Source organism: Accipiter gentilis, chromosome 7, assembly GCF_929443795.1.
Source record: "Accipiter gentilis chromosome 7, bAccGen1.1, whole genome shotgun sequence".
NCBI classification, from domain to species: Eukaryota; Metazoa; Chordata; class Aves; order Accipitriformes; family Accipitridae; genus Astur; species Astur gentilis.
The window spans coordinates 13,890,039-14,315,903 of record NC_064886.1 but is presented as its reverse complement, the minus strand read 5'-3'; the positions used below and the strand labels follow the sequence as shown (position 1 = coordinate 14,315,903).

At 42.1% G+C, this 425,865-nt stretch overlaps 8 protein-coding genes across 28 annotated transcripts; 3 read left to right on the top strand and 5 right to left on the bottom strand.

Annotated features, from left to right (window-relative positions):
- Positions 1 to 2,924: 2,924 nt before the first annotated feature.
- On the bottom strand, positions 2,925 to 200,454 carry TTC28 (tetratricopeptide repeat domain 28). 3 transcript variants are annotated; one of them, XM_049805421.1, is made up of 23 exons: positions 200,364 to 200,454; positions 187,730 to 188,008; positions 81,795 to 81,942; positions 78,755 to 79,027; positions 77,590 to 77,720; positions 55,587 to 56,094; positions 44,637 to 45,978; positions 43,726 to 44,249; positions 41,985 to 42,094; positions 41,605 to 41,734; positions 40,957 to 41,175; positions 38,772 to 38,937; positions 31,046 to 31,186; positions 22,755 to 22,899; positions 18,045 to 18,224; positions 16,227 to 16,947; positions 14,362 to 14,486; positions 13,047 to 13,278; positions 12,537 to 12,613; positions 10,391 to 10,414; positions 9,462 to 9,591; positions 9,015 to 9,122; positions 2,925 to 8,502 (listed from the first exon to the last, which is right to left on the bottom strand). In XM_049805421.1, the coding sequence occupies exons 2-23, from the start codon at positions 187,955 to 187,957 to the stop codon at positions 6,878 to 6,880; spliced, it is 7,287 nt and encodes a 2,428-aa protein (XP_049661378.1). In that variant the 5' UTR covers positions 187,958 to 188,008; positions 200,364 to 200,454; the 3' UTR covers positions 2,925 to 6,877. The 3 variants fall into 3 exon arrangements, with proteins under 3 accessions (XP_049661378.1, XP_049661379.1, XP_049661380.1); XM_049805422.1 differs by lacking the exons at positions 187,730 to 188,008; positions 200,364 to 200,454 and adding an exon at positions 134,574 to 134,923; XM_049805423.1 differs by lacking the exons at positions 55,587 to 56,094; positions 77,590 to 77,720; positions 78,755 to 79,027; ... (1 more) ...; positions 187,730 to 188,008; positions 200,364 to 200,454 and adding an exon at positions 49,931 to 49,990.
- Positions 200,455 to 202,904: 2,450 nt separating this feature from the next.
- Positions 202,905 to 223,988, bottom strand: CHEK2 (checkpoint kinase 2). Of its 7 annotated transcripts, none has more exons than XM_049805464.1 (15): positions 223,913 to 223,988; positions 221,768 to 222,022; positions 221,098 to 221,222; positions 220,668 to 220,815; positions 219,804 to 219,894; positions 218,746 to 218,854; positions 216,906 to 216,959; positions 216,051 to 216,112; positions 215,446 to 215,545; positions 213,786 to 213,872; positions 212,864 to 213,027; positions 212,527 to 212,642; positions 211,071 to 211,156; positions 203,730 to 203,810; positions 202,905 to 203,130 (listed from the first exon to the last, which is right to left on the bottom strand). In XM_049805464.1, exons 2-15 carry the CDS (start codon positions 222,015 to 222,017, stop codon positions 203,038 to 203,040), a joined length of 1,566 nt encoding a protein of 521 aa, XP_049661421.1. In that variant the 5' UTR covers positions 222,018 to 222,022; positions 223,913 to 223,988; the 3' UTR covers positions 202,905 to 203,037. The 7 variants fall into 7 exon arrangements, with proteins under 7 accessions (XP_049661421.1, XP_049661415.1, XP_049661417.1 ...); XM_049805458.1 differs by lacking the exon at positions 223,913 to 223,988 and adding an exon at positions 222,882 to 223,299; XM_049805460.1 differs by lacking the exon at positions 223,913 to 223,988 and adding an exon at positions 222,431 to 222,975.
- A 57-nt stretch (positions 223,989 to 224,045) lies between these two features.
- On the top strand, positions 224,046 to 228,120 carry HSCB (HscB mitochondrial iron-sulfur cluster cochaperone). 2 transcript variants are annotated; one of them, XM_049805478.1, is made up of 6 exons: positions 224,046 to 224,285; positions 224,357 to 224,453; positions 224,982 to 225,071; positions 225,627 to 225,771; positions 226,656 to 226,703; positions 227,954 to 228,120. In XM_049805478.1, the coding sequence occupies exons 1-6, from the start codon at positions 224,059 to 224,061 to the stop codon at positions 228,043 to 228,045; spliced, it is 699 nt and encodes a 232-aa protein (XP_049661435.1). In that variant the 5' UTR covers positions 224,046 to 224,058; the 3' UTR covers positions 228,046 to 228,120. The 2 variants fall into 2 exon arrangements, with proteins under 2 accessions (XP_049661435.1, XP_049661437.1); XM_049805480.1 differs by lacking the exon at positions 224,982 to 225,071.
- Positions 228,121 to 228,679: 559 nt separating this feature from the next.
- Positions 228,680 to 244,224, bottom strand: LOC126040678 (solute carrier family 2, facilitated glucose transporter member 11-like). 4 transcript variants are annotated; one of them, XM_049805466.1, is made up of 13 exons: positions 243,851 to 244,224; positions 243,475 to 243,569; positions 240,812 to 240,910; positions 238,997 to 239,157; positions 238,257 to 238,381; positions 237,857 to 237,986; positions 236,464 to 236,612; positions 233,606 to 233,793; positions 233,007 to 233,117; positions 232,792 to 232,893; positions 231,133 to 231,208; positions 230,493 to 230,620; positions 228,680 to 229,548 (listed from the first exon to the last, which is right to left on the bottom strand). In XM_049805466.1, the coding sequence occupies exons 2-13, from the start codon at positions 243,526 to 243,528 to the stop codon at positions 229,345 to 229,347; spliced, it is 1,527 nt and encodes a 508-aa protein (XP_049661423.1). In that variant the 5' UTR covers positions 243,529 to 243,569; positions 243,851 to 244,224; the 3' UTR covers positions 228,680 to 229,344. The 4 variants fall into 4 exon arrangements, with proteins under 4 accessions (XP_049661423.1, XP_049661424.1, XP_049661422.1 ...); XM_049805467.1 differs by having other exon boundaries at positions 243,964 to 244,224; XM_049805465.1 differs by having other exon boundaries at positions 243,475 to 244,224.
- Positions 244,225 to 244,339: 115 nt separating this feature from the next.
- CCDC117 (coiled-coil domain containing 117) lies at positions 244,340 to 251,698 on the top strand. 4 transcript variants are annotated; one of them, XM_049805475.1, is made up of 7 exons: positions 244,342 to 244,429; positions 244,767 to 245,125; positions 245,834 to 245,884; positions 246,255 to 246,488; positions 247,935 to 248,072; positions 248,631 to 248,907; positions 249,022 to 251,698. In XM_049805475.1, exons 2-6 carry the CDS (start codon positions 244,770 to 244,772, stop codon positions 248,881 to 248,883), a joined length of 1,032 nt encoding a protein of 343 aa, XP_049661432.1. In that variant the 5' UTR covers positions 244,342 to 244,429; positions 244,767 to 244,769; the 3' UTR covers positions 248,884 to 248,907; positions 249,022 to 251,698. The 4 variants fall into 4 exon arrangements, with proteins under 4 accessions (XP_049661431.1, XP_049661432.1, XP_049661430.1 ...); XM_049805474.1 differs by having other exon boundaries at positions 244,340 to 244,429; positions 244,764 to 245,125; positions 248,631 to 251,698; XM_049805473.1 differs by having other exon boundaries at positions 248,631 to 251,698.
- Positions 251,699 to 257,913: 6,215 nt separating this feature from the next.
- Positions 257,914 to 260,983, bottom strand: XBP1 (X-box binding protein 1). Its single transcript, XM_049805477.1, has 5 exons — positions 260,615 to 260,983; positions 260,436 to 260,532; positions 260,229 to 260,357; positions 259,465 to 259,628; positions 257,914 to 258,237 (listed from the first exon to the last, which is right to left on the bottom strand). Exons 1-5 carry the CDS (start codon positions 260,821 to 260,823, stop codon positions 258,051 to 258,053), a joined length of 786 nt encoding a protein of 261 aa, XP_049661434.1. The 5' UTR covers positions 260,824 to 260,983; the 3' UTR covers positions 257,914 to 258,050.
- Positions 260,984 to 279,525: 18,542 nt separating this feature from the next.
- On the top strand, positions 279,526 to 385,380 carry ZNRF3 (zinc and ring finger 3). 5 transcript variants are annotated; one of them, XM_049805452.1, is made up of 9 exons: positions 279,526 to 279,702; positions 341,675 to 341,800; positions 370,633 to 370,707; positions 374,161 to 374,292; positions 375,251 to 375,361; positions 376,601 to 376,768; positions 378,784 to 378,886; positions 379,692 to 381,437; positions 382,529 to 385,380. In XM_049805452.1, exons 2-9 carry the CDS (start codon positions 341,675 to 341,677, stop codon positions 382,570 to 382,572), a joined length of 2,505 nt encoding a protein of 834 aa, XP_049661409.1. In that variant the 5' UTR covers positions 279,526 to 279,702; the 3' UTR covers positions 382,573 to 385,380. The 5 variants fall into 5 exon arrangements, with proteins under 5 accessions (XP_049661409.1, XP_049661411.1, XP_049661410.1 ...); XM_049805454.1 differs by lacking the exon at positions 279,526 to 279,702 and adding an exon at positions 293,306 to 293,367; XM_049805453.1 differs by lacking the exon at positions 279,526 to 279,702 and adding an exon at positions 314,631 to 314,714.
- Positions 385,381 to 389,047: 3,667 nt separating this feature from the next.
- Positions 389,048 to 425,558, bottom strand: KREMEN1 (kringle containing transmembrane protein 1). Of its 2 annotated transcripts, XM_049805471.1 has the most exons (10): positions 425,308 to 425,558; positions 413,610 to 413,772; positions 409,510 to 409,601; positions 401,853 to 401,974; positions 401,234 to 401,387; positions 397,488 to 397,820; positions 396,728 to 396,886; positions 394,719 to 394,803; positions 393,530 to 393,734; positions 389,050 to 392,363 (listed from the first exon to the last, which is right to left on the bottom strand). In XM_049805471.1, exons 1-9 carry the CDS (start codon positions 425,384 to 425,386, stop codon positions 393,572 to 393,574), a joined length of 1,350 nt encoding a protein of 449 aa, XP_049661428.1. In that variant the 5' UTR covers positions 425,387 to 425,558; the 3' UTR covers positions 389,050 to 392,363; positions 393,530 to 393,571. The 2 variants fall into 2 exon arrangements, with proteins under 2 accessions (XP_049661426.1, XP_049661428.1); XM_049805469.1 differs by having other exon boundaries at positions 389,048 to 393,734.
- Positions 425,559 to 425,865: the final 307 nt, after the last annotated feature.

The following is a 425,865-nucleotide window of genomic DNA, read 5'->3' as shown; positions in this document are numbered from 1 at the left end:
TTACTCAGCCAGCTGCAATGTGTGCTCTCCCCAAACCCCTGATTCTCTTTGTTTATATCTAGGTTATACCACACACAATAGTATCATCTGAGTAGCTGCATCCTGCTGATTCCGGACCCTGCGCACAGACAGCACCACTTCAGACCAGCCCATACAGTTTCACTACAGCCTCTGCTTGTGGAAGGGATGCCTCCCCAGCAAACTGTTCTTCATGGGATTCCTCCAGCCTAGGCTTGCCCTGCATAAAGAACTAATATTGCCAGTGTGGTTGCACATCAGTGACTCCTGGCTTTTGTCAGAGGTTGAGCCTGCTGACGCGTCCTGCTGCCTGAACACAGGTTTGCGTGCATGTGAAGTGGGATGGTGGCAGTGAAACACAAGAGCACTGTTTCAGGAACTCTGCAAGGGGACCTGTTGGAGGTTCACTGGGCCATGGTCTGCCACACCATGAGCTGGGTCCCTGGGCAGGGCTGTGCTACCCCTAATTTTGTGTCTGTGTAGAGTTGTTAGGAGACTGCTCTAGGTCTGTGCATGACTTTTAAGGGACCTCGGGGAACATGCCTGCTTCTGAAGTTCCTCTGACCCTCTTCTGGTCTCCAGCACTGTGCTGTAGTGCAGGCTTTGTTCTTGCTCTGACACCTTCCCACTGATTGCAGCAGGACAATTAGCTGCAGCCGGCCAGCAGGGTGAGAAGGCAGAAGCTGCAGCGCTGTGCTGCCAAGGCAGGAGACATCACTGGTTCTCTGAAACAAAACTACTCCCTTCCTTCAAGTTCCCAGGCCCCTATTCTTCCTTCTGTGATGAAAGGGAATTGTAACTGTGGCCAACATTTCCATATAATGAACTGAAAATGGGAAAATGCTTTTTAATATTTAAACACTCTCTCTTTTATGCTGAAAGGTCAAAGTTGTGCACTTTAGCACACAGGTTGTATTGCTGTGTGATTCAAGAACAGTGGAGGTGAGGTCAGCATACCCTGGCTCTGACATTTCCAAGTAACTGGAGTTCTCCCATCTGATCTGCCAGCTCCTGTGCAGTGGGTGCCCACATGCCTAACCTGAAGAGTTGGCCTTTTTCCCCTTGCACCTCAGAGTATCTTTTAGGTATACCTGCATGTTCTGGCCACATGTGGGAGCAGCAATGCCCGTGCTCCTCCGCCAGCTCTCTCTCAGCCACAAAGCACTGGAAATCTGAGGACTATCCAAGAGCAGAAAAGACATTTGTGGTGGACATTTCTCAGAGGTTGCTGCTAGCCACTGGAAAACAAATGTCCCTCTCCAATGGCTTCTCAGAGGAGGACATGGGAGAGACTTGCTAAGGAGAGCACAATCCCCTGTACGTTTCTGGTTTGTACAAGTGGCAATTGCTGCAGTTCCCTGTGGAACAGCTTTCTTGGAGTCCGCTAAAATACCAGCCACAGTCATTTACCAATAAAACCACATGTAAATGATGTCATCGTGTAATAGAAGGCAGCTGGTACTCTTTCTGACAGGGATAAAAAAGTGAGTTTTTCTCTTTGGAGAGTACATTAAAAAATAACAAGAAAGTGAGAGGCCATCTGGGGAAAGTAATAAAACAGAACTAGAGCTGGAGCATCTGCAAAGAAGTCCATGACCATTCTCAGTGAGAAGCAAAGGCTGTGTCCAGCTGGGAGCCAAGATCAGCAGGGCCGCAGAAAAGGGCATCTGGAGGTATATGCTACTGGTAGTGTACATCAACATGCAGTAAGAATGTGCGTATTGACGCTCACAAAATGCTCCAGCCTGTACCTGATATATATTTGCATATTAAGTATTTGATACAAAAATGTTCACGGTCAGGCTTTAAGACAACTCCCCTCTTGTTTTTGCAGTGCTGAACTGACACCTTCCCACACTTGCTGTTCTAGAAGCATGTCTCTGAAAGGAAGAGGACTTTCTTGCATCTCGGCCATACAGTGACATTATCTTAGTAACAATGACAGGAGAAGCTAAGGCATCCACACCAGCTGCCTACTGATTTACACTGGATGAGTCACCAGGCTGTAGGTAATCAGAAGGGCATGACTAAGCTGAGGCAGCCACGTATAAAACCTTTGCTGGGGGGCTGCACTATCCATGCTTTCACATACAGAGAATCAGCTACTTCAGATGCATGCCAGGAAAGGTCCCTTACAGAAGAGTTAATGCCAAAGAAATGGCAGTGATTTATGTGGTTCAGATCACCTCATTCTCAGCATATCAAAGACTGGGAGGCTGGAGACTGTAGGCCAGTAATACCCTGCTGTGTCATGACCAAGGATACAGTTTGCGTGTTAGGTCAACATGGCCAGAGGCTGCATTTACATAAGTGGGAGACTGTCATCAATGGAAACTTCCGACACCATAAAAAAAAGTTAAATTATTTAGTTTTATCTGGTCACTAACACTTCCTCTAAGCGCAAGGGCACCTTTCACATGGGGGCAGAAGGAAGATTTAAGTCAGCAAGTTCCAACTGGCATCAATATGGGGAAAACATATCATACCTTCAGCACCTGGTTCTTCCATAGTGGAGGGATGGGACTGGGCGATCCTGGAAGCTCCTTCCAACCCTATGTGTCCTTTTGCTGCCGACTACAACGAGACCGATACCGAGCAAATATTGACGCTTCCACCACCTGCTAGGAAAAGGAAAAGCGATTTCCAATCATCCTTTGTAACAGGAACACTACCTTCTGCCACAGAAAGAAGAGGAAGTTCTTGATGACCCCTCACTTCCACAGGGAAAGCTGAGGACAGCTGCCGTACATTAGTCATACTTTGCCACAGAATGCAGATTTATGCATGACTTCTTCACTTCTTGGGAGCAGGCTAGAGGAACAACTAGAAACCAGTTGGGTGTCAGGACAGAGAGCAGTGTGCTAACATATTATTTCCCAACATCACCCTAGACCAAGAGACTAAAGTACTGATAGAACTCATGCTTTAATAGACACTGAAATCACAAAGAAAGAAGGCCAAATGCCTTAGCAATTTCAATAAAAATATGAAAATCTTTTTACATGGTAAATTTCATAGTATAAAAAGTTTAATGCTGTCTGGAAACAGAGTTTTAATTTACAAAGAAAGTCCTTATAGGCCAAACATGGCTAACACTGCATACAAGGAGAGCAAGCGCTAAAGGGCTGCTGCTTGAAAGAGTCTTTGCTGACAGTCCTCTCTGAGTTACCATCTTCAACGCTCTTTTGAAGGAGTTCTGCAACTGAGGGGCCAAGTTTTCCATGCACATTTGCAGCCTTTCTGGACAGCACGGCAATGCAATGAACCCGAAACTGCTCAAATCCATTATTACCATCTAGCCTGAAACTACAGGTGTTTCTTACAGATTCACAGATATTTCTGTGCACCCGGACCTATTCTGCAACTTGAAAGAGATGTTCACAGAATGAGTTTGACCTAATGAAAGGAAATATGGCCTAGAGTGACGTACGTGGGTGTAGCACCCCTTCAATGCTTTTTCCTTGTTTTAAGTAAGGTATGATTAAAAAGACAGAAAAACAGTACCAGGCCAGAGTACAGGCTAACCAACAAAATCAAATTAAACTGGATTTTGATCAGAGAGATTGTTTACTGTTCCCATTTAGTTGGAGCTAAAGACAGTCAATAAAAAAAATCTGTAATCTCACACAGTAAAACATACTGGGTAAAACCAAACTAAAATACATTCTATGGCCTTGGGGAATGGCTGCATGTGGCAGGTTTAATGTGAAAGTGGATAATACCTAATTCTTATTGCTCACTGTATTAAGCAGTGTTGTCACTTGTACCATGCACAAATACAACAACGACAAATGCATTTAAACTCCACAGAAGGAATTCTAATATCAAACGGAGAACATGTTATTTTCATTTCCTGAATTTCTCCACATATTGGGCAAACCTGATAAAACTCTTTTTTTCTCACAAAGGGTTTTTTTCTCATTCAGGGGGTGGAGGAGTGAGGCACAAGGTGTGTGAAGTGTCTCCCAATCATGAGTAAGCATGCATCTTCATGGCTTGCATTAAGCCAATGGAAGTGCCCTGTGTCAAGTCAATGGAAACACATTTCCCAAAGGACTTGTTCTAGTGACACTCACCTTCCATATTTATACAACACCAATTTCCCAAATACTTAACTTCCTCTACATCTGAACCCTTCCCTGTTTCTAATGCTCCCCCCTCCTTAAAAAAACAACAGAAGAACCAGACATGCCCCCCCTCCCCCCGCCCCCAGCCCCGATTTAGCTCTTTCTGAAAAGTTTAAGCCAGCATGAAACCTACTGGCAGCATGAAAATGGGTTGTACCAGAATGGCAATATATAATTTCTACAGATTAAAAGATCCTTTAGTTATGGAAGTAAACTACAAGTAAAGAGGCTTATTTCTGGTATGTTATGCAGCACTACAGGGAGTATTTGCTGTTGCTATAAACAAAAAGCTGCCCACTTCCATCCTGGATGTTCCTGGGATGTCGTTTTAAAACAGTTACGCTGGTTAGAAACAGAGTAGGTCACATGAAGTCTCTCAGCAGTCTTGTGACCACAGCAAGTTGCATGATCAGCAATATCACCGTCTACATGATGGGTAGACGCTGTACTGATTCATTTTGGCCCACTGTTCTAATTTTTCCTGCCAAATGACGAGAAGATGGTATCTAGCACCAAACCATCACAGAATGATGTAATGTGCAGACAAATAACTTGCGTCATATGAGTTGAACAGATTTACTCAACTGTTTTGCTACATTGCATAATATGAGTAGATGAGTAACTACTCTTTTTGTCTTTCTGCACCGAAACTTTTGTGGTCATCCATCCCTTGTTAGCTGACTGTAACAACACAGCTCTATTATTCTTTGCCTTTAATGCTTGTGTTAATTTCTTGTAATGGCAAAAAGGAAAACATTCTCCCCAAACCAGTGGATTCTAGAGTATACTCAAAGCAAGCATTTGATATATGCACCATGAGTAAGCTGAGCCTAAGTAATTTTATATTCTGGTATCAGAATTGAATCCTCTGTCCTGCTATCATGCTTTTTCTCCAAGATCCCTAAGGAAATCACAAATGATCAGATCTGTATTTTCATGAAGAGCATCCAGACATGATAAGTGCAACAATTATCTGCATCAGCAGTGTGCCCCTAATACGTTTACAGAGCTGACTGCACTCACCATTCAGGTAGTCAGTTGCAAGACTGGAAGTCGACTTAAGATCCAGCTAAAACTCAGGGCCTAATTAATTAAGCCTCACAACACCTCTGTGAGGTAGGTAGGTAAGTATTACTATCCCCATTTAGATAGAAAGGGAAGACGAGGCACGGAGAGGTGAAGTGATTAATTAGCCTTCAGTTACTCAGCAGATTTTGGGAGTGCAGAATAGAAACCAATAGCCTTGGTGATCCAGTGCTCCGACTTCATAGCACATGGCCTGTGAAATACTTTGCTTGGATCTCAGTGTGCTGTGTGGCCGAGTTAATGCTACCACATGCCCACAGTTTTCAGTGCATGTAAATTACCATTTTGATTCTGATTACATCACTGCATTCAATAGCTGCTTAAAAGAAATAATCTTCAACTTGATCTGTAACACCTGAAGACCATCTAGACTAGGAAAGCTTACTTTACACATCACCCCAGGGGTGCTCTTGGTTCTTTTCTCCACGAATCAGAGGGCGCATAGGTTCTGCACACAGCCACTCTGCTTGTTGCCTCATGTATGTGCTCTGACTGCACTGACATCTGCTTAGCCTGGTATACTTGCTCCAAAAGAAACTTGCTTCCACTGCACGGGAGAGGTTTGCAGACCTGCCCATGATGAGCTATGTGGAATGATTTGGCAGGATCAGTGAAGGATTTATTTGGTCAGGTGACTTCTAAACCACATACACTGAAATCACATTCCTGCCTACTGTGGAACTGTAAAATAATATTCTGAGTTTCAGTGTCTGTAACCCCTTTTCTGTGCACACTTAGCAGACAGAAGACATCTGTGCTGTCCAAATACTCGCCAAGATGAAAATTTCACCTTCGTAATGCTGTGTGCCAGAAAGATCAGAGCATTAAACAAAACAAGAACTTGGCTCTCTGACACTCGTTCACTACCTCACGCTGACGCTCACCTTGCTCGTTATGCCCCAACCATTCTTTTTGAGCAGACCAACCAGCAAAACATCACCTGAAAGGTATCCCTCCAAAAAAGAGTTACTCGAGATGCAGGTTTTAGAATGGGGCACCCCTGTCCTCTCGTCATTGTTTCACTGGACTCTAAATGATGCAAGAGAACTGCCAGTATCATGCTGGTATGGAGTTTTATTGCCAGCAATTTCTTGTGTTTGGCTAACTTGGCAGAGATATCTAGAGGTATGTTATCTTGTCCTCTCTGTCAGCCTTTGAAAGCAATCAAATAAATGGCTTGTACCTCTCCAGGCAGAAACTTATGCATACTTCTTTGTGGTATATATGAAAGTTCTGCCTCCTCTCACTTCCCTCTCCAATCCCTGATATGTCTAATTTTTGAATAAAAAGCCAGCAGTAAAACCTCCTGTTAGGTTAAGAAATACAAGTAGGTGGTTTAAAAGCTAGTATTTTATGAACAGACAACTAGATTCATTGGACCTGTTGCTGCAAATACTGAACACTACATAGAACCTGTTATCAAGTGAATCTGGCCAAGGTCCTGATAAGGGAAACTAAAACCCATCTGTGTAAGGCCCATGATCCTACGCAGTGACAGATAGGCCCAATCTGTCACATTCCTGTGCATTGCCAACTGTGGGTACGACCACGGCTTCTTAGATAATGGGTCCATGTTGATAAAGGCAAGTGGGCAAAAGCAAATACTTCAACAAGATTGTAAGTCATCAGCTGGTACCCAAGACATTTCAACATTTGGAGGAAGGAAAAAATCTTCCCGGTGACAAAAATTTATAACCATTCCCAGATGGCAGCCTCAAGGGGCGTGTGGTTCCTGGTGTGCTACTGGAAGGTGGAGAATGAGTTGATGTCACTGCATTTGTAGTTTCAGGGCGCCTGTGTCCATTTGGAGGGTTCTTTTGTGGAGAAGCAAGGTGTTGCTCAATAGACAGGTCCTTTAATTCCAGCTTATCTGCACTTTCTTCTTTGCTGTGCCGTGGAGATAAATTAAGCAAGCTGAGGACATCTTTCTTAGAAGTCATTGTTCCAGGAGCTCCTCGGAGAATCTTTATTGGGCCAGTGGAGTGATGGGGAGTGCTTTGCCAGAACATCTTTAAGTTGTGAATTGCTTGCACTTTTTCATCAATGGCAGCCATTTTTAATTTGTCTATGTCTGGGGCATCAGCTGGACTTGAGCGAGCAGAACCAGCTGAGGAATAAGAAAGGGCAGGAGATGGAGTGCTGCCACCAGGAGACTGATGCCCTGAGCTTGGAGAGATATTTCTGGGCGATTTAGAAATATGAGCACTGTAGGGAGAGCTGGGGTACTTGAGTTTAAAGTGAGGCTGCTCAGTTAAGGACCCATGTGAATCACAACTTGGAGATGGCTGCCCACTGTATTGGCCTGTGCTGCCTTTGTTTGACATCTCCAATGTTGTAGGACTGTTATAGCCAGAACTCACTTTCTGAAGGGATGAACTCCTTGTTGGAGGCTTTGGTTTAATTGCAAGAGGTGAAGACTGATTCTTCTGACTAGAGCTGATTGGCCGACTGAATGCACTGGTCTCTGAAGATCTGAATGCAGACACACCTGCTGGGGTGGAAGCCCCATCATCTGAATTGTTGCTCTTGCTTATTTGGCTGCTGCTTCTCTGAAGACGTTCAACAGCAATGAGGTGACTCTGAGTTTCCTCCAGAATTTTTTGGGCCAACTCTTGCGGATCAAGCTTTGGATTACTCTCCTCCTGGGATTTGACAGTGCTGTCAGTCTCAGTGCTAGACTGGTCAGATTCCCCAGTATCAGAACTTGCAAGTTTCCCAACTTTCTGGAAAGGTGAATTTGGACTGGGAATGAGAGTCATTTTAACAGGAGAATTTGGGGTACTTATGCTCCCTTTGGGGTTGACAGACTCTTTAATGCCTCCAGTCTGACCAGTTTTGGGCTGTTTGTTATCAGGGGAAAATCCTGGTTTTATGTTTTCTTGGTAATTGGCCAAAGGCTCATTGCTGATTATAGAAAAACCTTCATACTCTTCCTCATCTTTGCTGGCTACAGTGCTGGTTTGCAGTGACAACTGGGTCTGTACTGCAGACCTATGCGGATAGATGTTCTTGGGCCTCTCATAGTCCTGGCGTCCTCTGTGTGCCACACCATCTGTCATGCTCTCTGGCTTGGAAACAAAACTCATGGAAGAAGCAATGGAGCTCAGGCTATACACAGAAATGGCATCTGATGCAATGCTGTCTGGACAAGGAGGAGAGAATGGAGGGTTTTGATACTGGGGTACAGGGTTGGAAATAGACTGAGCAGAAGCCAGTGACTCTAGTGATGAGGAACTGTCCAGGCTAAGGCGCTTAGGCAGCTCTGTAGAATCTAAAAAAGAAAAAAAAAAAGTACAAACATGCCCTTAGATACACAGTAAAATCAAACAAAACCAGGTAATGTTCTATCAGAATTAAGAGGAAATGCTACAAAACAGTTACTCAGACTCTATGCTACTTCAAAAAATCCCAACTACTACTTAGGTGAGGAAAAAAAAAAAATGCACACAGCCCAGGAAATGCACAGGCAGGAACCTCAGTCCAGGTATCCCAGAGGAAACTTGTCAATTCATTATCATTTAATATCTCAAAACCAAGAGTGAGTCAAACATCCTCTAGCTGCTGGACTCTATTCCCAGCTTTGGCCTCAGCCAAGTCTTAGTGTTTGTTTCCCATATAAAAATAACATTTGCTGCATCTGTTGCAGGATGTATGGTCTCTATGACATGTGTGATGAAGTATGTATGATCTCTGCAAAAGGTAAGAGTGCGAGATTTCAATAGAAGCCATTCTGATCAAGTCATCAGATGATACAGGAGCAAAAACTACTCTAAGTAGCTTTACCAAAAAGTGCCAGCAAGGATTGTAGAGCAAAGTGCATGGTCCTCCTATTAGCTTGTTTCCCAGTTTTCAGAATCACCTCTTCTTGGCCAACTTCACAAAGGTCAAAACCTGTAGTGGAATATGGAGCAGAAAATCATACCTCATTAAAGATCCAATGTCTTAAACAAGTGTGATCTCATTTATAACGCAAACAGAACAAAAATATATGAGGTCCTGCAGCATCCTGGAATGATGACTCTTCACCTACAATGTACAGTTTGTGGGTTTGTTTTTATTAGTATTTAGTACGCCTTCTCCAGCAGGTCTTGGGAGCTTTATGGTGCTGGACTCTAAAGACATATACATGAACAAATCACTCCAGCTGAGTGTTCAAACTGACACTTCAAGCCACCATATAAGACACCAACAATAGTTTTAGAAAGACAATGGAAAGAAGTGTTTTCCTACCTAGAGCTGCCAGAAACTCATGACAGCCAGGTAGCCTCCAGAGTTGGACACTGATGGAAACCTGGATTGGTGCAGAAGAGAAATCTTGCTCCTTCTCACCTGCCTGAAGTTGAACCAGGACTTGATGCAGCTGAAGACAATAATACAAACATTAGCCATTCCTTACAAATCACAGCTTTTCTGACAGTCAAAGCTAAGGAAACGCACTGCAAACACCCCTTTTTCTGTACACCCGTATATTCAGCTGCTGCTCCTGAACAGAACAGTGAGACAAAAAGGTCTGGGCAGAGGGACAGTCCAGGGACAGCAATAATGGACAAACTTGAACAGCAGCAAAGGTAGGAACAGAACAGGGGTGAGGGTTGGGGGGTGTGGCCAGTGGAAACTGAGCAAGAAGGAAGTACAGCAGGAAAATCTGTGAAGTGAAAGAAAAGGAAAGAGATACTTTGGGGCTGCTCACAGAAATATGAGCCATATTCCTTATGCAAATCCCAAGAAACTCATTTTCAGCATTTAACTGGGTAAAACAAGTCATATGAAACCATAGAAGACTTTCGTAACACCTCCATGGCCTCCAGGAAAGAAGTTTCTCAACTGTGCCCAAGGGACAGGAGTAGCAAAGTAGACAAAAAATGTGTTTATGAAGATCTGACACAAATTAAGGTGCCAGGATCCCATGTAATTCAAAAACATAGCCAGGGCAGGAAGGATAGAAAGTCATTAATCAGGGACCAGCTAACCTCAGGACCACCCATCTCTTACAACCCACAAAAGCTTACACAGTCTTTTTTCCACAGTAGCACTATGGAGCAAATTCCAGGCCTGAAAGCAGGTTGAAGACACTATGCAGCACAGGGAAATGGGTCTGCAGCAACCAAGACATTTTAGCCTGCACAGCAGTGTCATTCCCCAGTGCACGTAATACTCACCATTCCCACCATATTTTTAACAGCCTTCGGGCAGCAGATAATCAGAAAGGAAAAGAGAGGAGAAAAGAAAGAAAGAACACAGGTTATTCTGTGCTACAAAATGCCTGTGATTGGGAACCCTGCAGTGACACATCCACATGCAAACCAGCATCCTGACTGCAAGATGCTCCATCCAGAGAAAGAAGGGAGCAATAGAAATGGCTTGAGCTGTGAATCAAGAGTCCAACAGCGTGGGAACAGGCAGCTGGAATCTGGGGGTGCCCAGCTCATTACAATCAACTCAGACACTGAGCAGGCAGATACTCAGGCCAACCCACGTTCTGGCAGAATGCTGAACATAAAACAAGCCTTTCTCTTGTTTTCTCTGGGATACATTATTGGCACTTAATGCAGTCAGCAATCCCTAACTTTTCCTTGCACATGTGCTAGTACTGAAGCTCTCTCTTTTGTGGTTCCTGCCTTCTGTTTTGCACTAAAAATAAGCATTTTCTATCCCGAGCAAAAGATCAGGCTCCCTGCCTTGCTGCTTCACTAATGCCAAGAGCACCTGCTCCCTTATGACACCTATCACCCATACGGGAAAGACAGTAAGCAATAACTGTCATTACACTTCAGTTTTGAACAAAGTCTTCTCTCCTTTGGGACAGGCAGAGCCTTAGCTGGTCACCAACTGAACTGCTGAGAGGAAGGAGGGGAAAAAAGCAAGTAACCGCAGAGGAAGGGAGAGCTACATTGAAAAACCCTGACTTGTAACTGGATAGACTCTTGTGCAAAAGGAAATTCTGCCCAGGGTTTGGGCTACAGAAGAACATTTGCAAAAACAATGCAATACCTCTGCCAATATTTATTGCATGGGGCAGCTGAGGAAATGGCAAGTGCATCTTTTGTTAGTTGTGTATAGCCACCTGAATGTTTTTCCTTGGGTGATTTAATTATCTGAGGCAAGAACACAATCGTGAAGTAATCTTATGGACACTGTAACACATTCCGATCTATCGAAATAGTGTCTTCTACTCATCACATCCCTTCGACTCCAGGCCTCCCTCTGGCGGCAATGAGGGAAAAATAATCCCGCTATTCAGCCACACGAGTCTCAGGCTCTGATAAAAGAGCCAAAGCAAGAAAGCAAAATGCCATAAAGGACAAGCCATTAGAAATATCTCATGCACTACTGTAGATCATAACAATAAACCCTTTCCTTGAAGCGGGCTCAGTCTAATGGATTGACAAAGCAGACTTCCTAGTGGGTAACAGCAAAGCTGGGGCTCTTATTTTGCATTTTGTGCAGACAGACTCAACATTACAGAACGAAGGGGAGTCCTCTGAAGCTACACAGAGATAATTCCAGCTACCCACCATGGTACTTTTCCCTAGAACACTTTTGCATGGGGAAAGGGGGGAAAAAAGCGAGCTATATGCCCATTCACTATGTGCAGTGTGTTAATTTACTAAAGCAGGCAAATGATCAAGATAAACCTCATCAGAGGAGCAATCAAGACAGTAACAAACGTGTAATGGAAAGCCAGCCAGGCTGGTGGCACAGAGAAAGGTTAGGTTAGGCTAGGCATGCTAGAAAGACTGGGGAGGCAGAGGAACATGAAGGAGATTGTGGGGAGCAGGGAAGAGGAGTCCCTTAGCCACAGGTGGCACTGCCTTTCTCTTAAAGACTGTGAATCCTTTCAGCAGAGCTATGAGCATGCACACCACAAGAAGCACAGGCTCATTAAGTCTTCTGACAGATCTTGCATTGTCCAAAGTCAGCTACACCTTGAGACTTTTGTAATTACAGTGGACAAAGACCAGCCAACACAGGCCCTAGACAGGATGGCCAAATAGTGATTAGTGGTTCTGCCACTCATTTCCCATATTTTGCTTCCCCCTCACTGCAGTAGGTATCATGTTTTCACTTATGCCACTGAACAGAGAGACCCAAGGCCATGCAGCCCAGCAACATACCTGCATTCTTCTCTTCTGGACTCACACTTTCATTCACACAAACAGGCAAGTTTGGAATTTCAAAGCACAAGACTCCTAGCAAGCTCTGGGTTGATAAACCAGGCCATAAACCATTCTGTGCATTTCTGAATTCACTGACCGGAGAAGAACCTTTTGGAAACTGGTACTGGAGGAAAACCTCCCAACTCACCCTGTTGATAAGCTGTTCTCCTGTTTCTGAAGCTGTGATAAGTTTACAAAGTGCCTGAAGTGCAGGGTTAGGCAAACCTGAAAAACATCAGCAGAAACAGGGATTGTTCAGTGTCTGTTTCTTGACTGCTAGAAATGCAACAACCTGAACAGAACACCAACTTGGACAATTCCTAAAACCTCTTCTCCACATCACTGAACAGTTCTGGACGCAGCAGCAATTTCCAGAAAGCAAAAGGTTTTCCCACTTTTCATCTGATTATGCATTTTCTGACTAAGAGCTGGGAGAAAGGAATACTCAAATCATGCTTCTCAGGTACTGGACCTAGTAGTAAATGATTCCCATCTATGACAAAATTTTCAGTAAACATTTACTTCTTGAACTTCTACCCCGTTAAATACCTTTATTTCACTGATGTAAAACATCACTGTTTTACAGGCTTGCATCAAAGAAAGGCAGGGAAAGGTTGATGTCTGTTTGGACAGAGCCCATAGCTGGCCTGCTTCTTACCCAGGAGGGACTGTATGGTGGTGCTGCACTGCTGTAGCCGGTCACCAGGGTCAGAGGTTGGGAAGAACACAGCTGCTGGGAGGCCACTGGCTGGAGGGTCCAAGCGAAATCCTACCGCAGTGAGTAGTGCCTGCCAGCCTGGAATGCCACCAACTTTATTCTCCACGCTTTGTTGGGAGGTATACATGGAGTTGTGTTGCCCATTCTGGATTCGCTGCAACGATTTCTCCACCTTTGGGGAAAATACAGCATTAGCTTATTTTATAAGAGATTTTTACTAACTGCCTCTTTTAACACAGTGAAGAGGCAGGAACAGCAGGTCAAGAGACAGCAAACCCAGTGTTGAACTTGGCCAGTCTTTTGCACGGAAGAATGTTAGTGCCCTTGAAAACAGAGGCTCTAATAACTCAGCACTCACAGCTGTAAAATCACTATGATGAATGTCAATATTCTCTGGGATGCTGGGGAAAGTAATGCCACAGGAAACTAAGTACCAGTTTGACTGTGATAGTTTCCTTTAAGCCTGGCAGCTGCATTTTTCCCCAAAAGATGACTCATGTTCAGGTTCCAGTCTCTCGCATACACTGCTTATTACCAGGCAAGAGTCTGCAGCTATATGGTAAACAGTAAAGAGAGACGTGTGTCCACAAACCCCAGCAATTGGGATGACTAGCAATATTCACAGGTTTCCATCATCCTATGGATACTCCACATTCCTGTGGAACCACAGAAGACACGTTGGAAAGACAAGTATTAGAAGTCATGAGAGATTATTCTAGCCAGCTGGCAGTTTGGCTTCAGTCCTGCTGCTCCACACAACAGGCTGCTGGCACATATGGGGACAAAAGTGCCTCCAATCTTCCAAGTATGCAAAGAGATAGCAGTCACTGTGCTCTGCATCTCCATGACTGCAATGCTTACAGCCATTTTCTTGTAGAAACAATTAACCCCAATGATTATCTCATTTTTAAAGCAGAGACCCCATTCAACAGCTAATAGAAACCAGGTGGGTCTAGGGAGGATTTTGTCACAGTACAATGTAAGATGTCGCTTACTTTGCCTCTTTTTGCTCTGGACACTTTGTCAGGTGTCTCAGTCTTTTCACACTGACACAGAGTTTTCACAAGAGACTACCTTATGGTAAGGGAGAAGGGTTGAAGGCATATATTCAAGCAGGACTGGCTACACATCAGGGTGTTTCTCTTCCCATTCATCATTTACAGATGCATATGAACAGGTAACTATCTCACAACTACATGGGCTGCAATGCCCGTCCCTGTGCCTGCTGGTTGTGGTAGTGTTTCCTTTCTCTTACCAGATGTAGCAGGACACGCAGAGCATCTCGTGCCCTTTCAGGGTGCTGCAGAATCTCAGTCAGGGCCTGTCCTACTAGCGAAGAAGGGCTGTTCAGCTTCATATCACTCCCAATAAGCACAAAGCCTGCAGGATTCAGAATAAGAGACACTTAATCTCCTTTTATTATAGAAAATGTTCAAAACAGAAGCAGATATCCTCTGCCCTCTCAGACTAATGGAATGATGGTTTACTGCACCCTGCAGCTTGATATCTTTCCCCAGAGCAGCTGCCCACTCCCTGCCCAGTCACACAGACTGAACCTCCAGAGAGCTTCTAGATGCTTCTTACTGTCCTCCTCTATTAAAACAAGTGTTTTCCTGTTCAAGCAAGCGGAAAAACACTATTGCAGCTAAACTTGTCCTAGCATGCTCCATGTCTCCTTCACAGCAGTGGAAATCAATAGATGCTAAACAGTGCTTGCAGAAACAGAACTTGGAAAACTGAGAGCTTTCCCTGTCTCAGTCAGAAACCTGCCTTGGCTTATGCACCATCTAAATGCTAGATTCTCCAATTGTCAGCACAAGGAGCTCTGTCTGCCCCTTCTCATCCATTGCAGCGATGTATGCAGCTGCCCATCCTCACTCTGGTGCTCTAGAAAAGACTCACCATCAAGAGTCAAAGGTGAAAGTCAGGGATTGTGTGTTATGAACTTGCTTACATACCACGGAAGGGGCAGTACTAAGACAGCCTGAGTAGCTGGAAGCCTCTAACTGATGGTGATGTCAAGCACCCATGTCCACAATCATTTTGTTTTGCCTAGGAAGTGGTCACTTTTTTTTTTCTTCTTTTTTTTTTTTTTTAAATGCTCTTTCCTTTTGAGACAGAAAAATCTTGGAAGGGAAATAAAATATAAACTGAACTGTGGACTGTAACCTAAACTCAGCTCCCATCTGGTATCGTCTGAATCATGTCCTAACATTGGGCTCAATATGCCTGAAACATAATCAGTAAGACTAACTCCAAGTGCTCATTTTAACAAGCTCTAGTGGATTTCCTGCTCCTCCAGCTACATACAGTTTACATCAGAGCCATACTCACAAGAATTACTTGATCTAAAAAACACGGTACTGGTGCCTGTGCAAAAAAATCCATTTGGGGAATGCCTGCAGCTTTCAAAAACCAGGACTTGGGGGGGGGGGGGAGGGGAAACCATGTTATTTGTACATATCCCTGTAACAACACTGTTGAACTCCAAGACACTGTCTTTCTGAATCTAATTGAAAGGGAGCAAGCACCAGCACTCCACCACAGGGCTTACACTGCTGAGAAATTTCCAGTGGAAGCAAGGGAAACCTTTCTCCTAAGAGGACCAAAGGAGTAAGCACTACAAGGCTTACGTCACAGAAATCACAGCTACTGGTTGCTGCTGCAGAAGTACTACTCTTGTCTCCTTATTAGAGTTTTACTAAATTCTCAGTGAGAAGGTTCTGTCAATTTGGTCCAGCTAGCTCCATCTCAAGCACACAAGGAATGTCACCCTACAGACTTCAAACATAGGGAACGAGTTATTGTACTGGACCTTTTTTCTTTCCAGTCATGAAACCATTGTGATGAAACACACTTCACCTCACAATTGCTTTATATTCTATCAAATTCATAACACGCTTACTATACACAGTGAAATACTGATGTTTTCCATGACACTGGCATTCAGTCACACCCAGCTGAGTCAGGGTCTGAAACACAGGGGCTGAATCCCGCAAGACCACAGGGCACATGCTACTCCTAACTACCTGCTGGCACTGCTCCTTGCTTAACTCAATTTGGCATAGGAGTGCTTTGTAGAAACCCCGTCTTGTTTGTCAAAAAGCAGATTCTTCCTACCTGCCCAGTTGGATGGATGGGAGAACTGCTTGCTGCTCTGTACAGTTTTCATCGCTTCTCCAAGGGCTGCACTGGCTTTCATCCCATTTAAGAGGGAGGAATAGAAGGCATGCACAAACATTTTGGAAGCAGCCACAGGAACAGGCCAGAGTGACACTAGGACACACTGAGCCCCAGCAGCCAGGAATGCTCTTGTCAAGCCAATGACTCCATCAGCAGTGACTTTGCTGTTGGATTCTTGGTAAGAGCCAAGAACCACTAATTTGACAGGAAGCCGTAGATCCAGGACATCAGCTGCTGTAAGCAGAAACTCCTGAAGAGGAGGGCAGTCTGAGATGCTCTCCACATCACTGGCATCATCCTGCATCCGAAGGGATTCTGGGATTGTGTAGGGGTTCCCAAAAGAACTCTTGCTGCTGGCTGGATTGCTGTCAGTGTTGGGTGTCAGGACCAAAGCAGCCAGTTTCCAGGAGACATGGGTTGCAAAATGGACACATTCTGCCTGAGTGAGGGCACTCATGACCCTCTCTTTTGTTGCTGCACTGCTAACTAAGGGCTGGCAACCAAGTAACTCAGATACCATATATGCTTCCTCTTCTGCAGAGGGCATAGGTCCCCATAGCCACCTGTCCATAACTGCTGAAGGGAGCTTGGGATTTCCTATGACAGCTGCCATTGAGGTAGAACTGGAGTAAGTAGGAGTATTCTTCCTCACATGGGACTACAGAGAAAAAGAGAAAGAGAAAATGGGGTTCAAAGATCTGTTTGTTATGGTGCTGGTAATAAAATATCCTGTCTCTCTGGCTCTAACCAGAAGTCTGGTTGTCATAATTACAAAAAAACTTTGCATTTCTTTAGTTTCTTCCATTTAATTATTCCAAGGAACATCTCCACTTGAGTCCAGTCATGATTTCTATCCCCATATCTTGGGTGAACAGATAGTAAGAACAGAAAGCAACAGACAGCCCAGGTCCCTTTAAGGGCTGTAGCAGAGCTAAAAGCAAAAAGATCCCAGCTTCCCACCTTATAGGAAGACTATAATCACTCACTAACCGGTTTCTCACACCTGTATTTCAACGATCAGTATCACCACTGCCAGCAGCATGGTGCTGCATGCAACTGATTACTGGGGCCTGATACTGAACAGAAAAGCCTCATTCCCACAGCAGTAATGCTGACAAGGTTCAGACCCTTTTGCTGTTCCAGTGAGTGCGTTTAACCCAGTGCAAGCCAAGACACGCAGCAAGAACAGATGTGACTTGGGGCATTCTCCCTGGAGACCTGGGCCTTAGAAATGCTGATGGAAAACACCAGCACGAAGATACTTCTGCTGGATTTGCTTGTGGTATTTGCTTTGCCTTATAGCTTCAGTGTCATGAGACATTAGTGGCCTTTCCCACACAGAAAGCTAAAATGTAGGTAAACATACCAGAAATGTGATAGGACAGTCAGCTTGCCAAGGAAGCTCAGTATAGATCTCAAACACCTACATTTCTGCAGTCTGCCATGTAGTTCCACACCCCAGGACATGCTATCCTTTACATGAGGATATCAAATTGATCCATTCCTCTTGTTCTTCCTGGCATGCCTGGGGTTGTGATTTTTTGCAGCAGGAACTACATCAGAATCTACTTCACAGCTGTGGTGCTCAACGTGCTCATTAGAACTGGGAGTGCTTCAGGAGGGTGGTACATTTATGGTTTCTATTCTTGTGTCTGGCATAGCAGGACAGAGCTGCTGCTTTTCTAGCATGTATAGGAACCTGCACTCCACAGGAGAGGTTCTATGAGAGAGAGGTTTTATAAGGCAATGTCAGACCTTGGAGCTGGGATTCAGCGACTGGATGGATGGCACTGCAATGAGGCTGAAGCGCTCATAGAGGTACTCATTGGAGGAACTGCCCTTCAGGAGAGCAAAAGGAATGAGGTACAGTTCTCCCTCCAGAACCAGTATCAGCTGGCGGTGGCGACCAACGGGCCCACTGGAATGCATCAAACCCTGAAAAGAAATGAGGGAGAATCAGTTCGGCCCTTTCACTCCATCAGTGCCCCAGCCTGCACTTTCCAAGCATCAGGCTCTAGTCTGACCCCATGTCAGGTTTGGAAATATCTGCATCAGAATTACGCTCCGGGTGAACACAGACGTAGTGACAGATGAATGCACATTGGCATTGGGCAGATCTATACAGCTGGACTGTTGCTCACCTGCATGCAAACAATCCTATTCAGATGAACGAGCCTTGAGTGTGCTGACACGCTGTATGGATTTCAGTAGTCACAGCCGGCCTCAGCAAGCATGCTGGGGCCCAGCCTCACCACCGTACAGCAACTCCTTCCACTCCAGCGTAAAATCTTTGTTAAGCCCAACCACCTATGTATTGTCAATATTATCATCACCTTACCCTTTAAAAAAGAATATTCTTTCTGATACTGAATTTTAAAGTAGCAATTTCCTATATAAGAGGAAACAGTCTATAGACAGATTGTGTCTATGACCTGTGCTTCAAGACAACTGACATTGTAATCAACCCAGAGTCATAAATAGGTCTAAACAGATAGGTCTAAACAGAAAGTACATTATGGATGGAGAAGTGAGGCAGAGAGATTAATGAACCAGGAACACGCAGCTGGGCACAAAAAGTGGCAACTGCTCCTGGTCCCATGTAACTGTGGGAATTTCACTCTTATTTATCTAGTGTATTGTAAAAATAATTAGTTATCACCCCAGGCAACTGTAACTTCAAAGCACTGAAATTTGCTCCAGCTTAAACACTTGCAGCACACACACACACACACAAAAAAAAGGTCTAAAGGACTCTCACGCAAAGTGGCAGTAGATTTCTAAGCAATTCTACACCTTTAAGCTAGACCAGCAGCCACGGCTTGGCCTAGCAAATAAACCATTCATCTGAAGATGGAACTTTTAGCACAAGCTTGGATGAGACCAAGTCCTTAACTGGACATAGTTTTGGAGATAACCAGTTCAACTAGTGTTGTTCTGTTTCTGTCTAGACTGCTTGATGTTACCAAAGGCAAGCTAACTTTGCAGTGTTCACTGCAGGACAGAGACAAGGATCTAGTTCTGCATACTAGGTTTTCAGTTCTTTTGAGAATTTTCATTTTCAGCCATTTTAATTGCCATCAGATGTAGCAAACATCTGTTTTGACAGGAGAAAAACAGCTACTCAGGCTGCTCAGCAAATGAAGGCAAACCTGCCTGACTCCATTCCAAGTGGATTTCTGAACTAGCTTCTGATGCCTCCAAACATTATCTCTTTCCTGATGCAAATTCTGGGGCTTCAAAAGAACAGCAGTAAAGTAAGTATATTTTTCAAACACGTGGCTTACATTTCATAAATAATAACCAACTAAACCTCTAAGCTGCTGGCTAGGTACATTCTTCTTGGAAGAAATAACATCTATGTTCTTAACTCTCTTCTGTTATTTATCAAACATTAGTCCCTTTGACATCCCTGCTCATTAGTCCCTTTAACATCCCTGCTTTAGAGCATACTTATTTCAGTTGAGTCCCCATTTAACAGGGAAGAGAAGAATCTTCTTTCTTTCACTGCCAACAGTGAACTACTACTATGAAAAGTCTAATGGAAACACACAGACTTTTGAAACAAGAGGGGTGCAAAAGTAATGTCAGAAAATCCTGAAGCGCAGACACGTTGGATAATCAGACAGCGCAACAGAAAAAGAAAGGGATATTGTGCATTTTGAGGGCAAATATTACTACCTGTGTGAAGTTTTATATATAGAACTCAGACAAATGCACCCTGGTCCTAACACACAATTCTTCCTCTCCATCTTGCTCAGGGTCTGTCTGGAGCAGACTTCCAGACTGCACTGTGATGCACTGACAGCTGACAATTAATTTGAGATACACTGATCCCCTCTCACTAGCAATTAAACACTAAGAGGAATTTGCAGTCAGTCTCAAGCTTTAGTTCTCAGGCAGCAGCAAAGATGAATGAACATTACTAAAGAAATAGTAAAATCAGTCCAGCAGTCTCCTCCAAAGGGAGCCTGGAGCAAGTCAGAAATACCAAAAAACAGGTCAGCTATGAGGGAGAATGTAGAAAATTGAAGAGATACAGTGAGGTGCTTTTAAAGGCTTCTTGCCATTTGAAGTGGGAACAAAACTGCTGAAGGGTAAGAAAATTTTCATTTAAAAGGAGTTAAAAATAGTTGCTGACCTCTTGCTGTTTCTCCTGTCCTCCTTACAGCTCTGGAGATCACTCTGCCCCACAGACTGCAAACGGAGATGCAGAGCAGCTGCTGACACACAGCAGACTTGGGAGCCTTCCTGCAAACCCCCTCCACTCCCTCCTGACATGCTGTTTACAACCCCAGCAGTGCCTGCGGGGGCCTCCTTGGCACTCACTGTCTGGGGTGAATGAGCACACGTGCTCTGCAGCTAAATTTACCAGCCTCCATTCAGCCATGCCTCTTTCTGCAAAGCCTGAGTTGAAAAGCAGCAGCTTCCCACCAGAGAAGTTGTTGCCTTCCAGAATTTTTGTTGTTGTTGTTTGGTTGGTTTTTTAATACATATTTCCATTTTACTTACTGCTCCAGGAGCTTTAGCTGTCTGCAACGCAATCAGAGCATCTGAGCTGTAGTGACATGTGCCTAGCAGAATTTTTAATAATTTGTATGTAAAAACCCTAGAGTTTAATATTATTTTTTCTCATGATGGCTGTATGTGCATTACAGAAACAGAAATAAAACTATGAGCATCATTCATGTTTCATATGTCTCCAAGAATTAATTTTAGGGTGAGTTCTAACAAAAAAGAATCTCTTCAGTGAGAAGAAGGAGAAAAGCATGAACTGCCAAGCACAGGAATGTGTGCTCTACTTCAAAGCAACAATACCGGCTACCCTGGTGATTTGACATGATGGTGTAAAAGTCTCTGGTCCGTCACTTGCGGGAAGCATGGCTGTGCTGGGTTAGGCCGGCTGACAGCTGCTGGCTTGGATGGGTCCCTCTCTTGCAGCTAGTGTCGCTATAATTGGAAGTTTCCGTTACAGTGAGACTGCCAAACCACACACAAGACCTGAATTGCATCTTCTTAGAAAGTGGCTAGTAAGGACCCTGTATCTACTAATTCTGTGCTCTCTGAAAGCCCTGCCAAGCCCTGCAGTACCTTACTGGAGCCAGCTTTGGGCCTCAGACACCCAAACCTGCCAAACAGTGCCCAACCACAGTGCGTCCTCACCAGGAAGAAGCAGCAGACTCCTGAGGTTCCCCATAAGGATTTCCTCCTGGCCTGTCTTACCTATTTACACTAGGTGTAGGCAGGCGTTAAACTCCCAGGTGAAGGTTTCTCAAGAATGTTGTAGGAGATGACAAAGAAAACCCATAAGCAGGGCTGACCTCCTCACCCTGCAAAGAGGATGCACGTGCTGCTTCTAGAGCAGAAAGCCCCGCTCTCCAAGATTCATGGTGTAACTGTGGGATGGCAGGCTGACAGAGCTAACAAAGGCTCAGGCTCACAAAGGTTATGCCTCCGCAACAGAGGTGACTTCTGCAGACAAGATTAAAGCGTCTAAACAGCCTTTAAAGTGTCCCAAGGTAGAGCTGGTTTTCCCTCTCATGTGGCAGAATCCTGACATTTTGATCTGTTCATTCAGATGGATACAAATTGAGAAAAGACTAATTCTTGACTGAGTGACTTTACCTCTTCTAGCTAGAGATACCATGCGACACAGACAGGACTTTTTAATTTATCCTGCCATTGCTCCATGAGACTGGAACCAGGGGCTGCGCTGCCACTCCTGGCCTCCCACATGGGCTGGCCAGGGCTGCTGCAGGACACTGCACCACGCAGCTTCCTTTTGCTTCTGCGTTCACCTCATGATCCACCAGCATGGGACAATGTGGGGACCTGTGCCCTCCACCCCCGTGCTGGCAGGTGCACCCTGGTGCAGCACTGCCATGTGCAGAGCAGGGCCCTGAATGGGCTGAGCGCTGGGACACCGTCAGTGAACCAAGAGGGCTGCCCAGTACCTGACCAGCCCCAGCAGCAGCTCCCACCCGCTGCTGCTGGCACCTACCAGGAGCACGTCCATCTCCTTGCAAAAGCACCAGTCCCTGGGATGAAGAGAGAGCAAGGCCCAGCTTGTCTGGCCACAGCTGGCTGCCAGGGCTGCACTGCGTGGCAGTGGGAGGCGCAGGGTGGGGCAGTGGTGCCGCTGGGTTCCCAATACTGCTTTTTCTATCCCCTGACGTGTTTGTCCCTAGACAGAGCTGCTGAGTTTGCCAATTAGTATTAGTGAATTAAGGATACACTTCCTGCTTACGTTCATGAAAAGCATTATACTTCGGCAGCTGACTAGAAGTGGTATCAACAGCAACTTCCCTTGTTTCCACCTCCTAGCACACCCAGTCTCACCGTCTGGGAAGACCAGGTGAAAACCACCATGCTTCAGGTACAATCCCCAAGCTCCCTATTCTTGCTTTCCCACATTGACAAGGGATTTTGGTAAATGAATCTCTGCATTCATCCGCGCCAAAGGCTTACTCCTTCCATAGGTCCTATCAGTAAGTCGTAGAGCGCACGGAGTGGGGGTTTGGTGAAGGAAGTCTGCCTCCTTGGAAGAGATGATGTTCCATCCTTAACAGGAGACATGGTACTGCTGAACAGACTGGTCATGCTCTGACAGCTCCTGTGGGCAAAAGGCAAGTGAGAGATTGGTTGCAGAAATCTGAGGTCCACTACAGGTTGCTCTGACTTCATTAACACTGACAATGAGCCAGTCCCTGTCCACCCAGAGGACTGTTCTGTAAGATGCTTCATGGCAGGGCTTTATTCTCCCATTCAGCTTCACACCGCAATGAACAATGACATTAATGGCAGGGTGAATCAGTTGCAGGCAGCATATTACATTGCTGTGGAGCTTCTCTACAAACTCAAGTGCCTGAAGTGCTGTTCACAGTTTTTACTCCATACATGTGTACAGCTGTTGTGTGTGGGCAAACATGAGTCCCATTAACAACTGACTACAATCACAGGAAGATTTGCACTTGGGTTTTGCACCAACTAATCTAGCATGGTACCAAAAGGAAATATGACAACAGGCAAACCACAAAACATGAAGTGAATGCCTGCACTTGCTGCCACTCCTATGAACGGCTCCATGAAGTGTCAGATACAAGAGCTGACCTGGAGCCCATTTCTGACATCCCCACAGAGAAAGCTCTGCACGTGCTCTCCTGACATCACCAGCCACCAAACACCATCGCTTTTGAGGAGACTGAGATGGCATGGCTACAAAAAGTTATCACCCTGTTGAGGAAATGATGTTGCCCGATTCTGGTTTCACTAATCCAGCAGCTGTGCTCCCCAGAAAGTTTATCCTTGGCTTGGTGCCATGATCAACCATTTTATGTGAAAAGGGTAACTTTCCAGAAAGTTTTAACAGGTGGGCCTTAAAGAAAAGGCAGGGAGGGAAATAAGACATTGAACAGTAATGGTAGTGCAAGGTCTGAAGTGTAACCAGAGTCACCACTGGGGCTGTCCAGTAATAAACACAACAATTTCAAGCATAAAAGGCCACCCATGAGGCAACACATGCCTCATTGTCCTCAAGGTGCCAAATGCATTTGATGGAGGGTTCCATGGAATCCCAGTCCAGATCATACTCTGATGCTGCAGTGCAGAGAAAGCCTCCCTCCATTCTTGGTCTCTATGGAGCACAGCACTGTTTTGCCTCTCAGACACCTTCCAATGCTATGTGCCTTTGCCAATTTACACAGCAGCAAAGCAGCTATAGTTTCCTGATTCATGACCAAACTCACATGCTTTTTCAGGACACTAGTCTGCAGTGTCCTTTTTTTAAGGACATTTACTCTGAAGAAATGCCTTGTCTCTGTTCTTTATTTTTACCTCTTGCCTGGGTCGATTCTTGGTTATCAACACAGAAAAGAAACAAATGCATAAGGTACTTGCACATCCAGGAAATCAAAAGAAAACTCAGCATCCAACAGATACATTAATCAATGAGATATATTAATAGTTGACTGTGTATTTGCTATAGGCATATATATTCATATGTATGCACATATATATATATGCCTATAGCAGATACATATACACACACACATATAGGCACAGTGTCTCTTCAAACTACCAGATTAAGCCAACATGCAGGAAAAGATAAGAAATGCAAAAATCTTGCACTCAAGTGCACTCCTACCACTGACAAATCACAGGCCTGAAACATACCCCTGACCTTTTCTGACACATACCAACAGACAGATTCAGAAAATTTCTTTCTCACCTCTCTTTCCTCAGTTGCTGCAACCAGTCTCCAGACCTAGTTCACATCATGTCTAAAACCTATTCTCTAAAGAAAAACCAATGCTAACATGCATGCTCCCCACTAACAAGGAATTTATATCTTATGGGCCAACAGGAATAAGTTAAGAATGCAAATGGAAGCCTGGTGTCCAACTGCCCATGCTTTCCGATGCAGAGATTCTGGTGAAAGTACGAGTACGCCGCTGCTACTCAGCTGCTGGAGTAGCTACTCGGCAAACTTGACTAGGTGACTTGTGCAATACCAAGTTCATTGGACGATCAGCATGGACTCAGCACTGTCTGCTCCCCTCTGGACCCCTCTGCCTAGCTTCACTGCAGCAGCTGAGTCAGCCAAGCACACTTTGCAGTGCTCAGCTGTTTCCGTACTTTGTGTAGCACAGATTTTAAAAGCAGATCAGAAAATAAAAACTGTTCTTTCCCAATCTCACACATTTCTAGTGCCCTGAACCCTGTGCTCAAAGCACATCTCTTTAGTATATCCTGCCTGATATAGCAGTCTAGAAGGGTAGGGATACCCCACTGCTTACCTAGGAACCAGGGAGCATGTAGAGCTTTACTCCAAGCACAACAGCCTTGACCTTTCCAAGAAGCAGTTATTTGCCAGCAGGTGGCACTCGCCAGCCTCACCTGCTGTATTAAGCGATTTTAATACACTAATTTATTGCAAGGAATAGGGTCTTGATTACTCTAATCAGCAGAGCCTCCTTCATCTTGGTTTCACAGCCAAGCAGCTCCAGATTTATTCCTTCACCACTCAGATTGCTTTTTATTAGAACAAAAGCAAGGGAGTATCATAAATCTTTCAAATCTCTTGCCTGTGTGTTTGTGTACACAAAGAAGAGTGAGAAAATCCATAGGGGGAGGATGGACAGAGATCTTTTGTAGCAGGCAGAGCAGACCTGGAGCACTAGCCAGCCCATTCCCTTTCCTCCCAAACCAGTGCAAACAAATGGCTCTCCAGGTGGCTTGTCAGGCACAAGTCCAGGTAATTTCAATGTGACAAGACAGACTTCTGAATCTTTTGGCCAAACACCCCTTCTACAGAGAGCCAGTACTAGCTTCTGGGATGCTGTACTGATTATTTCTACCTTGCTCTTGCAATGTCGAGGGGTCCCCTGATTTCTGGAACAGTAAAATCGCCCATTTGGAAGCCTCTGCACAGACTCTGCAGTGCTCCTTTTTTATAACCCTTTGTATAAGGCAGCATGACCTGCAGCAAGCAAAGGAAACAGCACAAACTGGGAGTCAGGACTGCCTGCATGTATTAGCATTAACTCTGCTTCCGCCCTTTGTCTTGGAGATGCAAGAACAAAGCAATGACCCCATCACAGCCTCAGAGAAAGGGGGTGAAAGCCCATGTCATGCGAGCCTTGAGCTCAGACTGATTTGGCCTACCAACCGCCTCACAGAGCCCTGCTCTGCTTGCTGAGGATGAACGTGGCTGGGCTGGGCAGGAAGGAGGAGTTCCTATCAGAATCAGCACAGAGCTGCTCTTGCCTTGGCACGCGTTAGGACTCTGGACAAGTCAAATACTACTCATGACCAAGCACAGCCATTCGGGTGAGAGTCAGACTTACTGCTGCAGTGGTCTGACAGCCTCAGGACAATGGATATCCATCAGGCCTGTCATTCTGCAACCCTGCCTTAAAAAGACTCTTCCTAGAGATGCAGTCCCAAATCCACATTCAGGGCCTTGACACACTCACAATACCCAGCTGTGGGAAGCTCCAGAAAACATTCAGATATGAGCTCCCTGTGGATGCTTTCAAGGACCCGTAATTATCTCCAGAACCCACCAGTGGTTACACAAAACCCACAGACCACCCAGAACTCTCTGCGTGTGTGGTCTGTACTCGGGCAGCTACAGGACTGCACCCCGTATGGTAGAGAACCAGACAGATAAGAGACTCTCCAGCCACTGCTTTCCTATCTGCCTGCCAAAGACCTCGCTTCATCTTGGGACAGCCAGTATCCCTGGTACACCCCCACTCCTCTGCTCCAGAGGGGGTCAGTTGCACGGTTCTCCAGGGCAAGCTGTCAGGTCACTGAGGGTATTAATAGGCTTTAATGACCCTGACCAGCCTGAACTGGGGCCTCCACCAACATGCCCTGCCCATGAGCGTGGGAGCTCCATTTAAGCTGGGGCCTGGGCCTTTGGTCTCTGCTTCAGTTACGCTGGAGGTATGCTTGTCCCCAGTTCCATCACAGCCCTGCCTGTGCCTGCCTGTGAACCCTGCTGATCCAGAGCCTGACCTGCCACTAACATCCCCTCAGACTGCCCCTCCCGATGGACCCACACAGCCATTAGTGGGCTGCGCCTGACCCCAGTTACCACCACCAGACTTGATCCTGACTTGGGACACCTGCACACCTGGCTTGACCTCAGACCTGCCTCATCACCAGGCACTTGCCTGATGATCCAAACTCTCGGCTGGCTCTGGCTGCCATTCCCAGGTCTGCCCTGCTCACTTCACTGGGTATGGTTGGATGGGGTCCTGCTGGTGTGGCCTCTGCCCCGCAGGCCCTGCTGCTGCACCTAGTTCCTGGCTCCCCATCCATTAGTGAGCCCCTGCTCCTCACTGTGTGATGACGTAAGCACAGCCAACAGGGTCAAAATCAACACAAAAGCAGGGTGCCACACCAAGAGGAGAGGAGATCTACGCTCAGACATCACATGATGGTTACCAGGATGGAACCCTGAGCAAAACGAGATGAAACAGTATCTTGGCGATAGCCACATTTTTACTGCTGCTGAGGGTCCATGTGAATTGTAAGCACCTTCTGCTAGATTCCTCTGGCTGGATTCATAGCGACTTTACTCTTACTTGGGCACTGAACTTGCTCTGAAAATCTCCAGCTATGCTTGTAGGACTGGCCAGGGACCCTGAGCATGCTGACTCTGCTGAAAAAAAACCAAGCTCTTTGCAACTGTAAGGGGAGCTGGGAGATAGCAATGGCCTTGGTGGAAGTGAATTCACATCTCAAGTTATATTGCTCCTTACCTCCCATTTAGCCTTTTACAAATTCTCACCAGGCTGCATTGCAAAAATTGACCTCAAGGAAGTATATTTTACCCTTTGAGCAGCATCAGGGCTGATTCTCACTTTTTCTGCAGGTACATGGAAGGAGGACAAACTGTATCCCCATGATGGTGGATTTTCTTTGGCCAAAGAAAAGGTGGGGGAGCTATATTCAGGTACAGGGCAGTGATCAAGTCCCTTGCTGGAGCAGAAGATGACTAGCAGGGAGGAAATCAGATTTTAATCTGGAAACCCAACAAAAGTCTAAGAGCCCTAAGGAACAGAGAAAACAGAAGCTGCATAAGATGTGAACAACTGGGACTGTCTTGGGGGTTGTACCAGCGGCATCTACAGCTTAGACAGCTATTGCCCAATACTGAAATCACTGCAGCGTCCCTTCAGTGCTTCTTTCTCCTCCAAAGTCCATTTCTTCTCAGAAGTTCCTTAAGTTAACTGCCAAACCCCCGCATTTTTGCTTTTCTAAGCAGAACTGCCAAAAACCCATACTATTCTCTGCTTAAAAACCAGGTTACCTGATGACAGCAGCCAGAGGGCACCCATCCCAAACCAAGGGCTTCCTTTCAGTCACCCGCTTGTCGCCAGACATGGAGACTGGATGGCTCCAAACAGTCCCAGCATCTCCAGGGCCTAATTTTCTAACACAGGACCTTAACAGCATGTGCAATTCCTGTGTGTGAGGGAACTTCCACTGGCCCCAAGCCATGCAAACTCCTTTGAGGATCTCCAATATTCAAGCACAAGATGTGATCATGCATTCAGGCCCCACATGAGGAATGCAAGGCCTGCCTTGGCAGTAGGGAAGACAAGCTCTTATTCTCAGCTCCAAGCAGGCCTTACTTCTCTTTGTCCCCTACAGCACAGAAGCCAAAGCAAACAGACGCCACACCTTCAATCACTGCTTGTGAGGCAAAATTTTACCATCCTCTGAAGCACTACAGCAGCAACAGACCACTCAGCATTGACCTACAGCTACATGAACTCAATCCAGCACTAGCTGGCAGAAAAGCCATTGCACAGAGGAGGTGAGCTGCAGTCTGGAGCTGCAAGATCACAACTTCAGCTTGTGCTCTAGCTAACCATTCAATTCTGTTGCTTAACCAAAGTCTAAGAGCTCACAGTTCCTTGTTAGAGCTCTAGGCCAGTGCACAAAAATGCCAACTGCTCCCATTTTATTTCTTAATCTGTTCTCTTCCATGCAGATTTTCATCTGCTTCTTTCCTGAAGCTTCAGGGCTCTTGCAAGGATATCTCCTTGCTGTCCCAAGCTTGGTGTGCTGCATGCCGTTAGCCACATGACTCTCTACACAGCTTAATTATAAAGAACCACACAGTATAGCAAGAGGCCAGCTAATGCTTTCTACAGTGCCCTTCTAGACTCTGTAGCCTCCAGTTTGACCACCTGTGGGACTGGAGCAGACGTTAAGTACAGGAGGTATTCAAAAGGCTTGGGCAGGACCACAGCATCTACCCTGAATTCAGGGCTCAGCAAGCCAGGTGCAAACAGATGTGGCAGTGTTAGCTCTGGCACTAGAGCCCGCTGGTATGCCCCCATCTGCAGACAAAAGGTGGGCAGGCAGGCAGGCCATACAGCTGTGTCTTCTCATTCTCTTCATCTCAGTGCTCATGGTGAGAACATCAAAGACATGGCTGCTTTTAGTGCTCCTCCTGATGCCCTTGTGAGGGTGCTTTTAATGAAGTGCCCAAGCTGCCCCATCCCATTCTCCTAAAAGCTGCAAACTAGTTACCTGACAAGGCACCTGAGGTAAGCTCCTGGATGCGGGTTCAAGGTAATGCACTTGGCTCCTATGGAGCAGAAAGACACAGATGCTGGATGGTTGGCCTCTGCAGTGATTCTGTCGATTAACATTCCCTGGAGCAGAATTGGATCATATTTTTCCCCTGTAATCAGAGGGGCATTCTCCTGTCCTTCTAAGCCTGATGAACTAGCAAAACATCTCAGTGATTCTGGGTATCTGTCTGTTTGATCCAAACCTAGCAAGTACTCATAGTTCATCATCAATGCAGCAGCTTGAACAGATACGCATGTGGATTCTGGAAAGAAAAACAGGCCAGTTGTTGGTGCCAACAGGCAGCTCCCAGTTTCATGGGGATGCTGTTACAGCTCACAAGCTCCAGTGATGGCTCACAACACTTCAGGCTGATCGCATTTTCTTTTCCAGCTGAGAAAGGCCTGGGGTATTCTGTGCTCACAATTCACGCGGTAGCACAGATCTAGCCAGAAACCCTGGGTTGCACCATGCAGCTCTTCTCCACTGGGGGAGTGGTAACATTGGAAAAATTCTGTCTTCAATTTTTGTTTCGAATGCTTGCCCTAATCAGCACAGTAATGTGAAAGACTGAGACCTGAGCAAGTTGTAAGAGGCAGAAAATTAGTGGAGACTGTGCAGCTAGCGCACAGTCCTGTCACTCTGGAAATGCAGCTTATTCCCAGCTAATTAGTACAACAGTTAAGATGAACAAAAACAAGTATTTCCATAATAAGTGTGTAGCAAAGAGCTCCAAGTTCGACACCTCACAGACAGCAGGGACAAAACAGACTTCCCCTGCAATTGTTCAGATAGTCACAAACAGTGCTTGGCCAGAAGAGCAAATTCGAAATGGCTGCCCCTCAGGTCAGAGTAATCAGTTAACAATTGCTGACAAGTCCTTGCTGGCTATCACTTTAGAGCTATCAAATTCACCTAGAAATGCAATGAAGATGCCACCCCCCCAAACCAAGCTACTGAGTTTTTAAGTGAAATACATAGTCCTATCTAGGAGTCTGCCTGTGCCTGGGGTCCTCTCTCCCATGAGGCACAATGATGCTTCCAGTCCCTGTCCTGCCTCCTTCCTGCTGAAAATTTCTATTTCTAGAGAAGGAAGCAATAGGACTCCATGCCCTTCCAGGACCTGGCAGGGCTTCTTTGTCCCTTGCATCCAACACTTGAGTCTGTAGAACAAAACCAACCCCCAATAGGCCACCTATCTGTGGAAGCCACCAGGCACCCGAAGCTCCTGGGCTGGATGCACATGCAACACACTAGGTGGTAATGGATTCTCAATCCCATCAGGAGCAAGATGCAGTGCTCTCCTGATGGAGGGAGAAATTTTCACTGCACCACATGAACATAAAAGAAAAGGACAGAAGGGAAATGCCTACAAGTCCTTCCACTCTGAAGGGGAGAGTGCTGCACAGTACTAACTTATGGACCTTATTCCTAAGAGAGGTGCCTCATGTTCCCCATACATCCATGCTGTGAAGAATGGATGGTTACTGCAACTGTAAAGGACAGGATCAGTTTGCTGCTCTGTGCCCCCACAACTTGGGGCAATAGGGAGACCATGAGCAACAGCATCAACTGCACCCTAAACTTGTAATTTAGAGAGAAGCCCGACACCAAGACATCTCATTCTGCTTGCTGATCCCCACAGTGCAGTGCTGTATTCTCACCTGTTCAAGAGGTTGTTCCTGCTGACCATCCTCAGGAAGCCAGTTGGATCCGTCATTGAGTTCAGCTTGTTATTCATTTCCTCAAACTGTTGGTCCATGATATCCCCAGCTTCACTCTCAGTCTCACTACTGGCACAGGCTCTGCAGGGGGAACAATAGGGTGAAGGAGTCACTCATGCAAGACAGAGCAACAGCTTTGTGACAAATGCTCAGCCAGTTTGAGAGAAAATGTTTTTCAGACACAACCTCAACCAAATGCTGAAGTCGAATGTTCCCTGGATTGCATCACCTCCTGCTGTTAGGCATACAAGAGAGTAACAACCCCATTCCCTCCTTTTCTCCTGGGCATTCTTCAAGGTTTAAAGAGTGGCACATGCTGATGGAAATACAGGACCCAAATTTCCACTCACTGCAGGTATGGACTTTTGAAGCTGTAGCACAACACAGAAAAGCTAAGGTCTGCAGGAAACAGCAACTTAGCCCTTGATTTGCCTAAGAACGTGTGCTAGTGCATCCTTTTCAGTTTTCCACAATAACAACTCCAAGCTCTGTATACTTCCTTCACTGGCAAAGTGCAACATAAAAAAGGGAGCTGTGTTGCTGCTCCTGTTATACAAACAGGGAAAGCACAGAGAAAAACAAATCACTCTATCAATGCCACTACAACAGCAGCAATACAGAGAGAAACAGAGCCCAAAATTTCTAAATTTTCCATCTCCTGACATTAACATCTAGATTATCATCTCAGTGTAGATTTTCTGTCAAATTGCTGTTAGCATTTTCTCTTCTTTCTAAAAGCTGAAGGCAAACACAACTATTGTATGAGCATTTTTAACACCCTCTCCCTTTAATCTAATAAATAATTTGCATATTATATGGTGCATCACAAACCTTGGAATTTGTACACTTAAGCTAAACCTGCTAGGCTACCTGCTGAAGCCACCCTGCATCTCATTTCTGTTTCCTTTTGGGTCCCTGACAACTTGGAGGCTTTCTTCAAGGGCACTTTTTCCAATAAAGAGCACATGAATTAAATTAATGCACAGCACGTACTTGTGCAGGCAACTATTGCTGTCCCTATATAACCGTATGGACCACAGGATATCTTGTAAGCATACTTCCAGGTGAATATAATTTAATAACCTGAAAGAGTAAGTCCTGAAACAAGACAATCACTTCATGAACACTGAAATGGAGCTAGATGAACAACAGGCAAGGGGAAAAAAAAAAAAAAAGGAGGGGAGAAAAAGGGAAAAGAAAAGGTTGTGAACAGCTGCCTCCTGTATGTTTTTCCTCCAGCTGCAGGCATGCTCAGTTTTGAGTCCTGGCACAGTTTTGAGCAACACTCACAATGAGTATTTGGAGCTCCTTAAAGAGGCAAAAATCTTGAGTTCATGAACCCAAGAGAGCAGGCCACATGTTCTCCCTAAAGAGAAAGGAGTCTGTCCCAATACAAGTTCAAGCAGACTTTAAAGTCCCTCACACTTTATTTTTTTTTCAAGTAGGCATTATTTGTCAGCCTAATTAGACCAGCTGAAGGGAACCATTTCTAGCAGAAAGCGAAGGCTGCAGTGCAGAACCGAACACCACTACAGCAAAATCCCAATGACACATCCCATGACAGCATATCTTCCTCTCCAGGATCAGAAAATGGGAAGATGTGCCACGCTGGAGATGCAACAGTACCTATAAACATGCTTACAGCATTATGGAAGGCAATGGCACTTAAATTTGAACACAAAAGCATACAACTACAGTGCACTTAAGTATGAACTGAAAAGTTGGAGTCAAACAAAAGTTTTCACATGTGTGCTATATGTATTTAAATCCCTCTGTTCTTGCTGACAGGCAGAGAACAGGTTCCAGGGACTGCAGATGACAGCTTCTCCTGGGGGTCTGGTGTGCTGGAGCATGGTGGCAGTCAGCAATGCTGTAGGGAAGCACTCGATCCATGTGGGGAAAGAGTTTCAAAGCAGAACATGACGTTCACCCACATGCAACAGACAAGATTTGTTTGTTTAATTCCCTGCATATGATTTTGAAGTGGGGAGTTTCTGCCTGTGATCATACCACACCAGCCCAATGATCTCAGAGACAAGCATTAAACCCAGAATCCTTAACCAAAAACATACCACTACCATCACCAAGAAAGGAGGAGGAAGCTGACATCACAGTAAATTAAAACCTCATTCCAGAACCTAAAGACTAAAGGACTTCCTCTACCAGGAGGAGAATCTGTGGTGACAAATGGTTAATGGAACTGAAAAGAGTATCTGCAAATCTGTTGCATGAGGCATAACTGCAGATTTCAGTTGTGTATATGCATATCAACAGGGTAAGATTCAACATACGGAGATAGATGTAACCTTCTGAATCACGCAACCTTGATGTTTTGAGAGAAGGGTAGATGAAACCAATTCAGTCTCGTTTTTATTCCCCTCTTGCCCTTCCTGTCTGTATACACACCTTGAAGGGATTGACTCTATTCTCCCAGAAAGAACAGAGAGCTCATGGTCCATGTGCACACACAAGACAGAACTGGATGAAGTGTCAACATCCGCTTCACATTGTCACATTTGCAAAACTCACAAAACATGAAGGCTGAAGGGAGTAACTTCTGACATTTCCTTTAATGGGAATCACGCAACTCATTTTCAAGCAAGACTTGAAACCCGTAATTCGGAAGGTGTGACTGAAGCTAACAGAAGCAGAAGTTTCAGAACAGATTTTGTGTAAGAACCCCAAAACCCTAGACACCGCCACCACCAAAGACAGGCCACTTCTTAAATGTACCATTTATATGTTGGCAATAATTTCATGATTATCATCATTTGGATAGCAGTGCTTATGTGCTTGTGGCTTCTCAGAGCTTTAATCTGAATGAAGCTACTCCTCTGTGTATGTCTGTTCCCTTATGTTTCAAGTACTCAGCTGGCTGAGAGACCCTTTGCTCTTTCTCAAGAGTACCTAACAAAAACCCTAGACTAACAAGCAGTTTGTTACTGCTCACAGTGAAATGAACAATCAGCTGTAAAAATGTTTCCGTTCAGAAAGCCACCTTTACAACCATAAAAGGTTTTGCACCTTTTCAGAAGGTACAAACCCGAAAGGCATCCAAATGCAACACAACTGTAAATCCAACACACACAGATGTGGGGATCACTGGAGACGAGTTGGCTGTCATTACTACTTCTGGTTTCCAACTGTCTCAACATTATGAGTTAAGCACATACCCATCTCAAGAGCATGTGTTGTTCACAGCACTCAGTGGACACAATCCTGCCAATGCCCTTGTGAGGCTGATGGGTAATTTCACAAAATGGCAAGCTCAGATTGAGTTCAGGACAAAGAATGGGTCCTAGTGTAAGTCCAAACTGATTGCTGACCATAGGCCCACTGTGCCAGATCCACCATTTTGGCTACGAATAGCAGCAACTCACCTGTTCATGCTCAAAATCTATTACAGATACTGCCAGTATTTCAGTAACACTTACAAGGTCTGCATTAGCCAGACTGCATCCATGAATCCCTCATCTCACCGGATGACTAAAGCTTGTCCTTCCCCAATGGCAATACTAAATGCTCAGTGACCCTCTGAAAGAACTTCCAGACTCCAATGTCGTGCTCAGATAAACAGGATCAAACACCATGTTTAACAGAAGTTTTCAGAATAGTAGCATAGATTTTTTCAAATCGTTTTGTATCTTGTATCATTGCTTATGGATAATCAGTGTTGTGGTTACAAAAATGTTTATAGATAGCAGTAGAAGAACCAGAAAGGAAAAGAAAATCATGCAGCTACCCCAAGGGAACAAAAACCCTCAGAAGGAAAATTAAACCTCAGACCCCATGCCTTTATCTATCTCCTAGCTGCAAAACCACATGGATCACTGACATTGCTTTCCTCCTTGGAGACTAGGGCAGTGAAGCAGACAAGTTTTCTTCTAGATACATGTTGTCGATCTCAACTCAGACATCTCTTTCACCTCTTTCTTATTAACTTTCCTCTTTTGTCTGGGAGACCCATGCATGGCTCATTTTAGGTTCTTCTGCTTTGGGGAGAGGTTTACTTTCCTTCTTTGCAACCTGGCCAGGTCAAATATGGCCACAAATCTGCTTTTATTCTGCTGTCCACACCTCTTAAGAAAATGCCATGGGTTATGGACTGCGAGGTTTCAGGGCTCTGAAGCAGTGTCTCAGAGATTTTGATCTGTCTTCAGTTTGTCACTGCATGAAGACTCTGGCACTGTACAACTTGTTTAGCTCTTACAAGATTAAGTTAATTTTAATGATAACAGGGGTGTCTAAAACCATGTCACGGGATTGCAGAAACCCACAAGTAATTTATGTAGCAGCTGACTGGCAGTTTTGGGGGCAGATTTCCACTAAAAGATGGGAAAAAGCAACTTGTGTTTTTTAGGAGACTGCCACAACAGCCACCCTGTTAAAATAAAAAAACAAAAAATCCAACTGACTTAAAACACAGCAAAAAATCCTGAGATGTCCTCTCAAGCTGGCAGTGTTCTGGACAAGCTCTTTTCTGGTAGCACAGGTAACAAACTACTCTATCAAAGTTGGATATAATGCCAGTAATAGCGCTCAGGCCTGAAGGCATTAAGCAAATATAGACAATTATTGGGAAATAAATTCCCTTCATAAATTGCATATAAATGCTTAGCCAGCTGCCAAGAACCTTCCAAGCAGTGCACCGATACACAGATCCTTGATTATTTTTTTTTTGTATTTTTTTATTTTATTTTAAGGAGCTTTCTTGGCTAACAACTCTGAGCTGAAATCATACTAGGCCTAGCCAGTGTCATTCTGCAGATTTTTTTCTTTTCAGTTTTAAAAGTGTCACAGTTCTTTTAACTCAATGTTCCTGGACAAGCAGGAATAATGGCCGCTTTTCAGCATTTTGTATGCTTCAATGGGAACACATTGTTTCTGTTCAAACTTTCTGCTATTTGAGCCCTTGCACAGCCCAGCCTGGAAACACCAGCTGTGTTCTCCAGGCGCAGCCTGCGTTGCAAGGGGAGCGCTGGGTATCCGCATCTCAAGACTCTTCCCCGAGGAACCACCAAAAAGATGTACGCATACAGCCATTTGCCACTGTCGCGGCAGCACTAGTCCTGTCCCCACACCCAAACCAGAGAGGCCCCAAAGCCTTCACAGTCCTGCCAGCGAAGTGGGTTATCACGGAAAGGAAACGCTTCCAGCCCAAGAGCAGAGTGGACAGCCCCAGGCCAGAGGGCTCAACAGCCCTCCTGATAGAGGGTAAGCCAGAGACACAACACCGTTTCATCGCTGCGATTGTCCCAGCTCACGTCTCTAGCAGCAGCCTAAGGCAGGAGAGCTGCTGCCTCTCTCAGAGAAGCTGGACAACAGCAGCAAGGCTTGGCCAGGCCTCAGAGTGTGCACACAAAGTGCGTAGCACCGATTCCTGACTTGCAACCCAGTGCTTATACTAAGCAGCTTGGCAGGGGCTCTTCGAAACAACTCCTTAAGCTGGCCCAAGCCCAGAATCAGGCTCCAGGAGCAGGAGGCCAGGCTGGGGACCCCAGCGTGTGCATTCCCCGGACTAGCAATGCCAGAGCACTGAGAAGCAAAGATAAGCCTGGCACTGTGCACCACTGATTCATTAGACAGAGACGCCTTTCCCCGAACCTTCACAAATCCAGTATTTTTTCAGGGGCAGGGTGAATAAAATCTTAGGCAGCGCTTTCTCTTCAGTTCCCTAAAGAAAGGTAAAACCAGGATAATACGTCACCACAACCTGAGCCCATCTTGCTGTGCAAACCTTTCAGGACACATTCAGCATACTAGCGTAGACACATTCTTTAATTTACTTTGAAATCAGTGAAAATGACAAAAGCAATCTACCAGGCCTGAGTCCAGAACCTCTGATGGCTTCCAACTCCCTTCCAGCACCCGATGTTCCCGTGAAGGAAAAAGCACAGAGGGGCTCACCATCTGTGCTGAGCACATGTCCGCAGCCCTCTCAGACTTTCAAACCCAATAACCCAATTTTGTTACTGGTACTGGGGACATAAGGCAACCCAGTGTCATGTTCCCATTACCCTAAGGGGAGGATTAATTTGTCTGTGAGAAACTGGAGCAAGACCTGGGGAAAGCAACTAGGAAATCTGGTATCATTCCACATACTTGAAACACCCAATGGGAAACTTCAGACCTGGGGTTATGTTCTTATTTTGATCTGACGGAAAATTCCCGTCATGTCAGATTAAGGTGTGGGCATCAAGGGGAGGAAGCTGAGGACACTGCTGGTAAGCAGACTACAAAGCACAGCTTCGTTTTACTGCTGCTTTCTGCACAGCAATGCTCTAACGCCACTGGGGTGTCAGCTATGCAACTACATTTGCTGCCTATGGTAGCTATTACAAAAGATGAACACGGATTAATTAGGAGAGCTGAGGAGTTTCCCAGATGTCCGCAGAACCCTGAGCACAAATCGATTTGAGGATCAGTGCCATCATTTTCTCCTTCTTGGCCAACATCATTACCTGGAACAACAGGTTCGAGTGTGCACTGCCCCCTCAGACTGCACTTCACCAACAGAAAGCAATCTGCAGGGTGGCTGCTAACGGCTCAGGGGGCTGGGTGCTTTCACCATCAAAACTGGGTGAGGAAAAGAACATTTGTCCACAGCCTCAGTGACTCAAGAGTGTTTCACTCAAATCTCGGTGCTGCAGAAAAACGCAAAATAGTTTAAAAAAAAGACTAGAACACAGTGTAACCTAGAAGAGCCAGCACCTCCACTCACACCAGTTTTGGGGGCTGGTTAACAAATCAGCCAACACGTACATTTAAGTCCCCTTTGCACTAGGAGTAAACTAGACCTGCAAACTGCCGGTGTGTTACTAACCCATCTGAAGTAAAGCAATTTATGACTACATAGCAATGTTCATTTATGACAGCAAGGTAAATTGTCACCACATCCTTTTACCCTGTACGCTTCATTCACGAAGAACATACAGTAACAGGGACAACCCCAACTCTGCTTTTCAGATTGAAGCATTCAGAGAAAAACTACTTGTAAGTATCAGCATAGAAACTATATTCGTACTCATCCAATCCATAAATCAACACAAATACCACGAGAGCTCATGAGATTGAGTACAAATAAGCAAAAAACCTTGACTTGTGATAAATCCATAGGATAAAAAAAAAAATGAGGCAACATAGTTGTGAGACCTATCTGAGTAATGGACTGGAGTAAGGTTCCTCTCTCTTTGCTGAAATTTATCAGACGGATTAATTCACTGTAAATTATTTACTCAGCTATAGCCACATGGGAACATATTTGGAGAGGGGATGGAATTCCTCTGTTATTTGAAGTTTTTCATAACTAAACCTTTGAAAGGGAATTAATTACACTGGAAATTGTGAGTAGGATGGAATCTGCCCATATACAGTCAGACACGGCACCTGCCTCCTCATCCAATCTATATAGACATTATCTGGCCTATGGGTTCAAACCTTATTTGCATGTGCATACAGAGTTACTTGGCAGAAAAATAGCCATAGATACAAAAATAAAGCAATCTTTTTGTTGCTGCAGTGAAAATTTGCCCCTGCTCTAACTCTCAGTTCTCAGACTTCTCGGCCGATTAACTCATTCCTCTTATACATTGTTAAGACTGTTATAAATTGCTTTCAGGTGGGAAAGCAGGAACCAGGATATTAGACTTCCCCCTCCCCAACTTACCGGGTATAGTAGGACTCCACACCCAGAGCCTCCCGCACACTTGAGATGTACTGTTCCAGCGCAGAGTTTGTTATTGTTTGCAGGGTCATGCTGTTGGCTTCATGGAAGTCCCCGGCATTTTCTGTCAGGCTGTCACCCAGATAATACTCATGAAATTTCAGAATTCCTGCAAGGCACCAGATTCATGAGGTTATTTCTGTAGGGCAGGAATAGTGCTGCCAGCAACTGTCTAGGGAGGTAGCACAGCCCTTAGCATTTGGCATTTCCAGTACAACTGGGGCAAAGCATTCCATGCCATGTCTGCACAGGGCTCTTCCAGCATTCTGTATTACAGCCTTGCTTTTAAAATCTGGCTTTGTACTTTGCAGATGATGGCTCAAAGGTACAAAGGCAGAGCAATGCTTTTATGAGATGCTCAGAATGCATTTGCTATTGCAGCACTCTCATATAAATTATAAAACAGATCTTTACCTACCAGAGTAATTCACATTTCAATAGATGCACATGAAAAATACATATTAATAGCCTCTGATCACATAAATTGAACACACAAGGCTCAAATGCTGCACAAGGGTGTTATTACTACAGCAGAACCTCCTCACATCACATGAAGATTTTTCATTTCACTCATATGCATGAAAACACATTATATACAAAGAAAGAAAAAGACGGATTAATGCATAGTAAAATATTAAAAGATAGCATTTCACAATGGGTAAACCAGATAAAGGACACTCACTGTTTTGTTAAGAATTCAACTATTACTGCAGATAAAACCTTCCTCCACTCAACTGGCACATCCCTCATAATTAATTCTATAGCCTGTGATCAACAGTAAAAGGCTGCTCTGGATGCCCTGTTTGCCTTGACAGTATAAATTATTAAACCAGTTAAGAGGAGGGATAAAGAATAAAGCAACTCCTTCCGCAGCAACAGCAGAAAATAAGAGAATCAGTGGAGAGGCTCTATGGGTACCATCTCAGTGGGATAATAAGGATCTGGGGCTGCCATTGAAGCTACTCTCTCCATCAGCACTCACGAAACATGAGGTCACCGTGGCTGGGCTAGAGTCACTACTGAAGAGCTCCCCAACAAAGCTGCTCAAGTGGAACCCTTGAAGCACCACAGTGCCTCTCCTTCCCTACATCTGACAGGGCCTTCAGGGACACAGTCACAAACCCATGTACTTGAAGAGTGCAACTACTTTCCTACAAGATCCAGTTTGCGCAAGGAGACAGGTCATGAAGCCTAGCACCAAACCCTACACTTCTCATCCACATAATTTTAGTAAGCTCAGCTTGATATTAATACTATAGAATTACTGGCATTTTACTGTGCAAACTACAGGCCTGAAGAGCCAATTAATGACTGGATGCATAGCAGGACAGCACCATCTTACACTTACACATGCAACATTGCAAAACGCCCCCAAAAAGCCTATCTTCCAATCACTGTCATTCCATCTCAAGTCAGGGATGTGTGAATGTTTGCTTCCTTTACCGAAGCATTTTTGGTGCTATCTAAATAGTGCTTTTTATCTCTTTAGCTTTGTCATGGTGAAGAGCTGCAATTATTAAATTATATCCAGAAAGAACTCATGAAAATTTACAGTCATCACTTTATTAGATAATGAACAACAGCTGTCTGCAAAAAGCAATCCTCTTCAAATTAATCCTCCTTGCTCCTCTGTGGTAAGTGTTTCCACATTCATATGAAGAGAATTCAGAGGATCAGGCAGTTCAATGGCATATCAGGAAGCGGGGACGCCCTTCTGTTTTCTGCAACCCACTTCAATGAATAAATGTCAAAAGCTTTTGGAAGGATAAAGCACAGAAATGTAATTAAAGTAGGGATTCTTATGCATAGAAGATTCTCACAGAGCCAACATACTTGGAATCTCATTACTGCTCTGCTCTGCCCTGTGGGAAATATATACAGATTGGAGGTTGAAAAATGGAAATATTAAACATTTCCATCTCCAGGTGAACATCAAAGCCCTGAATAAGCACTTCTATGTCATTATTGCTGTGGCCACAATTTTCAGTCTATTCAGCTTTAAGGTACTAGATGGCAAGGATTCCCTCGTATGTTCACTCTGGTCCCAGATTCATTGCTAGCTACAAATGGTACAATTCTCCCTGTGTAAGGCTTGTTTACATGCTCTCACCTCCAAAAAGGACCTTACCTGCCCCAGGAGCCAGCAGCCAGCTGTACAGATAACCTGCAGCCAACGAGTAGTAGAGAACAAGTCCCCTTTGGCCATTCACTGTCTCTAGGACCTGGTCAATGGTCACTGGAGAATACGGATCAGAGTCCTGCTGCCCAGTCTGACGTTCCACGAGCAGGTCAGCAAATGCCCTCGTTCGTCCTCTCTCTGCTACTGCCAATGCTTCATCATGGTGACCTGAAAAGACAAAGCCATCTCTCAGACCTGACACCAACATGGTTTGCAGGGCAACGTGCAGAACAAGGACAGCTGCTATCCCAACCTAAACTAAAACCTGGGGAAGCAGGGTCACAGCATTTATTTCTGGGAAGAGTAGTCTCTGCTCTGGAATACAGTCCCACAGATCATCTTGGCTGCACACAATAACACCATGTATGGGAAAATGAGCCATAGAAAGACAAATGAATGGAGGAAGCAAGAAAGAAGATCCAAAGGTGCCTGAAACCCAAAGCAGGACACCCTTATTTCTGTCCTGGCAAAGAAATGCTGTGCTGTGTTGGACAGATGAGGAGCGAAGTATGCATCATGAACTGCCTCCCCACAAATTCAGCTGAACTCTTGGCAAGAGCCTGGAGTTCAGACTGAGCACACAATGGCATCTCTTACCTAGACTGACAAGTACTCGCTGCAGAGCCTGATAGGAGGATGTCTGCAGGTCGAAGAGTGACAGCTTGTAATCTGTGCTCAGCTGCACCTCATGTCGGATGGTTTCAAACAGTGCCGAGGCCCGGTACAGCTGGGAGGAAAAAGAGCCGTGGTGACTTCCTTACAGACACAGCACAAAGCACTGGCTGGAAGAGCAGGAGGATCCAGGGCCAACATACAGGGGAGGTCTGCCTTAGACAGCCCCTCAGAATGGCAGCATCTCTGGCAGAGGGGAGGTGACTTTGGATACAGCAGTAAGGCACATGGGCCTGAGCCAGCTCAGTGCTTTACACACCCTCCCCAGGATGCACCAGGCATTTCCTACCCTGACCATGGTATACCTGGTGCTGGGACTCCTCCAGGTTCCCACTCGCCCAGAGGGAGAGGCCGAGGCCATGGCGGATTTTGGCTTCATCTTCTCTGCGTCCCAGCTGCTCTGCCAGCCTCAGTCCTGAAAAGGAGTCAGAGTGAGAGAGGGCCAAAGGGGAGAAGGGGCTTTGGCAGCCCAGTGGAGCGCTTCTGCCTCAGCAGCCTGGTGGGCTGTTGACTTGGGTGGGCCCCGGGCCCCCAGGGCTCCTGCAGCAGGCAGACAGCCATGGAAATGCCAAGTGGTGGGATGCCAAGCAGGGCAGCACCAGCGCTGGGCAGCTGCTGCTGACATCAAATTGGCACCAGAGTGAGAGGTGCCTCAGCAAGACAGACACTTCCATGGACCAAGACCTACCTAAGTGAGGTTAAGGTGTAGTCCCCTGAGACACACTCAGTAAGCCCCTATCAGGAAATTAGACTTTTAAAGCTAAAAGCCACACAGACAAAAAGAAAATAAACCACACTGAGCTACCAAACACTGCCAGAAAAGATGCCACTTGCCACATTGCTGGCTTGTTTCCCACCAGCTCTTCCCAGCCTTCTGGGAGGCTCTGCATGGTTTATGTGCTGAGCCAGAGCAGAGGGCAGGGTCCTGGTGTGAACAACCTGGAACTCATTTCACTTCCAGCAGCACCTTCTGTGACCGCCCACCTTCCACCATGATCCAAACCTCTTGCCTCCATGGGCCCTGCTGACAACAGGGACACCTCCTCTTAGGCACCTCAGGTTTCCCACAGACTGAGTGGGGGCCCTGGCCATGACCATGCAGCTCAGCAGCAGCTAGCATTTGCAGGCTTTTCGGGAATTCTGTGTCACACCAGGAGAAGGAGCTGTGTTTTATTTCTCCCTTTCCAATTTAATTAAATTCCCTCAGCATACTGGAATCCTGCCAAGGTCAGTTTCAGGAAAAACAGACTAGCTGACATAATTAATCCTTCAGCTTCCAGCTTCATACACTCCAGCTAGGTTGCTCATCTCCTCTGTCAGAGAGCCACCACCTTGAACAGATGCTGCTTGCACGCTAGAATCCCTTGCAGGAGCACAACTCACAAGCCAGCACTGGCCCTGGCACTTAGCAGCAGCAGATGGCTTCTGGACACTGAGGGCTGAACCTCCCTCACCTCCCTGTCAAGCACAGTTTGTTTTAGTTCACAGCTTAGAGGACACTCACCCACCTGGTCTCATTCCCACTTGAATGCAGAAGTAAAAGCCAGGTGGCTATCAGCAAGGCACACATCAGTTTGAGACCTGCTCTCAGGATCAGAGAGATCCTTCATGACCTGTCGTGGTTTTCCCAGAGCCAGTTCCTGGTACGCAATGCTATTTATAGAGAAGGTTTACGCCTTCTAGGCTCAGGCACAAACAAGCTTTATAAAGAGTCTGCCAGGTGCAGTCTGGATTCAAGCTCAGAGCTAGCTGAGATGCCCCCAGGAAGGCACACCTTGTGCTTTGCAATGCTTTGTCTACAGGATGCCAGGAAGGCTCCGACTGACATGGCATGCTCACCGTAACAGCCTGCTTGGACAGCTACTCAGACAGATGCTCAACGGTAGCTAGGGATGTCTGCAAGAGCTTTTGCATCGAAGGCCATTGTCAAACACATCCTCTTAATGTCACGCTCACAGTGCCTCACTTCTCTCCATGTCTTCAGGCTTCCCTCCTATCTCCCCACACCTACCACTATATGCTGTGTTGCGTAATTCAGCCTCTTACCTTCCTGCAGGTACATCACAGCCTGAGAGTAGTTCTGCAAGGCATGATGAGTCCTGCCCAGACTGCTGTAAGACACAGTTTTAGCTACAAGGTCGTTCATTTGTGCTGCAATGCTGAGGTGCTGCTCCTGATAAACTACTGCCCTCTCATAGGTGCCCAAGGACTCGTAGGTCAGGCCCAGGTTCCCATAGGCTCGGCCTTGGCAAGTGGGGTTGTTGGTCTCCTCTGCAATCTGCAGATCTAGCTGGTGATACTGCAGGGCTGTGTCGTACTCTCCCATCTGCTGGTAGACCCCACCAAGGCCACAGGCAGCATCGCTCTCCAGAGCTCGGTCCTTCATCTCTCGAGCAATGTTCAGCTGGCGCTCCAGGCAAGAAATGGCTTGTTCGTAGTTCCCCAGCTGACTGTGCAGGCTCCCCAGCTCCCCGTAGGCCTGGGCTTTGTTAAATGCCTCCCCCAGCTCATGTGCCACCACAAGCCTCTTCTCAAAGCACACCAGAGCCTGCTGCAAACTTCCCATAGCCCTAGAAGGGAAGAAAACAGCAGCATTTATTCTGCCAGTGTTTTCCTGAAAGAAGATGTTTTGACATTTCCTCTAGAGGCCAGCTGAAACCTTTCAGGCAGAGACAAACGCTCCCCCTAGGAGACATCCCCGGCCCCTTTGAATCAACCTTCTTCTTGAATCAACCCTATAAACTTCTCTTCCTCTCAGGGCAGAGCAACATCAGCTTCTTTATTTGAGCCAGTAGCACAGTCCTCAGCACCCAGAGGACTCTGTTACTCACTTCTATGCCACATCCCCGTGCGTGTGTACAATGGCCACACGAACACACCCCATCAGCAACACAATGCCTCTGTTTGTACTTGTACTTTACTATCTGTCATTAGAATACACATGCAGTGCTCCTTACCTGTGCCCATTGCCCAAGCCCCGGTAGGCCTTTGCCTGATCTTGCATACGGTTCAAGCTTTGAGCCACAGACAGGTACTGTTCATAATACTTTATAGCTTCCTCAAAATCTCCCAGAGCCTCATAACAATCTCCCAGATTCCCATATGCTCGGCCCCGATCTAGCACAGATTCATTTCCACTGAGCTGCTGCAGCATGGCCAGCTGCTGTTCAAAGTAGCCAATAGCTTCCTCCATGACATTCATGTTCATCTTGGTAATGCCCATGTTACCATAGACTTGGGCTTCTATGCTGGGGTCCTTCAGCTTCTGTCCAAGCTCCAGCTGTTCTTCGTAACACTTGAAGGCCATGGTGTACTTCCCAAGCGACATGTACACTGCAGCAAGGTGACCATGTGCTCTGCATTCACCCGGCATATCTCCCAGCTCCTGGTACACCTCCAGCTCCTGTGTGTGGTAACCTAGAGCCTTGTCACACTTCTGTATCATTCTGTATGCAGAGCCCAAGGCTGCATAGGCACTGGCTTCCAGCCTCCTGTCTTTAACATGATGGGCTAAGCTCAATTGCTGCTCATAAAATTTTATTGCACCATTTACGTCTTTTTTACAGACAAAAATATCCCCCAAGTTTCCCAGAGCTCGGAATTTGGCCTGGGAATTGTTCAGAGACTGGGCCAGGGACAACAGGTACTTTTGACACTCCTCTGCTTTGCTGAAGTCCATCAAGGCTTTGAAGGCCAGGCCCAGGTTGCAATAGGCTTTGGCTTGGCTCAGCTTGTCATGAAGATCTTTTGCTAAGGCAAGATCCTGCTCATAGTACTTAACAGCTTCCTCGTAGTTCCCAAGGCAGTAATGGGCATAGCCAAGGTTATGGCAAACTTTCCCTTCCCCTTCCATGTCCTGCAGCTCTGGGGACAAGCGCAGGTACTGCTCATAGTAAGGGGCTGCCTGCACGTACTCTCCTCGTGAGCAGTGGAAATTGCCCAAATTGCTGAGGGCCCGTGCTTCACTCTGGATGTCTCGCAGCTCCCGGGCAATGCTGAGATGATTTTGGTAGTGCTGCAGAGCACGGTCATGAGCACCCAGTGCTTGATAGGCAACTGCTAAGTTCCCGTGTGTAGATGCCTGAGAGGCACGGTCATTTACTTCCATAGAAATCTGCAGCTCCTGCCGATGGTACTTGACAGCCTGATCATACATGCCGAGAGCGTTATAAGCGTTGCCCATGTTGCCATAGGCCCGGCCCTGGGCGGCGTAATCACTTAGCTCCTGAGCTATGGACAGATGTGTCTTATGCAGCCGCAGTGCAGTATCATAGTCGCCTTTCATCTGGTGAATGATTCCTGAAAAATAATGGAAACGGGCTCAACAAAAACATTCCTCCGTGCTAACCCTTCTGCAACACCTTTGCCATGCTAGGACTTCCTGCAGCCCAGCCCTTGGCAGCTCATAGCCTGGCCCTTTCCCCAGGGTCTCTACAACAGGCAACCCCATCCCTTCCCCACAGCACCCTGATGCATCCCCAGCTGTCCCTTCTCAAATGAACTGCTTCCTCGCTCCTAACAGGGAAAGCCCGGGGAAGGTTTTATATTATACATAAAAGCACACATTCACCACAACAACTGGACAGTTTGGCCTTACAAAATGCCCGTTTTCTTTTTTAATTATGCTACTATTTTTTTTTCATCAGCAACACCTGGTGAATCCAGAGCTTATACTCAACACACTGACTGAGAAAGCATTTGCATTTGCTTTTCCAATTTCAGTCAAATCATCTTGTACTTGTTATGAGACATGGGAACAGGAGCTCTGAAACTGCTGATGTTACAACTTATGCTTTAATTAAACTCTGTGCTAATAATACATGTGGCTCTTTTGCAAACACTTGTGAACAGGCCTGGAGATCCACAAGCCACTGAAGGAGGCCCTGCAAACACAGATCCTCCAGATTCATCACAGTTACTTGATACCTGGAGACAACTTCAGGTCTTTCCCTGCCCCTAAAAGAAAACAGCTTCCAGTTTCCATCTCCATATCACAACCAACGTGTTGAGGGGGAAGAGATGTGGAGGGTCAGGAGGCAGCTGCCCTCCCCAGCCACTGCAAAGCGAAGCACACTGTGATGAGGCCCCGCACATGCTCCTCCTCTTGGTTTGTACTTTTAAAGAAGACAGAGGCTTTACAAGTGAGCCTGGAACATGAGGGCTGAAATTTGCTTTCCCGAGGCAATTTGGACCTCACAGATTCATTTTTTAAACTCATGTAGGATTGAAAACCCAAGTTCCATTACATCAGCATGAAGGATTCCGGCTGGATTACCCGTATTTCTATCAAAACAAGTCATTCAAAAATACTGCTCACTTTCCTACTAACATGAGGCTTCAGAAGGCAATTTAGAAAACATAGGCAGAACAAAACAGGATCAAAACAGCAAACGCTTGGCGGCTGCTGACAGTTTGTTTCTCTCCCCCTACACTGCAATCATGATCAAAGCTAGTGCTCATGGCAGGAGGGACTGACTCCCTGGTACCTTAGTCCAGCTCCTGGCCAAATCCTTCCTCAGCTCCAATCAGCCTGTGGCTGTAATTGATCAGCGTGAGCTATTGCATCTCTGGCTGATGCATGCTGATGTTTCCTTCTGGTATGACAAGGGAAGGTTGTGGCAGCAAGGATGGGATGAACTAAGCTGAGTGACCCGACGTGAATATATTTTGGCCCTCCATCTCCTATCTGGAGACATGGCCAGTGCTGGGGCTCAGAGGACAGCCGCACTGCCGCACACAGCAGAATGCTCACAGGAAAGACCAGTGATTTCTGCAAAAACCCACGAAGTAATTACAAGGTGAAACTGGATTGGACACAAAGCTATGTAACTTAGAAACTGCAAAAAACAGTCTCTGTGAAAGCGTCCCATTGCTTCAGAAACTAAAAAAGATGGAATTAGCTAAATCCCTCCCCTGGAAACAACAAGAGGTGTCTGAGCTGGAAGCAGGCAGAACCAGCGCTGCCCCAAGGAGCCCGTGCTCCCAGCCCTGTCTCCTGAACGCTGTGTCCCTACCAGCCAGCACCTCAGGGTGCTTTGGCTCTGGCATGGGCAGCCAGGCCTTGCCCAGCGAGATGCAACGCAGCAGGCCCCATCTGTGAGAAAGCTAAACACATGGCTTATTGAAAACCAACCCTGAAAACACAGGGTTTCCAGAATAAGGGGACGACCAAGCTTTTCCTAATCTCTTACTGCTAACTGGACAGACTCCTCAAGGAGACAAGACATGCCCTTGTTGTCCACCAGCAGCACTCACCACCTCCTCTGAGGAATCAGGTGTAGGAAAGCACTCAGCTTGAAGTGAGCGTAAAAGGGTGAGAGAGGCCAGAAAACAGGTTAAAAGCAAATTTGAGTTCAGCTGACTGCCTAGATAACTTGTTCTTTGATGAGATTCCTCCTAATTAAGAGTCAGAAAGCAGAAAAGAGGACAAAAAAAAACTTATTAAAAATTTTTAGTGGTGACTTTGGCACAAAGGAAGTGAGCACTACTCAAGATGTACCAATGAAACCCAGTTAAGAAGCACTGCTGACACAGAGAAGGATGGGATTATTATGGAGGAAGGACTGGACAACCGTATGTACCAGAGCAACAAGAATGGGGTGATGAAAATCAGCAGTAAACTACACAAAGACATGGACTTCAAGACTACAAGGGCAGGAAGTCATCATCTGGAAGTGAGAAGAGAAGGAGCTATCCAGTGAATTGATGTATTTCCAGTAAAGAAAGATAAATGTGATTCCTGTTAGACACAGGAGAGCTAATCAATTTACAGACCAATGCTGGTGTAATCACAGAGGGGCATCAACCGTAGAAATTATTTTCACCACCAGAGTGCCAAGGCTCCAGAACAGCCCTATAGTAGGACAGTGAAGCAAACAAAACAGCAGTGTTAAAATGGCACATGGTTAGTTTATGAATCATGGTATTTGTATTACACGGTATGTGCAATAACAGGAGACTGGATTCAATGCCACAGGAGGCATCTTCCATGTCTCTCAGTTTAATCATTGATTCCCCTGGTAACTCGGAGCTTCTACAGCTTTTCTGGGAGAGTATCTGAGGCCAGCAACAACCACTCATGGGCCAACGAATTACACTGGGAACACGGACATCCCTTATTGTTGGAGCACACGCTGCCTCAAAAACACATGGTTTGCCCCCATGAGCTGCAGCTTGCACTGCCATGGTGCTGCACAGCACACATACCGTTTGCTCTTAGGCCACCTTCCCAAAAATGCTTATACCACCAAATCATGACATGACCCATAATACTCCAGGCAGAAGTGGCTGCTGCAGGACGTGAATGAACTCCTCAGTGAGCCTCTCTATAAAAAAAAGCACATTCATAGATCATTTCCTAATGCTTCATTAATGCCAAGAGTGTCATGCTGAGAAATAAAACATAGCCTTACTTCTCAAGGAACAGAGTAGGAAAAATGTCACCGGGACACTGCCAGGAGCTATCAGCCACAACTGCCTGAGGTTTGCAGATGCCAACAGCCTGAAATACAGAGTAACAGGACAGGCAGAAGGAAGACTGGCTGTAAAGTCAGTCACCTGGAGGAACTCAGAAAGACATGCAGACCTTTCCCACCACATGGCTGGAAACACACCCACCCACCTAGATCTTACAGAGAGACTACAGGGACATAGTCTGCCAGAGGTGCATGGGAACCAGAGACTGGCTGCTAACACCTACAGAGCCTTGCTGCCCTAGAGCCTGGAAACAAGAGCAATCATCTAGTTCACTTCCCTGCTGTGTTGCTGCTACTCAGTGGGTTCCCATCATCCTTTCTGTACATGCTGTCATCCCTGCCCTAATTTCCAAGCATACTGCTCTGCCTCCCTCCCATCAAACGGCAACTGTGTTTTCCCATCCTCAGTCTATCTATCCTCAGCTATGCACTTAAAATTACTGTCAAAGCCAGAGACAACCTTGGCCCTGGACTGCAGACACACGCCTTGCTCTCAGGGGATGATGACTCTACACCTTGCTACTGGTTTCATGTATGTTTTATCTGTGAGCCATGTCAAGTGTGAGCTGTTTCACGTTCTTTCCCATGTCCTGCATGATGCAAGCTCCTTAGCTGCAACCTTTGGCAACAAAACAACTGCAAGAAACAGACCAGATGCCTCTTAGGGAAGAGAGAGGCTCATCTGGGGCTGCAAGGGATTCTGCTTGTGGAACATGCAATAAATAATTTATTTAACTTCCATCTCCCCAAATCTAGATCAGTTTCCAAGTTGATACCTTAGATACCAGGATGACACCCAAGCAGGTCTGGCCTGTGGTTTGGTGCTTCTGTTGTCCACATGGCACTGAGATGGGAAAAATTAGGCTGAGAAAAACATCTGCAAAGCTGCTCTCTGCAAGAGGTGTTGGGAGCAGTGTGGAATGCAAGTTCCTGCTTTTAGCACCTAGTACATTAAAAAAATGCATTAAGAGATAATGTCAGGAGCTTGGTGTGAAATCCATCCTTCAGCTTACAATTTCTCTTGTGCACCCCAAATCCTTCTAAATAGCTCTTGTACTAGTGTATCTATTAGCTGTTACAGTCCTCAGGCCAGACCACTGCTGTGTGCAGAGCACAAGATGCTCGATCAGGCTGACATTCCTCTGGCCATCTGTGGATCATCAGCCTTAAGATGTGAATCCTACTGCTGTCACAAAGTTCTTCTCCTTACTTTTCCACCTCAGCCCTCTTATACTCATTGGATCAAAATATCTGTTAGTGCTGGAGATTATTTTGGCACTCAGCTGACTTGACAGAGAAGGAAAAGTCTTTGGTATCCAAGGTCATTTAGGAGGCCCCAGTGAGCAGATAGGATGCCACAGCTCAGCCTCAAAGCTTAAGCACTCGGAAGAAACTCCACTTCACTGTGAAGAACAGAAAAGTCAGTGCACAGTGGTCACCATTAAAATGCCATTGACAACTCAGACGCTGTGTCCACAGGAGTGGTGGATGAAAAGATGAGGGTGCTAGTGAGAAGTCCTATGCTCACTGTAATTACCTCTCTTCCTCAACATGGAGGAACTCACAATGGGGAGCGTTTAAGGGACACTGACCCAACCCAGACTGTCTCCCACTGCCACTTCATACTATACCTGAGGATAGATAAGAAAAGGAGTACCTGGGGCAGGAGATAATAGGAATTCCTGCCCCAGGACACAAACCTCTCCTGTCCTGCATGAAGGAAAAGGAAAGTAGGAGAGGACGATAGCAAGTCAGACACAGAGCATGGCTTTGAAAGGCAAACAGCAGCCAGAGAAGTAAAATTCATACTAGAGATTAGGGCAACAGGTTACTGAAACAGCCAGTGCTGCCACGCTCTGGAGAGGCTATGGATGGGGTTTTACCCTGGATGGAGTTTCACCCTGGATACTATGTCCACCAAAAAGGCTACTCTCTGTCACAAGCCCTGCTTGAGCAAATTCCCAGAATTTAATCTAAAAAATTAAGGTTGCTCTTGGGAAAAGAGGAACCTAGTAAGAGACCCCACACAGCACCTCCTGGTATGTTCGATCATTTGCCAGGGGTATTTACAAAGGACGGCCCAGGAAGGAAAGGTTCTGACTCAGACTCCAAAATCATCACCTACCAAATATATTCTCTCTTTGTGCATTCCTCAACAGACAAAAATGAGGTTCGTAGATGGATGGGAGATGAAGCCTTCACAGTTCTAAAGGTTTTAGTCAGCCTCTTTACTGCCAAGAAAGGAGAAAAACAGTGAGCAAATGTTTACCAGGAGATATCCAGGACAAAACCAAGCAGCATAACAGAGAACAAAGCTGTGCTCTCCTCGAGCTGTTTGCTCGAGCTGTCACCCGTCTGTTGTGGCACTTAAGGAAGAAGGATCCAGAAATACACTGTCACTTCAAAACATCAGCATTCTGACTCATTCTTACAGCTATAATTACTGACTTCAAAATAAAAGATACGTCTTATGGTCAGGCAGCTAGACTACATTCTGTAATAGTACACGAAGGATGCAGTAGAACAGACCCAAGACAGGAACCCAGCAGACGTGAGGGGAGACGGCCAGAGAAAGCCTTTACTACCTTATACACTGTAAAGCACCAAAAATGGCACAAATTACATTAATCCACAAGCTTTCTTTCCTTAATGATGCATACAGTTAGAACTGGGTAGAAACCTGTACGACATCAGAAAAATCACCATAAAAGCTACATTCTGCCTATGCACATCACTGATTTTTCCAGTTCAGGCAATAAATTTTAAGAGGAGAGAGAATGTGTCAGATGAACTTTGGAACAGTCTTTGCAGCTCCTGTGCTGGAGCCCAGCAAGTGATTATGACAGAAGTCAAAGGGACCTCCAGTCTCCCACTAGCAGTAGCCAGTGCAGAACAAACCTCTGCGTCGTGATGGGGTCACAGCTGCACCATGGCCTCCAGCTTAGACTGAGGTAACATCACTCTTGACTGAACTTGCTCTTTCAGAATGAAATACGAACATGCTGAAAGTTGAAACAGCAAACCTCTTTCTGAAGTTCACCCATGTCCCAGCCCCCTCCTTGGTGCAGACAGCAGAGCCTAACAGCATCATCCTCTGCTGCACGCTCTGCTGCAATGCAGCTGGCTGGATAAGCGCACCTGTGAGAGGTCGGAGATGAGGGAAAAGGGTCTTGGGCAAGTTAGCTAGTCCTTCAGCAACTGGGGAAGAGACGGCCAAACATTACATTTTTTGATCCTAACTGCAAAAACGCTTCAAAAGAAAATACCTGGCACTTTTGGACAACAAGACAAGCACATGAAGATAGGCAGGCATATAAGTTCTCTTGTAACTGCAAAGAGATGCTACGCACCAAGGGAGAGACTTGAAACTGTGTTTTATTAATAATCTGAAGTGTCCTCTCTCCGTGGCAATGGGAACCCTTAAGAGCTGCAGAGGCTGGAAAGCCAGCTCTCTACATGAAGCCTTGGCATTTGGAAACACCATCTGCTTTGCAAAGGTTGACAATCTGAGACTTCTGGTTAAACTCCACATCTCTCTGTTGTGAAGGGCCTGATAACTTGTGACTTGCCCTCAGTCCATTATCTTCTGCTTACTGAGTCACAGAGCGCATTATATCTCCCTGCAGAGCACTACAGCAGCTGGGCTATGTTATATTCCGTGTCTGTCTTGCTCAGCATTAGATAGCATACTTAAGAGAGCTTTCCATCTAAATCAGTGAAATGCAAACAGAAAATGTCTGTTGCTTCAGCGAAGAGGCCAACTCTTAACATTCTGGCTTGGAAACACACATTTAGATACATTTTTTTGCCTGTCAGCATGGTTATTTTGATGAGGTTTTGTTCTGCATGTGGATTAGATGAAAGAGACAATTAAGACTTGACTTTTTAATTGGTACTGGATGCATTTTAAACAGCAGTAATAGACTTTCTCAACAAGAACTGCATGTTCTCTTTCTCCAGTATAACTTAACTCTGACAGAGAAGACATAAAAATATAGCCAAATAACAGCTGAAACGTGAGATCCTGCACTCAGAAGCTAGGAAAACTATCCTAATACAAAGTGTAGAGTGGCTGAGTCAGCATACCAACCAAAAGTTATATTTAGGCTTAAATCCAACACAAGAAAAACATTCTCTGCTGCACCAAAGCTCTTTCCTTGGTTGTTTTTTTGTTTGTTTGTTTGGGTATTTTTACAAAAATTTCTGGAATTACATGCTGAAAACAGATTAATAATGGTATTTACACAAATTTTCTAGTCCCAACTTGACTAATTTTGAGCCAGCAAAAGGGTGAGAGACTTTAAACTGCAAGTGAGTACTGTGAAGGTTGAGAAACAAGAGCAAGTTGCTTTCTTTTGCAGCAGCGTTTGTTTCATTCTGGGATGAGGCAAAGCAACTACAGCGACTATCAGCACTTGCAGCATATTGCTACGCCCATCTTGTCTCACCATTTCTGCACCAGTTTGTTGGGGTTTTTTTGTGATGCTGAGTAAGACAGAGACAGACTACATTAAACATACAGGCAATTAGAAGAAATCCTACAGAACTTGAATTAAGCTCTTTCTTCTAGCAAAAGAGCTGTGGTCTGCCCAATGGCAAAGGGCTCACGAAAACAGGAGACAATACAGAAAACCCACAATGGCTCATCACCACACTGATGTAGGGAAGAAAAACAAAACCAAGTGACAGCTTCCATTTCCCCAGACTGCATTGCCTCAGTTTCCTGGATTTGCTCAGAAAGAACTGGGGCAATTCTCCAGAAAGCAGCAAGTGCTTTGGAGAGGAAGCAAACGAAAGTAGTTCTGATCTCTGGATGCTTGCCAGTGCTGCTCAGAGCACACCCACCCCCATTTTATAGGTGCTCACGGCTGAACACAGCCGTGCCATCTCCCAGTAACTACACCATCAGAACAGCCTGCACACCCCCTGTTCAGCTTCCACTGGAAACAAAATGCATTAAGTTAAGCTTCACAGCAAGAGGAACCTTCCCTCAGTCCCAACCATGAGCTGGGAAACCAGTGTGTTCCCCAGCCATAGCCAAGGACGATGTCTCCATCTCCCCCATCAAGGACCCAGAGCTTACACCTCGCCCTGCTCCCCCCCTGGACAACCCAAGGTCCCGTTCCTCCACATGGGCCCCTCTATCCCTGCCACAGACTGGTGGATCCCTCATGTCTCTCCATCTCCCCAAGACCAGTTCCATGCTGGCAGCAGAGATGGCCAATGTAGTTTGTGCTTTGCTAGATGCATCTGCTCTTATTCTCTGCAAAAGCCCTTACACAGGTTAGAGGAAGCAAGATGCAAGGCTTCATCCCCCCCAGCCCTCTTGCCTGTTGGGTGCTCTGCCATACCAACAGAAATGTTATCAATGCTCACCGGTCTCTAATGCTAAGCATGCCACAAGTGCTTTTGCCTCACAAACCTATTTTTGCCTCACACATCTGCCCTAATTTGTGTAAAGGAGGAGATTCGCAACAATAATGAGAAAGCTAGGACTGTTTTGTTTTCTTCAGCTCACCTTATCTTCTTTATTCAGCCTCTGAAGACTTAGCTATTAAGAGAAATTAAGTAATTCATCAAGCCCTTTTCAATTACCTGCTGTTGATAACATCAGAGTACAATTAGCATCTACAAATGAACCAAGTGCCAACTGCCAAGCAGAAACAGAAGCTAATTTACAGCATGGGGCAGCCTGCAAGAGCTGAGATTCAGGGGCTGCCAGCAAACACATATTTTGTTATACCAGCAACAGCCCTGTTCTGCCACTCCCAGCCAGCTGAGAACACATCCTTAATGACAGCTGGAACATCAGCAGCACAAACGCAACATCCCATGGCAGAGATGGAAATCCATGTTTGTTCGCTTCCACATCTGTCACTGTGAAGAAGCAGCAGGAATGGACTTCACTCTGATGTAATGCAGTCCTTCCCAGCCTGCCAGCAGGATGCCAATGTCTCTCCTTAGAAGAACACAAGACTCCTACATTCTATTATTTTAATGGGTACATTCTGAAAACAAACTTAGGATTTGACCCATGTGTCTCCCAACTTACAAGGCAGGAATACATTGACATTTCCAGCTGACAAGCTCCCAAAGAAATGGCCAGGTAATAAACCAGGTCACTTCCTGCCCTAGTGCAAGACTTACACTTATTTCTGATACCTAAATAGCTCTTCAAATGCACTTTACCTTTTCATTTCCCTTTTGCCATGAGCTTGTGCTTTCTGGTATCTTTCTGAGCAGGTTAATAATTGAACATGGGATACATTACATCAGCACACAATCTGCCAAGTGCCTGTTTAATTTATGAAGACAGCCTGGTGAAACTGGGGTAACTAAGACAATAGCACACAGAAAACCTCCTGCATCCTGGCAGCAGCTCGGACAGTCACGGCATTCCCTGACAAATTCTGCTCCATGTCAGGGCCTTACCTAGATTGGAGGAGGCTCTGCCTTCAGCAGCTCGGTCCTGCAGGCTCTCAGCGATGTGCAACTGTTCTTCATGGTACTGCTTAGCCCTCTCCAGGTCCTGCATACATCTAGCTGCATGGCCCAAACCAGCATAAGCTCGCATCTCAATGGCCTTCTCAGCCAGCTCCTGGGCCAACTCCAACACATAGTTGTGGTAGGACATAGCTTTGTCGAAATTCCTCCGGTAGTGGTAAGCACTGCCTAGGTTGCTGTAGGCTCGAGCTTCCTCCCGCTTGTTCCCCAGCTCCTTGGCGATCTTAAGATGTTGTTCATGGCACTGCACTGCATTTTCAAAATCCCCCATTGCAATGTACACTGCTCCCATGTTGCCCAGCTCCCGCGCCTCAGAGAGCTCATCTTTGGACTGCTTTGCAAGGAGGACACACTGCTTGTGGCTAGCCAGTGCATTTGGGTAGTCCCCAATGGCTGTGTACACATGGCCCAGACTGCTCAGTGCTGAGGATGCTGCCTGCAGGGATAAGAGAGAAAAAATAAGTATAAGTATGCATGGAAACAAGTCAGATGGCCCCAGTCCTAGAAATCAAAGCCACAAAAGGCCACTCTGGAGAAAGAATGTGACTACCAGCTAGAAAACCTACTCTCTGCAGTTCTTCTACACCCCTCAGGGCAACTCAGGTGGAGGCAGCAGGAACAAGGTTGACTCAGGAAAACAGGGCTAAGATTATCTCTTTCTCTGAAGCATACAGTGTGCGTGTGTAGCTGGTAGAGGGGAAGTATGGCACTGCAAAGATGCAGAGATCACCGAGGAAACACAGAAAGTGATCGCTGCAGAAAACTGCCCTCCAGGACCAGCCTGAGCTGCCTCCCAGAGCAGCACTTCTGTAGGCAGCCACACCTCAGCTCACCTCTCATAACTACTTTAACATCTACACCAAGTCCTGCTAACACAGCCAATGATCCTGTGCATGGCAGCTCTTAAGAAAGCAGACAAATAATGATATTCACTTGCAGAGAACATTGCAAACAAATGCTTGCTCTGTTCCACCCTCCACCCGGTAAGCTCACATCAAAGCAACAGACTCCTGAGACTCTGCAGGCTGATGCCAAAGCACTGTCAGAGATCAGCAGCAGAATGCGCAACTTGACACAACCATGCTGCAGGTTGAGCCACCACGAGGACTCTGCAGTCTCTTCTTTCCAGGCTAAACAGTCATTGAATAGCTGCTGCTGGAAAACTTACACTGGCAGCCAGAACTCAGCTGGGAGAAGGGAAGTGCTTCTGCTGCTTATCTTGCAATACCAGTAGGCCAGAGTGCGGTCACCAGCATCTTCACCTACTTCTGCTTGGCCAATCACACCATGCTCCCAAGAGCATGGTTCTTACTGCGCAGCATCAGGGTCCTTCTAGCACAACATCACTTGTTATTGAGCCCCGAACCACCTTGGGACTGCAGCAAAGACAACAGTATTTCAGCAGCTGGAGCCTCTGTCCCCTGGGGACATCTTAAATAAATACAGCTATTTGAAAACCTGAGTTCTTACCACTGAGAAACAGCTGTATTTAACAAGACAAATTATCTGACAATCAAGATTCTTTTGACCACTGCATCTACCAGGATGCAGGCCTTCCTTCCACTGGCAGAGACAGAGCATGCACAGCCAGACAACAGGGCAAGGAGCCAAGAGCAGGGGTTTGTGCCTTCTGCCTAACACACATCTGCTGCCTCAGCGTGGCTGTTCACTCCAAAGCCCTGACCCCGAGTCCTCCGTGGTCCCTGCATGTGCATTTCCTTTGCTACCCAGCTGCTGCTGTGACCTAGTTTCATGACAGCCATCTTTTCCAAACCTCCAGAAAGGAGCAGTCAGGGTGAGTGACTGCAGAGAGACTGGTTTCACCCTTCCCTAGCACCCTAGCTCAGGAAAGATCCAGCCCACCCTTCCATCTGAGATGGTGACACAGCATCTCAGGACACTTGTCCTTGCTGTTTGAAATGGTGTAGCCCTGTGCTACCAACAAAGAGGCAGCCTCACTCTTTTCCTATCCTTGGCTATGCGCTCCCACAGGCTAGTGTTCTTGTTCATGCAGTGAATTCTGAGCTCCCTGATCAGCTGTTCAAATTTCCTATCTCCTGACAGGCATGACCTCTACACTGAGTGATGTGATGGCAGGGAAAAGCAGCTCGCCACACCACCAGGCTGCAAGCAGGTGGGGCCCCTTCAGCTGTTCCAGTGTCAGGAAGAAAGGTATGCTCCCTCTGTTCTTGCTTTGCTCAACCGCTGGAGCCACATGCGTGGCATACTTTTATTTTATTTTGCTACTCCCCTCCTGCTATGACTTGGATGGCCCTCCAATGCAGCTGATATTGGTGCTTTTTGTTTAAGGAGCAAGCACACTTTAGCGTTCTGGGAGCAGTATGCCTAGGCACAACACCAAGATCTCTTCTATGAAATGGCATTCCACATGGTAAGCGCAAGCCATGCAACTGAAAGCACCTCACAGGTCATGCCAACCAGCTTGGACATCACAGAGCTGGAGAAAGGCTTCAGTGCAACACCACTGATAAAGACACCAGACTAACCCCCAGAGAATGCAAGGCGAGCTGTAAAAACTTGAGTTTCTTGCTGTGCACACATGAGACGTGACTCAGACCACAACTCTGCAGCAAGGTTCAGACAGCAAGCGGACCTCTGGGGTTAAATTCACCTAAGACTTTGCAGATTCAAGCCTACCTCTTTTAACTGTTCTAAGCAGCTGCTTCTTCCACACTACAAGCACACAGAAATGTACACTGACGTCAAAGTTGGAAGAAAAACACTTGCTTAAATTAAGCAGCTGGAGTAGCTAAGGGATAGTGGTGGCTTCCCATCAGTGCCCAGAGTGGCCGTGATGAACCTCTCCAACCCACCCAGCACCAGACTAGGAAGTCCTGCCACCTTTTCCCTGTGAAGTCATACATCTGCCCCCACAAGGTACACAAGTTAGGGAGCTTTCCCTCACCCTGGACACTTGCCTCACCTTGATGAACTGGTATATTCCTGCTTGGCTCCCACCTGCAGACTGGCTATGCCCCACAGATGGAGGATTTTAATTCCCTTCTCCAAGGCAAATGATTAACCTCTTCCTGACCATGCTATCTAGAGATTAGATATATAAAGAAAGCGAATCAGAAGAGAGCTGGCTCAGCACGTCTCAGCTGGAACCACATTTTGCTATTGAAATTATGTCCCTGAAGAAATGAGCCTTTCATGACTGTCAAAAACAGTGGCAGCAGAAACCTTCCTAAAGATTATTTTTACTAAAATTGTATAACGATAGGAAGAGTAATGCTAAGTCAGGAAGATCTATGGGCCAGGGTAAGAGGCTGAGAGTAAGAGGCAGCAGCATTAACAGAGTAGTATTTCCACACTGAGGAACTGTAAATATGCTGTGCTGAGTCAAATTAATAGGGAAACTATCTTTTCTGATACAAGAACCTGAGGTGACAGATTAGCTATTAAATACAATTTATAGGTCATAAGATAGAGAAGTTATAAGGAAGCTCTCCCTTAGCCAGCTCTGTAAATAGCCAAGCTGCATTTTCTCTCCCTGAGGCATCCTTTCAGACAGCTTAATTATAATGGAAGAACAGCCAGAATTCAAAGTGTCTTAATTTTTTTCACTTAGTGCTGCAGATGAACTTCATTCAATGCAAGGGACAATGCAGGCAGAGCAGCAGCCACCATTAGGAAGCCCTGTAGCATCCTTGCAAGGCCGTGGTAGCTCTCCATGACAGCAGGATGGGAAAGCCTTGGGCTCAGTCCCACAGATGGTGAGAGCAGCACTGGATTTCATGCTGCCAATACATGCTATAATGAACTAGAAATAAGTTGCTTTTGCTGCTGTAATTACCACAGACCAGAGAGGGGAGCAGCTAGCAGCAACTCTTCAGTGACATAGTTACAGGCTGGGGACAAAGCTACTGAACATGCTGTCACATGGTCAAATGGTTTCTTGGGCTTAGAAGGTGTTTCTCCAACAGCAAGCACCACAGGTGGTGTGAAAACCAGCTAAACCCTCCAGAAATAAATGATTTACAGCCTCTGCAGAAGCACAGGCACTTGGCTCAGAGTATCAAGGACCAAAGGCATATTCACTCCAAAAATTACCTCTGCAGGACTCCCTGCAGAGCATTGACACCTTCACTTCATTCCCACCTCCCACAACTCCCCATCCCATTGGAAAACTCCACGTCACCAGCTAGACCTGGCATCCAGCTGGCCACTGCAGGACGGGCACCCAACCAGACAGCAATGCCTCAGGAAGGGATCTGGACCTGCACCGAGAGGGCCGCAGCTCCTTGCTCCTGGAGGGCAGGTGCTGGTAGGGGTCCTAGCCCCTCCTCGGTGCTGCCACGACCAGCTGGGCTGCGCAGGCAGGACCGGCTGCCTCTGCATGTGCAGCAGCAGGCAGAGCTGGGAGCAGACTTTCGAGCAGCATGGTGAAGTAATTTTTTGGCTGACACTGGTGAGCAAAGGCTCTTATCTAAAAGTGGGTCTCAGGGGGCCTGTTTTGAGGCTTCTACAAAACCAACATGAAAATCTTTGCTCTGAATTTTAATACATTTTTACACAAATCTTCATGAAGATTAATATATGCATAGTATTGAGTCATTTACAATCTCACTAGAAAAAATAATGGAAAAAAATAGATACACGCAGACACCTTGCACAAGCCCAGACCAAAATACTGCATGGGGCCCATTACAGTCTTCAACGTGTATCGGAGCTCCCGTCATCTTGCTGGTGAGCAAAACATTCACTGCTGCACGGAACAAACCAGTAGGCTGTTTTGGGCAAAGTTAAAACGAGGCACAACACAAACAGCAGAGCTGATTTAGCAGCCTCGTTGGTTTTGAAAGACAGGCCGCTCCCACCACTTCTGATATAGCTGGGGAGAGAATGGAAGTGTCTCTGGAAAACAAGGTGTCAGTGAAAACTGGTGTTTCCTGGGGCTGCTAAAAAAAAAAAAAAAAAAAAAAAAGTGGACATTTATGCATGCAGATTGCTGAATAAGATGAGCTATGGCAAAGAGCCATCTAGACAGACTCAGATGATGTTAATGGGCCACAGCTAGGGAAAAGAGGCATAAATGGAAAGCAACAGATCTCAGACTTTCTGTGCACAAGAGAAACTTAACAGATGCAGAGACTGCTCATACTGTACATGGGAAGACCTCTTTAGGAGGTCTCCTAGACTGGGAAGCGGATCATAGGATGCAAAATCTGTGTGGCTGGAAATGTTTATTCTCAGGGCTCCTAATCCCTTTGCCCAACAGCATTTCCAGGCTCACAGTAAAGACCTAGAATGAAGGGTACAAGCTTGGCAACTGTTCTTAGGGCATGCAAAAAGACTTGGCTTACATATCTGAGTGCCCAGGGCTGGATCGTCCAAACCAGAATGTGGGAGGAGGACAAGAGAAGCAGAAAAGAAAAATAAGTAGAAAGAGACAAAAAGAGAAATGGAAAATGAAGGGTAAAGAGCTGACAAGAAATAGCCCAACTTGATTAGAAAGCTGGGGCTGTTGCTCACATAGACAGCTAGACAAAGGCAGGAAAGACTGCCTCTACCCTCTGCCATGGCCTTCACACCAATGGTCCCCACATATTTTATTCTGCAGCAGCTTCTACTGTTAACTGATCCAAGAGAAGAACTTCCCAATCATCTTGGAGTCTGCATGAGCAGAGCCTATGGCAATTCTGGCTTCCCCAGGGCTGGTTTCATGCAGCATCTCTTCTCCAGCAAGATAACTATTCAGTACTCTCTATATGCTCATGGGGGCAATCAGTGGAAAGACTGTGGAGCTTGACATTAAAGCAGTGTTTAGAAACAATTTGGTGATTACATCTGCTGGGGGACACCAATGACTCACTTCAGGGGGTTAGTAATAGGATTCCAGAAGATAAATTCATCACTGTATACTTAATAAAATCCTCTGCATAATAGGATCCACCGGGAACTCTTAAGTGGCTCGCACTTTGGGCCAACAGGGTAGGGGTATTCCCATATGCACTGGCAGGAGTCAAAACGCTGCAGTGAGAGTACAAAGTTGACACGTGAAACAGACTCCAGCTGCGCTAGCACAAACGTCTGCTTGGTAGCAGGGTGATGGGAGACTACAGCTTCATACGAGTGGAGTTTTGCATCAGCAAACAAAGAAAATCAATGCTTTATATATCTGACAAAGACAAATTTTACAGTGGGAGTTGCTTACACCTCCAATTATGCCATTTATCACTTTAATAGAAAGCAGATTCTTCTGCCACTGAGCTGAGGCACAGAAGGGAGTTCTGAAAAAGGCTTCTAATTGCTCTCTTTTTCTTGGGAGCAACAGCCAGTTTAGTTTTTTCAGCTGAATAAGGTAGTGTCTGATGTTAAGCAGATGTGCATCACAGAATGACAACTAATAGGGACCTAGTGACTTGGAGATATGTGTTTCTTAGATATTTCACCCCTGCCAGAGAATGGTCATTTCCCAATTATGTTACATTTAAACAATTCTTTAACTGAATGCACAGCCTCCTTGAATGAGAACACCGTATAATAATCCTAAAATGGGCAAGGTCAAAATGCTCTGCCTGGTATCCTACTATTAAGGTAGCTTTAACCCCCAAACACAGGCACCAATTAGGATTGATCAGAAATTGAGCTTTTATAGCCAAGGTGGGGAAATAACTGGCATGGACTAAGCGTTTGTGAAATTCAAAAGCCTGACTGCAGAATGCTCTTGCATGCTGTTTCCCTCCACTTCCATTCTCTCTCTGGGCAAGGGGTAACAGCAGTGCCTGATCCTACATGATGCAGTGGAGCTGTATCCAAAAGATCAGCCATGCATATTCATAACATCTGTACTCAGGACAGTCAGCAGGATGCTCTTTTTGAGAACCAGCTCTTGCTCTTGAATGCAAGCAAAAGTTTCCTGGTTCACTGAGTGTATTTTGGGGGTGGTGAGGGGGAAGGCAGCTTCAGCAGATTGTTTCTGAACACACACACACACACACAAAGAAATACTGAAAACTGAAAACATTAACAGAATGAGTTCTGCTGGCTTCACCGTAAAGACTAAAATCTCACTGTATCTGACATCAGTGTAACTTTTTCCGTATAGGAAGTACAGAGGTTAGCTTACAGTAACGTAACACTGTGTAAGCATCTAGCTCTTTCTCTATGTAAGCTCTGTTTGTTTTATAGGTATGGGCTATGTAGCTGTTGTGCACACAAGCAGGACAGTAGCATAACAGGGGATGAGCACTTTCAGGACCTACCAAAATGATCCAGTGGCTCTAAATTGCACTTTGTATCTCCACTTCTATTAAGCCCCTTTATCATTTCCTCAGAATCCACCATTATTTCATAACTAGGCTTGGAGATCTATTGATTTACGCACTAATGCAAGTTTCATGCCCAAATACAGTATGTGCCCGATCAACATTCAAAGTTGCCCTTCTCTCCTCCCTCAAAGGTGAGGCTGATATGCCAGTACCACATTCAGCTTTTTCCTTCATGTGGTATGTCTTTGAAAGTAAGAAAGGAAGCAGCAGGCAATATTCTTCTCCTGTACATTATCTGTACACAGAAAGAAGGAACAGATTTGCTTTTAGGTAATTATTTCCTGAGGAAAAAAAACCAAAACCCAAACACTGGAATCAATATCCTTGTCAAATCCAATTTATTTGTAGAAGGTCTCAGTCTTTTACACAGAAACTGCCGAAAAGCAAACCCCAAAGAAGCCAAAGCCATGGAACAGAAGCACTAGTATCTGAATGCCTGGAAGGAACTTTGTAACTACTGCTAACTGAAAGGGAATAACCAAGAATTGATGACACAATAGAAAAACTCAAAATATACAGCAGGAAGAGATAGCTCCAGTCCCTTCTTGATTAATGGATTAAATCCATAGCTCTGCAGGTGTCAAGGACTTGCTGCTTGTGACAGAGGCTGCCATGGTTTGTGCTAACAATCCACTCCCAGCCCTCTCATTCCTTACTTGTCCAGGGAAATGACAACATTCTAGAGGACTGATTATTGTTCGTGTTTCATCACAAAAGAATCAGACAAATTATGTGAATCCAGGCAAGCCTGAACAGCACCATGGCTCGACTGTCAGGTTATTCATAATCGGTCATCTTCCTGAAACCTAAGGGTTCAGAGGGAACACTGACTTTCAGCTGCTCATTTGGAGATCAAAATAACAGCTAGAGTGTAAAATCCATTTACTCAATCTCCTCCATTATAATTTAGCAGCTAGGTGTCCGGTTCTGCCTAGAAGGCTTGCAAAACCAAACCTGAGTTACTCCCTTAACGGAACTGCAAATATTTTTGACCAAGTTAGCGGTGTTTTGCTGGAAAGCAGTCCTCACCTACACCCAGTTCTTAAGAGTAAAACTGCTTGTCACTCATACCAAAACGGCTGTTTACATTCACTGCGTGAGCCAGTGCAACATCACTCACTGTGCAAAGGCTGGATACCCAGGAGTGTGCTACTTTTCGGGGGTGGGCTCTGCAGCACTGAATTCTCATTCCACAAAGAAAAGGAAGTCACGCAAAATACACCAGCCCAGCATCACTACAAAGTAGACCTCAGCATCAAGTCTAAGCATCATCTGGGGCTCACATATCTTTATCCCAAGTAGCCAAAATTTGGTAGCTTTCTGGACATAGTCTAAAAAGCTCCTGTGTGAAATCACTTTAGGGATGATTGCTGACTTGACATTTTTAGTGACGATGTAAGAAAAGAAGCCCTTGTTTAAAACCACAAGCTTCTCTGAGGTGGTGACACGGAGGAGTGACTCATGCCCTGGTCAAAGTCAGTCCTGGAAGCAAAAGCCAGCACGTTACAAACTTGGATCTCACAGAACCCAGAGAAGCTCTCTGTGCAGGCAAAGAAATCTCTAACTCCTACAGTGGCGTGCTGACCTGTGCCAATCCTAACACTACTCTTGCTCATAAAGCTGGATACTACTTCACTGGAAACTGAATTCAGGAAAGCCTTGGCTGAGGTGGGCCTTCTGAAAACCCAAACAGCGCTGGTCCCCAAGTTGCAGCTCTTACACAAGCTTTCTATTGCATTTCTTTTACTGCAATCAGGTACAGGCCTTAGCAGAGTGCTAGGTTTTGCAGATACTGTGAGAGGTAAGTAAAACCAGAAGACTGCATTTCTTTCAGCTAAAATCCATGTGCTCTGGAGGTCAAGTGGGGACATTTAAAGGAGATCCTCAGGAAGTATTACATTTCCCTTTTGAGTCACAAGTCCAAACAAAACAAAGCATATGGCCTTTTAGTGCATTCCCAAGTTTCCTGCACTGGTCAGATTTCCCTTTGTTCTGCTTAATCCTATCACATTTGAACTGGACAAACCTGTATGAATCCAGTCAAGCTGATCTTCTCTAAAGAGAGCTGCTAAAGACAGAAAGGGAAAGGCAAGGAATTTATGCTCTCTCATACAAATCCAACTACTTGATGCTCAAGCACTATGGCTGTTCACATCACTGAACTCATCCTCTCAGCCATGCAGGTAATTCAGTCTAAGATGTAATGCAGTGCTAGTGCCCTAGAAGACCCAGAATCCTCAAATGAATTCATATGGCAAGTGTTTTCTTAGCAGCTTGGTACTTGGCCTTCCTCCTGGAAAGTAAGCCTTCCTCCAGGGTATGAGGGAGTTTGGTCTGGATCCCTAATGAAGCAAGGCTACTGTCTGCAATGAAAGGCTGAAATCAATCAGGCAAAGGATAGCAACGCACTTTTTAATGAGGGTTTCAATGTATACCTACATCACAGGTCAGATTTTTGAATCCCAGTGGTTAATCAGAGGCCCCTCAAAGACCAGCTGTTTGAAGTATACACAGGAACAATATGAACTGGAAAGTGTATGTCTGTAGCTTTGTACACCCAGAGCCAAACATCTGGGCCAGACAAAGGCTGAACTTTAGTGAATTGAACAATCGTGCAGGAAGTGTCCAGGACAACATTCTGCAGACTGAGTCAAATCTCTCACAAGTTCTTACTAAGCTGAAATCACAACACCTGCAGAACCTGAGACTTCAAGGACAGTAGGGGTAAAAATAAAGCTTCTGTCCTGTTAGGAAACCTGGAAAACCAACCTGCCCCACTCTCACCTAATTCTGTACTGGCTGCTTCACACTCCTCCTTCAGCAGCCCTCCACAGAGGGATTCAGAACACCTGTCCTACCCTGATCTGCTCAGCCAGGTCCTCCTAGTAAGTGGCCAGAATTGAGGTTTCAGTTGTATAAATCAGATCACCCTCAAGCCTCGCACAAAATCAGCAATGATTCCGGAAGACATGGACAAGAATCTGCAAACACCTCCTCAAAAAGCTAGGAAAGTATCAGTGCCGGTCTCCTGGTAAGCAAGGAAACTCTTTGGTCCTACGCAGTCCTGAAGATGACAACACTGCTTTTGGTGTAAAGGGCATACATCTTGTAAAATAAAAAACACTCAAGCCACAACGAGTCTCAACATAGTAACGATCGGGCACATGTGCTGGGATCCCCTATGGAGCTCCCTCATCCTTCAGCTCAGCCTCCTGGCTGATCCCTGGAAATTCTGCTGGGCCCCTCCACCACTTCGGTGGGGAAGGCCAGTCGGGAAACTGCTGCCAATCCAGCCAACGGTGTAATCTGGACCTTACCCATTTCTGACAGCACAGGACTGGGAGACTGAGGGCTGAAGCTGCACACTGGGCAGTGAGTGACTCTTGGCAGCTTCCCCCACCAGTAATAATGAAAATACATATTAAAACCAGCTTGAGATCAGCAAGAAGGCTATGTGATGCTAGGCTTTGTGCAAGGGCTCAGACTAGACAACAACTTTCGAAGGAAAAGTGACCCTTTCTTTCTGCAAGTATCCAGTCGATGAACTGCAAGGGCCTGATCTTTTTACGTTTCTGGTTTCTGCAAGTAATTTTCCACTGAGTTCCTAGGAACTGAGGCTGGTCTCTCACCTCTTTGGAGAGCAGAGATTGGGAGCAGTCTTTTGCTTGAGTGGTTAGCAGCCTGATCAACCATTCTGTTGTTTGTAAATCCTGTGTAAAGTGTCATGGGATTTGGAAAGCTGTTTCTCACGCAGAGGCTGAATCAAAAACCAGCTTGTTTCAATTTCTTGAAAGTATCTCCAGGACTCAAAAGATCCCCTAAAAGAACCCCAGAGAAAAACAGAAGGCATAATGGAGAAACAAGAATGAAGAGGTAATCCCATGTGCTAAAAATGTTTATGAATATAGATGCACCACAGTCACCCATTTATCTTTTCTCTGCTTGACCTTTTTGATAAGGTATTGGGGTTTTTTTGACACAAGAATAGGAGGACGCTCCTGCCAAGTTACCACCTCTGCAATATATACGCACAGTGCTTATGCAATAGGCTGTGGTCCTGTGGTATCAGTAACAGAGAGACACGAAGTTCTTAACAAAAGCTCCCACATCGTTTCCAATCTCTTCTCCTCAAAAAGCTCAAGAAGTGAAAGCTATCTGCTGTTTAATACAGTAGCAGCAGTCACACCCTGAACTTGTCATTCCTGCACTTCTATTAGCAGTGGCTGCATTAACCACTAATATAGATTATCAATTAGGAAAGCCTTTCTCAGCCTGTTCCTTACTTCTGGAACTCCAATCAGATGTGATAAAGCTATAAGGAATAAGGTATATTCCCCTCTTAAGTCTTTCCTGTTCATGCTGCTACAGGCAGCAGATAATCCACTTCTGGCAGACAACTATGTAATAAATTATTTTGAAGTAGTGGCTTCACTACAGAAGAGGAAAAGGGACAGAAAACAGAAAAGCAGAGAAACAAATACCTTTCCTGCTCATTTTCTGCAAAGCTCTGTTGCTTACTGCAGCAAGTACTACTTTCCTACTTTTGCCTCCACAGCCCGTTTCTGACATCTTACTCAATGTTTTCATGCATGACAAATTGCTTTAGTCTGAAGACTCGAAATTTCCAGTTCTCATTTGTGAGGTATTTATATCCTGTCCTCATTTTCCAGACTGTTTGCAAACAAAACAAAATAACTGCGGTCATAAGATTTTCAGATTTTTCCTTCTGAAAAATTTGGCAGCCCCAGGGACAGACACCTCTTCATATGGATGAGTCCCACACAAATGCCATGGGCAGAGAAACTGCTGTGGGCTCCCTCAAGCTGTGGTTAATAAATGAATTTGATTCTTAGCACTCCATCTGAGACTGACAATAAATGAAGCACAAACGAGGAAGCAAGTGACCAGGTGATGATCACTTCAGGATCTTCAGTGAGAAAGAGACAGAGTTGGCCGTATGAGGAATTATATTTTAAAATACCTGAAAGCCACTTGAATGCAATGGAAAAGGATCACTGCTATGAATGATAACCCATGCAAAGCTAAATTCTGCATAGAACAGGAGCAGCACCTAGCCCACTGCTGTGCACCCAAGTAACTAACAATACACAAGCAGAAGAGTAAACAGAAGGGGATCTTGGCAACAGTTAAGATACTGCTCAGGAAAAACACACACACACACATAAAGAGCCTGTTTCGCTATGCAGTATGGAAGGTCTGGGTGTGCTTTCTATTTCCCCAAAGATGTGCTACAGAAATCAGAACCTAATATAAATGCGATTTCGCAAGCACACGTTAGCTAACCAGAAGTGTCTTTACCTCACTGCATACACTTCTCAAATTCTCTTAAAAATTATCAACAACTGTAAGAAAATCACACATACATGCAATGTTTCATGCACATTAAGCTCGGGCTGTGACTGCGAAGTGGAATGGGGTAGTAACAGACCAGCCCGTCCCAAAAGACATGCAAGAAAGATGGGCTACAGGACTCTAGCCCACCTTCAATGAGCTGGAAGCCTTCATGAAGCATTCCAGGATGGCCTGAACCACGCCAAGCCAAGAGAAGGTACCGCATGGTGTACCGCCACACAACAGAAGCCAGACAGCTCAGATATGACTGCAGGGACTAAGTCAGTAACAACAAACAGTCTTCCACCACCTCCTACACAACATCTCTCCAGCCTGTACAGATAAAGGACAGGGAGGTTCACCACCCTCTCTGGAAGCAAAGGGCCAGTGTTTCTGGCTGCTTTATTGTCCCCGCAGCCCCTTTTGAGTGGATTGTGCTCTTCTCCAGTTGTTCTCCACACAAATATAGCATGTAGCATGTGTAACAAGACGCTTTCATCAACAGTTCACTACATCACATAGCTATATAGAGACGGAAGTGCCACATAACTCAGTGGAGTCTGAATCAGCCCCAACCCACACTTGAGAGCTGTTCATCACATAACTGAACATTTATGTTACAAATGCATTGGATTTATCACAAGCAATATGGACACTGAAGAACAACAAATTAGTTCAGAAAATGTTCTGTACCACAGAAATATCATTCTCTGCTTCTGAACGTACATGGCAGTACAGAGATGAGTGCACTTCTATTTGCTATATGCTAGCTAGTCCGGGTTTTTGGTACAGGCATGGAAACTGTTACCAGTATCAAGTCAGAAAAATGCTTTTCCCAGAACCTCATCACACAGTCTGAACCATTCCTGCTCAACACATGTACCCTTGGCAGCCACAGATGTCTCCTGGGACCTGGCACATACCAGGGTGCCAGCTATGTGTGCCCTGAAAAGACAGACCCCTGCATGCTTCAAAAGTGCAATGCACAGGCTCCTCTCTGTCAGGGGCCAAGCAGCTGCAATGGGACTGAGGAAGTTGATCACAGCTGGAAGAGCAACTCTCTGTGAAGTGACTAGGCTTGCTCCAGGGAGAACTGCAATGGCGGAGTTGGGTGACAGCAGAGCAGCACCACTGACTCTGCAAGGATGTGGCACAGTGCAGCCATGTGCCAGAACGTGCAGGCTGCTCGCATCCCAGCTACAAGGTCAGCCACTGGCACTGTGGTGAGGAAAAGCTGTGCTCACTATTGAGCATGACCTCTTACTCTAGCTTCAATCTCAGTGACACGCTGCAGCAGTGTGAACTAGGAGAAGTCTACACAGCTGTGGAAGGGCTCTGGATGCCTGACAAGGTATCAGGAGGGGAACCTGGCCCACAGCTCATCAGTTGCACATGTTCTGATAAGCTCACTCCATGCTGACATGCCCTACAGTGGTTTCTCCAGAGAGGAAGGGTTGCACAGATTCATGCTTCCAGCCAAATCTGCAGCACAACTGCAAGCACAGGGACCCTCACAATTGAAGCACAAACAGTTGTTATTTCACCTCTGGCAGGAGCCCTGTGGCTGCCAGCACAGTCTAAACACAGAAATCATTCTGGGCCAGGAAAGGATGCGGGCAGGCAACCAGGGAGGCACTCCATATTTTGGACAAGCTCCTATGCCATTCATTCAGAAAGAAGTTCAGCTAGGGGCACACACACCTTGCTTAAGCAGGAGTCGGAGCCAATACTACTCCGCCACATTTGCTTGGAGCCGTTCAGCTTGCAGTGCCGAGGGTGACCAGTTTACAGCATCGGCAGCACCCCAGCCTTTGCACCACCCAGAAGAGGGTAGCTCAGAGCACTGCAGGAAAGGTTCAGAGTACACTGGAGGGCCCTACAGGTCATGTTTTATGAAGAATGAAGAGTCGCTCCTGAAGGACAGTTGTGCCAGTTCTAACTCAGACTGTGTTCCAGTCTTTTTCCTTATTTAACTCAGCAGAATATATATGTTTAAAATGACTGGCAAGGAACATGTTAAAAAAAATATTCTTTTGCCCTGTACCATAATGCACACAAGGAGTTCAGGCAAAAGGCTAAATACTTACGGCTTTGCTATTTACTGAAGATGTGGCTTGTACAGACAAAGCACGGCAGGAAGGACACCTGGAAAGCATTTCCCCTTCCCTTCAGGAAGGGGCAGAAAACCTTGGCTTTACAGAATTTACCGATTTCAGTAGAAAGGAATGATCTATCTTTCCTTCTGCATCTCCTTCTGGAAATAAGAAAGTGAAATTTGATCTTTGACTTGCACAGCCTGACAGCAAGTAGCTGTAGTTTACAAAATGTAGGAGCTTTATGCTGTGTTTCATTGTTGGCTCCGACATGCTTTAAAGGGAACTGGGGAAAACTAGTAGAATTGCAAAGCTAAATACTCACCAGCGGCTGAGCTGCACACAAAGTACGTTCAGACAGTTGCAGAATCTGCAAATTCCCAACTGAATCCAGACCCTGGTTATGTCTGTCACAGCAATCATATTTCACTAGCACTCCACCTCCAGAGATGTACAGCAGACAGTTGTCCCTGACAACCTTCCAACATGACAGTCCTCTCCTGCCAGCAAAGGCCTCTCATCACAGTCAGCTCCATGCCAGTGCTTTCTCTGCAGTAGAAAGCGTAGCACCTAACTGGCTTCTTGAGTCTCCTTGGCTTCATGCCCATGGTTTCTCTTTATAGTGGGAATTTCTGCATTCTGATGTTTCCTCTACCAACAAGAACTTTCATAGCTATGCAAGAGCAAGGTGACACAGAAAGCCCATGTAAGCCTGCATAACCTTTCTTCTATGCCACTTAGCCACCCAGTTCTAATTAGCATCCTCATCATCCCTTTTTCCCACAGTCAACCTTTCTGAAAAAAATCTGCTGAAGCTGCAAACGTGAACACTGCCTTACACTTGCCATCATTTTTAAAAACCATCTTGAGACAGTAAAATCTAGTTCATCAGTCCTGTTACTAAGCATACCCACCTGCTGCAGACAATTCTCAGAGCTACATATGCTCGTGGAAATACCTCAGTGCAGCAGCCAGTGGCCACAGAAACAAGCAGGCAGTAACAAGAGGGCACTGAGCCCTAGCCAGTTCTGCACCTCTTCCATCCAGAAACACCTGCTTCTAGAGGGGAGATGGGGGAAAATCCCTTCAAAACCAGGCCAAGAATGATTGTTGCATGCTGTTGGCCATCCTGAGTCAACACAAGGGCAAACTAGCACTGAAAGTCCATCAGTCTGTCCTCTGCTCTCCTCCAGGCCCCACCACCCTTCCCACAGTCACGCTCCCTGAGAAAAGGGGCAGCAGGAAACAGACTCGAGTTGTTCAGCTGCATCTTCATCCTAGCCCCAGGGAGAGTTCAGGGGTGCAAACGATCCTCTTCCTCACCCAATGCCTTCTGTTTATTCCCACCTGGCAAAGAGGGATGCTGCATCTTTAACGAAAGGCCCAGTCCGGCTCCAAACGTGCCAGCCAGCCAACATACAGGAGCTGCCAGCACCCAGTGGCCTTCTGGCAACATCATCCTCCCCAAAAGCATAGTGCTGGCAATGCACTTTCACACAAGCATTAATTTTATTATGGTTACTTTATGATTTTGCCTTACTGCCCTGCTATTTTTGAATGTGGGGCTGTAATAAAAGGCGTCTGATGGCCCAGGAGAGGAGAGCTATTATATTGTGGAGTCCCTGCAGTACCAGTGGCCTCTGCAAGACAAGGTTCAAGCACAGCCTGTGTGAGGGTTTGGACACTCAACCCGAGGAAGGGCTCCACAGCTTTCTTTTCCCTTTCCACTTCTGCTTGTCAGTCCTCACAGCTTCAAAACACTCCCCCAAGTAGTACTTTTCCAAATTAAATGCTTTGGAAGGAACACAGGTCCTTCCAAATGGCCATGAAAAAGGGCCACTCCAGCCCATCCTGAGAGATCACCCACCATTAGCTCCACCTTGGCACTCTGACTTTACGGAATTTGTAATACAAGAAAGTTCTGCACACCTGCGGAGCAGCTAGAGATGAACACGCACACGGGAGACTACTGTTACAAGCATTGAAAGTTTTCATATTTATTTTTTGACTCCAATCTTTCCTCTGACCCTGGCATAGCTCATAGCTCATTGCATTACCCTTGTCTAAATCACAGCTTGTGATGTGGCATCAACACACACTACACAGGTTACCCTATAGCTTTCAGAAGATCAGGTTACCTGGTGTTAGAATCAAAATAGTTACTTCAAAAATATAGTACAGATATTCTGCACCTCCATTATTAAAAATGGATACATTTGTACTGCAAGACAACTCACATGCACTACCTATCTTATAAACCCCAACAGAGGCAAGACACAAACTGTTTTTGCCCTGAGACAGTGAACTCCTGGTCTGTCTTTGCAGTGGTGCAGACAGACCAGTCTCAGCCAAAACTCTGCATGAGAACCAACACCTGACTCTATCCTCGATATCCCCTACTGGTTTCTTGCAGCAAAGACAGGGTCAGACCGAGTATTTAGCTGTCACACCTTGAAGCCTGCCATTAAGGAACCAGGCCAACGAATTTGAAAAAGGAACTTCTGCAATTTATGATTTGAAGGGCATGGCTTCTCTGGCATCCTTAGGTTCTTGAAAGACAAATGACCTTGTAGTACTACTCCTAAGTTGTAATAATGTCTTGCATTGATCAGGAAACAGGCAGTCTAGGCGATTAAATTCACCACCTATTTTTCCTGGGAGATGATCACAGGACACAGATTTTAAGTTCAGTGTCAAGTTCAACTCAGCGAGTTACAGTAAAGGTTAACTTGATCCCATAAGTGAAACCTTGCCTTGCCACCCTGCTCCATCCTACTCGCATGTACAAAGTCTTTTATATGAAAACATAGGAATTCATTAGAGTTTATCTTCTATCCAGACTTTAAATAATTACTGTATCTGATCTTCTGCCCCACCACCTCTCTCTACAAAGCATCAGTTTGATTTATTCCCTGCTTTGAGCAGAGATACCTTCAGTCATTAGCACTTAGCCATGTTGTCATGGCTGAGCCCTGTCCTGTATGTTTAATCTTGAGTGTTTTTTGACTTGGCAGAGGTGACCTCCCTATTGTAACTCCATTGGCTGGCAGAAAAATGACTCTTCTATCAGAAATCCTGTACTAGTGTAACTGCAGGCCTTAGTCCTCTCCAAGGAAAAACTCATAGACTGCAAGCTTCTGATGCTCATCAGAGCCAGCTTCTGTGACAGGCAAAAGACAATGAGCTAAAATAATGTAACCCCAGTCTCCCCTCTTAACATGATCTGTCACTCTTCCTCCTGCATATCACAAGTACCTTGGCTGCTGGTTTAGGGAACCTCTTTTTGTAAAATTCCCAGAAGTTTCAAGGGCACTATATAAAAACTGGAAAAAAGAGCTGCAGCCCAACCTACCAGTACATACTTTCCTCAGCACATTAACCAACAGGCAATGTGCGCTGACATTTTAGTAACAGAAAGTATGGTATACGTCACAAGAATGCGAGGCTACTGCCAGTGTAGGACAGGGCTGTAACTCTTTATCTGTGCATCATCAAGCAGCAAGGAAACCAAGTCAACATTTCACTCCACCATAGCCAGGCTGGCTTAGAGAGTGGATCCTCTCATCCCTGCTCAGAAGTACTAACCCCTGTGCCAGACAGCATGTCATTATTTCAGGACAGGAGTGGTTAAACTCTAACAGCCTGCAGCTGGCTCTGAACAAGAAAGGAAAAGACAAGCCTGTACCTAGGGGCGGCACCAGCCTCAGAGTATTTGATTTCCACCTCTGTGCATGAATTAAGTGGGTCTTAGTTGGAGCTAGTGCTAGTGGAGCTGCCCAAAGGTGAGTTCCCTAATGCGCACCCACACACAGAGCTACGGTCCTGCCAGCCACCAGCCCCTGTGGTCGCTCCATGATCAAACAAGGTATGCAACATCCCACTGACTTAGGAAGGTATGGTCAAACCTTGTGCTGTCTACCTAGGAGACATAAAGACACAGTTCAGTGATGCCCACCCTGCCACCAGTGGCATGGCTGAAACATGGATAGGTGTATCTACATCAGCTTCACTTCAGCTAGTACAGGAGACATCACTGTAAAAAGAACAGCAGTGTAGACTTTATCGGGATTCTCAACTTGAGTACATTCCCAGGGTCTGCAGCAGGCCAAGACAGCCCACGCTGAAATCTGCTCTGGTTAATTTTCACAGAGAAATGACAGACTACCAAGCTGTGCTGCTATTTCCTCTTTAACTGCATCCAAACAATCTCAGAGCTGAACTCCCGCACTCACCTCCATCAGAAGAGATGCAACTGTCCTTCCAGATGGTCCTGCCTACCTTCCTCTCTTCTACTGCACCTCACTTCTGTTGTCATCCTTTTTAGGATGGTATCCTACTGACCATCTGCAAAGCTCCACAGGAACCAAAGAATTCATGGAAAGAAAGACCGAATCCCTTATGATTTCTAGTCTCCTGAATCAACTGTACTTTTAAGTCTGCTAATTCTCTCAGAAACAATCTCACAGAATTAACCCATATGAATTTCTTGACCAGCCACTGCAGCTAGTCAAAAAATCCAACCCATCACTTAACTGTGATGGAAAGCACTGAAATGACACTGGAGATGGCTACTTCATGGTGCCCATTACAGCATCTTGCTAAGAACCAGTCTTCTTACTTATCCGCATAGACCAAAACCACATGTATATTCAATACCCCAAGGTCTCTCTTGGAGACACTAGAGGTATGCCAAATCCCAGCTATTTCTGCTCCATTCTCTCTCTGAGCACAAGTATGACAAAACAGCCTGAACTTTTGCCCACATTGTGACTGCAAAGAGCAGACGACCTGTCTGGACATACGGACTGCACTCAGAATGATACCGCACTTGTAACGGGAGCTGCACAGACTCCCTGTGCCAGAGAAAAACGTTTAAAATCTTCAGTCCATCTGAGCAGCTTATATGATTCCCTACTCAGCTGACAAAGTTCCCCTTCTCCAGGCTTGTGTGGGGGAGGACAGACCTGAACGCTACAGCCAGACCCTCTGCAACTTCCTCCTCCGTTTATGGGTGACACAATCCAGCAGAAGCCCCTGGTACAAACATTTGCTTCAGCAGCTTCAGAACCCAATGGTCCCTCCGAGGATAGTAGTATCCCATACAAAGGAACACTTTTTACCTTCTGCACCAATTCTCTGTACAGTTGGAGGTAAAACGATTACCTCACTACAGTCGCACACCAAATTCCCTTCTGGTGGAATTCACATCAGCACTACTGCAACTTTATAACATTTGCATTATAAAAATGTCTGCAAAGGAAGCCAAGAAAAACAGCTTTTTGTTCAGAGGAAGCTCTGTGGTCAAGATGATGTCATCAGAAAGCGCCAAATTAATTTCCTGTGGTTACATCCTACAGGAAATCCAAGAAGCTCAGCTTTCTTGCTAAACCAAGTAGTCATTTATTGTCAATAACTGTTAATTATGTGCCCAGATGTGTCATAAACTAAGAACTATCACGATTAGCCTTCATTCCCTGGATTCCTCCCAGATCGACTGTTGGGGTCTGTTTAGATCAGCAGCCTGAAGTCAGTGAAACGCACCAGCCCAGGGGCTCCGGGGCATACCAGCTGCTGTGCTCGCAGCACACGCCAGCGCAGCGGGTTTCCTGCTATTTACTTCAGCCCCCTCCCCACAACAGGGGGATCTGCTGCTTAGAGAAACACTACAGACGAGGAGCAGCTACGTAGATTAGACTCTTAGCAGGAACAGGGACCCCTAATCAAGAAAACTATAAAAACAATGATGAGTAACAGCTTTTCTGCTCTGCATGAAGAGAAACAAGACAATCAGGATTGATTCAGGAGGTTTTCCAGCTGGTAAAATAATCATGAAAATATCTAGCAGGTCCCTCCCCCAGTCACAGTCCTTCCACAACCTACAGAAAGATGCATCTCTCCAAGACTTACTTGATATTTAACTTAGAATCATAGAATGGTTTGGGTTGGAAGGGATCTTAAAGATCATCTAGTTCCAACCCCCCAGCCATGGGGAGGGACACGTTCCATTAGTCCAGGTTGCTCATAGCCCCATCCAACCTGGCCTTGAATGCTTCCAGGGATAGGTCATCCACAACCTGTTCCAGTGCCTCACCACCCTCACATTGAAGAACTTCTTCCTTACATCTAATCTAAATCTACACTCTTTCACTTTAAAGCCTATTAAAACTTATAAAATAACACTTCAGTAAAGCACTCTGCTAATTCAAATTGATCTTTTCAACAACTTATCAATGGGAAACTGATCTCACCCAGTTTTTAGATCTCCCCAGAACTACTTGCGTTTACATGAATTCACACCTGCCCTGCTGCCTCTAGCCACTCCTTTCACCTGCCATGCAGCCCACAAGCCCTTCATTTTCCCATTCATAGTAGAGGGGTATCCACTGCTGGGGGGGAGGAATAGCCTTTGTATCTGTAACTTGCACTAAAATTATGATTCTGTCCTTACAGTGAACTTTTGGTAGAAACCTCTTGGGACAGACTCTTCAGTCCATGCAGCACGCTTCCCTGCCCTGGCAGGGAGCCCAGCATAACACCTCGAGAGCTGAATGGTAAATGGTCAAGGCAAACCAGATCTAGGCCAAGCAACCCCTACACTTTACACACTGTATTTTCAGGTTTGCATGGATTCTTTTTCTTTTCACTACTTTTTAAAAATAAAGCGTATTCTATGTGGACATTCAGGACAGGGAGATAGCTCATTACTTGTGTGGAAAAGGCACAACATAGGATGCACCCTAATAGAGTTTGAATCAGTAGCACCTGCATCACAGGTAAAACAAGAGCTGATGACAGCCAGGGCTAAACTGCAGAGATGTTGTATTGATACCTGCTCAGCAGTAGCTTCTACCCTCAGACCCTAGAGCCTATGTACTGTGGGCCAAATGAACAGGAAGGGAGAGGGAGGCTCAGAGCCACATGGGACTTGCTCAAAGCCACATGGAGGCTAGAGGCAGGGGGAGGCAAAAGGACAAACCAAGCATCCTGCCACTTCAACTCACATACTGTAGCTACTGGTACAAACAATTTCCTTAACAAAAGACAAGTGAACAGCTAGCTGCAAAGAGAAATCACGTAGCTTCCAAATTCTCAGAATAAAATGGGCAGACAGACAAGGCTTCTTCACATGTTTGTACCTCTCCAGAAAACCATGCAGTGCTGACTCCCAGTTCAGTCCAACAAGCTTCCTACCTCTCTGTCCTTGAGTTTCATGGCGAGCACCAGCTGATGTCTGTGGTTAGTAAGGGCCTCCCGGTAATTTCCTTTGGAGAAGAATGCGGAGCCCAGATTTCCATGAGCTCGGCATTCTCCCGTCTGGTCACCTGAGTCACATGCAAACAAAACAAATGTTAGCTAACAAAGGCGTCACTGGAAGGGTCCAGCAGAAAGACTGGAACATGCTGTACAAGTAATGCTCCAGTGTCAGAACCAGCATCAGAACAAACTTATCCTTATGTTTAATACACAGCCAAAACTCTCCTCTTAGCTGGCCTTCAGAAACTTCTACAATAACTATCAACCTTATTTTTAGAATTGTTTTAAATTTCTTCTTTGGCCTAACACTTGGCAATTTCCCATTCTTCCATGTTTACTCCTTGCTTGACATTAGCAATTTGTTTGTGAAAGTAAGTCAATGGCCCAGGCTTAAAACAAGCAAAGAGCATGTCAGCTTTCTCCAGAAAGCAATTCTGCAGCACAGCTCAGCTCAGCCACAAAGCACCTTCATTACTGTCTTCAAGACAGTAGTCTCTATACTTTCAGTGAACTCTCCTAGCTAGACCCCTCAATCACTGCCTTCTCCACTTCTGCAAGGTTATGCCTTTCTGTCTCACATACTCTCTCCTCTCCTACAGCACCATGAAAGCTTGAAAGCTCTCAGTGTTGTGCAGGATATACTGTACACAAGAGAGATTTTCCAATCTGTTTATTTTTTTAAACACTCTTGTTCATCCATTGTCTCCCAATTTGTTCCTTCCCTGACAACCACCTCAGGAGCTCATACTGAGCACCTTTTTCCATCAAATTATTGAAAAAACAGATTGCTTCATTTAAGACTTATCATAAAGTTTTGAGCCCAAGCCTACACAGGGGATAAGACCAGTTCCCACATACATGACACCAGAAAATTAGAGGACCCTGTAAAACCTTAGCACATTCATTGATCACCTACCCCCTTGCACACATAGGTAAACAGGGCTGCACAAGCCTGTAGTTTGCACATTTCAGATTTGATTTAGCAGCTCGTGAAATCCCACAGAAACCTGAGCATTACAGAGATGCTGACCATTAACACAGCTATTAATTTGTTCCATTTGTAGCAATCCAGCACTCAAGCGAGTGAAAGGAGAACTCTTACCTAAAGTCTTGGCTACATCCAAGTCCTGCTGCATGTATCCAGTGCTTTTCTCTGTATTCCCAAGGGACCAGTACGCACTGCTCAGTGCAGAGAACACTGATCCCCGCAGCTTTAGGCTGCAAGTGCCAATCTTCAGAGCAGCTTCTAGCACCACCACAGAGGCCCCATGGTGGCCCGCAGTCAGAAGTTCCTGGCCAATCACAGACACTACAACAAAGGGGCTCTTGTCCAGCTTCATCTTCTGCAGTTGTTGATAGGTGGGCTCCAGGGACTCTGAAATACAAAAATGAAGGCACAGTTACTCAACAAGCCAAGTTATTTGCACCTAGAAATCACCTTCAAAACTTATCTTCCTTTTTTGGTAACCAAATGACATGCGAGTTAAGGGCCAGACTGCCCAAATCAAACCAAGATTTATTACAGGAACTCAGGGTTCAAATGCATCATCTAATATCTACTATATCAAGATAGATCAACTAGCAAGCCAATGTTTTCACTGCAGAAAGCAATTAATGAAAACAGCACAAGCATGCATAGCAGCCTCATACTGAGCTCTGAAGACTCATCTAATGGCAGAAGGAATACAGAAAACACCTGTAGAGTTTTGTAGGAAACTGGAAATGGGCCACCAGCAGTGTATAACGCCACTGCAGTTTCTGCTCCCTCAGCACAAACTTTCAGCTGAATGTCTGCAAAATCTGTGCCTGTCCAGATCCCACAGCACACAGTATGTGCCAAGAGAGGTGACGAAAACTGCAGAAGGAAGCTGCTCCTTCTTCTGCAGGAGAAGGTACTCCCGCATAATGACAGCACTGGACCTGCCAGAGTACTTATAATTGGTCTAACTGCTTTCATCATTCAGACGATAAAACATCTTGGCTACATGTTTCATTAAGGACATCAGTATGACATGACTCCAGAATTTGCTGACCAAGTGGCATTTCTTGATTAGATGCTCTCACCTGAATCAACCCTACCACAGCAACCTCAGGAAGCCACTTGCTCCCTGTTTTCATCGTTTCTACTTCTCTAAAATCACCAAGAGTATAAACAATGACAGAAGAGGATGTTAACACTTCCCTGAAGATGCAAATAGTGTGAACACAATGCCAGTTACCAACATCCAATTAGATCCTGGCATTAAATGCAGACATAAGAGGACAGAAATAGTTGCTGTAACATGCCACCACTTATCATGCTTATCACTGTAAAAGCAGATACAAACTCAGTTCCTGTCTTAAGAAGCTTACTTAGAATTCTAGCGAGGTAATCCAGGCAAACATAGGGACAGAGACCGGTACAGACAAGGAGAAAGGAAGAAAAAGGAAAACACAAGGGAAGTGCTTCTGGTAACCTTCAAGTCCAGTCGGAAAGGGAGAACCAGCATGATAACAGAAAGGCAGACATGGGGTTCATTAGTGCTCTTGTACGGGTCAGGGAAGAAACAGCCACAACCAGGTGAAAGATGTGGCAACAGCGATTCAGTTATTGGGTAAGGGAGTTTCACCTTCATCTCTAGGTAATGTGGACCCACACCCCCCGAATCCCCCAGTGACTGCATTTAATAATCTTTAGCACACCACTGACACTTGCAACCGTTTTGCCTTTCCAGTTGCTCCTCTTCCTTCTCTGAATGCAAGTATGCTGGAAGCTACCACTCACATCAGTCTATCCACGACTTCAAACAATCTATTATCCTAGTGGAATCAAGTTACAAGGGACTGGCTTTACACCAGAGGTAACACCTGGAGAGATCTTTTATGTCTCTCCTAGACAATGAGCTTACAGAAAGGGGACCAGAACAACACATAACAATTACTTAAGTGCTTGCAGAGTGCCTAGCACAGTGGGACTGTGACTCTGAATAGTCATGACAGTAGTACAGTATACGCACTCTCAAAGTAAAACTAGTACTTTATAAGCAAGGCTGATCTAAAATCTGTGAAACCAGTCAGCGGGAGGATACCAACTGGAAAGCAGCAACACTGAGAAGCACAGTAGGGAGCAGCAATGTAAATATATAGCTGCAGTGCAATAGGACAAAGAGATCAGCCAAATTTAGGGATGCTTACATACAAATACCATATCACCTGCATTCTAAGCAGCAGCCACAGTACCTTAAATGAAATTAGCTTCACAAGGCAACTGCTATATAGAACAGAAACTTCCAGATGAATTCATTTTAGAGGACGGAGAAAAACACTAAGAAAGGAAGCACCAACAGGAACATTTTTTCATTTCAGCGCTTCTTGGCCCCTAAGCCCTGGGGCCCCCAGCAGCATCTGTTGAGGATAAGAATTGCCATGTTCCCTCCTGGGAAATAGCATAAGGACATTGCAACACAAAGCTTGGAAGAGAAACAAAGCAAAGAGGAGACTACCTCCTTCCTCTAGAGAAGAAAATCCTGGAAATGGGGACATTATGAAAGAGAAGCAAAACGCTATACAGCTAACATGGCTTCAAGGTCCATATGATTTCAACATTCTTCCTGAATACAAGTGAATTAGCAGGGCAGCCTTTTTTGCCTTCTGGAACACTGTGTTTTGAAAGACATGAGTACCATGGAAAAGCTGCTGACATGCTCTTCTGGGCAAACTCTGGCCTGGAGCATTTAAGACTCCCTATTCCCAATGGCCAAGAACCATGCTTCGTGCTGGGAAGTTGTTCCAAGTAATAATAAAGCCAGGACCAGAGTAGCGCATACCTCTCATTCTGCACCAATACTGGACAAAAGACAAACAAGCAAGGACTTCATTGGAACTGCTGCAAAACACCAGCCTGATTCATGCCCATTGCCTCTCGAGCTGGCTATCACCATCTTGCTGTCCCACTGAATCAGAAGAGTATTTTTTTGCTCCTCCTCCAACTTCAGGCTCCCTTCTCTGACTCAGCAGAGAAGACAAATCCCGAAGTCTTTCCCTTCAGGCCTCCAGGTTCTCTCCCCCTCAGATGCTGGCAGAGTCAGCCATAGACTGAAACGACTGCCTCTAAGTACCTCAGCAGCAGATTGCCATCCTTGAGAAAATCTCCTGGTGCTTACCTCGCATGGGAGATTTCATGGCGGCCTCGACCATGCCAACCAGAAGCTGAAGACTCTTGGGATCCTGAGCCAGTCCTGACGCAAACGCTGCCAGTGCATCTGCATGACGTCCAAGATACTGAAGGGCCACACCCTGTCGGAAGTATGCCTGAAAAGCCAAAGGAAAGAAGAAATACCAATTACTTAATTGGTAGAAGTCACCAATAACAAATCTGCCTGTGACCTCGTGCTGGTGGACACTGAGCTACACGATCACATTCTAGCTTCTTTGGTCACACTGACTATAATTAGAAAAATCCAACACCACAGTTTGGTTTGTGACTTCCACCCAGCTGCTTATCCTCTTGGTGCAACAACTTTCTCAACCTTTGCAAGGCCTTTGAACTGTTCTGCACACCAGGGATGGTAACTACACTTAAGGCAAAGCTTTCCCCTTGGACTTGGCCAATTAGTTATTCTTAACTACTTATAACCAAATGCTCATTCTCAAGACCTGCATTTCTGTTCTCTTGGCTCACACAGCATACAAATAACTTGATTCCTTTCTCATCAGTTCTTGCCAATGAGTCCAATATAAATATCTAGCACTAGTAGAGACCAAAATGTACTGAAAGCTCAAGTTGCAATGAAATACAATGCAAAGGTCCAGACAGGAGCTGAACCTTCTTTCTCCACACACATCCCCTAAAGCAGACACTGCCCAGCATTGTCTCACTTGTTGGGTGCAGTATATATAGTTATATATAATACACATATATACGTGTGTGTATACACATATATGCACTTCTTAGATTGAGGCAAGATACTCATAATTTTGAACATGTTTACAAGTGCATTTTTCTTTTGTTTCTTCCTTTCCAAGGAAACCATTTATGGGAATGTGCAATACCTTCAAAGTAACCTAAGTCTCTTGTAACCATGTATTTCCATTTCTACATCAGCAACAATATCAATATGCAGCTGCAAAGCATTTCCAAGCAGAGCTTCTGCATCTCCCTAAACTGTGAAACCAGGAACCTACACACAAAGCAAGAACTGCAGGAACATGTTCTGCTCACTCATAAAGCAATGGCAAAGCCCCAGCTCGAAGGGTATCCAGAACTTCCTCGAGATCTACTGGGTAAGAGATCACAGAAACCACAATCCAGTATTTACTCAAAGTACTCGGGTATACTTGTAGCGCAAATATCTGGACATAATGTTATAAAAAGGTGTTGAATCTTTAAGCACCTTTGATGCCCATTATTCAGGTTTTATCTTCATGTCCAGCCAATACCTTTCTGATGCAAACTTTGCTGCACTTTTGGTTCATTCAAAGCTCTTTCGATAGCAAAAATAAAGCTGTCAGAACAGAAGATAAAACATTATTTGAATTTCTTAAAAAGTGTTTTAAGGACATAATACTGCTCCTTGAGATTGGCTCCTAGTATTGCTTTCATGGATAAGACCTCATCACTATTTCACTCTGTCTGTAATAGAAACCTGTACTCAAGATACATTAAGTATACACCTATGGAAGTTTTTTTACTTAAACAGGATAAATCTCCAATTAATATCCAAACTGGTGTTTCATTAGAGCTCTCAGACACTTTTGGAATACAATCCAGGGAGGCAGAGATTAAGGAAAATCAGAAATGACATAAGAAATTTATAGACATGAATATTTAATCTCTTTTCCATTAGTAAGTCTTGATTGTAGAACCACTTTTAATGAATTCGATAAAAGCAAAATTCTTTTCATTAACCTTTAGTATAAATGTGTTCTTATTGAACCAAACAAGCTACTGTACCAGAAACCCAATTCAATGTTAATTAGATTACTAGCATGAAGTTTTAAATCAAAGAAAATACTAAGAACTAACAATGTGCAGTGACCATCAAGCATGAGTCCTCCCAACAGCAAGTGAGCTGTCACCTAAATCATGGCGTACACTTTTAAGTCCTTTTTCTGCAGAATTATCATCTAATTACTTTCTTTACCACCTGATGACAGAAGGCAGTTTGATGCAGCATGTCTCTGATGGGGACCTTTCCAGCCAACAAGGCTGGTCCAGGACAAATGTGCCTGCCTGATTCAATTAACCAAGGATGCCGGCAAAAATACACAGCAGCCAGCAACGAAACTTCATGTTGTGTGTAGGTGTGTCCAAGATCGCAAGCTTTATAGGAAGGTAGAAGCCTGCCATCTCCTCTCTCAAAATGCGTACTACCAGGACAGGTGGCACATCAGCGAAGACGCATCTTCCTCACCACCACAGCAAGTCAGCTAAACCCAGAAACCCAAATTCACTTGTATACAGGGTTTCAAGAAAAAGGCAGAAGGGAGGTGGATGCTACAGGCAATGTAGACAAGCCTCCCACAGCCTACAGAAGACAGGAGTGCCACGGCTTTTTTTTCTCTCCAATTTTCTGAAGGGACCACATAGTGCAGTTCTCTCTCCCATCCCATCCTATACACACAAAGGCTGTAGGGCAAGAAGTAACATACTCTTCAACTACAGGTGTGGCAACAACTAGCTTTCATGTCTCCCATGAAGGAAAATGGAGAAAAAGCAAGACAGACAAAACACAGGTGAAGCCTCTGCCCTACTTCCAATCCTCATACAGAAATCCAAGTGAACATCAGTTCCCCTGAGAGAAAATACACCACAGGTGCAATATCACAAGAGGGGAGAAGAAGGGGGGGGGGGGGATAAAAAAAAAAGGAAAAAAAAAGGATCTCAGAGGACTTTGCAGAGGAGTATGAGGCCTGTTTTACTCACCATTGCCTGCCCAAGAACTCTACAAACTGCACCGCAAGAGAAAGGCCCTGCCTAGCCAGGATGCAGCAGTGGTTGCAGCAGGGACACTGATGTCTAGCACCTGCCCATCTGACCCTGTGGCTTTTGTGGAACACTGAGCACATCTCAAACACTGAGAAAACAGAGTCCTCATCCCCTGAGCTCTGCACAGAAAGGAGACACTACAGGCTCCAGATGACAGAAGACAGACAGACAGGGATGAGATTCACAAACAGCATGCTATTCAGTACCATGCATTTCCAATGTCGTTTCTGGAAAGTGTTTTTATCCACTCCCCACATCTATTCCTGGAAGTCCCCCCTGGAAACCACTTAATTTGAATACAAACACAGCATTCAGAGTCCAAAAGAAAAACCTATTAATCGTAACTGAAAGGAAGAATTTGGCCATTTTTTCCCCCTTCCTTCCTTTCTCCTCCAGTTTCCAGCATATACAGAACGTTCTCCACACATTGTGTTCCCCAAAGACCTTTAACAAAATAAATAAAAAGCATTCACATCACCTATTTCCTCCCCAGGAGGCATTCACAAGTTAGTTTAGCATTGGAATGAAGACACCGTATCAAGGGAAAAAATCTGCAAAGAGGAAATGGTGAGAATCACCCTTTGGAAAAGGAGAGGAAAAGGAAAGGCAGGGAGCCAGCAGCTGCAGCTGAAGAAATGAGACAAGGAGCAGCTTTCCAGTCCCGACACAGACAGAGCCTTCCCACGCTTCAGTGAACTTTACATTTTTAATCACACTATGTGAAGATAAAAGAGTACTCACTCTACAGTTAAAGTTACATTAATTTTCCAGTGATCCCAGGTAAGAAAGAACTATTGATTCCTTTCAGGAAGATTAAAGCAACAAGAGAATAATGTTTTGCTAAAGACAAGATAAATGAACAGCAGGTGTTTTCTAACCCATGGCTCTTTGCATCCTCAATGTAATACAAAGAGCTGGAACCATCTTTTTCATTTTTGCAGTCTCTGCATCATACTTTCCAGGAACAAGGCACTGTGCAAAAGGAAAGTCTCACTCTCAGCTGGAATTTGGCACTAGCTACATCTCCCTCAATGAGAACTATTTTCTCCTCTCTTTGTGTTTGCATGATTGAACACATGCTCTGCCATTCTTATCTCCAGATTCACTGGCGTGCCATGGGTTAACAGCACCTGTACCCAACCTTCCAGCCAGAGCCAACTAGGTGCTGCACAGCACATCCACTGACCTCTCCACTGCCAGCCCCTGAAGTAAGAACTGGGAGAGTGGGATACAGCACTACTGGCAGGAGCCTTCTGGGAAGGGAAGAGGATTAAAAGGTAAAAGGCAGCCCTACCAAACAGCCCATCTTATCAGGTCAATGATACTAAATTAGAGAGGTTGTCAGCGAGTACTCCTATGCACGCACCTATGTGTCTTTAGTTCTGGGAAATCAGACCATACTGCGGTCTCATACAGTCACTCATTTTTTAGTCCACTGGACAACTAGCCTCACTTCAGGCAGTTTACAGATTTCATATAGCCAAGTGGAGATGGTCTGAGAAGGAGGACAGGGAGTAATTAGTGCTTTTTATCCATAATACCATTGAAAGCACTGCTGATATTCTGGAAGCAAAAATAAATTATTCTAACTAATTAACTTGCAAAATATGTTTGGCACTTGAGACTTCAAAGCCATGCAGAAAATTGGCCCTGTAACAGAGGCTGCTCATATAGCAACTCCAAGTACAGAACGCCAGCGATCTGAAGTTGCATCACTCCCAGCACAGAACTCATCCAAAAGGTAACAGGTCTTCTCACCTCATTCAGATTTTGTCCCCCTGCCCATTTTTTCAGACTTGCCTTTTTGCCCCATGCTTTTCAGAACGTGCTGTGTTTTCACGGCAAGAAAATAGTTTTTAGTACTTATCTCTACCCTGAACTTCATTCTAGAACTGTTGTATGAACAAGAGAAGAACACCAAAGAAGACCTTCCTAATCGGACACTCCAGTTTTATGGAGGTGGATGATGGCTGGGCTGCGGCAGAGTCAATGTCTGCCTAACCAGGCATAATTTCTTTCTGTAATACTAATCACGAGTCCTATTTGTTCTGCTCAATTTATTGAGCAGTGTAGTTTCTGTACAGGCTAGTATTTTTCACCTGTGTTTATTACAGCCCATTTAATGCACAAGGAGAATTTCTATTTGTCCTACTAGGAGTTGCCACTGGACTGATTGCTGCAGCGTGCAAGCAATGCAAACAGAAACATGCTTGTCAGTTTTTTGATCCTCATCATCTGAGATCCCATGTAGGTAACTGTCTAGATCCTGAATATTGGATTTTCACATGCAGTCTGAAACTGGATTAGAATTTAAATACCACCATTGAAACGGCCGGTATCAACAGGAGTTCTGAAACTTTTATTAACCCTTCTACTATCAATATGCAAGAACTGTTTTAGGCAGAGCAATAGTAATTGGTTTATAATTAATACAAAACATGCAACGAAGATAAAAATATAATACAAAGAAAAAGAACATATGACTATGAATGGGAGCTCTATGTTTCCCAGGATTCTGTTAAATAAAACCAAGCCCAGTAAAGGAAGCCCAAGACAACTCAATGCTTTTCTTACTGGGTAAGTATCAAAATATACTTTAATTTTTTGGACCAGTGATCTAGGCAAATACTCATGCTGTACTGGCATCATAGGCCCTCATACAACTCTTTGGTCTCATAGCATTTTTCCCAGTAGAATCCATGGCAATAAATCGTTCAGATCCTTAGCGTGTCTCACATGCAATGCTTGCAACAGTTAGAGGCAAGCAGCAGCCACAGGAGTTCAGTCCTGTCTTACCACGGTCTCTTGTAAGTCTGAAGTATGAGCTCATGTTTCTGGAATATAATTTAGTACCAGGGTACAAGCATTCTTCTAACAGTAGCCCATATTATACTCTTTACTGGGCAGGATGGTATACTGTTTATAAATATTTTAAAACGGCTAGAACCGAGGGATTAACTGGCACGTAGGAGCCCTCTGAGAGAGTACTGTCACCTGGGTGTCTTAGTACACATTGAGATAGCCAGGCAGAAAACTGGGAGCCCTCCCATTCTCTCTGAAGCAGGGTAACCCTCTCCAGAGTTTTATTCGCAGCAGACAACACATGTGCAGCCGTTCCTCTGCAAGCACTCCAGCAGAGACCCTGCTGGCTGCACGCTGCCCACAAGGAACGCAGCGACAAAGGCTATCCCAGCTTTGGGATCTCCATCTGCCGAGGGTCAGGCCCCCCTTTGCCCCCCTGGATGGCCAGGGGCTCCTGTGCCTCCTCCCTTCTCTGCACAGCCCCTTTCTGCAGGTGGTCCCTCTGCCATTGTACATAGCAACACCGCACTGCCTTTCTGCGCCCATACCGCCTTGCTAGGGCTCATCTGATAATTCTGTCATCAAACTTCACATTCAGAGACTCATTTACATAATGAATTGCTGGCTGGTTTGTAACTGGATAATGGAAATAGAAGAACGAAACTGGAACGGCATCAGAAGAACTTGGAGCAGAAAATTACTGTCAAACAAACATGGAAAACTTGAAAAAAAATGCTTCACCCTTAGACAAAGACTCCCATTGTACACAGGGGAGGAAATTCAAAACACCTTTATATTCATGTCGGCTTCAGACTCTGGACAACCAGCTATCTGGACAGGAAAGGCAAATACATCGAAAACACTTCTTCCACAATGTTCCCTTGGTTTGCCAGATCAGGACATGATGCCAAAAATAGCACGAATAATCTACGATGCATTTAATTGGCCTGTTCCGAGCCTGTGGAACACCCCCTGGACAGACAGACCCACTGCCCTGCACAGGACTGCTCCGCGCCCACCAGCCAGCTCCCTCACTGCCGCCCACAGGAGCCGGGCCAGCAGTGACGAATACGACACACCCAACGAACAAAAAGGAGGAAAATGTGGGAACAGCAGCTACGGCTTCTTGGGGCCAAGCACCAGGTTGAATCTTTCCTCTCCCCTTGTAACTGCTTTACAGCCAAATTTTAGAGAAAAATACCGGACAAATCTCGGCTGTGGGATTTCAGGAATGTGAGGAGAGGGAAGAATGCGCTTTAATTCAGAACACATGCAGCACATGCATAAATACTGCTTGCTGTCCACATGAACTGAACTCCTCCTTTCACAAGTTAAGGTTGCACCCTAGATAACAATTTTCCTTCACAGTCTGTATACTCAGCTGGCACCTGAACCACTACCGTTAGCCTGCCCTAAAGAACACAAGCAGAGATATGACAAATTTATTGTCTTTGCAGCACAGCCTCTTTATCTTCTACCAGTTTCGAAGGTGTCTGTTACAGAAACTCACTACTCAAGAAATGGAAATTTCCTCTAAGCCCCACTGAGCCTATACAGAAAAACAGGATGGGGGGTATAAAGTATCATGCCTTGTTTTATCCAAAGAGCATTTAATTATTCCTATTGATTGTGCTTCCACTACCTCCAGTGGTGCCCACCTGAATTAAATGGAATCATCAGTAATAAAGAGTCAAATCTTTGCTTAGTTAGTTAAAGTTAACAGCCCAGCTTTTCACACAGCTTATTGTTTTTGCTCCATTCTTGCCCATTTCAGGCTCACTCTAGAAACAGCAGCTATAACCTAGATCCCCTCTTCAGAGAGCAGCCCCCACCTTTTGTAACAGTGCGTGGTCACGGACAATCTTCATATCTTTATCAGCCACAGCTATTAAGCCTTATTTAATAGCAAGAACTAGCCATGAGTGGAGAAAAGTGCTCTAGACAAGTAACAATCAGTCTGTTGATGCTCAAATACAGCACAGGGAAAGCACAACCAGCCTCTTGTGTTTAAGGCTGACAAGCACAGTTGCAAGTACAGCATCTTCTAAAATTCCTCCACAAGTCAACAGGGACAAAGCTCTGCTCAATTTCTGGCTAAACAATTTGCTTTAGAAATTGCAGAAGAAAGGGTAATCCACCTTTCACCCTGCTCAGAAGTAACACCAATCTTGGTAAGATATTATTAGAGATTTAATAGATACAGAATTACACAAAACTTAAAATAAATGGATTAAATGACACCTTTAGGCTGCTTCTCAGTGAAGTTTAGGGCACTGGCAGGACTGTTTTTAATACCGTATTACCTAGTGCGCTGTTTAGTTTCAGCACCGTACCATGATTTAAATTGTATTAACGTTTGATATTTAACTGCCAGTGTACATCTGCGCACAATTCTCCCAATTCTAACAATGCTGAAAGTGTTGAGAACCTTTGCAGAGCTCAAGAATATACAAACATATGCTACTATTTGTTCTTACACCCTTAAAAGCAAAAACAAATAAAAAAGCAGTACAAAGGGAAGAAAAGAGGGAATAATAAAAATCATGTCCTAAACTGGAAGACATCCACCAGAAGAACTTTTTGCTATTCAGCTTGAGCGTTCCAGCACAGAGTTTCATTGTCTCACTTCAAATTACTCATCTGAGTAGCAGCTCAAATGACTGCCCCCCCTCTTCCCCCCCCCCCCCCCCCATTTCTCCATTTTGCATGCTGGCAGGCTGTGCAAGTTTAGGTGGATCACACTGAAAACCCACAATAAAATCCAGAAATGAGACATTAAAGCATCTGGTCAGCCCACAGTCATGACGCTTGGCATTCACAACAAATCCAGCAGGGGATATTTCAAAGATCCATGTTAGCGGACAGACAGTCCTGACATAGGTGATCTGGATTCACAGTTAAGACAATAGGTCTTTTCCCAGCTGTGCGTCTGCTGATTAAACTAACATTGTACAATGATTTGTAATTGCCATCTTGCAGTGAGACTACAGAGGATGACCAAAATCCTGACATCTGGACATAAGAATAATACTATGGTGGTTGTTGTCAGCATTACTCTGTTCTTTCTAGGCCAGCAACTCCAGCAGACAACATTAATGGCACACCTGCACATCCAGCCACGGTGCAGCACACAGTTACCAGCCAAGGGAGCACTGGGCTCCCACAGCACACAAACCACAGGACAACACACTCGAGTGGCACTCTCGTGGGAAAATACTGGCAAGCATCTGACAGCAAAGCCTCCTTTCAGTCTCACAGTTTGCAGATGCCAGACACCCTGCAGGTGAGTATATCCTATGCAATGGTACCTAAATTACCAGAAGAGAGACAAATTTATTACAATACCTGTCACCCCTGAGGCAGTGCTTAGGCTACCTAGATGGAAGCCATCGACAGACCATCTTACCCAAAAACACAGCCAACTGCCTGGCCACTGGCTTCCTCCCCCATCCCCATTCCCCAGCAGGACATGTCCTGCTACCCCCAGCTCATCTTCTGCATGGCAGTGGGTCCTGGCAGTCCGGTCTCTCAAACCTACCTCCACACTTTTGGTTTTCTCCAAATCCAGGCACTCTCCCTCCGCCCTGAAGACTGGACCCTCTTGGCTTCACTCTCCGTCTGCAAAATCCCTCCGTGTCTTGCACTTCTCTATTACCTGTGGTACATTGGCCTGTTTCCAGCTGCTGTTTGATTGCTGCCATTCTGAAAACCATTTAGGGTTGCTTTGGAAATGCATGCACTTGTGCTTACTGAAGTAACCTGAGATAAAATGGAATTCACCAATATCAAGACAGCTGGAAGGCAGAGACAGCGACTTGCATACCAGCAATTTGGAGTTAGAAAGTGCCATCTCCAATTTTGAGTCCAATAACCAATAAAACATATGCTTTCTGTCAGCCTTCTCCTCCTTAGTGATTTCAGCTGTAATCTCTGAACCCGAGCATGCTTACGTCTAACAGCCGTAATGGCTGACCGTTCCAAAAAAGAAGATCGGCCAAGTGCCCCTTACCGTCTTCCTTACATGCTCTACCATTTAAATTCAAGCCCAACCACAAAGTCATTTCAGGTATTTTGATTTCCATTCAAAGAAAGAACAAGCAACTTTCGGCCAGGGGAAGTGACACAGCCAGACTGCACAAAGCAAATGAGCAGCTCTGCAGAAAGGACCCAGGAGTCTGGACTGAGCAATGGGCAGCTCTTAAAAGGCTCTGAGCAAAACCAGAAACTTCAGCTCCAAAAAACCCTTCATTTTATTGAGTCCATCAAGCACTACTGAAAATAATAATAATTTCTGAGTGGCAAGACAATTAGTGACTCAAGTAACAACACCTGCTCAACCAGGGTAGCTGTGTACCTGGATCTGCAAAACAGTCATAATTTGTTTCTTAGTCAATGGTGGAAGCTATTGTTACCCACCAAACAGGTACAGTGCTGAACCAGCTAACCTGATGAGTGCATGAAAATGGCACAGTTACGTGTTCAGGAGGCAGGAAGGCTGCGGAGGGGAGCAACAGCCCACGCACAGCTCCAGCTCTGCCAGGTCTCTGGTGCACTCAAAAGGACTTCTAACAGAGGTCATTTCTGCACCAAGCTTCTATCTCCAGGCATCTCTTCAATCAACAGATTTGTTCAAGATCACAAGGTTTTGTTTCAACATAAGTGACAAAATCAGTATAACTTTGTGAAAGCACATTTAGACTATAAGAGCAGACTTTCCAGACGTACCATAGCACCATGTACAGCAAAGGTCAGGCAATGAGGCAGACACAAACAATAGGAAGTAGATTAAAAATGTTGGTAAGACACTTTGGTATGGTTATACTGAAGTGTTACAAAACAGAAGACTGCCTAGATGGGCTGCGGGAAAGTAGAACAATGGATCTCCACAGCTTTGAAGTTTTCCTTTGCCTATGGCAAAAGGATAGGGCTCAAAATTAGTTCAGGATACTGAACCACCTGCACAAACTAACACAGCAGCGGCTCAGCCTTCCTTTCAACTACATGACTGAGCTGGCCATATCATGTAGCAAACATGGTTATCTGTCAATCACCTTACAAACTTAATTCAGACACATAAAACATGATCTGTTCGAAGTTGGCAAATAAGAAAATTAAGATTACTAATTACATATGCTGCGATCAGTTTATGGTTTCAACACCACAACTTTGTGGCTTAAATGAACACTGGGAAATAAAATGTCATGTTCCTGAATCTTTCCTTTCCCATCTGGAAATCTAAATCAGATATGAAGAAGAGGTGACAGCTCAGCATTTCCATGAAGCATGTGTTCACTGGCATCCCCAAAGTGTCTTATGCAGACTCCTTCTGACCTCCTGCCAAGTTACGGTGTCCAAGCAATCACTGAAGGACCACGGGGGACTTCTGGGGTCATCCAGCAAGTTTGCTCCTCATTTTCACCTGGAAGTATTTGCTTCAGGATTGTTAAGAGAGAGGTGGATGGATATTAGGTGTAGCAGTCAATGGCAGAGTGAAAAGATTCAGCACAAATCCTCTGAGATTTCATTAAAGCTGCCACAGTTCTAAGTTTGTAGAAAAAGAGGGGAGGGGAAGGTTTAGAAAATCAGGTCTCTTACCTCACTGATGTATTTTATCCAAATGACTCAAAACCTCCATAACTGCTGAAAGTCAGGTAAACTTTGATCAGCATCAAATGTAAACAGCAATTTGAATGTCAAAAGAACTAGAGCATTACAGTGTTTTAAAGAGGCATTTGAGGATTTTAACACAGATGGTTTTCCCAACATACAAGACACATTCCACTGAAGCAACAGCTCTGCATACAACCAAATATTCGTAGAGGTGCAGGTGTGCTGGAACACACCTTGAGAGCCTCCAGAATTACGCTGGGCTTTATGGTAAACAAGCCCTGAAGCCACTTCCCTAGCATACATATCCATGGGTCCATTCTAAAGACTGCCCTGATCTTGAGCTACATCCCTATCTCAGAATAGAAACAAGTGAAGAAGAAAAAAATATCAGAACAGTACAATCTCCAAGAGCCATCAAAATAGAAGACAAAAGAAAGATGAAATACACAGTAGTAAAGGCACAGGATAACAGTGACTTGCAACGTATTCACACCCAGGTGTCTGCAGTGTACCCTGCAGGATGGAGCTGGTCCATACCCCTTGGAGAAGGGCCTCGTGCTTAGGAGGGACTGTGACAAAGAAGCCCAGCACACATCTATTGCAGACACGAACTCCTGCCTCTTGGCTCACAGTCCCCTGTCCCGTCCCACCCCCCGTTTGTGCTCAGTCAGCACCGCCTGCCAAGAAGGACAAAGCTGATGATGGGGGAAAGGGGAAAAATCAAGTTTGCAGAAGTACTAAATATATAAATCTCTGGCCAAGGTGAACGTGGGAAAAATTCTTCAGGAGGGCCGTCACATTTAGCAAGTTTTGCCAGATCATTACTCTTGTAATGCAAAGGGGAGAAACAGCAACACCATGTTTCCTTATTATGACTCGCCTCCTTTATCACAGATCTCTGAAGCACCAAGTAATTTAGTAGTTGCTATGGAAACTGCTAGTTTTATTGAACAGCCCTGAAAGGGTCAAGAGGTACCATGAAACTGGCCAATTTTAAGTTATTTCCCTGCTAAACATCTGCTTCATTTTAGTTGCCCTACCACTTCTCTGTTTTGTTGTTAGAACAATATTTGGACTGACTCCAGAATAGGTGTCATTCTTCAGTGAGGCTGCAACAGGTAGGTCCAAAAATAGCAATTTTCATGCTCCAATACACTGTAAAATCCATCACACAGAGAAGCCATACTGAGGGCAGAACGGCTAAGGGACTGTGGACTATTCCTTCTCCCACACATCAGCACTGACCTGAGACAGTGGGAACCAGCATGAAACTTATGTTTTCCACTGTGATCCCCAGAGGTCTCATATTGCTGCTTACAACAGCCATGAAATGAACAACCTACCAGACTGATCCACTCATGCCTTTGGAAAAGGTATGCAACAGAGCAGTAGAAGAGTGCCCATTTCTGCTCTCAGCTTCATAACCCTGAGACAGGACAGTTTCACTTGCTAGCATGGGTCTGTGCTCTAGGAACACAAAACATCCCATTGCCTGCACTGGACTACCAGAAAACAAAGTGATCTATCTTCTTTTATTCATCATGTGGAAATTAACACCTGAAATTACAAATGCCAGTTAGCAGCATCTATTCCTACAGGCAAGGAAAACAGCAAGAGTACTGGCTGCATCTCCAACAGCTATTGAACTCACTAGATTTGTTTCAGTCCCACAAAAGTGCCTTCCTTCCCAAATCCCTTATTATCACTGCTTCTTGAATGTGTCTGTTGTAAACCCAAAAGCATCAGCAAAAAGCAATAAGAGTGTAGGAGCAAGGTTTCATCTGTGGAGGACGCAATCAGCTTTTCAGCGCAGAGGCACTCCCTGTTTCTTTTCCATGGACAGAAAGCTGCTCTAGGCAGCATCACCTGGAAAACCTTATTCCAAGATCTTGTACCTTCAAGTTACAACTGTACTTAACTCAAATAACTGGGGTGGGCAGGAGAGAACATTTTATTACAGAACATACCTGAATTTAAGAGGCTGCACGCTCTCTAATGACAACCATGCCCAAGCTCTTTGCCCAGGGCAAGCCAGTAAAGGGCAGGCTCTGTTCCTTCCCCACAAGTTCCCTCCATTCCTCATTTGGCTGAAATTATCCAAGTGATGACAAAGAAAGCAAAAGCTATGTCTGTGTAGACAAGTTTTGGTCTTTCTCACATATCCTGTGAACTCCATTACTTCTGTGAAGTCCTGGCTTGGAAGAAAATATTCTAAACTCTGAGGCATTTGGCATGCCTTGGTATGGAGACTCCAGCTCTTATTCAGACTTTCCATCCCAAGGAACCCCAGGAGAAATGAAGACATTTCTCTGTACATCCACAGGAAAAATTTCCCCTTCGTCAGGTGGTGAGTTTGTAATATTAATGTTGGTTCTCTTTTCTAAAATTATCCACCATGCGCTAAAACTTCCACGCACCAGAACACAGCACATACCTTAGTGCTGCCTCTGTTGGGACACACTCAGTGGAAGAAGAGCTGGAATGAGCTCTTTGCAACGGCCGCTGCTGCAGCCTCAAGAGGGGCTGGTGGGTACTAGTGGCTCTCACAATGCTGGAGCTTTCCTGCTTGCAGAGCATACGTCTGGACTCCTGAGAAAATTGTCAGTGGATGACTCCATTCAGATCAGGCCTCTATCCCTAACTGCACACGCTCAAATTCTTGTGTTATCACACTCTTATTTAAGACTTGCAACCACAGTCTGGAGTCTCTTTGGAAAGCAGATCCCCCAGTGAATTGTGTGACGTTCTTCAAAAAACATCTCTACCCAGTGAAGACTAACAATTTTAACAGTTGTCTTGCGACTACACTGTCCCTTGAAGACAGCAAGTTGCCTGCACAGCTAAAGGGCATGAGGTCTGCCCTACACACATCTTTTCTCTTCTGCGACCGGCACCAAGTCACTCCCAGTCTGCAACAATCATCAGCTAACCCCTGAAACATGCAACAGTGCAAGGGACAGGCTTGAGTACAAGGTGCATGGCTGGAAGTTTCTTAGAGAGAAGGGACAAAGTGCATGCTTGGTTCTTTCTATTAACAAATGCGCTCTTCCCAGAACAAGGGGCCTCATGGCAGGCAGAGGAAGGAGCAAAACTTAGGTCAAGAGAAGTCCAAAAGGCACAGAGCGTGAAGGAAGGGACTGTCTACTCATAGTTGCTTGTAATGCTAGGACTGTACAGAAACTGCTAATTATGCCAATACAAATACACCAAAACCAAGAGGAACATTCCTGTGTCACAGTTACTTCCAGCTAATAGCACTTCATTACACTTGGACTCTGATGCAGGCAGGTGCTGGGTGGTAGAAAAGCTTCCCTAAGTACAAATACAGCAGGACGTGCCCAGCAAAGAGAGGTCATCCATCTCTAGAGGCATGGACTCAGGAATGCTGAAGGAGAAAGCCAAGCACCGCCCTTCCCCAAGGCCAAAGCCGGGCTGGAGGACCATAAGTCCCAGTTTACTGAAGCTGCTCAACAGCAGAATGATGTCAAGCATTCATTCTCTCCTAACAGACACAGCAACTGCCCCTACAAAACCAACAGCGTGAGGTTTTCGGTAGCAAGGATCTGTTCAGCGTTCAGCAACTAAACACCTCGCAGTAACGGCCGCTGCACAGCCGGCTCTTGCTTCAACCGGGAGTCCCTCAGGACAGGCAGAAACCAAGCAGGCCCTCACGTGCAAGGCACACACCACCTGCGGAGACCTCATCAGCAGTGCCCCTGAGGATAAACCCTTTGTTAACTACTTCTTGCAACTTCCTCTTCCACTGGCCTCTATTTTGGCATTTCCACAGAGATTTTCTGAAAACCAGTATGTTGCTGTTTCACTGCAGCATTCTTGCAGAATAAATGCAGCCATGGTGAAAACTAAAATGTATCTCTAGGGAAAGAGAAAGTTAGTAATAATTACAGTTTTCTGAGGAAATCGTCAGACAATAGGGACAGCTGTGGCCTCTTCACTTTATGTGAACTATAAAAATTTGAATACCCTTGGGCAAGAGGTTTAAGACAGTAAGCAACAAGAAAAATTCCTCCACAAGGTACCAAGAAAAAGCCACAACAACAAAGAGCAGAAAGCACTGTCTGCTGCTTGCCACCAGCCTGCAACTCCATCAGGGTGCCAGGAGGTGAACAAGCAGGCTTAGTGAATAATTGAAGACACAATAATGAAACCTCAGAATGTCAGAGACATAATACAGTTTTGTAGGTTTCATCACAAAGCCTTTGAATTCCCAAATAAGACACACTGAATAATTTATCCTTGTGTCAATACTGGGTCAGCAGCTGTTCACTCACAGCTAACGATGCTCCAACATGCTTCAAGACACTTGAATGGGTCTGAACAGATTAATGTGCAGGGTCCAGAGGGTAGAGGTGATGGAAATTCAACCCATTCACCCTTCCAAACACTAAGCTCAGATAAACATATAGACCCAGCAGACATGGCGTGTGCGTGAGGACCCACAGGTTCTGATCCTGCTTCAGGGCTGCCCAACACCACTTCGTCCTGGTGCTGCTCCTCAGCAGCAAGAGAGCAGGAAGCTAACATAGGCTGACCTGGCTCCAGGCTGGCATTTACCACCCCGTCACCCAGACCTGTGGTCATCCAATTTGAACCCAGAGCCTCACCCTAGTTTATGGTCCCCTACTAGTTGTATCAGCCATGGCATGGGGAAAAACAAAAAAACCCCAAAAAACCCCCAAAACACTCAAGCCAAAGGAGTCAGCCCCGACCTTCTGCTCTAAAGCACTCTCTCTCATACAGCTAACAGAGACACTCATCCCAGGAACCTGATTCCATGGCCTTGTTAAATAGGAAGGTCAGTATATTTGGGGAAAAATAAACATGACTGACAATATAAACTATGAATCTGCTTCTTTTAATTTGGAATACTCCCTGTGGGCTCCTGGCTTCACAAAGTAGCGTCTGCTGTCCTGTATCTGAGCCCATCCTTCAGCTGCATACTGACACGAGCTGTCCCCACCGAACTGCTCTGTGAGGCAACAGAACAAACCTTTCGCAGACCTGCTGAGTTCACACATCAAGTGCTGCCAAACAGAAACACTGCATACAGTGTTGCGGCCTGACAGACAAAAAATTGTGAGAACAAACTCATGCATGCAGTTTTATTAGAATTCCACATCAGTTTCCCAGTTCTGCTGCAATTGCCTGAAGTACAGCATTTGCAGCTCTGGCAAAGACGCACACTTTATTTGATTATGCATGTTCTTCCCAGCATCCAAAATGAACAATAGCAGAAAAACTGTAACTGTCTGTCATATCTAGAAGTCCCCAGTCATAGCTCTAGGATATTAAATACTACTCACTCAGCAGAACAGGCAGTGTCCAGCACAGCAGAACTTGGTACCTAATTGTATGTGAAAAAACAGGTAATATACCAAGTCAAGAAGAAAGTGTGAATGAGGACAAAGACCCCACTGAAATATTAATTCTAGTATGATGAGCACTGCATAGCCTTTGTCTAGCCATCATCTGGAACTTGCCAGGTATTTATGTGCACTCAGATTTTAACAGCTGATTTTATTGGTTTAGTTTTAATTTTTTTCACGTTTTTAGCATTCACGGATGGGCAAGCAACACGAGCAGCAATCCACACCTGGTCTGTTTAACCAAGAGCTGTACGGCAGCAGGTACAAATCCCAGTATTTCCAAGGGAAATCCCACAATTACCACACTCAACCACCCATGATAGGGTCAAAGAGTACAGCTCAATCTGTCCTGGAAATCTGCTTTCCTAGAAATCTGCTTTAGATAATACAAATACCCAGGCACCTAACACATACAACAAAGCTTGCAGGATTTAAGTCAATTCTCAACCGCCAAGGACTTATCCAAATGTTACAGTCTTGAAGCAGCCACCATCAATACTAACTGACCTGGTGGCATGAGTAATTACCTCCTAGTTCATCCTTTAAATGACAGAAGAATTCTTCTCAGCTGAGCTATTCCCCTGAGCATCAACCTGGGAGGAGAGAGCACCATATCAGAAGCAGAGCTGCATGCTTGTAGCTTTCCCCGCAGAAAAGGCAAGTGCTCACTAATGAATTTCCCTCTCCACCTATGCTCACATTAGTTTTGTAAAGTATCAGATTATTTGAGGTGTGGGGGGAAGTGATGCAACTACACTGTGCACACATTCTTTTGACTTTGATGATAACAAATTCTTTCTGTTGTTTCTCTTAAAAATCTCTTTATCATTTAAATGAAAAAATCTATAGAGATTTGCAGTAAATTTCATGAGGTATTAGTTATGTCTATTCATTTGTAAGATACAACAAATTCTTCCATATGAGACCTCTTGGTCTGCTACGCTAACCGATAATCTTTGATTCTGCCCCATCTTTTAGCAGAAGCTCCTTTTCTTTCTCAAAACTTGACACATCCAGAATGCTTCCACAGACCTTGGAATCAGCCCAGCTCTGCTATATGCTGCTAATACAAAGCAACTGAACATGGCTGCACCACAGAACAGTCACACTACAAAGGTTTCTGATTCTGTTAGGACTAATTCTTGGCAGCTTCACTTCAGTAAGGTGAGTTAAGCACCAAGTTCTGTACTCATTACTGCTTTAAGCTCTGGCTCCCAGTTACCATCTGAGGTCTGTAAGCTGCATGCAGGATCTGACCAACACCACTCAACAATTACTTATGAACATCAAGATAGTTATAATAATGCTGAAGAAAGCATCAAGTGCCCAAATACCTACAGCTGGAGAGTAAGCAGAATTCACTGTTTGTGAAGAGAAGGCAAAACCCTTGCTGTACAAAGGGAATGTCCACATGCACTCTGAACAGTCCTGACCCACAACCTGGAGCAATCCGCACTGAGTTCCAAGGCTCCTAGATGCCATCACTGATAAAGAGGGACTGTGCCCCGGTGATCTTCGGTAACTCAATACAGAGAAGATTCGAACAATGCCTGGGTGCTAAAAAGGGAGATGAAACATTTTTTAAAGAAATGTAAAGTGAGAATTAAGAGTCTGGAAAGATTTGGTCATTTAAATGACAACGTGTCAGACAAAGGCAAAAGACAAGGAATGAATGAAAAAATCAAATTTTAAGTGTGCACACGTGTGCTCAAGCATATGTACAGAAAAAGACATCCAGCCGCATGCAGATCAATCACGCTAATATCACATTAACATCAGAAAACTCAGCTTTGTGTTAGTGTATGTATACCAGTATAAAAACAGACATAAGAAAAGGCGTAATTGCTACAATTGCACCAGGGTCACTATGTCCCTGTACTGTACTGCAGCAGTTTTTCTGCAGATGAGTTAAGCAGTCTTTCATTTAATTCTTGCATAATGAAGTGAAGGTCTGTTGTGGTTTAACCCCAGCCAGCAACCAAGCATCACGCAGCTGCTCACTCACTTCCCCACACACACAGTGGGATGGGAGTTGGGGGGGAAAAAAAAAAAAGTAGAACTTGTGGGTTGAGATAAGAACAGTTTAATAGAACTGAGAAGAGGAAACTAATAATGATAACACTAATAAAATGACAATAGTAAGAATAAAAGGATTGGAATATACAAGTGATGCACAATGCAGTTGCTCACCACTCACCGACCGATGCCCAGTTAGTCCCCGAGCAGCAATCCCCCCCCACCCCCACTCCCCCCAGTTTATATACTAGACATGACATCACATGGTATGGAATTCCCCTTTGGCCAGTTTGGGTCAGCCGTCCTGGCTGTGTCCCCTCCCAACCTTCTTGTGCCCCTCCAGCCTTCTTGCTGGCTGGGCATGAGAAGCCGAAAAATCCTTGACTTAGTCTAAACACTACTTAGCAACAACTGAAAACATCAGTGTGTTATCAACATTCTTCTCATACTAAATCCAAAACGTAACACTATACCAGCTACTAGAAAGAAAATTAACTCTATCCCAACCAAAATGAAGACAAGGTCTTTGCTAAATACTTCATTAAATAATTCTAAGAATAATTCCAAGTTTTTAACTCTTTATATGACAATCTTTCAAGGCATCTATTCTTTCTCATCACACATCTTCAAACACACTTCTAATCAGGGTGCCATGTGTCCACCAGGTAATCACTATGCAAGATCACAATCACCACAGTGCGTCTGACAAAAGGTCCCTCCAGACCTGTATGTGCTTCTGGCAGAAGCCAGCAGTGGATTCCATGGGAGGAACAGGGCAAACGTGTAGTGACTGTCCTCAAAGCACCTCCCCACACTTCACCTATTTGTGACTTGGTACAACCTGGAAATGAGAATGCACTACATTATTTCTTTCCTGTGTTCTTAACTCTTTTTGAAGTTTTAATGCTATATGTTTCTTCAGTAGCACAGCTGTCCACACCTGTATGCTACAACATGCTGGAGATTAAGGGTGTACCAATGATGCCCAGGAACTCAAGAGAGATTGAAAGCAAGAGTTTCTCCGAGACAAGAGTTGCTTTAAACAGAGGCATAGCAAGACCCTACCTCAGCAGCTGGAGACATCTCTCTGTCACATTAGGCAACCAGATCTCACAATCAGGGACTCAGACAACCAAACAAGTGTTAAGCACAGGAAATCCATGTGGTTTCCTTACAGACGGCAATGTTGGATCTTGCAGACCACTGGCTTGATGTGATCTTGGCCAAGTCACTTCTCTCTGTACTGCAGCTGAGCAGATCTGCAGAGAATAATACCTACCATTCTTTGCAAATAATGCAAGACCCATGCATAAGGACACGCTTTAAGTGCTGTTAAGTGGGAGACAGGAGTTTCATCATGGCTCATGGCTTACGTAGGAGAGTTCTACAGAGGTACATTCTTCATTTAACCAGACAATAAATACATGAAAGCTAAAAACTCTTTCTCTTAATTGAAAAATGAAACAATTAGGAAGTGCCTTTTTCTGGGAACATGCTGCTTCCACTGCAGCATGACAGAGGTTATTTTGAACTTATTACTTTGACTGGATTCAGCTGTAAGTAATTAAATTTAGTCATAGAAGTCTGCTCTATAAATGGAACCTACAAAAGCAATTACCATAGCTTCCATTAGATCAGTAAGCAATGGCAGCTCTGTTTGATGTAAACCAAAAGGAACATTATTTATACTGCACGAGAAATCAAAGTAACTCAGTCCCCTTGCAGAGATTTGCTTTGAAAATTACAGTTTTCAGTGAAGAGAGTCACAGGTTATAAATTTCAGCCATGCTCTGCTCCTTCCAGTTTAACAGCCTTGTGGGCAAAAAAAAGACAATTTTATCATATGATTCAAAGGGACTATTTTGGCTCCAGTTCTGTACTCAGAAACCAGACGAAGGAAAACCTAAATTAAACATGCAAGAGATAGGGTGACTAAGGATAAAGATTTTTTAAAAAAATATTTTTATACATGCTTTTGCTCCTGTTGGAATCTAAACTATGCAGAAGCTGATGGACCTGTGAACCAGGTATCTCTCAGCCTAGACTCTGAGCATATACATTTTAACTTCTCAAACCTCCACTGGAGAAGTCGACTAGAAAAACCAATTTTGGAATGGAAACAAAATGAAACAAAACCACCAAAGAAACCAAACTACCAGATAGGATACTGGGAAGCACAGCCTTCTGCTCGCACCTCTGAGGGTACCAGGAAAAATATGCAAGTAAAAATTACTATCTGACAAAAACACCTATCCCAAACACACCAGCAAGGTGCAAATGCAAAACTATGTGTCATAGCCAGACCAGACAGCATATCCTAGACTTAAGGCTACCTGACATCTTCTCATGATGACCATTTTCTGCCACTTACAAAATTTTGCCCAACAGATACAGTTGAAATCTCCCATACTGGTTATTGACATGAGACTAGTGACCTAAAAAAAGTGCTAAACAGTACAGACATTTCTCTGAGCAGCATTGTGGGGATTTTTTTTCCTTTGAGTTTAAAAAAATTTGAAAAACCCAGCTATTTATTTTCCCTCTGCCTCCCCCAAAATTTGGAAGCAGAATCTGAAAATAAGCAAGGGTGTCAGAAATACATTTGGCCAATCTGCATATGTTATACTTGGGAGAGTCTTGGTACAGTTCAGCAGTTACCTAATCATCCAAGTCCCTTACAGGTATTTTTTCACCTCAGTGCTGCAAGATGTAGGGGGGATGTTGTCTGGTTTTGGGTGGGTTTTGCTGTTTTTATCTTTTTTAAACACATCATTTGAGTTACACTAGCAAAGTAAATTTAAATGGTATTAAAATACTAATTTTTTTAAAAAAATCAAATTCAAAATGTAAAAAAATGGCAAAAATAAAGGTGTACTGGCAACCAGAATTCAGGCCTTCCATGTATACATTTTCTCTTTCCCTAGTAGTATCAACACATCCCCTTCTCCCAGCCAAATGTAAAAAAAAAACAAACACCAAAACACCCAAACAAAAAAACACAACAAAAAAAGAAGCAACCACCAAACCACGCAAAACATCCCAACAAGCCACTTGTCTTGGGTTTGCGTGGCAAAGTTTTGGTAGCAGGGGGGCTACAGGGGTGGCTTCTGTGAGAAGCTGCTAGAAGCTGCCCCTGTTGTCTGACAGAGCCAGGGCCAGCCAGCTCCAAGACGGACCCTGCTGCTGGCCAAGGCCAAGCCCATCAGCAGTGGTGGTAGCGCCTCTGGGATAACAGATTTAAGGGGGAAAAAAAAACCAAAAACCTCCGCAACAGAAACTGGAGCCAGGAGAGAGGAGTGAGATATGTGAGAGAACCAAGCCTGCAGACCCCCAGGTCAGTGAAGAAGGAGGTAGAGGAGATGCTCCAGGCACGGGAGCAGACATTCCCCTCCAGCCTGTGGGGAAGACCATGTTGAGGCAGGCTGTCCCCCTGCAGCCCAGGGAGGTCCACGGGGGAGCAGATCTCCACCTGCAGCCGGGGAGGACCCCACACTGGACCAAGGGGATGCCCGAAGGAGGCTGTGACCCCATGGGAAGCCCACGCTGAAGCAGGCTCCTGGCAGGACCTGTGGCCCTGTGGAGAGAGGAGGCCACGCTGGAACAGGTTTTCTGGCAGGACTTGTGACCCCGTGGGGGACCCACGCTGGAGCAGTCTGTGCCTGAAGGACTGCAGTCTGTGGAAAGGACCCATGCTGGAGCAGTTCATGAAGAACTGCAGCCCGTGGGAAGGACTCATGTTGGAGAAGTTCATAAAGGACTGTCTCATGACCCCACACTGGAATAGGGGAAGGTGAGGAGCCCTCTCCCCAAGGAGGAAGGAGCAGCAGAGACAATGTGTGATGAGCTGACCACAACCCCCATCCCCATCTCCCTCTGCTGCTGGCAGGGAGGAGGTAGAGAAAATCAGGAGTGGAGTTGAGCCCAGGAAGGAGGGAGGGTGTGGCAGGGAAGGTGTTTTAAGGTTTGGTTTTATTTCTCATTATCCTACTCCGATTTGATTGGTAATAAATAAAACTAATTTCCCCAAGTCGAGTCTGTTTCGCCCATGATGGTAATTGATGAGTGATCTCCCTTGTCCTTATCTCAACCCACAAGCCTTTCACTGTATTTTTTTTCTCTCCCCTGTCCAGCTGAGGAGAGGAGTGAAAAAGCAGCTTTGGTGGGCACCTGGCATCCAGCAGGGGTCAACCCACCACACCACTATAAATAAGCTCTGGCATTTCCTATTATGCAAAGGGCTGTTTGACCCAGCAGCCTTCAGGTTTTACATCTCCTCAGTTTGTTTTCAATTCCCTTCTATCGATCCTGCTAGTCTTGTACTCTTTAGAGTCAGATTTTAGGCACATCACGCTCCGTATCTTGTCCAGCATGGACTATGTAATCAGAGTTGAACAAGTAACAAAACAGGATGTCCCTTTAGCATCATAAATACAAACTTTTGCTTGCTGCCTCCTCCCTCACAGAGGAAATTCCAGGCTTCAGTGTTCATTACGTACACAATACAAATGAACAAAAAAACAGAGGGAAAGAAACAGTAGCAGTTTCCCACCCTCCAAAAGATGTCGGGACCCTATTTTTGTGAGACCACTCACCCACCAGCTGTGTACTCATGGGTGTGTTTATATCTCATGCTGCAGGTAGCAAGAGCTTGTTCTTTCTGGTCCGTAAGCTGGAAAAAAATCTAAACAACCACAGCTGCATAGCACCAAGACCAAACTAACAGAGTCCATTATTTCTGCTAGGCTTATTTCCAGCAGAGACCACAGGCAGGACGAGCCTGTGCTTGCCTCAAGACATACCAGCGCACCGGTGCCACCAGAGAACACAGCAAACAGCACTTCACACCCTGCACGCTGCAGCACAAAAAGCCAGTTCTAGACACTGCAGCCTGCCTGCAACATCTCCTTTTCCCCTCCATTTTCTACCTTTCTGCACAGCCAAAGACACGTACTGGAAGTGCAGCACTGACTCATGCAGGAGAAACAGCTTAAACATGTTCCCTCTTGTCAAGAAGATGAAGAGCCTGTGTGTTGCTGGAATCAAGATCTGCCACACGGTCATCAAATTTGAATCCCCAGCTGGAATTGCAATCCAGGGACCCAGGTAGCAGAAGGTCATTGCAGTAAACTCCTCTGTGCTCAGACATTAGCATTGCTGTCAATATTACAATGCTTACCATCATTGTACTGGCAAGAACAGCAACCTATTCTGCTTTATTGCAATTTCTTTTACTTCACAGAAAGCAGAAACAATAGTTTGTTAGCAAGCACAACAGAATTAACAGAGTAATAAAGATGAGAACCACTGCACGTTGTAAAATCTTTGCTTTGTTTTAGGGGAGTTCTTTGACTATTAATGACATTGTGCAATGGGACCTGCAGCAGCATGGCAGCATTAGAAATGGTTCACTGCCACAAGATACTTCCCAACAAATATATTCAGGAGTGGACAATTCTGCAATCTTTTCTTGATCAATCTCTGTGCATAAAAACACAGGGAAGACACAGAATCTGCAAGGAATGAACACATCCCTGCAGACTGAAAATAATATAGAGCATTGTTATAAATATCTTATAGGACATTCACTATCAGATGTTCTAATTTTATATGTAACACAAAAATTATAATTATCATTTGATAAGAAATGTGCTAGAGTCATTCCTCAATGGGACTGAATACACAGATTCTGCACATTTATGCTACTGTGGAAAAATTACAAACACACAGCTAATCTCTGAGAAGTGGGCAATATGACAGTTTTTACACAAGAGAGTCTGCAATCAGAAAATAAGTCAAACGCACATTACTAGATCAGGAAATCCTCTACAATCTCTTCAGGACAACTACTTTGAACCTGGAGCCTCTTAAGCCTGACCAGGACTAAATTATTTTGAGAAACATCTTGGTATTTGCATTCTGACATTGTGTTAGAAGTCTCTCCATGAAAAAAAAGAAACAAAAACTTTTAACAGAAAGGGGCCTACAAGAAAGCCAGAGAGGGACTTTTTACGAGGGCATGTAGTGATAGGACAAGGGGTAATGGCTGTAAACTGAAAGAGGGTAGATTTAGATTAGCTAAGTAAGGAAGTTCTTCACAGGAACAGGTTGCCCAGAGAGGTTGTGGATGCCCCATCCCTGGAAGTGTTCAAGGCCAGGTTGGATGGGGCTTTGAGCAACCTGGTCTAGTGGAAGGTGTCCCTGCCCATGGCAGCGGGGTTGGAACTCAATGATCTTTAAGATCCCTTCCAACCCAAACCACTTTATGATTCTATAAAATCCTGAAAAATTTACTGTCTGGAAAAACCTGCTCACCATGAGAAGACTGCCTTCTTGCTAGCCAAACACTGACTGTTGTCCTACATTAGTATCAGCAAATACCAGTTCAGTTACTAGGGAGACTCCTCACACAACAGATCTTCCTTTGGGGAGATGGAAAGCTTAGAAAAGTGGCATATCAAACAATGATGTTGACATGTAATGTTGTGACTGTGCATCTCATAAACAACTGGGAGATTTGGTACAGTAATCCAGAGGAAAAGCAGCCAACAGCCACCACATCCTCAACAAGAACATCTGTTCTATACACAGCAAACACAGTAGTCTCCCAACAGCAGGCATTTTCATGCCATACACAGCATTTTAACCCTGCAACCTCTTATCACTAATGTATCCTACATGGGGATGCAGTAGTTAAATAGAGATTTGGGTAGCTCTAAATGTTTGTTCCTTCAGTAATATAGTCTCATTCAAAAAAAAGAAAAAAGTAATTCAGCAGGGTCTGAAGGTTTAAATTTTAATCATCTCCCCTTTGCCCTTTCACATGACTTCCCAAAGGAAATTCTGCTTCAAAGCATCACTATTCCAGGCACCTGAATCAATAAGCCTCTGCTCTGAAACACACAATAGCAAGGGACTACATTACCCCCATTGCTTTTAAATACACGTCCTCATCCTACATATATACATTGATCCTCTCTTTTACACACACAAGCACTCCTTACATAGCCTGCTATGTGCTCCCTTCACATCAGAGGCATGCATGACTAATTCCCGCGTTCCTCCTGGCTAGTGCTGGACCACATACAAGCTGAGCACAGGCTGCTGAGGGTGAGTGATGGAGCAGACCTCGCTTTGGCTGTCACTCAGCCTGCAAAGGCCACAGGGTATCCAGGCAGCACAGGCGAGTATGACCCCTGGGAAGATTTAGGCATTGGCTGGGTAAGGAGAATTTAGCGGGCCCAGAGGGGAAAGCGACCTGCACTATTCTCACTGCCCAGGAGTCAGAGGATTATACAACACAAGGACAAGGACTGGGCAAGTTCACAGAGGAGCAATACCGTTGGCATGCCAGCAACAAGCCCAGGGCCCTCTCCACACAGGCAGGCAGCAAACTTCTAAAGCAACTCTGGGATTTGAGAACTTGAAGTAACACCAAAGAGGAGTTGTTTGTAAGCCAAGTATTCTGGCTCTATCTGCTACGCCCTGTCTTGCAAGACTGGTGGTGTGGTTTAACCCCGGTGGGCAGCTCAGCCCACCCAGCTGCTCGCTCACTCCCCCCAGTGATTCGCCTACTTCTGCAAACAGAAATAAGCATTAGTACTTGAGAAGGCACTGATACACCACGCTGGTCTGAACATGTGGCATGTGTGGGCTCACACACCTGTAACTGCAATTTTATAATAATCATCTCACTGTTTCACTGAACTTCTCATAGGTTTAATCCTGTTTTACCCATCACATGAAACATACATGTCCAGAGCACTGTAATCTCCTCAAGCTGAAGATTTATTATTCCCAGCTAGACAGGAAAATCTAGTGCTATGACAGTTTCTACTGGCAAAGATATGCCAGAGTAATGCAAAAGATTTGCATTAAATTAACAATGGGATAGAAAATGCAGAGTTAGCGATGACACACAACCCTGCTCCCAGGCTTTTGTACTATAACCAGCTGGGAAAGAAAACGTTCAAGCCAGCCCAAAAGACCCCATACAGCCACCATTTCAGTTAAAATAGATTTTAGCTTGAAGGCAAAGATTCAGCTGGAACTTAAGTCTGGAATTTCCAAAACGTATTTTGCATTTATTAAGATATTAACATCAGTAGAAAAGATAACCAATCAGCTCATACAGAAGCCCAGACTCACTTACAGGTTGCTGAGAATGTGATTCAGTGTGAGAGGTATGAATGTTAACTGCCATGAGATGCAAGAGCATGGGATGCCTGGCAGAAGGTATACTTTTAAAGCAGCATCCTGGAAACATTATCTAAAATATCACTAATTCCTGCAATTGCTAATTCTGAAAGTAAAGTCCTAGATCTTACTTTAATATCTAGGCTGTAGTCCAAACTTCTGAATCAAAGCAACTCAACTACTGACCCTGTGCAGTACTTATCTTCTGAAATCCCAGATAACTGCAGAGGGACAAACAGTACAAAGAGGTGACCTCCATCAGCCTATTATGTTAATCCTGATGAAAAAGCCAGGAAAAGCCCGTTTCTCACAATGTCCTACCTGCTCTGTTCAGTGCGTTCCACCTACATCAGATGCTAGACCTTGCAGACACAGCCACCAAGGCCAAAGACACATAAAACATACAGTCATTCCTGCACCAATCTTAGCTTTATACTTCTATGTCTATCTGCAAGATTTTATGTGTGTTCATCAGTAAATTAAAAAGCAGTAGCTTAAGTAATTGGATTTATAGCAAGAGACAACTAAATACCCTAACTTATCCCATTGTTGGGAAATTTCCCTATTTAACAGCTGTTTCCCCCTTGCTAATGTAGCCCCATTGCCCCTATCATCCCACCCTGAATAATCTCTCCCCGACCCCTCCCTGTTTATACACATTCAATAATCACAGACTTTCATGTTTCCTGTTCACTGTCAGTTATCCAAATGATACAAATTTAGCCCCTTTGATCTTTCCTCATACATCAGTCCCTCCAGGCCCCTAATCACTTTTTTCACTCTTCTCTGAACTCCCTCCAGTAATGATGTGATTCTAATCCTCTGAAAGGAGAGGCTTTTGGCTTCAGTTCTTCACACAGATGGGAGCAAACTAATTCAGAGAGACTTCACAAGCCCCGTGTGTAGTACTGTCACCAGCCGCCAAGCATTAAACTGTGACACTGAAACAAAGATGGAATTGTCTCATGAACACTAGAGGTGCCAGAAGCTGAAAGAAAACACAATGAAAAGTAAAACAATTAACTGATCAGCACTTTATACAGCCATCAGGACTTTGTGTGCATAAAAGCCACATTTAAGAAACAGCCACAGTTGTCTGCTGGATGCTTTGAAAAAGCTAGGGTGACAGTCCCAGGATCTTACAAAACCGCAGTTCACCTAGCAGTTTCATGATAAATACACCAGGTAAATGGTGTACAGAGTAAGCCTTGGGATTTTGCCCACAGCGCCTGAAAGTTTTTTAACAATTACCACATGCCACCTTGCAGCGGCCGCATTTCAGTGGGGCAAGTGATATGAACCCTGCTCATACCAATAAAGTGCCTGGCAGCCCACCAAAGGAAGAGGTACTATTAACACTTCCACCAAAGACCCCAGTCGGCCCAAGGCCTTCCAGAGACCAGGCATAAGCTACCAGTGCCATAATTCAAGTCCAGTTTTGAAGAGTTTCCAAATGTATAGATTTGTTGTTAATTGAGTTAAAGCCATACTTTTAAAAAAAACAAAAATAATATATATTTACAATAGGGCAGCTGACAAAACCCATGTATTAGCATATACTAGCTGGTATAGCTAAGAAAGAAGCCTACTACTTCCCTTCTAAAAACACCTCTTGCATATTATCTAGACAGAAAACAAACACAAGGCACAAGTAGCAAGTATAACATAACCATGAAGAAAAGAAACTAGAGATGCTATATACACAACTTGGTAAAGTCAGTTCAATAAAATCTAAAAGACAGTTAAGTAACAAGCTCTAACTTTACCCATTGCAGTTTGGACACTGCCCTCAAGTTGGAAAAAAATATTAAATAAATCTCTCCCCCAAAACACAGCACTCTAATTTTTAAAATTTATTTTCCTGATGCCTATTTCTGACTTTTGTGTTTTAAAAGCTATCTTTTTTTTTTAAACTTTAATTTAATCAGTAGTTTACTGGCTGACTGCAGTCAGTAGCACATCTTCATGTTGCAAGAATATCTTTAGATTTTTTGCAGTTTTCCTCCTTCTACTATGAGTTTCTTCCTCTACCACCTATGAGACAAACGGAGGGGATCTACAGACAACTTCTTTGCACAAATTAAGAACAAGTTTGTGTTCCATATGCTACTTTCATGCACTTTCACTGTAACCACACTGCAGCAATGCTACAACAGCTCCAGCTCCTGCCTTTTCTCTCAACCTGGCACAGACAAAAGCAGGGACACAAGCTTCCCAGCCGCCCCAGCCAATCTTATGTTTTGTTACAGTCACCCCTTGGCTTTAGCAGACAGGCTGCGAAGGAGATGGAGGAATAACATCAAACACGCTGCACAGCCAAATTTGGGATGCAGAGGAAAAAGAATGAAATTAATTAAACAACAGAACCAGATAAAGCCGTGGCTCTTTTTGTCTCCCTTCAGCACAACTTGTCTCAAGAGCAGAACAAAGCAGCATGATATAAGCACTGATCGCTTCAAAGAGGTGGTTTTACTAGTGTCAGTACCCAAGAGACCTAAGACTACTAATCAGAAGTTAATTCTGATGCAGGGAATCTCACAGTAAGGAAAGACCTTATGTAGAAACCAGCAGTTATATTAGGGACACCACATAGTGTAGTTAGGCTACAAAGACATTTAGGCCTACCTGAAGAGCCAAAGGGCATGAAGCTTGCCTCATTTCAGTGCCAGGCTGCCTAGCTTGCTTAGGATCAATTTCCCCTAGCCAAATTCAAATGTACAAATGACTAATAAATTGAGAGTCATTAGAGCATGTTTCCAGGTAACACAAGGCACACTTCAATATAATGAAGAGTTCAACAGTTCCTGCCTTACAGGGAACTGATGCAGGTCACACAAAAACAAATACACACAAGCACATGCACAAAATCTGTGTCTGGTTCACTGACTTCATCAAGAGCACATCATCTGTGCTGGCCCTTCTGGCGCAGAAACCATCCCCAAGAAACGAATACTCCACGAGTGCTAGCAGTGTTTATCTGCTCATCCTGAAAGTATAGTCTGCAAGCAAGCTGGCATTTTCAGCACACACTTCATGGCTTTAAGCACTGACTGCGGCAGACTATTCCAAACATGCTGTGCATCATGACAGGTATCTGACTGCTGAACAAGTTTTCATATTGCACAAGAGCACCAAAGCCTGTTCGCTACATACCAGTACAAAACATGAGACAACTCTAAGCCATCCAATAAAGGACTTTAACTTTGCTCAGTATTTCTGCTTTGACTTAAGGATTCTTCCAACTATTTTACATTAATCTCTCCCTGATTAGAAATCTATCGGCACTGGTCCCGTATCCATCTGAACTACATCAAAATCTGAGTTCTCCCTATTCTTATCACCACCAGACAATTCACTGCTAAACCATTCTAACTCTCTTGTTGTATATCTCACATCTACATGGAAGTGCATTCAGTTGGTGCGCAAGCTTTCCGGTGTCCCCAAATATCAGACTTGCAAATTATTTCAGTTGTCTCATCACAGTCATGCTAAATATAACTTACCTGCAGCCTTCAGAAATTCCTCAGAATGAGTGCCTGCAGAGGCAATACTGGAGACTGTAGACTGGGCACCCAAAGGCATTGCAGATAAAATAGCGCATGGCATTGCCACCAACATTTCAGAACTAGACAGTGGCAGCTTTGATAGTCCATCTGCTTCATTAGAAAGGACACAATGAACCATCCATGCTTCATGCAGCCCAGCCAATAATGAGCTAGTGGCTAGGTAACCAGTGGCTGGTTAACTAACACAGCCAAGTCACAGGTCCTGCACACTCTAAGTCTGACCAAAAGAAAGGGGGGTTGGACTAGATGACCTTTAAAGGTCCCTTCCAACCCAAATTATTCTATAATTCTGTGATTCTATGATAAGTAAACTAAGTCCTGAGACTCTATGGTCACTGAAGAACAAAACCAACTTAATAAAACTTTATGAACGGCCTATCTCGGTGGTATTTTCCATGTTCATAGTTCACTGTTCCTGAGGCTCAGAGGATCACAATCCTCTCCTAGCTTTTACACAATTCGAAGTGTTTATACAACCCCTCTGCCGGTCCCTCTAATTCCTTGTATACTCTTTGCTGCACAGCACCAGTCCTCAATACTTCAGATGACTTCCCTTAGTGCATTTTCGAGTGAGCACATAAATACGTCAAATTGACTCTAATTTGACAACCAGTAAGTAAATACCCTTTAAATTCTTTCCACAGATATGCTGCCTGATTAGCATATTCTTCACTACAGTTAAGAGAACAAATTTCTGACAAAGGAAGGTACCTTTATCAGGACTCCCAGGACTCTGCCTGTTGCAGAAAACTTCCCATTTTATGCACAGGGATTACACTGGGTCCCTAATCATACTGGAATTACACGTACAGCAATCTGATCGGTTACCCTCTCACAGCTGGATCCCACGTGCACACCACCACTTCAACTCTGGGTAGGATGCAGGTCTCCTGCCTTCTCACATATCTTGTGAAAGCCAGGAGAAGCCTTATACAAAAAACAGATTGCAGAAACAGCTCAAAATGCCACATTTCAATGATTAAATAGTATCAAAGTAAGAGAGAGTCAGCTTCTGTTGGGCCACAAAGCATTACATCCAACAGCTACATGCCTAAAAGGGCACAAGGTACAGTGTTAGGAGCACAGAGGAGATGGAATTCATCAAAGCAGGATTCAAACCAGAAAAAAGCTGACAGAAGCACAATAGGAATCACAGCAGCAGGAGCCACCATCTCAGTGCCAGTTTAATGGCCACTGGTGATGTGTCTCCATGGCAGCAAAGGCTGCAGTGAAACTGCTGCCTGAGAAAGGATGGGTCTGATCACAGGAGGACTGGGAGACTAAACAACAAACACTCCAGCTGCAGCAGTCTGCCTCTCTCCCTTCTGTGTTTCTAAATGAATGACTTGAGATAAACAGAAATGAAAACCCTTCTGGAACTCAGTCCATAACAAAGCCAGTTTGTGAGCCTCAGTACCTCAGACCTTTCCCTTCAGATAGAGGCACAACAGAGAAAAACTAGGTGCAGGGCTGTAGCGTAAAAGCCCTAGGATAAGAACCCCTTAAAGAGGTTCAGGTCAATCAGGGACAAGTGATTTTAATGCAGCTTTAAGTGATCTTTTGCACAAGTCAAGAGCTTCAGTGCCGTCTGCATCCCAACAGCCTAACAAGTCTGGGCTGAACACCTCAAAGGATTCAAATGAGAACATTATTTTCCAAAAGAAGTATCTATCAGGCAAGGAAATGCTTGGGTTCCACTGGAACCTGCATTTCTCAAATGGACCCAACTGGACACTGTGAGTGGAACAGCAGCAAATACAGACAGAGGTGAGTGGGGACGCCTCCCTGCATACCTTTGCTGATTACCAAAGACCCAGAAAGACCTGGGATACATTAAGATAATTATCGTTTTGACACTTGGTACAAATGGCACTAGACATATTCTAGCTCTAAAGGGATGAACTAGTACATCTGTGTACATGGCATAGATTATCTTGGGGTGGGGTCTGGGTTTTCTAAGGTTTACTATGAAAGACCTAGATTTTGCACAAAAGTGGATAGGTCAACCACTAGCAGGACCATAAAGATTTGAATAGTCTTGCTAATAATGTCTCTGGAGATACCTGCAAGATCTGGGGTCACTTATGCTGCAGTGGAACACAAGTCTACAAAGAGGGTAAGGGTTAATGTAGCTAACATGAACATCTATAATGGGGTGAATCCTAGTTTTAACTGCTTATAGGGATAAAAACATTAATCAGTCAATGCTGAGATGATTAACGGGATAAGATTACGGTTAAAACTAGAAAAATCTATTAACCTATTTAAGAAATAAATGTTGTACCTGGCAGGTCATCGGTCTTTTAAGCCTCAAGGGTTTAGATGTTCTAAGCAAACAGGAGACTGACTCGTGCAGCCAAAGCCTCCATGTGAAGACTAACTGAGCTGCAGTTGTCTTGCCACATCAGAAGCCATATACCTTCTCCCTAAACTAAGTGGAGTGTGCCAAAGACCATCACTTTAGCTTCAGGTGCACAACCACTGTTTGGGGTGGGACCTGGGAAGAAAGTCTGAGCTAGTAAAAGTTTGCTACATACAACAGGAAGCAGGAAAAAAAGAAATCAGCATCTAGAATGGCAGATTCAACTTCATGTCTGTATCATAACAACTATGAGTTCAGCTCATAACAAAAGTTATAGTCAAAAAACTAAATTCATCCACTCTGCCTGTCCTAGTCTGCATATATGCTTGTCATTCAACTGTCACACTTACCCATTCACTGTGTGTTGTGAGAATAATTGAAAAGAATTTTAATTATGCCTCAGAAGACGTATCTTCTCAAGGAGACAGAGACACACAGTCCACCTGCATCTCTCAGTCTAATTTCCCTTAGGAAAATTTACCACTAATGCATTATTTCACATCAGACAACCGGCTACACAAAGCAACTCTCCAGCCTGCACTAGTTGTTAGTTTGGTGCTTTCCTGCTTTTTAAAGCCATGTATAGAGCCAGTCAGGATTGTGAGAGCCCAAAGATGACCTATTCAGATGGATGCTGAACCGCATAAATGAGAAAAATGCTGAAGATGCCAGGGGTCCAGTACTTTCAAAACACAGTTTTAGGAGTATCAGGAACATTGTCAGCTTGAAAAAAAACACAGCTCAATGCACAAGCCATGTATGAAATTCTGTAATAATCCATACCCTTGCACTGTTAAGAATGCTTAGTTATGAGATTATAATGCAAAAATATGGTTGTATAACTGGAATCAAATAGTAATATAGTGCTCTGCACTCTTCACAAGTAACTAGAAGTTGTCATGCCTGCTGGATTTTGAGGGGGGGAGGGGTGTAAGAAGAGACCCCAAAAGGCTCAGCTTTAAGTATTTACTTCAAGACTTATCCCAGATGGTCTTCCTCAACAGCAGAACTAGAATATGAAGAAATAACAGAAAAGCAAGCTAAAGAGCTGTCAGTCCTGACCACGTAGCCCCTGCAACTTATTCTGCACCCACTTTTCAGTAGGACTGCCAAGCATCTTATAGACAGTGGCAACCAGAAGACACAACAGTTGCCAATGTTTCTGTGGTTTGGAGTCTGGAAAAACAGGAAAATAAAATGACAATGATTCAACCTGTATCCGAGTCTCGAACTTAAGCATGAGTGTAACTAGCCAGTTACAATCACAATGGTATCAAGAAATTAGTAATAGGAAGAGCATTGGACTGCTCTTTAGCAGAATTGTAAAGAATTTACCCTGCCTTCCTTCTTCACTTACGTATCACATATTAGATTCTCTTCTTACAAAAACTGCTTATTAGTCACCAGACTACTGAAGCACATGACTGTCCTCAGCAACATGCTTCCCCACACCAGCTGGCTCCTCTACCCATGTCAGTTTGACATGGGTAGAGGCAGCTGCCATCATTAACTTCCCAGGGAGAGCTCTTCCACTTTGCTGGAGACCAGATGACAGTCTGGTTCACATTCATTCCCTGGGTGCCAATCACAGTAACGTTTGTCAGCCTTTCAGACTGCCCTGAAAGGTTGACACCAAAGCTCCAGCAAATTTCACCTCCTGAGCCAGAAGGGCTGGTTATGGCCTCCAGCCTAGCCCCTGTGCAAGGCAGGCCAGAACCACCTGCCAAAGCACCATGACACTTTGCTCAGCTCCCACACTCCTTCTAGAAAAATACTTTTGATGCAAAGTCACCAAGCACAGAAGAACAAGCCACATCCCTAAAGAACTTGTTCAAATACTTCTTTACGGCTAAAACTGTACGTTTTTCTACTTGAAATGAAACTTTCAGTCATGAGCCCTTGTTCTGCCTTATCTCAGGAAAACAGTTAGGTGGCAAGTGACTTGACAACACAAACTCTTCAGCATCCAAGCATACAGCAGGACTTTCACATCTGGAGCCTTTTTTGTGGAGTCAGCAGAAGTGCCAAACACCAAGATGGGAGTCATAAGCACAACTGCCTTCAGCCCAAAATAGCTCCTGTTCACAAGGTCACTCCATATAATCCTGTCAGCTCTGCCCAACTGTAAGTCAAGAATCATGCATGATGCTATAGTCTTGACACTGCAGCCAAAACATCCTCTTGATAGGCGAGACCCCTGCTAGTGGGTAACTGCTCCAACAAGGATCATGCCTTGCAATCCAAACTGTCAATTCTTGCTTGTTTGATCATGTCATGGCAGGAGAGGACATGAATGGAAAGAAGGGAGTAACTCCCTGCTTATGATAAGCTGCATTACGCTGTGCACCCAGGGAACCTGCAAAGACTACGCGCTACCCGTGTTCCCTGAGAAACCACCGACAACCTGCATTGGGTTGATCCTGGCCAGCAGCTAAGTACAACACAGACGCTCCACCCACTCACCCCACAAGTGGGACAGGAGAGAGAAGAGCAAAGGCAAGAAGACTCGTAGGTCAAAATAAAAATAGTTCAATAAGCAAAGGAAAGAGAAAAAAAACAAAAAACGAGTGATGCAAAGGCAATCACTCGCCACCTCCCACAAGCCAACCGATGCCCAGCCAGTCTCTGAGCAATGGCTACCTTCTCCAAAAAAGCCCTCCCCTCAGTTTCCATTGCTGAGCACGATGTCATATGGCATGGAATATCCCTTCAGTCAATTTGGGTCAGCTGTGTCCCCTCCCAGCCCCCAGTCCACCCCAGGGGCAAAGCAAGAAACAGAGAAGGCCTTGATGCTGCACAAGCACTGTTTAGCAGTACCCAAAACATTGGTGTGTTACCAACACTGTTCTGATCACAAATCCAAAATAGCACCATATTCCATCAACGCCAAACCCAGCACACAGCCCTATGCCAAACCGACACAACCACACTAACTATCCTCTTCAGCACATAGCTCACCTATGTACTACAGCATGAATGCTGTGTTTTTCGTGACATACATCAAAAAAAAACCAACCCAAACACCCAGTTAGTTTACTTGTGCCAACTCTCATCTCTGTAGATCATTTAGCATGTGAATGTCTTTACCATGAGCCTTACTACTTGGTATTTGTGCAGTTAAGTACAGTGAAACACGGGCAGTGAACTTACATGCTACTGAGCACATCAGAGCACAAAGTATAAGCTTTAAAAGCCACCCCTTTGGGATGAAACAGAAGTCCAGAACAATTGCGGCTTTGGGGAACTTTACATCTCTCTCACCGAGTGCCTGTGCAAAATATTAAGTCTTTCCCTACATTTCTTTACCTGCCAAAACATAGGTCTATTCATTCTAACCACTGCACACATCCACATCCAAAACAACAGACCTCCAAACTTTGGGGAGAAAGGACTTCATAGGACAAGGCTGCAGAGGACAGTAACTGGGCCACTGGAGCACCTCCTTACTAATTATCCCAGAGTGCGCATTTTCTATGTAATCAAGGAAGAAACCATGTCAGACTTCAGCAAAGCTGTCTTCAGCAGCTTATGGAATACTTCTCTGAGCCATGATGCAATTAACTGCCAAGAAAGTGCTGAGGCAGGCAGAATTAGGAAGCTATAACAGATCAAGTATATAATACTACACCATTTACATTTAAAACAGCTGAACTGCTTATAACTCACAAGTGCTGTAGCATGTTTACTATTTTATTTTGTAAGATCTAGATGTCTTATTCCCCGAGCAGGACAAATGAAACAATCCAGCTTCAAAGCCAAAATGGGAACAGACTCAAAGAAGGCACAGCTCTCCAGAGCTTCCTGACCTAGGTGGTAATAATTGCCATCCTGAACGCCCAGCACATCCCCAAAGTCATTGGGAAAATTCACAACTGCTAAAGAATCATGTTTACCCCAGAAGTTCTTGATTAGCTTGTAGGAAATTTGAGTAATGTACAATATGGAGATCATCAGGTTCAGAAAACACTTTTGCATAAAAACAAGGGTGCAAGGGCTTCAATATTCTTGATCCAGTCAACTGGGAGAGAGAGAAAAGCATCAGTGCTTAAATTGTTAAAAAAGGCTTTAAATCTTGTCTATTTCCTCAGCATTGAAACAGACAACAAACAGTATACAACAATCAAAACAGTAACTACTCTTGAATTAATTTACAGTGTGAATAGTCTATCCCTTCTTGCCTTAACTCTCTAAATTATAATTGTAAGAATGTTATGCTCCCCAAGTTTGTGTATCATCCCATAACAGAACATCAAGTGAGCTCTTTTGAATTATTAAACTGTACAAAATTTCCATTATTCTAAAAGTCTCACAAAACACTAGCTTTTTAAAAAGTAGGGCAGGGGAGGGGGGGACAGGGTGGAGGGAAAACAGATGTTTCTATAGACTCAGAAGACTTCTGCAGGAGTCTATTTAAAAACAACACAAAACGAAAAACCCAAACACACACAACACCCCCCCTGCTTCTTTCTTAAAAGACAGTAAAGACAAGGTATGACAAGGCCCTAAGCTTAATCTACAATGTCAGAAAAAGAACATACACTATTCAACACTAATGTCTTCAGCAGTCCTGGCATAAAAATGGTAGGGCAGACCCAGATTCAACAGCTATCAAAGATGATGGGAATTTCTCTGCTAACTCAGACAAGTTTTAGATTGGACCGCTGGGCTCAAATTGCTGCTACTAATTACTCAGAAGATGATGCCAATTAGCAAGGAAAGCAACACACAGACCCCACAAAATGGTTTTAATTTCCACTAGCTACACAAAGCACAGAATAAATATTTAAGAAAAAAAATATAAAAGTTGACACCTGTACTCAAAAAACTCATCATCATACAACCAGCTGCATTAAGATGTGTGACACACTGTGACCCAACGCTGAAAGATTTTGCTAATTCTAATAGCTGGCCTTACCAACCTTCACTATGACAGAAAAAAGCATGACACAAAGAAGTGCTGGACCTCCCCCCCCAACACTGCAGAGCACATCACACTGTTTTTAACAGTGGAACACTGCAGATTTCAAAGTATCAGGTACTCATTCAGAGTCATCAGAGCTGAAGCACAGCTGGGGCTTATGCCCATATGGCAAATTTCTCTCTTTAATGTAACTTTGATACCGAGATGTGTTAAATCTTTGATTTTATTGGCAGATGCTAACCGTATTTGCCTAACCTCTGAGGCCTGCTGATTGACAGTGTTAATGCACTTTTTAATGGATGAAAAGGGAAATTACAGCTTTTGGCTCACTTTCAAGCACATTTCTTCACTGCAAAATACCCTATAGCTCAATCTGCTTTTCATACAACCTAAGAAATCTATTCTTTACTGTGTTGTAGTAATTGGTGGCATACTGAAGAAAACAGAAGCTGGATAGGAATACTTACTGAGGGACCGACTTTACTTCCTGAAAGGAAGATATTTTCTTCCTTTCTTTAATTTGGCCTGCATTGATCTGATTTCAGAAAATCCCCAATGGAAGTTAAATATTACTTCAAAATAATTTCTCAGCTCTTTCTACATCAAACAAGGTTTACCCCCAGACTTTTCAAGAAGAGCAGCTATGCTAACAAGAAGCTAGTGGTCCAAGTGTCAGAGGTAATTTGCATGAACTGCTGTCCAAAATTAATACCTCTGAGGGCAGAGAGTATTCTTACACATGAAGGAAACTATTCATACAATCATAGAATGGTTTGGTTTGGAAGGGATCTTAAAGATCATTGAGTTCCAACCCCCCTGCTATGGGCAAGCACACCTTCCACTAGACCAGGTTGCTCAAAGCTCCATCCAACCTGGCCTTGAACACTTCCAGGGATGGGGCATCCACAACCTCTCTGGGCAACCTGTTCCTGTGAAGAACTTCTTCCTTACATCTAATCTAAATCTACCCTCTTTCAGTTTACAGCCATTACCCCTTGTCCTATCACTACATGCTGTTATAAAAAGTCCCTCTCCAGTTTTCCTGTAGGCCCCCTTTAAGTACTGGCAGGCTGCTGTAAGGTCTGACTGGAGTCTTCTCTTCTCCAGGCTGAACAACCCCAACTCTCTCAGCCTGTCTTCATAGGAGAGGTGCTCCAGCCCCCTGAGCATCTTTGTGGCCCTCCTCTGGACCAGCTTGCTCAGGTCCACATCCTTCTTATGCTGGGGGCCCCAGAGCTGGATGCGGTACTGCAGGTGGGGTCTCAGGAGAGAGGAGGAGAGGGGGAGAATCACCTCCCTTGACCTGCTGGCTGTGCTTCTCTTGATGCAGCCCTGTTCTTTGTTTAAATGCAACAGCAACAAAAACCCCACAGCTGATGAGCCTCACCCTCACAATGGAGATTCAGCTGAAAGGAGAATGACTGTGACTTCTCCAATACAACTCCTGCTGCACACTCTTCAGCTGCTTTCTGCCCCACTAGTTTATTAATAGTGCAATACTACATAAGGCACAACAAAAAATTACTCCTAGCACTGAACATACACGCAAAGCAGTAGTAGACATCCATCACTTGTGGCTTAAGGAGAGAAAACATCCAGGGCACAGGGAATATCAGAATATAGAAGTAGAACAGTGTCATGGTCAAGAACTGCATCCCAGTAAGACTTTCTTCAGTGGCAGGAAGTAAACTGCCATTAAGTAAAAGTGTATCAGTTAAAATAGATGAAAAGTAGACAGGAAAAGACTGTTCAATCTCTATGGACAAAGCTCTGCTTTGCTCAACCCTTTCCCAGGGGGGCTAGAGGTTGTGTGACCCCATCTACCAAGCTTCTGTGAGATCAGGCTGCCAGGTAGGGTCCACAGAACATACAAGGCCAACTAGACGAAGTTGGGCAACACGGCAAAAGACCACAGCACAAATCTGCCTTACACAGCCTTCTACTAAGTATAAAGCAGGGACTACAGGTGGTGCACCCTGCCCAGCACAGCTTTCACAACTAGGCCTGTACAATGCAGGTGTAGACACTGCAACCTGCCTGCAGGTCCCAACCACATACCTCCTCTGGAAATTTCCAATTCACCTTCTCCATCTGTGTGCCTTTATTTCATAAAACTGCAGAACAACTTGGGTTGGAAGAGATCTAACAAGGTCATCTAATTCACTTCCCCTTTGTCCATTAGCCTCAAGCTACTTCTTTCTTCATTCATGTACTCAGGTCCAGCTGAAACATATCCATGGTGCAATGCTGAAATGATTAGCAGGGAGCAGGAGGGGAGGCATAAGAACAAAATAACCAATTGAAAATGCAGAAAGTTCTGTAAACAGCCTAGGACCCTACCTTTGCTGTATATGCAACTACCTCTGCTACAAGCAGTTTGATTATCACATCAGCAATTACAGAAAATACCCAGACGCAGTCTATGTCCAGATTGTTCAAGCTACCCTCAATTTCCAATGGATATAAATCTATAAGCAAACAAAACTGGTCAAAAATCCAGGCAGATTTTTTTAGTACCCAAGCACATTGAGACAGAACAATCTTAAAGCCTCTCCCTAAGAGAGTAAGGAATTTCTCTGACAAACATAATTTTTACAGACATCCACAGCAAACTAGGACACATCCCTTTTGGAGACAGCAAGGAACTTCCTGTAATACATTTAAGTGATTCTGCTGAAGAAATAGATTAAACTTTTAACAAAACCTCATAAAATGAGAAGTCTGGTACAAAAGATTCTCCCTCCTTTTCTACTGGCTGATATGCAAAGCTCCATCAGCCCCACATGGGCTGAGTTTTGTTGCTAGCCTCTGCTCTGGTCACAGCTCATGCTGTCATTATCAGGACTCTTGAGGTGGGGAAGAAGGCATTGAACCTTCTTGTTAACATGTCTGGAAGCCTATCAGTCATCCTTTAGTCTACAAAAAGCTATTTGCTGTTTCATGTCCTTGACATAGTCCTGGGGTCTGAGCCTAATTATGAATCTCATTTTACTCTATGAATGTCAACCATGATGGCAACTGTTGTCTACAGCATCCGTTTTAGAGCAAGAGCCTGACATCTTAAGCAGGCCTAGAAGCCTGTGACAGGGTAAAGAGGACCATTAGCAGAAAAAGAGCCCAATCTAATTCAACAATAGCTGGCTGTAACAGTGGCCATTTATTTTGCACAACTTCCTATCTAGAAGATAATAGCAAGAACAGAGGCAGAGTTTTAAAAGAAAACTGCTTTTCTAAACACAGAACCAATTTGGTTATGAGAGGTCTGGCTGGCTGTCCGCAGGACTCTGACCAACCAAAGCTTATCGGCGTGATAAGATTGTAACGATGGAAGCTGTGTTCCAAAGCCTGTTGCTTTCCAAAGTCCTGTAACTCTAGCGTCTGTTATGGTAAGACTTCGTGGCTTTGTCTTCGTAGCTAAGAAAGTCCCCACTGTGCCAAAACTCCTGGCTTTACGGCCCCTTGGTACTTCACAGGTGTAATTAGGAAACCAGAAGTCCCACTGCCAGGAGGGCACCAGGGACATGCCAAGAAACTAGCAAGTCTGGGGAGAGAAGACCCTGTGGTATGCGTTCCACCTTGCAGCAGACTGGCTATGGGTTTGCTCTGCCCAAATATGCCAGGTATGGGTCTGCATCTGAGCAAAAGCTAAAATTCAGAACCCAGAAATTCAGGAAAGGGCTCTCCAACTATAACAAGTTAACATTTCTATGGAAAATGGGATGGTGCTAAGTTGTAACAGTCTCTGTAAAGTCCCAATTAACATGAATAACACAGCTGGATATTTTAAGTATCAGCCTTCTAAGTCTCTCCTTCCTGCCACTTCAGAGTAAAAATAGTAGAAAGTTTTACAGAGGTTAATTCATGGCTGCTTAGGTGTGATTCCACTTTGAGGCAGAATTGCGAGCCCCTTGCAGTCATCCACATGGGAGGCCTATGGATAGTCTGCCTATGGTGCTTGCTGAAGGAAGTTACAAGACAGCAGATTTGTCAGGGAAATATGGATACTTGGCAGAGTATCAATGGAATTACCTTTCCTTCCATTCCAGACTTGGGTTTCAAGGTAGATGAGCTGATATCATCACCTGGCAGGTTACAAGATAATCATAACAGAAAAGACAATAATAATGACAAGGTAAAAAGAAAAACACAGAAAATTCTGAAAGAAAAACAGCATAGTTTACCATGAGATCAGACAGTTGTTTTACCACTCTGATGGCAGTTTAGTTCAAAATATATTTTGGCATGCTACAAATACATAGCATCTGAATTAATTGGAGGAGGCAGCAGCTCCCAGAACTGCATGATTTTATTTGGGTACCGGACCAGCAGAGATGTCTGAGAGAAACTCCTCAACCGACAAGCCCCATGCAGCTCACTTACCTCCCACGGGCTGCTCAGCCACTTTTATACCACAGAACCCAGGCTGAAAAGCCTGTCTCCTCCAAGCAAGATGTGTGCCCAGAGGTGCGGCAGATACAGACCTCTACCCAAGCAAGACCCAAGGCAGACTGACATTCAGCCACGCCGAGTATCCCTGCACTTGAGCCTCCCCTACAGCAGCGCAACAAGACTCTTCCTCTGCCTGCAGGGAGCCAGCCTAAGTCTGCACTGGCTAGGACTGAGCTGAACACACGCTGGTTTGTGTCTGGGTGTCTCTGCCTTAGCATCTTCGGTTGACCAGGGAGATGTAAACAGTCCGTTTGGACCCAACACTGCAACCCAAGGTACCCAGCCTCCCCGGAGGCCAGTGGGAGACACCCACCTACTTCTTCAGGCATCAGCTCCACTTCAGCTAGATTCACTAGTATAATACCCAACTGCTCTATCGCGTCAATAGCAGGCCAAACAACAGTTTGCGTCCCGGAGAGATTCAACCAATTTGTGCACTAACTGCAAGAACTGCTTTTACAAACTATTTTCCACTAAAAGGACAGAAATTATTTGCAACTAAAGCCACAAAACTTAATTCTGATTCCAGAGTTTCAGACTAGGCTATCCCATCAACATTCCCATCTCAGCTGTATCATTTTGTCCCAAAGCAGTGTATATCAGGCAAGAAACTGAACAAGCCTAGATCTGGGTTATTATAATAGCTGAAGTCACTGAATTCATGCTCCCAGGAAAGGCATGTAGACATAGTTTGCAATAAGCTGTCACAATTAGGTTCATCTCACAATCCTCATTTACTCCATTAAATGTAGCAAGCTAGTAAATAATAAAAATAAAAGAAACAATAAGCAACCTCGACAGCAAGAGTTGCATTTCCATATAACAAAAAAAGTTTTGAAAACATGACTTACTACTTGTTGTCAAAAAAAAAAAAAAAAAAAAAAAAAAAGAGAATCCCAACGGCAACACCAAGGCTTGGGCCACCAGCAGCACAGCACCACCAGAGCCGGCAGCTGCTTCTCCTGCGGGCTGGGCCAGGGCAGCAGAGCTCAGCTCCCCCCCTTGGAGCATGCCAAGCTGCCGAGGGAGCCGAGCCCCTTAAAGCCAAACTCATTCTCCATGGGTCGGCTCCCAGGCAGCCCAGCCACCGGAGCAACTTGCGGCGTGAGCAGCAGTGCCAGCCCCGGGGCAAGGGGTGCTCCGCAGCCGGGGTGCAGGATGACAGCAGCGTTGTTCGTTCCTTCGTCTAGATCAGCTCAAGACACACAGCCTGGCCTTTGGGGAATGAATCTGAGCTATGCTGACAGCACAATCCGTACAGCTTCAATAAATATTCCAGGGCAAATGCTGCCACCATTTTTAACTGTGGCTAACCAAAGAGTAATGGTCTCAAAGATGATTCCGTCATCTGATGACGCAGTCAGGTATTTTATTATTTATAAAGTCCTCGTTTTCTCAGCACAGGAGAAAGCAATCAGAGAACACTTCCCTATTCATCACTCCAAACCTTTTTAAGCCAGCATCCCAGCAAAAAATCCCAGCCATCCTGGGCTTCTGCTGTTATCCTGCTCTAGGCATTTTTCCAGCCTAGCTTTGGACCATCTTGTTCACCTCACGTAAGGAATCCTTTCCCACTCCTCCACATGTGCTCTCCTTCCCAAATACTCTGTGGCTGAACCAGCCCATCCAACCTGTATCAATAAACTATAAAATTTCACTTTGTCTGTATTTTGTCAGATTTGTGTACTTAGCTGTTCCTGTCAAACCAATATTCCAAGTTTCCAGCTAAATATACTTAGCAATACAAGCTGCTGCTCTTCTTACAAATTGACCCAGGAATCCCTACAACGAGGTCCATTAACCAGAGCAGGGGTGTTGCGATTTAACCCTAACCAGCAACCAAGCACCACACTGCTGCTCACTTGCTCCTCCCCCCATAGTGGGATGGGGAGGAGAATCAGGAGGGGAGGGAAGTAAAACTTGTGGTTGGCATAAGAACAGTTTTAATAACTGAAATAATAAATGAAGAATAATAATAGTAATAATAATATGAAAAGGAAGATAACAATGAGAGCTAAAACCCAAGAAAGACAAGTGATACACAATGCAATTGCTCACCACTCACTGACCAATGCCCAGTCAGTCCCTGAGCAGCGATCCACCCCTCCCGGCCAACTCCCCCAGTTCATATAACTGAGCATGACGTCCTATGGTATGGAATATCCCTTTGGCTAGTTCAGGTCAGATGTCCTGGATATGCCCCTGCCAGCTTCGTGTGCACCTCCTCACTGGCAGAGCATGAGAAACTGAAAAATCCTTGACTTAGGATAAGCACTACTTAGCAACAACTAAAACATGAGTGTGTTATCAACATATTCTCACACTAAATCCAAAATACAGCACTGTACCAGCTACTAGGAAGAAAACTTAACTCTGTCCAAGCCAAAACCAGGACAAGGGGATAAACTTCTGCTTAAATAAAGTAGCACAGAGAAGAATATTTCAAATACACTAAGAAGCACTAATTTCATTTGGCAAGCTGAGGACTCCATTTTTTCCACATAACATTAAGAAGTGACATTCAAACTTGTCAGAAAGACTCTAAATCATTAAATTCTTTTCCAGTGTTCAATTCAAATACAGAAATCTGATCAAGATATACAAATACAGCAAGATAACAAACGATGCAGAGCAGTGTCTACAAAGCAAATTTGACACAAGTTTGGCTCTCTACAAAAGAGGGCAGAGACATCAGCCTTTATGTAAATGGAAGCTCTGTAACGCAGTGCCAGGCAAGAACTGTCAGCCTTGCTGAGAGGCAGGCTGCATGTATTTGAGCACAGCACCATGCTGATTACATCTGAATGACATCTCATTTTGCAAGCAGGCAGAGAGAGTTCACATCCTCTCCAAGCAGGGGAAGAACAGGTTGCACTGACCTAGAAAGACTGACTGCTCACACCCACGTCCTTGCCCCATTTGTTTACTTTGTTATGATCTTCTCCAGTTTGCCCTGCATTGAAAAGGCTTCTTACACGCACAGCACACAAACCGCACTCTGACATCCACGATTACCAGAACACACATGTACAAAGTGTACGTCTTGCATCTCTGCCATAAGTAATAAGTTCCTACCTTTGCTGAGTATCACATCCTCTGCTTTCACCTTCACCCACATAAAACTTTCTTCTTGTGCTTCTGTATGCTCATTTTCAACCTCTTTTGTGAGCTCTTGAAATAACAGACCCAGCTTAAGACCAGCTTTGTGCATGTTGTTGATTTTTCTTCTAAACCAAACTAAGTTTTAGTAGAAATTCAAACGGATGAGCAGGATTAAAGGGGTGATTTTAGATACACCAGAAGGTTACAAAGACCATTCACAGTAATGAAGGAAGATTGCATTAATCTCCTAGAAGGATTCAAATGCTGCAACTAGAGCAATTCCATTTCTTAACGGGAACAAATTTAGACAATTTCCCTTGCAGAAATTTCCATAATTACAAGTAATTATCTTCTAGTCTGAAATTCTCCAGTACAGCACTTACTGCAAAGAGTATTCCTATCAAATGTTCCATTTAGGAAATACAGGAGGAATTGTTTCTTGTGAATTGTATGTTATCACGTTCATTAACCCACAGTTCTGTTTTGCCAGAATATGCATCTATCTTTGATAATAACAAGAATCACCAATCCCTATCTGATGACCCTATCATTAGGTTATTATGAAAGCCTAAAAGATACAGGCTTTTAAAAGTGCATGCAGAAAAGAGGAGGAATAAACCACATCCACAGATTAAGTCAAAGGAAGATCACTTATTATACTGCATTGGACAAGGCAGTTCTTTTCCACTGAGTAAATCGAAGGTTCAAAGACAGCATTTTGATGCGCATTCTTTTCGGGCAATAAGGACAAGTATGGCAACAGCTGCTGCAGTATTTGTAAAAAAATGTATAAACTCAAACAAAATACCAGAGGTTACAAGAAACTAAGCTTTGTATTTGTTGTTCTTGTGCATTAGAAAAACATACTGTCAGTTATTCACTATTTTTCATAAGCAAACATGTTCAATCCCACATATCTTGTCACCAATCATGGGAACAGTCTACTGGATGCTGCTGCCTCTGCACATCTCTGTTGGCCATATAATACCCCCGTAAATATTTTACTCCTAATCCTATGCTGCTGGGACACAGACTGGGGTCCCAGCAGTACAGCAAAATGGAGCCTGCTCTAAGCCCATGATAAAAGGTAGTGTTCACTAAACTTCTGCAGTACCTGAAAAATCAGTGATGGATTGAGCTTGCTCATAGCATAGCATCTTCCAAGCATTTTAGAACATTGGTTTTCAAACAAAGGTTATTAGAGCTCATGCTCTACCCACCAGTTAAATAGTATTATGGAAGGGCTGATCTCTACCGCATTGAAAGACCCTAAATATTCACAGACGGGTGGAAGTCAGTAATCCATACAGCAGAAGACCCTGAAAACTCAAGTACGAGAGATGACAAAAGGCAACAGCAATCTGATAGCAAAGGAAAAAATGATAATGTGTTTGGGGGCTGTCCCCCCCAAAATTGCTGGGTCTTTACTGTGTTCACAATACGGAAAGAGAGTTTGCAAAACCAAGCAGGTATCACATATCTTATTACACCTATGAGACTGAAAGTCTGTCAAGAGAAAATAAGAGAAACTCTATCATATATTAGAAGCTTTGGATAATATGCTGTAGTTACAAATTGCACATTACATCCCATCAGAATGTATGGGGTACAAGGCAAGAATGATCAGGACTTCACATTTTTTCTACTGGGTCTGGAAATACGCAGATCAGCAAAGACACCACACTAAGCCCTGTTCCTGCCTAGCCAGCTTTTGTCTCAGGGATGTACCCTCATACTCTCCCCTCCTGTTCAAAACAGAGATTACTGATACCTGTCACAGCTCATCCACATACCAGACCAGAAAAAGAACAACACTTACATGAATTGAGAACCAAAAAAAAAAAAAAAAAAATCAATTGCTGAATATTAATTTTTTTGTTTTGAAATTCTGTGCTCTTTCAGAAGTCTCATTTACTACTGCACAAACCACTTCACAAACAGAATACAGCACTGGCAAGCTCTCTCCCTCTCACCCATCCTCCACTGAAGCATCCAGGACCCACAACATAATCACTGCTGAACAAAGGGTATATTCAGGCAACACAGGCTACTAAATGGTATACATGAACAAAAATGTAAACTTAAGCAGCGATAACTTTGCTAGTAATGTGTTGAAGTTAGATATAACCTTGTTCCAATATTTGACAATCTTCATGGTAAAACATTTTCTCCTTGTACCTAGTCAGAATTTCCTATATTCAGAGCTGCATCCATTGCCTCTCATCTGCCTCTTCCACCTCCGAGGAGAGACTCTCAGTTTCCTCTACAACCCCTCCTTAGGTGCCTCCTCCTGCTCATACAACAGAAAGACCTCTTAGCCTTTTCTTCTTGAGGCTTTCTCCTTCAAAACTACAAACAAACAAAAAACCAACGAAACAAAAAAATCCACTCCAAGGCCACAACCTTCAGAAGTCTTTAGCAAGCAGGCCTCTTGCAGTCAAAGCTTGTAAAGTTTGGAGATAACATTTACCCTGAGAAGTCCAAAAAGCAAAGCCCTGTGATGGGCAGCAAGCTCAGCCGCAGAGCCTACACCTCCTTAGACCCGACAGCTTTAGAAGAAGCTTCTTCATTCCAGGTTGCTGTTAGAGGAAAGCAGGACAGCGCTCTATCACTCTGCAGAAAGATGGATTACCAGCTCAGATTGCTATGAATTCAGGCATAACATCATTCCAGAGCCAAGTACTGTACAGCCTTAAATGGAAAAGATCTACAATATTTAACAGGTCAGGAATACTATCCATTTTTGTTTATTTAGGCATGTAAGAGGGTAGATTTAGATTTTAAAAGCCTCTTAAGAAATATAAGATAGGAAAGCTTACTGTGAATGCTTTTAAGCACCCTCTGGTAACTGCCAGTTATAAAACTGGGGGGGGAAGAAGAAGGGGTAGGAGGGTAAGGGGGGGGGGGGTGTGTAAAAAAAATATTAAAAAACCCAAACAATTTGCTTATTTTCATCTAGTATGAGCAGAATTCTGAAAAACAGATTTGATTTTTCAGCTTGCAAAAATCAGAGCACTTACCCCATTGGTAAATCCTGATGTTGGTAAATCTACTAATCTGTAGAGAAAGGAACCCAAGGGTCAACTAAGCAGAATTCTGAAAAACAGATTTGATTTTTCAGCTTGCAAAAATCAGAGCACTTACCCCATTGGTAAATCCTGATGTTGGTAAATCTACTAATCTGTAGAGAAAGGAACCCAAGGGTCAACTAAGCTCATGTTCCTTTGCAGAAATTATCATTGTCTTGCAAGTATTTCTCAGTCCTTTTCTGTTCTGTAGCACAACTCATTTCAGCCCACAACACAGAGGCAAAAGGTTACTTTTACACAAGCAGTCCGCCTGAGAATCAGCCCATTCAGTTCCCTATGGAAAAGAACTCTACAACCTGTGACATTTTACAAGTGATAAAATACAGATTGCATTCATCATATTTTCCCAGCAGTGCTTCTGCATAATAGGCCACGCAAGCACCATCACTGACAAGAATAAGGTCACAAAAAAGATATTTCATTGTTTCTAATGAAATTAACAGAGACTGTCTCATGAACCCAAACACCTTGTATTCGGACACCACTTCAATGATTCCTCTCCATCCATGCAGAAGTGGACATGTATGCCCAGATTAAGTAGCAGCATAGATAGATGAAGCCATGAAGTGTGGCACACAGTTACAGGCTAAAAGGAAACCTAAAAAAAGAAGAAAAAAAAAAAAAAACAGTCTGAGGTTTTGGATCCTACTGTTACGCTTTTTAAAAACAACAGTGACCAAGATGAAATGCACTGTTACGGTCTTGAGCACGTATTTAAAATCCTAACAGAGGACTTAGAGGTATCATAATCCTATAGATCCAGGCTTCAAAAAACCAATGCCCGTCTCAAAGACAGTAAGTTATGGCAGAAATAAAATGAGATTTGCATGAATTTACTAAGACCCTATTTTTTTCTGTACTGCATGAAAACTGAAAAAGCTATTTGTTTATAGAGGAGTTAGTATATATGAATGAATCCTCTTACTGAAATGCTCTTGGTAAATATACGTAACTTTTCCATCCATCTAAAGGGCTATTGCAGTTCATTGTGTTGTTATTAATGATTTACTGAATCCCTCACGAAATCTGCACCTGACACAGTCAGTGATTTCAGGTTTTGTCCAGCATTTAGTCATCATATCTAAGTAGCAAATGACTCCTATGTGCAATTTTTTTTTTAGTATCTAAAACAGTTTCTGTTATAAGGCTTCTTAAGCATGCAAAATTTACCACATTGCTCCCACATAACAATCAAGGTACATTCAATAAACTTGGAAGCGCCACTTTTTTCAACTTGCTGGCTTTAGTAATTTTGAAGGAGTGCTCTCTCACCTGAACTCCAGTATCCCACTGTGCGATCACAAGTATAATGGCTTTTTTATTATTTTTATTCACAGATAAAAGAATATGCATTAGCAAACAAGAACACACCACCAATGAAGCCATTCTCTTCTTCCCTCAGCCGAGAGAGACTGCAGCAAACCCTAGCCAACGACGGGTCAGAGCAGCCTGAGGCAAGTCCTGAGCGATGAGATCCATCAAAAAGCACCACAGCGCAAACCGGTTCATTCACCAGGGAGCCAACGGAGCGAGCATCCCCAGGACAGTACACGTGGCATGCTCATCCTTCCAGCAAATCATACCCTCAAGCCGAAGGAAGCTTCAAAAAGAGGTTGTAATAAGACGGACTGGAAGGAAAGATACAATTCCTGCAGCCTGAGCCACTCGACATAATAACGTGGCTAATTTTATACATTTCAAAGAATATAATCAGTATAACACATCAGCCAAATCTGTATCCAGATCATGTATAATTTAATTACTAGCCTCCTGATAGTTTGTCAGTGCAGTTCTGCTCACCCGAAACGCACTGGACATCTCATGCTGGAATTTAAGCCTGGCTTCCCAAGGAAACAGGCTTACACAACACACTGGCAGCCCACCTGTCCCCCACCCCAGCTCTGACCGCTTTTGGGCCCGCTGACCCTTTGCCAGAGAAACATATTCCAGTGGCAGTGGTCACCTAGGCCACCAACATGAACCCTGCCCTGAACCAGCCACCTGCTAGACAGAGACGCAGGGGGAACCTGAAGGGAAATGGAGTCAGAGACAAGTCGCAGAACTCCACGGGAAAAGAGTCTTTATTAGTTCTGGTGCTTGTGGAAAAAATTAGTAAGCAACAGTAATTTTCTAAATTTAAGAGAAATATACATCGTTTACAACAGAAAAGAAAAATTTCAGTCACATGCAAACTCTTTTTTTCATTAGCTGAAGGCAAGACAATGCCTTACATGCTATGGGTGATAGTTGTACCTTAGCATCACCAAACAAAGGAGCTTACTCCACGTTTACAAACAGGACTAAAAAACTGCATGTGATCCTATGCTGCACCATTTAACAGTCGTAAAAGCAAAAATCCCTCAATGAACAAAACACCTTGAACATCTAATAATAATTAAAAAAAATAGGTAAAGCAAAAGAACACGAGTACAAATATATAAATCAAACAAGACTCCTCATTCAGTACAGCAGCACACACAGTCAGCTTTTGTATTGACAGCTCTCATATTTGAATATTTTAACAGGGAAGAGGCAGGCAAATGACTTCTCAAAAGTCACTTTCGGAAACAACCAACAGCTATAAACAAGCAAGGGCTACAGGAACACTAGCTAGTTTTTCTCATTTTGTGTCCCATTAAGAAACAGAGCAGCAGTGCCTTCTCAAGCAGTTTGCATGAGTCATTTTCTTGAAACTGCTCTGTAAAGCACATGACTGCAACACTACAAAGGCACTCAGGCCAGGCCAGCAGAAATCCTGGCTACACTCACGTGAGTATGCTGGCAACACTGACAAAATAACCTCTGCTGAGATTTTACTGGTACTACAGTTGAAAACTGAACCTATTCCAACACGAGCATAGTTTCCATCACATCATAGCAGGAGCAGGAATCATTTTTTTGCTCAGACTAGTAAGAAGCTCAACAGTTCAGATGAGTTCAGCTATCTTTCAGTACCCTCTACACAATCAAACATGGTTACCCAAAATCAACACCATTTGGACATAGATGATAACGCAGAGAAAAAAAATAACCATCTGACATTGTGATTTAAGCACAAGCGGGTGAGCCAATACTGCAGAGTGAATCCTGACACTTGAAACGGAATCTTCCAGAGCCGAGGAGTCCAGCCAGCAGCCAAGAATAATATTTCAGTGGTTCAGTCGATACTGCTGTAACCATGGCCTGGAGGGGTTTCCATAGCCATAACCACAGGACTGACTGCACATTTAGTTGGAAACAGTAAAAACAGACATTTTAAAAATCTATAGCTTGTAGATATCTCAAAACCAGTTTGAAAGGAGGCACAAAGGGGCTTGAAAAATGCACAAACGATGGGAGCATCGAGCTTGACCATCAACTGTTTATCCTGCTGAAGATAAAACGATTTGAAAGAACTCCTCTCACTAGAAGCAATTGCCTGCTTGAAAAAAATTAAAGGCACAGCTTCAGAACAGCTGAAAAGAGCCGAGGTATCAGCGACACAAAGCCTGACGGATCACCCAGAGATACGGTGGCAGTACACACTCCAGTAAGGATGTTCTGAAGCACCATTTATTTCAGTGCCTAGCACTCAGAGCGAGAGATGCTCTCATGCATTTCACATATGATTTCTATTTCTCCCCTGATGTAAAACACAGTATCACACATCATGCTACAAAGAAAGAAGGAGCCCTGCTGGTTCAAGCAGGTTTTTCCAAAAGTAAAAAAAAAAAAAAAGAAAAAAAAAAAAGGGGGGGGTGGGGGGTGGTGGTGGTGGATAAAAAGTCTAATAGTGCACAGCTGCCAGGAGCGAGGGGTCACTGCTGAGGAGGGGCGGCACAGCACACTCAGTCTGCTCGATTTTCCCCGAGAAGAATGCCAATAAAAAAGCACTGCCAAGCCCGCTGGAACGAGAACGTCCTGCCGGGCCTCGAACCTCTGGAACGGCCGCAGGGAGGCGGCGCGCGGGCCGGCCCGCGCCAGCGCCCCGCCGCACCGGCAAGCGGCGGACGCCGCCGGGCGCGAGCGAGGCAGCGCCCGACAAAGGGCGGCCCCGCCAGGGGCGGCTCGTGCCGCCGGCCCCGCCGCGATCGGGCGCGGGGCGCGCTGCGCCCGCCAAGCAGCCATATTAGGAAACGGCCCAAACGCCGGGCCGGGCCGGGCCGGGCGGAGGTGCACGGCGGCCCCGCGGCCCGGATCGGGCCCCTCAGCGGGGCCGGGACAGGCCCGGCCGCGCCGCGCCGCGCCCCACCCCGCGGACGGCGGCCGCTTCCTCTCGGCGTCCCGGCCGGGGCGAGGCGGGGCGCGACGACCGCCGGAGGGCAGAGAAAAGTTCGCGACGCCGCCCGCGACGGCCGGGGCGGTGACCCGGGACCCGGACCGGGACCGGGGGCCGGCCCCGCCGCTCCGCCCGCGGCTGCCGGGGCGGCCCGCCCCGGGGGAGCCGGCGGCGGGCCCGGCTCCTCCTCGTCACCCACCTTCTTCCGGGGCTGCCATTTCATCATATTTGTAGAGCGGGGACGCGGAGCATCAAGGTCGCGCTTGGGTGCTGGCGGCGAGCGCAGCGGGGCGGCAGCCCGCGGTCATGCTGCCCGGCCCCGCCGCGAGGCCCGCGCCGCGCCCCGCCGCGCCCGCGGGAGAGGAGCCGGCCCCGCCGCGCGGGCCATGGGAGCGGGGCTCTCCTCAGCCGGCGGCGGCCAGCTCCGCCGCTGCGTTCCGCCGCGCCGCGCCCCGCCAGCACCGCCTCACGCCCGCGGCCCGCAGGGAGCCGCAGCTCCCGGGCACATGGCGCGCGGCCGCCCTGCGCCGAGTGTGCGGCGAGACCCGGCCCCGGCCCGCCGCGCGCGCGCGCGCGCCCGCCGCTCCGCCGCGCACGGAGGCAGAGAGGGGCGCGGGCGCCGGCAGAGCCCGCCGCGCCGGCCGGGAGCCCCCCGGGTCCTGCCGCCGCCCCCGCCCCGCCCCCCGCCCCGCCCCGCGCCGCAGCCGGAGCCGCCCGCGCCCGGGCACCGAGGCCGCCGCGGAGCCGAGACGCGAGCGCGGGCCTCCGGGCCGGCAGGCGGCCGCGGCGCCCAGAGCCGCCGCCGTCCCCGTCCCCCCCCCCCCCCGCCCCGCGGCCGCTCCGCCGCCGACCGGGAGCGCCGGAAGGCCGCGGCCCGTCGCGGCGCCTTCCCCGCGCGGCTCCGAGGGGTGCCGGGGGCGAGCGGCGGGGCTCAGAGACGCGGGAAGGCGGGCGCGGAGCCGCCTCGCCCTGCGGCGGTCGGCTTCAGACAGGCAGCTGGGGCGGCACGGCGAGCGCTTGCAGCCTCGGGCTCGGGGACACCCTCGTTTGCTGAAGAGGAGTCACGGCGCAGGGCCTGGGATCCGTCAGCAAAGCCGGCGGGCTTCTACCCTTCTCATGTGGTCTTGCCACGACAAAAATTGCAAACGAAACCTAGCCCAAGAGATTCGCCTTCTTCCGAGGGCAGGCGGCACCCGTGTGGTGTCAAACCCCTGTGCACCCTGCTCTCCTGCGGGTAAAAGAAGCGAAAGAACGCTGCTCTCTCTCACAGCTACCCTTTTTTCCCAGAGTAGAAGCCAAGACGGCGCTTCAAAGCGGTCCAGAATGTGGTTTACTTACGATGCTGCAAAATGCAAAAGCTCAGGGTTCACCAGAGGAAAGAGCCTTCCGGTCCTCGGAAATACTTAGAGGCCGTACTCGAAAGGTGGAGATCGTCAACAGAAGAGTTAGAAATCCCACCCTGTAGTAAAGCTGAAGGGACTAAGGGGTGACAAGACTGAACTGTTGCAGTGCTTGCAACACAGTATAAAATACAACCCATAGAGCAGAGGGCAGGGGACATTTTGGGGAGAACAGCCTGTTCTGAACTTTGAGCTCACATCCAAGGGAAAGGGATAAACCAGGGTGAAACTGCATTTTCCCATATAGTTTCCAATTCAATGCACCTCTTCCGCTCACCCGGGGTTGTCTCACATGCACTGAGGGAAATCCCAGCTTTCCCGCCCTGTGGCTGAAGCACTGGGATTGTTACAGTAGAAGAAAGCCAAAGGAGACATACCAATCCCAGCACCTGTGCAGAATTCACTGGGGCCTAAAGCAAAATTCTTAATACATCTTCTATATCCATTGAATTGAGAAACTGTAAGTTCATGTGTCGTGGTTTAACCCCAGCCAGCAACTAAACACCACGCAGCCGCTCACTCACTCCCCCCCCACCCCGTGAGATGGGGGAGAAAATCAGGAAAAGCAGCAAAACCCACGGGTTGAGATAAGAACGGTTTAATAGAACAAAAAAGAGGAAACTAATAATGATAATGATAACACTAATAAAATGACAACAGCAATAATGAAAGGATTGGAATGTGCAAATGATGCGCAGGGCAATTGCTCACCACCCGCCGACCAACACCCAGCTAGTCCCAGAGCGGTGATTCCCCACCCCCACTTCCCAGTTCCTATACTAAATGGGAAATCCCATGGTATGGAATACACCATTGGCCAGTTTGGGTCAGGTGCCCTGGCCCTGTCCTGTGCCAACTTCTTGTGCCCCTCCAGCTTTCTCGCTGGCTGGGCATGAGAAGCTGAAAAATCCTTGACTTTAGTCTAAACACTACTTAGCAACAACTGAAAACATCAGTGTTATCAACATTCTTCACATACTGCTACTAGGAAGACAATTAACTCCATCCCAGCTGAAACCGGGACATCTTGAATCATAGAATCAATCATAGAATACCAGGTTGGAAGGGACCTCAAGGATCATCTGGTCCAACCTTTCATGGCAAAAGCACAGTCTAGACAAGAAGAGAAGAGAATAGAATAGAATCATTAAGTTTGGGAAAGACCTCTAAGATCATCAAGTCCAAGAACTGCCACATACTACTGTTACAGTATACTGCTGTTATACAGCACTTGTAAAACTTGTTAGATTGAAGATAATCCAGACAATGTGTCAATACCAAGCTTTGTTTTATCTGGGTAAAAAAGATGCAAGATTTAAAACATGGCCCATAAAGTGCATTCTTACCAACATCCTGCTGTAGGATGTAAGATCTGATGTGATCCTAAGAAGCTCTGGCTTTTCTCCCTGGTAATAGCATTATTTATTTTACTGAAATTTTTCTCTAGTCAAAGAGAAATCTGCTCTGTGTTTTCTTTCCCCAGTAAATAAAACAGAATAAACCTCTCATAGAAATCTATATTAAAGTGGGTCACCAAAAACTCCCACTTGCTAAAACCTGCCACCTAATGTTTTACTCTCTCATTAGTGTTCTTCCAAGAAAGCGGCCAAGACCTGCAAAAAAAAAGGGAGCGATTCGTTCCTGGGAGAGGATCACACAGAAGAAGGTCCATGTCATTGTCCCATTCATTTGCTTCACAGGGTCAAGTGTGACTTGGCTCTGCTTTAACAGCCTGACCCTCCCCCAGGTCCTCAGTCAATCGGTGCCTCCAGCTGACCTGAGATGGCGGCACGGAGGCCACAGGTGAAATGCAGCAAATGCACAGTGTTCCTTGTGAAGGACAGAAGACACAAGGCAGAACCCCGGAGAGGTGCAGCATCTTATCTCTCATTTGCTTGTTCAAGAAATTTAACCAGAAGTTTATTACTGGCATATCTGTGCGTTTTCAGCTTTATCTTATGGTTGGAGTGTTTGTTCCGCTGTGCTTTCCTCACTGACAACAGTGCTGCAAACAGGAGGTAAAGCTGGGCAACTTAAGCATCCTGGCCATCTCTGAGAAGCAGGTTATGCTAAAATTGCAAAGCTTCAGCCTGAGCTCTTGGTACTGTTCTGAGACAAGTCTCTAAAAAATGAACAGAGAGTCTCGGGAGAGTTAAAAATCCTTAGTAACATGAACACAACATAATTTAACTGGGTTTTATATTACTGAAATGGTGCGGAGTCATAGTTTTCATTGCTATGCTGAATGATCAAGGGTGCAGCACCTCAGACGTAAACAACAAATTTAATGGCAAATGTAGTAACAAAACATAGATCAACAAATATTCACTGCTGGGTCCCTTGGAAATAAAACAGTCAGCTTCTTTTCATTGCAGTTCCGCAGTCCTGAAGGATGGTGTGCCTCAGATCACATGGAGGCAAGAGCAGCTAACTCATATGGGGTGTTTCAACTCGGAGCCCCTGTGGTCAGAGGTTGCATCCCTTCCACAGTGACAGCATGTATTCTGGAATGAAGACAAAGCTCAGGCAACAGTTGCAGAACACATCAGCCTCGGTTGCAAAGCCACCTTCAATAGTTCCCATCTTGTCCTGCACTACCCCCAAACACCTGCTCTCAGTTCTGTGTTTCTGTTCACACACCTTCATTACTGACGGTACTTGTGGCAGTGTGCTATAAATTAAATTGCCAAGCAGATGCAAGTGAAAAATAAAGCTTTGAAAAGGAGTAGGGACAGAAAAGAACAGGTGTGGCAGTGCAGAAAAGAAACTCCATCTGGTTTTACTCATCAGAGCTAGCATATCATGGAGCCATGCCCTCTATTATACTAACAGTAGAGCCAGTGTGCCCTGAGACTCATTGATTTCCATAACTTTAAAAACTAGCATTGACAATTCTGAAGAGTTCTGTAAATGGCGAAGTCAGTACTTCAGTAAAGAAAATAAGCGCTCAGAATCAGACAATGCCATTTACCATGATGCTGTCAGAAAGAAGCTTAATTTAATTCAAAGACAGATTGCAAAATGTGTTGTTTTGACATGATCAACAGGAGGTTTTTGAAATTCTTCCTGAGTAAAGATAATTAACAGGAAGCAAAGCAGAAGCTGTGCATATACACCTGTCACAAAAGGGAGTGAGCTGGTTCATTCCTAATCTTAATTCTTACTCCAGTGATTAGCATTTCTGCTATATTTAAACTTCTCTTTGTTTCTGCTGTTGAAAAAATAAATAATTTTGGCACTATTTTCAAAGCCATAGCAAACATCCAGAACAAAGGCAGTATAAATGCCTGGTATCTGAAGGAAATGGCAAGTGCTCTTCACTTTTTCAAAGTCAGAGGGTTATCTGACTTCTTTAAGATTAAAGAAAATGCAGTATGATTTTTTGTTTTGTTTTTAAGGTCCCCAATTCTCTTCCCAGGTTGGAAGCCACTCAGTATGTACTGATTCAATTGTCAGAAAATGCTGAAACCATCTTATGCTGGCAGCAGCTTCCATCTCCTCCATCATGAGAACAGAATCGTCATGTCCATTTCAAAGTGAAACAACTCATTTTCTCCAGTAATCAGCAAAGCTGAGAAAATTCCAGTGCTAGTGCTTTGTAAAGTTCAGTCGGAATCAGTGGACAAGTTGTGTAATAATATGAATACAAAGCAGAAGAGAATGTTGGTCCATCAAAGGTAAATGCCTCTCAGCTGATTAAAGGCGAAATGGCTGAAAAGTAACAATCAGCTCCCCTCCCCAGCATCCCTGGCTCAAAATACTGCTTTTGTCTGGAGAGCCATGTGCCATCATTTGCCATACAGGATTATGCTTCATTCACAGAGCTGTCACAGGTCGCTGACATCTCTTCTCTGTAAGGAACAGCATTATGAATCTATTCTGAGTGAATGGTCCAGACTTCTGGACACTGTGACAGGAGTGCCCAGGGAACAGTTTTCTCTTCCAAACATACATCAGTAAGGAATAAACATATTTTATTCCTTCCAATATTTATAAGAGAATAATGGTCAGCATTTTGATTGGTTGGCACAAAACCATCCAGCAAAAATGACTGGCTACACTAATACCTTTTTCTTTTTTTTTCTTTCCCTGATTTACTGGTATTTTTAAAATTTGGACTGTGGATCTGACAGTCCAGTCTATTGTGCCAAATACCTGTTCCTTTCCTCCTAAAGATGTTAACTAACATAAAAGAAAGCTGTGTGTTATTAAGACTTATCTGATATTAGATCTCAATCTTACAACTCAATGAAAAAAGATCTTTTAAAGTCTCTCTTTCAAATTAATCCTTGGCAAGAACCTAGAACTATTTGATGTACTATCTCCTTTCCTGCATAACCCTTCATTTTCAGTAACTTTTAAGTTCTTATACCTTTGTTACACCTTGAAATTCCCTCTACTCAACCTATGTGCATCACCTGGAAGCAATCACATATACTGCAAGTAGAAAAAAGTCCTGTTGGATATAGGTTGGTGAGCAGACTGCAAGTTAGGCTATCCAAAGTATATGAGGATTCAGTTTATTGTGTCTTTCAACATTTTAGCAAGCAGCTAAATTGGACAGTATTCATGAGGTACATAAAGATTTAGAGTAACAACTTATCTTAAGGTGTACACTTTCCTGTGAACTCACTGAACTGGTAGTCTGAAGGATGCAAGCATTTTAACAGTTAACAATACACCAACCCAGCAAAAGGGGAGTAGGTCCTAATAGCCAAGTCTCTTGGCAAATTCATGAAGCATAGTAAAATCAAATCCTTTTCTTTCTGAATTTATTAAAGCAGCTTTCAATTCATTACAATGATTCTGTGTCTATTGATTTGTCTGCCTCAAACTAAAATGCTGAATGCAAATACGGAACCTTGCAGTCATTTAAAGATCAGATACAGCACGCTAGATCTGAGTTACTGCAGCTGCTAAGCAAGTGTGGACTACAAAAGGGAGAAAGTATTTCAGAAAATTCTCCTAGTCTGGGAGAACTACCTTGAAGTGTAGTAATTGGTGTACTGGAGTTCCGACAAGAATCTCGCTTCTCTAGGTTACCAGAAATCAGCAAATGCTAACTCATGTCTAAATGTCAATTTATGGCAAGTTCTCATGCATCTTACAATCAAAATTTACTCCCAACTTCCACACTAAAGGTGCTTTGGGCACACGATCTATCATTCCTTTCTTATATAGGAAGTGAGAAGTACAAAGTTCAACTAAAGGTGCTGGGGTCACTTAGCATTATCATAGTACGTGCATCACAGAGAGTGCACAGTAAAGGGCAAGAATACAGCAAGCTAGCAAAGCAATTCAAGGTCCTACAGAGTTTTTGCATATTATGCTGGTCTTCTGGTCCATCTACCTTTTGTTCCTGTTGCATTTTGCTATTAGACTATAGCATTTTTCCCCGTTCTCTTGATAATAAAGATTGATTGCTCTATGCTGTATAGCAGTAGCATGGATTATTTTCAATATTAGGTTACCTGGGGTTCACATCTCAGCAGCTGACTCTCTTCAAAAGACTGAAAATCACTTCAGAAAATACTTTGTTTAGTCAAGCAGAAAAAGCTCTTTTCACAGAGGTATAATCCAGGCTGAAAAACCAAGGAGAGGGCTTTGAAAAACAAGGATATACTTATCTGGAAAATACCACTTCTGACAGGAGAAGCAGCTGAGAAAAACTGGTTGCTTAAGACTAATTAGAGAGTTGTAGCATATAAAGAGATGCAGAACTGAAATGAATTGAAGACAAGGCAAAAGCCTGCAGCATTTATTACTGGCAACTGGATTCATGAAGCTGGAGGGGCAAGAGAGGGAGGTGGTCACACAGGCCAAATTATCTGATGGATGTAGGTGCCTGTTACTAATTACAAATTATTCAGTGGATCATCATGAAATGATGAAAAGGTTAAGACAAGATTAGGGCTAAACTTGTTGTGATACAGAGTCCCCTCTCAAGTACCGATACCTGAGCTAGGACTTAAGGAATGGACTTTCACACAGGTATCTCTTCTGTGCTCATCACAGGGAACACAGGACACTGCATTGCATGTTTTGCTGCTTGTGGTTCATCGCCCTGGCTTCCAGGCACTCATTTGTAAATATTTTCTTCAGAAAGCAACTCTAGCTTGTAGTGGTATTTGCCTAATACCAGCGTGGTAGACAAGATGACCTTCAAAGGTCCCTTCCAACCCAAACCATTCTGTGATTCTATGGTTCTGTAACACAGAACACTGACAAGCAGAAACATGGGAGGCAGCAAGTATTCCCACCAAAGCTTTGCCTACACTGCAGAGGTGGTTCAGCTAGGAATGCACATGGAAGATAAACCCACCAAAACCCACTCATCTTTGGAGGGCATGCAAATGCATGTCCATATCTTCTACCTCATTTGGGCCTTTTGCCCTAAAATTAGGCAGTTCTGTTTTAATTAATGGACCCAAGTCATGTGATAAAACTCCATCCATTTCACACGCTTTGGGAAATAAATGGTGACACACTGCATTGTTCTCTATGCCACCCTTTCATATTCCAAACGAGCCCTACTCCATGCCTTGTAGAAGAAAAGAAAAGGAACAACAACAACAACAACAAAGAACAGCATACTACCACATTTCATCACCTCTCCCTTCATGGCATAGCTAGAGAGTCTCTGTTGGCACCTCCATTATGACTAAGCATTTATGCATGCACATTTATACCTATAATACAGAAAAGGTGCAAGGAAACAAGCACTATCACAGAGTGAGAAAGAGAAGGCTTTGATGCTGTGTAGGCACAGTTCAGCAATAGCTAAAATATTTGTGAGTTATCAACACTGTTTTGGTCACAAATCTAAAACAAAGCACCGTATGTATGGCCTGCTATGAAGAAAATCAACTCCATGCCCACCAAAACCAGTACGCTCAATGTCCAACACTTCAATAAGGAAGATGCCTGTAGAACACATAAGTGCTTTCCAGGTCTCCACATGAGGAACTAGAAAGAATTCTGTCCACACAAGGGCGAGTCTAATATTAACAGAATAACCGTTCAAACTCATCTGCGGCAGGGACCAACAGCAACAAAACACTGGGAAGAAGTAACTAAACTCGCATGGAGATGGCACTCTGATTCTTCATGGGCACACATTTGGGCACACATTTAGGTTGATATTCTAAAACGTTCAGAAATCAATATTGGGGGGGGGAAATACTTTTTTTATTTGCAAGGGAAAAGCTAATTATATACAACAACCTGCAAGACAGAGATGGGGACCTTCCAGATCAAGAAGCCTAAGGATGAAAGTTTCAGTCACAAATAGAAATTTTCTAGCTAGTGACTGTATTCATCAAGAGAAGCATTATTTAAATGTAATGTTGTGCCTGTGAAATATTTATGCGACATTCTTATGGCAAAACATGTATTTCTGTAGTTCATTGGATAGCAAATACATCCTAAATTTTAACTGTATCTTACCAAGGAAGGTGTTTGCTTTCAAACTATTGATCGTGACTCTGTTACTGGCTTAAGAAGCTTCAGCTCTTTCATTACATGATTCTGAGCAGAAAACATCATGTTTGGGACCTGCTTCTAATTATGACTTCCCCCTCCCTTTTTCCGTAGGAAGCACAATTACTGCTGCTATGGAGACAAGTGTAATTCAGTCAAGATGTGGGTCAAAGCAATACTTGGGAGGTAAAGATTTACCAAAAAGTATCCTTTTTGCTGTGTCCTCTCCCAGAGCAGGGTCTCCTCCCAGTCTTCCCTTGCTGACTTCCATCACCATCTGCTATCTCAAGTAAGAAATTCAAAGAGCCAAATAAATCACCTGTAACTACCTAACACCTGCACCAAGCCAGGACAATTAGGCAACTTGTCTGCCCCTCTCCCAAGGCTGGTGACAATGGGGGGATCTGTCCATGCCACAACGGAGCATGTGCTGCACACAGAGGGACTGGTGTCCTCCAGAGGACAGGTTCAGTCACCTCCTCTGCAAAGGGTATTCCTGCAGATTTTAAAGGAGCGTAACTTGAGGTTGAGGGGGGAAACCTCCTTCTACCTCAGAGCACTGAAACTGTGCCTTATTTTTCAGGGCATGTTATTTATTGTTTATTAGTAGAAGAACTAACTATGCAACAGGCACATTCCAAATCTTTAAGAACAGTACTTTTTTCGGAAGAATCCACAATACTACACGGAGAGCCAAGAATAGGCATGAAGGGAAGGAAAGTATTATTATCTGAGCATGCTGGAAATTAACTGATTGCAACTAGTACAGGATGGCCCTATGCATGCCCATAACAGAAGTGGAGTGACACTAAGTCGTTCCTGTAATTCCAGCCGAGCAGTTAATATCAAAGTAGGAAATTTCATGACCGAAGTTGTAACTTTTAGATTCTTTCTAAGCAAGGAGAAAATCCAGGCAGCCCAGACTGTACATTCATGCCAGTAGGATCATCTCACTCCCATCTTTCTCCTTGCCCATCTTTATCCTGAGAATATAAACTGATGGAAATGTCTGTCACTATTCATTGTAGTAAAACCAACTGTTTTTCCATGACCCTTTGGACTTTCTCACCTCATGTCATTATTTACTAGGATGCTCTGAGACTTGTAATCAGTTTAGGCTCTTCTTTCCCACATTTCCCAAGTGCACATTTTCTAATGCTATGGATAAATGGGTAATCTGACCAAACTGCAGGTGAAAAGTGCTACCCAGCTTTAAGAGCTTTTGTCTTTCTGCCCTTACAACTGAGATTCTTGTATACCTCTTGCTGACTTCAGTTTTCTTTTTTTTTCCCCCTAACACCCGCAAGTTATGTAGGTCTGCTTCCAGCTGGTTACACTAAAAGGACTGGCAAGTGGCTCTTAGCACAGAAAAGAACAAATGAACACCTGAGAGGAGGAGACTAGTAGTAAGAACCAGCTTTCAAGAAAATTAGTTGTTTCTTTAGTGACACTGCTAATTTGATCAAAAAACTTGACAAATACAGCTTGACCTCACACACAGATGAGGCTTCTGGTCAAATCTGCATTGCTACTCCAAAGCAGACACGGGCAGCAGGGGCTTTCCCTCGCTGGAAAAGGAAGAAGCATCCTGTCCCTACATAGTTCAGTTCCAAGGGATCTTTCCTACTGTACAAGTTTAAACAACTCAGTAAAAACCCCAACGGAAGCAGGTTCAACTCGCAGGCTAGTTCTCTTACTTCTCTTGCCAGAAACAAAGGGGCTGCAGGGCAAGGCCGCAGGAGGAGGAGGAGTAAAGAGCAGGAGAGAAAGAACACACACGGGAAGGAGCAACATATCGGAGAGGGAGAGAAAAGAGGACGTGCACACGCATGCGTGTCTGCGTGCCCTCATCCGTGTGTGGGTACCTGTCCTTACACCCGCGCGTCGCAGCACTCCACAACACCTCATCCACCCGATTAAACAGCAGCGCTGATGGACTCCAAAGGACTGGCAGCAGTGCTGTGGAGCCACGAACAAGGATCAGACTGGGGAATACACAGGGAGTACTGTCAGTCGGAGAGGGGAAGAGAACCTCGTGAATGGAAAATTTAGAAATAAATATATTTTACTCTAAGTAGCAGAATTCAAAGGCAACCACAGTTTCATTCCATGTTCCAACATTCACAGTACTCCCTCACATCCCCAAGAAACGTTCCCAAATGCTGTAGGTCTTTGAGGAAACTCTCCCGTGTCACATGCCAGTGATTTCAGAGGGGATGCTGTTGTTGATATATTCGGAAGCCGCTCTTTCTTTCTCACCTCCCTCCCTGCTCCTGCTTGTTGCCAAGCAACTCCAGCCATTCTGCAGGACCTGCCTTTTAACCACCAGCAGCTTAAACCATCACCGTTTACTGAAAAATACAAGTTTAAGAATGAAAACAGACGTGGCTAAAACAGAAAAGCATACTTTCCTGTAGCACTTGGACCATTTTGTGGGAACCTTGCAGGCTGCAGTTTGTCTGTAGGTGATACACCACAGAATTCCAGGACAGTTGAGGTGGGAAGGGGGCTCTGGAGGTCACCTTGTCCAACCCCCTGCTCAAGCAAGGCCACCCCAAGCCAGCTGCCAGGACTGTGCCCAGGCTGCTTTTGACTGTCTTCAGGGAGGGAGTCTCCACCACCTCCCTGGGCACCCTGTGCCAGTGCTCGGTCACACTTCACAGTGAAAAAGTGTTTCCTGATGTTCAGAGGGAGCCTACTGTGTGTCAGTTTGTGCCCGCTGCCTCTGGTCCTGTCCCTGGGCACCACTGGGAAAAGCCTGGCTCCATCCCCTTTGCACCCTCCCTTCAGGTATTCATATACTAACAAAACGAGCAAGCGTTAAGAGCACTTCAAAAAAAATATGCAAGAAAGTTTTTTGAAGTGCTAGAAAACCTCAGTAGGTCACCCCTGCTACTTCTAATCAAACGTAAAATTAACAAACAGCAGCACCCAGCAATAAAATGCACCTTAAGAATAAGAAGAATGTGTCTGCTTCAGGCACTGCTGCAGGTGGCAGAAGAGCCATCCATACACCACTAGCAGCACCAATAACAAACACACAGAGAAAATGAGTTATTCAAAAGAATGAACCATCACTTCTTGCCTAGAAAACACTGTGAATGCATTTACAGATTGGGTCTGCATTCTATTACCTGGATAAACCACATTTTCTGGATCACTTTAAGCACTAGCATTTTCACTAAATTCACAAGCAAGATCAGTAAGATGTGCTTTGCACTGGTGCCTTTTGTAAGATGTCAGCAAGACCACTCAAAGACCACACACAGTTTTCAAAATCCAGTTTAGTCTGTTTTGCATTTCTCCGATACACACAACCTAAACTTTCTTCTCTTGGAGCAAGCTTTATAAGGTGTTCACAACACAACTGAACCAAGTAGGTAAAAGCATGCTCTTAGCACTTAAATAATAAAATAGCGACCAGGTACCATACTAAGCACACATAACCCCCAAGACAAACAGTAATTGCTAGCTATATAGGTAGTATGTAAAGGCTACATAATTAGCTATAATTTTTTTAATATCATAAGGGAATAAACAGAAACATCGCTTAATTTGATGACTGCCACAAAGGATTCAAAATGTTTAGAAGTAGCCTGTTTATCATTTCCATGACTGTTGCACAGAAGTGTATGATTCCCAATAGAACACAGACCATCAACAACAGGGACATGCTTCTGTAATGTGTCAGAAAGAGCTAGCCATTAGGACTTGTGGGGGTTTGAGTCTTGGTTTTGGGAGTTGATTAAACTTTAGCGTCTCTTGTCCTACCCTAGAGGTGTCTAGCCCTCAAGAAAAGCTTTATTAGACCTGATTTTGGGCACACACCTTTGTCACTGCTGCCTATTTATTCCAGCGTACTGAAGGCACCTAATTGTTCTGAATCTACCTCTATTCAACTCTGCAGGAGAATTCTTGTGCAAGGTATAGGAATTTTACAAAACATGGTTAAATTTAACAGGCTAGTCCCATCGTTATAGAACAAACTCATTGCACCTGTACAAAACACGTTCACATGGAATGCGTTGTTCCAAGCATAGATTTATATTTGGATCATCTGAGTTGCAGTTCTATTTAAATTACACTGCTCAAAACAGCATTCAAGCAACTGTTTGTAAGAAATGGTCTGGCAGCAGTGTATTATGTAGAGGCCTTCAGAGCTCCTGTGGTGTTCCATTTACCTGGTCAACAGGGTCTCAAAATCTACAGTGAGGATCGTTGCAGCACAGTGATATTTAGAAAAGTGCTTTGCGTTTTTAGCAAAATAGCCAGAGAATATTAAACAAATTTATTAAACTTCCAAGCCTTCTTCTCAGAGCACTCTCAATGCCTGGAAGTATTCAGTTTCTCTTCCAGGATGAAGCACTGCTTTTTTTTTTGTGTGTGTGTGTGTGTGTACACACACATACATACATACATATATATAAATATATATATGTGTACATATTGTTATCCCACAGTGCTCTGATTATTACTCAGGAGCCAGAATGGAATCTCCAGTGGGCATAGCAGTCTCAAAGAAGCTCTTACTATTCCAAAATGGGAGACTTTCACTAATTTAGTGGAGATGACTATATGAATTAAACCTTTTTCTAGATACACTTACAAGGTTATCAGGTTCCTGCCAATTCATAACCACCAAAATACTGCTTTTATTCCCCAAGATCCAGATAAGCCCCCTTTCCTGCTCCTCATAGAGCACCTTAAACATACTTGTGTGAATTCTTTCCAAGGAATCCAGTTGCAATTTAAATTTTCTTATATGCAGACAGTAGTGAGATTGAAAGCAATCTTACTCTTCCCAGTATGATGCTGCTTGGACTAAAAGTCTGAGACAATCATTTGCTGGAAGAGGCAATCATTTTAAAGAAAGATTTGTGTTGAAATGAAGGAATTCTGTGTCTGAATATGAAATAACACCAAGCAGGAAAGTGGACAGCCGTGGTACCTTTAAAGAAATACCAGCACCATTGAAACAGAGCCATCAATATACTAGAAGAATCGGAACAAACTCCCAAGCCCTAATAGCATTCTATATGTGAAAACTTTCAATTACGGTTTGAAATCACACTCTCACACAGACACTGCTCCCACAGAGGTGGACTCTAGGCACACCTGAAAATGATACGAAGAAACTGAAAGATAAAATAAATTAAATGAGTCAAACTGCCAGCATATAATCCCAAATATTGAACCTTGGCATGTTATCAAGCAAGACACAGGTAATTATACAGAAAGAAGCAACACTACAGAACAAAAATACTGTGTTCACTTATCAGCGTTTCAGAACAGAGGAAGCTTTAAAAAAGTTTATGAAGTATTAAAAGCTAGGAAGGACAGTAAAAGGATAATCTGAAGAGACTAGTCACAAAAATAGAGGTGGGGGAGAAAGACAAACTGTTAATCAATTTCATGTAAGAAATGCACTAGCTGCATAGCGAGATGAATTGTCTCATTTGCCAAGAGCCCCAAGAAGCAAAGTCAAGTGGTGCTCACCACCAAGTTTGGTGGTGATTCTTCCGTAAGAACAGTCTGTCTATCAGAAATCTACAGTACTTATCAAAAAAGAAAAAACACAAACTGCTTTAACAAATACCTTTTCTCGAGCTCACAGGTTTCTTTGGAACAGGAAACAGGGGGAGGAAGTTACAGAGTTTTGTGACATACTCTGCATATTAAATTTGTCCTGCTTTTCAGGACACAGAACATACTTTCTAAATTTAAAGAAAGGAAAGGTTTAATTTAAAATTCTTTTTTAGTTTCCTCTGAAGGGGCTACACAATAAAACTATTGTACTGTAAAAGATCTGTTTTGTCTATTCAAAATTTCTCTTCCACATAGTGGAAATGTAGGTATGTCACACCAGCTGTCCGACTCCTGAGCCTTGAGAAACTCAACAGAAGATCCTGTAACAGTCAGAAACAGCACTTATAACTCTCTAAGGAGTCTTCTCTTACTGATTTACAATGATAGACAGTTCTACTGCTGAACTTTCTTGTAAAATGTGGAACAGGAATTTCGTTTGTGTCTGTTCACATATTCAGTTGGGACTGTATGAATAAGAGATGTGACACAATTCATCCATATGCAGTATCGTCTTTTCCCCAAACCACAGTATGCTGAAGCTATACAGCAGCCCTTTTCACTGTTACAGCATTACAAGAAGGGCAGAAAGAAATAAACTGAACTTCTGTACAATGACAAAGTCTCTGAAGATACACAGCCAATGAGGCCTCAAAAAAAATCAAATAAATCTTCAGAAAGATGTTCAAACAGCAGTTCTTTCTTTAGGCTACAGTTAACGTGGAGAATAACTTGTCATTGCCATGTTGGAGATAACCATTTTAGAAGTGGGAAACAACCTTGAGGTGCTGTAAAACTATACAGCATCACTGAAATCATTGGAGCAGGGACAATTTGGGCTCTGAGGAGTTACATCTAAGATTCTTAGAACAGAATAGAATAGTTCCAGTTGGAAGGGACCGACAACAATCATCTAGTCCAATTTGCTGTTGGAGAAGCATATCCATTTGGAGGTTTAACTTACGTTGTCCTCATTACTGTCACTGCTGTAAACCCAGATGTTTTCACAATCTGTCCACAGTGAGCAGACATGTCTAATCCTATGGGGTGCAGCACACCCTCAAGTCTCACAGAGCCTATTCTTTCAAAAAGGGAGTATCTCTATCAGATGAGTAGACATAGATGTAGTCTAGCCTACTTCACACCACCATGATGGAAGAGTTTCTGATGTAGTTTTATTTAGCTTCACTACTTTGGACAGTAAGCTTAGAAGAGTTCATCAAAATAAGAATTTAAGAACCTGCCAGTGACCAAGGCAAGACTCAGTCAGCTTTGCTATACAATGGAGAGGCCAGCACGCTACTACATCACAAAACACTTAATCAGAACCTGACTTGCAATGACATTTTTCAGCATAAAGTTGTGAGAGTATTTAAGAATAACTAGGGCAGCTGTTGGCTCTAGCCAAGGCTCCAGCCTAAAAATACAGAAGAACATAGCTGCTTCATTTAACTTTGTGTGTTCAAGCATCCAACACTGAAAGAACATAAGGCTTAGAGAGGTATTAAATTTTTTCTACATGGAGAAACAGAAGGAGCCAACCAAGCAGCAATTTCCATCCAAGCCTGACAGGAAAGCTGAGGGATGAGCTATTTTCAAGAACCAAAAATAAGAAAATATTCAATCTGCATCTACATGAAAGTAGATACTGATGATAAAAGATCGATTTTAAATACTTTTTAAAGAAAAAAAACCAAACATCCAATTAAAAGATCATGTAAACAGAAGTTTACTTCATAATCTATTTTTGTAGTTAGCCTCTTTTCTTTCTAAAGATTTATTACAAGGGGTGACCTATTACAAGGGGTCATCCCACAGCAGACCCAAAAGCACAAACTCAGTCTTGAAGAGTCACCTGTACTCATTTTCCCTTCCTTTTTCTCCAGCACAGATTTTGCCATTTTACAAAGTGAGATTATCAGTGGATACCCCTGAAAGAGAGGTTATTTGCACATTCACAGAGCAGACAGAAAAGAACGAGTAATGTTGTATGCTCCCCCACAACACCACTGCTGACATGTCTAAAATCCTCAGAGTAAGGACTGCTGCTTGCATCCATAGCAGAATTCGATGCTCAGGCCCCACAAGCCATTTCAGGTATGACCTCTGCTTTGACTATCAGCCAGAACTGCTTAATGTCAATTAAAGATGCAGTTTCTCTCATGCAAATGCTATCTGAACAGACCAGCACCTCCATTCTACCAAGCAATTAGCAATTTTTCACAAACTTACACTGTTTCAAACCAGTGACCTGTGAGTCTAAATCCATATAATACATTACCAATCCCCTCAGACATCCAACCAACCTGAAACTTCCTTTTTTTAATCTTTATGTTAAAACAAATCAATCACTCTGAGCTTGTACCATGATAATATAGAGCACATTGTAATGCAGATCAGTAGTTGGAAGTGGTCTTTTCAAACCATGCCATTACAAATAAAGCTCAGTCATTAGACTTGAAGGCATCAATAATTTGTTGTATTCGCTAAGTTTACAGACTGACCTTTAAAATTAGTCTAGGCATTAAAAAAGATCTGGTTTATGCTCCTAGACTTTATAAAAGTATGACTAACTCAAGGCAAAGAATTTTTTTCCCTTTGAAGACAGCATATTAGTGGGAGGAAACATGGCCATATTTCCCTTCCAGAGTCAGCAAGCATATTAATGGTAAAATTCCTTATACTGTTTCCTTTCTTTAATTCACATAATCATACAGTTAGACCAGGCCCATATGACTTCACCATTAGTACGCACAGAAACAAAGGCTTTATCCAGTTCAAAGAATTGCTTAACGTAGTCAGTACAAGCAAACGAAAAAGGAATAAAGGAATAAAAATGGAAATAATATAATGACATTTTTGGTCACTTCTGAAAAAAATTCTTTTCTGGCCATGTGTAAATCACTTCATCAGCAGTTTAGCATCAAAAATTCTGCTAATGTAAACCAATTAAACCTTGCTACTCAATGGCAGAACCAACTGCAGAGCAACTGGGAACTGAAAGAGAGTTAAGAATTATAACCGAAAGTTAACCAATCTGGTGTATGAATGCAGCATGGCTGCAAAACAAACCATTTTAGTCTTTTACTACATATATTCTATTATGGATGGGATGATCATAATAACATTTTATTCTGACTGCAAGGCAGCTTCGCTATTCCTCTCCTATTGCACTCGTTTCCAAGCACTTCACCAGCAAGTTACTGATAATCCAGAAGCAGCACAGAAAATGCAATTAGAACTGAAAATGTAATGAAGCAATTATATATGGAAAAAAGATTGTAGCAAGTATCTTTAACCTGATATGCAATAGCTCTGACAGCAGGTATTAAATGTGTGTCAGAAATATTAAAGGAGCAAGTATGGGAAGGAATTACTTGACTGGCATAAGCAAAAAAAAGAAAGGGCAAGAATGACCTGAAAACTTTGTGAACTGTTAAGATCTAGGGGAGATGGAAAAGGCCCTACAGATCTTGAATTTCACTGTTACGTATGATGCCTTCTTTTGTGCTGCACATACAAGCTATGACAGACAAAAGAGACACAAATTAGTTTGATATATTCTCTCTGCCTAGTCACGGACTTTTACTCTGTTCTACATGACAACGTAGCAGGCTTTCAGCAATGGAGTGACTGTCAGCTTTCCACATCACTACCCAATCACCATTCTGTATCATAATTTAGGTAAAGTACTGCCAATAAGCTCATTATTTACACTTAAGAGAAGTTTACTATTATCTTTCTGGTTAAAAATCCCTTCTAATTAACCTGTGTAAAGGCTTAGGCCTAACAAGCATAACTTTAAACTCCTAAAACTAAAAACAGTTTTACAGTGGTTTATTCCAAATCATTGCAGCCTCAATAAAAAAAAAAAATTAAAAAAAAAAAAAAGAGGAAGTTCTTGTTGCTGGACTGAATTGAGCTGTTACAGGAACCACATACCATATTAGACAAATTGTTCCCTAAATCTGATAGCCTGGCCTATTAAATCAGTCATTTAGTTTGCTTGGTCTTGATCTTTCTAGATCATAGCAGACAAAATCAGTCCGATCAGTCTGGAAACATATCTCTTGCAGATCTTTCTTCTACAGCAAATTGTGTATCTTACATATGAGGAAGAAAACTCCTTTCTGATGCCACTTGTTAAAAGTTTATGCCTTGGATTCTTAAGTCTGGGAGCGTTTATCATATCTATCCAAGCATAGTGATATTTACAGGACTGTGTTCTTCCTTATTAAAACAGCACAGAACATAATTTGCCTCCTTTAATTATCAACCTCAAGAAGCACCAACGCATACTGCTGACACTGTCTGTCTGCTGCTAGTTATCGTTTGCATGGCAGACATGCTCAGGCATCCCAAACAGAAGGAAGCGGATCCCTTTTGTGGTGCACAGTCTCAAAACTCAGCAGAACTATTTCTACTCAACGAGTATAAAATACGAATGTTCCAGCAAGTCACAGATTTCACATTCCTCTGAGGCAACGATCAGAGTACGTCTTAGAGAGACCTTTCAAAAATGGCACAGTTCCAAAGATTCCAGAGTGGCAATTTATCTGTGTAACTATTATGGGAGACTTGTTTGTAGTCTTGTATACAGACCAGCAAGATTACAATAACATTAATTAACAATAATCCTTTTAGCAGAAAAAATCATCAGTAAATGTAAAAAATAGCACAAATATACAAAACAGAAAAAAATATCTCAAGCTTGAAACACTGCCCCATTTGGATAAGGAATTTCTGACTTTCTGTAGGCATTCTCCAGTTGCTGCCTTCCAGCAGCCCCCTTCCTCCTTTTAATCTCTCAGAGCCTATGCAAAAGACAGGAGAAGCAAAGCTAAATTTAACTCTCTATGTAGTGATGACCAGGTAACATACACTGTAATGAATACAAATATTCTTAGTTGACCTCAAAATCTAGAACAAAATTGTATTTTAACCCTGAAGTACAGAAAAATGTGAACCCACCTTTGGTTTTATTGCGTGTGAAGCACTGTTGAGTAAGAGATTCAAATAATCCCTGGAAGCATGTTAATCTGTAGAGAGAGCTGTGCATCAGTAAAAAGAACAGTGGCTGGCACCAAAAGCTTCTGCTGTAATGATGGTGTGACCATTCGTAACAGGAAGTAAAAGCAAAGTGGAAACTGGAGTGAATGGATTCTTTTGATTCTCATCTGCTGCAAATAATTCATAGTAAGAAGCTCTAGATACATTTTCTGGATAAAATAGGAGCTTCTCAGAGCTCATCTCTGAGCAACAGAAAAATGCTGAATAATGCCTTCTATACGGACTGCTCCTGAGAGCAGAAATCTGGGATTTAGGACTAAGAAACACCACAGAGTGTATTTGTACTCAGCAGGTACTGTGGCTGAGACCAGGCTCAGTACAGGACATTCTTATATCATTTCTTAGTATCTTTATAAAGATGGTTTTTCCATTTTTCAAAGTGCGTTCCAGCACACGCATCTGGCAGCACACTGCAGTGTGAACAGCATTTACTAGCTCTCCATGCATATGTTATGCATCCAATGACATCATGCACTCTTCAGCTTGCCAAGGCTCAGCCTCTACTGTAGACCACCAAAACAGAGCATCAGAATCCCCGTGGGGAAAAGGACTAACTTCCAACCCAAAAGGTTTTTCTCTTGCAAAACCTTATTTAATGCTTCATCTGTTGTGCTGTGTTCTCTCCTACTCACACCCATTCTACTTTCCAACTACTTGAAAACAGTTTTCAAATCATTCCTAAATTGCTTATGTTTTATCCTGCCTGTAAACATTTTCTCTTTGCACAAGGATGTAACTTCTCTGAACAGAACATGCCTTTTTCCTTTTATTCACAGTAGGGTTTTAACTCTTTAACAACCTGAAAACTGGAAAATCTGAATTTCCAAAATAACCTATATTTGTTTTTCTTTGCTATCAGTAATAGTAGGTGATGCAGTACAGATTCACTGTTCTCTGGAGATGAGATCAATGGCTCATCTTGTATGATACTCATTATTTATCATTGTCTCAGCAGCAAGGAAGGTCTCTAGCACACTTAAGAAAATAGGTTTTACCTCGTAGAGCAAATCTGAAGAAAAATAATTCTATTCTCTGAAAAATGTTTGTGTTTAGTCATAACTAAATCTTTCAAAACCTTTTAAAGAAAGGCAGACAGATGCCAAGATCAAAGGCCCATGACTTACTTGCTTATTTGTGACATGGAAAGCCCTGAACTCAAGAACCGCTGCAGGGCTTGACCAAAGCCTATCCATCTCAGTAGCTTATCTCTGATAGCGGTGACTTGAAGATGCCTACAAATCAAGGCAAGTATAATGCAACCCCTTGCAACACACCCCTCCAGCTCCTGGCAACCTCTTCTTTTTGAGACTTCCTAAGATACATTTGGGCAGTTATGTATCATGCTCTTCAATAGTCTTCTCATCTATGAATTTATCTAATTAATAGTGGAACCCAAATACTTCTGCAGGCTTCTACAATATCCTATGTTAGCATTTCCCACTGTGCAATTAAGTTGTGTGTGGAAAAACTACCATATTTTCCACACATGCAACCTGAAAGCTAATTACAGCACTGAGATTCGCTATTACATAATTTATCATATGCAAGTAATTGATAGAGACATTCTCTTTCATTCCCTGCTTGTGCTATCCTGACTTTGAACCCTCATAGCCTGCTTCCTCTAACTAGCTGTCCTCCAGTCTCTGACTTTGAATAGGTTATCAGAAAAATATCTGGAATGCTACGATAGAATTAGATTTCATTTGTTTTAAATAATTTCATTCAGTGCCTTATTCTTCTTGTATTACAAAAAACTCTAAATAATCATTTCTTATTTTTATTGTCTACACATTGATGAGTTCATGGACCTTTTTCGGATTATCCCAGTTACCTTTTTTCTGAGCTGAACAGTCCAAGTCTATTTAGGATCTCCCTACATGAAAGCCTTTCTACACCCTTGATATACTTTCCACTGTATTACTTCAAGCTCTAATATATGATTATTTTTTTTTTAAATTGACAGATACAGCATTCAAAGCATTCAAGATTACAGAAACATCATAGTTTTGTCCTCTCTTTTTTTCCAGTTATTCCTGAGATTCCATCTGGGGGTAGGGAGGTTAGAAGGGCAGGGAAGTGGGATAACTGCTGGTCTGGCATTAACTGGATTTTTGGGGAACCATCCATACAGACTTCAGGCATAACTCCCACCTGAGACACATTTGGCAACAGCCAGCTTAAAAGCCTGCCATAATGTGTGTACAGTCAGGGTTGTTTTTTTTCCCACAAGCATTACTACTTTGTGCTTACCAGCATTCAATGCCCTAAATTTTACCACCCAGTCATTCATTAAATTGTCTGTCCACCAGCCTTCTCTTTTTGACATTGTTTTCTTCTTCTAAGTTCACCACTACAGTGATCAATTTTTGTTTATTCTAGCTACAAGGATGCTGAATTCTGTCACTATTAGAGAGTACCTTTTTAATAGTCACATCTTGAATCTAGCCCTTTCACTGTTCAAGATTTTGTTCTTTTAACCCTTGAAATAGATGGACAATAGGGCCAGTCAAAAGATTTTTTCATTGAAGTCATTATAGATTGAAAACACTCCCTTATGAAGTTTAGTTTTTCATTGGACTTACTGTTTCAATGCAAAATTAATATAGGAATTTTTTCACAGCCAGGGAAATGAAAGGAGACAAAAAGGTACCAAGAGATCTGATAACCCAATATTTAAAGAATTCACCTAGAAAACTGGGAAAAGAAAGGAGGAGAAGTAATTTGAAAAATGCATCTCCTACATCTCTGGTGAAGGTCCTAATCAGAAAGCGTGATGGGTTGACCCTGGCTGGATGCCAGGTGCCCACCAAAGTCGTTCTATCACTCCCCCTCCTCAGCTGGACAGGGGAGAGAAAAATATAACAAAGAGCTTGTGTGTCGAGATAAGGACAGGAGAGATCATTCACCAATTACTGTAACGGGCAAAACAGACTCAGTTTGGGGAAAATTAACTCAATTTATTACAAATCAACCAGAGTAAGGTAATGAGAAATAAAACCAAATCTTCCCTCTACCCCTTCCTTCTTCCCGGACACAACTTCACTCCCGGATTTCTCTACCAAACCCCCGCAGTGGCACAGGAGGACAGGGATGGGGTTTATGGTCATCATACGTTATTTTCTGCCTCTTCATCCTCCTCAGGGGGAGGACTCATCACACTCTTCCCCTGCTCCAGCGTGGGGTCCCACCCACAGGAGACAGTCCTCCACGAACTTCTCCAATGTGGGTCCTTCCCATGGGCTGCAGTTCTTCATGAACTGCTCCAGCATGGGTCCTTTCCCCAGACTGCAGTCCTTCAGGCACAGACTGCTCCAGCGTGGGTCCCCCATGGGGTCACAAGTCCTGCCAGAAAACCTGCTCCATGGGCTCCTCTCTCCACAGATCTGCAGGTCCTGCCAGGAGCCTGCTCCAGCGCGGGGTTCCCACGGGGTCACAGCCTCCTTCGGGAACCCACCTGCTCCAGCGTGGGGTCCTCCATGGGCTGCAGGTGGAGATCTGCTCCACCATGGACCTCCCTGGGCTGCACGGGGACAGCCTGCCTCACCAGGGTCTTCACCACGGGCTGCAGGGGAATCTCTGCTCCGGCGCCTGCAGCACCTCCTCCTCCTCCCCCTCCTTCTTCACTGACCTTGGTGTCCGCAGGCTTGGTTCTCTTACATGTTCTCACTCCTCTCTCTGGCAGCTGTTTCTCTCTATCCCAACTTTTTTTTCCTTCTTAAAAATGTTATCACAGAGGTGTTACCACTATTGCTGATTGGCTCAGCCTTGGCCGGTAGCAGGTCCGTCTTGGAGGAGGCTGGTATGGGCTCTCTCGAACACAGGGGAAGCTTCTAGCAGCTTCTTACAGAAGCCACCCCTGTAACACACCCCACCCCCCACCCCCAACAAAACCTTGCCACACAAAACCAATACAGAAGGCTATAAGATTCAGTCTCTCTCTCAATAAATACATATTTATAATCAGTGGTGTGTACCCTAACTGCTGCTGGTTTTGAGAGTCAGTCTTTCTCAAGTTTCCTTCTTATATCTCTTTTTTTATTTTCCTTTTTAGCAAAGTGTCACCACTATGAATCTGCCCAAGTTCCAAGGATGATCCAATTCAGGGTCACAGAAATTTAAGCTGGCTACCGCCCACTTTTCTTCTTGCCACCTGTAGCTCACAAGAATAATGGCAGCAGCCAAAAGATTTGAGAAACTTGAGCAATCTTCAAATTTACTGTTTTATCTCAAAAAGTGACAATTTCTTCCTCTTATTCCATACTCTGCGCCAAACCCCTTGCCCCTCCAAATTCTACCCCAAGACATTACAGACCTCTGGCTGAGCTTGTGGGGTTGGGGTTTTTTTGCGGTAGTTGGGAAAGATAGGCAAGAGACACTGAATGCAAACAAATATTTATTTCTACTTTTTTAAGCTGACTTCCTCAGTGAGTACAGTACAGAAACTAAAGTAAACTGTCATTTATTCCTTCTTTATTCTTGAGCTACAACATAATATGAGGATTGATTGAGTTTAAAGAACTCGGAGCACATGGAAATACAGCTTCAAGTTTAGAAGACAGTCTACCACAGCCAAAAGCAAAGAGGCAACTGGTAATAACTTTGCTAGGAGGAGGAAGATGTTAGCAACACCTTACATTGGAAAATATCTGGGTTTCTACTTTAGCATTTTCATTGTGTTTGAAGAGTTCCCTGAACAATACAATATCCTAAGGACCTGCAGTACAAGTTAGCATATCAGTTACTCTCTGAAGTGTACATACTCCACTATATGTAAACTCTGTGCAATGTATTATTTGGAAAGTTTGTACTTCGTGCTTATTATCCACGAGATTAAGATCACTTGAAGGACTTCTAAAGCCAGTAAGTCATAGCTAATTATCATGTACATTTCCTCTGTTTTACTTTGTATCATTTTTGCAGACACTGAAGGATCCTATATATACATGTATGTATTCACACACACATAGACACAAAAACACATGCATTTTTTGAAGCTTTTCCACTCACTGCAAAAGAAAGAGGAAAAGCAGATATTGAAAGACAGTTTTATTTATCATACCATTTTATAAAGCTGCCTGAAAACTTTAAGTAAGAGTGCATACATGCACTAGCATATGTCATCTCGACACTGCCTTTTTCTAAAGGTGCTCATTTCCTATAGCAGAAACACACCATGCATGAGCCTTGACCTCAGTCAAATGAGAAGGAAGATAAATCCCATCACTAGACCCAGGAAAGGAGCTTGGTCTTTCAATTCTGCTATAGTTCTCAGGCTGACAGAATGAAGTCTATAGTCATCATAGTCTAGACTGCCATGAAATCAAGATAGCAGCTCCAGGTAATTGAGGAAAGTTTGATATGAGCCAGAAATTTTTGAAAAGAGCAGTCAGTGTTCCAATAACAGCATCTGAGCAAAGCTAAGATGAAATTTGAGACTGAAGGAAGAGAAGATGGTGGAAACCACTTGCTTGAATGACAAGCTCTCAAGTGCTATAAATGCAGAACATTGTGCAGTTTTCAGTGCTCAGGCCTGGGGTGCCACTCTGATTTTCTTGTTTTCCTCTCAGGTAAGTGGAAGAAACTATCAGGGACTTACCACTCCTTGTGAGACACTGAATTGCCAGGATAGCAACAGAGGCAACATGGACCACCTCTAACTGTTTTACTAGCTGTATTTCTCACATTAATACTTTTTGCAATTAAGAACTGATACCAGTTTCAGATCATGAATGATCTGTTTGTCTATCTCTGTGTACACATACTATCTCCCACTACCACAGAAATTCTGGAATTTACCCAAACTAGCTCTCTGCTTTATCTCCTTTTATCAATCCCAAAACAGTCAGTCAAAAGGAAATACAGATACAGATACTGCAACTGGTAACAAAATAATGATGAGAGATAAACAAGGTTGTAAGATTTCCCTGCAATAATTTCTCTCACAGAGGCGAAAATCACAGTTTCCAGGTCTGATTCCACTTCAATTGGTTTAATTGTCAACTCAAAAGGTGGAGAAAAATTGCAAGAGACTGAGGTTTTAAAATGAAAAATTCAGTTTTCTTCTCATGCAAAATAGTTTCATGTGCAACAGAGCCAACTCACTCATCAGTCAAGGGTCACTCAAAGGTTACCCACAGAAATATGACAAAAGTTAGAAGCTAGATCTATCACAAATTAACAAGTATGTTGGCTCAAGGCAACAGCAGCCCATAAATCCATTTTTCCCAAGACACTACTTACATTTCTAGATACAGTGATTCTGTTGAAAACTCCTTTGTTTGCCACCAAAGTGTTTCCAGATATCAGTTTAATGTTCCGGAACAGAAAAATGAGGGCATTTGCATGATTTCAAGTCACCCCGCCTCTAAATGAAAAAGCAATTTTTTCTTATTTCCTACTCTAAAAGGCTTCCAAGCTTCAGCTGCTGCATTTGGCAGCAGTTAGTTGTACTTATTAATTGTAGCTACTGACAGTTGCTTCAGACTACTCTTTAAAAGGTCAGCTGTAGAGACACCGTTAATGCCAACAACCCTGGCTAAAATAGGCAAAAAACAGGTTTAAGAGCAACTGGTAAAGTCCAGTGTTTCCAGATTAGTTGGGCCTGATGAAATCCAAATTAACAATGTAGATAGAACAGACAAGCAGCCTAAGAGCAATTTGCAGACAGCTTTAAGTATTCCTGAAAGACAGTGGGATTAACATTAATTCCTAGAAAAACACTGGAACAAGAAATCTTACAAATTGTAAGGATATGGAAAACACCATGACAAACTTAACATATAGCCAACAAGTGTTTGGGTTTTTTATCCAGCAAAAATCTCAATCTAAACTAATTTCTTCCTTTAACATGGTAACTGCATCGTGGATAAGAAAACTGCAGTAGGTGTTGCACTTTCGCTGTAGACATGTCACATGCAAAAGAAACATGGTTTAACAGCACAGTGAAGGAAGCTTGGTAAATTGCAGGCAGATAGTTATCCAGAAACGGTCCACTATCAAACTGAAATAAGTACCAATGAGAAGTGAAGAGGTTTACACTTGATCAGTGATTAATCAATACATACTCAAATAGCTTACATGATGAAACAGAGGGTATTTTTATTAATTTGTAAAGTATGACAAGCTAGGTGAAACTAAAAGCCTTACCAAAGACAAGGTCAGAATAGAGGATATTTTTAATAAAATGATAAATTGCTATTAAAAACAATCAACAAAATGTAATAAAAGACAAAACATTTCCATGAAGAAAAAAAAATTGTAAATAAAAATACAACAAACAGCTGACTGTGCAGCAGTACTAATTGAAAATTTAAAACAAGGAAATGTAGCAGATTGATTATTCACTATGTGATATAATAGCAGAAAAGGGCAAATCTCTTCATAGGATGCATTGATATAAGTATAAATTCAAGGCCTAGAGTAATTACTCCTTTCCACCAAGCAGTACAGAGCCTACTGGCTACAGCAGGCAATCAAGTTTTGTACAAGTAAAACAAGCCCAAGAGACGATAAAAAATACATCATTTTAAGAAACATAACATAAAAAGATTGTCAATTAGAATACAGAACAGGTAGAAAAAGTAAAAATAATAGAAAAATATTTCTGAAATTGACTTCAAGAGGCTATCTATCTAATCCTGTTGTGCAAAGATATCATCAGCAAGGCCTGAACTGTATTTAACAGAGGTTTGTTCAACCTCTTTTTAGACTTTGCTTGGGTGGTGTTTAAGAAATTAGAAATTGGTAGAAGCAATCATTTCTGCTTCTTCCAAAATTTCTTTTTGATTGAAAAACGTACCATGCAGAAGCTCTTTTACCAACTGCTGCACTTTGCGGAGGACATCCCTAGCCACCAAATCATGCCATATACTGATGAATAACCACAGTAACAATATGAAAGAGTAAATGGTTTCTCTGGATTGTTTGGAAATGACAAAACATTCAGATGAAACAGATTTCCACGCACTCTTAATAACTACTTTAAATGGATCCACTATCCACTGACCAGCCTATAATTTATGCTGACCATACAGATTCACCTTGCAAAGTTCCTTTTCACCCAGTATTATGCCACATAATGGACGATTATTTTAGTATTTTTTCCAGTGATGACCAGTGTTTAAACTAAATCATTTGCTTTATATTCATAAAGATATGCTATTTATTTATAACTATGTGGTGCTTTCCACACTGAAATATAGGTGTTTTGTTTATACTACCTCTTCAATCAGAAAAATCTGATTAATTAATTGTCACATATGATACTCCAGTGATTATGTATTTTTTATTTTACTTTTGGTAGGGAAGCAAACATATTATACAATGAGAATCCCAACTGCAGATAAAGTGAAAGACCTTAGAAATACCACATTTAAAAGACACTAAAACAAGGAAGAGATCCCAGGGTCAAGCTTGCATTCCTAGACTTACTATTACAGGGTTTGTTTTAACAACACTTCGGGGAGTTCTGAATATTTCTGGTCCTTCCTCATTTGTACCAGCAATTCAAGGAAAAAAGGAAAACATATCAGAGGAACAGAATTTGCCTTCCTGAATTTCAGTTCTGTGTCTGTTTTCATGGCAAGTTACTCCTGACAGACCCTTTATAGAAGGTTTAAAGAAAAGCTACCCCATGATCTTAGAGATGGAGAACTAATGTGTTTAATTAGAATGCAATGCAGCAACCCTAGATTGAGGCATAGCCCAACATGATTAATTTCCCTGTTTGGAATGGCTACAGCAAAATAGAGGGGGCTAACAAGGCCATCATTTAATAGTTGTCTCCACTCACTTTTCCCCACGTGACTGAAGAGGTATTCTCCTTCACCATATACTTGACTATCACTGTGACAGCTGTGGACAGTGTGGGTACCAGCTCAATAGAAGATAATCTTAATTCATCACCTTCTCTATTACCCTTGTTCATATCAAAACCAAGGTCAGTTTTATTTAGCATATTTAACTTTCAGAATAGTCTCAATGTTCTGAGTGCTACTGGTTATTGAGCATCAACTACTATTTAGTTACATAAAAAATGGAATCTTCACAGGATTCTTATTTCCCACCTAAGTTTATAATCATGTCCAATCAAAGTAATTTAAAAAAAATCTCAATTAATCCTTTGAAATGCATCAGCCAGTTCCCTCAGTTCCCTCATAGTTACAACAATAACAAAAATCTAGAGTTGAAAATGTATTTCCTCGATTTTTACTTTTCAGAACATCTTGAAGAGATATTTGACTATAAAAGATATCTGAAGCATATTTGGAAAGCAGACTGCAGGTTAACCTACAGCTGCCTAAAGTTTATTGGCAGTATTTTGAAAGCTGTCACTTTCTGTAGTTTTAAGATGCCCCCAACAAGGGTTTAGCCATGAAACGTTAGGCACCAGAATGCACCGCCCATATGCTCCTCAATCATTACAGCCAGTAAATTGTGTACTGAATGCATAGGTCTCGGCCCACTTCCCAGTCAGGCACTGAAATGAAAAACTTTCAGTTATAAAAACTCCTCCACATCTGAGGCAGACTAGCTTGTTCCAAAAATTGTACACCTCATACAGACACAAAGCATCTACACTACATATTTGCTTTTGGTAGTATATGTTTGGACTTGATGACCTTTAAAGGTCCCTTCCAACCCAAGCCATTCTATGATTCTCTGATTCTACATTACAGGAAACACAGAACATAGACTTGAAGTTCACAGAGGATTGAGTTTTGTATCAGTGTGAACGATAAAAGTTTCATAATAGTCTTCAAATGGTTTTCAGTATTTAGCACGCCTGCAACATGTGGCAGAGGCCTCCTTGCTGGCTATTGAACTTACTATGTGTGCAGTACAGGCATTGTTGGAAAGTAAATAGTTCTCACATGGTTATGTTATTTCTGATACAGGCCCATCTATACCACTTATTATTATTGAAAAGTACTACTAAACCCTACTTACATCTCTCAGCATCTGCCAAAAAACTGCAAGGCAGACCAGTTCCATTTTGACTCTTCCATTTGTAACACATCTAATGAGCAGATGGTTAATTTTTGTGAGGGGGGAGGAAATAAAAAACAAAACAACTTTGTTGGTGCTGCAAGTGATTGGGGGTGCCTTAGTTTTTAAAAGCCAGTTTTTTTGGACATCTGATCAAATTCTTGACTGCAAATTTAGCTTTCTCTACATTACTAGAGAAATATTCATATCCTGTATTTATTTTCAAGTAAAATAAAAACCTTTTAGATATTGTTCAGATGTTTCTAGATGTTTAGCAGTTGGTAAATATTCTAAGACTAACAAAATTTTCTTGTGCCTGGGTCCTGTGTATTACCAGCAATAAAGTCCTTGTACCTCTTGATCACAAAGGGTATGTGGTTTTCCATCTTTATTATTGCCACCTTATTAAAAGACAGTAGATGAAGTTCCCATACAACTTTGAGTTTCTCAAATATAGTCTTAGACTGAACCTGAAGGCTACACAATATTTGAAGTGTGAATATTTGAAGAATGCTGCTGTTCACTTCTGTAGTTTCTTCTGAAAGAAGAAACTAGGCCTAACAAGTACACTGGTTCCCAATTATAATTTTTTCTCAATTCAGCTGAAGAGGCTAGGGTTTCATTCAGACATTGAGGGACTGGGGTGTTTGCCAAAGTAAGGGAAATAATTAGGTAACAAATTTTCTGTACGTTGTACTGTTAGGATTTGGGGAGTTTGTAGCAATATGTAGAGATTCTCAGAGGCACCTGAAGTAAAACATAAATACCACCTTCTTTACCTTTACTGTGATAGAATGCAAAAAATTAAGCTAAATGAACATAAAAGCCCCTTCAGAGGCCTCAGCATTTGAATGATCAGCTAGCTCACCACACTTACTGGAAAAACTGTCTTCATTTCTCAGATTAATAAAACGAAGATTTGTAGAACTGCTACATTCAAGTTGCTTCTTTCTGTTCTACAGTGTGATTTTATAAAACATGAATTCACAGAAGCTACAGTAAATTTTTGATTAGTGAAACACAGATGGTTATTTTCATACAAATTTTAAATTTCCCTATTTTATTAAGCACCAAAACCAACACAAGTGGAACATATTTACAAATGCATAAAAATATTTATAGCTCCAGAAGTGAATTATCACTGTACTTAACAGTACTGAGCAGTCTAAATTACCAACAATAAAAATTAGTTTTCAGTGATTTTTTATTTTTTTTTGTTTAAGCACAATTTTGTGTGGAGAGACAGGAAGAAAGAGGAAAAACAAGAAAAAAGGCATTAGTACCTGGGAAGAGAAATTGTGTGAGAGTGTAAGAGACAATGGATGTTTCTGAGCCAGAACCGAGTTGCTGGTTTGGATCATTAACTAATAGCTCCAATGCTTACTCCTCCTCTCTATACAGACTTCAGAATCGGCGCATTCTTCAATGTAGCCCAAGTGTGAGACAAAGGAGAACAAATGTGGGAGGGCATGAAATCATACAGGCAACTGATTTATTTTTTATTCTCTGGAACATTAATTTAGGCTCTTTAAAAAGCTATGTTTACTATACACACTCCTCTTATTCACATTCCTTTTCTGCTCCATTCCCTATTCTGTTACAGCTTTCCAAAGCCTTAATGATTGTATATTGCAATACCAAACATTTCCCTCTGCAGTTAAGTGCACATATTTTCTGCTCTTAAACCTAGGAGGGTTCAGTGCTATAGCTGTCCTTTCCCAAACAGTAACAGAATCCATTATTTCTAAGCACACTTTTATAGTGCAACGAAATCCAAGAAGCTGACATTTTTTATTTAGTACCCGTGGGCTATAATATGAAAAATTTACTCCCTGAAATACAGTTGCATGCATTTCATATCCACCATACTCACGATAAAAAGTAATTTCCTTGAACACACTGGTAACAATGGTAACTTAACAAAATGTATCAACATAAAATAAACATGAGCACATAGCACATCTGAATTCTCCAGAGTGAAACTACTATTCCATGTTCCTAGCAAAGATTTAAATGAGTTAAGAGGCCTTGAAGCTTGACACATATCTCTAAAGGCATGGAAGAGGATTCAGGGAAACTGTCATTAAAATAAATTGCTATTAGTGACTACAAACCTCCAATAACACTATGGCTCACTGCAGAAGAACTATCAGAGGCAAAACCGAGATGCCCAAGCAATGAAAAACAAAAGATAATCAAGAAGCTTACAGGTATCCCTGTGTGATAACTGAGGGAGGTTGACGTTTACATTTACAATGGAATCTAATATTAGATTGTTTGTTTTCCAGTTCCTACCCATCTGGTAAAAGAAAAGCAAGGGAGGACCATTATTTTTTATTTTGTGCCAAAGTGGATTGAACTATGATCTGAGAAACAATAACAAGAAAATAAAAATAAGAAAATCTGTCCAGAATTCCTCTCCTGAATTATTCCAAAAGTCCAACTGAGTGACACAGGCAGGACCCATCGATACTCTCCCCAATTCACCGGGGAACTGTCCAGCAAAACACAACCTGAAAGTTACCATGATAACAAAAATAAAAACCATGTTTAATTAGTTTTTTCACACAACACTTAGAAAAATTATGAAACTAAATTCTACGAAGCATTATGATTCTACAGGACAAATGTGCTCAGAAATTATTAAGTTCTTGAGGAGAAGTCCCTCAGCGCTAATGAAAACACAACAGCTCAGATGCAACCTCTAGGTCAGAAAGCTGCTGAATCTCTTTGACAGCTATTAAGTAGAAATGTTTGCTAGGAAAACGTTCACTCTGCACATCCTGTTTCCTTAAACATCTCACACCCACCGGTGCTTAAACTCCATAATGTGAACATTCAGTCTGATCCCACATGGCAGTTCTTATGGAAGAAGAGTTGATACTCACCATCTATTAGCTGAAGGGAATAGAGCATTCAAAGAGACAGAAGAAGCCTTTTTCCACTGTTCATTGACTACCCTATACTATACTGCAAAAGTTGTTCATGTTATTAACATTATTTGTTCTTTTTTAAACAGAATAAAAATTGAAGATGACAAAATAAATCCTACAAAGAGGAGTTTAGATTGAACTGATGACAGTATTGACAGTCATGCTTCCTGTGTTGTCAGCAGGACTTAAAACATACCTCTCTGCTAGCTGTACCTAGTCTTGCTATGATCATACAAAGGCCTACTGTCTTGCAGTCAGAATAATCATGAAGGACTGCTTTTGAAACAGACACACACTGTGTGATATAAAAGTAAATTGTCCTGTTTGTCTAATACTTTGTTTTATGACCTTCATTTTGGACCTCTCTCTAGCACCTGAAAGACAGAGCATAACTTCAGCTAAACATCAAACAGCGGCATAAGCAAGGTCAACAAAGAAGAATATTCAGTAAGAGGAGACATATTGGGCATTTCACACTATACAACAATTTTACATAAAGATACGGCCATAACCACTCATTGCAGAAGTTTCTAACAAAATTATTATCATTAGCAGGAATTTGATACGAATAGAAATGCGCATACACAAAAGCTTTGGGAGAAACAGCAGAACAAGGGGTAAAAGAATAGCATTGATAATAAAGAACACCATTTTCTGTTACTTCTCCTAGCACTAATATCGAGGAATACGTTATATTATGACCACAAAGTCTATACTCTAACCACAGCACAGCACAGATGACTTATCAGCATAAGACCCTGTACTTCAACAGCACGAGGAAAACAATGAGTTTGCAGCAGATCACATATGCCATTCTTTCTCCTATTAGCCCCCCAGAAAAACGGACATATATTTCAAATGAACATGGAAACAAGACAATGAAAAGCAATTTTGCCTAAGATTTATGGAAAATGAAGCAAGTAAGAGTTTGAAGCAAAGGACCACACCATAACAACCATTGACTTCTAAGGCATATAAAAAGATCTGTCCAAAGACTTGGTCACTGCTGCCAATTGAGAGGGACCCGAGAAACATAGTAAGGACTAGACAGCCAGCATGCTTTGTCCTCCCTGTTGCACAAAAGTGATGGTGGACAGACAACTTGGATACATGTCACTTAGTGCTTGTGAGTATGTGAGTTTATAAAATCATCTTGCTTAAATATTTTGTATAATAACTTACATTCCCCTTTCTGCTAGATCTTGCACTGGTCTTTGTGTTTTGTTTGTGAAGGACAAAAGCCTGCAAGCAGATAGCCACAATGAATAAAATACAGACTACATAACCCATGGCAAAGATTACATCTCCTTTTTCACTCAAAAAGGATGGAAAATTACACCCAAAGTGTGTATTTAATGCAGTGTTTCAAGAAGGTTCCCTTCCACTTCACTTATGAGATGAGCTTCTATTAACAAAGATTTTGTCAAAGTACATTCTCTCTCTGTTAGCATCCAAAATAACTAGGGTTCGGTATACATTTTTTAAGAAGTCCATTAAAAATGCATCATAAACCCATAAATTTAACATTTGTCCAAATAAAAAATAGGTTTTCCACTAGGGGAGGTGAGCAGAGGTCTGTCTAACACATGACTGCACTGTATTAGTTCTAACACAAGAAAAACTAATGGAATAGTTTTCAGTTACAGGCCTATCAAGCACATTGAACAGGACTCTTACCAATGTCGAATGCAAGACTAAGAAAATCCATCAGATACACGCTTTGATGAGAATATTCTCAAATACTGGAACACTAACAAAAAGGATGCCTTTTTTATACTTTTTTATATACATGGATATTCATATGATCTATTGTTTCTATGAGCTGGCTCCTCAACAGCTTTAGAATGAAAAAAAGGTATACAGGAATTTGCATACCACTGCCAACTTCTGGAAAAGTCATCAGAAATTACAAAAATAACTGCAGTGAAGAGCTTACAAATCTTGTGTTTCATGTTTGGGATCTTATAACAGACTTCTAATCACTTCTAGAGAAATTCAGTTATTTGACTTCCAGGACACAAACTTGACATTCCAAAGTGAAGGGAGAAGGAAAGAGTTCAAAATTAACTTAAATCCAGAAAATAAAATTGAAACCAGAGTGTCTATTCAACATATGACAGGAACAACAGTATTGTTCAACTTTTTATTTTTTTTTAAAACGTCAGGGATAAATTCTCTATTAGTGGGTAATAGCCAAACTATTAGTAATTTATTTCTGTTGTTCCATATAACAGAAGGGGCTTTATAATTTGCCCTTTGGAGCAAAGGAGAAATCACGTACAAAGATGCTTGTGGCAAAAGGGATATGTCACCTGCTTTGTCTAAAAGTTCAGACAAGGGGCTGAGACCTTAGCACTCTCAAAAACAAGTGGAGAGCAGTGACTTTGAGAGAACAGTGGATTTATAGAAATAATAAGAATTGCTACAAATTTCTTCCCCGTTTTCATTAGTTTGAACTGTCATCATGCTTTTGACTTGGAAAATGCTTAATGCGGCAAGTACCCCTGTGCTGCGTGTCCTACCTTTACATTATCATGTATACTTCACATCCTACTTGGCTACAGGGAAGTGAGATGGTAGGAATAAAGTTACCTGAATAAACCCATGGTGCATGCTGAAAGGCCAGTCAGGCAAAACTGTTAAGCCATGCACATACTTTCAGTTGTTATGTAGCTCTTAGCAAGCCCCACCTCTAATTACTTGGGTTTTCTTGATCTTGGCACAGTGCAGTATACTGTGTAAATGGTATACTTACGTGTTTCCTACTGACATGTTAGTCAAGGTTATTTTCTGCTTTCTCCATTTTTAGTATTTTCTCTTGTCTACTTGTTCTCCCAAACTGTCCATTTCATTTAATTTCCTCTGAGATTGGTTGAGGTTGCAGGTCTGTGATGAGGATCCAGTGATGTCCAGACATGCCATGATGTATCAGACTGTATACCCAAACAAGAAATGCAGGTTTCCAAGGGCATTCTTGTCTATTAACAGAAGAATCCAGGCCCAGCATCCTAGAAGCCCCTCCTGTTCTTTATTGCCATACAGCCACCTATTGGTAGCTCTCAAAAAATAGAAAGTCTCACTGCAGTCCTTTTAATCCACAATGTTGAAGACACTCTCCCTTGTGCTGCTCAAATTCTAACCCTTGGGCAGCCAGAACTACATGACAAATTCGGAGAGTTGGTATAAATTCAGGATGCTAAACACCTAACAAAAATAGGACTATTTGCTGCAGAATGAAAAAAAAAATAATCTGAGGCACAGTTTGTGATTTGATTAATCAAAGCAGCAACATAAATGTAGCAAAAGGAACAAAAAAGGGGAGTAAGGGGCTTACAGACACTATATGTTAACAAAAAATAGAGCAAACAAAAATGCAAGGAAAACCAAATGTGTATACATAATGTAAAGCAAACCATTCTAGAAAGCACGTGTAAGACAGTAAGACATAGTTGCTCTCCTTCCATTGCTCTGCATCAGTGATACACATTACAATCTCAGGGAGCCTGATTTATTAGCACTCTTGTGCCAGCCATATACAGTTTGATGTCACAGAAAAAGAAAAGGCAGTATGAACAGTATGGACTTTGAAAAAAATTAATTACTTCTTAGAAAAATGCTAGTATCTATATACAATTTAAATTAGATCCTAGTCCCTACTTCTGAAATACCTAAGCACAGAGCGCCCTCTCATGTGTGCTTTGTTCATTATAATTCTTCACAATTCCTCAACTTCAGACAGTGGGTCACCATTATGATAATATTAAGAAAGAAATTAATGTCCAAGATGAGGAAACTCAATCCTTGTATGCTGAGAAAAAATGAGGAATAAATATCTCATTTTTAAAAATAAGCAAATTGAAAAAAGAAGCCACTGAAGAGCTGAAAACTGATCAGAAAAGTCATCTGGCAACTCAGGGTTTGGAGAAGTGAGAAAAAGAGATAAAAAGACATGCTAAAGTTTTAGTCTAAAACTACTGGGTACAAAATCCAGTATTATGTAAGTAGATGAAGACAATCCAAATCTCTTAAAATGGTATCTGGTGGCTACATGCTTGACTCTAAATGAGCATGTAACAAGATACTTTTCCTTAACTACCACCCTTGCAGATCAAACTTCGTTTCTGAAATTCAGAATTATTTCTGCATTTGTGCATTGGATATTCAGATATATGAGAAACAAAAAGCACTACACCATTCCTAAACATTGGTATAAGTAGTTCCAGTAAGAAGAAAACTGTGGAGTAAAAAACTATCACCTTCCAGAAGAGGAATTTACACTACAGCATTTAGACTAAGCAGAAAAATTGCAGTTCAACTCTATAAAAGAAAATTTTAAGTTGTTTTCTTCCATATGCAAATAGGTTCCAGAAAATGCAGAAAGGAATAACAAAAGCCTACGGTAAACACTTGGAAATTTTGTGTTGCTTTGTTGCATGCCGAGACTCAAGTACCTCTGTAAGGTTTTCAAATTCTAAGGCAGTAAGCTGATTTCTTACAAAGGAGCAGTTTTTTCCTGTATATTCGTCTCAGAAAGATGACAATTATGTGGGAAAAGATTTTTTTTTTTTTTAGGATGACATAACTATAGCATCATCTGCCTGTTGTCCCACCCCCTGTTCCAATGTTTTACTGCTGCTGCTCTATGATTTTAAGAATTTAGGGAAAGGAGCACCTATACAGTATATTTGCACAACAGCTTTCCCCTAGCAATACCATAATCATCACTTCTGGTGCTGAGAAGGTAATGGAATACTTCTGCAGTGAACTTAAGTGTTAGGGAAAATGTTAACTCCATAAAGCTGTCAAAACACTACATGATACTCATTATTTAAATATCTAATTAGAAAAACACTTGACACAGAGAAAAGGATGATCCTGTGACTAGGATCTGGGTTAAACTTAGTATTTCACAGACTTCCTGTCTGACCTTCGAAAAATTGCTTAAAGTGTGTCCAGCTATCCTAGGTCCAGAACCAAGAGCAACATAGCCATGTCAATGTGATGTAATGCTCAAGGCCAGATATATTAGCTCATGTTACAGCACTGCAGTCATGCAGCTGTGCTGCTTTCAGATCCACACTAGCAACACCATGTTACATGGATGCAACAACATGGCTTGGCACTAAACACAAGTTATCACTAAACAACAGAATGAATACTCTCCCTCTCTCTATTCCCAACTGGTAAAATGAGAACAGAACTACCCCACCCACTTTACAGACAGTAAGAATGTGTTACATGAAATGCAGGGAAAAAATTATGTATACATCCTACTATAAAGGGTATATGAACTTGCCATTACATTCAAGAGTATTATCACAAAGCAGCGTTAAGAAGGAGGGAGGGTACAGAAAGTTGAGACAACTGCAGTCCCTTAATCACAATAAACACCACACTCTATTAATTTGGAGATCCACCCCAACACAGACCAAAAAGAAAGAAAGGAAAAAAAAAAGTAAAAGCATCTTAATATAAGTAAATAGGCAATGAAACAGAGCATTCTTCTGCCACTGGATTAGTGATGCTCACTTTGGTACATGGTTGAGCTTGACTCTACGGGGGGGTGGGGGGGTGGGGAAATTATTCAAAGAGGAGAAAAGGGAAGAGATGGGAAGAAGGCACTCAAAACAACAGCAACAAAACCCCCTAACAAGTAAATCTATATATAATGAGAATAAAAGATAAAAACATATCTCGAGTGCTATGACCAGTTCTGGGCTCCCCAATACAAGAGAGGGACAGACTGGACCAAGTCAACGAAAAGGTCACAAAGATGATTAAGGGATTGGAGCATCAGTCATACGAGCAGAGGCCGAGACACCTTCAGTTGTTTACCCTGAAGAAGGGAAGGTTTCAGTGTCGTGGGGTCTTACTAATGTGTATGAATGCCTGATGGGAGACAATAAAAGAATGGAACCGGGCTCTTCTCAGTGGTATCCCGTGAATGGACAAGAGGCAATGGGCACAAATTGTAATACAAGAAATTCCATTTAAACATGAGAAGAAACTTTTTGGTGAGGGTGGTCAAACACTGGAACACGTTGCCCAGAGAGGTCATGGAGTCTCCATCCTTGGAGATATCCAAAACCGGAGTAGACAATGTCCTGGACAACCTGCTCTAGCTGACCCTGCTTTCAGCAGTGGAGGCTGCACTACATGATCTCCAGAAGTCCCATCCAACTTCAACTATACTGTGATTCTGCAAGATGAAAAGATAGAAACAAATGCACAAATCTCAGGATAACATAACACAGCAAGTTCTAGCAAAGCCAAAAAAATCTGTTAAACAGTTTTATGCCTGAAAAACTGGAATGCATCTTTCTGCAAATTAAAGACAGATTGTAAGCTGGAGGACAGGACTGGAAAGTTCCTTGCTCATCAAATTAAAAACAAGAGGCCTATTCATGAAAAAAGTTACGTGGTCAAGTCACATTCTTTGCTCAAAAGTTTTACGTGCAACTGAGGGTGGGCATTCGCAATTCATTGAGAAACTTCTAGATTGTTACAAATTGCTACAGCACAGAAACTTACATTTATAAAGATAGCCAAGCAGTCAGTAGAAGTACAAAAGGATGAGCAAATGTCCCTTTTCCTTTTAAAAGGACTGGTCACATGACTAACAGCTGGAGTCACTTAACAAAAATACCAGTCCAAGCTATTTTGTTGAATTCCCCTACAGTTACATGACAACATCTAAACCCCTCCTGCATTTCAAATACCCAAAGGCCTCATGGCTCAAAATCCCCCCTTCTTTTTGTTCTTTCAGATTTCTTCTCCATCTACATATACAAATCCACATTTTTAAATGAAGTGGACAAGATGGACAAAGACCATAAGAGAAATTTGCACCTGATGAAAAGTGGTAGTAATTCATTCTAGTTACTTTTAGATTACATATGCACAGGGCATTCCTTTTGCATCAACTCAATTCTCCAGACTATTCACCTTTTCTCTAAAAGGTGTTGCAGCTCAAAACCAGTTTGATATGAAAAAGTGTCCCTGTTTAAGAAATAACATTTTTACCTGCTCTGTGGCTGAAACAGTTGCACATAATCACAGACCATTGTTGAACCCTGATTTTCAAACCTGTTAGCCAGCTTGGCTCCCTCTCATTCAGTAACCTATTGTGCTCTTCAGGGAACACTGCTACTCAAACACCAGTACCTGGGGCTTCAAATAGCATAGGTTACTAAATCGTTCAGTCAGCATCCTTCTACTCACATAGGACAAAGAAATAAAATAAAATCAAGGTACCCCTCAGAGTGCTGAAAACATTAATCTTTGTGGTTCTTGCTTCCATGTTAGACTTTGGTTGTGAATGTCCTATTAGCCAAATGCATTCAAGTCTGACAAAGTCATTTCATCTCCTATTAATGAATAACTTTTCTGTAGGGAGATTAAGACCATAAATCAATGCCAAAAAATCAGTTAACTCTTCTCACCCAAATACTGCCCGCTCTCTCCCAAAGACCAAATCTTAGATTAAAAGAGGTTACTTAGTTCTTAAATAGAATTCCACTAGGCATAGTCCACATTTACATTCATACTTGTTGATTATCACTCAAGACCAGAGATTTTTCTCTTCACAATATCTGAGGGTGGGCTGGGGAGCATAGTCTCAATATTTTTGAGCTCAGACAGTACAAAATGTTTGCCAAACACCTCAAAGCAGTATAGAAGTTAACCATGCTAAGTAACAAGACAAACACAGCCACTACAAGCTATATAAAGCAGCAAAAAGGCATGGTTTCTTATTAAAATTGAGGAAATTAACACATTTCTTAATTTGGTCAAGGTTCAATTAACTCCTGGTTTTTGCACAATGCTCAGAAAGAAATTGGGAGGTTTGTTTTGTATGTTTTTTAAAATCACTAGACCTCTTCTCAAGGGCCTGGTCAAACTGGTGCCACCTGTGAAGGGGCCTGTTTTCTCATGCAATCAAAACTATTATCTAGTTACTGCTAAATGAGTTACCTTGCTATGAAAGTATTTTAAATTGAATGTGATACAGTTTGCTCAGATCACATTTGGCTTTCCTTTTATATGTAAAAAGATCTTATATTAACCAGAAGAGGCTGCTTGCTATCTGCATCACCTGCTTCATTTCACTATGCAATCTCTCAGGTAAACTTCAAATAAATTAAACATCACCTGTTTAACAGAAGTTCTGGTTTTACAAGCTCCATAATTGGGGATTTCTAACTAACTTAAAACCCTACAAAATAAATATGTCTGTATACCATTTGCAGCTGTCTGACAACCTACTCCCATTAGAGTACTAAAATACTAAAACAACCTCCAATTCAAAGAATAGGAATTTAAAAACCCACCTTGTTTTAAAACAGAGCTTGATCAATTTATGAAAAAGGACTGTATGACAATTGTATAAATGGGACTGCATTAAATTATGTGATGTGCTCCTTTTCAGTCCCATACCACCTTTGTCACTCAATATTCAGAAACCAAGCTCCAAAACCAGTTCTTCACTTATGACAGCTACCTATTTGGTGGCTTCTCTTTCTTTGGGCTCAACAGAATAATCCACATTTCTAAAGAAAATAAAACCCACAAACACAAAGTTAAAAGCTCAGTGTCTGTCACATGTCAAAACAGAATCATTACTGAAGATGTTCCCTCAGTCTCCATTCCTGTACCAGGACCCAGTGGAACAAATCAGCCTACTTGTCTTTCACAGTGACTTGTTGATAATCCAGAACTAATGTGCCCTCTGTACCAGTAGGGTCTTTCATCTGTTCAACTGCTCAGACACATTTTAAAACTTGGCAGGATTTTACTAGCAACTACCATGAGTACATCTCTTTATATTAAATGGCAGAAAGTGTTCTACCACTGGGATTTTCTTTCTGAATCAAGGAAACACAGCAGGCTGAAAAGAAAATGCCAATCAAGAGCAGGGAAAGTACAGTTTCCAAAAGATTATCAGGTATCTTTTTTAATTCTTCTGTATAAGTTCACAAATTATCCTTGTATAACTGTACTGATGACCCAAAAAAGTAAACATTATCCATGTTCTTGGTGGAGTTAGGTTATAACTTCTATCAGGTAACAGTTTTATAATCTGCCTCAATTTACTCTCTATATCAGGTCTAGCCTTGATTCTTTACCTTTTTATTCCAAGTAGTTCAAAGTGCTGATTTGGAAAACTGAAATCAGTAAAGACTTCAGGGTGACCAAGTCGTCATTGCTGAATTTGTAATAGTATCAGCTGGAACAGGAGAAAAAAAAAATTCAGAGAATATTGCATATTTGAAGACTGGATAATAAAAATAATAATAAAAAAAAATAAAAAAAACCCAAAAGGCACATTGCAAGATGATAAGAACTACAGTGATGTATAGAAACACCTCTGATATCAGATACCTAAGAACTGCCATGAAACACAAATATGAGTTTCTACATCACACACATTTCACAACTAACCACACGTGGCTGGACACAGCTCTTCAATATCTACCTATGAATCACTTTGCATAATACTACTTCTCAAAGGTTCTTATGAAGTAGCTAGCATTCCTCAAGTAAAATAAGTCTAACAATCGGATTTATTCAGAATTATTTCTTATTAAACTCATGAAGTTGCTTAAAGGCTTTGAGCTTCCCCTGTAAGAAAGGTTACAAAAAGGAGTCTTCATGCAAGCTAGAGTGATGAGCACCCATTTGGTGGTAAAGCTTATGCTCTGATTTATGCTAGTAGGAAACTGATGGAAGGCAACGCAATCAAGCCTAGTACTTGGAAAAAAATCCCACGTATCCACTGACACTAGCATAGCTAGCTGAATATCTAAAGCAAGAAAAGGAACAGAATGGGAAGTGGTTTTTTGGCTTCTGACAAGCTGTCTGCCCAATATTGTTACTACTAACTGTCCTGCAGAAACTTGACCAGAGTCCAAGAACAAGTCTTCGTATTTTCCGGTGAAAGCTATAAAGAAAAAACACATCAATAAGTCATATCAGATATCTCTAGTCTCTCCAGCATCATGAAGAGTGGAGAGACTGTAAAGCTGGGGCAACATCCTAACGTACAAAACCAAATATGCTGCACTGGCCTGTGCCAATGGGAATTAGCAGCGATAAACCTGTGCATGTCATAAAAACTGCAGATAGGCAACAGCTGTTACATAAAACTATAAATGGCCATCTGTGGCATCTTGTAACCAAAACAAGGTTTATAGTTTTTTTCGTGAATTAGTCAAAATTATTTCTCCCCAGAAATAAGACAAACAAGATCCTTATTGAAATTTCAAAAATTAGGCCCAAACCTCAGTCAAGACAAAACACTTATTCTCCAAGAAAATAAATTATCATTATAAGCTCAATTATTAATTACTCAAGATTTTCAGTACTAAGAAGTTCACACATTAACACGGTAAAGATAGAATAAGTATCTTAAATTACTTTTTTGCCCTGTGTAAGGTGTTGGAAACCTGAAACTTTTCTGTACTTCTGAAGAACTTGAAGTCACAGAGGCTAATCAGTTGGTAGCAGAAGTTAGGAGAGTAATCTTTCCCCAGTATTACATGCAAAGTTATCATTAAAACCTCCTCCTGTTCTCCCCAATTAGGTATAAAGACACATATGAATTTATTATTCTTCTGCCACATGTTCGTAATCTTTTCCAGTAGCCTGAGAACTGGAATGATGCAAATGCTCAGACATTTATTTTAAATAAAGCCAGCTTTTTTTCCTGTTAGGCACTTAGAAAACCAAAGGAAAAAAATACTCTCACCACTACATTGTATTACCTCCTGTGCTGACGCTTGGACACAGGTTATCTTAATCAAATCCCCACATATGCCTCCAAGGCTGCTACTTTCCTATTATAGAAAGGTTTTTGAACATCTCCTTTCCCAGCTGGTCAAAGGCAGAAAACCCTTCTGCAGTTAGAAAATTCCACAATACTTAGACAATGCTACAATAACATTTACTATTAAACTCTGTGCATGCCATACTTTCATTGTTGTTGATGTTTTTGTTTTAAAGTTACTTTACAGAATGATTCTTTTGGTATGAGTATCTTCTAGACTGTGTACATTTGGAGGCTTGCAAAGTACATACTAGACAAAAAAGTTTGCTTGGTTTGTTTGGTAAGTTTGTCTTAGTGTCATCAACAAAAAAACCAAGCAGAAAGTTAAACATGACAAATTCTAAAGACAAAACCATCCCTGACAATTTCTGTGTGACTCAGACTGTGGAAACCAAGCATTGCCCAAGCAGAGGGTCAGGAAATCCCTGTACTGATTGCTACAGCAGCAGTCGCAGTACTTAAACTTGCAGCAAATTCCTGAGTGATTATACTTAAGTATACATCAGACGTGGTCTCAAAAACGCAGAGCGAAACTCCCAATCACACAGACGGGTGCAGTGCAGTCATCCATGACCAGAGCCGTGAGGGCGGGCAGCCAGAGCAGGCATCCCAGGGACACGAGGCTGCTGTGCCCCAAATGGCGAGAGCCCCCCAGCAGGCAAGGCGAGTGCTGACGGCTTCTGGGGCTCCAGAGGTACTCAGTCTCGGCACCCTTCTGCACGTTTGGCTGATGTAATAACAAACCATCTAGCCATTCATCAAGAAGACCAAATTCAGATTTCAGTGCAAAAGAATAAAAGGCAAGTTTTCAAAAAAAAAGCAGTAAACCCAAAACCTTGGTTCTTATAAGCCTGAGGAAATGTCTATGTGATTCGGACAAAGTGCATCTCAGCCACTGCATCTTAATATAACAAATGAAGTGTTTGCTCCTCACCTTACAAGTCTTTAACGTTTTCATCCTAGCACAGACTGAAACACACCATTAGGAACTCAAGTGATGGGTAAGACTAGTGCTCCACCCAGGCTAGTCCCTGCCAATAGCTGTCCGCAATGGAGGCATCTGAGAATGACACAGGAAAGAGAAATCTGAAGATACAAGATAGCCTTCGCCCTCCTCCAAAAAATTTGCACTCATGAGTGACTCGTCCCCAGAAATTAAAGCTTATTTCTCATCCATCTATTCCATCCTGAACTTGTTTGTAATTCTGATACTCTCATAATCTGGAAGTTTCCAGTCCTTTTAAAGTATGGCTGCACTAATGGTTTCAATAATACACTGTGATAATCAACTCCCACGGACCAAGAACAGATTATTTGAAAATAATATTTCTTTGCATCCATTTTAAATATGTCACCTTTTAATTTGTTCAGATACCTCTTTATTATTGTATTATAAGAATGAGCTGTTCTGTATAATTTAGGTGTCTTGCTACAACATCCTACACAACCTGCTCTAGCTGACCCTGCTTTGAGCAGGGGGTGCTGGAGTAGTCAATCTCCACAGGTCCCTTCCAACCTCAGCAATGCTACAATTCTGTAATACTAGAAAGTTTTTTTTTCTCTTAAGACATTGTCATTCCCCATCCCCCAAAGAAACTGAACTCAGAAAATGCTTCATAAATTCTCACAGAACGTGAAGATTGGAACCAGCCTGCCACAGGGGTTATTAGAAACAGCAGCTAGGGAAAGGAAGATTTGGGGGGGGTTAATGAAAAATTCCTTTTTCCTTTTTTTTTTAAAATATGAAGACATAAACACCAAAATGTTGCTCTACCAAACCAAAACTGTAGTATTTAATATATCTATATTATACAGATTCAAGTAAAAATATCTGAGAAGTACAGCAGAACATACTGTACAGGACTGCATCTTCCATTTAAACAGAGACCACAGATACGATAAACACTATTTTACGTATCTGGGTCTAGCAGAGCAAGATTAGTGAAAAAACACACCTTACGTAAGTATTTTTGTTTTCTTACTAGGAGCAGGCCTTTTGCACCTTTGTGTTAGCTATCACAGCATTAAGACCAGTGTCTATCTGTACTTGAGGCCCGATTAGTATACATCTGCAACTGTTAGTGAAATCTACATTTTAGCACAGAATTTGGCTCAAATTTGAACCATTTAAGCCACAGTATATTTTTTCTATAATGTGAGAGTTAAAAAAACCTGTCTTTCAAAATCAGCAAGAACCAAGAAGAGACTGTTCAGGTGTCAGAGTCACAGAATATATATCCCTCCATTTTCATTTACCATGCCTAAGATGCTCAGGCTGCACAGCTGTGAAAAGAAACTGAATAAAAATTTTCTAGAGCCTGATCAACAGCAAAACAAAGAAAACTGTTTGGTGGGAAATCAAAGAAAAAATGAGCCTGATGTGGTTTGCCTGTAGGGTATTCCCAAAATGCAATTTAATTCATGAAATACTGTTATCTTTGCATTTCTCAGTAATATGTACACAAAATATTTTTTAAATACCAGCACATAGAAGCCAACCCTCCCAGACAAACACTACAAACAGTTTTATATGCTGTTGTAATAAACACACTACAGTCACACAACACCCACAATAAGTTATTCTGATGTGCAACAGATCAGAACATTTCTTACTTCAATCATTTTCTCATTGTTCATGTTTGGTTTAAAGTTGCTGTAGATAAGCAGATGTATTTATATAAATACACTTGCTTATTACTGAGCATGAATTAATGCTTTAAAGACAGATTTTGGGGTGGAGAGGGGAGTCATGTTAAGAGGCTGACTTTCAGCCGTGGGTTTTCATAATCCAGCCTTTTTTTTTTTTGAAATTAAGTTCACAAGACAGTAACTGCAGTGGGAGCACACACCTCTAAGAGGAGCTCATTTGGGGATACAGTACACTAGTGTGCCCCAGTGCAGAAAGAAGGGAAACCAAGTTATGTTACTTTAAAGGAACATGGCTCAGATTTGCAGGATTCAAAAGAAGTAAAATAAATAAATAAATAAATAAATAAATATATAAAACAAGTATCTTGAGAGAACTGGGTGGAGGGAGGAGGATGGGGGATCAGAACTTAAATTAACTCAAGGCCCTAACTGGAAATATAAGCTGTACGAAAATTAATGTAAGATGTATGAAAATTTAAGCTGTATGAAAATTCAAAGTGATAGACAATTGTCTTTGAAAGCATGAAACCAAGAACAACTTTCTTTCTTTCTACACTGTCTCATTTCACAGCTTTATTTTACAATACTTTTTGGTTTTGTTTGCCATCCTCTGAAGAAAGGACCAACTTAATGCATTGGTCTGGTTAGAGAGTGAAAATACATTTATTTCAAACACATGTAAGATTGTGATATTCCCCATTAGCACTGTAAATGCACATGATAAAAAAAAAAGAAGAAAAAGAATGTAAGAATTAACAAATTGCATACCCAAGATAAAGGAGGAAAAGAAAAAAAAGAAATTTACATCTAGTAGCTTAAATCTCAGAAAACCTGGATTCAAATTAATTCTTCAACTTCCTAAGTAAAAGGAAACTGGGTTCTGTATTTAAAATGCAGGCTTTTCAAACAAAATACCAGCTATACCTGTTAAGCTCCCTCTTCTGGCTAATTAATAAAATTGCTTAGATTTTGTATGCATAAGTTTCAATTTTCCCAGTTATGGTCTATCAATAAAAATCAAATCATTATTAAAAAAAACTATAAAGCAGCTTTGATATTGAAATATGCAACATAAGTGTTCAACTTTAGACAGTGCCCTCCTATTGTCTCACACTGACAAGTTGCGCGCGCACACACACACACAAAAATAATCCATATATTATGTAGGGATAGGTCTGCAAACCAAGCTTGACTAACAACGAACCATCTAGACCTGTAATAAGTTTATAAACTCCACTGCATATTTTCTGATATCAGATATCCAATCCAACCCAAAATTTCTGTGTTCAAAACATATCAGACTAGCTAATTAGTCCCCAAAGTACACCTTTCCTTGTTCTAGCTAAAATTAGAATTAATTGTGTAATAAAAATACAAATACATGTTTTAGAAAACGTAAATGTTGAAATTTAGGAAAACATACCACTCAAACTTAAGCTGCCTCCCTTCTGGGATTTCCCACCTCTGCTGTGATTTCCAAAGCATTCATTTTCGATAAGCATGGCTCCAATAATCAGAAACAGTTGAGGAAGACACTAATGCTACCAAGCATTCCCGTTGTTACCACCCAACGGAGGACTTGCGTTTCACAAAGTAATCGGGGGGGTGGGTAACTACCTTATTTATCTGTCAGTAAAACAGGAAGAGGGACAAAAAAAATAGCCGGTAGCCAGGATGGTATCTAATGTTGCCTCTGCCTCATCTGAGCAGAAGGTGTTTTCCACTTCAGTCAGAAAACTCACATTTTTGTCCTTCAACTAAAAAAAGAAACAAATGCTCCTCTGTGCTTTCTCCATAAAGGAAGAAGAGTAACCCAAGAGGTCCAGCTACTGTAAGCACCAAAATCCCTCTGCTGCACTGCCGTTTTCTGTCACTGTTCCATGGAAATGCCAAAAAAAAAAAAAAAAAAAAAAAAAAAAAAAGAAAAGTAACATACAGTTCAGTCTAGAGACATGCAGAATTCATTATCCCCTGCAAGCAGATAAATAGCCATCTCATACTGGTAAAAGAATTACAAGTAATTAGCATTTATCTTATGCACTGACTTATTGTTAATCACACTAGGACAGTTGCTATAGTTCGTATGTTGAATGCAGAAAGAATTTCACTCTGTCTCTGTTAACAGCTCCAAAAATTAGTAGAGCTTACCTAATAGGTGTGGTTTTTAAAGTTAATAGGCTTGCACTTTTAAGTGGACGTTCAAATGAGCTTTCTAGATACTGATCCCTTTCTTTGCCCTTGCTGACGTTTTATGGAAACATAATTAACATGAATTATTTTTAAACAGTAAAGTATCACCAGCAGACTTCCGTATTTCAGTTCCATTCACCCTAGTTAATATTTTAATTGAAATGTCAATTTAGTTACACTGTTAAATAATTGCAAGTGTGGAGATAGAATTTATTCTAGCAGTAAACTCTGTGCTGTCACCAATAGGAATTTTAAGCCTGTTCACCTAGCTTTTTATCACTGAAGTGGTTTTCATCGGCATAGCTGTACAATGATGTTGTCCTTTTACAAAACAACCTGCTGAAAAGTATCATGGCATTTTCAGGAATAAAAGGTAAACTTTCTAATGACATTCAGGATAAAAACCGTACCAAAAAATCCTAAAAATAAGTTTCAATTCCAATTCTACCTTAAGACAGATACTTTCCCTAACTTCAGCTCCCAGTACACCCTTGCTCATCATGGATATATGAAAGAAAGAAAACATTATTTAAGTGTCTAAGACAATGTCCTGGTTTCAGCTGGGATGGAGTTAACTGTCTTCCTAGTAGCTGGTACAGTGCTATGTTTTGAGTTCAGTATGCGAAGAATGTTGATAACACTGATGTTTTCAGTTGTTGCTAAGTAGTGTTTAGACTAAAGTCAAGGATTTTTCAGCTTCTCATGCCCAGCCAGGGCACAAGAAGTTGGCACAGGACACAGCCAGGGCACCTGACCCAAAGTGGCCAACGGTGTATTCCATACCATGTGACGTCCCATCCAGTATAGGAACTGGGAAGTGGGGGTGGGAAATCGCCGCTCAGGGTCTAGCTGGGTGTCGGTCTGCGGGTGGTGAGCAATTGCCCTGCGCATCATTTGTACATGCCAATCCTTTTATTATTGCTGTTGTCATTTTATTAGTGTTATCATCATTAGTTTCTTCTTTTCTGTTCTATTAAACCGTTCATATCTCAACCCGCGGGTTTTACTTCTTTTCCCGATTTTCTCCCCCATCTCACGGGGTGGGGGGGAGTGAGTGAGCGGCTGCGTGGTGCTTAGCTGCTGGCTGGGGTTAAACTATGACAGACAAAAAAGCTGATTTATTAAATAAGTTACTTGGAGAATCAGGGTAACCAGGAAAAAATGGACACTCATGAAGAACAAGAAAGGGCATGTGAAGAGACATTAACAAATCACAATGGAGGAAACAAGACAGAGAGGGCTGAAGGCTTTAAAAGGAACATTTAATGGAGAATTGGTCCAGGGATGAGACTTGCACAGTGATATTCAGCAGCTAAAGCAACTAGTCCTTACCAAACTAACACAAATCCATGAGACAGAATGAAGATGTAGTGGCAGCAACTGGCCTCAATTTGTAGATACAGATGTCTTAAGCCAACAGTCACCCTCACTGTGGAGCAGCCAAATGAATGACAAAGCTTGGCAAAATTTTTAATTTTCTTCTAAAACCTAAGTCATCACAGATTATTTCTGTGGAAACAACAATTCAAAGCAAAAGGGAAGTACTATGTAAAAGAGTGTGAAAATCACAATTCCAGATGGAATCAACACACAGAGGATAAAAAAATAATCCATTCAGCTGTGGGTTTTCATTATCTCAATTACTATAGTAGCATGATGGCTCCTTTTCAAAAGCCAAGATGCACTCCCTGCCAAGCCATTTTTATGAGACTTCTATCATAACTGTGTAAAGGAAGGTAGACAGTGCAGTCAAATTCTGAACTCTACAATTCATTCCCTGTTCAACACCTTATTGACCTTCAATCCAGCTAATGAAAGGCCTTGAAGGGATTTCATGTTTATGCATTACTGTACCTCTGGCCCAAGTGAAATCACAAACTGTTCCTACATGCAAAAGCTTAAAAGAACCATGACAATACAAGATCAGCTCTCATTGCAGATCAGACTTGAAATACACCTACTGTCAGAGGACATGACTGAGACTCCGCTGCTACCATAAAATGATGCAGGATGATCTGATGATTCACAGGAACCCTCATTACAGTTTCTGAAAGTTAAACTAGCTGCTTCTATCATGTACGTGATTAGATAATCCTTGCAAAACTCATTAGCCTTAAACCCAACAATTCTAAGTACTTGTGTGCACGATTCAAATTCAATTCTGCTAAGAGCTTGGCTTCAAAGCCATGAACTGAGGGCTCCAAGAGTAAAGGGAACTGGCTGGTGCTGCAGTGTGAAATGCTCGCCTTCCAATGGTCAGGCGGCAAGAGGCAAATCCATTTCACAGCTCTGTCATGAGGGACACACCAAGTTTCAACTTCAGCTGGCAGTGGACCTGTGGGACATTTATTGGCTGATGGCCATGGAAAACGCTAAACAAATACAATCAGCCAACTTTGGGCTGGAACAGCAGGAAGAAGCAGTGGGATCAATACACAAGTCACGTAACAAATGGCCTCAGGACCACCATGGATCGTGAACCAAGTCTATACTATTTTACAGCACAAGTTTATAATAACAGCAGTTATTATAAATAATGTTTTTCACTTCAGGTCAAATAGATGCCAGAAAAATATGCTTTAACATTTGGAATTTGTTCAGAAAATGTCCAAAATTCAGATTATTTATTATTTTTTTTAGTGATGGTGCCAGGGTAGGGAGAGAAGCATGTTTTTCTTGAATATCAACTGTAGACATACAGTACTTCTGCTGCAAGACAGAAGGTCTGATTCATCTACATATTCTCTTATTAGGGTGCCATTCAAGAATGTATAAATAGGAATATTCTAAAGGAGCTCAATTTTGGCTTTGTTTCTCATGTCAATTAGAATATTTTTTTTATAAAAGCATAATGCCCACTGATGTACCACATACAGCTGAAGAAAAACAAAACTTTTTTTTACTGGTACTCACTTATTTTAAAAAGTATATATTGTAGGAACAAATCTAGAATAACAAAAAGACACTCAGTCATTAAAATTAAAAACCAGAAGATAGGGTTCCAAATAGGATTCTGGTAGTTTGGGAGAAAAGAGGAGAGTGTGTGAGACAGTGAAAATCTGACAAACTAAAGATACCACTGTGAAAAGATAAAAGGAAAAATACAAACAGGGACTGAGGATGAGCTTTATACAGGACAGAAAGCCTGCAAAAGCTACTTTGACTCTTCTATTTATAACTGATAGTAACTTTCTAAGTACATAAACATTTCATATCACAGAGCAACATATCCTTTACACATTGATTTATCCAATAAAGCAAGAACAGATGCTATGTCATCATAACAACATGTAGGTCTTCCACTACTTTTTCCACCAATAAGTCTCAAAATCTTCTGTAAAAGTGACTCCTCACCTTTTTGTAAAAAAAAGAATAAACAAAGTTTGCTCAAGGTCAGGTGCACATTTAATAGCAGAACTAGAATCAAAACAGAGTTCTTTCCTGTTTTTAACTCAATAATATAGTCTACCTGGAAAAAAGTCTCATTTTTTCAATTACTAAAAATGTTTTTTGTTGTTGTTTTTCTAAACTATTCCACTTAGTACTGCATCAATACATTCTATTATTTCTGTATTTAACAGACTGATTATAATGCCTTCATTTAACACAGCTAGCCTTTTGGCTAGTAAATCTTCTATTCCATCTTATTTTCTATTTTGATCCACAAATCTATTCCAATGATTTTTTTCAAAGGTCTTGTTATACTTCTACCTGTGACTGGCATTTTAAAAGTATTCTTTTATGAAGTCTTTTCATAACTTTTCATCTAAGTGAGCTCTATAGTAAATCACTGCCAGACTTCTTAGAAACAGGATACAAAACTAAGCACCTTTGCTTTTATACGCTTTAATTCCCTGCATTCAGACAAATGACCTGGAAATCAAGAGTTTAATGACAATAATGCATGCAATTTTCTTTTTTTAAACACAGTCCTTCACACAAATCTATGCAAAATCTTTTATGACATTCAGTAATACAAGACAGAAGTTAATAACACTAAAAAAAAAAACCAACAACAAAAAAACCCAAAAAACCAAAAAGCAAACAAAAACTTACAAGCTTATAAATCACCTTCCTGCCAAAGCAGGAGTTTCTTTCTAATGTGGACTGATACAAACAGTAAATTGCAGACAGGCTTAGTAAAAAAATAACAGGGAAAACACATTAAAGCTCTTTAAGAAAGATTAAACAGCAGTACAAAAGTTAAAAGAAAGTACCAAAATTAAGTGTGAAAATAAAATGTGAAAATAGAACAATAATTTAAATGCTGCAATTCAAGATGGCAATTCCAAAAAATAGCATCAACAAAAGGGGAGGATCTCCCCTGGCCCATGGTCTTCCTTTTGTGATTTTGAGTGGGTAGAGCTTTAGAAAACACTTTCAATAACATTTTTCTAAAGCAGTTTTCTGGTCTCACTAAAGAGAAAAACTTGAAGTGAGAAAGTTTGTGTAAAATTGCAGTTTCTTGACTCCAGAAATTCCAGAGTTAAGACACCAAATTTTGACTTGCGGGTGGGGAAGAAAAGTCAGGCTCTTTTCCTTCAGAAAGATGCATCAAATTAAAATACCTGCAGGATGCTCTTTCTCTCCTGGTGAGAGAATGAGAGAATTACCAAAGACATGCCCAGCAGTCCAGTAGACAAGCTGTCACAGCTTGTACAAGATTGAAGGCTGAGACGAAAGTGACATTGTGCACACAGATTGTACTGATGGAAGGATACCACCAGTCTTCTGCCTTCAAACTTAGTCAGATCTTGCAATCCCTGTCATTCCTTCCGAGGTGGAATGAGCGGATACATACCTCAGTTAACAAGGTGATGTCTCTCTATGAGCACTATTTTGAAAGGCCTTATTACTCCATTACTAGTAAGACTCTCCATGCTACCTCTCAAGAAGTTCTGCAAGAAAATGTTCCTGGATGCTGCTGAATGATGACTAAGTTTAACATTAAAAAAAATGTCTGGTCTTCACAACCCAGAAACCATGCTGGTTTAAAACAGTAAAATAGTACCACATCCCCATTGGGAAAAGTATGTTTACACAGAAAACAGTGTAATACCCAGCAGGAAATTGAAGTAAAAAAACTTTTAAAACACAAAAGCTATTATTATATGGAGCTTTTGGCAAAAACAGACTTTAGTACAGAAATATATGCACTTGTTTACATTAGGTGTTACATATGTGAATAATAATCCCAAAGGAGTTACTCTTCCCCCAGAAGACAAATATACTTTCTTACCTTTGGCCATTTGGGATTTAGAAGTCGTGCTTTGATTGCATCATCCAGGGCCTTGTCATACTGTTGGATTTTCATGTAGGCTGCTGAACGATTACTGTAGAGAATGCAGTTCTGAGGATCAACTCCCAAAGCCTCATTGTACAACACGATTGCTGTATGAAAATCGCCATCATGGCAAGCCTGGTTGCTCTGGCGAACTTTTTCAACAAATTCAGCTTTGCTCAACATGGGACTGTCAGGACTTCTTCTTCCAAAAGATTTTGATCCAAAGAAAGAAATCTGGTGGGGGGGGATGGGGGGGGGGGGGGGGGAATTACATGTTAGTGTTAAGAAATGCTACTCAAAAAAGGAAAAAAAAGTAATAAATCAAAATATTAGAAACTGTACAGCAAAAATTAAAGCCACCAGTGTTACTGCAGAACAAATAATTATTATTTCAGAATCAGATTCTTAAAAAAGTAAATTGTTTATCTATTAACTTCTTGGGGCATACAGAAGTAACACAAAAGAGCCTTATAAAACATATCATTCCCTATGAAGGATGTCTTCCAGAAGACATACTGCCTCCTTCAGGTATAAGACTAGCTGTAGTCTATTTTAGTATGCTGCACTCCACACATTCACAAGTGTTTCCTCCTGGGCCATACTATTTGATTCTACAACACAAAGCATAGTCACCAGGTAAGGAAGTTTTTCTTAATAGGTGGCAGGTGTGAATGTGAAGATGATGACTGTATATCTGAAGTTGGACATGTAGATCACGCAGAAGGACGTGCGTGCACAGATAATGGAAGAGTGTATAAATTCTCTTCAAACCAAAGAACTTGCACTGGTACATCTGCTCACAAACCTCTATATCCAGTCACCTGCAGGCTGCAAACTATTCATAAATGGGAAGAGAATGATGACTCTGGAACTGGGTATACTCACGCAAATTAGTGGGGCACACAATTTATTTTAGCAACAGAACAGTCATCACTGGCAGAGAACCACGTTCCCCAATTGTCAACTTCAGGCAATACAAAATAACAACGAAAAACAGGTTTATACCTTCTAATTATAAAGATTATTATTTAAAGTGAGCTGTTGGAAGTCCTAGTTCCATTCATTCTGGTACACCCTTTCTCCTCATTTAACTTCTACATTCCTTATTTTCCTCAGCCAGTCATTTGCAGTCGGTAACTGTTTTTGTCATGTATACCCTACTCTTTCTCAAGGACCCTCAAAAACTCAGCAAAAATATCTTTGTACAACTCTGATTACAAGGCAGCTGTGAATTCTGCAGTAATCATATTTGGCAACAGGCAACAGGTACACACGGTAACATACAAAGTACTTAAAAATATTCATTAAAGGCTTAGACTACTATAATTGAGATTGGTGTCATCCATTTTTAGTCCTGTAGACTGAAAAAGGTTAAGAATATCATATATTGTTACCACAACACAACAATTGCAGGGCTTAAATACATCACCAGAGCAAGCTGAGGCATATTTTTAGGTGGAAAGGGAAGCAAGCTGCAAACTGACATCCTGTCTCAAGCATCAGTATGGTCTATAGACTTTTCTTTTTTTTGTTTGTTTCTTAAGTCAACAACAGTAGAAAAGCATCAAATTAGAAACTACCGATCTCTTCTTTTCCTTCTGATTATACCAAATTTTTTCTGACAAGTGTTTGTGCAAACCGTTGCTAAACTTCTCTACTGAAGGAGACTCCGTGTTCTACTCGGGCAATCTCATTGCACTGCTTCATGATTTTCATCATTAAAATATTTTCCCTGATATGTACCTCAGATTTTCTTTTATCAGTAAATGTACTGTTTCTTGTCCTGTCTACAGTAGACCAAACCAAAAACCATGTTCCTGTCATCTGTGTAGTTGCCCTTTATATAGAAATCCTGCTAATATAAGCTAATATGTAGCTTAAATAATAATGATAGTTATTATTATTATGAACAGCACTATAAAAAGCAAAATTCTGCATCCTTGAAAATTCGTTCCATATGCAGTACATCTTTAAATGCACTGGCATACTATTTTGCTACCAATCAAGTTCACAAACAGCAACTTCATATATTCTCAAGTACTGGCAGGAAAATTGCTCTACTTGGAGCAGCATCCCAAAAGTTAAAGCTGAACACATTGCTTTATGCCAAGCAGTGCAATAACTCACACATTTGTGTGGATTTGACCATAAACTTCATCATGTGGTCAGTCTGCCATGACCTGAGAAGCTGCAAGAACACAATATGAAGATTCAGCAGCTATTACAGGAGTAGATGTTCAAACATAAAGATCAGAAAACCTTGAGAAAGCTAATTAGTCACTACAAGGTCATACATGGCTGGAGGTACAGTAAGGAAATGGGGTTGGTGAGTACCCAAGTGCCAGGGACAGCACAGGTAACTACCCAGAGATACCATGATTCACATGTGGAGTTGATTTGCTGTAGGAAGATAGAAGCAGCCGAAGGAAATACCATTCTTCTCACATTTCTTTTCAACTTCACCTACTTTTTTCCTCTGTAGTTTCAGCAGCTTCTTTAATTCCAAGAACTTACATTTCTGCCTACTCCTGAAACCTGCTGAAGTTAACACACCCACTGCCATTGTGCAAGTTTCTTGTCAGTGGGCAAACGTAAAAACTGCTGTGTAATTTTTCCAACCATTAAAGTCAGAGCAACTAATGAATTTTCACACTGCTCTGATTTCCACACTAGCCTTTGTTCCTAGAAATTACTAGAAGAGTGGAAAACTTGATTTTATGCAACTTAGAACCAACACTTCAGAGTCACTACAGGCAAGAAAATCCAATACAGTCTTACAGAAATGCTCATTGTATATAAGAAGCGTGGAATATTTTAACCTAAGCAATATTCTGCTCAAAAAAAAAAAAAAAAAAAGGTATAAACTTTACCTGGGACTAAAAAAAGTTCAAGCATGTCAAAAATTTCTGAAAGCAGCTGAATTTTCATGCAATACTCAAGGAAATGCAGGGCTAACAGTCTAAAGAACTCTCATATATCATTTTTCAGAAGGATCTGAGGAAATGAACAATCATAAATTAAGAAAAGTATTAGAAGGCAAACACAGGGTGACGATCAGAGGGTGAACAACAGACCCAGTGCAAGGACTCCTGTGATACTCTGTTTATAAAGTCAGAGATCATCCTGACCCATGACCCTTGGAAACTGTGGCAACAAGCAAGCAAACAACCCCACAAACACACACTCACCCCTGCACAATTTAAAATGCCACCTTTTCAAAGCTGTCAGCTACAATAGCAATAGATTTTGCTTTAATCTATGTACAAGTACAAGTACATGTACTAGTACAACATTTTGGAATCCTGCTGTGTTCTGAGCCTCAATAACTTCCTGCTACAATTCTGACAAAACTTGAGATTTCCATAAGCAAAATAAACTTCTGCAGTGCAAATTCAACTTATTTAGGTACAGGTAGGTCAGATTTCTGGCACAGCTAGTATGGATAATATTTGTATGATGCACTTAATTGATCACAAGGACCAAGTCAATCTATCAGAAGGAACAGAACAGCACACTAAGAAAAAGATACAGGTATCTTCTCTTTTGACATCTTCCACAGATAGAACTGAAGCAAGATTCTCTCCCTGGTTCCTAAGCTACATGATATTTTGTTTGCACCACTGTTACAGGATCAAAAAAAGTATTTGTTTTGTTTTCCTGTCTGGTCGTGAGACCTACATTGTCACTGTGACTTCCTCCCAGGTGGCCATACTATATAGCATTCATTTGTAAGTGCATTGGTCACGAAAAAATGTTTTGTCATAGTCATCATAGAGATTTTTGTCAACTCTAAAGGTGGAAGGGCTCCACTGAGAATATCTGAACTCCATGAGAACTGGTATTAAGACAGATAGGTGATACTATCTTGGCAGAGTACATACATGTTTCAAATTCTTAAAAACTATAAAGCTACCTTAACTTAAATAATCAACTGCAACTATAACTTCCCTTTACAAAACTGGCTGCATTGAGCACTAAGCCTGGCAGTGAAAGCACAACCAGTGTCACGCGGAAGAACCCACCTCTGGCTCGGTGCCGCCGGCAGCGGGTGGCATCTGTCCCATCCCCTCCACCTGACCACAGGGACCGATGCTGCTGCAACAACAGAAGCTGCTTGCCTGGAAGCAGCCTTCAGAAGCTCACCAAGAGTTACTGAGCACTAGGTAGAGAGGCCTCTGCAAGGGCATGTCTCATCAGGCACAATCTCAAGGAGCACTAGTGAGACTAAAGAATGCACAAGTCAAATGACAGCTGTCTTTTCTGTCTGTTTATTGTGCACGAACAAATGAAAACACAAAGCTGTTAATGATCTTCCCAGAATCATACTGTGAGTCTGTAACAATGAAGAGAATCCATGAGGAGACTGCTCTCAGTCCAAGTAGAGTGGTTTCTGCCTCTAATATCCTGTGAAGCTAAATAATCTCATGAAAAAAAAGAAACTATTTTAAAGGAAACTATGATGGTAATTTCTGGAATATGTTATTATTTCATTCTTGCTATCATGAGAATTACGTAAGGCAGTAAAACACCATTAGGTAAAAGAAAGAACCACAAAACAAAACTGAGTCACTCTGGCACTCAGACCACAAATAAAAAAAGATTGTTATGACAGTACCAACACTCAAAAAGTATTCATTAAAAAGCCGTCCCCGCTTTCCAGAAACGACTGCTCTTCTCCTACTAATATAATGGAAGGTGATGGCAATGCACATTTTTAGGCTGCCTAACACTTTGTTATAGAAGTTACTCGTATGTACTAAACCAATGCTAAAGAAGAAGCCAAAGTTCCTTAGTGCACTGGAACAAAAAAAGGTTCAAATGAAGAGCAGAAGAGGATCTAGCAGAGACAATTTAATGTAGGAGCTCATGTATTTCTAATAAAGAAGATGGCATAAGCTTCTCAGCATAACTTCTCCAACCAGCATAGGGTACCAGAAACCAGCTCCTACTACAGAAGTCACATTAGACAGAAGCTCCCACAGTATCTGCTTCAGATTAGACTCAGCAATTAATTCCCTTCACTGGTGAAAAAGCCTCCTCCTCTTGCAGAAGGTGCTCAAGATTCAACCTGACTGAATATTCAAGGTGAGCGTTAAAAACACACACAATTTTCTTCAGTCTTTTTCTTTTCAAGAACAAACTCCCAACCCCTCAAAGCAAACACTAAGTTAAACACACAGAAAAACCTACATTACAAGAATGTTTGTCTTCCAAGATCAAGCTTGCTAAACTTAGTCCTCTATAGAGATAGAACATTAGCAAATAAAGTAAGTGCCCATACACGCTGAAAGATCTGACTGTCTGAGCACATCGCTATCTGGAAAATGGTAGGGAGCAGATTCCCATTGAGTTCCAGTAAGCTGAGTGAGAACAGAGAACAGCAAATCCAAATTCTGCTCCAAGACAAGAGGACAAGGGAAAACAATGTGGTACAACAGCACGAAGAGAATGCTTGATCAAAGAACAACAAATCTTACACCTCAGAGCTTCTTAGTTTGTATGTAATCCATCTTACTTAATGATACACTATTCAAATAAATATGGCTTATATAGATGATGTCTTGGGTGACAAATCCATAATTAAGACACTTTTTAAAAAAAATCCTTTACAACTTTCAAAAAAATACGTGTGATATGTAGCATTTTTATATTTTAAAATATCTGAATAGCTCAAGATATTCAATGAAACACCAGAAAAAGGAAAAAATTAAAAGAAACAGGAAAGCAGAAAAACTGGCATTTCAAATGGATTCTGAAACAAAGTGACAGTTACTTATTCTAAATATGGGTTTCCAAAATTAGCTTAAATCTGTAACTGAGCTTCTCTTTCTATGAAAACTTCTATACAACATCTTGTATTTTAACCTGTAAAATGGCTTTATGTTTTTTTCACTCCATATTCTGGGATATTATTGTTTTTCTGTAACAGAAACTGTCTTCAACAAGAGTCCAAGAACAGATAAAGAATATGAGGTTTCTCCCCCTAACCTCCATGCTCCTAGCAGCTAGCACTTCAGCTAGTCTGTGCTACTCTTCTGAATAGCCATGAAACCCTGCCAAGCCACATGCAACCTTCACCCAGTGAGAACAGAATTTTAATAGAAATAGTGTGGAAAGAAATGAAAGGCCACTGAAACTGAAAGTTTAAGCCACTGCAGGATGTGGACAACAGCTATCCAGGCTGCTAGATTTCTCTAAGCTGTTATTTTGCGTTCACAAATTGTTATGAAGTATTACTGGGAGTACTGCTTCACAGATACAAGAAAAAATTTCCTTAAATCAACAGCATAATATATATACCCCATAAGCAGGACACCCATAAACTGGACAATGATTCAGACTATTCCCCCCCTTAAACCTGTAGGTGAATAAGAGAAGCACTACTCGATGGTCAGTTACAGAAGGGTCCCTGGAAACATACACTCGCTCTGTGGACTGCTGGCTCAAATCTGCCTATGCAATTTTGATGCCTCAATGAAAACAAGAACACTGCCAACACCGAACAGACATACTGCTAAAGTTACCTCCCAACTAGCAGAAGCAATATGAAGGAAATCCTATAAAATTCTGTTGCTTCTGTCATTTTCAATGTCCTGCATTTTTTAAAGTCTAGCATTTACTCTGTTAATTATCAGGGTATCTAACCTGACATCTACTTTAGTCTAAAGTACTCTTACAAGCATCAGTAAATATTCTTCTGACAGATGGGGTTTTAATTTCCTCTGGTAAATCTACATTATAGGGAAAAAAACCCAACAAGTTAGATTTTCACAAAGCAATATGTAAAATAGAAGTCAAACTTCCAATTTTTTAAATACAATTCTATAAGGGATTTTTAGATGTTCATGGAAATCTATTTTATATCATAAAAAGCTAAAACTTACCTTAAAGCATTAATAAATCAAAAGGAATACCTTGAACATAAAAACATAACTTACAGCACTATTCTATAAAAAAACCCCACATTTTAGTAAATTTCCTAATCCAATATATGTCTAGGCTTCTGGAGTATATTGTTCTGCAAATATTTTACTATGTTGTTTTTTCACTGTAATTGGATACCAAAATATTTTAAATATGAACTTGACAACAGAAAGGAAATGGATTTTTTTTTTTTTTCTTAAACTGGAGCTTATACAAAATTTTCTAAAGAAAAAGATGTATCTTCTAAAGAATTTTCTACAAATGAGAAGCAACTGTGAGCTTCCAATACTAGCTTGGAGAGATGTGCAATTATAACACTAGTTAGATCCACTCTAATTTGAGCTATGTACATGTTGCTAAAAATTGTAACAAGTATGCAATCCATAGCTAAATTTAAACAGCACTTTTTGGTTCATACATAATTTTAAAAACTAAAGGTTGTGCAGACCAAATTATGCCCTCACATATACTTTTTGCAAAATACTTCAGTTAAGAAACAAAATTCTGTTTTCAAGTAAGTATTCCAAAACCAAGATAGAACTAAGTTGTACAGATGTTATTTTTAAATACTATTGAGAAACTAACCTGTCATTACTGCAAACACACTGTAAAATACTATTTGGATCATGTATGTAATGCAAACTTTTCATATATCTAGTGCCTAATGTAATTATTTACAGTAATTGAAAAGGTATGAGCATCAAGTTACTGTAAATTCTTTATTCCCACTTTCCTCAAATTGGTGACCTCAAAGCTCTTCTCAGTCCTTCCTTAAGAAGCACCTCAAGTAATGATATTATACCAACCGGTGATGAATAAGGACATAGCCAAAAGAGACCATGACAATCTTTCTATATGTAACTTTTTATAAAAGCTCTTCAGTCATGCATAAGCCAGCCTGTGTTACTGTTGCTCTCCCTCTCCTGGTTTTCTGATTGTTATACCTATTGGTTACATTGCACTTCAGATCACACTGGAAGCTCACTGAGACTAGGTATCTCCTCATATGAGCGCTTGGGTCCATGAGGACTTTGATCCTTCTGGGCAGCATTGTACTAGAAGATAATAAAAACTATGGTCCTTTTTATAAGGTGAGCAGTCTCTCAACACAGGATTATTCTATTTCCCGTTATATATACTCTTTATTAGATATAATTAAACCCTTCTTCCGTGAACTTCTGAGAAAATTGGAAGCAGGTTAATGTTTCAAAGCTTCAGTCAGTTACACATAGGGCTTATTAAGAGGGATTTTCCCCGACACGCAACCGGTCAGGCACGTTCAGGGTAAAGGACAGGTTTTACCTTACTCTAAAGGATTAACCACCAAATAGCTGAAGGCGATTTATCTAAACTCTAAAATGATAACCCACAGGCTCTTTCTCAGGTGTCTGCTGGTGTTTTTTGATCACAGCCGTATCATCCATCAGACTAGGAAACATATACAAAGTTATATTGGCAAGGACATTAGCAAGAGAGAAGACAGGGGACTGCATGCCTGTGGGTGTCACTCACAAATTTCTGGGCAAATTTGCCTAATGAATTCAAGACATTGGCAACACATTTGTCTTTCTCATTTTCTGACTGTGGCATACAACTTTCTGGGCTTCCCACAGACCTAAGGCACCCTGCTTTGTGCAGTATGCAGGTGAGCTGCTGAAACTGTAGGCTAACGAAGCAAAGTGAGAGGCAAATATAAAACTTACTGCCTAGAGCACAGAAGACTATTCAGTATATTCTGCGAAATAAATAGCAGATGACACTCAGTGTCACTAAATGCAAAGTGATGGGGGGGGGGGGGGGGGGGGGGGGGAGGGGAATCCTTCATTGTTATCACAATAACTGGCCCCAAACATACCTTTACCCCTCACAAAAGACATTTTACAGTCCTTGGAGAAATTCTCCTGGAAACAGTCTCCATGCTCTGAACAGTCAGAGAGACAAATAAAAGAATAAGAATCTTTTGGAAAGAAGAAACAATAAACAATTATGCCATTCTAAAAATCTACAATAGGAAGCGTATTTTAAATACCATGATCAGTTTTGTTTCCAACACCACCACACAAGCACATAAAGATACCCAAGTAGAAAAGGTAAGAGATGGGTTACAGATAACCAGATATGGATTGATCTCCACATCCAGAGACTAAGATAGACTATGAAAGTTAGAAAAGAATTTAAGAGAGTAAGTGAAAGGTCTACAAATGTCAAGAAAAGCACAGGGAAGGTAAAGGGAACAAACATTCACTATTTCACAGAAACAGAGGCATCAAACAGGCGGAAGATAAAAGAAAACCAACTTAAGTAACCTTACACATGCAGTATAGTTAAAATGCGGAATTATCCCAGATGTTACAAATGACAATAGTAATAATGGATTCAAAAAGAGTAATTAAAAACATGAAGGAAATTCACAGAAGTCTATTGAACATGAAATTGAAATTACACATACATCTTGAATGTTCAGTAAGTTCTAACTGAATTCAAGTACTGTAAAGAACAATTAAATTTCTAGAAAAACTCACTCTGAAATAAAGAACAGTGCTTTCATCATAATTTAACAGCAAATGAAAGCAAATATAAAATAATCCTCAATTCTTAAGATTTTCATTTTTAAATAAAGACAGAGACAAGATTCTGTCTAAAAGTTATGTTTGTACCAGAGATGGCTAGATCCATGATAACAGACACATTAGAGATGCCTAAAACAGACCAACAGTCATACAACACTGACAGCAAGTTAGTTGGAAGTTAGAAAAAAACCCAGGTAATATATATTGTATAATGTGTTTTTTAATTTATATATGATAAAAATAGATTATTTAGTTTTGCCTATTTAGAATACTTCCACTATAAGAGCAGCTAGAATTTGGCATACACTTACTGAAACTTTAGCACAATGATGTCAAATACACAAGCCGTACGCCACGTATGCCTTGTGTGATGCATTTATGTAGCCTGCAAAACAGACTCAAACTGAACAGGAGACACTTAGCTTTTTCCTTTTCTCAGAAAAACAAAAATCTAGCTTCACTGGTCTCAGAGATATAACCTTCAAAAGTAAATTAATGAATGCAAATGCAAGTTTGTGTCTGAGCATGCCGAAAGCCTAAAACAAACTCAGAAGTTCAAATTTTCCAGGCCCTTGCTAATCTCATTAGAGTGCCCTTATAGATCAGGAACAGTCCCTCAGCATCAAGATACAGTATGCTACTGTCAATCATTTCAAAGAAGAATATGAAAGAGTCGAAATTCTTAAAGAAACCGGAGAAACAGAGTGAAAACATGGTACAGAAGGAGTGGAAAGTAATGCAAAAATTGACATGAAGAAGAATGAGAAATTAAAGCAGAAAGGAGCTCATTTTCTCATTAAGAGATAGTATGACACCAAGACATATACAAGAAATAAAAGTTGACCTTCTAAATCTAAAGAGTCATTTGCTCCCACTGCCATCCAACAGATCTGTCATTAATATAAAAGAAAGATCTAGTATAACCTAAAGGGAGCACAAAATCTTGGATTTAGTTATTGTGAATAATAATTAAATTATAAATTATCAATGAGGAATTCGACCTTTTCCTTTGAACTGTCAGTTAGCTGCAGACAGACACAATAACAATCGACTGACAAATCAGTAATACAGCAAAAGCCAGGTCTGAACAGGAAAGTCACTTGAGAAAGACTTGTTAGGGCAGCAGGTGTACATGCTCCCTGGATTTTGTTGTCTGCAACAAACCATTCAATTATTGTAGTACAACTGTTGTCTTCTCTGAAGGGATGTGTGCCATCTGGGAGTGCGGGTGAGAGCACAATGCCATCTGAGAGCACAACGGCAGTAACAGCATTCACTGATGCACAGGGAGGTAGGTACTTCACCTGCAATCTTTCATTACAGCATTCCCATCTTAAGTGACCTGTCCAGTGGGAACGGGAGTAACTGGTATCCAGGCAAGGAGGAAAGGATACACAATGGACAGGGAAGAGGTTTTTAACTTCAGTCAAGAGGGGAATAACGTGATACACTGAAGCAGCCAGAAAAAAAGACTTGATCAATATCCAGCAGAAATCTATACTTAGACTGATGCTGTTGCAGCAGTGGATTTCACATCTTTAAAATTAAGATTTGGGTAGTACAGAGTATCAGTAATAATAATAATAATTAATGATGATATCACTAACAACAATCAGTAGTCTCATATATTAGTGTGACCTAGGGCTTCAAAAAAACACATGCCTGTGTGTTTAGATCACAGAACCCCCCCTCCCCAAAAAAGGGAAGATTTCCACCAACCGTAATGCTGACAAAAATCTTTCAATGTTCAAGGCATACCCTCTCATTCATTTATCAAAAAACTGTTCTCAAATAACCTATAAAGTGTTTCACTAGCACCTGAAGAGCTCTTGTTCAACACCAGAAAAAAGCACAAGAGGGATGACATTGTCTAAGATTGTGCAAACCTCCAAGAAAAGTTAAAGACATCCAAAAATAAACATGAACAGCTCCAAGGAAAGAAGAGGAAGAAGGACAGGAAGGCATAGATACCCAGCCATCTCAAATCTCCATTTACTGGGGACAACCAGGGACATCCCTATGGCTGCAACATCAAACTATAGGAGCATGGGCTGCTGAGAGAGGGATAACATATCTCATCCTTAATCGCCAGTCTGTATTCCAGTGAACGAACAGAACTGCATTAACGACATTTGCTGTCATCCAAGATGCACTGACTGATTCCAGTCTCCAGATTCCAAAATCTCTCAGTAACAGGGCTCTTAAAATCGAGTTACTGACAACCTTTTCGATGGCTGGCATGCCCAGCAGAGGTACAGTCTGCTTGAGAAGGTGTGTCTGTACCGTTAGTTCCAACAGGGTAACGAACTCTGCAGTGCTACAAAGTACATCTGACACACTTAGCAAAAAAGTTTAGAGATTTTAAGGCGGTAAGCTTAGCTTTTGCTTATCCAGGAGCCCAGAGAGAACACAACTGGCACGCTGATGCCTGTCCTCTCTCTTGCGTAAGGGTGACCGCTCCAGCGAACTGCGGGCTGAAACGCGTCCGTGGAAGTAACTGTCCCCGGGCGACGACAGCTCCGGCAGTTCACCCGCTGCTGCGGACCGCGCACAGACCCCACAGCGACCGCCGGCCCTCGGGCGGGACCGACGCCTGGCCGAGCTTCCCCGCCCGCAGCGCCGCGCTCCGCCGGGCCCGCCGGCGGCGGGGCTGGGCGGCCGGCTGGCCCGGGCCTGCCGGCCGCGGCGGAGGCTTCCAGGAAGGCGCCGCCGCTCTCAGCCCCGTCAAGGAGCACAGCGCGAAGGGAGCCGAGCGCTCGGCCAGGCGACCGCGGCTGCACCCGAGGCCTGGCGGCCCCGGAGCCCCGCCGGGCACCCGCCGACCGCCGCCGCTTCCCCCGGCCCGCCGGGTGAGCCGCCCCGCCGCCGCCCTGCCCCTCACCTCACCTCACCTCGCCGCCGGCCGCGGGGCCTGCGCCCTCCCCGGGCTCCGCGGGCTCCCGCTCCGGGCTAGGGCAGCGGCCCGCCCGCGCTCCGCAACTTCCCTCCGACGCCCGCGGGCAAGAGATCGCGCCCAGCCCGGCGGCCGAGGAGGCGGGAAAAAGCCGCCGGGCCGGGGGCCGCTACAGCACACCGCCCGTCTGGCGTCAACTCACCCGGGGTGGCTCCGCGTTCCGCTCCCGCCGCCGCCGAGCCCGGCCCCCCGCTACGGCCCCCGGCGGGGCGGGCGGCGGCGCCTCTTGCTCCATCGCGCTCCGGCTCCTCCCCCTCCTCCTCCTCAGGGGGCCGCCACCGCCCCCCGCCGGGCCGATCCCGCTCCGGCCGCCCGGCCCACGGCGCCACGTTCCGGGCCCGGCTCTGAGGGAACCGCACGGCCCCCAGCCCCGCCCCCGGGGCTGGGCTCCGGTCGGACCCCGGACAACCCCCGCCCGACGGCGCCAGGCCCGCTCCGGCGCGGCCCTGCGCCGGACGTCCTGCGGCTGGAGCCCGGCCTCCCCGCCCGCCCGAGGCGGGTCGTTCTGCTGTGCCCCGCTCCCGCCGAGGCAGCCTGCGCCTCTCCGCCTGAGGTCCGGGCGCTGGAGGGGCCTGGCGGGGCCGAGGGCGAGCCCGGCCTCCACCAGGGCCACACAAAAAAAAGCAAGCTGCCTGCCTCTTCGGCTGACGCGGCCCCCACGAGTTCTTCCGAGCCCCATCTTCGCGGGGAGTACAGCTCCAAGATCGTTGTACTGCCATGAAGGTGGAAGACCGTCTCCCAAAGGCGGCGGCGGCGGCGGCAGCCTCCACAACAGCTGCTCAGGGGTCGGTGGGGTTCCACATCGCACCTCTGCAGATTTCAGGCAGTGACACTGGTCGCTGACGGCACTGCTCTTACCAGGCACAGCTGGGCTCATCCTTTGCCTCCTCGTCGCATTTGTGCAACCAGCATCCAAAGTGAAGCCTTCTAAATGCTGGAGACCCGTGCCTGTTGAAATGAACAGCCAAGCGTATTATGCTGAAGGCTCTCGTGCTGTGAAGAATACATCGTAAAGAAATAGCAATTTCTTGTCTAAGTGAAAATTGGATGCCACTTTACCTTAGTGGAATTTAGTAACACCTCCCAAGCTTACTCTCTCATGGAAAAAACATAAAGGTCTGAAACTTCAGAAAGCTTCCTGCGATAAAATGATGAACACGTGGGACATCAGCTCAAAGGTTGACTTCAAGTGAGTGAGCTCAAAATTAAGATCTCATTAGAAAGCAGGGCATAGTCAGAGCCCAGGGAAAGGATCCAACCAAAGCAGTTAAAAAACGTAATCTAACGATAGTGGGATGTTAAAAAGATGAAGGATTCAATGATAAAAGTTTTCTATTTCTATCTAAAGACCAATTACAGTTAATTTGCAGTGTAAGTAGTAGCTAGTGAATTATCTTCCCTGTAACGAGGCAGGTCTTTTTAAAGTCACTGGTAACCAAATCCCAAAGGTATTAGCTTTTGCAGTGCACCACCTCACAAACCTAGCCCAAACACACAGAGACCTTTATGATTCTTTTGTCTAGCAAATGGCAGCTGAGTATATTCCCTTTTACTACAGATGAGCTACAGTAAGAACCAGCACTCTTTGAGGATGTGCCAATCGATCACACATGTGCACCAGAAAGGGAATGTCATAAGAGGATAGACATGCATTTCTTCTGTTTTATCACCCCTGAGTATCTGGAGTGGATTTGAACCAGTGGTACTTTTTTTCATCCAGATGCCCATGGATGTTCCTCTATCGGGTTCATTAAGAAAAATAGGAATGTACAAGAATCACCATTTTATCATTAAGAATGGTTAATATCAAATATCTCAAAACACACAAGATCTCTGCAATAGGCATATATGGGAGAATCTAACTCAGGAATGTCTTAATTCCTACTTGACATCCGTTTATTTCACAACACATTAAGCTGTATTCTTTCCAAATCAATTTACAATAAACGCCTTTAACCAGAAGATGCATTCTTTAGAACAAAGTTACTAAATTGCTCCCTTTTAGTCAATAATGAAATCACTATCCTTTAGTAAGAGGCACACAGTCCAAAGTTTTCACTTAACAGACAAGCAAATTAAAAATTGTTTCTCTCAGTTCAATTCCTAGTTCTTCTCTGGCAGGAACTTAACACATCTTCCTTACATCACTCGTTATCATGTTTCCTTTTACTCAGTCCATCCTAAGGGAAATAAACATAGTACACGCTTTTCAAGAAGAGACCAGTTAGAAACTACATGCAGATGATAGCTTTCACTTTGAAAGCCTATCAACTGCTTTACAGATCACAACACTGTTGAGTCTGCCAGCCCAGTATTTAGTATTTAGCTTTATCTGAAGTCCAGGGCACCTCAAGTTTCATTGGTAGTTTTATATCAGAAGTGAATATTCTAAGTGTCCTCAGAAGTCTGTGCGCAGCATTTTATGTCAGGTAATACTATGTTTCAGGCAAAAGCTCAGCAGACTTAGTACTCCTTTCTTATCTGTGAGAACTAAGCATTATTTCCATACCTAACCTAGAAACTGGAACAGAAGAAACAAAGAGTGTAGGTGGTGATGAAGCCAGCCTAAAAATTTTTTAGTAACTTAGTTCATGAGTCTTTCTGATGTTCTCCTTGTGTCAGACAGCTGGATGAAATGGAACATGACTATTTGCATAGATTCTCATGCATACACAGCAGCCACTTCAGTCTTACAAAGTTATTTTTATTTAGCAATTGCATCTTCAACAGTTATTCCATTATTAAGATTTTTCTTAAATAAAAATTCTGCTTTCCATAAAAAAGCTGTAATTAACACAAGTCACTTGCTCTTTTTTTCACCTAATTTTCTGAAATGATGTAGAAGGAACAGCACGCTTAGAAGAGCCAGATTCTTCCTCACTTTCATGGAGACGCTTTCTTGTGGTTGGCTAAAAGAAAGATACAGCAGGATGGCTACATGAAATCACGCAAGACAGAGCCTAACTGTTTTGCTTCCTACAGAATTACAGATGTTGGATAAAGTCTACTTTCTGGGACCAAAAAAGCAGCATGACTAATAAATGTTTCTCTACCAAGATCTATCTAATGATAGATCCTTCTTGTGTAAGACACTTCCCCCAGCTTTATCTTCCACTACTCTTCAGAATTCTCCTAATTAGCATCTGGTAATGAATGTCACAATACCATTCTAAACCTTCACTAACATGAGAAATTGCCCTGAATACTAAACATTCGTGACTTGAATCCATCAAAACATACATGTTCAACAATTTAATTTTAAATATATGAATAATCCTTTAAAGTCTCGGAGACAATTTCTATACATTTAAACACAGTGTCTTGCCAAAGCATAAAAGTCCATTGCTTCTATTCAGAAAGCAGAGATAATTAGCAGACTGCTACCTACAGCCAAAATGAACATTTCTCTTAGTTCTCAAAATTAATTTATTTTCTTATTATGGATTACTTTGAAATCTAGTTTCTCTATGCATCATGTATTAATCTTCAAATAATCTGTTACACATACCATTTTTGATGTTTGTGGTGGATTCATGCTGGCACGTGTCTGAGCAAGTAGCTGTTGAAATGTACTCTTCATATCCTCATCCTGTGAAAAAAAGCAGTAACTCTAGGTAGTATATGGAGTATTTAGGAGAAAAGCCTACATTTTGGCTAATGTAATAGATCAGCAATTAAAGAATTCATGAATAAAGGAGAAAAGGAAGTTTGCCATTTTCTCCCCCCTTCCTAATACGGCTTCACCAAGGGCAAGTCCTGCCTGACCAACCTAGTGGCCTTCTGTGATGGAGTGACTATATCAGTGGACAAGGGAAGAGCTACGGATGTCATCTATCTGGACTTCTGTAAGGTCTTTGACATGGTCCCCCACAACATCCTTCTCTCTAAATTAGATATGGATTAGATGGATGGACTGTTCGATGGATAAGGAATTGGCTGGGTGGTCACATCCAGAGAAGAGTGGTCAACGGCTCAATCTCTGGTGACAAGTGGTGTCCCTCAGGGGTCCGTATTGGGACCAGTACTGTTTAATGTCTTTATCAATGACAGACAGTGGCATCAAGGGCACCCTCAGCAAGTTTGCAGGTGACACCAAGCTGAGTGGTGCAGCTGACATGCCTGAGGGACAGGATGCCATTCAGAGGGAACTGGACAAGCTCAAGAAGCGGGCCCATGTGTATTTCACGAGCCAAGTGCAAGGTCCTGTACCTGCGTCAGGGCAACCCCCAGTATCAATACAGGCTGGGGGATGAAGGGATTGAGAGCAGCCCTGCAGAGAAGGACTTGGGGGTACTGGTGGATGGAAAGCTGGACAAGAGCCGGCAATGGGCCCTCACAGTCCAGAAAGCCAACTGTATCCTGGGCTGCATCACCAGCAGTGTGGCCAGCAGGTCAAGGGAGGGCATTCTGCCCCTCTACTCCGCTCTGGTGAGACACCACCTGGAGTCCTGCATCCAGCTCTGGAGTCCTCAGCACAGGAAGAACACAGACCTATTGGAACAGGTCCAGAGGAAGGCCAGAAAAATGATCAGAGGGATGGAACACCTCTCCTATGAGGAAAGGCTGAGCGACTTGGGGTTTTTCAGCCTAGAGAAGAGAAGGCTCTGGGGAGACCTTATTGTGGCCTTTCAATACTTAAAGGGGGCTTAAAGAAAGATGGGGACAGACCTTTTAACAGGGCCTGTAGCGATAGAAGAAGGGGTGATGGTTTTAAACTAAAAGAGGGTAGATACAGACTAGATATAAGGAAGAAATTTTTTATGATGAGGGTGGTGAAACACAGGAACAGGTTGCCCAGAGGGGTGGTAGATGCCCCATCCCTGGAAGTGTTCAAGGCCAGGTTAGATGGGGCTCTGAGCAACCTGATCTAGTTGAAGATGTCCCTGCTTATTGCAGGGAGGGTTGGACTAGATGACCTTTAAAGGTCCCTTCAAAGCCAAACCATTCTATGATTGTATGATTCTGATGTGCCCCACAGTAGAATTTTGAGCAGGTGTTTTACATACAGTGCTGGTAAGAAAAAATACTTTTATTTCATTCTGCAAACAGTTTCCCCTAAGTAACTACTTCGCTAATACTAGTCAAGCTAAACTGAACTTGCAGTATCATTCAACAAAGTACAACAACATTGAAAGAACATACAGGCTAGGAGTTTGTGCAGGTAATTCATTACTCAGCCTTATCAGAAGAGGCCTTATCAGGACTTGGGGCCTGCTTTCACCAAAACAGAGTTAATTGCTCTTGGAAAAACAAGTATGTTCCTTATAGTCTTACATTCTGTTTTCATAATTACTTCCCTTTCTAACAGCATATTTTCATTTCCACTAGCTCAGCTTCATCAGTATCCCAAATTTGGGTACTTTTCATTACCACCCCTGCCCCCGAAAGAAAACCTGTTATACACAGTGGGTAGAGAAGAACCAGCTAATACACCCAATACCCTAAAACAAAACAAAAAAACCCAAACCCACACACCAAACTTTCAAACAAAATTTTATCTTAAAAAGCATCCCACAGTTATCCTTAACATAAGTAAGTCCACAGAACATGTTAAAGGTTGTAAATTGAAACATTTGGAAAGCAAATACTCAGAATTTGGGCAAGCATTTCACTGAAGTGAAGCTTCCCTTTTGAAAACCCAAATTATTATCAACAAATATTTTAATATTCATAGACCATTCATTTCTCTACAGAAGTTCACTGGATAGTACAGTTCATTCTCTATTTACCTGAAGTGATAAACCAGAAGCTGCCATTAGTGGAGGAAAAGTGTCTGGGAGAGATGCAATGTGAAAGAAGTGGACTTATTAGTCTCAGTTGTGCATAAACAGGCCTGGCTGCAGAAGCATTATGAGGAGGGAAGGACAGCACACAGGAGGGAAGGGCAGCAGAGATCCTCAGTTAAGAGAAGCTAGTTTAGCAGAAAGTCAGGCATGTTTCAAGAGAAAAAGCTAGCATGTAACATCATTCACCTTCAGCTGCCAGTGACCAGGGTGATCTTAGTATATGCTGGGCAACCTCAGGGAACAGGAAATCAGTGCGAACAAGACATTTAGTTCCCATAGCATACTCCGTTTTAAAAAGAAAATCTCATTCTCTAGTTTCAGCAATTTCTCCTGTAGGAATTTTATTAGAATGGGTTGCTATGGATTACCTGCAAACCCTAAATCAGACTTCTAAATCTGAAATAAGGTCTTTAAACCTTTCCCAGGAATAAATGAAATAAGCTGCTCATAGTGATTTAATACAGAACATTTCCTTTGGCCCAGCTTTGAACAGTGACTGTGTGATCACCAGCTGAACAAGTGATCTAGAACCAAAACCAGACATTTATTCTAAACAGCTAACTGAAGCTAACAAGTTATAGAATTTTGTTCCATTATCACAGCAAAGATTGGGAAACTCAAAAGAGAAGCGAATGGGACACTCACTGCTAAAGAAAATCAAAAATAAGGATCATTGAGCTCCTAAGAATTTCAAATGTTTTAACTGTTTTTTGGGGGTGAAGGCAAGGGAAGGGGTTCTTCTAAGCTATGGAGTACTGCAGTACCTCCTTTTTTGGTTTAAACATGTTCTTAAGTGCTACAAACAGGCTTTGATGTGAACATCCAGTTTATTTTTTATAGAATTGGGACTTGTCTTTCTTTTCCAGTGTCACCTGTTTTGACTGTGGCTCCATTTGAGTTGATGGGTAAGATAAGTATTTTTCCATTTATATAACAAGTATCTGAGTTTTTCTTCAGCATGCAACCAAACTAATTTTGTCCCATTCAGAAGATCCCAGTGAAGTTTTCAGAGGCAGAAACAGCAATTAATTGTTGATATGCCTTTGAAAAATGTTTTATTAAGTACCTGGTAAATACAGGTAAGACATCTCCACTTAGGTTTAAACAGCCCACTAAGTTTTAAAGTCTTAGATTTAAGCAAAGAACGGAGTAAACAGCACAGGTATTTAAAACACTGGTTTGAAAGCACTACTGGTTTAAATAAAGCTGGAGAAATTAAGGGGGTTTTTGAGAACATGCTTACTTTTAACATCTGAAAAATTCCCTAGTGGACCCAAAATCATTAGAGAGGGCTAACAGGCATTAGCTGTATGCATAAAGTATGCATCTGTTGGTTTTTTTTCCATACTAACTTTTAAAGACAATACTTACAGACAACACAAGAGGGAGTGGGAGCCAGTAACTCCTTCTCACTACTCACAGTAACAGGACTCAAGGAGCTCTTTTGGTGGTAGTATTCAACGTGTGTGATATCTAAAACTGAACATATTGGATGTTGGCCTTCCAAGCAGGCAGTGGACATCACCTATAAACGACTGATACTCTTAGTAACAGCCCATGAAGGGAAACAGTTTAAAGAATGGCATCTGAATGCTAGATGACATTTGGATTTGCAGGTATAATGTTTTCTGAAACTTTTTGTCCTGTCTTCGAAATTAAATATAACCGTAAGAGGTGTCTGTAAAGGGAATATATAATCTCGATGCTAACAAATTCAGTTTACATACTGAAATATCTCAAATTCTTAGCTTGTCTAAATTACTGTCATATATTTCCCCTTTCCCATTATATATACCACCAATTCTTATAATCAGCATAGCATGGTTTATCAGTAACATTTCCTGCTCAGAATTATAATCTAAATGTAAAAATCTACATCCGATTAAACTCACTGTAGAAGTTACACACAAACTACAGTAGTAAAAGCCAGGAATGCCAGGAAGAATTTTCTGATGCCCAGCAGCTTAATTAGGCCAAGCTAATGACTTAAAAAGTCATCCAAATGCATTTTCTGTCTCAGGAAGCTGCCAGCTGTTGAGCACTGAGTGATACTCCCTTGCTTCCACCCTGTTTCTTATGCTCTTTACGTAAGCATCTGAAACCAGACACGGTTCCCAGTGGGGGAATATGTATAGCATTATGCTCGGCATGAGTAAATAGAACCCGTGGAGTGGCTCAGAGGTAGGCTGGGTGACTTTCTTCAGCTTCCTCAAGCAAAAATATCCAGGAAAGCCCACAAGCCTAGTGGTCACCTCTGGAGTGCCAAAATTAACAAAAGACTACCTAAAGACTACCTCTCACAAACCTAACTAGACTATAACAGGAGGCAGGGAAACCACCACCTCCTACTCAGAGGGTTCCCAAACCAGTGACACTTATTCATACTCATGATAAGTAAGAACACAGTAGTCCTGGACACTTGCCAGAAAAACTCTGCAGGATTCTGCACTGCCTGCCCACACAAACAAGATGAGGAACTGGGACTCTCTTACAATGCTCAAAGGAGGAGGTCCATCCTATCAGAACCACAATCAGACTTGGTCTCTAAAAAACACATCTTGATTCTCAGATGTTAAAGAGTTCTAAGAAGAGGTGACTCAGAAAGGATGCAGAAGCTGCTGGTTGTATTGAAAGAAGGTATTCAGCAGAATACTCCATGCTTTTTTTGTAGTCCTCTCTGCTGAAACTGAAAATTTGAAAGCACAGACTAGCTACAGATATAGACTGGGCTTTATTTTCTGAGAAAAAATTCCAGAGATCCAAGATTTTCCATTAAATTCAGAGCAGGTCATGGAGGCATACAAAGGCTGTTGAAGTAGGACCAGAGTATGGAGAGGAGCAGCTTAATACCAGTATCCTTCAACAAAAATAAAGATAGAGAAGCCTGCCAACCTCTGCTGTTGAGCTGGCACCACACCTTCCAGCAGAAGCCAACTGGTTGGTGGGAAAGAATTAGTGACAGAAAAGCTAGCATTAAATAGAGCAACAGATTGCAACTTGCTGGATGGCATGGCACAGAAGTAGAAAGAACCGTACCTATCACTTGTGCTCAACCACTAGTCTACAGTGTTGACCCAGGCAGAAATTTACAAGCTCTACCTATTCTAAGTCTTCCCAAGCAGAGACCATGAGCAGCTCATTGGTGGTATTTACCATTAGGACCGCTGAAGTCTGATTCTCTTAACATCAAAATCAGTTTCATCTTCCTCCCACAAAGAAAACACAGCTGTTTTGATGGAAAGGCCAGAGATGTCAGGACTGCTGGAGTCCTGACACACTACCCAGCTAAAGGCGATAGGCTGGAACAGGACCTAGTTTAGCTTGACAGAACTCTTCAGTACTCTACAATGCCTATACAACACGATCCACAGTCAAACAACTTTGGGATAACCATAGAATAGTGAACACAAACTGTGAAACACCTTCTTCCAGCTGGACAAGTGGATAAATTACAGAATCTGAGTCCTCCCTTACCTGAATACAGGTTATCTCTTTTATCAGCCATGAGATACTGTGGATTTAGTCTGAGAATTACATTACTTTGCAAGGACCCAAATTGCTTTAAGCCACATTTATGATATGATGATGTAATAAAGATCACGAGACAAAGAGAACAAAAAGCTCTGCTATACAAGTTCTTAGGGCTGTTGCCAAGGGTTCTGACACAGCAATAAGACACACTGTAGCATGGGTAAGGCTGCATCAGGAGGTAATCAAATTGGTCAAGGTTGAGAAATGCTCTCAGCCTGTGCAGACAGAGTATACAAAATCATGTGAGCTGCAGTGCTTTTACATAATTAAGCCACATAGACAATGCATTATCCAGGTAATAAAGAGAAAAGGCAACAGATGTAAAACTAAGGATAGAGTGGCCACTTTGGAGAAAAGAGGAAGGAGTTACTGATTCCTTTTTCTCTCTGGCAGAAGTGTGTGTGTGATGTGGCAAGGTAAAACCTACATACGGAGACCTCATGACAAGGTGGAAGGCAAAGGAGAAGTCAAATTAAAAGGGAAATCAAGCAAAGGTGTGTTTAGGGTGGGAAAAGGCACTGATCAGCATCAGGCAAGGCTACACAACTACAAATAGCAGCAACGACAGTTGAAAAGGACCACGGAACTGAAGGATCAAGAAAGCGTACCATGATGTAAAAGCAGCAATACAAAGGGGTAAGAACTAATGAAGGCTTTGCCAAGGACAGGGGCCAAGACAATAAACACACTGAAAAACAGGGGGTCTAGTTGCCATTGCAAGAGAAAAAGACAAGAACAGGAAAAGAAGAAAATCCATGTGCTACAGAGACAGCATTAGCTTGCTGGGAGAGCGAAGAAGCAATTCTGTTCTGTATGCTCCAAGAAAGAGAAGGCTCCATCCCACAAAGATTTGGCACACAACAAGGTGCTGCAAGATCATCATGCTTCCAAGACAGAGACATGGAAGCAGTCTGTTCAAGATGGTCACTCTGGTTTACAGCTGTCCAGTGGGAAAGTGGTGACTACAGTATCTGGGATAATGTCATCCTATAGGTTGGGATATGATGGCTCCTCTTCCTATGTGTCATTGACAATGCCAGTAAAACAAACAAATAATTACAAAACATATGGCCTTTTTTTTCTCTCTCCTCTTTCTGTAAGTAGGCAGCAGGATCCCTCTGGTCTTACAGTAGCCAGCAGAAATTGTGTAGCCAGCTAGCAGGCAGGCAGCAGCGCATGCCCATTAAAAGCACCAAATGACAGTTGCTCTTCTGCTGCTACTGTCAGAGACAACCTATGGACAGGCAGACTTAAGCTCTGACTTAAGACAACAGTTGTTATTGCCATGAAGCTAAAGAATTGAAGCTCTCATTGCCCATCATTGTATCCCTCTTAACGGTATTCTCCACAGAAGCAGGACCAGGCACGCATTACCCCTCTGGTGACCAGGGCAGTCAGTGTTCCCCTGCTTCCTTGGCAGAAGCAAATTACACTGTACATTCAGGCTATTAAACAGCCTTTGAATTTACATCAAAAAGTTATCCCCAGAACAACCCAGCTTTGCTGTACTTCAGTTAAGACTCAGTTCCTACCTGAAGCCAAGGATGTTCTAAGGCTTCCTCTGTTGTAAGACGTTTGCTTGGTTCCACTACTAACAGCTTCTTCACAAGATCCAGAGCTAAGATAATAAAAAGAGTTGGTTGGCATATGATCAATAAATTCTTTACCTGAAAATAAGTTCTGCAATACGCATATGCCAAAGCTATGTGGAACAATGTGTCTTACAGCACTTCAGAACAATGTCCAAAAATACTGGCTGGGCAGATCCCTTTTCTTTTTTTTCTATGCATAGGGAGGGCTGCAGACTGTAACCATTTTTCCTTCACATGCACACGATTCAACACGTTCCAGTATACCAAAATTACCAGTAGATATACTGAGCATGTCCACAGTTAATGTTCTGAGCATGCACAGGAAGTTCGGCACTTTCCTAAAAGCTTCAGTATTACTGTGTACAAGCAAAGACAGCTTAATTTAGTTTCCTGGTTTATGGGATTTTGGAAAGCAGATTATCCATCTGGGAAGATAGGAAATTAGAGACAAGACATACACATGTATGCTCAACATAATCACATAAACTTTATTTTCTTAGGAAACTGCTTAATAGACACTGTGAAAAATACAGCATTTATGTCATATTTTATGACTCCAAATCTCCCATAAAGGAATTTTGGCAAGATTTACTTTTCATTGTATCTGATTATTCTGTTAAACATACCATTAGGACTATGTACAACCTTAACATAATTCCCATTCTCATGTATGTCTGACTTACTTATTATTGGATAAGCTTCAAATAATTCAGGAAGAGATTATATTTGGTAAGTTTATTAGAAAAAGAATGATCACATCATTTATTTGAAACTCCTCTGCACATACAAAGGAGTATCCAAGGCAAATACTACAAATATATTGTGCATATAAAATGTCCTGAAGAAGAAATGCATGCAGACAGTAACTATCATTTTAGTTTGCTATGCAAAAACTCAAATATTTTTGCAGACTACTTAGCTTAGAGTGGGCCAAACTTAATAGTTGATTCCACAATGTGGCTGATATTTTAAGCTCAAAGAATAGCACCATGAAATTACTTTTAACATTTTTTTCTTGGAATTCTAACTCATATCACTTAAGTTCCTGGCATTTTGGTTCAACACTTGAAGAATCTTGGAGCAAGGCAAAGTTTGTAGACCAGCTTGATAAAGTCAGAAGAAAAAGTGAAAAGAGGAAAAATAGACCTATGTGCCCACAAACTCTATACTTCTGTAGTTAATAAAGATAAATATTACTAAGAAATCTCTTCAGTGAAAATATATCTGCTCTTTCTAATGCTTCAACTTTGAACTTAAAAAACCAAAAACATTAAGAGACTACTTTAAAAACTAAACATATCAGCAGGCAATGTGCCATACAGCTGAAAGGAAGTTAAAGGGAGACAAAAAACTACAACAGTTAGATATTCTGCTACCCACTGTAATGGAGTCATACCCATGTCTGATACATGCTTCCATTCTTTTGGAATGAATGTGTATTCTCCACGAGTGATTTGATCTTTCAGAGAGAGTTGAGTATTTTGCTCATTAAATGGTGGATATCCACACAAGCTATATAAAAGAAGAAAACAAATTAAGTAACACAGATTTTGTCATAGAAAATGAAACACTAAAATCGCACATTTTAAAGCATCTGCTATCATAGCATCTTTTACATGTATAAAGTTCTAAAACACACTTTCACTTGCTACTAAAGATACTGAAGTTGTCAAGTCTCGAGCCATGTATGCCAATGACTGCCCAATGATGGTAGCATCTACACAGTATCTTACCATACAAAAAGAATAACTCCTAAACTCCAGCAGTCCACAGCTCGGCTGTATCCAGCAGTCCCAAGTGAATTTAGAACCTCAGGAGCAAGATACGTGGGAGTACCACATAATGTTTTCATAAGAGAAGTTTCTCCAAGAATCTTGGATTGTCCAAAATCTGTAATCTTGCATTTAAAAATGGTAACACCACATTACATATTAGGATTGATTGTACTAGAACATACCATATTGTCAACATACATCAGGAGGTAACATTAAGTTTCTTCCTTCCAAGTCAGTTCTAGTACATAACTATGAACAAAATTTACCCCAAACATTAAGTATTCAGTAAACAACAACTGAGAACAGGAGAGGAGGAGTAAGGAGAAATATGACAGAGGATCACACTTTACACTAGCAAAAAGTATTCTCAGATTTGGATGTAAATGGACAACCACAGAATAAAGGAATTGTAGCTTATTAGAAGAGATTACTTGAAAAATAAGCAGTTTAGCATGCAAATCTATTCAATGCTATATTGGGGGGGGAGGGAAGGGGGCACAAAAAACCACCCACAAAAAAAACCCAACCCTAACCCTGCCAAAAAAAACGCCAAACAAGAACAAAAATACTCTGTCACCATACAGCCTGGATATTTGTGGAAATGCTGTCTGTAATTCAAGAATTTAAATTTTATTGAAAAAAGAGAAAAATTTATCAACATTTGAAATTGTGTACTCAATTAAGTGCTATACAATCACATTTCTCAGTTGCTCTTAGATAAGTGTATGGGTTGAAATATCCACAAAAGTAAAACTAAAATTATGGAAAAAAAACTTACTATGGAATTATTCATATAATTTTTTTTTGCTAAATATTGAAAAGAATGGGAAGGAATACTTCAAATTTCTAAATGAACGAGAAGAAATATAAGTTTCCTTACCTTTACAAGGCATGTCTCTTCAGAAGATGAAAGTAGTACGTTCTCTGGCTTTAGATCTCGGTGTATAATTCCATTGTCGTGAAGATACTAGATATACACAGATACAAAAACCCCAAACGAAACAAAACAAACAAGCGAACAAAAAAAACCCCAAAACCCAAACAAAAAAAACTTAGAAACCATCGTGCTTCAAATGCCAAATCTCAATGCAAGCACAGTATGTAGACAAGGCAAGACGTTCCATTCTTCCCATTCACTGGGAAGCTATACTTCTTTCTTCATCTCAGTAAAAGCAACAGAACTAAGGAAGACCAAAGTTCTGTTTTGCCTTTGTAGGAATTCTGGTTTTCCATCTCTCTCTTTCTTTTAGCCATTATTATTGTATGATCATACCCTCTTAAACGCAAGTCCACATTTCAATTTGCAAAGACAGCTAAGTTCACCATGCCACAAGAGTCCTCACACTGGTGAGTAATAGCAGACACTTAAAAAACACTTCAGTTGTCAAAGAGCTGGAGGCTGAAAAAGTGTTCAAAAACCTGGTGATACAACTAGGAAAAGTGAGTGAGGAAGAGATACGATATCAACGTCTGGTTAAAAATACAAAGGGCTTTGAAAAAAGTTACTTCCTTGAGCCAAGTATAGAATTGTTCCCTTATGCGTAGTTCTGAAGTCTACCTGCAAGTCTACTATCCAGTCTTCTACTGGCTCCAAATCTGAGAATAGACTTCTAGCTTCATTAGGAGAATGTTTGACAGCAAGCACAAATCAAAATTCAGTCATAAATGACTGATATATTAATATACAATGAAGTCTGTTAAAACTAGGAACAACATTGACTCTACCTAGTAGTACAAAATACGTACTAGAGATGTCTTCACATTTACACTGAAGGGAAGCTTTTCTTTATTACATCTGAAGACATAGTATCATTATGAAGTTGAAGTTAACAACATCACTTTTATTATACGAGCGGCCGTCCCAAAAGTGAGAATTGGGGAAAAATACAATAGCTTACTCACTAATGAGGAAAATAATTCTAGGTTTATTATTTATTAATACCTACTACAGAACAACTATCATGTTGCTGGTTTTGGCAGTTGCAAGATACTAAAATTGAATTAAAAGAAAAAAGGAAAAGAACTGATCCGAAAGCATATTCAGGTCCAGACAATTAAGTTTGATGTAGAAAACAATCTTGCAGAAGTTATTAATGAAATACACTTACCATTTCATGAATTCAGAAGAAATTTATCTAAGGACTCAATATTCAGTATTTGAGATCTGTTAAAGTAGTCTTAATCTGTTGTCTGCTGAACTGAAATGCTTATTCAGGAGTGCATAATAAAGCATCTGATCACTCATCTTTTTGAAGGCTACCTCACTGATGACTCTTTGCCCACATACTACTAAAAGTCTCATATGATAATCCTGCCATCAATGAGCACAGCCTGTATTATTACTTTAGTCCCTGATTTTAATAAGTAAGTGAATGTTCTTTGGCTGCACTGAGGTAAAGAATCTTGTTAAACCAACTTGTTAAGAGTGCTGTGCTGATTGCTTGCACAGGTTTCAGAAGTGACAAATGACAGAAAAATTAATCTGACTGACATTCATATGCATAACCATATTTTTCTTGGTACAATTCATGATTATGTACCTTTACAGCCAGCAGCATCTGATAAAAATACAACTTGCAGGTAGCTTCTTTCATCTTGATTGGCCTTGACACTCTGTCATACAATTCTCCTCCTTCCATCCTAAAGCAAATGCAGGTAACAAGTCAATATATTACTTCCAAAAGATTCATCTCATTAGACAAGACTGAGACCAAAACATTTGGCTATTTTGGCTACAGAGGAGGAATATATTTCTGAAAATGAGTGAGCAATGTCCTAAACACAGCACACACACTGCTGAATTAGGCCTTATCTACTGAGTCTTCACTGGAAGTTGTTAGAAGATTTTTGATCAGCCTCCTCTTACAAGCTCAAAATCAAAAAAAGTAGCAACAATCCACAACAGCAGCATAGTGGGCAACTATCCATGCACTAAGTTCATTCAAAGCATAGAAGGATTACTCTGCTGGTTATCCTAGTTCCTAATTTTACAGAGGTTTCGGAGAACAGTGCAGGCCAGCAAAAGAAAAACAAAACAAAACAAACAAACAACCACCCCTCCACCCCAACTTCAGAACTATACACGTTCTTTGTGGCTGTGAAAAACATTTCATTTTATGCATTTACTTTCAAACAAGTTACTTACAGTTCCAAAACAATGTAGTAATCCTCTGCTTCAAAGAAGTTTTTGATCTTGATTAAGCAAGGCTAATAAAAAAAGGGAACAGAAAGGGACACACACAAAAAAGTAGAATAATTTGTAAAAACTGACACCATCAACAGTTTATCACCCTAAAGTTCCTATTTCAGTATGACTTCAACCATGCCATTAAACTAACACTTAACACAACTGACTAGTGTCCCAGGCTTTGGCAAACACTTAATACTCAAGCCTGTTGTCTTCTCCCCTGTACCTCCACACACAAAACCATTCAATTCTTGCAGTGAATGCAGCTCAACAAGTATCCTTATATTTTCCAGTTGTGAGTTACCATACCCTCAATATTTTCTTTATATGCAACAGTACATTGGGAAGTGAGGGAAAGTTCATTAAGTTATGCAAGCTTAACAAAAGTAAAATAAATGCTGTTTGTGGGGCAGGGGGGTGGGGAGAGATGCAGGGGAAAGAAGAGATACAAATTCAAAAAATTGCTAGTGGAATCTAATCTTTATATTTGGTTATCTGGCAGTATTTACAAAAACACACATCAAGGACAGATTTCTACAACACTGGTTCAGGTTGAAACTTCTCCTGTGAAGTTTCTTCTCAAATTTATATCTGTTATTCCAGGTTTTAAAACCTCAAATCTGCAAAGACTTAGTATGCTTAAAAGAAGAAAAAAAAAGAGTTCAACAGACTTATTTACAAGAAAAATTATATGCATCCTTTAATGTATTTTCTAAACAGATACAATTGATCTGTAGTTACTACACTAAGGTCAGTGAACTAGAGAAGTACAGTAGGTAGCAAAAAGGAATAAAAACATATAGTAACACTCACATGATCTATTTTCTTCAAAATTTCAATTTCTGTATTGATATTAAAAGCTGGGTTCTATTAAAAGAATCAAATATCATATTGGGTAAGACAGTGCTGTTCTGGAATAAGACGCATCAGAAATAAAAGATAGTACCAGAAAAGCCATTGTTTCACGTCCCTTGCTACTTTAAGTGACCATAACATAGAATCTTTTTCCATAAACTTATCAGATGCCTTCCTCACTATCTATAGCAAGATACTGTTTCAGGCGTGTCCTTTCACTAATTTCCAAACTACACAAAAAAACATCTTGGCAAGTATATATCGGTATTGTCCTTTAAACAGCTTTCCTTCCTCCAAGACGCTTTCCATATGGGCCAACCCTAAAATTAAATGCTACTTTCTCCTAGTCTTTATTTTGCAAGATAACATAAACAGATTCTTTTGATCCGTGACCTAGGTTCAACTCTTGAAATCAACCCAGCAGGTTTTTTTTGCTCTTCTTCCAATCCAAACCAATCATCTTTGAACACACACGATCAAATCCACATACAACATTCCAGATGCAGTGCTGTTTTGTACAATGGCATTTCTTAATAATTATAATTCATAACAGCATTTCTTAATCTTTATTAGAAATGTTCCAAAATTGCATTTTGCAATTTTCTTTCAATCACCTTGAGGTCACATATTCATCTGTAATAACTATATCTACCTCCTCATCTGAACTAGGGAAAGTGTAGACTATAGCAGAAATTATTGCTGATCTTTAATTATACAATCTTGCACTATTAAACATTATCTAACTTCTATTACTCCAGCATACAAAAGTATCAGTTCTTCATACATGATACTGCAATCTTCTTTTCCATCAACAGAGACTTTGGGTCACTGCCAAAGAATTGAATTAATATATTACCACTTTTTGTGCTACAATCTCTAAATGTAATAGTACAGAAGACTAGTCTCAAGACAAATTCTCAAAACTTGCACTAGTAACTAATTCCACTCCCACTGGAGCCTCCTGGCATCCTTTCCTCAGCCAGCTACCTTCCCACCTTAGAATTTTTGTCTTTACAAAAATATTTTCCACATCAAGTAGTAGTTTCCTATACAGTACCCAATGAAATACTTTGTCAGTTTGAACAGATTCTGTATATTCTGTCTGTGCTCTGAAGTCCATTTTCTCAACAAAGAAATTAATAAGGTTAATCCAACTTGATTTAATTTTAGTTAAATCCATAGCAGCACAACTTACATAACTCCTTCCATGCACTTTTGCCTTTAACTGTACTTTTCTTCAAAGTTTATGCTATCCCCTTATATAAAATTAGAGTAATAGATATGAAGTTGCTTGGATCGCTTTCTCATGTTGGAGTAAAGCCACTTGGCTTGTTCTTCTCCTTCAAATTCAGGCTTCTGCTGCAAGGCTAGACACATGAAAAGGCTTTCCCAAAAGGCTTCATATGATTTTATTAAAAAGTATTATGATGGAGAATAGAATAAAATTAGCAGAGTTTGTAAATTTTTGTTCAGACTCCACTGGTTATGACGTGACTATCTGATGCATTTTAGGAGATAAACCTCAAAGGATTCCCCACCACCCTTTGTATATACCACATTAACAAGCAGTCCTAAATTACGAACACAATGAAATGTGGTCAAAGAATAAAAGCAAGCATTTTCTGCAGAATTCTATAGATTTTGCAAGATCAAAAGGCATTTTGAAATTACATGCAGAAGACATCAAGTGAGAAAATCCTCTTTAGTTGAAGAGAGCTGGGGAGCCAGAGAGGTTACCAAATATTCCAGGACCACTGCAAGATGGTCAAAAGACAGACAAACAAACAAAAATACTTACTGTCTCTCTAATACCACTTGCCATAAACTTCCGTTTATTGATTATCTTTACCGCAACTTTGTTACAAGTGCTCTTCTCAAATGCCAGTTTGACTTCTCCACAGGCACCACTAACACAAAAGCACAGCTAGGTTAATGCTTACAAATACTTTTCAAAAATCTGTATAACAAGTACAGACAAATGAAATGAAAGCATTGGATTACACACAATTTGAGGCTGCTGCTTTCTAACTTTCTGAATATGGCATGTTGTCAAAACTTTCTCAGAAAGCATTCAATAGTTAGGAAGTCTATTTAAATAGCAAGGGCTGTCAAGGGCCACCACCAAACATGCAGGAATAAATATGTAGAGCGACTAATCTGTCTGTACAAAGGGTACCAGTGAACATCAAGGACAAGCTCTGTCAGCATTTCCACCACACAAATTCATTTAAGAGAAGAGAACCTAGTGAAGAGTTCTTTCAACACCAGACTGCACAAATCTGAAGAACAGGCAAGACAATACTTATATTTTTACTAAGTAGCAATTATATTACAGAAAGAAATCCTTGTAATTTGCACTCAGATTTGTTTCCACTTAACCATTCTCCTCCAAATTCTTCACTGACCATATTTTTCCAAAAGATAAAAATATAGCCTCCACTTGAGATAGACTCTCTCCTTTTTCCTGCGAACAGTTCCTTCCCCTTCTGTCTGAAGGCCTCAACAGTGATGTTGCAGAAAGCTATATTCTGACATAAAGCTCTTCCTTCTACTTCCAATAACTGAGTAAATTAATATACAGGATTTAAAAACTTGTTAAGAATCTACAGACTTTGTTCTTTTCTAGAGAAAAAAAACTGGGTTTCACAATTAAGGGTAGGTTACAAAACCCAAGCCAATTATAGGAATAAAGCAAAAATTCCTGTTTAAGCTGTTGTAAAGAAGGTGTTATTAAATTTTTTTTATTTTATTTTTTTTTTAAAAACCAGCAGCTCAGCACTGGTAATAATTCAAGCACAAGGTACTGAAAACAGTTACAAAACTAATGCTTAATACTGCAGAAAGAAGGATGCTTACCTTCCCAAAGTCTTTGACATGATATATTTCTCTCTGAATTCTCTAGGAAACACCAACTGATCATCCACCATAAGATCAGAAAATACAAACACTAGGAAGATGAGTGTAGATCATTTTCCTGTTATTAACTTTAAAATTTTGTTACAACAAACAACTATGCTTCGTGAGCTTTTATAGTCAACAACTTAACTAAGAAAACGCTGCCTGCTAGAAGAAAAACATAAATATCTAAAAAAGTTAATTGATGCTGTCAATGACATCAGCTATGGGTTAGCAAGGTGACCTTACTAAAGCTGACATCTTTGGTATTAACTTCACAATAGTGCTTGATCAATTAACACTACATTTGAGGACAAAATAGGCAAGAATTTCTATGTCACAACAGGGAACAAAGAGAACTGACAATCAGGAAGACAGCATCTTAGTGGAAGGGCAAAGACAAAGAAATAAACCTCCAATGCTGCTAATTTTAAAGAGGGTTTTTTAATTATTATGCAGCATCTAGCAAGTACCCGGGTTTTTTTCAGCTTCCCTTGAATAGTCCATTTCCCCTGTTCCCACCACCACATACACAGCTACTGAAGCACAGAAGTGTTTCCAAAATAGGAAAATGACTATAAAAGTTTCTACTCTAGTAAGGTGGTTCCTGATGCAGCTTCTTTTAGATTTTCTTTTTTTCAGTTTTTTTCTAGGGTTGAAGTGAACATGGATAATTTTTATACAAGTACTAAAACATCAATTCATAGCTGTATTTTAACAGCATTCATGAAGAAGCTCAGCTTGCAAGAAACATATTCAAATCACTGCAGAAACGAACCCTTGGTCAACACATGACGAACCTACTTATGTTATAGTACATTTTACCCTTATTAGTCTGTATAGACAGTGCAATTTCAGAGTTGTGAGTCAGTGGAAGCCTCTTCCCTTTTCCAATGAGCTGTCTATTAACAAAAGTTCCATTTGCACTGTGGTCTTCAATGTAGGCAACATAGGAATTTTTTGGACCCATTTCCTCAAAGAGAAAAAAAAATGGGAAAGATAACAGTAGGGAAAAAAATTACTTTGCTGTAAAGACATGACAGACTATAAAAATTTACTATCGTTAGCTCAGAAAAATCGGATTACTCAGGTTATTTCATAAACCACGTTAATGGAGTATCGCAAAGAGTTTTGTTAAAGGAGTCAACACTGAAGGTACTTAAACTTTGATCTCTTCAGGATCCACCTCTGCCAAAGTCAACCTTTTTCAATTATGCCAAGACAGAAGAAGACAGTCAACCTTTTCAGCACCTACCCTGAAAATTCGGAAATGCTTCTTGCTATAGTTTTGGTAGAAGCCAGTCTCAGACAGTCCTAGCTTAGAAAAACTATAATCACAGCTTTTGTCTCTTCCAAACCAGTATTCATCATTCACGCAGTCTGTAGAGGAGCAGGAGGTAAAGCAGAGAGAGAACACAAAATTGCAGGAAATTATTAACTGTGGCACTAAAGAATGATGCCAAATGGTAGTGAGCAGAATAACAAAGACAAGACTCTTCCTATATGATCAAGTTTATTTGTCTTGATTCAGACAAAGCACCAAGCACTATCAACATCTTTTACAGTATTTTAATAATTTTATCCTCTTCAGTAATAGTAGAGTTTTCAGTTCACCTTCAGCAACGCAGAGAGACTCATATGATACACAAACAAAATAAATAATGAAATGGAAAAATGAAGCAAGTAACAAAGAATATGAATACCCCCAAATTCCTCTAAGTCCATGGAAGTTGTATATCTCAGTACTTAGTATAAACACTGGGACATAGCACGGAATAAAACATTACTGCAAAAGTTGCAAGACTGTACTTAAATTCGCATGTACTTAATTTGAAAATGAAAAGACACTGCTCTCTACCAAGATGCTCAAAACTTTTCTGAGGTACTACAAATTAATCAAGAGGCTTCTTATAGTATACACATACCACAATTGCTGAAACCTTTTCCAAGTGCAAAGAGTCGACCCCAAGGCTGAGGAACAAGCTCTTCAGATTCCTGGTCCTCAGGAATCGACGGAAGCTCCTGAGTGGGAAGAGTGTCCAAAGAACTGAGGGTCCCAGAACTTGAAGAAGACTGACTAGTACTCTGAGACCCACTGGAAGAGGAACTGGTACCACTCTGTGACTGTTGTGCACCTTGAGACTGCTGTGCTTCACTTCCAGTCTCTCGAGACATGTTGACTTCAAAGAGAACATTTAAAAAACCCAATTACTACAGCAAAGTAAAATTTACAAACATTCACACACCGTACTATTAATGTCCAAGTCTGTTCTCAGTCTTTAAAGAAGTAAAACTTTCAACCAAAGTGTGTACATGTGGCTTATATGTAAATCCCCAAGAATTTTGCAAACCACGATGTTTTTCCTTTTAAAAAAGGGTGTGGTGCTCCCTCTACTGACTCTAAAACAACAGTTAAATCTTATTCCCAGAATTTTACTTGAGCTCTTCAGGGTTTATACTTTATTTCACAAACACACATGCAGCACTCTCTGACAAAGCATCCCCACACAAAGCAGTAACCGTTGCAGCTCCCCAAACACAAAGGGAAAAACTGAAACAGGAAAAATAAGAACTATAAAGTTAAGTACCTTTTCTTGACACTGAAAGCGCCCAACTGATTTATCACACAGCAAGCCAAACTGGTGTTTTGGCTGAATATTCATTTAATATAGGTTATAACTCACGGATTTTCACATATCTCTTCCACGCAGGTTCCGTATTTATGAAATAGCCACACCTATACGTAATGAATGTACAAAACTCTGCCAGACTCACAGATACACACCACACCCCTAGGAGCTGCTATCAGGCAGCAGCAAGAAAAGGCAGCAAACGGCATCTACCTACCCTGTTAGGACAGGGGAATGACAGCGCTACCGTGCCTTCCTCCCCACTGAAGAAAAACACAAACCACCGGCCAACTCATCTTTATAGCTGGCTTTCTCCAACAGCATTGGTGTTCATTGTGCCACGGGGCTACTCTAAGTCCATGAGCCTTCCCGGGGGTCCCTGCCATCCTTTGGGACCCCCTGCACTCACCTGCCTGCCCGCTGTCTTGGCTTACCAGCGTATCTGGGGTTTTAACCTGGTTGCCACCCAGCTCCATGTATGATCCAGTCTACTTTAAATCTCTTTACCAGTTTGCTACATTTCATTATCGGCCATAAAAACGTATCAGCGCCCTAGTTACTTTCGGCGTCCCTTTTTTTACAGAGGTGTTCACAAACGCAGGCAAGGCCCGCAAGCTCCCACAGGCGCAGCCCCCACAGCGCGGGGTCCGTCACCCGGAGAGAGAGCGGGCAGGGGGGAGAGGGCAAGGCAGGGCCGCCGGCCGAGGGACGGCAGAGGCAGCACGGCCGGGCCGGGCCGGGCCGGGCCGGGCCGCCGGCGGAGGGGACGGACCTCGCAAAAACCAGCGCCCGTTTCAGCGGGAGCGGCGCCCGGCGCGCCCCGCCGTCCACCTTTGCCGCCCCGCCGGCAGCGGGAAGGCGGGGAGCCGCTCTCCGGGCCGGCCCCGGGGCGCTCAGGCGGCGGGGCCGGGCCGGCGGCACACGCTCCGCATCTGCGGGGAGCGGCGCGGCCGAGGCGGGAGCGGAGCCGAGCCGAGCGCGGGCGGGACCCCGCCGCGGCGGGGAATCCCGAGGCGTGGAGCTGCCGGGAGCCCTTTCCGTCAGCGCCCTCCCCGCCGCACCGGGGCCGGGACCAGCGCTGGGGGCAGGGGGGCGGCAACCGAGCGGCTGCGGCGGGCGCGGGGCGAGGGGGGGGGGGGACGCCCGGAGGAGCCCGGAGCGAGGAGGCGAACGCCGCCAGCCGCAGCGCCCCCTCCCGCCCGGCGCGGCTGGCACCCACCGCCGCAGCGCCCCCACCCCCGCAGCGCCCCCTGCCGCCCCGCCCGAGCCCTGCAGCCCCGTTCCCGGCGGCGCCGCGCGGCCGGACGGGCTGCACGGCCCTCCCGGGAGAAGCGGCGAAGACCGGCCGGCGGCGGCGATGGCGGGGCGGGGCGGGGCGGGGCGGGGGCGCCTGAGCGCCGGGCCGGGCCCGGCAGCGGGAGGGGAGGGGTCCGAACTCACGGGTGGTGGAGCCCGCGCCGGTCGCCGCGCGGGGCCGGTGCCGCGTTGCTCGGCGCGCACGCGCCCCGCCACTCCTCGCTACGAACTGAGCCAATCGGCGCCCGGCCTGCCGCGCGGGGGGCTGCTGGGAGCTGTAGTCCGGCAGGATGCAGGCGGCGCTGCGGCGGCGTTTCGGCGGCGCGCGATGGGCGCTCCGCGTTCCCGAGGGGGCCCCGCGGCCTCGCTGCCTCGGGCCGGGCTCCGCCCCGGCCCCGCGGTGCTGGAGCTGCGGCAGCCGCCTCCCCGGCGCCGAGGGGCTGCCTCACTTCTGCCCCGGCTGCCGGGCGCTGCAGCCGCCGGGGCTTCGGCCTGACCTCTTCCGCCTGATGGACTGGTGAGTACCGGCGGGGCGGCCCGCGGGCTCGGCCGGCCGCGGGCCTTACGCCGCCCTTCTGTCGCCCGCAGTGAGCGCTCCTTCCGCGTCGACGCGCAGCAGCTGCAGCGGCGGTTCCGGAGCCTGCAGCGCGCTCTTCACCCCGATCGCTTCGGCCGGAGGCCGCCGGTGAGCGCCGGGGCGGGGGCCCCAGCTCTGCCCCCGGCGCGGCTTGCGCGGTTTCCCGGGCGGGGTGGACGGGCCTCGCCGCCTCCCCCGCCGCAGCCGGCGGGGCGGCAGGGCTCCGGGCGGGCGGAAGCCGCCGTTCGCGTCAGGGCCGTGCCGCCCTTGGCAGCGGCGGCGGCCCTGCGAAGCGGCGCGCCGGGTCCCCCCCCTCGCCCTCCTCTCTTGGGATTATAGGGACTCGCCGGTGTTTGCGGCCTGGTGCTCGGAAGAGCCCGCTGCGCCCGGACCTGCGGCAGAGGGTGACAGTACGGGGCTGCTGCGGTGGGTCTCGAGAACCTGGCTGCGTGAGACGGCGGAGTTCGGCAGTGCCGAGGGCCCCTCTCCCTGCTCTTCCCATCTCTGCTGAAAATCAGCTTTCCGTTTTACACGCCTGTATCGTTGTGGGAACGCTATTTCTCTGCAGGTAACAAAGCGTAATGTATTTTGCTACCTGTCGTTAACTTGTTGCTGTTATTTGTGGTCCCTTCGCAGAAAGAACAGCACTACTCTCAGCAACACTCCTCCTTGATTAATAAGGCCTACCAAACCCTCCTGAACCCTTTGAGCCGTGGCCTCTATCTGGTAAGGTGTCCGCTACGTATTTCATCAATACTGCTGTCGCTCACCATAGGTGGCTGGGGCTGCTGGTGGTAACGTAATCAGTCAGACCTTTGACTTCATCGTTAACGTGCTAATTTGTGTTCCTCTGAAGAAGAGGATTGCCAGGGACTGAAGGGAGACCAAGACCAAGCTTGTCTGAAAACGAATCAGCTTTTCCACTATTTTCTTTAACGTTTTACTGATTATTATTACCATCTTATTTGATGCTCATGTTACACTAATTTGTTTCCTGCATCACACACGGTGTTTGGCCATGGCTGTTCTTTCACATTTCAGTCTGGCCCTTGGCAGCCTTTGTTACATTTTTTTGCTTTGGTTAACTGCTGATTTTTATGGTCTACCTATGGAGTTAGTTTTAAAACTGACTCTGTTTATGCACATTTCATGGAATAAACCAGAACTTTACCAGATACGAATCTGAGTGAGCCCTACTAAAAGACTTAATATTCAAGAAAATAATTCACATTGAAATAGATGCAAGAACGTGCATTTCCAAATTCCTGTTTTCTTCACCAGCTGGAGCTGAATGGAGTAGAGCCGGCACAAGAGACAGACTGTGATGCAGACTCAGCATTTCTCACGGAAATCATGGAAATTAATGAGAAATTAGCAGAACCTAAAAATGAGGATATCCTTGAAGAAATTGAAACTTTAATTAAAGGTAGGTTATGATTTGGGGGTTTTGTACAGAACTAATTTACTGTACCTTGTGTAATGTGAGAGCCTTTCTGAAGAGTTAACTTTTTCAATGTATTTCTCTTAGTATCTCTAACCTGAATTAGTCTTGAGTTGACTCACTGCAAGAGCTATCCCCCCCCCCAAAAAAAATGTTGTCCTCACCAATTCATGCCACCTAAACTTCAAATCTGGCTTGAGAATGTCTTATAACAGTACCTGTTCTGATGGCAAAATAGGTGTATATATATTGACTATAAAAAGCCACTTATTCAACCTTCAGCAGATCAGGGCAAGCGGACTGTCCTAAAAGAAAGAACCACTCAAAATGAAGTTTAATAAAATGCTTGACTGACCACGTTAAGTAATTTCATTTATATGGACATTGTATTTCTTTCACCTTCTTCAACTTAGCAACCATTATATTAAGTGATTATTATCCTTTTACAAGCAACTTTCTTGTTTATATTGTTGGTGATACCCAAAACATTGAGTTCATTGGTATATTTAATTCTTGGCAGTAACAGTAGTGTGTCAAAAGCAATTAGAGTAACTAGAATAAAAACTAAGAATAAGAAAATTAACTGTAGCAGGGTAAACTGATACACCAAAAGTAAGGTAGATTTCTGGGAAGTTAGTGACCATTGAATTGCATTGGAATTGCTGTCTGTCAACCTGTTTAAACAAAGAAATATATCAGTTTGAAATTACAGTTAAAAAAAAAAAATTGACAGCAATATGACAAACAGCTCTCTTAGCTCCCAAAAGACTGTGAGACTAGTAATTAAGTTTCCCACCACAATCAGAATGCAGTGGTATTAAATATACCGAGTATGTAACAAAAAGTGAATTAAATAATTTGTTTTGCAGTTAAACAAGAAGAACTGACCAAAGAGGTGACTGCAGCTTTTGAAAGAGGTAGCTATTTCTATTAAGTATTTAGCTGCCATACATACCAGTTATAAATGCTTAAAAAACCCACGTTCTCTTACTGGCAAGTATTTCCTGAAGTACAGAACAGAAATACTGCATCAAGTAGTTTTCTTTGTTTGGTATTTAGAATAAATACTTCTGAGCTGAACTTTCTGCTGATTCAGGGCCTTACATTAATTAAAAAAAAAAATCCATAAAGAAGTTCCAGTTAATTCAATTTGCATCAAAATGATCACTTCAAGTGGGAATGCAGATGCTAAGAAATTTTTAATTTGTTTGTTTCCCAGAATACTGGGAAGAACAGACTCTTTTCTTTATCAAACTTACTACCTATTCTGACACTTCAAATTTGAATTTGGGAGATCTTTCTCTGCAGTCTTGAAGCTGCCAACAGAGTGATGGGTGCTGTTCTTTGCAGTGCAAGTCAAGACAGGGATGATTCTGCTGCTTACCACTGAAGCTGTATGGCAAGAAAAGACCTGATGCCCCATTTAGCCTAAGGTTTTAGGGACTTCCTGTGCAATAATTAACATAACTTTATTCCACAACCAGTTGATAGGTAGGAGCTTGAACCATTCCAGACTAGCTTCCTTCCTCTGGGGAGAAACCTTTACATTTCTCTCCTGGGTCTTGCAATGCTTTTGTTGTTAGATTTCTGCAGTAGTGCATTGTAATTGTAAAACATCAAACGCAAAGTAGTGCTGGCTAGGCCTGAATATGAAAAATTATAACCTTATAATCTGTCACTCTTTGTACTACGAGAGTTAAGGATTGTGTTGCATCTATCCTTGTCAGTAGGTGATAAACCACCTTTCCTGTCCAGTTGTTTCAGTTTTGGAATTGACACTATCCATACTGGTGTCCTACAAATCTTCTGCATTTTTCAGTGATGGCAGCTGGCCTAATTACATACATTTAAAAAAAAAAAGTTTGTCTTGTCTATATGCTTAAAATTCCCCAGTGGCTACATCAATACTATAGCCACTTTACAGAAAAGTCAATAAAGGATATTCATGTCACGTTTATTTTCTAAATTGTACATTTTTACAGTTGAGGTGTTCCAAAACCATGTGAGTTTAAAATAATAGGCAACCGGGTTTTATTTGTGTATGGGTCCTTACAACTTGCAGCTCTCAGTACTGGAATGTGTGCTGTAATTGAAATTTTAAGATTCATTTTGACAATGAAAATTCAGCCAGCCCTCTATAAACTAATAATGTTTTATTTCATTTCAGATGATCTTCAAGAAGCTAAGAAGCTTCTAGCCAAAATGAAATATTTTTCAAACTTAGAGGATAAACTAAAGAACAAGAAGATCCCTCCCTGATACTGCCTCCTTTACTGTTAAGAGTTAATGTTATTTTCAATTAAACAGCTGATTTAGTTACCAAAATCAGAAAAATGGTGTTTGCTTCTGTTTTTAGTGAAAGCTTTAATTCTGAGGGAAGGAACATAAAGGTAAAAGAAATCCAGTGCTTACTGTGGCACTTACTAAGTTAACAGATAGAATCAAGAAATGCTTACAGCCAGGAAAAGATGTAATAACGTAAGGTAGGACTACGGTCCTAGCAGTTACAGGCATGGAAATGAGTATCAGAGAGGCACACGAACACCGTATGTAATTAAGATTTCTTGCTTTTTGACTACTAAGTATAGAGAATTTATTTTAAATTGAGAAAGAGTCCTGGATGAAATGTTGGAGATTAAGCAGAAAGCTCATTCAATAGGTCCTTCAAGCCCTCTCTAGTCTCCTTATATGTGTTCTATCAGACCATCTTGAAAAGTCTTTACAGGTGAAAAGTATTTAATTCCTGTCATCTGTCCTTTCTGCTATTTAGTACTTTTTGTGATGTTGATCTCAATCTGCCAAGAACTGACCTTCAAAACTAGAAGAGGTTTTACCCTGTTGCACAGTTTAAAATGTTAAGATGCTAGGTTAGGGCAAAAAAATAAACTCAGACTCCAGAAATTCTTTTATTAGTGCTGGAAACAAGTCTTTCTAATACACTTTATTACAAGTAACAGTAATTCAGATAGGTATAACAGTAATTCAGATATGTGCTCTCCTGTCTTTGTACAGTTACAGTAGTAGGACTAGATGAATAATGTCCTTAAATCTTTCAAAGAAGTTACTTAAGTGAAAAACAGCAACTAAATATCCCAATTTATATATGAACTAGAATATTTCAATTATCATTTTCTCAGCAGGTCAGTTCTTGTTTGGATTTTAATGCCTCAAATATTTTATTCCGTAAAGTATTAACATATGCTTGATTACCTGAATTTGAAGAAGGGGCTTAGAAATATAAGAAAAGCTACTGAATTATCTGAAGAAATCTGCTGGGGGGGAAGAATTCACTGAACACCCTCTCCTGGCATTTCTGTGTCCCTACAACATCAAGCTGTAGTTAAACATCATCTCCTATGTATAATATAATATGTTGTTAATAGCATTTCAGCAATATATGTTTTAACAGCATTTTAGCAAGATTAACCTGCCTTTAAACTTCCTCCAAATATACAGGAGGATTTAATAAGCTACTTGCTCATGGGATTACACTGCTAATTTAGAAGATGCTGTTTGTAATTCTTAAAGTTCTGTAACAGCTGTGAAATTATGCAAATTTTAAAATTCATCATGGAGTTGTCTTCTTTCATAAAGCTCTGTTTCCTTTTTTTTGGTATTTCTTCCAAAATTAAGCTTGTGAAATTCCTTTTTGATTTCCAGAAAAGATTTGTTTTTTGTCTCGGGAATTACGAGGAAGATGAAAGCAGCAACTAAGGAGCACTCCAATAAGAACACCAGAAAACAATACTGCTTCAGTCCATTCTGAAAATAAAATTTATTTCCTTGCAACATATTTCAAGTATAACAGCGGGTTTTGGAAAATAAAAAGCTTCCTGGTTCCATTCATACCTAACATTGCTGCTCAGATATTTTTAATAAAAAAACGTTTAACCTAACCTTACTTTACATGGAACTTTTTAAATTTTTTTTTTTTTCTAGATAAAAGACTACCCAATGCTGTGCAATACACTCGGTAGTCTTTTTATAAAAAAAAAAAAAAAAAAGAAAAAAAAAGATAAACCTTTTAAACACACACTGAACAAGTCACAATGTAATGAAAAGTCAGCATTTGCTACTTAGCTGCCTCATACTTCAAGATGACGTGGTTTATCTTTCTCTGGATGTTTGTTAATACTTTTCAATGCTATAGATTAAAAAAAATACATTTTTTTTAAGAGAAGCAGAGGACTGTCAAAGCAAGATAGCCTGCTGCATGCTGTTCCTGCATGTTTTGCTCTCAAAAGTGCTAAAACTGAAAATACAAAGCCAGAAATTAAAGCCTGTATTGTTTTTCCTAATAATCTTCCTGATCACAGAACCCTCTGTATGTAAATTTAGTGAGCTCTTGGAGAAGGTGTGAACCACTAGCGCCAGGTACTACTTCTACTTTACTTTGATATAAAAGTGCAAGCCGCTATTAAGAAATGTGTTATTTGAATCTCAGTATCTGCTTAAGTTTTTCTAGTTTTGATACCTTCTTCATTTTTTTAATCTGAACATGAAAATTAACCCCATGCATTCCTTTCAATTTGCATTTATCATGTTTTATTATTTTTTGTTGTTATCTAAAAAAACATTTTAAGAGGGACTGAATCTAGTTATACTTGGTTGTGTTTAAGTGTTACTGTATAAGAAAAAGCAAGTTGATGGACCCTAAGATTAAATGGGACGTGATGCAATTATGAAAATGTGTTATGCATACTTACCACTATAAAAGGAAAGAGCATTCCAATTGTGAAGAAACTAATCCAACTAATAGTCCCTCCTATCATGTAGGCAGCAGGACGTGAAGACTGTATAAATAATTCAGCTGTCAGGGTATTTGTTATGCCACCTGGGGGAATGAGTTTCAGAAACAGAATAGGTTATTATGCTAACTGTCCATTTGCAGTATTTCCAATGCCAGAAAAACCGTGTTGCTTTTGAATATGCCACTAGCTGATCTGATTCTATTTTAAAAAAAAATTAACAGCACATTTTTTAATCTACTGCCCATGTAGTAAAGTGGCCTTATTTCAGCAGCACTGCTCAGGGAGCAAGGGCCCCTTTAAAAGCGTAACAGGCTTTTTCTTGCTTCTTGTATGACTCAACTGACCTGAAGGCCAGAACTAAGACCCCTGCCGCATGTAGCTGGCCCAAAGAAACATGCATGGTAAGCCTCAGTTTCTGGCTATGGGAGACTAAACTGTTCTGATGAGACGGGCTCACTTGTGTTCCTTAGCCAGAGCCTCAGCAGCTTTAGAGTAAATACTTAACCGCCTGGCTTACACAGCAGAGCTGCTGACGTCCCCCCCCAGCCCCAGACACACATTTCACCATTTTAAAACATTCATCACTCTCTAATACCTGGTCCCAACCCAAAACTTAAGATGAAGGCAAATATAGATGTCATGCTCACATAAGGCACCCATGAGTACAGTTCCTGGAACAGAAGAGAATGAGAAGGTTTAGTTCAGATTTTTCACAATCCAGTTTTAAAGTTTGGCTTAACAGTTATATTTCCTTTTGCTATTTTATTGCAACTACAATGAACAGTCATTCATGGCTCTTTACAGCTAATTCATTTAACTACTGCCTCAGAGAAATTAAATATTGTTCATTTAATAATTTTTACTAAATGGAGTCTAGTGCTTCTGTCAAGATTTATCATTAGTCCTCAGAGGCTAAAAATTTACACCAATATTGAACATGACAATTATATGTTGTTACTAGTTTAACATTTTGTCAGTGTTTATTTTGGTATTTTACGCTGAGCCCATGAGTTATCTGTCATCAAGCACCTCCATAGCATGAACAGACTTCTCATCACATTATTACCTATACATAAATTTCAGTAGTGCAGTAAAGAAACATGAGGATTACTATATACCTATGAAACCAGGTACATTAGAAAGACCAAACCTAAGCTTGAAATCCCATTATTCAAAAGCAAACTAAGAAATTTAAAGAAGTTACAATAAAATAATTAATCCTAGGTCTCTGCCTAATGGCTGGCTCATTCAACTTTTTGCCTGGCCTAGCAGCTTACTTTACTCCAACCACACAGAAATTACTGTAGAAGAAATTCAGAAATTACAGAAGAGGCACTCTTCTGTGGTCTGCTTGCCAATCTGTGCAGCCTCTAACCCTACTGTCCCTCCAAACATCAGACCTGCAGCATGACTGCATGTGATCCACCCATTTAAAGCCAGCTCCAAACACTGACGGTGTGGATGAGGAAAGAATTGCAGCTCTTTAATCCTACCTTTGTCAAATAAGGATTTATCAGGCAACCAAATACTGACTAAATTAAGTTGCTCACTGTTGGAGCTACACCTGCATCACCTTGCTTGGATTACCCGAAGGTAATGGTAAATATTTAGTATAGTACGGTCTGCAAATGTAGAGATACATTTCCTCTAAACATTCATTTCAGGAGGTTTGTGGGGTTGCCTTATTTGAGCTGATACGGTATACAGAACAGCTTATGATGCATCTCTTCATACCACATCAAAAAGCAAGGCAGGATGTTGTCTTCGCATGATAAACTTAAGGCACTGTGAATATATCTAGTGACTTCCCAACAGTTTTTGTGAATTTACAGTTAATGGATTTAAGCGTCTTTTGAATTTCAGCTTCTTTACAATATTTGTTGTTTGATCATTTGCTTACAATTAAGTGACTGAAGTGGACTCTGATGCTTAATATCATCACTATATGATATATAGTATTTTATCCTAAGATTACTTTAAAAACTACAATAAACGCAGTTTTGTCATTGCTTAGTTTTGTCAGCATTAAATGCAGCTACAGCTTTAAGACAAATACATGATCAAAGCCTAGCTTAGAGCATTCTCTTATTTTAGGGAAAGATGGCTCCAGAATTGATCTAATCTTTCAACTGCTGTCATTTTTTATGCTGCTGTTTAAACCTATGTAGCTCTTATCTTCCAGCTATGTTTGAGTGTCACAGATTTTCAATCACTATAGTCATATCATGCAATATAAATGAGTTTTTCTTTACACCTGGTAAGTCAGAGAGAATGTTAAAACAATGCTCCAAAGGGTCATAAGGAGATAACCCCCAATGATGAGATATCTTCTTCCCACGTGGTCTATCAGTAAACCCTGTGGACAAGACATAATTTTCTGTTACTATATTAATCTCCTATTTACCAATGTTCTTCAAGAAGAAGAATCGTTACTCTTTATGCTAGGAGATAGAATAAATTGTTACTTACACAGGTGAGAGCTGTGAGGCATTCACAAGCTCCAGTGCCAAGTGTCACATATGGGATTTTTTCTGCTGAGATCCCAGCTTGTTCAAAAATGTAAGTTGCATAGAAATATATCTACAACAGAAAAAAAAAATAATAATGGGGTGTTAGTAGTTAAATCATTGGCTGGAAACAAAGTCAAGTTCATACTAAATATACAGCTCAATTATTTTCTATTGTGAGTTATTAATTTGACATAAACAGCAAGAAGATCTGTTAAAATTCATGTCTAGGTAAACATATTGCTATCATAAAAGCAAATATAATTATTCAACTTACTGAACATACTACTTCACATTCTTAAACCAGACACAATGGGATAAGCTGATCCACTTGTACTTACTTTTTCAGAAGAATTCTTTAAAGAAATTTACATACCAGAAACACACAAATGAAAAAAAATTGAAAAAAAAGAGAAACACAGACATAACACAAAGATACTCTTTGCCACTGATCCCATTTCTCTAAGCTTCTCTATCTGGATCCTTTGTGTTAATAAAAGGTTGAAAAACAGATGGAAATCGAAATAATTATTTAAGCTGTTAGTATGTATGAAAACTTACGGCATTTATCCCACTCAGCTGTTGGCCCATAGTCATCACAATCACAGTAATGAGCTGCCATCTCACACCACGATCAGTGAATAATTGCCAGGGCTTCTTGGGTTTCTCCCCGTCTAAGGCAAAACATTCCTGCTGTATGTCTTCCATCTCCCTTCGATACTCTGAAGAACCATGAAATTGTTTCAAAGCTAAAAAAAAGAAGAAAATAAATTCTCTTATGTTTACCTATTGACCACAACTTCTGGAAAATCATCTCTTTCCATAATTACCTTGCTTTTGCTAGGATATGAAAACTTTGTGCTTTAGAAAGCTGGGAAAAAAATAATTTGCTTTGTGACTTGTTTTTTGCTTGCTGGTTTTCCAGCATCTTTTGCTGTGGTAGATTTGGAGTGTCATTACTTTGCTTTTTTTAGAGGAATATCTGACTCTGAAATATTCACCAAGCAAAATATTTTGAAGTGGTTTATATCTGAACCACAGACCTCCAAATAGTCTTTTCATTAAAGGACACTCTAAGCGCTTTGAAGTCTTTTGCTTAAATTCTAGGCAGATATCAAGTCTTTTCTTAGGTCCCCATCTTTAATTTAGCCAGTGGAATGCATTTAGTGAGCTGGAGTAATGATGGTAAGTAATTCTTCTAAGGCAAGTATTATCAGAAATCATTTGGATGCAAAACTAAAACCTTTACTAATGGTCCTGAAACCTAGAGTACATAACATCAGTTCCTCTAAAATCTTCAAGGTTAAATATATCATGACAAATTCTTCTTAAGGGCAACAGTAGAACTTTTGATGATCCTGAAAGCAAACTTTCCAATGCTATTGTTATCACTAACAGTGTAACCAGCTTGAAGCTCTAGCCACTCTTCAGCATCAGTTCAGGAGCAACCACAATTCTTGGAAAAAAACCACCAATCCATGATTATGTTATTTCAGAAAAAAAAAAAAAAATTGAGAGGGAAGACTTGAATACGGTACAGAGATTGCAAGCTTCATTTATATTTAAAAAATTACATTTAACGAAGCCTAAACTAGATCATAATCTGAAAGGGACATTATAGTCATCTTGTCCATGGCTTCCAAATTAGACAGAATTAACTCTATAAGTCAATTGTCGTTACTGTGCTTTTGCAGTTGTGATGGTCCATGAGCATTTTTGGGCAAGGTAAGCAGAGAGAGGTATTTTTATTAGATCAGCTGAAAAACTTGGCAGGAGGAAAGGAGACAGGTCTGCAGGCACAGATGGCTTTATCTAAAAATGTAACTTTTTTGTCTGTTTTTTAATTACCCAGTATAATACAAGATTTCACCTCTCTCTGTGAACCCTGCCTCTTTTGTAATTCCTAACAAATTTTACCTTGGCCTAAAGGCTTCCCTGAATTAAGCCTCTTTAACTTCTTTTATGAAGATCTTTCTACAAGATATACTGTTCTACCTATGATTACCTTTTCTAGACAGATATAAATTCATATGCTCATCAACAGCACTTCAAAACAAGTAACAGAAGAAAAGAAGAAATGGTTTTCCTTTATTCATGTATACAATGAAAACTGAATTAAATACGCTATCAAATGGTAACAAGGAAAACTTCCTTTGTTCATTCCTCTCATATATTTAGCATTTTAAATGGAAGATCCAGGGATCACAAGTGTCATTTTATGTCACTGTGAACTATATCAGCATCACCATACCTGATAGAAGTAGAAACACTGAACACATTTCTGAAAAATATGTGACCAAGTATTTTATTGTCCAGATTTGTACATTGGGATCTCTGAATTTTTTTTTCTGTCCTCTCAATTTTATTAATTGGTTATTATTTTAGAGAGGGTCTTTTCATATTTATTTAACAGACCTTCAAACTGAATTAATCAGACCTGCTTACTTATAGTGACTAATACTTTACTCTTTGGAGTATTATTCCACCGAGTCTCTCTGGGAAGTAAATACCTCACATCCACAAATGGCTACCTCAGTGTCTTCTTTTGGCACGCTATGGTGAAAAAAATTCTCTTGTGATATTTAGTTTCTTCTTGCAGTATATAAAAGAGAACTGTGTAATTTCAGGATAAAGAAAATCACAACTAATCTGAATTTTTGTCTTTCAAATTCTTGTAGTGTGTGGGCTTCACTTGCTCATTTCTGCAGTACTGCACAGCTATCCATTACAGTTATTTCTTGAGTAGGGCTTGAATAAAAGGAGAACAATCATAGATCTCTGAAAGATAAGGTGAAAAGTTTAAGGTGTCATAGTTCTCCCACATGACATAACAGGGGAAAAAAGGTATTTAAAAGATAACTAAATATTTAGAAAATGGAGGATAAGGAGCTTCCTGGTCAAATAGCCAATTAATCACTTCTTTAATATCACCTCTTTTTCAGTAAAAAGCTCTCTAATTTTTCAGCTACTTATGCTGTCTCCATTTTACTATATTATTTTTTATTATTTCTTACAGGAGAAGTATAACAGTATCACTGAATGGAAGAAAATATCCAATATAACTGATACTTAATCTGTGACATGACCTGAGAAATGAATAATCCAGTGAGAGGTTATGTAGTTCAGGTATGTTAGTTCATCCATGAGAAAAATTATAAAATCTTTAGAGATTTCACTAAAGAGTAACAAAATATGGACATATATTTGAAACAAGATAATAAAGTTTTGTTCACAATCCATTATAGACTCCTGAGTTGCACAATCCCTTTTTCCATATAAGCTTACCCGAGTAAAAACATGGGCCAAAAAGCACTAGGCAATGTAACTATGCCATGTTGATAAAAGGAGAATCTCGAACCCAATATATTCATTGTACCATTCTGAAGACACAGAGGAAGTATGAAAATGCTGTAAATTACCTTTGGCACAGTTCAGCTCATCACCTCTGTCAATAAGAAGATATCTGGGACTTTCAGGAAACCATGGCAGGAATAGAAGTTGGGCAAATGCTGGGAAACAGCTGCTGGATAGCAACAGAGGCCAATATGTTTCTGCACCTAGTAATTCCCTGGGAGAGGTGTGGAAAAAGAAGGAAAAAAACGCTGAGTAATTAGCTACTCATGACTATTCAGAAGACTTTTGGGAGCAAGATGTTTGTCCTTTGAGAAAAGTTCCCTTGTAACCAGTTACCTACATCTTGTGAACCTCAGCAGAAAGAGGTTAGGAAAATATTTTCCGGTCACTCTGAAATCAGGTTTCACTCAGGAAGAGATAAGCAACACTATTTTACTGCTGCTTATTGCTGTGTTGGTCCTAAGCATTATTTTCAGGTTTGCCAAAGCAGTATTTCCTAGCAATGCAGGAAAGTAAAAGCATACATACTTCGCCTTAAGGTCCGCAGCAGTATTTGCTTTTGAGAATCATACAATAATTTACGATAGAAAGGAACTCAAGAAAATCACCTGATCCTACCTCCCATTCAAAGTTATCTAATGAGAAGGTATATTACATAGAAAGGAATCATTAAAATTGGAATAGTTAGAATCAGCAGGATGATGTGTTGTGGGCAACGTAAACTTCTTAAAATACAAAGTGTATCACATTTTAAATACTGACCCTAGATTATACAGTCTGAAGTTTATATTCTACTTACTTTGTAGCACTTCACACCTGAAGTATCTAGCAAAATCAGTTAATTCAGAGGCTAATAATAAGGAAAAAGAGAAGTCTCAGTGCTTTTGGTAGAGGGACAGAGAAAAAACAGGTAATGTGCTGTTACTCAGGGTACTAGCAGTTGCTCTTAGGGCAGTGGAAAGTTTCTAGCAGACTTAATGAAAGCAGCTTTTCATCTTGAGGCTGTGCAGGCTCTGTTCTTGGACCTTTTTAAGCTCCAACTGGATAATGTCCCTAGCAACTTCATCTGATCTCACAAGGTACAAAACCAGCAGTAGCGCTACAATACAGAAGTTATGAGTCCTTTGCTCTCAAGTCCTGTCTTACAAATGACAACTGTCTCCAACAAGAAACTGGCAGAAAATATGAACTTAGCATAAATGTACCTATTTTAGTAATGCTGTTCTGGCTAACCCATCTAAACTGAGAATATTCTCCTGGGGAGATAGCACAGATGGTTTGCATTTGTAGGAATAAGGTGGCAAAAGTGGGGTTTTCTTCTTACAGGTAGACCTTCTATATGAAGTTGATTCACTAATGCTACAATGGCCACAATTAATGTTTTGCAGAGAGCTGCAGGGAATTGGAATTCTGTATGTATGAGTAACACAAGGCAGGAAAAAAAAATGCATTTCTAACCTTAAACCAATTATTTGTCCTGTCAGAATCCCTCCAGTCAGAAAGATGGAACTCCCCATGGCCATGCCACCTCTAAGATGTTTTGGGGCAACCTCTCCAAGATACAGGGGCTGCACACAGATCCCAATACCTGCAAGTAAATGGAATAACATTTTCCTGTTAATAGATCTTGCTTTGAAGAGAGTTACTGAACCAAAACAAGTAGGAAATCGGACCTAGCTACTATCTCCTATTAATTTAGCTGCCTTCAGATTCCAAGTTAGACTACAGAACGTTTTTGTCATCATATCATCACAAAGCAGCCTACAAAAAAAGCCTACATATCAGCTACAGAATCACCAGTAACAATAATTTATCATTCACCGTAGTTTATTGAAAGTAGGAATAGGAAATCATTCACCTGAATTTATGCCAATCAAAAACCTTCCAGCAATCAGTAACTCAAACAATCCTGTAGGAAAACTGATCCCCATTAAAATGGAGGCCAATATTGCTATAATATTATTCATCAAAAGAGCTCCTTTCCTGAAGAGGAGGAAAAAAAAACAAAACAAAACATTAAGGAAATCTGCAATAACATGTTTTTTAAAAATATTTCCTTTCTGGTAATAGGGGAAAAAATGGGCTTTATACTGAAGAAATGTGCTATTCACTGGAAACCCAGATATCTGATATAACTATTTACTCATATTTTTAAAAAGTCTAAACATAAGGATAATGCATAAACATGACAGAAATGCTTGACAAGGTAGGAGAAGGGTTTTGTTCATTTATGCTATTTCCATACAGAATGCGCATGAAATGTTACGAATTACACAGCATGTCGTTACTGGCATGAAGGCTGCAAATGCGTATGGGGGACCTGTGTTTCCTACCATACAGTATGTGCATACTCCCACTTAGATTTCAATAAATGTAATGGGAAGGCTAGACTGGAAGGCTATAATTCAGGGCTCATCTTTTAAAGTCACATTCAAACAAACTGGAAAATTCTACCAGAAACTCTGCTTTGAAGTGAAAAACATTCACAGTCACCCAAGGTACATTTTCTGCCACTCTTTTCCCATTTATTTACTTTATAATCCAGTGAGAAAGTAGGAAAAGAAAACGTGCTGCTATATGCCTGCTGCTGTAACTCACCTGCCTAGCCGAATTGCCATGCTGCCTCCAATAAGGGCTCCACACAGGCCTCCAAGCGAAAATATAGAAGCAATGACAGACCAAAGAAAAGTCAGCAACTCTGGATTTAGTTCCTTGTGATAACGACTAGTCCACGTTTCATTTAAGAACTTGTGTATATGCTGCAGTAGAAAACAGTAATGAACGTGTAGCATTACATGCAGCCCTACAGCATAGCACTATAAGTAACTTGCACCTCAATCCTGAAAACCAATTTTGGGAGCTAACAAAAAAATACAATCTTAGTTGTATTATATTAAAAACAACCATGACTAGCAGAATCTTCCTTGACCATAATACCATTTCCTACTCTCCATACATCTCAAAGACTGCTCATCAGCTTTGATTTTGTAGTCTACCTCAGGAGAGGCTGTATTCCACTAGAGGAGAAACATAACCTTTCCATATACTGCTACAAAAGAGCTCTGAGGTCCTTCTGAATGAAGGAGGAGGACAGGGTGGATAGGTAGGTCCTACTGTTTTTTAGGAACATCTCAGAGCACAGAGGTCTCATATAACCTAAAAAATTTTACTGTCAGGAGACTCATTCTGACACTTGATTTAAATCTTCCTGCCTTAGCGTAATCCAACAATTCATAGTAAAATCCCTTTCTGCAACTCTAATATTCCTCCGCCTTTCTTACAGTATTCATGTGTCAGAACTTTTAAACTCTTATTCTACATGCTTGGTTTCCTAAAATTTGTGTTTAAAAACTCTAGAGCTGACATGTATATGTAATCAGAGGCTTCTGTTCTTGGCCAGCAAACAAAGACTAACAGAAGAACAAACTTCCTGGACTCTCCATTTCTAGCATATTACATGTTCTTTCACAAACAGCTTATTTTAACCTTTGTAAAAAAGCATACCATATGGTAACAAATTCAGTCTTCAAAGTTTCACAAGAAAATAAATCAGCTGACAGCAGAAAATTAAACCCATCACTTTCACAAGACCACTTGCTCAGATGCTCTTGAGTCATCCACAAAATATGCAAAATCCTCAAGGCCATGGCAATGGAAGCAAAAGTAACAAGTAGGTGAAAACACCTACGAGATACTCAGACACTACAGATGCAACTTTCTGACTAAGAAGATCTTTCTCAGTAAGCTGCCTTGTGATGGACAACTATAACTATCCTTTCTCCATATTAGCCAGCAATAGGACACATGGGAATGGTTCAAAGCTGCGTCAGGGGAGGTTTAAACTTGACATTAGGAGAAACAGTGGTGACATTTTACAGTAAGGTTGATCAAGCCCTGGGACAGGCTTCCTAGAGGTGGTTAATGCCCCACGCCTGTCAGTGTTTAAGAGGCATTTGGGCAATGCCCTTAAGAAAGTGCTATAACTTTTGGTCAGCCATGAAGTGGTCAGGCAGTTGGACTAGATGATCCTTGTAGGTCCCTTCCAACTGAAATTGTTATGTTCTATTCTATCCTTTCTATTCTATTCTTAATGTTCTGGGCTATTTTAGTCAAAGGTTTAACTGGAGGATGTTACTTATTCATCCAGTTAATCCTTCTAAAACAGACTTTAACAGAGATATGTATGTGGCATATTTGGCACTTTTATCTGACACAGAATACCTCTGATGGGAGGTACTCACAAACAAATTCACACAAAACCATTCTGAAAGTCAACAAGAATCCTTCATACAAGAGGAAGCCTGCTTTGGTTCCTGCTGCGATCGCAGTAAAAGTGCATTTGGCCCCTCGGCCAGTTAAGACAGGATGCCTCCATCACTGTAAAACAACCCTGTGTACGAGACAGTATTTTACCTGGGTGGGTGCATTGATAATGGAAACATTATACCCATACTGAAAGGTCCCTCCAATTCCAACAGCACAAACAGCCAGAAACAAGGTCCAGCTGGGGAACTAGAAAACAGAAGAGAGTAACGTGCATGAAAAGAGATAGGGCCTTGAACCTACATGCATATAATATCTAGGAGAAAATCATGCTGAAATATATCATGTATTTAGTTTTGAACAGTTAAAGTATTTGTTTAGAAAATAAACTCTCAAACACCTGCAACAGGAGAAACATTTCATGATGACTTTGGCTATGATCACTAACATCTTTTAGAGATGCAACAATTACAAGTACACAGATTAAGTGTAGGCAACACAACCATTGCACTGCGGACAGCATATTTACCGAACAGTGTAAATACATTTTGCACAAACCACGCTGCTCACGGTGTCTATTACTCATGAAAGAATGTTAGGACTGTTTATGTTTGGTGTTAGAGGCACAATGAGTCAGTACAAGAATTAACCACATCCCAATTTCTGTGACTCACATTTCAACTGAGATGTGAGAAATAACAGTATTTTATTTCCCTCAGCAAGTCCCTAAGTTGATTACTGGATGTCTGCAAGTTAGCAGATGCTAAACCTTAGTATCTTAAATCACAACATATTGTTCACCAATAATATTATTCAATCTAAAGTTTATTAGCATGTATTTTTTAATTTTTCAAAATTGATTACCTAGTTACATTCCTAAATCAGTATTTAGGAAATGAAATTAATAGATTCACAGACTCATAGGTTTTAAGGTCAACAGAAACCACTACTGTGTTACATTCTAATCTCAAGAGAGTCTAATTCATCATAAAACATTATACTTTGGATGAGGCCTCTGTGTCAGAGAAGATCTCTAGAGGTTTATACATTGTCTGGCTTTCTGATGTGATGCTTCTTGACTCTACTTTTTATTGCATACGATAGTACTAAAAATAACATCCAGTTCAAATGTTTAGCAACCCTTTCATCAAAAATTAAGTCCTAATTTCATCTCATATTATCTTTTTGTCTAACTTCAGCTAGCCACAACGTCTCCTATATTAAAGGCACTTCTGTGATCAATTTCCTCTTCTTTCATAAAGACTACACATAATATGTTTTTATAAGCTTGTGCTCCCTGAATTTCTCATTGTAAGGTATGTAGACTAGTTCATCATCATCCTCATTCTTGGTCCAGTTCCCAGTAATGTTGAGTTATTCCAGATGCTATACTGTATTCTGAAAGAGTTGTGTCTCCCCTGAAGATAATCCATCAAAACTTCCTTCATTCAGGACTGAAATTCAGAAGAAATTGAAACTGATCTTATTAAAGTAAAATCCAATCGATACCTTGTCCTGGTTTCAGCTGGGATAGAGTTAATTCTCCTCCTAGTAGCTAGTACAGTGCTATGTTTTTGAGTTAGGTATGAAAAGAATGTTGATAACACTGATGTTTTCAGTTGTTGCTAAGTAATATTTAGTCTAAAGTCAAGGATTTTTCAGCTTCTGGTGCCCAGCCAGCGAGAAAGCTGGAGGGGGCACAAGAAGCTGGGAGGGGACACAGCCAAGGCAGCTGACCCAAACTGGCCAACAGGGTATTCCATACCATGTGATGTCACATGTACCATATAAACTGGGGGGAGTGGGGGCAGGGGGATTGCAGCTTACAGACTAACTGGGCATTGATCGGTGGGTGGTGAGCAATTGCATCGTGCATCACTTGTATATTCTAATCCTTTTATTACTACTATTGTAATTTTATTAGTGTTATCATTATAATTATTATTTTCTTCTGTTCTATTAAAACATTCTTATCTCAACCCACGAGTTTTACTTCTTTTCCCAATTTTCTCCCCCATCCCACTGGGTGTGGGGGGGGAAGTGAATGAGCGCCTGCACAGTGCTTAGTTGCTGGCTGGGGTTAAACCGTGACATACCTCCTTACAGTTTCCTGCAAATAAAAAGCATTTCTCTGAATGACAGCCAAAGTAATGAATTAAGAGTAATAAATAAGAGCTGCAGCGACTATAGTAGAAAAAAATAAAACTATAGGTGGTAAATATAGGCACTACACACTCAGACCTTTCTATTAACCAAATACTGTCAACGTATTTTGTGTGTCTCATGGGTACAACCTAGAATCTAGAAGAGACAGAAAACAAACAAACAAACAAACAAACAAACAAAACCCCAGAATCATTAACAGACATGACATAACTTACGTTTTGTTATGTCACCTGTGTACTTCTTCCTGCCCAAATCAGTCCGCTCATTACACTAACATGTTGTGTCACATTTAAGTTTGGGGCCCGATTTCTTAGAGCATGGACAACAGCCTTACCTGTTCTGTAAGCTACTTAACTCCCAACAGTTTATAAGCACTTTCACCTCATTTCAGAAACATGCCCCAAACAAAATTCAATTTACATTCAAGGGGGAAGAGGGGGATCAGAAAACATGCTTTTACAGCTTCCATTTTATAACATGGCTAGGCATCTAAGGAAAACACAAAACTTTACAAGCCTAATCATCTAATGACTTTTTATTTAAAAGTAAACATGAAACAATCAGAGAATTTCACCTTTGTCCATCATTGTTAAGACTACAAACTCTCTGCGGGGTCCATCTTCAGAGGCCAAGACGGTTCTGCTTACCTTGCTGCGTGTGCTAGACCCTCTCAGCAGGGGCTGGTACTCCATTCTTAGCATGGGCTGAATTTGATTTCCTTTGCAAAATTTAGTAAACTACACTACAGGAATAAAAGGTGCCAAAGAAATGAAGTTATTATTGTATTAACACACAGATTTTTGCCTTCCATCTCCAGCCATTGGGATTCTTCTCAATGGTTCACTTCTTTATGACAGAAACATCCAACTTTCATAAAGCCTTACAGCAGCTACAGAGAGCTTCCCCACGCTCAACACCACAGCACATGCACTTTCTTCATTTAAGTCAGAGCAGAAAGCACACCCCGTTAGTCACCCGCTAGCTGCAGCTTTCAGCTACTCAGGAAAACGGCAGGGCGATTACCTTGTGCTTCGGTGTCATACCTCCCGACAGCTCACCGCCGCACCGCTCGCTCGCTGCTTCCCCACAGCTACAGCCCAGACAGCGGGCGAAAAGCTGCCGACTGAGCTCCTCACCTGACTGGGATTTGGCTGCTGCGCCGCCGGCCCGCCCCAGCCCGGCGGTTCTGGCTGACGGCCGCGGAGATTACGCCAGGCCGCGGACAAAAGTGGGTCTGTCTCGACGCTCCCTCGGGAGCCGGGGCTTTGCCGCTGCCGGGGACGGCGCGGGCCTCCTGCCCCGGGGGTCCGTGCTGCCCCATGGCCGCTGCGGCGCCGCCGCCGCCTTCGTCGCCCGGCGGGCCGCCCCCGCCGCCCCCCGGGACTACAGCTCCCGCCGCGCCCCGCGCCCCTCAATCCGGGACTACAGCTCCCGCCGCGCCCCTCGCCGCCCGGGACTACAGCTCCCGTCGCGCCCCGCGCTCCGGCCGGGACTACAGCTCCCATAGTGCCCGCGTCAGCCTTCTCCAAGTGCGGCGAAAGGCCTGGAAAGGATCTGGGCTCTGGCGGTGTCGTCCAGCTCCGGGCCCGGCCCGGCCCGGCGGTAAGCGCGGCGCGGGCGGGCGAGCGGGGGCGGGCAGCCGTTTTCCTGCTGTTGAGCCGGGGCGGGCCGGGGCGGGCCCGGGCCCCAGTGGTGCCCGGGGCGGCCGGCGGTGCTGCTTGACCGGGTCACCCGCGGGGGTCGCCAGTGCCGTTCAGCGCGGGTCCCCGAGGGAGCGCCTCGGGCCTGACCGGCGCCAGCAGCGGGAGGGCGGCCTCGGGCCGGGGTCCCGGGGCGTCTCGTAGCGCGGAGGGAGCCGGCCCCAGCCCCCCCCGACGGGGCCGCCCCGCTCGGTGGTGGGGAGGGGCGGCGTTGATGTCGTCTTTCTCCCCGGCAGCAGGAAATGGCAGCGCTGGGCAGATCCTGTCAGGGCATCCCTGCGGGTCCTGCCGTGGAGTTCCCCCAGGCTCCGGCCGCCGTCCCTGACCGACACGGCCCGCTGGCCCTCGCGCGGGACGACCCGCAGCTCGGAGCCGTGGGCCGCGACCGCCTCCAGCCCCCCGTGATGGTAATGGCAGGGAACGGAAGCGATGGTGCCGATGGCGGCGGTTCCTCCAGCCTGTATCTGCAAAGCAGCTTCGACGTTGCCTCCCTGGCTGCGCTTGGAAGTTACAATGAGGGCTTGACGGTCGCCCCGGTGGGCTCCTTCACGAGTGCGGCCCACCCGCAAGGCCTGCACCTGCCACAGGTTCACAGCCAGTAAGTGCAAAACCAGGTGCTGCCAGAACCAGGAGGGAACGCATTTCTTGGCTGCGCTGGCAGTGCGAAATAACTTTTCTTTTTAAGGCGGGTTAGAATTTGTTTTCTTCTAGTGGTGTTTCGCTTGTACAGTGTCAGGATTGTATTGTGCTCATCTTATGGCCTTGGAGTTTGTTAGTGGGGGATGAAAGAGCCTTTTAAAAGGAAAGAAATGTGATGGAAGTTTACCAACATCTTGACATGCTTTTAAGCTCATGCGCTTTTTTTTTTTTTTTTTTTACTTTTCATGTGAGAGCACAGAAAAATTATTCCATAAAATGTTGTTTGTTCATATTTAATTTGAGTGTGTCACTGTGAGACAATGTGTTAAGAGACTGGAGTTGGGTCATGTGTTGCTTCTTGATGCATTTGAATTTTAGCAAAAATTGGTCTTGCCCTTCATGGAAAAAATAAATAACGTGAAGGAGGAGAAATTAGCATGGAATTCTGCTCAGAGAACTGAGTAATTGCGGCCGCCTTTGACTCTTTTGGAACAAAGTGGTCTTTTTTTGTCCAAAACTTCCATTCCCTTCACAGCTTATGACATACTGTGACTGTTACTCTTAGCTGAAGTGAATTTTTAAAAGGGAGGAAAATAGTGTTTGAAAATCTCAGTGTCACTGGAAGATATAAGTCGAAGCTAAATAGCCATTTGTTTTTCTTTTGCAGTGTCTCTGTTCGCTGTGGAAAGAAGCACAAGCTAGAAGAAGAGGCAGAAGGGTAAATTAAATTTGTCTTTTATAGCCTGAAAAATCTTAATTTGCTTTTTGTTTTCTGTAAAGATTTGAGCACACCTCAGCTACAACATACACAGGAAAGGAACTTCTATCATTGTTTCCATTTGGAACTCTTCCCTTGAATTGCACATGAGCCCAAATCCATTTCAGTTACCTAATTAATTGTGTAGCACTGATTTTTCTTGCATGGGTACCCACATTTTAATAAGAGCAATGTGGATTTATTTTCTTTGTGGAGGTTGTGTTTCCATAGTGTGTCAATCTGTTGAAATGCACATAGCTCTCTATAACATTTTCTCCTGTAGAACGCCACATTTCTCTTTTGACAAATGTAAACTTATTTTATTTCCTAGTTGTCCTGTGCGGAAGAAGAGACTGACAGGAGCCAAAAATTGCCCTTTGAATCCCAACAATGAAGAATGGATTCTCTGTGCAGGTCAGCAGGCAGCTGGGGAGGTAGCAAGTCAGTATGGTGGCAGCTGTCCTGAAACTGCCATGTTAGAAATTCCCTGTGAAGAAATGGATCAGACAATGGGGGAACAGCAATACGAGGTTGCTCGCAGGAAGCTTCAGGAAATTGAGGACAGGTAAATGCAGGGATTGAGTAGACTGGCTTTGCTGAGCTTTCCCTTTTTTTGGTGGGCATTAGGGGATAAATCTAGCACTTAGTGATGTGATAACACTACTGTAAGTCTGAGATGAACCTCCTGTTTAAGCGATTTCTTTTTAGGCTACCTATGGTCCTATGAGTCTTGGGGCTGATACTGTGATCTGAAATTGAGGGTGCTAGAGCAAAAGATGCTGAATAAATAACCACCTTTTCAGAATCATTATGCAGCATCAGTATACCCTAATGGGGTTTCATGCTCTTTTCTGAGTATCCAGAGCTCAAATTTTAACCAATGTTGCCTGGTCAGACGAGCTCAACTTTTTTTAACCAACTGCAGCTTGTTCTATGATTAATACTCCTGAATGCTCAAGATAGATGTGAATTTGTCATTGTAGAGAATAGCATGAACCAGAGAGATCTCTCTGCATATATGCAATAAGACTAAGGTTCATCTTGCTGTTAAATACCAGAGAGCTTGATATTGAGGTAATGGGGTGGCTATGGGCAGTCTGTTGCAATCGTTTAATAATAAATATACTGTGCATTCTTGCCTTTGAAAGATTTCTGGGAATGTTATGTGTATATATCAGTTGATTGCAGTTGACCTAGTATTCTGAAATACCCAAAATGACCACTGCAGACAGCTTTTAGAAAAGCCAAAAGTTTTATAACTTATAAAACAAGATTTTTTTTTAGATGATTACTCCATAGATGATGCGTGAAGGGAAGCAAGGTACTGTTAGATTATTTTATTTTTTCATGGGTAAATCAGAGTAGTGATACATGTCTTTATTATCTGGCTATATCTGCATTACAAAGTCTGCTTTGGACCTCTCAAAGGATTGTTCCCCATCCTTCCCAGCTACTCTGCTAAATTTTCTTTAAAAGGTTTACCAAAAACAAAGGAGATAACCTCCAGTTTGTTCTCAATGTTTCAACTTTTTGTGCCATTTTAATCTCTGAGAAATTGGTGCAACCTTGTTAAAGCTTAAGAACTGTATTCAGTTGCTTTTCAATAATTCTCAAAGTTAAGATATGGGGAATTGAACAGGTGAAGCTCCTGCATAACTGAGACTCACTCTTGTAATGTGACTGAATCAGTTTCCCCTGAAGTGAATTTATTTTCTCTTGGTGTACGCCTGCATTGTGCACTGCTGGACGATGCAGGGATAACAAAGCTAGCTCAGGTACCAGAAGTGGCATAGCTGCTCAAGTGGCTTCAATGGTAACAGTCATTCTTAGGGTATATTGGCCCAAGAGAGACTCATGTTAACGTGGCCACACTGCTTCTGGTACTCAGCCGAGGTCAGATATCTACACTGTACAATGCAGTACACGCAGACATAACTGTAGTCTGCGGTGGATGTGCCTGTTAACAGTATGCTCAATAGTGTTTATCTCCCTCTTCCCCCTCCATTCCTAGGATAATTGATGAAGATGAGGAAGTTCATGCTGATGGAAATGTTAGCAATCTGCCCACTCTTATCCTGTCAGACACCCTTAAAAAAGGGATGAAGAGGGATTTTGGTGAAGGCCTGACAAAGAAAATAATAGAATCTATGTAAGTTCTTGAGGAAATCATGGTGCTATGTAGCTAATGCATGCAAATGAAAAGAGAGACTCAGTCTCATGTTTGTGGAGGTGTCCTTAATTACTGCATGATGCAGCCAATGTTGTATAACAGACCATTCATCTGGTCAGAAATAGGAAAAACTATACTAGTGTGAAAGAGAAGTAACTACAGTGGTCATCAAGCTGTCTGCTTCATACTCCTCATTTGTACAGAGTGAAATTTGTTGAATAAACCATTATATCTTGATTTTTATGTATGTGTGTTTCCAAAAGAAGAAGGTCCTGAAACGTGACCGACAGTGGATGTCAAGTTTGGTGCAAAAGAAAAGAAAGAAAATACAGGGTTAGAACTAGAAGTAATGGAACTGGTTAAGGAAGAGGAAATTTAAGGGGGGGGGGGGGGGGGGGGAGGGCGGGGGGAGGGAAGGTATATGGATTCTGGAATATAGTTCCAGGCTGGCACAAAGGCTGAAGATACTCACTGGTCTTCGACATTTAATAGCTGTGATTGGAGAACTTACTTTAACTGAGACTCCATCCCTTCTAGGAGCCGTCCTTCTATGGAGCTGGTGCTTTGGAAACCGCTTCCTGAATTTCTCACAGATAAACTGAAGTCTGTTTCTGTTAAGAACTTCAAGCAGCAGAGTGCAGAAGGGTGTCAAGCCAAGCAGTCAACACCAAGAGCTGCTTTTGACCCACAGACTGAAACATTCCCTGAATCACAACAGACTGCCATGTCTCCAGATCCGTATGCTAGTTTGGGAATCTCTGGGTGTGCAGAAGAAGAAATGGAGTTGTAGATGCCAGATTTTAGACTGGAAGTGGTGAGCTTCTGATGTTTTTTGTTGCTGTTTTTTGATTCCCTCTTTCTTTCTGGTTTGATGTGTGAATCTGAAGTTTTATTATTCGTTTTTGTTTTTCCTACTAACAATCATAAGAACATGGATTGGCCGGACACAACTTAAGGAAACTGAAAAAAACCCAAGATTTCTGTATTCCGGTCTATTAAATAGTCTTGGTTTTACTGAGAAGGTAATCCAGAGGCCTTTGGAACAAGGAAGTAGCTTTCCATCTTGCTTAATGGTGAAAATATCCTCTTAATTGTCCTTGGTAAAGTATGAAATTCAAATATTGAATGTAACTGTGGCTTAAGCCACAACTTTCACTTACTGAGCCATTAAGACTTTGGTGCACATACTATGCTTGGTCACTTAGTTTAATTTGAATAACAAAAAGGTATGGAAAGGAAGAAATACTTTTGAGTCTAGTCACAGATAGAAAACCAATCCCTGTGGAAATAGAGCTTTTCATACTCTTTCATCTGTGGCTGGTTTGTACTTGATGTAAACTCAAATGTAGAAATTACACGCTCTGCAGTATGGTAGGGAAGGAATGTTATAATTGAGCACAAGCCACATGCTTTGTAGAAAGTAAAATGAGCTACTAACTTGCAAGGTATCTACTAACTTTAGTCATGTTTGGTTCATTGGCTCCTAAATTGTGTTCGTGGGTTTTTGATGCCCCCCTCCCCAGATGATACAAAGTCTGCAGAAAAGTGGTTCTCAGCCAATAGAGTCACATTTTACATTGTGCTGTGATTCTTTGTATGCATCAAGTGGGAAAGCCCATTTAAGACAGTAACTTTTGATTAAATAAATGGCATCCTTTAATTTTGATAAATATGATAAGCAAATCAGATAACAGGGAGCTGCCTTCTGGCATAAAGAGGGTCAAATGCTGATTATCATCTGTAATGAAGTCCCAGACTTTGAGACTGGTATTGGTGGTGAAGTAAAGGAGATGTTTGTCGTTTTCTAGACTTAAAATTTAAGCCAGAACATGTGCCATTAATGTAACGTCACATAGTTTATACAGATGTATGCCAAAATAATTTCATACCCTGCTTAGGGTGTTAAGAAAAGGAATCCTCAATGAGTTATTGCTTGTACCTTTCCTCAATGCACAATAGTTCCATTACGCTTAAAACCCTTAAACAAGGCAGAGAATCTTATCTTCTGTTCTTAGGACCTTGAGCTTTCTCAGAGATACCTGAATTGAGGCTTTTCATAAGAAATTCCTTTCCAAGTAATAGGTTCTGTTCAGAGTCTTAGCATCCCAGTCTGTTTTTGACATCTTGCTAACATAAAGAAGCAAATACACAGTAATGCAGCTGTTTGCATAAGAAAAATCTACTCTTCCTTTGCACAGCTACTTGATAATCTTTGTGATTATATTTTTTACTGTTGAATTATCCATAGTCAATTGTTTAAAGTCAAGTTTCTCTTTTTGCAGTCATCCTTTCTTTTCTTTTGGCTGACAGCAGAAGCGTTGTTCAAAAGATGTTCCTATTTGTTAAATCCTGTCTATCATGCTGCTCTAGTCGAAGGTTGTGTGAAATTTGCTGTCTCTTGCTAAAACATTTCAGAGCTTCACTAAAAACATTCCAATGTTTGAATGGGTATTACTCTGGTGACCGGTGTATAACTTTACCATTCTGGAACTTTTATTAAATTGGAGAACCTCTGCAGCTTTATCTTGCTATTATGTCTAATTATGTCTAATTTTTAATTTCAGGGTCTGCTATAAATCTCTTGCATGTACTGTGTAAAATTTCTCATGTATTATTAAGCTGCTGAACATCCTTAAAATCTACGGCCTTTGACATGCTACATTGCTTGAGCATAAACTAAAGCAACGCAGTTTGGAGAAGGCTGTAGTCACTGCGAGTGGAAAATGTGGTGTGTCTAAATAATTACGTGTTTTTAAGCTTGCAGAATTATAGTGAAAGTTCAAGGTTGGAACTGTTTTAGCTGACAGCTCTGAATCCTACATAAACTGAAAAGAAAGGATAGAAATTTCAAAAATTTGATGAAACCATCTCAGGAACAGTAAAACTGCAACAGATGTTGAAAACTGTGGGAAGCCTAAATACGTCAAATCTAGATGCAGGTTTTTTCCTCTTAAAAATGACAAATTGCATATCAAATTTGCAGAGGAAGAAATTTTTTTTAGATGGCTTCTAAGCATACATTTTTTTCCTGTTATGTTTGTACCAAAGGTTGATTTTCAGAGGTGTATTTCCTCTTAATCATTTGATGCTAATATGGTATCACAGACCCCTGTTATTCTGCCATCTGAAATGAGAATATAGTGGTAGACTATTGACAGAGACCGTGAGATGGGAAACAAATGGGTCCAAGGAATTTGCTTTGGTAGAAAACATTTATTTTATTTTTTTCATAATTAATTTCTGCCTTTGTGGTAGGAGAGAACAGGGTTGAATCGCTTAAATTGATGGGGGAGGAGAAGAGTGGGGTAGAGCAGGAATCTAGTGTCTAGGAGGACTGAGCAAGATTCTTGCTATAGCAAACATTTGGAGAGGGTGAGAGAGAATAAGCTACTGGGTGTTTTCACACTTCTGTAGTTGTAAGTTGCATTTGTTGTTGGCTTCCTTAAAAGACTTCTATTAACGCTATTTACAAGCGGGATGGCAAATGTGATGCAGTATTAGGAAGAACTTTATTTTGAAATATGGAAGATCTGATTCTGGTCTGTCTTCTCTTGGGACCAAATCACCCTTTGTATGTCAGTTTTCAATAAATTTTCTAAAATATTTTTTAGACGCCTGTGTTTCCTTCCTAATAAAAGTGAAAACCTTGAGAGCCTAAGTCCAGTCCTTCAAGTGGAGGGTAAAATACTCTTCTGGCCTAAGGGAATTTTTAGTTTAACTACATAGTCCCAAGGGTATGTCACTTCTTGCTTCCATGGTGTTCAGCAGGATGGGGTGGGACAACAGCAGGGTGGAATAAACCTGAAGCTGCCAGAAAGGAAGAGTTGCTGTAAATCTGTCATGACCCAAAGGCCTCTAACGGAGTGAAGGAGTACCAAAAGGTGTTGCTATAGCTTGTGTTTGCAGATCTTTCCTTTTACTTCAGACTAAAATTAAGAATGCATAGCTTGCTTAGTTCTGTATAAAAGCAAGAAATTTTTGAGGAGAGTTTTAAAACAAATTCAAATTTTAATAATTATTTTATCGGAATGTAACACTTTGCTCTTTTGTTTAACATCTTCTGATGTTTTTCAAGCAGCTGAAGGATAAGGATGGGTGTGCTAGACCAGTATTACCTTTGCTTTCAAAATGAGGGGGAAAATAGCACTTCAGATTTATATTCAAAAATAGTAATACGCCCTCCCCCCCCCCGAGGTTTCTAGGCCGAGTCAAACATTGACTCGCTTAAAATGTACTGTGGATTCAGACAAGACTTAAATACTTCTCCAATGCGGAGTCAGAGAGAGGAAAAGAGTAGTGTAAAACCCAACCCATTTAGGACTGTGTAAGGCTGTCTTGGCTGGCTGAGAGTGTCCTTGGGGATGTGGCTGGGAGATTGTAGAGATGGGAGGAGTATCTCAGTTACAGAGCCAACCCTGTGGAGAGGGACAGAATTTATTTTGGCATGGACTTGGAACTGGACTTGAATTGTCCCAGACCCTGTGCCTTGTATCAGTTAGCTAGAGCAGATGTGTGGCTTTTGTGACAGAGGATTTATTTAATCAAATGCAGTTGTAACATATGTGTGAACCACTGGGTCTGGATCCATGCTTGTTGTGAGACAAGTAGGACTCCAAAACAGAATTTAGAGCAAGCAGAAAGCAGTCATCTTAAGGAAGCATACTGCAAAGGTGAAATCTGCTGCTTTATGCATGTGTTTCTCTTCACTTTGCTGCCCCAGCTTTGCCTGGATTTAGTTTAACTTGACATCTCTCATTTACAGGAAGATCTCAGATAAAGATCCTCTGCTGACAGCTTAAATGCTCACACTTTAATCTGTGGATGTTGATGTACTATATAAATTTATATATTATAAAAAAAAACTTATCCTGCCTTGGTAGCACCGAAGTGGACTTGATTCTAGTAAAATATATAAGGGCTAATAGAAATTCTGAATGCTATTAGGCTTCCCGATGCCTGACAAGAGCTAGTTGTGTGCTTTTTAGTGGAAGAGATCTTGATAAATATTAGCAGCTTCTCTTGGAACGTAATGCTGCCAGTAAGTCAGGACAAAGCATGCCAGAAAGAATTGGTAGCTGTAAAGTTGAAAAAGGGAAGCAAAGCAATGTAAATACTACTTCATTGAACACTTTTGTCTGCTGTGCTTAACAAGGTTTGGGTGTGAACCTATTAAACAGAGTCCATTCCCAAATATGATGGAAAAGTGATCATAACAGATTTTTTCTTCAATTTTTTTAGACGTGAGGAGTTTGCTGCTCGTGGAGGCGCAAAAAGTGCTTAGCTGTGAGGTCAGGCAAAGGCAGGCAGCAGCTGCTGGTGCCCAGCCAGGCTGCAGCGCTGCCCGGGGTCACAGCAGGGCGATGTTGCTGGCGTTTTAATTGGTAAATCACACCTGGGATGTTACTCGGTAAGCAGCGCAGGGAAGCAATTTGCAACAGGCAGTGTTGAGGATTACCTCTTTCACTTCATCTTGCATCACCTTCACAATTCATCCAGGACATGTTCGCGAGCAGTGCTGCAGTGCCGAACAGTGCATGTCTAGCCCTCCAGAGATGGACAGGGCTGGGTGGTGGCTACAGGCACTGATATGAGCTGCTTGGGTAGAAGAGACAGGTCAGGCAGGCAGCTTTGGAGGAAGGCAGAAGGGTGGCAAATGACAGGTCTTCCAGCCTTTCAGACCAGCCTGTTGCAGGAGAGAAGAGAGGGACAGAGATACAGCAGCACTGGTGAAGTGCTTCAGTCCCTGCATCGAGGCATTTCAGGCCACAGGACATAAGAAGGACTTTTCCTGCCTGCTGGGGCAGCAGCAGGACACTCTGCAGTGAAGTTACTCCTTGAGCAGAAGATGGTAGCTTTCTGCTCCGTATCACTCACGCATCCACTCTTAGCCTCTTGCCTTGTTCTATCTGTGGTAGCACAAGGATGATTCTGAGGATTGCAGTGCTCTACTTCAGTGACAGTTGGCAGCTGCTGCGATTATGGTGGAGAAAAGGGGATCTATGCTACCACTGCTCTCTCTGCTGCTGCTGCAGGAGCAGCCTTTACTTCAGAGCACGTGGCTGCTCTCAGGCAGGCTAAGTTGAATTCAGTTTACAGAAGACCCAGAAAGCTTACCTGTACAGCTATCAAGCTGTACTTCACCTGATGCTGGTTCAGACCACCACTAACTACTTTAATGAATCAAAACAATTTAAAACCTCAACCTTGTGAGAGCAGTGATCTTTCTTATACCACTGGCTCAGAATAATTACTGGAGCAGAAGCTTGCCTAGCAGCTGAGAACTGTAGTTTGGCTGGCTTAAGAACAAAGGAAAGTAATATGCAGTAGAGGTGTATATATATATTCTTTTTATTCTGAATGCTGTCTGAAGCAATCCTTTGGAATGTTGAATTTCCTGGTGGTTATCTCCCTTAAGGCTTAAGCACAGGCAAGGCTGATGATTGGTACAGGATTTTGGTTTAGGATGGCCATGTCTTGCATGTATTCTTATTTCTCTCAGTGCACCATTCATGTACAGCTGTTTCACTTCAATGTGTCAGACATGGAACAGGTCCTTCAGTTTTTCCACCAACTTTTGTCTTCAAGAAAAACCCAACACCTTAGAGAGTTGCCTACAGCGATTTCCTGCCTAGACAGCTTTTCCAGTTGTTTGGGTTTGGTGGTTTATTTTTAAGGCAGCTATATTTTTCTGTGCCCCTCTAATTTGGTAAAAGATTGCCCTACTTGGTCTTGGTTTGAGCTGAATTACTCTTGTTGAGTCCTTGGATTTAGTTATGAAATGTGTATATGATACTGGGCAGTGCCTTTGTAATGGTACACCAAAAGCTGAATGTAAGAATTGTAAACTTCTTCCTTATTCATTGAAAACAAAGATCATGCTTCCCCCAAGAAATCTGTTGCAACCAGTGTAAGTAGTTTATCTCTTAAGCAGTTTGCCAGAAGAGTTCACATTAACTCTTCACTTCCATTCTTCCTCATCCTGTCAGTTAATGTTGCCATCTTAACCTGAGCTAGCATGAAAAAAAGAACTGCCTTAAGCATTGCTAGGAAAATAAAAAAAAACCTGCAGTTGTGCAGGTATCAGGTGTTAGAGTCTGTGAGCTTTAAGGTACTCTTCACTTCCTTTGTTTTTGGACTTCTTTTCCCCCTCAAATTTCTGAAGGAAATGGCAGAATTTCTACACCTTTAAACATGAAGGCTGGAGAGATATTCTTTGGTGAAGACAGCCCACACAAACTGGGGGGTGGGGTTGGGGTGGAAGGAACCAACACAGATGGATGTTCAGGTTTTCCGGGCAGGTTCTTGAATGCTCAGTGAAGCTTTTTTGCTGTGCCACCATTTATTGCTGCATTAGTTAAGCTAAAACACAACTAACCCAATACAACAGAAAGACTTGCCTTTACAGTGTTTTTAATAGCAGAATCAATGCGTAATATATGGCAAGCCCTCTTACCTCTTGTTCACACTCTTCCCACATACCTTAACAAGGGAAGAAAGACTTTAAAAAGATGTTCAGGCAGCAAAACTATTAACTTTATGTACTTGATTTCATTAGTTGATTTTCATTTCTTTGGTAAAGGCCTTACTTTCAGTAGCTATTAAAATGCTTGGTTATCAGTTGTCATGCATAAAAAGTGCTTGCTTTAGTCACAGTAGCTTGTCTAGGTGCACAGAAAATGCAGTTCTAATCCTAAACATCACATGATTAAAACTGGACTGAGAAACATCCTTGATAGCCTGAGATATCCTAAGGGAGATAGCACACATCACTAAAATTTCCATTTCATCTACAGTTAGGATCAACTCCTGAAGAAACAAAATAAGCATGAGCAGTGGGATGGGCTGCACATCTTTGGTGTGCTAGTCTCAGCCTTCTTATAGCCCTGAGGAAAGTATGTGAAATACCAATTGTTTTACAGGTGCTACTTTCAACTACTACATACTTATTTCTGTAAACTGTGTCTTTGACTTCCAAGCTAGAAAATGTAGAGCTGAGTTTTAAAGAAATGAAACCTCTTCCTTACATTATTTCTGCTGTACTTGAACTTTTTTAGTTTCATATGAAGTTCCAATAATACTGACAAAAGTAATGCAAAACTATGGATCAAATCCTCACCTGTCCCATTTGCTTTTTGGACTCACAGTAACATATATTAGGTACTAAGAGATCTCTTGCAGCCATCCCTATTTTCCAGCTTGAAAGTAAAGCAACTTATTCTCAGACTACTTACTTTTTTTAATTTAAGTTTCTGCTATATTGCACAGCTGTAGTTTTTACTATCCAGTATTCAGATAAAATGCTTTATTACAACAAACTAGGTTACTCAAGTTTGTAATCCAAAGCAGTCCTGTCACCTTGAATGTCAGTGACCAATACCCTCCTGTCCCATCCCCCATTTCCCTCCCTCGCCTCAAGTTATTTTTGTCAAATTTAATGCAAGACATGAAATAGCACTGAAACAAAGAATATTTGTGCGAACACCTGGAACAGCTCTCACACTTTCAGTATAAAATTTCAGTTTCTTGTCACTCCAAGTGTTTTTAGTACTGTGACACTGAAACAAAACACATGAGGACAAAAAAAAAAGTCCTACTGTGGTATTTTAAATTAGCTCCTGCAAAGTTAATTTTATGCTTCAGGAATTCCTGTGGTAACATAGGACCTGCCCCTTTTTCACCCCATGTATGTCTCACACAGCTTCACAAACAAGAGACATGCCACTTGAAACACACCCTCCCTCATTCAGACTGAGCATTTTGAATGGCATTACTGGCCAACAGGAAGGTATTACAGGAATTTTATTCAGACATCAAGCTACTGCTACCTGCATTCCCTATTGAGACTGTAGATTTTGCTCTAACAGCTCTGGCCATCATACAAACCCATCTACCTTGAACAGAGTTTGCAACATTAAGTGCTCCCAGAAAGAAACTGCTAGAGCATCCAGCTACATAGAGCATAGAAGTGTTGCTGGATTGGTGCATTATGGCAGTGTAAGGACAAGACACTAAGTGACCTAATCTCTTAAAATTTCTATAGCTTCAAATTCCGCAAGTCCCGAATACTCTTCCCGCCCCACTGAGATCAAAGGCAAAAAAGGGTCAGTGAGCTGCATTGCACTTTAATTGCACCAATACAGTTAAATATTAAATGGAAACAGCAACTCTACATAGCAAATGGAAAACAAGCATTTACATAGTAGATCTGCAAGATGTACAGACTATTTAGTTTTTAGCCCAGTTGCCTATACATGAATATCCCACTGCAGTTTTTGGTTTCAAAATTATTTTAAATGTAAAACAAAACGAACATTTTCAGGTTCATGTGGAATTGGCAAGTTAGAAAAACAAGCTTTCCTCCCTCATAAGCCACCACTGGTGGGGGTGGGAGGGAGGGCAGGACAGGACACCCTAGGCTTTTTCATAGCAGGAGAAATGCATTGGCCATCACTCCATCTATTAGCATGGGTAGAAATAAGCAATGCTTTTCTGAATACACTTGATTTCCCCCACCACCACCACCTCAAAGGGGCATATCCTGTTATCCTGCCAGGATAGTTATCCAAGGGGAGTTAACACTACTGCATTAGACACTGATCAGTTGGGGAAAGAGTTCATTGGCAAAGCTATCCTCCCAAGCATGGTCAGTGTCAAGTGGAGAGGACATGTCACTGAAGGGCGACAGGGATCCTTCATATCCAGAGTCACTACAGGCATCCAATAGATAGCTTGAGGCTGGAAGGCTATGATGAGAGGAAAGCAGATGAGAGATGCCCAGTTCAGGCATGAAGCTGTCTACGGGTTCCTCTTTCACAGATACTGGGACCTTAGGGACAGCTTTATCTTCAGATGGAGAGAGAGAGACTTCTTCAATTTTCACTAGCATATTGGCTTGGTTGCCCATTTTAACAGGAATCTCCAGTATTAGGGGCTTTGTGTACACATGATCAAACCTTATCAGTTCATTAATGGCCTCCAGCTTAGCTGATGGGGACCCCAAAGAGGGAGAGGGGGAGGCTGGTATGGAATTTGTTTCTCCACAGATCTCTTCCTCCAGCTTTTCCAGGCATGTCGACTCTGAATCAGCATATTTGAAAAACATCTCTGGGTCCAGACTGTCCAGAAAGCCCAAGAGGAGATCAGACTGCAGAATGAAATACTGTTTTAGAAAGAGAGCCTACTACTGTTACAGCAAAACATCAGCTGTGGCATCTATTAACCCTCATCTGGAAGTTAAAGTATGCTAACTTGATCATAGAACTAGGAGTTTTACCAAGAACACCACCATCCAGACAGTTAAGGCAATTACTTATCTTTCAGAAATTCTTTGTCCATTAACTTTTTCATAAGGGTACTGACAATCCCCATAGAATTCTACATGCATTTGATATTCACAGCCTCTATTAGAAACTCCACAAGATCTCCAACCCATCAGGTACAAACACCACACTACCTGCTGGCTCCATAGAGCACATACCAGAACCAGATTTAGGCAGACCTGCCCATGAATGACCAAAGATGGGGGGTTTGTTTGGGGTTTTTTTTGTTGTTTTGTAGTTTGATTTTCTTTTTTAAAGGTGAAAGATGCCTGTCCTTACATTTCTGGAAGTCATTCATAAGGGACAGGTGTTAAGTTTTAACAGCTTTGCTAAGTGCCAGCACATCAGCAAAATGATCAAGTTTGTTTTCAACAACAGTAATAGCACAGTATGCTTTTGGTATTTGTACACTTCTCTAAGAGCCAAGAGATTGTTTCAGGCAATATCCTCCAAGATTTTATGGGAACTGGACTTGTTCAAGTTGCATGAATGACTGTTCTCACTAGATACAGCTTAACACAGCTGTTTTAAGCAACAGGTATGGCATTCAAAGACTGGGGGGGACCTCAGCTGGACTGAGGCCCCTGCACAGGACGACTTTGACCTTGAAAAGATTCCAGTCTACCCTGAGAGAACAAACAGGAACAAGAAGAACTGCAAGATAAACAAGTTTTGAGGAAGTGTTAACTGCAAGACAAGGTGTATGTGTCCTTTTGGCAGAAGAGCTGAGTTGTGATGAACTGTGCAAATGTTAACCAATGATAAGACAGCATAACAACTCTGAACTAATAAGAGACACATCTGAGGAAGCTAAGGGGAAAGAGTATAAATGAACAGAGAAAGAGAGCAATAAAGGCTTTTTGCACTAGCTTGCTTTTATAAGGTTTTGTTGTCTTGTCATTTTGTCCATCTCGACCGCAACAAAAGACTTGGAAAACAAGCCAGCTACAGAAAGTCATCAAGTGACTTTACATCAAGAAGTTACAACACTAGTCTCCAATCCACAGTGGTTCTGAATTTCGTGGGTGTTTTGGATAGGAGTGGATGCTCACCTCTGAGTCTGAAGAGTCACTGCCATCAGAATCCATGTGGAAGTTATCAGAAATGGTGACTGCTGGGCCTGCACCTGCTGCAGAGGAACACGTAGTCTGAGTGCTGCGGACTCAGCGGACCCGGTCACCAATCTAATGTCATCCACCTGCGATTCCTTCACAACCTGTGCCAAGGAGAAAAATCCAGTCAGTCACCACAAGAGTTCTGGCAGACAGCACAGTACATAATCTTGAAAGTCATGCTCTTCCTGCAAAGGCTTCCAACATTAGATTCTCCACTTGCTTGTGCAGTAGGAACCTGAAAGTAAGACCACTTCTGAAGATGGCTCAAGCTTCCATACATCTGCAGATTTATTTTGTTCACCACTTAAATGAGAGCCTGACTCCCTCCACTATATCTCCCTGCTCTTTTGAGACAGGCATACATGACTGTAACACTACCTCACTTCTAGAACATCATGTAGAAATAATCTTAAACCAGCCTGGAACTAGTCAGCCCACTATCTCCCACACTACCAGTGGCATCCAGTTCAGACTCGGCATCTGTTTGGTCTGTAGGAAAGCATCCATTTGGAGGACAAGAGCGTTCCTGACACATGAATTATCCCCTCTTCACAGCACGGCAGTTTCAGCCCGAGCTCTCAGCGCAGGGGTTACCCCTCCCCACCGGCTGCCACGCAGGCACCTCCGGGGGCACGGCAGCTCTCCGCAAGTTCTGCCCAGAAAGAGATGAAGACACACCACCACCGCGGCAGAAGGCTCACCTCGGACTCGCTCTCCTCCTCCGTCTTCAGAGCACCTAAGCCCAGGCGGCACCGGAGCTCCTGGTTCTCCAGAGCAAGGCTACACGTCTTCTCCCGCAGGAGCCGGTTTTCCAGCAGCAGCTTCTGGTTCTGCAAAGACCTGTCAGGCAGGAGGCCGCAGCGCCGGCCGCGGCCGCCCCCCGCTCCGCCGGCCCCCCAGCCCCATACCTCCTCCTCCAGCTCCACCACCTGCTGCTCCAGCTCCGTCATCCGCGCCTTCTTCCTGTCCCGGGCGCTCTGGGCCGCCACGCGGTTCTTCAGCTTCCTGCGGGGCAGGGCGGCCGTCAGGGCGGCCAGACCCCCACCCCCCTCCCTTCCCCCGACCCGCCGCGGCGGGGCCCCCTCACCTGCGCAGCGCTTTCTCCTCCGGGCTCAGATGAGTGAGCCGTTGCCGCTTGCGGGCCGGCTGCGGGGCCTCCATGTCCGGCGAGCTGGCGGCGGCTCCTACCGGCAGGACAACGGAAATATGGCGGCCGGCCGCGGGGCCGGGCGGCTCGGCTGCCTTGCTAGGGATGAGGAGCAGCCGGGGGGCTGCGGCACCGGGCAGCGCTGCCATGGCCGGCGCGGGAGGAGCGGGAGGCGACGCGCTGCCCGGCGCCACGACTCCAGACCGTCTGCGCTTGTGGCTGCCCCGCCCGGATTTCTACGATCGTGGCTCTTCCTCATTGGCCCGGGTGGCATGACGGAGCGCCCTGACTAGCCCGTGATTGGCCTGCGGCTGAAAGCGAGGCGGGAAATGGATTGCATCAGGCGAGGGGGTTGGGACTGATGAGATGTCAGTGCGTGGGCGGAGGGGCGGGGTCGCTGGAGCTCGTCGGGCGCCTGGTTCGGCCCGGCCTGGTTCGGTTCGGCCCGGCCCGGCCCGGCCCGTGCAGGGGTGCGGGCCTCTCTCTGCCCGGACCGGCTCCCGGGCCGCGCCGTGCTGCTGCGGCGCGAAGTCTTCGCTGGGGCAGGGGAGGGGGGGCGTCGCTGAAGCTGAGGAGAGTCTGAGGAGGGAGCGGACGGGGTCGGAGGCGGCCGTGCGGTTAGAGCTCTGCTGAGGCCGCCTTCCCGGGGGCGATCGGTCCCAAAGCAGCCACGAGCAGAATCCGAGGGAAAGGGACAACTTCGGCGGGAACACAAGCGCCAAGAGTGAAGCTGTAACAGATCCCCCGAAAACGGGCTAAAAAATGGGCCAAAAATAAGAAAAAAAGCGGAGAGGAGGTTAGTGGTAGATGAGTAGAAGTTGCAAGAGAGCACGCGGAAATACCTCAGGGGCTGTCCTGTGCATCCGGCCTGTTTCTTACAGGTAGCAGTACTGTGTGGTACGTGAAACGTGGCTTTTGGTGGTATCCACCGAGGGATGTTGCCGTCCTGTGATGCGTTAGTGTCAGACCCGAGACCTCCTGGGCCCAGGCGAGTGGAAGTTTTGTAGGTAGAAAGCCTCAAAATACTACGCACATGGGAACGCAGCTGTTCAGCGATGTGCAAGCAGCAGTATACAACCACTGAGGGCACTGGGGTTGTTTTGAAATGTCCACCTTAGCTCAGTGCCCAAAGCTTTCCATGCTTTGCTTGTGGCAGTTGCCCACAACCTGAGTAGTTATGAAATGTTGAAACGTTGGCTACCTACATTTATTTCTGAAACCCATTCGTACATTGAATTTAAATTAGTTAAGATGTTAAACAGTAAAGGAAAAACATGAGCTTTAGAAGTTCAAAGGCACTGGTGTGCTGGTTTGGCATTACTCCAGGACTGGAGTTCTGCCAGGCTTTCATGATAGGAAGAACAAACTCTGCATTTGTGAGTTTGTATTTGTTCTTCCCTTACTCGCTGCAGCGTGACATTTAGTTAAGGCTGAGAGTTCACCTTTCTACTTTGACGCCTTTGTGAAAAATATGGTGACTTTTCAATAAGCCTTTTAGTCCGAGTGCAAAAAGTTGTTCTGGTCCTGCTAAGCCCCTCAGACACCCATCATTGAAAACTGTCTGCTTCTCCTTTGTATGTCTCTTCTCTTCTGGGTTTGGACTCACGTTTCTTCTGTAATTCTAATTCTCAATTAAAAACTTCACTGTTTTCTAACAAAATGCAGGTCCAGTATATCTCTTTCTGATTTTAGACATTCATTTCAAGTAAGTTGCCCTTTTGTACAACAAACAAAAATATTGAACAGGCTGCCCCTTCTTGTGCTGCTCTGTGATATTTATAGCTATACTGCTGAGACTAGCTGTGATGTGATTTATCATATAGATATCCAGATTTCTTAGCATTATGGCTGAAGAAAAATCCTAACTTTCTGTCTGTATGTGATTAATTTTCCTATCTAATTTTATATGGAACAAGAGAAAAAGCATCTTTTTCCTTTTGCAACAAACAAACAATTGTGATTATGAATAAACTTCAGAAATGCAGAGACATACATACTAGTAGTGGTACCTGAGCCCCTTCACAGTGATACGTGACCAGGCACAAAACTGGAAGCTGCCATTGGCACTAGTGATGTCCACTCTTACTGAATATAATAACGGCATCCATTGCATCATCTAGTGTTGGCAGTAATAGCTGGCAAAAGCAGGGCATGACACCCTGCAATCTAGTCCTGTTGAATAATTTAGCAGCATTGCTATGCCTAGCTGTGATGTAGTTACTGAGAATACATTTAGGCTCACAAATACTATGTTGCTACTACCAGGATACATAAAGTCTTTTATTAAATACGTGGTTAAGTCACTAGGTAAGAAAGCAGCAAAGTTCAATAAAGCTGATCTTGCACTGAGACACCCTTTCAGAAAGCTTTAGTTAAAAGACTTAAAGATTAATTCTGATTTCCACCTTTTTTTTTTCTTTTCAAACTCACTCTTTAGACATTCTGGGTTTTGTATTTTAACTTTTTTAAGTCATTGGATTCAAGCCTGTGATCCACATGACAGTGCTCTAGTTACTCAAGAATGCTTCTCAGCCTGCCTTTTAGTTCAGCACCACCATCTATCTAAAGGATATGCCAATGAGGATACTGTTGGCTGTCCTGCCAGAAACAACATTAGTTCCCGCTAACATGGCTTTACGTTGTATGTTCCGGGTAGCCAACCCAGCAAAGGAAACAGTTTTGTTTAACAAAGGTGGAGAGGCTTTGCCCTTGTGTAGTATCAGATACAGAGAAAGAAGGGTGAGTTGAATGTTATCTCAGTATGAAAAAAGGGGGAATAGAGGAGGGAAAGAAAACAGAAAAAGAGGGTGTAGAGAAAAGATGGTTTAACTAGCCAGCATAGTCTGAGAAAGAGCTTGTTTGCCCAATGTGCATCTGAAAGCACTTGGAAAGTGGCCCAGGGCCCCAAGCTCGTGTCAACAGCTGGACTATTCCCAGATCTGTATCAATAGCTGATTAAATGAGAAAGGGAACTGTTCTGCAGCCTAAAATTAGGTTATTCCAAAACTATAATGTTTGTAATTAACTTTGTATTCATTTTACTTATTCTTAAATTTCATCATTACACACTGGGATTCAAGAGTGCATCTCAGAATTCTAGTGCTCTCAGTCTTAAGGTGGAAAGTAACTATTACTGTTCTGTAAGAGACTCTTCTAACCTAGTTGCTGAGTTCATCATCAGCTGGAGCAGAGGAAGAGTTTCACTTCAGCCACGTTACTCAGTTGTCTGGGGTACTGGCAACACTTCCTTCTAGTCTTAACAGTTCAGGCTTTTTGGAAACATAGATGGGGTTCATGCTGCTCCCCTTGCTCTAAGTGGAAGGATTGCTCTTAATTGCAGTGGTTGGGGACAATTTACAGGCAGCGTGATAATAAAGGATATAGCACTTTTCAGCAGTCTGGCAAGCTTAGTAGGAACAATGACATTTTTTCTTCAGCAAAAAGGTGATACTCCTATAGCATGAGCAATTACACAGAATCTGTACCTTTTGCCTACTCATGGAGCTGCTAACCTATCCGCATGCTGTGGGAAGTGACGTTGGTTTTGCCTTAACACTGCTGCAAGTCTTGCAGGCAGGTGGTTTTTTGCTCACCTATCATCCCTTCTCCATTAATACTTATTATTGTTTCCGATTCACAGAAGTCCAAGTTAACTCAGACAATGCTGTTAGTGTTTCTGAAAGTTGGTTAGAGGTTGGGCCTTTTACAAGGCCTTTTCTTTTCAGGAAAAGAGGGTCTTCCTTCACTGTCATTGGAGTTCCCAGCAGCCATGGGCACTGAAGCACACCTTGGAGCTCCTCTAGGCAGTTCAGTAGCATTGCCTACATTCAAAGAGGTTGTGCCTTATTCCAGGTTTAGTGGTAGCTTAGTAGCAATAAATTTCATGCAGTACCTCATAAAAAAGGCAGGTGGGAAGCACACTTCCAAAAGACCAGTTGTGGCTGCATGTATAGCAACTGATTAACTTCATTTTTAAAAAATATGAACCTCCATCGTTGCCCTCTTCTGTAGTAACCTTTCTGCATCACAGTTTTTTTGGTAGCAAAAACATCTCATGCTTCATGGCTTCTAACATTTTGTGTGTGTAATTCCTTTAATGTTAGAGAATACAAGATGGCAGATTTTTCTTAACAAGGTCGAATGATGTATCATCTCTTTTTGGAGTGATAACAGTAAACTTAAGATCAAGCAAACTATATAAAGAGCTCAGAATGTTCCTAGCATCTACACAGTATCTTCTTTTCCCTGAACTTCACTTGCATTGTAATTCTCATCTGCTTCATTTTGTTAGACTCCTTGGCAAGACCAGAAATTAACTAACCTGTATAATTTTGTAGCAGTTGCAATTTTTTGCTAGCTTACTACTTTTTCCAGAAAAGTGAAGTGCTTATTAAATGGCAGAGGCCTCAGTGTAGAGGCAGTCTGCTAATCCCCACTCTCATCTGAAAGTTGACTTCCCCCTCCCACTGTCACAGAATGCTGTTCATAAAGGGAAAGCCTACCTGTTTACAAGGACATTCCAGTATTTTGAGATAAAGATCTCTTGATTTGATTTGTTCTGTCAGACAGACAGAACAAATTTCTCTTGCACATTCAGAGACTGGCGCACTCCACTTATGGGAATTTAAAAGAAGACAAGATATCCACACCACAGTAAACAGAAAGGCTTGCTCCCCAGCAACCCTGTGCTACTAGTTCTGTAAAAATTCTGTAAAAAAAAGCATTACTGTAAAGCTTTCAAACATTGGTCATGTAAACAGACCTTTATACATAGCGAGTGGATGCCCTTGGGAGGATTTATGTCATCTGCCAGCCCCTGAGAGACTCCACCTGGGAATCAAACAGTGTTGGAACAGCTGGCCAGGGAAGCAGGCTCAGGTCAGGGAATCTATTTGGTGGGTGTCCCACGTAGCTGATAGGTGAAGGAATCCCATGGGTCAAGGGGAGGTTGTGGTTGCTCAGTGTCTTGCTTTGGGGCTTTGCTTTGTTGCTCTGGTTTCTGCTTGCAAACAACTTGCTTAATGTTGAGCTCATCCCCTTCCCACACCATTCCTCTATCCTTGACTCTACATCACTGCATGGATTCCCTTTCCCTTTAAGAGATCTAACTGTCAGCATCTCTGGTGCTTGGCTATGGTTTGTCTGACTGTAGTACCTATTTCCATGCTGTAGTCCTACTTCATAGCTCTTTGTTTTCTTTCTAGCTTGGTCCCAAGCAGAGTGTTCCCCTGCAAAGTTCTCTTCTTAGTGCTGGTGGGAAAATGTGGACCAGAGAGTTGTGCAGATTATGCAGGATTTGGAGGTTCTGGAAGATGCCACGCTTTAACATAATTTCCAAATGTGATTAAGGTCTTGGCTAAACTGGAGGATAGAGCTGTGCACTGTGAGTTCTCTCTTTAGATGTGCTGTTACTTGAGAGGTATTGTGTCCACCTTTGTACATTGATGCATGGTGATACATAGGTGGTAGTCACAAGTGAAAGAAAAAAGGTAAAGGTGCTACACTTAGCTGAGGTGATGCAGCCAGTGCATCATTGGGGGTGATGTTGCAGAATGTGCTTAGGCAATACAAGAGAGACTGAGCTTGCTGTCGTGCTGTCCCAGTGAACTGACAGCCTGTGTTCTGGAATCTGTGTAAGTATTTAACATGTTGAGCAAGGTCTCTGAGGAAAACAGCCAAATGTTGAAATCTCACATGCCTAAAAGCTCCTGTTCCAGTAAGTTTTTCTGTTTGCACATCTTGGTTCAGAACTGAAACCTCTTCTTGGAAAATACTCGGGGAGGTAAACAACTGTGCTGAGGAAAAGTTGATGACTACTTCCTATTGGCAGAAGCTAGCCCTTCCTTGGAGCAGTGCCAGGTTTTGAAAGGAAATACCTTCTCTTATTTCTTAGTCATTCCCTAGGCTTTGAAATTCCTTTAGAAGCTAAGAGCCCCTGAGAGTCCTGGCAATTTTCGTGTTTTGTAATTTTGAAATTATTCCTTATATTGTTCCATTTCAGTGCCTTCACCTAGTTTTGCCTTTTGTACGAAGAAACCTGCCTCCAGCTGTTGTAAGAGACCCTGTGTGAAAAGAACCAGAGGAAAGTTACCAGGAAATGTCAAGTTAGGAATCAGTTCTGTCTCAGCATAGGTTCACCTTGACCCAAAATGTGAGGGGTGTTGGTTTTGATTGGCTGAATGCTCTGAGGGCGCAGGGTAACAGGTGGTGTTCACAGAGGGACAAGTCTATCATGCTTCCTTTCTAGTAGCCTCTTTTATTTGCTCTGTTAGCACTTGACTTTAATGATAACTCTTATGTAAATGGTCAGGGACAGTTGAAGCCCTTTATATACTAATGAAATAGATCATATGCTAGTACTTGAATGTGGAAAATGCAGTGCTTTAAGGTGATTAATTAAAAGCCAGGCAGATCCTGTAATCTAGGTGATTCTTTAATATAATAGATAACCTAAGATGAAATAGAGTAAACAGTGGCTTAACTCACCTTCAAATGAATGAATCAGTTGTTAATGTAGTAATTCCTTCATTTTAGCCAGTCACATTTTAAGAATGTTTTTTGCTTGTTGTGGTCAGAACTGGAGAAATCTATTTGTTGGTTTTAATCATAGGAGTTCTTCATATTGCAAGGTTTACCTATTGCAATTAGTATTAGTAGCTAATACATTAGACACTTTAATCATGTGCTTCAAATTTATTTTGTTGTTTACATATTGTTCACTTTAAATAGTGTATTGCTTGAAGTGGGCCACATGAACAGAAACTTGTGCCATGTATTTACTCCAGAAACACTAATAACAATGTTGAATTAAAAACAGAAGTGTCAATATTTAGATTGTATGTAAATATGATTTCCAGAAATATGCAGGGTATGTTATTTACATGTTATTTACATTGGATGCTTCATCAATATTATGCGAGAAGAAACTGCTAAGCATTGACATAACAAACACATAAAATTAACAGAAATCTAGGATTTAGTAGGATTGTAACTGGAAGTGAGTAGGGATGATACAGAGCAATCTCAGTGGGGCAAGGCTACAGTGAAAGACATTTGTATAGATGGATTTGAGGGTACTTGCAGAATGAATGGATATTAAGACTCTTGGAAAATATGGCTCCAAATTTTTTCCAAATTAATTCTGTTCCCATCTGTCCTTGAAGAGATTTTAGATGATCAAACAGCATTTAGCAACAATTTCCTAAGCTTATTTCTTAATATTCTTTTTTCTTTCTTTGGTAATATGATCTGCTGTGCCTGCATGCTTGCTGAGGACCATGAAGGAATGCATCATGTATGTCTGTACTGTGTCGCAACTCTCATGTAAGTTTGTACTGTATATTGGACAATAGTTTGCAAAAAGAAATGGCTGCAGTTATATAAATAAGGGTATTTTTAGTGCAATTTAATGTATTTCAGTTTTACAGGCCTGATTCATTGTTATCTTTTCTCTTCAGTAGACAATTACATGTACAGAGAGAGTAAAGAATTGCCAAATCAGAATGTTTCTCCTTCATACAGCTTTAAAAGACTACACATTGCTTAAGATATTGGAAACCTTAGCTTTTCAAACGTTATCAAGGAATTTTGTTCACAAATAATTTTTGTAATTGAAGTTGTCATTGCTCGTCTCTTGGTTAATTTGGATTGCTTCAATGCTGGTTTACTTAGATAAATTGTGTTTCCAAACTTTACATAGCAAAAGGCAAAGCCACAGCTGCATGGCACTTTTTCTTAACATAAGTGTCCATTGATTTTTCTTTTTTTGGTCTTTAATTGAGCTGACAAGTTACAATACTTTGTTACTTTAGAATAATTGATGATAACGATGAAAACATGGTTTTCATAAATATAAAAACATTTTGTCCATTCCAGTTGGCTTTCTCTTCCAAATTGCAATAGTAAAGCTCGACTGCTTGAAAATGAAAGGCTATGGGAGACATCTTTAATTCAAACTAATGTTTCTGGAGATAATTTGACATGGTTTACACCTACCTGGTGTGTTTTGTCAAAGGGCTAAGAAACTCGCCTGGCTTTTTGAGCCTGGGAGGTCACCTGCTGGTTGCTCTGCCTCAGTGCATCCCGGCGTCTCTTCCAGAAGTGCACAGCAGAAAGAACGTAGGGAGTGCTGGAGGTACATCTTTATGTATCAAAAGATTAAACTGTGGATGCTGCTTCAGGAATGGAAGCTCATCAAGCACTCAGATATGTTTGAGTAAAGCTTTCAGTCAATCCTAAGCCTTTGTTTGTGCTGTGCAATCATGTCTCCAGAAGCGTAGAATAACAATTTTACATGGTGATGAAAAAGGGCAGGCATGCACGTGGCCTTGAATTTCCTGCAAAAAGGACAGCTCTTGTTTCTATTGCTTATTAGGAGGTACAGCAATTTCATTTGCTTATGAAATAAGCTGTAGTAGTACTGGGCTCTGCAGAGCATGGTGTTAAAACATGTAGGGAACGTGGACAGTAGTCAGAGTTACAGTTACTTACAAAATCTGGAAGGGCAGATATGGGATTGTGAATGAGACAAACAGCTCCCCTTATCCTTCCTATGGACACTTTGGTGTGCTGTGAGGACTTCTCAGACACAGTTTGCTGTGAAAAGAAGGATCTCGAGTTTATTTTAAGAAATGCTTTAATGAAAAACTCTTTGTTCATCAAAACCTCATTCTCATTGTGCAGAACTCTCTGGTATGAGGTTGCTTCTGACAGCCATTTAAAACTAGTGCAGATGTTCACCACACTACACTGTGCAATGAAGGTATGTCCTGAATCCCTCTATAATGTTCTTTAATGTGCACAAGGGGACCTCTGACACACCAACTGCTTCTTAAACTCGAGTCTCATAACAGCCCAGAATTCCAAGGTAAATGCTAAATAAATACCTGTAATGTAGGAGGAACATGTTGAGTCAGGTAGTTTACAGGTATACAGTGGGACCCTTTTTCCTTCAGTTTACCAGTTTGAAGCAAAAGGCAGACACTTCTTCCTGTAGGTGGAACAGATATAAGTAGAACTGTATCTCAATACAAATTGGCTTCAAAGGGAAATTGCTAGTCTCAGTTGAAACAAACATTTATAACTCGTAAACCATTATCAAGAATACTTAGAATACTTTGACTAATTTTTAAACAGGAGTTATCAACAAATCCATTGGTACTATCCAGACTTTCTTATTTTGTTGTTGTTTAAAATGTAATAGTTTATCAAAATTCTTCCATTTTAATCTAGGTGTATTGGTATGTTTCTTCTTGATTAGTCAGTGATGTTTTTCTCAGTTTCTCTTGTGCCTCATCCGGACTTTGAGTTTGAAAGGAAAGACAGTGTCTTAAGCATGGGCGAAAAAATGAATCACTATGATCAAGCTGGCATGAGAATTTATAACGTAGAAGTGTTTGAGGTAACTGTGTGTATGTTTCCATCCTCTAGTTAATGTGAAATAATCTCATGCCCACAGTTATTTCATGGTAACTTGCTCATGTGCCCACATTCTCAATCATTCCCCAAGTGTTTTGGAGCCATAATTTAGGAATTAGCATGCCTGTGTGCAGTCATTGCGCACAGCCTGATTTTTCCAATTAAATGTGTTTTAGAATTAGTATTTGAGGTCTAATGCAGAAGTGAGATATTATTGTTCCTAACTGGGGGAGGAAGGAGGTGATTCTTTAATGGACTTTGCTAATATAAAATGAATGCACTACATGGGTTACTGATAGGTGCAAACCGGCACTTACAAAACTGTTCCTTACTGTCAGAGCAGTAAAGTTCCTCAATAATCACAGCAGTGAAGGCAATCCCTTTAAAGGGAGAACTTTATCACTTTAGGAACAGGACTGAAATTTTGTGTCCATAATAACAGAAATCTGGGTTTATTGACCCAGGTTCTTACCAGGCCTAAGCCTCCTTCTCACAGACTTTCTCCCCCAGTACTCAACCACTGCGTTATAACACAAGGATTATGTGAACACAGAGCACCATACCCCCATTAGAGGAAGCCCTCAAACTCTGTGGTAAGTGTAGACCAAAGGGAAGATCTGTCCCCACTTTGCCAGCAGGGCCAGGGGCGGCAGCATGGCAAGGAGCCAGACAGGACTCCCACCCACCTGCAGACCTGCCTGTGGGGTGGTCACGCCTCCGCTCTGTAACACCAGGGCAACTCAGAATGGTGTGCTTAAAAGCAGTTTTTCACAGGCTGCAGAACATTATTGCCTGCAGTATAAAATGCTGTAGCCTTTCCGGCCTTCTTCTGGCCACCGGTTGTAATCTGTTCACATGTAAGTAAAGTTTTCATTTTATTCCACTACTCTGTGAGATTACAGAACTGTTTTTCACTTCTTATGTTCTTCTGCTTCGCAGGGATATGTCAAGAACTTTTATGGAAAATACATCTTAGTCAAATAGTGTGTTTTAATGAGTCTTTTAGTTTGGTTGATTAAAAGTAACTGTATTAACATAAGGAACTAAGACTTCTATACAGTTGTTCTTTCTCTAATTCCTTGCCTAGTCTCAAATACCATAAAATGCCTCATTGACATACGTCTGTTTACCAAGGAAATGCAGTAAATAGGAGAATAGAAGGTTAATATAAACAATGGGATGAAATTCTGATTGTTTCAAAGTTAGCAGAGCAAGGCTTTTGCTCACAGAATGAGGCCAGAAGGAATTTCCTCTGGGTATCTAATGTGTTTTTCTTATAATACGGGTACATATAGTTTCATAAACAAGATACTTTCATCAAACCTAAATGTCATGGCTTGAACTAAAAGAAAGTATGGTCTTGCTTGTTTATTAATAACTCAAATGATAAAAAAAATACCGTAATTGCTAGCTAAGCTGCAATAGTAACTTGTTGCCTTGATTTAAAATGCACCCTATCTGCAGCTTGAATTTATAAAGCTTTAGTTTTTAGCCAAATGCATTTGGCTGCTTTTCTTGTATGAAATTTTCTATCTGGTCAGACAATCCATGGGACCATGATCAAATTACTACTTTAGTTTCACTTGAATAAGCTGAGGAGGTTGAGCTTCCTAGACTCAGCTGTTCCTCAGGCCTCAAAACTAAAATGCCCCTTGGTGTTCTGTTAAATACAACTACATCAGTATCCCTTGAATGGCTTGACTACACACTCTTTCCTAGGGATCTTCTCCTTACCTTGCAATTTTGCAAAGTAAGTCTTTTTATTGTTTAAATGAATATTGTGACAAGTGTGATGATCAGATTTCATGAGATTTGCATTTCCAAGCATGGTTATTTTTATGCAGTATTGACTAGCACTATAATATCATGGATTAGATTACTTAGTAATAAGTCAAGACTAAAGTAGTTCCTGGTATGAATCAAAAGTCTGGATTTTGTTTTAGTTCTGTTTTTCTTATTTACGCTGCCACTATGCTGAATTCTTTTGGATTGGACCTTGTGTTCCTTGGTGTGATGGAGGGAATAATTGATCTTATTGACTTGACAGAGTACGTGGGTACTACATAAAATTGCATCAAGAATGAATTTTCTTAAATCATGAAACCAGTTTTGTATCGAACATAGTCAATTTCCATTGTCCAGAGTTGGGTCAAAATACTATTTCACTCCAGCCCACTATCCTGGAGAAACTTCAAGTCTTCTGTTTTGGAATCACTAAATTTCCTTACAGAAGTACATCTTTCCTGTATCATCACAGCATTTCCATGGAAATTAATAATATGCCCCAGCTTTCAGGAAATGCTCTCAGTACTTTAAGATTAACTATTGTTTTAAATTAGATAATTGGGCCACCTTTGCAAGTTGTTTACATTGTTATAGTTATAGCAGCAGCCTGGAACCCTGGTTATTGTCAAACTTAACTTGAAGGTGTATCTACTTGTATATAATCCTTTTTATGTTCATTATGTCCATGCTCAGCTCTTTCAGCATCTTAGTACCATTGGTAGCTCAACACTTTAGCTGGAATTCCCTTGGTGACTTGTCACTTGGTCTGTGTTGGGTGACAGCCCACCCAGGACATTATGCCTGTTCACCCAGCTACCATCCATACTGGGTATGATGATAACCTTTATACTGTATATAAAAGCCTGATGATGCTTTTGTAACTATCAAAGATGAGGGGAAAGTATGAGGTGTTTTGTAGTTATCACCAATTCTTTAATTGCCTTTATAGAATAAATAGGTAGGAGGATGAGAAGCAATTGTGTATGATCTGAATTAATCTGTGAAGTATTGGAGGGATAAACTGCTGTCCCTTTCATCAGCACTTCTACAATGATGGAAACCAGTTTTTCCAGGAATAAAATTTCTGTTCATTGGTCATTGTCAAGAAAAGAAGGAAATGAGGACCAGGTTGTTCTATTGAAATATAATCAATTTTTTTCACATAGAGCTTATTCTTGGCCACAGTTCCCATTTGCCATTGTATGTTCACAACACTTATTAATTGGAGACAGCAGTGGTTGTTGGAATTTTGTTGTGGTTTTTGGTTTTGGGGGGTTTTGTTTGATTTTTTTTGTTTTTTTAAGTGGCAGCTTGTGAAACTTACATTTAATACCTGGTAGTTAAAGGGAAAAACAATCTCAGTGCTCTCTATGTGGGTACAGTATTACCTGCAAATACTCACAGCCTAAATATGAAAAGGTCATTGCTGGCCAGTGCAGGGAGTTAGTCACTGGACTCTGCAACAACAGGTTGCCCTCACCTTTGTAAATGCGCCTCCCACTGAAATGTAGCCATTATTGCTGGGTTATCTAGCGTTACCAGATCACTTCTTATGATAAATCATAGGAGTAAGAACCACCTTTTCTTACTACTTAACATATCTGAGCAGCCCCTTTAAAGACATTTTCTTATTTTCTTTACAAAGTGGATGAGAGATGAACTATGCTCCAAACAAGGTCTGGTAGATACAGGAGAAAATCTCAATTAGATGGAAATTCAAAATTCACAGTCACTGAAATACTTTTAATCCATGCTTATTGGTTAGTTTCTTTATTTCTTTGGAAAAGAAGAAATTTTCCTTTGTTATGCTAGAATCTAAGACAATATATGAGGAAAAAAGTTTATTTAAAAATTCACATTATTACTGGCTGAAAGTTTGGTAAGTCTTTTGAGTTCTGATACTGCTGTACTTATTGCAAACTGGATCATCAGAGACTAACAGCATTGTAGATTGTCAGGAGGCAGGGTTCTGGTAATGTGTCTTAAGAAAACAATCAAAAACGTCATCTGCTCTTTGCTACACTAATAACTGATACTAGGTTTCGGGTAGGGTCCCTCAGTACTGGAGGAGAAACAAGTTAATGCCAAAACAGCAGAGGAAAAGATGCTTTGTTTCCAAGACGCTTGTTCTTAAGAGCTCTGGGCCCCTGCCCTTATCACCTCCCTTCAATAACCTGAGTTCTTACCTTCCTTTTGCACTCCTTAAGCATCCTCATCAAGCAAAAGACAACATATGCTGTGATTAATGTGCTGCTGTGCACATACATTTTTTCTGGCCACTGCCATGCAGAATGTGTAACAGCTGAACTCCACCAACCTCTGCCCCTCACCTACTGAGGGACACTATTCTGTACCAAACATTTACATGCACACACATTTACTTTATGTCCTTTCCTAGCAGTAACCCCTTAAAATGCAAATATAGTTACAAAAGCTTCATGTTAATTAAATGGGATACAATTAGAATGGATTTTTTAATTAAAAAAAAATGTAACATCAACAACAGACTGTTCTTTGGACAGTACAACTGAAAAAGCTCAGTTTTTCAGGTGTTTTCCTAGTGCTCCAGATGCCCCTATGTCCTTTTTGGATACTTCTGCAGTATCCAGAGTCCAGAGCTTCTGATTTTCACAAAATTTGCAAGAATGTACTATCTTAAGACCTCTGTTCTGCCCTTAAGCTTGGTTAAAATTAGCTAATAGGCTCAGAAGAGTGACAAGGCTGACAGGCAGATAGCATATGTTTAATTTCATTATGAAATGAGGCTAAAAGAGGCTCTAGAGAGGATTCTTCAGTGTGCTGTATTTGCGGTTGACTGCACAGATGTGACAGAAAGCAGCTTTCAGACATCTTCAGCCAAATGTATTTTCAAGTGTATTTACAGGGACGACAGGACCAGGGAAACTGAGTTCCTGCCTCATTTAATGGTGAGAATGGCTGATGGACATGTTGCAAGTGGCTAGTCAATGTTGTTTTCTTCTTGCCTGATGTGCAGAGATATACTTCCTGTGCAATATTCCAGCTCTGCTCTCAGCACAAAATAATTAATTTTGTTTTGGGCTTTTTCTATAACATTCATCATAGTACTTCATTAACATTGTTCTCTCTCAAGAGCAGCATCGGGAGGAGGGTTCTATAATACCCATTTCTTTGCAAGGGAAATGAGATGTAGCAAGTTTTGTCTCAAAAGCATCCTCTAGTGTGGACTGCCCTCTTCTGAGCTAGATAGAATCATAGAATCATTCAGGTTAGAAAAGACCTTTAAGATCTTCAAGTCCAACCATTAACCAGCACTGCCAAGTCCACCACTAAGCCATATCCCTAAATGCCACATCTACATGTCTTTTAAATACCTCCAGGGATGGTGACTCCACCACTTCCCTGGGCAGCCTGTTCCAAAGCTTCACAACACTTTCAGTGAAAATTTTTTTCCTAAGATCCAATCTAAACCTGCTCTGGTGCAACTTGAGGCCATTTCCTCTTGTCCTATCACTTGTTACTTGGGAGAAGAGACGGGGTGCCTAGGGCATGCTTTCTCAGACCATTTGGCATTATACATCGCTTCATTATGTTCAAATCACAGCTCTTACTGTCCTCAGTTGCAGTTAGAAATGCTTGAGACTTCTGTGTTTCAGACCCTGGGCGTCAGTTTGTTATGCAGGGAAAAAAAAAAGACAACATATCTGAAGTATTATGGCATAACTGAATTGTGAACTGTATGCTGCCAGCTAGGAAGGAAGCCAATTAGAAATACTTGATTGCTTTAATGATAGACAGTCCATTCTCTTCCTGCAACCTCCTGCTTGGATTTCTGCCCAAGTAGAGGGAACTTGGTGACCCAGGACCTAGTGCCTTGTGTCACTCGACTGTGAGGCTACTGCAAAGGCAATTTTGCTGTAGTCCAATGATATGGATAGTTTAGTGGGGTGGATCAGATCTTCAGCAACTTTCATTTTAGAGGTAGGATGCTGTCCACTGGTTACACAGAGCCCCATTCCCATATGTTTCACTAGTTAGTTTCCAGACCTATTTGACCTGCCATTTCTGCATTCCTAACTTTCAGCCTAACCTGGAGAGGCCCTACTTCTAGGCCACTTCCTAGGGAATATCCAAAAAGTACTGGTGATTCCATTTAATTAACAATAGAGGCAGGGGTGTTATCGATAGCATTTTTTCACTATACTTCATTGATTTTTACCTACAGTGGAATTCTCCTGTGAAGCAAGACCCTGTGGGAAAAACGTACCCATGTAACAGAAGAATTTCACAGTACATGTGGACAGGGGACAAAATTACTGTTGAATTGCCGTATCTGGATAATCCCTACTTTCTCGATATTTAAATTTGAAATCTAATAATATCTCAAGGTATGATGTTTATGTAATTTTTAAAGATTACATAGAAAAAAAGAGGAAGAATTAAATGCGTGGTCTTCATGGATGCCTCGTGAGGGGCATTTAAGTTTGATGCAATGAAACTTAAAGACAGTTGCCTAACATCTGAGCCCCTACACTGCTGAAGTAAATTGACATCCACTTTGTTGATGAGCAGGGAAGGACACAGCATTTTTGACTTTTCAGTTTCACAGCTAAGAATGGGGAATCTCAGGTTCTTCCCAGTTTTTGTAGGACTAAAACTGTGTGTTCCATATACACTGAACTCTTGTCATGGTCTCTTAGAACTCCTAGATTTCCAATTCCCATATCCACTCCTAAAGCAATTCTTCCCAATGCTGTTTTAGCTGGCAGATACAGTTTAAAAATAACCTTCTCCGCTCCATCTCTGCTTACCCTGCCCCCTCTCCCCCAGGCTGCCTTTAGCCCTGGTCTCTTCCCTGATCCAGTTTGCCACACAGCTCCACACAAGTTACCTTGGCATGATTATGGAGAAATCATAGAAATGAAACAAGTGGCAAAGGAAGAGCTGTTTAACATAAATACTTCTCCCAAAACAGGCAAACTTCTGCCAAATATGGTGAGTCATACTCAGCAAAAAACTCATCAGTTGGCACATCCAGTGGTATGGCTGTCCTCAGGCTCTGACTGTGCCTGAGACAGAGGTGGACAAATACCACGATGCTGGGCGGTTCCTCCAAGCTGCGCAACGGTGTCCTACTGGAAGACATTCTGTAAGAGGCACCATTCATTCATTGCCTTTCAAGTGACAACCTGTGCACACCTCATTGTCCTCTGACACTGAAATTCCAACTCTTCTTACTGCTGCTAACCTGATGACATACCCAATGGGTGTAGACAGTTGGGAGGCCTTGAACTGACAACAACTTATGACATAAGCTGTTTACCTTTACTAATACAACACTGAAAAAACTTGATTACAGTGGCTTAAGGACCTTTGCAAGAAGAAAAATACTCAGTGAAAAAAGACATCCTGAATCTGACATGCAGGCATAAAAACCTGCCAATGACTGGAAATGACTTGCTGTTTTCTCTTCTGGAAGGGATGAGAAGACAGCGGGTTAAAAAGTCTGGATATCATTTGCCTAAACCACTGAAGTTAGTGAAGAAAGAGAATTAGCTGAATGTCAAGAGACTTTCTCATGACCCATGCACAGTCCAGGTTAACAGCAACCCTGGCATACATCTCCGCTTTTGCTACGGACTGTGAAATGATTTAGCTGACTCAGCAGGGACAAAACCTCCTCGTGTTCTCAACATTTAACCTGTTCCTATGTTGATTATGATGTAGGAAACCCTGTGTTGTCTAAGCATCAGCTGTTTGCCTCACAGGCAAAGGAAAATCTAGAGGTAGTTTGCTCTAAGGGATTAAAATGCTTCTATTTAGCACACTAGATGCTACGCATTTCTGAAATCCTACTGAAACATACCTATCATCCAAAATTCGCATGTGTTGACCACATCTAAGTTTGCATAGTGCATACTCTCTTGTTACCAGGCTAGAGCACCACAGCGATGCCCCTTCCAGCTCTTTCTATGCATGCCATAGTTTTGCAGCCTTTGATCCGTTGTACTCAAGTCTTAGGTTTGAGGGGGTATTTTGTGTCTTGCAGTAGGAGCTCAGAGAGTACGTTCCTGTGATTCCTTCTTGACACTTCTTTGCCGAAGAAATCTTCAATGATTTGTTAAGCTAATGTTGCTCCCGGTGTCATGCTAAGGATGCCAGTATCTTGTCTTCAGTGGTAACAAAGTATATTTAGGGAAAGAGCTGGCAATTTGTAGACAGTGGTGTTATTCCTTCTGCCAGCGGGTTAGGGACTCACCCCAGAGCTGGAGTTTGCTTCCAAACATTGTGCTTCATAACCAACAAGGGACCTCGCATCGGTTTGCCTCATTCCCCTTGTAACTGATTTATACTTTTAGGCCCCGTAACATCTTGTGTTAACGAGTTCCACAACTCGGCTGCATATACTTTTAAAGGAAAACTGCATCATTGGTTGCCATCCAGTTCTTGTAGTGTGAGACTGAAATAAAGATCATTACCCGTACACCTTTTCCATGTCATTCATGGAGGTTTCATAGACTTGCATCAACAGACAAGCCAAAGCGCCCAGGTTACCTAGTCTCCTCTGACAGACCCCATTGTGAGTACCGAGTTCAAGGGGCCAGATCGGCCGGCCATTCCTGCCCCACACACAGGTGAGGAGCCTGTTGGACGCTGGCAGTCTGCTGGAAGCGGCAAGCGTTAGCAGAGAGAGCCCTGCAGCGGAGCAGCGTCTCTCCAGAGAGAATCAGTGACTTTGGTACATTCGGTTACCGAGGCACTGGTCCTGCCCGCTCGGGGCACGTCCGGCCGGGGTCGGGTACCGCCGGCGGGGCTGCAGCCGTCACGCCCGGGGCTTCGTGCCTAACGCACTCGGGCATTCCCCGGCGCCGACGAGGGTCGGCCGGCGGCTGCGAGCCGCGGGAGCGCCGGGAGGAGGGAGCGCCGGGCGGCGGCGGCGGGGGCCCCGGCCGGCCCGCTCCAGCCCCCCCACCCCGCCGCCGCCGCCGCCGCCGCTCCGAGCCGGCTGCCAGGCCGCGGGCCGGGCAGGCCGAGAGCCCCGCCGCCGGCGGGAAGGGCCCCGGCGGCCGCGGGCCCGGGCGTGCGTCGCAAGGCCGCCGGGGCCGCCTCTCGCGTTCCGGGCGCGCCCGGCCCGGCTGGGCCCTGCAGGCCCGGCCGCGTGGGAGGCCGGCTCCCGGCGGGGCCTTCCCCAGCGCCGCGCCGCGCCGCGCGGGTCTCGCTCGCCCGCCCGCCCGCCCGCTCGCTCTCGGGGCTCCGGCCGTGCTGGGTCCCCGCGCACCGGCCGCCGCGCCGCCGGGCTCGGCTGGGCCCGGCGGGGGCTGCGGGCCGTGTGTGCGCCGAGGGAGGGACGGAGCGGGTCAGAGCCGCGCGGAGGGCGGGGATAACCCCGTGGTGGCCGTCACGTGGAGCAGATGAAAGGGAAGCGGCTTGGCAGGGCGGAGAGGAGCCGGGGCGAGGGACGGGGAGCGCGGGGCAGGCGGCGGCGAGGAGCGGGGCGCAGCGCGGCGGGAGGGCTGCTGCCATGGGGCGCTGACCCGCCCGGGAGCCCGGCCCCGGAGCTGGAGCCGCTCGGGAGCGATGCGCGGCGGCGGCGGGGCGCCGCTCCCCCCCGCCGCGCGATGAGGGGCTGCGGGGCCGGCGCGGGGCCGGCCGTGCCGCCGCCGCTGCTGCTCGGGCTGCTGCTGGCCGCGGCGCCGGGCGCGGCGCTGGGCAAGGAGACGGCGTTCGTGGAGGTGGTGCTCTTCGAGTCCAGCCCCAGCGGCGACTACACCACCTACACCACCGGGCTGCAGGGCCGCTTCTCCCGCGCGGGGGCCACGCTGAGCGCCGAGGGCGAGATCGTGCAGGTGAGCGCCGGCCGGGGGGCGCCGCCTGCCCCAAGATGGCTCCGCGGGCCCGGCCGCCCGTCACCTGGCGGCACAAAGCCTGCGCCGGGCCGGGCCGGGCCGGGCCGGGCCCGCCGCCCCACGGGCGCCGCGCGGCCTGGGGGCGCCGCGGCCGCGGTGACAGATGCGCGCCCGCGCACAAAGGCCGCGGGGCGCCCCGCGCCGGCGGCGCGGCCGCCCGGCCCCGACCTCACCTTGCCGGGCCGGGACCCGGGGCCCCGGGGCCCGGGGCTCGGGGCCGGCGCCGGGTCGGAGCCCCGTTTGACAGCCGGGCGCGCGGCGCGGCCGCCCTCCGCGGCGGGAGCGGGCGGAGCCGCCTGTCCGCGCGCGGCGGGGCCCCGGCGGGCTCGGCTCCGCACGTGCCCGCGCCCTCGCACCTCCGTCGGGCGCGGGGCGGCGCGGTGCCTGCGCGGCGGGGGCGGGGACTCTGCCCGCCGGGCGCTCCGCGGTGCTGCGTGGGGGCGGGCGCCCGGCCCGGCCCGGCCCGGCGCTGCCAGGTGCGCCTGGGGGCTCCCCGCGACAGCCGTCCGCGCGGGGGGGGGGGCCCAGGGTCGGAATCCCGCGGAAGTAACGCGCTGCGAGACGCGCTCGGGCCGCCGCCGCGCGTCCTCCCTCTCCGTCCGTGCCGCCTCCTGGCCGTGGGGTTTCGCGTGGACCGCTCGCCGCGCTCCGCGTACCTGTTACTGCTGCTCTCGGAGCTGGTTTCAAGGGATTCTTTCAGAACATGAAATTTCTTGCGGAGCTGCGCTCGACTTTCTCACCGGGGAATTAATTTTTGTATTTATCCGAACGCAGCTATGCTTTACTCTGTTTGGAACTCTTGAAGTGCTACTTATCTAATTCCTTTGTAGTCCCTTGCAATTGTTGACGTTATTTTTTTTCCCCCATTGGCTAAGTAAAGAAAAATTACTTAAATGGTGTTTTAGTAAGTTTGACTGTGAAGCAATTGACGACCGATAGCAATTCTTGTATCTCATTAACAGCTGTGGAATTTGTTTGCTTGAGTTCGCTATGTGTACACATACATACACACGTAAATACATATGTGAAAGTTTTAAAAAAATCTGACCAGTGGCAAGTAAGCTCTAAAAATGACTGGTAAAGCTCTACAAACACAAATATGTTACTATCAAAATAACCTTTTTTTTTTTTTTCCTTCTTCTTTTAAAGTAAAGAATACTGCTTTTGACTGCTTGTTATTTCAAAACAGTTTCAGCTGGAAGGGTTTCTTACAAAAGTTCTCTTGCGGGCAGAAAAGTTGTGAGGACAAGCTGCTGATATAAGGGGTTTTATTTATTCTTTCAGAGAAAAGAGGGATGGACCAATTCATTTATATTTATGAGATTTTTTTAAAAAGGTGGTGCTAGTAGGGCACAGACACTGATGTTTTCTAACTTTTTGGTGCATTATCAAACAATACGTGTAAGACTTAACACTGTGTCTTTGGGGATAGCAAGAGAGTCTGAAGTTTCTTTTTGTGTCAGGTGTTAAGAACAGAGTAGAAGCCATTTGCTGAGGTCATACTTTCCTTGAGATTGTAAGTGAAAGTGGAGAAAAAACATACTGTTTTGTTAACACTCAGATTTGTGTAACTTGAAACAAATGTATTAACTGGACTTTAGTAGGCCTTGTTATGTATAACATCAGCTGTCTGCTTCCTCTTGACACCTGAATAGACCCCCCCAATCCCCCCAAATCGGAAGACTACAGTGAAAGCCAAATTATGTGGCAAACCTTTTACAGTCATTTATCACTCAAACACTGTTTGGCTTATTCATCATCTACTAGATAACATCATATACATGATGAACAGGCTATTTTTTTTTTCCTGAGCCACTGTGTGTGCTATTTTTTTTTGTCAGAGAAGAGAATATGGCAGACATTGTTCCAGAGCGGCTAGACTGAATGCTATCAGTCATATTTTCACTCCTGAGATTTTAGATTATATATGGCATCTCTTGTCAGTGTCATGCTTCCTTCATTTGCTGCTGAAAGTGAGTTTTTCAGAGCCAAAATTTATAAAGATTTTCACAGCATTGGCTTGCCTCCCTTTTTCAGCTAGGCTGTATATTTTTGGAACTATATGAGTCCGCTGTCCTGAATCATGATTTAAAGCTCACTGTGAGATTTAGGAAAGAATCATGAAGCTAATGCCGCTAAGAACCTATTCAACCGTAGCTGGTGGTATATCAGTCAGTGAAGCAAGCTCTTCTTGGCCCCAACCACTTTGTCAGTGTGTACGGCTCCTTCAAGATTAAGATGCATTTTTCTTTAAAATGAAATGTTAGAAATTCTTGAAAATCAGGAACACATTAAAGAATGGATCAAAGGAATTGTGGTTTTGGGACTACACAAAGACTTACTTTTGTTTATGTTAATAGCATCAATTACTCATTGGTCTTGAAAGTCTGAACAAAAAAAAAACCCCAAACCTTAAGAAACAATGCACTTTCAGCTTTTGATAGGTCATACATTCACTCCTAAACTGGTTGTTGGTCAGATTCCTATCCAGCAGTGGTACGCTATTATATTGTTTCTCATGTTATTGTGAACAAGTCTTATTAGGGTCAAGTGTCTACCAGAATAACTCTTCAGAGAGATGAAATGTTCGAATGTCTTCTTTCATGTGGCCACAGTTTGTATTCAGCAAACTCATCCTTAGGTTGCTGTGTCAGCTGGTCCTTAAACTGCTTGAAGGCCTAACCATCTTGGTGGTATCTGGTATACTGGAATATTGTGTGTTTCTTGGGACAATATCCTCCTGGCCATTAGGATGGTTGAGATTGGAAATTGAAAATGTCTGATTAGAGAGTGATTGTGAAAACATGACTGATGAAACCTCTAAAATGATATTTTGCTTTAAAACAAATTAAGACTGGTGAACTCCTTATGGTTGAAACTTCTTGTAGCATTCAGACCAAAAGCTGAGGTGTACTTCTGTGTCAAACTAGATTCTACATGGCCACAGACTTACACTGCTAGGACAATAAGCATCACTGATTTGATTTGACTAGCAGTGACTTTTTTGCTCAGAGTGGGATTACGTATCTTAATTCTGCTTGCAATTGGCAAGTTTCTGGTCCAGTTGCTTATTCTCCTTCATAGCTAAGATGTGGAGCATCAAATGCTGTGTTTCTTATGAAGTGGTGGTGAAGTGCTGGGAAAAGAGGATCAAATTTAATGTTTGTTTTATATTGCATTAAAAACTCTGACGTGAAAAACTCTAAGTGATACACAGTCATTGTTGATTCTCACTCTTAGTATTTCCTATTTGCTACTCCTGCCTTAGATATACTGCTAAATACAGTAATATAGGTGGATTACCAAGACACACAATTTTGAAGAGAAGCAGCATGGAGGAGAAATTTAGGAATATTCTGGCAGGCTTTTCTTGTGCGATAAAAGGTTGAGTTTTGGTTGGTTTGTTGCTGCTTGGAAACCTCAGCAGAGGAATAATGAAGTTTATATAGCCATTGAACGGGGATGATGTGTAGGTTACATAATAATCTCCCGTTGCATGTATTTTTGTGCTCAAAAGGTTTGGGGAGAACAAGCATAATTCAGTGCTTTCAGCTCCAGGAACGAAACAGAAGTGGGACACTTCCCAACTTGCACGGCAGTTCCTTGTAGCAGTGCTATTGCCCATCCTCTTTCTGTTGCAGAAGATGGAGAGGCTTAGAACTGGAGTGCAAGACCATGTGCCTGTGTGTTCCTTCTTTCTGTCTCCCTCCCGCCCCTTATTTACTTGAATAGCTTTGAAGCTTTCCTCTGTTTTCTCAAAATGCAAAAGTTGCTAAAGACTGTAAACTTCTGTCAGGTAGGCTTCGCACTCTGAAGGATTGGCAGAGCTTTTAACGATGTTGAAAGCAGTGACTTGAAATAACTGTGCAGGTATATAGATGTCTGGCAACGATCAGAGGAGGCTGAGTCAAGGAAATATTTGTGTCCTTTGACAATGGAAAACAAAAATGTGTATTTTCTTTTTTATTGTTGTTGGTTTTTGAACAGGCAGGTTAAGTTTCTTCTTGCTTGAGTTGAGTGCCTGAAGGCCATTCAAATTGAGGAAGTGGAATTATTTGTGGCTTTGAGTCACTGTCTTGTTGGATGTTTTCTTTGCTCATTATCCTCTTAGAATATGAAGACAACTGTGATTGGGTTTGTGTTAGTTTCCATACCTTAACCGTAAAGCTGTGGCTTACAGTAATGATCCTGAGGACATCAGGTATAGTAAATTTCTCTGGTAAAACCAAGTTCCTAGTACCAGTTTTTGGGGCTTCGGGTTTGCTTCATCATCTTGTCCTTGGAGTGAAGTATCTTGGAGTTGAGCTGTCATTGGAATGTGGCACTTTCATTCTGATGGAAAACAAAGAGCTGACACCCTGTGAATGCTGAGAAGGGCTGTTCACCATTTACTATGTTTCTCTGTTTTGGTACAAGGACAGGAGACCTGGAATGTATCTGTTGTGTATGAGAAGTGGGGCGAGGTTATAGGTTTTGTCCTCTCTGATCTTCAGTCTTGAATGGTATGAACAAATGCTCACAATTGGCAAATGTTGTGAGGCAAGTGAGAATAGTCATCTTTGAGATGTCCATCTTCAGCTGTTGAATCTAAGCACTGTCCTGCTTGAGCTTCTCGTCTGAACTTGTGTCAGGCAGAACCTTGAGTCCCGTCACCATTCTGAAGGCCTGCTGAAAGTTAAGGAGTTTGTGTTAAATAGATAACAAGGCTGAGTCATGGATGGAAGAGAATTAATGGCTGCTGTCTTTAAAAAAAAATAAATCTGACTTTCACAGTGCTTATTTCCAGTTTAAATTTTTTTAAAAAATATTTATTTATTTTAATAACAGCTCTACTGTGGCCAGTTGACTTTTTCGTGCTGTGAAAGGAAGGTGTTTTTCATGGGAGTACAACAGGTGACTACAGGTCTGGGTCCTCTGCAGGACAAGGCCCAGATGATAAAGAAAGCGTAATTCACTTTTAAAATAAGAGATGGTTGAGGTAAAGACTTGCTCAGTTATTGTACCTAGACAGCCTTTATAGAGCGTGTAAGCCACAAGCAGCTTGCTTGCTGCAGAGGCATTGTCCTGGGTTTGATCTCAGATTAGATTAATCTAGCTGTTTCCCAGTTTCCATCCCTCCCTCTGTTCCTCCCTTCCTTTTTTTTAAGTTTCAGTCATGCTTTACTCCATCACGTACTGTGGTGTGGGGTAGTATACGGGGAGGGTTGAAGACAGCCCATCGAAGTGTTTTGCATAGGTCGTTCTTGTACTGTTTTGTCTTGACACCGGGCACTGTCTTCACACTGTGCACTCCAGTCCAGTCACATCATTGCTGCTTTAGTTCACGAGAAGTTGCCTGTTCTCATTGGCTTCTGAATACAGTATTGTAAATAAGGATCCTTATTTTTTATTAATTCTTCAGTATTGCAGTATCCAAGATGTCTCTTAGAATGGTGGTGAAAGGATGTGGTAACTCCTTCTGTGGCAGCTACCGGCTGTTGTGTGATGTCTACTTGCAGCTGTAGTGCTCTGCTTTGAGAATCCTGCACTTGTGCCATCCTGTTAAGGTGCACTGCAATGCTGTAAGAGAATTTAAGAGCGTGGGGTCAAAAATCGTGGTGAGAGGGGGCACTTGGCTGCTTAAACCTTCTGTGAGAGCATCCGTCTCTCTCCTTCGGTTGGACAGTTTCATGTCTTCTTTCATATCTTCTGGAAAAAGAAAAGCCGTATGAAAACAGTTAATATAAACCCAAAATTATCATGGAATTTTAAGGACTAGTAAATCATATTTACCTAGTTAAAAACTGTGGACTTTGAAACTTTAGACTACTACAATACATTATAATGTATTAATGGAGAGTTAAGGGCACCTGTGCAAACTGTTTCTAAATGAGTCTAAGGCAATAATAAATAAATGTTTCTAGGCATTACTACATGGGAGAGGGCTGTTCAAAAGATAAGGTACCAAATTCAGTGATGAGTTTCTGGTTTTGGAGGAAGCTCCAATGCCTGTAGTATTTGCCCAGAGTTGCAGCAATACCAGAATCCTTCTACCAGAGCCTCATCAGCACACAAGACTGAGACAGTCCCTTGAGGAGAAGGTGGGAGGCACAGTATAAGAAAATGAGGTAAAAGATATCTCAGTATGGAGAAGAAGGTACAATGGAAAGAGCAAAAAAGTGCTAATGTGACCTATTTAGAGGAATAAGAATAAAGTAGGTTAAGAAAGTAAATAGAAGCAGAAAGCTTACAGCACTGGGTCTTGTACTCAGGGCAACCAGTGCAATTTCTGTTCACTTCCAAATAAAGGTGGGGAATTGAGTGGGGAAAAAATAGTTTGTGGGAGTTCAGGTAACTTTTCTGCATAGTCCGTAAGTTTCGTTAATCCTCTGCACAGACATTTAAGATCTGTACTGTTGAAAATCCTCGTTGGCAGGATGCTGACCACTTCCTTTTCCATGTACTCCTATTGCTTGTACTGGAGGTGGAACTAGGAAAAAATCCCGGAGAGGATTGGCCCTCGAAAACTGTTAAACATGGAGCCATTTAGAGAACTTTTTTTCATTTATATATATTTATGTTGAGACTGGATCTATATGACTATAATGGTTTAGATATAATAACAGCCTGCTTCATAGTGTTACCAGGGCTTGTGGCCAGCCGTGCCTCATGGATAGAGTTGGCACTTGCTCTCCCAGAGCACTCCACTGGTGGATGTGATTATGGGACAGGGTAACTTTGTTTTAATTGCTTTGCCTAGTGAAGGACATCTGAAATGACTCCAGGTGAAGCATGTGAGAAAGAAATGCAGGCAGCTTTGCTGCAAGCAGATCTTATAGGAAATTCTCGAGTAGTTGTATAAAACCATTGATTAGCATACATAGTAATTTTCTTCCAGTTTATACCATCTTGTGGTGGAGCGTGTATTTAAAAATGCTCCCTTTTTTTTATTACAGTCTTTTAGTCCTTGTTTTGGAATTTCAAAGTGAGGCCCTTCTGGACCAAAATAACTTTCATAAACATAGTTTTTCAAAGTGTGAATGCTTTTAAGAGGCCAGCATCTTACTGGTTAAGGAAAGGTAAGATCTGGAGGCAGTAATCTGCCGTATGTTCTACCCAGTTATGTAAGAGGTACATGTATTTGCATTAATACACTTAGTACATCAGAAGCGCTCAATTTAGGAAGTGTTAAATATTAACTTGTACATACTATCTCTTCTTTTGGGCATTTGCACTTCAATATTCAAATGTGGTCAGAACAGAGCTTGTGGTGCCTCCATATGAAAACAGAATGAATGCAAGTTGAATGCTTGGCCTTATTTCTCATGTTTCCTGGCTTGAAGGGAGAGCCTTTCACATTAAAGGAGATTGGCAAAGGAAAAAGAGATTGTTTTTAAACAAAGACATGTTTTGAAATTGTTACAACAGCAACAGAAGATTCATGTAAAAAAAAAAATTTTTTTGCCGGCATTTTTCTTGACTGCTTGACAGTTGAACCAGAGGTGACCAGGGGAGTGTGATCTTGTGGATACCCAATAGAGACTGCCAAAAACTGCAGTTTACTGCACTTATCCCATTGGTGGAGCTGTGCTTATGTTAGGATTGAGTAGTAGTGCTCAGGAAAATAGGGTTCTGGTGGCTTAGGGTGTCCTCTTCACAGTGATGAATTACTTTCAATCATTTTTTTAAAATTTCCTTTTCATGCTGCTTTAAATGACTTTTGTTGTTGTACTTGGCTTTAAGATGAAAAACCAGTTTACAAAGGTTGATTAGGTGTGGGTTATGTGCCAGACACAAGTACACCCTTAAATATGAAGCTTAATATATGCAGACCCTCTAGGCTTCCCAGACCCATGTTACTCTGTGCATTAATGTAAGGATTTTAGTTGTTTTCTAAAGCTGCTGGCCAGCTTAAGCTTTCTGTTGGTTTTCTTGAGCATAAGCTGTTTTATTATTTTGCATGATTTTCAGTAGTAAAGCAAACTGAAGAATCGGTGAGGAGGTGACTGGCCTGACAAAGAGCTAAGGAGCATATTTTAGAGTCTGCAGTCATGGTTTGAGTACAACTGTTTAATTAGCTGTACAGGCATGCATGTTGCAAGTACGTGCCTCCTACTGTGAATTTATTGCATGTGCTTGGTAAGCAACTTTCAAATGCTTCTGATTGTAGTGTTGGAAAAATTGCTTTTAATTCAGGAAAGACCCTAGTTTGTGCCAAGATCTGTTTTCTTACTTTGAGGCTTTTGATGCTTGCCTGCTTTAAAAAAACCCCCAACAATAAAAAGTGTATTAAGTGTGGGTGGGAAAAATCCTTCCCCTCTATTTCTCTCTTTATCCATTCTGCCCACTCCTCCCAGTCCCCCACCCCCCGCCCCAAGCAGAAGAGACTCTAACCAAACTTTCCATTCAGTTCACCTTTGGAACTGAAAGTTTCCAGCCTTAAACGGTCCACTTTGACAGATTAAGAAAAGTGGGTTTGGAGGACTGACTTGGAATTGTAGAAGGTATTCTGTTCGGTTTTATACACTGATGGGTCAGTTCTGAAACTCTGTAGTTTGTGAAGAAGAATCTCTTTTAAAACCTGTGGTTGGTTGGTTGATTGATTGATTGATTGATTTTCCCTGCAGAGACTGCTCTTGAAGATTTATGGAGTTCCTGTTTGGGCCTGGCTAAATGGTGGCATTTGCAACTGAGCCTTGATAGGTTTTACCTTAATAACAACAACAACATCTGTATGTCATAGACAAAACATTGATATTATATATATAGCATGCCAGTTGTGCACACTAGTGCTGTCTCTTCTTGCTACACTGAAGTTTTACCTGCCCTTGCTGGCTTTGGAGATGAGGATAGAAGTTAGGATATGCAGTGTAGCAGTTGCTGCACTTCTCCTAAGGCAGTCTCTAAAGGGTGTATACTATAACAGGAAAATGTATTGGTTCCCACTGCAGTGTTGTATTTTACAAGAGTCCAGCATACTTTCTCATACCTGTTTTGCATCTATTTAGAAGCCCTTTAGAGCAGATACTGTCTTGCATGCTGTGAGGATGCAGGGGAGATGAACAATTTATGGTCTGGACGCCAAGCTGGCAGATGTCCTGAATGATGTGTAGCAAGGCTGGGAGCAAGAAATAAATGCATGAAACAGAGCCAGGAGATGCTACTGAGTTCAGTATTTAATAGGAGCCAAGGGCTGGAGACCTCTTTTTGCTCAGAGGCAAGGTATCCCCAATCTGCTAGCTGGCAGTGTTTTGCCTGTTTAAAAGATTCTATCTTTTGCATCCCAAAACTGTGTCTGAGGAAAAGACGTTGCAGAGCAGTTAGTGCAAAAGAACTCCCAAGGTGTGATCTTATTTGGGGTTTTCGCTATTTTACTTGAGAAAGCTGCGCTGCCAGAGTTCATCCTCCCCCACCACTTTCAGTAACTTTCAGTAATAATCTTTGTAGGTTTTGATACTGGGAATTTATGGAGATTTTTCTGTAGTGAAATAACAGGGTTGTAGTTGCAGATAGGGATAAATTTCTCAACCATGCATATTTTGTTTATATTCAGTTGCCACCAGGAGCTGAATCTCCTCAAATAACAGAAGTCAAAGTGATCTGGTCTCCTTTTGTCTACCCCTCTTGTTATCTTGAGGCAACTGTGGGAAGATGAAGGAGATTTGAAATCTCTCGGGACAGCTTTATTATTAAACATAGATCCCTGATGTGGAATATGGAATAGTCAGCCAAAATGTATGCACATGTGTGTATGTGTGATGTATGCAGTATGATTAAATGAAAGTTACACCAAGATGAAACCAATAAAATCTTCACTGTTTCTGGACTGTGTGTTTGTTTCGGGGGCTTGGATAGGAAGCCTGGAGACATCCCAGCTGTGGAAGTAGTATGGGAAGAAACTACTGTCCTTGTCAGTAAAAGGGCTGAAGTGTCCTGAAAGAGTTAAGCTCTAATTAGCTCACTCGTAAGGTATTTAATATCCTTATTAAACTCAACTGCTGGTTTGCTTTTTTTTCTTTCTTATGGTGAATAAAATTTCTTGAAGAGCTGTGCCTTTGCCTCTCAGATCAGAGGCTCACATGTTGAAGCTGGCAGTGCTAGAGGCTAGTTCCTATCTGTGTGACAGCATTTTTAATTTAACAGGACCAGCTTTGATGTTCTCGAATATTTATAGGCAGCTTCAGATCACTCCAGTATTTATGCTTTTTAACTGCAGCAGAAGTTCCTCCTCACACAACAAAATTTCTTTCCCTCTGTTTACTCTTGGGTGCCTTTTGGATTTGCAGTCATCAGAGCGGTTTTATGTTACAAAAATACTGCTTAAATACTTACTTGCGGGAGGAACCACTTGATTTCCTTTCTAGTTTCTGCAGCGTGGGGGTAGTCCGGTTACTGCATCTTACCTCCTTGTTTGAGCCTCTCTACAGACATTTAGGTTGTAGAAGAGACAGATGCAGTGAAATAGAATTTGAGCAACCGCCGTTACCGTGAAGCCTTCTCCCGCTGTCTCAGGGAGCTCAGGTGTGCCTGCAGTGGATCAGACCAGAGGTCCGCTTGGGTCGGAGCTGTCATGGACCCCCCTCTTCCCCAGGAAGACCCAGAAGTGTCTCTCAGACACCCTAGAGAAAGAGCAGGTTATAGTCATGGTTTGTGGTTTAAAGAGGAACTGAAAACTTGAGGTTAGGCTCTTAGTGGGAGCTGATCAGAAATTACGGAAAAAAAAGTTTTAGCTGGAATTTGCCAGTGTATTAAAATGAATTGTTCCACTCGGATGGTTTGACTTGCATGAAACTCTGACCAAACTTGGGCAGGAATCTTAAAAAAGATACCTGACGGGTCAGCTATCAGCTAATTTTTTAACGTCCTCTCAGCTTTCATTGCCTCAGCAGCTCACCAGACACAGCATCTCTGGCTCCTGCAGCCCAGGAGGTGCGCTGTCCCGGAGCTGGCACTGTGTGTCCTTTCAAAAACAAAGATGGGGAGGTTTGCCACTTTAAATTCACTGGGTTTTGGTGTCTTATTAAGGTGTCGTTGTGGTTTAAATCTTTGCCTCGATTGTGCCACAGGAGGAAGTGTGTATGTTGTATGAAAGTGCTTCCTCAGACTAGCTTTTGCCATAGACATCCCTTTTCCTCCTTTCTCTGCCATGTTTCTCTTCTGCGTTATCCTCTCAGCCCTCTGTTGGGGATCTCACATGGGCTGCCTTATCACTGATGTTCCATCTCAGAGAAACTTTGTCATGGCCAAGTGGGACAGCAAAGCTATGGGGTTTTTTTCCTAGAACTTTTCCATGTGAATGTCGATAGTTCAGGCAGATTTCTGTGTCATGCGCTGCTGTGCTGTTTTTTGTTGTGAAGTTCTGTACGCTTCGCGTTACATGATGATCTCCTAACTAGAATTCTCTTCTTGTAGGCTTATTTGGAACTCCGTTATCAAAGTAGCAGATTTTTCGTGTAATAATTTGAGTGGTTTCACTTTGTAAAAAATTCCATCTTTCAGTGATGGTAATTTGTTTTAATGCATGGCCTACAGTGGAAAAGGTTTGTGGGTTTAGACACTCCTGCTGTAGACGCACTTCTTTGTTGGTACAGCCTTTTCTAGTTCAGCAAGTGAAATCAATTATGTCACTGCCTACATAGCTAAATAGTGCCAGGAAGCAACCACAGGAGGAAAGTGCTTGATTGTGTGTTTGATGTAAATAGTTTGCTCAAAGAGTAAGGCTTCTCTTGCTATGGAAGTTCAGCAGCGAAATAAGAGGCCTGTAACTTACTAATATAGCAGTGAGACTTTCTAAAATATGCCAGTAAAGAGAACTTTACTGACTTAAAAAAAGTAGGGAAAAATCTTTATAGTGCTTCTTCCAGGTGAAAAAAATATATCTGCCTGTGGCATCTAAACATCACCTTTTCACAGTTAATTTTAAGGGAAGACCTATTTAGAACATGAAGGAGCTGTGTGGTATCCTCAGGAATTTGGTGTTCGTAGGCATTCTGCTTAATGCTGATGTGAAGTCGTCTGAACTATGTGGCTCCTGGAGTGCAATTTCAGTGCTTGCATCTAGGGATGGGTGGATGTGATTGTGACTTCATTTTTCTTTAGTTCCCTCCTCCAAATCATTGTTAACAAAGGTACTTTTCCTTCTCCCTACATACCCTGCAACATTCTTGTGAGAAAGGAAAATTTATGAAGTATGGAAATACTTAATGCTTCTGTCTCTGGGAAGGACTTATCCAACAATCACAGTTCAGTATTTGTTTGGTTTTGGTAGAGCTGTAATAGAAACCTGGTCCTAATGATCTAAGGTGGTGCTTTAATAAATTTCCCTCTGTCCCAGCTGTGATGTGGTACTATTGCTAGTCCAAAAGAGTTACAGAAACCGAAAGAAACGAAATACAAGCAGTGTGTGGTACAGGAGTAAGATTTTTTTTTTAACCAGGTCTTCAATCTTTCCAGGGGTGGCGAGGGGGAAATTCCCCCAAGTGTTTGGGTTTTTTTCAGGCTTTACCGTTCATGTAGAATTCACATCTTTGCATTTAGGTTCAGTAACTTCTGGAAACATTATGGGATGTTTGCACAACCTAGATGGAAAGTATATCAGCAAAACCACTGATTAAGATTAAAGAACCAGCTCTAAACTTGTCACTTAGGAGTGGGCAGTAAGTAGTACCAAGGTTGTGGCTCAAACAAGGAGGTCATCACAATCTGAAGTTTAACGTTCAAATATCTTGGTCAACAGAAAGTGTGTTGTAATTTGAAAACTGGTATACTTCTTCAAGGCTGTGAGTACAGCTTCCTTTGAAATAAGGTCCTCAAGAAGTTTTGCAATATGCCCCTTCCCATTCCATATTACCCAGTACTGAAAATTTCAGTTAAAAGCGTAACAGACAGAAAGGAGGGAGTCATTTTGCTCCTTATCACTGCTTAGCATGGAAGTTAATAACAGTTGGTATCCAATACTAAAAACAAACTGCAAGTCAAATAAAAAACCCCAACAAAACAACTTCCTGATTTTTTGCCTTTGTATAGCAAGGTTTTTAATTTCTATAATATCTTTACTGTTGCTGGTTTCTAAGATCAGTTTTACAGGCCTGGTGGCTGCTGTTGACATGTCCCTGCACTTAACAGCTGCTTCTACTTCGCAGGCTTTCCCATGGATAAACTGTTGCATTATGACCACTTAAATGATAGAGTGTGAGCTACTGTGCACTGAGTTGCCATCCATGAACTGGGAAGTTAGCATGTCATATGTTCACTCTTCCCCTTCCCCAGCTGCAAAGAAAAAGGTCGTCTTGAAGCCACCGCATTTTTTTCCCCTAGTATTTACTTGGTTACTTGAGCTCACATCTCTGGAAAGGGCTTTGGGATCGTAAAATGTCGTTTTGTGGCAGTAACTCTGATTGCGCTGACACCTCTTTTGCAAACGAGTGAGCCCTTCTCATAGAGGTTGCATTCTCTGCGTGTGGTCAGGTGTCACAGCAGCATCATTGTTAATGCTCTGTAACTGAGACTGATGTCTCCTCATCCTTTTTAAGGTGCGTGCTGGTCCCTCCTTGCTGCTGAGGAATCTTGCCTGAAGTCATCAAAACCAAATTGCTGAATGGACCCAAATACTCTTTAGGGCTTCTGGTAGGTGATAGCTCACGATACAAAGGAGGGGAGAAAGAATGGGTTTCTGTGTGTAGAAAATCTTGTTTTTCCTTGCTCCTTTCCTGCCCTTTTTGAAAGTGGTTTGAAATAGTATCAAGAGTTCAAGGGTTGGATGGGCTTAAATGAATTCATGCACTAACAGGATGTTCTGTAGAGGAGTGTTGTGATTGTGCCCATATTGTCTCAAAGTGTAGCTTTCATGGTCCAGAATTGTGCTGGGGAAGAATAATTTTTGTGCTAGTAGCAGACACTTTGGTCCTGTCAGCATCTATATTTAGTTACTGGCACAAATGAGAACTTTGTGTTCTTGCCCTTTAATTGTTCTTACAGCTTCCAAATCTGTTTCTCTAGTGAGTATGCTTTTCAGTGACATCTAATGGTCTGAAGTCATTGATAAACACATATGCAAGGAGTAGCTGGAGCCACTGTGGTTGAATCTACAGCTCTGTAGTCTTCCTTCTCTCGGGTTACTCACGTGGTTGTACCCTTTAAGTGAACAAAACAGCGTGCGCTGTGCTTGACGAAATGTTGTTCTGCCTTATGTTTAGAGAAAGAATGGACTATGGAGCATCTCCTATGATTAGAGAAAAGTTAGTTTGGAAAGCATAATGTTTACATATGTAAAGGATGTTTTTTGAGATTTTTTTGTTTTGCTGGGCTTTAAACTTACTAAACTTTAAACTGTTTTAAAGTATGATAGTATGGGCCTTTTGACTTAGGGGGTAGAACTCTATGTTTTCTGATGCAATGCATTTGGTCATCTCTGCTTAGACTATTCTCTTCATATTTAGTGTGATTTTATTTTCACGTAATTATCCCCTTCCACCTTTTCCCCTGCTGTGTCATTGTCCTGCATAGGTCAAAAGGTTATCAAACACTTGCTGCCTTGGTGTTTTCTAACTTGCTACCTTAGATTAGAGGCTTAAAACTTTTTTTTTTTTAATTTAAAATTTACATATTCCCTAACACTTTTTCCACTGAGGGTATGGGCTCCAGTGTGTCAATCTTAAGCTTAGTGACAAGAAGTCTCTTTTTATTAATTAATTTTTATATATCCTTTTTAGAGTAATCCATAAGCTGCAGGTTCATGCCTTCCCTTGAGGATGTTCTGTGCCACCTGTGTGAGGGGGGACAACACTGATACCTATTTCTGGGTCTGGCTAGGATTTTAGAAATGCTTGTGCCAACACTGACGTGTGCTGTTGTGGCCCTGGGAGGACCCAAAACTAGAACATTTTGAGATGTTGTGGGTCTGGACTGATGGTGTAGATCCTAGTATTCTCAAACAGTTTTAAGTAGGCTCTGCAAACGCTATTTCCATCTCTCATTGTGCTTTTGTGTTAGGAGGAAATAGTAGACAGTAGCATACATCTAATTCAGTCCTATTGCAAAGAGAATTTTTGCAAATCAAATACAAATTATTTCCAATCCTTAACTTGCAGCTGATTTCTTTGAATTGGAATTGGTGAAGCTGGGAAAGTATTTGCTCCCTGTGTAAGTGACACAACATAACTGTTGCTGATAAGGATATTGCTAGCAAATAACCTCCTAGATAAAGGTCTTTGTCAGACTAGGTAGCACTGCCTAGGAAGCTGAATTGTATTTTTTAGCAGTTGTACTGTCCAGGTACTGCTGAATCTTGAAATATCGTCTTTATTAAACGTATTCCAGACAAAATGGACATTGCAGTCTTCAAAACAGGATACACAAACGGATGCAGTCTGTTCTGGAGATTAATGCCAAACATATTCTTAAGGCAGCAGGATTCTGACCTAGGTTAGGACTAGTTCAGTTAGGAAAGGCTGAAAAAAGTGGTAGGAGTCCTGAATATCTATCAAGGGAAGGTTGTGGGGCAAGGAACTTAACTTTTATTATAGCATTCTTACCAGAAAGAAAATAATAAAAGATGCTCAGAAGAAGAGAGAGAAATTGAACAAGCCTTAGAAGAGAGCCATTCTAAAGCAGTCGCTGGGTGTATAACAAACTGGAAAAACTGAACAGCTGGAGAATACCCTTTAGCATTTTTTCTGCCTTCAGAGGCGTGGTAGTTATGGCTACCCTGCTTTACGGAATGGTTCACGAACTGTGTGATAGAGGAATTTAATCTTTGTATCAGTACAATAATGTGGCATATCCATGCCCAAACGTAATGCTCTGTTTCTCGGTGCAGAATAGCATTTCTTAGTCTGAAAGAGAATCTGCAAGTGAATTCACAGGTTTTTGCTGTTCATGTTATATGAAATTAACACCACAAACTGTGTCTCTGGGAGGAGGAGTTGGTTTTATTTACCTTTTCAAACTGCGACTGCTGCTAGAAGAATACAGTGATTTCTTTTTTAAAAGAAGAGCTCTTTAGAAATAAAGTAACTTATATTTTCATTAAAAATACAGTTATTTTTCAGAACAATTGCAGGCATGTTCACTGCTTCTCCTTAAGCTTCTGACTTCTTAAGAATACAGAATACCTTGGTAAGCATATAGTCATTTTGAAAGCAATTAAGAATGTGCCATTTGACTGGGATTTTGTGAGTACCTGTGTTTTGGGGTTGGTTTTGGGGTTGGTTTGGTTTTTTTACTGCCCATTTAGAAACCTGTCAGTGAAATGTCCTTGCAGATGCTGAGGGATGACTGTTAGCAGTGAACGAGGTTAATTATTGGAAGGATGAACAAAACAGGTTAGAACAAAACGTATGCTCTGCTTTGCTACAGGTGAGCATATGCTGCCTATCTGAACTGCTAGAAAGGATAGCTTTTAAATCATACAAGTTTTAGGAAAATATTTATAATATGTCTTCTGATGTTGGCCTGTTCCTGTCTCTTGTTAGCTGGTAGGGAATTGCATCTCTGATGTTAGGACTCTAGGATCATATTTCTATTACTGAGGCAGGTAGTGGGTGAATAAACTTCATTCATGCTGTTTAAAACTTGGCGGCTAATCCTAGCAAAGCAGCAGTGCTCCCCTGCTGTCCTCCAGAGATCCAGATTGCTTTTCCAAGCCCACGTTCCTGCTCTCTGGGGTGGAAGGGGCGGCACTGCTGGGGCAGGAGGAGGGGGGAGCAGCTTTCCGAAGAGGGGCTCGTTGCTGGTTTTAGGCTGGGATGTGTTGTTTCTGGGGCTGGCGGCATGGTTACAAGAGCCCCAACGGATAAGGAGTGAGTGTTGTTAAATGTGGATGGGTGGACAAGGGATAAAAAAGTCTAGGCTTGACCTCTGATTTCTTTCCTGGTGTCTTTTTCTTGCCTTTGATTTCTCACTTTCTGATTCCTTCTCGTTCCTGTGTGAATTCTCAGTGCATTACTGTGGACACATGCTAGTCTCTTTGAACTCTGGGGTGAAACTGATTTGCAAGGTAGAAAATTAATTAAAAGTTCATGATCCTAACATTTTGACCCCACACTTCTATAATGCAGATTGCTATTCTGCCTTTGCACTAGTCTCAGTTAGTTGAATAACTAACTAATCGAAGATATGAAGAGCCAAGACTGCCCTTATAAGGAATGTGGTAAAGGGGAGAGGGAGGATAAGCAACGGTGTGTAGGATGAGCTCTGCCATAGCACGAGTCCCAGAGTTTTTCATCCTGTGTCTGATTTGGACATTGATGAAGAACTAGGAACAGATAACAAAAGCTCTTCGGCCATGTAAGTTGAGGAGTGGAAATTGGCACCACTCTGCAGTGAAAACAGGCTGAGAGAAGGATGAGGATTGTTTCTTGCTGTCCAGAAAGGATGGTGATACTGAATGTGGAACAATGGAGGATGGCTGAGGAGCAAAGAAGGAGGTATGAGTTTCTGTATCTGAGGTGAAAGTATTAAGACCAAAGTTTCCTCTTCACTTACATGTTGGAAAGGGACACAAGACTGACTCTGACATGGCAACTGCTGGGTGTCAGTAGACCACTGGGTATGAGGAAGAGTGTTACCTTAGCTGAAGATGTGGAGTAAGTACAAGAATTGTGCCCTGAGTTACCTTTTTTCAGCCACAGTTCTTGTTACATGTGTGATGGAGATATACTGGCAGAGATGGGCTCTAAGGTGATAACGTGATGTAATGGGTTCTCGGGCTGTGTTCTGTGAACTATATGTGCATGATTAGCAGCTTGAATGGAATCGGGGAAAAATACGGAATACTAGGAGACTGAAGGATGATGAAAACCTATGTTAACTTTTCCCCTTTTCAAGGGGTTGTTAGACTGTGTCTAAGTGACAGCACGCTTGGTATGACAGGAGTATGCAGAACTAAATCCTGTCATATGAGTGAAGAACATAACTTCCTAAATAAAGCTTCTGCTCATATGTACATCGTGCGTGATTTGTTTAGATTGTGGGAGTACTCTAACCTTAGGCTTCTTGTGATTGTGAGGTAGTGTGAAAATAAAGCTTATATTAATAAATCAAAACAAAGCTCTTCCAAATGATTTGTCTTAACATTTGCACTGGTGTGGAAAGCTGGAGAAGATGAAAACCTGGAGTTTTCAAGCAATCTGCTTCTAAAAATACACTTTAAAATAGACTATACGAAGGAGAAAGTCCATGTCAGAGGTCTTTCTTGAACAGGTCTGTGGTGGAGGTCTTTGCCCTAATTTAAAGAGGACTCTATGGTTTCAGTATCTGTCATGCAGTAATGATTACGGATTAGTAGGTGCTATGGTATGCAGGGGAATGCTCTGAAGGAATGGTCCGGTGCCCAGCTTTCCAGGGGGTGAATAAGTACCGGGTCTTTTGTCTTCCCTTGGAGCCATAGCACTGAAATAGTACATCAGATTTTTGTAGATCTGAGATAAGATGAATTTCTGATCTAAGATGACAGGTTTTATATGCTTCACATGTGAGAGAGTAAGCAGGCAGCATAAATGTCTTATTTCTTCAGTGCTGACAATCTTCCATATACATGTGGATATTTTTATATAGAAGGTTCTGTTTAATTGAAAAAATCAAAGCTGTAAATCACTTAAATTCTTGATACAAAGATGTATTAGAGCAGGCAATAGTTCTAGAGCAAGGAAGAGTATCAAGGAGACAGGTACCTTATACTCTTCATTTAAATTTGTGGTTCTGTAGAACAATATTTGCAAGTGTTTCCCTTGAACAGTGGAGTAGAAGACAGGAAAAAATGATAATAACCTCTAACTAATTCAGAGTTAATCTTCATGTAGTTGAATTTCTCTTCCCCTTTGTTTTTGAAGGTAGAGAAGGAAGCTTTGGTTTGTTTTGAAATGTGATGCTTTTAATCCTATGTAGTTGGAGGTATCTGATGAAAGCTAGTTGCCTTTGTTATATCTAGGCACAGATGTGCAGTGAAAGAGAATTAAGAACAGAGAGAATTTTTTACATGTGATGCTCGTTAAGTGACATTTTTAGTACAGCGTCTTATCTCTGGTCCATTGACATGGACCAGGTCTCAAAGGACATTGAAGGGAAGTGCCAGGGTGGTGTAGAATCTTGGCATTCTCAGCCAAACCTTGTGGGGCCTGTTAGAATAATCACTGGTGCCTAAGTCATGGTTATCCTTCTTAATGATTTTATAGGTTGGACTATTTCTGTCATGTTTTGATATTTCATGATGAAGTTACTTCCAGATGGGTTGCAGGCAGAGAAACTAGGGTTGGTATTTCACATATCAAGAGACCTTACCTTTCTTGATTAAAGCTAATCAGTTCTGTGCCCTTCATAAAGTCAAAATTAGGGATTTGACAGAGAGAATTAAAGTTCAAATAAAGCAGATCCGAAAATTAGCTACTCGGGCATGCATGTCTCAAAGTTACAGCAGGATTTACGGTTTTTGCTCTAGTATTGCACAAAGGAGGAGTCTTTACGCATAAATAGCTGCATCAGTGTGCTAGTCTGTTAGGTTAATACTACTTTTGTAGTCTGTATCATAGAATCCTGTGCTGAAATTCTGTAATCAACTTTCATTTTATTGCAAATTTTGTAATATGAAGGGTTTGCCTGCTCCCTTTCCCCAGCCTATTTGCCCAAACCAAGTTTCTGAAATTGTAGTATGAGATTTTAAGCTGCTCCTTGGATTGAAGGCATTTGTAGAATGAAATTGACAAAGCCAGAGCTTCATTTTCCCACAATTAAATATTAAAACAATCTTTTAACTTTCAAAATATGACTTGATGGCTCTTTTGGGCCTGACTCATCCCCTTGCTTCAGTCACCCATGCAAAACTGTTATTCTGTGTTGCTTTTTTTTTCCCCCCACCCATAATAATTATTCTGTTCATAAAGACAGTAAGTGTAAACTTAATACTGGTTCCAGGTAATCACAGAATCATAGAATGGTTTGGTTTGGAAGGGACCTTAAAGATCATCTAGTTGCAACCCCCCAGCCGTGGGCAGGGACACCTTCCACTAGACCAGGTTGCTCAAAGCTCCATCCAACCTGGCCTTGAACACTTCCAGGGATGGGACATCCACAACTTCTCTGGGCAGCCTGTTCCTGTGAAGAACTTCTTCCTTACATCTAATCTAAATCTACCCTCCTTCAGTTTAAAGCCATTACCCCTTGTCCTATCACTACATGCTGTTATAAAATGTCCCTCTCCAGTTTTCCTGTAGGCCCCCTTTAAGTACTGGCAGGCTGCTGTAAGGTCTGCCCAGAGTCTTCTCTTCTCCAGGCTGAACAACCCCAAGTCTCTCAGCCTGTCTTCATAGGAGAGGTGCTCCAGCCCCCTGAGCATCTTTATGGCCCTCCTCTGGACCAGCTTGCTCAGGTCCACGTCCTTCTTATGCTGGGGGCCCCAGGGCTGGATGCGGTACTGCAGGTGGGGTCTCAGGAGAGAGGAGTAGAGGGGGAGAATCACCTCCCTCGACCTGCTGGCCATGCTTCTCTTGATGCAGCCCAGGATGCGGTTGGCTTTCTGGTGATTAGCTGTTACCAAATAGTTTGGATTCTGTCCTGTCTGCCAATTCAGCACTTGTAAGGCTTGGAGTTTGAGAATCCATCTTTAGCACCATGTTGGACATTCAGCCACAGGCGTTACTGCATGAAATCCAAATTCCCTGTGACTTACTTTCTCCTGTAGCTCTCAGTCCTAGCACCAAAGTTTTGCAAACAGCCATAACTGTGTTTTCACGGTACAGCTCAAGTGAGTTCTCTCTGGTTTATCGGTACGGGAAACCTGCTGTAGTGATTTGCCCAAAGCTGTTCCAGTAGTCTTTGGAAGAAAGAAGTAAAATTTTAGGGTCTCCTAACTGTCGAGTTTGTGCTGGCTCTTCAGACTCTGCCAGTGAGTGAGTGGTGCAGCTGTTGCAAATTTTAGCCAGTAGTTGTGAAGTAATCCAGCACCTGGAACACTGAATGTTTTGAGTTGAGATTCAAAAACCTGAATAATGTAGAAGTGGCTGTTATCTCTGTAAGTTCTGGTGTGAGTTGCTTACCCACATTTTGTACAGAAGATTGATGAAGGAGCTTTTTAGACAGCCATGTGATTCAGGTATATTAGGGATACTTTAGCCAATTTCAGGTTTGCATAGAATTGACATGATTGTTCCAACTTTTAGTGAGATAAGGAGTTGTTATAGGCATACACCTCTGTAAATTTGTAACCCTTATTTCTTTGTCTATCCATCTTGTGTACTGAGATAGGTTTTGTAGAAAAATATGGTAATGAAATTAATGTCTTTGTCACATTAAAAGTTTGCAGAGAGTCAGAATTTTACAGGTTATCTGAAATTCTGACTGTTCTTAACTTTGAAACGATGATTTTTTTTCCTTACAGTAAAATCCATTTTGATATGAATCTAGCAACTATCCTGTCATGAAATCTTTTGCATCTCAGTAGACTGTGTGCTAAATCTATGGACAACTAGCAGAAAAAAACAACCAACCAACCAAAAAACCTGTTACTACTGATCGTGATTCCTGAACAAGCTTCTTACAATGCTTAATCAATCTGTTTAGTTGTAAATGACTGAGTTCAAGAGCTCTCTTTGCTCAACATCTGCTTTCGAAGCAGGTGAGATGGGGATGTTGCTCAGAGTTCAGTGCTCCAAATATTGCTACTTGTACCTCTGGAGTGTGGGAAGAAGAGTGATAACCCACAGGGAGGGAAGTCTAAAGACATCCTCTGAACTTGTAAGACACAAGGATCCCCGCAGAGAACAGTGCAGAACATCAGCCTCCCTACAGCAAATGCCTGAACTACCTACTGAAGTGTTACTGGTGTCTAACTCTGTACCCAGAGAAATCGGAAGAGGCAGCTTGTGGACTGAATGTTAAAAGATTCTAATAGTTTAGGAGCAGTACTCCAGATTGTGCCTCCATTCAGCAAATTCAGGTCTGGGGCAAAAGCACTTGGCTATACGTCATTGCTTAGCACACCCAAAGTATGTGCATTTAACATGCACACACCCCGTGGTGTTTTATTGCTTTGTGCTTTCCACACGTGCACCCCTGACTTCCCTAATGATCGTTCTGTCCTGCTATTAGAGCTTTGGGACTATATTCCAAGTAGGTGAGGCTGCTGAAAAGGAGGGGGAGAAAATGAGAAATTTTAATGCCACCAGACAGAAGGCAATGGGGAAGCTAAATGGCGTGCAGTTATTTACCATGGCAAATTCTGAATCCTTATTATTAAAATAACTGTTCATAATATATTCGGAATAAATTACATTCAGTCTGGAGGATGATGAGAAATGAATGTTCTGCTCTATCCACTTAGCTGTCCTTTCCCTGGTGATGGTGCAGCCACGGCAATGCACCACCAGGGCTAGTGCTGCAGCACGCGGTGTTCATCTCATCCTTTGGAGGAAGGGACTTACCTGCTTTATGTACCTGCAGCACCCTCCAAATGAACTGCTTTGCCATGCTGCTAGTATGGGAGAACAACTGAGAAAGCAAGGAGGAGTTAAATGTATCCAAGCTCAAATTCTATGTGTTGTTAACAGAGATGCAGTTATTTGAAGTATCAGCTAGGTACATGAGAGAAAAAACTGATTTCAGAAGTGAAACATCCACACTAGAACTGCAGAGATACCCTACCTTGTCATGTAATCTGGATGAAGGCTTTGGCAGCGTATCTACCTGGGTTTTGAGTATTTTGAGTACAGATGTGTCTTAGTATAAGACAACACTGCTTTAGTTTAAGAGTAACATTGTACAAACACAAAAGTCAAGCAAGCTCCAGTGCAAAAAATAAAGTGTAGAATAAAAGCATAACTGGAAAAATGGCATGGACAGCCTCACTGTAAGCAAGAGTTTTGTGTGTAGTAATAGACAACCTCTGTTTAATAACCAAGCAAAAAGAAGCTTGGATCCAGTAAATCCTAATGGGTTTTGCAGATTCTGTAATTGAAATACCTGAGTGTATATGCTGATGTCAAACAAAAAGAATTGGTTTGTTTGACATCAAAGTTTACCCATCACCAGTTAACACAATGATGAGTGCCTTTCCCTGGGTCTTTGTGTGTTGATGGAAGGGTAGTTGTAAGAGTCTGTATACATTTGGCTGTGAACCATCTTGGCCTGAAACAAAATTGAGAACCAAGGGAACACAAGAATTGGTGGGCAGTGGTCCACTTGTGTGCTCCAAGTGGTGGGGAAATAACTGCAGAGCATAGAAATTCAAACTTCAGGAAGAACCCCAGAACAAAAGACATTTTATTGATCCCATTTTCCAGTAAGAAGAGTATCATTTAGTGTCTTCCTCTATATTTCCAGTTGTTTCCTGGCATAAAGACATCCAGGCCATTTTAATATTTTCTGCAAAGAGTTACTTGAGGTTTAATTTGTGAGGAAGCCTGTCCTCCAGCTTGTCACTACTGTGAGAAGTGAGTTGGAGGCCAAGGGGGGCAGTTAATTTACTGGAGTTTGCAGCAAAGTGCTGAATTTGTGGGATCCTTTGGTTCAGCATGAGGAGGTATTTAGATATTTATAGCTGACTCTACATTATTGAGAGAAATGGGGCCTTCTAGCCATCGAAGTAAAATGCTCATGTGTTACGGAAAGTATTTTTGTGACTCTCAAATTTGTTTGAGAAGTTCTAGTTTCTCTACCCTTTTCCTCCCCTCCAGAAAAAGAGGAAGGGGAAATGGGAAGGTAACTATTGATATGTCACTTTTCAGTTAAGTCATTAACACAACAAACGTAATTTTTAGGCTCCTAGTGAATTATTTTTTTTTCTTTATACACACATCCCCTGCTGAGGGCATAGCATATTCGGTACTTAAGGGTTAAATCATCTTGCTTTGGAAGCAGCTGGGCAGTTTACACTCCTTGCTGGGCTGTACAAAAATACTTTTCCTTTGAAGTACTGGGAGGAGCGGCTAAGGGTAAAACCTGGAATGGGGTTGCAGCTAACAGTTTGTAGTGGGCTTAGCTTGGAACAGGCAGCTGCCTGCAACTGCAGTATGAGATGGCAGAGAAGGTCAGGGTTTCTTTCACTCTCTTTTACTGTCTCAGCGTGAAGGTTTTCTTTTTGAAGTTCTTCAAATGGTATTTAGTTCTTGGAAAATTCTTGGATTGGGACAGGTTGCAAGAAATATAGATTAAAAATATCCTTGCTTATAAAGGCAGGCCAAATATAGGGGTCCTATCCGAAGTTCCTTGTCCGCTTCTGATTTGATCTGGTAGTGAAGTACACACTGCTGCTGTCTGGGATGAGAAGGATTCACCTCCACTGAGTGGTGGGAAGGAGGTCAAACTCTTTTGAACAGTGCATGTTCTGGAAAAAGCTTTCACAAGTCCTTTTTTTCCCCAGTTTGCTAGAACCTGCTAAATCTCAGACCTGATGCCATACTTTAGACATGTTGAACTCTCAGTTTAGCAATAAAACAGCTGATGGCAGTGCTGGCACTTGCGTCAGATGGCTGAAACCAAATTGGAAGACATCATGTTTGTAAGAAAAGCCACTAGGTTTATAGTGCTGTACAGCAGGAAGCCGCCTTCTCTATTGTATACAGCATGCTACATAACTATGAATGACATGGCTTGATATGGCTTCTTAAAAGCAAATATTTTCATAAATGAAACCTGATGCAAGCTGGGGTCCGATGCACTTGCTGTTTCCTGCCACTGCCAGCAGTGGAACTAGACTAACTGAAGTGGCTCTCTGGTTTTCTAGGGTAATACTTTGCCTCTTGGTAATAATTTCTTGATAATATTTGTATGCATTTTTGGGGAAGGTCTGGATCTGAGAGATGCTGTTGATGTCATTATATGAAACTGAGGAAAATAAATTTCCTTTTGGCAATCAATGCCACTGAAGGGACATTCAAAGGTGGTTTACCCACCAGCTAATGAGGGGTAACATTAAAATGCCTGGCTCTATCTGTTGAATAGATGATGATAGTGCTATATCTCACATTCCAAATTTCAAGTAAAATTTATCTTAACTGCCCTTAATAATCCTGTCCTTTCATGTTTACTCATTTAAGGATATGACACTTACCTGTTGGTAGGATCTCCAGGTTTATTTCCCTGCTGCTCTGCCACTCTTTAGCTTTCTACCTCTGCCTTTTTTCTGAACACAAAAAGTATCAAGAATTTAGTTGCTCAAATAAGCAGGATTTTTCTCTAGGGTTTCTGCTGGTGTATGAGTTATATAGAGGGTTCTGTCCTTGAAATGCTTGCTTATTAATACCTGAAGTACCTTGCTATCACATTTAACAATACAAGTGTCAGGGAAAATGTATAGTAATATAGGCCTAAGAATCTCAGAAAAGATTGTTACTTTCATCCGAGAGCTGTCGCTGAAAATCTTTGCTTATAATCTACACCCAACACATCCATTTTCTAGAAAATTAGCGTTAGTGCCATGGCAGAAATGAAAATAAAAGGCCCCAGAATAGGATTTTGGGGATATTGTATTTTGTTTTAATTTATTTTTTCAAGAAGCTGCTACCTGTGTTAGATCCCTGGTTGCAAAGGGGAGTCGCGTGGCTCCTTACGTGTTGGCTGTGCAGGTCTTTTTGCATGGCTTTGGAAGTGCAGGAGTTAAAGAAAACCTCCAGTCCGTTTGCCATGTTGGATCATTTGTGGTAACTGACACACTTCAGTTTGGTGAAGAGGATGGAGTCTAGAGAAAGAAGAACACAGAACTCCTGAGTGTCTAGGCTGTGTGGCTAGCATACAGTGACTTTGCTTTGCATAGCTGAAAGACTAACAAGTTGTCACACTCAACTGCTTTTTAACAGGAGGAAAAATGTAGTCTGTCCAAATGTTGTTATAGTGGCGTATGTGCATTGACTGCGTGTTTTTATGTGTCTGCCTCTCTGGGGTCACAGGGGCACACATGCCGTTTCAGTGTGTTAACAAAGCTGCTCTTGGACAGGAATGGGTGCTACTGCCTTTCCCAAAACCGTGCAGGCAAAGCAGATATTATCAGCGCTGGCCCTGGGGCATAAAATGGAAAGATCAAAGCACATGGCAGCAGCACACAGACGCCCTTCAAAGCCTGAGTAAGGCAGGATTGATAGAGGAAAGGAGAATGCTCTTGCTGATGTAATCACAGCCTGTGAGACAGGTTGGGGTTTTTTTCTTTTTCTTAATTTAAACAAAGACACAAAGACAGTCCTTGTTTGTTTAGAGAGGTGAAGCGTGTGCCAGAGAGATAGAGCAGGGATACCGGAGTGTATAGAAGGTTTTCATGGATAGCATGGAGCTCAAGCATTTTGAAGTAACTGCAAACTTGCAGTTTTCCTTATTTTACTTTGCACAACTTCTGCATGTGGTATTCTCTCACTTGTGGTGTCCATGTGGGATGAAGTAGGAAAATGGCAAAGGAAGGAATGCTTGTTTTCAGGCTGCCTTCCTTATTAAAATGGAAACTATTTTGTTTTCTCTTGAGAACTCCAGTTAAAAATTTCTGGGATTTGTATGAAAAGAAGTTGAGCACAGGCAAGGTGGAGTTAGAAGGGAAATGATAAGCCTTATCCATTGTCAAGAAGCGCAGGCTTGTTTAGGCACAAACTGTGAATGGGAAAGAAACAGTTGTTCTCCCCCTTTGGAAAGGAGGAAGGAGAGGTGTGACTTTTCTGGAACAGATGTGCAAGGATGGAAGAAGTTTCCAATCTTCTCCTTTACGAATCTCACTTCTCTTTATATGCTGCAGCTGTAGAAGTGTGTTTCTGAACCTCCATTTTGATTATAAAGGTAAGGGATAGAAAACAGCTTTTTCAAAGGGTATATTCTGCAATTGTGAGCACAGTAGTGCAGCTTTTCCACCCAAAGGTGTATCTATACAGTGTATGGCAAATGACCTGAGCTAGTACAGTCTGATATCCAAAACCGATGTGACCTTGTGGGCATGACGCAAAGCCTGGGTGAGTATTACCAGAGAGGCAACATATAGTAGTTAATGTAGTTGCACTGATTTTGCACATGTTTGGAGCTCAGGCAGAACAAGCTTTTCTGCTTGGATGGTGAGCAAAGTCTGCATGCATGTGCTCTTGGTATAGACGTAGGGTACGTCTGTGTGACAGAGGGCTGCCCTGCAGGAGGCAGAGCTGTGGCCGTTAGTCTCTGGGAAGCTGTTAACTCCCAAACTGAAAAACGATTTCACCATTCTGCATTGTTTCACTTACTGATTGTTTTACAAGAAAGATCTAATGGGATTATCTCAGTCCCCAAATGTGTTCTAGGATGCCAGAAACCACAGTGGTTATTTCTGTCTGGCAAAATCTCTAGCTTGCCTTCCCCCATATCCATGAGACTATTTGCAGTGCAGTTCAGATTAGTACCCCAAATTGTGGCACTTTGAAGTCTGAAAATCTGTCATGAGGGAAAGGTGACCGCATATACTGTTAACTTTCATGCTTCATTCAGGGGTCGAAGCTACATTTATAGTCTGCTAAATCACTTTATTACCTTAAGAGGTCCCTGCTCAAAAGGGGATGCATCGTCTTTATTGTGGAGTATGTGGGACGATACTGGCATTCCTATGTTGTCTCATGTGGAAATCTCTCCATTTTGCTGGTCAGCATGAAAACTTCTTCTCTCCACCCCCCTGAATCTCTCTTCTGCCACGCTCCTTCCACAGATGTGTCTGATTTGATACTTGACACTAGTAGAAAGAGCTTCAGTACACTTGAAATACTCCGAATTTGGTTTCTAGTTACGAAACCTTCAGGCACCAGGAAATTTGCACATCTTACAGAGCTCTGAGATGGGCTCCGACATGTATTTTTGTTACTGCTGCAGGCACTTTCCCCTCATGATATGGAGAGGCTAGAGAAAAATTCTGGGGTAGGAATCCTAGCAGTTACCATGACTTTCTGGGAACTTACACATCTGCTTTAAAATATTTCCTTTTTGGGAATCCCACCCAGATATGTGGGGGACAGGCTGTTCCAGTCTGTTGTAGTAGACAGCAGTTAATAAAGCAAAGGTTTCTCTACCCATAGAAAAAGATGAATTGGAGGGTTCTGCCATCGGCATGGCATCCCCATGCTTTTACTTCTGGTGAGCAAGAGAATGAAAAAAAAGAGGTTTTAACTGATTTCCTGTATGCTCTGCTGGGTTTGTGCGGCCACTTCTGTCAGCAGTATCCATGGCCTTTTGATTCATGCAACCAAGTGAATTAACACAACTGCCATGCCAAGTTAACCAAAAAAATTCCTCTGCTCCAGTGACTCTCTGGCAGAAGCCAGTAGCAGATACTTGTGAAGGAATGTAAGATTAAAGCAAGCACATGGTGAGAATTCTGCACTACGTGCTTCCAGGCTCTACCAGCTTGTGGTTTAGAACTACCTGTAGCATCAACTAATACATGAGAGCTCTTGACGGCTTTTTCTTCCACATTTTTTTCCAGTCCATTACTTCGCCTGTAGCTTTTTTTGTCTGAATTTGAGAGAGCACAGGGAAGATCTGTTTTGATTTTGAGTGCCTTGTGAGTGTTGCTGCATGCTGTGACATTGTACTTATTTTTGGAGAGCAAAGGAGTCGGAGTTGGTGTGTGTAGTGCAGGAGGTCTAGAACAACAGTTTTGTTGACACATCTGGTAGGTATCTAGTTAAATTGCTCACTAACAGGAATGGAGGGAAGACGACTAAATCTCCAGAATTTTTCTCATCCTCTTACTGTTCAGCATAAGTTCTGTAGAGGGTTTTTTTGAGCTGCAGGGGAAAAAACGTTGCCAGGAAGTAATTGTTCTTTCTGTCTCTTTCTAATTCTGTGCAGCAGCTGCCTCGTCTTTAGCTGCTATTAATGTTCAGAGCTCTTTGAACAAAGGAGCGTTAGGCTGATGTAACTTCTTCCTCTGTCAGACATTCCCTCTGAAGCCATCTTTTGTCTCGATGGACCTATTGTAACCATTCATATATTGATGAATGAACAGGAAGCTGATGATGATAGTGAGCAGATGAGTTTGATCTTGAGCAGGTTTTACTGAGACTCCAGCTTGAGGGAGTTTATATAGGAACTGAGCTGTACCGCTGTCAACTACAATGTCTGATTTGTTCATTCGAATTTTCTTCAAGTTAACTGGAAAAGATTATTCATCTAGGAGAAAATGTGCTAGCTTTTTATTGGACAACGATATTGCAGATACAAATCCAGGAATTCTGTCTTTCACCTCTTCATGCAAAGAGAAGTTTACTTGAATGGCTGTATTTTTATTTCTGGGATTGTGAGTTCTGTCATGTTTGATTAGGGGTGATGGTCTCTCATTTGTTGTCCTGTTTGTGACAAAACAAATTCAAATGCATCCTAAAGATGCTGGGGAAGATAAATTACAGTGCCTTGGGTGGCAGTGATTGGTGGGGAGGAAGAAAGGGAGAACTTCCCCCAGCTCCTCCTCTGCATGCATGTTTTAAAGCATACTACTTTAGGCTGATAACAAAATGTGTCCTTACAGCCTAACATGAACGGCATTAGATGTGGTGGAGGTCTTGGCCTTTTCCTGCTGGACTGGGAGAGGGTAGCAAGAGGAGCTTATCAGCTGAAGTACCAGCAAACACGTGTCCACAGTGCACAGTATTAATTTCCAGCATAGCAAACTAGTTTATAAAGTTAGTTACTGAAAGGTGATGTGATCTTGCACAGAAAACTTTTGTTAGCCTGGGTGAATGTATTAAGCAGGGAGTTGAATGCTAGTACTGGGCTGATGTCCCTCCAGGAAGGATGCCACGTGGGTGTAAGGGGCTGACACCTTAATGTCAGGAAAACTTTACTCACTTGAGGCTCCTGGGCCTGAAATTACTCCCTGTTCTGGCAGCAAGAGGCAGATTTGAAGTCAATAATACATTATTTTAGTACTATAGTAGCTATGATGGTTTGAGGCACTCTGAAAAAAACAGGCAATGCTATCTTGTGATATTAGGTACTAGAAAGAAGCCAAAATATGGTAGAGGATGTTTGAGCCAGATTGTCTGTCTGAAGGCTGATGATAAATACTTTTGTCTACTATTAGCTACCTCACAGAGGCCAGACATGGTATGACAGTCACCAAAGCATTCTAACCACAGCTCTTCTAACACAGCTGTTTTTTTCATGTGCCCTTTGGTGCTCGCAATATATATTAGCTTTCTATAGATTTATAACTAATCTATTTTCAAAATGCCTGATGAAATGAAGGGACTCTTACATATATTTTTAAAAGTGAGCACCAACAGTTATTTAAATATCGTGGACAAAATTAGCAGTTCTCTAGCAGAGGAGTACAGAGATGTGTTTGTGAGTGTGGTTGTTCTTTTCACAATCCCTAGCCTTTTCTGTTTATTTTTGCGATCGGGCATAGGTTCCATTGACCTTGTTTTTATTTTTGCATATGTCACATTTTCTGCAGACCCTGCTCTGTGTTTATCTTTGACTGAATGTGCCATGTAAAGACCTTGGTTAAAGGGATTCTCCCCAACAAGTCACAGCTGTATATACAGTGGGGTATGTATCAGTGCTGATCTTTGGAATGATCTTGGTTAACTGTTATGCAAGCTGGAGGCATGTACCAGGAGGAACAAAGAGTGATCGTAAAAGGTTTCTCAAAGCTCTGGCTAAGATTTCTTTTCCTTCTTAAGAATAAAGTGTATTCTGAAAACCTTACACTGGTAGAAGTAACACTGAAAATCTCATGAGACTGTTGCAATTACTAGGAAAGGACCAGAGAGCAAAGCAGTAGACCTTATGGGCACCATTGGGCTCCAAGAGCTTGAATGTTGTGTGCAGTTCAAGTCAGTGCATCATAAAACTGGAAAGGGAGACTAGAAAAAGGAACAGGTAGATCACAAGCTGTGGATCAGCCTCATCCTGTTGTGGAGTGATACTTACTGAAAAAGGCTGAATTTTATCAGCTTGGAAAAGAGGCAACAGACGAGAAACTTTGAGTAAAGCCTGTAGAGACAGTGACTAAGGAACAATTATTGGCTGTTCCTTGCAATAAAAGGACTATTAGAGTGTAACCAGTGGAATTCACATAAGAACTTTAAAGTTAGCAAAAGAACATATATTTTTAAAACAGTAAGTTATGTTACTTGCTGTAGGATGGTGTAAAAGCCAGAAGTATGGGTGTCACCTAAAAGGGATTAGGCAAAATCGTGGAATGTAGATGCATCACATACTACTAAACACAATGTTCAGGGTGAAGTCTCAGCTTTAGAAGTCTTTTAATTACTTACAGCCTTAATTAAGAGGCTTTTTCAAAAGAAGAATCATTCTATCCTGTATCTATTATGCTTTTCCTATTCTCCAAAATTCTGTAGCTGGCCACTGTTGGAGATAGGATACTGTGCTGGTTGGATTTTTGGTCACACCCTGTATCACTGTTTTTATGACTTGCCCAACATTGCATAGGAACTCTGTGGCAGAAGAGGCAATCCAGTCTCTTGGGAAGCATTCAGCTGCTTTAACCACAATGCTATATTTTCTTTTCTCATAGTATCTTACCTCATTCACTGCACTGTCCAATTTTTCTAACATGTGAGGGAAATGTCCTGCAGACAGCACTCATTTGGCCCACACTGCTGAATTCTTGGAGTACAGTTTACACCATTAATTTCCCAATCAGTGAGGCATACCTCAGTGGTGAGGTGTGCCAACAGTAGATACACAGCACTAAACCCAAGCCAATAAGCTTTGCTGGACTTACTAGCATGGGCTGTATGCCAGTGCTACAGGAGTTGGTTCAAAAAAAAAAAAAAAAAAGGAAAAAAGAGGGGTGGGGTGGAAGAGCAGAAGTGAAGGGGTAGTCTGGAAAAGAAGAGAGATGAGGCAATAGATTAGTGATGGTAGGAAGGAGGGATCTGGAAGAAGGAGGGAAAACTGTTCTTGTATCCTGAAATACAGCTCAAGTAACTAAAATTAAGGCTGAATTAGGATACCTTAAACCTCGCACTTAAAGTATGAAACATAATTTAGATGAAAATGAACATGTAGAACAGCAATGTCAGGGAAAAACACTTAGCTAAATTTTAAATTTTCAAAACTTTAGAAGCTTTAGAACTTGGTTTTTTTTCCCCCCACATATATAGGGTGCTGTAGTACAATAAACATGGACATTAATATGGTGTCAGAGAAGAAGCTGAGGAAAGCTGTTTTGGTTTACAGTTCTGTAAAACAGTTTAGTTTTGCAGTTCTGTATTCAAAGTGAAGTTGAGTTTTGCTCTTAGATCAGGGAATTAACCTCTTTGTAATGAAAGGGGAGTGCCTTAGGTTTCCAGAATTTCAGAAATTTTCATTGTTAGTTTGACTTTAAATAACATAAAATGAATCCTTCAGGCACCAAGTGCCAAGTTTCTACAAATGCCTTTGAGAGATGGAAAAGAACGAAGGACTGATAATTTCTTGAGTGCAGAATAGTGTTCTGGTTCAAGATGTCAAAGCATAGACTGTGAGCAGTGAGTGAAACTACATCAGTCAGCCTTGTATGCTGACAAAGTGTTTTGAATAGTGCGCTGGACTGAGTTGTGGAGACCAGTTTACATCTAAGTTGGTTATTTGCTGTGCAAAGTAAAACAAATGGAGGCTGACAGAAGGAAGAAGAATTTCACAGTGTGTTAAATGGGAATATTTGGAGTGACTATTTCAGCAATGTGCTACGTTTGAATTAAGAATAGTTTTTTATTTTGAAGTAATTCTCCCTACTACAGAACATTCTTCAGTGGTGACTCAATGTAGAGCTAATCTCACTCAAAATGGTTGCCATTTGCCACTTGGAACAATAGGACTGAAGCCACAGGCTGCCATCAGGTGGCTGTTTTTAAGAAGGGCATTTTTTGCCCAGAGGATTTGAGTGTTTCTTCCCATCTGATAACATAGAAGATCTCAATATTCACTAAATTCTTGTAATAAAGGACTTAGAAAATAGTGCAGTTACTCATTACTGTATCTGAAATGGAGAACCCATTGCACCAGATAAGTTATTTTATGGAAAAAAAATAAAATTAAACCTTCATCTGTTTTCAGGAGCAACACTTTGCACATGATTTATATGTCATAATACTGGCCAATGCTTTTTTCTTGAAGTACTCAATTCCCCTCTGGGCAGGGGCATCTTTTCCCTATAGTGTGAATGGGGAAGTTAAGCAAAGGGAGAAAGGAATGATTTCCATACCGTCATAAAGGGAAGTGATTTCGCTGGAACAGAAATGCAGCCACCTCTATGCTCTGTTAGGGCGAGATCCAGCAAGCAGGCTAGTCTGCTCTCTCCACAGCAGCATAATGCAGCAGTGTAACACAAGTCTGCTTGTGTGCTCCTGGGTGCACCTGGGCTCGGGAGCCATCAAATGAGTAGACTGTACGTAATAGAGTATGGCTGGTGTCTCCCCAAGAGCTGTGTTGCTTGTACCGGGGCTCAGAAGTGGAGTGACTGGCTTTGATAGAATCCCGGACCTGAGGGGCTGGGAGGGATGTCAGACAAAACAGGGGAATGCATCTAATTCCTGCTGTCAGATAAGCTGAAGTATGATGAGAAAGTTGCCTCACCTTTCAATAAAGGAGATCATGTTCCTTTGCATACAGCCTATTCTAGAGCCTCGTCTCATGTAGTTGCAGGCTTTGGCTTCACCTGTACTTCCATTTTAAATAGGTTAGAGAGATTGTGCTGGTATCTGTTATAATATTGGACCTGACAAAAGAAGTGTATGTAAAACTAGATCTGATGTTTGGATTTTGTCCAGTGAATGAGAGTGCAAAGCAGGGGCAGAGTGTGAAGGAGGCTGGGGAGGTAATTTCTTAAGAACTTGATGTTGAAGGAAGAGGAGACAGTATAGAAACAAACAGGAGGCTGTACCTGTTTGGAGACCTATGCTTTCAGAATCAGTTGGCTCCTTTCCCTCTAGAATGTCCCGAACACCTTAAAATGTTTTTACATGGGCAGAAGTCATATATTGGAAACAAATCCGTTGAAGTATACTAGGTGTCAAATTGAAAAGGGGGTCAAGTGATAGGTCTTGGAGAGAAGAGTTAAGGAAAATTGAAGCACAAAGTGGGGAAACTGGGATATGAGAAGGCATTGTGGCAGCTGGAGTTTGAAACAGAACTTCTGTAAACTTTACTCGTTTGTATATTGCTCCAGGATGGCTTATAATATATAAACACAAATCTGACCAGAAGGTAAACTTTGAAAAACGATTTAAGATGGAACTGTCTATCTTCAGGTTGTAAAAAACGTCACAGGTATTTTCTTGAGTATTTTTTGCTTGCTGCAATGTAAGCTAAAGTTAAATGTAGAGAGCAGGGGAGTGCTTTGTAATTTATGATAAAATTCAATACAAGAATATGATGGTTATCTTCAAGTCACCTATTTATGAATCTAGAAAACGTAAAGATTAAGCTTCAGAGAAATGCATAAAGGGAAGAAGTAAGGGGAGGTGTCCAAAATGGTCTAACTCTGTAGCAGCACAACAAAGGAAAAATTGTAGTCAAGACCTGTAATACCCATAGCTGATTTTAGTATTTTTCTTCCTCTTATGTCGTAAGAGAGATGTGTGAAGGGATTTGCAGTAGACTGGGTCTGAATACGGGGCTAGGGAGTGATTTGTGGCAGAGGAGTGAGGAAAGACTGGACAGAGCATGCAGCGCAGTTAGTTCCGTATCAAGACAGAGGAAAAAATAAGATTCCTTAGAAATAATGCCACATAGGGAGAGCAACTGAGAGTGGAGGAGAAGATTGGGTGCTGGAAAGTCTAGTCTGGGTGGTGAGAGGAGCAGAGGAAAGAATCTGACCTCCGCTGGGCCTGAGCTTCAGGGACATGCTACTCATTACTCCCTCCACTGAGCTGAGAGCATACCTCCGAAGCACAATCTCAAAGAGATGGTGATTTTTTTTTCCAGAGAGTAAGCCATGCTAGGAGTGCTCACAGAAGGAAACAAAGCTGGTATACAGTGCTTCAGTTCTCAAGGAAGTTCTTCTCTGGGGTACTCAGTATGTTGAAGATGCGACAAACATCCAGGTAAGCACCACAACTCCACGTTTCGTCATCGCATTGCGTTGGGATAGGTGGAGGTCAGTTCTGCCGTGTGTGCACACACAAACGCCTTACTCTCTGCTCTGCTCTCAGAGATATAAAACTCTGAATAAATGTCCAGTATGTAGGATTTTCAACATGTCCTTAGTTTCAGTCTCTTAAAACCCTCTGGTGATGATACAGACACTTTTGTACTGAATTTAAGTCTGCCGACAACAGGCTTTCTGTTTTTTAATCCGCTTTAGCACATCACTTTGAAAGACACAGAGTTGGTATTCTGGTTTAGGCTGTTTAGCGTGCCTTGCCGTAGTGGAGGGCATCAGTAATTTTGTCATATTCAAAAACTTTTGAGAGCATCTTCTGAGGCACGGGCTGAAGGAACTTCTGTTATCCAGAGGATGTATGGTTTAAAGAATCTTGAAAGAGTCTTTATGTAAATATTGAAAAGTTAGTTCACATGCTGACCTAAGAAATAGGGTACATCTTGAGAGTATGAACTATTGTTTATGTTTCATCCTTGAAAAACTTTTTTCATCCTGACCAACAGGAATGCAGGTCTAATACTGTATCACTGATGTGTCTTTTGCTTCCTTGGTGGTGCTTCCAGACTGACTTTCAGTCAAGGTGGTAATCAAGAACTTTCTAAATATTAAAACCTTCCTTACTGTCGACCTTTCTATTGCAACCCAGAGGATTTGTTCAGACCCTATAACTGCACCACTTGAATTTTCACTCAAGCTACCATTGTCTCGTGACATCAACTGAAACTTCATGCTCCAAAATGCATGCTAAAGAAGTGTCTCTGTTCATCCCTAGCAAGTGCCAGCTGCTTCCCTTCTTTGTGTGTTTTGGGGAAGATTCTAGGCATGAGGTGGGAGGTAAATACAAAATAATTTCTGTCCTACTGTTACCTGATAATTCAACAGCTGTATTTTGAAGTTCTGTCAGCTAATTAAGCCACTTATCAGGGGAGATTGACAATCATTTTTCTAAAACAGGGTAGCCCCTAGCTTCTGGGAACTACAAAAGTCAGAATTTTTAGTTTTTTGTTCCTAATAGAGAGATTTTGATTCATCTTTGCTTTCTGATTTCACTTAATCTGTTAGATTTCACTGCTTGCATTTGCAGCTTCTTTTCCTGTATTTGAGGACTAAGGGTTTAATTTTTGCATGCAATCATCATGTGTTCATTTAATACAAAGAGCTGAAGTTCTGAGAAAGAATTCTGAGAACCGGAATCTGTGGTTGTCTATACATTGGCTTCTCATTTTTTTATGCAAATGTTGCAGGTAGCTAGGAGTCTGTGTTATTATCTAGTACTCTCTCTGAGAAAAATGGTACATACTTTGTTGGGTAATATTTGCAGACAGTTTTTGTTGTGGGACAGTCTCCCAGGCTCCAGCTGTGAAGATGTATTTGTATTTTGTGTGGGAAATAAAGAAACTACAGCTGGTTGTGCATTATCTGCTGTACCTTTTCCATCTCTGTTCTGTGTGTAGTCACTGAGCCAAAGTTTTAATTTTGAACTGAGCAGAAAGTTGATCCTTGGTGCTGCCTTCTGCGTACTGCTACAGAGGTTCTGCAGGATGTATCTTGATGAGTTTAAACAGTAGTTCAAGTATCTGAAGTGCAAAAATGGGTGGAGAGAAGGATTAAAGTAGTATAACCCTTCTCTCTTGTGCTTTCCCTGTTACAAAGTGCAAAGCTACCCATTTTATATTGCTGGCTAGAGCAGCTCCAGCACTACCCTCCATCTCTGAATTTCATTGCAGCCCCAGGGGAAGCTGCACCTCTGTGGCTCTGTCACAGCTGCTGGACTTTGATGGGGACATGCCTTCGCTCTTTCCAGTGGCCTCCCTTGGCAACCAGCCCTTTGAAGATGACCTCTTGCTGTTTGCCTGTTGTCTCTCTTGTGTTGGATTATAGATGAGAGGCTGGCATGAGGGGAGGGGGATGGGATGGATTGTCGTGCATTTTAAGCCTCATTTCTTTCTGCGTTCTCAACTTTTTTTTTACTCTGTGGCTTTTACCTCTCTATATGGATAAAATGTTGTCTTGCATATGGAAAATGGTTTCTGGCAGAAATGCACAGTTTCTGCTTGGCATTTGTATATAGGACAAAGGAAGTTTGATTAGTTTTGTGGTGAGGACATTGCATTCTTCCTGTAACAATCTACTTGCATTAGTTCCCTTCCCCCATCCCTCTTTTTAAGGACAATATTGTTCTTAGTTATAGGGCAGCCTTTCTCTGTGTGCATGTTCTGTGTTCCTCTTCCCTCCCTCTGGCCCCAGTGAACGCACCCTCTTGGAGACAGCACAAAATATATCATCTTGTTAACAAAGGCTATGGTGTGAAATGGAAAGGGACACACTAGAGCCCTGTGGCTGGGTTGCATTTTGTGCGGACACTGACTACTTTTGGAAATCCAAATGCAACCAGGCTTTGCTAAATACTGACAAAATCCTTCATGAGAGTCTTGTAGTGAAACAGTAGCTGCAGGGTAAGAAGTAAGGTATTATCAGGGATCAAACGAAGCATAGGAATAAATGTCCAATTTTCACTACAGTGAAAGGTGAACAGTTGAGGTGTTTTAGTACAGAGCATTGTAAATAACAGTGTTTACACACTTTTACAAGTTTTGCCATCTCCTTTCTCACTTTTTTTCTCAATGATGAAATCACATTAATCGACCTGTGTCAGCACTCAATCTGTCTGAGGTTTCTTCAGGCTTTATTAAAGTCTGGGTGTGGAGACAAGAATAGCAGTTGACATTGCTGTTGAATATTAATGAATAAAGTCAGGAGTTACACATGTTACCAGGTATTTTACAGCAAATATGAAGAAAATAACTTGGATGTGCCTGTGTATGCAGCTGTAACGCCTCAGTGCAGCATAGCATGCAAAATTAGAAGAATAGGATGTGGGAGGTATCTGTGATCTCTGCATGTAACTAGTTCATCCTTATCTGGAATATTGCTTTTTAATTGGATCTCCTCGTATTATCTTCTCTTTGGAAAACAACCAGGAAACCCAGCCTCTCTCCTTTCACCCCAGCTAGAAACAGTAAACAAAGACGGAAGCTAGTAAGAGTAATAGATTATTCCCTTGGAAATAAGAGGCTTCATGGAACAGGAGCAGGGATAAATTCGTGTTCCCTTTGCTACTTCAATAAAGGAAATCCAATATTGATATGTCTTTTCAGTACCTACCTTCTTCATGTAATTTCTTTATTCTTATGCAACCTGAGCAAAAGTAGGCCATGCAGATTATAACTCTGTGCCTTGTATTCTAGGAGCTACTAATGTGGGTTGTGTAGTCTGATCCATTTTGGCAATTGCTGTATACCTAAGTTTTCCTCTGAAGTAAAAGTATGATATTCACTGGATTTCATTTTGTAGTCTTCCTTCAGCCCGTGCAAGAACATTTCCCTACTCCTCCTTGTGTGGGCAAGCTTACTATAGCTACATCTGTTGCATCAGGACTGATAATTTGTCTTCCTGTCAGGACGGATGCACTTGCACTTTGGGTAGCAGATAGTGTAACTTGGGTCTTGGGTGTGAAGTGTGTAGTAAGGGAGATTGTAGTGCTTTTCCAAGTGTTTTGACCAGGATATAGATTGATATGCAGAAGGATTTTGCTTCTGGGCAGGCAGTTAGAATGTGCAGATGAATAACTAAATAATGTTGGAGTTTAACTAATGGGTTTTTTGACTGAAGCAAAATGAAACTAACTAGCAGGCTTGCTGTGGAAAAGCCAGGACTGCCTGAAGAAGCATGTTTAGCTTTAGCCTCTCGCCACATGGACAGACTGGAAAAGGAGAGAGAAGGAAAGAAGCGATTGTGCAGACTGAAATATTTATTGAGGTGCTTTGCAGCGTAAGCAATCCCCTATGTTCTGTTTTAGAGGAAAATTATGTCTGTGTTCTGGCTTTGTAGACAGTACCATAATCAAAATGGAATTTATGTAACAACTTTGCACTAGTGCATTTTCACTACGTACACATGGAGTATTCCTCTGGAGCAGTCTCTTCACTGCTAAAATGCAGACTTTGAAGCAGGTCCTCTTGTATGAATGACACTTAAACTTCTGCTGTAAATACAATGAACTATTAACAACTAGTGAAACTGCACACCCTTTTGTTCCAGTTACCTTTCTAGTCCATAGATGAGCTGAAAGCCTCTCTGGAACCAAAACAACTGTAGCTTCTAAAGAAATTCTTAGCACCTTTAGATCAAATCATCATGTATATATTCCACAAGTTCTTTGCCTTTGTGGCAACTAACCTGCCTTATTCTGCATGTCTGGAGAACATGTAATTCTTGGAGCGGACTTCAGTGTTTACCTCTGTTGGTACATATCACCAGAAACAGAAGTCATGGAAGATAGGATTGCTGGATAATGCAAGATTTCACCACAAAACAGTGCAGATCACAAATGGATAAGAAAATACAAAACATATTTCCTTTTAGGTTTTACCCCACCGAACTGCCCATTTGATCTTTCTCTATTCCCCTGAAGTCTGGTTGGCAAAAGCAGTAGACTGAAATTTCACACAAATGGTTTACCTTCATTTCCTAGTATAACTTGTGTCTTTTAAGAGAACTGATTTTTGTCTAAGCATAGAATGGTTTGGTTTGGAAGGGACCTTAAAGATCATCTAGTTGCAACCCCCCAGCCGTGGGCAGGGACACCTTCCACTAGACCAGGTTGCTCAAAGCCCCATCCAACCTGGCATTGAACACTTCCAGGGATGGGACATCCACAACTTCTCTGGGCAGCCTGTTCCTGTGAAGAACTTCTTCCTTACATCTAATCTAAATCTACCCTCCTTCAGTTTAAAGCCATTATCCCTTGTCCTATCACTACATGCTGTTATAAAATGTCCCTCTCCAGTTTTCATGTAGGCTTGCTTTAAGTACTGGCAGGCTGCTGTAAGGTCTGCCCAGAGTCTTCTCTTCTCCAGGCTGAACAACCCCAAGTCTCTCAGCCTGTCTTCATAGGAGAGGTGCTCCAGCCCCCTGAGCATCTTTATGGCCCTCCTCTGGACCAGCTTGCTCAGGTCCACGTCCTTCTTATGCTGGGGGCCCCAGGGCTGGATACAGTACGGCAGCTGGGGTCTCACAAGAGAGGAGTAGAGGGGGAGAATCACCTCCCTTGACACGCTTCTCTTGATGCAGCCCAGGATGCGGTTGTCTTTCTGGGCTGCAAACACGCATTGCCAGGTCATAGTCTGTTTTTCATCCACCAGTACCCCCAAGTCTTCTCCGCAGGGCTGCTCTCAATCCACTCATCACCCAGCCTGTATCCATGTTTGGGATTGCTGTGACCCATGTGCAGGACCTTGCATTTGGCCTTGTTGAACTTGATGAGGTTTGCACAGGCCTACCTCTCTAGCTTGTCCAGGTCCCTCTGGATGGCACCCCTTCCCTCCAGCGTGTCGACCACACCACACAGCATGGTGTCATCGGCAAACTCACTGAGGTACACTCAATCCCACTGTCCACGTTGCCGACAAAGATTTTAAATAATACTGATCCTATTATGGACCCCTGAGGGACACCACTTGTTGTTGCTCTCTGCTCAGACATCGAGCCGTTGACCGCAACTCTTTGAGTGTGACCATCCAGCCAATTCCTTACTCACCGAGTGGTCTACCCATGAAATCTATGTCTCTCCATTTTGGAGAGAAAGATGTTGTGCCGGACAATATCAAATGCTTTGTACAAGTCCAGGTAGATGACCTCAGTCGCATATAGTAGTTCTGCAAGTTCTGTTGTATGCATGTTGTTTTGATGGATGGTGTTTATTAAGGTTACTTTGTTTCTTTCTTTAAAACTTATAGGATACCTTGGAAATAATTTGTGTTATTTTTAACTCGTCTTCCTTTCTCTTCTTCTTCCCTACCCTTCTCCATTCATCTAGCTCAGTTCCCCACAACCCAGTGCAAGGAAAACAACTATGCTTCTTAGCAGCTTACTGCAAAATACACAGAAAAATATCTTCTCTTGCCAGTGTCCTAGAGGTAGTCAGCTCTTAAACTCCATGTAGCATCAAGAACTTCCTGGAAAGCCAGGGTCTAGACCACATTATGTGTCCAAAAAATGAACTGTACTGAGTTTGGAAATTGGTCACAAATCAGTCTTTGCATATAAAGAACAGTTACTGTTGGTCTGGAGACTTACAGTACTGTGAAATTTTGGGTCAGCATGAGATCTGTCAATTTGCTTGCTAAGCGTTCCTGCTAAAATACAATCTGCAAATGAGTAGCGCAGAGATTTTTCACAAACCTGTATGCTTTTGTAAAATAACATACTACGTTCTCTGCTGCGCACATATGTATGTATTGTCTTTTAATTCCCTCCTAACACTCTTGGAATTTTCAGCCCAGCCAAATTAATTTGTTTTCTAAGTGCACATCGTGTGTGCTTTTGGCAAGGGAATGGAAATGGAATTTCTTTTAGGGTTCCTTATATTTCTTATATGAACAGTTTCAATCAACTGTGGGTTTTTTGGCTGTTGAATGGTTAACACACATTCTTTCTGGGGCCCAAACATACCCTGGGGTTGAACAAATAGACCCCATTATGTTGTACAATGTTTGTCAGGGTCTCTTCATACTTCCTACTCCATATGAGGCCTTTAACATATGCCAAGGAGATTATATGGCACTGACCTGATACTTGCAGTTTCAAGTCCCCACTTGAGTGCTGTGGGACAAATGTAGTTGTTCATGAGATGTAGGGGAGTCCTGTTTTTCCCAGACAGTTATGATTATGTCTAAAGTTCTGGCCATTAGTGTGTTTTTGGGGCCTGTCTTGTTCTATATAGGGCCAGAACTCTTTTGTTTTACTATATAGCTACTGGCAGCCTTCTTCTGCCAAAGTAATCTACGAAGGTATCACTTTACTCCTAATTTTCCCTCCAGTTTCCCCCATCCTTAGTGGCATTGTGCCTGCATCTTTTGCCAGCATCTTTCCACCCATTTAAAGAGGAAGAAAACACAACTATAAACATGACTTTGTTCCCCTTTGCTCTGTCAATACTGTGGTAAGAGAATTCAGTGTAATCAAAGCATTTAAATTCTTGAGAGAAGAAATCTGCCCTCAAATTATCTCGGGTATGCACATCTTTTCATGGAGTTTTGCTTTTGAGACCCTTTGAAGGAAGGAGAGGCCAGCTTTCTGTTTGAATGGGCTAGAAGCTTCCCTTGCAAAGTGTTTGCAATAATTAGTGTCCAGCTTCTTTGTTGAAGTAGATCGCTCAGCTGCATAGCATGGGCAGTACACTTGATCTCTGCCTGTGCAGTAAATCTGATGCAGATGTGCTGAATTTACAGTTTTGTACACATCTGTTACTGTGCATGTGCTGTGGGTATCTGTAGGATCTCTCTGACTTGGGGCAATCCTAGCAGGAGGATGTCTGAGAGCAGGCTGTTACTGCCAGGTATGTCTTTCAGCTGGCAGTTTTCTTCCTTTCCTGAGGGATTTGAAGCTGGGCCATGGCACAGTTGAATTGCTCACAAGCACTTCACATAACTGTGAGTCACAGGTTGGGTATCCCTGTGTCAAAGGAGTAAGGGAATGATGCTGCTTCTTGCTTTAGGTGATGAGTGAGCTGATCAACCAGATCAGCACCAAGGTCTGGTTCCCTAGTTAACAAAATCTACTCTGGCTGCTCTTCAAAGTTTACTGCTCCTTTTCACAGGATCTGGTGGACTGTATGTAGCACTGGCCTGTCTGCATTGTAGAATATTACTGCTCTTTTCTGCATGGTGGATGTGTTCAACTGCATATCTCTGTTTTTACATTTAATTACAGCATAGACTGGATTTCTCATCATCCCTTTTGGCATACGTCCTGGCGTAAAGAGGACTGTGAGAGGATTTCAGGAATGCTTGATGCTCTTGCTATAGAGAAAGTTCGGTGGAAGCCACTTGTGGGTTCAATGCTAACCGCTGAGTCAAACCACACAGTCACAACTGATAGCCAAGAAAAGCACACTGCTGAAATGCTCAGGTCCTATAATGTTACATTTTGTGGTGATTTGGTTTTTGGCAGGATGTTCTTCTTCAAAACAGAAAAAAAAGTCTGAAAGCGAAAAGAAACTGTGTTTTAATGGAGTTTTGTACTTGCGCCGGAGGCCGAATGTTCTTCTCTGCACAACAAAGCTGCATGGTCTAGGGGAGCACAGGGTGATGAGGAAATGCTTCTGGCTTTCACCTATTTTAGAAAGGCTGCTGTGTTCCAACTGCAGCCAGCATAATAACCTCATGTTTTATCAGGCTGCAGAGACAATAACAACTCCTAACTTTTTTTAAAAAATACTACTCTTTAGTTCTTGAAAGATTTTTCTTTTCTTCCCCCCATTTGTATGGTTTTGGATTGCTCATCTGTAATGGCACATTCTACTGATGCCTTTTCCAAAAAGCACCGATCCAGAGAAGCTACAGCCTGAGCCTTTTCTTTCTGGTGGAGTCTTAGTAATGCTAGGTTGGAATATTGCAGTCAAGAACCTTAAATCACTTTTTTGGCAAAAGCTTGCTTTGCCAATTCAGAGGAGTAAACAGAGATAGAAGAGTCAAGTTCTTCATTCCACAGTATTTGTAAGTAGTAGGAACAAATACAGTCTTGTGGTGATGCAGTTGTATTAGTAGCTGCATTATGTTGAAGATCAAAATCACAGCAGTGGCAACAATCAGTGGGAAATCTCTGTCAGCTGGGATGACTCAAAGCTATCCTGGAGAATGAGTGCAAAGTAATTTTTGTAGTCCTTAAGAAGCAGTTTCTCTTTTAATAGGTATGAAGGTAAAATTTCAGAGGAAATGCAAAAAATGAGTGTTGCTAACACTAACTTGACTGTTTTGTAGCCTTCTGGGTCTCATATTAATTATTTGAATATATAAGCTCTACTGGAATACTTTATACAATTAGTCCAGTCACTGTTCTCTAGTACTAGAGAGTGTTAGCCAGGTATCTTGCCTTTGCTCTAAACAGGCTTATTTTGTGCCCTGGTGGAAACCTCTCTAGATTACTATGCTTTTCCTCTCTACCCGGTGCCACTTTTTGGCCCTGTGCTCTGTTCCTTGTCACAGCTGAATTTCTTCTCACATGAATAAAGTGGAGATTTGTTGTGTGTTTTTTTTTTAATAAAGTAATGGCAGTATGTAACAAAGGCTCAGTTAGGTTTGATCTTGTCACTGAAGTAGATTGAAGGCAAAAGCAGTTCTTCTAGTGAGCTCTAGATTTTCTTTGTTTTGGTGCTCATCTTACATGCTTTGGGTTCCACTGGGTAAATTCCAAATTCCTACATTCTTTCTGTGTTCTGATGCTGATGGAAAATAGGCTTGAGAGACAATGGACAAGTTAGGTGTTTTTCACTGGAGTTAATGAATGCATGGGTAATCATTCCATGTCATAGAGCTATTAAATCTGTAGTTCCTGCTGCGACAAAGCACAGACTTTATTGCAGAGAATTGGGCCAGTTTCTACACTGTCTTGGTGCAAGGCAATGTATGTGATGAGCTGAGCTCTCATCATTGCTCTGACAGAAATTTTCCTTGTTTCTCACTGAATATGAGCTAGTACTCTGTGGTTGGGTGTTTTGGTTTTTTTTTTCTCCTTTGGTTAGTTGTCACTTCTGAGTGGAAGAATCAATAGCTTTGTTCTGACCTGTATTGCTATAGTGAAAACACATCTCCTATAACATCCTTCATTTGTTTTCTAATGTTTGTTTGAGTGGGAAGCAGGTAACTTGCTGCAAGCTCCTACCTCATTTCTACTTCAAGCATCACTACATGCATGATATGCCACAGACTCTTCATCTGAGGGCACTGAAAGATTCAGATTAGAGCCAAGTACTAAACAAAAAATGTTACATAAAACCAGGTAATTTGGAGCAACCTGATTTGGAAGAAAGGTCTTCAGAAGAGGTCTAGTTCTGTAGGAATAGGAACAAGGACAAAGTGAACGCATTGTCATAACTTTGTTTGCTCAGGCAATTGTTTTTCATACAGTTTCATAATGTCTGCGTTTTTGGCAAGCCAGTATTCCAGAGTGTGTATATATTTGCCTTTACTGATGTGTCTAGTTCTGTTAGGGTTAGTCCTTGCTTTTGGGCTGTCAGAAACATTTTTGATGCAGATGAATAATTGCCGGCAATCTTAAACACACATCTTGTACATCCAAGACTATAGATGAGGAAAATTAAATCAGAGATTAGCTGTTCTGTTAGGTGTAGAGAGGAGCTGTCTCAGCAGTATTACACCCAATACAGTAATTTGCTGTTGATGCTAAGAAATGATTATCACTCCAGCAAAAGGTAAAATCTAGAGCAGAATCTTCCAAGGAAACTTGAAATCCATCACTTTCATTCCAGAGTTCTTGTATGTGTCCTGTGGAAATAAGCTTTGCAGATAACTTTCCAAATCTGAGTGTATGTTATTTCAGTTCATTGTGACAGCTGTCTCAATAGTGTGAATGAACCAACCCTATTGTTCTCCCACCCCCCACCTGCAATGCATGCGAACAGCTGTGCAGAGTTGGACAATTGGTTTGCAGTCCAGTATGTGGTCTGAAATTGGCTAGCACCAGCCAGCTTGGAGGAAGGTGCAGACACCAGATAGTGGCAATTCTGTTCTCCAAGATTTTCTTTTCCCTGCCTTTACAATTTGGTTGTTGTTGAAGCTGAATGTAATATTTAAAACTTCCTTACTCAGTCTCACTTCTGCCCTTGTCACTTATATGATGCTTTATTTACTCCTTCCCATTGACAGTGAATGAGGATTGAAGCTCTGCAGGGAATTGGAAATTTTAACCCTACTGAGTTTTCCTTCTATATGCCGTTTAGTCTGGTAGTCCAACAAGTCCAACTTTAATACAAATAAAATTTTATTTAATGGGATGCTTATTCATAAAACAGTTGCATGTCTGACAGCCTATGTATATTGAACCATTTTAGGTACCCAGCAATAGCTTGCTGAAGTTGCAGCATGGCACATCTGTAGCTTTTCTGAATTATTTTTACCTTGATTTGGAGGATGGAACTTAGCATCAAAAAATGATAGAAAAGTCTAGGCTGACAGGGATTTCTGGAGATCATCTGATCCAGCTTTCCATTGAAAGCATCCTTGTTATCCAAGGCCCTGTCAAGCTCAATCTTGAGTATTTCCAGCGGGGGATGTTCTACCACTTCTCGAGGCAACCTGTTCCACTGTGTTCTTACAGTGAAGAATTGTTTCCATGTATCCAAACAGAATTTTCCCTAAAGTGTCCTTGTGCCTGTTGCCTCTCGTCTGGTCGTCATGCACCCTCATGAAAAGACTCTGTCTTCTCTATAGCTACCTGTAAGACTGATTAGGTCTCCCCCAGCCTTCACTTCTTTAGGCTGAATGAATGGAATTCTTTCAACCTTTTTCATATGTCAAGTTCTCCAACCCTTTTATCATCTTGGTGGCCTTTTGCTGGACCTTTAACCAAAACCGGACACTTTATCCCAGGTGTGGTCTAACAAGTGCCAAGTACAGTGGAATAATCACATTCCTTGATCTGCGGGCTATACCCGTGCTCCTGGTGCAGCCTTAGCTGTTGACTCACATTCAGTTTGCTGTCCATCAGAAGCTCCATGTCTTTTTCAGCAGAGCTATACTGCAGCCAGTCAGGCCATATACAATCTGTACTGCTGCTCAGTATTACTCTATCCCACATGTAGGACTTAAAATTTATTTTCATTAAACTTAATGCAATTTTCAGTGTCCCAGTCTTCCAGCCTGCCAAAGTGACTTGTGTCTCGTGGTCCTTCCTCCTGGCATAACTACCACCCCTCCCAGTTTCTTATCATCTGCAAACTTCACTGAGAATGCATTTGCTCCTCTCATCTGGGTTGTTATAATGATATGTCATGGTTTAACCCCAGCCAGTAACTAAGCACCACGCAGCCACTCGCTCACTGCCCCCACCCTGCCACCCCCCCACAGAGGGATGGGGGAGAGAATCAGGAAAAAAAAAAGTAAAACTCGTAGGTTGAGATAAGAACAGTTTAATAGAACAGAAAGGAAGAAACTAATAATTATAATAATAATAAAATGACAATAATAATAGAAGGATTGGAATATACAAAACAAGTGATGCACAATGCAATTGTTCACCACTTGCTGACCAGTCCCCAGTTAGTTCCCAAGCAGCGATCCCCCCAGACCAACTCCCCCCAGTTTATATACTGAACATGATGTCACATGGTATGGAATATCCCTTTGGCCAGTTTGGGTCAGCTGCCCTGGCTGTGTCCCCTCCCAACTTCTTGTGCCCCTCCAGCCTTCTTGCTGGCCGGGCATGAGAAGCTGAAAAATCCTTGACTTGGTGTAAACACTACTTAGCAACGACAGAAAACATCAGTGTGTTATCAACATTCTTCTCATACTAAATCCAAAACACAGCACTATACCAGCTACTAGGAAGACAATTAACTCTATCCCAGCTGAAACCAGGACATGATATTAAATAGTATCAGACCTAGTATCAACTCCAGAGGAGCTCCACTTGTGACCAGCTGCCACTTCAACTTTGAGCCATTAACCACCACTCTTGTGACAACTGCAAAGGCTTTGAGCCAGTTTAGCCAGTTTTCTACCATCTTGTGGTCCAGTTGTCTAGTCCGTATCTTAGCAGCTTGTCAGCAAGGATGTTGAAGGAGACGGATGTCAAATGCCTTGTAAAGTCAAGCTAGATGACATCCACAGCTCTCCTCTCATCCCATTCACAGACCAAGTTGCTTCATCATAAAAGGTATTGAGATTGATCAAGCATGATTTATCCTTGGTGAATCCAAACTGGCTTTTTCAGTCACCATCTTGTCCTTCATGTACCTGGAAATAGTTTCCATAAGGATCCGTTCCATAATTTTCTCAGGTACTGAAGTAAGACTGACTGCTCTGGGGTTTCCCTGATCTGTCTTTTTGCATTTTTGCAGATGAGGGTAGTATTTGCCCTTTTTCAGTCATCAGGGGCCTTCCCCTGGTCTTCATGACCTTTGAAAGATAACAGAGAATGGCTCTGCAGTTATGAGCCAACTCTCATAGGACACTTAGATGCATCCTCTCAGATCCCATAGACACCTATATGTCTGGTTTGCATTGGTAATCCCTAACTTGACCGTCCTTTACTATCAGCTGTTTGTTGCTTACTTTGTTATTGCTTTGTGCCAACCCCATTCCATAGCAGACATATATTGCTTATAATTCTTCTTGCTGTTAATATACTTACTAGTCTTGACATCTGTTGCCAGTTTGAGCTCCAGCTGAACTTAATGCTTTCTTAACTAAATCTCTCCATTTCCGAGCAATATTTCTATATTCGTCTTTGAGATTGTGCCCCTTTTTCCATCTCTTCTTTCCATCCAACTTCTGGAGATTCTAGCAACAAAATACTGGATTGTCTCTGAATCCGAAATTCTGCGTCCTCTATGACTTTAATGGTGAATGAAGTTGTTGTTTGTTCAAAATCTGTTTGGTGACTTATTTTTATTGCATTTGGAAGAAAACATGTACGCTCAGTCCGCTTTTTGTGTTTCATAAGACTGGTTTGACAGGGGAGATATTTAATATAGAAGTCGCAGCAGAAGTGTACTAATGTTTTTTCTTCTCCCTGTAAAACACTTAGGTTGTTTGGTTGTCTTATTTCACTCAAGCCACGATATACCCCAGACTTTGGTTCAGTCACTTAGAAGAAGCTTCCGTGGGGCATGGAGTTGGAGGAAGGAAATGAGACCTAGAGCTTAAAATTGGTGGTTGGACACCAAGGGGCTGGGTAACTAAAAGTATCTGAAGTTTTCACTGAGTTAGGTGGCTCTGCTTGCATACACCTGGGGGAAGCTAGGAAGTGAGCGTACTTGCCTTCAGTTACCAGATGCGGCTTCCACATATACCTAGTTTGGAGGAAAGCTTTGAGAAGAAACTACATTTCCCTGATGATAGACTTCCCATTCGGGTTGGTTTGGGTTTTGGGTTTTTTTAAACACTGCAAATGCTAATAAATTTTATTTAAAAAGCCTGTCTGGTGAAGGAACGTGAATTCATGTGGAGGGAGGTGAATCCACGCCAAGTGCGTTCCAGGTGAGAAAGCTATATGGTATATCTGTTGTTTCAGGCCCTAGAGCAATAAGGAATTCAAGTCTTCACAAAAAGACTCGGTAGTTCTGCTCCATTTTAGAGGCTTGTACAGTGTAGTGTTTAGAATTTGCTTTTTACTGCAACTAGTTGAAACTACTGATAATTTTCCCCCTATAGAAAATAATTGGCTTTATTGTCGCCTTTGTAGTTTGTCCATGATATCTTTTGTTTAATGTGTCTAAAGTGAAATATGTCTGTGATCCAGAAACACCGTGGATTCTCCCTGGGCCTGAATTTTTGTCTAGATATTTTCATTCAGCCTTACCCTTTGATGTCCTGTGGTCTGCTTAGGCTTCAAAGTGGAAAGAGGCCTTAACCTGTGCCACATCTTGGCTCCCATGCCCCAGACCCTTGGCTTTCTTTTCTAAAGGACAAAGCAAAATGTCTGCAGCCGAGGTGCTTCAGCAGAGACATGTCTGGGGCTCAACATGAAGTAGGATGGAGAGGTGCTTACCCAGATTTTTTGAAATCTGCTAAGTCAGTGTACCTTCACTTTGTTTGTCTTCCAAAAGAGAAAATGAATTCAGTGCCTTTTCTTTCAACTTTGTCGTGATTTGTAAAGTGGTGCCTCCAGCATGTATCTGCTGCAGGAGATCAGAGAAGGAGCTGTCCTTTTTCTCTGTAGCAGATTTCTCCCTTGATGAGAAAGATTGTGTTGCCTGTGTTGCCTTGCTGTCCCTATCTGTCACACCATAGCCACTGTGCTGGTTTGGGCTGGGATAGAGTTAATTTTCTTCATAGTGGCTGGTATGGGGCTGTTTTGGATTTGTGCTGAAAACAGTGTTGATAACACAGGGATGTGTTAGTTATTGCTGAGCAGTGCTTACATAGAGTCAAGGGCTGTTCTGCTTCTCACCCCACCCCACCAACGAGGAGGCTGAGGGGCACAAGGAGTTGGGAGAGGACACACCTGGGACAGCTGACCCCGACTGACTCGAGGGATATCCCGTATGCTCAGCATATAAAGCTGGGGGAAGAAGGAGGAGGGGGTGACGTTTGGAGTGATGGTATTTTATCTTCCCAAGTCACCGTTACGCATGATGGAGCCCTGCTTCCCTGGAGATGGCTGAATACCTGCCTGCCGATGGGAAGCGGTAAATGAATTCCTTATTTTGCTTTGCCTGTGCACATGGGTTTTGCTTTACCTATTAAACTGTCTTCATCTCAACCCACCAGTTTTCTCACTTTTACTCTTTTGATTCTTTCCTCCATCCCACTGTGGGGGACAGTGAGCAAGCAGCTGTGTGGTGTGCAGTTGCCAGCTGGGGTTAAACTACGACAGCCACCTATGGACAGTGCAGGGGAGGGGATTCTCTGACCTCTTGTATGTGAGAGGACAGGGAAGCATTTAAACTGGAAGGGATGGATTTTTAATAATTTCTTACAGCAAGATTGACACTTGGAACTGGCACTAAAGTTTGTATTTGCAGAGCTCAACTTCCCAACTGGAGCTCAACTTTACTAGTGAGCTCGGCAGAGCTTGACTTTTCAAGTGAGCCAACCAAGGCAATAAGGCTATTGGCAAGATAGGAGTGAGGGGTCCTTATAACCTTTTTAAGTTTCCTGGGATATGGAAAGGCCCCCTGGGAAACAAGTCTCTTCTCTACTCAGCTCCTTCCCAGTCTTTTATTAAAGTAATATATTGATCTCCATAGAAATTCTTCGGCTTTAAAACAGAATAAGCAAACAAATGATTTGCATGTGTAAGTTGGTAAGGACGAAAGTGAGCTTTAATAGTTGAGTTATGTTGGCAGAGGAGGGGTCAGAGCTGCTGTTTTGTAGCTGCTGTTTTGTATTTGAAAATTGTAACTTTTGACTTGTAAGTTTGGTACATATTTCAGGGAGTGCTTAAGTATAGCCCAATACAGACCCTTGAGCAAGGTCTCGTTTTCCTCTTTTCGTAGCACACTAATGCACTACTTGTGTGTCTTCTGCCTACTGGAGAACTGCTACAGAATTGTGTCCAATGTCTAAGGTGCGGTGAAGAGCTAGAGCTGTGGGGTTCTTTTGCATGTTATGCATGATCCTATTGGTGTTTATTGTGCAAACATCTCCCCAAGACAGAGAGTATGAAAACTGCTGCTTCGTCTGAGAATCAGGGTTAATGCACTTGTAAACCAAAGATGAGAATGTCGCAGGCACTTGCAGTGCATGAATCCTGATGTAAGGCACCATCTGCCCCAGTGTGTGGTGGTTTGCCACATCTAAGCACCTCATCAGCAGAAGTAACACCAGTGTTCTAAGCTGGAATTTTTAAATTCCTTAGCTCATGTTGCACTTTTAGTTGATATTCCTGGTTTGGAAACTTGCGATATATTCTGTCTGTTGTAATCTGCTGAGACTACTACAATGTAAGCCTGTGGAGTCCGAGCCGAATCCACCGACTACTTCTGGCTTGATGTGGTGGAGTGCTTTTGTGGACAGAAAGTTTTTTGTCAATGCAGCCCATGTCTTACTGGCCTTGGTGTTGACTCTGGCGATTTTTCTATATCTTAAATACATGTTTTTCAGAATTGTGCTACTGGGTTGACACTTCTGATATGCACCTTAAACATAACATTGTTTGATTTAAGAATGCAGACAAAAACATGCCATGCCTGCCTTCTCATCATCTCTTTTATGGTCTTTAGGACAGGGGTAGGTCCCTGGAGCCCTTCTGTGTTATGTCGTAGTCCTAGGTGGTCTAGAATTTGTACTAACTTTACCACTACAGAAGTATATTTCACTCTTCTTTGCTCCCAGCATGGATCTGTGAGCCATTTTTAAATGTGTCTTTTGTTGCTTTCGCTCTTTCTTCTCCTGCCTGGTAAATTTTCACTTCTGTGAGTAAATCGGTTCTGTGTGCTTGGAGGGATGGTAGTTGCCCAGAGGATGGGACGTGGGTGCTCAGGGTCATGTTGGTCCCTCAGCCAATCCCTGCCCCTGCAGCAGTGTCATTTCTGGTTACTGTTGCAAAAGCATGAGATTTTGTTATACGTGGATTATCCAAATCTTTCTGTCAAATACATAGCTAAGCAAAGGGGAAAATACTTCAATTTTGTATTTCAAAATGGGCTGGTACTTCAGAGGCAAGAGAGAACGTTAAAAGAACAGAGATGCTTACCAAGGTGGGATTAACTTTAGTTCGGACAGGCAATATCAAGTCTCTTTCTGCTAGCATATACTTCAGGATTTTATAACACGTACTCCTTCCTTCATGGCCATGTTTTTTGGAAAAGGATGCCTTGGTACCCTGGCCTTTGTTCCATGTACTGGGAACTATATGTAATATTTCTCTGTCCATTGGTCCTCTGCCACAGAAAGTAAGAAAGTCCTTATGGACTTTCAGTTACCAACTGAAGTTCCAGATTGATGCAGAGTTACTTAGGGCCCTCTGACATATATGTAAATCTTTACCTGGCTTCACAGAGGTATGTATGCTGAATTGCCAATAAAAATCAGCCACAGATTCTGTTGGTGCACATTGTGTGTGAGTAGGTAGGACCACCTTTTGTGATACACTCAATGGAACAATGAAAATAAGCAAAAGATGAATAGGTATTCAGGCGACTTATTAAATCTGAGAGATGCTTTGTTTTTTTAAAAAAATAAAATCAGGTCAACCTCAAATATGGGGTCAAAACCCAAAAATGAATGAAAAATATCTACACCTTGTATCTCTTCCCCTATTATCTGTCAGGAGATAAAATACCTGATTAGTTTATAGGGGATTAAGAGGGAGACTTAATTAAAGAATGGGAAGAATAAATAGGTAATTTTAGTGAAGAGGTTGTTGTTTAATTTGACTGTTGCTGTGACCAGAGCACTCATTCTAAACATTGTGTGTGCCTTGCTATGTTTCCATACTACCATATCACGGGAAGCCTTTCAAGAGGGGAGCAGAGCTCATGTCACTAAAGCTACACAGCTGCTCAGCAAAGGCATGCATGTAACATGGGTAATCTTTCAGCTGTTTTTTTGCCCAAAGGGTGGAAGAGAAAGAACAATGTTTTGTGGCTTGTGGGATTAAAAATGAATTTATAATGAAGAATTCAACCAGAAGAAAGTTTTAGAAGGTAATGCTGAGTCTCAAAAGGCATGTTATTGAAGTTTTAAAGACTGTCCAGGTCTTGTTACCCAGACCTGGCTTATATTTATTAGAACTGATGTCTTGCCAGGAAAGGAGAAGAGGTGGGATCTGTTACGGTCATGTTGTTTTGTTTTCAGTGGAACTGAAATTAGGGAATCTGTTTACAGTGTTGACATGCTCTGTGTCTCTGCAAACTACTGGAACTATGTAAGATGCAGAAATGCTAGCCTGGTTTTATCCAAGCTAGCACAGGCCCCAAAGCAATATAATGGGCTCACCCTGATGTGTGTGGACATGACTGTCCTGCTTCCACACCCAAGCCAATAAATATTTGGTGGCATGATATACAAAGTGGATTTAATGGCTTGGAGGTTGAAGCTCACTTGTGATCTTCACATGATGTGAATGTACCCTTTGTCTTTTTGTTGCTGTTGTTTAGGCCCTTTGGGATCCTTAATTGTAGTGTGAATTGAAAAAACCCCCACCAACCCAACCCTATGAATGAACCACTGAAGTTGGCTTTCCTTTTAGCCATTGGAGTCTCAATATGAATGAAATACTGTTGGCTGGGATGTGAAGCCAGAGAGAAGTTTACGCAGAGAAGAGATTTCTGGGTGGAAATGGCATGCTCAGAGTGATGCACCACAAACATGATGCTAACAATGCTGGTCAGCAAGGTTACTATAGGGCTTGGTGTCTTTAGGGAGAAGGAGGTTGCAGTGGGTGTGATGGAAATTGGTGGGTTGATGTATAAAGAAGAGGTGTGCATTCCCTGCAGAAACAAACACAATAAGGGATTTTTGGAAGTGTTGTAAAAAAGTTATGCAAAAACCCCATTTTTTTTTGAGGTGGGGGAAGTGAGTGTCTTCTTTTGGCAGGTGGGGTAGGGACAGAATTTTGAGGAAGGTGATCAGATTGCCATTTTTAATTTATCCATGAGGCATGAGATCAGGATGAGGTTGATAGAGAAGCTCGTCTGAGTGGAGGTTTAAATGATCTGCATTAAAAACCTGAAATCTGAACAATGTGAACAGATGAGAGCACCCAGAGAAAAGATGAGAAGTGTGCTGTCACAGAAGTCTGTGAGGAGCTCAGAGGAAGAGGTACTGGAGGGTGGGGACAGAGGTCATGCTCCCAAGTTCTGGTCATGATAAGATTAGTAAATTGGTAGATTGTACAACCTGTCATTGACTTCATAATGCCATTTTATTAAAAGAGCTGACACTAGGTACTTGAAGATGAGTCCCCTCGATGTGTTAATTGTTACACAGAGCTGATGACTAATGTGTCTGACTTAAACCTTAGCTGAGTATTTGTGTTGGTCCCGTAGATCTTCAGATTCACTGGAACAAATAGTCTAGGAACAGTTCGGCTTTGCAATGCACATGTTTTCAATTGAACAGTGCAATGTTTTTGTCAATTGTCCCTTCCTGAAACATACAGACTTTGAGGGAGCACTGCTGGCATAATATAATTTGTTTTGTTAATTACTCTGGTGAGATTCCAGTGTGATGCAACAAAATCCTCTGGAGTTTGTAGCCTGCAGATGTACCTACTAAGTTCTCTACATTTGCCAGCACAGAGCCTGCGGCACCCTATTAGTTTTGCTTACTGTTTACACTGGGTTTTGCATTTGGGTTTGAGGTTTCTCATGTGCAAGATCATTTTGCCATTGTGTGGTGGTTTAATAAATTTCAGTCTTCTCCCTGCTTCAGTCTTCTCTGCACTGGTAGAAAATGTAAGGTAGACATTCTGTGCCTGGGTCGTTGGACTACAAAATGGAATCCACTTGCTGTGGTCACATTTGTCCTTGCACAGCAATGGTAGTAGCCAGCATGGCCATGTTGGAGGAGAACTCTTCTGTGACAGTTGTTTGGTTTTGTTTGCTAGCCAGAGCACAACTTTCTTCTAGTACCTAGCTCATAGTACAAACTTGCTATAGTCTGTGAGTAAAAGTGTGTGTTCTAAATGGGTTCGATTCATGGGTTTGGACAAGAATTTGAAAATTTCTTTCCCTCAGGGTGAATACAACTGTGTGAATGGCATGAGTCCTGCACTGAGGAGATGAGTTCCAGCTTAATTTTTTCCCTTTATTGACAAACTTGCCAAGGATTCCTTTTTTAGGTTCTTGTATTAGGATAGAGTTCAGAAACTTCCTAGGAAATGCAGTTCTTTGGACTAAGTTCAAGAAGCAGGGGCTGTTGGTATTTGGAAAAGGAGTTTCTGAATGCCATATAGTGGTTAGTAAATGCTGAGCAAAAGTCACCTCTTGCCAGAAGAATAATCGATATTTCTCAGATCTCATACAGTTCTTCATTCTTACTTGTTCTCCAGTTCAGCTTATGTTCCGAACATTCATATTCCGCATTTGATTTGAAGTCTTGTACAGATTTTCAAAGAGACAGCTCATTTAGTTACACAAATTAGTCTTGGGTTTATTGTGCGTTCCAAAATTCAGTGTCTGGATTTCAGACTTTGTGCCTGGTACCTACCACGTGGCACACATACCTCAGATGATACTAGCTAACATTGTCACGCGTATTTTGCCCGAGGCAGCTGTAAGCACATGACACTCTCTAAGTCCTACTTAATGCATGCAGTTTCTTTAGAGTCTTATTTCTTGGCTGGTCTGGTAAAGTGAGATGAGAGGGTTTTCCCCTTAAGATTTTCCTCTAGTCTTTGAACAACGTATACCTCTGCTGGATGGGAGAACTTACTGGATATGCTGCTTGCTGTCTGTTCTACCTTCTTCTGATTGGAAGGTAGGAGCTCTGCAAAGTACACTACAGGAGTGGCCATCCTTTATGATCTTGGAAGCTGCATATAAATTTTTTCATACAACAGGACACAGAGTCCTGCATTTCTATCATGGAGAACCATAGAGACAATGAATGTGGTTAACAGTTTGTCAGAAAGAGATTAGTGCCTTTTTAGGGCATTTAGGGAATGTAAACATTCCTACACCTAAGCAGGGTCAGCTAATCAACAGCATAAAGTATTTTGCTAAGGATAACTGACAAAATACAATAGATTTTCAGGGTACCATGCTGCAAGTATCTCCTTTGAATCATTGTGTAGCTGTCATCCTAGGTTATTCTAGATCTAGAAGGTTTTCCTACCCCATCTTTATCACATTAGTCAAAGCCTTGGTTGTAATCTTTCTGTATCCCCAGTGACCCTGTTTCTCTGGTAAGATCTGAACTCTGTTCTCTTGTCCTCAGTAGGTCAGCTCTCACCTTCTCCAGTCATACCATTCTCGATGCCTTTCACTATGGCATTGCTGGCTGAAGCATAGTGTTTAATCTCTGTCCCTCTTGAGACTCCAGGACTTTGAGTAAAGGCTGTTCTGTGTGGAATATTGATCCCTTTCACTTTCAGGGTGACAATCTTTGTAATGAGTCTTGAATGTTTATTTGCCACTAACTAGCTAATCTGGAGATGATGGGTGTTTATGCTTGCCAGGGTGAGTGGTGGAGTGGTAGGTTGCATCTCTGGAAGACTCCAGGATTTTGCAGTGGAAGGGAACTTTGTGCTTGCATTGCTTCTTTAGCAGTGTGTGTGGTATATGCCTTATAGGTGTGTATTCTCTAGTCTTGACTGCATATCACCCAGCATGTGAACATGAATACCAGAAGATACGTGACCTTTTCATTATGCAAAGGACATAAAAACAGGAATTCACCCAAATTAACTGATAAAGAATAACTGTGCTTTATATGGAAGATGCTCTGTCTCGGTTGCCTATAACTGACTGATGTCTCAGGATCTCATCAATTTTTAGGGGTCTCATTATTTCATTTGGGCTGAAGCTAGAGTCAAAATGATCTGGTAATTTCAGCTTCAGTAGCTTCTGCTAGCTTATGGTCTGCTGGAGGCAGGAATCAAATGATGTGGAAGTCTCCATTTCAGAAAGCTCTGCTGTTGGTGTATGATATGAACCTGGAATGAGACTTAAAGGAGCTGTAGGCTGGTTGGTACCTTATTGTGTCCTGGATTGCTCTGTACTTTTGCTGCCATTCATAGAATCACAGAATCATTGAATGGTTTGGGTTGGAAGGGACCTTAAAGATCATCTAGTTCCATCGCCCCTGCCGTGGGCCGGGATACCTTCCACTGGACTATGTTGCTCAAAGCCCCATCCAACCTGGCATTGAACACTTACAGGGATGGGACATCCACAGCTGCTCTGGGCAACCTGTTCCAGTGTCTCACTACCCCTCACATTGAAGAACATCTTCCTTACATCTAATCTAGACCATCTTTCAGTTTAAAGCCATTACCTCTTGTCCTATCACTACGTGCTGTTATAAAAAGTCCCTCTCCAGTTTTCCTGTGGGCCCCCTTTAAGTACAGGCAGGATGCTGTAAGGTCTGCCCAGAGTCTTCTCTTCTCCAGGCTGAACAACCCCAAGTCTCTCAGCCTGTCTTCATAGGAGAGGTGCTCCAGCCCCCTGAGCATCTTTGTGGCCCTCCTCTGGACCAGCTTGCTCAGGTCCACGTCCTTCTTATGCTGGGGGCCCCAGGGCTGGATGTGGTACTGCAGGTGGGGTCTCAGGAGAGAGGAGGAGAATCACCTCCCTTGACACGCTTCTCTTGATGCAGCCCAGGATGCGGTTGTCTTTCTGGGCTGCAAACACGCATTGCCAGGTCATAGTCTGTTTTTCATCCACCAGTACCCCCAAGTCTTCTCCGCAGGGCTGCTCTCAATCCACTCATCACCCAGCCTGTATCCATGTTTGGGATTGCTGTGACCCATGTGCAGGACCTTGTGTTTGGCCTTGTTGAACTTGATGAGGTTTGCACAGGCCCACCTCTCTAGCCTGTCCAGGTCCCTCTGGATGGCACCCCTTCCCTCCAGCGTGTCAACCGCACCACACAGCTTGGTGTCATCGGCAAACTCACTGAGGGTACACTCAATCCCACTGCCTGTGTCTCTGACAAATATGTTAAATAATACTGTTCCCATTACAGACCCCTGAGCCATTGACCGCAACTCTTTGAGTGTGACCGTCCAGCCAATTCCTTATTCACCGAGTGGTCTACCCGTGAAATCCATGTCTCTCCAATTTAGAGACAAGGATGCCACGTGGGACAGCGTCAAATGCTTTGCTCAAGTCCAGGTGGATGATGTCAGTTGCTCTTCCCTTATCCACCAATGCTGTAACCCCATTGTAGAAGGCCACCAAATTTGTCAGGCACGACTTGCCCTTAGTGAAGCTGTGTTGGCTGTCAGCAATCATCTCCTTATTTTCCATGTGCCTTATCCTAGTTTTGAGGAGGATCTGCTCCATGATCTTGCTGGGCACAGAGGTGAGACTGACTGGCCTGTAGTTCCCCGCGTCTTCCTTTTTTCCTCTTTTTAAAAATGGGGGTTATGTTTCCCCCATGTTATGTTTTCCCATCTTCCTCTCAGATTAGTTCTCATGTTTGTTTCTTCTGGTCATGCCTCTTCCCACAGGAAAGAGAATTTATTCTGGACAGTTTCACTCTTTCCATGAGCGTTTAACCATTAAGCTCACCTGAGCCCTATAAACATTAGTTTTGCTGATAACTACTTTGGAGTGCTAAATCCTGTGCCTTGCCCTTACCCTCCCCGAAAGAATCAAGTTAATATTCCTATCATGGTTGAAAAGCTTCTTTTTTTTTTCTCTCTTTACTAAAGTCTAAATTCATAAGGAATTGTTAGCGGTGGCACCCCAAAGGCCTAGCAAAGCTTTTTGTTTAAGTGATTTGTCAGTTCTTGATAGATGTATGGAGGTTATTTGAGTTTTGAGGGCTCTGTTGCTTCCAGGCCTATGATTTTTGTCTACTAAACTGTGCATAGATCCTTTTCCAGACCACCTAGCTTTGTGAAGAAGACAGGAGTGTTCAGAAATGCAACTTTGATTTTGCTAAATGCCTGGGTGCTCTGTACCACATAGAATACATGCCCTGTGTGTGAAGGTGAGATGCTTGAGCTAGGGTATGCCGAGTGCTTGACTGTTGCAAATTCCTTACTGTCTTGAAAACCCTTTTCAGAGGCCTTTAATATTCCACACTGCAAATATTTAACTATCTTTGGAATCATGTGTAATTCGCAGCTTTTTTGCCTCTAAATGGGAAGGCTGTCTTCTCAGGTGTTTGGGGCATTGTTGTTGGAGACAGGGTGTCAGCCAGTATTGTCATTGATAAGGGGACAAAATCACCAGTTTCTTTTTAAAGGTAAGGAAGCACAGGCTTTGTAAAAGGAAGAGAAGAGTCTCTTTTAAGTTTGGGCTTATCCAGATTTCCAGGGACATAACTGCAGAATGTGCTTGGTGACTATGATCTAAAGGGCTATTCACACTTGGAAGCTGTTACAGAATAACAGTATTCTGGAGGAAAGTGGCTGCAAAAAGAATTTTCTACTCCTCTTGGCCTTCTTCCAAGATGTTTTCTGGACAGAAGTGGGTAGAGACAGTATTTTTTGTATGGCTGGGAAAAAAAGACCAAGACTTGCCATCTCAGGACAGTGTATAGAAAGATCCTGAACCGTTCATATGCTGGTTTGTAACACTATAATGCCTTATCCTGGCAGACAGAAAAAAAAGGACAGAAGTGTGGAAGTTTTCTTTTAATCATCAGGACTTTTTTGAGGTGATAAGAGTTACAGAGTAAAATGTTCCTCCTCTGTTGGTTTACTGTTTGTCTGCTCTGTAACACTAACCCACTTAAAATTTGTGCGGCTCTTTTTGAAGTTATTTTAAACCCTCAGCAATGTGTACAGATTTTGTAACCTTGGATAAAAGCACCTGAGTCGTGGTTTCAGTTTTGCCCTTTCAGGCATGTGGAAAGTGCCCCAGCACATTTCAAGTATTTTGAGCTAGAAACTTCTTAGATATGGGTTATGGTTTCAAAGCTCAATTGATACAAAGTACGTCAAGGGAATTACATCAAGGGAATAGTTCTCTGTTTCTTTAGATATTTAATATAGATTAAAGCTTTGAGTTTACTTAAAGGATCCCATGGACTCCTTTTGGGGTTAACTATGTTGGAATATATGGCCTGGCAGTTTTGGAGAGAGCACTCTGTCTGACTCCCTTCTCTGTTTTTATGCCTGTGCTGAATAGTTTATCCATCAGATGCTGAATTTAAGGAGTGGTTCATCTTCCAGTGATAGTACCTGTCCCAAGCTTTTAAACAGAGTAAGCTGAACTGTTCATCCATGTGAGTCTGTAGACAGCTCAGTAGTGTGTAATAGTAACTCAACAAAAAAAAGAGGAAGGGTGAATGAGGAGTTGGGCAGAGGATTCTACTCTTGTCTGCCTAGTATTGTGGTCGTTCGTTTTTTTTCATAAAATACAGGTGGATTGGTGATGAATCTTGGAAAATAATGAGTAGGAAAACTTCTGTATTGAACATCATCATGTTTCCCATATTTCGCGGTAATTACCGAAGTTACTCAGAAAGTCAGGGCACCACAAGTTAATATAAATAGCTCTCCTTGTATTGAATCACTTGCAAAATGAAAGTCAAGGTACAAGACATGGGAGAAAGGACAAAATGACAAGCTGGTGATGCAGAAGAGATGGCAGGATTAGTGACCATTACATGGTGCTGCTTTGCATGGATTAGTGAGAAGAATATATGTAAATTATTGAGCAGTATAATCTCCTCCCATTATAATCAGACACCAGGGAAACAAAATTGTCATAGTGTTGATACCAGTTTGTTGTTTTCTTCAGCTTGTTTGGCAAAGGTGAGATTTAAGGAAAGGCATGAAGCTGAATAAAGTACAGACTTTTTTTGCAAAGAAGTTTTTCTGCATATATATTAAAGCCTGGGCAACTCTTAGGCAAGGGTCTGTGAAAAATCTGAGATTTTAGTTGAGGGAAAAAGAGAACAAGGAGAACATGGTAAATATTGTAAGAAGTGAAATGTTTCACACTCTAGTTCATACACAAAGATATTATCCTAATGAAGGACAACAGACTTGGAAAAGACAAAGAAAGTTAAAAAAATTGATGCATAGGAAGCTCCTTGCCATAGTAAAATTAGAGTAACTACATTGTGTTGGAAGGTGGAGGAAGAGATTAAATATCTGAAATTAAAGCAAATATGTATTGTTGACTTGTGTAAGAAACATAAATATCTAAAAGGAGACTGAAGTTTCTCACTCCATGGTATCTCCCCCTCATTTGGGTTCAGAAAAAACTAGGGACTGTTCCACAACAGTTAGGAAGTTTCTTGTACCTTACTTTGACCTACATGATAGGCATGTTCCAAAGGATGACAGACAGTTAATATTGTGCAAATATTTAAAAAAAAAGTGGTAATGCCTCTCAAACATTGGTTCTGGATCTTATAACATGTAAAGCTTTTATGAGTGACTCTGCAAAATAGTTTCTATGATTTTTGTTGGCTTGCAAGGAAAGGTGGTTTGCATATAAAGGGGAGCTTCGTATTGAATTATTTTATATCTGAGAAAAGGACTTATAATTGCATTTAATTGTGAGCCTTAAATGATTTTTCATGAGCAAGATGACAGTAAGCTCACATAACATGCCAATATTTTGTACTCCTAGCATGCTTCAGAAACGTACTGAATTCTTCATATATGCAGCCTTATGTTTCAGTTTTTCTGGTGTACCTTAGTAAATAAAAGTGTATTTGTTATAAATTAAGGTATTCAAAAGCAATCTGTATGTTTTGTGAATTCTACTGATTGGCTAAAGGTTTCTTTCTCATTCTATTTCAGATGCATCCACTCGGACTGTGTAATAGCAATGATGAGGAAGACCTATATGAATATGGCTGGGTAGGAGTGGTAAAACTGGAACAGCCAGAGTTGGAGCCTAAGCCATGCCTTACTGTCTTAGGAAAGGTAAGGGGGTAGATTGGGGTAAATGTTACAAGTAACTGTTTCTCAAAAGGGTTAGTTCCTTTTTGAAAAAAATCAGCAAGAAATAAAACAAGAGAAATCTCACGTTACTCCACGAAATATTCCCGTTTTGCCTATTTTCACACTAGATGCTTCAGGGAAAGATAACATCATAACTCAGTTGATAGAGATGGTGATGTGGAGCTGAGTGCCCACATTACCTTTTTGAACTCTGTAGGAACCTAACAAAGACTTCTGCAAAAACGGCTGTTTAGCAGAAGCAGTATTGGAGTAGAAATAGGGTGAACCGCAAGTGTGATGCCAACTCGATCAAAGGAAGCTTCTTATCAAAAGCAGTCAAAATTAAAGCATTTTATTGGTTTTCCTTAGGTACAGTTTCTTCAGAAGACATACATTAATTTCCTTTTTGAGGGTAAGAGGAGCCTTCAACCCTAGAAAATATTTCTTTGCTTTAATTGCAGGATAGATACCTCTAATAAGAAGTGAATCTTACTGGTCAAAGAAATAAAAATTTTCATCTTGCTGGAATCTCTTTGTGGAATACACCCTCTGGAATCTAAATTCCTTGCAAAACATCTCCCTTTGTTTTAGGGGGTGAAATCAGTAAGATACCATTACTGCTGCTGGGTATGTTAAAAAGGAAAGCATAAACCTGTCATTTTTTTGTTCTCAGCCTAGAATGTTTGAGGATTGAGGTTATTATATGTTGACATTTGAAGTCTAGAGTAGTTGGAAGTGTGTGAAAGAGTGCAGGCCACAAGTTCTTCCAGTAACTGAGTGGTTGAAAACGCAAAAAATCTCTGGGGTTCATCCTAAAATCCAGCTGGCCCAAGTTCCTGAGTCTTCGGTAGTATAGTGTTGGTGACTTCAGGTGAGCAGTGAAAATGTAGTATATCAAGCAGAAAATAAAATCCTAGGTTGACGTTTTATAGGTAAAACTTGTCTCTGTATATTTATAAACAAAACTTCTAAACCCCCTACATTTCAAAGGAAATAGGAAACGATCTGCTTGTCTAACATTTGCTGCAGGTTTAGTTTGTGTACGTGATGAGAAACATCTCTTTAAGAAGTGACTGCCCTTTCTATTGAATTTCAGCATAATACAACTTTTTTTCCTAACTTGGAATAGTGTTTCTGTATCACAGAAATTCCAGCTGATGCTTCTTTGCTCTTAGGAGGATAACATCTGAGGATAAGGTCTTGTGAGGATGGAAACTAGAGAAGACTGGGTACTGAAAGATGCATAGTAGTCCATAATTAAACTCCAGGAGTAAGCCGAGTCTTGGGGAAAGCCATTTAAGGAAGGAATATGTTCATTCCCTCCTGTCAGGCTCTTGAAAAGCATGTGAGGAAGTAGGTGGGCAAAATGGATGAAGATAGTGGAAACCATAGATATCCTGTAGAAACAATGCTATAAATATTTTCTGACATAGTGGCATTGCTTGCTGACCCACCCAAATCCCACCATGTCCTTTATGTTCCCCATGTCCTCAAAGCCACACCGATCTCTAGAATGAGGACACCTCAGTATCTGCTGATCCTAGCTGCCTGAAGCTTGGCCTGCTGAACAGCAGACCCTGGCCTTGCTTCAGGAGCTCTGCAGCATCTACTTTGATGCATAATGATAGTGATGTGAGTCCTGCACAGGGTGCGTCCAGAGAATTTGGGCACAATGTTTCCTGTGTTTCCAGTTTAAGTGCAGTAACCGTGACAGGTGAAAAAAGAGTGGCCAAGGTTCTAGGCAATACTTGCTTCTCAGTAACTGTAATGCAGCTCCTTGTTCTGTATTTTCATGTTGTCATTTATCCTTCTCTTGCTGAAATATTTGTTCCCTATTTCATGCTTGCTGCTGTAGTTTCTTCTCTCCATCTTTTCTCTGCAACCCTTCTGCTCAGTCCTCCCTGTGCTCAAGTTATGTCCTGAGATAGAAGGACTTCTCAGAATTCTTTAAATATTGTTGAGTGCAGATAGCAGCATGAGCATCAGCCATGAGCTTCTTGCAGGTCTGTCAATTAAGTCAGCCTGGTTATCTTACCAGTGGGAACAAATTGCATTGTGATTGTCTGGATCTCTGAAAAGTTCAGTTTCCATGCAATTTGGTGCATATGGCTACATGAGAATTCAGTTTGGCCTCTAAACTGTTTTGCCTGAGTAAGTATCAAACCTGCTGCATGTGTCTAGGTGTCCTCTTCTGGTTGTTTTTAGGATTTGGCAGCTGTTTGACTTAAAAGAAAACATGAAAGGGAAAGGGAAGGGGGAGAGGGAGAGGGAGAGGAGGGCAAGGGAGGGGAGAGGGAAGAGGAGAGGAGAGAGGGCAAGGGAGGGGAGAGGAAAAATGGAATGAAAAGGAAAAAGGAAAGGCAAGGCAAGGAAAAGAGAAAGGCAAGGAGAGGGGAAAGGAAAATAAAATAAAATGGGGGAGGGGTGGCCTTGAACAGAAAAGGGGAGTGGAACTTCTTCCATTCAGAAAAAGAGGAAGAAATCAAGGAGTGCAAGCCTACTGTTTGTTCCTCATTTAGTTTGATTTATCCTGCCCCCAAGGTGACTTGTCCTGCACTGTTTGACTTTCCAGACAAATACTGTGTTTGCCTTTCAGTAGAGTTGTGGTAAGCTCTTGCTTTTCCAAAATTCTGTGAAGTAGGCCTGCCCAACTGCAACATCTATTGTGAAGATAACGTGGATGTTACAAGATGCAGGGCTGATGCAACATTTCAGAAACGTACTGGATTCTTGGATATATGAAGTGTTGCATTTCAGCTTCTCTGGTGTTGCTGATACCCAGATATTAAGCAAGTGAGATAAATGGCAAAGCAACCCCTTGTTACACACACATCTGCATGAATGACTCAGGTGGGTAACAGTAAGACTTCATTGAATGTGAATATTCTTACCTCCTTAAGAGATGTAGTAGAGTGCATAAAATTGAGTATATAAGGCATTTGAACTTCTAGACCACAGGAATTCTGCTTTGTCTAGTGAAGTCTGACTGTGTGATCAATTATACTGCCTGCTGGAAGCAGATATATCTCCCCTTTTCAGTTCCTGTTTATTTCCTAATGCTGGAATTGCCATTGGGATCTTCTAGTACCTATTCTTAGATCTTAATTCCATTAGAAGCCATTCTGTGAAATGAAAGCCAAATCTTTTATGTTGGGAAAGTGATGTGGTTGGATCAATTTGACCTATTGATTTGATAGTAGGAATAAAGTTGGTGCCAGGAAGGTGAGAGAAGTTAAGGACTTGCTTTCTTTTAAAACTGTCATGGGCATAATTGAAAATCTGTCTCAACAATTTAGGGCAAAATAAAACTGCCAGGGCAGTTGTCTGCGTATACAATTCCCTTTCCAGCCTGTGGCACATGTGTGCAATTCTCTTTCATTTGGACACTCTTCACTAACAAAGCTAGTTTGGATATCCTCATCTTTGCTATGAACTAAGAGGATGCGCATGGAGAGTTATCCTGGCTCAGCTGACAATTACTTTGCCTATCTTACATACATAAGGAATGGATAAGCTTGTCAGTTTAAGCCTGTCATAAATGAATGTGTTTAAAAGCTTAGACTAACTCAAATGGTAAAAGAATTTGCAAGTCCTGTGTTAAGGGAGCCAATTTAAACTCGTTTCACTAAAACTAGTAAACACTTGTTTTGAGCAATATAGTAGTAGAAGCAAAAAGGTTAATGCTTGTGTCTGTATGGTGGAATGCATGCATATATGAAAGGAATAAATTATGAGGTTTTGTTTCATTTAATAGTAAAGGAAAAGAAAAAAAAGAGATGATATCGTGGAAAGTTTGGAATATTGTGAAGTAGAATGTAGAGACGACTTAAAAGCAGTTTGTAGAGCTAAATTCCATGACACAGAAATCTGGTACAAAGATGTATGATTTTATTCTTATTGTTGATTTTGGTTGTTGTGGTCTTTTTTGATTTGGGGTGTTTTGGGTTTGGGGTTTTTTTTTGGTTTGGTTTGGGTTTTTTTGTTTTGTTTTTTGTAAAACCCTGGTCTGTGTTTTCGGAAGTTTCACTCCACTTGTTTATCCATGTGCTAAATGGGATTGGTAGCTGTACAGAATTTAATGTGTCCATTTCCATATATATTTTTTAATTGCTCATCCTTCTTAGTCAGATTTATATTGTGTGATGGAAATTAAAGATTTTTAAAAAAATTATCTCCTGTTAGAGTGTCTGTGAAAACTGGACCCTGATTGGGAAAGGGGTGTGTGTGGCAGCTGTGATTTAACATTGCCTTTGATCACAGTGCAGCCCTGTTTGAGGCAATGCTGCATGCAGGCAAAGCAAAGGCCTGGGTTTTACTGATCTCATGAGCTCCTGAATAGGGCTAGAAGGGGAATGACAGAGGAAGAAGAAAGCTTTGGAAATGAAAAGGAAACCCCGTGAACCCGACCAGCATTATTGGCTGGATTTGCCTACCAGGGAGCCGCTCAGTTTCTGCCAGGCTAATTCTGCTCCAACTTCTCTCCCCTACACCCCCGACCCCACCTCCCCCTCTCTCTTTCCTTCTTTCAGACTTTTTTTGTTTTTGAGGCATGGCTGCAGTAACTTGGTTCTCAGGCTGGGAACCCACTGAGCTGTTGCCATGGTCACTGGGAAGCTCTTTGCGCCATGTGCTTCAAAGGGAACCTTTCCCCTCCTGGAATTCCTGCCTCTGCCTACAGGACAATCAGGCTCCTTCTCCTTTGCCTGCCAGAGCACGTGCTTTGCTCTGAAGGAAGGGAAAAGCAGTGTTGCCTACAATACCTGTTGCGTGCCCGCATCCACTGTATTGTGATGGGAGTACCTGCGTGTGTCCTGCACATTCCAATACGTGGCCCTGCTGTTCTTCCCCCGCCCCAGTCATTTTTGAAGCAAGCGACATCTGTCAAGACAGTGAAATACAACCCAGCGACACGATTGGTTTTTTTTATTTCAGTACAGGATAGCTAGTGAGAAAATACCGAAGATTTGCTTAGAAGTCATACTTCTTCCCTTTCTGCAGGCTTGAAAGTCCACGGGGAAGGATTTTGTTCGGTTTCTCTTCCAGGGACTGCTGAAGGGACTCTTCTTCTGTATTAATAGGATGTGTATATTTGAGGATGTGCATCTGAGTAGAACCTAACAAAGAGAGGATGTCTCTGCTACTACAGCTTCCTGTTTTCTTCAGATCAAAGGCATCTGTAATATGAGGAAATTCCTAACAGTTCTTCCAGTATCCATTCACTTCTTTTCTCTCTTTTAAGAGTTTATTTACAAAAACATTTACACAAATACTAACTAGAAGAATCTCTTGTTTTGCCACATCATCATTATGATTATACTGCTTAGGTTGGGGCCAAAATCTTAATAACTTCAGTTTGCATTAAATAGTCTAACTGTGATTCCTAATCTTTTATCTAACAATTTAGTTTAAATATAAAGATTCTTATAAGGTAGTCAAACAAAAAATCATGGGGCTATGTTGGTAGTTTAGTTCCTGAATAAAGAGTGATCTGTTCTAAGACTTGAGGAACAAGAGGGCCTGTGGGGAGTCAATTTTAATCCTTTTATTTTTGGAGTTACTGAAAGTAATAAAAAAAGAAAGGCAAATCAAACAAATTGATTTACACCTTAATATGAATAGCCTAAATTAAGCATACAGTTATATGTGCAAATTAGAATTGCAGTGACTATATAAGCATACCTTTTGTTTCTTAATAACATTAATAGTTTTATATGCGGTTTGGATAATTTCCTGTAGAAATTGATTCCGTGCAGTTATAGAAACGCATTTGGAATTTAGGCAAATGCTCCTCCATGCTAAACTTATTCAGAAATTAGGACTGAACTATGCAGTAGATTAAGATCTAAAATTAATGAGAGACATGTCTAAAACCATTGATCAATGTGTCCAAAACTTTTCTTGTTCAGATACTTCCAACTGGTAGTGACAGCTGCAGTAACCCACCCTATGGCGGGTCTTGTGCCACATGCAGTAGAAGATACTGTCACTTTAGGAAAACTTCTTACATCCATTGAAGTAGTTGACATTCCACTTGTGGTATCTATTCCACAACTGGGGACCTTTGCTGCCTTCTGTTTGTTAGCCCATGTTTCTTCATAAACAGCATCTAAAAAGCATTTGGAATTCGTTTTGAGGCAGTAGTCTCAAAATTTACGGCAAAATTTAATTGGTATGGCTGAAAAGTAATAGTATGGGTGACTTCTAAGCTGGTTGGTTTGTTTGTTGGTTGGTTTCTTTGTTTGTTTCACTGTGTGGCTACATGAAGGTTTGTGTTGGCGGTGTAATGTCCGGTGGAGGTAGGAACAAGTAAGAAGATGAGGGTAAAGGGACTGCTCTTTCTGATGGCAGTACTAGCCTAAATGCATGTCAAACTACAGATTGAGAAAAGTTGTTCAGCAGTAGAAACTTAATCCTGGTTGTTTTGAACACTCAGGCATTCTGTGTTAAGAAGGAAGTTGTTTTGAAGCAGAAGAGAAGTTTCTTGAATCAGACTAGACTCTTTTCGCTGTGGACTAGTTGTTAGATCTACTTTGCATATGCCAAACATGCCAAAACTCTGATTAAAACACAAACTACGTTGTTTGTCAATTCTATTGTTTTGTAATGAAAAAAAGAGTATGCGTTTTGAGGGGGGAAAATAGTATCCTGGCTAGTGTTAAAGACTCTGACCTTCCGAATCAGTCATGTTCTTTAATAGTCTCTGTTAACTTTGCATTTAAATTTTTCATTTCCATGGTCTGTTGTCCTAGCACTGCCTAAAATTAGAGTTAACTGTGAAAAGAAGTAGTAGATATAATTGTAACCCCTGCCATGCATGGTTTTTTCTTACTGTATTTGTTCTAAAGAATGAATATATTGAGAAACAGAGAGAACTACCATTTTCCTGAAACGCCAGAGAAAAACATAAGTGCTGTAATATCATACTGATCGTTTCTTGTTATTCCCCACTTCATTATCATTTATAATGCCCAGGACACCTGAAATATTATCATCCATTTTAAACAACCATAAAACATCTTTAAAAAATGATACTTGAAGTGATACTGCTACTTGTGCAAATATTTCTGGTGTCATTTATCTTTTGACATTCTTGTTTCTTACTTCCCCAGTGTTAGCAGTGCGGTCAGACCTCTGCAGCATATAGACATAAGGATTTCTGGAATTCTAAAAAAATTACATAGATGAGGTCAGAAGAGGGGATAATAATGGTTTTTCAGGAAGAAGCTGGACTTTCATAATGACAGACAGAAATGGTCAGTTCTCATAATCTTCCTGATAGGGACAACTGTGTATTTTTGAACACCACCACCAAAAAAAAAATCACATAAAGAAAAATGCTTTTGCCAAAAGCTCAGTGTATTTCTGCTTCCCGTCTCCTTGCCTCTTCTTCCACCCCCCATAGACCGTACTCTAACAACAAGCCTATTTTAACAAATTAAAAAAGGGATTTGTGTTGTGTATGGATCATACAGTGAAAGATGTAAAAGGAAAGAGAAGAGTTGGGTCAAAGCCAAAGAGGGGAGTGCTCAAAGGAATGGACAAACAAGGACTAATCAGGTTATGCAGTTCAGAGGTAGATCTATGAGGTTTTAATTTATGGGTGGTGGTGGGCCCTTTCAATTGGTAACTAGTGCCAGCAACCTGTTATTGTATTATTTTATTAACTTGCTTTTTGTGTTCACTGTCCAGTTATGAAAAGCAACAGCTATTCATGAAGAAAGGCCATCTCTTATGTTTCTCCCTCTGGCACTCATTAGATTTGCTATTGTTGGATTGTTTACTTTAAATAAATGTCCACTTTTAGAGTTGAGTCCTTAGCAGTCCCCACCGCCATCTTCACTCCTTTCCAACCAACTGTGGAACACAGCTGCTTCTCCCTTAAGCTAAAGAAGCAGCTGTTGTTGTACAACATGTGTTACTGGAGTCTTTGCTCAGTCAGAACTCCCAGTGAAATTTATGGAAGTCCAGGCTGAGTAAAGACTAAGGAACAACTTTTTAAGATATACCGCACATACAAATAATAATAATATGTAAATGTTTTATGTCTCCTAAGTTTTTGGACCCTCATGATTCTGTGTGCCTTGTGAGCCTCTCAAACATTGAGAGATATTTTTATTTTACATGAAGAATCTACCTATTTCTCTAACAGGAGAAATGCACAATGGCAGACATGTTAGAACTACAGAAATGGAGTTTGAAGCAGAAAAGTTGAGTGGGCAAGTAAGTGCAGCTATGTTGGAGTACAGAAATGAGCATAAAAGAAGGCTGGCAAGCAGAATCAGATAAATGGATCAGAAAGTGAAGAAAATAAGGAGCAGATATGGAGGCAGGGAATGGAATTATTTAGGACTTCACAGATGAGTGACACGCCTAATTTTGGTGCCCTAAGAGACAGAAGGCTTTGAAAGAAATTGGAGAACTGGGGAATGTAACCAGAGCTGCATCAGAGGGACTTCAATATTCAGAGTAAAAAATGGGCAGATACAATCGGCAGTGGTAGAAAACAGTGGATCATAAGAAATTGCAGACATAAAGTAGGACTGTTTTGCAATGATTTTCACAGGATTGAAAGGGAGAAAAGAGAAAATATAACACAAATTGTTCTTCATATCCTACTCCTTTGAGATAATTTGCCAGAAGTTGTTTTTCTGCTCTAAACATTTTGTCTTCATGATGGGCAGGTGGATATTATCTAGAGGTGCCTGTTTGAATGGCATGATGATTTAATGTTTGTACTACGTTCAACGAATCAACTCCAAATGAAGCAAGTGATCATACTGTGAACTCAAAATAAGTATGAAGTGGAGTTTTGGGTCAATGTAGGGAGCACTAACCGAGCCATTTGCAATTCTAGCAGGTTATTTCTTGAAGATTAGAGCTGGACATATTTGTGGTATGAATTCTCTAGACAGATTAGGTATATATTATCAACATTTGCATAGCTGTTGCCTTAGAATTGCTCAATATGGATATGAAACTCTCACCAAAACTATTAAAAATACCAAAAGCATGTATGTATTCTAGTGCATTAGTGTCTCAGTTGTTGGCCCATTGGTGTTTTGTTCAATTGGTAAGCCAAGAGAATACATGACAGAAGTTTAATTTTTCAAAATGCTCAAAGAACTTAGTCAGCTTTGGGTAGGAAAAAAATTGGGCCTTAGCCCCGAGGATCCAAATAGTGAGCTTTTAAGAGGTGGAGGGGGAAGGCATTTGTGAAGAGTACAGAATGCATAGACTCTTAAGTCCATGAACAGTGTTGAAACTCCCAGAGGGTCCCTTCAGCTGACTGTAAGGGACTAATGAGCCAGCCTGGCTGTTTATGGGCTGTGGTTAACCTCTTGCAAGTTAGGATTTCCTGTCGCCAGCAATGAGCTGTGACCGCCAGCACCACAGTGTTAATGATGAGGTAGGGGCTGATGAATGGCTGGACTCCAGACAGCAGCCTTCACTGGCAAAGAATCAAGTGGCTAGAGGGGGAGAAACATTGATGTCTACAAGAGAAATAATGCAAACTCCAGAACCTATAATTCCCATGTTTAAAAAAAGAAAGGGAGAAAGAAACTGGGGACAAATTCAAACCAAGTGAAGCTTTTATCTCTGCATTCTGAATAGAAAGATTGTTCTTCAGCAAAACTGGCTGCAAAAAGCCAGGCCAGTTAAAACAATATGCAGGCTGCTTGCCTCCAAGTAACCAGAAATTGTTGGCTCAGAGTAGCCTGCTCTGAGGAGCCAACCTGCTGGGAGACGTTATCCAAGCAACAGCCTGAATGTAATTCCTCCCGCTGTGGAATGGCTCTTTGGCAAATGAAGACCCTAATTAGAGATGGAAGGGTTTCTATTTTGTTTTTCTTTAATCCTTACCCTGAGGCCTCTGCAATACAGCCATGTCTCTGCTTGTGTGGAGAGAAGTTTCCAGTTTCCCTTTGTAACAAAAATCCTCCACCTTTTTTGTTCTCCCCCCCCCCTTTTTATTTATTTATTTATTTTTTTAATCAACAAACTAACAACAAGGGCCCACCACAGTTTGGGACCTTGAAACTAATCTAATCCAAAACCAAGAATCGCTGTCACTGTTTGAAAGAAAGTCCATGTCATCTTATATTAGCCAGCCCATGGAAAGTTGCTAGATAAACTGGAATACAGGCTCACCATGCATCTTTTTACTACTGAACCTATTACCCAAGACGATTCTTCTAGTAGAGAGGGAGAGGGAGCATCTCACTGAATCAGTAGTGTTCTATTGGATACCAGGGGAATTTTACACGGCTTTGCTGAGATTGAAGTCCCTAACTGGGAGTTACATGCACATTCTGTAGTCTTGGATGCAGATGCTCATCCCCAGCTTTTGAGGACAGAACCTCCAGGGTTCTGTCCTCAATGCACTACAGCATTTTAACCTTAATATGTGTAGAAGTGAAAATACATTTGCTGCTTGACAACTCACCTTGGTATATATGATGTCTGTCTGAACATATTCTCACAGACTGCATGCAGGCATTTAAAAACCCTGCAAAGAGCACTGCATTTTCTGTCACTATTGAGCTTTGGATCTACTGTTTCATCACCTCAGATGATGATTGTGTTTCTCTAAAATGTCCTTGTTTACAGTAGATATCAACCTATGGATGAAGGCCAGCTACTTGAGGATGAGACTAAGCAATACAGATGATACTAAGCAGAAGACACTGTGAATTCCTATCAGTTTCTTACATTTGAAAATAGAGATATATCCAAAATTGGCCCGAATCACTCCTAATTTTTCATGCTTAGTTATGCTTGCTTTCATTTCTTAGCACTTTTGGTGGGCTGTGGTCATATTCATATCTTGTCTTACCATCCAGATAGAGGATAGCAGTGTGATATTAATGAGCCGAAGCTCTTCAGCCTTTTGAATCATTTTTGGTTAATTTAGATGTGTCAGTATATCTTGGATAGTCTACTGTAAATGCCTCAGACCTGTTCTGTACTCTTTACATAATTTCACATGGGCTGAATCTGTTTGAAATTTCTCCTCTTTTCTAAAATATTTAAATATTTACCTAAAGCATTGGCTTGGGAACCATGGCCCAAAACTGTTGTTTTGTTGAAAAGACCTTTCTGCAATAAGGTGAGGCTTATTTCTCGGCAGGATTGAACTTCCCCATTGAATTGACTGAGATTGGATGGAATTCCTGCAGGACTTAAAATTTTTGAAAGTTTTGCCATCTCCTGTTCTACATGCAAGACATAATTCTTATAATTGTTTTTCCTTTTAATGTATATACATACCAATTTATAATTTTAAGGCACTATTCTATTAGAGCACATGCCTTGTGTATCTGAGATAGGAGAAACTTTGGTACATTCTGACTATTTACACAGCTCGGATACTATAGGGGTAGCTTCTTACAGTGGTCTAGGTTAATAGTTCCTTTAATTCACAACTTCCCCAACACTTTCCCATATCTCCTTTTTTTATTGACCTCTCTCAGCACCACAGCATCCTTTTACGTATGTTTACATAATTATCTTAGGTCTAGTTTGCTGTTTCTAGTTCACCTACTTTCAGTACACCATCAATGCAAAGATCAAGTTAAGAATTATCTGGGTTGGCTGTAGTAGTATTTTATAGTATATGATCCTTTTGTATGTAATTTCCAAAATATACTCATCTTGTGACTGTTACATTTTGGAGGTAATTGTATATAGGAATTCTGTTGCCCTGAAAAAGTTTGAAGGGTTATAAAATTTACGGTTGGACTCGATGATCTTAAAGGTCTTTTCCAACTTAAACGATTCTGTGATTCTAAAATGTAGCAGCATTTCTGTGTAACACCATCGATTGTCATAAATGTATCCGCCTACTTCTTGCTGAGTGTGCTAGGTTCTCTGTATGTTACCTAGTTCAAGACCTCAGTCCCCTCCTTTGTTCTCTTCCAGTGCTAACCCTTCTCATGGTGACTGTGTCTTCTCATAGCAACAAGACTGCTGGCCCACAGAATGGTCTGTGATAGCAGAGGGCAGGTTTTGGGGAATGGAGCCCTATGACTCTGAAATGTACCCCAAGAGACTAGTAACCAGCAGCCTTTGCTGTGTTCAGGATTAAATAAATGTCTTTTTCATGTTGTTTTTGCTTAGTCTAGACTCAGAAGTGATCACAAAGTTTCTCTGTAATGCCAGAAAAAAGAGATATTTTTAGTTTTTTCTTCCTTATTTTAACTATCTGAGAGCATCTCAGTACTGAGTGGTATGGATCCCATTGGTATATATTGTTGATGTGATTATGCACTGCATGAGGTGATATTTTTCTTAAACTAGAAGTACATAGTTTTAAAAATTTTTACAGAGAAGTACATTGGTTTTTAATTGTGATTATATTTTTTAAATTTAAAAATACTGCTTTGCACTTTCTATTTCTGTATTTCTTAATTGATAAAGCAACTGTCGTAATGCCGTATAATGCAGTATCTATAGGGCACATCTATAAAACGTATCCCAAAGTGCCAGAGAAGTTGAGTTGAGTGTTCCAGTCAGGAAGGGGTTTTATGCTTGTGTGATACTCAGGGATTTGACTATCTTGTTGTGATATTCTGCCTTTGCTGTCAGACAGAAACCTGGAAGTTCCTTTTTCATTATCTCAGAAAAGGTTTGAAATGGCATCCTGCTTATGCTTGGCTCAACTTAGTTTCTGGAATTACTGGGGAATTGTATATTAACAGGGCTGAAGCATCAGTTGGTTAATTTGTAATTTCTGCTGTTTGCAAAGTAAATTATGTCCTTTTCTTCTTCCTCCTCTGCCCTGCAGAATTGGCCTGTGGCCTGGCTTTCTAGCTCCCGTGGTGGTTCAAGGGGCAAAGTATTTTTGGTGACTGACAGAGCTGATGGCAGTGTAGGAGAGAGACAGAGGATGCCTGTATTGTTCAGATATTGTTGTCTGTATTCTCTGTACTTCTGAGAGAAAAAAGAGGTTTTGCAGTTTGACAATTGTAATGAAAGGGTGTATTTGACATAATGCTGTGGGGTTTGTGCAGGATTCTCAATGGTAAACAGAGTGCAGGAGACTGTTTCACTGGAGTGTCTTTGCCTGTGGCTGATGTTCCATCCTTTTGCAAGTACAATTGTGAGTCTGTGCTAGAAATGGATTTTATTCTGCTAATGAGATAACATTATTTTTTTCTTTTCCCCAACAGTAGCTGCTGCTAACTGAATATATTACGGGCAGTCAGATATCAATAGGAAACACACATCCTCGCTTACTTTAGGAGGTAGTGTTCCAGTTGTATTTTCAAAATCATCTGAATAGTAATATCAACTTTAGCTGACATTTTAGCAGCCAATATAGTGGTGTTCTTAAACATACTGACAGATTTTGCTGAGATGATTTGTTGGGGTTTTTTCCTCCTCTTTAATGAGATGTCTCTTTTGTGCCCAATTATGGGGAGGAGCATCTAAAGTATTCTAGTGAACAGTACTTTCCTTTTTACAATAGTAAATATAGTGCTATAAAGCCTGCTGTGCTGTCATAAGGAATCAAGGTGGAAAGAACTTTCTGAAATCCATGTGTCTTGGTCCTGATAGGAGATTACACTTGGCTTGAAGAGAGAACCTTTATCCCAAGCAGAAGTCACAATCATATCAAAAAACAGGTTTGGATTTTATTGCCTAGCTTATATGATGCCATTTCTGTCATATTGAAAATCTAATGCTGCCATCCATAGAATGGGGGTGCAGTTCATACCCACTGCCCAATTTAATAGGGTCCTTTAAGGTAAGGTGTCATTCTTTCTTCTTCAGAAGTTAAGAGGTTTGAGAGCATCAAGGTCAGAACGCCATGCAGCTGACTGAAGTGGCGAACTGGCGGTGGCATCATCTGCTTGTCCAGATCTGCAGATTCATCATGCATTTTATGTAAGAACCAGTGGTCTCTTTCTCATTGTCATGATTTAAACCCAGACAGCAATTAAGCACCATGTGGGCACTCGCTCACTCCTCCCCCTGTGGTGGGATGGGGAGGAGAATTGGAAGAAAAAGGTAAAACTTTGAGGGTTGAGACAAGGACAGTTTAATAGGACAACACAAGGAGAGAAGAAGTAATAATAACAATAATACTAATATAAGAATGTACAAAGTGAGTGACGCACAATGCAGTTGCTCACCACCTGGAACCCAATGCTCAGCCTGTTCCCGAGCTGCGATCCCTCCTCCCACCAGTCAGCTCCCCCAGTTATATATTGAGCATGACATCATATGCTATCAAATATCCTCTTGGCTAGCTCAGGTCATCTGTCCTGGCTGTGCCTCCTTCCAGCTTCTTGTGAAAATTAACTCTATCCCAGCCGAACCCAGGACACTATCCACCCCTTATTCTATACCATCTACATTATGCCCAGGTCTTACACTTTCCAATTAATCACCACCACTTTCCCTGTCTTTGAGATAAATATTTATATATACACACACACACACACACACACACACATAGAGATATCATTCCCTTAGTCTATTGGCGATCCCTCTACTGTGTCCATTGAGTTAATTTAATCCACGACTTTGGGGCTCCATCTGTTCTAACAGTCCGTCAGGGCAGGAGAGATGGTGTGTGATGGTTGATTGTTGCATGCTGCATCTGGAGGTTATGGCTGGTATATTTGACGTGGCCCACATCCACGGTCTGCAGACTGAAGATGTTAATCTTGAGGACGTTGCTGGGCACCAGTTGCTAAAGCCAGTTCAAGTTCTATCACTGCTGCACTTTGCTTAGTTTCATCAAAGTCCACCCTTCAGTGATTTGGGTGATTCTTAATGTAATACCATTGATATGGCATACAGTGACTGTAGTAGTGATGACATACAGTGGAAGGGTTATTTAGCAATTAACATCATACAATTTAATTCACTGGCTATCCTCACCCAAAATCAAATCCGTTTGAAGTACGCATCAAACTTCCCCATCCTTACGCATCACCCACCAAGTGCACCCAAGTCCTTGAGCAAAAGCAATCCTGTGGATAGGTTTGTCTTTGCCCGAGGCAGGACTTCTTCCCTAACGTGTTCTTCATGTGCACTATGGGGACTTTATCCCTTTCTACAGTATGTGGAAGTTTTGTGTGGGCAGGGCCAGCTCAGCTGGTAGATCCTCTAGTGTTAACTAATAAGGTGGCTTTTGCTAAACATAGAATCATAGAATCATTTAGGTTGGAAAAGACCTTCAAGATCATTGAGTCCAACCATCAACGATGCCCACTAAATACATGTATCCCAGTATTTGAAGGTCCCATTCCCCCATTGCTCTCAGTGTAGTTTTTAGCAGTCCATTTTATCATTCGATTTTCCCAGAGGCTGGTACGTGATAGGGGATGTGACACACCTACTCAATGCTGTGCACTTTGGCCCAGGTGTCTATGAGGTTGTTTCGGAAATGAGTCCCATTGTCTGACTCAGTTCTTTCCGGGGTGCTGTGTCACCACAAGACTTGCTTTTCAAGGCCCAGTATAGTGTTCCAGGTGGTGGCATGGAGCATAGGATGTGTTTCCAGCCACCTGGTGGTTGCTTCCACCATTGTAAGCACATGGCACTTGCCTTGGTTGGTTTGTGGGAGTGTGATATAGTCGATCTGCTAGGCCTCCCCATATTTATAGTTCAGCCATCATCCTCCATACCACAGGGGCTTTAACCGCTTGGCATGCTTGGTGGCAGCACATGTTTCACATTCACGGATAACCGGTGCGATAATGTCCATGGTGAAGTCCAAACCTCGATCATGAGCCTATCTGTATGTTGCATCTCTTCCCTGATGGCCTGAGGTGTCATGGGCCCACCGAGCTACAAATAGTTCACCCTTATGTTGCCAGTCCAAATCCACCTGAGCCACTTCAGTCTTGGCGGCCCAATCCACCTGTTGGTTGTTTTGGTGTTCTTCAGTGGCCTGACCCTTGGATACGTGAGCATCCACATGATGTACTTTTACAACCAGATTCTCTAGCCAGGACACAGTATCTTGCCACAGTGTGGCAGCCCGGATGGGTTTACCTCTGCGCTGCCAGTTGCTCTGCTTCCATTGCTGTAACCACCCTCACAGGATATTTGCCACCTTCCATGAGTCAGTATAAAGATAAAGTATTGGCCATTTTTCTCATTCAGCAATGTCCAAAGCCAGCTGAATGGCTTTCGCCTCTGCAAACTGACTCGATTCCCCTTCTCCTTCAGCAGTTTCTGCAACTTGTCGTATAGGACTCCCTACAGCAGCCTTCCACCTCCAGTGTTCTCCCACAATGCAACAGGACCCACCAGTGAACAGGGCATATTGCCTCTCATTTTCTGACAGTTTATTATACAGTGGGGCCTCTTCAGCATGCGTCACCTCCTCCTCTGGTGACATTCCAAAACCTTTGCCTTCTGGACAGTCCGTGATCACTTCTAAAATTCCTGGGTGACTGGGATTTCCTATATGAGCTCGTTGTGTGATCAGTGCGACCCACTTACTCCACGTGGCATCAGCTGCATGATGTGTAGAGGAGACCCTCCCTTTGAACATCCAGCCCAGCACCAGCAGTCGGGGTGCTAAGAGGAGCTGTGTTTCAGTACCAGCCACTTCTGAGGCAGCTTGAACTCCTTCATATACTGCCAATATCTCTTTTTCAGTTGGAGTATAGTGGGCCTTGGATTCTCTGTATCCCGAATTCCAAAACCCCAGGGGTCTTCCTCAGATCTCCCTGGGTGCTTTCTGCCTGAGGCTCCAGGTAGGGCCATTCTCCCCGGCTGTGATATAGAGCACATTTTAAACATCTTGTCCTGCCTGGACTGGCCCGAGGGCTAATGCGTGAACAATCTCCCATTTAATTTGTTAAAAGGCTTGCTGTTGCTCAGGGCCCCGTTTAAAATCATTCTTCCTGGTCACTTGATGGACAGGGCTTATGATCAGACTGTAATTGGGAACATACATTCTTCAAAAACCTACAACATCTAAGAAAGCCTGTGTTTCCTTTATACTAGTCGGTGGAGACATAGCTGCTATTTTGTTGATCACATCCATTGGGATCTGATGATGCCTGTCTTGCCATTTTATTCCTAAAAACTGGATCTTCTTCGCAGGTCCCTTGACCTTACTTTGTTTTACAGCAAAACCGGCCTTCAGAAGGATTTGAACTATTTTCTTCCTTTTCTCAAAAATTTCTTCTGCTGTGTCGCCCCATATGATAATGTCATCAATGTACTGTGGGCGTTCTGGAGCTTCACCCTTCTCCAGTGCAGTCTGGGTTAGTCCATGGCAAATGGTGGGGCTGTGTTTCCACCCCTGGGACAAGTGTACTGGATGCCCCTCCAAGTGAAAGCAAACTACGTCCGGCACTCTGCTGCCAGAGGGATTGAGAAAAACACATTAGCGATGTCAGTTGTGGCATACCACTTAGCTGCCTTTGACTCCAGTTTGTATTGAAGTTCTATCATGTCCAGCACAGCAGCACTCAGCGGTGGCATGACTTCCTTCAGGCTACGATAGTCAACTGTTAGTCTCCATTCTCCATTAGGTTTTTGTACTGGCCATGTGGGACTATTAAAGGATGAGCAAGTTTTGCTGATCACCCCTTGGCTCTCCAGTCAACAAATCAGCATATGGATGGGAATCAGGGAGTCTCGGTTGGTGCGATATTGCCGCCAGTGCACTGCTGCGATAGCGATTGGCACCTGTTGTTCTTCAACCCTCAGCAACCCCACAACAGAAGGGTCCTCCGAGAGACCAGGGAGGGTAGACAGCTGTTCAATTTCCTCTGTCTCCAAGCCAGCTATACCAAAAGCCCACCAGTACCCTTTTGGGTCCTTGAAATACCCTCTCTTGAGGTAGTCTATGCCAAGGATGCACGGAGCCTTCGAGCCAGTCACAATGGGGTATTTATGCCACTCATTCCCAGTTAGACTCATTTGAGCTTCCAATAGAGTTAGCTGTTGGGATCCCCCGTCACTCCAGAAATACAGATGGGTTCTGCCCCTCTATAGCTTGATGGCCCTAGGGTACATTGTGCACCAGTGTCCACTACAGCCTTATGCTCCTGTGGGTCTGACATGCCAGGCCATTGAATCCACAATGTCCAGTAGACCCAGTTGTCCCTTTCCTCCCCCTTGCTGGAGTCAGAGCCCCTCTAGTCCTGGTGAGAGTATTCATTACTTACTTTTTGTAAACATGAATCAGAAGTCCCTTCAAGAGGATCAGAAGTGATATCAGCCCTTCTACTCTGCCTGGGCAACTGCCTGTTGGAAACTGGAGCGGCATTTTTCCAGGAAGAATCCCCTTTTGTGATTGTTTTTCCTTGCAGCTCACATACCCATGCCTCTAGGGTTGAGGTAGTTTTTCCATCCCACTTCTTCATGTCCTCTCCATAGTCACACAGGTAAAACCACAGGGTACCCAGTGGTATGTACCTTCTATATCCTCTCTCCTGAGCAGAGGAACATTTACTCCTAATAGCTGAGATACAGGCCTGTACAGGTGGGGAGTAGGACTTACCCTCTTTGAATTGCTGGAACTCCAGGGACAGTTTCTTCACAGCTAAGGTGCAGGCCCACAGGGAGGAAGAAAGACTTCCTTCATTATTGCTGGAGTTGGCCAGCCACTTAATTCACCATTTGTCCCTCACCTTCTTTCCAGGACGTCACTGCCAATGAATTCTCATATGACGGTGGTGCACTTCACAGAAATTTCCACCACATGGGTTGTGTGCATTGGACTTCATCTGGATCTGTGGGTAACTTCTTGTTATTCGGATCATTACAAATCACCTCCAGCACGGCTAGTTTCCTCAGGTACTGGATACCTCTGTCCATGGTGGTCCACTTGCCTGAGCGACATGTAACATCTTCATTGAAGGGGTAACTTTCCTTCGTGCCTGACAGAAGTCTTCTCCAGAGGCTGAGGGCTCTTGTCTTTTTTCCAGTTGCCTTGTCAATGCCCCCTTCCCTAGACAAGGATCCCAGCTGCTTGCCTTCCCTACCCTCTAATTCCAAACTACTGGCCCTGTTATCCCAGCATCGGAGCAGTCAGGTAACAATGTGCTCACCTGGACAACGGCCAAAATCCTTTCGCATATCTCACAGCTCACTCAGGGATAGGGATCAAGTGATTATCTCTGGTTCTGCCTCTTCCTCCTGTTCTCATGATGACCCTGGTTCATCTTCATCCCTCACTAAGGGAACTCATTTTTTGTGTGTATTTCTTCTTCTGTATAGGGGCAACTGATACTGGTACAGGTTGGTTCACTGGTTCAGCTGCAGTGCCTGTCACCAGGGTTGGGGTAGTTGCAGTGCTTGTCACGAGGGTTGGAATAGCTGCAGTGCCTGTGGGTTTGTTTTCCCTCCCTTCCCCCTCAGGGTACTACATAATATCAAGCAGTGTTTGGTAGATACTGGCCAGGGCCCAGCACAATGTGGTAAGTTGTGCCTCTTTGGAATAGGCACCGCATTTTCCTTTCAAATATTCTATTGCTTCATCAGGGTTCTGTAGTTGTTCGGGAGTGAAGTTCCAATCCATTGGAGGTGAGAAGTTCTCTAGATTCCTGTCCATATTCTCCCACATGCCATGTCACCCATGACTGTCCAGTCTTGGGGCAGATCTCTGGGTGGTATTCTTAAAAAAAATTTGGGTAACCCTGAACAAGACCTGAGACACATTCAGGAGACATAGCAATAAGAGCATAGTGGCTTGAACATCCCAAGGATATTAAAAATTCTCGAAAGCTATTGTAATTAGCCTTGGCCGAGAAAGGGGAGGTGAAAGAGTGGGAGTCTTCCCCATAGATTGGGTGCGATTACTAATAAATTCCAAGAGAGGGCACCCAAGGTATGGGCATGACAACAATGCCTTATACAAATACCTGCTTAACCTCATGACCAGTGATGTAATGATATCGTAAGTCAACATTACCCAGTACAGCAAAATGATAGCCCTGATCCCTCTCCCAGAGGTGATAAACACCACGGCAGGGAATACATAGTGCATATAAGAACTTACATAATATCACCATGTGAACAAATGAACCAAGATTATGACTAGCGACTATTTAATCTAAGAAATGCATATAACAAATCTGTTTTAACACACTTTGATCAGATCCATCATTATCTCAAGCCTTCATGCCCCATGCTGGGCACCAAAAAGGACTGTCATGGTTTAAGCCCAGCTGGCAACTAAGCACCACATGGCCACTTGCTCATTCCTCCCCACTGCAGTAAAACCTCGTGGGTTGAGATAAGGACAGTTTAATAGGACAATACAAGGAGAGAAGAAGTAATAATAACAATAATACTAATATAAGAATGTATAAAGCGAGTGACGCACAACGCAATTGCTCACCACTTGGAACCCAATGTTCAGCCCATTCCCAAGCAGCAATTCCTCCTCCTCTCCCCGGCCAGCTCCCCCAGTTATATATTGAGCATGACATCATATGGTATCAAATATCCTCTTGACCTGCCTTTCCAGAGCAATAAAGCAAGACACTGGACCTTTTCATTGATAATCATGTTCCTTGGAGCCACAGAGTATCCAAGTTGTTTGCTACTGAGTGTTGCTTACGTGTTACCAGTATGCTATGTGAGAGGTTGACCACTTATTTCAGAGGACCAAAGACAGCTGATGAAAGAATTAGCTATAAAAAAACATTCCACTTCACACTGCTTGCATAATCCCACTCTTTTGGCAGATTAATGACCACTAACTCCACAATGTGGAGAGTTCTGACATGGAATATTGGATCTGATGGGCTGGGTTAAACAGAAAATATGCCTCAAGTTCAATGATTTTTAGTGCATACAGAAATTGAGGTGGAAAACCTCAAAAACTGACAGAGGGAATGCAAGTTTGGTCAGGCTGGCTCAGCTCTCAGCTAAATAAGGATGTATAAACCAATTTTCTTGAGTACTCTGTTCAACAACCTCTGCACAGAGTTAGAGCAACCCACTTATCATATTTTTTGCCCCCAAAAGCATGAGATGTATTGAAAAAAGGAAAAGGAAAGAGAAGAGGAAAAAGCCACGGTTATACCTGTTGGAGCTGTGCTGTTTCCCTCAGTTCGAATTGAAAGCAATGTTTTGCTTTTGCAATCCATAGGACTGTCTTCTGCATACTATATAGCGTTACTCTTCTGCTTCCTGTCTTGTTCATCTTGGAGGACCAGCTAATAGTACATGCTGGCACCTGATGCAATAGAGTTGGGATAGTTTGCTAAAAGCAGTTTGCTAGCATCTGCACTGGTTACCAACTAAACCATTGCCCAGTCTCACTTTCCCCATCTTTATCATTTTCTTAATCCAGAGAATAAATCAACTCCTTCATGTACCACATACCATAGTTATAATTAATATTTCTTGTTTACAGTGTACTAAATTCCAAGAAGAGAATTCCTAGAGTTGGATGAAGGATCCAACTAATCCAGGAGGCTAATCCAGCAAGACAGATCCATAGTTCTTAATGTAAGAGCATTTGTGAGAATATAGTGTTAGAACAGCAGCATATATCTGTGGGCTTACCCAGGCAACCAATACTTTTAAAGCATCTTTTTCTCTCTTTAGTCCATCAGTTTTATCTAAGATGTTACCTTAAAAAAAAAAAAAGAAGGTGTATTTATAAATAGTAGTCTGGCTTTAGTAATAGCCATTTTTAACAGAAGGCATTGAGTTACTATCTTAATGAATGTGTAATGCATTACAATGTTGATGTAAATGGCAGAGCTAAAAGTGATCAATGAACTTTGATTTCCCCACCTATGGTTCCAAGCCCCAGTCCTTCTCCCACTGTAATTTATTCACTCTCTGCAACCCATTAGATTAGAATGTCATGTCCTTATACGTAAATACAGCTGTATATTGTGAGGGAATTCTAACTCTAGCAAAGAAGTAAATGTAATGAATAAAGGCTAATGTTGTTGGTGATTTTTCTCTTAAATGGGGACCTTGTTAAGCAGCTTTTCTTCTCGCATTGGTTTCTCCACTGTTGTATAATAACTGACATATTAATTGGAATGAGGCCATACTAGAAAGAAGAGGAGATGATGCTTGCAATGTTCATATCTGCAAGCATGTAAGGTCCTTCTAGATGTCAGCAAGTGGCTGACCTTCTTACTGTTTCGATTGTTGCTGTCCTACCTGATTTGAATGAATGAGAGGAAGCAGTGCACCTGTTTAATAATCATCTAGTCCCTCGGGTTGAAAGTTTGTCTCATCAAGGAAGTTGTTGCTTCCTTATTGTATTAGTGTGGCCCACAGGAAGGGAGTGCAGAGCTCTTAAAATCTTTCTGGTGTTCTTTGAGGTAATAACTAAAATTTCCTCAGACCTGGAGATGTGAAAAGATAGTTTCCTCGCATTTCTGTCACGTGTTTCCTCTCATCCTCTCTAGATTACAGGGTCTAATAAATTCTTCCACACTTTAATCTGAGGCGTTATTTAATGTGCATCTTATTGGTCATGGTTATCAACAGTGAGTTCATAACAAGTAGGTGTCTAAAATACACTCTAAAATAACTTTTCATCAGCCTTCTCCATGAGCTATGACAATCTCTGTGCAAATTAAAACACTACAGAAACATAGATGAAGCCAATATTATATATTTGCAATAAAAATCCTTTTAAAACATGTAATAAACACTCTATATCCTTCTGTTTACACTTTTCTTTGAGTATAAAGTAGCCAAATTTATTCTTCAGCAAAGGGCTTCTGATAAAGTCCTAGGCTGGTGATGTTTAAGGAATTGAGGAGGGGCAAATTCAAAGGTGGGTTTTGTATCCTTGATTATTTTAGTTACATTGGAGGTGCCTACGTCCAACATTAAACCAGCGGAGATAGTCAAATGTCTACCAGGTGTTTGAATGAAGTCTAGCGAATGGCAGATCTCTTTTTAATGCTCATTTACAAAGAAAAACTTAAGCTGTCATTTGAAAAGATTCCTAAAGTAGCTGAAACTCTCAACAATAGTTATAGTCAAAGTGCATATTCTTTACATTTTATGATATAGACAAGTACAAATGTTTGGTGGTTATTTCAACAGCATTCTTCATGAGCTTGATTGCCTTCATCTGCTGTTGTCATCTTCTCCTCTACTGAACACATGACTTAATCCAAGTGATAAATAATAAAGTTTACTGTGAAGGGTTAGCAAAATAATCCAAGAGAAACAGACCTTTTTTCATTTTCTCTGCAGTCCCTCAGTCATGACTGGTGACGGTAAGCACTACTAGACTCCCCCCAGGCCCAAGTTGCATGTACCTAGGAGGTTGCGGGTATGTTTCAGGGTACATATTCCTTTCTCTTTGCACCAGGAATACCTTTTGTCTATCCTTTGATGGTCCTATTTCATCCTAAGAGATGCCCTGGACTTGGTGCATTTAGGGCAGAATCATTCATTGCTTTCTTGTGTTTTGTTCTGGTCTACTCATTTTGATCAAATCTGTAGATTGAACAAGGACTGTGAGATTGACAAGGCAATGATTTTTATTCTTCTGGACATGCTGTAATATGAGGTCTAATAGGTTTAAACAGAACCCCTAGACACTTGTCTTTCTTGTCCTTTTTATTTTCAGCCTATTCACACTAACTATTATGTTTAGTTTTGTAGTATCATTAATGCACAAGAGAGTAGATTTTTGGAGCGTGGGGGTTTTTTGGCTTTCTAAGGGGAAACACTACTAACTTGCTTGATTGTTCCATGCCTGGCTTATGATTAACTGAAATGTCTTTGAACAACTTTAAAGCTGTTGTATACTATGTCAGAGACAAAGAAGAAAAAATCCAATAGAAACTACTGTGAAGACTTGAAAATACTAATTTTAAATGGCACTAATACTAAAAAAAAAATCTGGTCGTTAATTTTAATTCTGTTACCAACAGGAATAGGGATTTATATGCAGTTCTGAGCTAAGCTGATTTTGCAGGTACTTTCAGGGGGTAAAATATCACAGAACTTGAAACAAACACACAAAACCCATTAGTTCAAATGGAGTCTGAATCTGTATACAAGTAAAATCAGTACACAAGAAGAGGTTGGAATGGATACTGCAATACCGCTTCTAGCATTGCTGCTGTGATAGTTGCAATACTTTGCTGCAAAATGTTCAGTGCAGTTATGGACTGAAATTCTCTGCACTTCATTTACTGCTTTTGTTACTGCAGATTGCTAGGATAATTTTTAAATACAAATATTATTCCTCATCAGGTGGTTTGCTCTGCCCGTATCACCACTCCATGATGTTATCATGCTGTAAATGGACCTCTTCCTGTTTCTTTCAGCATTTCTAAAGATTTCTTCTCCTCCAGTTGTGGAGTATAGGCTACTTCTGCATGGCCAGTCTGTTATCTACATCTACTGAAAAAGCTTGTTGTTGCTCTGTCTTCTCTTTGGCCCCTGTGCTTCTGACAGTACTGTAGCTGCATTTATTGGGGCACTCTGAAATCGGTCTGTGAAAGGAATTTGCAAGAGTTACCACTGCTCAGAAGATCTGAAAACCAGAACTGGAGATGCTTTTTACCTCCTTCTATAACTGTCCAGACCTGTGAGGGCCTTCCCACTGCATTGTAATCGGTATTGGTGGGGCCTAAAGGTGGGTGTAATACATGGAAAAGGAAACTTAATCAGAGCTATCTCTGAGTTCATGCAATGAGCAATATGAGATTCAGGCTGTGATTGTCTTACAGTTTCCCTATCTGGGGAGCACACAGTCAGGGAGCTGGTTAGAGTTCATACAGGAAAAGAAGGCTGCTGTGTGAACAGCATGAACCTTCTTCATATTGCAGGGATTACCGTGTATGATCATGACAAGAGATGCATACAGGAGGACTCCTTGGTTTTGTAACAAATTTCCACATTTGGAACTTCATTCCTAACAATGGAAGAATAAACTGAGGAATTTCTCTTTTTTTCAGCTGTATACTTCCAGATTTTTGTTAGGTCTCCCTTGCTGACCAGCTGTGTTCTACCAGAAATAGTTTGAGAGGGTTTTTTTTTTAAAGTAAGGCAGTTTCCAACCACTGCACTTAGACATAGTAGCATAGGTTGCAAGTGCAAACCATTGTTATTTTTACACCACCATTACATATAACACAAGGGGGAAATGCCAGTTGCCCCCTGTAAGATAGTGTAAAAACATCTCCCTTCCACAAAAACGACAATAATTTCAGACAGTGAGTTAAGGTTGTGCTTATCAAATAAGATGCCAGGTAACTTGTCTGTATCCTATGAAGACCTACTTACATCTAACCTATATTTTCTGTTTTATTATGTTTGTACCTAGGGACAAAATAATTTTTGAATTGCCAATACAGGGCTTGCTGAAGATTGTTGTCATTTCCAGTCCTGCTTCTAGGACCAAGACATGCTTAGTACTCTCTACATCAGTGTGTTGGCACAATTGAGCCCTGTGTTTCTGCATGTCAGGCAGTTAGTTAGCTGCTGATCTACACAGAACATGTGTAACTTCCTGGAGCTCCAGTCGGGATGTGGGAGCACTTTACAGAAAAAGTAAAAGTTATGATGGTGGTGCTCGCATATAGTGGCCATGTAGAAGGACCAGGTCAGAGTCCTTTGCTCTGTAATAGTGTAGGCTTTCCGACTCTGAATGCAAAGAAAGCCTGGGAGCTTGTTGTCACTATGAACAGAGAGCAATTATTTGAATTACTAGAAGTGTAGTTACCGGTTTTTTTGTTTGTTTTCTATTACTCTTTACAAAAAAGGAAGAATACTGCTATGTAGTGATAGTAATTTTGTTTTAAACCAAAGAAGACAAATAATCTCCGAAAGGGATATGCCTGGCACCTTTACTGCCTTCTGTCAGTTGCATGGGAATTGAATTGAGGAAATGCCTGTTTTGTTTGCAATGGGTATTGTGAAGGTAAAGCGTGTACCAGTACAATTTTTTTTCTTCCCCCTCATCCCACGTGTGTCTTTATTTTTGATCTAGGTTTTAGCCACTTTACTTAGAAAAATGATTTAGGGGCAGTCTTTACATGCTGAATAGGCCAAAATGAAAAAGTCACATGCCTGTTATAGACTGGTGTTATTTTAAGTGGGACTTACATTGCTGTGTTATTTTGAGCTGTCCTGATTACTGAGTAGTGGACAGGGTATTCTCAAAGACATTTTGGCTTTAATTATCCTACTCTTTTTTTGCGGGGTGAGGAAGAAGGGGTGTAGTGGCAGCCAGGCTTTCCAGGGTGCCTCCCCAGAGTTGACTGGCTTTCTGAGGCAGGCAGCAGGGCTGCCAGCCCCAGGTGTGCTCCGGCCCCCGCCAGCTGCCATCTTGAACTGAAGGGAAGGAGGTGAATACCAGACGAAAAAGAAGTGTCTGCGCTCAGGCCCCAGCTTGCTCGCGCTTGTTTGCTCCTCAACAAAGCGCAGTGGTTTTAAAAACGAGCTTGAGGAGGGGAGGAGGAGGAAGGGGGGAGCGGCGAGGAGGAGTGGCAGGCTGTGGTGTGTTTGCGGCTGCTCTCTGATCTCTCGCCAGTGAAACCTGGAAGGTCAGGCAGGCTGCCGCCAAGCCGCGGAGCCAGAGGCCCAGGAGTGCTGGAGCAGGCGCCGTGGAGCCAGAGGCCCGGGAGTGCTGGAGCAGGCGCCGTGGAGCGTGCTGCTGTGGCACCCACCTTCCCCACCGTACCACCGCAGGCGGCCTGGTCGTTCCTGCCCAGGGTGCTCGGGAGCTGGAGGGTCGCCTCATGACCGGCCTGTGCTGCTGAGGTCCCATTGTGCGAACAAGACTCTCTAGCACAGTGTCAGGCTCCCTAGCGACACGAGTGAGAGACTGACGTATGCTTTCCAAGAGCGAGCACATCCTCTCTTTCTTTGGGATCAGGATTTAAACCCTAGCAAGGACAAAAAAATGCCTGTTTCCCAGTTCTCCCTATGGCTGCCGAGCACCCCTCGTGCAGGATGTCACTTCTGGGGATGGGGCGGGCAGGACCCACGCGCTCCACTGGGGCACTTTGTGCTTGGCCGAGCTTCAGCCTCCGCCTCGAGGCTGAGCTGAGTTGAGCTGGTGTGAGGGTGGAGACCCTTCTGCTGGGGTGGCCAGTGGCACGGGAAGGGGAATGGGGAGGGTGCAGAACGGCCACGAGTGACAAGTGAGCACTACTGGTGAAAGATGGCTGGAGCCTTCCTTTGCTTGGGGCCTGGCGCAAACTGCTGGTTGCAGTTGGCTGGAGCTAAACTAGCGCAGCAAGTTTGCAGAAGGGGGGAGGTGGCAGATGGTTCACCCCGCTTGCTGTTGTCTTCTGCAGCACGATTTTTTAACTCCGTTGGAACTTTTAATCTCTTAACATCTCATTTTGCAATACAGAGTAAGGAATACAGATTACATCTTGGTGGGGGAAATTTTATGAATTGCTGCGCTGTATACTGCACATTCAGTGCGTTCAGAAACTTATGGGTTTTTTTCTGAACCAGCCTGCAAAGTCTCTTAAAAAAATATCTTTAGAGATCAAAGTGCCTTGCTTGTTGACTGACCATCCTGAAAGAACAATCTAAATGGCCTGAACAGTTCTACAAGCGCTGCATGTCTGTAAAGGGTGCCTTCTACAGAAACCTGGATGAGCTTTCACCTCAGGGCCACTGCCTCAGAGAATGTGTAGTAGATTCCTTTTAACTTTTCCTCCTCAACAGCTATTAGTGATTAGCCAGGTGTGCTGACTTACTTCAAAGGGGACAAATACCTGGTGGGCTGAGAAAGAGACCCCATTTGGGAGTTGGTTTCCCTCATGCACTGTCTGATGGGGTCGGTTAGTTTAAAATAAAAACAAAATACAAAAGTAGAGCAAAGAAAGTGACCTGTAGGTGTTCAAACTAACATCTCTGTACTGGCCAACATTCTTCTTGGAAATCACTGAGTAATATTTCATAATTTATCACTTCTATCATGTGTTTCTTCTATATCTCAATTTAAGTTCAGGTTCTGCTAGTCTCTATGAAGAGCCAGTGTCATCCCGTTTAGTACTGTGATGGTGATAGCTGTCATAGCTTTGAGAAATAGTTCCTCGCATTCTGCATCCAACAAAGGCAGAAACAGCTTTGAAAAGTTACTGGGAACGCTTGCTCTGTGGAGCCATTGAGCAACATTTGAACAGAACATACAGTGGTAAAGTGGCAGAAACTGGTAAAAATACCCTGTCTTAGCCTTGGTGGTTAAAATACTGTTTCCTCTATCCCAGAGGATTTTAATATGTTCTAATATCTCCTCTGTGCTGTTGGTAATTCCAGGTTTGGACTTTTGATGAAAAGCCATGTACTTAAATAGGTCTGATCTTACCTGCGTAAGAAGTGTTGTATGCAACAGTTCTGACCTCTAATGGTCAGAAACAGCAGTATTTTCTGAGGCACTTTTTGCAAAGATTGTGATATGCTAGAGTTTGTCATGACTGTGAGAATGACACTGAACAGGTCTAAAGAACCTGGTCCACCTTTATTTTCTACACTAGTGAGCTTGTCTCTCTACCTCATATCACAGGGAAGATTGTTTTTAATGGTGCTTCCAAGTGACGTGGAAAAAAAGAACATAATTTAATTTTTAGAAAATCTTATATTTAAAGCCTTTAGAGAGTCTACATCACATTTGAATTCATTTAAAAGCTTGTTGAAGGAGGATTTTGAGAAGGAAGGGGCAAGGAGACTGTAGAAGCTATAGTGAAGTTTAACTACATTCCATGCTGGTTCAGGCGCTCCTCTGTTTGTAATTACTCTGTCGTTTGTTTTAACTACACAGAAACACAAAATGTTAAATTTGCTATCTGGAGATGAGGAGAGGGAGTAATTTTTGAGGTAAGAAGTCATCTTTTGGGGTGGGACTGAGGATGCTGTCTTTCTTATTGCAGGCAAAACGAGCAGTACAGCGAGGAGCCACAGCGGTCATCTTTGATGTTTCTGAAAACCCAGATGCCATTGATCAGGTATGAAGAAGGGAGCCTAGTTTTATTACAGCCTCTGTTGGGTTCTTTTAGTGTTGCTGAGCCAAGACTTGAGAGCATACAGGTCTCAGAGCACACCTGCTTCAAGACACGCAGCTACTGACCCTGGGTAACATGGTGCTGTGAGTTTCCTGCTCATCTTCTGGCAGGCAAGAAGCAATGGAGGTGTTGAGAATGTGGTAGAAAGAGAAAAGTTTGGGGAGTTATATTTTCCTTCTAGCCTTTACTAGAATTCAGGTCTGGGATTGAGGTTTTGAGAAAGGATGGAGGCACATTTTTTGTGGCCCATTATCTAGTCAAGGAGGTTTTCTTTGCCCAGCTCTGTGTACAAAACACAGGGTATTTGGCCCTACCCAGCTTGTGATTGATAGTTTTTTTGAGCAGCTGATATTTTCGAGGTTGCAAAATGGCTTTCAAACCTGGTTCTAAACAAGATTCTTACAAAACTTACAAACATTTTCTTGTTCACAGCTGATAATTTCTGGCCTGCATATTTCGTGGGCAAGCAGGACTTTTCTTTTTTTTGGGGATCTTGGTACAACTTCTGTCATTTCATTTGAAGTGGGTGAGGTAATAGTTCTGTGAAATTCTTTGACAAGATCCTTCCAGCCAATTCTGAGTTATCTGAGTGGAGAGAAGAAACTAACAAGCACAAAAATAGTCTGCATTTGGTTTTGTTTTGTCCTGAAACAAAACTGCTGTTTCTGCTACAGCAGGAACAAGTGAAGCTGAATGTTTTTAAGTGCAGCCTGAGTTTCTTGGGGGAAAGAGAGACCATCAGTGTTTACATTAAAAAAGCTGGCTTTAATTCTGAAATGAGCATCTGTCGGAGAAAGGAATGCAGACCCTGCGCAATAGATGCTTTGAGAACTGTGCTCTGCATGTGCATCAAGGCTACAGCCTTGATCTTGCAAACAGTCTCAGGGATGTTTTTTCCCCCTTTTATACACAGAAAAATTATCTGCACAAAGATGTAATCTGTCTTTTTCCAATTTTTTCTGTGTATTACAGCTTCCAGTTAACTTTCAGCCACCCTGCTCTGAACTTGAGAAGCTGAGTTACTGCCTCTTGCTCTCTTCCTTCTACCAGCAACAGCTGTCCTTCCTTGATTCTTGATAATAAACTGGGTGCAACTGTCTCCAATAGCTGGGAAACTAGTCCAGTGGAATTGAATATTTTGGGTATACCAATAAAATGGAAGGAGGTTAGTGGCTTAGTACAGTAGCTGACAAAGTAGACTCTATTAGAGGACACAGCAGCAGCCTATGCAAACACTTACCAACAGGGAAGGAAAGACTAGACCTAGCTTTCATACTCTAGATGTAAGAGTTACTTGATTGGCTCCCTTCTCATGCTGCTCTGGACACTTGTGTTTCATGCATTTTGATTCTCAGCCAAAGTCTTCAGAACCCTTGGCATCAGGCAATACTAATTAATTTGTCTTTAAAACAAATACCATTTTGGCACTCGCAGTGGAATTGTGGAAAATAATGATGGACGATAACAGTGGAGGAAAAACTGGCATGAGTTAATCTGGAGTATCTTTGATTCAAATGGACGTATCCTAAGACACTGAGGGGAGCTGTTTAGGAAGATTTCGCAGGTATGCTTGTTACCAAGCAATAGAACAACTAAGGGAGAATGTTTTGAAAGGGAGGAGTGGAGTGTTATGAAAGGCAATCCTTCCTGCCAGTCAGTGGACTAAGAAGCAGGCCTGAGCAGGAGAAGAATTGTCCTTGGACAATTTCGTAGCAGAATTAGCTACCAAGTGAGAGGGCTTTACATACAGATTTTGTGGGTTTTATTCCCATTGATATGAGTGTCTTCTGCTGTAGACTAAGAATGAAATTTTTATTTTTAGAAATGCTCTGTGAAGTCTGATTTGTTTCTTAGTTTTACTTTTGCATAGAAGAGGAGTAAAAGCACCCAGAGCATCATATTTAGCAAGAGTCTGGCAGTATGCAAAAGCTACTGAGGAATCAGGTGAATTTTTTTTTAGACAAGAAAGCTTGAGGGAGAATATATGTCTGGGAACGTATGGACAGTGATTGGATCTGGCCTTAGGCTAGCAAGCCTTCTAGACACATAGGATCCCTGGGTTGGATTCAAGTACTTCAGCTAGTTTTTAGCTCTTCAGAAGACATGTCCTAAAAATAGTTTGATCAGTGTTCTCAGAAGCCCAGTCAAATACTAGGAAGAATCTGTTTTAAAGTCTCAATGAAATGTGTCACCATCATCTGGACAGATTAAGTAGAGTACTTTGTAAGCAGGATGATAGACCAGTCATTTGGTAATTTCTACATGTTTTAGCCAGAAATAACAGGTAGATATCAACAATGTAGATATGGTATCTCTACCATATGCTACTCGTGTTCAATTTGCTCACAATCCTGTCATCTCATTCCTTTCCCCTTTACCATTTCCATCTGCTTGTCAGTGCCTTGCTTGTTTTGTATCAACCAGCCTCTATACTAGGGTTTTTTTGTGGGTTAGAATAAGCTATTTGAGTTTATCACGTTGGTGCCATTTTATAACAGAGCAATTCTCTTGTCTTGTTATTCCCCTCTCTGGTATGTAATTTAGCAGATTGTTTTTCTGGATTTGTTGGCCAGAGAAGTTACGCAGTCTCCACACTTGAAGGTTTTCAGCATCTGACTGGATAAAGCCCTGAGCAGCGTGGTCTGATGTCATAGTTGACCCTGCCTTGACCAGGAGGTTGGACTCATGGGGTGCCTTCCCACCCACATTATTTTCTGATGCTATGATTTGGCCTTTCAAAAAAACTTAGCTGCACCTGGAAGGAAGTTTCAGGGTGAATTAAGCTATCTACTCATATGCTTTAGTCTTTGAGGCCCCCATCATGCAATCAATAGCTCTAGTGATTGCTAGAACCCAAATAACTCTTTGAATGAGTTTGCTGAGTTAAGCAGCAGAAATTACAGTCTTCAGTAAATTGGTTAGGTACAAAGAGTCTGAAAGACAGGACTCTGACATGAGATTGTTCAGAAAGCCGAAAAAATTTGTATGCAAATAATATAACTACAAAGTTGAAATAACAAAAGGTTCAGAAAAGGTAGCAAGGTCATTTTTTTATTAATGTGCAGATTTTTATCCTTCTTCATTATGAGGTTTAATTTATTACAGTATAATATATGCACCAGAACGTAATACGGTTAAGTTAAAGCTGCTGTTCAAAAATAACATTTCTTATCCTTAATCTTAGTTTTGGTCAGTAAAAAAAAAAGCAGCTTAAGTCAAAAGTTTAATTCAGGTTTAACTCTGTGGAATACTTAAGTGAAGGTCTGTGCTAGAAGAGAACAACTGGTGCTTCAATCAATTCCACATTCATATTCCTTTCCTCTTCTCTCCATTGTCCAAAAGAGAGTTAGTCTTCCTGCAACGTGTCTTTTAAGTAGATTATTTTTTTTATTCTAGCTGAACCAGGGCTCAGAGGACCCTCTGAAGAGACCAGTGGTGTATGTGAAGGGTGCTGATGCTGTCAAGCTAATGAACATAGTTAACAAGCAGAAAGTGGCGCGAGCAAGGATTCAGCATCGCCCCCCACGGGTGAGACTTTAAGAAACTTTATCTAGGTATTACACTGCTGTTACTTCATGCAGTGCTTGCTAACTGCACTGCATGTGAAGACGTTCTGATGCTCCCCATAAGCATTAATACATGTGAAATTCTGTTGACCTAAATAAATTGAGCAACTGCGCTGTGGAAAAGCAGCTACGCTTGACAGAAGCGTAGAATACACAATGTGACATCGGCTGTCTTTCATAAGGATTCTTTCGAATATATAAATGGATAAAAATTTTGTATACTAGAAGTTTTCCTTAATTAAATAACTTAATTATTGCACACTCATGGTAATTCAGGTTTGTAAGGTAGTCTGCCCTGTGTTAACTAATAATTCTGTGTGGTATTTTAAACATGGGTTAATTATTTGGTATCTGATATTTGTAATTGTAATATAAAATAGTTTTTCTAGGTTTTTTTTCCAAAGCTCTTTACATGCAGTTTACAGAAGAGCAAAGCTGAGTTACCATTGCAAATGGTAACTGAGTTGCAAATGTCTGAGTTACCATTTTTGTTTTGTTGTATTTTTATGGAATTCATCTTTCATACAGAAATGTATTTGAGAAGTGGGCAATTCGCTGAAAATTCAAATGGTGATTTTCACTCACTTAAGTATACAAGCAAACCAATAAATAGTGAAAAATTGTTTTAGTGTGATTCAGTCAGTTAAAAAAACTGGGTTTTGTGGGTTTGGTTCAGAGACACAGTAAATCTGACATCTTGTGACTGGCATTCTATGTATTTCGTTCACTTGCAGTGACATACAAAACCCAGGTTTTGTCTTACAGAATCCTAGTTAATGAACAGAACAGTGTGTACTTTGACTTTTGCCATTGTGACTGTGTACATTTGACTGTGACCACTGAGAAACTAGAGAAAGGAACAATAGATTTGAGTATGATCTAAAGAAAGGAAAAATAATATTTTTGTTTTAATTTTTAAGCAACCCACCGAGTACTTTGATATGGGAATTTTCCTGGCCTTCTTTGTGGTTGTGTCTCTTGTTTGCCTGATTCTTCTTGTCAAGATCAAACTGAAACAGCGACGTAGTCAGGTAAGAACAGTAATGGGATAGTCACTGAATGCTGAAAGTTAGTTTCTCTTTGTCCTAGAACTTGCTTGCTACTTTTGGAAATGCCAGACACTGACTTACAATAGCCATCTTTGTGGAAAGTGTTTTATCCATGGATGTTGGCCTTTGGAAAAAATTGGAATTGTCTTTAAAGAAGATCTGCATTGACCTGTGATGTTCATTCAGTTAAATCCTGAAATGAAAAGAGTTCAGAAGCAGTCCATTTAGCCATTGGGAAGGAATAACATTTCTGGTTGTTCAGAGGTTGATTATCAGTAGCACTGGTGTACTTCTAAAGAAGTTCAAGCTCTTGTTGCTGTATTGTGGAGAGAATATCAAGATTGAAAATAAATGCAACTCTTTTCGATAGAATAACATCTATTAATTGTCAATGGGAGAGATTTGCAAGGAAAAAAGTTTGGTTAGGAAAGATTCGAGCTGAGATATTTTGAGTTTGTCCTGTCAAATGTGAGAATGGAAGCTAATGGACTCTGAAGTCTGTAGTTATAAACTGCCCAGTATATACACATAAAAGGAATGCAGAGCACTGTAGATGCTTAGGACTCTTCCTTTGGACATATTGAGTAGGAATCCAAAGATATTATGGGCCACCAGCAGTGTTAAAAAACAGTGTTAAAAGGGGGAATGACAAATTCTACAGTAAAATGAAAACAACCCACTGCTTTCCTAAACTTCTACAATTGATTAAATTCAGAGGAGGGGGGAAATGATACAGCTAATTTAATAATATTTCATTTTAATCCCTCTCTCAAGTATTGCTTCTGGTCATGTGGTGTTAAGAGCATGGTGGGTCATTACAGTCACTATTGACAGTTCAGAAAAAGTTCCCAGACAAGTCTTATATGTTGCCTTAAATAGTTGCTGTCTATCAATTGAGCAGTTGCAGTGTATCCCAATTGTCAGTACCTTCATCCTGTTTCAGTTCAAAGTAGCTTGTCATTCTCACTACTGCATGTGGCATACGTTCTTTTCATGAGGCTTCTGATCTAAATTCTAACTAGCCACCTTCTGCTTTATTTACGAAATTGTACATTAGTCTGGGCCTGACGTGATTTGGTAAGATACATTAATTTGATATGGTGGTGTTTCTCTGCTACTATACTATAGTACCTTCTGCAGAAGCATTGCCTTTTTTTTTTTTTTTTTTCCCCTCCCCTTCTTTCTTTTTTTTTTTTTTTTTTTTTTTTTCTTCTGTTGTAGAATTCCATGAACAGGCTTGCAGTGCAAGCACTGGAAAAAATGGAGACCAGGAAATTTAAGTCCAAAAGTAAGGGACACCGGGAAGGTAGCTGTGGAGCACTGGACACACTCAGTAGCAGTTCCACCTCTGACTGTGCCATCTGCTTGGAGAAGTACATTGATGGGGAGGTAAAGGATAAATGATTTCTTCAACATGGGCTGAGATTGTAGTAGGTTTATTGTAGCAGTGTGGTACATGGCTGGCTGTTGGGTACATTGTATACTGAGGTTGTGCCGCTTGCCAGACTGCATTGAGTAGCCAACTTGGCCTCAACTGCATTCTGCAGCTCCCAAAGAAATCTCAAGGGCTTTTCCCCATACTACATAGTGAGAGGTGAGAGATCTCATTCCACAAGTTGCCACCTCCATCAAGTTGCTTTTCTGAGGAAGGACTTGTAAAGAAGTCAGGGTTACTTCAGCAGTTAGTTCTCTGGGTACTTCTAACAAATTTTGTGCTAAGGTGATTGTGCATGCAAGCTCTGTTGGACATAAGGGATACATTTCCTGTTTTACTTCTCAAGCTTTGATGACACCTTGTTTTCAGAATGCCAGGTACACAGCACTGCTGGGAAACCACAGGAGGAGAAGGAAGAGATGCCAAAAGGTTCAGGAAATGTTTTCTGACTCCTCAGTTACCATTTCTGCGTTGATAGCAGTGCTTGCCTTCTATGACACAGTTCTACCCAGAGGAAGCAATGAAAGGATGAAATAATAAATAGAGGCAGTCAATAATCACAGCTTTAAACTTCCATATAAAAAATTATTTGAGGACATTTTGTTTTGAAATGATTCATAAAAGATTCATTATTTTTAGGGGAATAGAAAATACCAGCTGCAGTATTTGAGTGCTACAAGCTACAAACAGAAAGTTAATGAAGTTAGCTCATGGGAAATTATTCAGAGTAGCAAGGGATGAAGGCAGACAAGAACTTCAGAAGGGTGGTACAAAACTGGACAGGAAACTCATGCATGAACCTCAGCATGAAGTGGTATACATAGGGAAGAGCTTCACATGATGGGTTGTGAGGCGAGCGTTACTGTTCAGGAGCAAAATCTCAAAGCTGTTTTAGATAGCTTTGTGAAAGCAGATTAGATTAGTGCTTTGTGGCAGTCAAAAAGGCAAATCAGATATAAGAAATGAGATGGGGAAGTCTAAAGAACTGAACAGTAAACATAATTGCACCACTGTGTAAGTTCAGTCATGCTCTCACATTGAGTACTGTGTGCATTTTTTATCTCATTTTGCAAAAGATATGTTGAAAATGAAGGTGCTTCAGAAAAGAGCAGACACAAAGTGATAAAAGATTTGGAATGGTTTCTGTACCAAAAAAAAAAAAGACTGAGAGGTCTAGGACTGTTTAGTCCTAGATTACTTGGAGATGGAGGGAGTACAAAATAGCAAATGGAGAGCGTGAATAGGAATCGGAAGTTAATTTTTTTCCAGTACAAGATTGGGTGCAATTAAACGAAACTGCTAGGATGCAATCTGAATCTACATGTGGTGTTTCTCCACGAGCAGGTAGTAGCCTTGTGGAACTTCTTGCCAAAGCGTGTTACAAATTCAAAACCTGAGCTTATGAGGAGACTTGAGCAGTGCTTGGAAGAAAGATCTGTTGGGTGTTTCTGAACTGGTAGATACCCAGCAGGCTCAGGAGGTACCATGAACAGATAATAGCTGAAGGATGGGAGTGCTGGGCAAAGGAAAAATATCATACATGTTATGTTGTTTTTGCTTTTCCCTCAGTGTTTTCTGTTGCTAACAGTTGTAGGCAAGATGCATCATTAAATGGACTCTACTGATATATTTTTTTTAAGTTTATTTAATATATTAAGGAAAACGTTAATGATGAGCTCCTTCAAGGTGTTAGGTCATAGGGACACAGAGCAAAAAGCGTCCTAAAAAATGTCGTCTATCTGCATGGAGTTCTAATGTGCCTGCAGACTATTCTTTTAGTGACAGCTGATCACTAGCTGTTGTGCTTTTGGCTGTGTTGGAACAGATGGCATCTTTTTTCCTTCTTATCACTTTGAGACTAGGAATCAAACCATTTAGTAGCTAGGTTGAAAAAAACTAGGAATAAGCTGTGAAAAATTCACTCATTAGGAAGGAGTACTTTTTCATGTTCCTTTATCTGTTCCTGTAGGAACTGCGTGTCATTCCCTGCACTCACCGCTTTCACAAGAAATGTGTGGATCCTTGGCTACTGCAGCATCATACCTGCCCTCACTGCCGCCATAACATCATAGGTAAGTTCTGCAGTATGGACACTGTTGTGTCATCCATTTTGGCCTTAACAGCTTACAACATGAAAGGGAAATTCTACCTGTTTGTAAATCTCCACACAGTTCATAGTCTTTATTGTAACTCAACCCTAGAAATAGTTAGGACTAAATTCTTTGAAAATGACTGTGTGCCCTGGAATAACAGGTCACATTTCTAGTTTTCCCTCGTTCTGGGTGCGGTTCCCAGCAGAGGGCACTGCTAGTCAGCCTCTGAGTGCAAAGAGGGCAAATAGGTAAAATAGATGGGTATGGTTTCTCTTGGTAATTATAAAGAAAAGACAATGTATTGTTTTTTATTTTTCCATGGTGTTGTAACTTGGAATGTGGTTTCCCTTATTTGCCCTCCCCCCCTTCCATTTTCTCTGTCTTGAAAAAGTTTTCTATTAATACAGATTTATGTAAAATAATGTGCAAAGTGAAAACTCGAGCAATGACTGCTAGCCTTGCTCTTAACCTGCAAGATCAAGAATACTGTGTAAGCATAAGGTTTGGCATATAAGAGAACAGTATCTGAAATCACTTCACTTTTTTCGCTTTTTAAGCAAATACAACTGAGTGTTTCAAAGGCTTCCAGGCAGATGCTTTTGACTTATTTTGATTGTTCCTTTGTTTTTCCTTCTGTGTAAAAAGTTGGTGCTTTTTTTTTACAGCTCTGTTGTGTGCATAATGTAACAGAATACAGAACAAAACATCCTTCTTTCTTGCATAAAGTATATTCCTTTTTATTCCCTCCTACTTCTACTTGTCCACTCTTACTTCTCTCATTCAGAACAGAAGAAGGGAAATGCAGGTGCAGTCTGTCTGGAATCCGTCAACCCAGCACGCAGCCGGCAGCAGAGGGTGATTCTGCCTGTCCATTACCCAGGCCGAGTGCACAGAGCAAACCAGATAACAGCATATCCCACTCGGACAAGCATGGACCCTCATGGAAACCCTATCACAGTACTTACAGTTGAGCGACATGGTGAACAGAGCCTCTACCAAGCCCCATCCCCAGCCTATATCCGAAGTTACCAGCCTATTCATTTGGACCATGCTTTAAACACGCATCACTGTAGCCTGGAACATAGGGCTTACTCTCCAGCTCACAACTTCCGAAGACCCAAGTTTGGTGGACGCAACTTTTCCAAAGCAGCATGTTTTTCCCAATATGAGACCATGTATCAGCACTACTACTTCCAAGGCCTTAGTTACCCTGAGCAAGATGGACAGCTTCCAGCTGGCATTTCCTCAAAGGGTCCTTCCCGTGCCTTTCAGCCTGGTAGCAGTATGCTTTTCCCTTCTGTGGTACATGTAGTGCCCTCATCTCGTTTGGAGAGCGGCAGTACCTCCAGCTTTAGCTGCTATCATGGTCATCGTTCAGTGTGCAGTGGATATTTGGCTGACTGCCCTGGCAGTGACAGCAGCAGCAGCAGTTCTGGTCAGTGCCACTGCTCCTCTAGTGATTCCATGGTTGACTGCACTGAGGTCAGCAACCAAGGGGTTTATGGGAGCTGTTCCACCTTTCGCAGCTCTTTGAGCAGTGACTATGACCCATATGTTTACCGCAGTAAGAGCCCTTGCCGAGTGGGTGAGGTTGGTGGTGCAAACAGGGGTGCAATTGTTCTCTTGGAGGGCCCCCACGAGGACGAGCTTCCAGCTCATGGTCTCAGTCTGGTGGGTGCTGACTGCCGGCCTGTGCCAGCTTCTTCCTCAGGGGACCAACTGTCTAATTGCAGCATGGATATGAACTATAGCAGTAATTCCTCACTAGAGCACAGGGATCCAAATGGCACTACCTCAGAGGGAGGACATGAGGCCACTCCTGGTGCTGCCTTGGATGTTAAAAGGAACTGGAAAAATCCAGAGGTAGCAGGGCCACTTATGGAGCAAGCATGCGCATGCTGCTTTGAACTCCAGCACTCTGCCCTGGAACCTAGCAATGGGACAGCTGACTGTAGTGCACTCTTCCTTAGCTCTCCGCTGTGGGGGACGTGTGGCCCAGGAATAGAACCACAGTCAGGGAACACCCCGGGCTTGTACAGTATTAACTCAGACCACTTGCATAGGACAGATGGGGTAAAATATGAGGGGTTGCCCTGCTGCTTCTATGAAGAGAAGCAGGTGGCCTGTAGTAGCAACAGTGGCAGTGGAGGTGGTGGCTGCTATACAGAAGACTATGCAGTGAATGTGCAGTACACGCTTCCTGATGACACCTTGCCAAGCTGCTGTAAGGGTGTATGTGATCTGGGTCAACGCATTCCCATAATTCCTGAAGACAGAGACTGTGAGCTGATCCTACCTACAGAGTGCCAAGGGACCCACACAGGAGGCTGTAGTTCCTGGGATGGAACACCTGAGCTAGATACTTATCTGCACTGCCAAGGTATAGGAGAGGTACAGGACGAGAGGGAGGTGTGCTACGAGGCAACATCATTCCTGCGGCAGAACTGCTCTCAGGAGGAGGAAGCCGGAATGCTCTTTCCCAGTCCCACTCTGAACTCCCAGAAGCTGATGACAACCACAAAGGCCACAGGTAATATGTGTGCTTTTTTTGATGACTCGCTACCTTTCTGTCCTAGCATATAAAATGCTGCCAGCTTCCTAGGTACCTGCAGCCACAAAGGTTACTGCTGTCCTTTGCATAAGAGCAGGTTGTTGACTAATCCTTCAACCAAAAGTGTTAGTCTCTTGTTACCTGTGCTCATTTGGTCATAGCTAGAGGAGTAGAAGATGACAGTTTACTGTCTAAACCTGTAAGAGCTTTCATACTCATCCTTTGTGGGGAGGGGAAAAAATGACTGCTAGTACAAGGCCCCCATTAGAGCTCCCACAGCCAGGGATGCTGGGCCAGCCATGGCAGCAGTGGCAAGTTGCCTAAGCAGGCAAGGCCACAGTGCTGGGAGGGGACAAACAAGCTGAAGGATAAAAAAAAATGAGTGAAAAACTTGGAATTGCTGTAGAAGAATATGTGGGAAAGTCTCTGCTGTGGACATACACAAGGGAAAAAAAGAACCCCTCGCAGAATGAAGTGGGGTATTCCTTACCTGCCTTGCCAGGGCTGTTTTTAAGGGTGTTCAAGCATCATAGGGTACCCTAGATTGGAAGGGACCTCAGGCTGTCATCTAGTCCAGCCTCATGCTCAAAGCAGGGCCAGCTCTGAGGTCAGACCAAGTTACTCAGTTTGTCAGATTAGACCAAGTTTATCCAGTCAGGCCATGACAGCCTCCAGGGACGCAGAGTGCGCTCCCTCTCTGGGCCCTTGTTCCCGTGCTTGACTGCCAGCATGGTGAAAAGATTTTCCTTACATCCAGTCTGAACATCTCATGGTTCAACTTAAGCTCCTTACCTCTTGTCCAAAATGCATCACTGTGAAGACCCTGGCTCCATCGTTGCGACAGCCTCCATGTCGGTGTTGCAAAGCTGCTAGGGAGTACCCCTGAGGCCTTCTCTTCTGCAGGCTGAACAAGCCCAAATCCCTCAGCCTCTTCTCAGAGGCTGCATCTTCTCTGAGCATCTTGGCTCTCTGCCAAACTCGCTCCAGTCAGTCAATGTCTTGTTCTGGTCGCCCCAAAACTGGATGCAATATTCTAGATGCAATGTTCCTTAGTTTTCTTTATCCTTCAGGTGCTGGATCTCATCCCTTGGAGAGAAGCCAAATCGGTGACTAGACCTGTCCAGATGATCCCGGATGGAGAAGTGGAGCTTATCAGAGACTCCAAATTCTCATGGACTTAATTTTTTTTAAGCTTTGACAAACACACAAAAGTGGTAATGTGGAGAATTCCCTCCCCCACTTCCTCTTCCTCTGTGTCCACATCAGCTTGATTGTCTCCTTTGTCCCTCTTGCCTGAAGCCTTCAGGCCTCCATTTGTGTGCAAAGCCCATGTGGGACGTGGTGTGGAGCATTTCTGAGCTCTAGTGCCATTTCTATATTAATGACAAAGTGTTATTTATATTTTCTTTTTAGAAGTGACCGTGTCAGCTCTTGCTGAGAGGTAACACGGTGTGTTAAATAAGCCAGGCTATGTGTAGATGCTGTTATCTCCTACTTCAAGGAGTCCAGCCTTCAATAAGCTCAGGGCTACACCTGCCTTAGAAACCAGATAGCACCTTGAAATATAGTAGTCCAGAGGGATACAGCTGCTGAGTGGATGCTCAGATAACGACTATTCCTTGTAGCAAATCCTAGTAGCCAGCAAGTTGGATGAGCAATTCTGAGGGAGGTGAAGCATTGGGCTGTCTCCTTTCTCCTCTCCCCTCCTCCCCCTTTCATGCTGCTCTGATGGTTTGGCTAGGAAGGGTCTCCAGAAAGGTCTCCTGCCATTATGATTACTTTTAACAGAGTGGGGGTAGGGAAACTGGTAGCTCAGAATGTTCTTGTTCTCACTTCCTGCTAAACCATGGACCTCATTGTATCTTCTGACTGGTGAAGAATGCTGGGGACCCCTCCCTCAAACAGATGCTAGAAGAAAGTGCTTAGAAAGGGTAGTACCTTTGTAGGTAATGAACCTTGCCTTCCATAGGAAGTTTTTCAGGCACCTGTAGCCCCTGTTATGGCTGTGAGGAATGCTGGCATATGCAGGAAAACAGAGCTTGCAGGGTGCTTGCAGCTTGGCTGGCTCATTTTGGGAACAGGTCAGAAGGTGTCTTGTTTCCTTATAGACTGCAAGCATGCCTGAGGGAAGCAGTGCTTGTCACCTTTTGTGGATGTGGGAATGTGAGGGACTTGGTTTAGTCGTCATTTTCTTCTTTGCTTCCATAGATCAATCTGTTTTAAAGGTTTCTTGGGCCCAGCCAGTTGTGCTTCATTTTTGTCCTGTGTACAGAGTGCTCTCTGTACCCCATTAGCCTGGGCACATACTTTTGTTATTGTTCTTGTACTAGTGGGGATATTTGTTATCATGAGATAATGTATGTCGTCACTTCTGATAACAATTGTTTCCTGTGGAAACAGCAGCTTCTGAGTAAGAGGCTACCATAGCATGGTTTAAATTGCCTGTCATGCTGCATGTGCCTGAGGACACAGTGTCATCCTGCCTGGTGTATTCACAGCAGGAATTCTCCTAAAGGGAAACTAATTATTTAATGCCCACAGTGCCAGTCTTCTGAAAAGATTTGTCCGAAGTTCAGTACACTTTGGAGATACTTAAAAGACACAAAAAAGAGATGTACACTTCGTCTTACATTTTCTGCCAAAGTAATGTCCTTGACAGCACTTCTCACTAATTGTGAGAAGCAGCAAAGTTAACTTGTTTGCTTTATAGTCCCAAATGAAATATTTTAAAAGAAGCAAACATCTAAGAAATAACAAATACATTCATCCGTTTACTTTTACTTTCTGTACTCAGTAAGTTAGGAAAAAATAATTCTATTTGAAGGAATTCATATTAAATCTTCTTAAATGAACAAACACCAAAATCCAGCTGTTCAGAGAATTAATACAAGGCAATATCTGGGTATAAGATTAAAAGAAAAATTCCAATAAACGCATTTTCTGTGTATAAAGCTTATTGAAAACTTACTCATTCTCTGAATGACTGGAGTAAGTGGTATGTGTTGGGAGAATAAAGGTTTGGGTTTTTTGTTTGGTTGGTTTTTCAAGTCTTACCTTTCTCTTCCTCCACTCAAAAGAAATGCATTGTAGAAGCTATGCTATACTACCCTGGTCATTCTGCTTGGTGTTTTGTGAGGCACTGTCTAAGGCCTCCTAAGATGCATTGTACTCTGTAACTACACAGCATGTTGTGGTAAAATGTGGTTATAAAAAAAATAATTGTATATTCTGGGTCATGGTGTTCCTGGATGTACTGGTCTCATTCACATGTTGTGGAAATCTCTGCCAGTACAACGGTCTCTGCAGGCCTTACTACAGAGGTACCCTACGTCTGGTTTCTGTGTTTGGTTTTATATTCAACATTTAGTTAATTCCCTGCTACCTGTATGTCCATACAGACTTACAGGCTACCTGGCTGTGATAGACAGTTTTTATAACAAAATGCCTTTCTATGTTCAACGTGAACAGTTGTCATTGTGTTTGGCTCATGAGGCACTATTTAAAATGTTTTTAATTAAAGTTATCTTATAGCACTTAAAATTGTTTTGTATAAAATTTGCTGTAAAGATTTGTAATATGGTCAAAGGGCTCTTTCTCCTTCATTACCATTTTTTAAAATGTTTTAAAAGCTAGAAAACATCTTGTATATATTCTGTATATGTATAGCAGCACATTTCATTTATGGAAATATGTTCTCAGAATATTTATTTACTAATATATTTATCTTAAGCCATGTCTTATGTTGAGAGTGTGTGACATTATTGTAATAATCATTGAAAATCACTAACATGAGGCCCTGTAAATACATGATAATTGCACACAAAGATTTTACAGTACTTGCCGACCAAAAATGATTTAAGAAAAGTTGTAGTTACCTGCAGTTTTGTAAGAAAGTGTACAAATGTCTGTATTAAAAAAAAAAAAAAAGGCAAAACCACACAAAAATACAGTTTTATTGCATATACATGTGGAAGTTGTCCTTCTTGTTTTTGGGGAAAGGACATGGATAGCTGTGCTCCTCAAAGTATAGTCCTAGATATACTGAGATGAACTGTGATAAACAATGTTTTTTCCTTTTTTTAAATAATAGAGAGGTGGATATGTATATACATACACACATGTACAGATCTTAACAAAAATGATCATGATAAAACCTTCAGAAGTGTGTTTTTCTGGAGGCAACCCATAATGTTCTCTCAGGACCATTCAACTTTCAGCAAGTGCCACAGTTGACTATCCACCAGAAATTAGCTTTTTTTACCTGGTATTGTGCACGGTGTAAGTCCAGTACTGGACAGTTTTAGCTGCCTTCCTAATACTGTTCCCAGGAGGTCTCACCCAGGGTCTGTGTCACGGGAGGGCTGCCTGTTGCTTCAGTGTCCCTGGTCACACCTGGCTGGTGTTGCTGTTAAGGGGGGAAGCTAGATATATTCATTGCAGGAAAACAAAGATTTTGTAGGAAGGAAGGCAAAGACGGAAAAGTGAGGCGTTAGGAAAGTAGAGCTCCAGAGTATGCTGTGGAAGAGATGGGGTGAAGAGGTCTGCCAGGGGAAACAGGGAAGGAAATGCAGTGAAGCTCAGGCTGCAGTGTGGCAGTCCATAACCAACAGGACAGCACTTGGGCTTTTTTATAGTATGCAGATTATTTGAGGCAGGGTAGGGGGATGTCTTACAAGCTGCTGAAACTTCCAGGCACATGAGGAGTGACACATCAGCTGGAAGGCATCCTCATTTATGTTTGGAACCTGCCTGTTCCTTGTAGCAGGGAAACTTAATTCTGGTTTGATTTTGAGTAAAAATAATTTATTATCCTGAAACACAACTGTTTCGAGACCTCAGCCAGCATGATGTGGGTGGGCGCAGCTGGGTAACTCCTAGCTTGAGTAGTCATGCTAGATTCAAGTCCTTACCCTGGATCATGAAATCACTGGTCCCACTGAAGTGAAAATCAGTGCTGTGCTACTCTCTTTTTGTCATCAGAGGGCATAATTTGACCAAAGATCTTTACGCAGACAGCAAAAGAGAGGGGCTTGGAGGTATGTGGATAGCAACCTGCACGTGCGTGTGTGTGTGTGTGTGTACATATGTATTTATGTAATATATGTTTATATGTTAGTGTGTAAACAGTTTGCCTCCATACATTATTTATTGCCCATTAGGTGATACACACACAAAAAAAATGGTTTCCAAGTCTCCTCCAGTTTCTTCCTTCTCCCAGAGATTTTCCCCTGGTAATTCCCTGGACCTTCCCCTCCTCTCATCCATGTTCTCTCCAACCCTGTTTCCTATGTGAAAACTCCGTGTTTGGGATGACGGACTGTTGCACTGAAGAGTATCTTTTTGCATGGGACTCCTTCTAGAATGAGGACCAGTTATTATCCTCATCTCAGGTACTGTGGGAAAGCCCCATCTTTATGCGAAGACAGGCACAATAATGGAAGAGCAACAGGCAGGAGGGAGTTAAGCAGCACCAGCAAGTGCTTCCCAATCAAAGTACGTGCCCTTTTTCTGCTTGGTGAACAGAATCTTGGCAATTGCCAGTGACTATAGATATGCATTTTAGTTGCAAATTAGTTCACTGAACGATTGTTCTTAAAAATACCATAAAACTTGGCATTATGTATTTGGCTGATATGCCTATGGTCATGAGTCACATCTGAGTCTCCTTCCTCCTCCCTCCCTCCCTCCCTCCACCCCCACTGTTTGCTATTGGTGACTAGTGTTTTGTTTTCTCATTTCTTGTTCTGAAGAAAACCGTGAGGTGACACTGCTTTTAAGAACAGGACATACCTTTACCCTTGCTGTCCCACAAAATAATCAGTGAGCCCATAGTCTGTCTGTCTCTTTGAGAAAGACAGTTGTTGGCTGAACTTGAATGCGGTGCTTAGTTTTGTGTGTGTGTGGTATTCTGTCTCTTCTTTGTTGTGGCGCCTTTTTTTTAATGATTAAATGTAAACATTTTCTATCAAAAATGAATATTTTTATATTTGGCAAGGGGAGGTTCTTTTCACTGTTGAGGTTCAATACTTAAGGAACACATTTGTGGCAAAGCAAGAGTCCTGTGGACAACATAAACCTGCATGGAACCTCCATATGGTAAAACAAGAAAAGCAGGATCAGTCTATTCTTAATGAGATTGTGCATTACAGTAACACTTGGTGTTTCTGTAACACTATCTCATTTTTGCTGTAGCAATATTGGGTGCATCTGTCAAATCCTGTGACAGCTGTTAGGTAGCAGTGGTTGTTACTTGGATAGTGTGAAGAGAAAAGGGTCCTTAAAAGGATAGTCATGTTCATACTGTGTGAAGCCAGCCTGGCCTAAGTCTTTGGCCAGGGAGAAGACAGCATACCTGAAACCAGATATTTTATCTTGCAATGGAAGCGCCGTGCTCCTGTGAATTAAACACTTCATAGCAAAGTGTCTCTTTCAGAATAAAGAATACATTTGCCTCATGGGGAATGAAACTGTTGCTTAGGAAACAACAAAAAAAGCGCAACGGTTCCCAGAATAAACAGAAGTGTAAGAGAAGTCTCGTGACCTGAATGGCAAGAAAGGAGAGCAGACTAACCTCCCCTGTGTAAGGGGAGGCCAATCCCCTGTGACAGTAGTGTGTCTAAAAGAAAATGAGAGTTTGACTCCTGACATGAAAAGCTGGAGACAGTTTTGTATATGACACTGGTATTCAGACATCTCCATAAAACATAGCTGAAGATTTCTTTCAGAGACTGTAGCATTATTTTAGTCAAAAGGAGGACTTCATGAAAGAAAAGATGAATCTCACAAGAAAGTGGAAACAGCATTATGTGTTGCTGCAATTTGTACGGAAAACACTGAAAGAATTGTTATAGTTACTTCTAACAGTGTGAGGACATGTAAACTGAAAATTTCAGTTTGCTTTTACCTCAGAAATTGGTTCTCAGTGATAACGTATTTTCCATATGTAATCATTCTCAGCATTTTCAGCTGAAATATTGCCTAAGCTCCACAGCGGACAATCCTGCTGTAATCTGATGGTGAACTGCAGCAGCTTCTGCCTCCTTAATTCAATGCTTGTCTACACTTCAGCGATACTAGCTGAACTCCTCCTGCAGAAATTCACTATATTTTTTTTTTATAATTACTACTTACAGACATTTGCTGAATGCAGGATGACCATGTATAAACACAGCACATATTTCAGTGGTGAGTCATTTCAAGTTTGATTTATTCTGTTTTCTTGTGAGTCTTATTTGGTTCATGTGATAGCCTTTGGATTTACAGTAAGCTGTCTTGAGACTGAAATTCAGAATGCCAAATTTCATCCCAAAGCACAGGTGCTCATTAAAGTTGAGAACATATGAGTGGCGTGAAATATATGTGTGTCGGGTGGTGTGTTGTTATGGAAAAAATTGTATGATCTGAAAGCAATTATATTTTTCACTCTCAAGATCTCAAGGTAGCAGAATGATAAGGTTGTTCATAAATGTCTAGAATAATATTCAGGTGAAACTATCACTGGGCTCTGTTTCATTGGAAAATTGTGAAATATCATTGCTGCAAGTTATTGTGAACTAGTTGGACAAGTATTTGTCAGGAGTTGTTTTTGTAGTTCACCCTTCCTTTAGGCAAAGTGGTGCACTAGGAAAAATCTGTTGGTAGTCCTTCCCACTGCTTGAGAAGGCTTATTAAGCAGAAGATGAAACTGGAATAGCTAGTCATGCTCATTCAGTGGCAGCCACGTGTCTGTTGATGTGTTTGGCCTGTAGTCATACAGGCTGCAGATTCAGTCCAGTTTCCAAGGCTATCAGTAAAAATCTCCCACTTATACTATTGCCAGGGGAGCCTGGAGTACAGAGACTATAATTCTGCAATATCAGTAGGTTGACTGCATGAGCAATGTGATAAACCTCTTCAACATTGTACTGGCTGTAGAAAATCTGGCAGAAACAAGCCCTAAAAAAGAGAATGTTAATGCTTGATTGAAAAAGCAGATGACATGTTTGATGTTAAAACGGTCCTGAGAGTATATGCACATGAATTTGCAGAATCTGATGAATATCCTAATACAATTACAAGCTAGAAATGAGATTCAAAGGAGGGAAGTGCATCTTAAAGCAATTGTTCCATCAGCATCTATTCTGCCACAAAACTGAGTCCCAGTTACCCTCTTCTCAGTGCTCTTCTATCATATATACCAATGAATTATCTTTGATTTTTTTCTATGGTTACAGTGTATAGAAAATTTATTTTTCCGAGAGTGTAAACTAACATCTTTTCTTCCCATAAAATGTTAGCAAGATACAAGCATAATATGCTGTATTAAATAATGCATTTCCTATACATATATAAATATATATATTACTATGATAACATATCACACATACTTTTAAATAACACAGTCTCTATTTCCCCCCAACAAAACAATATTAAGACAAAAGTACATATAAAATCATTTAGTCAAGAAACTAAACTAGTTTTAAACGTAGATTTTGAATTAGGGAAGCCACTTGTCCAGCTGACCCCCTTCCACCTGAGGTCCACGTATACTGTTGGCTATTGTAACTGACATGCTTCATAAAGTAAGGAGGCAGTCTCACAAATTGCTATGGTGGCAGTGCCAGCATAAGTACTTACTGCCCCTGCTTCTGGGGCAGACAACTCTCTTTTTCGTTTGACTTATTGTCCACTTAGCTGTGTTAGCGCACCTCTCGGTGCAACCACCCAATAAACAAGATCAAAGAACTCATGTCTGTTAAAAGTAACTCAGGGAAGAAAAAGCAATGGTAATTTTTAACCTGATCAGTTTATTGCACCACCACACAGCCGGTCATACCAACACAACAGAGTGAGGAAGGGGCCAGAGCAGGGGCTGGAATGTGTGCATATGAGGACGCAGCTCCTCGTGATGGTTTTGTTGTCAGAACAGTTGCTTTTGAAATTGTGGCCAATGTCACATTTGCAGTCTGTCCAGCCTGTTGAGGGAACTGCTAGGTAGGAGGTCAGAAAGCCATTCAGATACAATTCCAAACAAATGCTGCTTCTGTGGTTATTTTCAATTTGTTGAAGAAAATGCTGTAAACACTAACATCCTGAGGTGTCCGTGCCCTCCAGCTGTCAGTACTCAGCTGCTAGTGTCATAGGGGCGTTTCTGTATGCTGAATCATGGGGGATTACAACAGTTGTGCGTGTCAGACTTCCCTTCTTTCTCTCCCAAACCCTTATAGCAAAGATCATAAAGTGCTATGTTAATGAATACCATATATGTTGGCCATATACCACCATACCAGTGAAGTGTTTGTACTAGGAGTGCGAGTGACCATACCACATTTCGAAAAAATCCACAGTAGAGATCTACCTGCTCTTCATGGTCGCCAGCCTGTATATTAAGAAGTGCTATTTAAGGACCCTGTCCATGCATTTCTATCTATTGCTCTGTTTCCTAGTATTAGAGGTATCTAGAATCAGACAATCTGAAAGATCTGGGTGGAACATAACAATTTCCTCTACACTTTTATCAGTGTTTTTACCTGTGCACTGTCCAATACCTTATGCTTAGTCACGTTCATTGTTGCGATGGCCAGTTAATCTGTTATAACTGCTGGTTTTATGGATCTTTCGTACAGAAATTGGACAAACATTCCCTAAGAAAGGCCCATGAAATACAATTTTATTATTTAAAAAATAGTTGAGGACCTAAGGGACCAATGCAAAACCTCAGTTTCTAAATTCTCTAGAATTTGCATTAGTAGCATCAGTCTTTGTTGTTGTTTGTAATGGACTTTCTCTAATTTTACAGTGAAATGAAGAAGAGAAGCTTAACAGTTCTGTATTTTTTCCTTCTGCAGTAGGTAGAAATCAGTCATGGGGTGCTCTTGATGCTTTTTAAGTTTATCAGCATTATCTAACTGCTTTATAAATGTCCCTTTGACTGTATGCATTTAACTGCTCAAGAACATTTGACAAGGCAAGCAAACAAAGCTTCATCACAATGTGCTCATAACTGAACTCTTAAGGATCTAGCTTTACACTCTGACTTTCTCCTCCATCTGTGAGGTGGACTCTTTCCCTACACAGCATGATGCAAAGTCTGACTGTTAAAAAGGCAATTTAAAAATTTTTGTTGAGTCTGAAACAGATAATGTTTTTGGTCCAACCTGATAACATATAAGAGATAACCAGTGTATTTTACAACTTGTCCTCTCTTGATTTTAGGTGATACTATAATTATCTTTTCCTGTATTCTTTCCAGTAGCTCATGCAAGAAAGTACTAGATGTTCCCATGATATTCCATTTTTTGATATAAACAATTCTGTAATTGCTGGCTTAGTAAAGTCTTGTCTCTGTTAAGCATTTATGGTGGTATTGTTCAGCTGTCTCTGGCACTCATGTACGGTACATAAATGGAGCTAGAATGAATTTGATTCAGGTAAAAGACTAGATCTATAATGGCAAGTAAGGCACAATATTTCATTGTTTAGTTCTTAGATGCCCTATTTTTTCAAGGAAATCTATAGACCTCACGAAGGGGAGGTAGTTATATGTTAAAAACAGAAGGACAGATACTATAATGAATTTAAACTCAGTGACAATTTTCTTAATTAGTTATCTTTTGCAGATGTATTTAATATTTGTTCTCTGACTGCAGGTCTGGTATACACAGACCATTGGTATATGTTTAAACTGATATTTATTCCTTTTGTCTTAACCAGAATTACTGTACTTAAATGGCTCTGACTGAATTTCCTCTAACTTAGTTTGAGGAGCTGCTCACGCAGTAAACTTTGCCAGTTAATTTATCAGACTTGTGTATTGTCAGTTTTTCCTAAATATCATGCTGGTCTGGACTTGCTGAGGCTGAAAGACTCACTGTTGATCCGCAGTAGCGGGATGAGAAGTATAAGCATTGTGGGTGGACAGATATTCTACCAAAGAGAAAAAATAGTTAATGCTGTCTGTTGCAATCAAAGAGAAATTATTCCACAGATCAGAACCCCACTGATGTTTTAGTTCTTTAACAATTAAGGGCATTAATCTTAAAAATGCAGTTCAGTTTTAATTTTGCAGGCGAGGAGACGCTTTTTTTTCCCTCACAGATAAGTATCGAGGCAACTGTCACGTATGTGTTCAGATACACAGCCTGGCATAGTTAGGCTGTTGATAGCAGGCTACATCTTTGTAAATAGTTTAGGCTGCTGAGATCAATATCTTTAACTTCAGAGTAAGAATTTGTGTCAGCCTCACTGTTTAAAAATACAGTGGATTTACAATTCCTTTGGCAATCCTTTAAGAAGCCCTAAGCTTACATCCAGAATGAATGCAGGACTTCAGACTGGAGTACAATAGTTTTTTAAAGGATCACTCTGAATATGAACAAAATTATTATAATTATTGGTGAATGATGGGTTAGACATAGGCGTTTAAAAGTCTTCATTGTTCGTGCGGACCTTGACCTGGTGAGCATTACTCCATCGAAACTCACATTTGCAACTGAAATTCCATAGAGTGTTTGCCTGCTGAATTTGATTTGATTTTTATTTGTACATCTCTGCTTGTAGAAACAGAAAATGTAGAAACAGCAGAGCACTGTGCAGCCAGGCTGATATTTTCTCAAAGTCTTTGACTCCCATGTTACTGTACAGTACCATTTAGACATGTTTACATTAAGGCCAATAAGCTCTGCTTGCTGTGGCAGCTGAACAGGTTATCAGTAGCTACCTCTGTCTTCAGCCTTGAGAATAAAGAGACTAAAGTTTCCTGATATAATACAGTGATACAGGAAAGCAGGATAGAAGAAGTCCTCAACCTGCAGATACTTGTTCAATTACTTTTGGCAGGTGTACAGGACATTTTGAATTTTACAGGTTTTTACATGTATTTCAAGTGCATTGGTTTAAAGGCAGTAATTAAAAGCACTACAGATTTGATGAGCACCAGATGCTTCAAAACTGTTGCCACAATTAAAACTGTTGTCACTAGTATACCCAAGAGAACAGCAGATAGGCAAAATCACCCAAAGGGCTTTAGAAATTGTCTTTTTGGAAAACAAGTATGAGATTGGGAGGAAAAAAAAGGGTTATTCCCAAGTCACCTGGATTTTAAGAAGATTGATTCTTGTAAAATAAAAGACACTTCAGTTTCCCACTAGTGGGTTGCAATCATCTTGTTGACTTCGAAGCTTTTTCTTGAAGATGGATATCGATGTGGATGGCTGGTAAAATATACTCCAGATCTCGTCAGCAGTAGTAACGTCATTGGAATCTTCTGTTTCAGTTGCAGATGGTATCTGATGGGATCTAGGAAACAAGTGTTCATTCACTGTAAGTGTTAAGGTCCTTGGGAAGCTGCTGTTATTAGTATGTCTGCGTTACTGCTACACTGGTAATGCTAGCAGCTTCCACTACATCTGTGACACCTTTTCTTTCTACCTGCTGCACAGTTATGTAGGTTTTTGGTTGTTTCTTGACCAAATGAAGAGTTAGCAATTCTGTTGCTGGAATAGTTGCTACCCTAATGAAAGCAGTGACATTAAGCTAAGAAATCTATATATATTCTATTACTAATTGTTATTAATATACATTAATTTCCTTGTATATTTAAGCCTGTTTGTGGTACATAAATACAGTATTCAACATTTATGATTTGTTGAGAACTCACCCATCATTTTGTTCAATGAGTGTCCATCTAGAGGACACAAAAATTACTTAGTATAAGTGTAGAGAACTATAGTAATAAAATGTTGGTTTTAATAGGCAAAAAAAAAAATATACTGGTTAAGTGTCACACCATATACAGTTTTCATTTTTGTGATTCTTTTTTGAACTATTTTCAATATTTCAGTAAAAGAAAGTAAGAATTAACTAGCCTATATCTAACTTTTTTCCCAGTTCCCCAATCTGGGATAAGGTTTTAATTTTTTTTCCCACAAAGTATTATCACAATTTGACCACTTCCCAGTGCTAGATGTCTGATTACATTTTCCACTTTGCTATATAACATCACTCAGTATGAGAAACCTTTTTATTCCTTAAAATACAAATCTTGTCAAAACAAGGCCAAAAGACATGTTCTAGCAGCAAGTGCTATCCTAACAGACTGGAAAAGTTAAAAAAAAAATGTGCTTATTTAGTATCTTTTATGAGGATACAAATATGTAACATGTAACTTGGTTTTGCATATGGCTAATCTGACAATATCAGAAGACAGAGAAATTAATTGTACCAGGTTTGGTACACAGCTGAGATGTCAGTTCTCCAGGGACAGTTTTGCTCCATACTCACCTCATGGTAATGTGGAGAAATATCTTTGCTATTATGGCTGTAATACTTAGGATGAGCAGTGCTGTGAGACTATATATTGTCCACTCTGTAAAAGAGAAGAGAGGGAGAGGGAGAGGCAGAGGGAGAGGGAGAGGGAGAGGAGAGGAGAGAGGAGAGGGGAGGGGAGAGGAGAGGAGAGGAGGGAAGAGGAGGGGAGGGGAGGGGAGGGGAGGGAGAGGAAGAGCTCTCAGTACATTCATTTATGTACGGTTTTTAAAGTAAGAATATTGCACAAAAGAAACACATAGCCTTCTGATGCTTTATTCAAAACTAATTTGAAGATACCTTAAACCTTTAAGTATGTTCTGCAAAGACTCGTGGAAACTGTGTAACTCTCAGAATTGGTTGGGTTTTCCCATGCAGGACTGCTCCCTATGAAATTGAAAGTTGGGAAAATCCAAAGCATATACCAGTAAATTAGTATCTAGGAAAGGAATCAAAACTCACTCACAGGAAAAGTTAAAAGCAACTAAACAACATACTAGAATATATGCTACCAGTAGTAACTCTATGCAAGGAGATGGCCTAGTTTTATATCCGTAGTTATGTAAGTAATCACTAAGTATGGGGTCTTTTTTTCCTTTCTAGAGTCTACTGAGACAGGTGATCAGTATTTGTGGTCAGCTACTTTATTACCTTACACTGAAGGCTTTTGGTCATTGTATTTTATATTTCAATTTAGTTCTGGTTGTACCAGTAAGTCAGGCAGGACTTAAAGAACAGCTTTACACATTGTAACATTTGAGCTATTTAAGAAACTGGGGCTTGAAGGGAGCTGATCTCTAAATGATTAGATCACCTTTTCATTTGGACTTCCATAATCTTGCAGAGGGAGGCTACAACATGTCAAGATGAGAAAAGGGATGGCACTAGAATGTAACTCTGACATACTTAGCATGCTGAACAGCCTTGCAAGGACCTTGAATTGTTTGAACTGAATAAAGCACATCACCTCCAGAAGTCCTGAAGCTCAAAGGAGCAAAAAAATGAAGCATAAGTTCCCTCCCACCCAATGTCCCTTCCTCAAAGCATTGACTGTTCATGATGACTTTTAATAGTTTTTTCATAACTGTATAAAAATCCAAGGGTGCAGCTTCATCTTAGGTCAGTATGCCCAAGCTAGTTTAACACTAGGCAGCTTAAATGTAGCTCTGGTAACTCAGGCACTAGCCTGGGCCTAGTGCCAGAATATCTGCCCAGAATCCTAGGCATGTTCTTCAGCCTAGCTAGTTTGGGTATATGCAGCTCATGTGCAGTCATGTCCTTACAACGCTTCAGGTTTGGAATGCAGACAGCTTCAGGACTACAGAACTATGATTGTGTCCATAGTGTGATTTGAGGCCCAGCTTCAAAAAATATGTAAAAGTGAATGCCCAGGGCAGTTTAAAGATAGGACGGACCAATAGTGATATTCACCAAGACTGCCTTTCCAGTCTTCAGTTATTTACAACTCAACAGTTTCTTGAATGAAGTGATGTCTTGAAGGTGAGTTGTAGACACAGGACAGTTCTCAGTGTCCTCTCCCCTGCACCCATTAACTTGCTTCATCCTTGTCTATCCCTCTTTGTATTATTGCTGTAGATTTTGTGAATTGGGATAACTGGGATGCATCCAGCATTCAGGTTCTTCGAGACTCTACAAAAGCTTGCTCTTTTTTCAGCACCTTTTGCCACCTCTATGGTATGCACTGGTGACTGAAGCCGATTCTAGTAAGGAAGCTGCTCTGACTCACATCTTATTCTGATGTGCTTTCATTCTCAAGGACTCACCATCTTCACACTACTTCTAACTGATTTATGCTGAGAAGTGAGTCCTGAAAGGTAATCACAGCAGCAGTTAGTGAGAATTCATCTATTAGTAAGAGGCACAGTGGATCAGATAAAGTGGAGGAGGAGGCAAAGAAAATAGTGAGACTATATTGTGCCTTGGCAAAATGTTTTTCCTGTTTCCACATTTTCTTGTAATATTACCAGGCATGGAGCTACTAGGATGACTTGGGCTGGTTGTGATGACATAAAGTATCTTTGATGACCGGGCTGCATTGATGCTTAGATTTGCTTGTTCATTTATCTTCTCTGAAACGGTCTGATTCATTGGAATCTTCTTTTGATGCACATTGTCCTTCACAGCTGAAAACATAATAGTATGATTACAATAACAATTTCTTAACAGGTGAAACTGGACTTTATTTTATGCTTGTAAACAGACACATGCTGCTCTCTGGTTTACTTAAGAGAACTCCAATAATCAAATTTTGTCTGATGCCACAAAAAGCCTGTACTTCACCAAGTTGGGGTTCTCAGAATATTTCTGGAAGCTAATTGTTCATCCTAACAGTAGGTACAACTCAAGAACTAAAATGTTTTCTCCTGATGACTTCGATCTGAGTGGAATAACCAAGATGAATTAAGATGCAGAGGCACTACTGGGGTTTTGTTTTGTTTCAGCTTTGTCATTTTTCAATCTGTTTTGACAGGCAGGTATGTATAGGATTGAATTTTTGAAAAATCTAAATTTTACTGTTTATGACATAGCTGACTGGAATGTTCCAAATTGAGAGAAAGTTTAGCGAAGCTTTTACCCACTGAGCAGTGGCAACAAGATAGGTGAAACACCTGTAGACATGAGAATTAAACTATTTGCTCTTTTTTTGCCACCTCAGAAATATCCTGTGTGATTTAAATGCTTTAATGGCTCATTGAAAGGTAGAAACAGCAGTTAGCCTCTTACCTCTATATCTGATAGCAAATCCCTGGGCTTGATTGATTTCATCTGAGAAAAAGTACAAAATTACAAAATCCAAAGAGATATTAAAGGTGTGGGGAGGCCGATTCTTGCCATTAAAACGAGCTAGAACGTGATAAGTATAGCCATCCAGCAATTCCACCATATCTGTAGCATCTTTGATTTCAAAAAGAGCAAAGCTGAAGTGGATTCGAGATGCTCCTGGAACTTGTATGGTCCAGTAACAGACTTTGCCTGTGCCATATGTGTCAGGAAAATCTGGAGAATAGATCACAGCTGTAGCAGAAGTGTAATTCCCTCCACAGGCACCAATAAGGGCTGTGAAAAGAAGAGGAGAGGAAGAAAATTAAAAAAAAAAAAAAAAAAAAAAGAGGTTATACATCCATTATGCACAGCTTTAGCACTCTGTAGATTCTAATACTCAAATGTGACTTGAAGGTACAGCCTTGCTAACCCAGCAGGATGCACCAGTCTCTCAGATTGGTATTCTTTACCTTTCACAGCACTGGGAGCACAGCTATTATGTTGTGTTTGCTTGGGATACACTCATTCTCTCTCATTACTCTGTGACCTATGCATCAATCTTGAATACTGCAACTATCCTTTGTCCTTGTATGTAACCATGTACCCTTTCCCGCATCCCTGCAGGAACAGGATGAAAGCTAAATCACTGATTCGGGGACTTCTACTCCATCCCCATCAGACAGGCAGGCAAGTGGATTAGTGACTGTAACTCTCACTGTTGAATTGTTGAAGTTCCTTCACAGCCTTATCAAATTGAAAAAAACCAAAGCTTCACAAAATAGCTGAGGTTGGAAGGGACCCCTGGGCATTATCCAGTCCGATCCCCCTGCTCAAAGCAGGAGACATTGTCTTGTTGCTTTTTGAGTCTCCAAGGATGGGGACTCCACAACCTCTCTGGCCAACGTGTTCCGGTATCACTCTCACCATAAAAAAAGCTTTTCCTTATGTTTAAATGGATTTTCCTGTATTTCAGTTTGTGCCTGCTGCCTCTTTTCACTAAATAACACTGAGGAGAGTCTGGCTTCATCTTTACAGCCTTCCATCAGTTATTTATACAAATTGAAAAGGTGCCCCTGAGCCTTCTTATCTCAAGCTAAACAATCCAGGATCTCTCAGCCTCTCCTTGTATGAATGATGCTGTAATTCCTGAATCACCTTTGTGGCCATTTATATGTGCTTTTTAAGCATCCAGTCTTTTGACCTTGTCCAAATATTGTTTGACCTTACCTTCACTAAGTAAATTGAAAAAGATCGTGTTATGAAGTCTAAAGAAAATCTTTTAGATTTGGTGCTACCTTTTATATTCAAAACAAGTACACACCCAGTAAATCTTTGTATTCCTTGACAACTGTCCAGATTCCCAGTGCAAACTTATTTACCAATGAATCCAGAGAGAAACTCAAATGCCAGCTCCCAGTGCAAACTTATTTACCAATGAATCCAGAGAGAAACTCAAATGCCAGCCAACTGACTTGATGCATATCTATATGTACACATATATAATTTTAAAAATATATTGTATATAGGTATATATGCATATATATATGTATTTTTATATATCCCCTAAAACCTCAATATTTTATATATATTATATAACAATGTATTTCATGACAGAACTGGTTGGATCAGAGTTACTGTGCCCCCATGTCATAGGCTGAAGGACTGAAGAATCAAAGTAGAATTATTTTCTCTGAGAGCTTAATTAAAGCCCTATAATAGAGACCTGTGAGAATGGAAATAAAAGAAGTGTTTGGAAGTGTCTGGGTTTTCACAGGCCTCTCAGAAAGAGGTTTAATAAATACAAATTAAAAGGGAGCTGGAGGGATGAGAATAAGAAGTAGCATATGTCTGCCAGAAAAATCATGTGAAAACATTTCTCTCTTTTTCTCGAGCAAGGCCTGATCATAGCCTGAGCAAACCTAACACTTCAATGCCACATTATAGAGGAACTGAAAGAATATGAAAGAAGAAGAATAGAAAGAAGGTGAGAGACCCCACAGAGGTACTAAGGCCCATAGAGGAATTTGTGTTTGGCATTTACTCCATGCTAACAGAGCTGGTAATCTAATCAAATAGATAGAATTGTTTGAATAGATAGAATAGAATAAATCGATAGAATTGAAACGTGTCATTGAGGTATCAAATTTCCTCTTTGTAAATGGCTTATAGGTACTGTTATATTTGGCTGTGCTGTTTCCAATTACTGAATTTGCAAGATATTCTTCAAACCAGCAATATTAACTAAGAATGCCAATGACTGTTGCTCCACAGATGCCTAACAAAGTAGAGCATTGCCCCACATTGAATGGAAATGCTCTCCCTCTCTCATTTCCTTCTAGAGCTGGCAGAGTTCTGTGTTGTGGGTCTGAATGTTACACTTTAGGCCATGATAGTAGCACATAAACACATAAAGTTAATGGGGGTCAGTGGGTGGTGGTGGTGTACAGGGATCGGGGTGAAGGTTCTGGAGATATGACAATCTGGAAAAAAGGAATGAGGCAAGCAGGTGTTGCTCATCAGCAAAAGAAAATAGGTGGCAGTTACTACGATGACCTCTCCTACCTGGCCATAGCTCTCTCCCTTGCTGTTTACCAGAAAAGACACTGCAGGTCCTCAGGGTAACATCTTGCTAAGCCCTCAGCCATTCCAGAAGAGGAAAGCTACAAAGGAAGCCTCTGCCCATGGAGGATTTGCGAGGCCAAGAGCAGAAGGAACCAGAAGATGCTGCAGTGTGAAGCTACAGGCTATCTCAGCACTGAAAGCAACATGCAATTCTGTGTTTCTTTTCAAATCTTGGGGAGAATTTGGAAGTGAGCAGACTAATTCCTGTCTCAACTGAAATGTCTTTCTGTCTCACTAGCTGGCAATCAGAGTTTTAGATTAAGGAGATGGGAAGTCTGGTTGTGTGTTCAGAAGGTGGAAGATGCTGCTGCTTTTAGTTCCAGAAAGTTTGTAACTCCACTTAAAAGCTAGCTTCTACATCAGGGGCAGTTGAGATATGAGAAGCAACAATGTATCGGTGCATACTGTGAATTTTTCCAGTACTCTTGGCTATACTGGGAGCAAGTACTGCAGCCAGACAACTGGGTACTCATACCATCAACCTGTGAGATTATACAGCTGGCACTCATATGCATACTGAAAAGTTAAGAGTAGAAAGGAGGATTTCTATGTATAAGAAATTATGAAATCAGCGATGGTCATAATAGCAACCTAACTTGTTTGTACTTTTGCGGTACACTCCTCTGTCTCAAATCTACTACACTACTTTGTTTTGTGTTAACTGGGTTATAGCAAGTCTTGTCTGGTTTAATAAAAAAAACCAAGTTGGTGTAGATTGAAATCTTATTTGAGGTGCCTCGCTTAATCATATATCCACTCTCTGGTAAGATCAGTTCTGAAGGAGCCTTTCTGTGACAGGCTGTTTGCGATAGCCAAGTTAGTACCATTTGTGGGGAAGTAAGAGACAATCTCTGGAGCATGAGTCAGTTGCCTGAGCAGGCATCGTTTCTTGGAAAAGCTATTTCACATTATTAATGGATGTGAATTTTATGCAGAAATAGAAAGCAGCTTTATTTTACACTGAATTTAGGTGTTTTGCTGTTTTGTGTGCAACACTTCTCGCTGCATTTAAACCCTTTTCTCCTAACTTGCTGAATATTTGAGGCCTCTCCTTTGGGAAAAACTGAGCCTGTTTCAATACTTACTGTCAAAAAGAATGACTCTGCCATCCCCACCGCAAGGCTGAGTATGGTCTCCAAAGCAAACACTGTTGCATTCTGTACTGGCTGCCTCCCCGTATCTCCAGTAGTCAGGATTATTTCCACAGAAACAAGCATAACCTGATTCCATGCCTGCAAACTTTGACAACAAAGATGCATAAGGAAGGGAGGGATAATATATAAAGGAGTGACAGCAAGAGGGTGTATGAGCAAGAAAGCTGGCAGCAGAATATGTGTGTTTGGGAGAAGAATGATTAGTCAGAGCTCAGAGGTCCCACCACAAACTGTTTTTGTTTGAGCTGTCAGGATGCTACTTAAGATTAGCGAGAAAGATGGAACAGAGGAGGGCAGTTAGGGCACCCTATCACTCATAACTGCAGTAAGCAAGCATACTTTCTCCTGGCATCCTGGCATTATTAATTGGTTTGCTCAGATTGCTCTGGATGCAGAGAGAGGGCTAGGTCCCCTGGAGTGGGAGTGAGACCCTAGACTACCTAAAAGTAAAAAGAGGGGGGGGGGGGAGAGAAATATAACAGAGAGCTCTAGGTATATTGCCATCTTTTGTCTCTGAAAACATTTTGTAAATGTATGTCAAAGAAATCACCTTAAATTGTTGACTTCGGCAGGAACTGATGCATGTTTGGATAGTAAGTTTATTGGAGGTCTCGCTGGTGCCAGTCAAAGGTGGCTCTCCATGGTCCTTGTAACACCCTAGATTCCCCGGCACTGGCAAGAACAACAGACAACAGTCATTCCAAAGGTGTGCCTGGAAACACCCAAGACACAGACCACTTTATGCACTACCTGCTTATTAAGCAGGTCTCTATATGTTCTTGTCTTGATTTCACAGTATGGGAAATGCTACTCTATGCTAGATCCTTGTCATATTTTCCAAACATGCCTAGAGATAAATGACAGGTGGTGAAACAGCATCATATCTTCTTAGCAATATACTTGCAATACTCTGTAGTTGGTTTCTGTAAGCTGCAGTAATACAGACAAGATAAATACCTGGTTCATTTCTCCTGATAAAGTCAATTAAAAAAAAAAGGCATTAAGTGGGGTCAGAGGTTTTGTGGGTTTTTTTGACTATGATCATGCATAATCTAACAATGTAAATTAAACAACGTGATTTCTGGCTGATCTTCAAAACACTGACATTCTGGAAATTTTCTAAACAGGATATTTGAGGAAGGGAAACTAAACTGTTTTAGGATGGAGTTTGGCAAGTTTTATGGGAGGGATTATATACTTATATAGGGGAATTTTCTAATATTTAAAACTTGAATTCTGATGTGAATTCAAAGTGTCATATTTTATAGTATGTACAAACAGACTCAAAATGAGCAATATTACTTTTTTAAAGAACCATCTATTTATACTGTATTAATACAATGTTTCAAGGCTCCTTGGTCACTATGGGAGGTCAGAAAGAGCTTTCCCCCTTCACTGCATAATTTGTCCTCTGTTTTTGTTTGTTTTGTTTTGTTTTTGCACTTTTCATCAAACTACTGCAATTTAGCCATGACTAGTAGAGAGAGGATGTGGGGTACAATATAGTGCTGTGCTATTGGCATAAAATTATCACTTGCCTAGTTGTCTTATCTGCTCACATACTTGGAATTAAATCTATTACCAGCTCTGTGGTCAGATAATTTTTATCCCTGTGCCAGATTGACAAGGATTATTTTTTGTCCACCTAACCTCCACAGCTCTCTATAACATGTGATACAGTCAGAGAACTGTATGAGAATTTTACTTCCTCAGTCATTTGTTATTTCGGTACCCAGTAAACTCTGAACTCTCTCTTCCTAACATCTTGTGGCACAGCACTGTTTCAGGTTTTTGACTTACCAATAAGTTTTTTGAGGGGGGAAATGCTGGGTTTGGGGTTTTGCAGCCTCTGATGCCTGATAGCATGTGGATTAACTGTTTTGGGGCTCCTTTTGGGGCTCCTTTTGAACTTCCCATCTCTTGTACAGGGGGCCCTTGTCTCTATCAGATATTCTGTGTGTTAGTAAACTGCTTCTATATTATTCTACGTATATTCCTATCAATACAATAGGAATGCAATGATGCTTTTTGTACTGAGCAGTCTTTACAGTAGTCCTGAAAGTATCTCTTCACTGGATTCTGGAAGGCCCATTTCTGGGATTTCTTATACCTGTCCATGTGCAGCAGCCATTGAAATAATGCCTTGAATTCAGAACTTCTATTTTTCTAATTCTAACAAAGATGGTCTCATCCCTATTCCTTTGGAATATTATATACTGAGCTTGTAAACTGATGTCAGCTTACCGTTAAAATCATCCTGACATCTGAAACAGTTAACAGGTCTGTCTGAGAACTTGCTCCCAGACTTAGGCTATGTTGCCTATGCCAGCTTCCTTATTTTGAGGAAGAGGGTTAGTGTATCTATTAGCGAGCAGCAAATATACTGGCATGTATATGATTATACTCTCAAGGAGGATGATTCTAGCATTATAAAGAAGAACTAATGAAGTTGGGAAGAAAATTCAAGTATGTATATTTTTTGAATAATTAGATAATGTTGCTTCAAATATTGTTCATAAAATAGTTTTGTTTTCTCAGAATGATACAATTTCAATTATAAATGCTTGCATGAAGTTATGGCTTTGATATGTCCTGCAGCAACATGCTTGTAAGTACTAAGACTTCAAGTTACAGCCTGATTTAACATACCTTTGGAAATCCCCATTTGCAGCCCCACCCCAGCTGAGTACAGCTGGGCAGATAACTCTCGGCGAGCTGAGTTTTTTTGTACAGTGCATGATTTCACTGCCCTGAAAAAGCTTCCTAGTTAACTAACCTAGCTCATTTTCCTAGAACACCTGGGATTTCCTAAAAACACTTTTTTTTTTTTTAAGTGAGACCCTTCAATCTTGTCTCTAGAGGATTAGTACTTCAGTATGTTCCATGCTAAGAAACCAGACTGAGCAATTTGAAAACTTCTTACATTTTGCAACTAAAGCAAGCATAGCATTTGGGTATATCCTAAAGCTAGTTAGTTTCTTTAGTGTCCCAGCAGAATTTTAACGTCCTTGTTATCTATCTAGCAAACAAAATTAGTGTCATTTGATTGGGAATAAACAGGAGAAGCATCAGTCTAGCCCAACAGTGAACAGTAATTTCCATGCCAGTGCCCAGCTCTTCAAATTACTTTGGTATCAAATCAACGAACTACATGAGCCCAAGGATATATGCTCAGCTACAAGCACTTTAGTAGTCCCACAACAAATATATGATTAAATGCTCTTCTGAACTGGGACAACACACACAAAAAAATATTACTCCTGTACATGCATATATGATTTTGATACGCCAGTTCTTCCCATGGCTACTGATGGGCTGGTCCTAAACCTGAGACACCACTGAGCTGCTACTGAAGGGTTATCAGAGTACATAGTATAAGCATAATAGTAGAGGGGCGATGTTTGTAATCTGAGTTGGAGAAGAACTAATTAGCAAACACTGCTTTTATATCAGATCCACAGTGATCACAAATTACTGCTTTTCAACAATATTTTTAGTATATTAGAATAATATGCTCCTCATTCGCACTATATTAAACTGAATCAGGATGTGTGCATAGGGAGCCACTCAACATAAAGCTAAAACAAGACAGTGAACATTTATGTATGTGGAGCAGCTCTGCAGAAAAGGTCCTGAAGGTCCTGATAGACAGGGAGCTAAACATGAGCCAGGAGTGTGCTGAGCAGCAAAGGCAGCCAACAGGCCTGGATTAGATTGTTCCTTTACTCAGCACTTGTTAGGACCACATCAAGACTACTATGTCCAGTTTTGGGCCCACCAGTGCAAGAAAGACATTGACTGACTGGAGCGAGTTTGGCAGAGAGCCGAGATGCTCAGAGAAGATGCAGCCTCTGAGAAGAGGCTGAGGGATTTGGGCTTGTTCAGCCTGCAGAAGAGAAGGCCTCAGGGGTACTCCCTAGCAGCTTTGCAACACCGACATGGAGGCTGTCGCAACGATGGAGCCAGGGTCTTCACAGTGATGCATTTTGGACAAGAGGTAAGGAGCTTAAGTTGAACCATAAGATGTTCAGACTGGATGTAAGGAAAATCTTTTCACCATGCTGGCAGTCAAGCACGGGAACAAGGGCCCAGAGAGGGAGCGCACTCTGCGTCCCTGGAGGCTGTCATGGCCTGACTGGATAAACTTGGTCTAATCTGACAAACTGAGTAACTTGGTCTGACCTCAGAGCTGGCCCTGCTTTGAGCATGAGGCTGGACTAGATGACAGCTTTCCAACCTAGGGTACCCTACAACCCTATGTGTATGTATAAAACTATATAAATATATGTATGTACATATATATATAAAGCAATGAAGAATCAAAAGTATTTCTAGATAGGTAGTGACTGTTTAGTTACTCTGACCTTTAAAAATTCCTAGCATATTCTTTTGCCTTAATTTGCTCTTAATGTTTAGCCTACTAAAGAAGCTTGGCAAAAATGAGGTAGTCAATATTCTGTGATTACTGTTCATGCTGATCAGTGATGTCTTACTGTTACTTTGTCTTCACCCATTTGTATCTATTTGTTCTCTTGTGCTTAAAAGGCTATCTCTTATGTGCAAGCATGCTATTTTTCTTTTAAGCAGCATCTGACATAATGAGGCCCTGGCAAACACCAGAGCTTCTGCATATTACATATTAAGGTACATATATTAAAACATGGAATTCATCCTTTTGAGCTCAAACCCATGTTCCAGCTATGCTCACCTAGCTGTCCTTCAAAAGCCTCCTAGCTTTTTGCAATGCTAGTATGCAGCAGTATATTTCAGTCAAATTTATTACATGACATACATGCACACAGGAAATATGATTTCAATAATGAAATCTGTTTATGGTAAGAGACTCAAGCGGGCCATAAATATGGAGATGCAATTAAGTGGAACAGTAAGACTTTCTTTTACCTTTGGGGAGCGTAAGTTGTTACTTCTTTTGAATTTCAACTTAACCTCTTTAACAAAGACACCAATGTGAGAGACTGAAAGAGTTAATGTCTCAAACATTGTGGTGGGGCAAGTTCTGCTTAAAGACAAACCCTGCACAGCAAGGAACAAAGGTGAAAAGCCCATCAGCTCAGACATCAGCAACAGGCGGGGGAGGGCATGCTGGAGGGTGCCGCAGCTCCCTGTTCTGATAAGCTGTTCTGATACAAAGATCAAACAATGGCAGTGTCTGCAGGGAAGAAGTTACTCCACAAATGACCCCCAAGCCTAAAGGCTCACAAAGTGTTCATTAACCTGACTAGTTCGGGTGCCCGCCCGAAGGAGGGGCAAGGATGATAAAAGGACACCAACTGAAGCCCCGGGTGCGCAAGCCCACCGGGACTGGACCACTCAGCTGACTGGACACCTTGGCTGTCTGAACCAATGCTGGACCCAGGACCACTGAAATCTTTCTCTCTTCCTTTTTCTCTCTCTGTCTTCTTCTTTCTTTCCTTTTCCTTTTTCACAATCCCTACACCTCATCCGTTTCAAGATATAAACCGTTGACCAAGTCTGAGACTAAGAGTGGATCCAGCCGCCCCTAGTCCCTTCTCTGAGGAGGAGTCTGGAAAGCAAGGGGGTCTGCTCTGAACCTCATGACTCAATGGGAGGGCTCTCCTTATTCCCTGAATCAATGCATATGGTTACAACAGTTTACAGAAGTAGTCTTATGCCAATTCCTGTTGTGAGAAACCCTGCCACCTACTACCACACCTCCCCAGTTAAAGTTTGCTTCTGTCATGAATAAAATCTTTAACTGATCATTTGGTGTCGGTTCACCTTAATTTAGCCCGAGGGAATTTCGAATTAAACACAACTCCCTGGTCTGTCCAGTCTGGGTCGTGACAACCAAAAAAGTCAGGAATAGCTGCAACATTGCAAACAAACCATCTAAAGCATTCAGTTCTGAATTCTCCATGTGAGATGCACATGTTCTTTCAGGACTCAGTGCTGCCTTCTTGCCGTTTATTTTGTTTATGCCCATTCCAGTCTGCTTAGCAGACAAGCCATTAAGAAGAGGAGAGGAAGAAAAGGAAAGACTAAGCTCCTACTGGGGTAACCACCACTGTCTTCTGTGATTATTGCCCATCCATCCTCATCTAACATTGCTAAATTCTGTATAGCATGTCTGCAGAATGCCATAACACATTTCTGAATGAAACAGTGTTAAATATAAATATTAGTGAATGAGACACATGATTTAATCATGTGAAATCATCACTGTAATAAAAAATTCTTAACTGTAGATTCTTAATTATTGTTACAGTGAATCATTGCATGCAAATCTCTCTAGGCAATCAAGATGCTTCATGTTGTTGGCATTGTAGTAGTATTATGTGGGTATAGTTTATAGGTAAATTATGCTCCAGATGCTCGCCTTTTTGAGTAGTAAATATAATTATGGAAAAGAAGCTTATATAAAACAATTTTTTTACTTCTCTAAAAATTTCAAATAGGATTTCTTTACACAATTTTTTCCTGTTCCATCTCAAAACTCAGTTTTGTATTATGCACTTCACAAGTTGGTTTTGATGGTCCTATGATTTAGCATCATGCTTACTGAAAACAGAAAATCTGGTAAAGAATAAAAGTTATTTTATACTTACACAGTTTCATAAACCATGAGGTTTGTATTAAGACTTGGATAGGCTTGCAATGTACAGTTTGTTCTAAATTGCTGCAATTCCTTTTTCTGGTATCCAGTTTCAGTGCAATGCTTGAAGCAGCTGCTACTGGTCAAAAGGACATTTTGCAAATATAAGCCTGGATTATCTGTGCAAGTAAGTGTCCAAGTTTAAATACTCTGCTCCCCACCACAGAGAAAATGAGTGAGGCTGGTTTTAAAAGAATCCTTTGTGTAGAACAAATGGAGTGGAGAGAATTTGCCATTCAGCTTTTTTACTGGTGCCATATCCAGAGAATTTGTTAACATCTGTGGTCTTTAAAGAAAATGCAAATTCTTTCATTGTAGACCAAGATAAATTTCTTAATTAGGAGGGTCATGTTTCCTAAATAAGACCTGGTATATTAGAAAAATGAGTAAGATGTCCTCTGATCAATGAGTATCAAACTGTTGAATGATTTTGTGTTATTTAAATTAGACTCCTTTATCTGTATTTAAGTCTAGGTAAAAGTCACCTGACTTAAGGTCACACTTATGTATTTGTTTGCCTAGGCTGAAGATGTGAATCACTCGTTCACATTCATAAAGAAAGAAAACTGTAGATTTCTTCTAATCAAAAGTATGCCTATGTAAGGACAACTGCTCTGATGCTTAACAGTATGCACATAAGTTATCCATTAGAAATAAGAGAGTACTTGCACAGAAGTTAGGAAAGCAAGTAAAGGCATTAATGATTAGACTTAATAAAATGTGTAGTTGTAGTTGCTTGTTAACAAGCAAAACTGGAATATCTTTTTAATATTTAGGCATATTTTAAAGAATGTGATTTTTAGAAATTTATCCTGCAGCGTTCAGGAATGAAAATTTTGGAACACATTGACATGAATCATGACAAAACCTCCACATTTTGGACAAGGTAAATAACATATAATACATTAAAAATATTTAATACTGGAAGGAAGCTTCAGGTGAATAGCTTGTGAATTATGTGTTTAAAAAAAATTGAACAAAGTCCAGTTTGTGGTTTCACAGCAATGTTATATATGCACCTGCAAGGATAGAATTCTAGCCCAGAGCTCCCATATACCAAACAAATAGCCATGTTTTCTCTATGTCCTCTCATACTGTCTTTATTTCTTCCAAGCAATTCTGTGCATGATGTATTATACACATTGAACTATTGCCATCCATTTTACAAGCTAATTGCAAATGATGGACACATATGTACCTTGTTAAAAAAGTAATTAATAATTTCCTATTCATTTTTGTCCTCTAGATTTTAATAAATAAATTACATATTTCTTTGGATTCAAAAAACTAGCAGTACTTCATAAGTTTTTAGTGATTCTCTTTCTGGTATCATTTGTAAATAATATAATCCAGTAATTCTGAGATGAGATGAGAAGGATAGCAATGGAGGAATGATTCAGTAAACTTGTCATTAACTCTAGAGACCTGTTTAAAATACTGCTTAGTCTGCAAATGAAAATAAACTGATTTGCCTTATCCTAGTTTCTGTTTGAAAGTCACTACCCATTGTTGTATAACTGCCAATCCCTGTTCAACAGAGATGCAGGCCTAAAGAACTGCATGGTGCTCTTACTTCGGCAGGATGGAATCTCACAGTATTTCCAATATATTCCATCCTCATGCTCTGCAATGTAGCACCAGGGGCTGACATCTCCATCAGGGTTCCTGAAAGAGAAAAATAGAGAGAGTGAGTGAAAAGTCATAAAATATTTTCAAAAACCACATAAAAATAAATCTTATTAAGCTTCAGTGTCATCATTATTTTTGCTCTAATACCTATTGCATATTTAACCTGTTGGATTTGTATACCAAGAAAAATGCCAAAGTGGCCAGGAAGTTCAGATAACTTTGGTTATTACAGTACACAGCAAGCATAAATTGCTAGGAATGTCTAAAACATAACTTCTTCTTTCTTTAAGTCTAAAAGGTACGGAGGTACTTCTGGACAGTACTGACAGAGAGGAAGATTTTCAGCCACATATCCTGCATACAGGTTCTTTAGACTCCTGAACTTAATTTTTGCCTTGGTACAAAATAGTCCAGACTCTAACTTTCTGTATGTATGATGACAAAAACATTTATCCGATAAAGTCTTCTGGGAAAGACTGAGGTCTTTTCTTCCCCTTCACTAAAGCTGAATAAATATGTTCAAGGGATCTGATATATTGATAGATGTGATAATTCCTTATGTGTCCATGATTATTCTTTGCTGTTGTGTAGCATCAATTACAAATGTATACCTAATTAGTCATTAGGTTATTTAAAGTTTTTTCTATGTACACTTTGAAAAACTATTCACATTGGTAAGAAAATAAATTGTTATTTTGGACAGTCAGGTTGAACTATGACCTTTACTTATAACTAGGGCCAACTGCAATCTTTTTATCATGTACTTTGACATGAATTCTAATAATGACTCTCCCCTACATTGAAGTGTCAGTTCAGTTGCACATTGTCATTGGGGCATATTAACAACTCTTTGTGGGAGAACTCTTGGGGATGGTTTTTGGTCAAATAACAGAATGCTGAAGACAACTAGTGAGTTGAGTTCAATTTAGCTGACTACAATGCTGCTAGTTAGGCTTTCAAACAGACTAGTAAAAGTAGTGGATGAGAAAAGCCTAAGACCAGTGTGCTAGGAATTTAGGTGTAAAGGCAGTGGCTAAAGAAAGTAGAAGACTCAAATCAAGGAAATCTTGTACTCGAAATAACACAATTTTCCTTGTTTTCACAGTTACAGGAAATTTTGGGTTTACACCTGCATGACACGAATCAGGTATCTGTACTTGAATCATGGTAATGGCACGCCAGACATGAATGCCTTAAAATGCAAAGAAATTGCAGACAAATGTGATTAAGGTCTTTAGAAATCTTTGCCTTGAACCTCAAAAGCTCTTACAGTTAGAAAACAATTGAGTGTCGTTCAGAATCTCCAAAAACTTCAGTCTGCATAATTTTGTTATGGCTGAAATGAGGTTTAGTGGAACATTATGAGGCATTCCCATCTTAACAGGGCATCTTGCAGTAAACAAAATATTCCAAGTAAGGACCACCCATGGAGAGATAACATGCTTCTGATTAATGCTTTAAGTGTAAAATTGGATTATTCAAATGCTGTCCCTAAAATTGAGCCTCAAAGTAATGTATTATGCCTTAAAAAAGCCTTGTGAGATATATGTTGCCTTAGAGAATGGAAAATCAACTTGCCCATAGTCACCGAGCAAATGAATGGCAGAGAAAGAGATAAAACAGCAGTATCTTCACTCACAAGGCCTCAACAAGATTTGCATGCTAAAGATATGCTCTGACATTCTTAAAACAGTGACTTTCCAAGCTTTTTTTCAACAGAATATGAAGTTAAAAAGCATCTGTTCGTTAGGATCATAATTTCATACACCATTGAGAATATTCCTGGGCCAAGTGATATAGCATAAGGAAGGAAATGCTAGCCTTCCAGTCAAACTCCATCTCAAAGAGAATAATCTACTACCTAGCAGGTTGAGATTAAAAAGCTGTATTTGGTAATCAAGTCATTTCTCAGGCTTACATACCAGATTATGGGCTTCTTGCTCCTTGTAACACTTACCAAATTCTCATTTGCTAAGTAAAGTGAGACTCTAGTGGATGACTTGAATAGCTGGATAAACATTCAGTTTCTTATGCACATTTTTGCATAGCTTGTACATGTTTTGCTTTGTACTAACCTAAGTATTAGCCAGAGATGACTGCCAAAAGTAAGACCCTGTAGATACAGTCTACTTAGGATATTGCCACACAGCAACAATCAAAACTACGTTTTTGATTCTGCTATTTGTATCAGAGATAATTCAGTGGCCACTAGCTTTTTTATAGCTCCATATTAGTATGCATAATGAGAGACACAGCTTTCTACAAGTCATGAAAATTGTTACACATTTGGTGGTGTTGGGCTGAGAGAGGCTGTGAAGTTGGTGTGAAATGGTTTTGATGGGAAGACAGTCCTCCCAGTGTTCACATGCCAATCTGATACTAGACAGCTTGATGGGTTTATTTGGTTTCCAGGCCATTTTCTAAAGAGAATGCTCAACTTCTATGGAGTTTTTCTTGTAGGTGGTGTATTTTTCTTTGCTCCTCTAAGATGCTGAACTGATTCAAAAGACAGTCAGTTCAGAACTTGGCATTCTCCTTCTACAGCTGAAAACAGTCCCCTGGTGCAACACATTGAACAGTGTTATTTTGAAGCACTGCTGCAGCCACTGGAAAACATCCCAAGTAAGTCTTTTTCTTCCCTGTCCTTCACCCTGTTCTTCAATGAGAAATATCCTCCTGAGCCATCAAATACTCTGGAAATGCCACTGACTCCTTTCAATGTGCTCATCTGTCTGCTTCATGTCACAAGATCTCTTTTGTGTGCTTTCTTACTTACTCTCCATTAACTGGCTGTCTCTGTGTGTCATATTTTCTTGAATGACTGTTTCTGATTAAGTATGGAAAAGTTCTTGGATCAAGAACCAGGAGCCTATGTTCGTGACATAGCAGTTGTGCTGAACTCCTGCATATTAATTTTGCCTCATTTATCCTGATTTATATTGCTTACAGTGAAATTATTTCAACATGAAGGTGGCAAGTGTATAAGCTCTACCCTAGAAAGTCTATAACCTGTTAAGTAAAAGCATCTTCCAGGAGAATTGACGTGTGGTTTGAACCTTCTCATGAAGGAGACATTAGAGCTTTTCTTGCTATGCCCTCGGTAACTCAATTCTTAATCTCTTGGTTTAAACATCTTTGTCCCCATTACCAAGTGAGTAAGAGACACCACTCAACGTTATATGCATCCTAGATGAGCTGATGATTATCACTGTTCAAGGAATGTATCTACCAGGTTATTCCCTACCTATTTCCATAGCAAGTATAGACGGGCATAAAAACTTAGCTGATCAGTCCTACAAAGGCAGAAGTGCATGTAACTTCCAAATGCACAACATCAAGCAGTTAAATGTTGCAAGCTGAAAAGAGCCTGCAGAGCCTAAACATCCCCGAACTTAGGTTCTTATGTGGCTCCTAAATTCTGAAATTCTTATTTAAGTTTTGTTCAAGTTCTATCCATAGATATGGAGGTCTTCTCTAGAAGGCAAGGAAATGAAAGAGGATCTGCCGTGGTTTAAGCTGGTATAGTAACCACTGACAGCAGAGCTTCTGAATTCCAATGACATCTCTAAGTAACTGAACAGCTTATGCTATGCTCACTGAGAATTTTTAGTGACTACATTAACTTTTATTAGCACAAACCTCAGAAACATAGTATATAACAGAACCAGGCTTGTGGGTGAGGATAAAAGCCATAATGTTCCAAAGACTCCTACAGTCATTCACTAGTGCTTCTGTACTTCTGACTTGGATCAATTTTTTTATCTCCACCTTTTCATTTAAGTAATCTCTAGTCTTTCTCTGTCAGGCCAAATTACAGATTGGGTATATGATATGGACTTCGGGTGAGAGCTGGGTTGAAAAAGTTATTCTACTAATGGTGCTTATAGATCCAGGGTACTGATTACAGGATAAAACAAAACCTGTTAGATATCCATGGTTCTGATGTTCTTCAGTGTATGACAGGAAGTTTCCTAATTTTCTATCAACTGTTTAAAGTAACACTGGGCATATAGGCAATGTTAGTAGCAATGAGATATTGCTTACCTGCAGTAGTTATGCTCTCCAAGCCCTCCCTCCCCATTGGGATATTTCAAAGTATTATAAGGATGCTCAAAGGTCTCATTCCAAAAAAGACAAGGTTTCCCTGCATATTGGGAGGTCTGGTTCTGGGTACCACGATAGTCAGCCCCATTTGCTGTATAACATTCTGGGAAGAAATGGAAATGGAAAAAGAGAAAGAATGTATGTAGATTTAGTGTTTGGTTGTTCTTCCCTCACCCTCCATCCCATCCCCAAGAGACCATGTTTCCTTTCACTAACATGTTTCCTGCATTGTTTAGGGAACTAAAGATGTTGTATGGGATTTAAGTTTCCTCTCAGAGTCAAGCATCTATGGAAGAGATTATGATTTCATTAGTTTACCAAACAATGTATAAGACAGTTAGGTCTGAAGATCAGTTAATAAAATTAACATGCATTTTCTGAATAAGCATACTATATTTTTTACTGTTTTCCCCATGTTTTTACTCATTAGGATGAGTAAAACATCTGTAACTTGTTAATTTTCCAAAAATGAAATTAGATTATGTTATCAATCTGCCACTTACAGCATACTACCCAAAATCTCATGCCAGTTTAACTAAAGTTGTAAATATCTGTACTTTATGAAGTGAAAGATTTTGTAGGCATGGATCTTGCAAAATTTACATCCCGATTTAGAAAAATTACTAGGCATTTTTTTTCTCTGGCCTGAATTGTCTTAGAAAGGGACCTCCTTTGGTAGAGTATAATCATAATACTGTGATTTGCTACTAAAGCATTTATGCTTTCAGATTAAAATTTACAGGTCAGTATCCTTCTGACTTGCTCATATTTTCTTCCATTTATGTTTGTTTTCCTAGCTTCCTAATACTCAGTAAGTTAGAAATCAAAGCAGAAAATTATTTCTTTAGTCATTAAATACACTATCCCCTTCTCAGCTGAACTACAAATCTCGTGCTGCCTGGCTTTGTTGTGTCATATTAATGACATCTTCTGAGCAAATAAATATTCAAATGCATGAACAATTTTACCTTTACTAACAATGCAAATTATTTTTGATTAAATTATGCACTGTGAGGGTGACAGAGCACGGGAACATTTCGCCCACAGACACTGTGGAATCTCCGTCCTTGGAGATATTCAAAAGCCATCTGGACATGGTCCTGGGCAACTTGCTTTAGGTGACCATGCTTGAGCAGAGGGGTTGAACAAGGTGACCTCCAGAGGTCAATTCCAACCTCAACTACTCTGTGATTCTGTGACCATCTACCAGAAATAGTCATTATAATAGTGTACCATAAATAAGTCTATCCTGTTCTTGATTAATACTTGGTAACATTTATCATCCATGCATTTATTTTAAAATATTATTCAAATACAACAGTCCATGACAAAATTAAAACTGCTGTGTTACACTGCTGTAAACATTGCTTTGTACTGAGTAGCATTACTGGGGAAAGTCACAAATGCTTCACTGCAGGCTGTGCAACCTTCTGTTTTATCCGATAGTATTCTCTGTAGAAACCATGTAACAGCTGCAGATACGTTCTACTGCCCTGAGGGAAAGGGAGAGTGCTCTGAAGTGGAGTCTGCTGATCTCAGGTGTCCCTCATGAGATGTGCCTTACAAAGCAAGGCTAGAAAGACCTTTGTGGCTGCAGTTGGAAGAGGAGAAAAAAACAAAAAACATCCCCCAGCTTAGTACTGATATTAACAGTACACCTTTTTTGTATTTAGAAATACTGTGGGACAAGGGAAACTGTGTTATTAAAACCATGCCTTTGAAATGAGTTTAGTCTGGGCCCACAAATATCAGAATGGTGCAATTATAACAATTATTTCACAGTTTTATTACACAGCAGATGAAAGCTGATGTTTTTGTGCCTTCACTGCACATCTTCATGCCTAGGCAAGTTAGGGTTTCTATTAAATGGAATTTTGTTGCTGAAGGCACACAGAAGAGGTGTCTGCACAGCCATCAGTGTATACTGCTATCATCCATGGACAGAAACCTGTCTACTTTAAAATAAACAAGCTTCAAGTCAATACTCCTCCTTACTGTAATTTACCTGACTGCCTCAGCCATGCAGGTGAGCTACATGCATTTACTTGAAAATGTAAATCTGAGTTTCCAGTATTCAGGCCACCACAGATATTTGCATAAATATAGCAAAAAAATCCACTTTAAAGTCACCACAGTGTTGCAACTTTCTTCAACACCTCTCTTGCTTTGCAGTTAATGTAAAAGTTTTGCTATGTCGTGGCTGAAAAATATAAGCTGATGAATTTGGCAGAAAAGAGAGGAAAACATAATCAAACTGGATAAACAAAATAACATACAGTATAAAGAAGTAGTTGTGAGAAGTGATAAACACATCCAGAAAAGATGTCTACTTCAGCTTAGTGCTATTACTTTTTTTGCTTCGCACTTCTAAATGAGAAGCAATATGTACTAACATCTACTCAGAAATGCAAGGAATGCTACAATACCTGAATGTAATCTGGCACACAGACTAAACTGAAGTTAACATCAGCCCATTTTAGGATCTGCTAAGACTGGCCCATGCTTTAACTTCCAGTAGTGACTGCTGTTCATTTTCATTTCAGCTTTTTTTCTTTAAATAGATTTTCTTCAGACTTCATTGCCCTAGTACTTTAAGGACAATGCACAAAAGAAAGAGTCAGAGCTCTCTTCATTCCTCTTAGCCGTAGTTTTTTGTTCCCAAGACAATATGCAGCTGTAACAGTGCCTCCTGTGTTCTTCTGCACTACGAAGAGATTTGGGAAAAATGTGCCAGCTGACTTGTAGTGAAGCTCCGCTGGCTTTGTTAGCATCTAGATGTGGAAGGGGGAGGCAGTGAGATACCACGTAAAATCATTGATTATTCCAGAAAAAATGGAATGGAAAATTTAAGTTAAGGAATTTAGCAGCTGTTATCAAATTAAATACATACCTTTTTGTGTTACAAGGATTTGCTAGGAAACTTTCATTTTGTTAACGATTAATAATAATTTTTTCATAGCACTGGAGTGCAATCTTTTCAAGTAAATATTGGCATTTACAAATCAGGTCCTCAGGCCTACATTCTCTTACCTTGAACAATCAGCTTTGAGATCTGCTGGGATATATTTTGTACAGTTTTCTATAAAATTCCTAGTAACATGGATACAGATCTGGGCATATCAAATATCTTGGCAGTAAACAGCTGAATTCTTCTATTTATCACACATAGTGATTTCACCATATTTTGCAACACAATAGCCAAGACACTACCTTAGCAATCTCACTATGAAATTAATATCCCAATGTGTGAAGGAGCAAAGTGAAGGTTTCATCTGCACACAGGCCACTGTCCTCTCCATTTCAAATCCATAGGCTGCACTTTAAAGACAAAAGTCCTAAGAAATTCTGGAGAAGAGGAGGCTAGAACCTCCGTTCTTTTCATTTTGCACCACTGGTGCAATAATTCTGTGAAAAGATGAGCTTAAAAAAGGTCACCAGATTTGTCTGCACAAAACTAATTCAGAAGAGGTCATCTAAATAAAACACTCAAACAAGAGTAGACTGAACACTATGGGTAAAACTCTTGGCCTTACTCAAATAACCTGATTTCTCTTTGGTAGATTATGATCATGTAGAAGGGAGGGGGGAAAAAAAAACCAAAAAAACAAACCCAAACAAAAAACAAAGCCCAACCAACAGCAACAACCTCTCCTTTACTGTTCTGGCACCCACTGGATCCAACTGCCTTATGTTCCATGTTACTTTAGGCTATGAAGCCCATCGCTTGGAATCTAACTAACAGAACAGTGACTCATGGAAATTAATACCAATTCTATGAATCTGAGAAGTTGTGGCAGTCTGGTGAAGTTCCCACTGACTGGAAAAGGGGAAAAATAACCCCCATTTTTAAAAACGGAAAAAAGGAAGACGCAGGGAACTACAGGCCAATCAGTCTCACCTCTGTGCCCAGCAAGATCATGGAGCAGATCCTCCTCAAAACTAGGATAAGGCACATGGAAAATAAGGAGATGATGGGTGACAGCCAACATGGCTTCACTAAGAGCAAGTCGTGCCTGACAAATTTGGTGGCCTTCTACGATGGGGTTACAGCATTGGTGGATTAAGGGAAGAGCAACTGGCGTCATCCACCTGGACTTGAGCATAGCATTTGACGCTGTCCCACATGGCATCCTTGTCTCTAAATTGGAGAGACATGGATTTCACGGGTAGACCACTCAGTGGATAAGGAATTGTCTGGATGGTCACACGCAAAGAGTTGCGGTCAACGGCTCGATGTCCGAGCGGAGAGCAACAACAAGTGGTGTCCCTCAGGGGTCCATAATAGGATCAGTATTATTTAAAATCTTTGTCGTCAATGTGGACAGTGGGATTGAGTGTACCCTCAGTGAGTTTGCCGATGACACCAAGCTGTGTGGTGTGGTCAATACATTGGAGTGAAGGGGTGCCATCCAGAGGGACCTGGACAGACTAGAGAGGTGGCCCCGTGCAAACCTCATGAAGTTCAACAAGGCCAAACACAAGGTCCTGCACATGGGTCACAGCAATCCCAAACATGGATACAGGCTGGGTGATGAGTGGATTGAGAGCAGCCCTGCGGAGAAGACTTGGGGGTACTGGTGGATGAAAAACAGACTATGACCTGGCAATGCGTGTTTGCAGCCCAGAAAGACAACCGCATCCTGGGCTGCACCAAGAGAAGTGTGTCAAGGGAGGTGATTCTCCTCCTCTCTCCTGAGACCCCACCTGCAGTACCACATCCAGCTCTGGGGCCCCCAGCATAAGAAGGACGTGGACCTGAGCAAGCTGGTCCAGAGGAGGGCCATAAAGATGCTCAGGGGGCTGGAGCACCTCTCCTATGAAGACAGGCTGAGAGAGTTGGGGTTGTTCAGCCTGGAGAAGAGAAGACTCTGGGCAGACCTTACAGCAGCCTTTCAGTACTTAAAGGGGGCCTACAGGAAAACTGGAGAGGGACTTTTTATAACAGCACGTAGTGATAGGACAAGAGGTAATGGCTTTAAACTGAAAGATGGTCTAGATTAGATGTAAGGAAGATGTTCTTCAATGTGAGGGGTAGTGAGACACTGGAACAGGTTGCCCAGAGAAGCTGTGGATGCCCCATCCTTGGAAGTGTTCAAGGCCAGGTTGGATGGGGCTTTGAGCAACCTGGCCTAGTGGAAGGTGTCCTTGGCCATGGCTGGGGGGTTGCGACCAGATGATCTTTAAGGTCTCTTCCAAACCAAACCATTCTATGATTCCATGAATTTTGGCAAGCCTTATTCGTTATAGTAAGTTTTGTAACACTATGGTATACCGTGACAGAACTTGCACTGTATCCAGTCCTCTCCAGGTGGCAAAGACAGCAAGGGAACAGGCACTTTTTGAAGGCTAAAGCTGACAGCTTCCTAGAAGGCATTAGAGTGCCAATGTGCTTGATAGATTTGTCACGTGGTTTCTGTTCATGCACCCAAGGCTGTTTAAACTATCCTGTGAACTATAAACCTCTATTAAATCACTAAGGGTCTAGACAGGACATGGAGAAAGCTGTGACCGTTCAAATCTTGAAGTCTCCAACCTCATATTTCTAAGATCTTAGTCAGCTGGGTTTCAGACATAGTCTGAAGTAGAGGCTTGTGTCAAATCCATGATTAAAATCAATTGCCTGTGATGATTTCACTGTATTAACTGCCTAATGACCCCTGCTGCTTCTACTGTTTCATGGGGATGTCTGCAAACAGAATTAATCAGAGAGAGAAGCATTGCAGCGGTTCTAGTCATGAAAAGCTGGAAGTTTCCAAAAGGTCCTGTTTGGGATAACGCTTATGAGCCTTAGTGACAAAACATGGACAGCAGTGTGTTGTGAGGGCTGTTTTGTCTTCAACATATCAGGTGCCACGGCTGACAGAAAAATAACTCTTTTTTTTTTTTAATGAATATGGAGACTAGATAAGTACATATTGAGTGGCAATTGCTAGAAAGAAAAAGCAGAAAATAAGCCTGGGGATGGTTGTCCACTATGAGTGAATGCTCATTGTGTGATACAGGTTCACAATTAGTTTTATTAGAGCCAGATCAACATTTGGAAGATCAAACAGCATCTGTAGTAGAAATTTTTTCCATCTGTCTCAGTTTCTTCTTCGATGTAGTAGGGACCTTACAATGATCATTTATGCCTTTGTTACTTTGGGACTGTATGGCTGCCTGCACTCCACATGGGCGCCACTTTAGGATCATTTGAAAAATTAAGGTAGTGCAGAATATAACAGCCTGACTTTTTTTACTGAATGAAGCACTGATGATAAAACACTGATATTTCAGAGTCTGCATTGGTTTCCAATGATTTTCTAAGATGGACTTCCAAATATTGGTTTTAATCTCTGAAGTCCTTAATAGCAAGAGGCCCAGTTACCTGAGAAACTCTCATTTCACACCACATTACCACAGACAGAAATAATACAAACATTTGAATTTCAACTGCAGTTTTTTCTGTACCAATGAGATGAAAAGCAAAGAAAACAGCTATCTACTTCTCAAAAACTCTTCCTTTTCTGGCTGACAAGTGGGAAATCTTATAAACCTTCTGAGCATTCTTCAAAGTCCGTATTTTCTCAGACATGTATTTAGTGACATTACAAATTGCAGACTGAAGAGATGGAGGTTTCAGGACAGTCTAAATGACTTCTTAGAGTACTCTTCTAAGTTTGGGGCATGCACGTAACTTTTGAGGCTGAAAATTCAGAATGACAAACTTGTTACTATTTCACTGGGAAAAAAAAGCTACTTGCTTTATTTGTTTGCTTTAAGTTCTGGAAGCTACTTGGAGTGCTGACTAGTGGCCGGAGAGATTAAAGGTTGAGAACAATTATCAACCAGAAACTAGCCTACCCAGGCCAGAAATTATCCTACCAGCTACTGCCCAACAAGAAGCAAGGTTTTCTTTTAAAAATCTGCAGATTAATGAAAGGTAAATGAAAGTGGCTGCTATTTAAATCTTGGGTTTCATTATAGTGGTGTGATAGCCAGAATATTAAATGTTCTGTAAGGCTGGAGCAAGAAATAAAGATTCCTTGAATTTACATGCTATAACTGCCTGCTCAGTTCTCCTCTTTCAGAAGAGTCAGAAAAATGCTTAAGCAGAATATAAGGATATGGAACCAAAGGTGCCAGGTCCGATAATAACTAGGTGTCAGTTGTTTGATGCATGTGCTTGCATAGTGTTCAAAGAAGAGTTTTAAGTCATTTCATTCTGCCTAAACTGTCCTCCTAATTCTTGCTAAAGATTGCAATTTAAGCACTCCTCCTTAAATGAAAGCACTGTATCTAGGTGCAGATGGCAACAGTTACAGGCACTAACCAGATGCTGCAGTCTCTAATTTGATTGAAAGGGTATAATTAGACAGCAGAAACACTTCAATGAGAGAGTAATGCACAGAGGAAAGGACAGAAACCACTTAACCGATGCCAAGATACCCCAGCAGTAACAGAGGCAGGGGCCCATGGATGGAAGGGGCAGAACACCAAATTACCTTCTTCAGATGAGAACATTTTTGTTTCCCTATGGATGCGAATAGGGATTCTGTTATCATAGGTTGCCACAGTTCTTCATGTGGGAACACTGATTAAAACCAGAAGAAGCTTCAGGAGATCAAAGAGACAAATATGGCTTCTGTGGTCATTATTAAAAATATTTTTAGCAGTGCAATGGTTTTCTTTGAAGATGCAGTTTTATCGATTGACTCAAAAGTTCATTTGCATACTGTCATACAATTGGTCAGAAAAAAATAATCTCATTCAGTATTATGTTATGATGAAAAATAAATGCTTTTGGGAAGTATAAGGCAGTTTTAGACCTACCCAAGTGGAAAATTAGTGTAGTATTTTTACATTTCAATACTTCACTACTCCAATTAATACTAATATTACAAAAGCCCTTACCAAAACTAACAGGCTTGGGTGCCTATACTGTAACAGTAAAAAACCCCACAACACAACAGTTGATATGAACAAAAGAAAAAACCTAAGGAAAGAGTGATCTTTGTTTAAAATTGCAATTTTCAAAATTGTTAGAAAATAACTCCCCATTTGGTAAATCAGCCAGTTTAATTCTGTTGTGATGCTATGAGGGCACTTGGTCAGCTGATCACTTCTCCTTTGCAGTGTAGGGGCACTCCGCATGTAGTTTAAAAATCCTATCTCTCGTTCTATGTATCCACACAGACACACAAACACACACACAGAGACACGCACATATAATTTTTTAAGTCCTCAAATGCAATAATTTTTGCTGGTCAGAACTGGAGTCTCATTTAGCATTGGTCCAAACCAGAGAGTAGCCACAGTGAAGAGTCACCTGACATTTGATCAAACCTTGACTTAAGCATCTATCTGTCCTGTAGAAATGTACTTTCCTGGAAATGTACAGACATGTGGAGTTCCATACTTGTGCTTCCTGACAGTGTGTGAGTTGTTACATATGTGAACTTGCTACTCTTGTGAGACTTTGATTACTAACCTTCAATCTAATCACTTTTTCATCACTTTTCCTTTATTGTTTAAAAACAAACAAACAAACAAAAGGTAAATGCTATCTGACTGGCCAGACCATTTCTGGAGTATGTTGGAAGCAGGCAAATTAGGATATGAGCATGAGAGGCAGTTATCATTACTTCTCATGCTTAAAAGTATGTGTTTTGTACTTTTCTTTTTATTCATACAATATAAACATGCTATATTAGACACAGCTTTGCAGCTGCTGGCTGGTCCTCAGCCACAAGATGCAAACATACTTGCTTGTCTTGTGATTCTTTATCACTGGAACTAAGAATGCATGATGTGGCTCCGTAAGAATTTCTGTTCCTTAATACACCCATTTGTTTTCTTTCTTTGTGAAGTTTTAAAACTGTTGTTCCATTGTCAAGTGTGGCAGACTGAATCTCTTTGGAAATTTTACCAGGATGGGCCATAGCCACTGTGTGGATGGAGGGAGTGGTCAATTGCACAACCATTATGGTGTGATATGACAAAGAATGCAAATTTTGCAGCTGGCAGCATGTAATCCCTGCCTCCCTTCTACTTCTTTGGCTACATCCTGCCTGGATTTTGAGTTACACTCTATGCGTGTACAAGCATGATAAGCCGAAGTGTCTGACTATTTCATTTTCTATCTGTCTGGTTAGAAATGTTTTTTTTAGTATTTCCATGATGATTGCTTAAGGCATATCAAGTAGAACTGCTTCTCTGAATCAGCAAGATACAGGCAGAAAAGATGACAAGAGATACAAGGTTTATGAGAGAAGGCTGAAACAGCAGCTCAGGGGAAAGACTCTGCTGGGGAAAAAGACAAGGGCACAGTGACCCAGTATTGCTAAATGAAAAGAAAACAGAGAAAGGAAAAAAAGACTGATCGTCATATACATTTCTGATGGGGAAATTAAATGAACACTATAAATACAGAAACTAGAAGTGAGAACTTCTTGCATTGAGTATATAAAATAACTTTTGTTCACTGAAACTAACATTTGCTGAAGGCATTTCCATCTCTTTGGCCTTGTAATACAAACCTCACTAAATTTAGACAGTCCTTTAATGTTAGGCAATCTATTCACCCATCTCTTATTTCTGATTCACTTGAGAAATGTGGTATGACTGAAGTTTGAATGCTGCAAATGTCAGTGTTTGGATTAATAGAAACTGTTACACATCACACAGCAAAGAAGAAACATTCTGTGAAAAGTAGCACAGTACTATGTGCAAAAAAGACTGTTAACTCTAATTTATAACAATTCGAGTCATTTTTCATAAGGCAATTCCAGAAGTTAAAGTTTCTCTCCTATCTTAGCAAATGATGGTGTGACACAGTCTGTATTTTGACAGCATTTTACAATAAATTTAAGACATGCATTCGAGAAAAAAGGAATAGGCGTTAAAAACATAACATATGACAAACTGCCTTACAAAAGAACTATTAATATTTGTCATCTTAGAATTCTGCTAGCTTCAAGTGCAACCTGATCCAGCTGATCCTGTTTTGGTCCTGTGGGATTAAGGATCAAGAAAAAGATCCTGAGGAACGGTTTGTGCAGATTAGCAACTCTGCAGATTTTGTACATGCCACACAAATTACAGGTCCTTGTTGAAGTGTAGATTTGCACTGTTTCCAGGTTCTTTAGCAGAAGACACGTAGGTGGCAGTGCTTTCTAGATCCATTCTCTTTTGCTGCCCCTTCACTCAGAGGCATTATATAGTCTCCCCGCCCCCGCCCCAGCTGCTTGTGCTCAGGCATCTCTGACCCCTTCAGTGGCTGCCAGTGCATGCAGTCAGAAGTTGACTAGAGGATGGAAATGCAGGTGTGTAAACAGGTAGAATCCTCTCAATAGGCTATGAACCAAACATTCACACTGGGATATATCCTCCACTTGCTGTCATGCAGCCTGCTGTGAGGGACATGGTCACATATAGAATGTTCTGTCTGCAGTTCTGCTCAGAAACGTTACAAGAATTCTTCAACTTAAGCAAAGGAAGGAGTACCTACTGCGTGCGCTAAACATGTCCTAATGGTACTGGGAACAGACTGTTAGACATGGTCTAGTTATATCCCTGTCTAGGCAGCTCTCTACATGCTTATCTGAAATACTCTCATGTTTTACTCACTTCAGGTAACTTCTGAGAAGTTGTAAAGTTTACCCTGAGTTCTCTTTCTGGTAAAAGGGTGGGTTTTTTTCCCAGAGAAAGTCTATGTAAGTATTTTCCAAATCCAATTAAGTGCATCTACAAAAACTTGTTGAGCAAGTATCTGTTCATGGCAAAAGGAAATAGAGCAAATTCTACGTTATGAAGAATAACACCGATTAGAATATGCAAAATGTATCCAGGAGGACCAGGCATCTGATGGCTGTGACGCTGCGATCACCTGGAACAGCCACTTCGGATCTTGCGAAGCAGGGCCAACGTTTATCAGAGGAGAACCGTGGTACTTGAAATGGTCAGTAACAACTGAGATAAGGACAAAAGGGTGCAGAGAAATTTTAACTGAAAAATCAGACTAACGTGTAGCGAAGCTTCAGGCTTCCCAGATTGCTGGCTGAACGACAACCTGAACGGTCAGAGGCATCCGCGCTTGACAGGGAGCTGGGGCAGCACGCTGCAGACAGGCGAGATGGCCACCCTCCAAGCTCTGGCTCCGCGGCCCCAATTCTGCCCTGCTGCCACCGGTTATTTCATTTCCCAGTGAGTAAGTGTACCCACGCCCCACACGCCCCTCTCCCTGCAGATGCCTCTGTTCCGCAAGTCTGGCTACCGAACCACTTTGATAGAGAAACGTGCTGCTCTTCCTCCTCTTACCTCATGCTTTCGTACAGTTTTCCAAGCTCCCAGCTCAGCGAGCACAGGGAGAACCCTCAACCCCGCACACGCCGCAAACCGCGCACGAAAATACCCCCCGCACGTTTGCAGGAGCCGCTTCGAGCCGCGCACCGACCTGGCGAGCAGGAAGGGACGTCGTCGCGACCTCGAAGAGGTGCTGCCGGGCGGCAGAGCCCTTCCGCGGGAGGCTGCGCGCCAGTCGCAAGCCGGCGGAGCTCGGGGCGAACTGCCCGGCTCCGTCGCCGCTCAGCCCTGCGAGGAGATCGGGGAGCAGCCCCAAACGCGCCCCCCGCCCGGCTGACCGCGACGCGTCACTCACCGGAGAGAGCGGACTCGCGGCAGCAGCTCAGCGCCAGCCATGAGAAGGCCAGGACGGCGGCGAAGGCGGGGGGCTCCATGAGCGGCGGCCGCCGGGCCGCACCGCCCTCGCAGGCGGCAGCCCCAGGGCTCCGGGGGCAGAGGTGGTCGCGGGCGGCCGGGAAGAGCGCAAAGTGCGGGAAGCGGAGGCCCTACAGCATGTGTCCTGTAACTGCGCCCCGGCGAGGTGCCGAGTGGCAGATGAGGGATCCTATTACCAGCCATGTGACAGGAAAGGATAGAGACCAACATCCCAACCTGCTGCAGCGCGGGACCGTAGAACTGCTGCCTTCACATTTGATACCGGCAGGTCTGGGCTGCCGGCGCTCGCTCCGGGGCCAGCCCCGGGGCTCCGCGGAGCCCTCCCCGCGGGCAGGGCCGCCCCGCCGCCAGCGAGGCAGCGGCCCGGCGAGTCCCCTCCTCCCCCACCCCGCACACACTCCTCCGCCCCAGCAGCGACCCACGGCTCGCTCTCGTCGCTCCCCTCTGCCCTCTCGCACCCAGTCGCCCGCTGCGGCCG

Bases quoted from the DNA above. Each gene is read 5' to 3' on its own strand.
- TTC28 (XM_049805421.1), bottom strand. From the start codon at position 187,957: ATGTTGAGCAAAGCTGAATTTGTTGAAAAAGTTCGCCAGAGCAACCAG. The intron at 81,943-187,729 runs GTAAGAAAGTAT...TTGGCTTTTCAG, and splicing joins TAAATCCCAAATGGCCAAAG to GCATACTTCCGACAGGGTGT. The intron at 16,948-18,044 runs GTCTGACATTGC...TTTTCTCTGTAG, and splicing joins CGCTGAATCCCAGCTCCAAG to TCCCATGTGAGGAAGAATAC.
- CHEK2 (XM_049805458.1), bottom strand. From the start codon at position 222,948: ATGGAGCTGGGTGGCAACCAGGTTAAAACCCCAGATACGCTGGTAAGC. The intron at 221,223-221,767 runs GTATGTGTATAC...GCTCCTCTACAG, and splicing joins AAAAGGTTTCAGCAATTGTG to ACTGCGTGAATGATGAATAC. The intron at 213,873-215,445 runs GTACATAATCAT...GTGTATATCTAG, and splicing joins AGATGCTGCTGGCTGTAAAG to TATCTTCACGACAATGGAAT.
- HSCB (XM_049805478.1), top strand. From the start codon at position 224,059: ATGCAGGCGGCGCTGCGGCGGCGTTTCGGCGGCGCGCGATGGGCGCTC. The intron at 224,286-224,356 runs GTGAGTACCGGC...TGTCGCCCGCAG, and splicing joins CTCTTCCGCCTGATGGACTG to TGAGCGCTCCTTCCGCGTCG. The intron at 225,072-225,626 runs GTAAGGTGTCCG...TTTCTTCACCAG, and splicing joins TGAGCCGTGGCCTCTATCTG to CTGGAGCTGAATGGAGTAGA.
- LOC126040678 (XM_049805465.1), bottom strand. From the start codon at position 243,528: ATGCTAAGAATGGAGTACCAGCCCCTGCTGAGAGGGTCTAGCACACGC. The intron at 240,911-243,474 runs GTAAGCAGAACC...TCTGTTTTCTAG, and splicing joins GGTCTAGCACACGCAGCAAG to TTCCCCAGCTGGACCTTGTT. The intron at 237,987-238,256 runs GTGAATGATTTC...ATTTACTTGCAG, and splicing joins TTTGATTGGCATAAATTCAG to GTATTGGGATCTGTGTGCAG.
- CCDC117 (XM_049805474.1), top strand. From the start codon at position 244,770: ATGGCAGCGCTGGGCAGATCCTGTCAGGGCATCCCTGCGGGTCCTGCC. The intron at 245,126-245,833 runs GTAAGTGCAAAA...TTTCTTTTGCAG, and splicing joins CTGCCACAGGTTCACAGCCA to TGTCTCTGTTCGCTGTGGAA. The intron at 248,073-248,630 runs GTAAGTTCTTGA...CATCCCTTCTAG, and splicing joins AAGAAAATAATAGAATCTAT to GAGCCGTCCTTCTATGGAGC.
- XBP1 (XM_049805477.1), bottom strand. From the start codon at position 260,823: ATGGCAGCGCTGCCCGGTGCCGCAGCCCCCCGGCTGCTCCTCATCCCT. The intron at 260,358-260,435 runs GTATGGGGCTGG...AGGTCTTTGCAG, and splicing joins TGGTGGAGCTGGAGGAGGAG to AACCAGAAGCTGCTGCTGGA. The intron at 259,629-260,228 runs GTGAGCCTTCTG...TCCTTGGCACAG, and splicing joins AGGAGGAGAGCGAGTCCGAG to GTTGTGAAGGAATCGCAGGT.
- ZNRF3 (XM_049805452.1), top strand. From the start codon at position 341,675: ATGCATCCACTCGGACTGTGTAATAGCAATGATGAGGAAGACCTATAT. The intron at 374,293-375,250 runs GTGAGACTTTAA...TTAATTTTTAAG, and splicing joins TTCAGCATCGCCCCCCACGG to CAACCCACCGAGTACTTTGA. The intron at 376,769-378,783 runs GTAAAGGATAAA...CTGTTCCTGTAG, and splicing joins AGAAGTACATTGATGGGGAG to GAACTGCGTGTCATTCCCTG.
- KREMEN1 (XM_049805469.1), bottom strand. From the start codon at position 425,386: ATGGAGCCCCCCGCCTTCGCCGCCGTCCTGGCCTTCTCATGGCTGGCG. The intron at 397,821-401,233 runs GTAAGTATTGAA...TTCTTTTCACAG, and splicing joins CAGAGTCATTCTTTTTGACA to CCCTTATTGGTGCCTGTGGA. The intron at 393,735-394,718 runs GTGAGTATGGAG...CTTGTTTCCTAG, and splicing joins TTTCTCCACATTACCATGAG to ATCCCATCAGATACCATCTG.